The sequence below is a fragment of the Penicillium soppii genome, assembly GCF_028829465.1.
Source record: "Penicillium soppii strain IBT 18220 chromosome Unknown utg000002l, whole genome shotgun sequence".
NCBI classification, from domain to species: Eukaryota; Fungi; Ascomycota; class Eurotiomycetes; order Eurotiales; family Aspergillaceae; genus Penicillium; species Penicillium soppii.
Window position 1 is genome coordinate 185 of NW_026643232.1, and position 480155 is coordinate 480339.

The following is a 480155-nucleotide window of genomic DNA, read 5'->3' on the forward strand; positions in this document are numbered from 1 at the left end:
ATCTACATCCCTCACCCCTCATCTAAATCCCTCACCCCTCATCTAAATCCCTCACCCCTCATCTAAATCCCTCACCCCTGATCTAAATCCCTCACCCCTCATCTACAACCCTCACCCCTTATGTACAACCCTCACCAATCATCTACAACCCTCACCCCTCATCTACAACCCTCACCCCTTATCTACAACCCTCACCAATCATCTACAACCCTCACCAATCATCTACAACCCTCACCCCTTATCTACAACTTTCCTTTTCCTTTCTTTATACTACCTATTCTGGATGAATTACGATAATTTACTCTCTATTAACTATAACCATCCGATACCCCGACTTGTACTATAAACCCTTACCCCTTGACATCCGCCTATTCGATCTTCTTTATAAATTACTATTCCGTATCCCTCTCTTTACTACTATCTCGGACTCCTGAGTCAACTACTATACTTCACCTCTTATCTATCACCCTCACTCCTTATCTTTAATTATCCTTTACCTTTCTATATACTATCGATTCTTGATCTATTACGTTAACTTATCCTCTATAAACTATAACTATCTTTCACCCCCCGCTATACTATAACCCCTTGCCCCGAGCTATATGATAATTCCAAATCCCTGAATGTCCTGATATTCCATCTTCTTTAATGATTCCTATCCCGGATCCCGAAATCTATTACTATCCTTACCCCTCTATCGATTACGAATCGATATCTATCACTGATATTAATCTCTCCTCCTATTGTATGTCCCTCTTTATATCTATATCTATCTATCCGAAACCTAACTACCCTATCAATCCTTCGCGGATATATCATTCCCCGGAACGGATAATATCGATATATTATATATACTACATATCTTGAAATATATATTCGCCGCTGTCTTCTCGTTATATTCTATGTACTCCCTTCGAACTTATATATATATTTAATATACCATTTTTACGCTTGCCTGACTACCCTCGCCCGATAATATTAAACCCTGATATATATGCTGCCTGACCGCGCTTGGTAACCACTTGAACTTTCACTGCTACGGACCCTTACCTCGAAAACCGCTGTTAACCCTGACCCCTGGAACTACTATAACCCTCACCCCTTATCTAAAACCCTGATCCCTCTGTTTCTAACTATCTTGCACTTTTCTTTATATTATCGATTCTTTATAAATTACCATAATTTACCCTCTAAAAACTATGACTATCCTATACCCCGAGTTGTACTATAAACCCTTGCCCCTTATATCCTCGTATTCGATCTTCTTTACGAATTACTATCCCGGATCCCTCTCTTTACTACTATCTCTTACTCCTTAATCTATTACTATCCCTCACCCCTTATCTATAACGCTCACCCCTCATCTATAACCCTCACCCCTCATCTGTAACCCTCAACCCTTATCTGTAACCCTCACCCCTTTATCTATAACCCTGACCCCTCGAACTACTATAACCCTCACCCCTTATCTGTAACCCTCACCCCTCGCTATACTGTAAACCCTTACCCCTCGCTATACTATAATTCTATCTTCTTGACTTCTTACTATCCCGTCTCTCTTTCTTTACTACTATCTCTTACCCCTGAATCTATTACTATCTCTTACCCCTGAATCCATTACTATCCCTAACCCCTCTCCTGATTACAAAACTTTACCCCTCTCTTAATTAAACACCCTTACCCGTCTATCTATTACTAGTCCGTATCGATTACTGATATTCCTCTCCTCTCGTCTTTCAAATCCCCGTTTATATACTTATCGCTAAATGTATATCGATCCTTGACCGAACCACGATGTAAAACCCTTTCCGATATATGTCTACCCTGAAGTTATAATATATATATATATTATATACTCCATATATGAACGAATATATATTCGCCGATATTTTCTCCGAATATTTAATGTACTACCTTCGAAGCTATATATATATGTAATATACTGTTAATATCCTTGCCTGACTACGCGAGCTTATAATAATAAAACCGGATATATACACCGCCTGACCGGGCTTGGCAACGACGGGCCTAAATGCTGTGAAACGCTGACCTGGGCCGGTGATGCCTGTACTGCCTATATGGGGAATGCCTGCCCGAAATGCCTGAGCTGCGCCGGTAATGCCTGCCGAGCCGGTGTTGGTAATGCTCGGTATGGTAATACTCCGCCGCCGATAAATGCCCTCCCTATATGTGATGTCTGATCTATATATATCTTTAATGAATGCCCTTGTTAAATGCGATCATTCTTATATATTTATCAGTGTAATGCCTGCCTTGTATGGTTGATTAATGCCCTTCCTGAATGTGATCGCTATACTATATATATCGGTAACGAATCCATAGCTTATGTGCGTAATGAATGCCCTGCCTGAATGTGGTGGTTATACTATATATATCTGTGCTAAATGCCCCGCCTATGTGGGTAACGCCTGCCCTATACGGCGTGACTGGGCTGGTGATCAATGCCCTGCCTATATTACAAATAAATGGTGTGAATGGTGTGATTGATCGACCTGTGGTGGTAATGATGGGATGATTTGGGCGGGCAATGAATGCCCTCTATGGCTAATGCCTGCTCTCTCTGGCCAATAAATGCTCTCTCTGGCCAATGAATGCTCTCTCTGGCTAATGCCTGCCCTCCATGGCCAATGAATGCTCTACATGGCCAATGCATGCTCTCTCTGGCCAATGCATGCTCTCCATGGCCAATGAATGCTCTCTATGGCCAATGAATGCTCTCTATGGCCAATGAATGCCCTACCTGGCCAATGTATGCTCTCTCTGGCTAATGAATGCTCTCTCTGGTCAATGAATGCTCTCTCTGGCTAACGAATGATTTCTCTAGCCAATGAATGCCCTCCATGGCTATTAAATACTCTGCATGCCCTGTCTGGCTAATAAACGCTCTCCATGGCTAATGCATGCTCTCTCTGGCCAATGCATACTCTCTCTGGCCAATGCATGCTCTCCATGGCCAATGAATGCTCTACATGGCCAATCAATGCTCTACATGGCCAATGCATGCTCTCTCTAGCCAATGCATGCTCTCTCTAGCCAATGCATGCTCTCTCTAGCCAATGCATGCTCTCTATGGCCAATAAATACCCTCCATGGCCGATTAATGTCCTATATAGCCTGTGTTGGTAATTCATGCCCTGCCTAAGCTATTCCCCCTCTATACTATCCTTGTTCTCTATATTGCCGAATTCTTAGTAATGTATCTGATACCTCCCGTACATCTTTATTGAATTCACCTATATATATCTGAACTCGCCCTATACCCTCTCGCCATACTCGATCCACCTCCTTCGAAGCCATATATATTCGTGCACGAGCTGCACCGTATCTCCGTCAAACCGGGATCCCAAAAACCGTACAAGCTCACCCTCATTCTCCATCTGCACTCCCTGTGTTTGTAGCCGCTGAGCCCACGCCTCCTGAATTGTCTCACTGCCCTCGCTGTACACCATCATTGCCACCCCCGATAATAACAGCCCCCGGTACATACACTGCCCCTGCCCGCCACTAATATATCGATCGCAGATCGCCTGTGGCATCCCGCACCCAAAGCACCCGGCGAATACCGCATATTTAATCTGCCGCCGCACACGAATCCACCAACTCTTTGCCGATGTGTAGCCGGACTGTGCCTGTGCCCCGCACTCGTATAAGTCATGCTGCTCATGAAGCCCGCGTTGGGCACAAAACCAGCATCGTCCGACCCATAACTGCGCCTGTTGCTGTAAAAACTCGAGCCCGGCACTGATCTCTTGGCGGGCTTGCTGGTAACTAACCCGGGCTGCCTCTCTCTCTCGGTCCTGGCGTTGAAACCGTTGGGCGGCCTCTGTTGGTATGCACGGAGCTGAACTTGCGGGTAATAACGGGTCTTGCCGGCCTGAATGGCTGAGCTGGGCTGAATGGGCTGCTGTGCCTGAATGGGCTGCTGTGCCTGAATGGGCTGCTGTGCCTGAATGGGCTGCTGTGCCTGAATGGGCTGCTGTGCCTGAATGGGCTGCTGTGCCTGAATGGGCTGCTGTGCCTGAATGGGCTGCTGTGCCTGAATGGGCTGCTGTGCCTGAATGGGCTGCTGTGCCTGAATGGGCTGCTGTGCCTGAATGGGCTGCTGTGCCTGAATGGGCTGCTGTGCCTGAATGGGCTGCTGTGCCTGAATGGGCTGCTGTGCCTGAATGGGCTGCTGTGCCTGAATGGGCTGCTGTGCCTGAATGGGCTGCTGTGCCTGAATGGGCTGCTGTGCCTGAATGGGCTGCTGTGCCTGAATGGGCTGCTGTGCCTGAATGGGCTGCTGTGCCTGAATGGGCTGCTGTGCCTGAATGGGCTGCTGTGCCTGAATGGGCTGCTGTGCCTGAATGGGCTGCTGTGCCTGAATGGGCTGCTGTGCCTGAATGGGCTGCTGTGCCTGAATGGCCTGCTGTGCCTGAATGGCCTGCTGTGCCTGAATGGCCTGCTGTGCCTGAATGGCCTGCTGTGCCTGAATGGCCTGCTGTGCCTGAATGGCCTGCTGTGCCTGAATGGCCTGCTGTGCCTGAATGGCCTGCTGTGCCTGAATGGCCTGCTGTGCCTGAATGGCCTGCTGTGCCTGAATGGCCTGCTGTGCCTGAATGGCCTGGCTGGGCTGCTGGGCGTGAATGGCTGATCTGGGCTGAATGGCTGAGCTGGGCGGGTAATGATGATCCTGAATGCCCTGATGACTGCACCGGCCGTTCTGGCGCGGCTAAGTGGTGCCTGCCTGGTTCATCACTCCGCCGATACATTGGACTGGTGGATCGAACTTGGGATCGAAACGTAGTCGATTCGCTATCACTGCGCTGGCCACTGGCCTCCGACTCGCTCGATAATGGCCTCGGTCCTTGGGCATCGTGGCTGGCCTCAATTGAACCGTACTGGATATCTTCCATGGGCTCCGACCTATATGTTGGGGCTGGGCCCTGGGCTGGGCTGTTTCTCTCACTGGCCATCTCACTGGCCATCTCACTGCCCCTATCACTGCCCCTACCACTGCCCCCACCACTGCCCCCCTCAACAGCCAGCTCTTCTTCGTTAGCTAGCCACTCCGGATCACAGCCATCACAACGTTGTTCCATAGCTTCAGAATCCCCGCAATACTGCCTTTGATGCCCATCGAGATACTCATCGAGAATAACCCGTCGACACCCTCCGTTATATATATAACGATCTAGCCGGCTCTGCTCGGCCTGAGCCTTGATGGGGTCCTCATGGATTTGGTCCCATATTGGCCGCTGGAACCCCTCGGGCTGAATGATAATGGCCTCACTGCGGTCCCCATCCCGGCCCGCTCGCCCACTCTCTTGCGCGTAGTCTAACAGACTGCGCGGCACCCCGATGTGAATGATACACCGGATGTTGGGGATATCAACCCCCATACCAAGCGCACTGGTTGCGGCCACCACCCCGGTGGGATGAGCCTGAAATCGGGCTAGCACGCCCGGACGATCGAGTACTCGGCTATGGTATGCTTCACTGCCTACGATCTGGGCAATGTGCTCGACGATCTTAGTAGTGGGCCCATAAATGACCACTCGGCCAGCCGCGCAGCGGGCACGCCAAACACGGTCCTGAATGAATCTCACGATCTCGGGACGCTCGATCCAATCGTAGCCGTTTCGGTACCGACTCGGCACGTTGGGTTGCCAGAGCCGGTACGCAACATTAGTCCGATGGGTCCGCGCTCGAAACATATGGGCCTTCTCGCGGGTAGTCCGTAAACGCCGGAATAGCTGGTCCTCGGCTGCCGGGGGTAACGTAGCCGTAAGATATATCATCTGGGCCTGGGCCACGATCAACCTGCCCAGTTGGGCCATGGCAGGCCGGAATTGGCTTTGGTCATTTAGCACAACGTGGCATTCATCAATCACAATTCGATCTAGCCGATGACCGAGCCGCTGCCTGTTCAAAAACGTCATAAAGTCCTCCGTAATAGCTGATTCGGGCGTAACCAGTACGATAGATGCCTGATCGGCCGGCCGCCGGCTCTCCCATTCCACACATGCGATGCCGAGCTGCCGGCAACGGTGGACGAGATCACCCCGTAGTGCAATTAACGGCACTACGACCACCGTTACCCCTCGGGGGCTGATCCACGCGGGTAGCATGAATAGCAGGCTCTTGCCGCCCCCGGTGGGCATCACAGCCACCACTGGGCTCTGGCCCTGTTGAATGGCGGCTAATGCCGGTGCCTGCACCCCTCGAAGCCGTAGCCCGGTGTTACCTATCATCCGTTGCATCTCAGGCTCGATGGCGGCCTGGGCTAGCTGCCACCGGCGCTCCGTACGGCTCATCTCAGCTTCCTTTTGCCATGGCGAAGGCTGCGCGAGCCCTAATGCGCTCTCGGCCCCTCCGTCATCAGCGGACACAAATCCTAGAAAGCGGTGCCAATCGGTGCTGCTGAGCCGAAACATCTCTCGCCGGTGGGCCGTTGTACCGGGCTGCTCGGTGATCCCGCGGCCATAGATCATCCCGGCCACATGGGATGAATGGGCAGCTTGGAGATCGGCAATATGGCCCATCCATTGCTCGGCATTGATCCCATCTTCGTCATCTTCTTGGGATGTCTCGGCCCGGCTGTCCTGTTGGGCATTATTGGGGAATATGCTCGATGGCCGCATGAATCGTCGGCTGATCCCAATGGCGATGTCTCGGTATGCATGGAGATTGATGGCGTGCCCGTTCAAACCAATGGTGCTTTCTCGCTTTAGCGCTTCTCTCAGTCTCTCCGAGGACCACTGCCGGCCGGTGCCAGGGTCAGGGGACCATAGATATGCCTGTCGACGGGGGCTGGTAGTTAACGTGTTAGTGTATATATATGTGTGTGTTGGGTGGGTGCGTGTGAGAGAGAGCGGGGGCATATATATATATATGTTTGATCTCTGTGTTGAACTGTGTGTTGATCTCTGTGTTGATCTCTGTGTTGATCTCTGTGTTGATCTGTGTGTTGATCTGTGTGTTGGGTGTGTGTGTGAGGGGGTGTATATATATCCAACGTACCCAGTCGTCTCAGCATCAGATGCCTCCCCGCGCACCTTCTGTGTGTACGCCTCCAATCTCTCCACAAACGGCAGCACTAGCCATAGATACCAAACCACTAGCTCACCTACTTCCCGGGGTAGATACCGATGAATAACCTTCACGTCGTTCGTACTATAAAACCCTTTGTGGTACTGCGTAACAAACGCTACCAGACCATCTTCGACAAACACATTCCTGTGGCCTCCACTATCGGTATTGTAGTGCCGAATGCTTAACAGCTCTGGTGCCCGTGCAGGCTGGCCTCCGCTGACGTGAATAGCAATAGCTAGTTTCTCGCGGAAATGGACTACCCGTTGGAGATAACTGTGCACATTCGACATTCGGAGCCGGCCGGCACTAGACTCGATGAAACGATGCTGGAGTGGTCTCTCGTTTCGGACCCGATTCACCATCCATTCGCTACCGGCCACAGGCCATACCGTGCGAGTATCTTTTAGAAAGCTCCACCCGTGCGCGGTCTCGGTAGGATCATCAAACATAGCCTGCCACGGGATCGTGGGAACTGAGCTAGCCTGACTAAACAGGAGCTCTTCGTGTAGTATCTGGCGTGTGGAGCTTACGAGGCCGTGGGTAAAGCCGCGGAAGTCACCCATAGTGAAACTGTAGTGTTGATATAACAGCTGGTCTTGGTTCATCCAGCCAACATGGCCTGTGGCGGTGCTGTTATAATGGATCTTTAAGCCGTAGGTGCGTAGATCTAACAGCCACTGCATTGGGCTATTGGTGCCCCGTACCATAAACTGGCTGACCATCTCGGTCACCCACTCCCGGAATGATCGTTGGCTATGGTGCCGAGGGGGGTTGTAACCCTGGGTGTGGGCGTAGCTCTCACTCTGGCTGTTGCTCTCACTCTGGCCCTGGCTGTGGCCCTGGCTAAACTGAACAAAGTGCGATGACTGTGGTGCCCCCTGATCTAGGCCACCGTCATCGTTGTAAAACCAATCGTCCGTTGTTTGCGTTAAAAACGTGAAATCAGGCGAATCTAACGGACTCTCTGTATCCCATTCGCCAGCCATCTGATGCGTAGCTAGTTGGTGGATCATCTTCTCGGCCGTTGGGTCTAGCTTTAATGCTTTGTGGACCACCATAAACCGGGCAATCTTAATCACTTTTGACAAGATTGGGGGATAGCTCTGGGCAGTGCCCCAGCCTGCCTCCCCACGTCCAAGCACCGCGCTAGCGCAGATGAGCGCGCTCTCATAGTCCTCGACCTTAGTTCGGTGGTTTAACAGCTCAATGCAAAAATCCAGACAGGCGGAGTCAAGGGGCGTGAGCTGAAAGGGAGATTCGCTAGTGATTTGGACCTGTTGGTCCTCGGAATCACTTCCTGAATGCACACTGCTTTGGTCCGAACTGCTCAGGTCTTCAATGCCCTGGCCGGCGTTGGAATGGCCTGTGTTAGCCTGCCCTGTGTTGGAATGGCCTGTGTTGGCCTGCCCTGTGTTGGATTGGCCTGCCCTGTCCTGGCCGGCGTTGGAATGGCCTGCCCTGCCCTGGCTGGCGTTGGAATGGCCTGCTCTGCCCTGGCCTACAATGGGTGAGGCACCAAGCTCTGCCTGGGCTAGTCTCCATAATGTGGCCCATGCCGCTCGCTGGCGTTTGGAAAACCTGTAGTGGGGGCTAGCCTAATCATGTGGGGCCTGCGTGCGCGTGAAAAACATGAGAATCTGCTGCCATGGGACCGTGTGTCGCTTAACATTATCACCATCCATATATGCTTGTAGTGGTTGATGGGGCAGGCGATCCCGCTCAGTCCGAACAGCCTCGCACCGAATAGTGTGGCTCGTTTTGGTGCAGATCAACTGGCTGATGCGAGCCACAGCGGCCATTGAATTCCAAATTGCATAGGTAGCTTGCTCGGTCTGATCAACAGATTCGGGATCGGGGGCTCGGACACAGTCCACTAGGTCGTGCGGGTTGATCCCCTGGAGATAGACGGCCCACTGGGTCCTCCGAAGCCATGGATTCGTCTCGTCTCGCTGGCTGGCCACGATCACCTGGGGGAGCTCTTCTCTTTCGGCATATGCTCTTTCCATCTGATCAATCACCTGACTATTATGATCAGACATTGCTAACAGATCAGCCCCGGGAATGGCCTCGGCTCCGAGGGTTTGAACGCGGATGTAATGGGACCCTAGCCCGTGATTAAACGCACGTTGGCATCGGACGATTCGAGTGAATTGCTGGATTTGTTGCTCCGCAGCTGATGAAGTATGCTGCCGCCGACGACCGCCCCGGTTTGTAGGGGCTACCCAGCTATGATGATCACGCCAGTGAACACGCATAGTGCTAATTGACCGGGCAACGAACTGGCACATCGGGCCTTGCTCGCATAAAATGCCATCTGAATAAACAGGCAAATTGGGAAGAGGCTGATTCACCACTAATAGTGGCTGCCATTCATCACATTCTGCCGTACGCTCCCATTGTTGAACTGCCTCGGCAATTTGGCGCGCTTTCGGCTTCGGCATCCGATGATTAGCAGATTGGAGGTGGCGAGAAACCTCTTTTGGTCGAACACCATATTCACATAGCTTACATACAATCACGGGCGTGGTTGATGGCTGGTGAAAAAGCTGATGTTCCATTGTGGTAGTGGGGGTAAGTAATGAAAGAAAACAGTGAAGGATAACTAAGATGAAAGAGATAGGAAAAGCAGAGTAGAAAGGGCGGGCAGGTTAGTGTGAGAAGAATTTCAAAATAGGCCGGGGGATCGTTTCAGCCCCCGTTACCCCACCTGCACACACTATATATAGAATACGATGATCGACATAGTGCGTTTCGGCCCGGGCCTTAGATTGACAGGTCAACCACTGATTCCCCACATATGCAGTGCTGCCACTAGCCACATAGGCTGGCCCTCAGCTCACCTAGGCAGGGCAGTCATCCCGTTTCAGTCCTTTCCCAGCCCATATAGGCTCAGCAGCCCATTAGCCAGCCAGTAAGGGCCCTCAGCCCATTCAGGCATGGCAGTCATCCCATTTCAGTCCATTCCCAGCCCATACAGGCTCAGCAGCTCATTGGCCAGCCAGGAAGGGCCCTCTGCCCGTTAAGGCATGGTAGTCATCCCATTTCAGTCCATTCCCAGCCCATACAGGCTCAGCAGCTCATTGGCCAGCCAGGCAGGGCATTCACTGCCCACACAGGCTCAGCAGCCCATTGGCCAGCCAAGGAGGGCATTCATTGCCCACATAGGCTCAACACGCTATTGGCCACACAGGAAGGGCACTCAGCTCAGCCCAGGTCATTCATTGGCCATCTAGGTCGCCCAGTCATCCCATCTCAAGGCAGTCGTTGCCCACATGGGCTCAACACGCCATTGGCCAGGCAGGCAGGGCATTCAGCCTTTCCTAGGGCATTAATTGCTCATATAGCACGGCATTCATCATATATATATATATAACAATTAGCCTAATCTGGTTTGAATGGCTGAATAACATGAATATGGTGAGCAACACGAATAGCTGAGCAACATGAATGGCATATATGTTAGGAATGGCTGAATAACATGAATGGCGGAGTAACACGAATGACTGAATAACATGAATGTGGTGAGCAACACGAATAGCTGAGCAACATGAATGTGGTAAGCAACATGAATGTGGTAAGCAACATGAATGGGTGAATAACATGAATATGGTAAGCAACATGAATAGCTGAATAACATGAATGTAGTGAGCAACACGAATAGCTGAGTAATATGAATGGCTGATCAACATGAATGGGTGAATAATATGAATATGGTAAGCAACACGAACAGCTGAGCAATATGAATGGCCTAATAACGTGAATATGGTGAATAACATAAATATGGTGCATATATAAATCTAGTGAATATATAAATCTAGTGAATAATATAAATATGGTGAGCAGCATAAATGCCATGCATAGTGCGAGTAACATGAATGTGGTGAAAAAAACCAATGGCTGGATCCCATGAATGGCATATATAGTGTGAATAACATGGATGGTTTGAAAGATATGATATGGGAATGGGAGTATTGTATGGCTGTAGTGCCAAGCCTTTCTTGTCCCCCATCAAAACATCTCCCATTTTTGATCACCCTCCACCCCACATATATATGCTCCTATATTCTAAAAATTAACAGAGATAAATAAATCACTCTATATTATAACCTCTGCAAATTTCAGATCCATCAGAGGTCTGTAGCCCTCGGCAGTGGGGGTGCGAAGTTTACCTGAAGTCAGGATGCGACCCGCTTATCTTATCGTGGTGACCAAGTGGCTGCCTCAGGCCCCGGTCGCACCTCCAGATTCCCGCACCCCATCAAAACATCTCGAAAAACCCGACATTTTCAATCACCATTTTCTCGACAACCAGAGGGCTGTGCATGCTCCGGAGCAAATAGGGGCAAATTCATATACGCCATTTTAACTTCCTAAATTTTCAGATCGATCAGAGGCCTCTAGACCAAAGGAGTCAGGGTGAGAAGTTAACCTGAAGTCAGGGTATGGACCCACTTTTCCTCCCATAGTAAAAGAAAAACCCTAACCTGGAGTCACCGTGACTCCAGGTACCCCCGTGGGATAGGCTCTGGCCCTGTTGAATGGCAGCTAATGCCGGTGCCTGCACCCCTCGAAGCCGTAGCCCGGTGTTGCCCATCATCCGTTGCATTTCGGGCTCGATGGCGGCCTGAGCTAGCTGCCACCGGCGCTCCGTACGGCTCATCTCAGCTTCCTTTTGCCATGGCGAAGGCTGCGCGAGCCCTAATGCGCTCTCGGCCCCTCCGTCATCAGCGGACACAAAGCCTAGAAAGCGGTGCCAATCGGTGCTGCTGAGCCGAAACATCTCTCGCCGGTGGGCCGTTGTACCGGGCTGCTCGGTGATCCCGCGGCCATAGATCATCCCGGCCACATGGGATGAATGGGCTGCTTGGAGATCGGCAATATGGCCCATCCATTGCTCGGCATTGATCCCATCTTCGTCATCTTCTTGGGATGCCTCGGCCCGGCTGTCCTGTTGGGCATTATTGGGGAATATGCTCGATGGCCGCATGAATCGTCGGCTGATCCCAATAGCGATGTCTCGGTATGCATGGAGATTGATGGCGTGCCCGTTCAAACCAATGGTGGTTTCTCGCTTTAGAACTTCTCTGAGTCTCTCTGAAGACCACTGTCGGCCGGTGCCAGGGTCAGGGGACCATAGATATGCCTGTCGACGGGGGCTGGTAGTGAATGTGTTAGTGTATATATATGTGTGTGTTGGGTGTGTGTGTGTGAGAGAGCGGGGGCATATATATATATGTGTGTGTTTGATCTCTGTGTTGAACTGTGTGTTGATCTCTGTGTTGATCTGTGTGTTGGGTGTGTTAGGTGTGTGTGAGGGGGGTATATATATATCCAACGTACCCGGTCGTCTCAGCATCAGATGCCTCCCCGCGCACCTTCTGTGTGTACGCCTCCAATCTCTCCACAAACGGCAGCACTAGCCATAGATACCAAACCACTAGCTCACCGACTTCCCGGGGTAGATACCGATGAATAACCTTCACGTCGTTCGTACTATAAAACCCTTTGTGGTACTGCGTAACAAACGCTACCAGACCATCTTCGACAAACACATTCCGGTGGCCTCCACTATCAGTATTGTAGTGCCGAATGCTTAACAGCTCTGGTGCCCGTGCAGGCTGGCCTCCGCTGACGTGAATAGCAATAGCTAGTTTCTCGCGGAAATGGACTACCCGTTAGAGATAACTGTGCACATTCGACATTCGGAGCCGGCCGGCACTAGACTCGATGAAACGATGCTGGAGTGGTCTCTCGTTTCGGACCCGATTCACCATCCATTCGCTACCGGCCACAGGCCATACCGTACGGGTGTCTTTCAGAAAGCTCCACCCGTGCGCGGTCTCGGTGGGATCATCATAGATAGCCTGCCACGGGATCGTGGGAACTGAGCTAGCCTGACTAAACAGGAGCTCTTCGTGTAGTATCTGGCGTGTGGAGCTTACGAGGCCGTGGGTAAAGCCGCGGAAGTCACCCATAGTGAAACTGTAGTGTTGATATAACAGCTGGTCTTGGTTCATCCAGCCAACATGGCCTGTGGCGGTGCTGTTATAATGGATCTTTAAGCCGTAGGTGCGTAGATCTAACAGCCACTGCATTGGACTGTTGGTGCCGCGGACCATAAACTGGCTGACCATCTCGGTCACCCACTCCCGGAATGACCGTTGGCTATAGCCCTGTGTGTGGCCCTGTGTGTGGACCTGGCTATGGCCCTGGCTAAACTGAATAAAGTGCGATGACGGAGGTGTGCCCTGATCTAGGCCACCGTTATCGTTGTAAAACGAATCGTCCGTTGATTGCGTTAAAAACGTGAAATCAGGTGAATCTAACGGACTCTCTGTATCCCATTCGCCAGCCATCTGATGCGTAGCTAGTTGGTGGATCATCTTCTCGGCCGTTGGGTCTAGCTTTAATGCTTTGTGGACCACCATAAACCGAGCAATCTTAATCACTTTTGACAAGATTGGAGGATAGCTCTGGGCAGTGCCCCAGCCTGCCTCTCCACGTCCAAGCACCGCGCTAGCGCAGATGAGCGCGCTCTCATAGTCCTCGACCTTAGTTCGGTGGTTTAACAGCTCAATGCAAAAGTCGAGACAGGCGGAGTCAAGGGGAGTGAGCTGAAAGGGGGATTCGCCAGTGATTTGGTCCTGTTGGTCCTCGGAATCACTTTCTGAATGTATACTGCTTTGGTCCGAACTGCTCAGATCTTCACTGCCCTGGCCTGTGTTGGAATGGCCTGTGTTGGAATGGCCTGTGTTGGAATGGCCTGTGTTGGAATGGCCTGTGTTGGAATGGCCTGTGTTGGAATGGCCTGTGTTGGAATGGCCTGTGTTGGAATGGCCTGTGTTGGAATGGCCTGTGTTGGAATGGCCTGTGTTGGAATGGCCTGTGTTGGAATGGCCTGTGTTGGAATGGCCTGCCCTGCCATGGCCTGTGTTGGAATGGCCTGTCCTGCCCTGCCCTGTGTTGGAATGGCCTGCTCTGTCCTGGCCTACGATGGGTGAGGCACTAAGCTCTGCCTGGGCTAGTCTCCATAATGTGGCCCAAGCCGCTCGCTGGCGTTTGGAAAACCTGTAGTGGGGGCTAGCCCAATCATGTGGGGCCTGCGTGCGCGTGAAAAACATGAGAATCTGCTGCCACGGGATCGTGTGTCGCTTAACGTTATCAGCATCCATATATGCTTGTAGTGGTTGATGGGGTAGGCGATCCCGTTCAGTCCGAACAGCCTCGCACCGAATGGTGTGGCTCGTTTTAGTGCAGATCAACTGGCTGATGCGAGCTACAGCGGCCATTGAATTCCAAATTGCATAGGCAACTTGCTCGGTCTGATCGAGTGATTCGGGATCGGGGGCTCGGACACAGTCCACTAGGTCGTGCGGGTTGATCCCCTGGAGATAGACGGCCCATTGGGTCCTCCGAAGCCATGGATTCGTCTCGTCTCGCTGGCTAGCCACGATCACCTGGGGGAGCTCTTGTCTTTCGGTATATGCTCTTTCCATCTGATCAATCACCTGACTATTATGATCAGATATTGCTAGCGAATCGGCCTCGGGAATAGCCTCGGCTCCGAGCGTTTGAACGCGGATATAATGGGACCTAGACTGCGGCATATCCTCTCCATTGGATATTAGGCTCAATACCATATCCGCAAATTGAGGATAATGGATATTACTTTCATACCATATCCTCAATGAGGATATCCATGGATATCCGCGAGGATATGAGGATATTCTGCGGATATCCGCACTAGCATAACTCTCGCTTGATTATCTACTTAGGGGTCGTCATGTGCCTCTTATACAGCTTATTAATTTATTTTTCAGAACAAAAGATACACAGGTTTGGTCCTGACCATACTACTACCCTTATTTATCCTATTTCCCAATGAAATATTAAGTAATACCTATGTATTAACCAATATTTATTAGCTTCATTATTACTTATAGCATCAATCTTTATTTTCAAAGTGTATTAGGGGGAAACCATGATTTTTTGTTATTTCACTTTACTTTACCATGGAAATATATATTTACTCATGGAAGAAGTATAGCATCTCTCAGCTGAACTAAGTATATTTGACCAAACTCGCCATTTCCCGGTCAAATTTAGTTAATTTAGCTTTAAATTAATGATCTAAGCCTAACTTTCAAGTATATAATGATTCTAAATAGATTCTCTCGAAGATTACCGGTCGGAAGCTCCAATGTTGTTGACAGCGGACTTGGTGAATATGGCGGCAAGGTTGAGGATATCCAAGGATATCCATGCGGATATCCACAATATATCCTCAATTATCCTCAAATATCCACACCAGTGATTAGTAATAGCCAATCATCGCCATCAAAAGTAAGAGATGTCAAGTACGCACCCGCAACTTACGAGTTACAGCATATTTGCCATAATTCTGATATTTTCAGCTCGTTCTATATGTAAGTTTCTCTCTCTCTCTGACATAGTGATCAAGTACACCATGTCTTACTCACAAGCATCTCAATCCCACTACTCCTTCTGCGCTGATTCAGATCTAGGTCTAAATACCGACCTTCTTTATTCAGATGATATCTCTGAGCTTATTAGCAGCCAAACTCCATTGACATCTACGTCTCAAATTTCATCTCCGATTGCACCCCTCTCGCTTACGCGTGTTGGCCTCCCTCTTCAGCAGTATTGGGTCCTCTATTCCTCTGAGCCTAGTAGCGAGATGGAAGAATCTCGTAAGCGCTTTATAAGTTGGTGGTTAACTACAGAGTCTGGATCAACACCTGATATACAAGACTCTATCCGTTGGGATGGGAAAAAGACTTCAAGTGTCTGGGACAATTTCAATCAGGTTGCACATGAGAAGACTGGCAAGCCAAAGGTTATGTGCATATCATGCCTCTGTACCCTTGTTCATCCAAGATATCGCCGTGCTGGGTCATCACCGATGAATGCACATATTAAGGCAGGCACCTGTACTCGGAAGCCAGTTACTCAGAGGGTTGATCAGCTACTAAGAAAGATGGTATATTACTCTATTATTAAGATTTTTAATATCTCTTTTGCTAATCTTGATAATTATCCTAAAGCCATCGATCCCAAAACACCAACCTTTCTCCCAGGAGCGTCTCGTTAAAGCGATCCTAGACTTTATCTCAGCGGCTCACCTACCCTTCCGAATCGTGGAGCATACCCAATTCAAGGACCTAGTAGAGGTCATTCAACAAGCTCAAAGCAAGATCGATATACCATCCGCGCGAAGCATACGACGTTATCTTGATTCTGCAGTCAAAAATGACCAGAAGGAGATTCTTGGAAGACTTCCAGATGGGAGTCGCCTTTCACTAGCGCTTGATTGCTGGACATCGCCATTTCAGCAAGCTTTCATGGCTATCACAGGCTACTTTCTTGATCAGGATTGGAATTATTGTGAAGTTCTTCTTGGATTTGAGCATCTTTATGGGTCTCATACTGGTGAAAATCTAAGTAAGACCGTTACTCAGCTCTTGAACAATCATGGAATCACCAATCGTGTCTTATCTGTGACAACAGATAACGCAACTAACAACAATACCTTGGTGATGAACATCCAAGAGACTATTCAGTCGCAGAGCCAACCAGATACCTTAATCTTCCGAGTTCCGTGTATTGCGCATGTGATCCAATTAAGCTTAAATGAGCTTCTTGGGAAGCTGAAAGTGACGCCACCTAATAAAGAGATTGAACTAGAGTGGCCTGACGAGCGAACACATTCATTCCAGACTAAACAATCTGGCTCAAGTCGGCAAATTGCAGATACCTTAAAGAAGGTCAGTCCTCTATCTCCCTTAGGCTTCTGAGTTTATTCTAATAAGAAAGTCTAAGATCCGAGGTCTTGCGGTCTTTATTAATGCGAGCCCACAACGCCGGGAGTCATTTATGGCTCTTCAAACTAATGAGCCTCGTTTGGTTCCTATTCAGGATGTCCAAACCCGATGGAACTCAACCTTCATAATGCTCAATCGTGCTAAAAGGTTACAACCATTCTATGACCAGTATTGTATAGATCATCAGTATCTACACTTTAAACTTGATCAAGAAGAGTGGCGACAGATTGAATATCTTCTTCTTCTCACAAAGCCTTTCTTTGACTTCACCACTATGTTATCAAAGACTAGGGATGTTACCACACACAACATCTATAGTATTTATAACAAGCTTTTCTCTCATCTAGATGAAGCTGAGTGTAAGTTGAAGAATAAAGGTGTTGTCTGGAAGAAGCATATGCTCCAGGCTCTTCAGACTGCTAAGCGGAAGCTCTCAAAGTACTACACTGCGACTGATTATGAATCATATGGCGATATCTATGCACTCGCGACAATCCTTTGCCCATCAAAGAAACTTCGATATTTCGCATCGTCAGACTGGCAAGGTGATATTGACTATATTAATCACTATCATGGAGTTCTCAAGCGAGAGTTTCAACGATATAAAGAGATACTTCACCGTGATTCAGATAATACAGTCTTACAAGATACCACGAGAGAGGCCCCGGATGATGAATATGGTGATCTAGATGCTGCTTGTGCATCTCAAAACCAGCCCCAGGATGAGCTCTCAAAGCCTGAAGATGATGAGATCGCGAGGTATCTTGCCCGCGGGATTGAGATTCAGAAGCCAAGAGCATTCTGGAAAGACCATGAGCTTGAGTTTCCTATCCTTGCGAGGATAGCACGGGATATTCTCTCGATCCCAGCTAGTGGTGCAGGCGTTGAGCGATTATTCAATTGCGCTCGCGATATCTGCCACTATCGTCGCGGTCAATTGAAACCAAGTACCATCCGAGGATTAATGCTCCATCAATTCGCCACTAATTTTGACGTTGAGCAGAAGGAGATAGAGGTTATTAAGGAGTATCTCTCTATTGGGGAAGCTGCGTTATTAGACCAAGCTCGGAAACCAATGCTCCATCTTGAAACTCTTGAGCCAATTAGTGACAACGAAGAGGAGGATCAAGAGCCTAGCATACAGGACACACAACAGAAGAGGAGCTGCAATGATGATTCAGATGATGAGAGGAATAATGATCAAAGTAAGCAAGTGCAGCGTAAGCGATCAAAGAAACGATTATCTGAATCTCTTGATGAAGATGACGATGACCTTCCAGAAATGCCAATAGATGAGAGCATGCTGGGACGGTCAGGACGAATTCGAAAGCAGCCTAGGTTACCTGATGGATTTCAGATTGATTTAAGGTAGTTGATATTATATGGAGATAACGGAATTTTATTTACTAAATTGAAATCTTGAAAGTTAATGATTACACTATGATTACATTAAAAATACGTAGGAAACTGCATAAATTATACATACTTAAAAGAGTCGTGAGGCTAGGCATGTTTGGCCTGTTTGATATCCACTGGATATCCTCAAATATCCAGAGGATATTAGGTGGTATACCATATCCACAAAATTGAGGATTGCGGATATTGGGTGATATACTATATCCGCAATCTGCGGAGAGGATATGTGGATATCCATGGATATTGAGGATGTTGCCGCAGTCTAATGGGACCCGAGCCGTTGAGGAAACGCACGTTGGCATCGCACGATACGAGTGAATTGCTGGATTTGTTGCTCCGCAGCCGATGAAGTATGCTGCCGCCGACGACCGCCCCGGTTGATAGGAGCTACCCAGCTATGATGATCACGCCAGTGTTGTCGTATAGTTGTGGTTGACCGGGCAATAAATTGGCAAAATAGGCCTTGCTCACATAAAATGCCATCCGAGTAAACAGGCAAATTAGGAATTGGTTCATTCACTACTAGTGGTGGCTGCCATTCATCACATTCCGCCGCACGCTCCCATTGTTGAACTGCATCGGCAATTTGGCGCGCTTTTGGCTTCGGGATCCGATGATTCGCGGATTGGAGGTGCCGAAAAACCTCTTTTGGTCGAATAACATGTTCACATAGCTTGCATACAATCACGGGCGTGGTTGATGGCTGGTGAAAAAGCTGATGTTCCATAGTGGTAGTGGGGGTAAGTAATGAAAGAAAACAGTGGAGGATAACTAAGATGAAAGTGAGAGGAAAAGTAGAGTAGAAAGGGCAGGTAGGTTAGTGTAAGCAGAATTTTAATATAGGCCGAGGGATCGTTTCAGCCCCCGTTACCCCACCTGCAAAAACTATATATAGAATACGATGATCGACATAGTGCATTTCGGCCCGGGCCTTAGATTGACAGGTCAACCACTGATTCCCCACTTATGTAGGGCTGCCATTAGCCACATAGGCTGGCCCTCAGCTCACCTAGGCAGGGCAATCATCCCATTTCAGTCTTGCTTTGCCTATATAACCTATACAGATCGTTAGGGATGTGTGTGTTGAATCTCTGTGTGGGGGGATGTGTGTGAGGGAGAAGATGAGGGGTGGAGGATCTGTGTGTTGAATTTCTGTACGAGGCGGAGGCACATAGGCAGGGTCCTCGGCCCATTTAGGCATGGCAGTCATCCTATTTCAGTCCATTTCCAGCCATACAGAGCATTGACTGCCCACACAGGCTCAACACACCATTGGTCAGCCAGGCAGGGCATTCACTGCCTACACAAGCTTAACACGCCATTGGCCAGCCAGGCACGGCATTCATTGCCCACACAGGCTCAACACGCCATTGGCCGGCCGGGCAGGGCATTCAGCTCAGCCCAGGGCATTAATTAGCTACCAGGCATAGCAGTGATCCCATTTCAGTCTATTCTCGGCCCAGGCAGGCTCAGCAGCCCACTAGCCAGCTAGGAAGGGCCCTCAGCCTAATATGGGTTGAATGGCTGAATAAAATGAATATGGTGAGCAATATGAATATGGTGAGCAATATGAATGTGGTGAGCAATGTAAATGTGGTGAGCAACATGAATGGCTAAGCAACATGAATGGCTAAGCAACATAAATGGCATATATGGTGGGAATAGCTGAATAACATGAATGTGGTAAGCAACACGAATAGCTAAGCAACATGAATAGGTGAGTACCGTGAATGTGGTGAATAACATGAATGTGGTAAGCAATATGAATGGCTGAATAACTTGAATGTGGTAAGCAACACGAATAGCTGAGCAACACGAATAGCTGAGCAACATGAATGGGTGAGTACCGTGAATGTGGTGAATAACATGAATGTGGTGAATAACATGAATGTGGTGAATAACATGAATGTGGTGAATAACATGAATATGGTGAATAACATGAATATGGTGAATAACATGAATATGGTGAATAACATGAATAGGTGAATAACTTGAATGTGGTAAGCAACACGAATAGCTGAGCAACATGAATGGGTGAGTACCGTGAATATGGTGAATAACATGAATAGGTGAATAACTTGAATGTGGTAAGCAACACGAATAGCTGAGCAACATGAATGGGTGAGTACCGTGAATGTGATGAATAACATGAATGTGGTGAATAACATGAATATGGTGAATAACATGAATAGGTGAATAACATGAATATGGTGAATAACATGAATAGGTGAATAACATGAATAGATGAATAACGTGAATGTGGTAAGCAACATGAATAGCATATATGGTGTGAATGGCATATTTTTAGGAATAGCTAAATAACCTGAATGCTATATATAGTGTGAGCAACGTGAATGTGGTGAAAAAAATCAATGGCTGAATCCTATGAATGGCATATAATGGGAATGGGGAGTGTTGTATGGCTGTAGTGCCAAGCCTTTCTTGCTCCCCATCAAAACATCTCCCATTTTTGATCACCCTCCACCCCACATATATATATTCATATAGCGTAAAAAGTGGCTAAGATATATAAAGCGATCTATATTATAACCTCTATAAATTTCAGATCGATCAGAGGTCTGTAGGCCTCGGCAGTAGGGGTGCGAAGTTTACATGAAGTCAAGATGCGACCCGCTTATCTTATCGTGGTGACCAAGTGGCTGCCTCAGGCCCCGGTCGCACCTCCAGATTCCCGCACCCCATCAAAACATCTCCAAAAACCCGGCATTTTCAATCACCATTTTCTCAACAACTAGAGGGCTGTGCATACTCCGATGTCAATAGGGGCAAATTCATATATGCCATTTTAACTTCCTAAATTTTCAGAGCGATCCGAGGCCTCTAGACCTTCGCAGTCTAACGACGAAAAGAACCTGCAGTCTAACGACGGACCCACTTTTCCTCCCACAGTAAAGGGAAAACCCTAACCTGCAGTCTTTAAGACTGCAGGTACCCCCGTGGGATAGGGCCCGACCTGTCGTAAGAGCACTAAAAGGCCAAGTATTAAGCAGATGATAGAGGACGCTGTAAGTTAGAGCTCCCTCTCTATTATTTATAAGATACTTATACTACTAGGCAAAACATGCTCCGAAAGCTATGGTCTTTACCCAAGATGAATGGGAGCACAAAATTCTAAGACTCCTCGCCATGTCACGACTTCCTTTTCAATTTATTAAACATCCAGAGTTCCATGACCTTATTTCCTTCGCGCGCCTTACACCATAGCGGCCTAATATTCCTACTGCAAAAACAATTCGCGCCCGGCTACGAGGATTTGTAGCGGAATAGCAACAGAGTATCCTACGACAACTACCAGGAGACTCAAAGCTCTCACTAGCATTAGATTGTTGGACGTCTCCCTTCCAGCAAGCGTTTATGGCAGTAACCGGCTACTTCCTCGATAATGACTGGGAGTATCGGGAGGTTTTACTTGGCTTTGAGCCTCTTTCCGGTACCCATTCGGGTCTAAATCTTAGTGAGGTACTAATGAGGCTCCTTCAACAACACGATATTACAGACCGAGTGCTCGCAATTACCACCGATAATGCGTCAAATAACAATACCTTGATCAACTATATAAACGAGGCTATCCAGTCACTTGAGCTAAGTGACAGCTCTACTATTATACGCGTTCCATATATAGCACATGTTATCCAGCTTAGCCTAAAGGATCTCCTTGGTCAATTGAAAGCAAATCCAAAAAACGAGGTGGCTGAGACAGAGTGGTCTGAATCTCGTAACCAGTCTCTTCGTGCGACGTAGCAAAAAAGAGAGATTATTAACACGTTGAATAAGGTAAACACCTTCATTTTACTTTTCTTATATTTACTAATTCATCTATTAGATACGCAGCCTAGCGATTTATATCAATAGCAGTCCTCAGCGTCGAGAGGCCTTCTATAATCTTCAAACAGAAGAGCCAAAACATGTTCCTATCCAGGATGTAAAGACTCGCTGGAATTCGACTTTTCTTATGCTCCGGCGCGCAAAGCGGCTACAGTCTACCTTTGATGAGTTCTGTGAGCATTACGGCCAAGAGCAATTTGCCCTTAGAGCAGAGGAATGGCGCCAGGTTAAATATCTGCTTTGGATCACACAACCATTCTTCAAATTCACATCCCTTCTCTCGCAGACGAAAGATGTGACAATTCATCTCGTCTTTAGCATCTACAACAAGCTCTTTAACCATCTAGAAAAGTCAATCCGGCAGCTTCATCGAAAGACAGTTCCTTGGAAGCAGCTAATGTTAGCTGCCCTTCATACGGCTAAGGGAAAGCTCTCCCAATACTACAGTATGACTGATCAGATCCCGGGCGACCTTTATACAATTGGCACAATCGTTACACCGCAGCAGAAGCTACAATTTTTCTCTACTAAGGACTGGGATAATGAATGGCGTACACGGTATCGCAACAGTCTTGAAAATTACTTCGAACCCTATCAACGGCGGCTTTTAAGCGCCCAGCCATCGGCTAAGGCTCAGACATCAGCTTTAGCTATCTTAGAGCTTGAAATGATTTGTGAACTAGAAGCGCCTCAACTATTAACAACTAGCCAACACAATGAGCTTTCGCAATATCTTGATAGCGGTATATAACATAACAACTGATTTATTACATTCGTAACTAACGTTTCTAATAGCAACGGTCCGTTCTGGTCCTCGCATCTTCTGGAAGGAGCACCAGCATGAATTTCCAGCGCTTGCAAGCCTTGCCCGCGACGTTCTCTCAATCCCCGCTACTGGTGCAGGTGTAGAGCGGCTGTTTAACTCTGCACGGGATATCTGCCATTATCGCCGAGGCTCCCTTAACCCTACGACTATCTAAGACCTGATGCTATTCATGTGCACATCCCGGTTCGATTTTGAGGATAAACAAAGGGCAATAATTAATGAGTATCTCTTATATAAAGAGATACAGGCAGCTAGTGAGGAAAGGGATACCGAGGCGAGCGGATTTGACCCAATTAGTGACGACGAGGAAGGAGGAGAGGAGGGTTCTATTCGGATACAGTTACCTAATCAAGCTCCTAGTGAGCGAAGCCAAGGTAAGCGGCGACTGAGTGTTAGATCTACACTAGAAGAGGGCAACAGAGATGACGATAAAGATATAAGAGATGTTCCACTACCTGACATACAGCAGCGTACGTCAGGTAGGGTCCGGAAACGATCAAGACTTCTTGATGGATATGAAACACCATGAGTAGTTCTGTAGCAGAATTTGATATAAAAACAGAGCTCTTTTATCTGATCTATATAACATCTATTGAATATTCTCTATAGTCTAAAGATGTAAGCGAAATACTCAAAAATACAGCTTAAATCTACATAAAATATACAGGCCACGAGTCCCTACTGTTTGTCACGTTTGACTACCCGCGGGTAACCCGCGGGTGACCCTCACGAGGGTCGGACCTAACCTGGACCCTCGCTACGGGTGAGAATGTCGGACCCTCGACCCTCAAAACGAGGGTCTGAGGGTGACCCTCGGAGGGTCACCCGCGGGTAAGGGCGAGGTCTAATCGCAACTGCATCCCTAGGGGACTCTTCCCCTAGGCTGCTTCGCAGCTTCTCCTGCAACGTTGGCAGTAGCGAGTTTTCCAAAAATTCCCCTTCCTTGGGTGCGTAGTCTGGTCGACGACTCGGCGCATCCGCAGGGTTATTCTTACCTAGGCGATGCTCAATCACAAAATCAAAGGCGGCTAGCTTCTCAGCCCACCTTGCCTGACGCCTGTTCAGCTCCTTCGTCGTCATGAAGTAGCGCAGGTTGGCATGGTCAGACAGCACTACGACGGGAAACTTGCTCCCCTCCAAATAGTGTCTCCAGTGCTTAAACGATTCAACAATCGCAAGCAGCTCCGAATCGTGCGTTTCGTAGCGAGTTTCCGCCCCTATCATTTTCCTCGAGAAATATACGATAGGGCGCCAGCGGCCTTCGTGGTCCTGCTGGCTCGCTATCCCTACGATTGCGAACCCCGAAGCATCGGGTTCGATCCTAATCGGTTTATCAGGGTCGAAGTGTGCGAGGACAGGCGCGCACGTAAAGCGCCGCTTTAGTTCCTCGAAGGCCTCTCTAGCCTCTAGTGTCAACTAGAATCCCTGGGTGCGCTTATTCAAGCCTTTCACCCCTCCAGTCTTCTTAGTTAGCGCGGATAGCGGCGCCGTAATGCGCGAATATCCTTCGATGAATTTCCGATAGAAATTCCCGAAACCCAGAAATGCCTGGATATCAAAGACAGACTTTGGTTCTAGCCATCCTAGGATATTCTGAATGCGCGCAGGTTCCATAGATACCCCCTCGGGTGATATCACGAACCCTAAGAAATTGACAGACTTCGTGTGAAATGCGCACTTCGACAGTTTAGCGTATAGCTTAAACGTACGGAGCCTCTCTAGCACCATTCTCACATGTCGAGTGTGCTCTTCCTCAGTTTGCGAATATATAAGAATATCATCGAGATAAACCACACAGCAAACGTCGAGCAAGTCACTCAGTGCGCGGTTAATGTACGACTGAAAGGTCGCAGGTGCGTTAGCCAGCCCAAATAGCATGACTGTATACTCAAAATGTCCGTAGCGGGTACGAAACGCTGTTTTCCACTCATCACCTTCGCGAATACGAATCCGGTGATAGGCGTCTTTTAGATCTAATTACGTATAGATCTTCGCACCTGCGAGACGGTCCATCGTCTCGCCTACCAAGGGTAACGGATACCGGTTCTTTATCGTTAACTCGTTCAAACCCCGGTAGTCTACACATAGTCGCAGCGAGCCATCCTTCTTCGGCACGAAGATAATAGGCGCTCCAGCTAGACTCTGAGAAGGCCTAATCCAGCCTCGCCGTAGACACTCGTCTATATACTCTCTCAGAACTGCGAGCTCTTTCGCAGACAGAGGGTAGATCGGCTTATGCGGGGGTTGCGCACCCTCTTTCATATCGATCGCATGATCATGATCCGCATTCTCAGGTAGTCTTTCTGCGTTCGCAGGATTAAACACATCCTCAAACTCCGCATACTGCATAGGGAGCGCTCCTCCACCCGTTACCGCAGCAAAGAACGGAATCGCCCTCTCCCCAGCGAGGAAGCGAGGATACACCGCTAGCGCATTTGCCCCAGAAAAAATATCTGTCATACAGGCGGCCGCAGTTATCCTTTCCGCACCCCGATACGAAGTGCGATAGCGCCAGGTGCGCGTTCGCCAGCAGATATCTAGATTAACATCTGTTAACCAGTCCATACCGATGATCATGTCGAACCCCGACATATCAACGGCCTCGCAGGTTAATTCGTGGTTTCGCACCACGCCTGCGCTATCACGCATCTCTAAATCTAGATCGTGCGCGCCGTACGACTGGACATCATATCCGTCCATCGCAATAACAAGTCGAGGGGGCGTAGCACTATCTTCGCAGTGCTGCTTAGCCCAGCGCTGATAGACAAAACTCCGCTGAGCTCCACTATCAATCAACGCCCTTGCGAGTTGAGTTCCCTCGCGGGTCGACACTTCGACCTCGCACTCAAAGGCCCATTCGCTTCGCCTCTCTATCTTTAAGCCTAATGCTGCGGCGAACCCATACATTAGCTTTAACCATTTTTTGTCTTAGGTGACTGATCTATAGGTGCACTTAGACAACTGTGTGCATAATACCCCTTTTTCTGGCAGTGGTGGCAAGTGATGTAGGGGTGCGAGGTCGCACTCGTGTCGAGGTGATCCTCCCTTTTCCGTTTAAAACCCCTGTTTCTTTCATCACTACCGCTATTAGAATTCTTTTCATGGTTCCGGCCCCTGCGAGCCATCCCCGCGGGCCGTGGTCCCGTGTTCGATTTCGCACGGGTGCCCGAATTATCGTTTGTAATTCGCGAACTAAGGTTGGCATCATTTTTGCTCTCAAACCTAGTCGCTTCATTTTTTGTTGCTCGCTTCCTTTCTAGGATCTGCGATTCAACAGTGCAAAGGTGCGCGATATAGCCGTCGTATGTTTCTGGCTGTTCCGGGTATTTCATGGCCTCGGATCGCACCTGTTCTTGCACCTTCGCCCATAGGTGTTCCTTGCGATGTACGTCTCCGTACGGGTGTCGTAGGCGTCGATAGATCCCATCTAGCTGCGTTGCAAATTCACGAACACTCTAGGTTGGTTTCTGATACGCTCGGTGATAATCTCGCACAGCATCGCGATAGATACTTTCGGGATCGTTAACGAAGCGTAGGCAGAAGTCCTAGAATTCTTCCCAGGTCGGCTGTCGGGTGAGCTTCTCAACGTGAGATTGCCACTCGTTATGTCTGTCGTCCGCGAGGTACTGCGAAGCTGCGAGCACCTTGTGCGGCGAATATACGAACCAGACAGGGTGCGTATCGAAGTAGTTACGCAGCCTATTCTGGAACGTGTCGTATTCCTGGGTCGAGCGACCGTGGAACGTTTTGATGCGAGTATCCTCACGAGGCGCGTGAAGTCTGGTAGCCTCAATACGCCGCAGTGCGAGGGTCTCCGGGTCGAGATCCTCGCTACGAGTCTCATCCTGCGAGGGGTTGTTTAACCCTTTGAGTTTCTGGATGATTTCTCGTTTCTTTTTCTCTGCTTCCTTCGCAGCGAGCTCCTTCTCGAGCTCTTCCAGGGTCAGATTTTCGTAATCAACCTCCATGTCCACCGTACTGTGAGCGGTACCTTCTTCGGAGGAAGTGTCGTGCCGCGCAGGTTCACTCTGCTGAGTCGGCACACCGATATCGATCGGGAAATCATCGTCTCCTTCGATGACTAGGCTCGGGTTCTGGCTTCGCGCCTGGAAACGGGTACGGTGAGGGTGCGACATGGTTGCGAAGGTCCTTCTATCGGGCAAATCCGAAGTGTTTTGAGCGATTAGAACTGTAAGACCCCGTTACGAGGGTCTTGGGACTTAGGTGGATTCGGGCAATAGAATGGAGAAAGCAGTAGACAGGTTCAATGCTGAACTAATCGCTGGAGTCCAAGACTCCAGCCTCTGAACTGTTTATATACAAATGTGGGGTCATGTGAGGTCATGAGCCCTCGCATTGTGGGTCTCAGCCCTGGGTCTAGTTCGCACCTGCGAATTGGCCATCTCGCAGTCTCACATAGACTGCGAGATATATATCGTCAGACCTGCTTAGTACTTGGGTCCTGACAAGAGGGCCGGGCGAGGGCAGGCAAGCATCCGCCCTCCGCCCGCGAGGGTCGGGCGGAGGGCCGGAGATGTCGGCCCTCTAAATGTTTTTAACGAGGTCTAGCTCTATAGATCTATTTCACAAGCTGAAGGTCTCTAATACGCGAAGCCTACGAATGAGCTTGATCTACTACTCGCTAGTAAGCCTCCTACACCAGTTTCTGAGCTCACTCAGTATCTAAAGGGTGGTAAGTGGTGTAAGAAGATTACCAGGTCAGGGGTGATTAGACCTTGACATTTCCCGCGGGACTCCCACCATGGGACTGTCCATGGGCCTCCCATGGGACTAAATTTTAACGCCATGGGAGTGGGTCCACGGGACTAGACCCCCTATGGGAATTCCCATGGGACTGTAAACAATGCAAACATTAGCTCTCTCGCGACTTCTTTGAATTATGCATTTCTTGGCTGTTTTTTATGGTATTTCATTTACACTGGCCTTTTTATAAATAATATGTGATCTCATGTTAACAGGTTACATTCAAATTTTACTATAATACTAATACAAAACAAAGTCTTCATCCTCTCGCCTAGGCCGTTTCTGGCCTCGATTTCTTATTGCCATCCTTGTCTGGGTATCACTTTCCACCGGCATTGGTGGTAGTTGGTTATCTTCATCATCCTCGATATCTAAAATCGATACCGTACTCTTCCGTCTCTTTCTAAGGGCGCGTTGGCTTGTGTTCTGAACAACTGGTTAGGGTTGCGTCTCGCTAGTTAGCTCTTCCTCGTCGTCACTAATCGTTTCTAGGTTTTCCTATAGAAGACCTGCCTCCCTATTCTCTTCCGTGGCCTGTTTTTCTTCGCGAGTATAGACTCGATCACCCGAACCAATCTCTTCTTGCTTAATCTCGAAGTTTGAGATACAGCGAAACATCATTAGATCTTGTATAGTAGAGGCATGAAGGGACCCACGTCGATAATGGCAGAGATCACGAGCGGAGTTAAATAGGCGCTCTACACCAGCGCCTGTCGCTGGAATTGAGAAAACATCCCTTGCTAGACAAGCTAGTGTTGGATATTTGCCTTGGTGAGCCCGCTAATACTGACAAGGATCAAGATCTTTCTGTCGTCCTATATAGAATGTTAATATAATAAACATTAAAGTAGAGAAGTAGTGTAGGGATCTATACCAATATTGAGATAATCACTAAGCTCACTTTTAAAGCTAGATCCCTAAGGCTCTGTTCGTAGAGGTCGATCCTTATAGAATAAAGCATTAAAATGACTCGCTGGTTGACTTGAATTGTCTGGTAGCGAAGGCACTGATAGAGACTGTTGCTGATATTTCACTAGATAACGCCGTAGTAACTCTTTATATTTATAGCGCCATTCATAGTTATTATCAGCCTAGTCTTTCTCCGAGAAGAATTCAAGCTTATGTTCTGGCGCAAGAATCGTCCTAATCGCGAATAGATGGCCATAAACTTGTTCTGTCTTATTATAGTAGATAGACAACTTCTCCTTTCCCGTATAAAGCGCGTGAAGTATTGCCTTTTTCTAAGCTACCCTCTTTCGTTAAAGCTGACGAATTGACTTCTCAAAATGCTCAAAAAGTACGTTATATACCTTAAAGACATTGTATATTGTGACATCTTTGATCTGCGATAGACCGTTTGTCCACTTGTAGAATGGCTAGGTGATCTAGAGAAGGTAATTAATCTGACGCCATTCTTCCGAATCTAGTTTGAACCTTAGCTGGTTATACTTAATACAGTATTGATCGAAGATCGATGTAAGACGCTTTGCTCGTCTTAACATAAGATATGTCGAGTTCTAGCGAGTTCGAACATCTTATATCGGAATAAGCTTCGGTTCTTCTGCTTAAAGGTTTAGGAAGGCATCACGGCGTTAAGGACTAGCATTAATAAAGATCGTAAGGCCACGAATCTATTTATGATATATTAGAGTATAATACTAGAAGTGATTTAGTTAGAAATTACCTTTAAAAGTGTGTATGAAATCCCTTACTGTTTTTGAATAGCACGGAGTGACTACTCTTAATCTTCTGACCACTGGCGGTCGGTTATGTCATTTTTGGGATCTACCCTTATAGAACCAAGGAGATCACGTAGGCTAAGTTGAATAATATGCGCGAGATAGGGAATACGAACGATTAGCGTTTGATCAGGCATTTCAAGAGAGTCGATCGATTGTTAAATACTTTTAACCATAGTACTGTTATTCGACGCATTATCAGTAGTAACTGCTAATACCCGATCAATAATACTATGTTTTTGGAGTAGCTTAAACACCGTAGCGCTAAGGTTAGTACCAGAGTGTGTTCCGTGAAGTGGCTCGAAGCCTAAAAGAACTTCACGAAACCTCTAGTCACAATCAACAAAATACCCCGTGATCGCCATAAAGGCCTATTGGAACGGTGAAGTCTAGTAATCAAGCGCAATTAAGAGCTTTGCACCTTCGGGTAGCGTTGAAAGAATCATTTCCTGTTCTTCCTTTACCATCGTCTGAAGCCGACGTCGTGTAGTCTTAGGTGAAAGTAATACTAGCTTTGAAGGGCAACGCTGGGCTTCTATAATCAGATCTTTAAAGTCCTGATACGCAAGGAACTGGAATGGAAGCGAAGACTTTGCAATTAATGTCACTTGCAAACGCTCCCATCGATTGTTATCAAAGACCTTTCTCAAAGTCGGGGTATATTGAGCCTATATTAGTTTAAGTAGGTATTAGTAAGTATTAAGTCTTAATTAGTAGAGAATAAATAGTTCATACCGCTGATTCTAGCGATTCTTGGATATTTTGTTGCCTTGGATTATTCTTCGAATTACGCTGGTGTCACGAAGAATTCAGGATCAATGATCCTGAACCGATTCTGCCGTGTTCCACCGCCTTTCGTAGTTCGTGTTTTACATTGTTTGATTGGAGGCCTCAGGCCTCAGGCATCACTACCTTAATTGTTTCAGCGTGTTGTTTCTTTCTTCTTCTTTCTTTCTTTCCCCATGTTTAGTATTCTAGTTGAATGCACTCTTTTTCATCAAGACTTGGCTCGTAACAGCTGGCATAGTCCTGCTGACATATGGCGCGTCATAGAATTGGTTCCATTTAAGGTTGACTGTGGATGTGGAAGTGTCTTTCCACACTTCCGACATAGAACCTTTGGCTCACCAGTAACAAAATGGGCGACTTGGTCAAAATTGTCCCAAACATCTAAGGTACGCTTCGCATCCTAACGGATCCTTTTCGTTGTCTCTTCCGCTTGTGTTTGTACCCACCATTGAATGAATTCGGCTTTATTCATCTCGGTTCGGATTACCCAGGTTTTCTGATTCGGAGGTCCACCACGTTCGAGGGTAATAGGAGCGGAATTAGGCGTAAGAAATTCAGACACTGGTAAAGAGGTCGTAGTTCGCTGGCTATCAAAGGTTTCGTATAAAAGCGATTGGTCGTCTGAGAAGATCGAGGTAAGATCAGGAGTATCGCATAAAAGCTAGGACGAAGGGCCAGCATTAGAAAACTAGCTCGGTTGAGACATATTGACTTAAACGAAAGGAATTAGAAGGAAAGAACTCACTCGGTAGAGATTATGTCTTGCGACCGTAGAAGACGCGATAGGGGTATAGTGTCAGATTGAGAGGGATGTTTAGATCTATCATAAAATAAGTAACAGCCCTATAGTAGAGAAGGATCTTATTGGTAGATTAGATGGGAATTCCTATTAGTCCCGTGGGAATTCCCATGGAACTCCCATTAGTCCCGCGGGAATTCCTATCTAGTCTGATTATTTGCTAACCATAACACCCCAGAGCTTAAAACCAAAGTTTTCAACTTTCAAATATTAAATCCCAAGCGTAACAGCCACATTACAATGTTTTAAACCGATATAAAGAAACAGAACAATTAAATAGAGAAGCAGCAGTTTAAAGAGATGATTCTTTGGCTGTAAATATATCGGAATTTAAAGTATAGTGAAGTTAAGGTATACTCTGAGTGAGATATATATTTCTACAATAGCTTCATTAGTCTACCTCTAACGAACCGTTAGTTTTAACCAAGTTTCTCTTCTACATGGTTTATAAATGGAATTAGTGGTAGGAAGTGATTTATCGTGTCTTTAATGAATTATTTTATTTATCATTCTCAAAACTAACGCTGAACATATTAAATCCATAAAACATAATCAAACAGCTATAAATAACGGTATTTAATCATGCTCACTCAGCAGTTTATCCATCTGATTTATGAAAATAATGTGCAGATGGGAATTTTTTTGACTCCCATAGGAGTCCCGTGGGAATTCCCATGGAGGGACCAAGGTGATTTTAAAGTCCCATGGGAGTGGATCTGGTGGGACTAGACCTCGATGGGAATTCCCATGGGACTAAGTCCCATGGGCATGGGACCAGATTTTTGCTAGTCCCATGGGAAATGTCAAGGTCTAGGGGTGATCAGCCTGTCAATCCGGTAAGATACGATGATGGATCGGTAATGAATAGGTGGAGGAGCGTCAACGATATAGTATTCTTGTACAGAGACTAATTCTTGTCCCCCAGATAGGGGCCAGGGAGTTATCCCCTTTTATGCCCCGTTTGGACGAAGCTCCCAGGGGCACATTATCTCTGTCGGTATCACTTATTGCGATTCTATCTTCGTTGGTGACACTACGTCCGAATCCTTTTCGTAGACGGAACATTCCCGTTACATGATCGGATCCATTACTCCTCGTCCTGCATAGCCTCGTTAAAACCAACCAGGCAAAACCCTGATGGGGAAAGGCCAAAGGTTGGAAAGAGTGCTTGGCAGTCTTAGTGATCTGTCTCCCATTGTATGGTCCTAAAGACCATTACAATTTATCCTCCCCTCCATGACCGTTGTCCTCAACGGTCTTTGTCGAGCAGGAAGCGATAGCGATTCGCCAAGTAGACAAAGAAGATAGCTCCTTTCTTGGGTTTCATGTTAAACCCCGTGTCCAAACTTAGCTCTTTCAGGTAGACTGGACGGCTTTGTTCTTCATGGTATTTGATCAGTAGCAGCCCGTCTGCTGTAGCAGTAAATTTCAGTTTCTTCCCAGATTCGTCCACGACATGCCACCGAAGAGGATTACCCGGGGAACAGCTTCTAAGGCCCGCAAGAGGAGAGCGGCGGACCGCGGTGATGGCGGTGATAGTGGGGATAGCGAAGGGAGTGATGGAGATGGAAATCGCCCCCTGAAATGGACTCTGTGAAGTTTCACTCAGAGAATCCAAACCGACTTGCCGTCTTTTCATAGGCGTTTTCTTTACTGTTTTGCTTAACAACACCTTTACTGACGCGTCTTCTTTTTCCCAGATCGCGCCCCCGTCGTCATGTCAACACCCTCGCCAAGTCCTGGCTCCAAGCGGACTCGCACTGAGTCGACTCCGAGTTGTGCTCGTGTCGCTGCTGAGCATCGCCGTCAGATGTCAATGCCCGTCGTCCATACCGAGACGCCTTGCAGTGCCTGTTTCCGCGTGAGCGTTGCGAACTGGTTTGCTGCTCATGAGTCGGCCGGTTTCCCGGTTCCGTTTGCTTTCTATTGCAAGCAGGACACTGATCAGTCTCGCAAGTGTGTGGGTTGCTTTGAGTCCAAAGGCAACTGTATTCAGGTATGTTCCGTTTGTTTTTCGGGTTCGACTCTTTACTGACTCCTTTTACAGCTTCCTGTCGGTCTTATAGGACATCGTTTTGAGCTGCTTGCCGTTCTTGCATGGCTCGCCGAGTTCTGTCGGATCCCTGGCATGGTACCTGAGGCTACTTCTGAGCTTGCTCTCAAGGTTCGCAACATTATGGGTGCTTTTTTCAAGTTGTTGGAGCAGCATCAGGTTGTTCACTAGATCTCCAATGCAGCCAAGCCAAATGTGAGTCGGGAAGGAGTCGCTTTTGTTCCTGGAGTTTTTCGCTGACGGTGATTTTGTTTTTCCAGGCCAATGAGATTGCCGACTATGCTTCCTGGTTGGCCAACCATCAGCCCGAATACCGTGTCCCCCTTGGCAATCCCGTCAAATGGCATTATCTGTGGGAGAGGTCGCGTGCTTGTCCCAAACTGCAGTACTCGGAGGAGAATGTGAACTTCTGGATGGCCTCCTTGGCCAACTTCCACAATAGTGTTTCCGCGGTGATGGCTGCGCTGTTCGACCCAACTTCGGCCGAGATTCGCAGAATCGAGCAGCACCTTGGCGATTTCCCTGTGCCACTTCCCCTCACTTTCTGAGGTTTTTTCCCGTTATTCTTCGAGAATTGCGGTGCAGTTTGAGTGGCTCTTTTGTGGTCCCTGGATGATTCGGGGAAGTTCCATCAATGTTTCGACCAGTTCCAAGTTTATTCTTAGCAGGTAGTGAATCAATTTCCTGCAGTTTTTTCTTTTCCTTGGTGTATTTCGCGATGAGTTTTGGCGCGTTCATAGATTCCTCCGGGACCCATTGATTATATTCGGATGGCCAGCCGGTCCACTTAACCAAGTAATGTAAGTCTCCGTCGAATCGCTGGTCATCCCTGATCTCTTCGACCTCCCATTCGTCATCTTCCTGTAGCTCCGGCATAGGCATTGATTGTTGTTCGTCAACGGAGCCATTCCATTTCCGTAGGAGCTGAACAGGGAATACATTATGCAGAAGGGCATACTTGTCGGGTAATGCAAGACGATACGCTTGTTTTCTGTTGGGGATGTCAGGTGACATCCCACATTGGGATAGTCTCCCATGGAGTAGATAGATAGATATCTCTCGCTCTCTCTCTCTCTCTCTCTCTCCTTCTCTCCTCCGTCCGCAATACAATATTCAATATCTTCATATTCCATTGCCCCTTGTATGATCTCCATGATTTTCCGACGCAGTTTAGAACTCGAAACGGCCCAATGAACTTAGGTGCCAATTTCTTACACTTGAACCGCAAGTTCGCGGTAGACAATGTAACAAGTTCTCCAACTTTAAATGACATGGGTTGGTGGCGCTGGTTATAATATTTTGCCTGCGACTCAGTCGCTTTTCGCCAATGTTCCTAGAGTTTTTCTCGTAACTCCTGGAGTTTTGCTTGTCTGTCTTTTGCGGCTGGGGCCTCGCGCTCGGCAACGCTGTTTGAGCGTACTTGGAAATTAGGGTCATACCCTAGAAGGGCTCGAAAGGGGCTCGTGCCTATTGTGGCATTTTCCGCATTGTTATAGGCAAATTCGGCCACCCGTAATAGTGATGGCCATCGTTCAAGGTTTTCGCCGATAAAACATCGTAAGTATGTTTCTAGGGTCTGGTTCATTCTTTCCGTTTGCCCATCGGTTTAGGCATGAAACGCCGTCGAAAACCTGTTCTTAATGCCTGACAGACAGCATAGTCTCGACCAAAACCTGCTGGTGAAGACTGATCCTCGGTCAGATACAATACCATCCGGTGGTCCATACCTTAGTTCAACTTCTGTGTGGAATACTTCTGCTAATTCAGATGCATCCATCGTGGTTGAAACTGGGGTGAAGAGGCACCATTTCGAAAAACGGTCCACGATGACCAGGATGGCGTCTGTGACTTGACCTTTCTAGATCGACGCCGGTAGGCCGGTAATAAAATCCATAGACAATTCGGTAAAGGGTCGGTATGGATACGGAAGCGGCTCGAGTTTCCCGTATGGTTTCTCGCGTGTGGTTTTGCTCCGTTGGCACACTTGGCATGACTTAACATATGCATCTATGTCCGCTGTCATATTGGTCTAATGATATTGGCGTTTGATAAGCTCCTTAGTACGGGCTCGCCTAAAGTGGCCTGATATAGGATCGTTATGATGCAGTTCCAGTATCTTCTCGCGCAATTCCCGCATCTAGGGTGCGTATGCTCGACCGCGGAATCGGAGTAACCCTGTCTCATCGACAGACCACACGCTACTTTCTCGATCCGGGTCCGAAACGCTCGCTTTCCGGCGTACGGACTCCTGGTCTTTCTCTTACAACTCACGAATCCATAAGAGCACATCCAATTCAGTTTCACTACTAATAGATTGGATCTTAGCGCTTTCAGCGCTATCAAAGTCGGTCTTAATGCCGAATTCTTCGCATAGATCCTGCCACTCAATCCATTCTAGAGAGTGATTTACATCGGCGTCCCGATGGGTACCGTGGTCATCGCCAATCGGTACATCTAGCCCTTCGACCCGATTAGGGCTCTCGGCTTCTTCACTAACCAATCGATCTCGAATCGTGGTCATTAACTCTGTCCCAGTTGACACTGCCTCAGAGTTAGGTATCCGCGACAACCCATCTGCGGGGTTGGTCTTTCCAGACCTGTGTTTAATAATGAAATTAAACGGCGCTAGATACATACACCATCGTGCCTATCGACCATTCAGCTTCTACTAGGACATAAAAGTCCGTAGGTTCGCGTGATCCGTCAGCACTTCGATAGGGTACCGGCTGCCATCCAAATAGTGGCGCTAGTGTTAAAAGGAGTAGACAATTGCAAATAATTCCTGGTCAGGGGTAGCATAATTCAACTCCGGGCCGGAGAATTTCCGGGACCAAAACGCGATAGGGTGATACAGACCTCCTACATCAGGCTGTGACAGAATTCCAGCCATACCTTTATTTAACGCATCTGTTTCTAATCGGATTGGATTTTTAGGGTTAAAATGTCTTAATAGACTCGCTGATAAAAAGGCCCCTTTTAGCCCTCGATACGCGGCCCTTTCGGTTTCGTTAAACTCGAAACTTCCAGGTTTCCGTCTATTTTTGCTGCCCTTCAGCATCGATGTGAGTGGCTGTGTGATTTGTGAATAGCCCTTAATGAAACGTCGATAGAAGTTACAGAATCCTAGGAATACCTATAGGTCGTGGTACGTGGTGGGTTCTTCCCAATCCTGAATTGCTTTCACTCGATTCTCGTCCATTCTAGTGCCTTCCCCATTCACGATAAACCCGAGGAACTCGAGCTTATCGCGGTAGAATATGCACTTAGACGGTTTAACATAGAGTTCAGCTTTCCTAAGGTATTCGAACACAGAGTGTAGTGCCTTTATGTGACTTTCTCGGTCAGGGGTAAAGACCAAGATGTCGTCTAGATACGCTATGCAAACGGTGTCAATTAGTCCCCTAAGTGCATTATGCATGTAACTTTGGAATGTTGCTAGGGCATTCGATAGTCCGAATGGTATGACCATATACTCGAAATGGCCGTAACGGGTCCTAAAGGCCGTTTTCCATTCATCTCCTTCCCGAATACGAATCCGGTAGTAAGCGTCCTTGACATCGACCTTACTAAAGAATCTTGATCCTGACAAGCGGTCTAGGATTTCCGAAATGAGGGGGAGAGGGTAGCGATTCTTGATTATTACTTTGTTGAGTCCTCGGTAATCCACGCATATGCGTAGGGTACCATCTTTCTTTGGGACAAAGAGGATTGGAGCACCTGCTGGGCTCTTAGAAGGTCGAATCCGTTTTCTCTTGATATTGTCGACTAAATAAGTCCACAGTTCTTTGAGCTCCTTCCTAGAGAGTGGGTAGATAGGGCCATATGGTGCTATGGTCCCTTCTTCTAGATCAATTGCATGATCCGTTGTCTTGTTTCGGGGCAAAGTTCCTGCCCGTTCGTGGTCGAATACGTCTCGATACGCCTCGAGTTCGGATGGAATGTCATGTTCTGAGATCTCTTGATCCTCGTCTTCATCGGGTAGCCACACGTGTTCTGGCATTTTAACTAGGGCATATATATATGCCTCATTCCTTGCTTTCTTGGCGAATTGATGGGGGTTGAGTAATTCGAATTTATTGGCTCCAAACCACCACTCCGAGGTTCTTGGACGAAGGATGATGTCGAGTTCATCTAGGGTGGTTCGGGAAAGAAGTATGGGACTTCCGGTGGGGTCTCGGTCGATCCTAATATAAGGTCGTTTGAAAGTTTTAGTGATTCCTCGGGAATCAGTGACAGTGAGGGGCACCCAATAAACCCCATGGGTTCTAAGACGTTCCATTGATACGCCTTCGAGAGATGGGCTCCGAAATGGAGCTTTAGCAAGCTTATGTTGATCAGCGAATGATCGGTTCACCACATCTACCTCTGCGCTAGTATCCAAATCTGCATGTGTTTCGATATCGCCGCAGCGAACTGGTACGTGCAGGCGCGTAACACTCCCGATTAAGGGGTGAGGAGTCGGAGTAGCGGGATCGTCTATTCGGACTCCTTTTCTTTTTTTGCTTTGTCGTTATTGGCGAATCTGCCAACCTTTGCTTTTTTCAGTTGTTGAATTAACGATGTAACGGTTTCGTCCTTTTCGGGACAATCAGTTGCGAAATGTCCCTTTTCTTGGCATCGGAAACAAGTGACGTTAGAGTTATCCTTCTTGTCTCTTTTACGTTTCGGGGACTTTTCGGGGTTGTCCCGTTGTGAATTGCGGGATCCTCCTCTATGGCCGCGGCCTCGGTTCCCACGTCCTCGACCTCGAGATTCTCTATTGCGTTTTTTGCCGCTGTCGTCGGTATCGTCAGATTTGGATTTCGGGTCTGAGTCAGTCCCGTCTCGTTTGCGCTTATTGTTCTTGGCGTCCCAATCCTTTTGATTCCTTTTAAAACGGCTCAGGTAGTACGTTTCAGCATCGCGGGAGATTTGTCGGCGAGTCGCCGGTACATCCCCGTTCCAATGTTCAATGAGGACGTTTTGCAGAGGGGCCCATAGCTTCATGAAAAGGTCTTGGGCACGTTGCTCTTCGGTCTTTTTTGGGAGATGTTTCTCTAGTGTTTCGAGATATCTCTCGAACTCGTGGGGGTGCTGCATAGCCCGTTGTTTTGCAGAATTGAATGACTTCAGTATCTCGCTTTTAAGATTGAAATGATTCTCGAGTAGGCCTTTAGTCCATTCCTTAAAATAGTCCCACTTCTTGGCTTCTTCGGGGTTGTTTCGTTGCTCAGTCCGCCAGATATCACGGAATTTTGCACAAAGAGAAGTGGTGCCAGCAATGATTCGTTGTTGATCCGAAACGAATTTCCTTGGTGCCCCTAAAAACTGGAGCTCAAGGTCATCGAGCCATGTGTCACGGTCTTGAATGGTAAAGTTTTCCTTAAAAGAGGAAACGTGAATCTTGTTACGAGCCAAGTCTTGATGAAAAAGAGTGCATTCAACTAGAATACTAAACATGGGGAAAGAAAGAAAGAAAGAAGAAGAAAGAAACAACACGCTGAAACAATTAAGGTAGTGATGCCTGAGGCCTCCAATCAAACAATGTAAAACACGAACTACGAAAGGCGGTGGAACACGGCAGAATCGGTTCAGGATCATTGATCCTGAATTCTTCGTGACAAATCTTGATTTCTCCTTTCTGTGTCGGTTCATCAATATCCGACGACGAGTCATCATGCATTCGCATTCGTTTCGTTTTATCATTAAGGCCGTTAAGTTCGTTTTGAATCTGCACAGCCCGTTGTCGGAGCGAGAGGATTTTCTCCATTCTTTCAACATTCTGCTCTTCTTGTACGACTTGCTGTGTAAGGGAATCTTCTCCTTCGTCGTCTCCGCTGATTTCTGTTACGATCTGGAGATCGGATGGGGGAGTGGTCATGTGATAGTTTTTGCACCCATATGGTGTATCTTCTCTCTTCCCTTTCTCTCTCCTTCTTCCTTCCCCATGTTTAGTATTCTAGTTGAATGCACTCTTTTTCATCAAGACTTGGCTCGTAACAAATTGATGTTTGTTTTTGTTATTGAATATGATGTCCAAAATTTTGATTTTTTGAAGTTCTGAGAAAGTGGCCGGAGTAACAGGGATCCACGTTAAGCATCACCTGACCCTTATATAAGCTAGATGACTCGCTCACCGAGCGTCACCTGAGCGCTCTGTTTTGCTCGCTGAGCAGCCTGATCTTACTTACTGAGCACGATCTGACAATTACATAAGCTCAAGAACTTGCCAATAGATACATTGAGCCTGGCAGAGAAACTACAGCTTCTGGTATTATACTTTAGCAAATTTCTGATGAACGAACTTTGATTCTAAATCTAGCAAAGGGCACACCTAACTGACCTCAAAGTCGTAAAACCCGCGCTAGGATTATTTTGGTGTTCTATCAAGCTATCAAGAAACCATGGTCTTCACCGCAGGAGGCTGCGCACCATATCCAACATACCCTTGGGTTAGTCTTTGGCGCACAAACTATAAATGATCTCAGCGGTTAGCTGGGTTCCGGCATGATGTCCTCCCTAAACTTACCTCGCCTGCTTTGAACGGCGCTTTACAGGCCGGTCGATCAACTGAGATGCAATTTTCCAAGACCGAGATCGTTACATCATGGTCCACGCCGAAGAGAAATGGGACGGTGTATCTTTCTTCCCCTGTCAGATTAATCACGCGATGGATGGTCGATTTAAATCGGTGGTTGGTCCTGGGATAGAGAAAATATTAATTTTCGATGCTCAGTGACAAGATCCGACACTATCTCCACAATGTTGCTTATTTACCAGATCGCCAAGCAGTCCGCTATATTCACCACCATTGTCCCGGGAATAGGCGGCGCAAGCACCCATTCTCCACTTTTGTTGAGGACTTGTAGCGCAGGTACATGACCTTGGGATAGAATAGTCAAGCACTCATAATCCTAGAGGCATTAACACGGTCGCATGAGCGTGCTGGCATGGCATACTATGACAAAAAGTGACTATGCCATGAGAAATGGGGACGGGCTTACTGTGTGAGCTGCGATCCCAGGCATTATCTCCCCGTTCACTGGCTTGGGCGGATAGTGCATCATCCTCGACATTGCTCCAGGGTATCCCATCTTGTCATCGAAGAAAGTTTCTTCCAAATCCAGTGCGAGCGCAAAGATCATCATAAGGTCTCGGGAGAGTTCTAGCGCTTTGGCATAGTATCGAAGATATGTTTCTCGAAAGCCTGGAAGCAGATCCTCACGAGGCCACTGGTTATCCCCATAGAGCTCATAAGTATCTGGGGGAAGAGAGTCATCAGCCGCCTTCTGTGAATCGCCTAAGATTTCGTAGCCAATATCGAATCCTTCGGAGAAGCCTGCCTGGGAGGATCGATCGGCAGGGTCATCCAGACCGTCGGCACCCGTATTCAGCTCAGCGAACATGGGGGTGAACCCGTGGAACTTCTGACCAATTCGCCCAATTCAGTTTTCTTTCCATATTTATATCACATCTTCTATGACTTGATATTTCCGGCGAAATAAATACCTTGGACTTCCCCATAAAGCATTCCATTTTCTGTTCATCTGGGAGGGAAAAGAATTGCTGAGCAGCCTCATGAACAGAATGGATGAGGTCTTCGGCGATGCCATGATTCTATATATAACAAGTGAGCTCAAGAACTTCAATCTGGCATGTAAAGCACGTAAAATTGAAGGATGTCACCTTGATATAGAAGAACCCGACCTGGGTACACGCCTCGTAGACAAGATGTGCAAGCTTCTGGCGTTGATCGAGATTGGTGCTCTTCAATGTAGAGAGATCAATGAGAGGAATGCTATCAAAATCCTTCGCTGGGAAAAGACCGGAAGCCATAGTTACTGCGACTTTCAAGCCTTAGCACTTTTTGTTAGGTGCTATCAATGAAATTTCGATGCCTTTGCGGAGAAGGACCAAGCTGAACAGATTAGCTAGGTTTGATTATTTGCTCGGGAGCTTGAACATATCTTATGGCTATGGTCTATAAGGCTGCCGGAAATCTCATCTGCTTGTGGTGAAATGGCATGCAAGGGATTCACTACTTTGGCCAGCCACTTCCATGGAACATTGCAGGGAATTTTTTTTGGATCCTCTGGGTACTGCGCTGTGACATGTCCCTACAGCCGGGGGAATTGTAAGAATTATTTTATCGTAAATGTAAATGGCCTTCTTGCTCTCTGATTTGCTGGGAGGATCTGGATATGTCTTTCCCAGCGTATGATTTAATGTAATGATGTAGCCTGTCAGCATGTCTGTAACCTGCGGATGCAGTCAGATATCGGGCTCAGCTGCCTGCAGATACCAGCCTTTGGAATCTCGAACATTGGCCTCTTTGAAGCATCCATCTTCCTGCTAATGGTCTTGTGCAGTGGAATAATCTTCCCAACCTATATGAATAAGGTTGATGAAACTAGTTACTTTCTTCCATATCGCACGTCTGGTTATACATTGAAGGCCGGTCTGTCTCTGTCAGCATACCTTCTGCTCAGTATATCGCCTCGATTTCAATTTTGCCTTCGATATCTTCACTCTCTTCGACCTCTTCATCATCCTGAAGGCGGTGGGGGGGGGGGGGGGGGTCTGGAAGGCACGGCTATATATTTCTTATAAAGAACCAGCACCCACTTAAGCGTAAAGCCCACACAAAAGCATGACAGTAATAAAATACCAAAATTACTCTAGGTGACTAATCAGTTTTATTCACGGTTTATCCCCAATTTTGGGTATTTTGGAAGGCCCATGGGTACCCGCCAAGAACCCACGGGCGGGTTCATGAAGGCCCAAACCCGCGTTGGGCTATCCGTGGGCGGGTAGAGTAATTGGAAACCCAACCCAAACCCGCGCTTGGCGAGGTCTATTCAGAAGTGATCTGTCTCACGTGACACGAGAGAACAGCCTTTCAATCCAGGTTGTTGGAGAGACATGCATTTCAACCCTAAGTGTAATATCTGGGTTAAAATACTCACCGCTATCATACATATTGATATTGGGGTATTTCAAAAGTTATATCATCGGCATAAGTCAATGTCAGACGCTCGGAAGGCCTATGGGGTAATCTTTCACGCCTCGTCGCTGTAGATTAATGTCGGTGAAGAATACGGATCATCTTCTCATGCTTGGTGATGTCATTATTTCCACATCCTGAGATCTAGGACGCTCGGAAGGTCTATGGTGTAATCTTTCACGCCTCGTCGCTGTAGATTAATGTCGGTGAAGAATACGGATCATCTTCTCATGCCTGGTGATGTCATTATTTCCACACCCTGAGATCTAGGACGCTCGGAAGGTCCATGGGGTAATCTTTCGTGCGTCAGGATGCGGGCCGCGTTAGTCGGGACTAGTTGAGCCTGCATACTTCGCTCTGCAGGTAAGTACTGGTGTGAAGAACTCGATACTCTCCGATTGGCGTAGATCAGGCTGCGGAAGCGAATCATGTCGTTTACGACGTAAGATAGACCTCATGAAGATCTTGCCAAATGCAGCTGTATATGATCACTAGAACCCGCCCACTAGTAAGTTAATTCCGCTTGGTGAGGGGTCAACTCTACGAAGACCTAGATCGTCTCTGCAGCATCAGTCTGCAGAAAAAGTACCTAGGTATGAGCCAATTCAATGATATCGTGTCTCGTTCTCTGGGCACAGGGCAGTTCTCACCCAGTCACAACATGAACTAGTTCCACGCTCAGCTACCCCACAGGGCATGCGAAAACAGCGTATACCTTGAGAGAGATGCAGAGATGAGGACTACACTGTAGGCCTTGAGACGTGCGGTCTTTCACCTATCATTTCACATTCGGAAATGTCATCGTGCAATACTCGGGAGAGCATCTCTACAAAGGAAAGGTCTGAGAATACTGGTGTCATTCTGGAGAAAATCATGACAAGCTGGTTTTTCTTACTTATAGCAGCGGCTAGTCACTAAAAGGTCTCTTGGCATCGTATTCTCTAGATCAAGCACACTGTACCTACACTCAGACCTAAACAAGCAGAATTACGTCCCCTCTACCGTCATGGCTGCAGTTTCTCGCCCATCTGTCCAGGCAGATGATGAATGGTCACCTCTCCAGTCCGTGATCGTAGGCCGGGCCGGGAACGCATGTTTCCCAAGTGCCCCTGCGGCGATGATTGAGGCGACCATGCCCTCTGAACACGTCCATCGCTTCAAGCCCCAATCGCCATTTGATAGGATGTTAATCGCCAAAGCTGAGGTAGAACTCGACTTCCTGGCAACAATACTGCAGTCCGAGGGCGTCCAGGTCTACCGACCGCCTATCGGGATCGACTGGCACGACGCTAATGGCTACACCGGCGCCATGCCCCGCGATGGGCTTATGAGCGTGAAAAACACTTTGATAGAAGCCTGTTTTGCCTGGCCATGCCGCGATCGCGAAATCGAAATCGCTTACGAACCCGTTCTCGTGGAGCTAGCTAAAGATAGCCGTGTGAAAATCGTGCGTCGCCCCCCATATGCCTTTGCCAATACCCTGCTCGACCCCGGGCATGCCTCCAGCCCCTCCCCTTGGGTGATCAACAACACTCGTCCTGCCTTTGACACGGCCGACTTTATGCGCTTTGGCACCACCATCCTAGGCCAGCTCAGCCACGTCACAAACCAGGCGGGCGTCGATTACATCCAGAGTCACCTGCCCGCGGGGTACCAGATTGAGCTAATCACTCCCAACGATCCTCACGCCATGCATATCGATGCCACTATTCTACCTCTACGCGACGGCCTTCTCGTCTACCACCCCGAGAAGGTCACCGAGGCTAGTCTGCGCAAACACGCGGTGCTCGCGAACTGGGACCTACGCCCCTATCCCTTTGTACCAGCGGCGCCTACCGACCCTCCGTTGTATATGACGAGCCCGTGGCTGTCCCTTAATGCGCTAGTGCTGGATGGAGAGCGTGTGGTGGTTGAGGCGAGTGACCACCAGACCTCTCAATTCTATCAGTCACTGGGGATGAAGTGCATTCCGTGTCCGTTCAAGCACGTGAATAGTATTGGGGGGTCATTCCATTGTGCGACAGTGGATTTGGTGAGAGTTAAGGATTATAAGTAGATATGCAGGAAGTAGCTAGCTGTCAGAACGAAAAACACATGTTTTTAACGACTCGGCCAAAACGATGCACACCTCCTTAGCTAAGCCAAGTACGGTGTATTTTTGCGTATTCTTGACCTGACACTAGCTAATACACAGTACCAATAAGGCTGAATGCAAAGAGGAATACGTCGCGGTTCGTAATTTTCCGGCGTTATTAGGAGTGATTTACTGTCGACGATCGATGAATCGGTAAGGTCTCGTACGTAGCAATGTATTATCACTAAACAGCTATTCTTTCTAAGTTCATCCTGTTAGAATGCTCTCTGGGCCTAGCTAATAAGAATGTGCGTGTTACGAGCCAAGTCTTGATGAAGAAGAGTGCATTCAACTAGAATACTAAACATGGGGAAAGAAAGAAAGAAGAAGAAAGAAACAACACGCTGAAACAATTAAGGTAGTGATGCCTGAGGCCTGAGGCCTCCAATCAAACAATGTAAAACACGAACTACGAAAGGCGGTGGAACACGGCAGAATCGGTTCAGGATCATTGATCCTGAATTCTTCGTGACAGTGCGATCAACTCTGTGTTTTATTACCCCTGGTTCTGGCAATTCATAACTAGGGATCTAATATGAGTAAGGAATTCGAAACAAATAGTGGATAACTATAAATTGCCAGAACCAGGGGTAATAAAACACCAGAGCATTCATACATTCTTATTGGCCAGGGCTGGATAGCAAGTGACAAAATATTAACACTCCGATGGAGTCATCAACGGGGATGCGGTGAGACAATTTGCAACGCTTTCCCACGTAGAGACCGAAGAAGGCACTGGTGGTTTAATTCGCGGGCTATCTGCATTATCGAGGATAAAATTTACTATCTCAAGTCCACCATCGATGGTATCTCAATGTGACCACGGAATGCATCAACCTTAACACTCAAGTCAAGATCGGACGGATTAGTCAGGCGACCAATGTATAATGTCGGTGAATTGCCCGCAAGTAACGTGGATCCTGGTCGTTCCGGCACCCCATCAAAACTTCATATTTTCTATACTTTTTAAACTCCAATTAAACAACCAAAACAACATTAAATCGACAATTTAAACCTTTTCGGGCATGTAGTAAACCTATGCCCTTCCCCATGCATAATGAACATGTAGTTTGCTGGCGTACAGGGGCCAAAACAGGAAGTGTAGGTTCAACCTGGGGTTCTGGAGCAGGTGTAGGGTTAGATATATATCTCACACTAAAACCTTCCTCACCACCCATATTGGCAGTAGGGTCCGGAAGCTCTGTTAAACTACCTATGTTAGGTATCTGCTTCTTTGATTTCTCCCTTTTTTTCATCTGTTTTCTATTTCCCTCCCGTAAACGCTTAATCTCATCCCGCATTAAGATGTGCTCGTGAACCAGCTTAACCGACATATTGTAGAACTGTTGAAGATCACGTTTTGTAGGCGAAGATATCTTATTAGCAGCTAAACTTAGACTAGAATTGAGCCTAGATTTGCGTTTCTCTAGCTGCTTAGTTGTCCAAGGGATGCCGGTAGAGATATTACTACCTGATGTTGAACCTTGTGAAACTGGTCGATCTGGTAGAGGCGGAGATTAAAGACGAATATTTAGCTTTAATAACACCCGATCAGGGTCTAATAGCACTAAAGCAGTAGCTGCGAAGGTATTCTAAATGATTAATTCCTTAAATGAGTTGTTACGAGCCGCTAGAAAGATATCAAGGAAGTCGTCTTTTTCGATAGAATCGATGCCTAACCGGGTATATTCCGCAACCCGCGTTCTATAAGAGCGCTTTAACACAGCAGAACAGCCAACATCAAGAGGCTGTAAAAGATGAGAGGCATACGGAGGTATACAGATTGGTATTATGTTGTTTTCCTGGCAAATCTTATCGAATGTCGCTGTAAGATGACTATCGAGGCCATCAAGGACCAAAAGACAATGTTTCCCTTTCATCTGACTTTCTATATAGGAGGTTTGGTGAGGAGAAGCAAAATTGAAGTGCCTGCCGGAACGACCAGGATACACGTTACTTGCTAGCAATTCACCGACAAATTCACCCGACATGTCGGATAGAAAAAAAAGCCTGTTTCGTGACCGCTAGGCCAAAAAGGTGCACACCTTGTTAGCTAAGCTAACTACGGTGTATTTGTGCGTATTCTTGCTTTGACAGTTCGGATAAATTGCACCCTGACTATTCGTCAGAATCCTACATGGTGACTCTAGATCCTTCTACGAGCCAGGGGCATCCCAAAGTAGTCACGGGCACAGAAACTGGCAAGGGGAACTTTTCACTGAAAGATGAGACAAGCGATAGACATTCTGGTACCGAGTAGTCTGGTGTTACTGATCGTATCAGTGGGACGACTGGATATTCTTTATATGAGGTCCCTACTCATGACTTCCAAATTTTGTCAAGAATGTTGGCAGAAACGACCAGTTCTCAAACAAGTTCGCAGTTCGGGCTACTTCGATACGACAATCAATCGGAAGATCATCGAACCAAGCCTTGATATAGACCTTACCTTTGAAAATCACACATGGAGGCAAGGCGCACCCCGAAGCACTTATGCACTCGATCGCTGTCACCCACTTACGGTTTCCGGGTTGTAAAAGTGAGCGCTTACCGTAAAGTTGAGCCCTAGTAATGACTCTTGCAGTAGCGATCAAGCCTATTGCGAATCCAGTCTCATCATAGTTATAGATATCGTCGGGGTCGATGCTGTATTGAACTATCGTTCGTTGCACGTAATCAAACCACGCATGGATGATTTTCGGGTCTTCGCACTTTGCGCTCTCGTAATTGTAGCACCTCGAGAATTGGGTTAAAAGTTCGGAATCCATTTTCACGAATTTATCAATCATTCTCGCCGACCGTTTGCACCGGGGTAGTTCCACGCTTCGCGAGTAAGAGATTCGCAATTTCTCGTACAGTAGCCGGCCCGGGGGGGGGGGGGGGTGGGGGGCTGCTCCACGAGAATCAAGAGAGAATACCCGTTGTAGAAGCGAGTCTTGTTCGATTTCCGTCAATTTATGGTTGTTTACGCGTGTTTCAGAGCGAAAAGGTATACCATGGAGGCGGCGGCGTAAAGTGGCCTCAGGTACGTTAAAACAGCGCGCTGCTTGGTGAATTAAAGGGGTTTCTTGTTTTTTGATGGCCTGAATAGCTAATAAGATCCTATTTTGCTGCTCTATTGAATTTCGAGAGCGTTGGGTGCAGATTCTCGGCAAAGTGTAAGAAGATTACCAGGTCAGGGGTGATCAGCCTGTCTGTCCGGTAAGATACGATGATGGATCGGTAATGAATAGGTGGAGGAGCGTCAACGATATAGTATTCTTGTACAGAGACTAATTCTTGTCCCCCAGATAGGGGCCAGGGAGTTATCCCCCTTTTATGCCCCGTTTAGACGAAGCTCCCAGGGGCACATTATCTCTGTCGGTATCACTTATTGCGATTCCATCTTCGTTGGTGACACTACGTCCGAATCCTTTTCGTAGACGGAACATTCCCGTTACATGATCGGATCCATTACTCCTCGTCCTGCATAGCCTCGTCAAAACCAACCAGGCAAAACCCTGATAGGAAAAGGCCAAAGGTTGGAAAGAGTGCTTGGCAGTCTTAGTGATCTGTCTCCCATTGTATGGTCCCAAAGACCATTACACAAAGTAGGTGGTTGAAGAATTAGAGTCCACTGAATTGACGCGTTTCGTGTTGGGCGCGTCACTCGTAGGTGCGCGTCACTCACTAGTCAATTGTTATGTGGGCCGGCCCATGGGCCCCTGGGATGGGCCGTCGCGGGGTATATCCACTCATGTTTATTGAGTCCATCTCGGCACTTGACATTTACAAGGTCATATTTTCTGCTTGATCTATTATGTTACGACCAGGCGCAATTATGACTAGCGGCAGGAATGTTATACTGATTTTCAAGACGAAGCTGAAGTGATGGTAGTGCTCGACGTGGGTATTCAACTTCAAGTCGACTGGGAGAAGTATTGGCTGAGCTGCACTTAAGGAGTCAAACCCACATCTAAATATGAGGGCCTGTAGAATTGACACCGTAAATGACCCCGTTCGACGCCAGAACGGCCTCCTTTCCACCCGTAACTTTGGACTTCTACTATCTTCGTCAATTTAGAGATTTTCGGTCAGGGGTATCGTGTTGAACCTTACCCCCCTTGTGTTTGCCAACAATCTCTTTGCGGACCCCCCCTCCGATTTTGGGCCGGAGTATGTTTGGGGATTAATTTGTCCCATAAGACAGGGTTTTAAAATCTCTCTAGGCGCAAGTGCCTACCAAATAATCAATTTGTTGATGGGAAGGAGAGTCGTGCCGGGAGAACTATAATCCAACCGCGGGGTCCTTTCTCCACCCACCCCCACACCGATCTTTCGCACGGACCTTACGCGTATCTCCATCACCCAGGAACAGGAACTGCAACATACGCTCGGGGGATTGGACACAGGGTCAAGTTTTTGTCTCCATCCTATTACCTCATCTCACTTGGAAAAACCATTTGAGCAGAGACACGTATGAAGCTGCTGACTGTTCAATGCCCGGCGTTCCATCAAGTCGAGCCTGTGCGGCGTGTCGTCAGCAAAAAAAGAAGTGTGATGAATTAAACCCAAAATGTTCGCGGTGTACTCGCCTACGTATTCCATGTGTCGATAATGGAGCCCGACGCTTCAAGTTTCAAGAGCTAAAAGTGACCTCCTCGAAGCCGAAAGAGCATCCTATCGAGAGGTCGGCCATTACTGCGGCCCCCCCCTACAGCCCACAAGGCCGATAACAGCCAGCCACGAGTCACAAACACTAAAGCTCAACGAGCCTACCACACCACAGGCAACAATGGATGCAATACCTGCAGGTAGGCCCCCTCGAACATTGCTTGTTGACCAGCTCTAACCAAGTCACCATCAACAGGACTCGGAAAGTACGTTGCGACGAGGTGAGGCCGGCATGCAAGCAGTGTTTCTCTACTGGTCGCAAGTGTGACGGCTATATCGCCACCCCAGCCTTTGAGCTCCTCAAGCCACAAAACCCTCCGGTTTCGGCCCTCCAGGTTGTGGCCAATCCTATCCCACCTCTTCCCGGAAAAAACCCCCAGGAACTGCGCAGCTTCCGTTTCTTCGTCGATGTGACAGCGCCTTCTCTAGGAGGCGTCTTTAATTCTACATTTTGGAAGACAGAAATTCCTAGAGCCTGCTACCTTGACGATGCCATCTGGCATGCTATTGTTAGCCTTGCGTCGGCTCACGAATCTTCTGTTTCCACTATATCTACTGGCACTTGTACAACGCCTGGCAATTTGCATACCCTTCTGCACTATAACCTAGCCGTCAAGGACCTGCTGAAGTCGTTTTCACCCGAGGGCTGGTGGCGGGTTCTTACCCTTAGCATTCTTTTCACGTCTATTTGCTGCTTGGAGAACAAGTACCCTGAAGCACAGATGCATTTCAAGTCTGGGTATAGGCTGATCTGCGAGATTGACACACCCGACCATAATTGCCCGCATGGATCTCTGCCCAACAAAAGAGCTCCAAGGTGGAACCGGCTGCGAGGCCAAGTACCCATACCAGTATCTGTTGCCTCACTTCGATCCATGGTCGAAGCCTTCGAACTGCAAAATTGCAAGCTCGAAGCTGCCAAACACTCGTACAGTTGAGCGATTTTGTCGCAATGAAGTTGCCGACCGCATTCTGCTTAGCGGTCTGATTGCGGTAACATTAGCTTGGATTTATACAGTTTGTCAGTATTATGGTGGATCTGCGTGTGGATTCTGGGTATATACCCAGAATATCTTAAAGGCAACCCTTACAGTTAGAAGCAGATCCTAAGTTAGCTGGCAAAAAATAAGCTCAACAGAAACGAAAGAAAATCAGGGGATTTGTCTTCCTGTGGAAGCGTTCGGTAGTTTGTCAATCAACAGCAAGGAATTTGTTCCTCGAGTACAGCAAAGTGAGCTATCGCAAAAAGACCAGGGCAAACTGTCTGATCGGAAATTCTCCTGGGATCACTTGTAAAGTATAGGGGGGTTCTAGTGTTTACAGGATAGGGCCTGTCAACTAGGTAAGACGAAGATGGCTCCGGAACAGATGTATTATATGAATAGTACAGAGACTGATTCTTGGGGAACTTCCAGGTTCCCAAGAATGGACTATTTATCATTGATAGGAGCGGGGTAGAGTGGCGGTCAGAGTACGCTCTGTGATCGACAGTGACACGCTGGCGATAACCCGTCTCTATGACAGGACTCTGAAGAGTCAGGATCCACTCCGTTACAATTATCTCCCCGTCCGCAATGGATGTCCACATCCATAGAACGTTTGCGAGTATCTTAAGCGTAGCCCATTAAAAACCCAAGGGGAAAAGGTAGCTAGCTAGTACCGCTCATGAAGGTTTTGCATAGTTACGGGGGGTCATGAATGACGCGCTGGAGAAACGCCAGCAAACTGAAAGTTGAATGTTTTTCCAGTTTGGGGGGAGAGGTGCCTGAGGTTGACGTAGTTTTGGGAAGCAAACAAAGAAGGATGGTGGTGCCTCAGGTGTGGTTTTGGGAACAAAGAAAGATGTGGGTGCCTTAGGTTGGGAGTCATCCCAATTTGGCAATTTTGACTTCTTTGACGTGAATATCAAGTCCACACGTGTTGTTGTTTACCTCTTTTCTTTCTTCATCCTCTTTATCCTCTTTACAGCGACGCACCTGCACGTTGCTGTCTTTTCCCCAGTGTTTCTCCAACTTCCCTATCTTGTTTATCCAGGTAAGTTGTTTACTTCTTCGGATCTGTCGATCACTTGTTGACTCTCCGGTGTTCCACCGTCATTTGTACAGCTTCTCCACGTTTGCTCGCTGTTGTGATGCCACCCCGAACTCCCTCCGAGCGCAAGGCTGCGCACCCTCCTCCGGAGGATTCCTCGTCCGAGGAGCCTGAGGTTTCTGAGAGTGAGTCTGAGGAGACTGACAATGATCCCGCCATCGGAACACCATCAGGAAGCCATGCATCCACTGTTGTTGATACTCCGACTCGCAATGCAACTGCTGCTCGGAGTACTGCGGCTCTCCGCAACCTGCGTCGTGCCTAGCGGGTTCCCCGTCCCCTTCGTCCGGAACCATACTTGCGTCATTCGGGATGGTGTATGCACTGCTTCCGCACCTTTGTGGACAATTGGGATCCTAGTGGACCACCAGTGATTCCCTGTCTTGACGATGGGATGTCGTCTAAGAAATGCAGGCAATACGCCAGTCGTGGTAAAAATTGCGAGCCTGTGAGTTACGTTCCTCTGCAGGCGACATGATAGCAGCTGACCGGCGTTTCACTGTAGGTCAACGAGGGTATTCTTGGCGATGCCCTGCGTCTGCAATGCATTCTTGACTAGGTGAAGCCCTTCTGGCAGGGTGGAACTGAGGACTTCCACGAGTTGGAGGATGCGGCCAAGGAGAAGTTGGGTCCCGCGGTTCGGGATTTGGTCGTTGGCTTCAAGGTTTTGCTCGACGGTCACCGCAAGCAATTCAAGATTGCAACTGACAAGAAGGTCGAAAAGGTAAGCGTTCCTCTGGTGTTTTGCTGGTGCCTTTCTGACGTGTTGGCAGGATGTTGCCGCAATTTATGAAGCTGTTGTCAACAACCGTCGCCGGATGTTGGCTCCTGTTTCCATGACCGCTGGCATGACGGCGCTTCGCCGTCTTTCTGCCGAGGCTTCGACTTATCCTGGCGCGCGTCTCTCCGATGACGGTTACCATGCTTGGGCCTTTGCCATCCGTACCTTCCGCGCTCGCATCGTCGCCATTGTTGAGGATCAGGATTCGTTCGACGATCTTGATGATTCTGAGTTTGCCACACTCAGAGCCGACGTTGTGCAGGATTTTCCCGTTGAGGACTACCTCGTTTGACTGTTGTTCCTCTGGCGCTTTGCTGTCTTCTCGAAGTTTGATTTTCTTTTCTTTTAGTTTTCCCAATTCGTGGGGATGGCTTCTTGCTGGGTTAAGCCAGTAGTTTCGCTGTGTTTCCACTGGTGTTTTGCGATCGTATCGATACTTTCTTTAGAATAGTTTTCAATCACTTTGACTTTTTTCTTTGCTTCTGGAACTTAGAGATCATTCCTCTTGCATTCTCCATATCTTGAGCAGGGACCCATTGGTTGTATTCAGAGGGCCAACCTTTCCATTTGACCAAGTAGTGAAGTTCATTTTGGAACTTCTTCTCGTCGCGAACCTCTTCGACTTCCCACTCATCGTCATCTTCCAACTCTGGCATCGGCAACGCTTCACTGTCGTTCCGCTGATGCCATTCTTCGAGTAAGGATACTGGGAAGACGTTGTGGATTCGTGCATATTGTTCGGGTAGTGCTAGCCTGTAAGCTTGTTGTCCGATTTTGTCGAGGATTCTGAAAGGTCCGATGAAATTGGGTGCGAGCTTCTTTGACGGGGATTTGAGTCGAAGGTTTCTAGTTGAGAGTGCAACTAATTGTCCCCTTCGAAACTATCTCGCCTCGTGGCGTTTATTATAGTACTTCGCCTGCGATTCGCTTGCTTTTTGCCATGTTTCATGTAGTTTTTGGCGAAGTTCATGAAGCTTCTCAAGACTATGTACTGTGGCTGGGACCTCTCCTTCTGGAGTGCCGTCCTCGGCACGTAGTTGAAAGTCTGGTTCGTAGGCGTATAGTGCTCGGAAAGGCGTCATTCCTATTATGGAGTTTATAGCATTGTTGGAAGCGAACTGTGCTGTTGGCAGGAGTGCGGGCCAATTTGTCTGTTCTGAATCAAGGAAGCATCGAAGGTAGCTTTCTAACACCTGGTTCATTCGTTCTGTTTGACCGTCGGTTTGCGGGTGGAACGCTGTCGAGAATCTGAGTTTGATATGACTCTATTAGTATAGTTTCGACCAAAACTTGCTAGTAAAGATCGATCCTCGATCCGATACTATGCTGTTTGGCGGTCCAAATCGGAGCTCAATTTCCCTATGAAATAGCTCGGCTAGCTGGACTGCATCAATCGTAGATGATACGGGTAGAAAGACCGCATATTTTGAAAACCGGTCCACGATGACTAGGACTGCATCCACAGTTTCGTCCTTATAGATTGTCTGTGGCAGATGGGTAATGAAATCCATTGATAAGTCGCTAAAGGGTCGCTGGGGTTTCGGTAGCGATTCTAGCTTGCCATATGGTCGATGTCTTGGTGTAGCAGCACCTTGGCATACTGCGCACGATTTAACGTATTCGGCCTAGGCTTCCGCAGGACCCAGCCCCAGACCCAGGCCGGGTCTGGGTCGAGGCAAGGTAACCCGGACCCGACCCAGGACCCAGGCTGGGTACCCATTGGGGCCCCAGGAAAACCCAACTTTGCATAAATTCAAGTTCTTGGCGTTCATAATCCTGCTAACTAATCAATATGTAATCTTGGTATCTTTTGCTGTTTGTTGAAAACCATCATGAATGGACTTATAAGATCGTAATATTACTTATTTTAAACAAAATAATAGCTTATATAGATTATTGATATATTCTTTTAAGTTAATAATGAGTTAGAATATATGAATCTTCTATCTATGGTGATGCTATAGTAATTGGGTGGTGTTATACCTTCAAAGTTATCAGAAATATATTTTGAATCTAGCATCTAATACGTGTCTCTCTTAACTACCTTGAATTTTCTAATTAACTAACCTTTAATCATCTAATAGAGAATATAGAGTGTAAAAAAAATATAGAACACATCATTTCATGATTTACCTCACATTCCAATCTGTCACGAAGAATTCAGGATCAATGATCCTGAACCGATTCTGCCGTGTTCCACCGCCTTTCGTAGTTCGTGTTTTACATTGTTTGATTGGATGCCTCAGGCATCACTAACTTAATTGTTTCAGCGTGTTGGTTCTTTCTTCTTCTTTCTTTCTTTCTTTCTTTCCCCATGTTTAGTATTCTAGTTGAATGCACTCTTTTTCATCAAGACTTGGCTCGTAACATAATACTAAACATCACCAAAACACTTTACTGAGCAGCACGACTGTACAAACCATCATTGTGATTGGTTTCAGCCCTGCTCAGCCCCACTTCCCGTTCCCTGGCATCGTAGAGCCAAGACCTCCGAACCGAACCGAAAGATCGACAGAACCGACCAATCAGCAGCAAGAATGGCTGATTCGAAGAAGAAGACTCCCCGCATGACTCGGAGCCAACAAATGAGACTCGCTGACAGCGATGATCAAGAAGAAACGACCACACACGATCCGACTTCGATTGAACTCCCTTCCTCCGACCTTTCGTCACCAATACGAGGACGAAGCCAAAGCACCGGTGCTAGTCTAGCTTATTCGCATCTAAACTCACCAGCGGTACGCGACACTCTCGCTCGGCAGGATGCACGACAGCGCTTCGAAACAATGGTCAAGAAGTACAAAGAGCTTGAAGTCAAATTCAACGAGCTAGAAATCAGGAAGAATGCTGTTAGTAAAGAACTTGAAGAAAGCGTCATGCTCCGAGAGCGAGCTGATGAAGAACGTGAGGAAGCGATTGCTCACCTGATGATCGTAAAGGAAAAAGAAAAGACGGCAGTGGATGCTAGAAATGAGATGGCATACCAGCTACTACAATCAGGAAACCACCAGCGTAGCGCATCGATTGTAGAGGCTATAGCTATAATCCCTCGTGTTCAGAAAACGACCAAGATGCCTGATGCTCTTATGCTAAGTGATGGCAAGGAAGTTCGCTTCGAAACCTGGTAAATAGTGATCCGACAGAAGCTGCTTGCTAATATAGATCATTACCCCGATCCGATCCACCGAATGATATATATCCAAAGCCGTTGCGAAGGAAAGGCATAGCTACACATCGCACCAAGAATGGATCCTGAATCGGCCACTCACTACACCGATGTAGAAGATATTCTCATACACCTGAAAACAGTGTTTGCTAACCTAAATAGGAAGGCCGAGGCATATACTCAGTTCCATAAATTGAAATTGAAACCAAAGGAGAACTTTACCGATTTTCTGGCTAGCTTTATGCAGCTTGCCGAAGAAGCATGTATTCTAATCGAAAACCGTAAGCAAGATCTTTATCTTATGCTTCCATACTTGCTACAAACCCAGGTGATGCTCTAGAAGAATCAGAACACAGTATCTTTCGATGAATTCGTCTAGATCTATATCAGTCTGTCCCACGATATCAACGTTTAGCAAGAATCACGATCTAGTAACCGAGCACGAATTTCCAGTTCCGGAAACAATATCACTTCCTCGTCGATAGGTTCAACCTCTACGACTCGAATCAAGAAAGAAAACTCAGGATTCACCCCGTTGCCATTTACTGAAAGATAAACACTGATAAGAGAAGGACGTTGTTTTAACTGTAAGGAGCAAGGCTATATGACCCGTGATTATCCTAAGAAGACAGGTCTAGCAACCACTACAGCAATTACTCAAGTTCCTGCTCGCAACCCCTCTCCTCGTATCGAACTAGAAGAATTTGAAAATCAGGATTCGGGAAAAGCACCTGCCTAGGCGAAGTCTCCCTCCTAGGCGGAAAAAAGGTGTCACTTTATTCGTTGAATTTACAGAAGTTACTTAGAGGTCCATATGATAGTTTAGTGTTTAACATAGAGCTCATGATCAATGGACGTTCCTTTTCTATTTCAGCACTATGTGATACCGGAGCAGATGGTTCAATTTTTATCGACACAGCTTTAGTAGCTTTACTATGCTAAAAGCAAGGTCTACGAGTTCAGAGGTTAGAAAGGCAGTGCCTAGTAAATGGATTTGATGGCAAGCCAGCTAGACCTATCACTTATACAGTTATTCTTTTAATGTGTATTAAAGGGCATGTCTACTAGCAGGTACCTATACTGGTAGCAGATCTTAGAAAACACGACTTGATACTTAGACGAGTATAGCTAGCGCAATATGACGTTTTACTCGACTGTCGCCGTCGTCGAATGATTTGGCCATATAAACTAACCTTGTTTGAAGAAGTATGTAACCAGGTTTCCCTTCCCACCCCGATCACGATACTTAAGAAGCCTATTCTAACAAGCACCGCCAGTACGCATCAAGTAGATGCAGACCGACGAGACAAGCTACTTAAACAAAGTATTGACCTTTTACCACGGAAGCATCAAGATCACTAATGGCAGAGAGCAAACCTCGAGAAAATACAGAGAAATCTAAGGAATAACGACCTATTACTGCTAAATATATCTGAGTTCAACTGTCCACTAAATATCAGTATCATCGGTCCTACAGCATATTAGAGACTATAGGCAAGATCACTTTCTGATAAACGCACTAAAGTATTTTCCACTTCGCTTGCCGAAATCGATCACATCCTCGATATCAAATCATTATTAGTATCATCAGATCTAGAGATAGATGAGATCCGAGCGACACTGCCGACAGAGTATCAGGACCTAGTAGAAGTTTTCTTAAAAAGAAAGTTAGATAAACTACCTCCGCACCGAAAGGGTGTTGATCATGATATCATACTTAAAGCGGAGGCATAGCCAGGGTACTGTCCATTATATAAGCTTTCACTTAACGAATTGCAAGAAGCAAAGAAATACATTATGGCAAATCTCGACAAAGGATTCATTATGCCAAGTTCAGCACCATTTACATCACCAATCTTAATGGTTAAGAAACCCGGTAGTAGACTACGCTTCTATATGGACTACCGGAAATTAAACTCACTTATAAAGAAAGACTGTTACCCGCTCCCATTGATTGACGAGGTGTTATAACGGACAAGCAAGGCGAAATTCTTCACTAAACTGGACATCCAGCAAGGCTTCCACCGGATTCGTCTAACACCTAAAGCCGAGGATCTTACCACTTTCCGAACTCGATATGGATCCTTCAAATACAGAGTGGTCCCCTTTAGATTGACCAACGGACCTGCAACGTTCCAAAGGTTTATGAATGACATTCTACGCGAATGTATGGACGAATATGCGGTAGCATTTGTGGATGATATTCTTGTCTACAGTAACACAATTAAAGAGCATCATCGTCATGTCCGAGAAGTCCTGAAACGACTCTAGGAAGCAGGGCTACAGGTGGTATTAAAGAAGTGTGAATTCTCGGTCTAGCAAACTAAGTTTCTCGGGTTTATTATAAGCACCGACGGCATCTCAGTAGACCCAGAGAAGATTAGAGTGGTTTAAGAATGGAAAGTCCTAGCTACGGTAAAGGGCATTCAGTCATTTTTAGGATTCTGTAACTTCTACAGACGATTCATTTAAGGGTATAGCAGGCTTACTAAACCCCTTCACTACCTGACTCGGCATAATGTCCCCTTTCTATGGACTGAGTAATGTGAAATAGCCTTTTAGCAGTTAAAACATCGACTCCTTACAGCTCTAGTGTTACGACACTATGACCCGGCGCGACTTACCCGGGTTAAAACTGACGCCTCGGATAACGTGGTCGGTGTAGTGCTCACATAGTACTACAAAGACGATGACTTCTGGCATCTAATGGCTTTCTTCTCGAAAACGATGTAAGTAGTAGAGCTGAACTATGAAATCAGAGACAAAGAATTACTGGCAATTGTCCGTGCCTTACAGGAATGGAGACCTGAACTTAAAGGATTATCCCGACCCGAGCGTTTTGAAATTTTAACGGATCACCAGTCACTAGAATACTTTATGACTTCTCGACAAATGAATTAACGACAAGTCCGATAGAGTGAGCTACTTTCCCAATTCAGGTTTGTGATCAGATACCGACCGGGTAAGAAAAACGTGGTCGTAGATGTCCTTTCCCGGAAGGATACACCTTATTAAGATACTGGTCGACAATTCGCGTTACTCCCGGAAAGTCATTTCGAATCCCTATCGACATCAATATAGGTCGCCCTATCACAAGTTACGGATTCAATTATAGATCGTGTCAAATATGCCAACAAGACTAGCTCGGAACTAGAAGAATATCGGGAAATGGCCCGAAAGGGTAGTACGGTATAGACTATCAGCAATGAACTTCTGCTTTATAATAGTAATTTGGAAGTGCCCGATCAGGACGACCTCCGAGCTCGCTTATTAGACGAGCTACATCGACAACCATTAGTTGCTCACCCCGGCATTAAGAAGCTAAAGAAGTTAATCTTAGCAAGATACCACTAGTCTAGCTAGGTAACCGATGTGAAGAGGTATATCGACAACTGTCTAGTATGCAAACGGATAAAATCCTGGAGAGATCGAACCCCTGGACTTCTTCACCCCTTAGAAATCCTAGAAAGACCATAGGAGTATCTTACAATGGATTTCCGATCATTCCCAAAGGACCGACATGGATTTGATGCAGTATTCGTTATTATAGACCGCCTTACAAAAAGACCGATATCTATCCTATGCCATAAAGACACTGATACAAAGAAGATGGCACGTTTATTCATTGATAATGTGATCCGTATCTCCGGCATTCCGTCCTTAATTGTTTCAGACCGAGGTGGTTAGTTCGTTTCAGAATTTTGGACCGAGTTCTGTCGAATTCTTGGTATTTAGAGGAAGCTATTAACAGCTTACCACCCGCAAACTAATAGACAGAGTGAAATTGCTAATCAATATATGGCACAAAGACTACGTCCCTATATTGAACATAACCAGGATAATTAGTCAGAGTGTCTACTAATGGTGGACTTCGCAGCATCAATCTTACCGCAGGACATAACGAAGAAATCACCTTTTTTTATTAAACGTGGCTACGAACCTATCATGTCTTTCGATTAGAGAGATCAAGCGATACTAATAACCAACGAGCGCGAGGTATCGAATATGCTCACTCGATTACACGATATTTGGCAAGAAGCAAAATAACAAGCTATGAAGTCTTAACAAATGCAGATCTAGTAGGCAAATAAGCACCGCCGAGAAGTGGATTTCGATGTGAATGACTATGTTTTCGTGACAACAAAGGATTGGTTGCAAGACAGACCGAGCAGGAAGCTTTCTTATATGGCCAGTGGACCATACAAGATTGTGGAAAAAGTGGGCCACTCATTCAAATTAGAATTGCCCCCATCTATCAAAGTACACCCCGTGTTTCATGCCAGCAAACTACGAAGAGTAGCTACAACGGAGCCTTTACGTGGTCAACATACCGATCCACCACCACCACTACGTGTCGGTGAAACTGACGAATGGGAAGTCAACAAGATCATGGATTCCAAACTGCATTATAGAAAGCTGCGATACCGGGTCGATTGGCTCGGTCATGATGTCGATCTATAATGGTATCCCGCCGGGAATTTTAAGCATACACCTATGAAACTAAGAGAATTCCATGATCGCTACCCTTCGAAACCTGGACCACTAAAGCGTCTGCATGAATGGGAAACTGTATCAGCAAATGAGCAAGTGGTTAATGATCATCCCGACGATAATATGCCTGTTTCTATGGACTAGCAAGCATTCAGGGACTAAATGCAATTTCGTAAGGGGGTTGTCACGAAGAATTCAGGATCAATGATCCTGAACCGATTCTGCCGTGTTCCACCGCCTTTCGTAGTTCGTGTTTTACATTGTTTGATTGGATGCCTCAGGCATCACTAACTTATGAAATACAACTTGGTGCTGGCCAATCAGGTGATGTCAATAACTCTAGTTTTCATTACCCCTAATTCTGGCAATTTATATATAGGTGTAATTTACTTGCTGAATAATGAACAAACACGACAAACAAGTGGGCCTGCTTTCTCAGGCTTCCGACACACCCCCTCATCTTGCGCAGATTGGGCAAGATGACCCTTGAAACGCCTATTTCTGTAATAGACATAGAAACAGCCTCTGTTTCCCTTCTGGGCCTAGGTGATCAGGTGACCTACATCAGCTATTCTAAGCAAGCGAATGAAATTTTCATGCTTTTGGCGAGTCAGGCACTTGGTGAGCCCGTCAGCGACCATCTGTGCCGTTGGCACCCATCTAACGGTGATCCTTCCTGCTTGCGCTTCCTGCCTAACCTAGTGATAGTGAATATCGACATGTCGAAGCTTCGTATCGAACGCCGCATCCTCCTTGTTAATGAGTGCAACCGTGCGCTCATTGTCGCAGTCGATGGTGATGGGGTGGGATAACTTAAGGCCAACATTCTGCAGCAGTCTTCTCTATTATTAGAGATGCTTGCCAGCCTTAGAAAGTCCTAGCAGCTCGGCCTCGGTAGTAGATGTCGTTACCGTTGGCTGCTTGCTGGCTTTCTAGTCTACTGGCCCGCCGAACACTTGGTAGATATATCTAGCAGAACTCTTCCGATCCTTATGATCCCTATACGACGCGTCACTTGCTATCTGGATCGACTCTATATCTTCGATTCCTGCGGCATATTCAATGGCAAGAAACCGGGTGGAGTAAAGGTAGCAGATCACCCTATCGACAGCTTGCTAGTGCTGTGGTCCTAGGTTTATTAGGAATTGCGCGAGCTTAGTAGTAGCCTTTGCTGCGTTAACCCTAGTAATGGTCGTTACATAACCTACTAAGCCCACTTTCTGCTGATATAGATGTGTTTCTCTTGGTGTAGCAACGCCCTCGTACTTACGTAGTTCTTCTACCGGTAAGGGTGTAAGAACAGGCGCTCGCTCTGTCAAGTTATATCTCGCTACAATGCTTGCGATATAACTATCTTAACAAAGCCACAACTTCTTCTATGCACGGTCCCTAATGATCCGGATATTAAGAAACCACTCTGCTTCTCCGTGATCAGTTAGTTCCTAGTGCTCTTTAAGTGATTTTTCCAATTGTTTTGCGCTTGCTCTCGCTGTGCGATAGCAAGTAATAAGTATATCGTCGACATAGAAGAATACAATGATTCCGGTGCTAACGAACACACATAGGTCCTCCGGCACTTGCTAGAGACCTAACTTTCGCAGTACACTTGCTGCTTCTTATTGCTATAAGCGTGGCGAAATTCGTAGACCGTATAGAGCTCGCTGTAGTTTCTATGACTTGCCCGGTATCCCAAAACCTTCTAGCATCTGTATATATGTCTCCTTATCTAAACGCGAGTTTAGGAATACGGTAACAGCGTCGCGCTGCCTAACGTCGAGATCGTATACGGCGATAAGGGAGAAGATTATGCGTGCTGTCCTTGCAGCAAGTGTCGCTGCTCGCTTCTCTTCTTGGGTGATGGTTTCTAAGTCGCCGCGGACGCATATGCGTGCTTTTAACTTGATTAAGTGGCTATCCTGGTCAAATTTGTATGTATAAATCTATAAGAGAGGAAGCACTTGCTTACTGATGTCTTTTAGCCGGTCTATCACCTTATACGTTGCCTTTAAGCGCAAGTTGTCTAGCTCTCGTTTCATCGCTGCGATAAAACCTTCGGAGAACTGGTGGTTTATAGCCTCTTTATAGTTTCTTGGTATAGGAGGGAGGTCATCGCGGTGTCGTCGATATTCTGGCTTCTCGGTATACAGCCCTACTACGAAGGCATGTAGCATTGCTAGTGGCTCTTACTATATCGTAGAGTAAGCAGTATAGTCATTGTCTTGCCTTGCTCGCCTGGTTCTTTTGCCGCTCATGATATTGGTAGTATTAACGTCACTAAAGATCTCTTGTGTGGGCTGCAGTAGCTCGCTTTGTAGCTGTTATGCGACTTCATCGTCACTTGCTCCATTATCCTACGACGTTTCTACGGTTTCAGGGGTCTGATCCCCTACTTGCTGCGTTTCCTACTGCGTCTCCACCCCCTGATCTGACCCAAAAACCTCGTTTGGTGGTGTTGGTAGGAGTGGCACATCTTCTAGGAAAGCACCTAGGATTTCTATAGGACTTACTGATACAATCCGCCTTTCTGGCGTCGGCGATGGGGTTCTTGCTATATCTTTATGGCGTTCCATTTGTTATGGTGGGGTTTCTACCTGCTAAGGAGTATTGGTTTCATCCTCCTGCGGTTTGCTACGTGGTAGCTCGACTTGCTAGTGTTAGTCTTAGTGAGAATCTGCGGTTTGAGTAGCTTGCTGATGGTTTTCAGTTGTTGTATGCTGCTCCCGATGCGTTTCCTCTGGCTCCTGATGCTCCTCCTGACTTCTTGCTGTCGATATTCGCTGGTAAAGCTTAAGGGTTTCATCTGTATCAAGCATATATGGTTCCTGGATAATTGGCATTGGCAATTGTTGATATCGCTCGAACCTAGGTGTGTACTTGCGGCTCTCGTCAAACACCGCATCTCTAACAACCTACACTCTTCTAGTATGTGGGAACTAGATTTTCTAGATATTTGATGCCACGAAGCCTACTAGAAAGCCAATCTCGGCTCTCGGTGCCATCTTATCAGATTGCACTTGCTTCTGTATCCGATAGTAAGTCAAAGTGCCATACAATTTAACGTTTGCTAGGTTGATTCTCGGCATCTCGTTGCCCGCGAATTCGCGTCGAACCTCTTCCCACGGCATAATCCAGCGTTTCTTATCGTTCACGAAGGTGGGTGTACGGTTCAGCAACCATACTATAGCACTTGCTGCCTCTGGCTAGAGACCTTTAGGTAACTGGCCCTCGACGATAAGCATACGCATACGTGTGATGATTGTTCCACCTACACGCTCGCTGTATCCATTCATCTCTGGATGTCCCGGGGGAGAGTGATAGATAATGATGCCCTCTTTGGAGATAGATCGTTCGGCGGTGCTTCCTACCGAAGTCTCGTTGTCATATATAAACACCTTAATTGGCAAGTTCCACCAATTCTTAGCAAGTGCTATAAACTTGTCGATAGCAAGCTGACACTCTAGCTTTAGTTTATGTGTTATGATCTAGTGAAATCGCACTCCCTCGATATAGAAGTGTGACATCCATCTATGTCTGTTTTCTGCTAGCTGGATCTGTATTAGGTCGAAATAAATTCTTCTAAATCTTCTAAACGTGCGTCTAATTAGTCGGCGAGAGATTTGTCGAGGTGCTCTTACTAGGTTGTAGACTCGGCAAGGTGAGTTGACTTCTTTATCCTTGTTATCCTCTGTGATCTCGATGCTATCTACCATTTGCTTAGCTTACTTAATCGCATCTGTGTTGATATGCGCTAGACGGCGATGCCATAGTTCTATAGATCCTTTCGCTTTCTGTGGTCTCTCTGACTTTCTGGTTATTGCATTGACACTGTTGTGGCTTGGCAAGTCGAATACCCACAGATCTAGGTCTACTAGCTGCAATTTCGCGATTTGTAGGTTGTTTGGGTCGACGATGGTATCTATATCTTGACACCATTTCACACTAAGTCGCCTTATTTTTGCATATGAAACTAGGTTAGTATAGCACCCTAGGACATACAAGGCGTTGGTAAGACGTATAATTCGTTGCTTACCGGTTTATAGATCTCTTACAGCAAGTCTTACTGTTCTAATCCCCTCACCCTTAGTGATTGAGTTACCAGTTGCTAACTCTGTTTGGTATGGGGTTATAGTTTCGAACCAGCCCTTATTGTTGCACATATGCACACTTGATCCACAGTTAAGGATCTATCGGTTTTTGAGATCAGGCATTTGCTTAATTCTCTTATCGACTGGCTTGACATAGTAGATGGGAGTTCTTTCTGCTGGTTTGCTAGTATGGGCTTGCTGCACCTGGTTGCTCTCTGCTAAGGGCACTTGTATGGTTGCAAGTGTTACTATTGGTGGATGAGCGCTAACGTCAGGCTGTACCGTTGTGAAATCCGCCGTTTCCTTAGGCGTTGAACGTTCTTTGTCCTTCCTTACTTCCTCGTTAATCCACTTACGCCATTCTAGCTCTACGGTAAGAAGCTTCTTAATTCTTTTCTTCGTGGCTTCCCTGATAGTGAAGTCCGAAGGTATCAGATCAGGGCGTATATAGTAGTAAGTTGCTACTCTATGACGTGGGTGTGTGTTTCCATATAGGCAGGACCGTTCGTGAAACGGGGTCTCTACAGTCTGCTTTGGCTTCTTAGACTTTGCAGCAGAGATTGTTGCCACTTGCTGTGAAGCTTCCTTATGCCCTTGCTAGGTTGAGAAGGAGGCCTTTGGTGCTGACAGTGATGGTTTAGCACCTGTTTCGCGGTAGATACTACGAAAGGACTCGATAAGCTGATTGATATCACGCTTCTCTTCATTAAGGATGATAGTAGTGTATTCCGCTTGCTACCACATTGGCAGGACTTCCTTCACAGCCTTGATGAAGTAACGTACTGCATCTTTATTATCAACCCTGATGCCGACGCTAATGACTTCTTGCCGCAGTGTGTCCCACTTGTCGATCCATTGGTCGACATCCTTCCCGGGTTTCTGCGATGCAAGTTGCTCCCACTTGTCGCGCAGCTCTTCCTTATAAGAGTTGCTTCTTGCGAACCGTGTTTTCAGCGCTATAAGCACATCATACGGGGTTTCTTTGGTGATGACGGAGCGATGATACTTACTGTCAAGGGTGGCAAAGATATATTCGTATACATCATTCAATCCCTTGGTCTACTTCTCATACTTCGAGAGAGCAAGCTTATAGACATCGAAGCGGTCTCGCCACTTGCGGGTCTCCTTATCATCTCCGTCTTCTGGGTATTCTGGTTCTACCGGCTCCGTACTGCGCTTAGGGAGTGCATCCTCATTGACTTCTGGATTGTATAGCTCCCAAACCGCGCGCAGTTAGGCGAAGCGCCTGGTTTTTGCGTACCAAGTGCTCCATTGAGCTGGTTCACGAAGTTTATCGCCCTTTATAGCGGAGAGTGTTGACGCATCCATGCTTGCTGAAGTGTAGTGATCACTTGCTGTATCGCTTGCTAGCGAGGATGGGGTATGGGTGTGTTGGCGTTGCAGAAGATACACAATCGGTGGTTCAAAAGGGGTTCTGAACCAGCAAGTGGTCGATTTATGGTTATCAGATGATCTGATTGCTGTAATAGATGTGTTTTTCTGGTTCAGAAATGGCTATTCGGGCTCATAACTATGAAATACAACTTGGTGCTGGCCAATCAGGTGATGTCAATAACTCTGGTTTCCATTACCCCTAATTCTGGCAATTTATATATAGGTGTAATTTACTTGCTGAATAATGAACAAACACGACAAACAAGTGGGCCTGCTTTCTCAGGCTTCCGACATACCTTAATTGTTTCAGCGTGTTGTTTCTTTCTTTCTTCTTCTTTCTTTCTTTCTTTCCCCATGTTTAGTATTCTAGTTGAATGCACTCTTTTTCATCAAGACTTGGCTCGTAACAAAAGGAACATTTTAATAGCATCCATATGGTGAGTTCTCTACCTGTGAATATGAAAATTGCCTGATTCGCAAAACGAATAAATATGTTCGAATAGACCGCAGGAACTTGTGGCATAGAAAATTAGACAACGTGTATAATGATGCATAAATCCCCCACTGAACGAAAAAGCTATCAGACTTGAAGATAGCATCTTTCATACAAAGAATAATCATAAAATTCACGCTGCTTATCATGAATACCTCGGCAAACCTCGCCATGAAGGGGCCTAGGGCCAAGGAGTATAAGTTGAAGGGGCGAATCTGCCGCTCTCTTCGGTGTTCATCTTGCGAAATATCACAATATGACACAGTTCAAGTTACTAATCCAATCAAATGAAAATCGTTATTACACGCCAATATCTAAGCAATGTTTCTCATGGAGATCATACAACAGGGCAATGGAATATGAAGATATGAATATTGCATTGCGGACGGAGGAGATGAAATAGAGAGAGAGAGCGAGAGATCTATTTATCTACTCATCAATGGGAGACTATCCCCATATGGGATGTCACCTGACATCCCCAACCATTTCACTTATCTTCTAAGTTCTAAGATTGGTTAAAATGTGGAGGATATAGTTCGAAGAATAGTATAGAAATTCATAGGAAATTATGTAATACGTCTAGTGTTAAAGAATATGATAGTATCGGCGTGGATGTGATATTGAGTCGGAACTGCCGAGTTAAAAACTGCCGAGTCGAAAACTGCCTAGGTGTTGCTAGGGGCTATGGTTGGATTAAATAAACTGGAGTGGATTCCGCTTGACCGCCTGAGTGTGAAAGTTCAAGACTTGAAACAAAGTCAAGAAATGCCGTAAACTACTTGCCTAGCATAGGTAGCACTTCATCTGTGGATCCTTCGGGCCCACTAATCTCGCTAATGCAGGCATTAACCGTCCGAAGCATGCGGGGCTAAGAGCCTTACTACTTACTCTAGATATTGACTTGGATTAGACACGAAGCGTCGAGAGTATTATAGGCTCCAATGATAAAAAATAGCTAAGGTCCCATTATCATAGACCTCGGGAGGGCGTATGCGCTCATCACGAGATGATAGAATGTACTTTTATGTGCAAGATGCCATTTCTGAGATGCTTCACTACTTTTGGTGGACAAAGAAGTGTATTGCATATCCAATATACCAATTCTCAAGCGACTTCTAAAATTTTTCATACAACCGAAATTTTGATGGACTTCAAGAGTAGGATATACTTAGTAGAGCCAGTTATATACCAGCAAGCTTTTACTGGACAGTCGTCGCAACGCATTGCTCGCCCCGATGGGGTTCCTTGCAGTTGTAGTCTTTCTGAGTGTTGGATTTAGTCATTTCAAAGGCCATGTTGTTTCGTGCAGTGGCCTGTGTATCAGAACCATGGCAGGACACAAAGAAACTGAGGAATTAAGGGGAATAAGTGTTGACCATGCCACCAGTGAATATCGTGCCAGCGGGGTTGATGAAAGCAAAAATACTCTTACGCGAGAGCAGGGGATGACCAGTGCCAGCCTCAAGGCAAATTTTGCTGTCAACAACACCAACGATTGCGGTGACATCGCCGGCTGCACCACGCGCGATAGCATAGCAAATGGTGTTAATCTGAAAGTTTCTCAGGCCCTGGCCTCGCTCATTGAAAGCTGTAATTGCTCTTGACCCCTTGGCACCGATGGTCACTATAACTATCAGGCCAATTACATTTGAGTAGTGTCACTTTTCTAGTAAAGATCATATCACTGCTAACGTAGGCCAACTCGAAGACTACTAATTTCCAACCCAATTGGTTTGACGAAGCCGAGTGTCAAAAGAAGAGGCATTCAATTCGCTTTACATGGGCTTTGAAAAAGTATTAGTGAGTAATGAATTGGAGTGAACCTGAGGCATATGATGAAAAGCTAGTCAGCTCAAACATTGGGAAGTTGATGGATCTTGGTGAAGATGAGTAGATGGGGCCGATCTACAGTACTCCGTAGTGGCATCCTATTAAGCTGCTGCCACCACCACTGTAGGTAGAAGGCAGCTACCGTGACTACAACTAGCTGCGCCTACTTGCATAGTTAGAGTGATTATCACAGTTGTACCTCAATTCAAGATCTCGACTTCGACGAGGGGTCAAGGTAAATGAACTACAAACACAAATACTGTACTACCCCTTTTCATTTCTTTTCATATTTTGCACTATCTAATTTCGGTATCTCTCCTTTTCATGATTGGAGGAGATTCGGGATCCGTCCGGGGTCATGGCGCGGGGTAGTGACCGTCCGGGGTAGATCTGGCCGAGCCCATAGCCCGCGGATGAGATGACACCGAGCCTTGTCCGACTCTGGCGTTCGTCAGGTTCTTTAAAGATCGATACTATTTATTTTGAATCCTGCATGTCCAACTGCCCCCCACCGAGGATTGTATTCTACAGAGATAGAGGGAACAAGCATCATAAGCGTCCGACTTCATGTTCTGAGGCCAGCGTCCGACTTCATGTTCTGAGGCCAGCGTTCGAAGACATTCTGAATGGGTCACGTTTACTGAACATATCATTACGGTACTCGATACCCGGGCCCAAGCACAGCACTAACTAATAATTAGCGCTTATCCTGTCCCAGCTCCTCGGTTAAATACACTTGCTTATTATGATAGGCTCAATAGAATTGAACTACTCTGACAGGGAATCAAGGGGGTTGGATTTCAGAGTGCACAACAAGACAAAGCCTGGGACGGAGCACAGGCATGACTCGCACTAATTGAAGGAGGGATAATTCTGGACTCTCCCCTACAACCCAAATCAGGAATTTCTCCGGCGAATGGAACGCCACATCTAGACGCACACCACCACATCAGCAGACCCCGCAAATACCCCAGTAAATTCCTCCCGCCTGGTACCTATCAGATTACTTCGCTCAATAAGAGCCCACCATAATCAAGTGACACTGCTACCGTAATGCCCGGAAAATGACCCTCATGAGTGGAGATGCTGGGCTGAGGAGGTCAAGGTCCGGAGTAAGCTTTAATCAATTGAGCTAAGGTTTGTCGCAAGTATAAAGATCTGAAACCCCCAGTCGTGCCTGCCTCTTTTTCATTCACCCGTTTCTCGCAGAAATCGTCAAGATGAATAACGACATCACAGAGAAGCAGACCTCAGCGTCGGAGGTCGAGGCGCAGCCAACCTCCGTGGGCGGACATGGTTACGATGTCGGCGAGAAGGTCGACTACGACAGAGCGGGCGCCATCGAGGCCGAGGAGGTCGAACATAATATGACTGTGCTTCAGGCTGTCAAGGCCTATCCCGCTGCCAGCTGGTGGGCATTCGTGATGTCATGCACCATTGTAAGCTCTTGCCCGTGATAGGCAGATCATTTCTCTAACGTTGCGATAGATCATGGAGTCATACTGTGTTTTTTTAATGGGACAATTCATAGCCACAAAAAAATTCGCCGAGGATTTTGGTGTATACAGCGAAACAACAGGAGAGTGGATTATTGAAGCTTCATGGCAGTCTGCATTCCAGTGTAGCGGGCCAATCGGTGCCTTCATTGGTGTATTCGTCGCAGGTCCCATTACCAGTTGGATTGGATATCGATGGGCAACCATTGGCGGTCTCATGTTCTTGAACGGCTTCATCTTCATCTTCTTTTTCGGCAACAGCCAGGGGATGTTTTTCGCGTCCCAGATCCTGGAAGGAATTCCGTGGGGCATTTTTATCGCCAATGCCCCCGCCTACTGTGCCGAAATCGTGCCAATGAGATTGAGAGCTCCAGCAACGCAGATGTTGCAGATGTTCTGGGCGATTGGGTCGATCATAGTGGGGGGTATAACTTATCACTACCAGTCCAAGCTTGACTCTTCAGCGTACAGGTTCGTCCGCTCCCATAGATGCCGTCGAGCAGCATTGTCCTAACAATCATTTCAGAGTTCCCATTGCACTCCAGTGGATTTTCCCTACTCCCCTTGCTATCCTACTCTTCCTTGCGCCTGAATCGCCCTGGTGGCTCGTACGAAAGGGCCGTCTAGCTGAGGCAGAGAGGGCTGTCAAACGCCTTGGACGCGCAAGTGCAAATGATAATCCCGCTGATGCAGTCGCAATGATGCGTCGCACGATCGAACTCGAGAAGACTGAGAAGAAGCCCAGTCTCGCTGAACTGTGGAAAGGTACCGATCGCTACCGCACATTGATTGTGTGCGGTGTCTACGCATCTCAGAATCTGACGGGCAATCTGATTGCTAACCAAGCGGTTTACTTTTTCAAGCGTGAGTCCAGCCATGTCCTGCAACCTTATAGCAGACTAACACTAGCCCAGAGGCCGGAATGGCAGACAACACCGCATTTGCACTTGGCCTCATCACTTCTGCCCTCCAGTGGATAATGGTCATGCTCTCTTGGGTCCTCACCACATACCTCGGCCGACGCACCATCTATGTCTATGGTCAATTCATCAACTGTGCATTCTTGATCGCGCTCGGTATTGCGGCTTCATGTGGCGCTAGTAATGCGGCTAGCAACGCGCAAGCATCACTTGGCTTGATCGTCTCCGTCCTGTTCTGCTTGGGACCCGCCCCTGCCTCATGGGTCATCATTGGCGAGACATCTTCCGTTCGTCTCAGGCCACTGACAACCGGTATTGGACGAGGTGCCTACTACTTGGTCAATATTCCTTGCATTTTCCTTTCCAGCTACATGCTCAACACTGATAAGTGGAACCTGGGCGGCAAGAGCGGCTACATCTGGGCTGGTACCGCCTTTTTCTGCACCGTCATGTCCTGGATCTGGATTCCAGAGATGAAGCACAGGTCCTTCCGCGAGATCGACATTATGTTCCGGCGTCATGTCCCGGCTCGCAAATGGAAGAAGACAATTATCGATATCCGCGATGATGAGTAGATGGAAATTGCTCTTCGGAGACGCCTGGGTGGTACTCTTTGTGCAGGAATGGGTGGTAGCAATGGGTTGCTTACTAGATACTGACAGGTAATTATTTCCAAAGATGAATTGAAGGGTGAGGATCACGGCGGAATGTACTGAATCCTCTACTCTCGTCGGTAATAACTGCTACTGTATCAGGCTTGCTTTTGGTATGACTGATTTAAGAAGCTACTACCACGTTATCCCGACAGAGCAGGATAGCTGAGTAACATATAGTAATAAAGCATTTTACGGAAAATATAACACATGTATTTCATTCATAATTCATAACCCGTTTTCTAATGCCAAGAATCCAGAACACCTACTATGTACATTGGGCTAGAACAGTGAGAATCATGCTATTGTGGAGAATTTGCAGACCTCCGCGGATGCACTGAGGAGGTTTGTACTCTTGGACGGAGAGGATGCGGACCCAAGGTACCTTCTTGTTGGGGATGTCAGGTGACATCCCACATTGGGAAAGTCTCCCATGGAGTAGATAGATAGATATCTCTCGCTCTCTCTCTCTCTCTCTCCTTCTCTCCTCCGTCCGCAGTACAATATTCACATCTTCATATTCTATTGCCCTTGTATGATCTCCATGACTTCCGCAGTCCGCAAATGCGGATGTGCCGCAGCCTAGGGGGTGTATCAATCCCCTATAACTATTATTGATTTGAATGGCAACGCATGATGACAAAGAAGAAGCATACCAAGCGCAGCCACAGGATCGGCTTGCGTGACCACCCTTAATTTCTCTTAGTATGCCGGGATGACGTTGTGTATGATCAGTTTCATGGCGGATAACATCGCACTGGAAATGAAATGAAGAGATTTTGATGTGTCTCGGCAGCATATGAAGCCCTCACCCGAACTTCAAGTTGCACTTTATGATCCATTTTCCGGCGGGTGTGCGATCGCATTTCATGCCACGATCTGGTCCGCCCTCCCGCGTGTTTCGAAAGGTCCCAGACCGGGCCTCAGTTGTTTCCTCTGGACAAACCACTGTCAGTTGCCACTTGCATTTTCACACACAACTTTCTATATCCTATCCAACGCCCATAACAGCAGGGTGTCTTCCATAAAAGCGCTCCAAACGGAACCCTCCAGCGTTATAGTAACATCCCAAGGGGTTTCATCATGATTCAAACTTTCCGCATCATTATCATCTCCTATCCTATTGCTACCACAGGTTGACATGATATCACAGATACCATGGTACATTTCTGACTGCACATCAAACCTGCTGGCTCTGCCCATCTCCGGGCCAAAATCCAGACCGTCAATGTCTAGGTGTATCAAGCTGCTCACTGTCATATCGGTGACTCTCATACTAGTTGCCTCCCAGTCAGATTGCTCTCGAAGTTAAGAGACTAGCCCTCTAACGTAATTATCCTGGTCGAGAAGCTTCAATTCTTTTCAGATCCACAGAGACAAACTCGTGAGCTCCTTCAGATCTGCATGTATGGGAGTTGTTGCGCATGTTGAGGTCGAGAGATCTGTTGGAGGATCAACATTGACGACCGGTGGGATGATGCAATTTCCGAGATAGCTTTCCGGAAGATTAGGTCGGAATTTTCTGCGCAGATTTACCGGCACCGCTAGTGATGAAGTGGGGCTGTTGCTTTGCCCGTTTCGCCGAGCTCAGTTCATATAGGTGGCAAGTAATGCCGGCAGGACGTCGTTACTGGAAATGGCTGGGTCCTGGTCGGTGGACCTGGCGGTAATATACGCATCCTTCAAAGCTCGGACCTTGGAGGCTGGAAACGAGAATCGTTGGCTGGTGACCTTCTTGTCGAGGCCTGGAATAATTCTGTTAGATTCAAATATTTGGCTGAAAGCCTCTGTATTAGAATCAGAAAATGGAATTGCATTGTCAAGAATGATCTGTCTCGAGGATGCTTCCTTTGCACAGGTAGTTGGCAGAAAAGGTGGGAGATCCGTCGCTGAATTGGCAAAGCAGCATGTTGCGAACATTTTCAGAACGTTTCAAACCCCGCTTCCATCTACAACAACGTGATTAAGTGTCATGCATAGCAAGATACTATCTGGGAATACGTCTGCCTGGAATTGGCCAATATGGCTTGGCTGATCTGCTGGGATCATGACAGCTCAAGGGGTCCAAGAGTCGTTGAGCCTGAGCGACACTGACGGCCCTGGAGAACAGGTTGTCTTGAAGGTGGTATCCGAGTGGTACTTGATTTGCAGCATCGGGATCCGTTTTAGTGATTCTAAACAAGGTTGTATTTCCTTCAAGTTGCGCTTGCCAGGCAATTTGGAGGAAGAAACCCTCGCACCTGCTAAGAATGGGAGGGCATATGTCAACATCTCCACACCATGATTGAGTGCTGCAACGGCGGCATTTGGGTCATTCTGCTAAGATGCATAACGGCCAAAGGCCCAATGCCTGATTTCATGGTATTAGTCAGCCTGCGGAATTCCCTGAACAATAAGAAAGAGGTCTACTTGCTTGTACAGCACTTCGATGGCTCCGGCCATTCGTCCTTCTCTTTCAATAGGAGGTGCTGCTCGCTGGTTGAAGTGCGCTAATTACAGCATACCTATAACAAGGTCAACATTCATAAGGCTCACTCTTGAGGCTCACTGGTCTTGATGTACGCTCTCATTTAATGTCACATGTGCTAACCGAGTACAGTTCCTCCTTCCAGTAACCTTCCGATGACTGTCAAAATTGCATGTATGTACGCCTCGCTCCTCTACTTTCTTGAAGGGGGATTGACACTCAGAGTGATACAAGCATGGGCCAGCTTGACGATACGCTCTAACTATTCGTCTCGTTGAACAATCATTATGTGCCCTTTCCATATATAACAAGCCATCCGGCCACGTCTGACAGTATACTGGTAAATATAGTCCCATAAAGTCCCACAGGGATACATCCCGATATAGAGCGAGCCATAGGTACTACTTGCGAGGAACCTTGATGACTACTTTTGGTTAACATATTTTCTGCGGTCAAAAGGTAGGGCGTCGTATGGTACATTGGCACCGGTCTTTTCACCAAAGCCGAGGGTGTCATATGTTCCCTGCATTTTCACTTTAACGCTGGCTTAATGCCTAAGAAGCCGGTACGGCTTTCATCTGAGGAGAATGTGAGGGCAAGAGATGTGAGTGACTAGATGCGAGGATTTGTGACTGCACGGCCATATTGTGCGCAAAGTTACGGAAGACAGTAGCCAAGCTGATTGGATCTATTTGAATCATAAATAGCCCAAACAATAAAACAAACTATAAAGCTAACAGTAACCGAGGGTTCGACTGCACTTGCTGTGCTCTAAGATATCAGTAAACAAGGCGTGCGAACAAGTTACAGTGGGTCATGGTAAGAAGAGAGCCAAAGAACCGAACAGCGGCAAGCACGCTAATACCTACAACCTGTCAAAGAAACAAGACCCCAGAGAAGATAAAGAACAAGATGTTGTATATAATATTAAACGTGCATCGAAAGCAGTAGCGGTATGGTAGAATTATACAAACCTGACCAATGAAAAGGTGGAAGGGAAGTGCGTAGCAAAAACATGTAGGGCAGCAATGAAAAACGAAAATGACAGCGCCGACGGCACTGCTGGCATAGGAAGCGAAAAGAGGAAGGAGACTGAGTCAATTGATCTATCTAGAGCAAGCTGACGAAGACAGTCTAGGAGAAGAAGAAGTCGAAGCAAGAATAAACAGAAGAAGGCCTATATAGACCTAAGCACAAAGGAACGAAACAGGCCTGAACCTAGGAAATCACCCGCAAGCATCATGCAGGGCCAAAGAGGACGATAAACCCTGCAAACCTATCGAGGTCAAAGGGATCGAGTCATCAGAACAAAAGAAATGGAGGAAACGAAAATAGGCAGGAAGGGTAGTGCTATTCTACAAAAGCAGGCCGACTGTTATAACAGCCAAGCTCAAGAAGGAAATGTTCCAAATAGTAATCATAGGGGCGAGTGGACAGCGTGGAGGAAAGGCTTGTTGGTGAGGATGTTGCGTAGTGTACGCTCAAAGAAAAGAAAAGAATGAAGTTTCCTTTGGCGGTCTTGTAGAGTCTCAATATGCTTGTCTGGCATACCAAGAGCCTTTGCACAGATCAAACAGAAACTTGTCCCTGACTCACTCTAGGTTGACGGACCTAGAGTTCCCAAGTCCCTCACGCTCACTTTTACCAAACAGACATGTGAGCGTGTCCACTGCTCGAGAAGCCCTCAGTGGAAAGAATCTGGTAGTCATGAGCGCCTAGATTCATTCCATGTGAAGCCCAAGCATTGAAGTGGTTGGCAGTGGTAATAGTTCCATCCGAGCGTTTATTGCGGCGGATAGACCAGTATTGCACAAAGGTTTTCTTTGGGCCATCAATAGAGGGCTGGTCGACCTGCAAGTGGGTGTAGATATCATAGAATGATCCATCGCTAGCGAAAGATCCCTTGTAGGTCAAGCTAGGGCCGGGGTTGTAGGTTCCGTAGTTCTCTAAGATGTAGTATTCGACAAGAGGGCCCCTAGTCCAGCCATACACGGCAAGATAGGCATTTCCGGAGGGTTTGAAATCTCCAGCATAGTGGATGTTGCTATTTGAATGTCAACGATTCGTCAGCAGAGTGCTAGGTGAATAGATCTTACCGGGCACTACCAATGCTCCAGCCCTTACCAGAGGTGAAATCGCCACAGTTCTCCCAAGACACGCTATATTCACCGTTCTTTTCATTGTTGTACTCGACCTTACCACCACCGTCGGTCCAGAAAGAGTAATGGTAGCCATTGCATTCTCCAGTCTGGCTTGTATAGAGAGCTCGCTTCGCCACATTGATTTCAGTGGGAGCTGCAAAGGCACTTGCGAAGGCACAAGCAGCCAAGAAGAGCCCCGAGAAGGTAACCATATTAGATAAATGACCGAGCAACTTGAGAAATGAATGACTGTACTTGAAAAAGAGTCTTTCCATGGGAAAAGTGAGCTTTTAATGGTATTGGTGGATGTAAGGTGCCTGTTCTTACAGTATCACAGATCCTAGATGTCTTGCTTTAATTTTAAGCAGTATTATAATAACCCGCACTTCCCTGGACCCTTATCCACTCTTCTAACTATAACAAGAATCTCCCGCTACCATACTGGGTAATAGCGTTTATTGAGCCGAGTAAATGGAGATCACTTCCACACCGGGGCATTTGATGAGCGTGGACTGGAAATTAGAAAAAAATTCGTTGCCTGGTGCTGTAGAACCCGGGCAGTTTGAGATAAATTAAATCAACGGGGGAACATTGAGTGAAGGGCATCAATAGAGGAAGTTCCAACTAAGTAGACCCACAAGGGTGAAATTGCACCCAGGCTTACTCGAGTTGACTGTGACTGACGTCCGGATCATGACCTCCCTCAGGACGCCGAGAAAGCGACATTTATAATTCTGCCTCCCGAGCGAAACCACTCTACGCGCCGGCGATCATCTCAATGTTCTCCCAAGAAACTACCAGCTCGTTAAGTCGGTCTTTACCTAATCGCTCCGACAAGGAGTGGATACGACTCTCGGAAGAAAAAGCCTTGGGTAGAACTTTTGACTGAAAAGTAACAAACTGGCAGAGGACGGGTTGTGCAATAGGACATCGCGTATACTCATTTGGTCAGGTATCTAGGACGTTGATTGATCAGGGACGCGTAAATATGTGACTGACCCTTAGCAATACAAAGCTATCTTGAAGAATCCCACTAGTGCCGTCGTATTCCAGTTAATAAATCGCCTTGCTTGTTTGTTCTAAGAGCGGTATGTGGTTATGACTAGATGTCGCATCTACAAAGCAGGTTTGGTATTTCCACCGTTAGTCGCGACGAGCTGTCCTAGGTGCGAGTACACACATGTGCGTTAAATACCGGTTTCTTTTGTCTTGCGTCTCGTCTGAGGGATACGCTTGGTCTGGGTGAAATAGCAGGCTTCCCTCGTTCAGCTTCTTGAAAGTTGTGTCATAGAGGGTTACGTTAGAAATCGGCGGCCAATACAAGATGTTTGAGTAGTAATTATCTTACAATGTAGGGGGTAGAGCCGTTGTCCAGGCACTATACGTGCACAACCATTACCTTCGGGATCGTACACCTGACACCGACTAGGTGGACAATGTACTAATATAGCGGACTTTCCGACTTCTGCATTAGTCGCAGGATTTGCAGGTCTTCGCCTCGGGGACACGGTTCTCATTCTGCTTCATATGAGTACAGTATGGATGGATAGATGATTTCATTTACGCTGACCCCCTGCGAACGATATGCAGCATACAACAGCTACTTATCACCGTAAGTACATGTGTCTTACATCACTTCTTAAACGATCTTAGAGCCTCGTTGGGGCCTGCCATGGCCCCGTAGCCGTTATCTTAGATTCCTCCCCTCATGGCGCGCGGCTTTGGAACCGTTATAATGCTTCTGTGAAGTCCAAGATAGCTTCCACTGTCTTGGCTCGCGAAGCAGTATCGCCTCCTCTAGGTCCTCCTACTCACACCAGGGTTGATGTGTTGTTGAGTGCGTGAAAAGTGCGCAATTTGGAGTGAATTAACTTCGACGATCCCGAGACTCTGGGTCCTTACTTGTTAAGTCTTGCCACGGGTGTGCGATATGAAATGTGCAAACACCTATGCCATTAGCATTAATTTGCTGTATTAGCGGATAGAAGTATTTGGAGGGGCGAAATAATGTAGATATAAAAGATCCATCACAACAGAGAGGGCAAAATACGTGCAAAGCTAGGCGAAAGGGTAATTCAGCATATGATATTGGTGCTGGCAAACTGACAGCTGTTTCCTGCGTCGCACTATCGGTCTTGGCGTATATAGGAGTATTGGATGTGACGGTTAGTTGCAGGCCATTTCCGGCTCCTTTTCCGGAGTGGTTGCCTTGGAGCCTTCTGGGGCATGCCCAAGTCCTGGGTGTCAGGATTCGGATCCACTTTCGCAAGGACATTGCCTAATATCGCCTAGCGCGAAACATAGAAAGTGAAATATCGTTTTTGTAAAACTAGTCCTCGTTCGGGGCTGTAAAGGCCCCGAGATCTGCTCACGAACCTGAGCAATATGCGCTATTTGGGCCTCAATTGGCTCCGATCGTAGATCACTAACCTCTTGGACCGAGATTTCACCTTTGTGAGGTATCTGCCTATTAGATCGAATGCGCTTTTACTTCTTTTTCTCGTTTTCCGCCCGTAATTCCTTATTCTCTCAAGCTAACGAAAGGGGGCCTTGTATTGAGAGTTGAAAGCCCTTTATTAGCTGGTCTAATGCCGGGCTAGGGCTTTGAGATCTCGTACGAATCAAAGCTTTAATAGACGAAGCTTGCCGACGTAGTTGTTTCTCGGTAAAGGGAATTTTTGGCGTAAAATTCCGGCTTGATTTACTACCCCGGCTCGGAGGGGGTGTTAGGGTTCGAAGACAAATATTAAGCTTTGAAATCATTAATCGGGTGAAAAAGGTACTAAACCGGCTGCTCCGAAGTTATTTTTATATACTATTAGATTTAAATGCCTCTATTCGAGCGTGCGGGTATACCTCAAGGAAATTAAGTTTATCGATATAGGTAGTCCCGAGGCGTATCTTTATTTCGATAAGCCGACCGTACGAGCGTTTTGATACCGTAAAATAACCGATATCGAGTGGCTATAGAAGGTGCTACGAGTATGCGGGTATATAGATTAGTATAATATTATTTTTTTCGTAAATTTCGTCGAACTTCGGTGTAAAGTATAGGGGGGTTCTAGTGTTTACAGGATAGTGTTACGAGCCAAGTCTTGATGAAAAAGAGTGCATTCAACTAGAATACTAAACATGGGGAAAGAAAAAAAGAAGAAGAAAGAAAGAACAACACGCTGAAACAATTAAGGTAGTGATGCCTGAGGCCTCTAATAAAACAATGTAAAACACGAACTACGAAAGGCGGTGGAATACGGCAGAATCGGTTCAGGATCATTGATCCTGAATTCTTCGTGACAAATAGGGCCTGTCAACTAGGTAAGACGAAGATGGCTCCGGAACAGATGTTTTATGTGAATAGTACAGAGAATCATTCTTGGGGAACTTCCAGGTTCCCAAGAATGGACTATTTATCATTGATAGGAGCGGGGTAGAGTGGCGGTCAGAGTACGCTCTGTGATCGACAGTGACACGCTGGCGATAACCCGTCTCTATGACAGGACTTCTGAAGATTCAGGATCCATGTAACGGCGTGGCTGATCCACGGGTTCATTGTGCGTACTGAGTAGTATATGTATCGGTCCCAGGCATGTCAGCCGACGGCTGATATAGTGGTCTTTTTGGCCTAGTTGGTAGACGTGTGTTGCCTGGGCGCATGCCTTCACAGGTATATTAAAACGACGCGCTATTTCGCGGATTGAAGAGATTTTTTTATTCTTAAAAGCCTATATTGCTAATAAGATCCTACCCTCCTACTACGCTGAATTTCTCGAGGTTTGGGAGCGACTTGGTGGCATAGTAGGTGGTTGAATTAATTAGGTTCTAATTCATAGACAAGTTTGGGGTAGGTGGGCGACTGGCTTACATGGGCGGCTCGCTTACCGATTACGTTATTTGTTTAACTGATGCCTCAGGAATCACTACTTTAATTGTTCCAGCGCGTTGTTTCTTTCTTCTTCTTCTTCTTTCTTTCTCCATGTTTAGTATTCTAGTTGAATGCACTATTTTTCATCAAGACTTGGCTCGTAACACAATGTGTCTTGTATAAGCGATGCTCGGTCCAAGCCAAGCAACGATATCCATACCAGATGAGGATCAGATCATACAACCTTGATCTGAGACTTTCCCGTCAAAGGCACATCAACATAAAGCACCAGCTTCTTATTCTCAGCATCGTACTCGGCATCACGGAGTCCCCTAGGTTTGCGCTCCACACCAAGAACAGTGATGGCCTCAATAGTGACGCCAGGCCGGTACTCAAATGAGCCAGTCATGCTGAGCTTGCCGTGCGCGTATTTGAAGTCGATCTCCGACACGGTGTCCTGCACAACTGACTCGCCATCGTCGAGATACAGCGACCCCTCAGCGCGGCCGTCAAGGCCAGGCGCAACCACAATGTTAAATCCCTTCTTGCGCAGCGCGGTCGTAGTATTGGCGCTTTCGATACGCTGCGGGTAGACAATTCCGCCCTTGTAGTGAACAGTGATGTCTGTGTAGTCGACCTCGGCGGAGACGTACTCGCCGTGGCCACGGACAGGCTTGCCTGTGCCCCACTCGTAGAAGATGTCGTCGGGGAGATAGTAGTTGAGGCTTGTGCTGTTTTCCTCTGTCACGGGGCTGACAAGGATTCCATCCCCATAGAAGAATTGCAGGTCGATAGGATAGGTGTTGGCGTCGTTCGGGTAGTTGAAGAACAGAGGGTTGAGCGCCGGGGTGCCAGTCTGGTTCTGTTTGTAGATGGCGGTGTAAATGTAGTCGACTGAATCATTGTCAGTTCTCCCTTCTCGGAGGGAGGCTATGCATATCACTTACGGAGCTGGTATCTAATGGAAATTCCATTGCGCGCCGCCTCAGCGACTGTCGGCCAGCGGTAGAACTCCTGGGGATTCGCGAAGATTTCGGCGTGATTGCGGAAGAATGTGTAGAAGGAGCCAAGAGCTGCCCATCTGTTTGATCTGTATTAGTATAGCCGCCCACATAAAGAGATAATCATTACTTACCTGGCACAGAGCGTCTCTGTTACATTACCGCCGAAGCCGCAGACATCGGGGCCCACAACGGGGATTTGGTATAGCGATGCGAACTGCAGGATCTGACTGATGGAAAGGCGGTACCAGAGCCATCCGGAAACATTATCTGCAGAATCTTTAGCATGAGATCGCTGTTGATATCGAATGAGCAGACGCCGGAAGTATTCTTACCCCCAAGCCAGTGGGAGACGTCCTTGCCGGAGCCAGCAAATGTGCTTCTCGTAATTACCAAGGCGCGGTCATCTGGGCGCCTGGCACGCATGGCATTATGAGAATGCGATGACATCATAGCGCCGTAAAGATTGTGGGTATCATATTGAACATATCCACCACTCTGCACCAGATCGGTGTCAGCAGTGCTGTCAGCAAGCGTGGGTCCTGCGCCATTTTGAATCATATACGGTGGCCTGATAAAGTCGCGATTATGGAGACCCTTGCACTCGTCAGGTCCACAGCCAGAGCCAGTCTTTTTGCCGTGCTGCCAGCTGGAATTTGAAGAAGCCCAGTGGGGCTTAGCAGAGCGCCAATGACCAGCACCCAGGTTGCGGCGGAAACGAGACCGAGCTTGACGTTGGACAACAGAAGTTGCACGCTTCTCATTTGAGTTACTGGAAGCAAAGTTGGGCTGAAGACTGTCGGGGAACCCGGGGATAGGAGCATCTGGGCCATTTCGGACTGGTGGCGGCTTTGGTGGGTCACCATCCACCTCCGCGAACTTCTCCGGAGTGGTGTTGTTACCTGGGTAGGGGCGGTTGAAGAAGTTTGCGGGCTCGTTCATGTCGATCCATAATGCGTCAATATCCGGACCGTTCTCTCCGTCGAAGAACTCTAGGAATTGCTCATTCCAGTACTGCTGCGATGCGGGATGAAACCAGTCAGGGAAGTAGCTTGGACCAGCCCAAACAACTCCCTGGTATTCGGAGCCATTCTTTTCCTTCATGAAAGTATCATATTCGAGACCTGCATCGAGCGCCGGGTTGGACTCTTTGTAGTATACGGCGGGATCGACCATGACGATGTAATGTTGGTCTCTCGCATGGATTGTATCCACCAGGTCCTTGTACAAATTTGCCGGGAACCTGTCTGGATCAATGGTGAAAATCCGCCGACGATCCATGTAATCGATATCCGTCCAGATGGTTTCCAGAGGAATGTTATGGGAGGAGTAGTTGGCGGTGACAGCGGCAACCTCGTAGACGTCTTGGTAGCCGTATTTGCATTGGTGGTAACCAAGTCCCCAATAAGGCGTCATCAACGGGAGCTGAGTGATTTCCGCGTACTGAATAGCCACATCGCGCGGAGAGGGACCAGAAAGGAAGTAGAAATCTAGAACACCGCCGATGATGTTGTACTCAAGGTACTGACCACCCTTGTTGTCGATGAAAATATCCATGGCATTGGAGTTAAGCAGGAAGACTCCGTGAGTGCCTTCCTTCCTGTGGTCGAAGTAGATCGGGTGAGCGCCGTACAGGTTCTCGCCCTGAGGCGTCCCGTAGGCATCGCGGGTGTAGATGGTCCGAGTGTAGTTAGTCGTGTTTAGCATGAACGCGTCGCTGTGCTCTCCCAGTCCATAAAGATGCGGGTTCTGCGGCAGGTGTGTCTTAAGATAGACATATTGACTCTCGAAGACCAGCTTGTTACCCGTGGTATCGAAAAGCGCCTCTCCAGTATCAGTCCGAGATACAGTGAACGAGAAGGGGTCAGCATTGAAGTCGAACTTGAGCTTGCTATCCTTGGGGGAGCACCATTGACCGAAGCCGGGGCGTGGGAAGACACTGTCTGGAACCTGATAGACCGTGTTGTTGATGTCCAAGATCTTGACGTGGAGTCGATCGTTGGTCTGATACTCCACTTCGAGTTTCAAGTCTGGGAGGTCAGTCCCGAAAACATTGCATGCCGGCCCTGCGAGAGAAAGTTCCGCGTAAAAGCCAGACCGAGTCTCCCACTGCTTTGTCGCCTTATATCCTGGGCATTTGGACAGGTCCTTTTCGTAAAGGTCATTGCCGGGGTCATCGAGATCCTCGATGCCAGCTTGGCTCTGAGCCCAGACAGAGCCACTCAGGGCTACGGCCGAAGTGAGCAGCTTCTTGAAGTACATTCTGAGGCCCTGAATAAGAAACGAGGTCACGTACACGGGCTCCCCTTATATACGTCTTTCGGTCTTTCTCGTTTACTGTTGCCAAGATGGAGTGTGAAGTCAGTGCGGAGACTACAAGAATCCCCAAGCCTGCGATATCCACCCGTAATATATGGTTTTTCAACCAAGTCTCGTGAGGGAGACCGTCATTCTTTCTCTCCTTCTCCAGGCCACGACTCCATCAACGTCATCGGACTCCTGGGACATCTTAGTCTGGCGTTCTTGGTATATACAATTCATCTGGAGACAAAAGCAATAACAATGACATCAACCCCGCGCAAGATGTCAACAGGGCTAGCGATGATCCCTCTTGGCATTTGCCAAGTCCTCCGATAAAAACCCGAAGTGTAACTCAACTCCACCTCCAAAGCCGAAGACTGGGACCCTGTTGACATCCACCGGCTTCTAATCTCCCGACAAAAGCCCGTTGCGGGGCTCCATGGGGCTCCAAATTCTCACGGTCCCCCACGCTTTAGCTGAATGCCTTGTATAAGTTCATGATCCCGGGGAAGCCGAGTGATTCATAGCGGTAGAGGGGCGGCATAATCGTTGAACAAATCGGCTAATCAAGTAGTGCAGTAAACCCGTTTGTCTAGCGTCGGAGACCACAATTTCAGAGAGTGCGGGCTCAAATCTCCGCTGAAAGGCTTTATCAATGATTGTGCTTATTGGTGTTACGGACATGCTGAACCAATTCTGCCGTGTTCCACCGCCTTTCGTAGTTCGTGTTTTACATTGTTTGATTGGATGCCTCAGGCATCACTAACTTGTCGGAAGCCTGAGAAAGCAGGCCCACTTGTTTGTCGTGTTTGTTCATTATTCAGCAAGTAAATTACACCTATATATAAATTGCCAGAATTAGGGGTAATGAAAACCAGAGTTATTGACATCACCTGATTGGCCAGCACCAAGTTGTATTTCATAGTTATGAGCCCGAATAGCCATTTCTAAACTAGAAAAACACATCGATTACAGCAATCAGATCATCTGATAACCATAAATCGACCACTTGCTGGTTCAGAACCCCTTTTGAACCACCGATTGTGCATCTTCTGCAACGCCAACACACCTATACCCCATCCTCGCTAGCAAGCGATACAGCAAGTGATCACTACACTTCAGCAAGCATGGATGCGTCAACACTCTCCGCTATAAAGGGCGATAAACTTCGTGAACCAGCTTAATAGAGCACTTAGTACGCAAAAACCAGGCGCTTCGCCTAACTGCGCGCGGTTTGGGAGCTATATAATCCAGAAGTTAATGAGGATGCACTCCCTAAGCGTAGTACGGAGCCGGTAGAACCAGAATACCTAGAAGACGGAGATGATAAGGAGACCCGCAAGTGGCGAGACTGCTTCGATGTCTATAAGCTTGCTCTCTCGAAGTATGAGAAGCAGACTAAGGGATTGAATAATATATACGAATATATCTTTGCCACCCTTAACAGCAAGTATCATCGCTCCGTCATCACTAAAGAAACCCCGTATAATGTGCTTATAGCGCTGAAAACACGGTTCGTAAGAAGCAACTCTTATAAGGAAGAGCTGCGCGACAAGTGGGAGCAACTTGTATCGCAGAAACCCGGGAAGGATGTCGACCAATGGATCGATAAGTGGGACACACTACGGTAAGAAGTCATTAGCGTCGGCATCAGGGTTGATAATAAAGATACAGTACGTTACTTTATCAAGGCTGTGAAGGAAGTCCTGCCAATGTGGTAGCAAGCGGAATACACTGCTGTCATCCTTAATGAAGAGAAGCGTGATATCAATCAGCTTATCGAGTCCTTTCGCAGTATCTACCGCGAAACAGGTGCTAAACTATCACTGTCAGCACCAAAGGCCTCCTTCTTAACCTAGTAAGGGCATAAGGAAGCTTCACAGCAAGTGGCAACAATCTCTGCTGTAAAGTCTAAGAAGCTAAAGCAGACTGCAGAGACCCCGTTTCACGAACGGTCCTGCCTATATAGAAACACACACCCACGTTATAGAGTAGCAACTTGCTACTACATACGCCCTAATCTGATACCTTCGGACTTCACTATCAGGGAAGCCACGAAGAAAAGAATTAAGAAACTTCTTACCGCAGAGCCAGAATGGCGCAAGTGGATTAACGAGGAAGTAAGGAAGGACAAAGAACGTTCAACGCCTAAGGAAACGGCGGATTTCACAACGGTACAGCCTAACGTTAGCGCTCATCCACCAATAGTAACACTTACAACCATACAAGTGCCCTCAGTAGAGAGCAACCGGGTGCAGTAAGTCTATACTAGCAAACTAGCAGAAAGAACTCCCATCTACCATGTTAAGCCAGTCGATAAGAGAATTAAGCAAATGCCTGATCTCAAAAACCGATAGATCCTTAACTATAGATCAAGTGTGCATATATGCAACAACAAGGGCTGGTTCGAAACTATAACCCCATACTAAACAGAGTTAGTAACTAGCAACTCAATCACTAAGGGTGAGGGGATTAGAACAGCAAGACTTGCTATAAGAGATCTACAAACCGGCAAGCAACGAATCATACGTCTTACCAACGCCTTATATGTCCTAGGGTGCCATACCAACCTAGTTTCATATGCAAAAATAAGGCGACTTAGTATGAAATAGTGTCAAGATACAGATACCATCGTCGACCCAAACAACCTACAAATCGCGAAATTGCAGCTAGTGGACCTAGATCTATGGGTATTCGACTTGCCAAGCCACAACAGTGTCAATACAATAACCAGAAAGTCAGAGAGACCACAGAAAGCGAAAGGATCTATAGAACTATGGCATCGCCGTCTAGCGCACATCAACACAGATGCGATTAAGCAAGCTAAGCAAATAGTAGATGGCATCGAGATCATAGAGGATAACAAGGATAAAGAAGTCAACTCACCTTACCGAGTCTATAACCTAGTAAGAGCACCTCGACAAATCTCTCGCCGACCAATTAGACGCACGTTTAGAAGATTTGGAAGAATTCATTTCGACCTAATACAGATCCAGCCAGCAGAAAACAGACATAGATAGATATCACACTTCTATATCGAGGGAGTGCGATTTCACTAGATCATGACACATAAACTAAAGCCAGAGTGTCAGCTTGCTATCGACAAGTTTATAGCACTTGCTAAGAATTAGTAGAACTTACCAATTAAGGTGTTCATATATGACAACGAGACTTCGGTAGGAAGCACCGCCGAACGATCCATCTCCAAAGAGGGCATCATCATCCATCACTCTCCCCCGGGACATCCAGAGATGAATGGATACAGCGAGCGTGCAGGTGGAACAATCATCACACGTATGCGTATGCTCATCGTCGAGGGCCAGTTGCCCAAAGGTCTCTGGCCAGAGGCAGCAAGTGCTGCAGTATAGTTGCTAAACCGTATACCCACCTTCGTGAACGATAAGAAACGCTAGATTGTGCCGTGGGAAGAGGTTCGACGCGAATTCGCGGGCAACGAGATACCGAGAATCAACCTAGCAAACGTTAAATTGTATGGCAGTTTGACTTACTGTCGGATACAGAAGCAAGTGCAATCTGATAAGATAGCACCGAGAGCCGAGATTGGCTTTCTAGTAGGCTTCGTGGCATCAAATATCTAGAAAATCTGGTTCCTATATACTAGAAGAGTGTAGGTTGTTAGAGATACGGTGTTTAACGAGAGCCGCAAGTACACACCTAGGTTCGAGCGATATCAACAATTGCCAATGCCAATTATCCAGGAACCATATGTGCTTGATACAGATGAAACCCTCAAGCTTTACCAGCGGATATCGATAGTAAGAAGTCAGGAGGAGCATCAGGAGCTAGAGGAAACGTATCGGGAGCAGCATACAATAACTAAAAACCATCAGCAAGCTGCTTAAACCGCAGATTCTCACCAAGACCAACACCAGCAAGTCGAGCTACCACGTAGCAAACCGTAGGAGGATGAAACCAATACTCCTCAGCAGGTAGAAACCCCACCACAACAAATGGAACGCCATAAAGATATGGCAAGAACCCTATCGCCGACGCCAGAAAGGCGGATTACATTAGCAAGTCCCACAGAAATCCTAGGTGCTTTCCTAGAAGATGTGCCACTCCCACTAACACCACCAAACGAGGTTTTTGGGTTAGATCAGGGGGTGGAGACGTAGCAGGAAACGCAGCAAGTAGGGGATCAGAACCCTAAAACCGTGGAAACGTCGTAGGATGATAGAGCAAGTGACGATGAAGTCGTACAACAGCTGTAAAGCGAGCTACTATAGCCCACATAAGAGATCTTTAGTGACGTTAATACTACTAATATCATAAGCGGCAAAAGAACCAGGCGAGCAAGGCAAGACAATGACTATACTACTTACTCTACGATACAGCAAGAGCCACCAGCAATACTACATACCTTCGTAGTAGGGCTGTATGCCGAGAAGCCAGAACATCGACGACACCGCGATAACCTCCCTCCTATACTAAGAAACTATAAAGAGGCCATAAACCACCAGTTCTCCGAAGGTTTTATCGCAGCGATAAAACGAGAGCTAGACAACTTGCGCTCAAAGGCAACGTATGAGGTGATAGACCGGCCAAAAGACATCAGCAAGCAAGTGCTTCCTCTCTTATGGATTTATACATACAAATTTGACCAGGATAGCCACTTAATCAAGTTAAAAGCACGCATCTGCGTCCGCGGCGACTTAGAAACCATCACCTAAGAAGAGAAGCGAGCAGCGACACTTGCTACAAGGATAGCACGCATAATCTTCTCCCTTATCGCCGCATACGATCTCGACGTTAGGCAGCGCGACGCTATTACCGCATTCCTGAACTCGCGTTTAGATAAGGAGACATACACACAGATACCAGAAGGTTTTGGGATACCGGGCAAGTCATAGAAACTACAGCGAGCTCTATACGGTCTACGAATTTCGCCACGCTTATAGTAACAAGAAGCAGCAAGTGTACTGCGAAAGTTAGGTCTCCAGTAAGTGCCGGAGGACCCATGTGTGTTCGTTGGCACCGGAATCATTGTATTCTTCTATGTCGACGACATACTTATTGCTTGCCATCGCACAGCGAGAGCAAGCGCAAAACAATTGGAAAAATCACTTGAAGAGCACTGGGAACTGACTGATCACGGAGAAGCAGAGTGGTTTCTCAATATCCGGATCATCAGGGACCGTGCACAGAAGAAGTTGTGGCTTTGTCAAGATAGTTACATCGCAAGCATTGCAGCGAGATATAACTTGACAGAGCGAGCGCCTATTCTTACACCCTTACCGGTGGAAGAACTACGCAAGTACGAGGGCGTTGCTACACCAAGAGAAATACATCTGTATCAGCAGAAAGTGGGCTCAGCAGGTTATACAACGACCATTACTAGGGTTGACGCAGCAAAGGCTACTGCTAAGCTCGCGCAATTCCTAATGAACCCAGGACCACAGCACCAGCAAGCTGTCGACAGGGTGATCTGCTACCTTTACTCCACCCGGTTTCTTACCATTGAATATGCCGCAGGAATCGAAGATATAGAGTCGATCCAGATAGCAAGTGACGCGTCGTATAGGGATCATAAGGATCGGAAGAGTTCTACTAGATATATCTGCCAAGTGTTCGGCGGGCTAGTAGACTGGAAAGCCAGCAAGCAGCCAACGGTAACGACATCTACTACCGAGGCCGAGCTGCTAGGACTTTCTAAGGCTGGCAAGCATCTCTAATGGTGGAGAAGACTGCTGCAGAATGTTGGCCTTAAGTTATCCCACCCTATCACCATCGACTGCGACAATGAGCGCACGGTTGCACTCATTAACAAGGAGGATGCGGCGTTCGATACGAAGCTTCGACATGTCGATATTCACTATCACTGGGTTAGGCAGGAAGCGCAAGCAGGAAGGATCACCGTCAGATAGGTGCCAACGGCACAGATGGTCGCTGACGGGCTCACTAAGTGCCTGACTCGCCAAAAGCATGAAAATTTCATTCGCTTGCTTAGAATGGCTGATGTAGGTCACCTGATCACCTAGGCCCAGAAGGGAAACAGAGGCTGTTTCTATGTCTATTACAGAAATGGGAGTTTCAAGGGTCATCTTGCCCAATCTGCGCAAGATGAGGGGGTGTGTCGGAAGCCTGAGAAAGCAGGCCCACTTGTTTGTCGTGTTTGTTCATTATTCAGCAAGTAAATTACACCTATATATAAATTGCCAGAATTAGGGGTAATGAAAACTAGAGTTATTGACATCACCTGATTGGCCAGCACCAAGTTGTATTTCATAAGTTAGTGATGCCTGAGGCATCCAATCAAACAATGTAAAACACGAACTACGAAAGGCGGTGGAACACGGCAGAATCGGTTCAGGATCATTGATCCTGAATTCTTCGTGACACCTTTCACTCTTCGTCGTGGCCATGGGTTTTCAACCACATGGGTACCATGAGCTACATTAGCCGATGCGTAGTGAAAACCATGCTATTCCCACTAGTACTTAATAAGTTAATCTCCCTCCCTCCATTGATCCAGCCCGGCTTGATTGCCTATTCTTTAAAATCCGTGATAAACATAAACATGTCTTTGCCAACCTGTAATGGTCTTTGGGACCATACAATGGGAGACAGATCACTAAGACTGCCAAGCACTCTTTCCAACCTTTGGCCTTTTCCCATCAGGGTTTTGCCTGGTTGGTTTTAACGAGGCTATGCAGGACGAGGAGTAATGGATCCGACCATGTAACGGGAATGTTCCGTCTACGAAAAGGATTCGGACGTAGTGTCACCAACGAAGATGGAATCGCAATAAGCGATACCGACAGAGATAATGTGCCCCTGGGAGCTTCGTCCAAACGGGGCATAAAAGGGGGATAACTCCCTGGCCCCTATCTGGGGGACAAGAATTAGTCTCTGTACAAGAATACTATATCGTTGACGCTCCTCCACTTATTCATTACCGATCCATCATCGTATCTTACCGGATTGACAGGCTGATCACCCCTGACCTGGTAATCTTCTTACACAACCCTCCCAACCGAATTACTCACATGCATCGCCACCCACCTCCTCCCATCTATACAAGACGTGGATTCTCTAGCCAAAGCATCTAAAATCCTATAAGTAATCACTGTCCCTATTCTCTACCCTCACTAAATCTTTCATCAAGATAGCTCGGCCTTAATATGGGCCGCTAAACACAGCAAACCAGACCCCTGTAAACGCCTGCGGTAAGCAGGTACCAACCCTAACACCTAAGATCCGCAGCATAGAACGCCCTTTTTATAGGCAGTTGGAAATGCTATAAAGAGCTCTCTTTAATGCTTCTGTACTCGGTAAAGATAGACCTGGATACGCTCGACACGTATCTCTAAAATCCCCTCGTCTAGGCGGCAGGGAACGGCTCGCCTTCTGCTTTCATAGCGTAGACTTTCGCCCCGGCTAACAACGGGTGCCGTGAATTCAAACGTAGGCGATTACCTCGCTATCGGGAAACTATTATTATCCACGAAAGACATCTAGCCGAATTACCGGACCTAGAGTGAGGAAATACGCCTTATACTCGCTGCAGTAGCGGGAGTAGAGGATGTAGTAGAGGGGTTGTCTCTTACGGGAAAGGTAGACGTAAACTTAAAGGACGAGTTCGGGCAAACGCCGCTCCTAGCAGCAGCCTGAGTCAGGCATCTAGGATCGTTAAGCGCCTCCTAGCAATTAAAGGCTTAGACGCGGACGCCAGATCCTAGTGCAGAGATAGTCCTCTCCTAACTGCCTAATGTAGGCATTCTCGATGCTACAGTACGTGGCAGGAAAGGCCTCCAAGTATCAAGTGATACGAAGTAGGACCTAGAGAAAGAAATCCAGTCAGCATAGAAATCGAATCTATCATAGTATCGATGATGAAAATGCTGGTACTCCGAAACAGGCTTCGTTTTGACCACGAAATTCACAAGGGTTTAGTGTACACTTAGATAAGCACTTTGGCATCGAAAATGACCGAATACAACAAATCATCACTCTATGGTCATTTTACTTATGAGAATTTGGATTGAACATTGGCAATACCAGGGCAATTATATAATGATCACAGTGTAACCTTCGGGTCCATATAGTTGTGGTTGTGATAAGTCGTGATCAAGATGACGTATGTGGTGACATTCAACGCGCTCCAGCAATAGAACAGCCTCGGTTAGTTCGTACATTAGGGCAGCTCAAATAACTTTATGGAGTGATTGTGTTTACTGCTCGAATTGGGAACTTTCTGATATCTTATTGAGCCCAGGGCACTTCATCGTGCCAATGTAAAGGCAGCAGAGTGATTACTAGGGCTAAGAACCTGTAGAGAATTTGCCCCGGTATGTGGCATAGTCAATAATTCCCCTGGATAAACCACTAGATGCAATGCCCATTATATAGGGCCCAATGATTACGTGTACAACACTTTTCGCACAATTACAACGGCTGTCGGTCTGTAATCAAAGATTTTGCTTGCGAGAAGTGCCTTTTGGAGCTTGCATCTCATATTCAACATAAACCTCGTCTGTACGCCGTATATGATATTGTTCCATATCATTCAGGATGCTCTCCTGGCTGTCTCCCTTTGCTGTGGAAGTTGGCCTTTCTCCCTTGGACGCATGAGCTCGTGAGCTAGATTGGTTGTCGTATATTTTGTGCTGTGCATAAGACGGTGGCTTGGAGTTTCCCTTGCTCGTTGAGAGGAGCTTTAGTCTTCTCAAAATTAGCTCAAGTATTGGCTGCAATGTTGGTATACAAGCTGCAATAACGACAACGTTGGCCTCGACACTAGAACTATATTAGCATTGCAGCAACATCAATGGCAGATCCGAATAACTTGCTTTGTCCATACCACAAGAGGAACAGTGGCGTCTGTTTCACGGGGCATATCAGTGATTTGAAATAGACGATGATGATTCAGAGAGACAGGGAACTCACAAGTTCCATCTGTTTGGTTGGATAAGCCTTTGATCTGGGCACATTTGACCACAGCAGTTGCGGCCGCACTGAAAAGACCGTCCGTTAGATATTCTGGTGACAACTGAATCTGGGTATTTAGAATCGCGCATACATAACTCCGAGGCCAAGCGCAGCCGTCAACGCAATCTTTTTCCGTAGTGACATTTGGAGTTTGTAAAGGACAATCCCAGGGTAAACCGCGAGTAATAGGTCGACGAATGCGGAGAATGCTAACCACAGACATTTATAGTGAGCCAATGTTGTAATATTTACTTTGCGCCACTAACCTCCGTTGAAAGTAGCATAACTAATGAGAATCCAAATACTTCTGCACTTTGCCTCTCCACTCAATACCATCGAGGGCTTCCAGAGACCTTGTGGTGGAGTGCACATCGTGACATAAATCAGAATGTTCACAATCGCAATAATGGCCACTAGTGTGACCGGACCCCAAATTATTAAACGTTGTTTTGGACTTGGATTCATAATTCGGTGTAGCAGAGCGGCAACTGCGAGCTTCGGCAATGCAAAAGATATGATGCCGAAAATAAAAGAGATCATGTTCCATACGAGGGCTTTCTCGGTGGCTGCCGTACTCAGAGTTTTCGTATGTTGTCCATATCCATGGACCACGGATACAGTCGCTGTCGCAAGAAAGAGCAAACCGAATATCTATGATACCCGCACATTTTAGCAAGCTTGGACTTACGGTATGTATGACCAGAAAAAAAGAACAATGAATATGATCCATACCATGGATGCTCCGATTAACCAGTCGTCCAACCCAAAGCTGTGCAATATTCGCTGCCGGACACATAAGCGACTGACGACCAGGATGGTGGCAAGAGTAGTCATTGACCACATCACTGCCATCATCTCTGTGCCTTTGCTGCCTTCCGCAGTAGCATCAGTCGTGGAACCCGCCATTGCTGACCAGTAGGCTATCGAAAACTGTATACCCCTTAAAAATCAGCTAATGGAGAGAGCCAGGACCTATGAGGCATTTGAAGGCTTGGAGGGGCTCTAAGTTCTCAAAAATAGCAACACAAAATAAGGTAAAAGACGAGTGTCTAAGTCTTAGTCTACACGGGGAACATCCCGAATATACATATAAACTAATCACTTCGTAATTTGGGAGGCATTCTTGATAGGACAGATGTTCGCTTGACACGTGCTAGTGTGCATCGATTGCACGTAACCCCGATGGAACCATCAGGGGGATCTAGTGCGATGCGGGTACATTAAGTGGCGCAAGTCATTTCCTTCGGTTACTCTCCTTGGCCCCCAAGCACTAATCACTAGGCCTCAAGGCGGAGGAGTCCGCTGTCAGCAATTGGTACAATCGTCCCGCTTTTTGGCCCCCGGGTCCGCCGGCGGCCCCCGGCCCGCCCCTTGGCCGAAATAAATAAAGAAAAATAACGACATTGTCGGATCTTTCTATTACTGCATACCCATTTTCACGCAGTGATTGGACAAAACAAATACTGGGTATGCGAGAATTTCAATAATCAGTATCCTGGGCGGAGTCTAGACATTCCGTTCTCATAGAGTCCGCATACACGCGAAATCTCAATTAAACCCCCACCATCTCTACAAATTTGCCACTTACACCATCAAGTCCACATTAAACCGATAATATGGGATTCAATTGATACGCATGTTGCATAGAGAGGACCTAGATCGCACGGAATGTTAATATTCACCTCAAGACTTCGTATACCACCAGCCTTTACCTCAATAACATCGGCTTCCACTCGGTAGTCCATGGCGCAACCACAAAGTCTAGCGCTTCCCGCATCAAGATTAGGACTTTTTTTTATGGAGACGTTCCAAGAAGATCACTTGGTGTTGTTTCCCCAAATACTCCACACACAGGGACTTATTTATTGGAAAGAGTCCGTGTTCCCATTTTCGCATTTCTGTTTACTCTCTGCGAAAAGTCTTCTACCTAAATACCGTTCGAAATGACAATTATCAATGAATCAAACGGATCTACAATAAATGAGCACGTCACAGCTACTATTGATCCGCGTGTTGCGATTGGCCCAAGTGCCCCTGAGCACCTTGCCGACTTGCAGCAAGAGATCAATCGTCACGCGCAGGCATACAGCAATGGCGACGCTACCTCGCGTTTGAAGCTTCTGGAAACAGCCCGGTCCCTTGTACAAGCCATGGAGACACCCCAGGAGACAATGCTGCGATACTGTTGGGCCCAGGTGCGTTGACAATGGCATAGTATTGAAGAAGAGGTCGACAAAGCTCATGTCATTCCTCCTGTATGATAGCCATCTTCGTTCGCGGGCATTGAGACCTGTATCGATCTAGGGATCTTTACGATCCTAGCGCAGACCAATAAGCCCAAATCGGTGGCGGAGCTCGCGGCGACGACCGGTGCGGAGCCTGAATTACTTGGTCAGTGTCGATCTCCCAATTGGGTCATTAGAAGGCTTATACCGGTGCAGGCCGTATCATGAAGCACCTTGCCGCAATGGGAGTTTTCGTTGAGACCGGTATGGATGTGTACGGTCGCAACGGTCTGACTACCACGCTGGCTCTGAAACGCTACAGCGACGCATGGCCATGCATGTGAGTCCTCCAACTCGACTTCTACCTTCTTCTGTTGTATGGATGGTGATCAGTATATTAATGGCGTTTGTCTACACCAGCACCGGCTGCACCCTTCCAGCAATCAGCGCAATGCCAGCATGGCTCAAGAAAAACAATTACTGCAGTCCAACCCAAGGAACAGACTGCCCGTTCACTCAGGGATTCAAGACTGAGTACCCGTTCTTTGAATTCCTGAACGGAAAGAATCCGGATTACCCTGAGCTTGGCACACAATTCAATAATCTCATGTCTGCCTACCACCAGGGTAGACCTAGCTGGATGGATGCTGGTTTCTATCCGGTAGAGAGACTCGTCCACGGGGCGAGAACCGGTGAAGATGACGTCTTCATCGTGGACGTCGGTGGAAACAAGGGCCATGATCTGGAGGAATTCGTATCGAAGTGGCCAAACACGCCTGGAAGGTTGATCCTACAGGACCAACCACATGTTCTGAGAGACATCAAGTCGTTGAACTTGGCGATTGAACCCATGGACCATGACTTCTTCCAGGAGCAGCCTATCATAGGTAAGATTTCACAAAAAATCGGTATGAGGCCGTCGCTAACATCCACAGGTGCCCGAGTATACTTTTTGCATTCGGTCTTGCACGACTGGAATGATGAGACATGCCAAAGAATTCTGTCGCGATTAGTCGCTGCAATGACACCTGGGTACAGCAAATTGTTGATCAACGAGAATGTAGTGCCTGATACAGGTGCCCATTGGCAAGCCACTTCCCTAGATCTGATAATGATGGTGGACCTTGCTGCGAAGGAGCGGACCGAACAACAATGGCATCGGATGATTGAGCTTGCTGGTCTAAAAATTGTGAAGATCTGGACACCCCTCGATAGCGCTGAGAGCTTGCTTGAATGCGAGTTGGCTTGAGAGCTTCAAGTGGAATCTGTGGAACTCGAATGTGAAGAATGTAATAAAGTCAATGCTAAATGGGCACTTATGGAACGACTGCGCATAGGGAATTACTACGCGTGTATAATGAAATTTTGCGCCCCTATCCATGCTCTACTAACTTCTTTTAGGTTCGTTTGACATTGTTGCGATGTCAGGTGACATCCCACATGGGGATAGTCTCCCATGGATGAGTAGATGGATCTCTCTCTCTCTTTCTCTCTTTCTCTGCTCCGTCCGCAATAGAATATTCATATCCTCGTATTCAATTGCCCGTTGCATGATCGACATAAGGCTATGAGCCTGTCTTTTCGATTCCTTTAAATATCTGCTGGCTTAAACCACTAACGGGCCTTACACTTTTTACTAAAAAATACCGGACCCTCCAAAGGAGGGTCCGCCACCCAAACCAACATATCACCCAAACCGAAAATTTTCACCATATCTAATTTCAACCCCCATTTCAGCCATACATATCAATGAATTTAGTGCATTTTGATAAGATTTAAATACAAAACCTATTCAATTACATGAATTCAAAAGCCATGACCCGCCCCCATTTCTTTTGCATGCGTCCATGCCTTCTGATCTGTGTGTTGACCTTAGCCCATTTCCGCTTCCGTTTGGAAATATCCTCAGCCTCAGTCCATTTAAATGCTTTATATCCGCACATACCCATCTCGTCTGCCTCCTGTACGGATTTTATGACCCGCGTATTCTCCTACGCAGCGGATAGGCCGGAAATGGACCACCAGGAGCATCGCCCGGTGACTCCGACACGAGCATGTCAATTTTCCGGAAAATGCGCGAGGGATCAGACGTCTTCTTACCCACCTTAAGTGATTGACGTTCATGTAACCTCGGCAAAGATGGGATAGGTTATATTTTTCTTGCCGCGCCATGCTCTGATTTAGCCCTTTAAAATCAGGTATGGAGAGTATAAATGCACAACCCAAGGAACAATTTACATTGTATCGAGTAGAGGCTGGACTTACATGCATATCCAAGTAACTTTGCAGTTCTATCTCTAGTTCTTTGTCTTCACTTTTCCTATGCAAAACACGCTAGCCGATTGAAAACTCTATATCCTAGTGGGGCCATCTGAACGCTTGTCTGTATCTACAGGGTATTTCCTTTACTAATGGGACCCGTCGCAGTCCCGAATTAGCAATAACATCGGCTCGTCCCCACGTTAAAGCTGACACCCCTGAGATCTATTTTACGATCCTGTATTGTGCAGGATCTGTTCTGTGGAGCCATACAGTGAGTGGTATGCGTGAATACCGGGTTGATGTGACAATAGTTCATACAAAACTTGTGCGTGTCAAGAAAACAGAACATATTATCCAGGGCTGGTCAAAAGCTCTTAGTGAATGTGGACGATATAGGTATTCACTACTGGTGAGTTATTCCATATAAGAGAACTAGATAGTTCCACATCGCATTGCACATGCTCATGGCACCCCATCTCACTAAAAGAAACATCTGTGAATACAACAGGATGTACGTGTCGTTTCTTTCCCAACTGAAAATACAAGCACTGGCCAGAAGCGTTGAAGTGAGGCCTGTTGTGATTGATGTAGCCACCCTTTCACCACGACCACACGGGAATTTGACGACCATGGATGGCTGGCCAAATTGGCCCAAGTCCATAGGCCATAGACTTGAATTCTTGGAATTTGACCCTCAAAAAATCGAGGCTTGTTCAACTCCCCTAATCAACTTGTTGATCACCATCATTGTCATCAAATGCATTGCCATTCGCCCGCTGGAAAACAGTCCAATTCTAGTCAACATGTGACTGCTTTGATTGACTTTTGTAATGATCGTACAACTAAGTACATAGTCATCTGAATCGGCATACCTCATAAAGACGCCAGGGATTGATGGAAATAGCACTGCGCACACCCCTAGTATTATGCTAAGGAGAAAACAGATGCCCCAGATCACTCTCCAGGCCAGGAGAATGAAGAAGACGCAGCCTGGTGAACTGACAATTCTTAGTTAGAAAGAAAATTCACCCGTAACTGCTGATCATTTCCGTCCCTCCATTGGTAAGTGACGCGATTCAGCTACAATGCTATTGCTGACCATTGCAACTCTCCCCTTTGCAACAGGAAACGGAAACAAGACATACATGCCTTGACAGCCGAGTTGATAGGCATTTTCCAAGCCATCGGCTCGGTGCTCAAGTCAGCACATCAGCACCCATGGACAGCAAGCTTTTGATAGAGGTCACGTCGACGATGACTCATCAGCCATCAGTCCCTGGCACAAAACCCCTGTTCCGGATCGTATGCGGGTTCCAGCTGAGGGGGTTCTAGAAAAGACTTGGCGGGAACTAGAAAAAAGCTTACGTAATTTCTACTGGAATCCAAATGGTAACTCCAGAGAGCACTGCGATCGCAGGTCAGAAGGGGACTAGAAACTACGTAAGCTTTCTTCTAGTCCCCGCCAAGTCTTTTCTAGACCCCCTCAGATGGGTGCCCGATCGCATTTCAGAGCTTTGCTATATTTCCAAGACAAAATTGCAAGCAGAAGTAATAATTGAGAGAATTGAATTGAACATGTTCATACCAACTCATATACCAAACTGGATACACGGATCGCCTGGCTCATTCTGATAAAATATAGTTTCATACTGTAGAGCGACAGGAACCTTCTTTAATAACGTCCACACTCCAAGGTTGATAATTTCCATTGCCACAGAGCATAATTCTAATGGACCTAGGGCTGATCTTACCGGTAATTCAGAGTCTCGGCTAAAACAATCAATATGGCAAATATCAAGCCATGGAATACTACATTGATGACAGTTGACCCCTCGTTGTAGGCAAGGAGACAAAAGTTAAGAATCTTCAGGGCTGAAGTAGTATGCCCCACATCTAAGAAATACTGGAATATGATTGGTCAATCACGCCATTTGAGAATGCCATTATCGAGACCGTCGATCATCATGTTCTAAAGTTTTGATGTTCGAATCACTTATTAATGATTAATCTGGAAGATGAATCAATATACACAAATTATTCAGTTAATATCGAGACATCTACATTTATCTAGGGGTCCTCGCCTTTAGGTGAATGATTTTCTTGCATACACTTAGTGCGCGTCATCGATCCGACCTCACAAAATCGCGTGCAACCTTGGGCACTATAAATCACTTGAGAAGGTTACTTTGATGTTAATTTGGACATTAAGATCGTATTAGGCATCTTTATTTATATGATTCAATCAACTTTTGTCCAGGGCCAGGCTACATCCCTATGCGATAGTATGTGTATCTACATCTCAGACTTAAAATATATGTAACGTCTTGAATTTTCTTGTCAGCAATATGATAGATTGATATTCCAGAATTTTCATCCGTAGCTTCACATGGCTCTTTATCCGTAGATTCCGGAATCAATTTCCATCTGTGCTGAATGTCGTCAAGATGCACCTTATATCCACCACCCGAAGAACCCGAAACCTTATAGTCTTCAAGGATTGTGGTTCACAAATGGGAAGCCAAGTCATCTACTTTTATCAACCCCAAATTCCGGAAACGGCGATGCTCTCCTCTGATTTTCTGCTTTACAGCTGCCCTAGCACTACCCCCCTAGAGTCTGGCCCAGGATGGCCTAAGTCCTTTTATTATATAGAGGTGACGCCTAAACCTTGTAAAATTAATCACTCAGTGCGTTGAAAGACTGTTAATTTTTGCTTACGAGCGTTGTTTGACGAGAGCACTATGTCGACATATGGCATCTATATCGCCCTCCTGGCCCTGCAGGGACTGGGATTGGTTTCAGCTCAAGACTCACACTCCACTGAAAAGGTCTGGGGGGTATTTGCATTCACTGTACACGGAGACAGCAAACCAAGTGTAATCAGCAGTTCTCGAGCCCTAACCGACTATGGAGCAAAGGAACTCGCCGCGGCCGCGTCGAATTTCCGTTCTCGTTACATATCGAAATCCGGAATATCAGAAACTGGAATCCAGAATATTTCTCCGATAATACTAGACTCGAATGACGTGAATGTCCTCTCGACAGCCGATCAGAATGTTGTCGGCTCTGCTCAGGCATTCATGCAGGGGCTTTATCCACCTCTCGGCACAATGAATGTATCAAGTTCGCAAAAGGTCAATGGATCGTTCATGCAGGCACCGCTAAACGGATATCAATACCCGCGGATCGTCACACTGGGCGAGGCAGATCCTCAGTCTATTATGGTCGATGGCCAAGCGAAGTGCAACATGTACCATGCCGCTGAGAGCGAATACCGCAACAGCAATGAAGTCAAAGAAATCGCGCGAGACACAGATATATTTTATCAAATGATTTGGGGCCTGGGGATGTCCAGCATATACGACGAGTCCTTTGCGACATACACGAACGCCGTTCCCATATCCGAATATTTGGACTATGAACTCGTGCACAACGATACGTTCATGCAAAGTATGAATCACGCCCAAATCTTGCGCGCTCGCTCGCTGGCCGACCAGTATCTGTGGAACACGAATAGCCAACAGTCGTCCTCCAGCGGGATGATTAGAGCAGTCAGCCCGATTGCAGGCCAGACGCTGGCATCGAGTATATTGCAAGCCTTTGATCTGAACATCAAGGCCGGCGGCAACCAGCAGAAAATGACGCTATTGTTCGGCGGTGACGAGCCAGCAATGGCATTGTCTTCTCTCGTGGGACTCGCAAACGATCGACAGCCGAATTTCTTCTCTCGTCTCGTTCGTGGCGGCTCGTTCGTCTTTGAATTGTACAGCTTCGAGGACAGCACCGATCTGTACCCTTCATACCCAGCAACTGACAATCTGTATGTTCGATTCTTTCTGCACAATGGGACGGACGATGCGACGGCCTTTGAACCTTTCTCTCTCTTTGGGCACAGTCCCAGCCAGACCTCAATATCGTATTCAGAGTTCTGCTCGGAATTGGAGACTTTTGCCGTGAGCTCAGTGCAGGAATGGTGTACCCAGTGCAATGCCCAATCCGTGTTCTGTCTGGGTGTGTTAGATCAAAGCCATTCTGCACCAAAGCACAAGAAGGGCATGGCTCCCGCCGTGGCTGGAGTCATTGGTGCCGTGGTGACTCTTGCTGTTGTCGGACTCACCGCAGCCATTGTGTACTTTTGTGTTTCTCGCAAGGACAGGTCTCAGAAAGGAAGTGTGGGAGGGTTCAAAGGGCCTGGGAAGCTTGCCAGTGATACGGACGTTTCCTTCCGCAATCCCATCTGGGGTGGTTCCAAGGCGGAAGACGTTGAGTCGTCCAATGGCCTCAATGCTGGGGCTTTTGTGCAGGGCCAGGAGCGTCACGGAAGCTGGGAAATGGGACAGGGAAAGAAGGAAGTTGAGAATGTTCAAGCGGGCGGAACGACAAGATCACCGCTTGGGGAGGAAGAAGACGATTGGAGAATTCACAGTGGTCTTCAACCTGTGAAGATCCGGGAAAGTGTATAGATCAATTGCTCTATCAATTGGCACTTAGGTCTAAGTACCTGATGATATTGTATTGTGTCGTCTTCGGTTTGATCGTGCTTTGTTTTCGTTTCATAGCCCAATCTTTTCCGTTGCAATTGATCTCCGAATTCAATATCTTTTCCATTTTTTGGTCCAGTATTCAATTCAGCGCGCTCTCTGGCATATGAACGCGTCGCCGCCGTGGGCATAGATCCCAACTCCCAATAATCTCGCCATCCACGAGAGAGCTTCGCACCCTCGTTCCTTCTCAACTCCACCTCCTGCCCTCCGAATCCCCTGAAACATCCTTTGTCTTCGAACGTATTTCTCCCTCTTGATCTTGACAGGTAAACATTCCACATCCATGAACAAAATGAAGTATAATTTGCCAACACTGCTGGCCTTGTGTCAGGATACAGGCGTAGATTGCAAGTGGACAAGTCAATCAATAGACTGTGAGTTTTTTTTTTCTTTTGTTTCTTTGAGCCCTCGGAGTCTCCTTGGTGATACGATAATGTTCTACTTGCTTCATTCCATTGGAGCGCTCAGTGCAGTGACGAGATCTGTCATGAGGCTTCATGTCCTTCATGGGGCTTCATGGACCTTAACGACCATGGGCTTTGGATCAGCGGTAGAGATCTCGCTGACAATTGCTCTAGGTAGGAAATCACGCTCTGGTCGCGACAAAGGACCGATTTTTGCTGGGAATATACGAGATCGACCGACAAAAAAATTAGCCCGGCCATCGCGACCGGGCAAACATCCAGCACCCAAACCAGGATCGCAATACCGAAAAACAGCTCCCAAGAAGAACATCTCCAACCATTATTTCCCAGCACATGATGCAGGGTTTGTTCAATTCCTGAAACGGCATACTTCCCCAAAGCACCAGCGAGTTACGGCTGGAGGAAGGATCGTTCCAATGGACCCACCAAAAGCACCCCTTCTTGGGGGAAAATCGCCTGCCATGATGGCTGCGATCAACGGTATTGAGTCAATTGCAGGTCACATCTTTATTGACGGTCAACTCATGGCGGCAAACAATGGACGCGCCGCTGGTCTGCAAGAGAATGTGAGACTTATCCAAGCATCAACCGGAAACAGTACAGGAGAACTGTGGTCTCCGCCCATATTCGCCAGTGGAATCACACAAAAAATTGACAGTGGCTCCCAGGAGACTGTTTTTCAAGACGTTGCTCTTGAGCCTCCATTTATCCCATACATCCACGATCCGATTGAAGGACTTCATGATGAGTATGTACCTCTTTGGGAATTTCCGGAGTGGCATGAGATTGATACTCCTGCGCCTGATGACCGGTGGGGAAGATGGCACTCAATTGCCAGTGAGATCAATCACGACGAGGCAGCAATCAAAAACATGTGGATGCATGTGAAACACCTGGACAACTTCCCGACGCTCGACTTCTATTCCCGATTTGCACACTGTGTGTTGTTCTGGGGCTTGGATACAGTTAAACAGGCTGAGCACTGGCTGAAGAACAAACTGCTTTACCATGAGAGATATCTTGTGGAAGTCAATGAGGTGATTGCAATGGACCCCGGAAATGAGCCCAACATCACTCTTTATGCCTTGCGCGTTTACAACACCAAGGAGCGGGCAAAGCTTCTGGCTGCCATCGAAATCCTAGAGGCTTTCACAGAGCAGCGACTCCAGGCCCCGGTTGGGCCAATTATGAGCGGTGGCTCGGATGGCGACATGCCGACCATCATCATTGAGCCCACGGGCACCAATCGTGGAATTGATATCATCGATCCAGAGACTGGTCGCCCCATTGTGATCCAGATATCAGAAGGCCGTGGAGGTGAGGCGGAAGGGAGCACCAAATCGCTTACTTTCGACGGTGCAGATGATGGAATTGGCAATAATCTGATGACAAACAATGTCTGGTACTACGGCAATGCTGCAAGCCGACCAATCATTGAGGATGCCGAGAATGCTCAGATTGTTCAAGACACTCCGGAGGACGTGACCCCACCTTCCGAAGAATATGGAGATATTTCATGGGTTCACCAGGAAACATGGACAGAGCATCTTCCCTCGCAAGATGGACACTGCTTGAGCGAAACCGTTCCGCGAAATTTTGGTGGAAGCCCCAGTCGGTATCGGTTATCATTGTCTTCCTTCTCGCAATGTGACCAGCCCAGAACTACTCTGGAAGGAGCTAGCACCACTGGAACAGCTGGAAGCCCAATTCCTGCTTTGAGCGCCGTGATCAGTGTGTAAGTTCTTGATCATATAGCAAAACACTAGGAAATTATTGCAAAGCTAACTCTCGGCGCCACAGCGACGAAAATGAGGATGGTAACCACGTTGAAGCAGAAGTTCAGCAGAACGTGCAACCCATTGAGATCAATGGCATCAGTGAAGAGAATGACTTGAATTCTCAGGGCCCTATCTTCAATCCCCGAGAGCCACTCGTATCCTCGGATGTTTTCAATATGTTTGTGGTGAACATTGATGATGTTCGTGAGATGAATGGAAGCAACAACACTTCAGAGGAATCGTTTGAGGAGTCCTGCCGACAGATCACAGGCCCAAGGTAACACCACATACACCCACTTTTACAATTGACAGTGCTAACATAAAAGTAGAACTTCCACAGAGGAGCATCGCAGTATAAGAATGTTCACGAGGACCGGCCTTAGAAATGGTACCCTAAGCTCCGACTCTGATGAGAGTGTACCAATCTTGTCACACCCATATCCACCCCACAGCTGGGATGAATCGGCCCACCCGGCAATCCCTAAAAGCGACTTGAGTATACGATCAGGATCAAATGGAGATATGCTCAGCAGCACTGGCTCGCGTATGATCTCCACGACTTTGACCGCTCGTCGTTGTCGACAGAGTGCACGCGCTCGGGCAGACGCCATCATGCGTCATGCTCAGACTAGTCCATCTCGATTAATCTTTAACTTGAGAGATAAGGTTCCCATCTATGCGGCCTTTGGTTTCGATGCGCCAGACAGTGTGACTACCAGCGAGGCCAATTCGCAGGTAGTCGCATGGCTGAAAAATACCCAAGAGCGCCATACCGCACGGGCGGTTGTAAATACCAGCAGGATCAACGCTTACGCCGACCGCCGCCAATGAATGCGAAGTCGAATTTCATGTGTCTTGAGGTCCTGGGCAACAGAGGCCTTTTGGGGTTCACCAAATGTATGAGTGGGAATGCAAGAAGAAAGTGTGAACGGTATCGAATTTTATACCGGAGGTCTTGCTTGCCACGGGACTTTCGCGGTGTACCAGATGCATGTGAGAAATTAGGAGAAGGCGAGAACAGTGATGAATGTCCAACGAGGCAGCGAATGGAGTGAGGATTGACATGACTGATGGAGGAATCTCAACATGAAGAAATATGTATAATTACGCTTCCATCATTATGCAAATGGAAAAGGTATGTCTCGAATCACGTGCATTTTAAATCTTCGGTCTTAGCGCTTGACATATCTACATTTTTGGATAAATGAGGCTTCAAACAATAGGTCAAGTACTGAACATCTGTTGTTTGTGATTCCACTCATCCTATAATAGCATTATATTATCTGGTAAATCAACTTTATTTATGTACTACATGCAACCTTGGAACATCCCATGGATAGAAGATAAGGACCATCTCCACGTTATATATAGATGAGGTTTTGGATAGAAGCCTGATATTTTTTTTTAAATTGATTTGAAATCAACATTGGAAAATATTATATACTTGATAAGATAACCATTAAGTTTGTTTGTCATTTTGGAATTCTAAGATAGTAATATTGTAGTAACATTGCATGGTAGTAAAAAGATACAACAGCGAGGTGGCGTTAGATGCTAGTCGCCACCCTGTTTTTACTTCTAGAATCCTTCCATGATTGGTATCATGTATTGCTCGTCAAATTTAGAGGATTGAGCATGAGTTACCACAGAGCATGACTTGCATGGACATTTTTTTCCCTATCACCATTTCCTTTTTAGCACCCTTTTCCCCCTCCACACAATTATATAGATGAGATACGTCAGTCCTGGGAGTCGAGAACATAATTTAGTTCGACTTATGAGATGACTAAGGCACCTCCACGTCTTTCTCCACTTCACTCCTTGACTGGCACTCTCTTTTCTTCTTTCTTAATCCTCGATCTCTTTTTTTATTGTAGCATGTCATTTGATTCATGTGTCTAAATATTGTGGCACTTGTCTTTCCAGCTATTTGGGTGGATAACCCTTGCCATATCGTTTCCTAACAAATTGCCCCCGGTTATATCCCCAGCCGGCACTTGGCACTTTGGAACGCCATACCACCCTTTTACCCGCCTCACGCTTTTTCCTTTGCACAGCGACTCTCCCAGATCACCCATTCGACAGATCCTAGGTGATTGTGAGTGACTTCACTCTCGATATCGACCTCTGTGATCCCAATATCCCCAATATGACGCAGCTTTTCGCTCCAAGTCCAGCGGTGACCAACGAGAAGCGCGGGAATTTCCCCGCTCTCTCCCTTCCTTCGCGAAAACACTCCAACGATTCCACCCACCTACCAACAAGAATCAAGAACTTTTTCCGCATAAACAGTTCAAGCAGCCACTCCTCCTCCAACTCCGGCTCCAATAGCAACGAACGAGACCGTGAACGAGACAGCCATGGCTCCGTCAAGAACGAGAAGTCCGCTTTTCGGCAATCTCGCTTTCTCCCGACCATTGGTCGCAATCGTTCAACAACCGTCGCCAGCGAGGGCAACCCTCTCGACGATAGCATGTCGCCCACTGCATCAGCAAACCCCTACTTTGCCCATCAGGGCCAGCCCGCCTTGCGCCACCGCAATGATGGCTCCGTGCCCTCTTCCCCGCCCGATACGCCCGAGTTGCAAGTAACCGGGGTCTCCGCAGTGGAGCAGGCAACTACCGCCAATAAGGAGGAGTTGGCGCGCAAGCTGCGACGTGTGGCTTCCGCCCCGAATGCCCAGGGCCTGTTTACCAGCGGGCAGGGCGACCGCCCTCAGACGGCAGAGATCGGCAAGGAGCCTTTGGTAGAACAATCTGGGGCTGTAAGTCTGGCACACCCTAGCGGTCATAAGGAACTCGCTCTGGCGGTGCCGTCACACAGCTCGGATCTGGATAACAATGCTTCTTTCCGCCGCACTTACAGTTCAAACTCTATTAAGGTTCGAAATGTGGAGGTCGGCCCTGCTAGCTTTGATAAGATCAAGCTTATCGGTAAGGGCGATGTTGGAAAGGTCTACCTGGTGCGCGAGAAAAAGTCTAGTCGCCTCTATGCCATGAAGGGTATGTTTGTTGAATTCGAAAAAACCTTGGTGCTTTAATATTAACTGGTGGCTAGTTTTGAACAAGAAGGAGATGATCAAGCGCAACAAGATCAAGCGCGCATTGGCCGAACAAGAAATTCTGGCTACCAGCAACCATCCGTTTATTGTCACCCTTTACCACTCCTTCCAATCGGAGGATTATCTGTATCTCTGCATGGAGTACTGCAGTGGTGGCGAGTTTTTCCGAAGTAAGACTCACTCTCGGCCTGTGTCCGAATTTGGCTGGGATAACTCTTGCTGATTTGATGTGATTTCTAGCATTGCAAACTCGCCCCGGAAAGAGCATCTCTGAGGATGCAGCGCGCTTTTATGCCGCAGAGGTCACTGCTGCTCTCGAGTATCTTCACCTCATGGGCTTTATCTACCGTGATCTGAAGCCAGAGAACATTCTTCTACACCAGTCCGGACATATCATGCTGTCAGACTTCGATCTGTCCAAGCAGTCCGGACCTGGTGGTGCCCCAACAATGATCCCCGGACGTAGTGGCGGCGGCAACTCCACCACAGCTTTACCTACAATTGACACTAAGTCATGTATCGCTGATTTCCGAACAAATTCCTTCGTCGGAACAGAAGAGTACATCGCACCCGAGGTGATCAAGGGATGCGGCCACACCAGCGCCGTGGATTGGTGGACACTGGGTATCCTCATATACGAGATGCTATACGGCACTACCCCGTTCAAGGGCAAGAACCGTAACGCGACATTCGCAAGCATCCTGCGCGACGAAGTGAACTTCCCAGAACACTCGAACGTGCAACAGACCTCAAACCTATGCAAGTCTTTGATCCGCAAACTACTGATCAAAGACGAAACCAAGCGTCTCGGCGCCCGAGCTGGTGCATCCGACGTCAAGACCCACCCATTCTTCCGCACAACCCAGTGGGCGCTCATCCGCCACATGAAGCCGCCCATGATCCCTCACCAGGGCCGCGCCGGCACGGACACCATCAACTTCCGCAACGTCAAGGAGAGCGCCAGCGTGGATATCGGCGGCACGGACCCCACCAGGATGACCGGCGTGCCGATGGACTCCGGGCTAGCTACGCCGAATGGTGAACTCAACGATCCCTTCGAGGAGTTCAACAGCGTCACGCTCCACCACGAAGGGGATCAGTGAAGAGATCATTTTTTGTCACTTTCTTTTATCCGATACACGAGGAAAACAGCCGCACATGCATCGGCTCCACGACCATGATGCACTTAACGACTGAATCTAGATGCTTTTCTTCCCATCATCGCTGGGTGTATGGGGTGTTTTCGGGACTTTTTGGGCGGATCTATCCAGGCTTTTTCTTTTTCTTTTTGTTTCTTGCAAGCTCGCTACGTCTTATCATTGCATATTCGCATCCCATTCATCGCACACCCTTGGTTGAATACCCTCTTGCCTTGCGGCATTGGCATCGATACCAAAGCGCTTCTTGACATTGCTACGATTTTGGCTTTTCGCGTTCTCGAAAACTGTGCTATAAACCCGTCTTTTGGTTGTTTTTTTTTGTTCCTTGCAGCGGACGGCGTTTGGGATTCCTTTCGGGCACTTTTGCGTGTTGTTCAGTTCAATCTATTATTGCCTCAAATTTTAAATTCTCGTCTTGAATTTTCTTGCATGGTCGCTGTTTCAGGTTTCTTTTGGATAGTTCTAGTTGATAGATTCAATTTCCGAGCGAATGTTAACATCTTGCGTATACGTGCATAGGTAGCGTTTATATGTATCTGTTCTATGATCTTCGCATTTTTATGAATAGGTCAATTTCCATCCTTAGAAGGTCCTTGGCTTTCGGAGTTTCTAGTGGTATGCACACATTTGATCTGGCTTGGGTATTTGTTGATAGGTTGGCTCTGTGCAGATAAATGTATATACATATAAACGAGGAATATCTATATTTGGAACTCATATTTCTCAAATCCGAATCAGAAGTCTACTGCCGAGGGTATCATCTAAACAAATGGAATCAATGCATATGATGAGGATCCGCGGCACAAGCCTTGCGGCACTCCTCCATAATTCTAGCCTGCTTAGCAATGTCACCAAGACGGCTAATAACCTCCTTGTTGCCATCATAGAATGTAAAGACAGCATAAGGAATCTTTACATCCTCACAGAACTCCCTCACAAACTGCTGCGTCCTGCGCAAGTTGTGTCGAGGAATTCGCGGGTACAAATGATGAATAGCCTGGAACTGCAACCCGCCGTGGAAAAAGTCCAACCACTCAGGACAATCCACATCCATTGTCGTCCGCAGCATCTTCTGCGGGAAAGACTCCAAAGGCCCTAGATCAGCAGTAGACATGGCATAGTGCGACAGCGTGATCTGAACATGCAGCGGCGCAGTCACCATATGTGAAATCAGAACAAACGCCACCCGACTAAACCACGTCGGAATACTGCACCACACAACGCCGTACCCGAACCAAGTCCAGAAAAAGATCTGGCCCGCAAGCTCAAACCACCGATGCCACCACCCAGCGCCGTGCTTCGGGCCCCGACCGACAATAATATGCTCCCAGCTCAGGAAGTACAGGTTAAAGCGGCCGAACAGCAGAATCGGGTAGTATAGGTAGTGCTGGTACTTGACGACTGCTTTCGAGACAGCATCGTACTCCATGATGCGGTCGTAGTACGTACTTCGCAGGTCATCGAAGAAGCGATGTGACAGCGCGAAAAACGGCATCAGCTCGATATCCGGGTCGTGCTCTGGCGCATTCGTCACTATATGGTGAACGTTATGGCTGCGCTTCCACCAGCCCAGACTCAGACCGCCCAGGTAGTCAGCGATGACCATGCCGATGACGGTGTCTGTCTGGAAATCGTGGGTGATGCCCATGTGGCCTGCATCGTGGGCGGAGAAAACAAGCTGGTGCCAGAAACAGCCGAGGAAGAACGCCGACGTGCAGAACCACGACTGCTTTAGGAAGAAGACGAATAGCCCGAAGAAGAGCGTGTACCGGCTGATTTCGACCGCGTACGCCCAGTAGTTGCAATTGTACAGACCGGCTGCACGGATGCGCTCGTTGAGCTGGCGGTATTTTTGCGTGATGTTTTCTTGGTGCGCGGCGTCTAGGGGCGGGTATTTGGCTTCGTCTAGGTCGATTTCTTTTTGTGTTCGTGCGTCCACTACGTAGCCTCGCTTTGGCTCTGCTGGGGGGATGGCGCTAACTGCTGAGGAGATGGTTGATACTGATAGTCTCCGTCTGAGGCCGAATTCTTCTTCCTTGGCTTCGAAGATTGGGGATGGAGGCGCGGAGATGTCCTCGCTTGAGAGTTCTGAGCAGGATTCTTCTGGTTCTTCCTCTTTGATGTAGGGGCGGAATTCGCCGCCTTGGATTGGGGGTAGGAAGTTGGTCCATCGGCCTTCGATTCGGCCGATTTGGAACTTGCTCATGCGCTGACGGGCTTCCTGAGAATGAAGTCTTTATATGGGCGTTAGCATGATTTCTAGAGGACGCCGGGAAAACGAAGTCAGATGTTTAACACTCACGCATTCACTTCATCTGTAGCATCTTTGCCTATCATGTGCTTGATGGCCAGGACACCTCCAGGGTGGAACTTGATCCAAGCATCTAGTTTGAGTACTTTGCCGTCGACGATGATAATTGTCTTGTCTTCAGCAATCATGCCTTCTACCTCACGTCTCGATAGGACATTGTCCTTGGCCCTCACTGGGGTGAGTGTTTTGGCCATGGCGTTATATTGTAGAGACTAAAAGTGAAAGGATCTTGCAGTTGATCAAACAGGAACAAGACTTAGTTTTAAAGACAATCACAATCACACCCAGCATTTCTCCAATCCAATATTCGTTTATTCGTTTATTCGTTTATTCTATTAATTTATCATGTTACCTAGACCTAAGCGCCAAAGCGCAAGACATCCCCGTTCCTCTTCGACCCAGGGGACACCAAGGGGGCAGTGTAAATTGGTCTGTCCAACCGAGAAGTGGACACAGGAGAACTCCATGGGGAAAATAAAGGTGGATTTTGGTATTGACTAAAGCCGTGTGACATTACTGTGGACACTTGTGGCGACTGGACGAAGTCGTAGTAAAATAATATAGCGTTCTGCTGGCGGGTCATACGCGTATCCAACAATGTACCATAGATAATAAAGTGAGCTAAAACAAGCTTAAACCTTCCGTGCCCCTGTCGGAAATTGAGAAAAAAGATCGTTAGATTTAGCCTTCCCCCTATCCTATGCATAGGATTTGCTCCACTGCTTGATATTTATATCAGTATTTAGTAGCAGTTGCACTAGAACATGGAACCCACATCGAACATTCTCTGGTTCTAAAATTATGTTTTTCAGTAATCGTATTCTCTCTTTTGAATAAATAGCCCAAACAGCTAAAAGAGTACCCTAGTTTTCAATGAAATAGGTCCAGTGGCGATTCGTATTCGCATAAAGATCTGTTTTTCTATGCGCTTGGCAATTACACCGTGGAAACACACTAATCCAATAACGGAAAAACATTGACACGTGTCCACTCCAACCCTATAAACAACTTTATTATTTCGACGGGTCAGGGACCAGATCATTGTTAATTGGAAGGACAACAGTCTGTGAACCCAAGTTAAACTGAGATCTGCTACTCTTTCTGCCCCTCTATAGCCGTTCCAGCCCCGCATCTGGGGGGTTGACTGGCTCACATCGCCTGACTAGTACACACTTACGTATTGGCGTTCTACTCACTGTTAAGTCGCCACTCTGTAACCAAGTGTCCTTAATTATTGTCGCTGGTTCATGCTGTCATGGTCCACAATAGTGGTCGTTTAGCAACGGAGAGGCGAGAATGATAATTAATGAGGGCGCGTACATTGGGCCAAGGCTTTTAATATACACTAGAGTCAATCGAGTCTGGGAGATGGCAAACCCACGGACGACCTTATCCTAGCTGAATTGGCATTTCCAACTAAGTTATTTAGGGCGACGGCCTCGCGTCAACTGTGACACAGAGTAAAAAATAGATCTAGGCTCCCAAATAGTTAATTAACAAAGTTAGGGCACATGTGGCTTCAACGCTTAGGAGGTATGAGACTTACACATTTTGCGGGGCAAGACATTTCTGGGTGAGTTTAATCTGGTAAATATGGGGTTTTTTCGCCTCTTTGATTATTTGTTCCGAGAATATCTTTGATACTACTACTAATAGAGCACTATGTTACAAATGAGGAACTCCACTTCTCAATTCGAATTTTGCAATACCACTGAGACAGTGTTGTGTTCTACGCGATTTCAATATTTATATTAATGGTTAAGAATTGCAGAAAAATCTAATACCCAACTGACTTTTTCCAACTCATGTCCAAAACTCTGAGAGTAAAGCTTTATCACAGCGCCTAGCAGGAAAACTTTCTGGAACAGATCCATCAAAGGAATAGCATGAGGCGCGAATATAAGATCCACTCACGCCTGCATTAGTCCCATACGCAAATTTGACAAGGCTTGCATTTCAGTCGAATCGCACTCCGTGCCAACGACAGAACCCACCCTGATCGTCGCATGCGACAGTGTGGATTAGAAAAAGGAAGTTCTCAGAATCCTTTTAGATCCACATGTGCTTGAAAGGGGGTATCTTGTACAAAGAGGGTAAACCAGATGCCAATTCGTGTCCACTCTTTTGCGGAGTCTCTTGTAGTCCGTATCAGTCTCGATAATCCTAGGCGTGCAGGCAGGGTCTGCGATAGGTATCGATCAACCAGGATACAACACGGGTGTTAAGTTTCTGATGCAATACGGTCGTCATGTTTCAGATAATGTGTTGATCGATATGGTCTCGAATGCTGCTCCGTATTTCACAATGTAATTATTGCCTGCGATTGTTGCCTGCAAAACTCCGCCCCAACGGGGCTTGCCGTATCTGAATTGCCCCTTACGGAGTACGTGGACAGATTTGATAGATATTTGGTACCCGCAATTGGAACCCACAGCCGAGGCATTGATTGAGGAGCGACATAGAAGCATGGTGTCGAATGCGACATTGTGGTGGCTGGATTTCCGAGAAGGTATGCCATCAACGCCATTCGTTTGCCATTTGTATGCGGTAATATCTTAAAGGAGACTTCTCCGGGAGTTGGCTTTCTCGCCAAGGTAACTGTCTATTTAGTGTTACAAGCGGGACGAGTGCTCAAATGTTGCCTAACTAGTCGAGAGACTAGCGCTAATGGGATCACAATACGACCACAGGGCTGTAGAACGAGGCGCATACCCCATTGAGGTCCAAATATGTGAATGATTAAATCCTCCCCTACGAGGCAGCTATAATAGGAGTCGCTAGTCTACAATGTACAATATTGTAGCTTAATCATAACAAATGATTGCAAAGGATCTCTGTCTGAATACATTTGGAGCACATTCTTTTATCTACATTTTCAACCACACTTTTATGAACGTGGGCGAGCGATTTGACTGTACTGCCTCGCGATTCATGGTTCATTCTAAATCTAGTTTTTCGAATTCCCTAGTCAAAAATCTGGCATAGGCTTAGAAAACCACGAAGAAGATGCTTAAGAAAAGAAAGGGTTTTTGGGGGCCACTGTAACTTGTGTAATCAAAATGCCAATAAGTAGGATAGATTGCGATATATAACTTATTCGTGACCTCGAGACATTCTATATCGTTTCACTATGTCATCTGGTAGCCTTTTACCTACGTCAAGGTATGTAGCAACGTCACCTTGATAGTGATTTTCAATACAAACAATAATGGATCCAAGACCAAAACCCTACTTGAGCAGTTGAAAATTATGTTTCTCTTCATTTTTCACCCAAAATATATCATCAAACATTGGCAGTGTGACTTTACAGCTTGTTGGTAGAATAAAATGGCGGACATAGATGCAACAGATCGGAAGCTTGGGTAACGCGCCCCAGCGGAACTTCAAAAAACCACAGCTCTCACCCAAAACAACAACCCATCTACAATTGACACTCAGTCTCAACGACAAACCCCAATAACCCTTCACAATGTCCGCATTCGCGCCCGAAGACCCAGACGATTACTCGTACGCCGAGGCCGACCCCGCGGAAACCTCCACCCCTCCGCACCCCGACTCGATAGGCGACGACGCAGGAGCCTCGCACGGCCGGGGCCACTCCAATAACCCTCTGCTGGGATCTGATCACCCCATAGTCTCGGATCTGGAGCAGGAAGTGCTGGAGGAATATGCTCGATTGCTGCGGAATGTGAATCAGGTAGGCGAAGATATTTGCGGATAGTCTGGGCACTTTTATCTTGGTGGCATGGATTTCTTTATCGGGAAATTTTGTGCCAGAATCCAGATATTTGAAGGCTCGGATTCTATGTTTACTGAGTACTGATTGATTCATGTGCGCAGCTCTCCGATAAACTGGCCGACCTTGCGGGTTCGCCTGCCTCCATGCCCCTCGATGGTCTTCGGCTTTTGGAACGCAAGACTGCCACTGTGTGCACCCTTCTCAAAGCCAGTGTGTATAGCATTGTTTTGCAGCAGCAGATTTGGAATGAGAATGAAGAGCAGCAGCAACAGCAGCAGAATGAGGATCATTTCCAGGACCAAGAGTATCAACACGGAGGATATCAGCATGGAGGCTATGAGGGAGAAGGAGATATGACCTTCCAATGAAGGGAGTCGCGTTTCTATTAGGATGATGATGATTTTTTTTATTACTCGCGTACTATACCCGGGGTGTTGTTCATTTTCGAGACTTCGTTTCTGGTGTGAAACAAATGGGGGTTGTGGAAAAGGACCTTTGTTGATATATAATTTTTTTCAAAATATGCTGTGAATAGCCCAGAATACTGGAGAACTGATGACCCATTCATGTTGAACAACCGACTTATACAAATACATGCAAAAGACACAAGAGGATGGAAAGAGAAACATTATATACACGCTGGTACGAAACAGCAAGTCTAGGCCAAAGAAAGTTTTAGACCTTACCCGCGTAGTACACCTTGCGCACATCGACAATCTTTCTGCCGAGTGCGTGAGCGACCTGCTCGGGGTTACGCTGGCTCATGAGGGCCTGGTAGGCGGCCTTGACCGTGTTCATTGGGTTCCTTGAACGGCCAGTGCGGGCCGACAGGTCGTGAATACCGCTAGCACGGCACATCTCATAGATGAGATGCTGGACACGGAGACCGAAGCCTATGACAATATTAGTAAAAGTGACGCGCTATGATATATGAAACATACCTGGTGGACGGTGCATCAGCTTCACCGAAGTGGCTCCGACCTTGCCGTTAACATCACCATAGATGGTCCTGTTCTCATAACGAGGAATGGGCTGCATGTTACGGATGGCACGGTACTGCGATTGGGTCCTTGCGTCAGACGCTTCCTCGGACTTGGCTTCACCGATACCGAGCAGACCATTTGCGTTACCGGCAATGGAGAGACGGTATTGGCGGCGGACCTTTCCTAGTCGGGTCTGGTTGGTGACGCTGTGAGAGACGAGGGTCTTGGTGCGAAGTTCCTTGACTTGTCGCTCTGTGTAGCCCGTAGCCAAGAGAAGGCTCTTGAGGGCATCTGTCATCTCCTCCGCTTCCGCCGAGCGCTCCTTCTCGCCTTTCTCGGCGGCTGTCTTCCGATTCGCGACAGTGGGCTCGTCGATAGTCTCACCAGGACCGAAGAAGTCTGGAACCAGTGAGCTGTTGGGGTTCAGCTCGTTTTCCTCCTTGCCGTGAGTGACGCGCAGGTTGTCTGCAAACCGTACAAAGTCGGAACCTGCTGCTCCTTCGGGCATGTCGGCGATGAAGCGACCGAAGTCCTGTACAAAATCGTCTTCATCCTTCAGCTTGAAGTCGTAGTCTGTGTTCGACACCGGGGCGCGCTGGTGGTGGTCGATGCCGGGCTCGATCACTGAAAAATCATCGATGTACCGGAACTGCATCGGGTCAAGACGTTTGTGGAACCCCTCTGCCAGATCCTTGGGGTCGATGGCAGCTTCGCCTGCCTCGATAGCAGCCATCTGTGCTTCGGTGTAGTGCTTGGCGAGCTCGGCCTTCTGAGCTTCTGTGTACTGCTTGAAGGTTTGGTCCTGAGGAGCCTTAATACTGGGGAATTTTGGTTTCCGGTTCGAGAGAGACGCAGGTGTAGGATGGAATTGGCGACGGGGGACTCGCGTGGCCGGCGTGGCAGCACGGGAGAAGCTGCATAAAAGGCATCGTGCTGGCCGTGTAGCATTCATGATGGCAACTCAATGTGCTCTCCAGCCAACGACAGGCTGGTTGAGAGCTATGAAATCTAAGATAAAGGCGAAATGCGGAGACAATTGGGGGACGCAAAGACAAAAGAGGCTGTCGGAGGTGAAGCACCGGGAGGAATTTCTCTCTTGCGGGCGGTCAGTCTGCAACCAATCAGCAACGCGGTAGATGCGTTTCTAATAAATTTCCCATTTGACGGTTTTCGTTTCCAAAAAAATATTTCTTTGTCGCTTTTCACCTTACATGTTTGTAATACGGTCATCTGTCTGGCGATTGACTTCTTCCGGCTCTCTCAGACCTCTCCAAGCCCTTCAAGTGCGCCCGGCTTCTCAATTTTCCAACCAGCGCCGTTCAACGGATGCGCCATTCCCCGCGATAATGCAGAACGCCCCAAGAAAACAGTTCGACGGCAAGAAGAAGTTCAAGAAGGCCAAGGTCGAGAAAAATAAGAGCAGTGGGCATGACGAAGTCCTTCTTTGTGATATCAACAAGCTCCTCAAAAGCAATGAAACTGAACAGGAGAATGAAACCAACGGCGACAGCACGCCTTTCACACCTCCCGAGAAATTCACCGAGATTGACGTGAAGATCCTTGAACTTTCTTCTACTGGAGATGGCCTCGCGCTTTCCGAGAATGGGAAATATGTCTATGTGGTCCCTTTCACAGTCCCTGGAGACACCGTACGAGTCAAGGTCGTCAGACACTTTGAGTCCTTGTCGTACAGCTTGACCGATTTTGTCAAAGTGGTTGAACCGGGTCCTCAGAGAAACGATTCCTTGATCAACTGTAAATACTTTGGAGAATGCTCGGGATGTCAGCTGCAGATGATGTCCTATGATGACCAGCTTGCCCACAAGCGTCGCATCGTGGAGAAAGCCTATGCCAATTTCTCTGGGTTGATCCCGGAGCTTGTTCCCACCATCGGCGAAACATTTGCATCGCCCATGCAGTTTGGATACCGTACCAAGCTCACACCTCATTTCGCACAGGGTGCCGCCGGCACAAGCAAGGACCAGGAAGCACGCATTCCCCCAATTGGATTCACATACAAGAACAGACGACTGGATATGGATATCGAAGATTGCCCTCTGGGTACGGATATTGTACGCCGTGGACTGACCAGCGAGCGGAAGCGAGTCGCAGAGAACATTCGTTCCTACAAGAGAGGTGCTACGCTCCTGATGCGCGAATCGACCGCACGAATTCCCAAAGTAGCCCCGTCTACCACCGATTCAGAGACCCCCAACGTTGAAGGCATCCCCGCCTCTGTGAACGCAGACACCGGTGATGTGATTCGCATCGAGCACGAGAACTACATTGAAGAAAAGCGTTGCATCACAGACAACAACGCCACTTCCTTCGAGTATGTCGACGACTACGTCTTCAGCAACAAAGCAGGCGCCTTCTTTCAAAATAACAACTCAATCCTCTCCGGCTTCACAGAGTACATTCGCTCACAAGCCATCCCCCAAGGCAACGACCAAGACGCCAAGCCAATCAAGTACCTCCTCGACGCCTATTCCGGCTCCGGCCTGTTCACCATCACCCTCTCCCCGCTATTCAAATCCAGTCTCGGCGTCGACATCGGCGGCGATTCTATCGTTTCCGCACGCGAAAACGCCCGCGCAAACAAGCTCCCCAACACCGGTTTCGCTGCTGCCGACGCCGCAACCCTCTTCAAAGACGTCCCCTACCCGGCAGACCAAACTTTGCTCGTCATCGACCCACCTCGCAAGGGATGCTCGGATGATTTCCTGCGCCAGATGCTTGATTTCAAGCCCCGCCGTGTTGTGTATGTCAGCTGCAATGTGCATACCCAGGCTCGTGACGTTGCGGTTATGGTTCAGGGCGACGAGAAGCAGAATGTTCGCTATGAGATCGAGAGCATTCGTGGCTTTGACTTCTTCCCTCAGACTGGGCACGTGGAGGGTGTGGCTATCCTCAACCGCACTTCTTTCCCTCAGAATGAGACTGCCTAAGCTTGGGGCTAGCGTTTTACTTGTTCTGACGAGTAATATATGTGACTTGGTTATAAGCTTTTGGAAACCCACTGTATATAGTGGACGAGATTGAATGGCCATTCGACTATGGATTCATTTGAAATACGCGACTTTCCTTGGTTCTTGGGGCGTGTTTTATATGAGTTGTGGTTGCGAATTTCTTGGTTGATACATCGCTGGATGGCATATTTATCTGATCTTGCATACTGCGGCGTTCTGGGAAAGGTGAACTAGAAAAGCATGACGGCAATTTTGGATATGCACTTATTATTCTTTTTTTTTGGAAATTTCACATACTTTATGAGACTCAAACAACAGACCGTCGACTGTCATCTGAAAAGCCACCAGATGTAGGGATAAGTGTGGCACAATGGCGCAGAGCCGCTTTGATGAGAGAAAATACAGGGGAAACCACCAGGTAAAAGAAAGAAAAGAGATAAAACTGGCGACTATGAACAAAAGGCTGAGCTACATCGATTGACAAGCATCTATTGATGAGATCCACGGCTTTTCCTTACGAACTTCCAGGGCCACCAAGCAGCGCGAAGCGCCGCACAATGCTGGGACCTATCTCGTCATACTCCGCCTTGGTGTGGCAGTAGCTTCGGAACTCAGGCGTCTGACCCAGCAGACTACCTCCGAACCAGGGGCCGTGACGCTGACGCTTGTGGGTAACGACCGCAACATCGAGACCACCACTCCGTGCGCCACCGCTGCGAGCCTCGGAGGCACGGATTCGTGCATCCACCAAGTGACGAATGTCACGTTGTAGGCGACGGCCAAAGTCCTTGTACAAAGTAGAACCACCGGATAGCACAATATTCTTATAGAGACCTCTCCGGACATCGATGGGGGAGGATTGGATGACACCGTCAACGACATTGGGAAGGGGGGTGAGGAAGTCGGACGAGTAGATCTCGGGGTTGAAGAAAATTTCTGGGGCGAGGAATCGTTCATATCCAATGTCGATGTTGACACTCCGCCCGTTTGGCGCAGTGACAGTGTGCTTAAGGAAGCGGTCCGGCTCGCGATCGTAACGTGCAAACTCCTTGACAATATCCGGGCTCACGTAGCAGTACTCTTCCTTGACCTTCTCTGCTGTCTTCAAGCTGCTATCAGGCTCTCCACGGTCACGTAGCAAGTTTTGCACGAAGTATGTGATGTCTCGTCCGGCAATTGGGATACTCTTGATAGAGGACCCGATGACGTAACCTTCGGCGACGGGGATAACGTGGGTGACACCGTCACCTGAGTCAATGACAGTTCCGGTCAGAGAGCGATCTGTCACCTTTGAGGATGTCCATGACGCGGCGAGGGCAAGGACAGCCTGGACGGCAATGTAAAGACCGGCGCAGTTGAACGACTCGAACATGATTTCGGCGGTGTTTTCACGGTTCTCGGGGGGGTTCAGGGGCTATAATTCAGCAATGTCAGATATTATGCCAAATTTAGTCAGGTCGTTGGCGGTGCACGATTTCGCCTTACAGGTTCGGTGAGTAGGAAGTAGTGGTCTTCGGGCTCCACGCGCAGGTATTTGAAGATGGAGTTTGACCAGAATCGCTCCATGTGGTCCCAGTTCTCGATCTGTCCGTGGCGAATGGGATAGTTGACGCCATATCCCGGGCCTTGTCCAGCAGCCAGAGCCTCATCACCAATGAAGAAATCTAAGTCCTCGGTGCCACGCTTCGCGGACAGGTTGGAGCTAGCCCCACCTCCGCCGCCGAGGAACGAAGGCTTGTTTGCGACTGCAGGTCGGCCTGCGGAGCTTCCAGCACTTCCAGCAGCCTTGGTTGCAATTGCGGTTGGGAACACAAACGAGGGGGAGTCGTTGCCGGCGAAGCCTGGAGTGAAGTTAGCATGTCAGCCTAATCCATGATCGCGAGTCTCCTCAACCACGCTCAACGACACATACCAAGCTTGGAGTAGCCAGTTCCGCTGAACAAAAACACAAAGTCAGCATCGAATATCTTGGTTTTCGGGTTCTTTGCGGCTATGAGCTTACTTGTCCATGACAACGGCTGGTGTTTGGGACGCCATGACGGGCCTGGACGCAATCGATCCGGAGGCAGTAGGGCGTTGAATGCAATCCTATATGGGGCAATAAAATGAGAATAGAACAAGGCAAACAGCCTTAGTCAATTGTATCCGAAATGGTCTTTAATTTAGAGACACCAGGAGAAGTAGGACAAGGCGGGGGGGGGGCAAGGTGCCCAGGATGTCCGGAGGTGTTCAGATTACCTAAGGGCAGTTCAACATCGACCTCATGTGCCGAAGATCAAAATCAACTACAACATTGAATAAAAATCTTGACAATGCATGGATTTGAACTCTGAGAGAATCAAATCAAAACTACGAGTCTCGTGACTTTGAAAATTCTACGAAATTAACTAGGAAACTGAGTTAAAATGGCAGGAACGACTCCAACGAGCTCCGATAAATTCTTCCATCTCTCTATCTTTCGAGTTCATTTCTACAGTCTCCATCCCTAAGACACTCCTTTATTATTCTTCCCAATTGTATCATTCTTTTTATGATTAGAACAGGTGTTGTGCCTCCTTCGTTCCTTGTATCTTTCCCCTCTGCCCCACGTGTCTGCTCGCATCACCGGCTCTCTTCACTCGCTTCGTTGCCTGTGCCAAAGTCTGCCATTGCATTGGAGCATTGGTTCCCTGTGGTAGTTCAACCTGAGAAAGGCTTAAATCTTTCTGTCCAGTTGGGCCTTCACAAGCAAACACCGCATTGGAGCCGCTTACCTTGCTCTTGTTCGAGAACTTATTGTTACCCACTGCGAATTGGGCAATCTGATACTTCGACGCAAATTTGGCTCCACAGCACATTTGAAACGCGCTATAGACATCCCAGCACATCTTGAATCGCTGGTTAGCTTTGTCCTGGTCTGATTATGACCCGATCGTGACCCGATCGTTCGCACTTCTCTGACTTGTGATTCCAGGACTCGCTCACGTACGGGCACGTCTTGATTTCATATTTTTGATACGGTCCTGAGAGCAACCGATCACGCACAATCCAATTCGGATAGACTCGAACTCTTACATTCGCGGCACCTTGATCCTACCTCTTACCATGGCACAAACATACAGACACAACGGCCAGTGTGGTATCTTCATTCATGCTGGGGCGGGTTTCCATAGCGTTGATAATGAGCTCAAGCATCTGAAGGCCTGCGAAACGTAAGGAATCTTCTATGATCTAGTGGATTTAGCAAACTCTGACATCTGACGTGAATCAGAGCTGCCATCAAGGGCATGGCATTCTTGCGCAACGGTGGCACCGCAGTCGACGCCGTTGAAGCAGCCCTAATGACCCTTGAAGACTGCCCCATCACGAATGCAGGATTTGGGAGCAACTTGAATGCGAAAGGTGTTGTCGAGGGCGATGCCTCGATTGTCGATCATTTCGGACATAGCGGAGCAGCTGGAGCTGTGCCAAGTAAGATCATATTGTCTCAAATTGGATATCCTGCGGCCTTGCTAACTCAAATTCTTATCAGACGTGAAGAACCCAATCATGCTAGCTCGCAAGATCTACGACCAGGCCAACGTGCCACTAGGCATGTCAAGAGTGCCTCCAAATTTCATTGCTGGAGAAGGTGCCAAGGAATTTGCATGGAAGCATGGTATAGTTCTCGTGCCTGATGAAGCTTTGATCACGCCGGCATCTCTAGAAAGATACAAATCATGGGCAGCGGAATCCAATGATTACGATCGTGACCACCATAAAGAAATGGTCGATCCCTGGTGTCGCCGACCTCTGACTCCCCTAGAAGATCGCATTGAACGCCTCGAATGCCTCGACCGTGCTAAAAACCCTGAGATTTATATTTCAAGCAATCTCAATGCCCACGAGCAGACACCAGAAGAAGAACTGAAAGTGCTAAAACCCCTCACTCCGCTTGCTGGCGTGAAGGGGCGATCAGCAAGTTCGCCAGATCAGCAAGCAACGAAGAAGGCCAAGCTTGGTTGTTCGCACCAGCCTGTGCAGCCTCAGCAGCCCGTCTTTCCTGGGGGCCCATTCCCCGATGGGAGCTCCGAATCCGACAACGAGAAGAAAGAGGATGATGTGATTACCGACACTGTTGGCGCAATTGCAATTGACAGATATGGAAACATTGCAGCAGGATCTTCTTCTGGCGGCATAGGTCTGAAGCACCCCGGTCGTGTTGGGCCTGCGGCTCTCATTGGCATTGGCACTCATGTCATGCCAGAAGACCCGACCGACCCAGAGGGGACTTGTTGCGCAGTCGTCACATCTGGAACTGGGGAGCTTATAGCTGCGACCCTTGCGGCAAGCACTTGCGCCCAGCGGATGTACTACAGCCAGAAAATGGGCCCCAACGGCTCGTTTACCCATGTTTTAGAGGAGGAGGCACTCACATCCTGGATGAGAAGAGAGTTCATCAGTAAGTCTTCTTCGTCATTGTTATTGTTGCATGAGACTCAAAGTTGGTCTGATCTTGTTTACTAGATTCTACCGCTGTGCAAAACAGCGTCCTATTTGGCGCCATCGGGGTGGTCATTGTGAAGAAGAATAACTCTGGCATGGAACTATACTTTGCCCATAACACCGACTCATTCGTAAGTCTTTAAACACAAAAATTGGTGATAATCTAATCATACTTGACAGGCTCTCGCCTCCATGTCGAGTAATTCGGCTAAGCCCAGTTGTCTGATGTCCCGCGGGACACGCGGAAATATCGCCCAAGGAGGTTGCAGAATTAAATTCACCCACCCTTGTGAGTTCTTTGATTTTATTGACCAGACGAAATATTATAAGTGCTGACACATTGAAAAGAAACCTCCAGAGCATTTGGGAGAAAACTACAACATGCTGCAGCGGATGGCTCCCGCTGGCAACCTCGCCTATTGGGCCATCAATCGACGAAACAGTCTTCTCCCCAACCCGGCCATGTTTCAATCAATTGCGTGCCATCTTCCATTCTCGGCGTCGATATACCCTATTCCCCTTGTGATTCCTGGCCCTGCTACATACTCGGCAGTTCGCCTGCCAACGGACAAAAGCAGCGTTTCGCCAATGCGGCTCTTTCTGCTTTCAATGATAAATGTATCCAGATCAAGCATCAGCCATGTTTAGAATAGCCCCCCTAAGCCCCGATGTTCTGTGTGTACCTATTCGTTCAACCCTAGCAATACGATAGCTGTCCGATAAACTCTCTGTTCTAACGTATTACACGTATTGTTTTCAATGCTGAATTCAATTTCTGTGTCCCCAATAATCAACACCAGGCTGAAATCATGAATTTGGGGAGTTCCCGCAGAATATAATTGGAAATCAAGAACCAGGCGTAGGCGTAGGCGTCGACATAGACAGGGGCGTCGTAGCCCCAGACGCCCCATTAACCTTCTTCTTTTTCTTTTTCCTCCTGGGCAACAAAGCCGGCCTAGAATTATAATCCCCAATATCCAAATGCGTCCCACAAGTCATGCAATCACTCCCGGGCGGCGGCTCACAAAAGATACTAAGACAGATAGAGCACACAAAGCCTACATCCACGACCCTGCGATGACAAAAGCACGCAGCGCGGAAATCCACATCCACCCGCGTCGGCAGCACAAGATGTCTCCGCGATCTCTGATCCGGCAAAAACGCCATCATCAAATATTGCAGCAGTCCGCGCGGCTCCGTAAGCGCCATGTACACGCCCTTCGTTGCATCCGATGCCTGCTGCAGGAACACCGCGTCGCCACTGAGCTTGCACACGTCGATTGGGATGTGTAGCCGCTGGCAAGCGAATATGCTGTTCATCACGGGGATGTACTGGTGGGCTGAGTCGGACGAGCCGCTGACGGACACAACCAAGATCCGGCTTTGCAGACGCTCATCTTCGTTAGATGCTGAGTACCGGTTTGAAGGGCCGGAGCTGGACCCTTCGGCTGCGGCGTCTTTGAGGTTTGCGCCGCCGTGTTCGTCGGCCCAGGCGATCGTGCGCCGATTTATGTGGCTTAGGGCGAGGGTCAGGGCACCGGCGAGCATAGTTGAGGTGTTACCTTGTAGGTGCGATGGGGTTGTACTGTCCATTAGGGCTTGGAGGTTGCGCGTTATTTGCTCTTCGACCAGGCGGAAGGGTCGGTATTTGTTGTGTCGGGTCGGGGTGTCACCCATTGCGATGTCGCCGTCGGTATCGGCTTTCGGGGAGGGGTAGAGCCATGATGCTTTTTGGGTGTGGGAGGCTACTACGGCTACTTCGTTGGCGTAGTTGCAGGCTAGGTGGGCGTTTATGAAGACGAGGATGTTGGCGATTGCTTTGGTGAGGGGGAGGGAGTTTTCGAGGAGAGCCCAGGCGTGGGGGTTTGTGTCGATTACTATTGTGAGGAGGGAGGGAGCAAGGTCTGAGGGCCTTTAGCTGGCAGTCTCTTGTTTTTTTTTTCTTTTCTTGTTGGAGAGGTACAGACCTGTGGCGCCGAGCTCATAATGCTCGGAGGCATCGACGGAATTCATTGTGCTAGATTGCGTCGTTGAGGTTGTTGGTCATTATAAGATGGGGATATCTGATGAATAATTCCAGATTGACGGGACCGGAATCAAGAATGGTCCTTTCGAACAATTTTGCTTGATTTGACCAGTTTCTATATTCAAACCCCAGGAAGAATAGAGGTCGATCTTGGAATGATAAGCCAGTCACGGGGTGATAAGGAGTACTATAGCTTTATCCTGCCTAGGTGGTCAATACGTGGACACTTGGCATTGTATGTTATGACAACTACACATGTACACTTCGACTTCATCTTTCTTCTTCTCCTAGATATCCAGCTTGAGTCCGTTCGCTTTGACTCAAGTGAATCGGAAACGAGGCCAATCGGAGTGGACCGCGCATTTGAAGATCTGAATGACTGAAAATACATTGCATTTATGAGAATCTTTTGTTGAGACGGTGTGTTCCGTTTCGGTCGATTTGAAAGAGAAGAGAGAAATCCTCTTGGCAGTGTATCCCTTGGACGCGCCAAGATACAATTATTGCATTCTCTAGTGGGATCGGCTGAATGGAAGATCATGTTCTCATAGTTCCATATTGACTTGCAAAGTAGAATAGACCGGAAACCTTGGAAGGAAGAGAGTAGCACAAAGACAAAGCTGACCATAATAATTATTACAATTACGGCAATGAATACGTATAGGTATAATGATCATATTTGTATGCTTATCGAAAACGTGATGAAGGTCAGCGATGTGGTTGGTCTTATCAGGCTGATTGATAATGAAGAAAGGAAAATGGCATTCAAGTAAGATTACCCTGATTATCAGATATGAGAGAGAGGGGGGGGGACCGGGAAGCAAACTGGTCATCTGTCCCCAATTGAAAAAGGTCGCTTCAGCAAATAAAATACATTGCTTTTTTTCCCTTTCTCTCGGATTCTCTTCGGGTTCTCTCAGAACTATTAAACCCGCGATTATCGGCACTCCCTCTTTATCTTTCTCTCCGCTCCGCACTTCCCCCTCCAAAAAAAAAGCTGCCCCGGGATTCTTCTTCCGCTTTGACTTCTACACCCCTCTGGAGTAATTATCTATCTCCAGAATCCTCTGCGCAACCCTGCAATGGTCCAAGCAACAGGTGAAGAACGCGCTGTCCATCTTGCCCGAGAGGCTGTCGAACTCGTCGACGCGGGCCACCGAGAGGTACAAGAGTCCCGCCAGATGAAGTGAACTGAATACTGACTCTCCTTTGAATAGGCTGCCTCCCGGAATCTCCGAGAAGCCCTCTCGATTGCCCCCGAAAATCCGCAGGTCAAAGCTGCATTGCTGAAAATACAGCAAGAAGATAATGACGGTCACCAACTACTCGACCTCTGTCGACGATACACCCAAAATGATGAAAATGCAGGCAAAGAAGCCGCTGCGTATCTTCGGACAGACGGTTTAAAGTCCCCGGAAAATGTTGCTCTGGAATCCCTGAAACTTTTGCTTGCACAGCGACCGCACTCCCTGTCCACGACGCAGGATGAGATCATCTCCGGGCTGGTGCGCCAAAACGCCAGCGTGAGGCAATACTTCTCCACACAGCTCCAGAATTCAGTCACCGCATTTTTCGACGAGATCTATGACCGTGGCGATGGGGCAGCGGTGTGTCTTGACACCGTGGTCCTGGATCCCACTGTGTGGACCTCGGAAGAGACGCGATCCCACTGCGAGAGTGAACTTTTCCAATTATTCATCGCCAAGCTTATGGAATCTGGCCATGATCTTGATGGCCGTTCTTTGAAAGGAATCACGAGACTGCTCGCCGTTCATGCTGATGAACTTCAACATTTAATTGACGATGAAGGGTTTGAGGTTATTCTCTCGTCTTTGGATTATCGCCTGCCGCTAGAGGTACGAAGCCAAGCAACTCTGGCCACTGCTAAATATCTTGAGGTAGCCAAGGAAGCGGGAGAGAAGAAGTTTCTGACCTTGGTCATGTCTATTCTCGGAAAAGGCCGCGTCGACGATCTGATCGTTGCTTTCTCTGCCCTGGCCGCTATATTCCCTGTGGCTCCTTCGGCGGCAGCAAACCTGTTCTTGTCCGACGAATTCATGGCATTCCTTACTCCACTCGCAACCCGGGAGGCCAAGAGTAAGAAGATTGACATTCCCGTACTGGAGCTTCTAAATGCAGCATGCATCAACCGCCCATGTCGTGAAGTCGTCTCCAAGAAATTTGGAGAATGGCTGTCACACAACTTGACCAACGGTAGTGATGCTGCCTCGGAACTAGCAGCGGTGGCTTTGGCGAAGATCCGGGCGTCTGAGCCGGATAAGCCCTCAACTGGTAACGGTAAGGTCTTGGTGGATGACAGCGAGTCTGAGCTCGTTCACCGATTCATGGGACTGATGTCTGAAAGCAAGATTGAGAACAGCTCCCACGCAATCGAAGGATTAGCTTACACCTCAGTGAAGCCAGCCGTCAAAGAACAACTCGCCAATGATCCTACTTTCCTACGAAACCTGCTTGCGGTGGTGAAGCAAAACACCGCCGATTCCTCGGTACTCTATGGCGGTTTGATGATCTTTTTAAACATCACCAAATTCCTACCCAACCTCTCCGAAGAGCAGAAGAAGATGTCCCAGCTGAAGGACTACGCCGACGCAGCAGCCGAAAAGGCCAAGAAGGCAGCAACCCCAGACAGCCGGGATGAGGAAGAGGCTGTCTTAGCACGGTGCGCTGCTGTCATCGATGCAGGCATCATGAATCTGCTGGTTGAGTGTGGCCGAGTTGCTCTACCCTCCACCAACGAACTCACAGCCAAGATTTTACAAGCTCTGACAAGACCCCAAAAGTCCCGTGGTGCACTGGCTCAGCAAGGTGCAGTAAAGCTGTTGCTTGGGCTTGCAGCCCCGAAGCAAAGTAGCTCTGGCCCTGTCACGAACGAAACGACACGCATCGCATCCCATGCGCTGGCCCGCATTCTCATTTCCGTTGATCCCTCCCACGTCTTCCCATCATCTGGCTTCCCTCAGGTGACATCCGCCGTCCGTCCCTTGCTTTCCCTTCTCTCCTCACCAGATAGTGGGTCCCTGTCCTCCGACCAACCTCGCGACCTACTCCCCGTGTTCGAGAGTCTTCTCGCATTGACGAACCTCGCCTCGTACCCGCATGACGCTTCCGCCCCCGAACTCACAGTCCGCGAAGGCTGGTCGGCAGTGGAAGACCTACTTCTTTCTAGCAATGCGCGCGTCCAACGCGCTGCCTGCGAACTGGTCTGTAATCTGATGACCTGCGACTCTGGCATCATCAAGTTCGCAGATGGATCCAAGCAAGCCGCACAGCGTCTCCACATCCTCCTTGCTCTGACTGACGCCGACGATTTTCCAACCCGCCGAGCTGCTGGAGGAGCCCTCGCCATGCTGACGGAGTTCGATGCCGCCATCGCTGCTGTCCTGGATCGACCCAGGGGCGTGGAATTGCTTCTGGGGTTGTGTCAGGAGGATGACGACGCTCTGGTTCACCGTGGAGTCGTCTGTGTGCGCAATCTCACCTCCGTTGCGACAGGGGACATTGGCACGCGAGCTCGAGCAGCCGTTCAATCCGCCGCAGGGATTGCGATTCTCACCGCTTGCATCAAGAAATCGAAGTCTCAGCCGGTACTGGAAGCTGCGGTGGAAGCTTTGAAGCCCTTGGTTTCGTAGTCGGCAGGTTACTCTTCATTATTTCATTTTTCAGAAACTCCTTTACGTTTCCCATTTGCATGTGGCTTGGGGGTGGATTTGCTGATCTCACGGAGTTCGTGAGATTTTATTTATTGTTTTTTTTTATGTTTCTGAGAGATGACCTCCTGATCATAAGCACAGCGATGGATTTAGCGATTGATTTTCTTCTTGTTATTTATATATTGCTGGGATAGGGGATAGGACGATGGAATTCGGCACTGAGTGCAAACAAAAACGACTTGACTTTGCATATAGAAATTGCGAATTGTTTCCTAGTCAAATGAGTCCCTGACAAGAATATTTTTCCTAGCTAGTGTTACCCCAAAAATTGTGGCGCTTTATAGGTTTTCATATGATCACGGGTTATACTCCTTTCTTTGACTCCGGAGCTTCTAAGGAGATTTCTCCGCATTCCACGATATAGTGCATATGTACGGAGTACCTACCTAGGTACCAAGGGATATTAAGTTTGTTCCATGTCATGCGGTATAGGGCTTAATCCAATATATCCGATTACTATGCGTTATTAGCGAAAAACGGAGCATCTGGTCGGATCTTAGTGTGTAGACCGATGCCGATCCCGACCCTGTGGGCGTGCATTATGTGGAGTAACAATGGTCTAATTCGCAGTCACCATATGTTCTGGGATCCTCTTGATTGTTCCGCATGACGGACATTAGTGATGGAAAAGACACACACCGCAAGAGTCAAAGTTTAGTAAAGTTTAGTTGAAACTCAAAGAAATATCTAGATGTTCCTAGGTACATAAATAGAACCATAGTAGAAAGAACAATACAAGCCTTGAAAGAAAAAGAAATATTACATAAGACTGCAACACCCTAACCGTGGAGCTGCCCCGCGGATCGACAAATCATCATCCATCTGCTACGCACACCTTTAAATGGTTTGCAGTCACTGCTTAAAACTTCCCACCTCTCACATCACTTTCATGGTCCACGCTCTTTATACTTGTAGCTATTTCATACGTCTCTTTTTCTTTTTCTTTTTGCTACCTACACCTTGTATTGCTACTATTGCGTGTGTGATCACCGCATTTCTCTCAGGTACAGTCAGGTCTTGGAGCTTGGTCTCTTTCGTCCCTTTTACTTTCTTCACCTTACCCTTTCCCTATTCCAATGGCGTGTCTTATTTCTCCCTGCGTTCGCCCGCTCACCTGATCACTTCCTTGTGATATTCAGGTTGATCCGATTCCCCCCATTGAACGCAATTGGACCTTGGAAAGAAAAGAAAAAGAGCTTGGAAAGAAAAAGTTTGTGCTGTTGCACTGCTATCGCCAATATGAAGTTCGGCCGCAATCTATCCCAGTTTACCGTTCCCGAGTGGAGCGCCTCATACATCAAGTATAAGTCCCTGAAGAAGCTCATCAAGTCTGCTGCCGAGCAGATCAAAGCGGGCCAGGAGGCGGATTTAGCTGGTAAGATTCATTTGTGGTTCTAGATCTCGTGATCTCTGCATTCTTGGTCTAACGCGTGTCTGGCTGGGTAAATATAGGGTTTTTCTACAATCTCGACCGAAATGTTGAGGACGTCGATTACTTCTATAACAAGAAATATGCGGAATTCGCGCGCCGGCTAAAGCTCCTCGAGGAGCGATATGGATATTCCATGGAAGGCCGGCATTCGCTCGAAGCGGAGGATCGCCATGACCTCCGCGAGGCGCTTTTGGATCTGCGGTACCATCTTCGTCGCTTACAGTGGTACGGAGAGGTCAATCGACGTGGGTTTGTGAAGATCACCAAGAAGTTGGACAAAAAGGTTGGTGCGCAGGCCCAGAAGCGGTATCTGGATACCAAGGTCGACCCCACGCCGTTTGCTTCCAATTCTCGGGTTTTCCAGTCTCAGGATCGCATCAACGCTTGGATGGCTATCATTACCGACCAGTCCAAGGGCGATGATAAAGTGCCTGATGATGCGAGCTCGACACATTCTTCTTTGTCGCTCAAGAGGGGCGCCTCGAGACCGTATCTCAATTTGCCGACTAGTGTTCTCACTGCTGTAGATGATTCGCTGCGCAATGATGACATTCATGTTTTGCTGGAACTTCTGGAGACGCTGAAGGCTACTGCGGACGAGGCGGGCGACACGGTCTATCCTAGAGTTCTCAGGACTCTGATTCAGCGCTCTATTCTTCATCGTTCCCGGTCTGTGCTAGCTCTTCTGTTGAACCGAGTGGATACACTTGAAGAGGACGATGATATCAACAAGCGCAATTGTCTGCACCGTTTGGTCATCTTCATCGGCCGGGAACAGCCAACGAGTGACTCCGAGCCCGCAGCTTCTATGGTCCTCGACTTCCCTCCCGAGACTACCCGCTACATCACTCCTGCGGCGCCTCCCACCCTTCAGCCTCCCCGAGCTATAGTCAAGGAAGAGCATATGTCCCAGCAGTTGGGTCGCGATGATCAAGCCGTGACTCTTCTCTCGTTCCTCTTGGATTCGCTACGACCAGACCAGCGTGAGTCCTTGATGGCCAAGGATATCTCTGGCCGCACACCCTTGCACTATGCCGCCCAGTATGGCTTCAAGGTTGTGTGTGAGGTGATTATTGAACATCTCAGAGAATGGGAAATGTTTGATGTCAGTGATGGGATTGACGGCCCTTTATGGCAGGACAATGATGGTTGGGCTCCGCTTCACTTGAGTGTTGTGGGCGGTCATCCTAAGACCACCCGTTGTCTTCTGGACTCTGAAAACCGCAACGAGGGATCGCAGGAGATTGGAAACATCAGAAAGCAAGTGTCCAAGTCCAGTGCTGTGCTGGCTCTCGCGACGAAAGCCAACTTCATCGATATTGTTCAGCTCCTCGTGGATGCTGGCGTAGACATCAACTACCAGGATGAGCAAGGAGAGACTGCACTTCACGTTGCCGCTCGCTTCGGCCATGACGAGTGTGCACAGATTCTGCTCGATGGCAACCACCACCAGAAAGCGAATACGGAATTGGCGGAAAACACATACGGCTGGACCCCGCTCTTCATTGCTTGTGTCGACGCCGCTTTGGGTGTGGCCAAGCAGCTGGTTGCCGCTGGTGCGGACGTCGAGCGCTTGGATTCCTCCGGTTGGACAGCAAAGGAGCATGCAGCCCTGCGTGGCCATCTTGACATTGCCCGGTGTTTGGCAGAAGTGAGCCCCGGAGTTCCCGCCATTGAGCTCGATCTTTCGATCTCTACTCCAAATGTTTCTACTCCTAATCTTACTGGCTCCGATTCTTCCTCGCCCCCTACCCAGTCATCCCTCACTGATCGCCGTTCCAATGCGCCTGGCCCAACCTCGGGGATCTCTGGCCTCCGCAACACTGAGCCTATCAAGACATTTGGACACCGGTATCTCACGGATGAGACCATGATTCTAGTTAGTCTTGGTACCATGGACATGCGTAAGCCGCTCGAGACAGTCAGTCTCGACCGCATTCCTATGGAGAACGCGCACGCTACCCAGCTGGACACATCTTTGTCCATGGTCATCACGGCCAGTGGCGCGCACGGTGAGCCGGAGGTGATTGATTTGCCTGTGCATGACAACATCTCTACTGAGCCTATTGTCTTCCACACCACCGATCCCAGCAAAGTGCGTCTGCTATTCGACCTTGTCCCTACCTACGCTGGATCGAAGGAGAAGGTTGTCGGCCGAGGTGTCGCCCTGCTTTCTAGCATCAAGCCTACGGTGGGATCACACCGAATCAACCTTAAGGGTGATTCCACTGTTCCCATTGTTGCTGCGAATACTCTGGAGGTCATTGGATCCGTGACGTTTAATTTTCTCGTCATCACCCCTTTTGCGCACCCCAACATGTCCATCACTGGCAATCAGACCTACTGGCGCTCGATGAGCTCTACGATGGTAATTGGACACCGCGGGTTGGGCAAGAACATGGCTAGCCGCAATTCTCTACAGCTAGGCGAGAACACTGTACAGTCATTCATCGCCGCGGCCAACCTGGGTGCCTCATATGTCGAGTTCGATGTACAGCTCACAAAGGACCACGTCCCTGTCATATATCACGACTTCCTAGTCAGCGAGACTGGCATCGACGCACCTGTCCATACCATGACCCTAGACCAGTTTCTCGAGCTAGGTAAGGGGCATCACCCGGGAATGAGAACCGGCGAGCTACCAGAACTTGGCCCCCGCCAGCGCTCGATGTCAGTCGGCGGCTCGGAGTACAACCCAGCCGAGCTGACTGAGAAGATCAAGCACACCCGCGACTTCAAGAAGAAGGGATTCAAGGGCAACACCCGCGGCGAGCACATCCAAGCCCCCTTCGCCACCCTAGAAGAGCTCTTCAAAAAGATCCCCGAACCTGTCGGCTTCAACATTGAACTGAGTGAGTTAACACCGCATCCCAAAGAACAGCTACCTGTCGATCTAACCTAGGTCGCCAGAATACCCCATGCTCCACGAGTCTGAAGAAGAGGAAATGGACACCTACGCGGTCGAGCTGAACTCCTTCGTCGACACCATCCTAACAAAAGTCTATGACCTGGCGGGCCGCCGCGATATTCTCTTCTCATCTTTCAACCCAGACATCTGCCTTTTGCTGTCCTTCAAGCAGCCTTCCATCCCTGTCCTCTTCCTGACAGACGCTGGCGCCTCCCCGGTCGGCGATATTCGCGCCAGCAGCTTGCAGGAGGCTATTCGCTTCGCCTCGCGGTGGAACCTCCTCGGCATCGTCACCCAGGCCGAACCACTGGTTCTCTGCCCGCGGCTTGTTCGCATCGTCAAGGAATCCGGCCTCGTTTGTGTTTCCTACGGAGCACTCAATAACGACGGCGAAAATGTTGACGTAAGTTTCCACCCTCTTATCTTGATTCTCCCCAAAAAAAGAACACCTAAAAACCAAAGAAACCAATCTAAAATTCATCCAAACACAGTTCCAAGTCGCCGAAGGCATCGACGCCGTCATCGTAGACTCCGTCCTCGGAATTACGAACGGTCTCATCCAGCGCCAGAACAAGGGTCTCACGCCCGGCCCTTCTCCCAACCCATCGGCTGTCAGTGACCAGGCTGCTGATTCGGCGAAGGGCGCTATCCGCGTCCCCGTTCTGGAGCAGAAGCAGAGCACTAGCAGCACTCTCTTGCCGAATCCGTCGATTGTTCTCTAGTCTCTAGGTTTTGCCATTTGTGCATGCATAATATACACATTACTGGAAGTGCGAGTGTGATTTATTCCATTCTTGGTCCATAGTGCATCTGCTGGCTTCAACAGCTGTCGATATGACTTGTGTTGATTGGTTCGCTAGGTATTCTAATGCAGCCATCTATGCGAGTTGGAAAACATAAGTCAGAAAATGGCGTACCTAGCCTATCGTCCTGTACTGTTTGATTAGGCTTCCCTCCGTTCAGCTATGCCACCTGGACCACCAATACACTTTTTTCCAACTACCATCATCTGCTTTTTACAATTTTAATGACCCAAAAAAACTAGTATTCAGCCCCCTGTTACGGACCTGCAGGCTACATGGACCTTTGAGAGCCAACGACTTCCAGGAGCTATGCAGGACCCAATACGTACCAAGCATCTCCAAGACCGTAAGAAGAACCGATGACGAAGCAGACACTGTTCCATCATTACCTAATACGAAGTTCTACATTAGCGAGGACGGTCGATTATTTAATATTTATAGCCCGGATGTGTCTATCAAGTTGTTTTCAAGTGCACACGTAACTGTAGCTCCTGGGAGCAAGCAGCTCTTTCTTCTACCGTCATCCAGCTGAAATATTCCAAGAAGATTACTAGGGATTAGTGATAAATTATGACTGGTATTCAGCCGCTTGTTATGGAACCTGGACACTGCAGCCGCCAACTAGTTGAGAGGTAGCAACTTGCTGCATGTGGCCTGAAGCGGTGCGTAGCCCCTGGGACTCTCCGCGCAATAAGTGGCCCCCTCGACTGGTAGTAATCATGACAACCAGTTCCGACGCTGTGATGCGTATTCTTGAACTCAGCTTGCCCATTCTCTGGGCACTCCTCATCCGTTTCCCCTTGCTGGCTGTTTGAAACTCTTCTTACAAGATGTTTTGTAGTGCAGAATAACGACGAAAGCTTCTGCATTGCTAAGCTCACCCGAAATCACAATGTGTAGACATATATGTAACAAAGCGGAGCGCATTCTCTTAGGCCAAAATGAGATCATCTGGCTCGCTATTGGCCAACCGGAATCTCAAACCAACTTACAATCCCTCTTCCTGTGAAGTCGAACATGAACACCATTCTGATGACACATTGTCAGCGTCTGTCGCATGGGTGGATGTGTGCCCAGATCTGGACCGGGATCCGCATTATCCAGGGTCTCAAACTCCTGCGCAATTCGAAACGCTAGATGGCTGGCCTGGATTATGGCAAATTGCTCTGTCCGAACGATCCGGTTAGCTTGATGACAGTAAGTGGACATTGGTGCAGGGCTATTACTCACGTCCAAGACAAGCACGAGGGCCCCCGTTGAAAGGCAGGAACTCCCAGGCGTTCTGCTTGCTCTCTTCCCACCGTTCTGGACGGAAGACCTCGGCTTCTGGCCCCCAGATATCTGTTCGACGATGGACCGACCACACTGAGTACCCTACAGTCTGGCCTTCCTTGATATATACGGGCGATCGACCATCCGGTCCACCTCCCACGGGGATAGTAGTGTTGTGATTGGCTACTCGAGCGTTGATTGGCACTGGGGGGAATAGTCTCAGGGCTCGAACGGGTCAGTAAAAAATGTATTATCAGATGGAACTTAGGGTGAGTTTACCTTCGCTGACGATAGCGCGTAAGTATGGTAAGCCCTGAATTTTCTTTAACGTGACTGGGCTTGCATTTGACGCCTCCCGTACTTCGGCTTTGAGTTTATCCCAGACCTCCTGGTTTCGCGCGAGGAAATAGAAGATGGAGCTAAGAAGACTGGCGGTGTCATCTCGACTGGCTAGAAGAACATTGACCATCTGATCCCTGAGTACCTTAGCATCCTTAGATTGAAGGGCTAATGCCTGGAGGAAACAATATCGCTGCTGGGTGTCTCCTTTCTCCTGGTCCGTTTGACGAAGCGCCTTTTCAACATAATAATCAACGAACCGATGAACAGTTTCGTTCGAGCGCCGGAACTTGGACGGATTGATCAGCCAGTAAAGGTGGAGGGCGATTGTGCGCTGGAAGAGTACGTATTGTGCGTAGTCAAACGCTTCGGCAAAGCCTTGTCGGCCTTTGTAAGAGGACTCGGCAACTCCAGTCTGGTTGGATGCCGCAGAAGAAAGAGAGTAAACCGACTCGCCAAAGAGAAAGTCGGTCGCGGAATCCAGAGCCAGACGGAAGAACAGTTTCTGGGAATCGAAAGCCTGGCCGTCTGGGGGAAGAGCCCCAATGAAGCGCTTTACATGGCCGTCAAACCACTCAATTTCTGGTATCTGTTCGGCGGACAGCGGGTTACTAACTGGCCACTTAATCTTTGGATAGCTGGATCCGATGGGCTCATACCTCGCTGTGTGTAAACTGTGGCCGCAGTAGCTTCCGCGAGCTTTCCCAGCGCTTCCCGTCAGATGTGAAGATGCCATCTCCAAACAAGGGATGGTACTGTTTATGACGGAAGTACGATAGGCCGAAGCTGGAGAACTGAGAGGCAAGGATGGCCTGGATGTTCTCAGGCTCGCAGGTGAGTATTATCGTGCCACCCGGGGGATCAAGTCGAATGGTATTTCCGTTCTGTAGGTGCATGTTTCGAACCCTGTTCGCTATTTGCCCTTGGCTGTGGGCATTTTTCAAATCAAGGAACAGCCCGATACCCAGAGGGCCACTAGCGACGGCTGGACATGGCTCGCAGGAAAGCCTCTTGGAGCGTCTCCTGTGAAGAAAGAGTGTAGCGAGATGGTAAATGGTGTAGAGGAAGACCCAAAGCCCGCCCAGGCAGGCCACGGTGGTGAGCCTTGTAAGCATTGTTTTCTTTTTTCCTTCTCTTGGAAGACCAAGTTATTTGCTGCACTCCTTCTTCTATTCTGAGGGCGCCGTTGGCTAAATAGTATTGCCAAAGTTCATCCATTTCCGCTTTCGAACAATCTCCTCGCCATAGTACACCTCCTGGACAATGTTGCACAGCCAAGAATATTTTGTCAGGGTATAATTCAAGTTGGAATGATCGACTGTGACGCTTGTAGTGAATGAGAGACGCTGGGCCTCTTGAGTCTGACATCACTGGGCTAGAACTACTACTTCTGGTTCTTTGCAGCCATCTACTGTACCTTTTATGGTTGCACTGCTTTATATCTAGATAGATATCAGGTAAAATGCCAATTTTGTGGCGTAAGAAAAGCAACTAACGGGTTAACTGAACCTGCCGGTGATGTTTATCATGCCTACATGGGCTGTTCTCATTGACCAGAACCATTCCCCACTATACCACACGGCGTTCCATGCTGTGCATGACAGTTACACGAGCTTGGTCATTTTCAGCCTTACATGCATGTTACACAGTCTTGGTTTTCTGTTGCTCAGCATTCAACAGTCTCACGTGGCGAGGTAAATTGTTTCCACCAATCAGGGGCCACTGTCAAATGCGGATCGCCTGTAGACCATGTATATAGTCTCAAATGGAAACAGGAATACCTTAGTGTATTCTAGATTCCATGCAAAACCTGTCAGGTAATACGCGAATTCCTCATTGATGCTGATGTGGCAGGACCTTCCGGCAATTTGACGTAACTTTTACTTTTCTCACGACCTTGGAATGGGCCTCGCGAAAGGTTGACCACTACCCATAGACGAATACCCTGCATATGTATATTTCACCACTGACGGTCCACGGGTATTCTTATACCGAGAACATTCCCATTCAGACAAAGTATTCAAGAAAACATTACTGATCTCATCATTTAGCAGCGTCGGACTTGACTACCTAAGTCTGCTGAACAACAACATTCAAATGATTGGCATTGTATCTGTTACCAGACGAACGGAATATCTGCAATGTGGGACTACTTTGCCGGCCAAGTGGTGTTTCTCACGGGGTCTTCAGGGTTCATGGGAACAGCCATTGCCTACCGTCTACTCTCCCAAGCTCCTATTGCCCACCTCTATCTGCTTTGCAGAGGTGGACTGCCGTAAGCCCCGCAAAAGATACTCCATTCAAGCGTTTGCCTTTCTCATAAACTCTTGGACAGACGACTTTCAGCACTGTGGGCACAGCATTTGCCACCTAAATACATTCAAATGCTATTCGAAGGTCACATAAGCGTCCTCGATGGGGACATCACCAAGCCCAGCATGGGCCTAGATGGCGAGACGTTACAGCGCCTCCAGCAAGAACTCACCGTCATCATTCACGCTGCCTCATCCATCAATCTGGTCCAACCCCTTACTAAGCTCTCTGATGCCACCATCCGCGCCAGTGAAGGAATGGCCTACCTTGGGCTGGCGTGCAACAAGCTCAAGCGGTTCGTGTTCGTGTCGACCGCCTACTCCAACGCCTTCCTACACCAAGAGACAACCGATACGGACGTTTATGTCGATGAGACTATTCACCCTCTCGGACACGGCTGGGTGACTGACGTCCTAAACGAGTGGACGCAAGTGCAGGATCATGGCTACTCGTTGGAATACCTGTCGCACGACTTCCCCTGGGCTTATTCCTACACCAAGCACCTTACAGAGCGGCTTCTTATGCGTATGTTCGCCGACGCCAGCCGAGATGATCAGTTGCTCATCATCCGGCCCTCCATCGTCGCCCCAGCCCAGAATTTCCCTTATCCGAGATACAGTATGCCCAAATCCACACCATCGACCCTGCTATCTGCCACCTTGCTTCTGACACCATCGTGGCACTTCCGCATGGCTAGCCGGTTGCCACACCCGGACACCCAGGCTACTGTAGACGAAGTGCCGGTGGATGTTGTCGTGGACAGGCTGCTCGCTCATCTTGCGCGGGGATCTACTGGCCCCGTTCACGCTGTCAGCGGTGCTGCCAAACGGTATTGCTTCCGCACGTATTGGGAGGAGGCGATGAAGTTGCGCTGCGTGCCGTGGACGCTGCAGCCCATGTGGATGCCGGTGAACTGGCACTCGGACACCCTCCACGACAGTGCCCGGATTTTTGTTATCGGAGGTACCTCGTACAACTTTTGCGAACGCAAAACAGACGTGTTGTATCGAGAACTGGGGGAGAAGGACCGGCTGGGATTACAGTTGTATACAACAGGCTTTGGCGACCGACATGATCTCGCGGTGAGATTGCCGCAGATCCTGTCCCTTGCAGAGCATATTTCTAGGCGATGTTTCCTTGCTCAAGTCATGTTTTGGGTGTTTTATGGGTGGTTGCTGTAGCTGTGATCTTTCTGAAAGCCGTGTTACAGTAGCAGTCACCTCTTTCTCTTAACTCCCATGCAGCCTACCTACCTTCCCTCCTGTTATGTCCCCTACTCTATGTCATATCTTGTTTTCCAGGAAGTCTCTTACCATAATTGCTTCCAGTACTAAAACCTCAATCAATACAGCTCGCCCCAGAAAGATCATGCCGCTTATCTCGTATATGTCCCCAATTCTATCTCCTACTCAGTCTCCTACTCAATTTTCCTATCCCGGCCGAATCTTCTCCTATTTCTCCTACTATATTTATCTTTGGTACGAAGGCCTCAATTAACACGGATCGAGGCTCGCCCTAGAGAGCTTACACCGGTCATTCGTTACAGTTTTTGTGAGCTATCTACGACTCTATCATCATCGTAACCTTGCTAATTTTCACGTTTCTGCCACTTCGAAAGGTTTTTGGCACTCTGCTCGCTACTGACCTGCAGATCAAACTCCCCATGTATTAATTTTGCCGATCACCAAGCACCGAAGAACAGGAACAAACCAATTTACGCATATAGTATTCCCTTCGTTCAAGGGAACAACATTGCTCAGAATCCTTTTACATCTTATGTTTGCCTATAAGATTCATATAACTTCCCACCTAGAGCTCCAGCATCATAAGATCGATCATAAACATGTCAACTGAATCTACCTTGTAGTTATGTCATATCCTGGTTTAGGATGTATCTCGATGCAGAGATATCTCCGTTGTAAAGCCACGCCCCGCCCAACTACTATATATTGACACGCACCATAGGCCAGAACTTCTCATTCACCCGATTATTACGTGATCCCACACGCACCCTGTTTCATTAACTCCACGCATCCACCAATCTTTCCCACAGGCTCGCCGCCCGGCAGAAAAATCCTCCTTTGCTCCTCCATTCTTCCCTCGCAAGCCCTACAAATGCGCCCTACCCCTAAGCCCTCATTTCTGCTCTCGGAAGTTGATACCCCGATCCAGCAGCGCCTCGTCATGGTCGAAACTCGAGGCGCGAGGCCATCCTTCGATGGTCAAGAAACATCTGACTTTCCCCCGTTTCCTTCTCAAGAAGGCGATCTTGGTAAGTCTTCTCTTACGTTTCCGATCATCCCGTCGCGGAGCTTCGACCACCTCGATAGCTATCACCCTCCACGCCGACAATGTCCATGCATCAGATACTAATTATGCCCTTTCAATTAATTTAAAGACCGAAAGCCCTCGCATCCACTCGACGAGGAAAATGGGTCGCCTCCAACCAAAAAGCGCCGTACGGACGAAGGTCCCGACGCTGACATTTCACTGCCCGACTCCATCTTGATGGCCGATCAGCATGGCCCTGGCCATAAAATCGAAGAAGAATTGGCATCAGCCCTCGGTGAAGGTGTAATCGACACCGTTGAGCCAACTGACAACACCATCAACGAACCTCTTCAGCATGATGCGCACGATACCACCGGAGTTGCGCCAACTCAAGACGGCGACGCCGAGATCAATCCTGACGTCGCTACTATTATCTCTGAAATCATGGACCACACTGAGCGCCAAGAACAGACGGTCGCATTGGGCCCGCAAGAACTTCCACCATCTAACGATTTCCCTGGTGCTCGAGGGTTTGCCTTCCTAAAGGCCAACTCCCACTTGAAGATTCAGAGTCTCCCGATTCTGGACAACCTTGTTAGTGCAACCTTTCTTACCAATCATTTGCCAACGCTCAAGCTTACCCCATCTATCTCAGTCTACGCAGATTTTGTCCTTCCTGTCAAAGAATACCTACCAAGACCTCACTGCCATGGTTTCCGAGCCTGATTCCGAGAACGGCCAGGCCTACGCCACCATGCGCTCCTTATTCGATCACACCAAGAGAGTGTATACCGTCAAGCACTCATTCCTCCAGCCATCGGACCTCGAAATCACAGATCCTTCTCAAGTTGATGTGATCCGCAAAGCCAACCTAGCGTCCTTTGTCTCCAGTATCTTCGGATCTCAAGAAATTGGGTTCGCGGATCTAAATGAACATTTTCTGGATGTATTCGTCCCTGAAGGAGGTCGTCTGCTGAAGGTCCAAGGTGCTTTGTACCTCGAGCTCAAGACCCAGGCCTTCATCGCCGCCATGCACAACAAATCTCTTACTCGTACCCAACTACTTTACAACCTGTTCCCTGATGACATGGAACAGCGGTTGCTGGCCAGACGCCCTGGTACCCGGCAGCTGGCGCCGTCTGAAACGGATTTTGTAAACCGACTTACTTCGCGCCGTGACATCCTTCTTAATGAGATCAACAATGAAGAGGCGCTCAATGCCTTGCCAGATAAGTACCACTGGGAAGATTTCCTCCGAGATCTCAGTTCTTACATCTCAAAGAACTTCGATGCGATCAATACCCAACAGGTTGGTTTGCCACCTCTGACTTTTAACTTGCGCACTTTGGAATTCATGCTAATGGTGTCTAGGGAAAGAAACCCATCAAGGGCCGCCAACCTTCAAGTTCAAATGGCGATGCACACGAGTCGCCCAATACCACCCACCAGGGACAGTTCTCTGTGAACCAGCAAGTTGAGGTCCCAGTGGATCGGAACATGCATGGCGACCTCGTTGCGCGTGCTGCCCGAGCTGCGCAGATTGCTCTCCAAGGTCACGGCCTTCGACGCTCTCAGCAGCAGTCACAGTCGCAACAGCAGCATCAACAAACGCAATCGCAGGCGAGCCCATCGCCTCTACCTCAGCATCAGCCACAAACCCAGTCACAACCTCCACCACAACAGGCCCCGCAGCAACAACAGCAACAACACCAGCAACAGCCGCCGCCGCCCCCGCAGCAGCAGCAGCAGCCACCAAGTCAGCATGAGAGCCCATATTTGCACGGCTACACCGCCGCGCAGCAACCGCAGCCTACCCACCAATACCACCATAGTCCTACACCACCTGGAGGCTACCAACCTCAGCAAGCTTCTCCCATGAACTTCCAGCAGAGCCCGCTACAGGCTAATTTCCAGCAATACAACCCCAATGCTGCTCAGGCCATGCAGGCAAGAGCTAATGGAATGTCCTCCAACCACGGATACATGCCAGGGATCCCCCACTACTCGCAGTCACAGCCCACCCAAGTGCTGTACGAACGCGCACGCATGGCTGCATCTGCCAAATCATCCCCAACCAGCCGCAAATCCGGCCTCCCCAGCCAACGTCGACCCTGGACCACCGAAGAAGAGAATGCATTGATGGCCGGTTTGGACCGCGTCAAGGGCCCCCACTGGAGTCAGATTCTCGCGATGTTCGGACCCGGAGGAACAATCAGCGAAGCACTCAAAGACCGCAACCAGGTTCAGCTCAAGGACAAGGCTCGCAATTTGAAGCTCTTTTTCTTGAAGAGCGGCATCGAGGTCCCATACTATCTCAAATTCGTCACCGGCGAACTGAAAACCCGTGCTCCCGCCCAGGCAGCCAAACGGGAAGCCCGCGAGAGACAGAAGAAGCAGGGCGAAGAAGACAAGGCCCACGTCGAGGGCATCAAGGGCATGATGGCTCTTGCCGGTGCTCACGGGGCTCCCGTACCAGGCCATGAAATGTCCGCCTCGCCTAGTCTTCCCCCGGATGCTACCAGCCAGTCTGTCTTTGATCAAACCGCTGAACAGAACTTGATGCAGACACTCAGCCAGGAGGTCCACGGAAGTCAATACCCCCAGCAGCATGCTCCTCCTCAGGATCATATCGATCCTCATATGCAGCTGGGACAGTAGGGGTCTGTTATCTCCCTCATCTTTGCTATTTGCCGTTTTTATTGCGAATCAGCTTTTCATCTGTAAGCCTTTTCAGCTTCGGATTTGCACTTTTACTTAGGAGTCAGGATGGGTCTCAGCTTTGTTCCTTCGGGGACCATACTTTTGTTGTGTTTTACTATGGGGTTTCCAGCATTGCGCTGAATTGGCGATTGCTTTTCAAAATGTATGAGTACATATGTAACGACTTTGCTTTGAAATGAATGAGAACTATCGAATATGGACTTGAACTGTAAATGTAGTATAAAAGGACAAGGTACATACGTACATATGTGTAGCCGTCTTATCACTGTCGAATCTCAAACTCTGCAGCAAAGTACAGCTTTCTAAGTGCAATAAAGCCTAACATCAAAGCATATGAGGCTGATAGCCGACGGCGTCGGATCCTCAGTGTGGAAATTGTGGCTCGTCTACGGTCAGCATCTTACAAACTCCTATGTCTTTTCTTCAAAACTCTGAACGAACCTTTTGTAGCAGTCTTTGTCCGTTTCATATGTGAAAGAGATATTTGAGATTCAAGCCAGCAAGTAAATCCAGAATATAAAGTTAGAAGCACGACAAGATGTTGTTTTCGAAGTACTTCCTCATGCTCAATCTTGACTAAATCATATCCAATCACCCCTGAGTTACCCCCGTCAGGAACAGCGACAGCGGCATCTCCTAAATGAATGTCAAACTAAAGTGATGGAATACCGGACCCAACACCAACGAGCAAACCAATCTCTAGATTGGGAAGATCGCGTTTCATTTCGGCTGCCACGGTGCCCGCGACTCCAATTCCACACTCGCCGACAGGAAAGGATGCAATAGCAACGATGTGGCCTCCTATGCGACCGAAGTGGTAGACCAATGTTTGGCCAAATTTGCGGGCTGTTGCCCCGTGTTGTTCATCTAGTAGCTGTAGAGCAGCGGCTGATTCTATGGCCAATGGCGCGATCCATGCCACAGTGTAATCTTCCATTGTCAAAGAGGCGGCATACTCGACGAACCATCAATTGAAATCTAAGGATGACAGATCCTAGGTAAATCAATTCGGTTTATAGATCCGAAAGCAGCAAGCTTGAAACCGGCTTTTGTATGTGGTAAAATGATCCGCCCACCAGTAAGTACACTTAGAACAATACCAAGACGCTGTTGAAGAGCCTCATCTGTATGTTAATGGACCGAGCTTCGCTTTAACCCGAGAAGAAGAGCAGAGTGGCGTTTGATCTCATGACGACGCAAATTCAGCCTCTCTCCGATTTACGGAAATATCGGTTCGTTTCCATGAAGGCAACTGCGCCCTCATGCGGCTGCATGACTCGTTGGCAAATGAGGCTGATTAGTCCTTCGGTACGTGTGAAATGATTGGGTTTTAACCCTGGTAGATTTAGCTTCACTGCCAACACAACACCGCTTCCCATACTTTTCAACTCGCTTCAATCCCTGTCTGTGATATGCGATCAGCAAGAGGCTCAACGAGAAGGGATCGCTATCAAGGGATCGCTACGGCCTCTAGCTAACTAGAAGCGAACAGGTCAAGCTCGAGCACCTTATCTTGACTGGGACTACCGCAAATATTACCGCTCTTCATTTTTGCGTCATGTGCGTGGGGACGTCTCAAAATTGTCAGATGGCTGTGACCTTTGAATTCGCTTCAATAGATCTCTCAATTGCGTTTAGATTTACGATACTATATCCAGTGGCATTGGTAGACCTTGGGGTTTGCACTAAATTGCTACATTGAAAAGACCCAGCGCCTTTACCGTCCCATTTTCTAAGCCAAATCTCGTGACATCCACGATGTGCTGCAGGCTGAACGTGAGAGACTTACTCGACTATCGTAATAATGAATCCCATACTCTTATTAGCTACCTACAGCAAATTTATTGATGACCCGACACGGAGGTCCCTGCCATGATGCCCTAGCCCAATCCTCAAAATCATTGTCATTCCCGAAATTTCCATCAGACTTCCAAGCATCTTCTTTAAATCGCCGAGGGGTTTATGTGGGAAATAGTCCTTTGGCTTAGAAACTTCGTGCCAAAAATCAAGCGTTTCGTTTTGTTTGGCACTTCAAAGTGAAGTTGAGAATATAACTGGGCCAATCAGGGTTTTAAGCCTGCCAACAAGCAAAAGCCCATACATAGCCTCTCTTCCATGCCTCCAGTTCCATAACAGCAAAAAAGACCAGTCACCATACCACGTGCGGAAATACAGCTTCAAAACCCCCCGTCATGGTGGTCCTAACCCGATTTTCCAAACCATGAAAGCAACTCCAGTCGCGAGCGTACACGCAAGTATCACGGCCCAAGGCATGAATGTGCCGAACATCGCCATACTAGTCAATGTTGCAAAGATACCGCTTGCTGGAGTAAATCCACCATACATGAAGGATTGGAAAGCGGCCGCTAGGGAACCTATCTAACGTGTCAGCTTGCAGAAGCCCTCGGTGGTCACCCAACGAGCGACACGCGAATATGACAAACCTGCAACAATCCCTCCGGGCCCAAATCCAAGGCAAAGTATAATTGTCATGACAATGGAGAAGGTTATCCACCAAGCGGTGATAATTGCGAGAACATCTTTGACTGTCGTTAATATTATGGTTTTAAAGCAGAGAACTGAATTCCCTCACCGGGACGTGAAAGCCATTCTGAGGCTTTTGTTAACCATGATACCTCTGACCAGGCCTCAGACATGATTTCTGCGCCGGACAAGACCAGAGAGCGGTCTATCACAAATCGATAGAATCCAGCCCCGACAGTCTCAGCCCGCGTGAAGTTCAAGCCTGCTATCAAGAAGTTGAGAGGCGTCATTTGTAGTGCCATGGGTAGAAACTTGAAGGACTCCAAAGCAAAATACAGCACGGGGGGATAATGATGCTTGAAGTTCCAGCTCTAACGATGAGAACGGGGTAGGATTGGTGCATACTGGGAAAGGAGGTTTTATTATACACACCAAAGACCACGGCGCTAACCCGATGGAAAGGGAGAAAATTGATTTTAACCCTGCAACCAGCATTGCGCAGCTGCGGCGAAGCGCTTTCCTTGCATATATTGAGACTAATAATACCCCGCCAGCCTAAAGTAGTTCTCAAGCGGCCCGGCCATCCTAAAAATCTTCTTTAACGAGCTACGCACAGTAACGTAGGGATTCAATAGTGGGTTACTCTTGATAAAAAAACAATAGAAAGGTAGCTGGGCCAAATTATGCAGGTGTCATGTATCAACGAATCAAGCGTAGTAGCAACGGCTTCTATGAAGGTCTCTCCCCTAAACTTTGGGAACAGAAACACGGCCACCGTCATTAAGGAATAACTTCCATCCTCCCCGAGATAAACATGAGAGCTTATAAGCCTCCTCTTTCAATTTTCAAATCGGTCATGTCACCAACGTGTGTTGGTGTTAAACAGGTATGTGTTCACTGATCAATGACTTCCGCATAGTTAGTCTCGGCGAGGAGAGCATGGCGTCTCGCGACTATAACGATGTGGCATGTGACTCTGCAAGCCCCCATGTAGCCAACCCCCCTCCCTCATCCCTCCTTCCAGATGATGTGAAAGCCATAGAAATACGGAGCTGGGTAGGGTTACAAAAGACGTGTAACTTTAGATTCACACTTGACCAATATCAAGTCAAGATATGGCTCGTTCCGTCACAAATGATAAGGGTCTTTGGCCACTTGATAAAAGTAGAAACACGATTAGGTTAGAGACCCAAATTTTGGTTAGAGGTTTTCGTGGTAGGTCAGCAATCCAATCAAATCAAAATAAGCCATGATTCACGATACAAAAAGATATTCTTGGTTGATGAGCCCAATATGTATTGAGGCCTGAGCAGAGTTCAATTCATTGGCCCACTTCCAAAAATCTCTATATTCATGGAAATTTCGAAAAGATCCGATAGCCCTCGTGTCGCGAATTAAATTGATTGTTATTGATTTTCGCACTTTTTGCCTACTTTTTGGCGATAACCAGCATATAAGCATCGTTTAATCCGCACATACTTGATGGCCGTCAATTGATTTTATTTATCAAATCCAGCTTTCTTTTCTGAAACTTCCGATCTTCGAAAGAACTCTTCAAAGACTCCATGGATTCCATTTCCCGCATGCAAAAAAGTCTTAAGCAAGACTACAACCGTCAAGATTGGCATCTTAGTCTCCGTGCCGGTCCTGAAGCGCTTGGTGTGCTAGGTGAATGCCAACTTGTTTCCACCCGATCGGAAATGATGAGCATTTCCCTGAGCGGACCTGGGCTCAAGGGAGCGACCGGACTTCGAACTATGCTTGAACTCCAACTGATTACCTCCAAGATATGATACACTCCATGAAAATATCAATTTATGCGTGCAGATTGGAATAGCTGCATTCAAAAAAGCTGAAAGGGAGATGATTGAAATTGCTCATCTAGCAGGTGGTCTCGCTTCACCAGGTGGTATAGTATGACTTGCATTTTTTTATTTCACATTAGACATATGCTTATATTTCATACTCAAGATTGAGCAGCTATTGCGATTTTGTAGACCAGATGCAGATCAAGACGAGAAAGGTCATGCACATCTATATCTCGAGCAAGCTCAGGAGGATATCGATGACTGTACGACTAAAATGAGAGATATCCAGCAGGGGTTTGACAGCTGGTTTGAAGCAACGATCTATCTGTTTAATGCCCTAGGGGAGTCCCGAGGTAAGGAGTTTGACCACTCAGAATAGAGAAGAGTATTATTCACGGTTGGTAGGCATAAAGGCACGAGAAGCTCAAGATGTGAAGAGAAATATCAGACAAAGTGAAGCAAACAAGACGCTGCAAAAAGAGGACTTGGCTTCTGAATTGAAACTGTTCCAAACTCGAAAGGAATCCTTGGAGAAAAGTCGTGAACAGAAGCAATTTTTTGAAACTCTGGTTCCTATGCTGGGTATTTCTTCATTTATAAGTCCTTTTATGGTGGTGATGCTACTAACAAGAATATTGCAGTTTCGATTATTCCTGGAGCTTCCAACATCTCTGGGTTGTGCGCAAGCTTTGCAGGCTCTGCGGGCTCTACTGCTGCAGCATCGACGCCGGTCTTTGCGGGTCTAGGAGTGGGATCTACAACAGCTAGTCTTGCTGCTTTGCTTCCTTTTCTGCCCCAGGTAGCCGTTTCAGGAGCTATTGGATACTGCTACTACTCATACCTGAAATGGGAAGTTCTCAGTATGGAAGAGATTCAAGCGAAGCGACAGGCGTACATCAACCAGATTACAGAGAATATTTCTGAGTTTCAGGACACCCTTGAAGCCCTGGCTTCAGAAACTATATCAATCGTCTGTTCACCCGAATTGACCTTCCATGGGAAGGGAGTGTGCTAATATCTACCATGCAGGCGGAGATCACCAAAATTTTGGAGAAGTCTGTATGTCATTTGACCGACCTACAGTTCCGCGTACAAGACTTCATGGACATCTTGTTACAAATGTCGAGTGTCATAAAAAGAACTGTCAGAGACAGTAGACTTACCATCAAAATTGCTGCTAACAGTGAGCGGCTTGTGAATCCAGCTATAGAACAAGTACTTGCTTTTATTTTCCCCCATCATATGGGCAGCAGTAAACTAACAAACTTAAAGGACTTACGCGAAAAAGCATTCAAAATGAAAGTCAGCTTCAACTTTATTCTCAGGGCGACTGAGATCTATGTTGCAATCTCTACGAAATTCATTACACCGACAATTCGTAAAGTTGGTGAATTGCGCTTGTATCAAGCCGGCAGCGAAGCGGCTATAAAAGAAAAGTTGGAAGCTTTAAATCAAGTTCGGCTTGCAGCCTGTGAGGGTACTGATGATCTGGCTTGCCAAGTATGTTCTTTCCATTTGTGGGCCTCCAATACCTCAGCTGACTATTGTTCCAGATGCACGAGGAACTCAAGAGAGATATTCAAGACATAGTTGAGGATTCCACTTTGGTGCATCATTGACTCCGCAAGCGTGCCATTTCTGTTTTCTTCTAGTCTTTATAGCCACATCCTATAGCCGCTGCCGTGCTCTTGTATTTAGAATCATCCTAATACCAGTGCGGTTTACGCATCTCCAATTCACCCAATGAAGCGTCCTCCATGACCAAAACCATAAACCAACTCTGAATTGGTATATCATGCATTTATCGGAACATAAATGGCAGATTAAACATCGAAGCGAGCGATGCTGTCACGAATGACCCGGGAGTGAGCATGGTGCCAATGCTGAGAAGCCGAGACTTTCACCTGGCTGCGAAAAGAAGCTTAACGTAATTCACATGCGAGCGGTGCATCCCATTAAGTCCATTATTTTCAATGCATTCATCTTGACCAAAACAACATTGAATTCAATTATTCAAAAGCGAGCCCTATTAGGACATGCAATCAATTTATACCTCTCAATTCCACAAAAGCTTCACGTCGGTCAGGTTCTTGTACGTGCCTCGCTGGGTATTAGTGCTAAAATTACTTGCTCTGGCTGTATCGCTAAGGCAGAGGCCTCTAAAACTGTAAGGCCTTCTTCGGAAAGTATTTGCCTTATAAATCTAGTCCTTCTTCGCTTCTTCTTCTTCTTCTTCTTCTTCTTCTTCTTCTCATTTTCAGGCGTAAATCGCTTACTTCCAAGGTTCGTTCTCGACAATAGCTGCCGATTGCATTGTGATTTGACAGACTTTTGGAGCCTGATTTATCTTGCAAATAAGTGGGCTCGGAGGGCTTTCTGAGCGCTGTTTTAGTAAGGCTTCTATCAAAGAAACTTGTTTTTGTCATTACAGGGATTCGAAGGCGTTTCTGGCTCCCACTCACGACCCCGGCTCGAAGAGGGTGTCGGCGTAAGAAAGTAGACAATAAGCTTCGAAGGCACTTGATCAGGCTCGTAAGGTCCTAGACCGACGGCGGCGAAGCTAATCTTAATAGTCTCGGGTTGAAACACTTCGATTCGTGCGGTTGGATAGGCTTCGAGGAAGTCTAGTTTATCGACGCAATTGATCCCGCAGAAAAGATTTCAAATTGCATTCATCAGAAATTTGACCAGAGACTAGCCTATTACATCCTCTTAATTGCGAGGATTCCATACAAGTTATTTCCAGCCTCCCAATTTCCAAGTTATCGCAGAGCCGTTCTTCACACTCTCCCATCAAAAGTCCACGAGGTAAAGTAGTAAAAGAATCAACGAAGAATGAAGAAAAAATGAAAAGAAAGTAAACGAAGGGAGGAGGCGGATAGAAAGCCATTGTCATTATCGTCCCTTCAAGACAGATGGCTGCCGCGCATACTGGCGTTTCCACTGTGGGAGCTGTTCTTCTTGCCGCCTAATCTCACAAGTACCTTCAAGGAAAGCCGGGCAATCATTGAAGACTGCATTTCCTGCGACAATCTTAGGTTTCTCGTTGACGGGTTTGAACGTAACGCGGGGAAATAAGCACCAAGCTTGCACTCCATTACGTCCTTGCTCGTTGCTGCTCTCCACATAATCAAGCTCGGGACACGGTTCTGAGAGCCAGCCTGAGCTACACAGATTCGGGGGTTTGGTATCAAATTCAACGACACAACTATCTCTCTTCGCTTTGTTCCAAAAATGCACACATTCTGTGAGAAGACGCCCTAGGTCACGCTCAAAATCTTTTTGCTTTTGCTGGGGTATAAGGACCCCAAGAAGTTTAGAAAGGCGCCGAGTCTCTGCAAGCGAGAGTTGATTGCTAAGTGCGTTGTCCCTGGTAGACTGAGGAGAAGCGACATCAAGGCCTTGAAAGGTAAGATACCGCCACAAGCTTTCCTTTCTGCGATCCTGATGAGCAAGTGCCTTCGAAATTTGAACGAAAGCGGTAATTTGATCTGAAGATAGGGGCAAGATCGATCCTCCAAAAGGCTGCCAAAGCGAATGGCATATAGCCTTTGCAATGACCGTCTGCGCTGCCCGGGCTCGAAGGTACTTAGATGTAATCGAAGCAGTTAGAGGGACAAATTCGAATATTGGATCACTATCACGGAGAAGGCGTTGGGACTGATCAATATCCTGTCAAAGGTAAGATATAGGTTGAACGTGCCGGTGGGCATCAAACTTACACATTCTTCTAGCGGAAGCTCTCCGAAATAGGCATGAGCGATTGCCTTGAGAGCTTTGTGTATCTTGGATAAGTCCTCCTCGCTAGGAGCAGAGTCAGTAATTCCCAATTAAAGAAGCGTACAAGAGCTTGCTTACAACTCTGACAATGGGGATTCTTGAGCTTTGAACCTAGACTCAAGTTCCTTTTTCTGGTCTTCCAGCTCTTTTGTACGGGCCTTAAATAGCGTGAGGGTTCTTTCTGTATCTTCCTTGGCCTCTGTTTGAGCTGAGACTTGATCCTGCAATTGTCGAATCTTCTTTTCGGCCTGTTCAAATCTCGCAACCGTGGCCTTCTCCTTCTGCTTCATTATTTTCTGCGACTCATCCTCTAGTTTCTGTTTCGCTGTTGCTATGGCTTGGTCATATTTAGCCATCATCTCGGCCTCAAAGTGTTGCTTCTCCCCTTCCAATTGTTTGCCTTCTTGATCTAGCCTCTGTCGAAAATTTGTAAGAAAGGTCTTCTCATCGTTGAGCTGGTTTTGCAGCTCCACCAATCGATGCCGTTCTTCCTCAACCCTACGGGCCTCTTCATTCTTGGAATGCTCTAGATCCTTAACTTTGGCGGAAAGACGTCTTATTCTCTCGTCTTTCTGCAGCAGCTCTCCTAGAGCGGACTCGATCTGCTCCACCTCCTTATTGTAGGACTCCAGAAACATGATCAATTTGACTAGGCGTTCAATAGGCTCTCGAGGAACTCGCTGGTTATTGCCTTTGTGGCTAGCCTCGTCACTACTCTCTTCGGTCACTTCGACATTACTGACTCGTGCTTGGCGTCTTCTCTGTCGGCGTAATTGCCGTGCCTTTTGCTTTATCCCCCATATCGAGTTAGGAGCTAATTTGTTCTCAAAAGTCGAGTGCGTCTGACTTACTTGTATATTCTTCGATGACTCAGACTGACTGTTCATAGCGATAAGCGACTTCGTTAGACGCGCCAAAGGAAAATTTCTCTTGTGCAGAACCATGAAGTGGATATAAATGAATCCACAGGACGGCTTCGACAAAGCAATTAACATGGAAGAGCTATGGCTTTATGTATTCGCTAATCGGTAGAAAATCAAATAATCTTTTTGCGAGTCAGTTCTATATTAATCAGCACTTTAAAGAGCAGGAAGGCATCTTCCCTGTCTTCCGATACGCCTGGCAATTTCGCCTTGATAGGGCTTTACTACTTCATGAACAGGTTTCTGACCAGACTTTCTAGGGAGCCATAGCGGGGAAAAGACAGATCATGGTGAACTGTCGAGCAACGTGGTAATCGGACTCCGTTATTATGCAGACACCAAGCCCCTTTTCGGGCGAATTAGGTCTCGATCGTCGCCATTTGAAAATCAATCAGTGCCTACAGACACGCAAGCAATGCATGCAGATGGAGGCTGAAGTGGGGAAACTGGCGCTTTCTCCGCAAATAGCCATCCTCGCCCGAATAACCTAGTATTATTCTCCTCGCGAATGCACCATGGCATAGACAGCCTGCATCGGGACCCTTGCAATTAGAACATACTTCGGAAAGCGCGGAAGCATCATAAGGGCCCAAGGTGAGGCATATATTGATTTTCGAGGGCGAAGCTGTGCCTCGGCCTGGCAGAGCTCACAATGACAGAGAGCGCTCGCCTCGAGGGAAAATGAGGCTACTTATACTTAAATTGCAATGAAGATCGGTATGATTTTCCATTTTGAAGTATCTGGACCGAGGAAACAAGCTCAGGTAGAGTGAAGAGAGTGAGATGGCGTGCCAAGAGTTCAGAATGAGGGAAACTGCACGAAAGTACCAATATGACTACACTCAAGCTATAGCCGCATTACCTCAAATAAACTGCTTGGTTTATAGAATCCACTAGGTCGGCTCCAGAAATTAATATACACGGCGCCATACTATTCTGAAAGCCTGGGCACTTGTATGAACCCCTTGGCGGGGCGCTGAAAATGATTCTGGGATGATGTTGATGTGGTATTGGTCGGGCAAACTATACTAGGCTGTACAAGGCAGACTAACAAACACCTACCACCTTCAGCGTTTCCGTGTGTGTACAGGCATAGTGCATTACGAGCTGCAGAGCTAGGCATGCAAGCAGGTCGTGGATTAATTGAATTGGCTATCTCGCAAGCACATGTACAGGTGACAGAGTCTCAGCCCTGCAAGCTAACAACTACAATCAAAAGTTCGGTAGCAAGTGCACTCGTTCTATAAACCCCCCGGTGGGTTGATACTTGATGAGACAATCAATTACTCTGAGATTTGGGCTCTGGGACAAATCAGCCATGGAGATTGCGACCCATCTGGCCGTACTTTGTGAGGAGGCTAGTGAAAAATTAATGTGAAGTAAGGTTTCACTTGGGTAGATAGAGTACTGCAAAGCGTTTGACGATGTTGGCGGTGGCCAGGGCCAAGTTGCAAAGCGGATTCTAGAATGTTGTCTGAACAGTGGACTGAGATGTATTGTGCAAGATGGCTATGTTACAAATAGCTCAACAACCGGGCTAGCAGCTGTGGAGATGTATTGGCACGACCTTTTTGAGGCTCAGCCAATTGACAGTAGATATTTGCACTTGTTGAGTTCCAGGGAACGGAGGTTGATAATTTGATTTCTCAGGTGCTGCCGCATATTTCTTCCGACATATCTACCACGAGTGGGCCGACAACGCCTGCGTGACTATCCTGAAGCAGACTGCGAGAGCCATGGACAAGCATGGAAGCCAGATCTTGATCTGTGACGAGGTCTTGCTTTGATGTGCTAAGAAAGTGCATACAGAACCACTTGGTCAGTGACAACTTGACCTCGTGGAAGGCTAATTTGTTATTTAATCAACGTAATTCACTAGCGAGTGGGTTTACTATTCGGCTAGTAACGATTACGAATAATTTATCGACAGATTGGAACCCCCTTACCAGAGACCAGAGCTCCTCTACATAACAGCCGGGCGTATATGTAAAAATGAAAACGAAGATGATATCGACGATTGAATATATTCATGATACATAGAGGCCGCTAGAACCTAAATTGCTATAGTGGCTATTAAATTGTAAGTATGCGCACTAGTAATTAAGAAGCAAAATGTCGCAGCGACCAGGAAGGGGACTTTATAGAAACACGCACGAGGATGGTAAAGGGCAGGAGCACGCTAAACCGCATCGCGTAACACGAAGTAGATGACTGAGGTGGACCGTGCGCTACCCGTGTGACTTTCTCCCTATAAACGTACACTATGACCGCCATTGATTGGTCTTGTATTTAGGATTCTGCAGCCAGGTTTCACGATTGGAGGAAAACAAAGAAGAAGAAAAAAAACTACAGGGGTTTTCCGCCGATAATTGCCCATCATGACCGATTCTCAAACATCGCAACCTCCCCAACCACCGCAGAACGGATCAGAGAAACCATCAGAAGAGACCATCAAAACTGAGCCCGATCTCGACGCATCTATCGAGCAAGACGTCGAGATGAATCCCGATCCCCAAAATACCGATGATGCCCCAGGCATCGACCCCATGGCGCCTGCGCCAACCCCCTCCAAAAAAGAAACCAGCCTGCGCGAGTTCCTCGGCAAAATGGACGACTACGCACCCATTGTAAGTCCCAGCAACGAAGCACACCTCTCACATCCTCCCACCCCGGCCAACCAAGCAAGATACCACCAAAACCAAAACCTCAAGCTAACACCCCCAGATCCCCGACGCAGTAACAGCCCACTACCTCACCCTCGCCGGACTCCCACCGCCAGGCACAGGCCCGGGCCAAACACCACTGCACCTAGCGCGCCTGCTCGCACTAGCCGCACAGAAATTTGTCTCTGACATCGCCGCCGACTCGTACCAATACGCGCGTATCCGCGCCTCCAACAGTTCCTCCGCCAACAACCCGATCGGCAGCCTGGCCGCAGCATCGGGGCTCAACGCTCCAGCTGGACCGCCGGTACCAGGCGAGAAAGGGAAGGCGGCGACGCATCTGGGTATTCAGAGGCCTGGGTTTGGTGGTGGTGGGTCTGGCGGGTCAGGCCAGGGCCGGACGGTTCTCACGATGGAGGATTTGGGGATGGCGGTTGGAGAATATGGGGTTAGTGTCAAGCGGGGCGAGTTCTATCGGTAAGAGAGGAAGAGGAAGTCAGTCTCGGTCTTCTTTAGATATGGAGCTTCTTTGTTGTTTGTACGTTGCGTTCGTTTGGGTGCTTTGGCGTGGCGTTGAATTGATTGGTATTGGTCTCTCCGTGGATCAGATGCATGGGGTCTGGATGGGATCCTTGGATGGATGGAGTTCTTTTTTTACTCTGTGGCTTTGGGCTTTGGGTGGGATTGGGTATAGGTGCCTTTATGCAGAGACTGGTAGTATTCATCATATGATATGAACCATTTCCCATATGCTTGCTTTTACTCTTGTGCTTGATTCAGTTTGATGGAATGATCTACGATCTATGATCCTTGAAGGCAAGTTTGTTTCAACATAGTAGACATCTTGACATTTGTGTTCCGCATAAGTCGCATTATGGGATTGCGATTGCGATTTGCTTCCGAGAAAAGAAGAATGCATATTGAACTCCGGCCCAAAAACAGCTAATATAACATGAAATCCAATATCTGTACATGGTGTAAGAAATGCAGCGCAGCACAAATATCTGTGTCTGCAGCGATCATGCGAATCGCCTATTTGTTCTTAGACTGCTTGTATGTGAAACGCTTGCGGGTTCTGCAGCAAGGTCAGCGGCTGATCAGGAAAAACCTGGCTTGGGTTCTGGAGGTAAGACATACGCAACGTATTCGCCGAGCTTGCGTCCGACCATCTCCTCGGTTATTTGGACCTCGACGTATGTCTTGCCGTTATGCACGGCGAAGCGGAGGCCGACGAAGTTCGGGAGGATGGTTGCTGCGCGCTTCGTGGTGCGGATTGGGGGTGTGTTCGGTGGAGGGGGCAGAGTGCGTGGGAGAGCAAGGCTGGATGCGATTGGAAGGTCAGTTTTCAACTCTATTTTTATGTCCTGCTCCGGCATCAATGCTCGCCGGGGGTTATCCTCATTCGTGGAGGGCTACGTACGGAACGATGTTGGGGCCTGGAGGAGATGTTAGCATGTGGTTTCTTCGGAATTGATCTCGGAAATTGAACCCTTAAGATCTAGGAGTCTCACCTTTCCAGACCGAGCGACCGAAAAGAGCGCGTGTAGGGAACATTTTGGCTTGATGTTTTCCGAAGCGTTGTCCGCGATGTTGAAGATTGATTTCGAAGTCTTGGCGTTATGCTTAGTAAGTAATTTGGATTGCGTTCTATACAGAGCTCAAGGTCGGAATGATATAATATAAATGCGGTAAATTGGCTAAGTAATATATGAAATGTTCATTCAGCTAAGTGGAAATGAAAATGAAAATGAAAGAAAGGTACCGGTCCGAGAGTTGTGCCAACAATCGCCAGCAACAGTTGGAACATCTTATATTCTTCACTCTGCCAGTTCCTCGAATACCTCGATCAGGCTGCGCACACCTAAGAGAACATTCTCATCTGGGCCCTGCCCAGGTGTCCAATTAGCATGCGCAAAGTCGATCAAGCGAAGATCATGGACTTTGGGGGGATCCTCGTCCTCTTCGTCATCGGCCAGATCTGGCATCGTTTGTGGATCGATGTTGATGTTGATGGCTTGCTGGGGCATTCCTTCACCCAGCTGAAGGTCAATTACTTCTAATGCGCTATCGGGAATCTCAAATTCCTCGTCATCCTCATCGTAGTCTTCTTGTTCTTGAGAACGGGACGGGGCGTTTTTCTCTTCTTCAATTGCATGCTCCCTGGCCTCTGGATCACCTTCGTAGACCACAAGTACACTGGCCGAGTACATTCGACTCTCTTCTGCTTCAATGATCTGATGCACTCTCTTTAATTCATCCGCCAACCGGCGAGCAATCATTTGCGATCGATCGATCTTCCCCGTTTTGGCACCCGCAAGGAAAGTCTCAAACCCTTGCTTGACGGTGTCCTTGGTGAAAGACCGGCCATACCACTTGTCGTATCGCCGATATCCATCCTTCTCGATGACCTCGCCCTTTTCGCCCTCTACACCCTCATATTTCGTAGCATATGGATTTGTCCGATCACCCTCATCTGTCTCCCCTTTCTCTCCTGTCCATACTTTCATACCCGCAATACGATATCCAAGACTCGAGCTGGTAGTCTCTTTAGACACAGCATCGAGTTTACTGCGCTTTTCAAGGGGTGCATCATCAGCCCATAACCGCGCCCCGAGCTTCACATCCAACACGTTGGGCCGACGGAATCCGCAGGCGATATTCTCCAGCACGATCGACAGTCCAGTATCGAGTTTCTTGCCTCCAGACGGCACCCATGCGGCTTCATCTTGTCCGAGAGCAGAGGTAGCGTCGCGCTGTGTTTGCGATGGTTCACCAGGACACGAAGGGTCGGTAGAGGCGTCGGGGTCAGGAAGGAACAGAGTGCCGGATTCTCGGGCGGCAGCAATCGCCTGCGGTTGCTGTTGTTCGGCGGATGAGAGCGAGCCAACGTAGAGGGGGATGAACTCCTGGAAGGCTGGGTGGAGGGCACTGGACTCGTAGAATTCCACCTCTTGACGAGTGCATGGTTTGGCGATCAGTGCGCCAGAGAGCGTACAGCGGACACCTTCACTGTAAACATAGAAGACTTGTTAGCATGAGTCCTGAAGTCAAAAAGTAGTATCGCGTGAGCAAGCAAACCCCGCGCAGGCAGTTGCGCGGATGAGAGGCCGGGAAGTCGCGTTCCAGGGATAGAGCTTGAACTTACTGTCCTGCAGCAGCGTGGTCGAAAGGGACCAGGTCATCGGTACCTATTTGTGGTGTCTTTCGATTCTCTGGTTTTGTGGGCATTTTGGTCATACTGGTTACGTCCACGGCTCCTCACTGCATTCCGGATGACTCAGACACGGTTTGCAAAGTCAAATGCAAAGTCGAAACAATCAAACTTGATGCAGAAACTGAAGGCGACGAGGGCTATATAGCTGAAAGAACTGAGGTAGACATGGCATCATGATCAGCGGGGGCTATTTCGGCCCTAACTTGGTTCCGCTTATCACTTGGCACTTCGTATGCAGGTATGTAGGTAATTATAACTACTACTTATGTAGACAATTTGAATAGTTAATTTCATAAGATGATGACCTTCAAGTAATGAGTTAGATTTTGAATATCATAAAAATCAAGGCAAAAAGAGTTTACAAAAGATCTAGAAGTGACCGGAACTCCATCTGTAGAAGTGCAATGTTAAGAACCCCATAGATATATATAATGTGACTACGAGCCAGACATGTTATATGTTCATATGATTATATGTTAATCATGTAACCATCAGCAATAAGCAACAATCGAAAATAACAGTTCCGTTAGTAAACCTACTTTCGAGAGCATAATATCCTTAGTGTTGTTGACCCAAACACACTGCCCTCATTAGATGACTATACTCCGTATGGATTTCACGTTTGCGCTCTATTTGCTTTGATCGTTGATTTACTCAGGTTGCATAAAAGTGGACAAGGTACCGGTTAACACCTGCCTGGTTGATATCTTTTCTTTTTTGATATATCTTCACTTTCAGCTTCACTTACCTTCTCTCTGACACCCTGACTTCATCTTCTTCCATCCGACATGGACGATCAACCTCATCCCAGCATACATGTTCTACCAACACCCATTGAGCCATCTATCTCCGAGAAAAAAGTGAGCTCCACTGAAGCCATGGCGACTGATGATTCGACTGCCAACCCTGAGCCCTCAGTTTCGTTGGATCACGAGGATAATGGCGAAGTCACCGGTGAGGACTCATTTGTCTCTGCCCAGGAATTGCCCTTCCGGATTCGTGAATGCCCACCCAGAAGTGATGCCGAGGATTCGAAAGATCTGGAGATGGCTGAGAAGAATGAGCCACAAAACTTGGAGACCGAGGATAGTGTGAGTACCAAACACCCTGAACCATTCTGAAGTATTCTACAAACAAAGTGATGCTAACAGACTGTTCAAGACCAAGGAGCCTTTCAACACTACGGACCAGGCTACGCTTGATCAGGCGCCTAATGAGGTGGATGCCCAGGGTACATATAAGCCCTCGTATGATGAAAAGCTTCCTGAAGAGAATGTCCATCCGGCTGGGGAGGAAAAGCCTGAAGATGCTGCCTGTGATACCAATGATGACTTTGCTAGAGCCAATGCTCCCCGAGTTGGCTTCAAACACAACCCGGCGGAGGAAGCAATCATGGCAAACGTGGAACTGGATGTCAGCACGTCGCAGAAAAAGAAGAAGAAGAAACGCCCGAAGAGCAAAAGGGGACTCGTGAGACATTGAATAACTTCTTCGTGCGATAATCGCCCTAACAATGTCACTAGAACGCGCCCACTGGATTTGAGCCCTTCTACGCTGATGCCCCGTTGACTCCGCAAGAGTTTGAGGAGAACAAGTCAATCTACGATCCGTATGTGAATTGACGTCCCAGAAGTTATACAAAGCTAACGTGTTGTGAAAGAGCACTGCCAATTCTTGAGTAAGATACTCAACACTGCGGTCTTCTACTTATACCTGCTAACATGTCTATACACAGTCGAATCGATGAAGGTATCAAACGCTTCCTGTTTAAACGTCGCCTCGAGCCTCACAGACGCAAAGTCTTCCTCAAATATCTACAATACGGCGGTGTCACCGTTGGCCAAAACCCTAACCAGGGCGTGACTCCTCAGGAGTTGAAGGGAATGGATAAGGAGGAGGCTATGCAAGCTCGCAGCAATACCATCATTTACGAGAAGCCAGGAAGGACCTTGCCCATCTCTTTCAATGATGTTGCCACTGGCTATTTGTGAGTTTTACATCTATCGAATGCCTCTCCAAGACTGGGCAAACCTACTGATACCTCCACAGGACTGGCTTCTTCATGGGCCACTACAATCCCGACTCAGAGGAAGAAATCAAGATCTGCACTGGCACTATGAAGAACTTCTTTACTTACCTGCTTCACCACAATGTCTGCCCCGAGCAGACAGAGGATCTCGAGGAAGCCAGAAGAACTTGCGACAGATGTGAGAAGGAGCTGTGGATGACCCAGCAGCTCATCCACAACGAAGGTCCAGGACATTTCAACCGTGCTTGCTCTATGCTATTTGGCGGCTATTACTTCGAGGCCATCGACGACCCCGAAGCATGGAAGAGGATCCGCTGGGCCAATCCGAACATCTTCACCCGCGATATCGCGCGCAAGGTCGTCAAATACGGCATTGCGATTGCCGGCGACGATCGCATGACTCGCAAATTCAAGATTCTTGTCGAACGGGATCGCATCGAAGCCACTCAAATCCAAGATATTGACGGGTTCGAAGTCATCTCCGTCGAGCAGCCAAGCGAGGAGATCTATGGTTACTACAGAGAGCTAGCTCCTGACCTATTGCCCGTCGGAAAAGTCAAAGCCAAGGAGTTCCGGGACCCCGCCAGAGGCCCGTATGACCTCACTCCCTGGGAGAAGATCGACTGGGATGCGGGCTTTGCGCCATCCTACAGCTTTGAGTTCTTCGTCGAAGCCAAGTTGATAGCTCTCATTTTGCCCGGAATGAGATTTATTACGGCTGTTTACGAGACGTCCTTCGGCATGCACTTCTACGATGAGGTCATGTCTGTGCTGCCTTCTAATTATCTGTTCCTTTACAACGACTGGATGATGGAGTACAAGGAGCCGAAGCCTGTGGATTGGATCGGTGATGAGCAGGAGATCGAGCGTCGCAAGGCTGAGGATATGGTCATTCCAGCTCTTGAATTCTCGGAGGCTGAATGGGTTCTGCACATTTTGGCCAACGAGGTGAAATGGGTCCCGAGAATGAGCGCTAATCCTGAGGTTCATGCCAAACTCATCATTGAAGCTCTTGAAAGTGTGGGGTTCTCCATGAAAGAAATCAGAGAGAAGTTGGGTATAGTGAAGCCTCCGAGATCGAAGAAAATTGCCAAGCCATTCGTCAGGGAAGAAACTATCAAGCAAGATCCTGTTGATGGGCCTGTTGAAAAGCCTGCCAAGGAAGAGTCCGAGGTAGCAATCGGAGCAGAGGTGTCTCGAGTGGCAATGGTCAGCTGCGGGACTCAGACCTTTATTGGGTAGATTATGGAGGATCAGGAAAAAGCGAAGGGGGTCGCAGAGTAATTCTGCTGGATAAGCGTTTAGCCGTTTTCTCTGAATAGGCACACAGATGAATCAATTTGCACTATCAAAAATCTTTGCTTGCAGTATTTAAGATATTATTGCGAGCTTGAATGTCTCAGAAGAGGCTTTCCCATAGTCTTGCGGCCTTCCAAATCCTATTAAGTGGGTCAGCAATTGGCACTACTTGGGCGTTTGGCGCCTTGTTGACAGCAGCTATCATACCTCGTGCACCTGGGCAATATCCTCCAGTGGATAGATCTTATGGATCTTGGTCTTGAGTTGGCCCGACTTCAGCAGGCCAAATAGCTCATTGGTGTAGTATTCGAACTCCTCGCGAGTTTCAATGTAACCGAAGAGGGTCGGGCGAGCGACCTTGACACATTTGGCCGAAAGTTTGCTGGTAGAATAACATCAGTATAGTCACTCACAAACACCACAGAAAAGAGGCCATACGGAAGTTGAAGTGGCGGCACAGGCCCGCTTGCATTGCCAAACCAGATAACAGTACCCTTGCGCTTGACGGCGTCCAAGCTTCCTTCCCACGTATCCAATCCGACGGAATCATAAACAACATCCACACCACGGCCACCAGTCGCCTCCTTAACCAACTTCACCCAGTTCTTGCCCTCCTCGCTGCGGTAGTCAATCACCACATCGGCTCCAAGGCTCTTAACAAGCGCGCACTTCTCCGCACCACCAGCAGTTCCAATAACCTTCGCACCCATCGACTTCAGAATCTGAGTCATAAGGAATCCTGCACCACCGGCCGCAGCATGAAGCAGAACCCAATCGCCCTTCTGCACAGGGTACGTCTCCTTAGCAAAAGCAAGCACGGTCAAACCACTGAGGAACGACGCCATGACGTCCTCATCGCTAATGCCCTCGGGAATCTTAACAGTCTTAGCCGCGGGCACAGCAGTGAACTCTGCATAACCGCCAGTAGCAAGCCAAGCGACTCGATCACCGACCTGGAAGCCGGTTGTTTCGGGGCCCAGGGCCGCGACGGTTCCGGCGCCCTCCCGGCCTAGAATCTCGGGCTTTGGCGAGGCATAGAGTCCTGTGCGGAAATAGGTGTCGATGAAGTTCACGCCAGAGATGTTGTTGCGCACTAGTAGCTGCCCGGCTTTAGGGGTGGGCACTGGGTGGGCGGTGCGGAATTGGAGTACTTCGGGCCCTCCGGTTGATTCGACCAGGACGGCCTTCATTGTTGTTGGAGTGGACATGGTGGTGAACTTGGGAGCAATATGATTGTGAAGGAGGGTTAATCGAGGACGTAGAAGAGAGCGAAACATAGTAATGTTACAGATTAGGAGTTGCGTCGGATATTAAGTAGATGGTCCACTGTCAAACGTCAATTTGTCATCCATTGATTCCATCCCCGCATTCACTTCCGCCGGACTTTCCTTTTTGTTTCTTTTCATTTCTGTTTTCTACTCATTCTTTAGTTATGAAAGGATCGAACGGATTACATTAATTACAATGAGAAACAGTTGGTTCTACTCAAAACTGACGATGTCTCTACAGCTTCACCTGGAATCAAGAGTTAAGTCGAACACACCCTATGACGCCATATATCCGTCGGATGGGACCGTCGGAGCAATGCCGATGTACTTTGTTGATATCGTTTACTATATATGGCACAATACTCGCAGCAAAAGCGCCTGGTGAAACAGGTAGACCTGAGTCTGCACTGAAACATATTTGAAAGATATCTTGATTGGCTCAATGTCCATCTCTCACAGCCAAGAGAGCCATCGCCGTTAGCGCTCCAGAGTTTCAGTTCATGCACCTAGGCCTAGTGCCATGAGCTTCTAATAGGTTTCTCCAATCTACCTGCATTGGTCTCAGCGACTACCAGCGTCGGCAAGCCACCCGAGTCCTTATGAGGGGCAATTACGGTCCCCAAAGCCCCACGCGTCCGGCATATGTATGTATTTGACGCTGCAAGATTCTGCATGACCAGATTTTTTTTTTGCATCATCTGCCGCTGACTGCATCCGTGGAAACTAACTGATCTCCCCACTCCATATAACCAAAATACCACGCAGTCCATATGGATTATCTCCAAACATCCCCTGACAAGGAGAAAACAGTTGAAACCCAGGTTTGAAATCTCTGTTTGTTGCCCAATAACTGGTCTGATCTCAGTTCTAATTAAATCAACGGAAACGCAACGGCAACAGCCGGACTCCACTTTGTGCCCAATGATCAATAGGCTGCCATAGCCACAGTCCCCTTAATGGGCGACTTGACCGTTTCTTTTGGCCTATGTTTCCAATGCCATCCCTGCTCTCGTGATGTCGCTTCGGCCCGAAGTCCATTCTTATTTGTTCACTCTCTTATTTGTTCACTCTCGCCCAATCATCTAAATGGCCTATCAGATGCTCGTTCACCCAGGGTGGTGCCCGATCCCATCAAACAATGCATATATATCCCTGTCCTCCCGTGTCGCGCACACTTTAAAGCGCATCTTTGTCTACTTCTGTGAAAATTTTTCTTTTCCACACTCGAGGCTCATTGTCCTTGCTCCCCTATTATTTTTACTCTTCGAGTCTCACCATTTTTACTATGAACCATACTTCTCGAGCTATTCCACGAGACGTTATCGCACCAGGCTAACGTTCTAAATAAACATATTCCATACTTCTACTTGTCGTGTGGCAAAAATTACAACCAATAATGACTACTTCTCGAACCCCTCGAAGGGTTCGTTCTCAATGGCCTCCGGCGCCCTGCGTCGAAGAAGAGCCGCAGTCACTTTCCAGGGAGCTGAACGGTCTTTCCAAAATCGGAGATAAACCAGGGACCGAGGGTGTTCATGCCAAGGGTGCTGTCGACCAATACCCAATAATAGTGTCTGTCAACTCGTCGCCTCCGCCATCGACCTCCCCCGGCAGTACTCCCAGCATGCCTAGCCTTGGGCATGTATCCTCGGATGACAGCTCAGGGCCAACGACCCCGCCTCTCCAGCAACCGGTCATCCGAAACACAGTCAGGTTTGAGGATGAAGAACCACCAAAGCACATGCCGCAACGTGCTGCGAGCCAACAACGAGGCCCACCTCGGTCTCAGGCTCAGCAACCCAAGCGCGAGCCCAGTGTTCAGGGGAACTCTCGCCCGCCCTCTCATCACCGTGAAAGTCGTGCCCGCGAAACCCATGAAAGCCGCGATAGCCATGATAGCATCCAGAGCAGACCAACCGTGTCAGCGCGGCATGCTTCTTCCCAAGCCTCGCGAGGAGCGCCTGTGCCCGAGACATACCGGCAGTCCAAACCCTCTGTGGGTCGCTCAAACAGTGCTCGTTACGCACCTTCAGTACCGCCACGACCAATGCCAGAGCGCGAGCGCTTTCGACGCGAGACAGACTCAGGGTATATGTCTGATTCGGCCACGACGCCCAACAGACCATTGCACCAATCTCAGGTGCATGTCCCAACGCCCACAACGCCCATCAGACCTTTGTATCAATATCAAGCACCTGTCCCGGCACCTGTCCCAGCATTTGTCCCAACGCCTGTCCCAGCGCTCACACCTGCCAACAGACCATTGTATCAATACCAAGCGCCTGCCCAAGCCCCCAGGCCATTGTATCAACCTCAAGCGCCTGTTCCAGCGCCCACGATGTATCAATACCAAGCGCCCGTCCCGGCGCCCAGACCATTGTATCAATCCCAAGCGCCTGTCCCGGCGGCTGTGCCAGCGCCGGCCCCGGCGCCTGCCCCAACACCTGTCGTCCAAGCGCCTGTCCCCACGGCTCCTGTGATGACACTGCCAAACGGACCGACTCTCGCAGAACGCATCGAGGAGAAACTCCGGCAGCGACAAGAGCGACAAGAGCAACGAGACCCGGGATCCATGTCGGACCCCGAGACACAGCAGCAACCAGCTGCGAAACCTCTCAACCTCAACGTCTCGGCGCTTCGTCCAGTACCCGCTGCAGAACCACACTCGCCTATCCCGGCCCACGAGCATGTTCCAAGCCACCGGGCCCAGTCTCAGGACCCAGCCTCGCGTTCTCGCGCACAATCTGTCACAGTGCCGCCAACGCGGTCAATGTCTAGTTCCCGCCCTCCTCAACAACGACCAATGGCTGAGATGATTGAGAAGTTCAAGCCTGCCCCGCCCCTAGTCTTATCTCAGGTCAAATCCGGCGCATCGCCCCAGTCTCAACAAGTCAATCCTTCGGCACAACCCACGACTCGGCGCCCCAGCGTATCACCTCCGCGCCAAAACTCAGAAAGATCTTTAGTGCCAGCAGGCACCCGGCACCCAGGCACTTCGCCCCAGCGCCCCGTAAATCTAGGCCTTTCACCCTGTCCGCGAACCATTGCAGTGGCCGGCTACAAAGACTGGTACACACTCAAAGAACTGACGCACCTGGACATCTGCCCGTCCTGCATGGGCCAACTCGCGAAAACCCGGTACAAAGAGCACTTCATCCCAAGCGCCCCAAAGCCTGAAAACCAAAAAACGCGCTGCGCCTTCGCCAACGCCTGGACCCGTCTCGCCTGGGCCCAAATGATCAAAGAGGAGCACACCACCCTCGAGATCCTCTACCAAATGACACGTCCGCCACCAGGCTCCAAGCCCTGCCCCGGCCGCGTCGTCGCCGAACAAACCTGGTACAGAATCTACGACCCAGAAACCAAATCCGACCTTCCGCGCTTCCACATCTGCGGCAGCTGCGCTCGCAACGTGCGCATTCTCATGCCCGCACATAAAGAAACTTTCACGCGCGCCCCAGAACCAAAAGAAAGAGTCTGCGACTTCGTGACCTCCTCCCCGCGCTTCGTCAAATTCATCGACCTACTTGACGCCGCCGCATCGCGCGCCAAAGAAGAACGTACGCGCCGTCCCGACCTGCGCGAGTTCCTCAGTTACGCGCGGCGCAAGGTCGTCCTCCGCGATTGTCGGCGCGACCGGCCCGCGCTGAGCACGTGGCATTATATACCTAGTTTGCCGGAGATGTGTATCTGCGAGGACTGCTACGATGAGGTTGTTTGGCCGCTGGTGAAACAGAATTATTCGCTTGCGCGGAAGGTGACGCGGGATCTGCGCATTTTGCCGGGTGATGGGCCTGGCAGGACTAGGGAGGCTAGCTGTCAGCTTTATTCGCCGAGGATGAGAGCGAAGTTCCGGGAGGCTGTGGAACGGGGGGATCTGGAGGGATTGACGACTGCTACGATTAGAAGGGTTGAAGCCGAGAGGAGGTTTTTGGATCGGAAGGAGGAGTTGCTTGAGTCACAGGAGAAGGGGTATGAGTGTGATGAGGAGATGAGGAAGGCTGTTGATGAGTGGAGGAGGTGGGAGTAGGGACTCTGTGTATCTTGTTCTATGTACGGACTTGACTTTTTGTTTCTTGTTTCGAGGCATGTTCAGCTTGTTGTGTACGGACTAGGCTTTATCTTTGGGGGTTGGCAGCATTGGTGTATACCTAGTGTATACTTGGAGCATTGGTTTGGGGCATGTACAGTGATGGGATTTTGTTTTCATTGTACTCGGTAGCAAGGCAGATCATATAGCATAGCATAGCATAGCATAGCATAGTATAGTATAGTATAGCATTTTCATATGTATATCAGTATGGATATTTGAACTCTACACCTTGAAGCTACGTAGATATGTGGTCTATATATACATTTCGGGTGCCGAGACCAATGACCTTGGGTTGAAATTGCCTACATCATTAGTTAGAGCTGGCTTCCATGCCCCTTGTGTGGAATTGCCCCGAGAAGAGGCTAAACTCGCATGAAAAGTCCGGCGAACCCTTCAATAACACTTTACTATCATCTCTCAGGTAGTTTTCAACTAAGACTCGTAGTCTCGTCCTGATCTTCTTTAAGTTGCTAATACACGGCAGCCAACCTTGCCCTAATGACTTTGTAGCAGAATACTTGCTATTGCCATACCTCCCGGACACCATCCTTTCCAGCAAGCGACATTACAATCCGATCCACTGAACACGAATACTCAAGTAAACTGTATTGAGTGTATGTAAGAGCGTCGACAAACATGCTAAACGCAGCCCAAACGCCCATTAAGATGCAACCCATCCAGCTATTTACACAGCTATCCCACAAGCCCAACGAGCTCCCCGGGCCACCTCTTAGCCCAAACAATCGCACGCGGCGGCATGCGCCCACCAACCGGCGCAAGCACACGGATCTTGCCCTTCTCCACGTCCACATCGGCAACATACAAGAAACCCATAATACTCGCGTCGCGCACTTCCGCCGGCGACGCATTAGCTGGCGCGTGGGTAATAGCCAACAGGGTATTCGCCAGAGCAGAGGGCGCCGGCGCTTGTAGCTTTTTCAGCGGGACGGAGCTATCCTTCGCGTCTGGTGAGGCAGGTTCGGCAAACGAGCCCACGACGCCGGGGAGGGGCACGGCGCGGTCTGGGTCTTGTTTCTGTTCGTACTCGCCGCCGGGGAGGAAGTCGGTTCCCAGCTGGGAGGGGTCGTAGTCGTCTTCGTCTTCGTCGGCGGAGGTCGTGGTGTAGTTGTAGATGGGGAGGGCGGCAAAGTCGAGTTGCTGGGCGTGCGGAGAGAGGGTTATTGCTGAGGAGGGGGAGGAGGATGGATTGGGGTTGCCGAAGAAGTAGGTGCGGATTTGAGATTCGCGGGTTGCTTTGCGGAAGGCTTCGTCGCGGTCTGCGCAGCCGCCTGACTTCGATAGTTTGATGACAGAGATGTGCTCGTCAAAGATGGCAGCCGTTGCGCTGGAACTGGGCTTGTTGTCGTATTGCTTGGCGACGGCGCTGTAAAGGCGCTCCGAGCCTAGGACTAGGATCGTTGTTATCGAGAACTCCGTCACGATGTGGTTGATCAGGTCCATGCTGCCGGGCTTGTCGGATCCTAAAACTCCGGGCGTGTCGACGATGATTCCAGTTTCGCGGGCGTCCTCGTCTTCGGCCATGCGGCCAGTCACTGACAGCGCGAGCCGCGACACAATTGGTTTATAGACGGCGCCTTCGCTGTCGAGCGGGCTTTGCATCGGGTAGCTGTATACAAGAGGCAGCTTGACAGGCACCGGGCTGGGCCCGGACATGGGGCTACTTCCCCAGCCGTCCTCGACATCCAAGATAGTCCGGAATGCAGTCGCAGTCAGTGTGCCCGGCACGCCGAGCATGCCTTCCGTCGGGTCAAGGTTGACGACGAGCGGCTGGCGGCCGATCTTCGTCGCATAGGCAGTCAGAATCTTCGCGAGGGTGGTTTTTCCCGAGTTTTCCGAACCGAGAAGAAGCACGCGCGGACCGTCCTTGCTTACAGCCTGCGCCTCTTCGCGCATCGTCTCCAGCGCAAAGTGCACATTGGCGTATTCGACCATGGGTGTTTCCTCGGCCGTGTATTCACTCTGGCAACCGCCTGCGCCATGGCCCACTGTCGGTGTCACTCCGTCGGATGTAGTCTGTACCGCTTCGGACGCGCTGACCTCCAGCGCGCAGCCGTGCCAAGTGTAAATTGCGGCTTTTGTGCCGGTGAAGGAGTAGGTCTGCGACTCGGCGAGCTCTGTACCGAAAAGCTCTGCGGTTCCATTGAGAAGCTGCAAATTGAGTTAGCTAGATCTTGAGGGTGATCGGGATCGTTGAATTGGGGATTATGACGTACTTTAACCTTGATAATATGTCCAAAGGCGACCTCAAAGCGCCATTCGGAGCCTGGGGTCAGGTTGATTTGCGATGGGGGTGCGGCGGCCTGTGGCCTATCCTCCGATGGCTGGGTCAGCTCTAGACCGGGAAGCGACATTGTATCGGCCGGTCAAGAAGCCTGTAGATATGCACAAGAATTGACGAGACTTGGAGAATGTAGCGGGATTGTATTGGGCGGAGCTTCAAGACGCCGTTGTTTTACATGTTTGCACCCAATCTGCACGGGTGTGCACTAGATATTAGTTATATCCAACGTCTAGTCAAATGACGGTTAACCAACGTTCTTTTGCATATATAAACACTATAACTTAATTGACCAGACGTTACTTGTGTTTCAGTCTGGAAAATACATTGCTATTTACAGACATGTATTCAGGTCGGGCGTTTTACACAAATTTCCCATCCTATAGTTACGAATAGCTCGAAAATATGATATTAAAGAATATCATTGTCATTAAGCGAATTGTGCTGACTACATGGGAGGCTACCGCTGGGTAAAGGCAATAGTGGAGGATGGAAGAGGGAAATGGTATCGAGGTAAGAGGATTGGATAGGAGGACATGGGCCATTGCAAGTGCACAAGAACATCTTGCAAAGAACAAAAGGGAGAGAGGAAGGCAAAATATTAGAAAATGGTGTCAATGACAAGTGCACTCAGTATCGCCGGCGAGGAATATATTTATGGTAACGACAAGGGGAATTGGGAGTCAGAAGCGAAAATTTGGGAATCTGGACTGTCGCATGCGACGGACTAGCCAAATGTAGGGTGTTGTTCTAAGCAGACTAGATGGGTTCTGGCTTAGAAGAAGTACGGAATCGAGGCACTGTGTATGATGTTAGTATCAGTCGGGTCAAGCATAATCCAGGATCACTTACGCAAGTGCAAATGCCACGGAAACACCAAAGATAGAGCGGTTGCGGACACGCTCCTGCTTCAGCTTATTCTCGAGAATCTTGGCCTTCTTTGCCCGCTGAGAAGATTCCGCGGAGGTCTCCTCATCTTCGTCCTCTTCAGACTTGCGCTTCTTTGTCACCACCTTCACAGATGACTCAGTGAGAGTGCCTTCAGCCTGAGCTTTGATGGCCTCTTCCACCATGCTCTTGGCTTGGGCAATCATGTCCTCAGTCTCTGCAGCAGACGGAACCTCAGGGAGACTGAAAGGCATATCGAGAGAAACCGTGGTTTGGGTAGTCTTAACATCTTCGGTGGCTTTGCTGTCCACTGCAACTTCGACCGCGGACTCTTCCTTGATTTCCTCCATTTCCTCCTTCTTCTTTTCCTTCTTCTCGGTCTTCTTCTTCTCCTTCTTCTGCTCTTTCGTCTCCTCCTGGGCCTCTTCTTCAGGCTCTGCGGTAGTACCTCTCTTTGACTTGCGGGCTCTGGGCTTCTTTGATGGCGATCCAGATCCCTTCACCTCTGTTTCACCGTCGATGGCTCCTAGCTCGGGAATTGTATCCGCGTCCAAAATAGCTGCTGTAATGTCAAGTGCCGACTGCAGGTTGGCATTGGCGGCAGTTGTGGACGGGGTGCTTGTGACATCCTTGGTAACGCGGGTGGCACGGGACTTGCGGGGAGAAGACAGCTTGCTGGGGGAAGCCGAGCGACCTCTGCGGTTGCGCTGGCCGAGAACGGGCTCATCTGCGGGAATTTCGAACTTGGGAGGGGGAGTAATCTGCTTCTTCGCGCTTGAAGGACTCTGCACGATGTCTGTTGGGTCCAGCAGAGCTCGGACCCATTCGTACATGCGGTACTCCTTGGAGAGCTCAAGGGCTAGAGAGAAACGTCAGACAGGAGATCGATCGAAACACCAAGCCGAACATACCAAATGCGGGCGAGATCCACACGTTACCAGCAACTTCTTCCTCGCTGGTGTGCTCGCGAGCCTTCAGGTATTCGCGTTCGTTCTTCTCTTCCTCGGCCTTGGCCCAGGGGAATGCAATCTTGAACATTCCAGTAGCACTGACGAACCCATCCTTGCTGCGTCGCTATAAGACGGGTGTTAGTGAGTTCCATCCCAAATCAGTGCCGTGCTGGGGGTCTCACCATCAAAAAGTAGGTTTCCGGGTGCTGCGCCGGGGTGTGCGAGGGGAAGATCTCCGAGCCTTTGAGGTCCTTGGGCAAAGGAGCACGAAGATGCGCGTACTCGAAGACGCCTAGGTTCTCACGCTTAGTCGCATTCGAGGTTCCGATCTGAGATGGCTTCACAGAAAGGTTGGTCTTTCCCAAACGACGGCGGACAAGAAGCTCATCATCTGTTGGGTTCAACGGTGATTAGCGATGATGATCATCCATTAAAGGCGCACGGAATAGTCAATGCGCGCGATCGCGCAATGCGCCAATCAAACTTACAGGTAGGAGCGTCCTCAGCGCTCAGGAGGATGTGAGGATTAAAATCTCTTGGGAGTGTTCGCGACATGGTGGGATGTTGAAGAGATGAAGATCGGGGGAGGGAAAGATGCGCGGCCACGTAGCAAGCGCGTCAAGCGACAAAAATTAAGAAACAAGATTCTCCACTTTCAAGGTAATATACTCCCAGGATATCAGCACACTGATGAATTGCGCCACCAAAATCACACGATAACAAAATCAAAAAAGAGGCCCAAGATAAAGAAGATAATCAGGAGAGAAAGTCGGAGTCGCGAACAATTGTTGCGTCGTTCTGAGGCTTGACTCGTTCCGGTAAGGTCCGGTTTGATGTTGGTCAGATGATGTATTTATTATTGTTGATTGGTCAATCAATCAATACACTGTAATTCCCTCTGCCCCAATGTATTTTGTAATCTATTTTGACCCCGTGACATTCCTTTCATCCCTGATTTCTGAATTCCCTGCCACTTTGCTTTCGACTCGGTACAGTATTGTACACATATGTACTTTATTGTATCCTTATGAAGATATTCTGTCTAGATTGGCATACCTCCAGGTGGATTATTATACCTATGCTCAACGATTGCTTCTATCTCTCCATTCACCCAAACACATGACCATCTCTATGTACACATCTGAGCACGTTGGGGTTTGTTTACTGGAAGAATTATACACTAGTGATGAAATGCTGAGATTAATAAAAGATGTTCAAATGATTAGATAGTATGAGGGAGATTTCACAAATTGTCTTCATAAACACAAGCATATAGAGTACATCCTCTAGTTATATGCTACACCTTGAAACTATATTGTACATGTCTGTCCCGCTATCAACGTGGCCATGCCTTTTTAGTTGCATGATCCCCCCTGAAACCCCACTACCCAAAGTCGGGGCCTAGATCATTAAATTAACCTATTCGCCCAAATAAATGCAACAGAACGAAAGGAATAGATAAGTCAAAGACAGTCTATTAGAGAAAATTCAGTCGATATAACCGTGCGGGATCAACGATGCGTACGGGTTATATGCACCTTATACACGGAGTAGGAAATTCTGAATAGCCTCGCCCCCCTCTCCCACCGCCTTTCCACCCCACCAAATCCCAAGCACTTGGACCTTAGCTTTTCTCCTGATTCTGGTCTGATTTATTTCTTCCTCTTCTATAAACACCTTCGTCCAGACTTTCCACCCCCATTGTCCCATCCCCACCCAACCGTCCTTTGTTTACATTCAATTCCTTGGTTCATACCCCACTTAAAAACAATGGCCGACCACGGAGACGATCTCGCCGCCACCCAAACCGAGGGGTTCAAGGTTGGAGAGAAGAAGACCATCGAAGAGTACAACCAGCTCGGTGAGACTCTTCCCAATCAGCATCAGCATCCATCAGCTACCATTGACTCTAACACACCCCAGACAAGGACGATGAAGCCATGCAGCGCTGGAAGGCCTCGCTGGGTCTGAACGCCGGCGAGCCCATTCACAACCCCAACGATCCCCGCAAGTGTATCATCAAGTCACTCTCTCTACAGGTTGAGGGCCGCGAAGACGTTGTCATCGAGCTGGCCACGCCCGACGCTGTCAAGGAACTCAAGGACAAACCATTCAAGATCAAGGAGGGTTCCAAGTTCCACATCAAGGCTACTTTCGAGGTTCACTATGACGTCCTGAGCGGTCTGAAGTACATTCAGGTTGTGAAGCGCAAGGGAATCCGCGTTAGCAAGGATGAGGAAATGCTTGGTAGCTATGCGCCCAACACCAACGTCAAGCCTATTTATGAGAAGATCTGTAAGTTTACCCGGCTTATGCCACTATTCTGCGGTAGAATTATGCTAACGTTGTTTAGTCGCCGAGGAGGAGGCCCCTTCAGGCATGATCGCCCGCGGACACTACAATGCCACGTCGAAGTTCCTCGATGATGATCAGCATGAACATCTGCTGTTCGAGTGGTCCTTTGACATTGCCAAGGATTGGTAGACAGAACTCGTTGAATTCTTGAGCGGTTGTTTGTTTTCAAAGCGTGATGAACTTCTTTCTTTGACAAAACTGTTAAAGATACGTCCTCTTGGGCTGGCTTGATGCTTTAGACCCCATTTCATTTCATTGTTGATGCGTATTCAGATTCATGGTGTGACATATTTTCATTTCAAATGCTAAGTAGCATATCTTGCTGTTTGTGAATCCAAAGCTCTCCCAAACTCCTGTCTAGTGCTGTGTTGAAAAAAAAAAAAACAAAACAAAAGGGTTTAAAAAAAGATGAACATGAAGCATTGGGTATCACAAGAAGTAATCAATCACTGGGCTAGGTCCGCCTTCCGCATTCTGCTGTTGCTTTCCAAGCAACTCCATCCGGTGGGCATCGTTTTCAGGCGCCGCATCGAAAATGTTGAAGTAGCGTTCTCCCGTGTCGCTCACTTCAAGAACACTAGCCAAGTTTCCACATCGGTAGCAATAATTCGGCGCACTCCAAACGGTGCTTAGCCGGTCATCGTATAGAACCTGGTAACCCTCTTGGCATAGCTGGTGAGCACGTAGAATGTGGGACATGCTGTTCACCTCTAGGAACTTTCGTACAACCTGCGCACCGAAGGTATAGCCAGCGCCACGGGGAGAAAGAGAGAACTCATCCCGCTCTGTATCAGGGTCTGACCAGACCAGATCGGCCATGGGGCCTTCATGGGGAATCTCGCGGAAGCGGTCGATGATTTTGATTTGGTCGATGGAGTGGATAGACGGCGAAAGACCACCATGTACACAGAAGATCTCATCATTGATCACAACACTCAGTGTTAAAAAGTCGAACATATCGGTAAAGTAGTGCCAGACATTGGCACTGTTATATTTACGTGCACACTCTGTGTAGAAACCGTATGACTGGGTGACACCGCGAGATTCGTGGTTTCCGCGGATAAGATGCACTCGTGAAGGGTATCGTAGTTTAAGGCAGACCAATAGTGATATTGTCTCAACACTGAAAAGGCCGCGGTCGACATAATCGCCTGCGATATGCTAGTCAGCAACCTTTCACGCCAAGACCCACAGTCTCATGCTCAACGCTCGCTGATGCAGTGTCTTTCACTTACCGAGGAATAGGTAATTGGTGTCGGGACAGTAGCCACCGATCTTGAAAATCTCAATCATATCAAAGAATTGGCCATGGATATCGCCAACCACCGTCACTGGGGCAGCAATGTGAACCACATTACTCTCCTTCATTAATAACTCCTTCGCCTTGGAGCAGATCGCCTCGATGACCGATTCGGCAAGAAGCTCTTTTCGGTAGAGCCGGCTGATGCACTCATCAAGGTCGATGTTGGCTGCGAGGCGACGGGGTCAGCATATGTCCACGTCGGATCTCATCACGGCGGCACATACTCGGAAGACCAGGCATTGTGGCGGATGCTGGATGCAGCAATGCCCAAATAAAGGGAGACGAGGTAAAAGCGAGGGCCGGGTGTCTTTTTGCTATTCGAACAGCGTCTCAAATCGTAAGCAACGTAGATTTCCTGAGCGAAGTCCGTGGAGTGTCGATCAAACTCGATTGCGCAAAATGAAGGTAATTTGGATGTTAGCGTGCTCAGGTTGGGAATTGTTAGAGAAATGAAAGAGATTGTTTCAATTTGACAAGCATCCTGAACAGCTCCTCAATCCAGAGAAGGTCGCTGTCGAAGTCCAGGTACCATGCCCAAATCGCGGGATGAGCCCGGGCACCGGAGCGATGCTCGGCTAGGGCCACACCGCCTTTGTGTCTGGTTGCCTGATTAATCGGGCCTCTAAGGCCAACTGGTCAGTACAATAATTGCGACAACTCATACTTAACTTCAGCTTCGATATTCGTTTAAGGCAGAGATACAACTGATGAATGTATCGCATGCTACTAACCTGGCGTCTAAGTGCCTAAGAATTTTGAGCTCCTTAGAGCTCCTTAGAAGATCCACTATCATGGACGTCTGGCTTGATTTTTTACACAACCATCACAGGCAACTATCAGTTAGCTGCTTTAACATGGGCTCTTCTCTATGCCAATCGCCACAAAAATTTCATTCAAACTCTGCATTTGATCTAGGTATGCGCCTTTAAAGGTGTCACTTTGTCCCAAAAATTGAAACTCTGCAAATATCTTATTGTTATCTTGGTGGTTTCTATACTTCTACCTTTGAACAATCTTTGATACCTTTTTCCAATCTCCTTTCCACCAATATTTATAGAGGCTGATCATCTCCTGATATAAAATGATTGGAATAGATTTAATATTATCTGCTTATACTTTCGAGATAATGTGTATCAAGGTCTCGGATCAACCTTCAGCTGATCCCATCGCGAAGTAGCAACTCTCCCATCCTTAATAACACCCAAAACATGCTCCTCAACCGCATCCAAAATAGTAATATCCTCTAAAGGATTCTTACCCAACACCAGCAAATCCGCCACAAAGCCCTCTTTCACCTGACCCAAGCAATCCTCCTGCATAACAAGCCGAGCAGCATTAACAGTGGCACTGCGCAGGATCTGCAACGGAGTCAGAATCGAGCTCCGAACTGAAAACTCCTTGCTCTGAGCAAAATGCATCGGACCAAGAAGATCACTCCCAAAGCAAACAGTAACCCCAGCATCAACGGCCATCTTCATAGCCTTAAGCCCCTTCTCAAGAACCTCATCGTTCTTAGCTGCGCCATCTGCAGGAAGGAAATTCATCTGCTTGGACATGACATGTGCAATGAGCGTAGGCGTAAGGAAAACGTCCTTCTCAGCCATCATCTGCACCGTCTCGAGATCAACAAGGTTTCCATGCTCGATGCCCCGCACCCCAAGCTTAATGGCCTGCTGAATAGCCTGCGGTGTATAGCTATGGCTGGTAACGTACGTCCCCGCGTTCTGGGCAACAGTAACAATGGCCTTAATCTCCTCATCTGAGAACTGGACATGCTCAATGCGATCCGTGGGACTAGCCACACCGCCGCCGCCCATAATCTTGATAAAGTCCGCTCCCTGGCGCAGCTCCTCGCGCGCAAACTTGTAGCATTCCGCGGGGCCGTCGACAATCCGACTGATGCCGGAGAGAGACCCGCCGCAGCAGAGCTGGGCGTTGTGCGACCCGCGCATATCGCCGTGACCACCTGTTTGGGAGAGCGCGTAGCCGGCTATGAAGAGACGAGGTCCGGGGATTACGCCATCCTCGACGGCTTCCTTGATTGCTAGGCTTGCGCCACCGCAGTCGCGGATCGAGGTGAAGCCGCGGTCTAGCATGGACTTGAGGACGCGCGGCTGGCGCAGTAGACTGATTCGCTCGGTCATGTCTTTGTAGGCTCGTAGGTCGGCTTCGCCGGGGACTACGGCGATGTGCACATGGCAGTCGATCAGGCCTGGACAGAGATACTTTCCGCTCACGTCGATGACGTCCTCTTCTGGTACGTCTTCTGTGGATGCTGGGCCATCTGTGGTGATTTGGGTGATCTTGCCGTCTGAGATTCGGACTGTAGCATTTTGAATCAATTCGCCTTGGACGGGATCAACGATGGTTGCGTTCACAAAAACCAACGTCCGTTGAGGATGGAGTTTCCATGGCTTGATGACTCGGGAGATATCCATGTCTGTGGAGTATTGTTGCTTGATATTCGATGATCTATGGTGAAATATATCAAGGTTGAAGAGGACACCGTTCGATCAGGCAGCCGATTTTCCAGTAAAGACTACCTAGGTACAGAAAAAGCAATGAGAACGGGAAGAAGTTTGATTTTGAACTGAACGTGGCATTCCGGCTAGTCCGGATCTATAGATAAATCCATCCAGCCTCGGTTATCTCGACATTGACTACAATATTGTATGTTTTCATAATTCGACGGTCAAAACAAGGCTCGGTTCGATATACTCGCTTGCAGTGGAGCCCATCGATTGAATTCGACCAGTGAAACAACACTGTAGTCAGGAACAACGTGAAGCGATTGGCTGCTTCGGCAATCAAGCTCACTAGCCGATGCTTGGCGTTCTGATGATTTCCTCCCCCGCGTTCTTGACAGCAGAGCTTCTGTGTAGAATTTATATGTGGAAAAGCCAAGTGATGGAGATTACCCCGGGCATTGATATTGGCTAGAAATTGCGCTTGGATTCACAGCAATGCCCTCGAATTTCCGGGGCTGATGTTGCAATGTCACAGGAAGTCTGAACCGATGCGTATAAGACGCCCCTGTTTTCGCAAGTTGGAAGAACACTCATTCTCTTCTGATCAATTTAAGCCGATCTGAACACCAAATGGCTTCTCCAGAGCCTGGCGGTGATCGAAAGATGGACCAAACGACATTTCAAGAAATGGATCGAACTCCCACCAGCCCTGAGCATGGCCCTCAATCTGACAATATGCCTCTGATGCAAGCCGTCCGCCTCTACCCCAAGATAGTCGCCTGTGCATTCGGCCTCGCATTAGCATTCCTTCTCACGGGGTACGACACCGTGATCCTCGGCACCATCACCGCAGTACCATACTTCAAACACGAATTCGGCGAGCTATACAACGGCGCATACATCATCCCAGCCTCATGGCTCTCAATATGGAGCGCTATCGGACCGGTAGGCTCAATGGTCGGTGCAGTCAACGCTGGGTGGCTCCAAGACCGCATTGGACGGCGCTGGTCGCTCGCGCTGAGCTGCTTCGTCTGCGCTGTTGGAATCGCCATCGCTTTCTGCTCCAACCTGCCCGCCGAGATGAACTCTAGACGGGGTGCGTTTCTCGTTGGAAGGACGGTACAGGGATGGGGCGTTGGTGGTGCTATGGCTGGTGCTCAGACGTATCTTTCCGAGACTGTGCCGACTAGTCTGCGTGGATCGGCGATGGCACTCTCGCCGACTTTCATGCTTCTCGGCGAGCTAATTGGGGCTGCTGTTATCTATGCCTGTGAGAAGAAGACGTCAGCGGTGGCTTATCTCATTCCGTTTGGTACGCAGTGGATCACAACCGTCTTGCCCTTTGTGCTGGTCTGTTTCTTGCCTGAGAGTCCGTCGCATTTGATTCGGAAGGGGAATATGGAGGCTGCCCATCGTGCGTTGGCATGGTTTCACACTGATCGAGTCGACGTGTCTGCGCTACTTGACCAGATGCGTCTGTCTATCGCGCATGAGGAGGCCATGTCACGAGAGTTGGCATATGTTGATTGTTTCAAGGGGGTTAATCGGCGTCGGACGATGATTGTGGCTTTCTCCTTTGTTGTTCCCAGTTTCTTTGGCGTCCCTCTGCTGGCAAGTGCTAGTTATTTTATGCAGGTTGTTGGGATGGCGTCGAGTCTCAGTATCATTGTACTGATCCTTGGCATTGTCTTGGGTCTCATCGCCAATGCCGTTGGTGTTTGGCTCATGAGTCGTTTTGGAAGACGTCTGTTGATGCTGAGCACTTTGGCGGTCACAACTGTCATTTGGCTGAGCATGGGAATTGCAGGTTGTTGGTCAGGAAACATTGTTATATGGTTTGTTATATCCTTCTTGTGTTGTATTCGGATATGATCAACTTACACGTTCAACAGGTATACTGCTGCCTGCATGATGGCCGTCGTCGTGGTTTGCGGCCTGGGAGCATGGCCAGCGTCATATGCAGTCTCTGGAGAGACATCATCTCTACGCCTACGAGCTAAAACCCAAGGTATCGGTGTTCTGTGCTATATGTTGTCAAATGTGGTGTTCAACCTCATTCTTCCATATATCTACAACACAGATGCCGGAGATCTCAAGGGAAAAACAGGCTTTGTTTATGCAGGCTTGTGCTTATTGACATTTGGCATTACCTGGCTAATCATCCCTGAGATGAAGGATCGCACAGCTCTTGAGGTTGACGCGATGTTCGAGGCGGATCTGCCCTGCTCAGAATTCAAGAACTGGAACCCAGAGGCTCTACCCACATATAGCAAAGAGGAGGCTCTGTGAATATTGTATTACCAATTGGAAACTTTGCAAGAGATAACTACATACGACGCAACTAGAGTAAATTTGCCTGCCAGGCAGGGAGTTGGCTCGGATTCAGAGCTGATGGTTCATAATGGCTTTGCCCACTGTACTAAATCTCTTACCACAGGTGCAGTCATACCATTCTTTCGTTTTCATAGCAAAGAGAAGTAAGTTCAGAGGTTGCTAGCGTGAATCATATACGACTTTCCCACAAGAAGCAATAATTGCCAGGGCTTGTTTTGTTACGGCTCGAGAAACGAGTCCTGGCGATGAAGGAGTCAATGTGCTTGTAGATTTATTTTCATCATCTTTGATTTATATAACCACCCAAAATGGGGCCAATGCCGATAGCTACCCAAGATAGCAGTCTATACATATGAACCAAATATCAATTCTAACCAAGCAACTGCTGAGCCTCTTTATGCACAGCTTCACTTTCAGAATCTGTTTCTTCTTCAGATTCCTCCTCAGAGTCCCCTTCTGAACTAGACTCATCCTCCGAGTCAGTTTCCTCCTCGCCACTTTCTTCCTCAGACTCCGTTTCAGACTCTGTCTCTGTCTCCTCTTCCTCCTCCTGCAGCCACTGATCAAGCGTCTTCTTCCCAGTCGGGTCAACGCCCATGGCCGCATTACGGACCCGACTCGATACAGCGGTGGACTGATGCTCGCGAAGCGCTTTATCAAGACGATCACCCGCGGTGGACGTCTGGTTGCTGGAGGCGTCGGGTTTCATGTCATCAACGCGAAGACTGGGGTCTGGCTCTTGTCCTGCTACAACCCAGTCTGGTAGATTGTTGTAACCTCGCAAACCGTGGTATCCTGCTTCGGAGCCTACGACTAGCGTGGCAGAGCCGATAAGAAGGTCTTTACGTGTCTCTGATGGGCTGGGGGCGTGAGGAACTGGTTTTGGGGCCAGCAGGAGGAGGTTGGCGAGCTGGGTTGAGGAAGGCGTTTCTAGGAGGTTTTTGTAGAGACGAGCGCGATCACGGAGGTCGTAAGATGTGTCGTAGCGGGCGAGAAGAAGGATATATCGCCATAGTAAGGTGATTCGGTCTTCTGCTTCTTCTTCTGCTTGCTTTGCTTCGGGTTCTTCAGTTTCCTCTTTGCTCTCTTTGGGCTGATCGGCATTGTCTTGCCCTTCGGTTTTATTGTCAGTCCATTCGTTGTGAAACTCCTTCTGGCTAGTGGACTTTTCTGCCAATTCTGTTGATGCCGGCGCTTCTGAGTTCTCCTCTGGTGGGTTCCGCAAGAGATGATGAAGGTACACCTTAGCACCGAGCAGCACGATCTGTTGTTTAACTATTTCCATCTCATCTGCGAACCCCTTGATCAGGATGCGTAGCACATCGGGTGCAATATTATTTTCGGGTTCCACACCAGCGAATTCGCCAATCAGCCAAATAATGGTGGCTCGAGCATCCGGATGGGACGTTGTGCCAAGGTTCTTGACGAGTTGTAGAACCGTCTTCTTATGCGAGGCTGGATCTTGTTGAATCAAGTGACGAATGACAGTCAATGACTCTGACACAAGATTTCCGTCCAAGCTGGAGATCTGGCCAAGCAGAATCCGCAAACATTTCTCTGCGGTGGATGTATCTCCTTGAGCACAACGACCAATAGCACGAACACTCTCACGCACCAGCTCAGGGTCTGCACTTTTAGAGAAGTGCTCCAATTCGCTGATTATAACACCCTTCCAGTGCTTTCCACAATGCGGGAACAAAATAGTTAGCACCTCTAGTTTGAGGCGCCAAATATGTGGTGGGTCATTGGCGTGAACGAGGAAGTGGGCTGCATATTTGGCAAAAGGTTTGGGCATTCTCAGGGCCACTGCAACAATGTTGTATAAAGCAATGTGCTGCATATCCTGGGGAGTCCGCAAAAGCGCCACAAGGGGTCCAACAGCCGAGGCGATATATTCAGATGGGGCAAGATAAAGGTAGCAACGGACAACGCTGACAATGACGGCGGAGTTTCGGCTCTGCAACAGAGGCTTGCAGGCACGGAGCAACAGTTCAAGATCAGGATCTAGAACTGGCACCTCATGTTCCTTGCCATTGTCCTGGTTTTCCTGTTCCTGCTTCTCATCATCATAAAATGCCTCAGGGTCTGCTTGTTTAACCATTCGAGTTCGGCGAGGGAAGCATTTACGCGCATAAAATGTCAACAGGCGGAGAGTAGACAGCTGGCTCCATTCATCCATATCAGCCATTTTCTTGACAAGGCTGCGGTACGGCTTGTGGATCAAGCCAATCTCATCCGGGCACAGATCTAAGAACGCCGCAACTGCAGGGCCAACGACAAAGTATTGGGAATCGCCCAAAAGAGTCGAAAGATATCCCGTAAGCTGCGGTAGCGTATTTGGATCCAGACGATAGCACTTCGGAATAGCCAGAGCGGCAGCCTTGCGTACATGCGGGCTCATATCCCCACATCCTCTCTTGATAGCCAACGACACAATCTGACTGATGACCGGAACCCGAATCCCCGACATGGTCCGGAGCGCCATTGTTCGTACCTGGGGGTTCGAGTCTGTCAGCGATTTCTGGATTGCATTGATCGATAGCAGCGCCAAGTCCGGTTCGGCCTCCGCATGATGGACCAAGTAGATGTAAACCAATTTCTTGATTTCGAGGCTGGCGCTAGCTACATTCTTGACGACTGCCGAGAAGAAGGTGAGGGATGGCTCGGACCGGTACATCAACTGTTGCGAATTGTGTCAGTCATTGCGATTCATACGGCACTTTCGTCGGGGTCTGTACCGAGATGACCCTCCGCATTCCATCCAGGACCTCCCGCTCATGGCGGCTATCAAGGAGCTTTTTGATATGTGCAGGACTGTATGTCTTTGAAGAATAATCGGTGCTTGAGGTTCGATTGATGGCAGCGGACTGGGCGGCCTCTAGCGTGAGCTCTCGAGCTGTGCGCACAGCAACATTCCACGGTCAGTTCCGACCACATAGAGTAGCTTGCAAATCCAAGCGATCCAACATACCTGTTTCCAGCATCGAGGATATCCTGGAAATTGTTTCCATCTTTCCCTTAGAGCGCCCAGTCCAAGGGCGCTAAATGTAGGAAATAGGTGTGTGGTGGTGGGGAGGTAAGGCGGAGCAGCTCCGCGGAAGTGAAGTGTGGATGATGTCGCAACGCAACTTTGCCCGCCTTTGATCTGCAACGGTCTACACCACACACAGCGATCTTCCAGCATGACTCTCTACCAGCGACAAATTATGGGCTAAAGAAATGGTTAATCCCGATTCAATGAAACTGTAGGAGAAAGAGAAGAAGTTACAGCCAAGACATCGAACGCAATGGTTCCCATGCGAACGATCGCTCACTGCGATCTGCTACCTGATCTTATACAGCAACTTCTTGAAAGCAATTCAGACACACATCTGATTGTCTGTGCGACCAGACCAGAATTTCTGTTACATCTGACGGCGGCGATCCGCTCCCAACGTGCTGATCCAGACACGGCAGCCAGCCATGACCTTCTCACCAAAACCATCGGGCTGCTTGCAAGATCCAGCAAAATCAGGCTGGCATTCTGTCCGACGCTAGAAAGTCTTCGAGCGTATCTCGCAGTTCTGGGCGCTAATAGCAACGAATCTACTGAGGAAATCCGCTCGCGTGACCGGCAGCTCCTTTCTATTCTCGATATGGTAGCTATGCATGTGACAACATCAGAATTCTCGGCGCAAGGGCTCTCGAGAACATTGGCGTCTGCTGTTGAGGCTGCGTACAGTGCGGGTATGGATCTCCGACTCTATGAGTGTACAAATGCACTAGACCCTTCGAGTGCTGTTTGGGGAAGAAAATTATGGGATATGAGTGTCCCGTCACTAAATGGGTCGGTTAGAATGCGAGGGGACGAAAGCACTTGGGGTGGAAGGGGCGTCACTGTGAAAAGAGTCGCTGAACGCTGGTTTGAATTTGACCACAGCCATTAAACTGAGGGATCGGAATATGGTCGATGCTGAAATCAAACATGATATTGTCACATAATAAAACTCCTAATCATGAATCTGTACTGCCCGGGTATCCTATAGCCGACCACTAAACTCCTTTTCGCGCTTGAATAACAGCTGATATATCACAGAGACTTCTCCATCTCTGTCATGTACAGTTTGATGTGTGACTCTAGCTTCAGGTACTGGTCGTGAGCTGATTGGATCTCGCTCTCGATGTTTTCCTTAAGATCGGCCATCTTAATGACAGCATTAGCATTCGCGTGAATTGTAATGAAGCACAAGAACTACATACCTTCTTTTCTGTCTGTTCGATGCGAATACGCCTCCGCTCCATATCACGTTGTTTCTCAGCACGCTCTTCGCGAAGTTCCTTTTGAACACCGCGGAGTTTTTCCATACGTGCCTGCGCAATTTCTGCTTTTTCTTGTGCATTCTTCTGAAGAGCTTCGATTCGCTCAACCCAACGGGCTATCTGACGCTGCAAAAGCTTCTCGGTCTGCTCGACCTCGCGGACGCTGTTTCCCCTGTCCGAAATAGCTTCTGCTGTCCTGGCGGCGCGTGATTCTTCCTCTTCCTCCTTTTGCAACTCAGTCGAGATATCATCGAGTAACTTAACACAGCTTTGCACGTCGTTGGAAACAACGGTGAATGTATCTGAGGAAGTCTGAAGCGCCCGCGCTCGCCTTTCCATCGAATCAATAGAGGCCTTCTCGCGCATCAATTGTTCGGATAATTCCGCCAAAGACGATTGAAGGGTTGCCGGAGACTCAAGAACGTAAGGTCGCAGTTTCTCGGCCTCTTGTCGAGAACGGACCGTTCGTTCTGTTTTCTCTTCCAATTGTTGCTGCCGCCGGGCCCGTTCCGTCTTAACTCGGTCAAGTGTCTCCGCAACTCGTGACTGTTCTCGCCCCAGCTCCAATAGCCGCGCCTTGAGCGCATCATTTCGCGCAACTTTCTCTCTCACGTGCCCTTCATTGGATTGAAGATCTTGCCGCATCTCACTCAAGCGCAGTTCCATTTCCTGGTTTTCGGCAAGGAGCTCGTCGATGCGCGATTTTGTCTTTTCTGTTTTGTTGAAATGTTCGTCGATCACAGGCGTTTGCGATTCTCGGAATCGGACGAAATTAATCAAGTAGGAAAAGATTTTGACAAGTCGTTCATGCGTCGGTTTGGTCAGATCTGTAAAAGTGAAGTCGTTGACACCGCACTAGCCGTCATAAAATGCGTCAGCCTATATATCTTTTGGGGTGTGCTGATCGTAATGAGTACCTCCGCCAATAGCTTTCGAAGCATGATGAAGAAACCCATAAGATTTCGGGTATCATTGGGGACAATGTCAGGATAGTCGCCGCATAGATCTTCTGCGGCTGCGTGCATCGCAGGTTCGACGGTCTCCCGGGTTGTGTTCATGAGTAGCTCTGCAAACCACTCGAAGACCATCTGGATTTGTTGGGGATTCGGTTTGGCCAAGTCGGCCAGGGTGAAGGGGATTCCAATGTCGTTGATACATCCTGCGATCTCTTTATCTGGCTGTTGGGAGTTAGTATAAAATATTATTTCGCAATCAAAAGCAAGCTTACTAGGCGCATGAGAGCATCATTCTCATCCTCCTTCTTGCGACCGCGACCGTGTTGCTGAGTGCCTTGGAATTGCTGGCTGACACGATTATTGTACCCCATCGCGATAGAATTGCGCGACATAGTATCGGAACCTGTCAATCAGGCAAGGGGTTCAGACAAAGAAGTGGGTTAGCAAATGTTGTGATTCGAAGTTGATTGTTTACTTGGAGAACAAGCCCGCACACCGCCCGATCGGGGTTAGCGTTAAGCTGGAGGGGCATGAAACAAACAAGACAAACACAGAATTCATGACTCTTTCTTTCTTTGATTGTTCGACAACTTCTCAACGCCAACACTCAGACAGTATGGCTTCTACGACTTCAAGCTCGGCTGCGACCGATGCTCAGCCCTTCGAGTAAGTGGAGCGCCACCCATCGAAGCTCTCGCGCCTGCTCACCGTTCTCCTAGTATCGTCGCAAGCTACAATGAACTCCTCCGCTCCGATCCCGACCTTACCATGCCTATCGCAGCCATCGAAGCTCTGGTCATGCTTCTCACACAGTCTGGCTCCTCCACAATATCAGAAACCCTGGACCTGCTCGAAAAATCCACCACCCACCTGAAGAAATCCATTCCCAACCCTATCGGTCTCTCCGCCGGAACCGATCTTTTCCAACGATACCTGATTACTACACTACAACGCCCTGGCCTGCTAGGACCCGCGGGTGATTTTAAGTCCATTCGGACCCATCTCTTGACAAACGGCCGATTGTTCATTCGTCGTGCAAAGGAAAGCCGTGACAAGATCGCTACTTTCGGACGTGGCTTCATTCGCGACGGCAGCACAATTCTCACAAATGGTGGCTCTCGAGTTGTCGCGGCACTTCTCCAACAGGCAGCAAATGAAGAAGGTGGACCTTCTGCGGTGCGATTCCGCGTTATCTACGTCCTGTCCTCGACCGCCAAGGACTGCAACCACCCCAATGAAGAGCCAGAAGGTATGGAGACAGTACGAGCTCTGAGAGAAAAGGGTGTTCCGGTTTCGACGATCCCCGAGTCTGCGGTTGCATATTCTCTCGGCAAGGCGGATATGGTTATTGTTGGTGCGGAGGGTGTTGTGGAGAATGGAGGTATTGTGTCTCGCATGGGAACTTACCAAATCGGTCTTCTCGCCAAGGCCATCGGAAAGCCATTCTATGTTGTTGCTGAGAGTCACAAGTTCGTTCGCCTGTACCCTCTTGGTCAATACGATCTGCCGATCAAACAGCGCGTCATCGAGTTCAAGTCCGATGAAGACCTTGCGGAAGAGAGCAAACAGCAGTCTTCACCCGCAGGTACAAATGGAGATCAAATCGAGCTCCCACTCTGTCACTCGGTTGATTTCACTCCGCCTCATCTGATTTCAGCCCTGATCACAGACAGTGGTGTCTTGACTCCTAGTGCCGTCAGTGAAGAGTTGATCAAAATCTGGTTCTGAGGAAATAGACTATTGTTATGCCGGAGCTTGCCCCGGAGACGCTCGATCCTGCTTCGCTAAAAAAAGGAATGATATGATATGACAGAACGACTTGATACACCCGTCTTTCTATACCCGCGCTTCATGCGGACCTACCAGAGCATTCAATGCACTAAAGGGAATATCGCTTCTTAAGTCCATATCCCGTGCAGAGATTTGCTCAATTGTTTCCAATGGTATCAACAGAAGGTGCAAGAACGTGGGCAGATCATACCCATTTTTCTCCCCGTCATTGCCTCGATATGGATTCGAAATGAGTGTTAATGATGCCCCTTTGCCTAACTAAACTTGATAGAAAGCAACTACGAAAAATGTGACGAAAAATGTGAAACTCCCATTCAAGTCAATGACATTTGCAGTTGTAGTCTTCAATCCCATGGTATCAAACGCCATCAATCAAATTTATGCAGCCATAATCATCAATCACATAAAATCCCAAGGTTGATGAGGTGTACCGGACACCTGAAACACCCTTGTCAGCCTCCGTCGGCCTGCTAAGGAGAGATAATCGTAGTGGTGGATCGTGAGTCATGATTGAGCACCGCATGCCCCGAACACCTCCCTGAAGGTGTTCAATCGAGCAAGTGTTTGACCACAGGTCAAAAGTGACAGGTAGCAGCCCTAAAAGCAGCCCTATCACACTCACTCTCAACGGTACCGTACGTCGAAACGCTCAATTTGCAATACACTTCGTCTCAAGAACCGATTTAAGTGTTTGCACAGCGAAGGCATACAGCAGCAAGTAACCGAAAGCCACGAATATCCACAAAGCCGCCATATTTTACACGGCCGGAAAGTCGGTGAGAGTGAAGGTGAAATAGATGGTCAAAGGAACCAGGGTCAGGCAACCAGGTTTGAAAATTAGATAGTAGGCTTCAGACTTGCCTAGGTTGATTTTTGTTTCTGACAATGCTTTGTCTCAGCTGTAGATGAAAGATGATGGATTGCGTCTCTACAAAATGTTGTTGGGATCCCATGTTTTCTAGACCTTTTGATCACAACTAGACCGACATTCTGACCGAGATTTTTAATTTGATATTCCGACTTGTTCCATTCAATACAGGTTCGGGTTTCTTCCGGCCATTCAGAGTCCGCGTGAATGTGGGGTTTGGTGTGTTTTTTTTTCCGGCTTCACTTTGTCTTTGGTGTATAGTGTATTGTCTTGTGTGACACGTTCGAGTCAAAGGTCATTCACGGATACACGTGTGATTTGGCCGGTTCCGCCAATGATGATCTGTGTTTTTGGCTTTCTGTTTGATGTGCGGAGTATATAAAGTTCGATGTATATAAAATGTATTATAGGCTGCGCCTTGATCATATCACGCGGTTTGAATATATATCCTTTAAAACTAGATGCAATCCATGGATGTAATTACATTCTTGAAAGATACCCCGGGCCAAGTCATGATATGCTATAAATTATAATGTATGGCTTTGGTTGAATGCCTTCGTCCAGAAACATATTGACATTTACTTAAGTGCAAATGTGTACTGGTTGTCTACGTACTTATTAGGCCTATGTAGGCCATAGATACCTTCCAAGCCCTGAAGGTTGATGAAAACCAACTCAGCGTTAGAACCGCATGACTATGTCACTTGCCCCAGGGAAAACAAAAGTCTAAGCCGCCTTTATGTGCTGCGCCGTGGGATACCCGGATGCAAATGACAAACCAGAAGAAAAATGGGCTTAGATGTATACGCCAACACCTTGAACCCTGAAAGCCAGAGAAAGCGCAAGCACAACACTAAAAGAAGGTCAACCAACACAAAAGCTCTCTCGTCATGCCCCCAACAACCCCGCTCTCCAGCCGCTACCACAACCCCATCACTTCCATTTCCAAACAAAGCACAAGCAAGCCAACGCAGTCAACAAAATAACTTAACCTGCACCGAAGATCAAGTCCAAGATCAGCCACCCCCGCCCAGCCCAGCGCCACCGCAAAACATGAATACACAAACAACAGCCCAGTCGCAACCCCAAACCCTCAATCCGAAAGACGTCGCCCGCTCCACACCCGAACAGGACATCCACTTCTACGGCTGGTCCATCCGCCGGCTCCTGAGCAGACGCAGAAGTCGCAGATACAGCATTTTGGAGCGAGAGCCGAACCGTCTACGGAAGCGCATGAGTAATTAAGACTGCAGTGCGCTGGCAGTCACCAGCGCGGTCCTAGTAGCGGTCAGGTGAACTGATCCACAATAAATGGTGTCTATTGTTACTTGTTGGGATTTGGTCACATGCAGTATGTGGCGTTTGCTTCTTAGAAATATTATTGTTGCGGGCGTTATGGGTGGGGAGTCTGATGTAGTGATTTTTGTCTCATTTTCCTCAATATGATTCGCGAGTCGGTGCATACTGAACTGGGTTTGTTTGGCGGACTGTGGCATGCTGCGGATTGCTTCTCTTTGAGTTTAGCGCACCAATACGCCGTCAAGTAACCTTCCTTCAATGCCGGGGTCTCACTCCATGCACCCCATTTTGTGACTCTTGGCACCCACATTGCTTCTAAAGCATGAAATCTCGGGATAATTATGATAGAGATCGAGAGCCATGATGACAGCGGTCAGGTGATCTAAACAGGATTATCTGATCTCTAACAAAATGATATCCCATACATAGAAGTGTATAAGCAAGCAACATGAGTTCTATCCCATTTTGCCTAATTCAGGTCATTTAGACCCAATAGAAGGAAAAAAGAGCAGGCGAAAATAAACAAGACAAATGTGATAAACAAGTAGCCAAGCCGTATAACTTCCCCCTATCTCTCTCTCTCTGAATCTCTCCATCTAGGCCACCATCCAGGCCACCATTGAAAGCCATTTCTTTCTTGCGATGCGGGCACCTTGAACGACGACAATACAGCAGCGTCTATAGCATACTCAGATTCTTTGCTTTCACGTTTAGCAGAATAAGTAAATATCATGCCTAGAGAGAATAGGCTCTAGCAATAGACGATTACCAGAGACTCGTTGTGGCTCAATCTTCGAGCCACTGCCAAATGTCTCCCAGATATCGTGTGACCAATTCGTCTTGCATCATACTACCCTGGTCTTTCTTGTTCCCAAGACTACCGGTAAAGTAAAAACATGAGCTATACCGCCATATTACATACTCACTCCACGCAAGCTGATGATCGCATTGTCGTCCAGTTCCGAAGCGACAAGCCAGATCTCTTTGGAGTACCCAAAGCTAGCCGCATTCATGGACATATGTACCCTTGGTAACATACCAGAGTATATACGAGGGGCTCTTTATGTATACATCGCCTTTTGCCGAAGGGACACCGTATGTCAGTATCTTGATGTCTTCTGAGGACTTTGAGCTGCCGTTCCAGAAGAAGATAGTGGCTGCTGTGGACTTCGTAGACTTCGTTACCCAAGGAGCTAGAGCGACCACTACTACATCCGACACTAGTGTATCCAACACTACTATATCTCATCTCACCACTACTCTTACTGGGGTCTGTGATAAGCCCAATAATTTCAATATCCGAAATCCAACCCCTAGAATCAAAATATCTACTTGTATCAAAATACTCCTACCATAGCTACGCGATCTCGTCGCCCTCCCTATCACCCTTACCCTAGGATCTCGCCCCACACAATTATCTTATCGATTCCACAGGCCAGGTTCAAGCCGTACTAGACTGGGATGGTGCTCTATACCTCCCAGTTGGGTCAAATCTTCGGTTCATGACCCTGAATGGCGGGAAAGACACGGATGATCGCCAGTAGTTCGAGGGAGCGATTTACTATCGGGATCTAGCTAGCCTTTCTACTCAAAGATTCGGGGGAATGACGAAAGAGCGAATGTATTTACAGAGGGCGATCGGCATAATGCTGTATGGTGTGGAGCGGCTCCTCATGTTCTAAGACGACCGAGCCGAGCGCTATCTAGTTGGACATCTTCGGGGGTTATTCTTTCATAGACGGGTTCATATTCTTGAATTATCTTAGTGTCTGGACAGGACCTTCATGCATGGGTCTTGGATTATAAATGTTAGGAGACTTGCCGGGCTCCGAGGAAATACGAAAATAATATTGATTGATTGCCCAAGGCCGGTGTAGAATGGTGGTGTTATAGGGCAATGGGCGGTCAAGGGGTCCAAAGTTACGCGTGGAAAGGCTGCCGTTTCTAGCCTCAAAACCCGTCATTTTGGACGTCGGTACCACATAGGTGTTTATATTCTAGTTGTAATTATTTCGGGCGTTTTGGGTGGGGAGTCTGAGGTGGTGGTTTTTGTCTCATTTACCTATATGTGATTCGCGAGTCGGTGCATATTGAACTGGGTTTGTCTGGCGGACCGTGGCATGCTGCGGAGTAGTTGCTTTCGTGGCAAATCGTCAATGGCTTGGAGGCGTCGCCACATCATCCTGGTGGTTTGTCGGGGATGTGATTTGGTGGATGCGGAATAGGAATGTGTTTCATTGCATCAATGCAATTAATTCACAGCTTTGAGATTGTGCTTTCAAAAGGGTATTGGGTATGGGTTCTGCGTATCGGGTACATGGGCATATTGTAGAGATCAATATTGTAGACGAGGTGTCGAATACCGGGAATGGGGTCGGGAATGATCAATCCATCGGTTGAATATGTCAAATGCTTGAAGATAAGCTTATGTTTCTATAAATGTATCCAGACCGGATTATGTGATTGTGGCGGCTGTCTACTCCTTGCAGAATTAGTGACTTGATCCCTGCTAAAACAGATCGGGCTCACTCGAGAATAATGCGCTTGGCCTCTGGATAGAGGGCCATGTTCAGTGAGATAGAATGGTGAATGGGGGTTTGAGTCGGATCAGAAGATGGAACATGACGGAGGTGGCACAATCTGAGACTTAGTGGCGAGGTTACAGATTGCAGAGATTATGCAGATTACGCAGATTACTCCGATTGTTCCTAACGATCAAAACGCGATGGAACAAGGGCGTCGGATCTGAAACAGGGCATAAGCGATTATTGTAGTAGGAGAAGACTAACTATTGTATGGGATCTAGGGCAACGGTTACGGTAAAAGTAAGGGGAGAAAGAACGGATCTAATCTGGTGCGACTTGGATCAAACCAAATAGCGCTGAAACCTTACACAGTTCGTTGATTTTGCAATGTGATAAATATAGCATATAATATACAATAATTAGTAGGGGTTCGGTAGGGATTGTTACTATAGAGGGTCATGATAGGGTCATAGTAGGGGTGTGTGGTAGACGCCCTTGTTCAGGCAATAGATATTGAGGCTAGCAGCATACGTTGTAGTTATAGGAACTCCATATACAATTGCCAAATTGAATTCGCATGCAATATTGTACTGTACAATATTTAAGCGAAAAGAAGAGTTCATCCGAGCAGATTCTTGAAAATCCCCTAAGATCTTCCAGACCAGGACAGTTTAAGACACCCAATGGAATTCGGCGAGTTCCGCCGATCCTTTCCACATTGATATTCCTCAGGCCCTGCAGTGCATGAGCCTCTTCAATAGATTCTACAATTATGTATATCGTCACTTACATAAATCAATATACGAATGATTCCATATGTAAATAACTCCATATGTATACGATAATGTATACAATAGTGGAATTGAGTGCGTAAGATAGACTCCGTTCCCGCGTGTCAACCCAGGGAAAGTCAACCATATTGGGCTCTCGTCTCCACCGGGCGTTTAAACGGTGTTCTTGGCTTTCGCGCACGAGGGTACATGCATTAGGTTGTACAGAGGCCATGTTCATTTCCGAGATACTATTATGTTCTTATTGAACTCAAGTCAATGAGTTATAAGATCTATACGAATATATTGCATTGATGGTAATATTTCAATGCAACCTAAGAAAGGGATTGTGAATATTCCTTCGGTGCGTCATTCTGGGCCCCCCAAGTGGATATCCCCCACAGGTGAAAGTGCCAATTTCCAATAACGACAAGTCTAGACAGCCATTTTCCCCCTGGCGTGTGACAATGTACTCGTGTTAACTAGCGAGATTTATCTTGCATATTTCAGGTACCAGGTACCCGTGCAACTGTACCCCATACTAAGTACATCCTGAGGTGGTTAAATAGTACCATAACAGAATCATACATGAAGTAATAAGAATTTAAAAATAACAGTACCTGAACCAATGAACTGAAATCCGTGGTAATGAAAAGAAAGAGACAGACAAAAATGCCAAGATTTCTTTATTTTTAGGGAAAAACAAAAACAAAAGAAAAAAAAAAAAAACCACTAAAAAATGTCGGGGCCTGGCCTGGGTCGATTGGCTGCAATTGATTAATTCGGTATTTTTCATTATATCTCTCGTTTTTACACTTATTCATTTCTCTTCCCTTTTCATTTTCTTCCCTTTCACACTCTTTGACCTTCTCTTTATGACTCTCTTTCGAGCTTAGGCCCCTCGTTTTTTTAACACTCTCTTGCTCAACCCTTACCCTCCATGAGTCCAGTCAACCCGTCGCGCGACCGCTTCTACATTGAGAACTGATATCCCTGGGGCCGCAACCATGGCGATATGGCCCTTTGGTCGCAAGAGTAAGCGACACACCATCCAAGTCGATGGTGCTGAAGCCGACGATCTTCAGGCGTCGTTCGCTCAGACTGTTGAGCCTACATTGGGCCGCAAACCCTCCAAACGCCAGAACCGCACGTCACGAGGCGATGCAGACAGCCGGCGCAACTCCGCCCTCGTGCCCTCCAATCAACCTATCTCATCCCTAGATCGCCGTGCCTCCATCGCCGATCACCAGAACCCACCGAACTCACAGAATCCCCTCTCGAGAACCGGTTCCCTGCTAAGGCGCAAACCCTCTCAAAATAATGGCCCGAATAAACTTCGTCGCAAGTTGAGCAAGCGGAAAGCGAATGAAATCATGCGCGAGCGTGAGATCCGTATGCTCTCTTCTACTCCCATCGATATCCCCCATCGTCAAAGTGCAGGCACTGGTGATTATGTACTAGAACATCGACGCCGCAAGGCAAACGGTAGACGTGCCGACCGGTACATGTCTGACATCAGCCTCTCCATACGCGACTCCACCGCCTCCTCTACGTCTGACATGTCAGACCCTTACACTTATAAGGTCAACGCTTTCGCTGCCTTGACACCGCGCCCCGTCGTTCGATATGTCGAGGCCCCACGTCTGCAAACCGCCAAAAGCAATAACCCCCCTTCCAGCCGTCAGGACAAGGACAGGCTTCAAAACCTGACTGTGTCTGAAGAGGATCTCTACTACTCGCGGCGACGAGTCAACGAGCTCGCCGATTCGTTGAATGCCGGGGATCTTCGAGAGCTTCTAGATCGAGACCGCCGTCGTCGAGAGAAAAAGCAGATTGACGACCAGGAAAAACTTCGCCGTAAGCTACAGGAAAGGGCCGATGCTCAAAAGGCGCAGGAGGAACAAGCCCGGGCTGCTGCGGAACGCCAGCCAGAGCCTGAACCCGTTCAACCAGAGCCGCCTATCGCCGAACCTGAACCGTCCATCGCTGAAGCACGGGACGTTACCCCTATGGAGCATGACGCTATCATCGAAGTCGACGAACCGACTCCCGTTCCGCATGAGAATGGGTCTTGGTTGCGGGGAGAATCCAAGGGCAGCGACAACGATGGACGTGGCTCACTTGAGAGTTCTCGAGTGATTGGAAACATCGACGATAGTTCTGTTCGTGAGCGGAGGCTGGTCCAGCGCCCTAGCTTCGCTCCATCGCACGATATCACCATGTCCCGAACCACGCTTTCTCCATCCCATTCATCCATCCGACATGGCCTGAACAGCCCGGGCCACTCACAGAACTTCGGAGCAGGCTCCGCATCAGACATCTCCCGAGGCGTCGACTCAGAACGCCGATCATCCGACACCAGCGGTCGTCGAGGAAACACCATCACATCCCTCTTCCGACGTGGCTCCTCTCGCATCAAGCGACGTTACAAGGAGCGCTTCCAAGACCCATCACCCGAAGTCTCTAACACCTCGCATGAATCCTTCTACAAAATCCAAACCCAGTCATCACCTCCTCCCGCCTCGATCATCCCTCCTAGAGTCTTGATGCCCAGCGGGCCTATCCAGCGCTCTCACTCGAAATTCACTGAACACTTCGGCGACGAGCCCCTGTCGCCCTCTGAATCCCGCCTCCAATCACCCGATATCCCAGAAGACATCGCAGAGTCCTCTCTCGAGAAAGAGGAGACATTCCTGCATGAACCAAGTTCCACACCCGGCGTGGACATCAAAAACCCAAACCGAAGCCACCACCGATCCTGGACTTCGGAGCTGATAGATGCAGAAGCCGACAACGTGCCCCTCTCTCGGTCTCTAGCCTCTATTGACTCGGAAGGCTCCTGGATGTCAGGCCAGTTCTTCAAACGCATGTCACAACCCCCCGGCAGCCCCATCCGCTCAAACCTGAGCGCCCTCGGCCGGAACTCCCTAGACGTCCCAGCTGACGCCCTCGAAGACAATGAGGACATGGACGCATACGAACGACCGAGCAGTGTAATCCTCGGCGACCCAGAGCTCGAAGGAGTAGATGAGCCCAAGGCCGCAGAAAAATGGCACCACGAAGTCGGCCGCCGTCCCGTGCTAGTCAACCCAGTCAACCGTCCCAAGTCCACTCAGGGCCTTCTCAGGAACTTTCCCTCTTTGACGCCCATCTCTGCAGAAGAAGATAATGTCGTGGCAGAGGCGCCTTCTGAACTGCAGCGGGTTCCGAGTGCCAAAGCCGAGATCGGGTACGCGGATTAGAACGTGCTCGATGAAATTCTCGCCTCATCTTTCGCAAAAATCCGTCATGATCACAACAACACTCTTTTTATCTCTCTCTTTTGTTGATTTCTTTTGTGTACGATTCTCGTTCAGCATTATCTCCTTTCTTTGTTGATACCCCCTCCTCGCCCCATGTTGCATAAATGTTATTTTCGTGTTGAATATCCCAAGATAAATTGTTGAGCGCTTCTTGCACATAGTTTGGCTAAAGGCCTATCCATGGATCTTTGGTGATATTAATAAGATCTCATTACCTTGTTTTAACCTCCATATATTTTTCGAGTTGGATGTATATGCAACTTTTAACAGCTTTTCAGACTTCGTCTTTATATACCCTTATAGCTTCTGTGATTTAGTATGAGAGCAAAGATCTGACCAATTGATCTACATGCCAGATGATTTGACTAACCACTTGACTATATGTCCCCTCTTGGAATATCCATCGCTAGTGTTAAATATAAAGAAACCTTAGAACCTACCTAAGAGGTGTTCTATGTCAACCATTAAAATTAAGTAATATCAATTTTAAAAACAAAATTAGAACGAGGATATTATCGTATAACGTAGCACCCCAATCAGAAGAATCGCGAAGGCCTAAAATGCGGTACATGCATTGCACTGCTACAGAGGTACTTCGTAGTGAAGAGCTCCAGACTCCTTCGAATTCGTAAGCGAACATCCGAGCACGTCATTTTCCCCCTGTCTTCCGGCCTCACCTTCTCGTTCATTGGACACTCGACACTACGATTTCCCTACCTAGGAACATCCAAAACTGACAAATTCATCATGCAAGCAGTAAGTCCAGCCCTAGGAGATTCTAGATATGTATGAATCATATCTTAGAAACCCCATCTCCAAAGCAGGGAGGCTCTCGAGTCTTCTGAGCATTATTCATCACCTTACATAATCCCGTTTGCGGAACGTCATGGCCCTATAAAAACCCTCGGCGCCCCTCATCGGAGTGCCCCTCCAATATTTCATCCAAAAACTAAAAATCCACAGTTCAAGCCTTCTTTCGTGGCTCTCCGCTCTCCCAAATCCTTCGGCATCAATCGCTTCAGAACATTCTCAACTTCGCCGATTTCCCGCTTCACATCTTCATCTCTCAAAATGGGCGTCACTCAGATCAAAACGTAAGCTTTACTTTACATTTTACTCGGCCACCATATCGCAAAGTAAAACTAACACACCCAGCGCCGAGGAGTACGAGACTCTCGTCAACAAGGCCACCACCCCCGTCGTCGTCGACTTCTTCGCCACCTGGTGCGGTCCCTGCAAGGTCGTTTCCCCCGTCCTCGAAAAGCTTAGCAACGAGCACACCAGCATCAACTTCTACAAGGTCGATGTCGACGAGCTCGCCAATGTCGCTGCCGAAAACGCCATCTCCGCTATGCCCACTTTCCTGTTCTTCAGCGCCGGCGAAACCAAGGAAGGCGAGAAGAAGACTCCCACGCAAGTGGTCAAGGGTGCGAACCCCCCGCCATCCAGGCTGGCATTAAGGCCATCTCGGCTTAAATTTGAGATGGGAGCTTAGATTTGAGATTGGAATTCTTTGCGCTTGATACCGGCGATTGTCAATTGAATCATATACGTTTTTTCTCATATTGGTTCTCATGCGTGGAACGGGTTGTGCTTGTCAGCTTTGAGGTATAGATGTAATTATAGATGTAGTTACCTAGGAGTGGAAACATATCAGAAACGGCTCGGAGTTTAGGACCCGACTTCTTGGGTTTGATGCGCTCTCGGTGCTTCCGGCCTGCATGCACATACATCACCTGCGTCTGTAGTGCAATTCCCCGCAATTGCTGGAATCTTCATTGCCTGGGACCAGCAGTTACCCCAGCACGTACTCCGTAATTGGTTTTTGCTTGCAAGATCGCAGGGCCATCCTAACTCGATTAGACTCATCAGCGCGGTTTCGAAGAGTATACACGACGGCCCTCAAGCTCCAAATTCTTTCTAATCAATCCTATCTTAATTTGTTAGAAAGTCTTGCAATACCTAAAGTATCGGTTTAATGCCATTGATCATATACTTTTTAGCAGTCTTTTTAAACTCCTTTTCCAAGTATTTCTACATACTCGTTATGTTCTCATTCCAGTGTTTCAATTATGCCTCTGTATATAGCACTTCCTGGGTACAATACACTCTAATAACGTTCTAGCAGAACGCCTCTCATATGAGTCGTTTCCCGACTTCCCAGACACCAAGTATGACCTACCCAGCCCCAAGACCAAAAACTGATGCATACAAACTCACGGCTCACTCCCTCGCTCCCGAAAGCCTCGAGCCACAAAAACCTTTGACACCTGTATCACCTACATACTATGTACATGTATCTCACGAACGTCATCGCCACGCGATTGACAGCAGACCAACGACAGCGACCATGTTTGCTCCGCAGCAGACACATCACACCGAGAACTGGTTTGCCTGCTGAACCTGCATACCTATCTACTGCCACACATGCAGCTGGTGCATTCGGCCAAAACCTTGTTGCGCCGCAGGGCGTGACCCCGCCAAGCATTTCCGAAGTGTTGTTCGAGCCGACGCTACGATCTGATTGAGTGGGGCCAGCGGACTGGTCAGAACTGGGATTTGGGGATTTGTTTGTTCTTTGCTCTTTGTTGAGTCTTGTTTGATGCATTATGTGATCTATCCCGGAATTGTGCGAAGTCTTTTTTTAGAATTGAAAATGCGTTGTACGTGCGAGCCCAAACAAGGCCGAGATTAACGAGATTAACGATGCCGTCTCAGTGACTGTAATTATTAATATTAATCTAAGTGTGAGTCTTCCCAGCTGAGATCGGGAATTGAAAGCCCACTCTCTACTTACCGAAATGTGGAACTTAAAGCAATTACTCTGGGATGCACTGTTAGTTCATTAAATTATTTAATTAATTGCTAGCCCTAAGTAGGCACTATCTTGCTTTTTGTTCGGTGTGACTAGATTGTTCCGTGCCATCCATGCTACCCTTGTCCACACCCCCTGTCTATACCCTTGTTCAGGGGAAATTTATATCAATATAGTTCTAAAGCGCCATGAACTCGCTATTGTATTAGGCGTTCGTGTTCGCCATCAAGCCTGGGGGCGCATGTGACTGATCGCCGGACAGCTTCGACATGCATACCCGGATGAACGGTAAACAAGCAAACTTTGAGAGAGGTCTCACGCATTATCTATGGGTCGTTTGATTTTGCAATTGAAATAATATTCGCTTATCGTGGCCCCCAATGCTTTTTGTAGATTTAATCTATACTGCGTAACAATAAAATCAATTAAAGCACGGAGGCACCGAGCCGCACAGCAATGTAACCACAATATGTATAGACCAATCTATCTAGACGCGAACTAAGTTCCGAACAATCTTATTATCGGGGTCTATGTGGCGCAAATCCAAGAACAACACAAATCCAGGCAAGTAACAGCGCAAGAAAAATTCCAAATCCCCATCAACACGGACCCCAGTCACACGGCGACCGCTGATACGCCGAAAAGCAACACCGTGCCCCATAGTTCTTTACCCACCCGATCCGATCTAGATCTCACCAGACGAATCACTGCCCAGGCTGCTGTATGCTCGCTTCAAAATCCCACATGGAAAAGCAAGTGGGGGTCCCGGACTTCAGTTTGCTTCCTATCACGTTGGATCAGATTGATTAATCCGAAACTTTTTTCATCAGCCTCGGTACGGGGACTCTATGGTGCCTTTCTATGGTGCCTTTCTGCAAGATTCTGCGATATGAGCGAATTGCAGTGCTTACTGCCACGCGAGTTACAGGCACATACCGGCTACTCGATGGCTTGCGCTTGGGTGGAGCTAATGTCGTCTAGATCCCTGCTGGAGCTCCATTGTGGCCATACACGTCGATTCATTCGTTCAGGGCTGGCGTCGGAGGATTTTTGCCCTTACAGCACTATGCGAGTTGGAGACTGGACTGTGGGCTTATCTGCACTAAGAATATTACTATGTTATTATAAGATGCTTACCCCGGCTGTGTTGTTTCACAGGGGATTTGGTTTAGATCCTTCTATTCTTCACTTTCATCTCGGACAGTCGTCTCTCCATGGAGTCGCTTCTATAGTGGATTTATCTAGTCTAGTCGTCTTCGACTATCCTGCCGATCCTGTCGATCTCTATCTATACGCTGCACGAACCTGTCAAATGCCCGGATTAGGATAGTCTCATACATCCTTTCTATCTTTCAAGATGTCAACCGCAGATATGCAACATGAGCCGGTGGTTCGCGTAACCTACCTGGCGGGGTATATATTTCTCTCCTATGTTATCAGCGCCATGGGATGTGCGACCACGCTGGAGCTTCTCCATAGGCGGACGTCGAGATCAGGTCTATACAACTGGTAAGCCAGCCCTATTATATCATCCGCAACATAAATTAACCACAGAGAGAAGGTACCTTCTCCTTACATCATCGATCACAATGGGCGGCATTGGAATCTGGTGCATGCATTTCATCGGTAACCGCGCCATTGTTCTCGGCAACGGCGAATCCGACATCCAGATCCTCTACAATGTCGCTTTCACTGGAACATCCTTCGTACTTCCAGTAGCAGTCCTACTTTTCGCCTTCTACGCCGTCGGCGTTGAAGAGAAAGCGGGATACCTGCGCATCCTGATTGGGGGTCTGTTGACCGGTAGCTCGGTCTGCGGCATGCACTATGTTGGCCAGCTTGGAATCTCCAACTACAGGTGCACCTACAACCCCGCTAACGTCGTTGGGTCGGCGATCATTGCTATATTCTCCAGCATCACCGCGCTGGGGGTCTTCTTCCGTTGGAGGGCTTCCTGGACAGATAGCTGGTGGAGACGAATTATCTGTGCTTGTATGCTAGCTGTTGCTGTCACCGGTATGCACTGGACAGCTGCTGTTGGAACTACGTACAGGGATCATGATCGTAATATGGTCAATGGCACTCAATTGTCCAGAAGTCAGGTCGTGATTGTCTGCACTGTGCTGGTATGTTTACCGTTATTGATGGAACCGAAAGCGAAACTAACAACTCTAGGCTTGTGTTGCGTGTTTGATCTTGTCGGCCTGTGCTATAGTCGCTGGTAGCAATCGCAGAAAGTCGACGACTCGTGCTCATCAACTTGTCCTTGCTTGTGCATACTTTGATCCGACTGGACGAGTCATGGTTACTCCCCAGGCTCTTCTCCCAACGCGGAAGATTGTCGATCATTATATTGGAAGGGTATGTCTCTTTGTTGATCCAGCCTTCTCACTCAAATTGACATAAATTAGACATTCCAAGACGATGACCTTACTCGAACACATCCTACCTTCTTGTGGGCGTTTAGAGCAACTCGCAATTGGCCTGTCGTGAGAGACCTCGTTCCATTCATGCGCAACCGTCTTAATTCAGAGGAACAAGCTATCCATAAACACGTCATATCACGAGGAGTGTTCATGGACAAGGAAACAGAGTTACAGACTGACTTCGACACCTTGTTCAAACAGCTCTTTTGTGTCACAGCACAGGAACTTTCAGAGGAGCTTCGGCTGCCTCTTCAGGATTTGGGCACACTTTACGATGATGTTCTTTCAACCGCCATTCCGGTATCTCGACTTTCTCGAGCAATGGGCCGTTCCTCCCTCCGAACTGGCAAGGGTCAGATGATGTTCACTGTCCGCCAACTGAACAAGCAGGAATCAGCACGGCTGTCTTCTCAAGGATTCCGTTTCGCAACTATCGAACATGTCACAGGAACCCTCTCTCGCCGTATCCATGTCCCCGAAGCAGACTTAGCCCACTCCCTCCGTGATATGCGCGACTACGCAAGCACAAACCGCGGCTTCGAGGAAGGCGTGCACCTCATCTCCTTCGTTATGCGCCCAACAATCCACGATCATTTCGAGATCCTCACCACAAAGGGCGTGGGCAACCCCCTCCCCTCCTCAACCCTACCAATGAAGCATCTCCAAGTCCACCATCTCGAGCTCCTCTCCCACATGGAAGGCTGGTCCATGATAACCTGCATAAAATACCTCCAATCAGACGCCGCATCACGCACATTCCCTAACCTCTCCGACTTCCGCTCTAACCTCACGAACTCAATAATCTCCCTCTCCAAATCCCTCCCAGAAGACATGCGCGCCGCAGCCCAGCTCTCCGCCCGTCCCCTCATAGCACCCTGCCGCAGCAAGCCTTCAAATCCAGAACAAGCCCTGCAAACCTGCACACTCCTCACCTTCTGCGTAGTCGGCACGCTCGACACCCAAGTCCCCAACCCAGACTACACATTCACGCCGTTCCGGCTCTTCCGCGTCCAGCAACAAGTCAACGAGGTAATCGCCGATCGCGACGGGTTCGCCCGCGAGCTAGGCCAAGAGCTCTTCTGCACGGACGTCCGCTCCGGCTCAACAGCCAGTGAGAGCGACCTCGCGTCGACGGCAAAACTGGCGATCCTGCGTCTCTGGCCCTCCCACAAGAGATCCCAATCTTCGAAGGGATCGGGTTCCTCGCTTCATTCGCAGGAATCCTTGGTCGAACCTGTTTCTCTGGCTCTGCGTGATATTACCGTTCATAAGGAGGTTCGCGTTGATGTTACTCGTCTTCATGAGACTTCTATGCAGAATGCTCTCAGTACTCATGATACCAGGACTATTGTGGCGGGCGGTAGTGATGCTACTACGCCTGTGACTTACGTTGATGAGTTGTATAGTCTCTGCTATGCACCGGGGATTCGGTTCAGACCTGATTCTTCATTGCAGAATATCTCGCGAACGTCGCATTAATGTTTCTTTGTTATTTTTAAAGTGATGTCTGGCGCTCAGGGTATTGGCGGCATTATTTGGGGGGAATTCTCATGGTGTTTGTTTCTTTTGACTTTGCTGAACATTTGAAAAAGGCGAAAACTTGTATATATAAATGGTTTCGACGAGTGCATAATGACAATAGTGTACATGCATGCATTATTTGTAGTACCTATCACCAGGGCACAATGTAGATGCCAAGTACCTTTATTACAAAAGAGTAGATTTTGATATACAAGAACAAGCTCCAATGAGCCGCAAGATAAAAATTAGATCGTCACACATATCAATACAGCTCCAAAATACAAAACATAGTCGCTAAAGACTTGATGTAAGAGAACACATACTCCTTGCTGCACGCCAAAGGCGCATCGAGCAAATGCAAGCCAAACAATCCAAAACCAGTAGACCGGAACACACGACCCAGGCATTAGGATATGTCCCAGCCGTGCAGACCGTCAAGCAAAACCCAATCACGCATTAGCATTTGGGTCCTCGCGCTCCAAAAACGTAGGATCAACCTCAATGCGACGCTCGAACTTCGCCCACCAATCACGGAAGCTCTTGAGCGGCACAACATCCTGGCCCTTATCCGACTCAGCAAAGCTAGCGAGGAAATTAAATGCGCTCCCAATAATGCGCTGCGCGAGAACCTTCGTCGAGATCTGTCGCTGTCCAACAGCCTGCCGCACCAACGCAGTAGACATCGAGTTCTGGCCCGAAGAGTTCTCCGCCTCGAGTGCGGCAAGCTGAGGCGCGATATTCTGCACTTCCTCGATCGAGATGCCGAGCGTCATTACTGCGGAGCCGGTGCCCTCGTCTAGCATGTCGTCTTCTTCTTCGGCTTCTGAGCGCTGTGGTGCTGCATTGCCTGGGCGCACGGTGAAGATTCCAGAGGGTTTCTCGTTAGCGAGTGCGCCGATGAAGCGGAAGTCCGAGGGCTGGTTGGTTGTTGGGTCCGGGAGCTGGGCGTAGATTGCTGCGCCGGTGTTTGGGGGCAAAATTGTTCCTGGGAGGAAGAAGACAACTATTTCGCTGAGGGAGGAGCTGATGGGGATTGTGAAGGCGAATTTGGTGGCTTGGCCGTTGGGTTGGCTGTCGACTGCGACGATGTCTGTCAGGCACGGGCGGCCGGGGACCACGACGGAGAACATGTTTGGTTAAATTCGGAGCTGGAGGGCAGCTTCTTTATGCGATGTTGTATCTGGTGAGGTTGTGGCAGGTATGAGGGAGGTGTGGGGTATGAAATTACAATTTGAGGCTTGTAAGACTTCTCTTTGTCGATGATGAAAGTGACATAAGAGTCGGAGCTGCCCTTATCAGTACCGATAAGGGTTTCGCCGACAACATCGAGTTCTTACTTTGTTACAGACGAGAGCTTGTATTCATCATGGGCAAGTCAAATCTTGAACTGGTCGTTGAATGCGATAAGTAATGATATTCCACCCGGTTTCTTCTATTCTCGTCTTACACCCCCAGCTTCCCCTACTACGAGGACGATCGCGCCGCTTACACGGAGAATCTCAACAACTACCATGCATTCAAAGTAACTGGATATGATGTAACACTCGGCTACATCCTGAACTCAGTTGTGGAGAAGTTCTCCTGGTCAGAAAGCAGCTGGGCCATCGACTCCGCCGCCCGCACCGTGACACTCGTAACCCCCGCGAACGCCGACCCCGCATTCCGCAGCAAACTCGTCCACGAGACAATCGTCGAAGCAGTAAAACAAGACAAGTTTGAGGTCCTCAAGAAATGGCGAAACGAGAAATACCCCGTCTACGGACCGGGTGGTGAATTCCTCCTGGAAATGGAGCGCTGCGCGTCCCCCCTGTTCGGCATCGTTTCCTACGGCGCTCACATGACCGGCTACGTGCACGACGAATCCGGGTACAAGATCTGGGTTCCTCGCCGCGCAAAGAACAAACAAACATACCCAGGCTTGCTAGATAATACAGTTGCCGGAGGTATGAGTACCGACGAAAACCCATTCGAGTGCATCGTCCGCGAAGCAATGGAAGAAGCGTCACTGCCTGAAGCTGCCGTGCGCGCTGCAATCGTTGCCTGTGGCTGTGTGACGTACTCGCACGTGCGTGATGCGCGTGCTGGAGGTGAAACTGGTCTTATTCAGCCTGAAGTCGAGTATGTCTATGATCTCAAGCTGGACGCGGAGACCATTCCGAAGCCCTGTGATGGGGAAGTCGAGGAATTTATGCTGCTCTCTGTTCCTGAGATCCAGCAGGCGTTGGCGAATGGAGAGTTCAAGCCTAATTGCGCGACTATCATGATTGATTTCTTTATTCGGCATGGTATTCTGACGGCCGAGAATGAGCCGGATTTCTTGCGCATTGTGGCGGGTTTGCATCGTCGATTAGAATACCCACTGCGTTCCATTGTGTGAGGTAGATCCTTTGTTGAGATTCTTGTTTTATATGAACATTGCACATACAATCATACAAGTCAGACTTAGATAAACCATATCCCGCCCGAGGCTATGAGGGACATCCCTGAGCCGATGGTAAGGTTACCACACACTTTTCAATTTATTGAATGGGGCAAGCATTGATACACAACTATTTCTCTATTGCTTCGCCTCCGCCACCAACTCCATCAAAACCCGCATCGCATCCTCTGCCCGCCCCGCCGGAACGTAAATATGATCATGAAAGTATCCACTGACCACATTAGTGCTGATCCCGTCAAGCTTCAGGCGATTGGTGATTGTAGCGATCAAACCGACCGCTTCCAGACTCGAGTGAATCTTAAGAGAAACCTTCTTGCAGGGAAAGACGGATTCTGTAAACCCATGCGACAAGGCTAGGGCCTCGGTTGTGACGATTGTGGTACCCTCGTCTTCTTGGACGGTCAGTTGTGGTCGAAGGGTAGCTAGTGGGAGTGAAGATAGAGGTTCTTTTGTGGTAAGGAAGACGTAGACTGTTGTGTCAAGAACTGGCTGCATTGTCGCCAATAGGATTGAGAGATCTTTTTCGCCGGTTGTAGGTGTCATCTTGAAGTGTAGTTGGTTCTGTCGCGTATTGGTATTGTAGTTTAAGAAAAGTTGAGAGAGTGGGCGATAGAATTGACTGCTTTCAAGCAAATATTTTAGAAAAATCGTCTCTGTTCTCTGTCAGATTCTTCAATTCATCAGACGAATACCTTAAATCGAAGAGTGATGTTAGTAGTGGGGCCGAAGATGTTCCACTTCCAGCCTTATGAGTCGCTGGGTCGGATAACGCTCTCAATCTGGACGCCCGTTTGTGGCAATAAATTATCGACAACTTTCTAAGCTCCAAATTGATGTTCATTAGTCTGTTCAATCTTATTGGCATCTTATCAATTCATCGAAACGCTGTATCTGGATGAAGTTAAGTTGATTAACTTAATAAAGTACTGCGTCTGTCATCGGATTTGAATACCAGGCATCATGGCACGGAAGGCAACCAGAACATCGTCGGCTCCGTTGATAGCCAGGTATTGAGCTTCCAAAATGACCGAGAGTATTTACACGAGAGCTCTCACATTGAAGAGAAACAAGAGAACAACACTGAATCCCAGAACAATTGACCTAGTTCTATATGTCAGTCTCTGTGATCACCTAGCTTGAGGTATCACGCAGAGCCTCAGATATAGCTCGCAAACCACCTTCAAGCTCCGCCACCGTAGGCCATCCATATCCAATCCGGAAAAAGACATCCGGGAGTTCAAACCAGTGGCCGGGTCCAACATAGGTGCCATACTTGTGAAGTAGGCGATGATAAAAGGCAGCTAAGCCACCAGCTGGCTCAAATCCATCTTTGATACGCGGAAAACAGACAATACCCCCTTCTGGGCGGACCCATTCCAGTAGCTCGTCTCTCTCAATCCACGAAGCCACTATCTCGCGGCGATGTTTCATTTCGCGAATGGTGGTTGCAAGAATCTCATGCTTCCGCGACAAAACTTGCTCTGCAATCCACTCGTCGATCACACTACCGCTGATGTTGATTTGTTCTTTCGCAGCTAGGAAAGTCTCTTGCAGAGAAGTGTTCTTGTTGATCAGCCATCCGAGCCGAATACCGGGGATGCCGTAAGACTTGGACAGAGAAGATACGCTGATGACGTGGTTGCCCAGAGAGGCGGCGATTGGTAGCCGTTCACTGTATGAGATGTCGGCGTAGGTCTCATCTACTAGCAGTAGAATACCTCTCTCTTTGGTCAAAGCAACGACATCATTCAAGGTCTCGAGTGACATTCCCGTGCCGGTGGGATTGTGAGGCGTGGTGATGCTGACGAGTTTGGTATTGGGTTTGATAGTATTCTTCAGAGTCTCCAAGTCAAGCTGAAATCCCGACTCAAATGACAGATCAATGAAAGAAATTCCACAGCCGATCGCGCGGGGTGTCTCAAGATTGGTTGCGTAGTTCGGGCGCATCACCACGAGATGGTCATTGATGCTCAATTGAGAGCTGGCGATAATGAACAAAGCTCCTGCTGCACCACATGTGATGAGAACATCTTTATACTTAAGTTCATCGGATCCCTGAACAACGAGCTTGCGCAGAGCAGTGCTTCCTTGGTGCTCATTGTATAGCAACTTCAAATCGGGCACTTGGAGTCCTAAAGATCCGAGGGACTGGTCTGAGATCGAACTTTCGGAAAGATTGTACTTGATTTTATCGTAGCCGTATTCTTCCGGCGATTCAATCTCGATAGGCATTCGTTTGTATTTCATGGTTGCGAAAGTAGCGAGGACAACGGAGTTTTGAATGCAGGAAGGCTGTGGAGCTAGAAGAGAAAAAAGTGAAGATGGCTTCAGTATGTGAAATTATTCCCCTTTTTTTGCTGGGCATTAGATCTCTCTTAAATAATGCATCTCGGAAGTCAAATTCGGGGTATTGTTGTCGTTAAAGTGCTCGCAATACGCAATTTCGAGTTGATCGCCTATAACGTAGGTATCTTCCTGAAGAAATGCTTCGACGAACAAGGACAAATTAGCGATCAGACAAATCAGGGGATCTCTAGTTACTCCACCGTACTATGAATCCCAGGCTTGTCCCTTCTGGTCAGCGTTCGTCTACCCAAGTAGCAAAGGCAGTGATTGTGTTTCACTAGATGATAGACTATAAAAACAGAAATACACATTTCAATGGCGTGCACGCTTGTTTAACTATCTTTACTCTCCTGATTTAATCTCATCAAATAAACGACCACTGGAACCCTCATCTTAGCATTATTGGACGCCAGCAATGTTCATTGCTGGGCCAAAAGGTTGCTACTATGTCGAGACATAACTTTAAACTGAGGATGGAGGATCGTTATCACGGTGTTTAGTAACAGACACAAGAGTTGCAGATCCGCCCTTCGAATGATGACTATTGTGAATCTCTACAATGACACATGTACGGACAAATTATAGCCTCTTTCTGTGTTATCAGTGCTAACATTTCGATAGGATCATCCTCGTGAAGCTGCTCGCAAAGATCAACCCCCCGAGCCATGCGGAAGGCACCCCTGCATTGATCGAGCCATCGTGGTAATTTAGTAGCGACTAATATATCTGTTACTAAAAGATTCGCAAACTTGTCCGCTGGCGGTGTTTACTTGATGCTCCACGTTTCATCTTCCCCAGGTCTTGGCCCGGCTCGACTTTCCCCCCGAGACTACCCATCGCTCCACAATGAGCTCCACAACGCTCATCATCTACATACTATATACTCCAAGCTCGGAATGATATCGGACAATACGGCGAGATGAAAGATAATTCATCTTCAGTTAAGAGAGTCCCATTTGCTTTCACATCTCGATCAGTTGTTTTCGTGAACATCTGTTATCAAAATTTCCGCCCTCCAACATATATATTCCTTGGTTATCTTCGGCTCCTACTATGTCCCTTGGCGCAAATCATGCCAACATGACCGACAAAAAAGACACAGATGACACAATTGACTATGATCAATCCGGCGGCGAAGTTGTCAACAAAAGCGACCGATACCACGACCATGAAAGAGCCATTCAGGGCAACGAACACTTTCATCGCCTTGGCTGGAAGCGTCTTACAATTGTACTCATTGTCCAATCGATCGCATTGGGAAGTCTGAGTCTTCCAGCAGCGTTCGCAACACTAGGCATGGTGGCCGCAGTCATTTTGTGTATTGGGTTAGGACTGATCGCCGTTTATGCAAGTTACATGGTCGGGTTGACAAAGCTCAAATATCCACATGTTGCTCATTATGTTGATTTCGGTCGTCTATTGATGGGTGGCTTTGGCGATAAGCTCTTCAGTGTGGCATTCATTGCGTTAATGACTTTGACAGTTGGGTCGCATTGCCTGACAGGAAAATTAGCCTTTGCCACACTCTCAGACAACACTGTATGCGCCCTCATATTCAGTGTTGTATCCGCAGTCATCCTGTTCGCATTTGCCATACCGCCATCATTTGCAGAACTCTCGATATTGGGATTCATCGACTTTGGATCTATCATTGTGGCAATTGGAATCTGTATAATCGCAACCGGAGTTCAGCAGGGTGACCCACTTGCGCCAGCCTGGTCTGCATGGCCTCAAGATGACTTAAGTCTGAGCAAGGCTTTTGTTGCCATCTCGAATATTGCGTTCGCTTACGCCTTCGCTGCCTCTCAGCCTTCATTTATGGATGAGATGCATACACCAGAAGACTTCACCAAGTCTATATCGACATTGGGCATAGTGCAAGTCACTATCTATACACTTACAGGGGCAATTATCTATGCGTTTGTCGGACAGGACGTCGGTTCTCCCGCACTAGTATCCGCCGGTCCCCTTTACGCTAAGGTTGCGTTTGGTATCGCTCTACCAGTGATTTTTATCTCCGGGTCTATCAACACAACCGTCGCCTGCCGCTACATTCACGGTAGAATTTATCAAGATTCTGTTGTCCGTTATGTGAACACTACGAAAGGATGGGTGACCTGGCTGACCATTGTCGCCGTAATTACTGTCCTGGCATGGATCATCGCAGAGGCTATTCCGTTCTTCTCCGAACTACTCGCTATCTGTGGCTGTCTGCTTGTTTCTGGATTTTCATTCTATGTTCCTCCCATCTTGTGGTATTTTCTTCTGAGGGAGGGAAGCTGGTATGAGAAGCACAATATCCGCCACGCAATCCTGAATCTACTTGTGTTTCTTGTTGGTATCTGCATTCTTGGATGTGGCCTTTACGCAAGTATTACCGGAGTAGTGAGTTACTACCTTTCTGACCAAAGGTTGCGTTGTGTTTATACTGACTTAACAGATGTCTGCATTCAAAACCGGTTCCATAAGTAGACCGTTCTCCTGTAGCGCCGGGTAGTGATGACATTGCCTCTATATGGATGTCAACAATACAGTGCATCACCATGTTTTGGTTAAACTTGCATTGATACATGTATGCGTGACACAACTCGCAAGGTAGAGCTCATCCCAAGAGAATTAGGAATATAGAAAATGTAGTTCTATACGTGTGATTATTGCTGCTATAAGGCCAACAACGAGACCAAACAAGAAACCAGCATAGAATTTGACTAGCCGATAATTAGTCAAGGGGCAACAACTCACTGATGAGAAGCGTCAACCAAATTCCTCGAGAGGACTTTCACAGTGAGCTATTTACATAGTCGTCCAGCTCCACCTCAAGAGGAAATACTCACAGCCGATGCCCGCCATATCTTTTGGCTGTCCATTACCACGAGGGCCAACATTTGAAATACTACACAGCACAGGTGAGGAATACTAAGAGATGGTCATACCTGGCGCTTGTCCACCACAATCACTCCGACTGACTGACTTGAAGCAGCCATTGCCACACCAGCAATGATAGCACAGATAAAAAATAATTCACTTCATTTTTCAATATCTGAGGTTTTTTGAAGGCTGTAGGTTTTGGTGTTGGATCCTTGTGCGCGGTGACTCGGGGCTTCACATCAGAATACCAGGAAAAATAAGCCACTTGAAATCTGTCGACAATCTGCGTCCAAGAGAAAGATTGAAGGTCGCATTACAGCATTGTATAGTGATCTGTGATCATCCCCAAATCGAAGACTTCCATTCCTTTTACAAGGAGAGCATGGATCCACATTCCTGTGCAACATGACAGCCACACCGCTAGAAAGTGGATGATCAGCATTTCTGTGATCGGACTTGAATGGGCGAATAGGCTTTAGAAGTTGAATCTTTTTAGTCAATTTATAGTTTCAATTCATAGTTAGAAAGCAACTAAGACCTTAGTTAACTTTCGTTCGGAATTGTTGTATTGACAAATATAATTACATGTTAGGGCACTCCCATCTGGGTGCCTGTTGATACAATATGGATATGAGTGAGGAAAGCAAGATGTGCCTGACATGCGTGTTATGATATGAAGACTAATCGCTGGGCGTCCTCAGTGGATCCAGCTCCTCCTTTTCAAAGAGATGCCTGTGTATATATGCAAGCTGGTAGCCATGTGATGCATCAGTAGGTTTCGGTGGTGGATAGGAACGTCATATGCACTCCCTATACCTCATTGGTATGCTCATGATGCGGCTGATGATATACGTCCCCACTCGTACATCCCTATCTGGGACGCAGATCTGCTTCATGACTTTGCTGCTTTTTAGATCCCAGACAAGCTGGGGTCAATGTAAATAGGATTTTCGGCGTGGGGCACCAACATGACGTTTGACAGAGGACTGAATTATTCCACCTTTACCCACACACGTTCCGTAGACTGACGCATTGTCTAGCCTGTGGAGGTCTCCAAGTCAATATAACTTTCTTTGGAGACTAGGATTTCTTTCGCCTTATTCACTACTACTCTGGGTCTTCCAACAGCAGTAATAATTGCTGGTATTATACAAACAAGTATTGCGGTATAAATCGGGCCAAGAACAGGTACAGCTTATTCCGGAACAGGATATAACTACCTGCTACAAGATCGACCTAGAGGAACATGGACTGTGGATACTGGGCATGCAGTCAGCTCGAAAGGGAAGGTGAAGAATGTCCGATTACAATACCGATCCCTATGCCTCATTATTATCGTAGGAGGATGACGTACGTATCATGATCAAAAGAAACTCTCCTTATTGTCCAGGTTCGTAGCATAGCGTAGCTCAAGTTACACGAGACTACCCAAAACCTTATATTTGCCTCTCCATGACTACACAACAGTTGTTTCCAAGGATTTTATCTTCACACAGATGATGATCGTAGTTACTGTACCAATGATTCCATCTGTAACTATCTGCCGAAGATGACTGGTGAGAGAAATTTAATGATAAATACTGGGTTAACCCCCAGCAGCCATTTTTGGCAAAAGTTCTCTTTCATGATCATCGAAATATTCCAATTGAAACTATGATTTCTATTGTCCAACATCTTCAGTCAAGGCTTTCCACCTTCCTCTCTTCGACTTATGGAATCCTCTTTTACTCATGGATAACTTTGTCAGATCTCTTTATCAAGCTCACAACTTCCATTTTTGGATTTTTCACTGCCGGTTTTTGCCAACATTCCGACTATATCTCTCTTATTAGATCGTCCCGAGAAGGCCATGAGGTAGTTGAGGCTTTGAAAAATATGATCAACACAGATGGCGCCGGTACTTGGCCACCACAGGCATCTCATCGCGACTCTTGGCCCGCTTCGCTTCAGCCGTATCATGATATCTTCCTTGATCTAGCTCCACTGCTACCCGTTGATCAAATTTGCGTCAATGATGCGATAAATCAAAGCCGTCGGATCGAATACCGCACTCGTCTGCAGAAACTGCTACAAGAACGTGTGGACCTTGCAGCGGTCGAGTCGGATCTAATTATGTCTGAAGATTCCAAGACGTCATCGCTCACGAGTGACGGTTACAACGGATTTTTCGCATGTATCAGCACCTTGCGACATGCCTTCAGGTAAGTAAATCAATAAACTCGTCTGGTATAGATCCTGACTATTCATCGCAGATGGGGCACCGTGCCCATCGTTAAGGTTGCACAACAGGAGAAGGTTATCAACTTTCCATCTGAACTCGACCTCCCGTGGAAATTTCTGCGTTGGAGATACGGAAGTCAATCTCCAGGAGGCAATACCATGTCGAACTTCTATTGTAATTTTGATTCCGATGGAAATCTTGTATACGCAGTCAACAGGAGTATGCCCGAACCGATACCATCAGCAGAGCACAATTTGATTTACTCGTTCACTGAGCCAGAGAGAAAGGTGTGCATCGTTTCCTTTTTTTTAGAGCAATCATTGACATATTTCAAGGCAGTACCAATTTACTACCACATTGTTCAATCTATCCTGTTCTATGAAAATGGTCAAAAACTAAAGTGCAAAGAACACCTGAAGAAAGTTAATCTGCACCTCCGCACAGCGTTACGGATTTACTACGAGAATGTCATTGACTCAAAAATTCCACGCAGTGTCTTTACGGCCTATATTCAAGGCTTCCATGGTTGGGCCGCTGGTGAGAATGTGAATGGAAAGTATATTGAATATGACGGGATTTCTGGCGCTCATCTCGTTTTGTTTAATCTACTCGATCTCTTCCTCGAACTCGCTCCATTCCTCGAGGAGCAAAGTTTCGTGAACTATATTCCTGCCTCGCAAAGGAAATTCATTGCGTCTATCAAAAGTCACGCATTCCGGGGTGAAGCAAAGCGGGCTGGCGATGTGGAGGTGGTGCTGCAATTGGAGGATATGGTGAAGCAGCTTCGGGTGCGTCTCTTTGCAAATATACAAAATTCACACTGACCAGCTTCTTCTAGACTTTCCGATCTGCTCATAGAAAACGCACAAGCCAATATTTGAATGTTCATCGACCCGAACGGGTGGTGATGACAGCCGGTGCTTCGACCTTGGAATCCGGACCGGAGGCAACAGTTCAAGATCTCGTAGACTCTGTGGATTCTGCGTTGAGAGCAAAGTTAACGAATACAAAGTGATTATTCAAGGGTGCCTAGTGAAATCGAACTGGAATCCCGCCCCGCGTTTCCACTCTATGCTGCGCTTGTACAGAGAATGATGAACAGAGGTAGTTAGTTTGAGCAGACACTTGCAAGTGATGGGCTGAAGGAAATTTCGCTAGAGTATTCAGTGTGGTACCGAGACGATTTCTGGCCCTCTTTTTCGTGTTTTCTTTTGTTCCAAGAAATAAGAAACCATACATGATATATAAGAATTATTTTGGTCTACCACCACATGGTCCTCATGTATAAAAATAGCGGCCAATGTTGTAATTTACATAATCACAAGCGGCTCGAATTTCCTATTTAGAACTGCATTATCCCCGAATTTACATATCCCATCCACCTCTCGACTGGTAAATCAATCCCAGTTTTCCTAATTATGCGGTCGGCTGCTGCAGGGTGTTGGACGTGTCGCATTCGCCATCTCAAGTGTGACTTGGAGAAACCCTGCTGTAAAGAATGCACTGAGCGAAATGTTCGCTGTCACGGGTACGGGCCCAAGCCATCATGGATGGACGGCGGATTAGAGGAGCAAAAAGAACGAACACGAATCAAAGCCACAATAAACAAAAATTTTCGATATGTGAAGAAAATGCAGCATCTAAATCGGCGAAGACATAGAGAGGAGTCTCAAACATTGACTGAAATTCAAGGAAATGATGAAGTGATGGCAGATCCAGTGGCAAGTCCGCCTCGATCTTCACATTCGACATCTTTGTCTCCTGGCAATCAAGTTCCCGAAATTATACCCGACTACGAAGACCATGCTCCGACATGTTCCCCCAGCAATGCCATTGAAACTTTCCCTGCGTCAAGCCCTCAGCGTTTCAATGACGGTTATGGGGCAATTGACCACCAAGAGGCTTGTTTGTTAATGCACTATCTTGATCAAGTCTTCCCTTGGCAGTTTCCGTATCATGACTCTCGGTCTCGTCTAGGTAATCGAGGCTGGCTCTTCTTGCTTTTGATCAAGCGTGGACCACTTTATCACGCCGCCTTAAGCCTGTCATCTCTTCACCAGAGCGCTGTGCTTGGCATCGAGGAAGATATTCAGCGGAAGCAAGAGGTATTGGATCATCACTCTACAGCGCTGCGAGAGCTCTGTGATATCATGAGCGAAAAGGGTGATAAGTTACGCGACGACCATGCGCAATTGGCCGAATTTTTAACATGTAGTTTCATGTTGATCAGTTTTGAGGTATGTGATGGAAATATAGATAAACAGCGGCAAAATTCAAATTCTAACACTTTGATGTAGGTGTTCTGTGGTGCAGAACATGATTGGTTTCTACATCTAGATGCTATTGCCTCCGTCATGCGTCAACTATCACCCGAGGATATATTCAATTCACAGACTCAAAATAACACTAATATGAAATGTCAATCTAATGAAGGCCTCGAATTCCTCATGGTCGGCGTCATATGGTACGATCTCTTTGCTTGTATCTCAACCGGCAGTATACCAAGACTCCCTTATCAACGCTGGCTCCAAACACCGGGATTCAATACGGCGGATCTCATGGGCTGTCATAATTGGGTTATGATGGCTATCGGGGATTTGGCACACCTTTCGGCATGGAAAGACCAGCAAGAAAAGGACGGTCTACTGAGCATTCGAGATCTCGCAAGCAAGGGCCAAGAAATAGAAACAAGATTAGAGACAGGCATCGAGAGCCTGGATATGGAGAGAGCTGTAGGGCTTCCATCCTTGACGGTCTTCAAACGAGTAGGCCCCTTACTAACCATTTTGCTATACCCAGGGAGGCACCAATATCGGGCACCTGCCGAACTGGCTTTCTCATATTTTCGCGCTCGCAGCTCTCATTTTACTCCATACCATCATTTCTGGGCCTCTACCCGCGCTACCAGAGATACAGAATGCGGTCGCTCGAAGCGTTCATGCACTTGAGAATAAACCAAAAACCTATTCCCTCACAGGTTCGGTATGGGCATTATGTATAACAGGATGCATGGCACAATCACACCGGCCATTCTTCGAGACTTTAATGACGGACCTGACCGGTGAGTCGGGAAGTTTTGGCAACACCGCAACCGTGCTGAAAATTATGAGAAAGTGTTGGGATATGCAGGAAACTGGCCGTGCGGACTGCCGGGTCACGATGTCTGAAATGGGGGTTCATGCTATCTTGATATAAAGTTTCAATTTTATTTTCCTGCTGCACATCATTCGTCTTTGTTCCTTGTATTTGAAGTGCAAAAGTACTGAGGTCGCAATACTTAGGGCTAAGGGGCAAGATTATGTGAGGGAACTGGGAGGGAAGTTCGAACCGCGACATCCCAAAGTGAAGGTCGAGCCGGGGAGGAAGCCCCGCCAATCAGAATCAACCTTTCATACTTCAGAACTATGAGTATGCTCGGAGTTTGAGATTAGGATTAAATGGCTTCAGATATCAGTAATTGCAGATATCTATGGTGAAGATATAAGGATACAGTGTGTCCCTTGTATCTAGCCCGATAACATTCAATCAAACTTCTTGACTTTCTTATCCCAAAGATTTTCGCAAATAATGCCAAAGTTTGTGTCGCTATAACCGATATATCATTGCAAACACCCGTCCAATAAATCACAGCATTATGCCAGGAATTGACATCTCAAAACAACCAAAGACATTAAATATCGTTGATGCCAATGTCAAAGAGCTTCTTCATGCCCTCGATATTCGCGCCATCACGAGTGTCCAGCTCGTATCCTGCTATTTCAATCGAATTGGATACTATGACTGCCGTGGACCTTCCTTGAACTCAGTCTGTGTCCTCAACCCGCAAGCATTCGACGAGGCGCAACAATCGGATGATTACCGTGCAAGTGGCCGGCCGCCACGGCCCCTGGAAGGAATCCCATTCACAGTCAAAGACAGCTTCATGGTCAAAGATATGACAGTTGCGGCAGGATCGCCTGCTTTCGCCGATCTTTTATCTTCCGAGGATGCGGCTATCGTCGCACTTCTTCGCAAGGCCGGAGCTGTCGTACTTGGCAAGACCAACATGCCAGCAATGGCAGACGGTGGAGCACAGCGTGGACTGTATGGCAGAGCGGAAAGCCCTTACAATCTGCAGTACTCGACTACTGCGTATGCATCCGGCTCTTCGAATGGCTGTGGAACTTCCACTGCAGCGAGCTTTGCGGCATTTGGCTTTGCTGGAGAAACCGTTTCTTCTGGGCGCTCGCCTGCCTCGAATAATGCACTCGTCGGATACTCGCCTTCAAGGGGTGTGATACCGAACAGGGGTCAATGGCCACTTTATCCGACGTGCGATGTTATCGTTCCTCATACGCGAACGATGGAAGACCTGTTCGCTGTGCTCAATGTCATTGTCGCTGATGACGCCGAAGCCGCTAAAGGAATCGACTTCTGGAGAAACCAAGCATTCGTTCCAGTTCCCAGGGCGTCAGACGTCCGTCCAAAAAGCTACCACAATTTGGCGGACCCAAATGCCCTCATGGGAAAGCGCATTGCTGCCCCCAGATGTTTCATCGGCGCTCCGTCCGCAAAACCATTCCATGTCTGTGTTGAACCAGTACAGCAACTCTGGAAGAAGGCGAAAGCTACCCTGGAATCTCTGGGGGCAATGGTCATTGAAACAGACTTCCCGCTACTTGAGAGATATATGAAGCAGGACTTCCCGGGTCAAAGTTGCAATGTACCTGGAATTTCTAATGAGTGGACAAGCATCGAGCGTTGCCAGATGATTGCCACGGCATGGGATGATTTCCTCAAAGCGAACGATGATGCAAACTGTCCGAATCTTCTTTCTTCTAATCCGCACAACATCCACCCTCGAATTGCACCGATGGACGATCCATCAAAACACACCGAAGCTCAGAACCAAGTTCGCTACCCTGAAATGTTCAACTCGGTCAGGGACAGGAAACACACTTTGTACAATCTCCCAGGCGTTGAGAAGGCAGCTAATTCTCTGGAAGATATGCGGAAACAAGAGTTAGAAGACTGGATGGATTCCAATGGATTCGATCTTCTTGCATTTCCCACGAATGGCGACATTGCCTCCGCAGATGCCGATGAAGACCTTGAGTCGATGCTTCACGCTCTCCAAGACGGAATCAAATATGCCAATGGTGGTCGGGTCCTGAAGCATTGCGGTGTTCCTTGCATTACGCTCCCGATGGGCACATTGGAGAGTCAACAAATGCCTGTTGGCTTGACCTTTGCATGCAGAGCTTACGCGGACAATGACATGTTGCGATATGCGTTCGCGTACGAGGCAGCTTCTTGGGCTCGAACCATTCCTGGATTGACACCGCCCATCGAATCGGATCACATATCGTTGGTTCCTTTAGGTACAGGAGGCTCAATTGTCGCCAAGCCTTTGCTTGACATTTCCTCTGCCAAATGGGTCGCGTTGGAGGGTGGTAGGGAGGAAATTCGTCGTCAAATCTCTGTGGAGGGAACGGTACGGTCAAGCGACGCTGATATTGGGACTGATTCTGTTCAGGTCTTCGTTGATGGTAGCAAACTGGCAACGATTCCTGTGAAAGGCGAGCAGTGGAAATGGGAAACTTGTCTTTCTCGACCCAATGTCGTCGAGCGTTTTCCGACAATTGCCAAAGTACCAAAAGATCATCACCTTGTGGTCATCATTGCTTATTTGGCAAATGGAAGAAGTGCAGCATCCATGTTGTTGGTAGACTAGAAACTTTTGAATAGTAAATCCATTCACATTGAGTATGAAGGTACCGCTTCATTTTCCTTGCTGTAACCGAAATGCCTTGAGCTTACGGTGTCCATCAAATTCCAAACCATCCATTGCGGCCAAGCAGCGAAAAGTCAAACCGATTCGCACAAGGCCAAAAAGAAATCGATACTCGCAGATCTGTAGGTGAAGTTCCAAGTAGATCTGTCATACGGCTATCGTCTCGAGCAGTCAAGATTCATATCATCGATTCCATGGCTATCATGTTTTGTTAGATGATAATCTATTGGTATTCCCAAATCAAAATGCAAAAAAACGCCTGCGCTGCACCCCATAAGAACGATATGAACATCGGCCCGGCTTAATACACCGACATTTTCCCCTCCACCCCGATAAAGGTTCAGGGTCTATCCCACCTATACCAAGCTCATCAGCAAATAAGCAAAGTAGATTTCAACTGCGAGCTTATTTCTTCAGAAGCAGGTACACGTAATCGATCCTCATGGGGGCGAGCTTCTTGTAGGGGCCTTCCAGGTTAAGGAGCAGACCACCGAAAGACACAAAGACAGCCCTATATTTGAAAGTCAGTCGCTATCCTTTCGAGGGCAAAATCACACCTTAGTTTCAAAGGCATAGAGAGCAAACTCACATGGTGTCCTTAGTGGTACCCTCCTCAAAACGGTACACCTTTCCGTGGCAAACATAGTCGTAGTCATCAGCAAGGGTCTGATCACCCATGCTGACCTCCCTCCAGCTGGCACGAGTATCCTCCTTGCCGTCGAGCGACAGAGTCGAGGCGAGCGCAAGAGACAGCGACTCGCCCACCGCGCATGGGTACAGCTCAGTGTTCACATCGAGGGTAAAATGGAGGGAAGCATCGTTCGAGCTGCTGCAAGTAAGACGAGAAACGCGATCGTACTTCTGGGCGTTGATCGTGGTGATCGTGAAGGTATCTTCGAAGAGGAGCGGGTCGGACATGTTTGCGAACACTGGACTGTGATTTGAGTATCGGATAGAGCAGGTTGTTTAATATGTTCGCATGCGGGTGATCGCACACAATTGATAGGTTCAAAGAGGCCCAATGGCTGACTCGTGGGTGGGAAGAAGAGTTGGAGTCGGTGGAGAGGCGATCGGAGAACTGAAGCTTTTTTTTTTCTGCCGCTTTTTGGTCCCGCCGATAACGATCTTTGTTGGTTTGACACCAGCTTGTTGCTATACATAATTGTTGTTTGTTTAAAGCCCTCGCTTTTTATTTATCATGTCCTTTCGAAAGCGCAATATCGGTCTATCCCCTGGAGTTGACCGTAATGCTGTTCCCAATGCCGCACAGCCCGCTGCGCCAGAAAGTACGCCGGGCATCCGCCCCTCACCCGACGATGGGCGGCCAACGACCTCGACAGGAACGCGGTCGCTAGATAATCTTCTTGCAGGCCATGCAGGGCTACCGATGGGGAAGCTATTGTTTGTTGAAGAAAATGGAACTACAGATTTTGCGGGCGCATTGCTACGATACTATGCGGCCGAAGGTGTGGTCCAAGACCAGAAGATCCATGTGGTCGGAGTGCCAGAACAGTGGGGTCGAAGTCTACCTGGCCTGATCGGCTCGGCAGAGTCCCTAGATGAGAAGAGATCCGAGAGGCGTAAGGACGACCGCATGAAGATCGCATGGCGATACGAGCGATTGGGCGAATTTGGGGCAGTCGCCGGTTCGCGTGATGGTAAGTTTTGAGAATACAGCTTTGAGCTTCAATGTGCTGACGAATATAGCTCCTACTACTCCAGGAGAGCAAGATCCAGCAGCGAAAGAAGCTCCCGCCTTCTGTCACGCCTTTGACCTCACGAAACGTCTCGCCCACCCCTCTATCACAAACATGTCCTTCATTCCACTCATGCCCTCGAAAGAATCGCCATTCCTTGCTATCCTTAAACGACTCCAGACCGCAATTGCTTCCAGCGCTGTTAACACCATCCACCGCATCGTCATTCCTTCTCTGCTCAACCCCACAATGTACCCGCCCGAAGCCTGTCAACCAGAGAACGTGCTCCAATTCTTCCACGCGCTCAAGGCGTTAATGAGCGCGCACAACAACCGTGTAACCGCAATGATCACTTTTCCCTTGTCTCTATATCCCCGTTCATCGGGGCTGGTTCGTTGGATCGAACTGCTAAGTGACGGTGTCATTGAGCTCTGTCCCTTCCCACATTCTGCGGATGCCACGGCCACCTCGGGGGCAGCGACCTCTCAGGAAGAGCCTCCTCAGGGTATGCTCAAGACGCACCGACTCCCAGTGTTGCACGAGCGTGGTGGCGGAAGTGATCAGAATGTGGGACAGGATTGGGCATTTATTCTCAGCCGTCGGCGATTCGAGATTAAGCCGTTCAGTCTACCACCAGCTGAAGGGGACACAGAAGCGCAGGATGCGTCGGCCCCAGGTGGCATGCCTAAGAAATCAGATCTCGAATTCTGATACGCATTAAGATTGCACCAACTCTAAGACTCAGTCGTCTTCATCGAAGTGTCGGTATGTTCCTGGTTCGGCCAGCATATCGTCCATTTCGATCTGCTCAGACATGGCGGGGCCTGAATTGGCCATGGTCCGGAGGTAGCTCGGTCCGTAGGAGTCCAGTCCCGGTCGCATAGACCGAAGACGATTTCCAAGACAGGATGAAGCTACCAGCCATGCTGTTCGATGTTAGTATCATGATCGCGAGTCTAAGTGTTCGGCTTCTCGATACTGACCAACAAAGAGCAGCAGTGGTGCAAAGAAGACCAGGAACAACAGTAGAAAGAAACCCATAGTCCAAAAACAAATCTAAATAGAGACTGAATGATACTCAACGAATGACAATAACAATGACAATGATTGCAGCGCTGAAGATAAACACTTCCAAGTTGTCACCGGTTCGCTTGCCAAGCCGGGCTATTCCCAAAGTGGACAAGCGTGGTAGCTGAGCTTTTCCTTTTCTTTTTTTCGTTTTTTTCGTTTCGCTTCTTCTCTTCTTCTCTTCTTTCAATATCATATTTGTGGCTTTGCTGGTCAAATCCACGGATAATCTCATTCGACTCTTTTTATTACTTAAATGGTAAGCTTCACTCCATCATCCCCCCTGCACTTCGCATGATTATTTAAATACAAATCTGTCAATCCCCTGAAGCTCTTTGATACGTCACTGAGTGCTGGATGAGAAACGTACTGGAAAATGACTCGAAACTCCAAATTTACTTTGCTACCTGCATATCTGCTTCTTGGACTTGTGCTAACTGTCCATGCTACAGAATCCTTGAAAAGTTTCTCCCCAAATCTCATATCAAAAGAAAGAAATCAAAAATGGACACTCAACCAAACCTTCCCATTCCGATCTCCTATGTATCCGGTAGATACCTCTTGTTCTCTATTGAGGCCGTGACATACCTGCGACGTGAGCATCACATCTGCGGCGTTCTCATGGGGACGCTGCCCCAGATCCCTATGCAGAATATCTTCCTGGGTCTCCCATTGGAGTTGATGCCCGAGGAGGCACGGCTGTTGGTGGATAAGGGTGTAGCTTGCATCGTAGACGAAGCCAAGGCCCACAATGGCATGAACACTCTACTAGAAGAGGATCGCAAACGGTACCTCGCCGAACTCGAAGCCGAAGGCATGCACTACGCGCGTCTCCAGGCCGATCTCAAAGAGTCCAAGCGCGAACAGATCTCGAAGCAAATAGAACAAAAGAAAGCAAAGGCTAAGGCTACGGCCACGGCAGTCCCGGGACCCGCTACCCAGTCGCCATCCCAGAAGGACGCTGCTATCGTGGACTTCTTCGCTGATGACCGCTCAACGACCCCCGCTACAACTTCGTCCGCCACCCTATCCATACCCTCCCAGTCCGCTCTGGCTGTCACACCTGCAACGTCTTACCCGCCACTCCCTACGCCTCCGTCTTCGAGCTACCTTTCAGCACCCGCAGTGCCGCCTTCGTACCCTCTTTTCGCCCATCTACACTCTCGGGGCTACTTCCTCTCCCCGGGTCTTCGCTTCGGATGCCAGTACATGGCCTATCCGGGTGACCCGTTGCGCTTCCACTCGCACTTCCTGGTGGTGTCCTACGACTGGGATCAAAACCTTGATCTGATGGATCTCATTGTCGGCGGCAGATTAGGGACCGGTGTGAAGAAGGGATTCTTGATCGGTGGAGCACAAAAGACAATCGATGAAGTTGATTCGGAGGCTGATCGTGTGGACTCTGTCCGGGCTTTCAGTCTCGAATGGGCGGGAATGTGAGGAGTGGAAGAATTTAGAGGCCTACACGAGCCTTCTTCTATCTATCCCTGTTGGTCCTCGTTGGAGGCTTTGGCATCTCCTTGCGCAATAATGCGCCATGCCTCATGCAGTGCCCATCGAGTCGGTCGCTTCCGCTCTTGACTGAGCAAACTGCACGCCTATTATTCGGATCCAGTGCGAGCTTTTGCGGGGCATTGGCGAAGAGTTCTCATCTCTTGCTTGGGATTAAATCATTCCTCATCCCGAAATATTGAGCATAACGTCTCAGAATTAAGAGATTGGGGGCACTGCACCTCGGTATCGGCACTAGGGGGAAACACGCCTTTCGACAGCTCAGAAAGCCCTGGACGGTCAATTCAAATCCACAACACTTCTGACATGTTGTGGTCCCATAAAAACGGTCTCCAGATATCACGATTTTACTTGGCCCATTTAGCCATCCTACATCGTATCATCATTCAAATGGTCAATTCAATGCCTCCAATTTTCTACAACATTATTCTTTGCAGCTTAAATCCGTAAAGTATGGTGTTTGGAAACTCGGTGGGCAGTGACTCTTCATGTCAACCACTATATGGAACTCAAATGTGGAATACCTTCCACCTTGACTATCCCTGTGAAATGACGTCGTACCTTCCGGTTTGAGGTGGATTGGCTTTATAATAAATAGCCCTGTGGGTTCTTCGGGCTTTTCTTGTCGTTCCAAGTGTGCAGTTGTTCATCCAGTATCGGCATGATTCCTCGTATATTACATCGCCACGAGACTTGACGTAAAACCGAAAACCGGCTTCACAAACAGCGACATACCTCTGAAATACGCTGCAAGGATTTCGCCGATTTGAAGGCACGTAGCTCCCCCGCTTGAACATCAGCAGCACCAGCAGCGAACACGAAGCACCTGGCTGCTGTCTGTGTTGATTGATGAACCAAAGGAAACCAATATCTCAGACATAGTCAATATTCCTCCACTTAAACTTCTTATTAGCCCTGTCCACAGGTCTATTCTCGAACTGGCTTCCATGCAACTCAAAGACCAACGGCCTAAGCTGATCCGCGCCAGATTCGTTCCGCTCCTCCGTGTCCTCAGCTTTCGGCAGAGGAACCGTGAATCGAAAAACAGTGTGTTCCTTCGGAATGCCTGTAAACAGAAAAAGAAATCGAGTCAGCACCATCCCAACACGCCCTCAACACACAAACTCACTCTTCATCTCGTCCCGCTCCGTAACAATCATAAAAGTAAACTTCGTGTCCCGCACCACGATCCCCTTAGTCCCAACCCTCCCCGCACACCGACTCCTCACAACCTCAACCTCAGCACCGTGGTAATCCGCACTGGCAAGCTTGCTGCCGTGCGAAGTCGGCGAAACATGCGCATCGCCACCAGCCTTCAAATCCAGAACCTCCTGCATATACCCAACCCACAGCTCATGCAGGCCGTTAAAAATGGCATATTTGCATTCTTCCTTCGGCAGGTCGTAGAGGCCGGATTTGCGCTTTTCGCGCGCTGATAGCGGCTGCGGCTTTTGGTGGCGGATGAAGTATTCTTTCTTGCGGAGGCGGTGGAGACGGCGGCGTGAGCGGTTGTCGGATGCTGAGGGCGAGGTGGCGCGGAGGAAGAGCGGTTTTTGTTTGATGCGCTCGGTGAATTGTTGCGTTGCGCTGTCCGGGGAGTGCGCACGGGAGAGGAGGGTGTGCGCTATGTGTGTTTTTGGGGCTGGGGATGCCATTTGTGAATACTGTTGCCCTTGGGGGACTTTATGTAGATTTCTGGATGTTGCAGCCTGTTGGTGGGTTTGCAGGCGGGTTATGGAGGTTGAGCTGTTGGAGTCGGCGAAAAATTATTTGATGTCACACGCCGATAAGAGATACGCTTGTATAGAGACAACGCGTTGGCAGAAACATGTTGTATGTGTTGTTCCGGCTTTCATATGCTATGTCAAATATTTTTATTGAGTAATCGAATCCATTTTTCACTGTCAATTTGTCTCGATCACAAAGTTCCAAAGATCCCTCGGCTCTTGATTATTTCCCCGCATGTATTTGGTCGATCTATATATTGGGTCATCTCACTTGCACTACACAGCTTTACATTCACCAAAACCTTCTTGAAGATATATAAACTATTCTAACAACTGTTAATTTTTGGTATAACCTGATATAACCATGAATATCCAAAATCATTTGAAAGATAGCTCGAACAACTTCCTAGGCATTCCACCCTTTCCAGAAGATGTGCCAACAGCACCACTTCTCAGACTATCATCAGCCAAGTTGCTAGCTGGCGATCCCGCGGAATACCAAAGACTATTCCAGGCTTCTCTGGATATTGGTTTCTTCTATCTCGACTTGTCAGACACGAAGCAAGGCTCGTCACTCCTCAGCGACGCAGACAACTTGTTCCAAGTTGGAGAAAGACTATTTGAGTTGACTCTCGAGGAAAAGAGAAAATATGACTTCAGCAAAAAGAACTCTTACTTTGGATACAAAGCACAAGGAGCCGCAGTAGTAGACAAACATGGGAATCTAGACCGGAATGAATTTTATAATGCAGGTTTACACCAGACCCATCCGTTCTCGTACACTAACCTCAGTCGCTACAGGTTTCCAAAGACGACATCCTGGGCGTCAGTGATCCATTACCAGCACCACAGATCCTGCACTATAGTCGAGACCAACTAGGATCATTTATCCGAGGATCGCATACAATCGTAACCCTAATCCTGGGTATCCTGAATGACCAACTCGACCTACCAAAAGACACCCTGACCAATCTCCATCGCCGAGAAGCCGCAAGCGGTGACCAGGTTCGATTTGTGAAAGCACCGCCACAGCCGGTCGACGACCGACGCACCGCGCTGGGCCAACACACCGATTTTGGCAGCGTCACGGTGCTCTTCAACCGACTTGGAGGGCTGCAAGTGCTACCGCCCGGCGCAGATGCAGAATGGGTTTACGTACGGCCGCTGCCGGGACATGCAATTGTCAATCTTGGAGACGCGATGGTGAAGTTCACGAATGGGTTGTTTCGCTCGAATATCCATCGGGTTGTGGCACCGCCGGGTCTTCAGGCCGAGTCGACACGGTACAGTTTGGTGTACTTTGCCCGACCTGAGGATAGTGTGATATTAAGCCGATTGGATGGGTCTAGCAAGATCCCTGTTATGGATGATGGTGAAATGGAAGAAGAGATAAGTAGCAAGGACTGGATCATTCGTCGGGCTTTGGGTCGACGGGTGGATCTTGTTGATGATATTGATTTTGAGAAGTCTGCGGGAACGGAGCAAATTAGTCGAAGGATTAAGGCCTAGTCTATACGATATTGCAATCGCGAGACCAACAGATGTCTGGGGCCGACCAAAGCAGAATTTCCAGAAATGGGGCAGCCTGTCTTCTTGATCATGTACGAGATTTTAACAAATTGTGCCGCAGTTTTTCAAGGCAAGGAGACCAGTGTAAGATAGCCCCAATAAGTCCTGGCCGAAAAGATCTAAAGCACCCAAAATTCCAAATATAAGTCTTACAAGTGCAAGACAGTATATTGGACTATACTCCTCTCGGCAAGAGAGCTAAATGTATACCAGTCCCATCTAACTAAAACAAACTTTAATGATAAGAAGGAAATTATATCCTGCGAACCGACAGTTCAAGCTCCACATGAAGAATTGACTGCCTCAATTTACAATCCCGGCACTCTGGTAGAGACACGCTGTGCTTAAGTGGAGAGACTAGACTCTTTCCAATCTTGGACAAGGCCCCCCCCTACTTCTCAACCAGCTATGGAATGTCAATCCGGAAGAAAGGATGGGCTTTGTAAATTTGATACCGCTCGGCTCCGTATAAAAAAAAGGGAATAGTGAATCCTGACATCGTGGTACTGACGTACCAGGATTCAGATCTGGTAAGGGCTGTAACCACATTCAAACCTTAGAATGCCTACATAAAAGCTGCATGCATACATACATATATATGTATGTACTTACAAGGTAGGCAAAGCTGGGGCCAGGCAAACTTGCTTCCAAGGTTGTGGTGTCCCTTAGATATGACAGCGTGACGTTAGATTCCGATATGTCGATCGCCTGCATGATCTACGTGTTTGCGAGACGGAAATTGAACCCGCCTCTGATCATAATAGTAAATTTACCGTTTCGTTTCATCGTAAAATGTTGTAACGGCTCTAAATCATGAGTTTCTCAAGGCCAGCTTGCACATTCTCATGGCCGAAGATCAATGGAGAACAATAAGTGAAACATCCTCGATCGAGTTAGTTGACCGTTAAGACCCATTTAAGATGGATTCTAGCCGCGACTTCCACCCCTATCTCGGGCCACTATTAGAAAAACAAAAAGGAAAGGAATAACACCATATTTCACCCGGGGAGCCTTTCATTAAACATCCTACTGGACTGGATGCATGCTTTGAGACCCAGCATCTTAGAATCGGGTTCGACACCCTTACTCGCGGAGCCCCTGACTCGGTGGCATCAACCTCGGCAGGTGAAAATTCTGACAAAGCACGTCCCAACGGACTTTTGACACGTTCGACTCGCAAGTAATGTCCCTGCGCAATGACGGTTGTAGCCGCCGACAGGATCAAATCGGTTGGCTTATCCCTGTGACCCGGCAGACTGGTTATGTATTTGGTATGACGATGCACGGTGACAGCGGGTAACCCTTGCATGGGATTCGATTTGGGATATCAAGATGTCATCGATTGTGCAATAATATATAATTAATACATAGATATTCCAAGGTTGTTGGTACAGTAATTAGCACTTCCATCGGAAAATCTAGGTAGTCTAAATCGGTCGAGATCTGCGCGCCTGAAGGAATGACAGGGGTTCAGTCCGCCAGCGGTACTTTTTAAGCCAAAAAGGTAATCTGCAGTATTTAGTCGGATCCGACGAATTTCATTTCCAACCGGGCCACTTAAAGCAGACTAGTCGGATCGAATGGGTGCGCTAGGTCCTGATTGCCAAATAAGCCCCGAACACCTAGAATACGAGAAATTCTACGAAGAACTTCTCAGCTAGGTACTAGTGCGCGGATTAACCCCGTCACTGAGCCCATGAACTCACACCCAGCCTTGGGCGATCCATACTGTAATAGGAAACAGTCTACTGAAGCTAAAGGCACGGAGAATCGAGATCTAAGCGACTCTGGCTGGTTCTCCGGGACCAATCAGCGTTATTGTAATGTCTGTTCTTTTTCGGCCCCGCTATGCCTCTGACTGGCGCTGTACTGTACATACCTTGTCTTCTGAGTAGAAAGTACGACCAGGCAAATCCTTGCAATGGCATCATATGTATCGACATGCACATGCAATCCTTTCTTAGTCGTGATTGATAAATCATCTATCTCTCTGGGTCTTATCCACTCCAACGGCTCGGTCCGTTTGGACGGAAGCGCACGGCTTATCTCGCCCACATTGCAATACGTCCATCGCAAGTCCTTCTCCTTCTAGAACTACTTTCTTTCAGACTTTGCTCCGGCCGAAACCATCGTCCACAGTTGGGTCGCCCCGGAAGTCTTCCGAATTGTGTCCGGTTTCGTGGCGCTGTGCCACCCAGTCATGGAATTGGTGCATCTGGGACAGATCGCGAGTCTACTTGGACTTATTCCTTCGTGTAGTAGCCGGAAGTGTAAACATAGCTCCATGTGAAGGAGACATGCGGCCGGGAGTATGACGTAGCAATTTAATGAATACGAACTGGGTTAGTCTGAATAATTTGGAACCGTCAGCAATGTGGAGGTCGGGTTTAGTGTCCTCTCCCCGTCTTTTGTCTTTTGACAGGAGATCCATTTCCAAAGATACGTTTCTGGGCAATGGACTAGGGGCGATCCACCCGGGTTAAAAAGTTGTACACGTATCATACGTGATCTTCTAGCTAGAACTAAGTCTCGAACATGTGCTCAATCCCAGGAAATCGGGCGCGATCGGGTCTATTATGATTTGGCTTTGGATCGAGAGTCTCTTGCCTTGTTTGTAGTTGCCGTAGTGTTGCACATCCGCATTACTAGCGGATTGTCATAGCAAATGCGTGATGGAAAGTTGTTATTCCGAGGGGTAATTCCTGCGCGATAGATGTTACAAGGATGTCCACCGTCGGGTCGCATGCCGCTATCGCAGGTATGCGTAGACGAGATGCTGGTAAAAAGCGCAAGTGGTTCGGGTGAACATTATCGGGCTAAGCCCGGGCGAGGAAGTTTGGTTTCAACTTTGCGGTAGTCAATGCATATTTGGTATGATTGTGACAAAAACAGATAGATAAAACATGCATGGCTCAAAGATCGAGTTCTTATTATTTGTGTGTAGACATTAAGTTGATAATTGGGTTGAACAGGGGATATCAAGAATTGCATTGGTGGATTGCGTAGATAAATCAAATCACATAGATAATGCTGTATGTTCAACTCAATCTCCACCATCTGTTATTGCTGATTTTACTGTGATCGCCGTAGTTGCTAGCCTCTCTTCAACAATGCGAAGAATTTCAGGGTCTGGTTCTCGCGTTATCTTCTGGGGTCTATCAAAAGATGAACGTCAGCAAAATAATCCCCATAATGCAGCACAAATACATACGGAATTCTTATAGTTTCAGCACATTTACTTTGGCCACACTGCAAGCAAGTATCCGCATGTGGAAGAAATGCAGTTTCGCAGACATGGCACAAGTAGCGAACTCTCCGACGAGGTTTTCTGAACGTCCGATCGGGCACAGCCCTAGGAGGCTCAGCATCACCCGGATAGTCATCTGGGTCTTTTTCAAGATGAGCAGGGTCCCTGGGAAACTTCTTGCGTTGAACATGGCTGGATTCGCGCTCCTTTGACTCAACACACATGGTCGTGGACAAGGGGAAAGTGCGTCGAATACGCTGACGGGCCGTGTTGCGAACGTAGTCTTGGCCTCCCGTGCGCGAGCGTAACGTCCGAAAATGGGCTGGGTTGCTGGTATAATCTAGATCGGTCGTCATGGGCAGTGTTGGGGGTTGAATGGCGCTTGTTTCTGGAACCTTGGGCTTGCGAACCTGCGGTTCGTCGGGTTGACGGGCAGGTGGGAAACGAGGACATTTTGTGCATCGGGTGTGCGAGCAATTGATACAGACTTTTTCTGCGCCGAAGGTTGTTTCGCAGCGGTGGCAGGTGCGACGGACTCGTATGCGGATTTGCTTTGCTACTCGGGTGAGTTGGAGGTCGGTCGGGGGATCCAATTCGCTTGGCTCGAAGGTTAGGCCGTATTTGGCGAAGAGGGCGCGGGTCTTGGCATGTTGCGTGATGGTGTAGTCGGTCATTACGACTGGTTCTGGTGCAATGGGTTCCTCGGCTGGTGTAGATTGCACTGGAACGGGGACTTGCGCTAGTGTGGGTGCGGGAGCTGGTGTTGGTGGGCTGTGAGTTTGGTTAGTATACTTGAATGTTGAAGTATAAAATGGTATTTATCATACGTTGCTTCAGCTGGGCCTGCAACCTCGGGAGCGACGACGAGAGATTGACGCTTCGATGTTGAGCGGGGACGGAGAACAGTCTTCACGCGCTGCAGATATTTGGAGAGGCCCTCCTGCTTCTCTTGACGATCCTGGGGAGACATGATAGAATGATAGAATGAGAGACGATTGATGCGCTGGAATGTGATGTCAAATGCTTTGCTGATCGATTTCCACAGTGTCGGAATCGTTACTTCATTCCATATAGATGCCACAATATTCCATAAAGTGAACAAGTATAACAAGTATAACTGCCGGAAGTTATTTCCTTGCAGAAGTTGACAGGAAGTGACAGGAAATGATAGGAGCACTATACCTAGTTATAGATTAGGGAAGGCAGAGTTTAAAATATAATCTAGAAGAATAAAAGGGTAAAATTAATATTAAATTATTACAACATTGAAACATTATACAAAAAGAGTAAACGAGTCAACGAATAAAAGAATGCAAGAAATACAAAATACAAAATACAAAATACAAATATCAAAATATAAAAATACAAAAACTTAAACAAAAGTCCAAGCTCAGACGTACCGACACAGTGGTTCTGTGGAGTCGGATTGTTATGATCCATGGATATTATGTCGTATGAGTACTCCGTACTCCGTAAATCCTCGTCATATTGGGTACATGTATGATAGAATAATTGGGGATGGAGTATATCTCCGGGATGTTCTCCTGATGCTACGTTGGTGGAAAGTACCACTGTGCACAGGGAGCTGCAGGGAGCTACCGACCACCAGGTACATAGGTGTCTAGAATAAATGATAAGTGGCGGGATATGATGTTTTGTAGAACATTTGTACAATACTGCATGCATTACGGTGTAAGACGACTTAATACCTATGTGGGTAACCTTGATTTTCTCCCCAATCTTAGTTTTGGCGCAAACTCTCATTATTATAGAACAGCGGGACGTTTGTCTGGCAATGGCCTAGATTATTAGGGTATCATTGGCTATTTTCTCCTACCCATCATACATTTTTTCATTCGACATTGCATAACGTCTGGATGATATGGCAGCACCGAATACAGTGTAATACGGCTATACGCTGTGCATCGTACGCCGGGTTTCTCAACGTGGTGGGCCGAGGAAGTGACATTTGGCTCCAATTTGCCTGGCTCCCTGCGGACTCCACGGAAGCAGCCGCTATTCCGACTGTCTTTCCATAAACAGCTAATTAGTGATTATCAGTGGGAGCGCCCACCCCCGTGGATCGGGGTTTGATGAACGGGGGCGCGAGATAGCCGGTTTCCTTCGAGGGTTATTTATCTAGCGTGCATTATTAATCTCCTGCTATGCTGTATGGACCTTTGTGGTCGATCAGGAGGTTTGGGTAATTTTGGTGAGACCGGGATTTGAATTGCCGTGAAGATCGCTAGTTCACTTGTTCATAGTTAGTGCCTAGAGCACAAAAAAAAAAAAAAACTCAATGGGGGCTACCGGTAGTAAGATGGGGTCAGTGTACGTGATCTTGTTCAGGTCTGCAGATAGTTCTATTTTCTCTACAATCTGGTTATTGAAAAGCTCGATGCGATAGCCCTGAATTTGTGAAGAATAAGTAGAATTCAGCCACCAAATTGGGAAAATCGAAAGCTATTCAATATTCTAAGCCCGAAGGATTTATATTAAGTATGGTAGGGCGGGCATCTCTCCGTAGAACACTCATGCACCATGCAGAGCTTTGGCCGAAGTTGTACCACACACTACTGCAGCCTAAATAAGTAAATTGTTGATCATCCCATGTTGAATTTCCTCCCTCGTTGCCCAACGGTAAGCTAGGTAGTTGAATCGTGCATGTTTAGCACAACTGTCACTTTGAATCCCTGCAAATGGGAACGTGTCAAAAAAGGCAATAAAAGAAAAAAAAGAGCCAAGAGAAAAGCCATAAAGAACTTGGTCATAGAACATATATATGTATATATTGTATACATAGAGTTACAATACACACATTGTACTCATTTATCAACATTGACCCCAACTGCAGAGCTGACCCAGTCCTCTGGTAAATGAAAAACAACATGGAGAACTGGTTCGCACCAGAAACGAGGTCAATGCTTCTTGGAAATATTTTCCTGCACCGCTGCGTTGGGCTGGTTTTTGTGGATTTCTAAGCTCGGTGTCTTCCCCCTTCCCATCTCGGGGTTTTTGGGTCTTGACGCCCGATCGCTGGGTCAAGTGGGCCATGAGTGAGTACTCATGGCACTTGTCGCCGACGTTCATTGCCTGGAACGGGTGAGAGTGGAGTGCTGGTCTGACCGCCGGGTTTAGGTCTTGGAAGCGTGCAAGGATCTCGTATAACATACATACAGTATGGTAATACAATACTGGACTGGCGATACCTAGGTGCTAACTATATTGACATTAGACTATCGTCTTGGGATGACTTTGCTTTTTCGTATCTACGTTGTACATACGTCTACTGGATCCGATCGCCCGATCTACCAGACAGGGGGGCGGACGATAGTGTACAATGTACTTTGTTTTTCCGAATGTTGTCTGCATGCACGGTGCATGAATGGCTCATCCCATGTGGGAGTATATAGTATACAATATGATACTTGTCAATTCAAGAGCAAGGTAGAGAATAATGCATAATTCATCATATTCCCCTCACTATGTAGGTTGTGTGTCCACACGGCCATAGATGCATCTTTAGTACAGTAGACATTGTATAAATATACGACTTCTGCAACATTCCATATACGATCATGCATTCTTTCCTTGTCCCACGCTTCATCTCCATTTGCGTACGCCCATCTTTCTCCATCAGCCAAAGATGATCATGATCGACCCGGGGCAGTGGTAAAGCAACACACAGCGGCAGCCGTCTTCGCCGCCTGAGAACACCATTCCAGCCCCTTGGTACCATCCTGCTGGTACTGGAATTGATTTTGCAGAAGCGAGAGCGAGATGCGGATTTTCATCTTCTACTTGTCCATCACCAAAATTGTATTTCATGTGCAATGACCGTGCCTCACATTTTTAATGAAGAATTACAGTCCCTCCAAAGGAGGGTGCGTCAACCAAAATAATATTTCACTAATTTTAACCTACTATCGTTGACTATTAATATCTCCATCACTATGCCTAAAGATGACGCTGAAATTAAGATTCAAATTACTAAGGTAATAGATAGCTAGACTATCATAGTAATTTAAGCCTAATAGCCAGCTTCGAGATCCTTTAGAAGGTATGAGATCCACCAATTTAACGCGAGCTAAATGGCTCTCGGGAGTCTGCTGCAGGGCGCCTTTCGCCGTGTCCCAGAGCCACACGGTCTTGCTATAAGAGCTAAGCACTAGGTCCCAACTCCTTCGTGGTCTCGACTGCACCCCGGGCCGCGTACGCGCAACCAAGTTGACTAGACAGACCAGGGGATTGAGACATAGTATCTGGTCTTTGTGAAAAATGCCTACCCGACCCTATAGAATAACACTGCTGGTCCCCGAGGTCCCCGAAACGTCCCGTGATATCTGTACCAGTCAAATATTGAATTACTGCCGCTTCACTCTCCTGCCATCCTACATTCATTTCACTAAGAAACAAACCCAGAAGCTGACTTCCTCCTACGTTATGTTCACATATCGTTTGTGACAACCCATATTGTATGGGAAAACATTCTTCTTCCAATCCAAACCATCAGTCAATGATTCATCGTCAAATTGGAAAATTTCGGCCTAAGCAAGTCTCGTCCCTCTATCCCGTACCTCTTTGAGGTCTCAGGAGAAGAGCGCATCAAACAACTTGAGGCACATCTTAAGAACGAGATACTCCGGTTGCAACGACCTAATATTGAACATGTTATCGATATGTATAAAACTGGGCAGCTAAAGATCTCTTTGGACGACCTAATGGGAAAAAATTTACATGTGTGCGGTGGTCAGGTCTTTGAGGATTGCCCAATAGCAAGGAACGTAAGAATCGCCCAGTGTGGTTTGAGACAAGGTCTTCTATTAGAGTAATTGAATTTATGCCTGACTCCTGAGCTCTTTAGGGTGAGCCAGCAGATGGTACAACAAAACCTCGAGGGTAACAGGGTATACTCCCTTCTCCCCGAAAAAGACTTTCGATAATTATTTAACAAACAATTTCGTTCCAGAAAAGACAATAACAGATGAAACTCTGGAGTTCTTACGAAGAAACAACACCTAGCATGATGCATAAAGTATGTTTCCTCTCGGGCCAATCTTTCCTAAACTGACACGTTTCGGATAGTTCGACAAGCTGGAATGCAATATGCAGTAATTCCTATGACCTATGGTGGACTCTTACAGGCTCGATTGGTTATATATTTGGAATATACTTCTAATACGGGTCATGGGTGAGTGAATTACAGTGATCATGGCGTTTTTGGCATGAAAAGCTCATTGAGAATTGGAGCTAACACAAATCCCAAGGTGGAAACCAAATGCAAGCTCTGATGTGCTCTTTGAAATTTGGCCTTGAGAGCTTAGAGGAAAAGAACCCACTTTGCCCTATATACATGCCTGATGTTAAGCTCAAAATCAGAAATGGTGAATTCTTTATGGTATGGGTAACATGATGGTTTGGTTGTCGGACCCTCCTTCGGAGGGTCTGTGATTTTTTATTCGGCTATAAGGATGTTTATCTCTAATGTTGATATTATTGGTTTTTGGCCAATGGGAAATATCATGGATGTATTCTCCGCTTTTGTTCGACAGGGAAGTGATCTATAAAATAAGCAGAAGTGAGAAGGGCGAAGCATCACAATGGGCTTATTGGATATTCACAATGCAGTTGCACATGGAGATTTTTAGACACAGTAGAGAGATTCACCAAGTATAGGGATACATTTCAAGGACAAGCTGGCGAGAGCACCTCACTCTGTCTGATATGCCATTTTGACCGACTGGTTGGAAACAACTGACTGGCATCGAGCTCGCTATGACTTGGCTACTAGGTGACATTGATATATGCAAAATAGCGTGACGGGTAGTTAATTGGCTAGGGTTGAGTTCTCAGACGTACCCGACTTTAATTACACCTCCATTGTGGCATACACAGATTTATCCCAAGTAAGCGCTAAGGGACTTCCAGCAAATGTCAGAGGAGGCCAAGTTTCATAGTGGATGATCATACTGCATCAAAAGCCAATCAGAAATCCCACTCTGTGTCAACTTCCAACACCAGAAACAGGTGTCCAGTGACGAATCAATACAGCCCGGAATTCAGTTCAGCGACTAGACAGCGCGAACGGCAGAGACAATCAAACCCGGGGATGATCCATTAGCTTGAAAACTTGTGCGAGCGAAAACAAAATGCGCTGGACAGTCTGGGCTGGCCATCTAGTGAAGATTGGGACTAGCTGCGCAGATCAGTGGCTAATTATCGTTGGCAGACGACGATCGATGGCTTAGCTGGAGTGCCGGCACTGAGCGGGGGAAGGGAAAGGAAACAGAGTTGGGCGATGCAAATTGTCAAAAGCAAATATAGCTTTCCAAATACCGGGAGTAATACAATGCCAGCTGGCCAAGGCAGCTGAGCTGAACGCAACGCCGGCGTCCCCGAGACTACGACCCTGGCCACTCGCTGTCTAGGAATACTATCTGAGGGACATGACTCATGAGATCTACCGCTAGTTGGGAAGGGCTCATGCACCGTTGCAAATCATGTAGTTGATAGATCACAAACTTTCGTCTGAGATACCGGCTTTGTGCGATCGATAGCCCAGGATTTCAGGATTTCAGAAGGGAGAATGCAGGAACCTGCTTGGTTCTATCCAGTCCGGGAAAGGCTTTGAAGGTAAGAGTCTCATTCGACACCATATGATGCGTCTGTGTGCATGGACGGCATCCATAGGCCAATAACATCCAGTCAATCCGCAAGAACGCCATCTATACAAATCCCATGCCTTAGATATATGCCCAATCCATTGACAGCGACCTAGTTAAACTTCTTAAGTAATGTATTGTATCGTCTTGCCCGGCTTAGCCCGATCCAGTCAGCTTGTCCTTAATGTCGATGATATCGTCGTCCGTCTCCACCTCGATCACTCTGTTGACTTGCGCGCTTGTGCGCATTAGTTCCACTGCGTTGGCGTATGACATGCGCTGCATCGGGTTGCAATTTTCTGGGAGCCAGTAGAGGAGAACGTAAGGGACTGAGGGGCGCCCGTCCTTCTGTGAGGGGATATCGAAATTAGTATGCATGGTCAAGAGAGTCCAGATTATGATCACCAACGTACCGTGATCAATGGGTAGCTGAGTAGAATGAATCGTGGTGAGGACTCGGGGAGTTCATCTGCTAGATCCTCCAGCTTGGAATAGATTTCATCGTCTTCCGGCCGAATCTCCTGGGTCTTTGCATCAATGATATCTACCATACACTCGTGTCAGTTTCAAAATTGGAGAGCTGGTTGGTCTGCCAAGCAGAACTAGCCTGTATAGCTGCAGAGCTTGGCTATTTGGTACAAGGCTTGCTTTGATTTGCTATCTAGGGGTCCGTACAGATGATGGCTTGCGCATCCTTGGCTCTGGATGTGCCCAGGCGGAACTTTCGCAGCTTCTCCTTTGTCTCCGGAGAGAAAGAATATAGTCGTGAGTCAGACTACCAGCGGTCAGCACCTGTTGAGGAATAGTTGCGAGTATGCGTGGCCTAAGTGAACCAGATGCGAGCAGATGTCTCACCATTTTGGACGTTAAATGAAGGCGTAAAAAAGCACACAAAGAACAGCTATCTGGAATCAGCGAGATATGCACTGAATTAAATAGACACTGGCAAGTTGTCTTCACTCGTTGCAGAAATGGAAGAACACAGCAGGACTGTGACGCGGGATTGCGATGGAAATGCGGGCGGAGTTCCCCCCCACTTCCTCCACGTCGTGAGCATCGTCAATAACTCCTCCTCCCATATGACCCATATCTCTTTCCCTTCATGCTCAGCCGACTTAATCTCCTTACCCGGCACTTTTCACGTCCATTCGGTCCCTCCCGTCCTTCCATTCCCGCCCTCTCGAGTTCATTAGCCCCCCTCCTAGGTCCATGCGCCATGACATCAGCCGCGCACGCGAAGCCCATCCACACGGCAGCATGCCTCATCATCGGCGATGAGGTTCTCGGTGGAAAGGTGAATTGTACATCCCAGTGACCGGGCATACACAGCAAGTTTCTAACATTGTACCTAACCGCAGACCATTGACACCAACTCGCCCTACCTAGCCAAGTTCTGCTTCTCCCTCGGCATGCAGCTGAAAAGGGTTGAGGTCATCCCTGACGACGAGGAGGACATTGTTGAAGCTGTGCAGCGCATGAGCTCGCGCTACGACTTCGTCGTGACCAGCGGCGGCATCGGGCCCACGTGCGTCCACCCCAGCGCGAGCGCACCCGACTCGCTCGCGCAACCACAACCACATACCAGCAACTAACATATGCCCTCCGCAGACACGATGACATCACCTACTCCGCAATCGCAAAGGCCTTCAACCTGAAGCTGCAGCTTCACCAGCCTGCCTTCGAGCGCATGAAGCGCCTCTCCAAGCCACACCCCATGCAGCCGAACTTCGACTGGGAGACGCCGTCGCCAGGCCTGAGCGCCAAGCTGCGCATGGTCGAGCTGCCCTATGACCCGAAGGTGTCTGCCGAGTCGCAGGCGCTCTTCGTCGCCGATAATCTGTGGGTGCCGATTGCTGTGGTCAACGGCAACGTGCATATTCTGCCCGGTGTGCCGCGACTCTTTGAGCAGTTGCTTGATAATCTTAAGCCGTCTTTAATTCCCCGGCTCACGGACCCTGAGGGCAAGGGCACGTTCCGATTCTTGTTTAGCACGCCGCTGCCGGAGAGTGCGGTTGCGCCGTACTTGACTGAGCTTGCTGCGAAGGTTGAGTCCCGCGGTATTAAGGTTGGCAGTTACCCGCGCTGGGGAAAGAAGCGTAATACGGTTACCTTGGTTGGTGCAGATAAGGCGTTCATGGAGTCTTTGACGAAGGAGGTTGAGGAGAATGTACAGGGTAAGCTCGTTACCAAGGAAGATGAGCTGGATCCTCCTTCCGACTCGGAGCATATTTACAGTCAGTAGATCGGATGGCTGGTGCATGTATATCCTGGATGTTTGCAGCTGGTATATTGGTTTAGATGCTTGTCACACATGTATCATAATCTTTCTAGATGTACATTTCAATCACAAATTGCCAAGTCAAATAAGACGAGTTAAGGTCTTGATACAGTGTACGTAGACGAGCTCTCGACAATAAATCGTACCCTAAGACAACCAGACGGTGGAGAACAAGCGCGATGATAATGGAGAGCAAGGAGTCCACCTTGCTATGAAAAAGAACATATATTGACAGCCGTGTCGTATCCCAGGACCGACAAGGATAATGATAATAAAAGGCGATAGATAACAAATACCAAGACGGATCTTTCTCAAAGACTTGGAAAACAGATAATGAAAAAAAGGGATTAGACGCAATCAGACAACAAAAGGGGAATCAAAATGTTTCGTGAGACGAGGATTGGCGTCAAGGTCGGCAGTCATCAAGAATGCGAGCCAAAAGAACCCACAAACATCCATAACACAATTCGCCAGGGGCCACTTCTTCTTTGGTTTTTTTTTCAGGTTTGGTTTGTTCGGATCCAACATGCTCTCCGTCTTTTCCCATTGTAGATCTGAGTGGCGGGTTCGGAGCAAAGATTAGAGCCATCCAAATGGTAAGATTTCCAACAATTCCGGAGTTCGTCCTCGGACATGTAAATTTCCCAGTTATTGCGCGGCGTATTTCGTAGTGTGGGTAGTTTCAGTCGAGATCCGAGGGCAGTGATTCGGGATGTATGTGTTTTTACATAATGACGCACTTGGAGCAGCAGCCGGCACTCTCGCCGGGCTCGCTGACATCCATCTTGCCCTCTGGTGCGCGGGCACCGAACGCGCCTGAGCCCGACGGGTGCGAGGACATCTCCTTGTTGTAGCGGCGGATCTCGCGGACGAGGTCGTAGAAGGCGTTCTCGACGTTGATGCGGGATTTGGCGGAGGTTTCGATGAATTTGCAGCCGAACTGGCGGGCGAGCGCTTCACCTTCTGTTATGGTGGTTAGTGGGATGGATTACGGGGATGTGATGCAAGGGTGTTGAAGGGGGGAGTGGAGGGGAGGGGGCCACGCACCCTGCTCTGAGACTACACGCTCCTTTTCCAGATCGCACTTGTTGGCGACGATAATGATGGGGAAGTAATCCTTGTCCTTGACGCGCAGGATTTGCTGTTGGAAGGTCATGATTTCTTCGAAGGATTGGCGCGATGTTATGGAGTAGATGAGCAGGAAGCCCTCGCCGGTTCGCATGTACTGTTCGCGCATTGCTGAGTATTCCTCCTGGCCTGCTGTGTCCAGGACATCCAACAAAGCGACCTCATCATCAATCACACACTGCTTGCGGTAGGAGTCTGTAGACGGAAGACAGTTCCGAGTCAGCTGTGGTCGACTTGAGAGGGAAAACGCCCCTGGGAAAAGGACAACACGGTGGCTTACCTTCAATTGTTGGATCATACTCATCCACGAAATGGCTTTGGATCAGCTGGATAGTCAAGCAGGACTTTCCGACACCACCTCCGCCGACAACTACCAGCTTGTATTCTCTTAGGAACTGTTTTGACTAAGTTAGTCAATGCCCACGTTGTGTTCGAATGATTCTCACCTTGGAAGCCATATTTCGTCTCAGGCAAGAAAAAAAACGATAAGTGGAAAAAGGAGATCAAAAATTCGGAGAGAAATATCCACCTAAGCTGAGCTTAAACAAAGGGTGAATTAGGGGGAGGTTTCGGAGATTTGGCGGGAAGAAATCAGAGGTTTGGAGCTTCAAGTGGAGAAAATGGGATAATCTCTTCACGAAACAAAAAGACCGTCTGGGGTAACCAGGATTTTTGAAAATCGAAAAAATAAGGAAAAGAAGATTCGCAAGAAAAAAAAACCTAGAAAACAAAAGGGAAAGAAGGGGGTGAAGGGAAATTCAGGAGAACAGTGGGGAGGAAAATGGTGATTGGGTGAAAAAGGGGACTTTCAAAATGTGCTGCTAGATTGCTCTTTTTATTGTCTTCTTTTTCATTGTCTTCGGTTCCTTTGTCCTTCCACTGTTTCTCTATCATGGTTGATTTGTTTATACTGGATATCATCAACGTTGGACTATTGCTTCTTCTTCTAATTCATTCTATTGAACATATAATAGATATAAAGGAAAAATCAAGAATAATTCCCCTAAGTTCTGGAATCCGTGCTAATATATTGCAAGCTTTGGTACGCTACTAAATCTACTAAATGGTATTGCAACCAGGGGATTGATTGGCCCCCTACCCTACATAATAAAAGTACATACATATATCTAAAGTACTTCTCCATAGCCATCATGTCTCTATGTTGTCCACTTATCTGCATACCTACCTTGACATCTTTAGGTAGCAATTGAATTTTACACACTCCCCCTCTCTCCCAATGATATCTGTAGACATCAAGAGCCCAGTTCCTCCAGAGTGGATCAGCCGTCCAGGTGGAGATGGGGCCCATCTAGGCGCAACTAGGACATCGGCCTATAGCGCGTTAGGCTCGGAATTGCCAGATAGCAATCAAGTTGAATTGGAGTTTCTCGCTTTACGTGTTGGGCACCAAAGGCTGTCAACATCATGATTTTTCAAATCTATTTATTAGCTAGGCTTTCTTCACGCCTGGAAGGCTTGCAGTAGACGCCCGGATTGCATCCGAATTGCATCATCCCGTCACAAATCAACTGTCATTTTTCATGATCGGATACATCCATTTAATTATTGTTTGTTCGAGCCTTGTCAACTTAATTTTTTCCGAGACATCTGTCGATCAAACTGAAGATTTTTCACGATCGCCCCATTGTAATCCTTGACCAAACCGTTTTCTTGGACAGCGAAACGTTGCAGATCCGGAAATTTGATAAACATTCCTCTTGCGTTGTACATTGCTTCGTTTCCTTGGACCCTGCAAAGCCCGAGGATTGGTAAGTTCCCTGGCAACCCTCTATACCAAAGCCTTTAAAACTGTATTACAAGTGCAAAATCACATTGGAATACATCAATCTGGGTAATGATCTTCTTTTAAACTCAAAATATCTCTACAATGAACTGATGTCAAAGCCAAAAAACAACGTTCTATGTGAGTTTTGACTTCAACGGTTCTTTCCCGGGCGCGATACCGGTCTGGACCTAGATGTGACTTCGATGGCTTCTTTCCATGGATGATCCGAACTCAATTATTCCAAGGTTTCGCATTTATACGTACATCCTCGACAGCACCGGATATATATCAGTGTCGAATTTGAATTTGAATTCGAGTTGAATTCGAGTTCGAGCTAGCCCATACCTACCTTATGTATTCTTAGAAGTAACTTGGTGAGTAAGGCTGCATGTTGCGGGTAGTGCGGGACCCTGATATGATCCGTCGAACGGACGCACGGTCTGTGATTCATCATGGCGGCTACCATGCAACTGTCAACATTCGGTAAGTGATACGAGCGCTTATTTATCTAGAAAAGGCTACGCTGGGACCGCGTGATGGTGAAATGATTGCTCTTGAGCCGCATGCAAGAGATTGTGTAGGAAACCTTATCTGTAGGCCATGACTTTACAAGTAATACCGGTGCACCAATTGCCTCTCGCCATAGAGCGACAAGGATTGGAACTTCATTCTACCTGATTGCGTCTCACCTAAGCGATACGCTCATTGGTAGGATCTAGACCGGGTTATCTATAGACAAGTGGTCAAACAGACTTTCCACAGGGGCTGCTTTATATTAAAAAAACGGAGGTATCGAAAAGTGCAATACAGTCTACATTGGGTACCTGGGAAACTGGAGCAAAGAATGAGACAAACGAGAAAGAGGGAGTTACATAACCCGGAATCGTTAGGCTTATCGGATTTATCAACAACAGGGCTAGTCAGTGGTCGGGCTTGCATTATAGCATTGCACCTCGCTTACCTTTCAGGATACTGCGTGCGTCAATATACTCCTCATCATCCTCTTCCAAGACATACTCACTTTCCAACTGATCAAGAACCTCGAGTACATAGTCCTGACAGTCCCATTCTGTCGTCTCATTATCCAGAGCAATCTCCGCCGCAACCTTCCTTATAATTTCAATGTCCGCAATCCTGATGACGGCCACGAATTGCCTTCCCACGTAGCTCTTGGCGCTTTTGGGATCAACTTCGAGATGATTGCATTCAAAATGGGGATGCTCCCCGACAATCTCGAAAATCATCTTTTGCTCCTCGTACTCGACGGACAACGCCCAGTGTTGGTAGTTTCCGAACAGTGGCCGGTAAAACACGACATATAGGCGCGGGTATACTATCATGGTGTCCTAGTCAGCGACAATTTCCTGCAATGTTAGTTCACTCAGCGGAAACTTCGAGGATATTCAGGTTAGCTAATAGTAAGTTCCTAGATCTATGTTTGCTCGACGCAGAAACCTCGATGTGCATTCACACCGTACGAGTACAGGGATCCCTATACAAAAAGAAACAAGCTGTAGCGATGTTTCTTCTTGCTGATGAAACGTTTCTAGTACCTACTGAGGCGAGGATATCTCCTTTTATAATGATTCGAGGCCCTGTAATACCAAAAAAAATTAGGTAGCCTTTTATCTAATTTAAGCAATGATCTCAAAGCCGCATTGTCTGCGATTAATTGTTTTGAAAAATGCATTGTGTTTCCAAGGTTGACACTCAGAACATCTTTCGGTCCTCTTTCAATTCTTTGTTTATTTTGAGCAAGAAAGAAATCAACTGGAGCCTCAGAATGCTCATTGTTGACCTCGCTGGAACCCGTGATTAGCTGCAAATGATTTTTGGGTTATGAACGTATTACTACTAATGCAGGCTACGTTTACTGGCTATGGCGATGTAGACTGCCGATTTTGGAGCGGGAATTATTTGATATTAGGGCAGCATAATCTGTTCTGAGAGAAGGCATGAGCGAGAATCTAGGATTATTGCGTATTTGGGAATCTGTGGGGTGCAGCAATAAGTCGATATTTTAGAAGCTAGCATGTCGTAATTTCTGTACAATCTTGATCTGAATGGATCGTCAGTCGCCTTCCATAATTTATATACATCAGCAATTGGATCGGACTCCACTTCATCGTCTGTGTCCCCATAAGTCTCACTTTCGACCTGCCACTCTCACTTGAGGAACCTGAATCTTCATAAGATAAAGAGTCTGATTTGTTGAAATCGTCCAGGTCTGACCCATTAGATTCGATTCCGTGAACCGAGACAGAGGGTATTTTAGGCGAAGCACTTTGTGATGTCAGCATGTTAAACCACGATTATTATTGTACGTCCATGGGGCCACGGGAAACTGCTTGGATGGCATCGTTGGTGACCTTGGTTCATTTGAAAGGGTTTGGCACTACAGGAAGGAACAGCACTCTGCTTTATTTTTAGCGCTTATTGAATACATATCGGCGAATCATATCATAAGGGGCTGAAAAAGCTCTGTGTTCTGCGCCATGGAAGGCGGTAGAAGTCACTACTGTAAAGATGTATGACGGGGTTTTCACGCACACTGCAATATCAGGACACTAAATAGTATCGAAAACATGTAGCTAAAGTCCTATAATCGAGAAACTTACTCGAGTCCTAAAGAACATTCTAAACGCTGACCAAATATTCAATATCAAAGCATGCCACCTTTAGCTATAGCTGCCCTCTCCTTATCCAGCGCAACAATGGCCTCCTCCATAATATCCCTAGGCGGTTTCAGTCCCGTCCAAAGAAGAAACTGGTCAAATGCCTGCGCAAGTAGCACCTCCACACCCGTCACCGTGTCCCACCCATGATGCCTTTGTGCTGCCGTCAAGAGCGGCGTCTGTCGTGGCTTGTACGACATATCGATGCAAAGACCCCGTGACCCGAACAGCGGAGTGAACTGATCCTCCGACGTGGTATCTGCAGGGACTGTGCCAATGATGACATCTGGTTTCTCGGGAAGATCGGCAAGACTTGCAACAATGTTGATTTCAAACGCCTGCCTGAAATCTTCTTTGACTTTCTCGGCTGTTCCAAGTGTTCGGTTGACGAGATAGATAGTCTTTACCCCCGCTCTGTGCATGGCATACAGCGCAGCTCGCGAAGCTCCTCCAGCCCCAATCACTAGTCCAATATTGGGCTGTTGTGTTTTCGTAGTGTGGGCAGCGATGATGCTGTACAAACCCGACCAGTCGGTGTTGTCGCCAGTGATTGTACGCTGACTTCCATTGTTTTTTACAACAAGTGTGTTGATAGCGCCGATAAGCTTTGCTGTCTCGGTTTGCTCGTTGCAGAATTTGTGGACTTGGAGTTTATGTGGCATGGTGACGCTTGCTCCGCCGAAACGGTCGTCTGCAATTAGGGGGCAACCCCATCAATGCTGTCGGATTCGCGAATCGTATAGTGGAAGGGAAGTCCATAGTGATTGAAACCTGCGTTGTGAATCGTGGGTGACACGCTGAAAGAAATTCCCTTGCCGAAAATGTGAAAGTTCTTCGATACATTTATGTCATCCGAAGACATCATGAATATGAGGGCTGATATTGACACGAAGAAAATGGGCAGATGTGTAACAGTTAGTTAAATTGAATAGTTCAAGTATAATATACTCAATATCGGATGTTATATATGCGCAGATGATCGTAGATTGTATCTACTTGCATCGGCTATGAATTTAGTCGACTGTGGGTCGTCGCAGTCGAGGCGGAAATCTTACATCCGTGAATATAAGATAAGAAGTAAAGCCTGGCTCGATTGAATTAACTCATTCAATCTACAGCATCATACAAGAATATTCGTCCTATTTCCAATCCACAATGACAAAACCACAAACTCAAGAGATGACCCTCCACTTGGTGGGATTGGGAGTCACCCATTCCATCGCCTACAGCATGCACAACTACATTGCGAAATCTCTCGGTCTCCCTTGGACATTCTACTCTACGGAGTGCTCCACACTGGAAGACGTAGTCAAGCTTGCGAAGGCCCCAACAACCGCCGGCTTGGTCGTCACCATGCCGTACAAAAACTCAGTCATGAAACATCTCGACGAATTGGATGAACTCGCCAGCATGATTGGAGCCTGTAATAATGTTCATTATTACAAAGATGGTGACCAAAACCGTCGTCTGTGCGGTACAAACACCGACTGGCGAGGAATCAAAGGGTGTCTCTTGGAAAAAGGCAACGAAACCGAGCGGCCATCAGCGACCTCCCCAGCCACAGCTTTGATCGTAGGAGCCGGAGGTGCCAGCCGGGCAGCTGCCTATGCCCTATCAACGCACCTCCACTGCCCGACGATCTATGTTTTGAATCGCGATGACCAAGAAGTGGCGGATCTCATCCGAGACACGCAGAAGCTGGCGAGTGTCCCGACAATCATTCATGTGAAAAAACTCGAGCAAGCCAAAGACCTACCTACTCCTTATTATATTGTTGGCACGGTGCCTGATTTTGAGCCAAAGTCTGAGACTGAGGTTATGGTAGCATCTGTTTTGGAATTCTTCCTTTCGCGACCTGAGAAAGGTGTTCTGTTGGATATGTGTTTCAAGCCACGGAGGACAAGAATGATTAAGTTGGGGGAGAGACTGGAGTGGCCATGTGTTGAGGGGACACATATCATCGGGTATCAGATTGAAGAGCAGTGGCGACTGTGGGCTGGAGAGGAGTATGTTCAGAAATTGGATCGCCAGGGGGCGTGGGATGTATTGATGAGGGCGGCGGAAGAAAGTCAAGCGATCAACTTTTAGAGTACTATATTCATCTACAGAACTCATAAAAAAGATTGGACCAGCTATGTCTTTCACTCAGAACAATTGTATGCGACTGGATGGTGACTACTTTATATTGTATCTTGTTTTATCAGCGCCCGTGGAAACAGTTTTGGTTTGCTTTTACAGGCCTTCCATATAACTCCTGTTTTGTTATCAAGGTACGCAAAGATGGACGCAAGGCAAGATAACCGATGGCGTTTGCATACAACTCTGCTCTTACACTGTCCATCCACTCGGGAGGTATACATCCGGGTTCCCCGCTTCTCCAGACTGGCCTTCAAGTCATCGGCAATGAATAACGCCGCGAACGGAATTCACCTGAGGCACCCCGCACTAACAACATACTTAAATGTAGCAGGAACTTGCTTTTTGAATCGAAGAATCCAACCAGAACATTTGATTCCTGATAATGCCCGACCTACATTCCCTACCCGAAGGCACCTGGCCTGAACAAGCCATTCGCAACAATGGACCAGACAGCCTCGTTCTTGAGCGCGCCAAACTCCGCGAGCTAGCTGAAGGCTGGCCTTGCTACCGGTAATTCCCACCGAAAGAAAACCGTCAAATGACACAAAGCTTACTTTGACCCTTAGCGATGCCTGCGAATGGGAGAACTTCAAATCAATCTTCCACCCAGGAGCATATGTGTATACTACATGGTCCGGCCGAGTGTCTTACTTGGATTTTATGGCGGCGTCCCAAGCCGGCATGGACAAGGGGGCATTCATCATGCACCGATGCCATGGAGTGACGAGTGACATCACTCCGGACGCTACCCGCGCTGTCACTAAGATGAAGGCTACGATTACACAGCGATTCACGATTGACGGTGTAGAAGTGGACGCGGAGGCAGATTGTCGCTTTTGCTTTTTCTTTGAGAAAATTGACGGCCGCTGGGGTGCTCGCTTTGTGAGACATTGGTATGAGAAGGACAAGTTGTTGTCTGTCATTCCGAATCATTTCCCAAATATTGATGTGGAGAAGCTCAACTCTTATCCTGATGGATACAAGTGTCTGGCATATTGCCAGGAACTTACCATGGGGGTATCAGTTTTAAAAGATATGCCTGGTCATCGGCGACATGCGGGGACTGCTTGTGGGGATAAACATGATTTGTTGTATCGGCTTGCTAAGGATTGGTTGGATGGCAAGGAGATTGAGGTGTAGAAAACTATGTCACTCTAGTAAATTACTAACTATTTGAATGACATGTATACTCCTATCACAAGTTTGTTTCTCATTTCACCTGGTCAAAAATATGAAACAGTCATTAATTCAGTTCAAGCCTCTGTTGCAATTTCTTCCAAGACACAATACCCCTTTGTGCATGCAGATCAGGCACATTCTTTCCCTCGTCCGACATTGTCCTCGAAAACAATTCCATAGAGACCCACCCCTTGTATCCCAGCCCCGACACAATCGTTCTGGCGACATCCTCAACAGGGAGGTATGCCCCGCGTTCCTCCTCATACATGTAAGTTCTCGCATTTCGCGACCAATTCATGCGCGCCGGCTGACCTTCCACATGGAAGGGGTGGCCCTGGACGAGTGGCGACTCCATCCGCTCTGCATCAACAACTTGAAGGTAGAAAACTTTGGCGACATCAATTTCCGTCACCATTCTTTGCAGCGATTCTTTCAAATCCACATCTGCATTGGTCGTCTTGCCGGTTGGTGAGGTGGGGTCGGCCCAGACCCTCCCTGCGATGTTGAAGGTGTCCAAACATATGCCAAAATTTGGTCGATCAACTCGCTTGACGATGTCCCAGACCTTCTCCCAGGTGTCGTTGACGGTGCTCCAGCACAGGTTTTCATATGCATAGCGGATAGTAGGAGTTTCGGCTGCGCCCATATCCGCCAGTTGTCTCAGGTCGGCAACTATGACATCAATGTCGTCGGTGAGTTGGTCTGCGGGGAGAAAGTTGGCAGGGATTTGAATAGTGGTGGTATTTAATCGCTTGGCAAGTTGTAGCCAGAGCTTCATTTTTTCAATCAGCTTTGCATGTTGTGCTCGATCTTTTAGGCCCTCGTAGAAGAGGAATGGTTGCAGCGTGATGATCTCAAGGCCATTGATTTCGCAGATTGCATGAATCTGGTCTGCTGCTTGGAGCAGTTGGTCAGAACTTGGCTCGTCATTCCCAGAAATCTGCCGCGCGAAATAATCGAGGTCTTCATAGAAAATCTCCATCCCCTTGAAGCCTGCTTTTGAAGCTTGCTCCATCTTGTAGGTGAAGTCATGGAGCCAAGCTCGCCCCAAGGAGACACTCATAATAGCAGGTTGATACGCCATTGCGTTATTCAATCTTTAATTTCAAATTTGGAAATGAGTTGACAGCAACGGAAAGCGATGCTCAATGATGCTACAAGACAGCCGAGAGCTCATCGAGGGTTGTACCCGCAAGCTCGATGTGGGGCTGGCTATGAATTTAGCCTTGTCGGTCCAGACTTATCTTGAGCGCAGTGGTACTGAGAGGAACAAATATAGACGAGGTATGGGAAAATATCGACGAGACGCAATTTACGAGCGTCACTATAATGTGCAGAAGTAAAATATACGAAAGTTTTGATAAAAAAGTCCCACTCTATAGAATTGGATGTCAAGTCGACCAGCGTTACTTGACGTTCCCGGACCAGACTTAACATTACCACATATGAAAATACCCATTCTTGATGGCTTCCTCTTGGACCGCTCGTCGCATCACATGAACCGGAGCTGGTCTCTGGCTGAAAAGCTCGTACTGCGCAATGCCCTGCTTGACCAACACCTTCAAACCATCAACAATGACCCACCCTTTTACTGACCACGGAATGACCTGCTCCATTAACAAGGTCTTGAAAGGTCCATATCCGACCTGACTCAGATTTTAGTTTGGCTTTTATGCTCGAGAGTGGAACAGCGACTTACCTCAACGTAGACCCCACCAGTGCGACTCTCAAGCCACTTTTCAGAGATCAGAAGCTCAACAGGTGATTGGGTTCCAACGTGCCTCCCAGGAATGCACGATACCACGATTGTTGGCAGGCGAAAATCCGACGGCCATGGATCATCTATTGAATTTATCACATCCAAGTGAAAGCTGCCATCTCCCTTGGATCTCGCCCACTCATTATAGTAGCGAGCTAGCTTTTGTGCATTTGAAGGAGTTCGGTTATAAACGAACATGTGGCGCACTCCGAGTTGATAACAAGAGTACACAGCAGCACGCGCCATTCCACCAGCACCTATGATCAGAGCTGTGGTAACGTCTCGAACGGCATTTGCAGGAGATAGATGTCTGTAGATGCAATCCTTGATTCCGATGTAGTCTGTGTTGTATCCATGGTAAAAAGGAGTTTTCGCTCCATTTGACTCGATCCGGTACTCCAGTACTACAGTATTTACTGCGTTGATGTCTTTAGCATCGGGACTGACCTCGTCAAGTAGGCGTAAGACATCTGTTTTAAATGGCAGAGAAATGGTAATTCCATTTAGCAATCCACCAAAAGATGGCTCCCTGAAGATGTCTTCGATTTCACAAAAATCCTGGATTTGCCGGTAGGCATAAGTGTGTGGGAGCCCACAGGAGTGGTATGCCCTATTGTGCATTGCTGGTGACAGACTGAGGCGAACATCTTGACCAACAATCGTGAAGCATTTATTCCGACGCAGAGACAACGAGCTGAGTGCCCGTTGCGCCTCTCGCATGGAGAGTTTAGACCCCCCATTTGAGCACAGAGAGACTGGAGACAAGGTGGGGTTGAGAATAATCGAAGCGCGCCCCTCGGGACAATCATTATATGCAATAACGGGAATGTTCAGCGCATTTGTCACTTTTTGGCGAAAAACCAAACATGAAAGTGTATCTTCCGCGATAGAATGTCCACCAGTGAGGCGTAGAGCTTCAAAGTCCATGCCTTCGAATGATGCCCGAATGAAAGGTATCAACGAGGCATAATTTTCACCCTCTAGCGGAGACGGCTGATGATGGAGGGCAATAATGTTGCAGTGGCCCTTCGTAGAGTTGATGCGTCGATTGACTTCCAAGCTCCCTGGCCAAGCGGTGATCGCATCGGGAGCTACTCGTAGTGCGATTTCCAAAAATCTCCAGTATAGTTCAGCTGGTTTGTGCGCATCTGCGCTCGCATCAACGATGATTGGGACCCGGGTATGCTTTCTGAGAGTCACCATATGACGCGAGAGTCTATCCACAACACCTGGATGAGCGTAGTCTTTATAACTCAATAGAACACTGATGGCATCTGCCCCAGCATCTAATGTTTCCAGATCCAGATTATTGCCCTCGAGATAATCCAAGGGAACATGGAGTGAGTATGTATGGGCCTCGGAAAATGCATCAGCGGAGAAAAGTTGCTTTGGTGCTTGGCCAAATATGCGATACAAGAAAGCCACAAACACACGCTCAATCTCTTTGAGTTTGAGGGATGCGTGAACCTTGCTTTCCGCTTGATGAGTCGGCTCCTGCGTGATGTTGAAGAAATCAAAGTTGGAAATCGACTCAAAGAAGGTATTTCCAACTTCGAAGATCCGATTAAACCTGTCTGGGTCGCCTCCTAGGAAGTTTTGAAGGTCTGCCTTATCCCTTCGCACGTACACGACGGGATGATGCTGTGAAAAGGCTCCCAGTACACCCGGACGAGCAAGGCTAGCTGTGACTCCGAGTCCAGCGATAACGCAACCATTTCGGTGCTTAGTCAAAAGTTCTTGACATAGCTCAATCTCAACCTCGCGATATCGTACAAATCCATGAGCTGCAGTAAATTCTTGGGGTGATGTTTGGACCTTGGTCCGGAAAACTGCCTCGAAATCAATGAAGCGCCGACGAAGAGCAGCAGACGCAATGAAGCCCAAAGTCTTTTTACCTGCTCCAATGAAACCGACAAGCAGAATGGTAGCATCGGTGCGGTATCGTCGGCAGCCCGGAGCTCCTTGATGCAAATCGGCTGTACTCGAGTTGAATATCGATGGTGCCGCTGACATACTGTCGATAGGCGGACCACTTCGAAGAGATTCGGTCAGGCCAGGCGGTATCTTTCTTTCATTAAATTAAGTGTTCACCATGAACAATAAGAAAGTTGTCACTCGAAGTTGAGTTTCGGCTAAATTCAACCCGATCATGTGACGTCACAGACAAGATCTCATTTGGAGGACAGCGGCGACCAAAACTCCAATGTTGACGATGAGGAGAAATGGCTAGCTCTCGGCCTTCAAAAAGACAAAGGATCTGCCGAGCATGTGATCAATGTCGTCGGCGTAAGTCCAAATGCGACGGTGAGCAGCCTGTGTGCTCCATTTGCCGGGCGGCAGATCGCCCCTGCACATATCAAAATGGCGGCGGAAGACGAGGGTTGGCCCCTGGATATGTCAGGAGCTTGGAGACTGTTCTTGGACTAGTTCTACAACATGTACCAAACAGCGAGAGCATGGTACACGACCTTCTGGCCAGGTCGCGGAACGACCACTTCGTTGCTAAAGACCCCGCGAATGTCTGGCGGAAGTCTCGACTGGCCAAAGATTTATCTAAACTGCTTGATCAAGATCCCCAAGACAGCTCCGCCATGACCATTTCTGACGAATTTGAGTGGGACACCTCAGAGATAACCAACACATCAGGCGTGATCACCGGTGATACTGCACACACGACCTCTGTTTTCAATGAACCTGAACCAGCATTGGAAGAAATAAATCTCAATAATGAGTCGAGGACAAGAGAGTGCCTAGATTTGCCATACCCACCAAATACTCTCAGCGTACTAGAGAATTATTTTACATACACTCACTGCTGGTTCCCCATCATGGAACGCCATGATCTTTTGAGGACGATGCATACCGGATCCCAGGCACAGCATACCCAATACCACGGATCAAGATTAGCCCTCTGGGCACTTGTGGCATATGAAACGTTTACCAATGACAACGGAGACCGAAGACAGTCCAATTACTCAGAAATACAAGATTCAATTGGCGCACGCATCATGACGCAATCATCAAATCTGGAATTGGGCCACATACAAGCTGCTCTTGTTTTCACTTTACTGCAAATCAAGCTTGGGGATTTGCTATATGCATGGAGGCTGGCTGGCCAGGCCTCCAGAATGCTGGCATCATTGCCCGCAGCCGCTAAGAAAAACCGATATCATCACACTTTCCATGGCTGCATCTTCCTTGACAACCTACTGTCTAGTCTTCTCAACAAAGCACCATGTATGTCACTAGCAGAGCAAAGAAAAGAAGAGATGATCAATGAAGACAACATGGAAGAGTGGGACGTTTGGACGATATCCCCACAAGGTTCTGACGGTCAGCGTCCGAGCACACCTCAGGGCCCTCTTCGAGCTTTGAGTATCTTCAACAAGGTCAACAACCTCATGGAATACCTGGCTAGAATATTGTATGTGTCAACCGATACCCCTGGCGTGGATCGCTACGAGATTACAAACAATCTGCAAGCTGAGCAGACGCTCCTTGCGGAAGAATATCCCTATAGCCACAGCCCTGCATGCGCTACACCTCCCATTCTCATGTTGCATCTCACCTGCAACTTTGTCATATTGGCACTCTCCAGCACAAGCCCAACACTGGACACGGTCGGAAATGATCTAGCCGGCAGAGTTTTGCAATCTACTGTCATTCTGTTGGACCTATACGTGGAGATAACTGGAGCATCTCGCGTATCTCCTCTCCTTTTATGCTTTGCTTTACAGGGTCAACAGTGTTTGAATGCCATTTTTCACAACCATCATTCAGAAGAACGAGAAGCCTTGGAAACCCGATTGAGTTCTTACATACCATCCATACAGACGGAAACAAGAACAATGAACGGACTTCCGGAAAACCGAGATCCATTGACTGATACGCCGTTGTCTCGAGCCAGGAATAATCGATCCAATGCGCCCAACAATGGACTTGTTCAACCAAGCGCGTTGCATGCCTTCAATTCACAGCTTGGAACGCCCATCTCCATTCCTTCGGTGGATACAGTATCGGGATCAAAGAAGATTTCAGCGCACCAATCACCCACCGAAGCCACATTTGTGGACTTGACAGGATTCGATGCGTTGTTTGAAGAAATGGTTACTTCAATCCCGTCGAACAGGTATGTGGTCTATCTTTCAAAGGTTATATTCATGCTGACTCGCCGTAGGCAACATCCTCTCTTCGCGCAGAATTTAGGGTTTTATGCAGGAGATCTGGACAAAGACTTCTTAGAACAACTTCAACAGCCGCCGGATGGCTGACCGGGTGGGAAATTGATGACATCCTCTTAAAGAACATTATCCGGGATGTGGCGAAACTGGACGCTTGAAACATGGTTTGGTATTAGGAAAGTGACTAAATATTAAGCACAGCGGGACTTCCATCTGCGTCTCATGCCAAAGACGCTGCAATCGAAAGCAAACCCAAACCAGCGCCTGCAACTTCAATCCCTGTAGTATCCTTCTGCGGAGGATTGAGGACACGCGCCATCCTAGACAACTGCACTGCGAGCAAGTGCTCTCGGAAATACATATCCAACCCACCAACCATATGAATACTATGATCAGCACCATTCCCTCCCTTCTTCTCTCCCCAGCACAATCTAGGACCAACAATCTCATCCTCCTTCTTCCCTGTCCGACTTCCCGCCTTGGCCCAGACACGTTTGGTCTCATACAATGTCTCCCAAGCGAATCCAAAACTTCCAAACATACCACCCTCTTTCTTTCCCTCGGCAGCCGCGTTCTTCCAGACAAAGTTCCGCCCTCCGTATTCGAATCGCCGCGGCGACCAATCTTTCCTTTGCATCTCTCCGTCTGGAATTTCGGTAATTGCTCCCATATTAGGGATCGTGCGCGTGATGAGCCGAAAGCTGCCGCCCTTCATCTTTTGGAGCTTCACGCTCGTCGCTCCGACTTGGGGCAGGAACTCGCCTGCGCGCCGGAGAACGGTGTCCACTATGGGCATCTCGTTACTCCAGATGAATTGAAGGGCATATAAAACGAGTGTATTTGTGATGTCTTTCACAAAGTACCAGTGTGAGCGCATGCCTAAATCAACGAGTTCTGATGAACGGGTAATCCGATACGTGATCGTTGGTGCCGAGGGAGAAAGGGTTAATGAGAAGGAAGGAATCTGGGTGGAGTCGGTGCCGAGGAATGGGTGGAGATGCGCGGGAGCATTGCTTAGATCTGGTTGTGTGTCACTCGGAGTATCCCCTCGGAAAGCATGGAGGTCTTTGCGGATCTGCACAGTAACGTGTATAAGTAAAACGCGACGCTAGATCTCGGGGATTACAAGTATGGCTCACCTGGGTCAATGTCCAGGTCTTTCCGTTCTCCTTTTCCACCTCTTCCATTGCATCCAGGATGGTGGGAGGGAGTATGATGCCATCAAAGCTGCCTTTGAGCTTCAAGCCTTCAAGATAAGCTAGACGTTCACGGTGAACTTGAACCTGCCGCTCGAACATTTTTCTGTTGATTTTGCGGATCTCGCTTCCCTTCTTGAATCTCATGGTCAGTTCGTCCAAAATCTCGATGGCAGTTTTGTAAATTTGAATGGCTTCGTCGTAATCTCCCTGGCGCTCCAGAATGAATGGCTGCGCAGCAAGCTTATAGACTGCCTTGTTTCTGTCGACTGTGTCTGTCATTGTTCCGGGTATAAGATGATTTAGCTCCAAGATAACGGATCACTCGTTGATTATTATTGAACGCAAGATCGTGTTGTGAAGATGGAAGGATTTTGAAGATAAGTTCTATGGCTGCTCATTTATATAGAAAAACACAAGAAACAGAAGCTCTCCTTTGAGGTTCGTGCCAAGGGCGGAATATGCCTTGCCAAGGGCCGTTCAAGCGTACAACCGGGTTCAAATCGCGATGTCTACACAGAAAGAGGACTAACGTCCGTAAGGCTGGTTTTGCTGGCGGTTTGAGCCGAACCAAATCGCAATGTGGGGTTCCGCAGGATGTGATAAGAAATGTTCATCAAGACAAATTGATCATCTGAACGGTCAGCCACGACACTACGCTGTCTCAAAGAAGCTAGATGTGGTCCGTTCTGAGCACAGTGGTTGGAATGGACGCTATCGCGTCGCTTACTATTACTCTCTTGGACGCTTGGCAATTAGGTTGACCAACAACCCCGCGGGCTTAGCGGGTATGCAGTACACACCGGGCGCTGCCGAGGGCGGAGGCTTTTGATGCACATGGCCACCAAGCCACCTTGATTGTAGTGGCTCAGGGTCCAAGGGTCCATTTGTCTGAAAACATTTGATCGTGGTAAGCCTCGTGGTTGAAGGCACAGGGACAGTCTAGTTGGGTCCCAGTGGAACATCAAATAATTTGCGCTTCCAACGTTATGGTACTGAATTACTTAATGCACCACTAATAGAGTCCATCTTTGTCTTTCAAACTGGTAGATGGCTCTTCAATCATATGAGAGATGTAATCAGTCATTTCTCACGAATAGTTGAATTGAACACCTGAAAAGTAGATTCATACTGTTGTTTACCATCTTGGCTCCTGACTCTCCGACAGGATATCGTATGCAGACATATCATCGTAGTTATCACTATGCATAATGATGAGGTTCCAATCCACATACACATAGTTCGTCCGCTCCAGACAACGTTTGCACACTTGGCAGCTGGAGTCAATCTCTCCTAACCAACGCCATGGTTACATATGGACCCATAATGCATCGGTACTAAACTGTCCTTACCTAAACTATATATTGACTGTGATTGATTGGCGTCTGTTTATTTGTAAATATTCTGATTCTGGCTGGTAAGCAGTATACTGAATGCGAAGGGCTGCCTAGCTTTGAAACAGTACCTTGAAATAGTACCGACATATCTGAGGTTATTAGTAGGTCCCCAAATACTGGTCACAGTGAACCCGTAAGTAATGTGCATTCAACCAGCAAGTATTTGCCTCAGAATTTCACTCTAAGTGCGTGTGAGATCTATAGTCCTCCCATGACAGAGGGATTGAAATCAATTTGTTACGACCAATATTGGACCCCCGAACCAACCAACTTGCTATCACCAGTCTCCATCGTGATACACGACTGCTGTGCAACACAATTTCCACGTGGAATGAACATTGAAATTTCTGCACGAGTGTTCAGTCAAGTTATTACTTTGTGTAAGAGAGACGACCTTGTCGAGGATAGTACCTAGATTTCGCCGTACATCGTTTCTTGACAGGAAAAGAAAGAGTTCCTTGTGCTGACTAGCTAGAATAACATCCTGTCGGTTGATCGCTGCACAAATCATAGAAATAGCACCAACTAGACTAGATATGTAGTGCTATGCTGGGATTGGTGGATCAAATAAATCTAATCAAAAGAGTACAATCAAAGGTTCAAATAAACAGGAGTATAGATGTTTGTAGCAGGGTCATTTATATACTACTAGCTATTATAATTTTTGGACCATGGCATATTGGAGTTTGAATTCATCTCATCGTGGTTAGAAAGTAAAGAAATGGGGCCGAGGCGGGACCTGGAAGATTCCGGCCACTGATAATTGCAGGTCAGATGACAGATTGTTTGCCCTGCGACCCATATATGAGGCTATTTCATTCACAAGGATATCTCGGCATCTTTTTTTTTGCCTGACAAGTTTGTGAAGAACAGGTAGTTTGTGTGGAGACCCGAATGTTTGCCCAATGGATATATATCGGGCCAATAATTGAAGAGCACGAGATGGCAAGTTCGGTAATTGCACGCCCCACGATTTAAAAATGGATGCTAAAACCGGAGTTGAATGAGTCTTTTGGCCAGGATGCCCTGGAGGCGTCTAGGTCTTGTTTTTTTTTGCGGCTAAGGGACTTCAGTTACCAAATTGGGTTTAGTGGTATAACATTTGCCTTCACTAGCGTCGGGGCTAATCTTTAATTGGTTAGATGTACCGCCCCTAGGTGGTTTGGGTATAAATATTGCCCAATAGGAAGAGTTTGCTGACTCCATTATCCGAAACAGCTTTAGTTCGAGACAATGCTTATGCAGAGGAATCACAAGCCGTGGAGAGACCCTGAGATAAATTGTTTATTTGAGGGCTGCAATCTCCCCAGTTTTTGCTTACTTTTCTTATTCTTCTTCAACGCCTAACCTTCGTCGCTCGTTTGACTATACTGACCACTTTCGTTAATTAAATAATTCACCATGCACATCCAATCTCTTGCTCTCCTTGTCGGCGCGACCGCCGCCCTCGCCGCCGAGACAGTCACCCTTTTCCTCCCTGGATTCGACGAACAGCAGATCGACGGCAAGGTCATTGGCTCTGTATGTGAAATTACTACCCGTACGATGATCAACAAAAGCTAATTTATACCCTCAGAGCGGCTCAATGACTACTTACCTCATCAACTGTGCCCCCGGCGTCGAGTCCGACGACTGCGGTCTCCCACCGGCCGGCATGACCGTCGCCCAAGGCCCTTCAAGCGTAATCCTATCCTACGGAATGGACCAAGTGTAAGTCGCCAGCCCTACAAGGTCGCCCCACAAAAATAGCTGATCACTTCCTATCGTAGCACCATCTCTGAGAACTGCAAGTACGACTCCTCAAGCGCCACCTGCTCCGCTAGCATGAACGAGAGCGGAATCAAGACTACTTGGTCAAGCGCTATCCCTATCTCCTCGATCCCCGGCGGCGCTTTGATGGCTGTCACTGTCACCGCTACTGAAACCGGTGCTTCTGCCACTACTGGTGCCTCGGCTTCGGCTTCTACTGCCGCTTCTACTGGCTCCCTGACCACCTCCGCTTCTACTTCTGGAAATACCGCTGCCAGCACCGCTACCGGTACTAACACTGCTGAGTCTTCTGGAAGCGCTGCGGCTACTAGCCACACTGGAACTGGTAATGCTGCTATGCCTATGATTACTGGAAACGCGCGCTGGGCTGCTGGCGGTGTTGCCGCTGCCCTGGCCCTCGCTGTCATCTGATAAACTGGCTGTTTTATAAATATCCGTGTCGCATTTTGTGTGGCCGTTGTTGAAGCCGATATAACATGTTGATTGATATCTGATCTTGCCTTGTATAATATAATACGTACTACGCTCATAATGTTTTTATGGTTCGTCTGCGCGAATTTGTTCAAATTTTTATTTCCGTCGATGAGTTATGAAGTTCGAATTTACATCGCTCAATCCGACGCTGGACATATATACGAGGGACACTATCTACTCCGTCTAAGTATTTCTTTCATATTATTGACAGTCATTCAGGACTTGCGGTGCATGACACCGGCCGCAGCCTGCATTATTATCAGCACATGACGCTTGCTTTTGAGAGAGATAGAACGAAGGCTTACCTGGTGGCTGGGGAAGACCAGAGTATCGGCGATCACGACATTCTCACGACGACCGGCAGCAAACACAACAACCTCAGCAATGTCATCACCAGTCAATGGCTCAACGCCCCTGCGGTATGTTAATCATCTGATATACATCAAGACCGACTCCTCGGACTTACTTGTATACAGCATCAGCCTTGGACTTGTCTCCATAGAACCGCACGACAGAGAACTCCTGATCAAGAAACTGTTAGATCACGGTTACATACGGACATAAATTCCCGGTGATAACATACAGTTTCAACCTGACCGGGGTCAATCTCAATGACACGAATTCTCGTGGCGATGAGTTCTTTGCGCAGCGCATCTGTGAAGGAACGGACGGCAGCCTTGGTGGCACAGTAAATGCTACCACCAGAGTAAGGCTCACGGCCAGCAATGGACCCAATGTTAATGATATCACCACGGCCACCCTCGTCGCGCTTCTTGAAGATGGGCAGAATAGCCTGGGTCATGTTGATGAGACCGGTGACGTTGGTGTCAAACATGATTTTCAAATCCTCGGCAGCGATTTCAGGTGCCTGAGCAACGCCCTTGACCAAGCCACTACATTTAGGTTAACATAAAATGCCAATTTGATCTATGCGCATTGAGAGATATGACTCACGCGTTGTTGACAAGGACGTCAATCTGCTTGAATTCCTCCGGCAGGGAGGACACAAAGTTGTTGATCTCCTCAGGCTTGCTGACATCGAGCTTGACAGGTAGAACCTGGACACCATCGCCAACTTCCTGTTTAATCTCCTCCGCGACCTCCTTCAATGTATCGATGCGGCGCGCAGTCAGGATGAGCTTCAGGTTTTTAGGTGATGTGCGCGCAAATTCCTTAGCAGTGCTCTTTCCAATTCCCGATGAGGCACCGGTGATAACAATAGTCTTGCCTTCGAGGCGCTTTGCCATTGCGGAAGCCATGGTGCGTCGGATAGAAGCTGGATTGAGTGCTGATGTGAAGGTGGGGTTGGCGGAGATAGCGTGAGATGAGGAGTATGCGGGTCGGAGGTGTCCAATTGATCTAATACACGCTCTTAAATGGTTCATGGGTCGGAATCACAGTGTTTCAGGAGAAATTGAGTGCAGAAAACAAAAGAATCAGAAGATAATCACGAACGAGTGCGGGGATTCTGGCGTCATGTTGGGTTACGTAAGCACATAGAATGAATCGCCTGAATGGTTTCCCGACATCGGAACGAAGGCCGATTCTTGAGATCCTCCGACAAAAGATATGTATCTCGATTAAACCCGTCTATATTTCCGCTTCATTGAACAAGTTGACGTATTAAACACGGATGTCACATGTGCTTTCCAGATTCAGCCTCGTCCCCACTGACTATTTCAAGAACCATGTCCTGCAGAATAGTTTGCTCCTCGATGTAATTGGACCTGGTTCACTTTGTATACTTTGCGTCTCTCTTCACATTTTTTTAATATTTCTCAGGCTTTGTAAGCTTTCTTTATTCAAGCAATGACATTGTATTTTGTATTGCATCATATATTGCCCCTTTGTTCTATGTGTTTTCTTAGGGCTGGCTGACAAACAGTCTTTGGTCCTACGTAGCTCAAAGAGAAATTGCACTCTCTTTTTCAAGACAAATAAAAACTCGCATAATAACCTTGAGACACACAAAGGCTCAAGTATTATAATAGTTTGGCCGAGCCTTCTCTCTTATTGATGCACAAAGGAAAATTTGGAAGGCCATTGTGCTTTACTCGGAGAACAACGATGCATCAGCATAGCCCCGAAATACCGGCGTCGACCTAAATACTTGTCATAAATACCGTCAAAATCATACACCTTCTTGGTATTGGATTCTCAGTTTATCTATCTGGGCACAGTATATCATCCTTTCTGAGGTTTGTCCGAGGAACCACAAAGACCATTTGTTTACTCCTCCAGAGCATCATCGAGTTCATCCACCATACTGCCAACATTGGTAACTCTCTAATTTGATCAGAAGCCTTCTTCAATTAGCAGATTCGACTGAATTAAATATTAGAAAAAGATTTTCGGCTAACAAGATGAGTTCCCCAAGAGAGGTATGCCCGAGCATCCTTACCCGGGTTTCGTCTCAAAGTAATCAATACCGAACTGAGCGAGAAGAAGCATTGCCTGATGGCCGCCTCAGACCCTGCAAGTTTGATTGGGCGGATGACGTGGAAGACTACATTCAAAAAGCATCAACTAACCTGGTACTCCAGCATCGTTCCGCCAGTATTATCAAGCAAATGACTGGACAAGTCTCCACCTGTACTCCTATCAAGGAGGAGGTATGGGATGACCATATTGGATGGTGCGAGGAAGGTAGCGAATCTGTTGATGAGCCCCAAACCTGGACATTGCAGAGCCTGGGCTCGCCTTCAAGTCACAAACAGTCACCCACGAGCGACGAAACAGACCTAAAGGTAAGCTCGCCCAACTATGACACCGAGGCTTACAACGAAATCCAGGAAAGCCTGAATGTAAACTTTGACTATCGCGATGGCTGCATAGAAACGGATTCCAGAATTCACCACTTCGACTGGGTGGGTCGCCCCATTTATGAGCACAGTGCAACGTGCCCTTCAGACTCTCTTGCAATTATCATGACAAAGCCAAAGAACATTCATACCCCAGGCATGGTGAGGCAAAAAGCACTTCTGAACTGCGCATTTCAGTACATCGACCCAGTCATCGTAGTATTGGACGACACAGTACCCGATCTGCTCGAGCTTCGAGGCGCAAAGCTAGCCCAGGCATCTGCAGGAAGGGTACACAAATTCTACTCTGCCCATGGCCGATGGCTAGAAGACTCTCGAGACTCAAGTGAAGAAAACACCCTTGACTTTGGACATATCGAAGTGTACGAATCAGACCATGTCGCAATAGGAAACGGATTTGTAGAGTCAAGTCCAATTCAATCGACATCACAGTGGGTGAGTAAAATCCCGGATGCACCAGAGCGCGCACGGGCAATGCCGCGAATGAGAACATTTAAGCCGCAGCCGTCACCATTGAGTCAATCTGAAACGGCCCCAGTCTCAGAGGTTCACCACCAAGTGAAACCAAATATCTCAAAGCAGGCTCGGCACCCACTCCCAAAAATTACAACATGCGTCAAGGAAGAAATACCATATGTGTATTACTCATTCCCAGAACATGAATTTGGCAAGCCGAGATTGAGAGCAGTGAAAAAAGCGATCAAGCGCGCTTTCTTTAGCTTGAAATCCTTCCTAACATCATCCAAGTCTGTACTTTGTTAGAAGGTGGCTCCACTTTGTCGCCTTCAGCTTCCATTTGGTTGTTCTAGTTGTCTTTTGCCTAGGAGCGTGTCAAGTTAGTGCATTCACTTTCTGCCGCATATGATATTGAGTGTATCTGGCTGGCATCGCCGAATCCTTCTCACGCATCCTTTGAAAATATCCATTTTGAGATTGAGTCAAGGTCTGAGCGTTATCGCCACAGACGGGTTGAAGAGCAATCTACCTTGCTAGCTGGGCCCTCGCCCCATTTTCTTTTGTTTCCCATCACATAGTTTGTTTGAATAAAATCTCCATATGAAAAAGACAAGGAAAATCCAGTAGAAGAATTGTTTTGATTTGACCATTTGTAGTTTTCCAGGCTCTTTCTGATTGGTAGTTAGCACTATCTAGTTACACGATCATGTCGTCTTGTAAAAGGACATGTTTAATCAATAACTTGACTTATACAAGATTACGATTGGGCAAAGTGTGAGGTCACCACTTTCCAAGATGTCATTCAATGGCAGACTGTCTAAACCATTCACCTCACTATCACCTTTCTAAATCTACACCTAAGGAGATGAAGGGAGGAATTCTTGATATTAATTGCGATTTGGGCATGTAATTGAGCAATAGAAACCATGCCTATCACCTAGAAGCCGGACTTTTGCTGATTGTGGCCTGTGGCCCTTCTTTGTGTTTGATTTGAAATTGAACATCCGTTTGCGTTTGCCCAAAAGTAATCCATTGCTCATTTTATCATTCACTATGAAAAGATTAAAAGACAAAAAAAGTCTTGGGAATGCAGCTTTGAAATTGAAATTGAAGTCCGTTCGTTGAATCTACCTCGCGTTTCTTCTCAATTTTACTTACTATATGTGTAGATATCTTCATGATGTACAATCGTAGACTCCTCAGAAAATGCCGCAGTAGTATGCAAATCTATTTTAAGAACGTGACCTATTAAAGAACATATCTGAAGCCCTTGTTTTCGATCTCCGTTTTGTCCTGGAAAACAGAAATTAGCGATTTTTCAGGTTTAATGCACAGTAGACCTTACCAGCATCCCGTTCTCAACGCCTTCCGATTCGACTTCTTGACCATCGATGGCTTGGCGGTCACGGCGCTTGTTCTCAAGGAACATATAGATGTATAAGGCGACTATGCAGAGCAGTTTGACTATGTAGCCAACAAGCATGCTATAGAAATGACCAGTTAATCAAACCCCAGTGAAAATTTCTAGAACGGATACATACGCAATATAAGCACTGTGATATCCAGGGGCCTCGCTATCCTTGAAGGTTTGCGGTCCGATGATGTTTCCAACACAATAGCCGGTGAATAAGAGGGCACCCGTTACCTGCTTCTTGGTGTATCCTGCAATGTTGGAGCTGACAATGATCAAAGTCATGCTGAATCCCAGTCCTTGGAAGTAGCACAGCCAGAGTGCGACAAGGCGCCCCCATTTGTTGTCATCGGGGAGTCCGACTAGAAGACTTGCTCCTATGATACAGACGGCGCAGGCAAAGATCATGCATGCAAATCGAGAGTGGAATTTGCCGTCGAATTTGGTTGCTATCCAACCACCAAGAAGCAGAGTAATGAATTGAACCGCGCCGCCAGGGATTTGGAGGTACTGGGTTCCAAGTGTATCAAATCCAAAAGTTCCAACGATGATGGAGGTGAACTGTTTTTAAAATTTGTCAACTCCTAAGAGCATTAAACAGGGTATCTGAAGACATACGCTGGTCAATGCGGAGTTGGGAACCTGCGCGCCAATGGCCATAATGAACAAAAGCCATGTTTTGGGATCCACTGCCGCTTGTTTGACTTGATACCACTTGAATTGGCTACTTTTGACACCCTGCCGATTGATAGCGACACGCTCAACTGCGATTGCTCGCTCACGTTCGGTGAGGAACTTGGCTGTTGATGGTAAATCGGGGAGCAAAATCGCAGCAGCAATTCCCACTGCAATTGAAAAGGCTCCAAAGATGAGGAAAACGTACATCCATCGTGGTAGACCGGTCGTGATGTGTCCAACGGCATATCCGATTAAACTGTGTTCGGTTAGCTCGGCTTACAGATCATGGATTGAGGCTTCATTCTTTACTCACCCTCCAAACATTGTCGCAATACCGTTGGTGCAGTACCAAGCTTCTAGACGTAAAGGTTGTTCTTCCGATGTGTACCACATACTCATCATGAGAACGAATCCGGGAGTGACGATCGCCTCAACTACACCTAGTAGGAAGCGGTTGATCGCAATTCCGGCAAAGTTATGGCACGCGGGTGTTGTCATGAGAAGGCCACCCCATACTATTTTCGTTAGCATCTTTGTATCTATGACTTGTGGCCTTCAATCCTTACCCAATGTGGTAGCTGACATCACTTTACCCACGGGGAGCTTTTGCAATGCTAGTCCAGCAGGCCATTGCGCAATGAGGTATCCGAAATAGAAGATAGAACCTGATCAGTTCAGATTAGTCAATATTGCTTACAAGCCTTGAAGAATGTGCACTCACTCAGCCATGAATATTGTTGACCCTTCAGGTGTGTTCCATCCTTTAGGCCGTAAACGGACGCAAAGTTGATACTGTTCTTGTCCAGATACTGCAGACAGTCAGCACACCAATCGTTCACAAAGGAAATTTCCTAGCAATCTCACTTGGAGCATGTAAATAAGAAACAGCAGCGGTATGAGCACTATATCAATCTTTCGCAACACCTTTTTGGCTTCTTCTGGCGTATATTCAAGACCTTGATGCTGTTTATAAAACTCATAATTTTCATCTGCTGCCGCCGAATTTGTTGACGAGATGGAAGATGATAAGGTCGCCTCTGCTTCCTTTTGTGAAGCCATGGTTTAACTGGAAATTTCTCGACAAAACGGAGAAGAGAGAAGAACAGAGATTTATTAAATCTGATCTTGTACACATTCGGCACGGTCCAGTGGAGCATTGCACAACAAAACGGCCCCACTAGTCTAAGAAGGAAGGTTCTATGGAATAGGTGGGAATATAAAGTACATGTTAAGCTATATGCGAGTATGGCCGCAGTATTACCGAGTACTACGTTCTGACAGGAACTGAAGCGAAACTCTAAGCAATGATAGACACATGGACTGGCAGGATATGTGATTTTACTGGATCGATCAATACACTCCAAATGGATGTTATTGGCCGGCGTGACGTACCTAGAAACGTTGGGTGGCTTGAATCAAGGGAGTGGATCTATCACGACATCACCGCATCAATTGCGCGTTTGCAGGCCCATATAAGCTCATTTCACACCCAGAAACTACCGAAGCTTTGCTCCTCATCCGGAGATATTCCGTCCCCCTGAGCCAAGAATCGGAATAAGCCTCGAATCGAGAACAGATTTTGCATTCTGCTGCGCCCATTAATCTTGACCCTAAAAGACATACTTGGTCTTGGCGCCCGGTTGAACCCCGCGGACGTTTCCCGGGCGTTTCGACTCAAATTTGAGATTTCATGGGAGTTTGTCTTCTTTTCCATATCATGCAAACTACAACAGTTCTATTTTCCCCTTCTCATCAATCGTCTGGCAAAATCGTAAGCTGTACGTCGAAACAGAGACTTGAACCTTTTCGAATCCCTGGATCGCGATTAGATAAGCATTTTATTTGAACCTCATACTTGAATATGATTGGCCAGAACAGCAACCGCCGATCAATATTGATTAGATCTCTTGGATTTTCTCATTGCTTACAGCTAGGATTGGAAGATGCGAGAATGAATGGGATGAGAACTAAATGCTGCATTTTCCTGTGACGAACCTGAATGGGTTGGTCTATTTCATCTAGAACCCGTAGACATATTTGGTAATAACAATTTGAGACCCCCGGCGCATCATTTTTATATCATCAACCTTCATGCACTGGCAATGACATCCTCCGGTCCCAAGGGCGGCCGGCTGGCAGCCATATTACACTGTCTGAACACCCGCACTTCATCCTCCGCAAATGACCCAACAATTGAATGCATCACGCCATGGTTATTGAACAACACCAGGTCCCCTTCCTGCCAATCATGGGTGTACAGGTAGCAAGGGTCAATAGCTCTTCGCTGCAACTTGTAAAGCCGATCTCGAATCTCCGCAAGATTATCAAGTACCTGTCCATTTTCCAGGTGAATTCTGCGAATACAGGTCGGGTAGACCATCATGGCAAACTTTCCAGTGACAGGATTCTTCCAGGCCATGGGATATATCTTGATCTTATCGGCCTCGAAGGGGGGAGGTCTTTCTCATCAAGTTCCAATCCTTCTGACACAATTCCCAGTCCGTTGGAACGGGACTTGGCTTTGCTCATCCAGATGTAAGGATGGGGTGCATATTCGGCTTTGCTGGTGCGCACGAAATGTTGTTCTTCGTCTGACAGCATATCGTACAGACGATATCCGCTGAAGAATGCCGTCGTTCCAAGAGGCACGTCGAGAGTGGCGTCTGTGCCATCGTCGTAACGGCATATCTGGCGGCGGCCTTGTGGAACTTTGACAGCCAAAAGTGTGGTGACCAGTGGCGGATCGAGGTTGTACATTGCCGAGTCGATGTGCCAGCGATAGAAATGCGTGTAATCATGATTTTCTTCGGGCGAGATGGGATTCTTGTGGAATTTTTGTGGTGGGGGTGGTTCAAGCGAATGTTTTTGAGACCCTCATACTCCTTGACCAGCCCGCTACCAATAACCTGCACCTGAGGTTGGCTCGGAATGGTAGTCAGGTCGGCATGTAGCACACTGCGTTTGTCGATCGATTTTCCATGGCTATAAACACCAGCGGAGGGGTCGAAGCGTCGAGTGAGTTCGTACTGCGCATGAGGAGAGAGTTTTCCTTGGTTTTTGAGAACGACAACTTGATTTTCATACAAAGTTCGGCGAAGGAAATCAAAATCCTCATCTTGAGATAGATCAACGCCTATATCTAGTATTATTGGGTAGAGTCGAACTTACCAGTCATTGTCTCAACGTCAAAGCCCGTGACTTCTGCTCCAAAGTCCACTTGAGACTCATTGGATTTGGTGAGAGGCTTACAGGAAAGGGTCATGGTAGCCATTGCGAAGAAGGAAAGTCGAGACTCCAAGAATAATGAATTGTATGGATGAGTTGATGAGCGACTCTATGCTCTTTATACCGTCTGGTTGTACATTTGCAGTCCCTCGTCGGACCAATAAAAGCAGTGCGGGTGAGTCTTCGCAACTGGCCCGCTCCTGAAGATAGCACTCGTAGTTCAACGTCAACCTGCACGATAATACAGCACTTCTCATTAGTCAAGAGCACAGTGATGCAAGGATCCAACGGAAATCTGAATATCAGGAATGGCGGTGCAAATATGGGAACTCATCCGCTCCGTACACTTCGAACGTCTACTTAAAGGAAGCGATGTGTCGAGAGACAACAATAACCCCAACATTCCAGATCGCAAACTTTGTTATAATAGAAGAAATGCCCGAGTCAACAAGTCTAACGTTTGATCTTCTCCCTAATGAGATTCGACAAAGTTCCGCCATTGGCGCGGAAATCCACCTGCCGCCCGGAATGGGTTTGTTGGACCTTGACCACCTGACCGAGAACGACAAGGAGAACCTTCGAAAAGCTCTTTTTGAAAACCAAGTGGTGGTAATCAGAAAACAAAAAGGGATAGATGCAACTGTCCTGCCAAAGCTCGCCAAGGTTTTCGACCCCAACGCGTCTGATATTCATTCCGCTGGTGAGAAAGCCGTCAGCGACCCGAAGAACATCCTGTCGGCGTACAAAGCTGGCAGAATCCCAGGGGCTCCCCAGGTTGGTATCATTGGGTCGGGTACATTCGAAAATTATGAAGGTCTGGAGAAGTTGGAGGTTGTGCATTTGGTTTGTCTTTTCCGTCTGGCGAATGTTGTTATAGCTGTCTGACCGTCTGAGCAGGATCACACGTTGTTCCACGAGACGCCTTTGAAGCAGGAGGAGTTGGTTGATGGTTATACCCGCCCATACCGGTGGCATATGGATACTCCATTTTATGAGCGGCTGCCGGGTGAAGTGACGATCCTCCACTCAATTCGCAGTCCCAATTTACCCGACCAGAAGATCAAGTTTCCGGATGGAAAGGAAAAGGTTGTCGGTGCTGGTGCCACAGCCTGTGAGTGTCATGAGATAATCCAACAAGACTTAATTTCAAATGCTAACTGCATACAGTCTTTTCCGGCGCTCGTGCTTTTGCTCTGCTGACCCCAGAGGAACAAGAATTTGCTCTTAATACCACGGTCACGTACGCGCCTCAAGCGTACGAGTACATTCGGCAATGCAAGGCGTCAGAAGACGGCCTCACTATCCCGACGTTTGGGCGGGAGGTACCGGTGGAGAAGCTGTCGGAATGGGCGTGGGACAAAGTTGCAGAGCACCCGGTGAGCAAATTTGCCAATTGAAATAAGACACCAGAGAGATGTTTGGCTGACGATGCTTTACCAGATGGTCTGGCGAAACCCACTCAACCCCGACAGGCCCTTCTTACAAGTACACGGCTGCTGTGTGTATAAGCTCACCACACGGAACCCAGCGACAGGCGAGGTCAAGATCGTGGATGATGTCGAAAAAGTGAGGGAGGTGGTATACAACATGCAGAAGAAGATATATGCCGCCGAAAACATCTATGCCCATCGATGGCAAGAGGGTGACGTGGTCATTTTCCATAATCGTGGAGTCATGCACAGCATCACGGGTCAGCTGGCCAAGTACAAGGAGGAAGAGGATAAGAGGAGATTGCTGTGGCAGTGCACGATGACAAGTATCACTGCGCCGAAACCGTTCCGGGAATATGAGGGCGTCAATGACACTGGTTATGTGAGACCATGATAGAACAGAATATGCAACTAGCTCGATAGGGTCTAAGCAATCAAACAGGAACTTGAGTTCGAAATTTGAATTCTCGTGTTCTTCAAAATGGCAGAGGATCTTGTAAAGAATGGAATGTCCCATTGAACCAAGCGTCGAAGTCGATGTCTTCCGCAGTATCCCAAGCAGGCTGCATCTGCTCAAAGTGAGCACCAATAACATCTTGAGTGTCCATATCAGAGAACCTGCCAACAGAGCTCTCTGGTGTATCAGGACCCAGGTGCAATCGCGTGAAGCTCGAAAATTTGGCCAGGATTTGACCGAAATCCATCACTTTCCGACGCTGGCCTGAAGTTCCCATAGAGATCTCCGCAGTAAAGATTGCATCAATCAAAGCAACGCCTCGCTGAGCAAGGACATCGTTATTCCGAGCAGCAAGCCGGGTGCGAGCCGCGTGGATGGCATCCCTGTAGCTTTGAGCGATATTCACCTGGTCCTCTGCAGTGGCATTCACTTCAAAGCACATTATAACGGCAGCCGTAATTGCGAAGGCGGTATGTGTCCATATTGAAACGTCTTCTTCTCTCACAATTACCTCATGTTCTCGCAAGATGGTCATAGCAGCTGCAACACATGTACGTCTTGTATAGCTGTATGTCTGGTCGTGGAAAGAGCGGAAGAGGAACGGTCGATGGATCATGATGATTTTCTCTGCTGCAGTAATTGCGAGACTTCGTCGAGCAATTCCAAGCCATAAGATTTGTTCTTCTTTCTGTTTATCTGGGCGGAGCAGGAATGATGGTATGTTCTTCACCACGGCTCTCATTTTCTGATCGACGTGCAGGATATGTTCGTATTGCTGCCGCGGGGGCTTCCTCGCTTTCATTGGGCCAAACCCATCAACTAAGCCGGGCATCAACTCTGCCAGGTTGACCAAGACGCGGATGTAAGTGCTGATAGTAGGGGAGGTTATTGGCATATCCATCAAATCATAGTCATCAGCGTTCATGGGGCGGCCGGTCGAGAAGTGCATGGGGGAGATACTGTATGAGTCGGTGAAAGGGATCGCGAAGTGGTCCTGGATGATCATTTGACACCAAACCCTCTTTCCCACTTCTCGTTCCACTTTTTCTTCCCATTCTTCTTTGTTTCGAACAGGTTTTGAAGAGTGACCCTGAATTTTGTGAATCCCCAGACACTCCGCAATACGCACCGCGGCGTTGAACAGAGTCGCATTCAACTGACTCAGTCCAAGATTGTGAGCGACTTCGGTTGAGATAACAATTGCTTGTACAGAATATAGAGATAGGTTGCTGAGGAAATTCGAACTATAAAGAGTTTGGACCATAGCAGAGAAAAGTTGTTGAGCAGACTGTACCGCATGAAGGTCGACATCGACAAGCTCTCTTGCCTTCGCGCTATCTTGTATTGAACTGATGGTTGAGCTCAAGATAGAAAGATAAAGAGCTTGCCACAAAGGGTCGTCGAATTTCCCACATTCCCAAAACAATTCGCACTGTTCTAAGAACGTCGGGCTGTGTATGCAGTTGTGATGCCATGCTAAATGGCGTATGTGGAATTTAATGAGCTTTTGAGCATCGGCAGTTTGAGGGAAAATAGGTGTATTTTTCAGACCGAAAGAATCAGAATGGAGCAGGCTGGTCGCGGATAATAATTGCAGGCCATCTTTGCGATACTGACATGCACATGTCCTGTGTGGGAAGCATCCAGCAGAGTTTCGACCCCAAGCAAGATGCTCGATAGCTGTGAGAAGTGATGAGTCAACCTGGTGTAGAGTATTTTCAGTAGTCCCGGGAAACGCTTTCCCGAGGGCGCGATCCTCGGCCGAGCTTATTTCTTGCTCCGCCGTGGTGGTGGTGGATACATCCGGTTCTCTGGGATCTTGGCCAGTCTCCAGCCGGAATACTCGGTTTCTGATTTTTTGAACAACATGGGTGGTTTGATCTGATGGAGATGACTCCAGATCGACCAATAGTGTATTCAGAAACTCGATCTCCGGGCCGTGTTGCACAGTGTTGCGCCTGAGATGCACGACTTCTATTGAGCACTTCAAGTTGAGTCGTTTACATCTCGAACAGGGATCTTGCTTGTCACATTTACGCTTCCGCTTTGTGCACTCTGCATTAGGTCAGCTTCTTGGTTTACCTGTAAGGAGGAACAGCCTCGGCACTTACCTCGGCACGCTTGAGGCTGACGCTGCGACACACGGAACGAGCTTCCTTTGTCTGAAGGGCCACTCATTTCCCATCAGCTTTGATGAAGCCAGATGATCATTGATTTGATGTGTTAACGTTTCAAGGGTTCCCCACGGTGTCAAGAGAGTCGAGGGTTGTGGGATGTCCGGAAGCCGCAGTTTGTCCGAGGCTTGGCGCCGATAACACGTTTGTGATCCCCAAGATAATCTAGTTATGTAGTACAATTTCAGTAACTACAATTTATAGCAGTTAGGGTGTATACTTATTTTATTTGGAATAAATTTAGAGGATCTGTGAAATTGAAGTCAATAGTTATGATTTTTGAGACCACAATTGACTCGCATTTCCATTGTTATTTGCGCGAGCCGCTCGATGACCCACATATATATATAGCACAGTATCCACAGTCTGCAACTCGCCTACCCAGGTACCTTAGTCATTTTGCGATGAGGCTACACTAGAAGTGGAGAAAAAGTGATATGAATTTGTAATGATGAATTATCATGAAGATGATGGGTGAGCAAACGCTGCTGTATCCACCAATTTGGAAACTGGCTTCACGGTGATTTACGCTGAAATTTGTTGGCAGGCTTTCTATACTCAATATGGTTACCTTGTTGCCTTGGCCACTTTGTGGAGAATTCATTTAATCATCGTTGACGTATAGATGTCCACATACAAGGCTAGTTTCAATGCATACTGAACGGTAACCGTTCACGCAACATCCGTGTCATTGATCATCTCATTGGCACTCATACACGGTCCCTTGACCCAACCAGTGGGCTTCCTTCAATCTTTGAAAAGTCGTGGGCATCTAAGCATGCCTGTCGAGACTTGAGGAAACTGGGCTCGGCACGTGCGAAGACATCGTTCTCATAGGCGGCGATGGAGGATACTAAATCGATAGAATCGAAAGAGCTGTTTTTGCCAAGTCTTACAGTCAGTATGGTGCAATCATGATGCAACTAATTGAAAACATCACGTTTCCATACCTTGTATCTGTTATATTGAGACGCTTCACAAGATCAAGGACATCCACAATCGCGTTATTTGCGCCTTCTCCGCGGACTAGTTGAAATCAGTACCGCGCCTTTTTGTCAATTCCTAAGAGCCAAAAATTTTGGCTCACTTACACATGGTCATGGTATGTGCCGAATCTCCAACTAGCACCGCCCGGGGGTGCGCATGAGCCCTTCCTAGGCTGAACATCCAATCTTCGATACGAATCGAGCGCACTTCCACATCATCAGGGAGTTTCTGGACTAGGGAGCGGAAAGGCTCCGACCAATTCTCTGTCATATTCTTCATTAACGCAATACGTTCAGCGTTATTATTGGGGACCGGGATTCCCTTTGAGTCTGCCCAAGAGATGATAACCTGGCAGTTATAACGGTCTTTGCTGCTGTCCTCAAAATTGTTTGGGGTATCGAGGACTGTTCAACGATTAGCATGGCGGAGAAACCGCAAGGTGTTAATTTAACGTACAGCTGAAGAATAGAAAGACGTTCGATTCCGGATGAGAGCCTTGGAAAATGAAGGGGTCGATGGATTGGGCGCCACCCAGCTCCTCCGCAGTATACAGTGTTGATGCACCCAGCAGCTGTACTGGCAATTTATTCATCTGTGTATCTGGATAGAGTATTTCACGCGTTCGCGATCTTGAGCCATCACATGCGACAAGTAGCTTGCCAGTAGCAGAGGTGCCATCTTGGAAGTGTGCGGTGATCGTATCGCCGGAAGACGAGACGTTATGCAGGCTTTTACCCCACTAAATGATTGCCATCAGCTCCTACCATGAGATGTAGACCATCAAAATGCCGATAATGGCTTGTGTTGCTAACTTAGGACTTTACGACTTACTTGTACATTGACGCCGGTAGCCAGTAACTCTCGTAAGCGAGCCCGGCTGACTCGAATACGTTCAACGGCAGGTGAGTCGTACAAGGCAGCTCCTGACTTTAAGTCGAAAAATTGAAAGCGACCGGTATCACCTCGAGCTGATGCTTCTTTATTGACGAAGGTTTCGGGGAAACGATCGACGATGTTCCTCGGTAGTAGCTCGCGCAGAGCAGGAAGTGACCAATGCAATGTCAAACCCCATCCACCGCTCCGTGCGTCGCTTGCGGGGTCTCGATCGAAGATCTCGAAAGGAATATCATGGCTTAGCAGGTACTGGGCAAACACAAGGCCGCTGATGCCGGCACCGATTATCAAAATTGGTTGATCAGACATGGTGAGCAAGGTATAACGTATAATGTGGAGGTCTACTTCGTAGTACTTTGTGTCCGATTTGATCTCGTTAATCTATGTCGCGCACCCCTGTCTCAGCTGGTCTCACCCAGTTGCACATGCATCATGCCACACACTTCAATTGAAAAGTCTGCGAAAGCTTTCGGTGGAGCCTAAAATTTCCACAATTTCAACGTGGAGCCTACGGGGACCAAACGAAAGAAAATTAAGATTTGATAGTCCGACTGTGCCGTTCGCATTTACGCCTTTCGGAAGTCGAAAGGCCATTTAAATTGGAACTAACTGTTTAGCTTTAGTTGAACTAATCTAATTGACTCGCAATGTTCTGCTTTCGGGCAAACCCCGGGAACAAGTCCGGTCAACAAATTGATGGAAGCAAACAATTTTTGCCAGTCCCTCCATGAATGATTAATAAATGTCTCAGGCCCCCTCTTCCTGCGCAAACTATATAGGGCGGGTCACCACTCTCCACTCTACCCGTTCGGGATGATCCGGTGGATCTCCGTCCACCCAAGGGTGTGCTGGTAGAGGCAACGTCCCGCCTGGAACACAAAGTCTTTAAGAAGGATTTCATTGTGCAAAAATGTGCGGTCTCGGCGCCGGATTCCAAAAGATTATCATATATTTTAGTTAGTAGCAGCGCCCAGCGCCAAAGTTCTGATATCTGATTTTCACGAAAATGCCACACACGCGGCAAGGGATAGAAGCGAGGGAAACAGAAAAAGCAATTATTAATTTTTGCCATGCGTGCTGACTAGCCCGCCCGAAATCTAGTTGAGTCTTCGTACATGCGCTGAATTGACTTTGGCAGAATCATAAGGTACTCTGCTTGGTCGGCTTCCCTTCCAAGGACACACTGTACTCCACTGTCATCTCGATGCCCCCATGATCCGGCTCTCGAGTACCCAAAATGAGCTCCTCGCTTGGTGTTCGTCTCGGCTGTACTGGGCCGGAAGCAGTGGACTGCAACTGCGAACGGTGATCTTTTGACCAATTGTCTAATGCATAACTTTTGCTTCGACCATCAGTGTAATATCTCTTGTTCTTGCCGCTGCTCGTGCCAAGGCCTCGCACATATCCCTTCAGCAACGGCGCCAGATAGGGAGCACAAGTCACAATATTCTAGAAAAGTCAGCAATTGTGTCGCACACGTTAATCTTTCGGCCACTCACCCCCACGTTAAACTCGATGGTTCCCCATAAAACAAGCATCGTCGAATTTCCGTCCCCGAATGCCACACGATGAATCTGCGTGAGCCGCAATATGGAACAAATAGTGGTGAAAAGACCAAGGAGGAACAGGCACACTACACCAGCTTTCTGTATCGGCTTGATGTTCAGACTGAGGAGCAGGGGGATTGGCAGTATGATGATGGTCACATCGCAGATAATGGTGAAGATTGCAAGACCGTAAAATGTTGGCCCGACCGGGAGACACGTTCCCTCGAGTTGGCGGTTCCATCCGCGTTGAACCTAATGCAATGACAAGATTGTCAGCTTCTGCTCAGGGTGTTCAGTCGACGGGTGCCTTACCGGTGTACAATTGAAAATCAAGACAAGAGCCCCAGCGATGTGACCCAAAGTAGACAAGACGATCACAACCCAGATGACAATCCGATATAGGGTTTTGGAAGTGCCGGAGATCAATCGCAGATAGCTCAGGCACAGCGAAGCTTTAAATCCTCCGATGCCGATCTGATAAAATGGACGTCCCGCATAATTCAACTGTTTTGTTCTCGTGTCAGCTATCTCTGCTTCTAGAATTGCCTTCCAGAACTATGCAGAATAATGCAGCATCAGGATATTCTTACTTGAGAATATGTCGAAAGATCTGCCTTAGGGCGTTGCAAAAGGGGCAATCCTAGTCCATATCGACTTTCTGTGGAAGAAACTAAGTCTTGATCCTGCAAGTGAACAAGATCCTGCAAGTGAACAATTGCTAGTACTCACGAGAGATGCATAGTGCACTGTATATGATACTAAAAACCTGTCTGGAAGTCAGCCATCAATTTCTTTCAGAATGTATGTAGATACTGACCATGCTCATAACCATCACATAGTCTGCTGCCGCCAATCGACCGACTTTAGCGCGAACAAACAGTCGCAAAGAGACAGTTATAACCATCAAGATAGTTAGACTCAGACATACCCCTAGGATGAGGCGGTACTGCGACGAAGCCTCAGCTTCGGGGGAGGCATTGTATACCCAGCCCATCTTTGAAAAACATAAGACCAAAGCAAGTTGTAGACGACATGACACTCAAGTCGACCACTGTCGCATCTTGACACTAAAATGGCCTAGCGTTCTTCCTACTCCCAGCAGAAAATTACAATCTTTTTCGCTGATGTCGGGTTTCTATTCTGAAACTAGGGTCAATGTTATTGGCTAATTTGTTCTGGCCCCTTTACACTTCAATTCGCAATCTGGCATCGTATTCCGGGTACAATATTGACCTTTGCTCCACACACCCCTCTGTTGGGTCCGGGTTACTTTCGCCAAAGCTATTGGTGTAACTCTAAAACGTCTTTGATTAGCTGCATGGCTGTCTGCGAGCTCATGTACATTGAATTATCTGCTCCGCCGATTGGGCCATGGTGGTTTCAATGACTTTAGGGTATGTGTATTAATATATTCTTCGTCCCGCCTTATTTCCACTTTCCGTCTGTTATTTTGACGCATTCTTGGTTTTCTTTTCTTTTTCCCCCTCGCTGTACTTTGCTTTCTTCTTACTACCTTATTTTCGCTTCCTTCTGAATGATCATGGGCGAAAAGCAAGCTGAGGCAGTACCCCGTCATCTCGGACTTGACCGCGCAGACGATGCAGTGCTTTACCTTGAGGGCCATACAGATGGCGCCGACGGCCCACAGGTTGATTTGCGGGCTTTGCGCCGTAAGATTGATCGACGCTTGATGCCTTACATGTTTTGTTGCTATATTTTGCAGTTTCTCGACAAGGTTATGCTTAATGTAAGTCTATCTTGAGATCAGCGCTCGTATAATTCATATCGCTAATGCAGGTGACTGATCGTTTATAGTATGCCGCCGTCATGGGAATTAAAAAAGACCTCAGCCTTAAAGGAAATGACTTTTCCAATACTGCCACATGGTTCTTCATCGCCTACTTGATTGCAGAAGTTCCCAATGGTGAGTTTTCCGATGTTCACCGACCGCGCTGTTATGAGCATCCATGCCAACTGATCGAATTAGTGTATTGCTTGCAAAAAGCACCGCCTGCAAAATGGCTTGGAGGAAACGTGTTCCTATGGGGCATTGCTGCCGCCGCTTCGGCTGGCGCCCAAAACTACCGTAGCTTATTGACAGCACGGATTTTCCTGGGAATTTTCGAAGCCACTGTTGGTCCATCCCTGATGCTCATTAGTAGCCAGTACTACACTCGCAGTGAGCAAGCTCCTCGATTTACTATATGGTATATGGGTCTTGGCGTTGCCCAGATACTGGGAGGTCTCATTTCTTTCGGCTTCCAGCACGTACATCACGCCTCAATTGAGGGCTGGAGGATTATGTTCCTGGTTCTTGGTCTGATAACATCCGTCGTCGGCGGGTTGACATTTTTCTTTATCCCAGATACACCAATGAAAGCTACTTGGCTATCTGAGCACGAGAAAGTTGCTCTCCTCCAGCATGTTAGTGAGAATCAAACAGGCGTATGGAGCACGACTTTGAATTTGAGTCAGATCTTGGAGGCTGTTTTGGACCCCCAGTTATGGCTCTTGACCCTTACAACTATTTTGGTACGTCGCACATTCTATCCCTTGCTTCGCCTTCCACAACTCAACTGACCATCGCTGGTATCGATAGATATCAGTCTCAAGCGGCGTAGTGACCACCTACTCGTCGACTTTGATTGCAGGATTTGATTTCTCAGGCCCCATCTCGGCACTCTTGAACACACCATCCGGCATTGTGAGCATTTTCTTCACTCTTCTCGTTGGTTTTGGAATCCGGAAGACCTCCAACCGCTGGGCATGGAATGTCTTATGTACCATCCCTGGCATTATTGGTGGAGCCTTGCTGTCCTTCATGCCTAAAAGCAACAAGGCTGGAGTCCTGATTGGTATCTACCTGGTGAACGCAATTGTAGCCACTTTGCCAATTCTTTACCAGTGGACCATGGCCAATTGTGCTGGACACACGAAACGTGCATTTGCCAGCGCTTTGGTTGCTGGATCCTTCTCTGTTGGAAATATCATTGGCCCGCAGACATTCCAGGCACGGGATGCACCCGAATACCATCCCGCCAAAATCGCTGTTCTTGCCACACAGGCTGCTGCGGCCTTCGTGTCTGTTGTGCTATTTTGCTACTACAAATGGCAAAATCGCCGTAGGGATCAGACCGAGGGTCCTATCGATGAAACTATGATCGATGAGACCAAATGGGCCGGTCTCACGGATAAGCAGAACCCTTCGTTCCGTTACGTTTACTAAACAGGCGACTGGAATCCATGGATACAGTGGGAATTAGTGAGTGACCAAGTCTAAAGCTTGGTATTACCCTCACTATATAGTCGCATGGTGTCTGGGTCCAAAAGTATCGATGTATCTATTCAATTAATTCTCCAGCATACTATAAGAAGGTCTATTGTCTAACAATAAAACTAATTGCCCTAAGCTGATTCTATCACCACTTCCGGATGTGCTCCACCGATGACTCAGGAACCCTAGACATGTTCATCGGCAAAGACTTCACCAAGCTTTACGAGACCGTCCCAACGGACGTCCTTTTGGATCTCGATAATTCCTTCTGGTGTCGCGACTTTCATTTCATCAATTGACTTTGTGCCAAAGTCATACTCTTGGTCGTCGTGCACGAAAGCAACCAAAACTTTGATCCAATCTTGCATAAGGGCTCTTTCGGCATAATTTGGTCCATGTAAAATAGCGAAACTAAAATAGTGAGTTGGTATCATTTGTTCTATATCGATTCATCCCCAAAACTTACTTCCAGAACGGCTTATCCATAGCATGAGAAACGCCCCAGGAGAGCGGAGCTATTTTGTCTGTGATAAAAGACAGACGGTACGCAATGCGGTAGCGCCAGATATCGCGAAGTAGAACACCATGAGAGCTGAGGCTGTGGATCAACCACCTAGATGGCGCTCGTACCTGACCATCTGCAATGATGTTGCCGTACAGTGTCTTCCATTCAGACGGGGCTGAGCTAGAAGGTAGTTGATAGGACTTGAGTACACGTTCGGTTGTCTCAGGTGCATAGTAATTTGATACTTGCATCCGCAAAGAGTCGAGATTGGGCTCGGGAGTGTTGTAAGTGGCATACAGAGTCTCCTCATTGAGTACCTCTCCAATTAGGATTCGAAGCTTGCGTTTCTTGAATTCTTCTGCGAATGCCCCACTATGATGATATTCGGTAAATCCAGGGAATATAAACAAACCATCGGTGATAGGGCGGAAAGTGTGATTCTTGAGGTGTGATATGGCGTCGATCAAATCTCGATAGCTGACTTTTCGCAACGCGTCAACTTTCTCCGGCCCAGAGAGATCAGCCGCAACTTCAAACTGACTACACAGCTCGTCAAACTGGCCGTTAACGTCGGTAATGGCTTTAGGTTGTGCAGGAATTGCATTTGAATACATGTAGAATCGATGGAAGAGTTGTGTTCCACGTCGGAAATCGTGCAACACTTGTGCATGCGCTCCATATGAACCTGCGCTCCGTCCACCGAATGTGATATTGTTGATATCACCATTGAAGGCCGCAATATGTTCATGCACCCACTCCATGGCGAGCCGTTGATCCCAAAGACCGAAATTACCGGCACTTTCGCCATTGCTGTCTTCAAGCAAAGCTTCGCCGCCTAGGAAACCGAAAATATTCAGGCGATATCCTATACCGATCACAATTGCGTTGAGACCGCCAGTGGAAATCATCTCGGTTGGATCCATGCCGAGTTCTTGGAGCGGCTCGCCAAGCTGGAACCAACCGCCATGAAGCCAGAGCACAACAGGCCACTTTTTGCCCTCCTCCCTAGGTTCTTCAATTGGCGTCCAGATATTGACAATCAGACAGTCTTCGCTGTATGCCTCAGAGCCATGACCCTTTTCTGCGCTACTTGAGAACGTTCCTTGGGGGCAGATTGGACGAAATTTGGACGCATCAAAGGGACTTTGATCTTCTTGGGTGTACGTGTACGTGGCGGGCAATGCGCGAGGCTTTCTCCAGCGATGCGCGCCAACTGGCGGGAGAGCGTACGGAACGCCTGCGTATCGTCGGGCCTTGTTGTCATATTGCACACCTTTGATCCGGCCCTTGGAACCTAGATCAATTTCGTGAGGTGTCTCTTCGTAGGCTGAAAGTTGATTTCCCATTATAGTAAAGAGTGGAGGTGAGGGGTAAGGCAAAGGATTTGGAGACCCTATACCTCCTCCGATACAGTACCACTTCTTTCCATTTTGGGTTAGTCTGCCGGAGCTTCTTCTGGCTCCGAAAAACGATCGTTATCTGATTGAATAACTGTTGATATGGTCATTGAATACACAATCTTACTCGACCTTGTGAATGTCTAAAAGTCATATGGCGCAAGCCATATTATACAGGGTAACCTATTTAAGGGGCCTTATCACGATGATCCATAGATGTGGTCTCTGAATTGGAAAGCAGGCATAAAGGAGAAATTGAACGTGAAACATATTTTGTCTATTTCTATCTAAAGCATTCGAGTAATGTTTGAATCAAGTGACATGCTCTTTCTCTTCTTCCTTGGGAATTCGCACCCAAACAATAGTCACTAAAGCAGCAAGCAATTGCGCCGCAAGTGCAAACCACCAAATAGCATGTAGTCCAGCAAGACCGATCTCTCCATCAGCACCCTTGTCAACACGGGTACCGATAGCATCAGCAACACTCGTCATGATGGCCGAGGAGAGATTCTGGTTCGTGACAAGGAGAGCGCCAGCACTTCCCTGGTAGGACCGCTCAACATTACTAGTAATGAAGATCGAAGCCGCGGCAAAAGCAAGGTCAGGCCCGAACGTGACCAGCGTAATACCAGGGAATGACAGCGCCCAGTAAGTGGTGTTCGCTGTTTGTGGGAGGAAAAACGCCGACCCAAGCGTGAATGCCAGCATCGACACTGTATATATGTAGTGCCCCGGCACGAGGTGCAGAGTCCGAGCCACGATGACCGTAGCCAACACACCGACCAGGGCATTTGGAATGTGATACAGAGCGACAGCAATCGGGCTGGCATGCTGAATACGCAGCCAGAACTGAATTGCGTAGAACTGCCAGCACCCGAAGAAAGACCCAAAGCCCAAGAAGTATGCGATCATCAACGGCGTGAAGCCTGGTGTCCGCCAGAGTCGGTTAGGGATGAGCGGACGGACAGCCGAGCGCTCGGCGAAAAACAATCCAACGAATAGAACAAAGCTGACAATGATCAAGACATAAGTGTACGGGGACCACGAAGCGACAGGGCCCTGCGTTAGTCCAAACAAAAGACAAACACAACCACCCGCAGCGCAGAACCCGCCAATGTAATCGAACTGCTTAATGGACGGGGCTTCTTTGCCGGCGATATCGGCAACAGGACGAAGCGGCGGAATGGTATACCAAGCCGCGACGCAAAGTAGCGCACAGATAATAGCATTTGAGCCGAAAATCCACGGCAAATGCTGATATAGCGCTCCACCCTGGATGGCGCCAAGCGAGAACCCGAACGGAGCCGTCGCCGCCATAGCCGAGAACACGCGGTTCTTGCGAATCCCCGGCGTGTAGACACGGCCGAGGATGCTCATGCTCCCCGAGACGAGGACGCCGATGGCGAGCCCTTGCATCGCGCGCATGACGAAGAAAAGAATATACCGGGATGGGTGGAGGGTAAACACGCCGATGATATTCCAGACGCCGAGCCAGGCGAAGGCACCGACCATGAGGCTTTTCGGGGGCATCAGATCTGTTAGCGAGCCGGAGATTATAACCGATAGCCCGTTGGCGGTGTTGAAGGCGCCGACGACCCACGGGAGCTCGGTGCTCGTTATGCCGAGTGCGGCTTTGATTTGTTCTTGTGGTGCGAGCATGTCGCCTAATAGAAAAGAGAAGAGCATTAGGCCTGCGGAGCAGACGAAGATCATGATGAGTTCGGCTGTGAAGCTGGAGAGCTCGGGAGGAATGCCTTGTTTGGTGCGGGTCGGAGATGCCGATTCTTCGTCGGAGAGCTCGTTCCGACGGGATACCGAGATTGACGGCTTGCGGTTTTTCATGGTTGTGTCGAGGACATAGCTCTCTTCTTTGCCTGGGGTGATGCCTTTCATTGAGAGGTTTTGAAGAGCGAGTTTGTCCACGACGGTGTTGCCCATCAGTGTATCTGGGGTTTGTGCCCCGGTCGCTGGCGTTGAATATGTTCTTGTATAGGACATTGATGATCTGCTGGAAACTGGTGCTGAGTCCCCATCTTGGCCCTCTGGCGTTGTATCTAGATTTTCGATGGCGCGAGGGTCTGCGCCCGCGTGCGTTTGCTCAAATGGCATCTTCGATAGCAGCCACGATTTACGACAAAGAATGCTGCAAAGTCCTTAGCCAAGGAAATATAATGAAGAGAAAAAACATGCGTGGCGACGAAAGGATTAAATATTGTGTGGTGATCTAAGAGTGGAGTGAGAAAAGTGGAAAGCCCTTTCCCGCGTGTCCACTCAAGACGTTTGCTTATTTTTTCCCTTTTTTTGTGTAGTTCACATCAATATTGAGTTCAGCATCTCATCTGAAAATCCCTTGCGGATAATTGCGTGTACTGTCAAATGAGACTGACGATCTGATTCGAATATTGTTTGAGAGAAACAACAGTTATGTTCAAAAAGGCGATTCCTTCCCAGTCAAGTATCATGGTCTAGGGATGCATAGCTACTTGGGATATTCCACTTTTGACAACACATGTTTCTGACAGAGCAAAAAACATTGCAAAGTACGAGAAATAGTGGATCAAAACTTGATAGTCCATATGGGATAAAGTGTGGAATGACGATTGAGAATGGATTGCGATTCTACAAACGTCGTCAGCTCTGATCGTCAGGAATCGATTGCCTCGATAGTTGGATGTTTCTTTTTCAATTTGACTCGGTCTAAAGTCCAATCGGATGCACGGGTTCGTGAATCTCGTGGCGGAATCTGATTTCCGAGGCCGAAGACACACAACACCGAGTACATTCGGGACCTTGCAGGCGGATCATTGCAGGACGTATTTGAAATATAATCGAGTTTAGGAATGTCTGACGTCTATAGTGGGGTTCCCGCTACTTGAGATTCGAAACAACAGTTGATCGTCGGAAAATCAGGGGATGGAATTGGTCAAAGCTCTACTTTCACCTGTCTCGTAGTCTGAATTGGACAAAATTTGTATGTCATACCGCACTTTCATGATGAAGATTTCAACAATCATGCTCTAATCTCTCCTACATCATGCACTGATCGTATAGAGGCTCGGGCTGCCGTTCGAGTGATAAATCTTGTATAATGATATACTTTACTAAGCTTTGTTGATCATGTTCGCCCTGCATGAATGCAACGTCATCTTTTGGCAGATCCTCTCCTTGCGGAGGTGCAAGTCGCCGTCTACTGAAACCATGCAATTGTTTGATAAGTGAAATCATTGCTCTTTATTCATAATGCTAATTTATTATACCAGGTCTACCGGGTCTATACGCTTATTTGCCGAAAACCTTGAAGCGGTCCTCGATAGGGGCGAAAGTCTTCTCACCAGGCTCAGAAGTAGGAGTACCGAAGACCAGCTGGGCATCCAACTTCCACGAGGCAGGGATGTTCCAGGTCTTGGCGATCTGCTCATCGATCAGAGGGCTGTAGTGCTGCAGGTTGGCGCCGAGACCCTCGGACTCAAGGGCAACCCAGACTGAGGAGAGTGAGTTAGTGTCATATCTATGATTTCTAGCTGGATAGGATAGCATACCGAGGTACTGAGACATAGCGTTGGACTCAACAGCAAAGGGATCGAACTTGTCGGCGTAGATGGCGAACTTCTCCTTGATAGGAGCGAGTGACTCAAAGTCGACGAAGAAAAGGACCTGTTTACGGCATTAGCTACCTGATCGGAATCGGGTTTCTGATGCGACGTGTCGCCGCCGAGACAAACGTACAGTTCCGTAGGCAGCACGGAAAGCTTCCAGCTTGGGCTTAGTTGCGGTCTCGAACTGCTCCTTAGGGACGACACCGGCGGTAACAAGACCCTCCAGGGCGTTGATAGCGATATCCCACACCTTCTTGTGCTCCTCCTTCAGCAGGAGGACGACACGAGAGGTCTGGGTATTGAAAGAGCTAGGCACGTGCAGGACAGAGTCCCGGACAATGCTCTCAATGGCATCGTCGGAGATAGGGCTCTCGCCCTTGAGGCCATAGTAAGTGCGACGGGACTTGACCAACTCCAGGAGAGAGGTAGTGGCAGCGTTGTTGAATTGGGGTTGAGTGGAGCCCATTGTGAAGGTGTGGAGTGAAGGGAGATAGGTGGTTAGTTGGGTAAAGTGATATAAAGTAACTTGGAGAAGGAGAAAAATGATATGGAGAGGGATGGCGGGGTTTATATACATAGTGGCAGATTGGATTGCGAAATCCTAAATCGCGAGATCAATTTATTTATTTTCTATTTTATGTTTCCTTTTTGTTCCATATCAGAGTTAAAACGCCACCTGTAGCCAATCACAATACAGTAATACTCGGATGTACGGAGCTAAAGGATGCCGAGTTTTCGTAAGCGGAAGTCCTGGGACGCTGAATTTTCAATTAATGAGTTAGTAAGCGCTTGCACTATTATCAATCTGTTACCAAGCATCATAAGATTTGATTATAAGCTTCTTTTTTTAGGACGGAATCATCCCGTCCGTCAAATTTTACTCCTAGGTACCATGAATTAGGTTTTTGTCTTGATCTATATCAAAAGTCCTTAAACCTTTTCTCCTTACCTCCAAATATTGTGAATCTAGAGGGCTAATTCCTTCCAATTAACCAAAGAATAATTACGGCAAACAAGCTTCCAATTCATATGGTGTGTTTTCGGATTATGCTATCCATACATCCATATTACTTAGGTAGCCACACGAGCAACAATTTAATCTCCAACTCAAGCCTTATCCCCCCAAAACCTTGAGTCTTCATTCGGATTGCTTATCAAAACGCAAATTCCCTTCAATGTCTGGCAATAAATCCTGAACTGGTAACAGATCCAAGAGCAGCCGCCCATACCACCAAAATTCAATTCAACAACATGAATCCGGCGACTAGCCCACCCACCATCGCCACAGGCATCGTCGGTTTAGTTGCGTAGTTCTTCGCCACCAGAGAAGTGCTAGGCATAGGGGACTGAGAAAGCGCACTTCGAGAATCACATGCACAGTGACAGGCAATGTTGCTGGCCAGGACCGTCATAGTGACCGTCATTGTGCCAGTCGTACCAACAGGCAACGTTTCATTCGCAGCAGGCACTCCCACGCTTACCGCAGTAATTGTCGCATTCAGATAACTGGCCGAGGCTCCAGAAGTCGCAAGCACCAAGCTCCCAGTGGCGGTGTTAATCTCAGGATCGTTTGAAGCAGGGCTCGGATCCGAAGCAATTGCGACGCTTTCATGTCCAGTACGCAGAGCAGTATCGACCGGAGGGTTACTTTTGATCGCAGTGGACGGCACCGAGAGATTTCCAGTATCAGTCACAGGCAAGGGAGCTGGATAAATCCCAAGGCTAGAATCAGCACCGGTGGTCGGGACAATCACCGTTTTTGATACGAAGAAGTCTGCAGCATGGGAGTGTGTTATCTCAATGCAGGTTGCGCCTGTAGCAGTTGGAGAGCCAATGAGTGTGCAGCCGGAACTGAGGTCAAATCGCTGGCCCTGGGCAATCAAATCATATGCTTGATAAATAGTGAGTATCATATTTTTTTCCTAGACTCTGAAATTCTACTTACTGCTAGGTGCATAGATAACAGTCAGATCAGGGCTAAATGGGTGACAGAATTGCGCGTCCGGAAGACAGTTGATCGCGTATGTTGTGGCTTCATCTTTCTGGTCTGCTTGTCAGTGATATAGGGTTTTAAAATTGCAAAATTGCAAACTGTCAGTGACATACCGCGCCTAAAACCTTTCCGCCATAGCCTTGAAAGAAGTCAGGGCCATCCGTGACCCATGGGATAGTCTAGTCATTGTTCAGCTTCTGAAGGTGTGGTGATGCTAGGTAAACAAACAATAGTTGGGATTGGGTCTGCCAGTCCAATGACAACGCAGCAGACCTGGATCAAAACCACATAAAGATACTTTGGCAACATCTTGTACGTAAATCAATTAGGCAGATATGATTAGTATAGCAAAGAAGAGAAAATGAGGCCAAGAGAGTGCACGAGAAAGAGTTTATCGCTAAAATATGAGGTTTCACCAATGTAAAGGGTGTGGGAAAACGTAAATAAATGACAAAACCTTGTAAGCTGAACGAACGTGGCAGGGACTGTCTGTCGACAAGCTCAGCGGGAAAGAACCACTCTCCCAAACCAAACCCCATATATTCACATCTGTATATACGTATACACGTAGGTATAATTTTGCACTTTCAATACTATCTTTGTCTGCCTCAGCAAGCGTTCCGATTATGGCATGCTCACTCATGGTAAATCCGTCTATAATTCACCCTTTGCACACTCTTTTGGCACATTTCGCTCGTAGGTTGACTCGGAATCGGTGACACTTGGTATTTAAAGCACATTTTTCGTGGCTCATGTATATAAACTTTGTGGATTTGACTGCTTTGGCAAAGTTTGTTATTCATGCTAAAGGACTCAGCAGCATCCCCATGTGGCCATTTATGCTTTCCCTTTCTCATTTATAATCCTTCATGTCATTATGCCTTTGACTTCATTCATCATTCATGATCAATCTCGTTCCATAGTCCATATGCATATATGGACATAAGTGGCCTCGGATAGGTGGTTCTCTTCTTTCATTCTTCTCTGAGCAAATGCTATTACCTTTCTTATAGCTACTATTGTAGCACCATCACATTATACCGTCCTCATTCCACTAAGAGCCGACACATAACACAATACTCACCATATGTTTGACATCCCGGCTTTGTTGCCGTTCACCTTTCATCAATTCTGACCTAGGCTTTCGCACTTACCAAGTCATTCAGGTTGTAGAGCCATATTTATCTAGACACCCAGTGTATTGATACGACCACCCAAGTGAAGCTTTTGCGAAGCTGCTGCGGTCAGCGATTATCAAACCGTTCAGGTTAGTCTATACCTCACGATCTTGTATCTAGATATGTTAGCAGGAGATCCTTGGTGATTTAGGCATGTTTAGAACAGTAGCCATTATACTTTTACCAGCATAATTGTAAATTTCCAGCAACGTTTGATTCGACTTTTGAGCCCGATTGTCTCTACGTCACGAACAAACAATAGGAAGAACTCGAGAGATGGAATTTTCCAACTTTGACGATCACCATTAGTGTTACATAAAATTAAGAAGAAGATCAAACCAATGGTGTCAATGATAAACCAATGCATATCTCTCGGTCCCAAGTGAAGAGAATCGGACGAGCATTGCAATAATTCTTCCCAGTGTGAACTTTCATCAGGTATCACACTAACCGCGTTCGGCAGAGCCACGTCCTTCTCGTTTGTCAACGTTCACATGGGACCGACTGATACCTCTACCGGACAATTACTGTTTATCCTTATTTAATCACATAGATGCCTGTTGCTCATTGATCCTACAATTGACATGGTTGCTATGTATGCTTCCTCTATTCAGCAGCACTATCATTCGACCATGCATACATTCTCTATTTGCTTTTATCGTAGAGCTCCTTTTATGGCCTATAACATATATGAGCATGATAGGCCTTCTTTGAATATATCATCAGTATCGTTCATTTCACTCCTCTGATCAAATTTCGAGAATCATCGGTGGCTAACGATGCCAAATTTTTGTTATCTTCTAAGTCGCCGAGTTCAGATGCGCAGCGGCGCCATTCGTCGTATAACACGGCCCTGCAGGTGAGTTGAAACTGTCTAAGCCTAGATTCGAGAGATTGTACTTAGGTTTCAATGAAGAGACAAAGGAAGTTTAACGGTCTGTAAAGGCACTTTAGAGAATGAGGCTCCAAGGTGGACCAGTTATCCAACTGCTACGGGGTTCTAAAAACCAAAGCAGACTTCCTTAGTATGGCGAAGGGATTTATAGAGAAGATCCGTAAAAGCTATAGTTATATGATTGTTGCACACTAATCATTGGCCGCTATATAGCTTCGCACTCCAATAACAAGAAAGTTGGCAGACGAAAAAAAAGAAGAAAAAAAAGAAAGACAGAAATGTCAGTTGGCCACCCATTCCCAAACCAGAATACGCCTCAAGACCCAGAACGCAGATAAATAAAGAGAACACCGTCGCCAAAGTAGACCATCGTAATGCAATCATCAAAAAACAAGAAGGGCACTTATACCCTTTCCCAAAGAAGAAAATATGTATAAAGAAAAGGAAAGTGAATATAAGATCATCAAACATCCCCAACTAACCTCCGCTCATCATTATCCAGCTTCGTACTCTCCTGGACAATAGTCATCTCAGTAGTGACCTCGATCCCCCCAAAGGAGCTATGACTCGACCGATCCCCAGGCTTGACATTGATAGAATACATATCAAAGTCCTTATCCTGGTTTTGGCTGAACAGCTGCGTATGACGGGTCTGCGTGCGGGTGGCTGTCAAATTCGTCACCGTGGGCTTGTTACCCGTGTAGCGGTTGTAGCTGTTCGTGGACAGGAGCTTGGGGAAGATGCTGCTGATGATCGGGCGCAGGAAGGGCAGGCACGAACATATGATGGCTACGTTGCATTCTGCGGCAGTCCAGTAGGCGGCACCGACGTTGCTGTCTGGGTAGAGGGTTAGATTTTAGTTTGGAGGAAGAGGAACGGGGGAACAGTGACGTACATGATGTATCAGGGCTCTTGGCTACTTCGCGGAGACTCGAGAGGCGCAGGATGCTGGTTACCACGACGAGGATGCCGATGGCGAAGACGCCCATTAGGGCAATCTTTTGCATGCGGGGGAGCTGTAGTTGCGAGAGGAGGGGCATGGGGAGGACAAGAAGGGTGATGTCGGTTGCAATGTTCATTGATGCGTTGAAAAACCAGACCGCTTCGAAGTTGAGACAGGTTCCTGGTAGGTCGTGGTTCCAGAATTTGGCCACGGGGACGCAGTTGACATAGCCGCTGACGATGGCCCAGGCTGAGTAGGTGGCCACAATGGCGATCATGATGTGACAGGCGATGCGGAAGGATCGACCTGGGAAAATACGTAGATATTGGAAAAGAATGGAGAATTTGGTGAATGCTAGGCTGGCGTTGTACATGGGGATAGCGGCCCACAAACACTGGTATTGTCAATGTCTGGATCATGAATGACAGTGGCGGAAGTGTCTGTTCGATAGATCATACCTTAAGTTGTTGCTGCAATACATGACTCGAGAGCAGCGAGGAGTGAATGCCCATGCCGTAATTCAGTTCTAGGATCCATGTTAGTGGAGCTGATCTCGATCGCCTTGTATGAGGAACTCACGGGCAGCGACTAGGGCAAGATAGATTAAAGAGAAGACCTATGTACATGCTCTGTTAGCTTCTGGTTTTATAGGCATTGCACGAGAGACCTACCAGCGAGATCAGAATGGCCCAATCCTCACGACCGGTGATTTTCATCAGACCAAGTCGAGCATACAACCGCATTGCAACAATGACTGTCGAAATAGCTGTCAGAACAGCAGTCACCACCAATGCCCGTCGTCCACGAGAAGCCCCATTGTCCTCATCTCTGGCAACCAGAGTGTGCAGAAGAGCATCCATATTGAAAATCGAAGGAATGAATATAGTTAAGGGTGTAAAATGAGTGTGTGGGGTGTATATGGATCAATATGAATCATGACCAAGAAAGAGGCAGCACAAAGACCCCAAAATGGCGCAGCTTATTGCATTTAGCACTCTTCCAGTATTTTAAGAGAGTCACGCAACGAACTCTGATAATAAGGAGCTGATGAGCGGGGATCAAGTCTTTTGAACTCGGTCCGGATGTCGATCAACGTCGCAAATTGCGGAGAATGATGGTTCCATGCATAGAACGAGCAAACTTTGTCGCATCATTCCCACGGTTCTCGAATAGTGTCTTCAATAGCGCCGCACAAGGGCAGCGATCCCAGCTGCTCAACCCGGCTGCTGGGATATCTTAGCCCGAGGCGGTTCAGCCATGTGGTCCACATGTACAATATATGCAGAGAAAAGAGTGATGAAAGTCCTTTAGCGCGGGATTTAGTCGCGTGTTCTCCACTTTGAGGACAAGAATGGACCCCGAGAGGGTCGGTCGTCCGATGTTCTCATGGAGAACTAGGTTAAGATTTTCATGTGGCTGCCGAGTTCGTGGAATAACCGAGTGTGGTTTCGTGAACGGGCCTCTGTATTGTATAGACTTGGGGCCCACCACGGTGGTTATGCCGTGTTTTTGACTGGTGATTTTGGTCCAAGAGTAATAGTGAAGAGTTGCATTGTGTATATTTTAGACTACTGTCTGCCGTTACGTTGCATGGCCCAAAGGGTGTTCTCCGCTTACCCCGAGAGCCCATTAAATTGCGTTCAATATATATGCAAGGAGAACATTCCGCAATTGCACACCCGTGGATGTTTTCCAGAAGGACCTTGTCAGATAAAATCGTATGCAATACATACATGTTCATGGAGCTCGGCAAAAGACCAACAAGGGCTACAATCTGCTAGAGGATCGACTGTCAAAACTTGACGGAAAACAGTGATCGTCTATGATGATACCCGTTTGGGACTAGATCATGTCCCCCTGACAAGAACATCGTTGGTGTTGTTTTTTGACTTCCAACTTCCTTTTCATTTCGTTCACGAAGTACACTACCATCTTCGCATCTACCTACGATAATCTATGTTGTCATGAAACTAAAATCACAAAACTATAGATACTAGCCCAAACTCAAGCAATGATCTGATATACCCCTGATGTTATGCACGACGCTAAGCCCCCAAGCGACTCCGCAATATTCGCCACAGTTCAATAATGCAGTGGATCTCGAAGGCTCCATATCTCCGACAACGAAGAATCTTGGAAACACACGGCGCAGGTTTGCCAACCCCTAAATACTGCAAAGTGATGCTATTGCATGCTGGAGGTGCATGTCTCTGTTCAGCGTTCACCGGCCATCGCTGCATAGAATACCCATTCAGATGCCTCACCGGTATATTTGTGAGGCGCATTGCCCAGCTAATGATCGGCGTACTAATTTAGTCCATTGATGGTACTTTTGACACATCATCCACTTTCCCATGTCCAATACCATTGGAATGCATACAACATCGTTCAATTTTGAGACAACACTAACACAATACATAGTTTGAGATATAGATTGCATCAGATTTGTCACTTCCACTTCCGGGGCTGAGATCTAGGCTGAATTAATTCGAGTGATAGTCGCTCCAGCCGCCTCTCGATCTTGAACAAGTCATACATACGTACGGAGTACAATAGCGTCCGTCGGTTTGGAGACCACTACTACAGTATACCTACGACAAAAAAAGAGCCACCGAACAGCTATAACTAACCATCACCAACCTAAAACTGCAGACTAACAACAAACACCCCTTCCACCTTCCTAACAACAATCTCACACTCTCCACTAAGCACCCTTATCCTCTCCCCAGTCCACCTCCAATCCTCAACTCCCTCATGCAACAAAGTCGCCGCAAAATGCTGAACTCTCGTCGGCAAAATGATGAAGCAAACCAAGCCCAGCTCACCCCCTCCCCCTCCCCAAGAACAACCCTCCACAAAGCCCCAAGATCATTTCGAAACTCTCTATTCAAAGCATAATCATCCACAGAATCTGCACACCCATAGGTAAATAACTTCCTCAGACAAACCCCGACACCCTGCACATGGTGTGCCGAATGCCCATGAACGATATCGACCCTGTTCTCCAACAGGAAACGCGCCAGCCCAACGATCTCCCTACTCGACCACCACGAACAGTTCGGCCCCCAGTGCACGGAGAAGACGGTCAGCGCGGGCGTTTCGGAGCGGCTGCATAAGAGCGCGCACAGCCGCCGCGGCGTCTGCGCGCTGTAGTCGATTAGGTGGAAGCCTGGGACGCTTTCCCATACGCGTGGGTGGTCGGAAGCTGAGTAGACGTGGACTTCGTGCGTGTTGGCGGGGTCGGAGGACGGGGGGTGTAGGAAGGCGGGTTTGTAATCTTGTTCTGGGGTGTTGCCGACGCCGGCGAAGGGGATGGACGCTTCTGTTAGGGCGTTGATCCAATAATTTCTGTGAAGCCTGCTTCGCCGAGATCGAGGACGTGGTTGTTTGCTAGGTTGGCGTAGGAGACTTTTGCGGCGTGGAGGATTGAGATGTTGGCTGGGTGCATGCGGTAGTTGAATCTTTTGTCTGGGTACGGGGTGGGTGATTTTGTTACTGTTGTTTCAAGGTTGATGAGGGATAAGTCGTCGGAGGTGAGCAGGGGGAGGGTTGTGGGCCATGGTGAGGAAGAGGTCTTTTGTTTGAGGCCTGGGTGTGCGTCTTTGAATTTTTCGGCTGATGATGAGTCGTGGGGCTTTGGTTGTGCTCTGGCATTAGTTGATCGATTAGGCGGCCGAGCATTACGTCGCCAGTTACAGCTATGATGAATGTCTTTGGCATTGGGTTGGATAGAAGGGTTGGGATTTTGGTCTTGTGATGGATAGTCAAAAGATAGGTTGGTCGAGTCGAGTCGGCTACTTCACAGATTAGTCTCGGCTGGTTGCACCAGGGCTGGCCATCATTATGATCTCGATGCTTGTCGCTAGGGCTGGAGGCGCCAGGGCTGGAGATAAGTATGAGATGCAGATGCAAGTGCACATGTAGACCAAAAGACATAGTTAAAAAATAAAGTAATTCCACATTAGAATACATTCCATAAGACACACTTTTTTTAATCAATAACACAGCCAGGAAGAGAACCCAGCAAAGTGAGTGGTATCTTTGTGCGCCATTTGTCTCACGAGAACACCGAGTTGCAAAACATTATCCGAATCTCATTATTTTCGTCACTGCTTGAAATATCCATGGAAGAATCTATCGTCTCATCTCCGCCAATTCACGCTCCTTGGCCCGAAGCATCTCGCGCATCTGCTCGGCTTCGCGTTCCAGTCGAGCACGTCGATCGACAGAGTCACCCAGAGAAGCGATACCAGGTAGGTGCTGCGGGGGGTGGGGAGAAGGAGAGACGGAATGGTGGAGATGCTGGGGGCGAGCCAGATTAGGATCTGACCGCTGAGCATCTTGGTTCAAAATAGATGAAATGGAGCTGAGACGGCCCGGGGGAGTAGGATTGGCTGAGGACATGATTGGAGGCAGTTGATTTGATCCGGTTTCCAGGGTGGAGGGCGCCGGTAAGGCGTCCGTAGCGGCCTCGGCCAGAGTTCGTTTTTTGGGGAGGGTAATTGAGTTTGGAGAGGCGGAGCGTCGTCCGTATTGAGACACGGGCGAATGGGCCAGGCGATCCACACCCAATGGCTTGGGTAGGCCGTGGGCAATGGAGAGACCGTGTGTAAGGGGTACGGATGAGACATTGTAGCCCGTGAAGTCGACTGGCGGCGGCGGGGGTGCAAAAGGCAAGGCTCGAGGTGCGTCTTCGGTCTTTCCAGGCATCATTTGATAATGATCCGCAGGCTCGCTGCTCATGTAGCGGTAGTGATCGTCATGGCCATGCGCCAGGGTAGCTGGTGAGGCTTCCGGCGATGCTGACGACCCGTTAGAGGAGAGGGTGGCTGCAGTCGGAGACTGATCTCGCAGAGCGGGAACCACGCGTTTGCGACGTTTGATGATAGACTTCTTCATATTCGTGGGACGATAGCACCCGTGTAGCTTGTAGTACAGTCCTGCTTTTGTCAGCTTATTGGAATCAGTAACATGTCAACGGGCCCAGCGCTTACCACAGGCATTGCAGATGGGGTGGCCTTGTTCATCGCGACGCCACAAGGGAGTCACAGTTGTACTGCAATTTTGACAAGCGACCAGTGTATTGGTTCCATCGGCAGGGGCGGTAGTTTTTATGGGTGTCTCTTCTTGTGGTACAGGCTCAAGCTCCTGTACTGCGGGACGTCCCCATGAAGACTGAATCGCAGCAGTTCCACGGGGAGCAGACTTGTAGATGCGGTTGTTGTACGCTGGGCATCCATCGCATCCCTCGGCGCCACCAGTGCCATTGCAACTTCCACCTCCAGGGCACGACCCCTTACAGCCACCGCCTTCAGATGGAGTGCAGCCTTCGGAGTGTGTGGCAGTTGGGGGCGGTACTTTTTCGGCCCCTTCGGATTGAATGCGATTCCGTTTTGTGGGGCGAGCAACATTTCGAGCCTTGAGGTAAAGGCCACAGGCGTTACAGATCATCGCTCCCGTCGGAGAACGACGCCAGAGTGGAGTGCTTTTAGTTCCGCAATTGCTGAACAAAAAAATGGAGTCAGCCATACTTTGAACGTAGCAACGAAATCACCCAATAATAAATCGACACTCACCTGCATGAATGTCCTAAAAATGTCGTATCTTTTTGGCTCTTGGGAGACGTCTTTTCGACCGGAATTTCACCGTGTCCATGTCCAATCCATCGATCTGATCCAGATTGACCAGTTCCCTGAATCATGGGTTCCTCCCGGTATTGATCTGCCAAATGTTCACGGCCAGCCTGAGCCGAAGAGATCAACTGCTGAGCAGCATCCAAATCCTCCGCCGAAGGTTGTCGCATCGCAACGTCCGGGTTCCGAGGCAGAGAGTGAAGCGCTTCCATTTGTGGGAAGGACGCTAACATAACCACCTTGGACGCGGACCGGAATTCGGCCGTGTGATCGATCTCGGAATTGCACGAAACGACGAAAGCGAAAGGGTAAGGAGAAAGTTATCCAGAAGAATGCGAGAGCGATGTCGCACCACAGTCGAGAGTCGAATAATCCGTATCACGCAAGAGAAAAAAAAACCAAATGTCGGTCAAGCTGACAGTTGAAAGATAAGTCAATTCCAGCAGGAACGGCTGCAGCCACGATGCTGCAGGCTCGGCGAAGCGCAGGAAGGTGACTCGGGGAAGTCGAAGAGATGTGACCCGCCACACAGAGGAATCGAGCTGAAAGTTTAGGGGAGTCCCCGCCACTGAAATCAATGGAAAAGTGGCGACCTAACGGTCTGGGACGGTCAGGTGATGATTGTGACGGTTGACAGCACACGGTCTGACTAGCGAGCGATCGTGGGGGAAATGGTGTCGCTTCGGGGACTTGGGGCCGACGCAAAAGGGCGATTCGCAAGACAGGGATTGGTTGAGAGGCTAGGGAGCTGCAAGAGTGGTGATCACTCCGCGTTAGGAATGAAGCACAGACGGGAAGATAAGAACGAAAGGTGGAGAGTGAAAGAGTATGAGAGAAGAGTTTTAAAAAAACAAATCAAGTAGAGAAGCCGAGAAGTCGGTAAGGTGGTTTTTTGATTCGAAAAGGAGAAGAGAACAAAGACCCTCGGGAGATGTGATGGCTTATCAAGAAAGGGATTCAGATTTGGGTTTATCGATCTAAGTAGGATCTACGTATCAATCTATCACTTTTTTTTTCAATCTACTAGTAATCTCATCTAATCATACGATTTCTCCTTTCATTTGTCTATGCAAAAGTACAAAATGCCGTATTTTAAAAAGAAATCTCTATCTATTCTGTTTCATTCTGTCAAACCCCCAGAGATCGCATCATACTCCACCGATGATCCTGATGGAGGTTAGTAAAGAAAAAAGAACAGAAGAGAACAAGTGGAAAAGAAGTGGGAAAGAAGTGGAAATTATGTGGGCATTTCACCTTCCCAAGAAAGACTGAAGTGGATCTCCGTGGGAAATCAGATATTAGAGAGCTGTGATTGGTGAGTTTGGTCTGACTAAGCCAGTCAGCAGCAATCTCTGCATTCCGATTGGCTCGTCGGAACTGGAACCTGCCGAGTTGTGACAACCTGTACTGTTGATTGGCCAATCACAATCCAGATATTAATATCGTACAAGGACAATTAGTGGTATTGGTATGCCGGTACATAGCAATAGGTAAGTTCCTATTGCTATTGAGACTCTCGGCATTTACTTGCCCGTCTTCACTCCGATCTCTTAACCTTTCTACTCCCGTACTCCGTACCGGTTATCAGATGTCTCACTTCGGGTTTCAATAAATCATTAGAGCATGCCAATGTGGTTAAGAAGTAGCCACTGCTAGCTGATACCCATCCCAAAATATAATACAGGCCTCTTCTTCACGGTATCAACAGAAATCACGTAGACCCAAACCTTTTCGTCACCGTCGCTATAGGAACACAACTTCCATCAATTTCAATGGACGTCAGATATGTCATCGCACTCATCGCGCACCCGTCTATCGCATGACGCAAACCAATGGTCGTCAAAGCGCTAGACCGATGCATAGCATATCCCGCTTGAGATTGGGATCGTAGGAACTGGTCAGTGTTTAATTATTTAGACCTGCTCAGCACCCCAGCCCTGGTCGGACTCGCGCATGTTGGAAGGAGGCTCAATGGAAGGGATGAACTCGAGAGCGACATATCCGACACCGATCAAGCCAATCAGCGAGCCGTCGATGATGCGCAGGACGTGATCGTGGAGCAGAATGGATCCGATGAAAATGTAGACTGAGATCGATTAGCAAATGCAAGGTGCTATCTCAGGCGAGCGAACAACTTACAGACACCACGGCCCAGGAAAGAGAAGAGGAAAGACGCATAGCGGTAGGCATAGTCTGGGACATGAGGGAGGAACTCAAGGCCACCGACGACTGAATCTTTGTTAGCTAGGTGTGATTTGGTGTTCATTGAGTTTCAACATACCAAGACCGAAGGCAACCGCGTAGGCGCCCAAAATGATTGTGCTCCAGGTGCCGGAGAAGAAGTTGCTGATACCTCCAAGCACCATAAACACGCCAACGGCAATGTTGACAAGACGGCTAAAGTCGGTCAGTTCTTGATCTCGCCGTGGCAGACGAGAATTTGACATACAAGATGTTTGTGAAGTCCATGGTGAGAGCTTCGTTGTGTTGGATTCAGATGGAAGGGATCTTCAGGATCTCGTAGTCGCAAATCAAGAGTGCGGAGACTGAGTCGCTAGGCAGCCGCAAAGGGTTTTCAAAGAAACAATGGTTCTCAGAGGCGTAGGTCAGATCTTGAAACATTCTCAGTTAGCTTTTGAATCCAATTTGATGGTCCTTGTTGGCGTGTATCGCGCAAATGATGATGGCGGCTCTGTTTGCCGTCCGGAGCTCGCTTGGCCGGGCCTCAGTTCGCTGGATTGAGGGTAAAGAGAGACGCACCTATGATGTGGAATGCGGAAACAGATCTGAAGCAGTTTCAGATAAAAAGCACGCGTTTGATTGTGAAGCTTGTAGGAAGTTGGATAAAGCTGAACAGGGGTGAAAGCGTGGACAGCTGCGCTGTCGCAAGCGGCGGGTCTGCCAAGAGCTGTTTGGGTCACGTGCATAGAGCCGTGGGCTATTCTATTTTGGGAATTGGGGAATTGTTGGGAAACATACAGAGTTAGCCTCGAGGTCTCTAACTGCTTGCACCTCTTCTGTGATATGTATAATAGAAATCATATAACCAGGACCATTTTATATACATACCGGAAATTCAAATCGTTTACCTCGATTATGAGCTACCCATCTTACCTTCTGAGCCGCTGAATCAAAGCTCTACAACCAATATATTGGAAGCCGAGCTCACTGTTTTGGCCTCAAGGCAAAGAGTGACACATCTCATTATTGTTGATTGTCATGTAATCCCGCTACTTAAAAGGCCTGTCTTGGTACAGTACCCCTATGTGTATTTCAACACGATCAAGCAATATATATCACTCGAAAGTCCAAGTTGGTCGAGCCTGCTCTACATTTGAATATTGGTTTTTGATACGCGTTACAATTCGACGCCAAAATGGAACCACGGATACGCTACGACGATGTCGCTTGGGAAAAAGGCGGATCCGTCGCCGAAGCCTGTCTAGATCGGTGTATGCACGCTCCAGAGTTATCCTCTGAAATTGGCATCTTTCTTCTTAAGCACCATCAAGCTAGTGATGCCGTCAAGATTTCAACTGTTGGGAGTTGCCGGGTTCAACATTGTCCTGTAGATAAATTTCGCAAACACCCACGACGCTGTCATACGGTTTCCAATTCCTGGCTACAAAGACTCATTGGGAACTTGAAACGATTGCACAATTTATTATTCGGAAATCAAATGGCAAAGACCTGGATTTACCACCATCTTCATGTTGCACCAACACTAGTGAAGCCATACTTCGTCGCAGATACTCAAGTTCTGTCATTACACCGTTCACATGTGTATCCAAATGAGTTGTTTTGCACTAGTAAGAGTGCCTGAGCACCTCCAGCGCTCAGCCGAGGCCGAAGGGCATCCTCCTTGCAAAACAGACACGGAGGTTTGCTAAAAGGGAGTTTTTCAGCCACACTAAGCTCTCTGGGCTGCATGCCACTCCCTCCTTCTTGCCTCACAATATCTAAATCTGTACCCCCGTCTGATGAAGTCTCGGAACAATCGCTTTCCTCCCCATCTTCCGCTTGCTCGCCCGCGTTTGCCATGAAGACATCAGCGACGAAAGAAGCCGGTATTGCATACTGTTGAAAGCGCCCATACTGGTGCAAGATCAATGTGGCATTTCTATTTTGAGTCTTGTCACAGTGTGTCGTGGCAAAGACGGAGAGATATTGTTCGTTTGAGCTGCTGGTGCCAAGAGCCTCCGGTGCCTCCGGTGCATCTGATATCTGATTTCCTTGCAATAAAACTTGAAGAAAACATGGCGTTTGCTGCTCAACTGAAAGACCGCCGCGAGTACAGACCCTTGTATGCCTACAAACGCTGCCTTGACAAGGTTCCTCGAGAATAAGAACTGGCGGCCCGACGTCGTGTATGATCAACGTCCTCACGCAGAATTTGAAGCGATCATTTCCAGCGAGTACACAGTTTGCAATTGTAACAGCGCTATCAATGAAAGCTTCTGCATTGGGGCCAATCTTTAACTCCTCGCTATCTTGAATAGAGGTAGAGTATGTGAAAGTTTCGCTATCGGTCGAAGCCGCGAAATATTCAGATTGCGAGAAAGTGCCATCATCTGTTGCATTTCCGTCTTTGATCTGATATTGGGTGTATGTGAAGACGTATCGCTTTGGTCATCTGCCTCGAGAAGTAGCTCCTGGTTAGAGCTTGAAAAGCGGCCAATAAATTGTGAGGGATGAAATGCTCCATCATTTCGTATGGCAACTATAGTTTCGCTGAAATCTTCACTTTCTATGGAGTCGACATCTTGAGAGGCCTGCGATGGTATAACGATGATATCGGTGTTGTACTGCTCTGTTTGCGAACAGCTGGTAGTTGTGGAACTGTAGCTCTCTTCGAAGTTTGTGGTCTGGTTTTGTTTGCCTGTTCGCGTGATGTCTGAAGGTGATTCTGGGCTTGGTTCAACCGAGTATTGACGTTCATTTTTAGCCTTCACGTAGATCACGGTTGGGTTATTGTTTTCGAAATTCTGGCGCCAAGCCTCGAATTGACTGAAATGCGTGGTAGTAAGATTCTTCATATCGATGATCAAACGTTGTGTTTCGTCTGTTTTTTGAAATGTCAGTTTGTGAGTCGGAAGTTCTAAATATTCCGCACTTACTTAAATTCGTTGCGCGCTCAAAGTATGGTTGATAGAGCATGATGAAGTGAAGACTCGATTTGTTTTGCTGCTTGAATCAAATTATTGATATGATCCTGATTCAAGACATAAGTCAAAGAAGATGAAGCGCCCCTGAAAGCTGCTTTAAAAGGTTCTTTGATGCGTGACATGATTTGCGTCGTGGCCGTGCTTTTCTTTTTGCCCTAGTAGTTTTTCAAGGTTTTTGTGAGCTTTGCAACGTCGGATATCAATGATTTGACACTTCTTGAGCAAAAGTGAATGATACTATCGTTTTCGCCGTCCACAACTACTTGAACCTCTTTAATGGACTCAGATTGCTCTGCGAAAAAAAGCCATCAGAGAGGTTGTCTAGACGTACGAAGGTAAGCAATGATTGCTAAGCTCAGGGTCTTGCATACTTACCCTGTTGATGCTTTCTAACACTACATGATATTGTCGGAGGTCCTCAGAAGAGTTCTGAACCTCGCCAGCGAATTTCAAGAGAGTGATCATAAACCTCCTAACGAGAGGACGCTTGCAGCTAATCCCACAGGCTCAGCCATCTTTTGAGAAGACTGCAAGGGAATGTGAAGCAAATTGACCCGAACGACGAACAGTTCATTCAAAAAATTATAAATGTTGACTCTTGCGATTTTAATATATGTATCCAATCACCTCCTTATTACTTGCTTCCTGGAGTACGCCCAGGACTTCGCCCTTACGATGAACTTTTACTATGATTTACAAATCTACCTTGCACGATAAGCAGTGCTCTATCATTGGAACTTGTCACAGGCTCCAAGGTGCCCTGCGCTGGGGCTTAGACTACATCGCTAATATACTCCGTGGCGGAGTGGGGGGTGGCTCATGACTGGCTTGGATGTTACTTCAGATAGCTATTGATAAGAGATTCAAGGTGAAATGTAAATTATAAGAATACTCTTCATTTCTGAAATCACTGTTCAGTACCACCCATGGTACCGGGCAGTGGAGGCTCGGGGGGAGGGCGGCCTGGGACTTCCCTCGTTCTAAATTTTGGCTATGGGCGTGTAACAGCAGGCGCAGTGGGTAAAGCATGTACTATTTCTTGATTTCTGGGCTACTATCCTGATATTGAGCTCCTACAAAAAAGGCCAAACACGCCTTCACACGCGACGCTTTCCAGAAACTAGAATGATATCTAAACACTAGAATATCATTCGTTGGGTGACTGAATGGAAGTCGTGGAAAAAGGCGGCCATCTTCGAGGAATGGACAACACATTGCCACTGACCTACAAGACAACACGTATGTGCCTGTATATACCGGATGTTACGCCGTGGCCGCGATTTGCCCGATCAGGGTGCTGCCAATTTATCAGGGCGCTCAGATCATGCTCACTGAGCATTTCTCAGCACAAGGTGATTACTCAGTGACTAATTTCTTTGCTTAACAAACAGCCGCGTGATAATATTCAAAATATCATTTAACCTCGAAATGGAATGTCATACATGAACCCCCGGTTTAGTAAGTATTCGGCAAGCAGCTACCATACTGCTGAATCTCCTTCCACAGGATCATACCCTCCATGCCGCAAGGGGTATCCAGCCATATGAATGTAGTCATTATTTGTACTAAGCTTTGCCAACTGCAGATATTCATCTCTCTGATCTCCAAGTGCAATCGCGCAACAAACCACAGCCGATGTGGTGTATCAAGGGCCGCAATCCCACCCAATGTTAACAACCATAATAAGAGTGAGGGTACTGATTCCCACTCCTCATCAGGGACCAGCTCCAGCTCATACCGGAGAAGTCGTGCCAGATTCGGATAGGGACTCGTCATTAATGAAACAGGGAACACGACAAGGAGGCTATAGATGGCCAGTGCCAATCGAATTGGCTCGTATGTAGATGGCACTGTTCCAACTTCAGCCGACAAAGCAGGAGGGAGAGATAACACGTGGTAGTGGATCAAGTTTCGTAGCTGTAGTAGATAGCCCAGATCGAGATCGAAGAGGCGTCCATCGGCGTACCCTTCCAGTAGAGAACTGTATCCGCGGAGAGCATGGAATACCCATACCATGTGCTGTGAAACCTTTGAATAGAGAAGAAAATGTATATCGCGCATTTCAGGGTCGCTGTGTTCAAATGTAGCTAAGAAATCAGCAGCACTGTCGAGCTGCAATATCGTCTGCAGTGGCCAGAAAGGTCTTGTCAGCCGTTTGCTTGCTACGATGAGATCCCAGCTTCAACGGTGTCAGTTGAAGTTCTCGAAGTGAATTTTATGAAAGATGGCTCACGTCGACAGTCCTTCGCGAAGCCCAGGCATCTCCAGATTTCTAAATCCTCCTCTAGCCTGTACGAGATAGCGTAGTCCTCGAACATGGCCGTCAATGATCACGATATTTGTAAATCGCGTCAACAATTGCAGGTTGGATAGAGGAGCCATTTTACTCTGAATGGTTGGGAATTTGTCTCGCTCGTGTGGATGTAACGCGAGAGCAAAGGCGGCCATGATAAGCTGGTCCGTGACAGTGGTATAAGGGCCGTCATTCACGGCCTCTTTCAATGCTACAATAGCTTCCTGTCGCATGAGAAGCAATTCGTAATTGTCCTTTTTAGATGTGGAACTTTGAACACCAGAGGCTGTCCGTCGAATGATCATGTGCTCTGCGCCCGAGTGGAGCCATGCGCTGAACAGGGGCGGACAATTCATGGCAGACTTCATCCATTCGCAAGTAAAGCTTTTCCCCTTGTATTTCATACCGGGAAAGAGTTTCGGCCACATTTCTCGGATGGCTGTGGTCGTCTATCAGACATGAACTCGCCATACGTCTCTTAAATACTCACAGTAGTGAAAGATCCGGGTGATAGTCTCACGACTCAGATTGGATGGATAAGTGTGGAATGGATCCAGGTAGTGGCTATCGTGATTGATTGTAAGCAAACACGGTGTTCGCTTCCTGATAGAGAATGTTTGTTCAATTTCAGCTTGATGTCCGTGTACCATCCCCGTAAACGCGTCCAATTTCATAGAGAGGTAGTTTTCTGGATTTTCAAGTGGTGAGGCAGGATACTTGCAACCCTTTCCCATTCTTCATGCTTTCGGGTTAGTCAAATATAACTAGATTTTCACTGACCAACTTACCGCACACAACGTAAACAGGATGGTAAGTCTCTGCTACATTTCCTTTTCGCTACACTACACTTTGAACAAGCCAGACTTGATTTCAGTACAAATGGTGGGGTTTGGACAGCGCTAACAAACCATTAGAAGATGCATTGTATCTTTCGATAGGCAACACATACTCTGGATCAAGATTCCTTCTGAGTCTCGGTAGTTCATCTGGCTGCAGTTCGCTATCATACTGGCAGTCCTGCTTCACACTGTGCAAATACAATGTTATCAGAATACGCCGGATAAAAATCAGGTTGTACTAACCATGTGCACCTCGTGCATGCCGGAAGAATTTTGTCACACTTCCGTTTTTTGGATCTACATGCTGCGCATGCTTTTGTAGCACATACTATATCGGAAGAGAAATCCGTCATGGCTGTAAAATCAAGCTAGTGCTTCAAGGTTTATGGAGTATACAAGCGGATGCACGTGCGGGTAAAAGTTGCTTTTATACCAGTAGAACTCAGAGGGGCTCTGCACTATGCAAATAACAAGCAGATCTAATCGCTAACTCAATGTACCCTGCATAAAACGTTGATTGGTGCTTTTGCTAGCTTTAAACCCAAACAAGCTACTCCGACTGTCATCGGGTGGCACGCTAGCGGACTAGTGGCGGGCTAATGTTGCTTACAGTCCGTGCACCCTGCGAGCCTCAACTTCCTTAATTGGTAAATGGTAAAACGAAAAGTCGAAGTACATCTACACTGTACAGGGGCTCCCACATATTGTGATCCTGGCGAGCTGAGCTGTATAAACTAACTGCCTGGCCTTAGAACACTATATCCTTGGTTAGTTTATGCCGAACACGATTGTGTAACTACTATGGAGACCTTCGTTCTTCCCATGCCCTATCTCACTACACTTGCCCCATCCTAGAAAGTGTCATGTTACCAGAACTGACATAGCCTGCTTTATTTTGACTGACTCATTCCGGTCCATATCGGGTTTTAAGCGAAGCCATAGCGGCTGAGTTGATAGAGCGATACAGGGGTCAAATCATATTGCGTAGCGAATCATCCTGGAATATTGCACTAGTTCAGCTCCATTGATGTCGAGTTCTACGAGCAAATACATGACTGCTGAAATTGCAAGTGAACTTCAGAATCAGAACGGTAGCAAAGTGAGTACGACGCAGCGGCATGATATCAGGTCGACTTAGTAGTTGATGATGGGTACAAATAGAAAACTCTGTAATTATTGAATCCGCGTAATCTCTTAATCAGATACAGGTAAAGGAGGAGGAGGCAGCATTGAAATCCCCGCCAGTGTAAGTGAAAACCTGAGAGCAGGGATACAAGTACCCAGTACGAGTGGCGGAAGTATTTCCAACAGCTACAGGCAAGCCTTCCAACCTATCCAGCACCGTGTCATTTTCAGCTGGATCGAATCCGGGTCCAAATCCACAATGGGTCATTCCCGTTGCCGGGAAGAGGCGGTACTAGCCCGCGATATTGGCATCAAGACCTTTCACGCGCTCATAGTAATCGACTGACCCATTTGTAGGAACTAATTGATTGGCCATGCCGTGCCAGGCAATGGTCCTTCCCATATTGTAGAGATCAATCCAGCCATCCCACTTAGATCAGTGTATATCACTTTTTGTCCAACGAGGGAAGATGCCTTAAAGTGGCATTGACCTAGGTATGCAATGATACCGTCGGTCACACTATCAAGCCCATCACATTCCGCGAAGGCAGCCTTTTACAATAAAGTGCAATTGTACGCCTTAATCACAAGGAGACTTTGAGACTCACATAATTATTATTGGCAATGGCTTTTAGAGAAGGGGAAACGATCGCCCATGCCAGTAAGATAGTTTCAGTAATTTCAACCTCAGCTGTAGCAGTGCAGCAATCATTGTTTGCTGTAATCGACGCCCGGTACCCGATCCGTGCGACCCAACGCCCGCTGGGCATTGGGTCGCCACAGTGTAATACAATCCACAGTCTAATACAATTTTATCCAATGCAGTCAATATTTTTGTATTTTTCTTCCCCCCCTTTCTGCTCAATAATTACAAAATTAAGACAGTATATACTATCATAAAAGACCTGCCTCTGGATGACATATCACACCATTCGCACAGGGTGATAGGGTAGGAGATCCATTCTCATTGATCGCAAGTAAACCCCGTTTCTTGCGCCGTTTATTTTCAGCGGCCATCTCTGTGGCTTCGCGCGCTCGGATCATTCTGTTAGAATCGCCAGCGTCTATAGGACCCCCTATATTAATCTGCCGTTTGGTTATCCGAGCATTTGATGCTTTGTGGCGGCGTAACAGAAGCGAATTATCCGATTGTAACTGATCCGCAAGCTGGGTCGCTTGCCGCGCAGTCCGGCATAACAGCTTCGCACGCTTTTTAATTCGTGGATAAAGCTCACCCTCTAATAATTCAATATCGGCTTTAAGCTTCTGCGTTATTTTCCAGGTCCGAAGGGCTCTTTTAGGCGGGGAGTTAGTGATTGAAGACGGGAATTCATTAGTATCCACTTCATCGAATATTATTGAGTCATCCCCTTGATCAATTTTTTTTTCTAGCGGGGTTAACACAATAGAGGGATCAAATGGTACGATGCCGCGTTTTTGAAACCCGGATCGAATGAATTCGTGGAGTAATGGCGCTGCGAATGTGTTGGATCTCGCGGAAAAATCTACTTTACGCTCGACACTTCCACCCTATTAAACAACCTTATTATTGTGACTTTTAGAAAAAAACTTTTGAGGGTCTGGAACGGCGAAGAATCTAATGGCTGCGATAGATGTGTCGTATGCGGAATAAAGAAGTATGGAATGATATCGTTGTCGGTTACAGTCTTAATGAATTCCGGTGTGCAATGCGAATGATGAGTATCTATAAGTAATAAGCGTTTTTGACCCAATTTTCCATATGGAATTTCCCTTTGACTAAAAACCACGGCGACATCTTCCAACCATCGGCTGCAATACATTCAATACCAGTAATGGATTCAGAAATGCCCCCATTCGGTGTGTATGCAGTTGGACTTTTTGATAACACTCATTGTGGCTTGCCCTGTCCAATTTGATACCCGGTCTCATCTATGTTATAGATTTGTCTAGATGTAAGTTTATTCGTAGTAACGAACACCTCAAAGCGATCATACCAAGCTGTAATTAAGCTAATATCTTCGGCGGCCATTCTTTTTAATTCTTTAGGCTTTTGTATAATCCAATTTAGGATGCGTTGTGGAATCCGGCGTAGAAAATGGTACACCCAGTTTTTGTTTAATGGCGTGGTTCGCGATGGATCGCGCGAGACTAACATGAATTTGCAACATGTTGAATAGTCTTCGCAGTTGGCGGACACTCAACATCGTCTAGCACAGTAATATAGCTAAGTAATTCTTCTTCCTGATTCTTATTAAGTGCTCTGGCTGTCAAGATACGGCTTTTGCGAGATGCGCGACCATGGAGTCGTCCATACAGTATACTATATGAGACGTTGAATTCCTGGGCTAGCGATTTGATTTTGGGCTTTCCGCGGTCATAATAGGCCTGAATAGACAATTATAATTGTATTTCCAAATTATTGGGTTGATCCGGCATGGTGGTAGGTGATGGTGAATAGTTGAAGAAGGTGCGTTGGATAAAAATTGTATTAGACTGTGGATTGTATTACACTGTGGCGACCCAACCCCCAGGGGCTGAGTCGCAGCACGGACCGGGTACTCGACAATTGGTGGCCATGCGGGACGGGGTCAAAGCTCCGCTAGTCCGCAAAACCCTTGGAGGTACCATTATCTCGCTTTATATCTGTGTTGTTATCACCACTCTAAGCATTCCATAGGTATTTAGACCCCCAGCGGTGTCTGTTACTAAGAACCTGAGGAATACAGCAGTCCGCTTGATGGTTTGGAGTTATTTTAGTATTTCAGAGCACCAAAATACGATGTAATGTAAAATACCTCTTAGTAATTAGCAGAGTTTTATGCACCCTGTTCTTCTTCCTCTTCTTCTCCCCCCTCCTTCTCTTGTTTGTCCTCTCTTCATATCATTCTTCGACATCTCGTTCTTCGTTCAGCTTCCTCTTCCTCTTCTTCCTCGCCACTTTATTGTCTTTCCACCGGAAGACTATCTTGCTCCTTCGCCGCCATCATCCTTTCATTGCGTTTTAGTTTCGCCCAACTATACATGCTCCAACTCTGCAAAAAGACCGATGCACCTCTACTCTCAATACATATGACTGGCTGGCCATGCCTGAGACTAAACCACATCCGATCATTCATATCCAAAGCTGCAGCAGTCCCAAGTAGGCATACCCAAGTGTGTGCTTCAGGGGCTGTTCTCACCCAGGTATCCATGCTCCCGCAAGATAACGCATATTGCAACTTCCGGACCAGACGCTGCAGAACGGTCATAGAAAAGGGGGCAATATACTCGTCATCAAGAAAGAAGTACCAGAATATCAAGGCGGCAGTCTGACAAGCTTTGGTTATTGCGTCGGCGTCCGACTCGATAGACACATGATCAGTATGATCCTGACTTTGTGGATGACTTGGGGAAAACAACACATCTTGCACTTTTGCTGCCCATTTGGTTCGGAGAGCCATGGCACCAGGGCCGTCCGGTAAAAGATGGGCGATAAAGTCAATATCTTCAAAGACTTCGATTGCCTCGCGAGAGAGGTTGTAGTAACCTCCCTCTCTGTTGGCTACTCTATGGAGGATGGCAGATGTGAAATATGTTGGGAGTGTGAGAGGAGTGGGAGGGATATCTAAGAAAGGTATTTCAAGTTTGGAGTCCATGATGATGGCTTCGGTGAGAACGCATCTACGACCAGCAAATGAGATGAGACACTGATCTTTGTCAACCACACATTAATCTAGGGTTGTACGCACATTGTGATAAGCCCCGAGAGGAACGTGCCAAGGGCGAGGTGCTCTAGGCCGCCTTGTGCTTTGATCATCTGCATCAATGCCATTTTATGGATATCGGATGATCCTTTGTCGCCTAGAAGGGCCTAAACCAATGAGAGCGTGCTAATATAATAGGCAACTACGGGACTTTAACATCTTACGTACCGAGAAAAATACCAATGGTGCAACACAAGCCATGAGAGACTCGCTGAATACCGCCTGGGGGTCATTTATTCTCTCCTGAAGCAGTTGAAGTGCAATTGTGTGGTGGTATAGTGTCATGTTATTATTTCTGACTCCTCGAAATGCGTCCAAGTGTGCTGATGCAGCATAAAGGGTGGTGTGGAGTGAACAAGGGTCGGACAGAGCTTGTTGGATCCACGTCGCCCTAAGCAGCCATGCTAGGCTACTACCGTCCACAGGAAGCGGTTCCATTCCGAAAGTTTCAATAACTATCAAAGACACCTTCAGAATACTCTTCACAGGGGTCTCTCGCAGTCTATACTCACACGAGTGAATGAGCATAGGCATGTGAGGCCTTGACTCAACTGGCAACGGCACTGTGGCGTCAACCCGACTAATGTCAAGCGAACGAAGGAAGGAAGCACCGGGCCCATTCAGTACGAGAGCCTGCTTAGGATAATCACAGCTTGTGTTTTGTCTACCAGAATCTGTCAGTCGTCTAGATACGTGGTCAATTTCTCACTCGGCAGTGGTACCTTGAGCATCGGTTGCAGGTCGGTAATACCCTGTCACATTTTCTCTTTTTGGCGCGACACGGAAGACATGCTCCGACAACCCTCACGGCCTCTGAACCTAGGTGAAGAATCGTTGCCTGACTGACACTGTACTGCGGGTGCATCGATGCACCCGGGCGTCCGTCTGCCATATAAAGAAGCCCAGTAGAACGGCGAGAGCTGTCTTGAGCCGACACGCTGGAGGGCGATGTATACCAACATTGTCGCTTTTGCCTAAGAAGGTCAGCCTGAACATGCAGTTAGTCTATTTAGCGCACTCACTTAACACAAGCTGAACATAAGGGAAGTAGACGATCACATTTTCTCTTCTTCTGGGCGCAAGATAAGCAAGCGTAAATGGCCCGCGTGGTCATCTTGAGCACAGCAACGTGGGTTGTAAGTGGAGATGGCAGATCTTCGAGAGCTTGATGTATACATGTGCATATGCATGGAGTGTTTCAGGGTTCAACAGAGGTTATAACAGCAAGGCGTATCCAGCACTTGAACTATTCAGTGAGAACCCTTTTCATCTTCAGATGCACAGTTTGACCCTATTTTCCCCCTGACGAATAAAACTTCTGTCAGCTTCCGTATCAAGTTCGGTTAACAGCGACAATCCCGCTCCTAACCCGATCTGGATAGTGTAAATTTGCCAAGGTCAGCCCCTCAGCGGATCTAGACATCTTGTGAGTGCGCGAACGCCTCAGGTGCATATTCGGGTTAGGAACTTTGCATGGTTCATTTTATGTATGTCATTCACGTATAAGCTGCTATTTATCAACATCTAGATCCAACATATTCTTGTTAGTGATAGCAAAATTAGTCAAATGCAGCGCTGATACGTTTGGCAGCCGGAAATGAAAACGGTCATTTAGACTCTTTGAGCCTCATTAGATACTTATGAGATCTGCCATTCTACCCTCCATACTAAGCAAAGCAAAAACCATAAAAGCACAGAGAAGCTTACCCAGACAATAGAAGCTTATCCAGACAATAGCAAGCTAGCCCACTGGAGGCACAAAATTCTTTACGAGGCCCCGCTGTCACTACAGACTTCCCAATGTAGGGGAAAATATTCCGTACCAGGCGCCCGAAATATTTGCGAATGCAATATTCCAGGTGTCACGTCTTGGTTCGAATGAAAAGTGCGAAACCATTTGGTTTGATTTTTTTATGTAATCAGCTGCAACTGCAATACATCACTTAGCGACCATACAACAATAGTGGTAGTAGTAGGGGTAGTGGTAGTGGTGGTGCCCTGAAACGAGGAACTTACTAACCCGTGCGACCTGTCCGCCGCCTTTCGCTGCCTTCTCACTGCCAACGTCTTCGCCAATATTGTCCCTGATTGGTCCGTTTTCATGCCAAGTGATGCTAACTAAAGTTCTCTTGGCGAGAAAACTTCCTCCGGTTCATGCGAAATTGAGGCCCTTCTTACTTGTTTACTCTGTAGACTATTATGGACTATAGATCTATATATCCGATTAAGGCCGCGACCGCGAAATGCCCCATTAGGAAGCCGCCGCTTTATGAGGGCGCTCAGGGTTATGCTCACTGAGCATTCCTTAGCATAGGGTGATGACTCAATGAACTTGTCACACGCTGGCCGGCTACTTCGAAGCGCTGGTCAACTTGGCCGAGGTGCCTTCCGTTCTCAGTATGCTATTGTAGATCGATAGAAAAATCTGACAGTAGAAAATTCACCGTTCAACCTCTCCGACTGCGGACCTCCCCCCGGCCGAAAGCTCAGCGCACCTAGCATACAAGTAGAAACTGCATATGGTATCCCGACACTCAACTCAAGTACACTTAAACGACCAAAGCCATCCAATATCCGAGTTGAACCATTGATCGTTTTGATTAAGTGTGAATGCACCTCCGCCACAGTTATTGCTTGTGTAGAATCTGCAAAAGTAAGGCGTATCGTATATCGCAAACGACGCCATTCCGGTCGGAAAATTAAGACAATCCCCCTTTGACCAGGTGATACCTTCCAGATAGTCATATGTTTCGCACTTATCCCAGTAGTAGCAGGGCTTCACCCAGACCTCAGTTGCCAATGCAGCTGTGGTGAGCGCGAGACAGAGAGCGGAGAGGGAGATTGGCTTCATTTCTTCTTTTTTTGGTCAAAGCTTATAGCTAAATGGACTTAACGGGGATTGAACAGCAGCTTTTCTTAGAGGACGCACCTTTAATAATGGATGTATTCGAAAAATTCAAGCAAGTTCGATTGTCTCACGGGCGGAGACTCAGAGGAGCTCCTGCGACTATTTATGTTTCCATGTTACTTAGAGTCTTCGGGTTAATTTTTCTTCATTTTCAGCTGATACTGTCGGACACGGCAAATTGAATGTTCCTGTTCAAACAGCCGCATTGTACTATCGTAGGCCAAGCAGCATGCGCGGGCTAGCGGTTCTTGGCATAATGAATGAGAAATCTAGCTGCATCAGCTGGGTTCTAGTGGAGGTTTGAGGTATCTAGCGGACGCCGGTGCGGGATCCATAAGCATTGATGGGACGTGCTACAGCTGAACACTCTCCTCCTCAACTGTAAGAACTTTGCAATCAAGGAGGACCCACGGGAAATTAGGACATTTAAAACCCCAAATGACCGCGTAAGATTGCGCACCGTCATTCTACCTTTCCACTCTATAGTCACAAGTCTTCTCTTCTACACATGTAAGCAACATCTTCGGCTCGGGGCGTTTTTCATAGCCTGAGTACTTATCTGACTCATTTACTTAAGAGAACTACCGCGCTCGTTCTGTTTCATCATGTTCAATATGCTCAAAGTATCACAACTCCTCCTCATCCCTGCTGCTTTCGTAGCAGCAGTCCCAACATCTCCCACAACACCCCTCAAACTCGAAAAGCGATCCACATGTGGCGTGGAAGCTACCGTGACATATTACAAAAGCGACAGCTGTGGGAGCAACAATGCGATAGCAAATATCAACTGGAAAAACAACTGGAGTTCCTACAACTACCAGCTGTCTAACGCCAGAAGCTTCGCTATCACGAACGGCGACTACTGGGACATCTACTGCGGTCTCTACGATGGTTATAATGGGCAGGGCAATCGCATTGCAACGCTTGAATGGAATACCGGATATAATTGCAAGTCTTTGGGAGTGGCTGGGGCGAATGTGAAATCTATTGTTTGCTGGGGGAATAATTGCTAGCTATATAGTCTCTAGTACACAGCTGTCTTTAATGGGGTCACTCGGAGACTGTGGTCCTTGGGGGAGGCTGCTGGGAGAATATGTGCGAGATCAAATGGAGTCTGAATCATAGTAGCTATGCTTTATGTCTGAACTTGACCATGAATATGCTTTCTGACTTATTCTACAAGTACGTACAGAAACTTAGGGACCTTCCATGAGAGATTTAATTGTGGATTTTGAAGTTGAGCCTAAGAGCCTACTCCTTATATAGATATATTACTAGCTGCGAAGAGTAGTCTGAACAGCCGAGCTGAGTATATCCGCTGAGCGGGTTTTCTTATTTAAGAAGCAGAATCCAAGCAACTGATCCATGTTCAATTACGTCTTATGACTGGCCAGTTAGCATCACCTGCTCAATATAAGATATGAGGGAGGTAGGCAGGTTGTAAAAGTAGATCTGTGACCAGCATTTACCTGAATGGCCAAACTATAGTATAGGTCCTACACCAATAAGTTCGATCAGTCACCCTCATCTTCTGACCGCCTGTCAAAGCAGACCTCCACCGCACATTCTTCGCTTGCACAATTACTCTACAATCCTTCTCGATACAGCGCGGTTCGTTCCCAAAATTCACACTGATTCTGCCCATTGCATTTAGATTTACGTCCTCTATCCACAGGACAACCAAGCTGCTCGAACTTCGACCGACAATGTTGAAAGTGATGTCGCCGACCGCCGTGATTGATGTACCGCGGAGCATCAAACCTGCGCCGCGCCGGCTCGGAAGTTTATGCAGACGTTTCTGCAGGTGAGATCGCTTTTTTGTGGGATTGTGCTGTAGGTTTCGATGCAGGAAGGGTTAATCATTCCTGGCGTTGGAACGTTCTTATGTAAGAGCTGTCTGGTGGACGTATGGGATGCACGAGTATTGGCTGCCGACACACACGATTCCATAAGCATGACAGTAGAAAGATGCGTAGGAGTCGCCCAAGCCGGCTATTGGAGATACGCAGGGTTGAATTTGGGACGTGAGTACTCTCAGCCATGAAGGAGATCTGATCTCTCATTGTTTGGGTCCTCTCTTCATATTCTCATACTACACGCGAATATCGGCTCACATCACGGATGCCTAGCCAATGCTACATTGGGAACACCCTACATGGCGAAAACCAATTCCCAGATAGCGACTGCTCCCAGGCATGTGCTGGGGATGGTAAACAAGCGTGTGGTGAAGCTGGTCGGATTCAGATCTATGAGGATGCAGCATGGAGTAATCCGACACTCGCTGAACTGATAGCAGCAGTTGAGCAGTACAATGCTACCATGGAGGAAGTGCGTCAGGCAAGTGCAAACTAACTAGAGTATGTGAAAGAGTTCCAAGACCTCCTTGGATCTCAATTTTCAGGAGCCGCAAAACGCAAACGGGGAGAGCTACAATATGAAAATACTGCTACGAAGCTAAGGAAAGACTACAGTGCGTTAGAAACTGCCTCGGTTCATGAGGGTGCGTTGCTCGTGTCTTTACCCTCTCAAGGGAACTACTCGCTAATGACATAATTGATGTGTGATAGAGCAAGGCAAAGAAGACGGAAACAGGGTCCTAATCATAGCAAAGACAAGAAGACACAATCGGCGAGGTCCTTGTGACAGATGATATATTCGAGGAATGGGGCCTCACGCGCGATAATCTTGCCCGGTACCTCGATAAGATTTTAGACAGACTGTTTCAGATGCTTGAGGAAGTAGATCGCGCAATCGCAGCGAACACCGCGCCAGTTATCAATGCTGCTGCTGCTGCTGCGTCAGAAGTGGAACAAGCGATTGCGCCGGCGATTGGTCTTGGGGGTACTTTGGTTATAGCCTCTGGGCTCTGTGAGTTCTAACTATTCTTGTATCGATTCTATTCTAAGATGAGATGCCCTGCTGGTCTTGGGTAAATACACAAGTCCGCACTCTTGCAAATATCATCTCCTTTTTCGGGGCCCTGGGTGGAGGCAATGACGAAACAAGCACAATTCCAGCCACAGGTACGGGGACAATATCGATTCCTACAACAACAACATCAACGGCGACTGCCACCATAGCTTCGTCATCTACGACGACGACAACATCAACGTCAACATGCTCAGCAACAGCTACCATAGCCCCTGTCGCCATCTTCGCCACCCCGGGTGCGAGCCTCGCCGAGTTCAATGCGTTTGTAGACACTCTGCCAAATGACCCAGAGGGTCTCCAACTCACAGGGTCTTGGCAGCCAAATGTGAGATTTTCTCTTTGCATATACTCAGTAATCTATTTACATGGTCTAATTCATTTGGCACAGTTCTTATACGCGGGATACGTGGATGGGTGTTCCATCGAGAAGCTGGGTGGCAACCCCTTAGTCGCGCGATGGACTATCGCGGAGGGGTCCCAGTCTGTATTGGAATTTGATCATGATGGAATCCTGGCTTGTGCGGCTTAGAAAGACGGAATATAGTGTTTTGAAGCTGGGGACTTATGGGAAATCAACAGAATTATGGTCAGATTGATTTTGAATACCCGCGCGCTCGAATCACATACTGTTCTCCGCATATCTATAAAGATTTTGTTGCGGTGGCCGTTGGCCGCCAAGCTCATCAGCGTATCAGAGCGCAGCCACTTATTAGTCTGAGATAGTTTCTTTCTACTCTTTCTCGTGGATTGAATCACTTTTTCTGAATATTTTCTTCGGGGCTATTCAACAGATCTTTACACTTTAGACTTGTTATCTCAAGTTTGGCGGTTGTCAATGAATAGAGCATGAAGGTCTAGATACTACCAAAGACTTCGCTTTGATATAAGCAGTTCGGCGTCTCTGCAGCATATTAAGTTTAAATAAGACGCTGTACAGTAGTCATAATTCCTGAAGGTATACTAGAAGTAACAGCAATTTTGGCCCTTTTTCATGTCGATCAGATGTAGAGAATGAGTGTCTCAACCAGCACGAGATTCGGGAAGTGAGGTATTACAGGACCACCTATTCAGGTTGGAAAACCCTCTTTATGATCTATCACAATAAATAGTGAAGCTATAAATCCTACCCTGAACAGCACAGAGAAGGGGACGAAAGGAAAATCAAACACGCCAAAAAAGCAAAGACAGATCGGCAATGTGATGGAACGCAGATCCCACATTGCACAAGGATATACGCTGTACTCCCAATCAAGCATGAACCGTTCCAAGTAAACAAGTTCGCACCTCAGGGCCAATCTCTCCAGGATGCCTTAAACACCGATCTCCATACTCTATTCCCTTACCCCAGCGCATTGATCAGCTGGTACAACTTGCTTTTGTGGATATCTGACTTGATGGCGTATTATCGTCCAATCACTGCTGCGCTCGACAATGTTTGTATGCTGCAAGATGCACATATCATCCCTCCCATGCAGATGGATCTACGAACCAGCCATACAACAGACAGAGATTAATCCTCGTGGAGTCGAATCAGATTACTCCGTACCATTGAAAGAGATCATGCAGCGGTACTTAATGTATGCAATTTGTATTGGTTCGAGGCAGAAGTACTCCCCACACATGAGTTGACTATGTTTTGCACTTTCCTAGAACATATCACAGGCTGGATTGTACAAAACCCCTATTCTTGGGTGATAAGACGTCAAATTCTTTTATCTCGATTTTTGAGTGGAAGATCTAGAAGATATATTGGTTGCTCTCGAACCTGTCATGGCAGACACTATGTATCCCGTGCAGAAACCATGGCTGTTCGATTTACGCTCGTCAAAGCAACTCATCGGCCTGGCTGTCTTTGCCACGACCTTCACTGATGGCTTTCTCTACGGCATCGTGAGTTCATGCTTCGCTGAAGCCCTGGAGGCAGTAAATCGAATTGGCTGACCCAACTACGTGCTAGGTTGTATCTGTTCTTCCATTTTCCCTTACCGTCCGCTCTGGGGTCCCCGAATCCGAAGTTCCATTCTGGACATCAACCTCCCTAGCCATCTTTGGTCTAGCAATGGTACTGAGCGCCCCGATGGCAGGCTGGATTGTCAGAAAATGCGAGAAACGCCAGTTACCATTCCTGGGCGGTCTTTCTTGCGCGTTTGGAGCAACTCTATTCTTCATGATCGGGACCAGGCCGTGGATTATCATTGTGGCAAGGACTTTTCAAGGACTGTCTGCGAGCGTGGTCTACACTGCTGGCCTGACGCTGTTGGTGGATACGATTGAGTCGCACGAGCTGGGACCCTGGATTGGATTTGGACTCTCTGGCATGAACTTTGGAGTGCTTGTATCACCTACTCTCGGAGGAATCGTTTATGAGAAAGCAGGATTCTATTATGTTTTCGTCATGGCTCTTGGGATCATCTTGATTAACTTAGTACTGATTCTGCTCATCATTGACAGAAAGGCTGCTGAGAGATACAGAGCGGAGTTTGATCCAGATGGAGTTTCAGCCGTTCGAAATGGAAATCATGCGAATAAGTCTACTACGCATGGTAAGCGACGACTGTCCAGGGTTGAAAACGGCGACTTGAATGTCACCACGCCGCTGCTTTCACGCCGCAGAGAACCCACTGCTGAAGTTACAATACATGCTACCTGGTCATCTATCGTTGGAGGATTTGTTCGAAACCCTCGTATAGTCGCTGCACTATATGGCTGTCTCATTAACACTATCCTTATGAGCTCCATGGATGCCGTCCTGCCGATCTTTGTTAAGCAGACCTTCCACTGGCTATCTGGTGCAACAGGGGCAATCTTCTTGAATTTGACCATACCATCCCTTATTGGTCCATTTATAGGAATGGTTTCAGACAAATATGGTGTCCGGCTGATCTCGGTCCTCGGTTTTACTTCCGCAGCGATAGGCGCCATGTTTCTCGCACTGATACAAAACGACGATATTACAAGCAAAGTGTTGGCATGCATATTCTTGTTCGTTGTGGGTAAGTCTGATCTACTATATGTGCAGCTCAAGATGAGGTACACGATTGTTAACATGATAGATAGGTGTGGGCCTCAATACCTCGTTGACTCCTCTCGTCACGGAGATACCTCGGATTGTCAATCGTCTCCAAGACGAGCAGCCTGATGTGTACGGAGATGAGAGTGCAGTTGCTGAAGGCTATATGCTTCTTGATGTTGTCTTCGGTGCTGGGACTCTCCTAGGGCCCTTAATATCAGAACACGCTTTCGAGAGATTAGGATGGACCGGATGCACTGCTGTGATGGGACTTTTGAGTACCTCAGCTATCCTTCCAGTAGTAAGCGACTAGCTCTTGATAAACACAGCCGTTGATGATACTGACTCGTTATTAGACAATGTATCTGACCCCTAATCGAAAGGGCTCTTTGAGAAATCCCGAGCATTGAAAATTTCTCTTAATTAGTATAAGAATGGTTGAAAGCCATCTTCCCCAATCAATTTCAAATGTGACAAAAAAGGGCATGATGCTCGTTTCTTTGTCAGCTGTGACACTGACCCTGATATGATAGCCCTGGCTTTTCTTTGGGCGAAGATTGAGATTCCCTTGCGAAATGAAAGGCGCTGGTGCTTCTTCTCAATAGTTGATGGTCTCAGTAGCTGATGGAGGCATTTATACTGTGGGAATTGAGCAGATTCCAAAAAAGATAGAGGAATCATAGTGGGCGGCTGCCTTTATAAAACCTCTTACGGGCAATTTGGACATTCCATCTATGGAGAAAGATCTTGATTTAATGTAGCATGAACCGTCTGGTTATCTCGGTCGATTAATCTTGCGTATCTTTGCCATGATAGATCTCACTCCATAACACCAGTCAGTTCGTCCACGGGTACACTGAACAGTTATTTATGATCAGTATGAGTACGTGAACATCTTGCTTGTTCGTTACTCACTCCTGCTGATCGATAGATCACATACTCTCAATGGCATTCTGTCTCTTTTCCAGCCGAACCTCAGATAGACCATTAGTAAATAGACTCATCCGCACAAGATTCCACTCCACGGCGCTATATAGCAGGCTCAAATCAGTCCCAATGCCAATATCAGCCGCCGTATTCAAGCTTCGCGAATCGATAAAGGGTGCAATCGATGGCCACACGCTTTGGACGTTATCGAAAATAATCTCCACGGCCAAATCACCCATTGCCTTGGTTTCTTTTAGCAAGAATGCGGCTTCGTCGCGCTGTCCATTTGCCTGCTTGAGGAGTTTGTTGAGGTCTCCGTCTGACCTCGAGCAGAGATGTCAGATACCGCACGAACGCGCACTTCAAATACAACAAAGCTATTTTGGAGACATACCGTATTTTCCAACAACCAGCGCAGCCAGTTCACCGAGATTTGTAGCACACTGCTCGCGATACCGATTGTACCCGCCTTCTTTCAAAGAATCTACTCGCTCTTGCCATGAGCTGTTGGCAAGCGTGTCGATGTCGTGATATTTCGCTGCGATCAGCTTGTTGATCATTTTCTCCGTCAGATGGTGCGAGATTGGTCTTGCCTTGATGAGCGCGTCCATGACTATCGCCAATACGATTTGCGGGCTGGCAATGAGCGAGTCGGCTTTTGCGAGGGGTGTGCCGTGTAAAGGGATTTTACCGAATTCGTTCACGACTTTGTCGATTCTGAAGCCGGTTTCTTTCGATACTGATGAAGACATGATGGACGTTATTGAAGAGAATGAAGCGCTTGAATGGGTTAAATGTTCTGGTAATGATACTGGATGTTTATCACGAGTTGACCTCACGATGGCATATCCATATACATGGGCTACGCCTCATCCATAAAATTAACAGCCACCTTCGAAATTGCCATGCAACGATCAACCTATACAATGCCCCTGCTCAACTCAACGCCGACTCATAGCTTGGCACGGGATTTCTTCTGCAGAACTTCCTTGACAAGAGACACCGCAGCATATGCACAGCCAAACGAGGCTTGGTAACCAAATCCTCCATGGCCGTAGTTATGCACAATATCCACACCATCCACCTTATCCTTCTCAATACGAGTGCCGCCATCTCTCAGAGGTCGCAAGCCAACACCATGGCGAATGATATCCAGCCCCTCAATTCCTTGTCCCGGCTTAACCAGGCTGGGACAAATAGCAATGCAGCGTTTCATGATTCGATTGGCAAGATTCATATCCGGGAGTGCATCCCAGTTGTACTTTTGATAAGATCCGCCGAGAATAGTGCCGCCGCCTACGAATGACAAGTTAGTATATTGCTTCCTAATATGATAGGTCTGAAATTTACCTGCGGCGCGAGTCATGATATACAGGGCCTCGTCTTCTCCGTCGTCAGTTCCAGACGCTGAAACCATAGGCCCAGGATCGTTGCGGACGACGACGATCTGACCGCGTGCGGGATACATCTTATCGTCGAGCACGCCGCCGAGTGTTCTGGCTGATAGTCCCGTGCAATTGATCACCACGTCAGCTTTGTTGCCGGTGTGGTGCGCGTCAGCTGCGTCCGCGATATGCTTGAAGACAGCTCTTTCGAACACGGCGCCATTCTTGACGCACTGGCCGACCAGCCACGGCAAGTACACGGCCGTGTTGATGCAGACGGATGTGAATTCCTGTGCGTTGTCGATGCCAGGCGCTAGTTGTTCAGATGGAACAGCTTTGAACTAAATTTCGAGGTCAATGTGGATTTCATCGACTCATTACTCGGTCACTCATACATCGGGCACAACATCCTTATACCACGGGTTGGGCTGGACCAGCTCGGAGAACCACTGTCCAGTCGCTGATTCCTGATCCTTCTTTCGGTTGTAGATCAAAGTACCTGGGCTTCATCAGAGGGGTCCAAGCTTTGAGTCGGGGAGCACATACCTCGGAAGTGGATACCGGCCTCCGGGTATTTCTCCGTGATCTCTTTCAACGCTGGCCAGGTGGCACGCTCCCATTCCTGGTGGGCACTGCCTTCCTTCCCGACTCTATTGAACGAACAATCAATTAGAACATTGGTCCTCGCTGTGGCATGGTTCGGTGGTCATACGGCATATAGTTGGCACCGGCCCAAGGGGATGCATATTCGATATCATAGTCGCCGGGCATATGCTTTGCTAGCACGGTGACTTTGTTCTTTGGGTCCTGTGACAGCAGATACGCAGTTGTCAAACCGGAGACACCAGCACTATTCCATAGATTAGTGGAGGTTCAACACACCGCAAGGGTGGAGCTAGAGGAGCTAGAGGGTCTTACCCCAGAACCACAATGTTGTTGGCCATTTTGAACTCGTGAACTCAACCCGAAGAGAACAAATACTGTAACATGCAATTAGAAGTATATGAAGAAAGGAATGAGCCCTCTTATGTTCGAACAGAGGCGGGGGATTGAGGGGATGATTCTTATCGCTTTTGATAAGAGATTCCCACCGGCCCGGGTTGTAATTCACGATCGTAAGGCGCTGGTCATGTATGGTATTGTCCCCTTTTCGCTAAACCTATTTAGGAATATTTTCGGAAGCGGTGTATAGCAGTAACCAATCAATCATCAAAAATAACAAAGAAACGCGCTAGAGTTTTCCGGTGGAGACGTGGAGCAATACGAATCAACAACATTTCAAAATTACCCTCCGCACTTGATGCGGAGGTGATGCGTAGAAGATATAGATTGCATAGATTCATGTCAATTGATTGCAGAAATAGATCTCGTGAATCATATTGCTCAAGTATCATAATTCCCAATTATTGAATATGGGATCTGGGGCCCAGCAAGGGAGACTCCCGTAAAATCCCGCGTACTCCATTACTCCAGACTCCACTGTTAACATATCGATCACATTTCAATGACTTTGCTCTCGGTTTTCTTTCAGTTTGCTCTCACTTTCCCTTGGTTTTCTCTTACTCTTGAAAGTCAATTCAATGAAAACGTCAAGGAACTCAAGGATTAGGCTCTAATTATAGCAGTCAGTTCAAATCTCATTGTGAACACAAAGAAAAGAAAAAGTGGGCTATGTCATCAAGTGGGCAAGGGCTCAGAGTGTGACCAATCACCGAACATCAAATCTCACCGCCAGGGATGCTCCGACACCAAGTTTTGGAAGTTTCCAAAATCTGCAACAATTTCCTTTTTAAACCACCCGCAGGGCCCGATTCACCTCTGCGGGTTTACTTCCCTAGATTTATCTTGAACATTGCTTCAATTTTCTAATCTAATTTGTTTGATTTACACTAAATGCCGACTAATCGAGGTTCTTCATTATGTCGCAAATCAATGGTGGCAGAATCGTGCCCATACTTACGGGGCACGATGTATTACAATCGTTTGACCAGCCTGCTCTATTGACCTCTTCAATCTCTCAATCTTCGATATCTTCTTCTTCAACATGTTCAGACTCTTTACCACCCTCCACAATGCCCAAATGTCGCCAAGATAAGGCGACCGGCAAGCGTCCCAAAGCCAAGATGCCAGACTCGAGCCTCGAGATGGCCTCTCTCATGGAGCGGGGACTGTATGCGCTCCCAACTGAAGGAGATGGTACGTAAATCTCGTAATGGACTTCCTTGCCGAGCTCCCTAGCTCCAAGTCCCGTTATAACTTGTTTTCGCCTGTTCTGACGCGTCTCGTCTCAGGCAATTGTCTCTACTATTCGCTTTCAGACCAACTCTTTGGAGACTTCACCCACGGCAATGATATCAGACAGCGAGTTGCCGATCACATGTCCAACAACAAAGAATACTTCATGCAGTTTGTTTCCCAGGGGGGCGAGCGTCGTCGACCTAGGCGCGCCGCTGCTTCTGCATACGCTACTCGTTCCGCCGATGTCCCTTCTCAATCCGAGCAAGAAAAAGAGCGCCTTTTTACCGATATGATTGCCAAGTCTCGAAAGAATGGAGAATGGGCCGGCTCTGAACACATCCAGGCCTTCTGCCAAGCTTATAGGCTTGATGTGGGCGTCTATACATCAGACGGCGTCCGATCTTTCCAAGATGTGAATTCTGGACCCGACGAGTCGCGTAACGTTGTACATGTCGCTTTCCATGTAAGTATCCTGTTCTGTCTACATCCTGGAGCTCCAGGCTAACAGTCTCAGACTTTCAATCATTACTCTTCGGTTCGTAGCGTGGACAAGAAACACGAAGGTCTTCTCGTCAGGCTGGAGCATGACGGAATTCCCTACCCAGACGTCGATGACAAGGCTCATGTAAAATCCGAGGCGGTCACGACTGAAGACAAGACCGATATTAATACCGACGTCAAGACTGAGCTTGATCCCCACAAACCCGTCAACGACTCTCACAATGACTTTCGCTCCGAACAAACTGCGATTGATCCCAATACAATTAGTGACAACAACCTTGCTGTTGATCTGTACGGTCCGTGGCATATCAATACCATTGAGGAAGGTCTTGGTGGACGTTACGACCGAGAGACCATCATTGACATGTTGAAGAAGTGCCGTGGCGACATCGACCGCGCCTTTGCCGCGCTGCTTGACGAAGATGCCGATGCACACGTCGACAAGAAGTCCGCGCCTATCATCCCAGTCAAACCAAGTCTGCAGGCCTCCCGAGAGTCTTCCCCCTTCAGCACTGGTAGCAAGCGCTCAGCCGACGACAGCGACGATTCTGAAGACCCCCGCCCCGCTAGACGGGTTAAGCCTAAGAAGCGAATGATCTCCAACCTTACACTGGGTGTCGGAATCTCCTTCAGGGATGATCTTGATGAGCTCGTCTCTCTCAACCTTCACGTGAGCCCACCTACTAACCATCTTCCAACAATGATCCCCGTTGACTGATTATCTTTGCAGGTTAACCCTGACACTGAACAGGGTCAGGCCACAGACCCCCCCTGCCGCTGGTAACACCAGCCCCGAGTATTCGGATACGGAGGAAAAGACATGTCGCCGCAGTGGAAGACTCTCTCGACCCCGCCCGAATTAGCCTAATTTTTTGTTGCTTGTTTTGAAGACATTTGAGCGTTTGCAGCCTGTGCATTGAACAAGGCGTTGGCATTGGCATGGATGGCCTTTTTCATATTCGTTTTAGCATTGCATTGCCCTATGAGCTTGCGAGGGAGGCGGTGTTTTTCTTTCCTTTTTTTCAGACGCTGCATGAGGATGATGCCTGGGGCAGTCCAAGATCATATGTTTTTGCGAAGATACCTTTCTGCGAGGGGCTACATCTACCCCTTTATTTTGCTTTTTTTTGGATGTTCCTCGTTTGCTGCTGAGAGGCTTTGGAATTAATGGGCAAATGGCATAGCTTCGCTTGACTAAATGTAATGATGTTGACGGTAACATTGCCGCCTCGGGAAGCGATGGGCTCCTGGATCCCAGGGTGAATTAGTCACACACCTCGTTGCTCTCCCCTGACCAGTCCAATCCATTCTCGTCCTGCTTTTTAGCTTTTGCCTGCTCTGATTGTAACCGCACTGCATACTAGTGTCCCTAGGAGCGCAGGCCTAGAGATAACGTATTCCCACGTCGTTACGGTGACTTGCTGTCCTCTTCGAACTTTCCGTCGATCGACCCCTGGGCACGGCATTTATGGATAACATTCAACATGCACAAAAAAAACAAACCACACAACTGCGAGGATTCACTCATGGTCACCCATCTGACTACTGACTCATTGGCGTGGTAAGTATGACGTACATTTCTGATAGCAAAAAGCACATCGGACTGATCTGACCCAATTTGCTCCTTCTACTCGCAATCTAATCCGCGGTGGGTAGTAATTAGCCTGTCTGCATACTCTCAAATTTGTTTATGCAAGTATCCGTGTGTCTAGGGAGCCTGCATAGCTATCGGGACACATAATCTGTCTATTGGGTTGGTGTGCTGGGCCTGATTTAGTCGGGATTCGATTTCATCGAGAAGACGGGTGAAAGCAACGACGGCTTTCTTAAGATCCCTATGAGTGTGTTGTTGAATCTCCCAGGGGTAATTTGCTCTGGTATCGCACTTTTCCGCTCTAAAGAGGTCGTTACTGTGCTTTCATCGGTCATCTCTAGATAAGCCTGAAGAATGTGCTGTAAAGGCTTCCACGGCCATGGCTTTTCAGCATGATCAACTACATATTCCCAATCTAGGAAGAAGGCAGCTAGTTTAGTCTCTTGGTCAAGTCTATTCCACATGTCAATATCAGATCCACCTAATAGAGGAACCAATAGAGGAGTGAAACTATTAAGATACCAACTTGATTCTCATTAGTAGAGCATGTCCCTAGATATAGCCACAGAAACACATCTCCCCACGATTCAAGGATCGAGAATCCGAGAAGGTCCCGACTCTCTTGAAGCCCATGTAGGAAATAAAAGAATGGAAATCTGTATTGAGAATACAGATGGATGTCGATAACCGTAGAAACTGAATAAGTTTAGGGCTTAGGCGGGAAGCGAGGTCGAATGAGACGGGGAAAATTCTTCCCACCATGTTGTAGATGGAAGCGAAGCTATATCTTGTCCGGTACCATTCTATGCATGCTCCAAGGCTCCAAGGTTTTATTGTGAAGCTTAGCGGGTAGCTGAGGGCCAAAGGCGGGTTGCATTTTGTTACGGAAGTAAGATGGATAGGGAGTAGAGAAGGAGAAAAGGTGAGAAAGGCCTTCAATCCACTTCTGAAAAGCAGGAATATCGAGGACGCCACCGCACTAGTACTGTGATAACTGTACAGACATTAGGTGCTTTTCATAAAAAGGTCCACTTTGGCATTCTGTCTTCGCCCTTACTTATTTGGTCATATTTTGGGGCCGGCTTGTTGAGGTGTTAAAAAGACGGAAGAGGGGCCCTACTACTCAGGAGCTTAAACCAGCGTCCAAGGTAGCCATTTGCGACAGCTGATTTACCGTCAATTAGCGTTGTGGTGAGATATATGGCGGAGAATAATATCTCAATGCTATGGTTATTGTTAATTGAGACTGACTTTATTCGTAATTCTCTGTAGTTCTGGTTCTCTTTTGTCTATGGAATGATGGTGTGTTTCATAACCTTTGGCTTCTGTGTAACCAAATGAGTGGGATTATTATCACTTGGAAGATCCCTTTCTAGTGATCAGTCGTAAGAAATGAAAGATGAAATATGTTCATTTGCTGGTATGTACATAGAGATTGATCTATTGAATCTCAGTCTAGGATATAGCGCCATGCACCCATTAAACCAGATCCTGTGTAGTTCCTGTGTCGTATATCACATGTTCCCACTTCTACTCCTCCAGTAGGAACTTCAGGAACACGGCACCAATAGCAATACCATCTTGCTCATTAAAAGCTCTATCATCAGCATCCTTCGCCATCTCCTCTGTAAAAATGCCCCCCGTAGACCTAACCTTCACAATCTCTGTTATAATCTCCCCATTAAACTCCGGATGACCCTGTACCGTAATAAATCGGCCAGCCGCATACATTCCCTGCACCTCACAACGCGGGGAAGATCCAAGCGAGACCACGCCCGGGGGAAGAGAAAAGACAATATCCTGGTGCATTTGCTGGATGCGCTGTTCATGTTCAAATTAGCTGTGTACTTTTGCGCCATGAACAGGTAACGTACGAGCTTTTCTCGACCAAACAACTCTTTTCCTTTATCTGTCAAGTCCATATCGCACACGGAAATCTCCCAGCCCTTATCGCTTCGTCCGACCTTGGAGTCTAGAGCGCGGCCGATGATCTGGTGCCCGAAGCAGATTCCCAGAATGCGCACGCGGTCCTGCGCTAGGACCATTTTGGTAAATTCAACGAGACGCAGAATCCAGGGGTGGTCTTCGAAGGAGTTGTGTTCTTTTTGTGAATTGTTAGTACGGGGCTTTTGAGGTATGTGGTAAATACGTATGTACGCACTTGATCCTGATAGGAGTATAGCGTCGACATCCTCCAGTTTTGGGTATTTGTCGTCGTCTACGATGTTGAATGCGGTAATTTCCAAGTCTGTCTCTGGATCAAGATGCAATGTTTTCGCGCTGGATTTGAGGAGCGTGGAGAATACCCCGCCGTATCCATTGTATCGTTTGTGGACTTCTGGGACTGGAGTATCGCATTCTAGGATAGCAATGCGCAGAGGGGAAGACATTTCTTATATATAAAGCTGTGGGCTTTATATGCAGGGCTGTGTTTCTATAGAGAGAAGATGATTGGAGTCAAGTACCCTGAACCCCTCATGTTATCTCTTATCGCACATTCCGATGTCCCGAGATCGGAACCCTGCTTACTCAACTCCATGCACTAATACCTACAATATTATTGTACAGATATTGTGCAGGATGCAGTGCACTGATCTATATGTACACATTGGTTCAATGTACAGTTGTCATTTTGCATGGGATACCGCAGACTGGGAGCTAATTCAAGATTTTCGGTAAACGTGTGCCCCCGCTGCTTTCGGAACTTGAGTTGCGACATTTTCTGTATCCATCTCGTGCTCGCAGAAATTTAATCTCTTCCTTTCTATTTGCTCATAACTGAAATATACTTCAATTTTGTTGATAACCTTGACATTGTTGATATTTCTCTATAATGGGAATTGACAATGGGCGATCCCATCTGGATCCCTCTGAAACCACTCCCCTCTTGACTCAATCCCATGGCCGCCCCAGCTGCCTTGATGTCAATGAATATGATGTCGAAATAGCCTCTTCGCATAAGGATACAGATGAAGAACATAATGTTCCCATTTTATCCAGTGCTAGCTCCATATCTGGGGGACTGGATTTTGGGCCATCTCTAGAAAGAAACATATCCAACTCTCCGAGCAATCCGAATGCCTCAACTAAAGAAGAAAATGAATATGCGTCGAGATTCATCGATGTATCGCCCACGCAATTCTGGGTTATTTTCAGCGGCATCATGATGGGCTATATGATTGGCTTCTTTGACTCGACCCTCATGGCCTCAAGCCATCCAGTCATCACATCCTACTTCAAAGCCGCAAACTCAGCCTCGTGGCTATCGACCGCCTTCTTACTGACCTCGACCGCATTCATGCCATTGTTTGGGCGGATCTCCGACGCCTTTGGTCGCAAACCCGTCTATCTCTTCTCGATCGCCATGTTCTTCGTCACCACAGCCGGGTGCGGTTTGGCGCGCAACATCGGTCATTTCATCGCTGCGCGCGCTCTTTGTGGACTCGGTGCAGGCGGTATCTTCTCCATTGGTCAAATTATTTCCAGTGACTTGGTGCGTCTCGAATACCGGGGCGTCTATCAGTCGTATCTCAATCTATGTCTCGGCGTCGGTAGTAGTCTCGGGCTTGCCTTTGGAGGCTATCTATGTGATCATATCGGTTGGCGTGGGGCGTTTCTCATCCAACTGCCTTTTATCTTCGTCTACTTGATTGCGGCTGCTTGGACTGTCCCGGCGGATCTGGGCCTTAAGACTGTTGGGATGGAGCGCATGAAATTGTCGCAGTTAATCCGGAGCATTGATATAACGGGAGCATTCATTTTGATTACTGCCGTCACACTTCTGATCCTTGGGTTGAATCTGGGAGGGAACGTGGTTCCCTGGGGTCATCCACTGATCATCGTCTCGTTGGTGTTATCCGGTGTGTTAGCTGTGATCTTAGTGCGGTATGAACGCCTCGTACCGCGCCCCGTGATGCCAATCGAACTTCTTACGACAAACCCCCGAGCCAGCATAATCTTTGGCAGTTTCTTCGCTACAATGTCCGTCAGCACGGTCGTTTTCAATGCTCCGCTATATTTCCAGGCCGTTAAGTTGACCTCACCAACTACTTCTGGTCTCCGACTTGTTGCCTCTTCTCTTGCTATTACTTTCTCAAGTGTCAGTACTGGAATCTTGGTCAATTGGACCAGACGCCTCCAACCTTTCGTTCTGATTGGTGTATGCAGCATGGTAATAGGCGGGTGTGCAGCGGCATCAATGGGAATTGATACCCATAATCCAGTCGCTATGGTCTGCATCTCGTTCTCGAGCCTGGGTCAGGGCTTCTCATTTCCATGTCTGATGGTGTCTATACTCGCAACCAGTAAACGTGAAGACCAGGCTGTTGCAACTACCACCCTTGGTTTGTGGCGGAACTTGGGGTCCGTCATGGGTGTTGCTGTGAGTAGCTGGATCTTCCAGAATACCCTCATTTATCATCTCAAGCACAATGTCACTGGTGTTGACAAAGATCATATCATTGCGCTCGTCCGCAAATCTGTGCACAGTATTGCGCTCTTGGATCCCGTCCATCGGTCAGAAGGTACGTTTCACTTCTATTGATACTTTGAGCTTGCTAACAAAGATTTAGTCACCAAATCTTACTCCGATGCTCTTCGTCTGACCTTTTTATCGGCAGCCGTCTGGGCAATTATTGTACTAATACTCATGTGCCGAGTCCGATTGCCACGGTTGGAAAGAAAGAAGTAGATCTAAAGTTATATTGGACGAATAATTAGCCTCAAGTGCCATAGTACTTCGCATATATCTTTATGCACAGTTCTAGTTCTTTTTTGAACATGTTCAAAGGTTGACATTGTACATTTGTATAGAATATTGTATACCGGAGAAGCGATCTTGGCACGATGGTCCACATTTTGCCCCCCCAATTTCCACTTCTGACCGAACCAACTTCTCCGCAATTTCAGCGCAAATTTGTGGCCAAGCAAGGGGGCTCTTGAGTATGTCGATTGACTGCCCAGTTTTTCGTGGATTAATCTCAGCTGACAACATCTTCCCCAGTTTTATCTGCCGATCCCTTTCCTCCCCGCACCGGTAGGATTCAAGAGACCCTTGAATCGCAAGCCTGGACGATCGCAACTAAGCTGAACAACCTTGAGCCTCAGTATCAATATCGAATATGGCCAGTGGGGAAACTACAACGGCATTTTGTTCATTCGGGAAATCTCTATCGACTCGGACTCCAGTTGGCGCAGGCGACTAGAGATAAATTCGAATTAAAATAAAATTCCTCTTCCCATTTGGCTGAGCCAAAATGAACCTCCGAAACTCTGCGAAGTCGCAGCCACCGTCACCTCAAGTCAACACGAGGACATCTACCCCCAAAAGCCAGTCAAGCGACTCGCAAACCACACCACGCCCCCGCACTGGTCGCCGGAAAACAGATATCCCAGATACCAAAGCCAGGAGATCGCGCACAGGATGCTTCACCTGTCGCCAAAGACATCTGAAGTGCGACGAAGCCGTAGGAAAATGTCTGAATTGTCGCAAATCAGACCGTGTTTGTCGGCGCGGCGTCCGCCTCAATTTCATCGATATCCAGACCGTGGCACCCCCACACCTGGTCGCGCGACCAGACGGCTCGAAGGTAACATTTCGAGATGATTCGCGGCTGATTGCATCCCTGTATGTGGGAGGCTTTGAGATATATCCGCCTATTCAGCCCGAAAGCCCCGTTGAAGAAAACGGACACTCAAACCATGACTTTGATTCCATGGGACCTGACGATCTAACGAGCCTCTTTCAGTCGGTTGCTCACTCTTTCGACCCGCTGAGCTTTGATGTCTCACATCCCTCCACGGCGGACTTCGTGGAAACGGATACCTGGCACCAGTCCCATTTGGTGCCCGGGGATGAGCTTCTTCCGCATGGAACATCCAATTTTGCGCGCAAGCTGGCGGATAAGCAGGAATCGCATCACTTTCTCACTGACCCCGAGCAATTGTCTCTTCTTCGGGCTTTTGTGGAAGAGGTTGGTCCGCGCATGGATGCAATGGACGAAATGAACCATGTGCGTTAGCCTTTTCCTAATGTGTCGTTCGACTCGCTAACAAGATATAGTTCTCCCAGGTTCTCCCAAGTCTTGCTGTGGGCGAGCCTTTGTTGCTCAAGGCGTTTTTGGCAGGAGGTGCTAGGCACCTTTCCATACATGCCCCTTCTTATGAAGATGGTAAGGCCTTGCTTCTTTATGATGAAGCTACCCAGGCGCTTTTGAATGCAGTCCATGATCCCAGCCGAGACTCTGTCTTGTGCGCAACCGCTGCATTGGTTCTAGGGTTCTCTGAGTCCATGTCGCCTCGGTCAAGGCACCACGGGAACCACATTGCAGGTTCTCGGGCTTTGATTCGAGAGTGTGGGTGGACTGCTAAAACGCCAGGGCTTGGGGGTGCCTGTTTTAGGATTAGCATGAGTGCCGAACTGCTTAGCTGTCTGCACTATAATTGGACCCTGTCTTGGGATCCGGACACTTGGGGGGTCGATATGGACATGGAACATGCACAAGCCAGTATTGGTGGTAGCCATGATGTATGGCATCATCGAATATTATATGTTTGTGCGAAAGTAATGAACTTGCGGACGTCTTTGCGTCAATGCCAAGCTTTGGGCGATGATGTGGCGCGCGTCACTCGGCTCAATAATCTCTTCCAGGAATGGGCCCTTTACAATAGTTGGTGTGAGCAATGGGAGAAGTATATACCCAGATCGCTGGTACCACTTGGTTATCTCCAGCCATGGCAAACTATGTCAAAATCGGTGTTTCCAGAAATTTGGTATGTTCGGACTCATTTCACTACTAGGATTTCCATCGACTAACATTTCAGGCTTTCTAATCGATCTGCTATTATTGCTCGATTGATGTACCACGTCACTCGCATTTTGTTATCCAAGACTCATCCTCTACAGTCGGAGTTCGATGAGGGGATGCAGAAGATGCAACACAGTCACGCGCTCGACCTGTGCGGCCTTATCGCCCATACAAAAGACCAGTTAGTCAAAATGTGTTCGCAATCTCCAAATAATAGCATCTGACCGTGTATCTAGGGGTATTGCCGATATCGCACTCCGCTGCCTTGTGATCGCAGCGGAATGCTTAGAGACACACGAAGCTCAACAAGAAGTTCTCGATATCTTCGATACCCTAAGCAAAGTGACCGGCAGCAGCGCTGAATCGATCAAGAATGACCTTAAACAAATTTGGAGCTGGGTCGGTGCTCATCCGCACACAGTGACTCCTGCTCAGATGCATAACCACTTCTATGAACTTGATCCATCTTTGTCGATGGCTGAAACCCCTGATTTGTCTCCGGGTCTGAACAATCCCCTTTTGGGTACAGGTGATTTCTCAATGGAAAGTCATCCATATCAGCGATTCTATGTGCCACCGCATCACCACCACGCACTTGATCAGTATCACTACGGTGCATACTTGATCTGATGACTTTATAACTCAAAAACTTGTGATGAATAATGATTTATATTAGCTTCATTTCCATATTGCTTATACCCGATCAGTACAATTCAATGACCCATATTTGTGATGTTCTTTCGCACCGTTGTCAATATATAGTTCCTCTTGTACCTAGGTAGACTCATCTCGCAGGGCTCTGGTATAGCTTTGCTCCGACAGGGCGCGCTGAAGATCCAAAGGGCTTTTAAGTAGCTTTTGTAACAAATATAACAAAAAGATTTTGCCCAATCTACTCGAATGTACATCGTTGGATGAAAATAGGAGCAAATAGTGATGGCGGTGTAAGCGGGCAAATTCCGCCCATATCCCACCCCAGTTCCTCCAAGCTCATAGATATCAACGACCTTTTGTTCAAAGCAACCCTACTGTAATGGACACCAAAGCAATCCAGGCTCAATCGCCAGCTGCACCGATCTACATTCTTCGCGGCCATGGCTCGGCAATTCATGCATTGAACATCTATAACCAGAATCTTCGCCTGATATCCGGCGACGCCAACGGCTGGATCGTCATTTGGGACTTGATCACGAAGCGTCCGGTAGCAGCATGGAAAGCCCATGCAGGAGCTGTATTGGAGGTGAAGGGATTTAACATTGGCTCCGGCGTAACCGAGATCTATACGTATGACCAGTCCTAGCTTCCCACATCTTCTTTTTAATATTGACAAGTGAGATAGGCATGGCCGCGACCACAAACTGTGTGTATGGAAGATCCGAGCTGAAGACGAATCATTCCTCAGCAAGACCCTCCCAGTTCTCGTGGTAGAAGCCGAGCAGGAGTGTAAAACTCAGCCGTGGCTGCTTCATTCTCTGCCCGTGAATGCGCTCAACTTCTGCGCGTTTTCAATGGCTTTTGTCAATTCAGATGGTCTGCCGGGACTGCCGGATCACACTACCAAGCCTGAAACTACTCTCTTTGCTGTACCCAATGCCATGGACTCAGGCGGCGTTGACATCTTCCATCTGCCTTCTGAGCGTCGCATCAGCACCATCCCTTCCGATGTATCGATCAAAACCGGAATGCTAATGGCTGTCAATCTGTTCGTTACTGCTTCTGGAGATCTTTACGTCGCTTCTGCGTATGAAGATGGCCATGTTATGGTTTATTGTCACCGGGGTGCTCTCAAATCTGCCGTCTTTGAGCGTGAGAATATAATTAATAATCCTCTGAAATGGGAGAGGCTTTATGTTTGTCGACCTCATACGCAGCCTGTTCTTTCTATTGATGTTGCTCCCTCGCTTGCATATTTCATTTCTTCTTCGGCGGATGCTTTGGTCATTAAGCATCCTATTCCGAGTGCGAGTTCTCCAGGATACATACCCACCGCTGGGTACAAGGAGGAGTCACCTTTGAAAATTGCCAATACAAGACATTCGGGTCAGCAGGGTCTGCGGATAAGGTCTGATGGAAAGTTATTTGCGACTGCCGGCTGGGATAGCAGGATCCGGGTATACTCGAGCAAAACGATGAAAGAGCTGGCTGTGTTAAAGTGGCACAAAGATGGATGCTATGCTGTGACATTCGGGGATGCATCTCTGGGGTCTTCATCGAACCCCGGCCCTGATATTCAAAATGAAAAGAAGGAATCGGTGGCCGCCGAGCAACGCGACTACTCTCTCGCTACTGTGCACCAACAGCGCAATCTAAAAGTACAACAAACTCATTGGCTAGCAGCTGGTTCCAAGGATGGGAAGATTTCATTATGGGATATCTACTGAGATAAATGCTAATGCTATAAAACAACCATGCGACCATGCTTTTTAAACGAGTCTAGCCAAAAAATCAAGCCAAGTTGAACTCGTTGGCTCCAGACATATGCTCTCTCATCTTGGCCCTCATCCTGCGAGCAGCATCATCCGTATTGTTAACACCCGGTGCCGGCCCATCATCGCCGCCAGCCTTTCGCTTGCTACCCGCACCACTTCGCGAAGCCTTGAAGTCCTTCTTGGTATCTTCTTGACCAGGTCGCAGACCAGGAACATTGATTTTGCCCGGACGATCACGGAGCGCGAAACTCTTCGCCAGATGACCCAAGTGCAGTTCCTTGATGTTGAACATGCTCCGCTCACTAGCAATGTGAGTCGCATAGGCTCGCACATGAGATTGGAATGCCCGACGGGCCATTTCCAGATACTCGGGGTTATCGAGAGCCCAGCGCTCGACGTCCATTTGCCAATCGGTGGTCTTCTCTTCCCAGTTCTTCTTTCCGGACTCGTTGCCTCCGAAGCCGCGCTTGAGGAGCTCGTTTGCATCTGTGCGGGTGAGCGCCTTGCCGCCGTCGCGGTAGCCGCGCTTCAGCACTGAAACGTAGTTCTCTTCGCAGCCGGGCTGGAGGAAGACGAGGGCTCGACCGTCGCGTCCTACACGTGCTGTACGACCGATACGGTGAGTGTGGTCGTCGGAGCTGAATGCCGGGTCGTATTCAACGACTAGGTCCACGTTGGGCAGATCAAGACCACGCGAGGCGACATCGGTACAGATCATGACGCAGGCCTCGGTGCTGCGAGAGAAGGAGCCGAGGGTGGCGGTTCGGACGTTTTGTGGGAGCGAGCCGTGCAGTCTGTGCAGAATGACTGGGTTGGTTGGGGTTGAGAAGGCTCTTCCGGGAGCAATGGTGCCGTGGGGTGACAGCTCCTCTCTTTCGTCTACTTTTTCTTCCTTCTCCTCCTGCTGCTGGTCTTCCTTTTCTTTTTCTCTCTCAAGCTTCTTTTGTTGCTCGCGGTCTTGGTTTCGTGAGAATAGCTCGAAATGGAAATCAACAGCGTCGGCACAAGACATGAAAACAATCGCCTTCATCACGGAACCCTTTCGCATAAATGTTCTCTTCAAGTAGGCTGTTAATGAGACAAGACGTAACTTGGCTGGTACAATGGCGTAGGACTGCTTCAGTTGCGCTGGGACGCGGAATCCTTCGTCCTCGCCCTTTTCTGGCTTCTCGTCATCGTCGTCCTCCGGGTCGGCCTTGATGTGAATCGCATCCTTCAGACTGATCTCTCCTAGCTTCTGAACATTCATCTTCAACGTAGCCGAGCAGAGAACCGTCGTCCTGCGTGTTGGAATACCAGGCACGCGACTGGGCCGTTGCCTGGCATCAAGTTTACCGACAATTCCCTGCAGTTCCTCCTCGAAACCCATGTCCATCAAGCGATCTCCCTCGTCAAGCACGAGCCACCGAACATTACTGACATCTAATGCTTCTGTGTTATCGAGATGATCCACCAAACGACCCGGTGTTGCGACAAGGATATTCAATCCCTTTCGCAAACGTGCCTTCTCTGACTTTTTCTTTTCTCCACCAATGACCGTTCCACAGACAATCCAGTTTGCGCAACGAAGGATATTCTCCAGCACAACTGAAATTTGCTTACACAATTCGCGAGTAGGTGCCAAGATAATGGCGAACAATCCACTATCACGGTGGACTTGGGTATCGGTATGCTCGTTCTTCGCCTTGGATAGATCCATGATCCGTTGCACCAGTGGGAGAAGGTAAGCCAGCGTCTTTCCGGAACCGGTCTCAGCCTGAATGAAAGCATCACTCTCTTCCTTCAGCAATTGTGAGATAGAGCTCCTCTGGATGGCAGTCGGTGCCTTGAGCTCCAGTTTCGTGAGCAGATGCGCGGCAAGGTTGGGAGAGAGTCCCAAATTTGTGAAGGTATCTAGTCCGTCAATCAGCGGCGCATTGGTCGGCTTTGCGTCCTCGGTCGGTCCCTCCTGTTTCGGCTCTTCGGCATTTTGCGCTTCGGGGTTGCTGGTGAATAGCGAGGAAACGAAGTGGCGGGGATCTTTCTCTCGGGGATGTTGGTGCGGGCGGCGGTCACCAGAGCGCTGGGGAGGGCGCTGGGTTGAGTCGTCTGTTCTTTGTCTTTTGGCAGGCCGGGGACCAAGTTGAATTTGGTTGGGGTTCTTGGATGCTGCGTTGCGCGCAGACGCATCTCCGGGTTCTTTCTCTGATCCGCGGTGGGCTGAGCGCTTTTTCGCAGTCAGTCGGTCTCGCCATGTACCTCCTTTGAACTTTGCTTCAGGTTTGATGACACTGTCAGCAATGCTGAAGTTCATAAGCATGCCATCGTCAGCCATTTTGAAAGATATTGAAAATGGTGGAGGGTTGAAGATTTTCTGTCTCGGCGAATCCAAAAGCTTTCGAGACTTTTTTTCGGCGCCAAGACTTCCAGGCTCTAATTTTCTCCACTCGGCATTTTGCCCTACTTTACTTGCTTTACTCTTTGCTTGTTTACTTGCTGTGATGAGATTCAGGTACGTACATATATTTGTATTGAAGTCTATTCAATTTTTGAAATTCTAGAAAATTGATCTTTTTTTACAAACCGCTATGCTAAAGCGCTGAGATGTTCGTTATAGAGTACTCACTGTATCAAGCGCGAGGGTGCAAAATGAGATTGTCAATCAATCGCACGGGCACCTTGCCATCACCCAAACCACAGTCCTCGCCGGCGTTTGTCTCCTCCAGCGGTGCCATTTTGAATGCGGTACTCAAGACCGCACCCTTGGTCGGCTCGACGGTTTCCAACTCGTCGAGGGTGTCAGGATCAGCGAGAGAAATGTAGTCAACCTCGTAAAGCGCTCTTTCAGAAGGCGAAAGACCTTGCTGCTGAGCAAGGACGGACTGTGCTACGCTCTGGGCAGCTCCAAGGATGTCTTCTCTGCTGGTCTTGCCAGTCAGATAGGCATTCTCCGCCGCCTTGAGCGCTTTGTAGATGGTAAGTCCGACGGTTCGTCTCCGATCTCCCAGGTAGACATTGCGCGAGCTCAGCGCCAGGCCATCGTGCTCTCGTGTAGTCTCAATGATTCGAACTTCGGTCCCAATGTGGAAGTCCTTCACCATGCGCTTGATAACCACAGTCTGCTGGACATCTTTCTGACCAAAATAGACGCGGTCAGGGGTTGTGATGTTGAAAAGCTTCATGCAGACAGTCGCCACACCACGGAAGAATACCGGGCGAGAAGCTCCCTCTAGTTTTGTGGACAACGGGGTAATGGTGACGAAGGAGCCATGTCCATCGACTTCTGAGGAGGGAGGCAGACAAGGGTACATGGCTTTTGATGTCGGGGCGAAAATGGCAGTGATGCGCCCGGCGCTCGCACTGTTCTCTCCCAGGCGCTCCAGCTCCTCGTTCAATTTCTCCAATTTCTCAACATCGGCATCCCATGTGCGAGGATAGCTGGATAGATCTTCTGTGACGCCGAATTGTGTGGGGTTGACAAAGATGCTGACGAATATGTCTGTGTTCTCGCGAGCGGCTGCCCGAATCAAGGACAGGTGGCCCTCGTGAATGGCCCCCATGGTAGGAACGAACCCTACGGTCCTTTCTTTCTGCAGCAGCTGGCGTCGCAGCCCCCGAATTGAGGGAACATCGCGGCAGACCTTGAAGGAGGGCGGGCGAACGGAAGCCGCGGTCGCGTCGGAAAGAAGGGATGAAGCTGTCGCTGGATTAAGTGAGCTTACATGAAGCGATAGATTTAATCACAAAACATACTCGAGAACGACTTGACACTATTGACGAGACGAGACATAATTTGGATACTACATGCAGTGTCGGAAGATTAAGTGGGATAAAGCTCCGGAACCGTTAGCTCCACGTGACCGACCTCGGCTTATTCCTGGGGAAACCCGTGAAAGAACCAGGGGATGATCTCCCGTTTTGTTGGGAGCTTGGGTTTTGAGAGCTGTGGCTTGATCCCCGCACTCTGTTTCACTTTGAGGTTCTACTTTTAATTCCTTTATTCTCTGTTCACGGCAATGAACTTCTTCCCATGATCTGACCAGAACTATACCATCGCCCTATCAGCCCACTTTATCTGTCCACAACATGCCACCATCTAAACCGGCTATCGCCGATGATAATTCTGCGCCGGACTTGGAGATTGTCGGCAAACAATTGACCATTCACCCATCAGGCTTCACTGGAGGTCCCGACACCCAAGATGACCAGATCACCGAACGTAACCTTGTGCGCCATATGGCCCGGTTTCGCGAGAACCCCTTTGATTTCTTACGTGAAGTGAGCATGTACATGTCTGGCACAGGCTGGCGCGCGTATAATGATGCCATTGGTCAACCAATCTTCTATTCGGGGTTCTCCGAAAGGATGAAGAACTCGATATTGGACAGTCCGCTTCTGCAAAACAAAGTCACTGAATTGGCCAATAGTCGGCTCACAGTCGAAGAGAAGGAGGGATTGCTGGCAATCAAGGAAGGCGCAACATTAGACGACAAGCGCGCTCGGCGAAGAACGGAGATTCAAGGTAACCTTCTGGAAGTTGTGGATACCATGATGGACAAAATGATCTGTAAGATGGAGAGTAAAAGGTTCATTCGGGGTGCTTATTATATGTGCACACAGCTTTTGACCCGTGCTTACCATCAAGGTAAATTTTTGTGTGATTCCATACCTCGAGGTGAAGGCTAATCAGTATCACAGGCATCCATGTGTCCAGTGAAGAAGTCTTGCGGCTAAGGTCCGTGGCTGAAACTGCTGCAAAGAAGAAACAGTCCATTGTCTTTTTGCCCTGCCACAAATCTCACGTGGATTATGTGTCGCTGCAACTGATATGTTACCGACTTGGAATCGCTCTTCCAGTCGTTGTCGCTGGTGACAACCTAAACATCCCTTTGCTGGGTCCTTTCTTGCAACACGCAGGCGCTATGTGGATTCGACGCAGCTTTGGAAATGACCCTTTGTACCATACCGTAGTACAGGCTTATATTGACACCCTCCTCCAGCAAGGCTTTAACTTTGAATGTTTCATTGAAGGAGGTCGCTCCAGAACTGGAAAACTGCTGTCGCCTAAATTCGGAATCTTGAGTTTCATTATGGACAGTTTGCTGTCCGGCCGGGTGGAAGATACTATCATTTGCCCCGTCAGCACACAATACGACAAAGTCATCGAGACCGAGTACGAACCCCGACTGACAAATGGATTCGATCAATGCTGACCTCTCTCTAGGTCATATATCAGCGAGCTCCTTGGCCAGCCGAAGGCGAAGGAGAATCTGGCTGATCTGCTCTCCTCCTCCTCGGTCTTATCTCTGAAACTGGGTCGGGTTGATGTCCGATTCCACGAACCATGGAGTCTCCGGGAGTTCATTGGTCAGCAGCTTACGCGACTGGATCATCCCAGCACCGACCTCAACGACAAGCTCAGTTATAACGATCGGGGCCGCATCCTCAGAACATTTGGTTACCGAGTCTTGGCAGAAATAAACGATGTTTCTGTGATGATGCCAACCGCTCTTGTGGGAACTGTTCTTTTGACATTGCGCGGTCGAGGAGTAGGCAAAGGCGAACTGTGCCGGCGACTGGATTGGCTTTGCGATCGAGTGCGAGCCAAAGGTGGCAGAGTCGCACACTTCTACCGTTCACCAACAGAAATGGTAGTTGATCGTGCACTCGATGTCTTAGGACCCAAACTCGTCGGTGAGATCCCTGGACTGGTCGAGCCAACTTACTATGCCGTGGATCGTTTCCAGCTCTCCTTCTATCGCAACATGCTGATTCACCTGTTCATCGCCGAGGCACTGGTGTCTGTGGCCATGTATACAAAGATCAAGCAAGGAGGAGGCCCTACCAATCAAAGAATCAGCTACGAGGCCTTGAAAAATCAGGTCTCATTCTTGTCTCAGCTTTTCCGTGGGGAATTTATCTTCCCCCCGGAGGGCCTGACCAGCAACTTTGATAAAACATTGCGTGACCTGGAGAAGGACGATGTTATCAAGATCACCCGTAATTCATCCACTACGCCGCTTTATGTCGAGTTAAGTGAGTCAGAACGGCTCTGCGGTCGCGAAAACTACGATTTCTATTGCTTCTTGATTTGGCCTTTCCTGGAAGCCTCTTGGCTTGGGGCAGTGTCTCTCCTCGGACTGACGCCACCTCTGGACGAACCAAAGGGTGTTTGGATTGATTCAAAGAAAGCACAGGACAGTGCTCAACTTGTAAGTTGCTTTTCTTGATACCAATCAAGTGAAGAATTCTGACATCTACAGCTGGGTAAAACGTTATATCACCAAGGCGATCTCTCCTACTTCGAGGCCGTCAACAAAGAGACCCTCAAGAACTCTTATCAAAGGTTTGAAGAAGAGGGTATCATTCTAGTTGCGAAGAGCAAAGAACTAAAGGCCGGTGCGTCTTTGCGGCTGGCACCTGAATGGGCGCCGCAGCGTGACCCTGGAACTGGCAAGGTTCTAGAAGGTGGTCGACTATGGGACTTTACCGAATTGATCGCGCAGTCCCGTCGTGAAGGGTGAGTAACTCCGACTTCCACTCTGGTTCTTTATGACTAACTTGATTAGCAAAAATCGCCGTGATGGTGCAACGGTCTCTTCGAGGGTGCTCACCATGTCCGATCATGTTGGACGACAGCTATTCCAAAATGCTGCTGCCCCAGCTCCCGCCGATGTTTCTTCGCGACAGATGCGTCGGAAGGCACTTGGGACTGAGGCCAAACTCTAATCATTTATTTTCTGATACCCGCTTCCCTATACTGTTCATGCATTCGAAGAAGACACTTCTTCGGTATCATTGTTCTGTGTTTTTTCACATTTCCCTTTTCCATCGTTGGATCCCCTTCATAATATCGTCCTCCGCACATTTGGCGTCCATGTACATTCACATCGTTTTCATTCCAACATTTGAACATACACTACACATACTACTTTGAATAGACAAATCTATTCTCATTCTGTCTACCAACTCTCAATTATAGTCGTTCCTCCGTATTCAGACAAAGTCGATTTCAATCAAGGCTAACATCAAACTATAATACCATGCTCACTCAACATTGGCCAACCGTGACCGATTCCGACCTCGCCCCGTTGCCAACACCGCCAACAGCCTCCACAATTATTAAATCACTATCGCTCAAGCCGTTGACCAGAATGGTAGTCTCGAATCCATTGCGCACAGCAGTCTTTTTGACTGTAGATCTAGAGTGGACTTTCCATGACTCCACGTCACTTGCACCGTTCCAACTAACATAAACAGCGGTCCTCCCACCGTTGTTCAAACAAGCAACAGCATCCGGCTTGGTAGCCGGCCGCCCAATCCATGGGTAACGATATGTGCGATACGTCTGCATAGTCATATCGTAACCGAAGCGAGCACGCATCATAACAGCTCCGTTTTCATTATACTCCTCAAATTTGGGAGTTGCGCCGTGATCCTGCAAGCTGTGTCCGTTGCCGAGCGTTTGGTAGCTACCCTGCGACTCGGCATATACGGGCTCAGCAGCATCCCACATCCGACTCTTCAGAGTGACTTTCTTTGAGCCTTGAAGCTCGACATCTAGCACGAGGCCAGTTGTTAGTGATGTGTGGCCAGTGAACTCGGTGTTCTCGTTGTTGTGCAGACTGATAGTCACCCGTTCATCGCTCTGCGATTGGAAGCGCGCATCATGCTGATAGCAGAAAGTCGTGTCGAGACCTAGCTTAAAGTCGCCACCGGTACGGCCCTGTTATCCGTCAATGATTCAATTCGCCTGGACTTCCTCACCTGCACTTGGTACTCACATGAAGATGCCACGTAACTGACCCATCGGCCGCAATGAAATAAAGACTGCACATAAACCGCGACGAGATCAAGTACGAGTCCCCATACTTGTAAGCAGCATTCAGGTGCGGATATCCATACGGATCAGACTTATTCCCACCAGACCCTTCGAGTGGCAACTGCGAATCAGTAAGCGGCACCTGATCAACATGCTCGTGTGCACTCCAGCGGAAAGCAACCTCATTCGTCTCGAGATCAATCTCATAAACCAGCGCATCCTGGATCCAGCCATTCATTGGTCCCCCAATGGCGCTCAGATCGGCTTGTGTGACGTTCACAGCCGTCACGAGGATCGTCCCATTGTCCGTAAGCTGGCTCTCGTGGATATCAATGCACGAATCAAAGTCCAGCGGGTCGAAAACTGTCACGAAGTTATGTGCTTTACAGTCTAGCGTCACGCGGTGGATCTCGTCGTACGAGCTGTTTAGGATTGTTATCGCGCCGAACCCGAAGCCTTCGCCTGCGTACCCGGACCAGTAGGTTATCACAGGCGAGCCGTTGAGCATTTGCGGTTGGAGCGCGGAGTAGTTGCCGCTTGGGCCTTGCCAGATGAGTTGGCCGTCGTCGGAGTAGATGGCTGGGTGGCCGGTTCCGCGGAGCATGTCTTCCGGTGTGAGGAAGAGGTGTCCCGGTTCTGTTGGGCCCATCTTGGTGACGTTCATGAAAGGAGTTTGGATGGATGAGCTCTTGAAGGTTTGGAGGGGCCATAGTGCCTGCTCGGTGGATTGTGATTGTACGAGGCTGGTGAAGCCTGCTAAAAGGGCAAATGCCTTGGGGATGCGAGGCATTATCGAAAAAGCCTCTGTGGCGGATACGGATATAGAGGATATCTGTATTTCTGTTGCAGACTGGTTGGATTGCTACCTCAGACTGCGACCGATATTATTTATATTCTGCCATGTCGATCTATTGCCATATTCTTGCTGTACTACGTCGGTGTGGAGCCCTGTGTCCCCTGTGATCGTCCGATAGATTGTTCATGTAGTAGACTTCTTCGGCAAACAAATGGCTTTCCGCAAATTGATCGATGCTTACAATATTGCAGTTATTTGGGATCAGGGGGCTCTGTTTCTCCTTCTTTCCCTCTAGTCTCTCTTTTCTATCTTCTACTTCCTTCATCAAGCCCACAGACTACATTTTCTAATCTATTTTGTGTAGATCTTTTCAAACACTATTCACTAGTTTCTATCTTGCTCTAATTCATTATTTAATGTCTAGAAGCTCGTGGAGATGACAAGTTATTCAATCATATGGTTGTAAGTAATAAATGGCTATATTTTCTTAGTCTTGGTCTGCCTAATATAATCAATGAATTGGAGGGCCTTCGCCGGATGGACAGGGAAAGTTCGAGCACTTACACAGGTTCATCAATGTTGAACGAGCCAAAAACTGTAACTGGGGTACGTAGTCAAGTGATGAAAAGATATACAGGTATAGGCTGGGACCTCGGGAGAGAGCAATGAATTCAGGGAAGATGATGAATTAAGGGAGAGTGATGGATTGAGGGAGAGTAATGAATTAGGAACTAGTGTGATACATACGTATGTTCAAAGGCCCTCATATCTGCTATCTCGAAAATGACACGCTATTCATTAACAAGCTACATATATAGTAGTACTCTATCTAGTAGAAACGTTTCTGATCTATCCCGTACCTCCTTAACACCGCCCAACAGTTTGCGTCGCTTGATTTGCTACATAATGTTCTTACTTAAGATAAAAATCCTTAAAAGTAACGAATCTTAGTCTCACATCTAGTATAGATTTCGAATTCTGACGGTTCATTCTAGACCCTCACTTTCCGCCTAAATTAAGAACGTTTTCGCGCTGACAACAAGGCTTTTAGGGACAATACCATTGAAGCAGGCGATGTGGCACTTAAGAATTGTCTCGATCTTGTGTAGTTTTATGAGGATCAGGACCCAGATTTATTCGTCAAGAATGGCGTGAAAGTAGGTGCAGTCCGGCGGTTGGTACGCGATATTGGCCTTTGGGTGAAGCAACGGGGAGAAACCCTTGATCTAGACATAGTAGTTACAGTAAGCAAATAGAAAACCACCCACACCAGTATACTGGTTTCTCTTTGCTTACTTAAAAACCACTGTGATGTGTGATGAAGACACAACCTGGATCATCCCAAAGGCCACAAGACCATGTAATTGTGATTCATTACAGTATGTGGCCATGGTAACGTGAGTCAAGCGTCCGAGATCCCGATCTTGATTAACACCGGCGGGCTGATCGCTATTGCGCCCCACTAGTTAGTACGATTGGGTTTAGGGGGGTGCTTCGGAAAACCTCCTAACATAGACTAGTGTCTCTTGGTGTTGGGGCTGGTCACTCTAAGAGTGTAGGTGGTCGCACCAGTGTCGGGACGTACTGTACCGAACTCTAAAGTTATGATGGACCACGGCTCTTACAGAGTAAGGGCCGATTTTGTAATGGAAGGTCCATATAACAAACAGTATATCTTGGATACTGGGTCAGGGGACCGTGGGTAGGATATAAACTCTGGTGTGATAACCTGTTCGGTTATCATAAGTGGTCTTCTTGGTAAATGTACCATTAAGAGTATTCCTTGTTTGAAACCCAAGTCCAGAGCATTAGTTTTCTTGCAAACGACGAGGGGTCGATCTCCTTCTCCCTCTTTATTGTAACTAGCGGTAACTGACCATTGACCTAGACTATATCCTAAAGCATTTACGCAATATCTTTACTATACACTTTAGCATTTACAAGTTGTCTTGGTAACCCTCCGATATAAAACGCTAACACCCTTGCGGTCCGAAGTTTGAGGTACGTTGACGGAACACTCGTCCGAGAACATCTAATTTCGAACGCTATCCCCCGACTATATACCCTTCTATTTTGAATAAAGCGGTATCGACGGCGAGCTAATTTACGTTTAGTCGGGATTTTTCATTTTATACCGTGTTTCAGAATGCTATATACCCTTACAGTAGTTATAATAGTAGTCCGACCTAGTTATCCGGGTACGATCGTACTTAGCTTTCTATAGGTATGAAAAGGATTCCGGCGGGCTTATGAAACTATAAATTTAGAATCTTGATCATTATATTTTTGGGGGCGCCCGGAGCGAGGCCTCGATACGACGTTTTAGTGCTGTTAAAAGCGCTTGATTGTTTTGTATATATTTTTGCGAGCATAGTCGAAATCATGTGCTCATTTGGCTCAAGTAGTACACCCAGTTACATATATATGAATAATACTAGACCTCCGTGTTAGGCATAACTCACCATTTTTCTTCCAGGAAGGCCTATTGGCTTCATTCAATAAAGCCATAGGGAGATGTAAGAAGAAGAAAGAATAACAGGGTGGTTGAAGGGGTGATTTGTGAAGTGGAGTAGTGGGTAAAGACTTTCCGACGCCCAGGTATCATAACACATATACCCGGGGCTAACCATTGCCGAAGTATTCATGTATCTCTTACATCGTAGTTTGACAATCATGAAAAGCTGTCGGACCTCGCTAGGCTTTTGCTGTTAGCGATGGCTTGAGGCCAAACTTCTCTTATGAACAGATAGGCAATATTGTTGGGAATCTTGAACTTCGAGGCATTCAGCGCAAATGAGTAGCGGAACCAGAGCGCTTGCAACCTTGGAAATTGCACATGAAACTCATTTTGAATCATGGTGTCAGAGTGGTTTCTACAAGTCCCAAGAAATATACCCCAAGTTGACTTTATCTCCGTAAGACGACCATTAAGAGACGAAGAGGTGGGATTTATTGTTGGATACACACAGTAATATATATACTTGCTATATATCAAATACAAGGCAAGCACAAGGGTTTTCCACATGCTCAATGTTGGCTGTTCATGTCAAGTCTCTAACTCGCTGTCATTGCTGTTCACATACAATCTTGAAGCATCGAAATATAAAAACACCGTAAGAAACATGATTTCGCTCAAACGTGGAAAGATCTCCAAATGAATGTAACAAAAAGCAGAAAGCAGAAAAACGAAAAACGAAAAACCAAACAAGAAAGAAAAGGCTGAAAAGGCTCAGGCGCTATAGAAACAACACGTCATAGCAAAACGATCGTAATCACATCCTCATATATTGCTGTCCCTTCGTACCAGGACTCGTAGGCGCCGATTTAACTGTCACAACCCTAGGGGCGGAAACATTAACCGGCGCTAATTTCTCCCCCTTTCCCGAAGTCTTCGGCGACGATTGTCCACTCTTTGTAACTTCCTGCAACCTCCCCATGATAACCGGTGAATCAGAGTACAGCACAACACCCTGGGAATAAACACATAAGCTAGCCCTCTCTTCGCCATTAGCAAAGTCCTCATGCGAAGCCTCGCGAATAATGCGCGGGAAAGTGCGCAGCACAACATGGCGCGTAGGGTCCGCACCACCATTCTTCTGATCTTTCCCACCAGCGTACTCGATCCAGTTCTCGTTTTCGACTGTATCGGCGTCCGGGGCCGGGAACGTAGCGAGGACAAGCTCGCGCTCGACGCGCGCATGCCGCCATGTCTCGGCTGCTAGCTTGACGATCTTGCGCACGCTTGTGAGTAGGGAGTCGAGGTGCTTGGGGTCGGCGAAGTGTTTGATGTGGTCGATGATTTCGTCGACGATGACTGCTGCGGCGACGTTGATGGATTGCTTGGCGTCGGAGGTGGTGTATGCCGCTTTGAGGGTTTGTTGGCGCCAGAAGGCTTCGCGGCGGACGGATTTGCGGCGGATATCCATGGAAAGCATTTGGAAGAAGGTGTCTGCTTTGTCGTAGCGGCGGCCCAGGGTGAAGAGGAAGGGTTGGAAGACGCGGTAAGTTATTGTTTTGGAGACGACGTGTTGAATGTAGACGCTGCGGAGTTCGCGAGAGGCGGGGGTGTTGTCCAGGAAGGAAGGGAGTTCAGAGGGAATCTTGGAGAGGATGTCTTTTGGTGGGTCGATGGGGAGGTAGCCGAAGTGTTCTTTTGAGAGGTCGTGGATCAATTGCGAGAGTTCTGTGAAACAGTCCATGCTAGAAGTGATGAGCTTTATTAGATCATGTCCAATTTATCGTTATCAATATGAATCTATATTGAATAGATGCCCGCTGCGCTGATGCAGTTTAATCAAAAAAGAAAAAAACAAATGCAAAAAAAAAAACAAATGAACTGTAGAATGAACGACTCGAACAAAACAGAACGCATAATCATAGCAGTCATAAAATCTTCAATCATCACCACGGGCAGAACGGCTCACTCACAAGAATTGGTCGCCTTTGGTGTTTCGGAGGTCAGTGGCTTCTCCCAAGCTGACAAGTGTCTTTCTCAGCCTGTCGCAATCTTGGCCGAGATTGTCAATGGTCAATCTCATTCCATCCACAGCACGCTGGAGGTGTTGTTCCTTGACGATTGCATCCTCTTCCAATCTCTCCTTCTCTCGCTCGGCACTGGAAAGCTCGCTATCCTTTTCGGAGAGCAGCTTCTCCAAATCACCACGCTGTGCGGTCCAAGCCTGCTCTTTCTCCTTGAAGGTGTTTTCGATAGCTTGAATCTTGTCTTCGAGATCCTTGGCCGCTGCTGCAAGTTGTTCATCGTGAGACTTTCGCAGGGTCTCTAGCTCGCTTGCATGGCCTTCCTTTGACTGCTCCGAATCCTGACCGTACTTCTGGTGGGCTTCTTCTAGTTCGCCCCGTGCCGCTTCCAATTCGGCTAGTTTGGCGGCCACCTCCTCGCGGGCTGAACTGAGCTCAGCTTCCAAAGCAGTGATCTTGGACGCCAGCTCTGCTTTGGCGGTCTCTAGCTCGGTGCGCTGTGTCTCGAAGGATGCTTGCAGTTCGGTCTTCTCCTTCTCCCATTCACCTTTCTTAGCTTCATGCTCACCAAGCAGCTCTCTCACGCGAGTATCCAGGTTCTCAGCTGCGATCTTCTCATCCTCGCTCTTGATCTCTTCAAAAAGCTCAGTGAGTTCTTGTTTCTGTGTAGCTAGAGCCTTCTCCAGTTCTTCTTTCTGGGTCTCAAGCTCTTTTGCGTGGGCCTCTTGTGCCTCCTTGATGCTGTCGTTCAATTGGCTGATTTGGCTTTCGAGCTGGGCCTTGGTTTCCGAAAGCTCCTCGTTGGACTTCTGGTGAACTGCCAGACCATCTTCAAGGTCTTTCTGCTGCTCCTGCAGATTTCCCAATTCAAGGCGCAGTTCGTTTACGGTGTTCTTCAATCTCGCGGCATCCTCTGCGCTCTCGTTGGCTGTCTTCTTCATTTGAGATTGCAGAGCTTCAATGTAGAATTCTTTGTGCATCAAAGCTTGTTCATGCTGGCTTCCGATTTGTTTCATCTCAGCCTCTCGATCCGAGAGCCTGCTGTGGGTGTGACGAAATCCATGCAGGAGACGGTTGATGTCCGGAATGGCCGATTGGATTCGATGGAGAAGCTCGAGGTGCTCACTATCGGCATCGGGGGGAGAGATCATTCCATTCTCTGGAATTTGGCCGTTCATGGACAGGTTTTGGAGCGCCTGGTAGGATGCGGCATATGATGGGTCCGGACCGCTGTAGCTCCGGTGCATCTGGTGAGCTTCTGGTGAATAGCGAGGAGAGTATGACCCATAAGGAGGCATAACCCTGGCCGAACTCATGACTGGAGAGTTGACAGCAGTCGGAACGCTGGGTGCTGTCGAAGGAGGAGGAGGAGGGGCCATTGGAGCCACTAGTGGATTTTGAGGTGGAGGTGTTGCAGTAGGGGACATCGAGGGCGACATTTGAGGATAATGAGAGCGAGCAAGTGGGCTGCTAACTTTGGGCACTGGTGAGGCAGTGTAAGGTATTGGTGAGGCGTAAGGCCCTTGCGAACCGTAAGGTACTGGAGGACCAGCGTAGGGTCCAGGTAAGGCGTACGGGACTGGAGATCCGGCGTAAGACGCAGCTGGGTTGTGTGGCACTGGTGAGGCGTAAGGCACCGGTGATCCGGCGTAAGCTGCAGCCGGGTTATATGGAACTGGTGAGGTGTATGGAACCGGCGATCCGGCGTAAGGCGAAGCTGCAGTGTATGGCACTGGTGATCCAGAGTAAGAAACAACTGCGTTGTACGGAACTGGCGATGCGTACGCCACAGGAGAGGCAGCGTAGGGTACTGGTGAAGCGTACGGGTTTGGTGATCCGTAATGCGCTGGTGCAGAGTAGGGGTTGGGTGAAGCGTAGGGAGAATAGGCAGATGGTGCAGGGTGATATAGGTGATTCTCCTGGGAGGGACTGGACATAAACCGTGCTTCGGTCAGAGATGGCGAAGGCAACGGCACACAGGCAGCAACAGGGGAGAAAGGGTCAACAGGGGCGGAAGTGACCACAGTCGCGTCCTCGAAAGGCTCCGGTTGGTTGCCTTGATCTTCACTTGGATCTTGGAGGCTGTGTTCGTTCAGGGGTTGTATTGCTTCTTGGTCCGCGATTGGAGCCTGGTCTGTGATTGGAGGTTGAATGAGCTGCTCCAGAGCCTCTTTGGGCTCAGTATCCTCGATGCAGGGTTGGATTGGGCTCGGGTGTTCTAAAACCTCTTCGGGTTGGGTATTCTCAATGTGAGGCTGAGATGGGGTTTGCTCTTCCAAGGATGCTTCGTCGACGGGCTTGTCAACTACCTCTACCTCCTCGAGAGGCTTCTCAGCTACAGGCAATGATTGGTCTGTGACTGAGTCTGAAATTATTTGCGGCTCGGTATCGTCGTCAAACACCTGATATGCAGATACAGGCAATGGTGATACAGGCTTTTCAATCACAGGTGATGGCGGGCTGGTGACAGGGATTGGAATATCTTCGGGCGCAATGTCGTCGTCAAACACTTCATAGGCCGATACAGGCAAAGGAGATTCAGGCTTCTCAGCGACAGGTGACTCGTGATTGGTCACAGTGTCTGACACGTCTTTGGGTGCAGAGTCGTCGTCGAATACCTCGTATGCTGATACAGGCAAAGGAGAGGCAAGCTTTTCAGCGACAAGTGACTGTTGATTGGTCACAGGGTCTGACACGTCTTTGGGTGCAGTATCGTCAACAAATACCTCGTATGCTGATACAGGCAAAGGAGAGGCAAGCTTCTCAGCGACAGGTGACTGTTGATTGGTCACAGGGTCTGACACGTCTTTGGGTGCAGTATCGTCGTCAAATACCTCGTATGCTGATACAGGCAAAGGAGAGGCAAGCTTCTCAGCGACAGGTGACTGTTGATTGGTCACAGGGTCTGACACGTCTTTGGGTGCAGTGTCGTTGTCAAATACCTCGTATGCTGATACAGGCAGTGGCGTCGGCACATCCACGGGTGTTGGGTCAGCGACAGGCTCTTGGTGCTGATCTTTCTCGGGATCCTGCGCCAGGAGTTCAGGGCTGCCAGGAGCAGGAGTGTTTGTCGTAGTTGTTTGGTCTGTAGTTCCAGGACTCTTGTCCTTCTTAACCTCTTGCTTGTTGGCCTTGCCATTCTTATTTTTGGCTTTCGCCTTCTTGCCCGCAGCCATGGCCGTAGTTTGATGCGTGCCCAAGATTTCTTGGATTCCAAGAAACGTGTTACCAATAGGATCAATGTACTAAATTGAGCATGAGTAGTCTGATCAGTTGTTTCATGGGTATGACTGGGATGTACATTTGCAAGTCCTGGCGATACCTCAAGATATAGCCCAAAGGTTGGCTATAGTTGGGAGGAATTAAGTATGCGCCCCGGAATAATTGAAAGTATAAGCCAACTGGCTTTAGGTAATCGCTTGGGCAGAGACTTGGAAACTCTTTGAGACTAAGGTGTGGGCACAAATGATGAAGAACCACGACCGTAGTACTTTGGGTACGTCCGAATCTCAATTCAATTGAGAGATTTACCGCACAAAGGAAGTGAAAGAAGAAGAAACCAAAACCCGAAAGAAAAATAAATGTAGACCAGAAAATTAGTATTCCAACGTTGTCGGGGGGCACAATAGCGGACCGAGCCTTAGTGTGTTGATACCCATCCACCCCCAATGTGCGAGAGGGCCCGAGGAACGGGAATAGACGCGACTAGTACAATATTGTAAGGTGAGTAGGGCGAGTATCAGGGCTTCGAAGAAGATCCTAACCCACCCGGATTCCATACTGGACCGAAGCGAGACCAGTTGTAGGGCGCCATGGCATTGGGCATCAAACTGTGGGTTCGGGCTAGGATTGGAGAGTGGAGCGACAAAAAAAAAGCTGACATGTTCAATGGAGAGACAATGATTTGCATGAACTAAGTTAAATTCATACGATAGATCCAATCAAGGATGTACCCCGAATAGATGTCGCCTGATGCGGGAGATGAAAAGAAGGAAATAGATCAGGCTGGCCACTGGTGTACAACAACAACTTACCGAATGAGGGTCTCTACAGTATACATATTCAACTAGCCTGTGGTATCATGCATTCTACTCAACACATAATATTATTGTGGACTTTTGCTTCTTTTGATATTAGAGTCGACTTCGGTCGACTTTTAAATCATTATTACCACAAGTCTCTTTACAATTGCTGATCTTCCAGAGTGAAACGAAATATAAGGTCCTGAGGGGGCCCAACAAGTTGCGGTCAGGATATAACTAGTGTAAAGAACGGAATATGTACAATATGGGGCACAAAGAAAAAACATTACTCAATCATCATGAAAGGAGATTTACTAGAAGTGTATTATATACAAAATATTATAGAAAAGAAGAACAGAGGAAAAGAAGTACTCTGTAGTATAAACAACATTTGAAGTTGGTTACGCTAAACCAAATCCAGACGTCACGTGCCATTGACTTTCGCTTTCCACTTCGCCCTATCATCATTCCCCAAAGGGTCATCGAGAATCACCAATTGCAACCACAATGTTTGCCAGACGATCTGCTACCTCGACGCGGCAGTTGCTGCACGCCCAGCGCCGCTGGGGCTCTCATGCCGCCCACGAGCCCGTGAACGAAGGCTTCGGCGTAAGCTCTCTCCCCCGCCGACCGCAACCACCGGGTCCGCAAGAAATGCCTCATTCCCGACCACCAGCTAACAATTGCATATCCACCTAACAGCGCAGCTTGTACGTCACCGCTGGCTCCATCGCCGGTGCTTACATCCTTTACCGCATCAGCAAGTCCACCGAGGAATCCGATTCCCCGTCCTTCATCTCCGGCCTTATTAGCAAGTGGACCCCCTCCCAGGAGACCTTCGAGCAGCGCAATGCTATCCACACCGCTATTATGGAGAAGGTTGCTGAAGACCGCCACTTGCTTGGTAGTCAGGGCCCCCGTGAGGCTATTGAGCTGATGCAGCCTGAGTATGTGCTGATATCGCAGGTTTTCGGATTATGCTAATTGGATCTTCTAGTATGATGAACACCGGCTCGCCTTACAACGTCTCCCCTGGCTCTCAGGCCGATCTCAGCGCCGTCGTGGCTCATTACAAGCGCAAGAACCAGGAGATCGAGGACGCCCGGGTTGCGCGTATGAAGGATGGCAAGGCTTCTTCTCTCTACGATTAGATCGGGGCTCTATTTTGTTCTTTTGGTCGGCTGTCTAAATAAGACATGTGTGGAGGAAAAATCATGTACATATACGTTGGGACTTGACGTTCAATCCAGCACCTGATAATTGGATTTTCATTTGTTCAAAGCATAACTGGTCTACGCGGTGATGAAGACTAGTGGCGGGTATTGATTTCATTTGATTCATGATATATTCTCTAATATTGGGTGGAAGGAACAACTTCCAAAACCACTCTCCCAACGCCCTCGGATTGGACATTCAATATCTGTTGGACATGCAACTCATTGCCACACACGGTATCCAGCACAGCAAGGAACTCATCCACACCACCACCAACTCCGAAATAAACCTTCTTCGCCGCAATAAGAGCCCGGCTCTTCGCCAACGTAGTGCTTGAGCGACGGAGCAGCGCCAAAAGCGTCTCGGAGAAAGCCGTGAGCGAGGCCGGGGAGTAGATAGTCTCACTAGCGAGAATCAAGGTCTTGCGAGAAGAGTTGTCGCCAGAGAAAACAAGGTCAACAAACTCAGGCGACCAAGCGCCTGATACAAAGTTGACGGAGATTCCCCGCTGCACAAGATCAGTCTTGAACTCCTCAATCAGCTCAGGTGTGATATCCAACTCCTCTTCCTGGACCGGCGCAGTGGATGCAGCCGAAACAGCGCTTTGAGTACGACTTTGATTCCAAGTCAGAAGAAGATTAGGAAGTGTGACGAGACGGAGCACGTCGGAATTGTAGTCTGCGAAGGTAAAGATGGTCTTTCTCTGGCTGCCGGGTCCGGCTTGGAGCAGGTGAGCGAACAGGGTCAGCGTTGGGACCGCTGTTCCTGCGCCGAGCTGTAGATAATTTTTAGTATCACTTCAGGTATTGGTAGAAAAGCCTTGATACGAACCTCAATTATATGGATGTCCGTCGGGCTATCCGGAGATTCCTTAAGAATATCTTCATCCAGGGAAAGCTTAGCGAGATCCAGTGAACATTCCCAGGTTTTGAAGCCGCCTTCGTAGAAATTAGGCTTGATATCGCCTTTCTCGATGCCGGCGATTAGTTCCTCGTTATCATGGCCGGCGCTGTCTTCCGCCATGAGCTGCGTGCGGATGTCAAAGATCTCGCGACGAGCGACAGCCAGTGCGTTCTTGATTGCTAGCTTATTATATGAAACCTGAGACGGTAGAATGGAGAGCTATTGGTTTGTTAGTATCATTCGATTGAAAGAGTGCCATGGTATCAAGCCAAGCGACACCCTCATAGATGCATAACAATATGTTGCACAATTGGAAATCCAAATACATCTGGCTTGGGAAAATTGTACAAAATCAAACAACTTCAATCGAAGAACATGCAATTGGACTCACCCATTCATTCATATCATGTTTACTCGGCTTCACCAGCTCGGGAAGAGAATTGCCGACATGCTGAGAAGGCACATCGGTGAAATCATTATTGATCTCCGAGTCATCAATATCGATATCATCCCCTGAAAATCCGAAGCTGAAAGCCATTCTTGCGTAATTGAAGTGCCTGTCACTTCTCCGAGGCACCTAGAAATCGGAGGTGGTCTGTCTTGTAGATGTCGCGGATGAAAATTTGGCAAGGTTGCGTGTTTACAAGACACTTGATCCCAGATGCTAGATTTGACGCAGGGATATGTATTTTAGAAATGAAGACTACCTTAGACAGACTCGGATATCTTTTCGGTGATCTGATTCCCATACAAAAAATTGCTGCGGGCAAAAAAGATATGACTAAGCATTTGGTGCCTCCAGGCTCGGGCATCGATATTCATTTCACACACAATGTTAAATTCAATTTTAAATATGGTTGCATATTAAAATATATTGTTCAAGTACAGGTGCTACCTAGGTAAATCGTGGATAGATAATGTGCGCTTTTTTCAGCGAGGTGTGCTGAAGGGAGTATAATCCAATAAGCGAAATGTAGTAATCAACATTGAATTTTGTAGTTCATAATGTCATATGCAAGGGTAACTAATGCAGTCAACTAATGCAGTCTATTCTAGAATGTTATGATGCAACAAGCCCATCTAGGAGCTTCCATTAGAGCTTCTGCGAGTTGGCAATAGCCAACTCCAAAGCTTGCAAAACATCAGCATGCAGATCCTCCGAGTCTTCAATACCACAGCTCATGCGAACAAGATCATCATAGACACCCGCAACCTCGCGCTGATCCTTAGGAATACCAGCGTGAGTCATGCTAGAAGGCACCTCGCACAAACTCTCCACACCACCGAGACTCTCAGCAAGAGTGAAAACCTTAGTGTACTGACAGAACAGGTGAGCGGCCTTCTGCCCGCCCTTGATGCGGAAGCTGAGCATGCCACCGCCCATCCCGTCGCGGTGCTGCTTGATGGCAATCTTGCGCTGCGGGTGCGAGTCGATGCCTGGGTAGTTGACGGAGATGACGTGCGGTGAGGCTTCAAGAGCCTTGGCGACGACAGTGGCGTTCTTGGAAGCCTCGCGCGCGCGCAGGTGCAGCGTCTTCAGGCCGCGGTGTGCAAGCCAGCAGTCGAAGGGCGAGGGCACTGCGCCGATGGCGTTCTGGAGGAAGGTCAGGCGCTCCTTGAGCGCTTCGGAGCTGAAGGCGGCCACGCCCATGCAGACGTCCTGGGTGGGTTAGCTAGGCTCAGAGTGGAAATGGAAAGGAGTCAGGGCAACGTACGGAATGGCCGTTGATGTACTTGGTCACGGAGTGGACGACGAGGTCGGCACCGTGGTCCATGGGGTTCTGGACATAGGGGCTCATGAAGGTGTTGTCGACAACAACGAGGATGCCATGCTGGTGGGCGACGTCGGCAATGGCACGAATGTCGACCAGGCCGAGAGTCGGGTTCGAGGGAGTCTCGATCCAGATGAGCTTGGTCTCGGGGCGAATCAACTTCTCTACATCTCCTTCGATGTTGGGAGTGAAGGTCACCTCCACGCCGTGGGCTGAGGCAACCTTGGTGAAGTAGCGGTGAGTACCACCGTACACATCGGAGACCGAAACAACGTGCGAGCCTGCAGCGAGGGACTGCAGAATATTCGCCGTTGCGGCGGAGCCGGATGAGAACGCAAGAGCGTACTTGGCATGCTCGAGGGCAGCGATGGCCTCCTCGAAGTTATCACTGCGCAGGGATTAGTCCACTGAAAGAACATTGATACTAGGCATTGAGACATACCGGTTAGGGTTGGAGCTACGAGTGTACTCGTATTGACCAACGGGGTTTCCAACGCTGGTCTGAGCATATGTAGTGGACAGAGAGATCTGGCATTGTCAATTAAGGTTCTGTACATCCTCGATTGATGAACCTACAGGAGCAATCACAGCGCCAGTCACGGGGTCATGATGCGCACCGGCGTGAACGGCCAAAGTGCCGAAGCGACGATCAGTGGTGTGGGAGTTTTCCGTAGAGCCCATTTTGAATGTGTAAAGAAGATGGAGGGAATCGAAGAAGTCCGGTGTATGGCCTTTTATCAACCTTTGGAGATCCTTGTACCACGAATCTTAATTTAGACCTCGATTGCGAATATGATTGCTAATCAAGGGCAAGGATGGCGAGAATCTTATGGAATGTTGTTTTGGGATGTTTTGGATGTTTCCGGCTTTAATGGAAAAAAATCAATGGCGAAAAAAAATTCAAACCGGAGCATCGAATCTTTTTTACATACAAACCAGCCTTGGGGCTGATGGCGATTGATCGGCTCGTTGCGACTGGACGAGAATGACACGGAGCTCCACCGGTCACCGCTAAGTTCATTCGGAGAATCATCGTCTACGCCGACCCGTCGGAGTCCCGGAGTGTTTGAACACCTTTATTTTGTCTTTCTTCATGTTGGCCGTCTTACCATGACTAATGGCCTACCCGCCCATTTGTCTGTTTCACCCAACACCAAATGCACCATTTAAGTACAAATTCTTTGTATGTGGCTCACATACAAAGATACATAAAAGTATACATCAAACATCCTCGAATATCTTATAATATAAAGTAGAAAACAGTGTATAAATCAAGTTATCATTATGTTGTCATACTATAATATTAATCATATTAGTTATACGTAGAGTATGGAATAAGCAGTAGCCGTCTTACCATATCAATGCGCGGGGAGCCCATTGGTCATGGTAAGACGGCTATCATAGTTCTCAAAAGTAGATGGTTTTTGGAGGCTCTTTTCGACCCTCCAAAATGAAATATTGAAGCATACCTCGAATAAGATCGATATTTTGAGTATGAAAAGATATTAAGAATTCTACTTTAATATTATAGGCTAGTTTAATTACTCTACTATAGTTCTTGTTATAAGATGTTCGAGGATGCTTGATATGTACCACCATGTACCTTTAATATATGAAATACATACAAAAGATACATAAAACATGCAGTTTATGTTGGGTGTTGATTTGTGTTGGGTGGAACAGATTAATGGGCGGGCAGCCACTGGTCACGGTAAGACGGCTACTCCTTGGATAAGTGTTTGAAGTCAGAAGCCCGGATGGTCTAGTGGTATGCTCCCTTCACCGTTCGGATAGCGGTTTCTAAGTGTACAAGCTCAGAAGTAAACCCAAGTATTTTTAACACCTATTCGGCAGAGTCAAAATAACTGAAAACTGCATTGTTGTGAGCTGTATCTATTTTTATCTTAGTCACAAGTTCATAGAAATTATCCGAACTCCCGAAAGAGGCTATATATCACTTTGAAAAGTATCAGGCTATAAGGAAAAATCCTCATGTACTAGTGTTATTGAGATGTCAAGTTGTATTTTATTGCATTTACTATATTTTTGGAGATGGCCATCCACTTACCAAATAGTTATATATCCGATATTAAGCATAAGTACATACATAGCTAGATTTTTTAACATGCGTATGTGAATCGGGGCTATACAGAGTTAAAGGGGCTTATCTCCTACCCTCTAGGTACTAATGATATCTCCTAAGAGGGGATTGTTTCTCTACCTATGTATATCAGGGGATTCGAGTATCCTGTTCTAAATATGTTACCTTAAAATAAGATCATTCTACCCTGCATAAGTCACTATAGATAGTTATTGGCATTGATTCGTATGGGTATCTGATGTATCTGATCTAACGGAAGAAAATTGTATCGCTTTTAACAAGCCGCCAGACCAAGCGACAAGGCAATCTGATGCTAAACTCAAAGGCAGCTCGGTAGTCTACCACCAGGTAATGGGTCCTGTTCCACCCATTTGCATGGAGCCCTAGGACAGGTCAGTATGAAAGGGTACAAAAGAGACGTGAAACTCACGAGAATAGAATAGGGAGGTTTTCTGTCTTGAGGAGTCTCATCAATAAGATCTGGCGCATTGGGAATCTGATCGTGCCACTCTTCTGCCTCAATTCGGAACCGGACAACTTCTCCTACATCGAAGAAGAACTCCGATCCTTCGTCGTTCTCCCAGATCCATACCTGCTCCGCATAATCACTGGATTGCATGTTAGCACAGTACAATTCTGCTCTAGCCGTTGCCACTCACAAGCGAGAATTTTCCATCAGCATTTGTGGTGGGATCAAGATGTCATTAAAGAATTCCAAGCCGACTGTTCAATCTTTAGTTCTTTGAACACACAGCAGCAGTATGTGAGACGTACTTTTAATTCCATTTTCTGTGCCACTAGAAATTTTTCCTAGCATGATCTCACCCTTGAAGGGCCGGAACACAATCATTCGGAATTTTACTAGCGCAAGATCAGTACTTATCTTTGATTGAACTGGATGGCTAGATGGTAGAAAGAAGACCTACCGTTGACATTAACCAACCCGGTTCCATGGCCAATCAGACCATCGGAGGACTCGAGAAGATCATAGAAGCTAATGCAAAGGCCAATTTTTTGAATGACCTATAAGGCCAAAGTCAGCATGAAGGTGGACAGATAAATGCATGTGCTTCATACCTTATTGGCATACTTGGCATTGATATTATCTTCAATAGCTACAGCACTAAACTTTGAGAAGTCCTCTGGTGAGATCTGGATCAAGTCCGAGATAGTGGTCTGCCGCCGTTAGTCCACGTTCTCTTATATATGAGCGAGAGACATACCAGAATGAACATGATTTAAATTAAAGAAGCTGAGCTTGTGATCCTTCAGTGCATGAAGTGGTGATGAGGTGAATATTGCTTCCCTTCTGCTTTCCAAAAACTGCAACAATCGAAAACCTTTTGAGATTCTCCGAGCTCCGCCAATCAGTGGAGACTTCCTCTTTTTCACGTGACCTGCAAATAGAAGCTTTCCATCTTAAGGATTTGACGCATTTTTGCACATTTCCAACAAGACATTTTCTTAATTGAGATTGTGCTGGGACCTCTGGAAGGTCTACAGGCTTTCATCATGGGATCACAGGGGTTCTCATTTCCGCCCCCTCCACCACCACCACCGCCAACAGCCCAACAACCACCCGCTTATCCTCCAGCCCAACATGGCCAGAATTGGGGACGAGGTGGAGGTCAGAGAGGACGCGGAAGGGGACAGGGCAATCGAGGTCGAGGAGGTAGCCATACTGATGGCGGACGGCAGCAATCATATCCCCCGCCAGCGGGCTACAACTACCCTCAGCCGAATTACACTGGATATCCCACCCAACCTGTGCCTCCAGCGCCATATATGCCCCCGTCGCCATACCCCCCTGGCCAATCGCAAGGATATCAGAACCCTCAAAATGCATCTGCATATCCCAACCCCCAATTCCCGCAGCCGGTAGCATCGGCGGCTTACCAACACCTACCTTATAACCCGACCGCCAACCACACTACACCTTATCAACAAACTCCGACATACATGCAAGGATTACCAGTACCTCCCCATCGTCACCAGCCTCACAATCAAGGAATGGTAGGCGCCATGGCTTGGGGCAATGAGATGCAGGGTCAATACATGGGAAGCCAACTAGGGCAAGCCCGAGGACCTCGAGCCCACGCGCATGCAAACCACAGCCAAAAACCCAAACTGAATCAGAAACGAGATCACTCGTCTGCATTCAACAAGCCGCAAGCTACCGTGCCCCGAACACCCGCAGCGCCTGCCGTACCAAGCTTTGGGAATCCTCTACCATCGAAACCTCCGCCAGCTGCCGACGCCACTCCTAACCGGAAGTCGAAGAAGAGAAAGAGGAAGCACAACCAGCTTGGACTCACTCCACATGCTGATGACCGCGATTCCAGCGAGGAAGAAGAAGACGGCGAAGACGAAGAATCCAAACTAGCGCAAGGCGGATCTGGCGCAGCACCACTTCAGGTTTCCTACAAGGGAAAGACTTCTACACTACAAACCAAATCTGACATTGCGGCATGGATTGCGGAGCGAAAGAAGAACTTCCCCACCCAAGCCCGAATTGAAGCGAAGAAAAAGGCAGCGGACGAAGCAAAGGCCGTTCGTGAGGCCGCCCGTCAACAGAAAATCCAGGAGCAACAGGCAAAGCGGAAAGACAGCCGCAAACCGAGCGAGAATACTACGAACATCCCGGGTGCCGGCACGGACGCACAGCGCAGGGAGGAACTTCAGCGCAACCTTGAACGAGAGCAGAAACGCATCATTAAAGCCGTGGCTGAAGCTGACGCGGCCCGCCTTCGCTTGGAGGCTTTGCAGAAGGAGGCGTTGGGCTTGAAGACGGAATCTCATCAGGATGAAGATACGTCAGTCAGACAAGAGCCAATCGAAGAGGACCCTCAGACCCCAGTGCCTGCGCCAGACACGCCCGACATTAAGACTGAACCGGCGATCCAACCAGTTGTCAAGGTTGAGCCGCATGACACAACCCCAGAGTCCGAACCGGGAGTCCCCGCTTCCCACGCGACAGATGTGCATCAAGACTCCAATGAGGTCGTAATTAACCCCGAATTTCAAAGCCAGGACCCCGCCCATGCCCTGGATGGCCAGATGGAATTGCCCAATCAAGACAGCGACTGGACATCTTCTGGCGGCTCAGATTCAGAGTCCGGCTCTGATTCCGAGTCTGATTCGGCACCAGAGCAGTCAAGTTCGCGCCGCACGGGACCAGAGCGAGTCCCACCCCCGCCCCGGGAGGGCAAAAAGACTGTATGCCGCTATTTTGCGCGCACCGGGCAGTGTAACCGAGGTGACCAGTGTAAATTCCTCCACGAGACATCTGAACGAACAAAAGCAAAGCCCGAAAGGAAGGAAAAAGAGAAAGAGAGACGCAAGGGACTTTACCAAGCTGTGAGTGTTTACTGCTGTGTTTATGTTTTGAAATTTTACTGACACAAGATTAGTTGCTGGACCGGCAGAAGGAAGATGAAGATCGTCGCGCCATGGAAACGCTCTGTTACCTTGGACAGAACAATCTGCTCTAATCTACAAGATACCCCAATTAGTGTTAGGACAAAAAATAAAACATGTCATAACTATTCATTATTATCTTTTTTTTCTCTCTTCCACAGGGATGAGAGCTCTAGAGTTAGCTTCTAGGCGCAGGGGACTTTGGTCAAATTTTCAATATGAAAGACTAAAGCCGAGTCGCGTGGCTTTGAGTATTTGATAAAGGAGATCCAAGCTGAGTGCGGCTATTTCCCCCCTAACAACAACAATGGATTCCCTAATTCTCGTAAAAAAACCCCATAGCCTCGATCTATAATTAACGAACCGTATCTTTCCAAGCCCTCTTTGCAGCCTGCACCCTATCCGAGTGACTGTAGCCGATAAGTGGGTCAGTCATTTAAGGTCCTCGGAGCCCAAACCAGTCAACGGAGGCGATTCCCTGCCAAGCGAGGAAAGGAAACCCGTTAATGGTCCCCCCAACTGCCCCCAAGCTCGTGGATCAACGCCACGAGCACTCCATTGACGACAATAGAGCCAATCATCATCATACCTTGCTTCTTTTGTATTTGTTTTTTTTTCCCCTTCTCTTTGACTCTGACGGCGTCTTCTTAGCCCCGACCCGTGGACCACATGCTTTCCCTTAAAAGACTAACTTCCGCTTGAGCCGGCTCTTTCTTCCATTTGTCTCTCTTTTTACAATACTTGACGCCTTCGTTCCTTTTTGAGGCTTTTATTTCTCGTGATTTTATTCACTTCCACACTCTTTAGTCTTCTTCTCCATCTTCATCTTCTCCAGGCTTAATTCTTCTTAACTATTACTATAATTCCCATAATGCGTTTCTTCGCCTCTTTCGCCGTCGCCGCTTTGGCTGCCATTGCCACTGCCAGCAGCACGGCCAACCCTTTCAAGATCCCTACTGATGGTTACACCTTTAAAGTCGGACAGGCTACCACTATCACCTGGACGCCTACCACCAGCGGAACTGTCACCCTGCGTCTGCAGTGGGGTGCCGTGACCACTGCCACCTCCGGAACTGCCATTGCCTGTAAGTAGCGATATACGATCCAATTGACCAAAGAACCGCAATGCTAATTCGAACAGCGAACATCGACAACTCCGGCAGCTTCACCTGGGACGTACCCTCCAACCTGGCCGCCGAGCCCGACTACACCATTGAGATCATCTCCGACGAAGACAGCAGCGACTACAACTTCATCGGCCGCTTCACCGTCGAGGGCGCAACCGTCTCCGTGACCACCGCCACCGCCAGCTCAACCTCTTCGTCGTCCTCGACCTCCAAGTCCACCAGCTCCCCGACCCCCACCACCACCACCACCACCTCGGAGTCGACTTCTTCCTCCGCCGCCAGCACCAGCTCCCCCACCACCATGAGCACTGCCTCCAGCACCTCGGCTACCACCGGAAGCACCTCCGCCAGCTCCTCCGCCACCCAGACTTCCTCCACTGAGTCCTCCAGCTCTGCTTCCTCCACCGCTAGCTCCTCTGCCTCTCAGAGCGCCGTGCCCACCACCAACGCTGGTGTCGTGAACCGCGTCTCCGGCGGTATGCTGGCCCTCGTTGCCGGTGCCTTCATGCTGTAATCTATACGAACGAATTGAGGCCCATTCGTGGGCCGCGCTGCCACTGCTAATATATTTTTCTTGGGTTGGCTGTCTATATGAAACGGATTAAATTTCGCTTTCCCGTGGGCGCTGTACAAATCAATTTGCCCTAGCCGGGATTGGATTTTTTTCTTCTTCTACTACTTATTATGTGTGCCCCGGCCACGAATGTTAATATTAGTTGATTTAACTGAGGAATTCACATAATCACCTTCCATCCTTCATCATAAAAAACGATCACGAGGTAGGATTTTAGGATTACAACGGCCCTCCACACCTTGACCTTTTGTGTATAAACTGTCTTGATGGGGAGGCGATTTCTTCATTTGATTTGCCCTTGAGTTGGTATAATTCGCGCTCGGGTTCGTGTGTCCCCCTGATTACTGTACTATAATGGAGTATTTAGATGACTCGGGGGCTGTGCGCGACAAGCGACTCAGTGGAGATCGGAGATAACAGGTATTCTCTGCCCACCTTTTCTGATTTTTTGCTTTCAATTGCAGCCTAATGTCGCTGATTGAGGGGTTTAATCTCATTGGGCTTGGTTCTATGCAATTTGCTACCACTAAAACATACAACGTAGCGCCTACAATATTCCCAAGCGAAATAACGAGCAAGGGATTACGGAGTAGAAATAATGATCATCCGGAATTGGTGGAGTATCAACGGCCTTAGGATTGATCACCGAACATATTTCCCTCATCAGTCTTGTTGTCTCCACCCCTTTGTTATCTCGGAGGCCTTGGGGTCCTTTTCTTTAGCTTTGTATAGCGTACTAAGTGGGTGGCAAGGTCGTTGAGTTGCAATCTAGGAGTCTAGTTTTTGTCTAGTTTCTATACTACGTAAGTAGTGATATTTCTTAGTGCTCAAGAGATAATCACTGTAATTGTGTAGGTAATTGTAGTTCTATCTCCAGATCTTCCCAAATACCGAGGTGATCGCCGTTGAACTCGTATATCACCGGTAATACGAGCCCTACAAAAGAATGTACAAAAGTGCATACAAAATTTATTCTACTCCAATGCAACATAAGGTCATACATCCATGGATGGCTTAACATGCACAATTCCCTGTCCTGTCTTGGCCTTCTTGGCCTCGGTATCTGACTAGAAAACCCAACACTCTGTCAAGATGAAATGTCAATATGCTGAGCAACTCTGCGGCGTTTCAAATGTAAAGACAAGGTCGTCATTCTGATCTCAACTACCTTGGCACACTCCATGTGTTTTAAGGGCCCACGGGGTCTCACAAAGTAGGAAATACGAGGCTGTGCTTCTAGGCATCCGCGCTGCGGAAATCCCCCTGACATGGCAATGCATGTCTCACGATACACCGCACAAAAAAACCATAAACACATAATATACACTGCACATAATGGCGAACCACTAAAAATACATGTCGTCGCCCATTCCCATAGCACCGCTCCGACATCGTCATCAGAACTCAATTCCAAGCAAGGGCGCTCATCCATCAACACATCAACCTCGTGTCAGCACCGAGTAAGGATCCTGGTATTATGCAGTCCATTACTGCACATCCTGCGCGATCGCATCCAATAGAGCAGATCCAGGGTCCGGTTTCTGTTCTGATCTATCAAATCCCCTTGATCGAACGCGACGCCCTACATGTGAGATATGCAGATGTAGATGCAGAAACCGGGGTCATCATCCACTTCTCTATGAACTACCAGTGGCCCAATCCGTTCGTTTTTGCACTGCTGCTACGTTATGCCATTAGCTATTGGTCGGCCCTCGCCAGAATGACAGCTCGTTTTGTAATGATCGACCCCTTAGCTTGCAGCAGAGGCCATTGATGGGACCGAGGATCCGAAGTCGAGTTTCTTGTGTGCGATTCTTTGCATGACTCGTTTGTTATAAAGATCTTGGACGCCCCGGGCCTGTGGAACTGGTTGATATATCTCAAGCAGATCAAACCAATCCAGAGTCAAGACTTCTGGTATCTCAATTGAGCTCTTTCTACGGAGTATACGTCGGATCAATTATGCCATCTACCAGAATTCTGTTGGTAGCGGCTGCGGCCCTTGCACTTTCTGGCTTCGCTAATGCCCAGACAAATATCACCGAAAAAGCCTGCGCTTCCTCTTCCTCCTACTCAAGCTGCAACAGAGATGTCGCGAACAAGTGGAGTTCCTGCGTAAAGAACTGCAACGGCGACGGCAACTGCATCGTAGATTGCGGCTGCGATTCCCACCAGAAGTACATCAACTGCATGGCCGAATCATGCTGGAACCAGGTACATTTGCAACCCGAAGTCAAATTTCTACCTGCTAATCCCTATCCAGGTCTACTCCTGCAAATACCAACTCTTCATCCAACAATACTTCGCCGTCTGTCCCAAAGCCCACGAGCCAATCCCCTTCTGGCCAGCACCGAACAACGCCCCGAACCGCTGTTCCTGCGACATTGGCAAAGTCCTGAACAAGACCCTCTCCGCGCGCAACGACCAAGTCACCTGCATGAAGAACGTCACCGACAACATCCGCTCCGACATCACCGACTTGTCAAGCCCAAACAACGGCCTCGACATCGCAGGCCGCGCATCCGACTGCGCCTGCTGTGGCGCCAGCGCCAGCATCTCCGCGTAAGTCCCCCAACCGTCTCTACTAAGCCAAACTAACAGATCAGATCTTGGGACGTCTGCCCACACACCGAGCCCCGTCTCGCCGGCGCAGATATGTGGGGCGTTTTTTCCCCTCAAGCCTCCCCAACCTCTACACATCCCTACCTAACTGGGCGTGGACTTCCTCGTCCTGCGACTCACTCGATGCGGGCAAGTGCAAGGATATTGGCTTCTCCGACGCAGACAAGTTCTACAAGCCCGGTGATTATCCCAAGAACGGAACGTCGACGCTGAGTGATGTTGATGGTACGGTGACTGCGCCGCCTAGCGGGACCGTTCTCACTTGGTCGCAGGCTTCCAGTACGTACACTGTTACTGCGACTGGGTATGACCAGAAAGCGGTTGCGAGCCAGAGTGAGTACCGTGCTACGGCGACTGGGGATGCGCCTTTTGCGACGCAAACTGCGAATAATGTGGCTGGTGGTCGTGCGAGGAACGGGGGGTTGGGGGCAGTTGTCGGGGCTGTTTTTGCTGTTGTTATGCTTTGAATATGGTGATTTGGGGGTAAAAGGGGTCTGGATAGAGAGTTGATGACTGCGTGAGTGTTCATGATGTTAAACGAGCTACGAAATGGGATTTAGGCTGGGGCTTAGACCGTAGCATTTATGAAGAAAGTGCTACTTGCTACTTGGACGATTCATGGACCAAGCATTATCTAGTTATGAGAAATGCTATAATCACACCCCTTGGTGTGGTTTAAGATATCATTTTCTTTCTTGCCTATAACTTAACCACTGGTGGCCACATATAAAGGAGTGTGTTTTTGCCGGTCTTCTTGATTAGCGAGATTCCTGCTCCAGCTTTGGTGAGTCGCCTCATAAGTTCGGTGCTAATTGGGTTTTATGAAACGCCAAATGCAATAGTGTCTGGTCCTCATCATCTGAGATATTTAGGCTGCATCCAAGGTCTAAAAACAACGCATTTTCCCATGCCTCGAGATGATGGTGTATTCGAGTGGAGCATGCACCTCACTTCCCACTGCGTTTTCGATACGCGTTGCCCTCACTTGTCACCTCAAGTCATCCGCAGTTGCTTTTCTACATTCAACTGAGCAGAAAACATCTGCGACTTCCTGTACTTTGGAGGGTAGACAGAGTCCGTCAGTGCATATTGGGTTGAGCTTGGTGGTAGCACTCTTCGGCCCATGGCCCAGAACCTTGCTGGCTTTGGCGTTCTTGGACTTTCCAGCTCGCAAATTTGGCTTCTTCTCGGTTGTTCTCCTCGGTGAGTCCTTGTTGCCTTTTATTTCTTGCCTTTCACAGGCGTTTTTGGCTTCCTTGGCGTCATGGGAAAGGTGAAAAGTGTTAAGGGTGTGACGAGTCGATGTGTTTGAAGTTGAAGGAAGATAAAGAAGGTAGAGGCAGTTGAAGGTAGAATAACAACTGAGGCTGAAGTAGGTAGAGAAAGTAGAGAAGAACTGAGGCTGAAGTGAGGTGACAAGTGAGGGCAACGTATCAAAAACGCTGAGGTAAATGAGGTGAGGGTGAGAAGCTGTTCCTCTAGCATTTCATATTTACCTTGTTAATAATCAAGCATTTCCTTGATATTGACTCAGCGCTTCATCAGTATGTCAATCCTCAAGCCTATCAAAGAGAAAGGTGTACGCGTCTGCCTCGTGATAGGCTACGGCGCGAGCCAGCTCGACTAGTGGGCTATGTTCCATATTGCTTAGGACTCTCTTCCAAAATCTCTTCCAATGGCAGAAATATAACAGCTGACTATCCCTTAATGTCATTCGTTACATTGAAGACATTAAATATGAGTTGCTTTGCAGAAATTTCATAGACCATGTACATGTTCTGAATGCTACAAAATCAGAAAGTTGCATAGTTCTTGGACAAACTTTCAAATTGGTTCTAACAAGTCAAGGTGCCGTATGGATCATACGACTAAATATCACCAAAGCACCACGACGCATATAGCCTTGTTCTGTGACTGACTTAAAATTCTGATTCAGAAACATTGAAGTTCAGCGGTAATCTTTCTCCACTTATAGGGTCTCCAAAATTGTTCCCCCCAGTAAGCCTTATTCCGTTCAGCGTCAATCTTACCTCTTGGAGGACATCAGCCCCAAATGAAGGATAGTCTTGAGTTTCTTGGGCGAATTTGTGTTTATCGCTTTGAAGGTAGCCTCTGACGGAGGCTGCGGCCAGAGTACGCCGCACCGGGTGTCCTAGAGGCAAGTAGGTAGCTGAGTCAATGTGATCAGTCGTAAGCCAATGAGTGTTGATGTCAGCAATCCTCCAACTGAGAAATGCCGATGGATGGGCTTTGGCGGTAATAATGATATGCTTGATATATTGAGCCATTTCGTCTTCCAAAGCGAGGATCTCGTATTTATCTGCAAGTCTCACAAGCTCCATGGCAGCCGAAATATGCTCCCTGGGGTTTTCTATGTCGAAATTGACAGCGCCACGGTATAGCCATTGGAACAGTGCTTCAAGACTTTGTACCGAGACAACATCCTTCATATCTTCCAGGTCCACGGCCTGCTGCTGAGTTTCTAAGAACTCGCCTTTGAACATTGCTGAGAAAACGGGCGATTGTGCGCAGAGAAGATCTTGGGAAATCGTAAATTCGGCGTTGCTAGGCTTGATCCGAATTTTGACTTGAGGACCGTGATAGAGGGGAAGGATGCTGGGTTTGAGCTTAGCAAAGAACCATCTGCCGGATATATGTACCATCAGCTGCTTACTTTGCTACGAAATGCTGAGGGTCGGCCGTAGATGGCTCGCTCATCGTTTCAAGCTATATATACTAAACCCCGACAGTAAATATGTGTTTTTGGAAGAAGCAAACTGTCGATGATCTCAATGCGATATATATCGTATAAATAGCCTGTTCTAACTCAGGACAAGTTGTCGAGTGAAAGCTGAAAACCGGACTACCTGTTAGGCTGAGGAGGGGCACAGGTGTATCACGTGTATATCATTTTCAACTTGACTAGGCACGATATAATTACAGCACTACACCCATCGTAAAACCAGGATTTCATGAGACGAATCATGAGGGGAATATCATAGATTAAGTAGTGGGGCTTCTACTAGTATGGCTTTGATAGACCCGCTTGCTTAAAATCACCGCACCTCTGCATCAAATTACGTCTACAGGTATGTAGCAGTCACACTTGATTGAATAGGCCTTCTTCGGCCTCTAATTACCAACGCTAGTCAAATGTAACAGTGGTATCAACGAGATAGTCAAAAGGCACTAGGGCTTTTAGGATCGTAAGCACTTCTAGTGTATAAGAAGCCTTTTGAGTATGAGAATAATTTGATCATGAATTAAACTGCAAAGCTAAGGACAAACTGAGCCCAAAAAGACACCACATATAACTCCACAGACTCCGCAATGATACCCATCATAAGTCATAGCCCGCCAGAAATGCAGGACACGTGGTAAGCCTCTTCAAAAAAACCAAGTCAATCAAGCTTTCACCCAAGAAGGTACAACACGCTTCAAGAACTTCATAAACTTAAAGAACCCAACCGCATACTCGACATTGCCATACGGATCCACAACCCGCTCAGGGAACGCAATACCCGCACCAAACAACCCGGAAATAACTCTCGTACTCCCACTCTCCAGGAAAGCCCCACTATCATGATCGAACTCCATAGCGAGAGGCTCCCCGCCCTTCAATAATTGCGGCAGCGGGTCACGCGTATACCCAACAGCCTGAATGATATATTCACACCCAGGCAAGTACTTCGCAAACTGCGCAGCCTCGGCATCTTTCCCGCCGCCGCAGTCGATCTTCGTCAAGACCTGGCCAGCGGGCGATGTAGCCAATTTATCGTCTTCTAGCTCTGCGCGCGCGAATTCTGCAGCGGAGCCCTTGAGGCCTGTGTTGTCGCGCAAAACCCAGCCTTCTTTGTACTCGGCGTAGCGGAGCGGGTGGCGAGTGAGCCATTTTATGCGCAGGGACGGATGCGTGGTGTGTGTTAGTGTGATGAGGTTAAGGATGGCGAGGATAGCGCTATGCGAGGCACCGACGATTGCGACGGTTGTGGGGGTGGTTGGGAGGGCTTTGACTAGTTCGCTTGGCTTGAGGACTAAGTCTAGGTCTAGGCGTTGGATGGACAATCCCGGGACGGGGATTGGGACGTTTGTTGGATGTGAGCCCGTGCAGAGGATTAGGCGGGTTGTTGAGATCTTCAGGTCTGGGGAGTTTGGTTGGCGGATGCTGATCGTCCACTCGGATGACTGGGTGTGGGGTTAGTTTTTGGTGGAGATGCGGATCAGATATAAGAGCTACGAACCTGGTCGTTGAGATTGGCTGCTGCGACGAAGCCACGGTATGCGTGGACTTGTTCCATTTTCATAAGGCCGTCCGTCAGACTGCGGATCATGTCTGCTGCATAGCCTAGATGGCAAGTTTTCTCTTGGTCTAGCTTGGCCAGAGTTGTGAATGCATTTGGTGTGCGGGAACTCTCAATCACTTTTTGGAAAGGCTGTGTGGCTGTTGCGAATGATTGGAATAGCGCTACCTTGGTATTGCTGAAGTGGAGTTAGTACGCCGAATGCCAATCTGTACTACGGAGCCGGAAACAAACCTAGGGACTTCGCGGTATTTGCCGTGGACTCTTCCAGCTGTGAAGCTGGGATCAATCCATGCAATAGAACCCAGCTGGCGCTCTAGCAGATTGCCCATAACGGCAACACCGGCGGGGCCAGCACCAACAACAACAGCGGCGCATTTGCGGGTAGCCATGGTGATAACAATGTGAGCTAATTCAAATCAAGCAAAGCGAAAGTAGCGTGGCATGCAGAAGCTAAGAAAATAGAAAGAATAAAGCGTGATGAAAGTGGTTTTCATTCGGACTAAATAAATAGAAACTCGGCGACTGAGAACTTTAAAAAGGGGTGTGCACGAAAGCCAAGACACAGACGACGGCCCGTGAAGGAATGCGTAACTGTATCGCGAACATCATAGTGCAGATAACGCAACCTGCGTCCAGTCGGGACGTCGCTATTGGGCGGGAACATTCGTTTTGTTGATCCAGTCTCGAGTCCCCGATAACTCATGACACATCATTAGTGTAGCAGTCTCGGGCGAGATGGAGTCGATCGCCGATAACAGTCCCCGCAAAGGATGTGTTTGATAATGCGGTCTGTTAGTTGTGTGAATCGGCGATTCATTTCAATCGGCGATTAGCATGCCCCACTGCGCTTTCCGCCGGGCTATCGGCTGGGTCGGTTGTTCCATGCTGTGTCATGAGTTAGAAGATCATTTTGAACAACATCCTTTTCATGGATGTGTTAGGGCAACTATGATCCGAGGCATGGTGACTGAAGGGGAGAAATAGATGCAAAAGAGCTTGGGGGGGGACAAGTTTAGTTTTATACTCTGTTGTTATGGCGTCGATCGGGCGGTCTTGGCAAAATGGCGTGCTCAACTATAGGCAAATCAGGGCGTAGCAAGTATAAACATGAGCTTATATAGTACAATACGGTCCAGTGCATGCTTATAAGCCCTAAGTGACTCCTGAGGTCTATTTGCTTGATGGAGATGCCATTTAGACTGATATCTTTGGTTTGATATACCCGCCATTTTCAAGGCCTGAATAGGCCAATACTTATCTACCTGTGTAGTCATCCATCTAGGTATCATACAGCCCAGAAAATCCTCACACTAGCCCGATGAACATGATTCGACCAACCTGGGAATCGTGCCCTCGCCCAAAGAGCAATCGAATCTCCCACCTCCAACTCCCTAACCCCCCGCCCATCAAGCGTGAGTCTCCCCCGACCCCTGGTCTTCTCAATCTCATGAGCCTCAGCAGAATCAGCCTCAACATCATCCCGATAGTCCCAGACAATAGTAGTATGTTGCATCTCGCCGACATGAGCACCATTCACCTGCAATTTATTTCCGCGCGGAAGAAGTAGATCATCAGCTTCAGTGTAATGCTTCCGGACCTGTCCGCGCTCGTTGTCGAGAATCTCCTGCTCCGTACCGTTCAGATACATGTTTCGCTTGTGTGCGCTGCGGATAACTTCCGTATCGAACCAGGTCCACGAGAACTCGTACATGTTGTCGTGGCATCGGCCGCTACCTTGGTCATGCGATGAGAGTTTGAAGATGATTTTGCGGCATGGATGAGCGCCGCGATGGGGGAGGGTTTTGGGCGATGTTTGTTCCAAACTCTAGATGTGGGTATGTGGTCAGTACAAGTTCGGACTCATCAATATATATGAGACGGATATACATTTCGGTCATAGCACAGAGGGACTGTCTTCAGCAAGACCTGATCGCAGTCTTTATGGATGGTTCGGTGTTCGTGTATTGTGTGCTCTATCGATGGCCAATATTCTGCTGCATCGATGATCATATCAACGAGTTCTTCGGGAAGACCGGCGCTAAGCTTCCATTGCAGTATATGTCGGACTTTAAGGACCTCTAGTAAACTAGGGTTGAAGATATCAGGCTCTGGCCCTGGGTCTGAGTCTGGGGTACTCTCGGAAGCATCAGATTCTGAGTAGCTGGATCGTGTGGATCTCATGTGGCGCTTTCTTCTGGAACGAAGGCCGAAAGGCAGCATAATTTTAGATGTAGAGGTTAAAGTAACTGGTTAGATGTTGCATTAATACTTGGTGACAACCTGGGTATGTATCAGTTGACGTTGATCTTTGTGAAAAGTAGTGATATGAGGCAGTTCGCTCAGGCAACAACACACACAATGACACCTAAAACCCCGGTCACTTGGGCCACCGCTTAATTACGGTCCGTTGAATGTATTTGGGCTGCACCACCGAGTTAGCCTTGGCCCTCTTGGATGGTTATCTGTCATTCGACAAATCAGATCGTATGTCAAGCTGACATTTGGGCAAGAACCGACAAGTAGATTTATGATTGTTCGAAAGAAATATAGAGAAAGAGGCAACATTCGAATTGAACAATGCGGGAACGCTGATCACCTGCTCGATTTATTGTTTACGCAATGACGTCAATGTCTACAATGCAAAATAATTAAGCCTCAGGAAACATTCAAATGTGTATATCCTTATTACATCGAGGACAATGAATCTACATGGAAATTCACAAATCTTTCGTCTCAATCAAATGAGCTTGCAATATATTCAAATGCCCTTCCTAACGCCATAAAACATACATGACTTCTTTTAGTTCTAGTCTCGTCTGCCACCCGCAGCCTTGTAGGCAGCAGCACGCTTAAGACTCCTAGTATTCCGCTTAGCCTTCTGGCCACGGCTCTTCTGCTTCATCTTGATAGACGATGATCCCTCAGTGGCACGGTGACCCTCAAACACAAACGAGTTACCAGCAACGGTACTGTTGGCTTCAGCCTTGACCTTAGCGGCACCAGCACGACCAAGCAGCCTATTAGCACGTCCCTGCATGGTCTTTTGAGCCTCGTCCACACGGGACTTCTTGGTATCAGGTCCGGCGGTCTGGGACTTCTTAGCCACCACCTTGCGGGCACGAGTAACGCGCAGCTTGCGAGGGAGCATGGGCGGGAAGTTCTTGCCGTTCAGAGGGAGGGACTCTTCCACAGCGTTACCGTTGTAGAACTGGACATAGGCAAAGCCCTTGCCAACGCGTGTCGTGCTGTCGCGGATGACACGCACAAACTCGACGTTCTTCTTGATGGCCTTCTTGTCCTTGCCGCCGGTGTGGGCGTTGAAGATACGCCACAGACCTTCCTCGATATCGGCGGGCGCGCGGACCTTCTTCTTCTTGCCGGTCTTCTCGTCTTCTTCCGGTGTCTCGCTATCGATGAAGGAGAGGTTGCCAACAAAGACACAACGCTTGTGGTCAATTTCAGCAGGGTGGGCAAGGCTGTCCACTCGCAAGTGGCGATCCAAAACGATGGAGCCGTTCAAAGCGGCGGGAGCCTTGCGTGCAGCCTGGAGTGTGGAGTAAACGGCGTAGGCGTTGGTGCTGGGGGTGGTCTCATCAAGAATCTCGCGCTTCGCGAAAGATGCACGCTTGGGGATACCGCCACCGCTGGCGAAGGCAACAGAGCGGAAGCGAATGGACTCGATCTTGTGAGGTCCTGTAGACTCCGGGAGCGAATCGCAGAACGAAGCCAGGTGTCGCAGGAGAGTTTTCTTGGCGGTCTTGGACTTGATGGCTTCGGTGGAAACGTTGCCCAGGAACACAGTACGGTTGGATTTCTCGACTTCATCAGATTGGGTGGTTCCAGCCACGCTTTCGTGAACTGGAACAGGGGCGTCCTCTTCCTCATCGCTGCTCTCCTCGGTGGATTCTTTGTCGGAGCTCTTCTCTTTCTCTTCCTCATCCTCATCTTCGTCCTCGCTGCCTTCTTCAGCAATCTGCTTTTGGCGCTTGGCGTGTTCGGACTTGCGCTTTTCTGCGTCCTTCTCTTCTTCCTTTGCGATGCGACGCATGTAAGTCTCCTCCACTTCCTCGCCAGCATTGCCACGCTTGCGCTTCCGGTTTTGTGTCTCTGTGGGTTCTTCCTTTTCCTCTGTGGGCTCAGAATCACTGTCATCGGCAGCATCATCCATCACCTCATCGCCGGAGGACAATTCCTCGTCGTCCTCCTCTGCGACATCCTTTTCGTCCTTCTTGGGCTTTCGGATAGGCTCAACGTACTTGACTGTGGGTGTTTGCACGGGACCAGCCTGGAAATTGTCAGCTCAAATTTCAAAATCTTGTTCAAGATATATACGTACACTTTGGGCGAATAGAGAGGACAATGTTGGGTCCAGAGAGGCACCACCGAAAGGAAGGCCAGCGGGCTTGGACTTCTCCTCTACCTTAGAGGTCTTGGAGGAAGACTTAAATTTGCCCATTGTGATAATTATGTGTGGCCTTTGTATAGACCAAAAATGACTAAGACGTGGCTTTCTTCCGGGGTTGCAATTGCGCTGATAGCTCCGACTTTTTTTTTCTCTTTAGTTTTTTGCCGATAAGTGTCTTGGCGCGGAAAGCTGCTTATCACATCACTGTATGCGGTGTAGAAACGAGCCTCAAAGAAAAAACAAACGCTTTCAAAGGTGCTGTTTTACAGATATATGTGCATAAGGATCTTCAATGCAGTCTTATTTGGTTCCTTGGATTTCCTAATCTATTCTCATGTTTGAATGTATGTAGTTCAGGCTCGGAAGTTATTGTTTGTGATTAAAGGCGGTAAACAATTGAATGTATACTTCACTTTGATATATTACAACCACCGTCAAAGCAATCAGTCTACTTTATAGTCTGAATTGTTGTTAGTATATAATCTTCTACTCTGTAGTACACATTGCAATACTAAATTGAATTATGCAAGGTCTCGCTTTTTCCCGAGCTACGTCAGATGAAACCTCACGTGATCTGCTTTTTTCTTCGGCGGTGAGGCTCACCCTCGCCGGGAACGCGGCAGAACCCCGTCACTCGCTTCTGTTGCTGCACCCCATCATAGCGATCTGCTGCTTTTGTCTGCTGAAACCCCCTCTTTCCCTCTAGTTTCCCATTTCTAGTCATTGATCCTACCTTGATCACGATCTCTGAACACCTCTTCATGCCGTCCACCTCCCTGCGACTCGGTACAGTCGTCTTCACTGCTTCTTAGCCAATCTCCCCTCGCCCTCCAGAATCGGTCTGCGCAGGATTCGTCGGACCGAAAGCTTTTTCCGGCTTACAATACTGGTGATACGCGTGGGCTTGGACTTGTGTGATTATCTGCGTTCTAGGAACGCGGTGGTTCTGAGAATCGTGCTCAGTCGCGAGCAGCTGTGCTCATCACCGGCGTCGCTCCCGGCGCATTGTTGAAACGGTACGTCGCTTGGGGCTCTACATTCATTTTACACATTCATTTAGTCATTTTGGTCAAGACAAAAGTCTTTTTCGTCTCCTGGGCATACTTTTGTGCTTTGCGCGGTCTCTGTTCGCTCTTCTGAGCGATTGTTGCCGACTCTGGGGCGTCCGATGATCAATCTCCGCACCACCGCCTTCTGGAGGCGCTGACCTATCTCTCGCACCCACCCTCCACTTTTTGCCCACCAACTCCATTTTCCACTGATTCCGCCGATTTGACATGGCAATTGAGCTAATCCAATTCATGATTTGTTCAGATTCCCGATTGAAACCACAACTAATCGATCGGTGACCTTCCTTCCCCCACGCCAGTGGCGGATCTCAGCCTCGCCGCAAGCAACCAATAACCTAAAATCCCCCAACCTCCCCTTCCTACCCTCATACTACGCCTGCGCCAGCTTCTTCTTGGACAAAATAGCCAATGGAGGTAGCCGAGAGCAGAGAACAGGCCTCCGTTGGTCACCCAACAGGGGCAGAGCCCACGCTTCCGAATGGCGAGCGGAACCCTTTTCTGGATGACCCGCTCATGGATGATGATGGACGCTCAAGTAGCTTGAGTGAGATTGACGATGTCTCGGACAACGAGCCGTCAGACTTTGAAGATGCCATCAAGTCAGACAAGCCAACGGATAACGATTCGGAGGCCGAGACTGAACGAATCGAGGATTCTCCACACAACATCAGAAAACGAGACATTGTCTTAAGTGCCACTAGTGCCGGGCCAAGTCCGAGCAAGCTTCACCAGTCCACGACGCTCGACGATGTCGAAGATATCGACGATGACGCACTTTTGGCGGACGATTCACCCAGCAAACCGCGCCGGTCCTCGAAAAACAACGGCTTGACCGACGATACCCCAGACCTTGGCTATCCAGAACTTCCCGATAGCATCGGAAAGAAGAGAAAACGCGTTGAGATCGGTGACGAAACCGGCACCGAATTGGGTGACGATGACGAGCCCATCAAGAAGCGTCGGAGCTCAAGCAAGAGTGATTTGAGTGACCCGATCGACGACGATACCCCACTATCACCGGAGCCGCTCGATGACACTATGGCGATGAACGATGATGACACTCCAGCCGACGATGGTCTGGAATTGGACCTCCCAGCCGCCCCGCCTTTGAAAGGCAAAAAGGGCAAAAAGGGTAAGCGGAAGGGAAGAAGGGGCCAGGATGCCGACGAGGAGACAGACGTTGGCGTTGAGGCCACGATAGAGGACGTCGCCGATGAGATTCGCGGAGAAGACGATGAGCCTACGGAGCGAGGAGATGAGCCTGATGACGCCAAGACAGTTGTCCAAGTCGAAGAAGAGTGTAAGTCTTCCCCTCCGTTGCCCTTGGAGACATCACGAATTGCTGACACTATGTATAGCCATGAAAAAGATGTCTGCTATGGATTCCCTTGCGACATTGGAGAAAGAGTTTGCAGCTTTACGTGACAAGTAAGAGCCTTCCCCATCTCTAACAAACCTAATTGCTAAACATTGCAGGATTTATGATGAACGGATATCGAAGCTTAACCGCGAGCTGGAGATGCTTACCGGACCAAATCCGACACATCCCGAGTACTTGCGACAGATTGAGTGTGTGCAACGTCATCGGGACGCCAAGATCAAATACGAGGGAAACTTGTATCGATACCGCATGAAGTCCCTCATGAACAAAGCTTTGGCTGAGCGATCACAAGCACACAGCACATACTTCCAACGGATCCGAGATGTGCGCGAGCGGCATTCGTCTGCGATCAGCAAGCAGTTCTATGCAATCCAGCACGATCGTTTCAAGACAGACGAGGTTAGCCCGCATCACATCATTGCTTTCCCTACTCGTCGCTCGCAGCAGATTGCACACCAGGCTGCATACAACCAGGAGGTTTCAATCATGGCTGGTGTTGCCAAATATGTTGGCTTCCCCGCTGCTCCGTCCTTGCTGGGCGCACGTCCGACCGAGCTCGATGACGACCTTGAGAAAATGGGCATCACCATCGAAACTCGTGCCTCAGCACCTCGGCATTCATCAGCGATGCCTCCACGAACTACTATGTCCACCATGTCTTCTAGCGCCTTCCGCAACGCTGCGGAAGAAGCGTTTTTAGAACAAACCCCCTGGGCAAATCCTCAACATCCGATACACCAACAGCAGCAACATCAACAACAACAACATACCCAGCAGCACCGACCGCAACCTCGTCCGTTCGAGCACCCGCAGCCATCGTCATATGCAACCCCCGCGGCTCAAAAACGTGTAGTAGACGTGAATGCGCCAAACGGGTCCGCATCAACGATTCCCGAGAACGCATCAGCGGCCAACTCATCGGCCAACAACACCCCCTATGGCATGGAGCAAGACCCGAGGAATCACCCTCAAGGACCCTTCCGAAACCCAGACTATGATGTCGATCATGGCAAATCTGGTTTCCGGTCCCAAACTTCATCACCATTAGATGTGCGGAAGTCACAACCGCACCTCTCTCACCCCCTCGGACGCCACTCCCCTGCCACCCCCTCCCATAACCACCTCTTCTCTCCACCTCCCGCCCGCCAAGGCCTGTTTCAGCCTTCCTCGGCTCTCCAGCGTGAAACTTCGCCATCACTTTCGTCTAAACCGGTTGACGCGGTACATTACCGCCCCCATCAATCCGGCATACCGACAGGATCTGGTTCAAATCATATGTCAAACCGATAATTTGTCCAGTTCATTTTTACATGAACGTTCCGTACAACTCCGCTTAATACCCAGGGACAGTCTCCCTTCACTTTTCCATGCATCATGTGCCTCTTTTCTTCTTCTATGATAAACACTGCTTTTTACCATTCTCTTCTGTTCTTGCTACAACATTCAATGCATGTTGGCTGTCATTTCTCCGGCTCTAGGCTCTAAGAGATGTGAGAATTGATAATACATGTGTCTGTGTTTGTTGCATGAATGGAATATCGGTCTGGGACTTAGTTTTAAGAGTTTCAATAGCGTTTAAATATCGGATTCCCCTGTTCTCATTACTTGTAATTTGGATTTAAAATTTGACCCAATAGATTGTATTTCTTATTCTATGTCTCTTGTTCATGAATCGGCCTTCGTACAATCAGTTCAGCAGACTTGATTGTCTGTATCTGTATTTCTACTCTTTGATCTTTTGTTCTACTAAAGTTCTTTTTAAAGGTCTTTCAGCAAGCTTTAATGGTACATTCAATTGTATACCCTCAACTGGCAGCTGATATATCATGCTGGCTGATTGAAGGGTTTGAATATCAAAGAACAAAAGGTGTATGGAATCATCTGCATGAATGTCACTCACTCAACCACCAGGTTTTTGTGTTTCTGATCAGAGAATTTCAAGCAAATTGTGACGAAAGTTGGAATGCATATAGAAATCATCAAAGGCAGATAGAAATTGGTCGTCAGAGGTTCGAGATGATGGTAATTCAAAATAACCTAGACCAGCTAGTCAACACATAGTTATACAGAATGAAGGTAATTCACATTCATCAGACATACCATGATCAGTGGCCCACACCACAGCTTTCGCTTTTTCACCCACAGTTCTATTGCCTCATCCTTCTTTCCCTGTTCTATAAGAACAAGCCCAACTCCATTCCAAAATACTCTGCTCTCAGGATCCCCACAGCTATTCCTTTCTTTTGCTTCTTTAATTGCAAGGTTCCACGACAAAGCTGCTCAACTTCTTGGTGTTTACCCTGCTCTTTAAGTAGTGTTTCAGCGCGGCAAGGGGATTTCCAGCGGAAATGCGGTTGAACGAAATGATCCAAGTCATTGCCACGGGTTTGCAGGTGTCTTCGTATCGAGTGATATCCTCATACCCTTTGCAGAGCATTCTCATCAAACTTTACTCACTCGACTGGTAGTATTCAAGATATTTGGCAGCTAGAAGACCATTCATTGATACATATGCAGAGGCCTGCTTAATTGCTGGTGGAATGATCTGAAGCTTGCGGGCAATTTCGCGGTACGCGTTTTCAAAACTTGTAGCTGTCATGGCAGGAATCCAAAATACTAAGCAATTTGAGTGGTCATTATGGACTTGGAAGGTAGGCTGTGACCGACGAACACAATCGGACGGTCTCGAACGCCTTCCCGGAAAGTATGAAGGTGGTTCGCTAGATCTTCACCACATAGTTGAAGGCGAGTGTGAGGTGCCTTAGAATGCCACTTTTAGTCGTAATTGCAAACCGCGATTCGCGATCTAGGCACGACGGCCGGTAATATATCTGCATCCTCAAGCCAGTGAACCTGATGCTTTCGCGCGGCATCTTTCCATGTTCATGACCAGTCGACATTTGAGCCGAGGCCATGTACCGCGATAATACTAATCAAGATGAGCAATCAGAAGATCAAGATCGGGATGAACCACCAAAATACTCATTCGATCTCTGCATCTTCCTGTTCTTGCTCAGTGTTGGGGTCAAGAACATCAAAGGCGGGACGGCTCGATAGCTGCATCATTATCATTTCTCTTTGTTCCCAATTTCAAAACATATTGGCATGAAACTTCAACTCACTGAGTTAGCATTTGATGTCCGTGTCAGCCAATACCACGCAGTTGCGGCGACGAGAAGTGTGACAAAGAGCGTGGCTAGGCCACCCACCCCCTGCATGAGTGCGATCAAGAAAGAGAAACAAAGTTATATTGCTATTGTCGTGCTTTGGAGCCAAATATTAGGTCCCAAGAAATGGATAAGGGCTGCCTCGAATCATGCATGAGCCCCTGATATCCTCGGATGTACAGTAGTTGGTTCATGAAGCATTCTCAGTAGACCCTTGGCGATAACCATCGGTGGTAAGCAGGCAGCCAGGTGAAACTCGCCCTCGCCCGACCTTGCGTAACTCTCACTCCGCCACGGTCTCTGCGCAAGTGATCGACAGTCACTGGCCGCGGCTCTATCATATCCACTGTGCTGCGTACAAACAACATGATTCGACAAAAAGGTAACTTAATTGGCGTGCTTTCACTAAATTTCTGGATAGAGCCTCAAAATGGTATTCATATCCACATGATCTTATCCCGATCGTTCAGATATCAAGTTTATTTCAATGCCGGACCCTCAAGCGTGGAGACTTTGTTACCTAGATGTTGAAACATATTTTTGGCTCAATGCGTGTACTAAAAGTCCTTGCCGCGAAAATTTCGCAGCATATAAAGACGGTGATATGCGCACCTGGGCAGTTAGATCATAAGTTTCTCTCGCTTCGGAGCAGCGGATCTGATTCCCGTTGTAGCAGAACAATTTCTGCAAAATATCGAATGAATAATTATGATAGAGCGCGACTTAACTTGCTTCTCAAACGAGTCAAACCATCATTAGATGTAGCTCTCTGCAATTATACAACAATTGTGCGAGCCTATCTTTTACATAGATTTTGCACCCTATAGTGTTTTCCTCGTTGCCGTCATCTATGTGACACGAAGAACGCCGAGGCAAAGGTACTCACTTGAGCTACTCCAGGCGTTCACTATCTTTGGGCTTAATGGGGGTGTGACAGACAGCTGTAGGAGGTTAGGTTACCATGCACGTCGCTCGAAAAGTCGACTTTTAGTAATAGGGATGATCATTTATTGGTTTATGTCCCAATATGAAAGCTGTGACTCCATTTTGTGACTTAATGTGCTATCAACTAAGTGTTGCTCCGAAGTCACAGATACACCCATGACTCTCAGTCAGTCATTTCATTCAAGTTTTGGGCCATTGATCCATATTCAGTAACTGGGACTGCAGAGCTTCGAATGATTCCACGGCATGAGCCAAAACAGCGAATTTTTTGCTGAGCTATCTGTGCGTCTCCAATTCGGGAAGCAGTTGGTTACACTGCAAGGCGATCTTGTGTCGGCAACCTGATGTCACTACAGATCCCAAGGCATGGCAAATGACGAGGAAAGAATAACCTCAAATCAATAGATCTATTCACTGACCATGTGATCAAAGGCGAGAATAGATTGAAAACAAATATATAAGGGTAAGTAGAATGTACGATGCTTGTTGCCATCCATTCAACAAGACTTCCCATTCATGCCATTTCGAAAATGTGGGAATTTTATACAGGGAAGATTGTGTTCATTACCGGAGGCTCAGGCTTTGTTGGAACAGCTGTGGTTTACCGTCTTGTCACCCAAGCTCCTGTGGCCCATCTCTATATCCTTTGTCGAGGCGGTCTCTTGTACGTTGAACTTTTTCCAAACACTTGTTCTATGGCTTACTGATTATACAACAGGGGTCTTATTCAAAAGTGGAGGGAATATCTTCCGCCAAACATTGTGAAGCAGATGATCGACCCTCGAATTGTTACAGTCTTGGAAGGTGACGTGTTACAGCCAGACGTTGGTTTATCAATGGATGATCTGGCTTTGGTCCGTGAGCGAGCTCATATAATTGTGCATTCGGCTTCTTCTATTGCACTCTTAAGCTCTCTGTCAAAGCTTGTTATGCCTATAATCGACGCCACAGGACGCTTGGCCCACCTGGCGCTAGAATGCAAACATCTTGAATGCTTTGCATTTATCTCTTCGGCTTATGCAAATAGCAACCTGTTTCCTCAAACTGATGGAACCTCAGAAGTTGTTGTGCAGGAATCTTTGTATCCACTCTATTATTCAGCAAATATCGACGAAAGGCATAAATCCCTTCAGCAGGAATGGTCCGAAGTACGAAAGACCGGCTCCTCTGCTGCCTTTGAGTCTCACGACTTTCCTTGGGCCTACGCCTACGCAAAGCATCTCACAGAGCGACTGCTAGCGTTTACATTTGCTTCGTCTGATAAACGCCTGCTCATTCTGCGTCCATCCATCATTGAGCCAGCCCAATGCTTTCCATACCGAGGTTTCTGCCGCCCGACTTCAACCCCTCATATTATTGCTGAAGCTGCAGGGGCTATATCGGTTGCACCGGCCATACGCCTCGCATCACGATTTAAAAATCCCAACCAAGACTCAACTATAGACTATGTTCCGGTGGACGTAGTGGTCGACCGACTACTTGTTCATTTGGCACTTGGCACTGCTGGACCCGTTCATGCTGTAGCCGGAGACGCACGAATGTCATTTCAAGATAGCTGGAGCCGTACGTTCAAGCATCGCAAGCTCCCCTGGTCTCTTCGGCCAAAGTGGCTTTCCAAATCCTGGCATTCAAAGGACCTCCATCCAATTGGCCGAGTGTACCCAATAATGGGTGCGGGGTTCAAATTTGTGGAAGATCAATCTATGATTATCTGGCAGCAACTGTCAGAGTCAGAGCGCTCCAAGATACATATGTTTGCGGATAAAGATAAATTGTATCATGATCATGAACACATGCGAGAAGACCATCTTTGGATTTGCATAGCACATTTGATTAAGCGGCGTAAATTAACTCGTCGGTTGGTTCAACTGCTTTATCATTCTTTGGCTTCTACGGAATCCGGTGAAATGGGCGAATCGGACTGTCATTGTATGACTTCGAAATCACTCTGAGGAACAAGATTTAGAATCGATATTTTGTTTGTGTCTCAGATACTTACTCGAAGCATTCTTGTATTTTAGTGATTATCACTACTTTGATTTTGGAAGGTTTTTCGGAATTCGTTTTTAATACAATGAGATATCAGGAAGTTCAAATATGTTTGACATCAGGGACAAACCCCAAAATGTTTACGCCGGTAGCTGTGAGAATAAAAAAGAATTGAGAGATTTGGATATTCTGACTAAATAACAGCCACCTTAGAGAAGGTAGCTCACCTTCCCCAAAACAGTAGTCCCATCCATATGGCCATATCCCTTGAAACGATGAGACAAAACCTCAAGACGATTTCTTCGAATCCTTCCCTCCATCCAAAAGAGACGCCAGTCTCGCTCTTTCCAGAAGCAACCCAACAAAAGCAAATGTAAGCATGCTACTAGCAATATAAACCTGCGGAGCAAAAGTGCCAAACTCAGGATCAACCGCCAAACTCCCAGGGTAGAGAAAAGCGCTCAGTTGAGTAATCCAGTAGATGCTACCCGTCCAAGCCGCAGTATGGACATAGTGACTTTTGATATCTGGCGTGGAGGCACCGCGGTAGAGATAGTATAAAGTCGTCAAGCCGAGCACGAGACCCATGGACATGGTCTGGCCATTGTGGAACTTGGCATGTGGGGGCCACCGCGGGTTGTATATGTGTGTTTCGTTCCAGTCGGCGAGGTAGGCGCCAATTGATGTGGTTATGCCTACCACGGTCATCAAGATGATGCCGGCGCTGGGCATTTTGTGTGGTGTGGTTTTATGTGGTGGGGTTTGATGCTCGCAAGGGATGAATTGAAAGATGTTAATGCTTGGGTATGTGAAGCTTTGAAATGGGAGTAGGTGGTAAAATGCTAAAATTGAAGTGGAATAGTGCCAGGATAAATGTTGCTAGGGGGTGTAAATGGTCTGGAACTATACCGCGCACTGGTCATATGACAAGACGGCATACCGGTAGGTTGACACGGTGGCCTCCGGGCGCGGTCTTAACCTCGGCAATTGACGGCGTATTCCTCCAGCGTTGGTTGGGCTTTTGAATGCTAAGATATTGGATCTGCTATCCAATGAGTGCATCAAATAACAGAAAATGAACACATCAATGATAAAATTTGAATGATTGAACCCATAATGAATACACTAAAATAAACGTACAATGAAACAACGGCTAAATAGCACTCGAATGAATGTGCACGAAACTTGTGAAGCAATTGATGTTTGACCCATGCCTTTGGGGTATGATAATTGAAATGATCCCGTCTCATATCGTCTCTTTCCATCGAATATGCCAAGCCAACCGATTATTGTTCTGAAGTAACGGCAGGCTGAGCCTCCGACTGTGAAGGGGTGACAGAGGGTTCCGTTGCACCGTTGGTAGTCGTCTCCAGCACTGCACTTTGTGGGCGCCACTTAGTGAGGACCTTTGTAGCAGCAGGTCGAGATTCTTCGACTGTTGGGAACATGTTAGCTTTACCATACCAGCAGGAAACCAAAAGAGGAAGTTCTTACATTTCTGGTAAACGTCTTCGACCGTGTTCAAGCACATCTCCCGAGCTGGGGGCCGGAACATAATCAAGTACCTAGGTAAAAAGTTAGTCAGGACTAGACGGTGGGCGTGGGGGAAGGTCACATACATCAAAGATTGAACGCAAAGGTTCACACGTTCTGGGTCTTTGGCTAAACTAGCAACTCGCTGAGTGATAGCAATCGTAATCTCCGGCACCTCGCTAAGGAAACGAACGAGAACCTTGATATCTCTGCCGTCCAAGTATGCCAAGAAGCCATCAAGCAGGCGGGTAACCCAGGTGTCGTAATTGAGAGAGACGATCGGCTCCGACTCTTGGTCTGGTTCTGATTCGCCACGCTGATCGGCAGCACTCTTCATTTGCATTCGGTCGTTGTACCACTCTTCATTAAGCCAGATGATAGCAATGTTGATTCGAGCTCGGAAATCCTCTAGGATATATCGATACAGCGTCTCCCGAATGGAGTCAGCGATAGTCGTTTGGCGTCGTACAACCGAATCTCCCTTGGCTTGTGGATCATTTGCGAGGCCCGCGGGTGCTCGTGTGGCCAGTCGGGCAAGAAGGACAGACCAGGCGTCACGGTCGAATGTACTACCCGCAAGTCGTGCGAAGCCAAGCTTTTGCTGACTTTGACCCTTGGCAGGTGCAGGTGATGTTTCGGATGCATTAAGCATACCGAAAACACGTGCAACTGCACTTCGTCCGATTTCTCCGGCTTCTTCTTCGCTCAGTGGAGGAGGTTGAGGGAGGACGAATGGTCCTAGGGATACCAGGTCTGGCTGCAGTTCTGCGAGCTCTTCCGCAACAGCACTGTTTTCTTCTGATACAACAGACGCTGCATCCATTGGTTGGTATTCGGGTTCATAATCGTCATCTTCATCCTGAGCCGCTGCTTGTTGTTGTTGCTGTCGTTGCAGGTTCTGTTCTTTGGTGATTGTCTGATAACGATTGCGTACAGCCTAGAGCCATGTTAGAACCCTTTTCTACTTTTCCACGGCAGTACTTACATCAACGGCTTGTGTGAGGGTCGAGTCATGCACCTGCGAAAGGAGAGGCACGACAATCTTGAGGACTATGTCAAATGGCAGCTGCTTGACGTCGAAGGATGACAGTCCGGTGTCCTCGGTCAAAGTGAACAGACGATCGAAGCTTGCGGGTCCAGGTGCCATTGGGGGTATCTTCAGCATCGGAGGGACAACAGCATTTAAGCGAGCCCGCTTAGCATTGTCAAGTCCATCAGTAGGCTCATTTGGCAAGCCACGTTTCCGAGAAGCATCATCAGTAACCTCGAGACGCGACTGGCTCAGGCGCTCAATGTACGCATGCATTCTGGGGGCAAGAGGGTGATTTTGGTGCCTAAGAACTCAGGTTAACAAATACTTTGCGTAAGAATAGGTACAACATACTTTTTCAGAATATTCCAGAGCAAAGCTCGAGCTGTCCGTTCCATAGACTTGACGCTGACGCGAACAGTCGGGGTAAATGGAGGACGGACATGGTGTGCTGGGAAAAAGTCCAAAACCGCGCTGATAATCTTGTTTGCGATAGACTGGCGCGTGCGGATAAGAGGAGGAAGTAAGTTCAAAGTCGCGTTCACCAGAAGAGGATCACTGGTCAAAATCAGCATAATCCTAATATGACAGCAATCGTTCTTATAATCGCTTACCTAGTCTCTTCTTGGAACACACCCAGTAGGCGATCAAGTAAACCTGATGATTCTGCTTCCAGGTTGGGGATTGATAGAAGGGCATGGTTTCTGGGAACAACAGCCAATGATGTCTCGTTTTGCTCTGGGCGCTGCAGAAGAGATTAGTACGATTATACACAACTCTCGAGATTGTAAAACATACTCTTGGATCTGAGATCAAACCAGGTGTTTGAACCTGAACCACGCGCTGAAGAAATTTGGCACAGCAAAGCTTCACCGGACATGGGAAAGAGTCCATTTTCCTGAGAAAATGCTGTTTAATTTCACACATTGTCTCCCACGACTTACTATCCTGGGGGTGGTTAACACTGGTGTGTTGTTGTTAGCAGTAATTCAAACATCGAGCGCTTCCCCTCTGGGACGATAAAACCCTAATGATAACCTACATATGTCTGAAAACAAGAGGATACAAGCTTGCTGATGCCTGTACTAAGCTTTGTAGCACCGCTATATCGGTCTCCGGCAGCTCTAAAATCTCACGAATGGTCTGTAGGACATTCGGTGCCAGCTGTTCCTTCTGTTCTACAGCTAGAACTGGACTAGCAAAAGTTTCAGCCAGAAAATTTGCACCCCATCTTCGCAGTTCCAGTTTTGTGTTAGCTCCGACAATGGGAAGGATGCCGTTCACGATCTGCGGGTAGAAGGCAGCATCACCAAGGACGAGACTGCGGGCGGCGTTCAGCTGAGCGACCTGGTCGACAACTGCATCCGTTGTCTGGGCCATTTTGGCGCCAGTGGGACGAATTCGGTCCGCGGTAATTGTTTGAACGTCGAAGGGGGAGGTTGAAGCGCCGGAAGGGAGGTTGTCTAACAGACGGACACGGATGAAGTTGAAAAGGCAATGCGCATCAGCTTGGGATCGCTGTCGCAAGGAATTCAACGAGGGAGTGACGTGAAATCAAGAGAAAGGCATGCGAATATGCGAGCCGGGTGAAAGAAGGACGTGGTAAGTGACGTGAGTGGAGGATGCGACAGAAGCTGTGAAGGCAGAGAGGAATCGACAAAGAGTCCGATGTATGCGGGCTCTATAAACGCTTAGCCACCAATAAAATCACCTCCTTTCTACCCTCAACAGTGTTCAGATCGAATCAATCAATCTAGGCCGAGGTCTCCGAATAAGATAGGACGATTATCAAGACAAGTATCTAAATCCGCATCACGTTGTGCCGCCAAGACTTTTCCTCCGGCTCGGCCTGTATGGCCTCAACTTTCTTGCCTCTCACCTCCCAGTCCAAGCAATCTCTCGTTATGGCTACCGGAATGTATGTGTTCCTATTTCATAACCTGCAGAAGTCATATTTTGCTAACAGAATCCCTCTCTCAGCTTCAACTCCACCTACTACGGCAAGGATTACCGCGCCGGCGCCGCCCTGCTGCGCGCCCGCCGCCCATACCTGTTCAAGAACGCTCTCACTGGCTTCGGACTGTTCGCATTCACAATTGCAGTCTGTGAGTAGCATCCATTCCATGAGGGCTCCTCAATGGCTCTGATCTCCCCAACGCGCAGGATCATGCCACCCGCTGCCCACCTAGGATTCACCAAACGGGCTCGATCAAAAGATTAGACACAGAACATCTGCTAATATATATTCTGCTTGCAGATACCTATACCCTGAAGGCTGTCGGACAAGAAGAGTTCGCTGACGTCAAGGTCCCCGATGCCCCCGTCGAGAAGAAATAAAGTGCTCAGCAGTAGCCAGTGCTCGAGACTGGGCTGGCGCAATACCTGAGTTATTAAGGATGCTCGATGTGTACCAGAACCCCGCTTGGGCTTGATGAAGAACAAGCGGCGGATAAGGAAACGACGGTGCGAATTGGGGTTTCGGAGTCTTCGGGAGACCATGTTTTTTTAAGTCTGCATGTTTAGCGGTTATAGCAGCGACCGCGCTGCCATGTACAGAATTGGCTTGGGATATGAACTGTACAATCAATTTTGGCTACAAATACTTACGGCCTCTGCTTGGCTTTGTCCAGTATGCCCACTCGTACACCCAATTAAGGCTTTGAGTAAAAGCCAGGCAGGGCCAATTCATCCATAAATCGTGTGAGTTACGCGGGTAAAAATGGACTTAAGAGCTTAGATAATATGGAGACAGTAAGGTTATAATGCTAGGCCGTTGTGCCTAGAATATATTCGGTGGAGTGTTAACGCACGATACAAAGAGTAGCATGTCGTGTCAAAAAACACGCATGGCAGCCCAAAATACAAGGAAATGCAGAAATAATCTAAAGGATGGGGCTCTACTCGGTTCGCAGAACACGAGGTCCCTTTTGCTTCGTGGCACGCTTGCGCTTGAGGCCCTTATCGAAGGCAACAGCATGGCTGTGATCACGGCCAAGGTTGTCCAGGTCCTTGACCTTGTAGAGACGAACGATCCAGTTCTCACTGGTGAAAGCTTCCTCCAGTGTGTCGAGCTGGGGACTTTCCTTGGGGAGCTTTGTGCCACGGACACGATCCATGGCTTGACCCGCCGGGAAGAGGCTCTGGTAGTTGTGGTAAGACATCTTGTACCTGTTGGTGGGGTTAGTATTGCCTCAAAATCATTGGGGGAGAGGAATTCTTACATCAAGCTGTTCTTCATGGCGGGAGTAGCCTCCTCGTCGACACGGTACTCACCACGAGCGGTGAAATAATCGCGCTCCTTGACCTCGTCGGGCCATATACCCTCGGCAATCCGAACCATCCAAAGGAACTTGTTCAGATCATCCCCAGAGTAACCGAGGAGTCCACCGAACACGACCAAGACATAGTCGACATCGTGCTGGCGGAGAATAGGGTAGCTGACTTCCTCGCGGGAGCTCATAGCCTTGCCAACGGTGGCAATGTGGGTGTTGTTCCAGGTGTTGTTGTCGACCAAAGTAGGGCGATCAGCCATACCACCAATCTGGTAACCGTAATCCCACCAGGACATGATCTTGGCATTGTCCGGGGTGTTCTGGCGGAGCCAGTAGTATGCCTCACGGTAGTCATCGATGATGAATTGGCTTCCATCAGGGAGCTTGCTGGCCAAGACCACGGATGGGGACGAGTATGCGTTGGAAGTGACCCAAGTGCAGTGTGCGACGAACAGAAGCAAGTAAAGGGTGACCGAGCCAACAATGACAGACTTGGAGAGGTAGGAGTAGATGCCGATAACAGGTTCACGGGTCGATCGAAGCGACTTGTCCTCGGAGTTATCCTTGGTCTTCGCCTTGGTTTCCGAGGGGGGTGTGGGGGTCGACGCAACCAGGAAGTTATCCAGAATGGCCGACAAGGCCAAAGCAGCCGCAACACACACAATGGGAGTCAAAGTCAGCATCAAACGAACCATAACACCTGCAAAATAACTGGCAAGAACTGAGTATATAACAACGAAGACGTGCTCATCCTTGAGCTTCTGGAAGCACATGAACACACCAGCCGGGAAGAGCCAGATGAGGAAGTTCAAGTCAAAGAAGAAAGCAGGCCAGGCGGTAGGCTGGTGCTCAGAGACAGAAGCAATAATCGGAATATGAACCTTGGCGTAACCAGTATCCCAAAGGGAGTAGAAACGACCACTCCAGGGAGCAATGACTCCGGAAACCGACAGCAGAACAAGACCACCGAATCCAAGACCGAAAGTAAGCAGGACCATAGAAGTTAAAAGCTTTTGGAACTGCTTGCCGGGCAAGTAGCTGCGGATGAATTCCGCAAATGCCACAAGCTGGATCAGTCCAAAGACACCAAGTGCGGACATGTGGTCACTGTTGCGGATGGGCAAGAATCCAACGAAGGGAATCTGCATGCTGCCCAGTGTTCCCAGAGCATACCAGGTGGTATAGCTAATGTAAACACGGGTGCTGTATCGGCCCATGCAAAGGAGAACAAAGACATGGAGAGGGATCAAGTTGGTGATGAAAACATATCCACCCCAAGCCGAGACCATGTATCCATAGAACAGCGCAGTCAATGCACCCCACATGATCGAGCCGTTCTTGACAGCCTTGATCCAGAGGTAGAATGTGAACACCAGCAGGAAAATAGCAATGGCTTCATTGTCGTAACTGCCTGCAACTGAACGAGAGATGTAACCAGGCGTGATTCCCATAAAGGCGGCAGCCAAAAGACCAGCCGAGGGAGAAGTGGACATCTCCGAGGTCAAAAGGTACATTGCCAGGGCAGTCAGACCGGAGAAACCGGGGGCGAGCAGGACACAGACATTCCGAATGTCGACGGGGATAGTAAGAAGACGAAGGATGTGGTAAATGACACCGCTGGTCACCATCAAGCCCGGGTACAGTGTGCCACCAGTGACACGACCCAGAGGGTGCCAGGTTCCTATACAACGATCATTTCCATTAGCATTGTGCACCGTAGAGCTCAATTCGAGGACGCGCAATCACGAAGAAGGGGGCTTACGGTCATCAAACCAATCCCAGAAGCTATAGAAGCCATTTTCAACTAAATATTTTGTTGCGCGGAAATTGAACCACGGATCGACTAGAGTAAACGGTGTTAATATCTGGTACAAATGTCCGGGGAGTCGTCGTGCTGCAGCATCTGGTGAAGCGCAGGATAATCATACATTCGTGGATGATACTTTCGAATCCTGAGCAACAATTAGCGTATGAAACATCAATTCTGGTAATTGAAACTTACGGATAACACTGAACAGTCGGCTGGACACTGCAGCGGCGGCAATGGTAACGAGAATGATAACCCGCAATAGACCGCGCGTGTTCCGGCCGGAGCTGCCTTTCAGCAGAACATCAAGGGAAGACGGGGCCATGATGGCCAAAAGGAGCAAAGTCCAAAGTCAGAAATCAAGATAGAAACATGAAACCAAGGAATGAATAGGGCTGAGATGCCAATGGTGAGCGCCGTGAGTTGAGATGGGAAGAGCGAGAGCTACGCAAGGTGGTCACTTCTGAAGGTCTTGGCACCATCGAGAGGCGCCACCTCCGATTGCTCCCCGCAATACTACAAATAATTACTCACACATCCCAAACCTTTTGTTCTCGGTTTTTTGGACCCAGAAGCCTTTCGGTATTCATTACATTACACTATAAGAATATCCTCCACAACCCATCAACTTGCCATATCCGCAATGGACCTGCCTCCCTTGACAGTGGAGCAACTCTCACAGCTGGTTGCCAGCAATCTTCCACCTTCACATCTCTTCAAGGTCTTGACAGAATATGAGCAAGAAGCTTGCCTCATGTCAGCAGGCAGTGGAAGCCCTGAGACAGGGGGAGGCGATCCTGTGCTGCTGAGCCTATTCTATTCTAGCTTCTTCCTTGTCCATCTCCTCACCGACCAAATGTTAGTTGCTTCTTGTTAGTATCTTTTTGATCGTTACTCTACTAACAGAGCTTATTTTTCAGACCTGAAGCTCGCGCTTTAACGAATAGAATGCCCGCAACCCTCAAACAACAGGACCCTTCTCTACAGAATTGTTTGACTTTACTACGAGCGGTATGGCAGACGGAATATGCCCAGGTCTACCAAATCCTCCGAGGATTGCCGTGGCCGGATCTTATCCAGCCATTAGTGCGCAGATATCAAAGTATGCTATCAATGCTCTCTGGGATGTTTCATTTGGCGTAGGCTGACATAGTTTATTCCTTCCTCAGGTTTCTTCCAAGACAAGACCTTGATCTCAGTGAGCAGGTCTTATGAAGCTATTAGATTAACTGCGGCTGCAACCTACCTTGGTCTAGATCAGAAGTTGGCCGAACAAGAGGATCCGGACATCATAGCAAATTTCACGAAGTGTGGGTGGACATGGAATCCGGAAACCAAGCTGTTGCATCCGAAGCCCATTGTGGTATCCACCGCGGACACTCAAGCTTCCAATGGCATTCGCGAAACGATGGCAATGCTCGGAGCCCGCGCAAGCTGAATCAGTACGGGAAACACCATGCAATCAATAAATGTCAATAGATATACCTCTGCCCTAAGACTACGCGTCACATCTCCCATACACCATGTGGAGATGCAAGGACAGAGCCAGAGCCAATATTGGATTGGCACATACAAGGACTTTAGGAAACGCCGGAATGCATAACACGATCTTTTGCTCTTGCTTTGGTCCAACTGTAGTGTACAGGCGCACGACAGCCCAGGGTATGTACAGGACCCAGATAAAACGTCTAAAAATGAGAAACAAAAATCATTCCATCTTTCGCTCGCAATGCCACAGCTCGGGGGCATATTAAACCCAAACAATCGTACAGAAAAATGGTGCGGAGTCGAGCAAATCGCGTTTAATACCCTGGGGGAGGTGCGATTCCCGCAAAGCGATCATTGCGTAACATTCCTCCTCAACGGCATCCATCAATTTATTCGCCAGCTTTAGCCTTCAGGAAAGCCTCCAGGTCGAACTTGGGGTCCTCGAAATTCGTGATGACTAGGAGAGCTTGTTAGCATTGCGGGTTTTTTGGATGATGCGGCTGGTCCGGATTGTCTTCGTAGGTATCCGACTCGCATCATGGTAGAGAGATAAACTCACGGCCGCTAGATTGTGTCTTAACCTCCTGCTGGGGCTGGGTCTTCTTCTTGTACTCGGCCTTGGCCTGCTCGATCAGGCGCTCCTTGCGGGCGTACTCGTGCTCGATCTCCGCGCGCTTGGTGATGGAGTTGAGGGAGGACTGGTGGTAGACACCGTAGACGATACCGGCAACGAGAGCCGAGTAGCGGAAGACCTGTATTTACGTAGACGTGGTTAGAAGTTTGTCGGGGGAGAAGGGTGACCCTTATCCGGAACTCACATTGACACCCTGGGAAGCCATTGTGAGAGGTTTGTGAAAGAAAGGAATTAATAAGGTGGAATGGCAATATAAGGAGAGACCGTTCAACAGGTGTCAACCGTCAATGGCAATGAGACTTCAAGGTTGGTCAATGGCGAGGTTCTCATGTTCTGCGCGCGCGAGTTTTTCCGGGCCGCTCGACAAGTCCCGAGCCCGGAGCACTTAGTCATCTCGGCCAATATCCAGGGCCAAAGGGATCTATGAGAGAATGAACATGTGGAGATTTTATGGAGAGTTGGTTACAGGATTCTACTAAATGATTCGGTCCTTTGGGATGATTGGGTGCTTTTCGTATAAGTTTGAGCTCATATTTTGATTTGTATCTTGTAGCCATGGTGTTATTCCAATGCCCATTAATTGTAGAGATTAATTCCATATTGTCAATTCAAACGAGTACTTCATATACACTGCTATCATAACCAGTTTGGCGAGACTATCCTATCTTGTCTGTGTTATTTATCTCATTGCAGAGTGGTCACAAATTGCATGGAGTTTGACGTATGAAAGTTCTATACTATACAATGAACACAACTGGTACCTAGGTACACTCGATATTTTTTTGGGCAGAAACCTGTTGAGGGCTTGCTTAATATGTCATGTAAGGCAGATAGGGAGACATACTATTTATCTATTGGAGGGCAACTTTTACAACAAGCTGAATCCATTAGTATAGGTAGTAAAGTTGGACTGCCATGAACTTGTTGAAAGCAATGTAATGGGCTACTACGACTCCAGTACCTCTAGTGCTACAATACAGTGAGCCTTTGAATGAAACATCGTTATACAACTTTCATTTTTCTTCCTCACTGCTCGACCCTTGTGATCGCAATACTCCAGGGCTTGGGAGGCTTGGGATCGACACCTGAGGCCAGAATAGTCAACCTTAGTCATCCCGGTAAATAAACCGCGGGCTGCGATACTACAAAGTGCAGAGGCTCGTGTCTAATCGCTTCATGATTGCACAAGATGTCGATGCAGCAGCGCAAGGATGAGATTCTCGCCAAGCGGGCTAAGCTTGCCGAGCTGAAAAAGCAGCGCGAGCTACGCCAGAAAGAATTCACCTCTCGGACTAGCGTCGGGGATGCCTCAGAGGTAAACACAGCATGTGAATGAATAACAGAGCTCGGTTGACTCTAACAATATGCCCAGATCGTTTCCCCAGCACCCAGTCACCCAGGTAATAGACACGAGCTCGATGACCTGATCGCTCGCCTGGTCGACCGCCCAGCGTCGGCCTCTCTCAGCCAAGGTGCCGATGGCCTGTCGCGAAGAGGAAGCCGGCCAACATCTGTCTTAAGCGCCAGCCAATTGAGTGGAGAGAATGCCGACGCATATAACTCTCCATCGCGACCCCAGTCCCAGTCCATTGCCGTCCAAACAATGGGCGATGAGACCTACACCTCCGCATTAGAAACCCCGCAGGCCCCTGAATATGAACCCGACTCCAAACCTAAGCCCGAGGTCGTCACCTACAGCAAAGCAGTGCAAACAGATGGATTGGACTTCCAACCTGAGACACCTGAGGGATCTGTTGCTTCAGACGATGAGGATGTTCCTGGTACCACCCGGTCTAGCAAACGTCTTAGTCGACGAGAACGGGAACGTGACGAGGAAATCCTACAGAAACTCCGCAAGGAAATTGAAGAGGAGCTGCGCGCTACCAATCAAAACGATGGTAACGACAACTCAGCTACGCAAGCACGGCTACGGTATCCTCTACGCACACTCGATGACGATGAGCTGAAGGCAGTCACGTCGTCAGATGATTTCCTGGACTTTGTGGAACGGTCTTCGAAGGTTATTGAGAGGGCTTTGGACGAGGACTATGATGTGCTAGCAGACTATGAGCTAGGCGGAATTGACGGGGACCTACAAGAAGATGAGGAGACTGGCAAAAAGAAGAGAAGCATACAGGAAGTGTGCCACTTCTGGGATGAGCGATGGAGCAAGAATCGCATAATCAGTGATTTAGGTTTTTCGCCGAAGGTGGGTACTCTCAACCAATTGCTTTGTTGTTCGGTGCTAACTTTGACTTAGTTCCCCGAATTGTTGCTTGCATCATACACCAAAAATACTTCTGCTCCTCACGAACCTGATGGCCTGGTCCAGATCTGGAATCAACACTTGCAATCTCGTCCGGAATATGTGTTCCACTCCACTTCTGATATTCTCACAGCGAAATTCTCTCCCTACCATCCAAACCTTGTTGTTGGCGGTTCCTATTCAGGACAAGTGCTCGTGTGGGACACAAGATCCTCGCGCGCAGGTGGAGGCTCCCCCGTACAAAAGACCCCTCTGACTGGCACTGGACACGCCCATCCGGTCTACAGTATCTCGATCGTCGGTACACAAAATGCGCACAACATCATGACTGCCTCCACAGACGGTGTGGTCTGCGGTTGGACAATGGATATGCTTTCTCACCCACAGGATCGAGTGGAACTGACTACACCACCTCCCTCCAAGACAGAGGATCTTGCCCCTACCACCATGTCATTCCCTCACACCGACCCTACCTTCTTCATTGTTGGAACCGAAGAAGGTGTCATTTACCCCTGCCATCGGTACGACCGAGCCGGTGCCAAGGGCGGCACAGACCATCGCCTAGCCTACAAGGGCCACACGGCACCAATCATGTCCACCGCGTTCCACCCCGGCCGTGGACCAGTGGACCTAGGAGATCTCATGCTGAGCTCCAGTCTAGACTGGAGCGTTAAGCTCTGGCGCGTTCGGCCACCGGCGACAACTGCTTCTGCTACATCTGTCTCGGCCCCACAGGTCGTTGCGCCCATTCTCGACATTACTCGTGACGACGTGGTCTACGATGCACGCTGGCACCCAACTAAGCCCGGCGTGTTCTCTCTCGTCGACGGTGCTGGTAATGTCGAAGTCTGGGATCTGGCGTCAGATACCGAGGTGCCGGTTGCACGTGAAGTCGCCGATAACACCCACGGCAACCTTATGTCTCGGAGCCTTAACAAGGTTGCATGGGATGAGCGGGAAGGACGCCGCCTGGCAACTGGTGGACTTAATGGTGTCGTTACTGTCTATGAGGTTGGCAAAGGTCTCTGCGGACTGCCCGAGGAAGTCCCCGCGGAGGAGTGGACGGGTATGAAGCGACTTGTGGGAAAGCTGGAACAGAAGGACAAGGATCGGGTAGCTTGAATCTACCACTCTAAGGGCTTGTGTCTTTCCAATGATTGTAATTTTCTTCTGCGGGCCGACTTTCCCCGTTTACCGTCTTTTTCCTTGTGAGGCTTATTGTCTTGCTTGCCATATACCCCTTTCCCTTCAATCACATAATTTGTGCATGTGTATGTACCTCATCGCCAATTGCAATGGACAAATTTCAAGTTTCTCGATCCTCCGTACTACGTTGTATAAGGGGGCTAGACCGGCTTGGATGCTATTTTCAGCAATAGAATATGTTTACGAGAGTCCTGGGTGAAAACTTTAATTCGCATCTTGTCACATCCTTCTGGTGATCAAGGTCTCGACCTCTTTGACAGGTAATAAGACCCGCTAGAATACAAACTTACATGGATGTATCGACTTATTGAGTCAGATCTCTCGAACGTAAGAGACCAACCTTGGAATGATATCAAATATATATTCGTGTATTCCTCTCACTTTCCGGTGTCCGTGAAGACGTATACGCCAATAATCTATTATTATCAACCGCAGTGACCTCGGGAACAAAGTTGAGAGATACAAATGAAGAACAGAAACTCAAAATTTGTATTTACGTTCGACGTCCCGGTGTCGGATCGATGATCCAATAAACTTCGCAACTCCCCAAGTGTGGAAATAGTTTCTCCGGAGAACAAACGTGGTAACCAAGCATATGACCACCTATCATAGACAGTATATCAATATACTACTCGGTTTGGTTCCGGGTTGCTCCACGTTTTCTAAGGCCTATTAGCTAGGAACTAGCTTTGCGGTGAGTCTCTCCAGGGCTCCAGACCTGTGAACCGTGGTATAACTAGAAAGGTCGAGACTTGGAATCTTCGCGAATTGGATTTCCACGAGACAGCTTCCTTTCAACTTGGGTCATGATGTCAATAATACGGGTGGATTCAACGTCTTGATGGTTTTAATGGGGTTTGAGCCAAAGACGTAGCGCCGTCGATCCGGTTCCACGGAAACATCAACCTTAACTAATTAACTTTCTTTCCGTACAAAATGAACCAATCAAAATGTTGTTCGATCATTGTTCTTTTCTGATTATACTTCTCTTTGAACCATCTCGTAGGTTTTGTTCCGAAAGTCGCCTAAAGATTTTGCTTCTTTAGGACTTGGTACGTAGGTGGATATACTTGATACGTAGATGGATACACTCCACGAAAGGGATTGTGTCTCTGAGAGTCCCAATAATATACTTTCATGGCACTGCTGTCCGTGTTTGAAATCATTTCTATTAAACATTCATTCTTCTACCTCTCTCTCTTTCTCTGAATGTTTGTTCCTCTGGGAGCTTGCTACCCATGGGGCGGTCTACTATAAGTTCCTTTTGTCCATCGTTATGGGTATCGACTGGGTTCCGGGGGAAAAAGGATCATACGGGGGCAATGCCCTTGTGGCGGCCGCTGTAGCAATTGCTGCTGTGCAAATTATTTTCGTTGTTGCGAGGTTTTATACTCGGTTTATACAGCGGACAAAAATTGGCTTCGATGACTATCTGATTCTACTTGCCCTGGTATGAACCTATGAGTATCTTACAGATTTGAAACAAACAAACAAAGGCTAACAAATATATATCCAGACGGCAAGTCTAGCAAAATCAGCAATATACATTGTCAGTATGTACAGCCTCCAATAAATTGACACAAACCAACGACAAAAGCTTACATTTTCAGTGGCCCAAATTGGCCCAGTCGGATATCACGTTCAAGACATGGATCAGATAAACGAAAAGCCAGCCCTCCTAAGAAAAGTATGTTCCAGGAGATACCCACTCAGATACAAAGCTGACGAAAAGAAACCAGTATCTCTTCATTCTTCAAGTTCTCGACTATCCCTTCAGCGTGACACCCGCCAAGATGGCCTTGTTGCTGTTTTACGCACGCATTTTCACCGTTCGAAAATTTAAGCTCGGCGTTTACATAGTAGGATCATTACTTGTTGCAGTGGGATTGACAGCTTTGATCGAAGTGTTCTTTCAATGTCGGCCCTTCGCCCATATTTGGAATAAGTCGGTTCCCGGAACATGCACCTCTCAAACACAAGTCTACCGCATCCTCTCACCAATTAACGCCTTCACTGGATTGATAATTCTGATCATGCCCATTCCGGAAGTTTGGAAATTACATGCGCCCAGAGGACAGAAACTGGTTTTGACGGGTGTGTTTCTTTTAGGTGGATTGTGAGTATCTCGACGCTTGCTTCTTCACAGACACTAATGATATATAGAGGGACTATGGCTAGCATTATGAGAATGGCGATATACATCACTGAGAAGGCGGTGGCTATGGATGACGCAAAATGTAAGGCCCTTGCATCAAATCGAAGTGTCTAGTCACTAATCACATCAAATAGGGATTACGGTTAAGTTGGCCGTATGTGTGCTTCTCGAAAGCGCTGTTCTTATCGTTGCAGCTTGTCTTCTGAGCATTTGGCCTTTAATTACTAGGATCTTGCCTCGACGTCTGCAAGCTTCATTTGCCCGCATGCCGCGCGAAAGTCAGCACCGCTACTGGTATCTGAGGGATATTCACTCAAATAGTAAAAGCCAGGAGCGAATTGCGCGTTGCAGGGAGGTCCACATGGCCAGAGAGGATGCTTGGAGTAGCTCACCATCTTCTCCTTACTCGTTAGCGGATTTGGAGGATCAACGATTTTTGATCCTTGGGGATGACATGACTGAATCTCGTTTTTTTGGTGGACGATGCGATACTAAAAGTTTTTCATAGAGTAATACCCATAATTTTAATAACAGAACGTTGAATTCTGACTCGGAATTTCCTTCGCAAGGGTTTAAATAATCTAAGAAGAAACCCTGGAAGCGATTGTCGGGATTTACGACTGCAATCGCTCGGAAAATTGCCGACAAGTGATGCCAACTAGAAGTGGAGATGGGCTTTTTGTATCTGATTGGCACCCAGCCACAAGGTTAGTATTAATAACGCCCGAAAACGGAAGTTGTTCGGATTTGAAGTCATAGAGTGTATCTAAAGCCGGGCTGTATCTCATAAGTTAGCTATGCTCATCTAGCAATCTAATATGTACAGAACATACCAATCCCTCGAGGGTTTTTCTACCACATGCCTGCTGGCGATTGGCAAACCAAAAGTAAGCTGTGAACGCAATCACAATTGCGATGAGGAGACAATGAGAACTGAGAGCTGTCAGCCCGACTCAATATCATAATTTATCCCAACTTACCCAATCGACACCCAAACAGCAGTCAAGTATCGTGGTGCCTCCTGCTGGCGCACAATATAGCTACCTGCAACACCACCTAATCCATTGAAAGCAGTGACAGTAGCCGCGGTGGCAACTCGCTTCCACTGACCAACGATATTGTTAGCCTGGAAAGCATTGAGGGCGGCCCAGTTTGATACGTAGGCACCGGTTGCTAAAAAAGTGCCGATATACCGCACAGCTACTTGTGTGGATGCGGGTAGGCCAAACATCAGGAATCCAGCTATGAGCACCAGAGCATTGAAGATGATCAGTGGCCCGCGAGTGCGGTATCGATCTCCAATGAATGAGGTCAGAACGACAGGGAGTACGGCGTAATAGTATGGCTGGCGAACCGTCAGAAACTGCAACGAATGTACAGTTTTCACAATCAACTTACAGGTGTGGCGAGGATTATGGATGTATTTGAATCGAACCCCATTCCGGATTGCAGGATTATGGGCAGGAAATACGCCAGGGCGGTCGTTATGAGATTGAGCAAGAAGAACATGCATGCGAATCCGTAGATCTTCAGATCTTTAAAGTTAGCCAACAGAACCCCCCAAGAGAACGGCTCAGGAATAAGATCGGCACGATCATCTTGGATTCGGCGTGCCGCGATACGAGCCTCCCGATCCGATAGAAAGCGGAAACTGCGCTGTGCATTTTCTGGAAAATCGACCATCCACCAATAAGTGATGATTCCCAAGAAGCAGGTAATAAGACCCTGGACAAGGTACATCCAGCGCCATCCTGCCAACCCAGCCTTACCGTCCAAATGATTTAGACCGAAATTGACGATGTTCCCCGTTGCGAATACGAGGACCTCCCCAGATTGCAGGAGCGCAAATCGGAGCTGCTGCTCTTGTCGCGGATACCAGATACTGATCAGGTATGTCAGGCCGGGATAAATTCCGGACATTGAAATGCCCAGTAGCACACGCAGGGCAATCATTTGGCGCCAGCTGTGAATGAAAGCGGTGCACATTGTCAGCAGCCCGAAGAGAAATGTTATCGTGGCGAACCAGACGCGTGGTCCGACGAAGCGCACGGCTAGTGTGCACGGTAGCTGAAATGCTACATTGGCGATCGTGAAAATGAATATAGAGACTGAGTATCGGTTGCCCTGATTCAGATCGAGATCGGAGAGCATGCTTGTTACAGATGCGGAGGATAAAATCCCGGAATCTAGTAGATTGAGACTGCATAGGAGTCCTGCAATGCTGCATAGGCGCAGATCGACTTTCCATCGTACTCGTTTCTCTTGGGCGGTTCTCTCATTTCGCTGCTCATCGCTTTCTGGGCCAGTCTCAAGTGGTTTTTGGTCAGACGTTAAATTTTGCGGTATTTCTTGTTTTTCCCCTGAGCCCTGGACTGGATCTGTGAGAGAAAAACAATCTTTCTCTCTCATTATGAAGAAGCTGAGGCCAAGATCTGATTTTGAGCTTTGGTGTCACAGCTTTGGAGATTTGAGGGGTCAATGGTTTGTTTTGTTTTTTCTCGATAAGAATGCGATAGAACGCGATCGAGTAATATGGGCTTACCCATGATTGACGTTGCATGCCTCGGTTGGATTATCCAGCCAATTTCGATGCCCGCGTGAATCCCTCCGTAAATTATATATATACTCGGAGGGTTTTGAGGTTATTCACGAAGTACTGAATTTTCCGCCTATGGGCACCACCTATGAGCACCCTTGTCCTTCCATCGAGCATTGGATTGAGTCTGTTTTAGAAAGCTGTATGTTTTTACTTTCATACTCGGTGATGCCGCGCACATGTAGTGAACCTCGGAGGCATCAAGAGGATACTAGCCAACCTCTTACAATGAAACCCTAAATTAAAAGCATTCCTACACGACAGTTAGCCAATTAGACTAGGGCTTCACGGCCAACCTACAGAATGGTAACACCGATGTACTATGAATCAGACTTGACTGTACAACGTAAGCCAAATCCTTCTCAAATGTTCTTAACCAATAGACTGGTGGTGTCTTCAACTTCCACGCCGATAGAATCAATAGAAGTTGGGGTTGTGAGGTTCATCCCATACTCGAATCTTGTGAGTGAAGCGACCGCGCAGAGAACAAATGTCTATGATCTGCTATGCTTCGGATGCATCAAATCCCTTGAATGCCGGTCACGCATGGTACCTAGGTATGGATTCATTGTTTCTCTCGGGCACAAACAGAGATCATATTGATCAGCAAAGGGGCAGATAGAGGCGCCCAGGGATCTTAAGGACATTGAACAGTTGAATTCGTTATTCACTTATCTTTAACCCACTTGAAGCTGTCCAAGAACCATTGGGTAATCTGTTAGGATACTTCTCTGCGTGATTGTATCAGTTGTGGCTCCTTAGGGTGATGTTTCTATCGGTACAGAGTACAAGTGTGGATTTTAGTATGGAGCCTATGCTTTTTGAGAGACAATAAATTAGAATATACTATCTTCCACCAGTTGTTCCCTAAGCTATCTATTTTGATCCTGATCTATCTCATTCTCGCATTTTGATTTTTATTTCTCTCGTATTTATATATGCTAATCTGTGGTGCAGATTCAATAGCACCTAAGTTATTGCTGACCGGTCGGAGACTGAATTCTACTCCGAAGGTGTATCGGCCTGTCGGTCAATGTTGACGTGGATAATATCTACAAGTAGATAAATAGGCAAGTAGGGAGAACAGATAGACTCGTAAATCCATTTCACCGGGCTTTTTACATTTCGTCAAGTACCGAACAACCAATAGGAGCTGTCAGATTTGCAGAGATTAGGTTCAAGGCTGTCAGCAAAAAAGAATATACCTGAAGAAGAAAAACCAAAACAATGGACAATGAAAAGTACAGGGATAGTAACATACAAATATAGTTATGTACATATGTAGTAGTTAATATCAGTAGTTAAGCCCTAACATACAAGTAGAGAACCATAGAAACCACCCGGGGACAGAAGCCACCGAAACTAAGCCGTCGGGTGATTGTTCTGTTTGTTGCCCCCACGTTCGGGCGAATGGAGAGAAAGAGCTTAAACACAAATGTCCACTCCCCATTCTCTTCTCTCTCCGCATTTTTATTTTTAGTCTTGGATAACTCACATCATGGTCGAACTCATTAATCCCCCAGAGACTCGTGAACTCCTCCCTCCCCTCCTCGCATGTCTCCCACTAGCCTTCGTCTCGCCCCGCGCACCTCCAGCTCTGCTTCCCCTCCTCTCTCCCATCCTCCGCCAAAGAGTCGGTGTCCTCAGCTCACTCTCCACATCTGCAACTGAGTCATGGCTACAACTACTCTGCTGGGACGCCGACAAAGCAGAGCGTCTACGGGCGATCATCGACGGCGCCACATTCGAGCCCCACCCTGTCTCAGGCGAGATCGAGCTCCCAGATCAGCTGCCCGTGACATACAAGCGCGTTGACGACGAAACCCTCAAGGCGCAGGTTCCTATCACCGATTACAGCATCACTGTAGTCTACCTGTGGTGCCCGACGGATGCGGAGGGAGGCGGTCGTGGCTGGCGAGTTGCAGAGCTTCTGCCGCTGGAAGGTCCTGCCGATGAAGACCAAACCTGGGCTGTCTCTATTGGCGAGGCAAATTCTCTATCCAAGGCTCAGCTCATGGCCGATGCGCTGGATGAGACGCCCCAGGACAATACCGTGGAGAATGACGACGACGACGACGATTATTGGGCTCAATATGATGCCACGCCCGGGTCCAAGACCCCGGCGCAGCGTGCTGGCTCATCAAAGCTGGGTCCATCAGGTCTCTCTGAGCAGTCGTATTTCTCGCAATACGGCGATGTCCAGCCGGCTATGGATAATCATGACCCCAATGAGGAGCAACCGGAGGTCGGTCCGTCATCTCTCAACGGGGACATGCTTGCCAACTTGTTGCGCCGGCAGGTGAACGGGGATTCAGTGGACGAGCCCCGCACCAATGGATACTCTCCCGGTCAGGCTCCCAGCGACAGTGCTGCACAGGCCTTGAACCACCCTCGGCCGGCCTCTATCTCTTCTGGTAGCTCTGTGGCCAGACTGGAAAAGGAAGCTGAAAGCCAGTCTACCTACGAGGTTGGAGTAAAGCAACATATCAGTACCAGTATCAAGAGCTTGTTCCGTCTGGCTAGGGCTACTGGAATGCCTCGTGCAGAGTTCCAGTCGCTGGTCTCGACGGAATTAGAGTTTTTGCATATGACGGATGACGAGTAGGACTATGTACTTGATACCCATGAGCCTGTAGGATCTGACTAGGTTCATACTTTGGCGCGAGTTTTGCATATGAGAGCATTTTGGGGGTGTATTGGCAAATTTGGACATGTGATGTTATTATCACTGCAGAATCAATAAACACAATAAAAAATCACATCAAATGCAAACGTTGGAAGAAATATCCGGATCTCGCACTGGATACCTGATAAGGCATAGTGCCAATCCACGGATCTTGGCATCACCACTCTAACTACAGGGCTGAGCATTTTAATTTCCAAGGTTTAGGTATTGTACGGAGTATAAGAAATGTGGCTAAGTCGATGCTTATTTTCTTGACCAGAACGAGCCACCACTGCGAAGATCTGCGGCTGAGCTCACCCCACTTCCATCTGGAAGCTTAAAAGCCCTTTGGCCCCCATGTAAGACGAGAGAAGGGGGGAAAAAGAAAAGTCTACAGAGCTTCACTCCTACACATCATGGCCGATGAAAAGAAACAGAATCCCTTCGAGGGCATGGGGCCCTCGGAAGAAGCAGACCACCCACCAGCATACACAGCAGGGCCATCAACGTCATCCCCAGGCCCAGCCCCAGGCCCAGCCCCAGACCTCCCTCAAGGCCGGAAACCAGTCGCTCTCCCAGCGATATCCTCCTCATTTGACTCTCCCTTTATCCGTGCCTACCCTCCAATTCTCCAATCACACAACCTCCCCAAAGAATCCTTCCTCTTCTTCCTCGACCAGTTGAACAAAGACATCTCCAGCAGCCCGCCCCTCCAAGTCCTAGACGTAACAGGCGGCATCCTCAACTCGGTACCGATTCTCTTCCCGCTGCACTGGATCGGCAATGTCGTAAGCGGGCTCGCAACCCTAGGCAGCCAGGGCGTGTCGAAGAGCCGCACGGACTCATTCCTCAAGACAGCCAACAAAGACATCTTCGGGCCGCGGGGCTTGAAGGTCGAGATTACGAAGCTGGATGCGTTAGCTCATCTTGCTAAGATTCCCATTCTGGATGCCCAGGGCAAAATTAATAGACAGGCGCCGCTTTTCTTGCAACTACGGGATGAGGCGGTTGTTGGTGATGAGCGGCAGGTGGAAATGGAGTTACAGCGCAGGATTAGGACTTTAGGGCCTTGGATTGAGGACTTGGAGGTGGAGGTTTTGCCTTGGTCTTCGAAGTCGAAGTTGACCAGGTTAAATGCTGCGTTGAAGAAGAGGAATGCACCTAGGGATACTAGAGATGGGGAAAGGAGGGGAAGGGATGGTTCGTATGACGCGGAGGTTAGACAGGAGGAGAATGAGTCTTTTCGGAAGGCTTTGTGGCTTGTTATTAGGGAGATTGAGGAGGGAAGGCGCTGATTCGGAGGTTTATCGCATGCTTGGGCGTTGTTAATTTGGTTTTTGTGAAGCTTGAAGTTGAATATACAATACTGTCTAGGTGTTCTATAATAGAAATGGTTGAAGTTATTTAGGGATATACCAGTTATGATACTACAAAGGATCTTTGAAACTCTTCGCAGGTTGTCAGTATAAATAATCATCTTGGTAGCGGCATAACTCATAAGCATACGATCGTAGAGCATATTACTAGCTCTTTCATTGAAGCGCCATCACATTGCATAACCAGGAATGTGGGAAGTATATATGTTGTCCAATGAGATTCCAGAAAAGCCACCGAAAAGGCTATCATTGAGATATCACTTGTGCCCTGGTCGTACTCGTAATCTGTTGTAATATATCAAGATGTGAAGAGTCTGACGAGTCAAACATAGAAAAAATCTTAGTGCTTGATCCACAAATTTTCAAACAAGGAGGTGTAGGGCTGTTTCAGAGGTTATACAATTTTGTAGACTCCTTTGGTATACGTAGATCCGCTTTGGCCACCGCCCGGAAAGAAGACACGCAACTGTTCTCCCCTCCACAACTGTCTTCCTTTTCTTTCCTTACATTTCTTGGCTTCAATTCGGTGCCATGCTCCTTTGGTGAATCTGGTAAATTGGCCTTCTTATCTATCTAATTTCCTCTTTGTTGACATACTAATTCGCGACTTCAACAGTCTATTTAGCTATAGGTAGTTTCTCGGTCGCTCTCTTTATTTCATTTCTTACAAACATGTCGTCTCCTTCGTCCACTCTGCGGAAGAGAGGTGGAAAGAAGGAGGCTTACACTGCATTGCCCTCTGATGATGGCTCGTTGACTCCCGTCGCGCCGGTCAAGAAGTCGGAATGGGACTATTGGCTGGCCATAGTCATTCTTACCGTTCTGGCTTTCGCGACGCGATTCTATCGCATTGATTACCCTAATGAGGTCGTCTTTGATGAAGTCCATTTCGGAAAGGTATGAGGTTCAATGCTTTGTGGCATAATTGCCTCGAAAAAGGGGCCGTCCGACTAACATGTGTTTCTTTGTTAGTTCGCTTCTTACTATCTTCAACGTACCTATTTCTTCGATGTGCACCCGCCCTTTGGAAAGCTGTTGTTCGCCCTCATGGGCTGGCTAGTAGGCTTCGATGGAAGTTTCCTCTTCGAGAACATTGGCGACTCCTACATCGAGAACAATGTCCCCTACCTCGCTCTGCGCGCCCTACCAGCTACCCTCGGTACTTTGACTATTCCCGTAGTTTTTCTCATCATGTGGGAGTCCGGCTACTCTTTGCCTGCCTGTGTCCTTTCTGCCGGTCTGATGGTGTTTGACAACGCTCACGTGGGCGAGGACCGACTGATCCTCTTGGATGCCACCCTTGTGCTGTCAATGGCGCTTAGCATTCTGTGCTACGTCCGGTTCTACAAGTTGCGTCACGAACCATTTGGTCGGAAGTGGTGGAAGTGGCTTCTGTTGACCGGCTTCTGTCTGAGCTGTGTTATCTCCACCAAGTACGTTGGTTTCTTCACCTTCGTGACCATCGGTGCGGCTGTTCTCATTGATTTGTGGAACCTGCTTGATATCAACCGCCAGCAGGGAGCCCTCAGCATGATCAACTGGGGCAAGCACTTTGTTGCTCGTGCTGTTGGCCTCGTTATCATTCCATTCCTTTTCTACCTGTTCTGGTTCCAGGTCCACTTTGCTATTCTCACTCGGTCTGGCCCTGGTGATGATTTCATGACCCCTGAGTTCCAGGAGACTCTGAGTGACAACCAGATGTCTGCGCAGTCCGTTGGTATCCAATACTTCGACACTATTACCATGCGCCACAAGGACACCAAGGTCTTCCTCCATAGCCACTGGGACAAGTACCCCCTGCGTTATGACGATGGCCGAATCTCTAGCCAGGGCCAGCAGGTCACTGGTTACCCCCACAATGATACCAACAACCAGTGGCAGATTATGCCCAGCAACCCACTGGTTGACCCCTCTCAGCCTCAGAGCGTGCGGAACGGCGATATCATCCAGCTCCGCCACCTTGGAACTGAGAGCTACCTCCTGACTCATGATGTTGCCTCTCCCTTCTTCCCCACAAACCAGGAGTTCACCACCGTGTCTCAAGAGCTGGCTGATGGCGAGCGCCACAACGACACCCTGTTTGAGCTCAAGATTGAGGGGGGCAAACCCAACCAAGAATTCCGTACCCTTGCCAGCTTGTTCAAGCTGATTCACGTTCCCACCCGGGTGGCTTTGTGGACTCACACAACTCCGCTTCCCGAGTGGGGTTACAAGCAGGCCGAGATCAACGGTAACAAGAACATCCTTCAGTCCAGCAACGCGTGGTACGTTGAGAACATCGAGAACTTGGCAGAGGATAGCCCTCGTCTGGTCAAGGAGGAGCGCAAGGTCAAGACACTGCCCTTCCTGCGCAAGTACTTCGAGCTGCAAGGTGCCATGTTCCACCACAACAACGCCCTGACTAGCAGCCACCCTTACGCCACCGAGCCCTTCCAATGGCCGTTCCTGCTCCGCGGTGTTAGCTTCTGGACCAAGAACGACACCCGCGAGCAGATCTACTTCCTGGGTAACCCCATCGGATGGTGGATTGCTAGTAGTATCTTGGCCGTGTTCGCTGGTATTGTCGGCGCCGACCAGCTCTCTCTTCGCCGTGGTGTTGATGCATTGGAAGAAAGTAAGTCGAAACAAACCGTTCACTCCCCCCATTCGTCACAGGTCACTAACCCATCTTTCCAGTCTGGGGTCCCGGTACTCGCTCCCGCCTGTACAACAGTACTGGGTTCTTGTTCCTCTGCTGGGCCGCCCACTTCTTCCCCTTCTGGCTCATGGGCCGCCAGCGCTTCCTGCACCACTACCTGCCGTCGCACCTGGCCTCAACCATGGTCTGTGGAGCCCTGATTGAATTTATTTTCAACCTGCAGCCCCTCGATCCCCGCACTGCCCTACCCCCCACCGACGACCCCTCTGGCAAGTCCAAGGCCCGCTCCATCAGCAGCCTGGGCCGCTTCATCACTGCCAAGGATCGTATGGGCTCCAAGTCTCTCATTGCCGGTTGGGCGGCGACTCTCATCATTCTGTCCGCTACCATCTGGGGTTTCATTTTCTATGCGCCGCTTACTTACGGTACCCCTGGCCTCGATGTCGCCGGAGTCACCGCCCGCAAGTGGCTGAACTATGATCTGCACTTCGCCAAATAAGCTCTCTGGGCCCTTGGTTAGTATATCAGGTCCAAGTCCTTTTTGGACTGAAATGAAATGGAAATTGCTTGGCAATGTGTAAGATAAATTATAATCGTGATAGATGGAGGAATTGTGTTGAAATCATGTGGTCAAACAATTTTCTTTTTTTTTTGTTCTGTTTCCGATTGTGGTACATGAGGAATTTCTCAGACTTTCGAGTCCTGTGTTACTTATCGGTCAGCTGACGAAGTACTTGATATGTAGGTATGTCTGTATTTAATAGGTGTAGGTACATATGTAGTGTTGAACGCTCGGGTCTTGATCGGGGTAACTTTGAATTGATTTCAATTCTCACTAGTTGAGTGCATAGATACAGGGTCAGGTGGTTTCCTATTAACTGTTTACTATTTACAATTTAGATATGTAGGTTATTCAATGGTTAATTCTATTACTTTTCTGTGGCTTTGTATATGACTCTCTTTCACGTTTCTTTTTTTTACATTCCAATTAGTGGAGTTATTTTTAGACGTATACCTAAAGAGCCACTTACTATGTATAGTAAGAGGTTTCACATTCTTAATGCAGCGAAAGGGCAGTCTAGATTGTAAGAAGATCTTCTGTGGGATGAGATCATATAATTCTTATGTACATATATGTACAATATAATATTGTCTTGTCAGTAATAAAAATACCAAAATGGACATATGTACGGAGTCACTAAGTGCTCTAGTGCTAGTTATATGGGCGCATGTATATATAGAATACTAAGGGTATTATTGCCAACCTTGGAATACACTAGACCTCTCACCACTTGAACAAAAATTCCTTCTCTTCTTCCATTCTCTCCTGGAGATAAACATTCTTTCTCTCAATTCTTTACTCTTGGCAGCAGGGTCCCAAACAGCCTCTCCACTCCCCGCAGGTCTCCATTTTTTTTCTCATGTGCTTTTTCCTTTGAAAATCCTAGCGGAGCCTAAACCGAAACAAGTCCATTTCTTTTTTTGCGCTGGTTTCACTTGAGAGCTCATGGTGGGTTCAATTTCTCTGTTTATTTTTTCTTACTCTACTTCCTTTTCTTGTCTTTCTTTTCTTTAAAGGGGGAAAAGAAGAGAAAAGAAGAGATAAACCCCTAAAACATCTTAGCTGCAAGGAATTTGGGACTTGTTTTCCAATTTGTTGTCAAGTGCCATCGATCGAAACGGACGCAAGTCAACCCACTCTGTGGATTCCTGGGCTCTGATCGGCCGCTAAACCATTGCTTTTCGCCTTTGCGTTTTTCGCCTTTGGTCTCTCCTCTCGCCTTAACTAACTCGATTTCAATTCTTCCAGAACATCCCCCTGGATCAATCCTATTGAACTCTTACTCCCGAATAACCTGTCTGTTTGGACTTGTCGCTTATTCCCCCGAATTGCTTATATTCGACACGTCAACATAAGTCAATACAAGTCAACAAATACCCTCCAAAACCTTAATGGGAGTTGACTCGCTTCCAAGAGGTCGATAACAACTCCTCTCGATCTAACTGCTAGCCTCATACCACCATGAAATTGCCAAAGAGCTTTGCCCGACGAAAGTCGTCTGGCAACGTTCTTGAAGACGTGGAAGCCCCCCAATCCTCCTTTCGAGTCTTCGAGCGCCCGGGGCCCCAACGATCCATGACGGACGGTGCAGCATTGTCCAAACATCACAGTGAGGGCAATGCGGTGCCGTCGGCGCTGGAAGACTCCGAGAACATATTTGCCGAACCCGGGCGACCCCTGGACAAGCGGTATGAACGTCCCTCAACCATGGATTCTCTCAGGAGACGGCTGACGGGGAACCGTGACAGTGGCAATTACGAAAGTTCTACGTCAACCAGGCTAAGCTCTTCCTCCACCCTTCCATCCTCCACAGAGGTACCTCCACCCGACGACACCCAATCCCCACATTCTAGGATCCACGATGTGCCCGCTCCACCACAGCTCTCGAGTGCCCTGCGCGCTGCCGGCCGGACGTTCTCTTTTGGTGGACGTTTCGGCAAGTCTGCACCCCCTCGTCAACAAACCCCAGACGCGGCCAAGAACCGTCCTGTGACGGGTAGCACTGATAGCACAGCGACGCCGCCTAAGTTGCCAGACACAAACTTCACGATGGAGTCTCAGGACGACTTCAACAAGATGTTTGACAACATGGGTTCCTCTGTGCGTGGGAAATCCCCTCAGCCAAACAAGGTAAGATTTGCCAACATGTGTTTTCTCCCCTGTAGGTTGCGGTTCTGACAGTATCACAGTACTCTTCGTCTCCCCCGACCCATGTTCTTCCCGAGTTCCAAGTTAGCAGGGCAGGGGCACCTGCTCCCATCAACACCGACCGCTCAACCGCCGTTGAATCTCCTCCTTACTCTTGGGCTAGTCGCCCGTCCGAAGAGGGTCTGCTACATGACCGTGATACCATACCCGAAGAACAGTCCCTGGGTACAATTGCTGGGTTCCGCAGGCCATCGCCAGGTCCGAATCACCTCTCGGAAACCGCCACAACTTCCCATCGTTCTTTGGAGCGTCCTTCGAGAGGCCGATCAGATCGGGGAGGACTTCGTAGGAGTGGGGTATACTCACAAAACCGAGAGTCCATGCCCTTTGACGATGAAGATGCCAAAATGGTTCGTCAATCTCTCATGTGGAGCAAGGACACATCGCCCTTGGCCGAGGGTGCCACCTCGAGCTCATACATGGACAAGGGCAAAGCGCCTGTATACGGAAACGCGAACTCCGAACCCGAAAATATGTTCCAGTATCGTCGGTCGCCCCCTCCCGCGGACAGGCTGGACCCTGCCATTGCGGATAACGCGCGTTTGGCCGCCCGGTTCGCGGAAAGCATGCCTAAGTCGACGTCCCCGGGCAACAAGGTGATGACTCCATCTCAGTTCGAGCATTATCGTCAGCAGCAGGAACTTCGACGGTCTAATAGTGACGCGTCGAAGAGTGACGCAGAGTCCGATCATGATGAGTTCGACGACGAAGAAGACGAGGTGGAGAAGCAGCGCGAGACAGAACGGCAACGGCGAAAGCAGGAGGCCCACCTCTCTGTGTATCGTCAACAGATGATGAAGATCACTGGCCAGCAAGCACCCATGCACTCGCTACGTCCACCCATGAGCGGGGCTAGCAACAGCACGCCCAATCTGCTCCCGAGTCGCTTGTCTGTCATGGGTGATAAATCCAACAGTGGCAAGAGCAGCGAGGAAGAAGACGATGACGTCCCATTGGGTATCCTAGCAGCGCATGGATTCCCAGGCCAAAACCGCCCTCCTACCCGCCTGAATAACGTCAGCTCCAACCCCAACCTCCGTGCATCCATGCAACCACCCTATATATCGTCCTCTAGCTCGGTCTCCGGAGCTGAAAACAGCGGAAGCCGAGGTAGCTTGCCTCCATTTGCAAGAAACCTGCCGCGGGACCCTTACTACGGCGCCGGTATCGTGAACAACGCCAACCGCGAATCGCTCGCACTTGGAGGCGGTTCCGGCTCGGTATATGGAGGATCTTCGTCTCCAGCGCCTCCCCCAGGAGGACTGGTCGGTGTTATCGCGAATGAGGAGCGACAACGGGCAATGCGCCGAGGAAGCCCGAACACACAAGCCATACGCGACATGGGAAATGTACCACGGCCATACTCCATGATGCCGGGAATGCAGGGGATGCCGGGGATGCCGCAACCCGTATCACCTGGCGAGCAAGCATCGATCCAGCTCTCCCAGCAAATGACAGACATGATGCAGATGCAGATGCAGTGGATGCAGCAAATGATGCAAATGCAAGGCGGCCAGATGGTGCCGAACATGCCAATGCCCCCGATGATGATGCCCCCGATGTCCATGAATGGTTCCCCCTCAGGAACCCCCTCCATGTCCGGTCCGAACATGCGCCCGATGTCTATGCCCGCTGGATCCATGCTCAATGTTCCCTTCCAAAACACCGACCCGCGCACCCTCAACATGCTAGATCCCAACATCTCCACCCGCCGCACCGGCTCGCCAATGCCCAATCTCTCCGGCAATGCATTCCGCCCCCAGACAGGATACGCGCCCTCCATTGCGCCCTCCGAACGCAGCACCGCGGGAATGGCATCCCGGTACCGCCCCGTCTCCGTCATGCCTGATTCCAGCTCCAACAAATGGGGCGACGAAAATACTGCTCCCTCTATGATGAACTCGCAATCGCATCCGAAATCACACCTCGCCACGGTGACTGTTCGCCCTGTCTCGCAAAATAGTCATGCGCACGCCGGTGCCAAGAAAGCTGGCTCGGACGAGGAAGACGACGACGACGAGGCGTGGGCTGAGATGATGAAGAAGCGCGAGAAAAAGAAGAGTAGCTGGAAGTTGAAGCGGGGTACATCGTCGTTCGGTGATCTGCTCAGCGCTGTTCACTGAGCTATGTCTCGCTTGGAGCTTTGCTTGCTTTTGAACAGGATGTCCGCCTCGTATTGTATAGTTTCCTTTCCTTTTTTTTGCATCCGCGTTTTAATATTTGCACGACATATCACGCACATACCATCACTGGGGCAGCCGTACTGATCGGTTGTATCGGCTCGACGAATCCCCATCTTGTTGCCCTCCCTATCCAGCCAAGGATTGGCTATATGATCTGGAATCTGGACAGAGAGGGGTCTGGTCCTGCCACCGACAAGTATGAATACATATGCTTTCTTTAGTTTGGGTTCCTCTTTGTTTCTATTCCGTTTTTATCTTTCGTTTTGGCATCGGCGCAGGAAGAGATGGCTCTTTTATTTATTTATGTGTTTCATTTTTGTTCTCGTCTTCTGAGTTTTGCATCTTGCCTGAGCGCTAATCGACTCTTTTAATACATTTCGGGCCTTGGGGCCGTTATATCGGCTTTTTTTCCTTTTCTTTTCTTTCTTTCCTAGCCTGCTTTTTTCATGGTCTATAGAAAGTATTCGTTGTTAGAGATGGGATCAGCTTGATCTGTCAATGTATGCTTTAAGGTCTTCGACGAGGTCTTTACTATTTCGTACAAAATCGAGCTGCAGATGCTGAGTATACTTCCAGGGTTGTTTGGCTTGCTTCTATCTAGTGCGTAGCCTTGTAATGATACCTAGGTAAGGGGCTCTCTTTGTAAATTAGACTTATACTACACGCTTCAAAGACCTCGGGAGTTAGTGTGAATTTGTAGCTGAAGTCAGCAATATATATCTACAGAACCAGCTATAGAAATATGTTTATTGGCTATCTACGATTCACTCAAAAACCAAAAGTAAGTGATTCTGGCATATGCAAATAAAGTATCTGAAACAATCAAAACACCAAAATAAACAGAAGCGAACCGTGGTTCATACCTCCCAGAACCAAGGACGGCCAATGTCCCAATTAGTACAAGTACAGTCACGTGCAACCCAAAGATATCAAGTCACATGACCGATATCAGATCTGCGTCGGCAATACATCACGGAGTGCTTTTCATCGAAGGAACCAACGGGCAGAATTGGCATCAAGACTCATTTATTAATTTAAAGTGGGCTGCCTGATCGGGTATTTGTGTTTTGGTTAATTTGGTCTCACTTGAACATCAGAGGCGATCTGGAAAGTGATACGTGACGCCAACGCTGCGCTTCATTGTGTCCTCAACTTAAGTCTCAAAAGGCAGACTCGTTGGACTTGAGAGTATAAACTGCGATTGGAGGATTGTTTTCATTTGTCTATTTCCTCTCTTTCTCGACCCTGCGGTTCTGAACACCCTATACCAAAACCGCAAACTTTTTTTGGATATCTCACAAAATGAACGCCCCCGATAGGTAAGTGAATCCGCAGTCTTGGATTATGTTGTCATTTGTGCATTGTTCCGGTCAAATTTTCTGTGCGAATGAGATGCCCGGATTCGCCTTCGACTTTGCTCCTGGGCCCAGTACTCCGCCATGAGGTTCTAGGAGCGAGGTTCGGTGTGGCCCAATGAGCTGTAAGAATCTGCAAGTTGAATGCACTGGATAAGCTTGAAATTCAAGTTCAAGTCTTGTAGGCTGCTTTTTTGTCGTTGCAGAATCTGGGGCAGAATCCGGGGTTATTTTCATCTGACCACTGGTTCCTTCCTTTCTTGGATTGCATCATGTTGGGAAGGCACGATGCGATGGATTTGCATCATTTTTGTTTTGATTATGGAAGTGCTCTCAGTCGACTCTCCATTGCATTTTCACTGCGTCTCTTTCCATCCCGTTGCGTCTCAATTGATTCCAACTTCCTTTCATACCGTCGTCATTGTTCCTGGTCTATGAAAGTCCATCATGCCTCAATCTCCTGGTATCGTTACCGCCACTGCAGCCTTCGCCAAGGACCGCGCTGGTCAGCGTGGCTCCGGAGGTCCTGCTCCTCGCCAGGAACGTTCTTTAGTTCCTGACGATGTTCCTGACGTGTCAGTTGGAATGAATGACTATCCTGGCGATGGTCCTGCCTCTCCCATACATACCGCTTCGAGCACTCCATTTTCGGCACGATCCGAAGCTAACCCGGACACCGCAAACAGATATGAGGCCATTCTGCTAGGTCCCGGCGAGAACAAGATCGACGTGGAGGTCGACACTCGTGAGTCTCTGGTTTGACATGACATAGTTTGAATTGGTTCCACTAACCATTTACCCAGGCCTGCCCTCTGCTTGCATTTTCACCTTCCACAAGGAAGACCACACTCTTGGAAACATGCTCCGCACCCGTCTCCTGAAGACTGCTCACGTCACTTTCGCCGCCTACCGAGTAAGCAAGCTGGTTAACTCCACATTCTTAAAATAGACTAACAATTCTTTGAGGTTCCTCACCCTCTCACTCCCAACTTCCAGCTGCGTGTTCAGACCGATGGGGAGGTCACTCCCCGCCAGGCTGTTATCAACGCCTCCGAGGCTCTGATCAAGGATCTTGGTACTCTGTCTCGTGAATTCACCAAGGAATATGAGCTCCGCAAGATGGCGAACGCCGCCAACCAGCAGCAGAATGCCGACTAAGCGGCCGTGGCTATTCAGTCACCACCCGTCTTAGTTTCGTGGGTCTAAAGCTCTGGCGCATGGAGCAGTGATGACTTTATGCTTTGCGTTTGTTTTCATTTTCGATCTGGGGATCTATGGATGGCCTATTCTTTGCGGCGTGCTATCTTTCCCTTTTTTTTTGTGCTTATTTACAACATTTCAAGGCCTGGAAAGAACCGGCTAATGCTCGCTTTGAACGAGCATGATAGCAATGAATGAAAAGTCTCATTGCCATTGGTGTGCTCAGTTCTATCGGTAAATGTAGTTCATAGTTCTAAAAATATACCTAGTCCTAGTATATACAGGGACCCCAGGGCTCGGGGCTATACTGACTAAGCAACCAATTGAGGTTAGCGTGTCCCTGGGGCCGCGTCCATCGGCGTCATTCGCATCCTCCTGAGACCCTCACTGACCACTTTGCATTTGTTTCTCTCTCATATATTTCTCATTGGTTTTCTTGCATCTGTTCTGCTCATGCGAGTGTGACTTACTAATGTACTCCTCGTCGAATAATTTCCTCGGGGGTGGTGCCACTGGCCGTCCCGGCCAGGCACCATTCATGCAGCAGCAGCAACAACCCCCCTACTCGCAATTCCCCCAGGGCCAGCAATCATCAATTCAGCAGCCTCAGCCGACGGGATTCGCTCAGCAACCAACTGGACTTGCTCCCCAACCTACCGGTTTCGCCGGCCAGCCGTCGCCATTCGGTAACTCGCAGCTTCAGCCTCAGGCCACCGGGTTCCCCGCGCCACAACTCCAGCAGCAATACACTGGCTTCCCTGGAGCTGCGCCCCAGCAGCCCCAGCAGCAGCAACAACAACAATCCCAGAGCTTCCAATCACAATATACCGGGTATCCTCCCCAGAATCAGGCGCAACAGGCACCCCCGGTGCCACAGATCCCAACTCGATTCAAGACCTCGAGCGACATTGCGAACTCCTTCCACGATGTTGGTTCCGGGCAGCCTCCCCAGGTGCCACCGAAATCTGGGTCGAAGATTCCGAGCATTCGGCTGTCATTCATCACGGCGCAAGATCAGGCGAGGTTCGAGCAGCTCTTTAAATCTGCCGTTGGCGATAGCAAGACAATGGATGGTGGGTTTCCGTGACTTCAGTCCTAATTGAAACATGTGTACTGATTTTGCAAAATAGGCGATAAAGCGAGAGATCTCTTGATGCGCTCGAAGCTAGGAGGAGAGGATCTTTCTAAGATTTGGGTCTTGTCTGATTCAACTAAGTCTGGACAGTTGTTCTTCCCCGAATTCGCATTGGCCATGTACCTTTGCAATATTCGTATCACCGGTCGCGATCTTCCTTCATCCTTGCCTGAAAAAATCAAGAACGAGGTTTCCAGCATGGTTGACATCATTTCTTTCGATGTTCCCGACACAGCCCCGGCCCCCCAGCAGCGAACCAACGTCCCCAACTTCGATGCGCCTCTCATGGAAAACAGTGCAACTCCGCCAGTTGTTCAACAGCCTGTTCCGCAGCAACCGAACAATGCCCAGCTCCTGTCTCAGTTGACCGCACAGCCCACCGGGTTCTTCCCCCAGCAGACAGGCATTCAACCGCCAAGTATCCAGCAGCCCCAAGCGACAGGCTTCCCAGGACAGAACCAGTCCCAATTCCTCCAACCTCAGCAAACTGGATTCATGGCCAACCCTCAGGCGACTGGATACACTGGTCCTCGTCCTCCAATGCCGCCAATGCCTACTGGCTTCGGTTCAAACCTCAGCCCTGCGCAGACCGGTGGGATGCAAGGCCTGGGGGTACAGCCCACGGGCCTGACCGCGCAGCCTACCGGTATGCCAGGCCAATGGGGCTTCATCAACACACCCGCGCAGGGCTTGCCTAACATCGATGCGATGAAGCAGCAGCTCATGCCGCAGCCTGGTCGCGAAGGTGGTTTCAGTGCTGCTGGTCTTTCAGGAAATGCTACTGTCGCTTGGGCCATCACCAAGGAAGAAAAGAAGATTTACGATGATCTCTTCCGTGCATGGGATGGTCTGCGCAAGGGCTTTGTCAGTGGCGAGACTGCCATCGAGATCATGGGTCAGAGTGGTTTGAACCGACTTGATCTGGAGCGCATCTGGACTCTAGCGGATCCGCACAACCGCGGCCGTCTCAATATGGATGAGTTTGCCGTGGCTATGCACATGATCTATCGTGCTTTGAACGGATACCCGGTTCCCAACCGCCTGCCACCAGAGCTTGTTCCTCCTTCCACAAGGTACTTGAACGATTCCATTGGCACAGTTAAATCGCTGCTTTCTCAGGATGCCGAGAACCGCAAGGCTACTGGCGCATTTTTGCAGCCGCAGAAGACTGGTGTCAGTTATTTGAAGGACCACTCTTTCCGCGGTGGTGCAGGTGGCTCGTCTGCTGCTAGCCGCAAGGATGCGACTATGTTCAAGAACAACGACGCTGCTGGTGGTTACCGCTCGAGCGCACGCCGTCGCGTTGGTAATGACCCTCGTACCCCGTCTCCTGCTGCATCTGGTGCTTCAGAGGACGAGTTCTCCGTCGAGCAACTCCACAAGAAGATCCGCGAGGCAAAGATCATGCTGGACGCTGTCGATTTCCAGGACGAGAACCGGGCTGAAGATGATGATGCATTAGACCGTCAGGACCGCCGCGAGGCAGAGAGTCTTATGGACCGTATTCGTCGTGTCCAGGATGATCTTGATACCCACCCCAATGCCTCGTTCCGTCAAGTCGACAGTGGCGCAGACCGCCGAGCTCTTCGTCGTCAACTGCAGGCCTATGAAGACCAAGTTCCCCAAGTTGCTTCTGATGTGCGTCGCCTTGAGCGCGATATCGCCGACGCAAGGCTTGAGTTGTTCCGTCTCAAAGATGCCAAGGCACACCCAGGAGGTGCCTCTAACATCATTGGCACTGGACCTGGTGGCATTGTGACCGAGGCGGACCGAATTAAGGCCCGTGCCCGCGCTCGCATGCAAGCACGCGCTGCTGAGCTTGCTGGCCGCCCCGCGCCCGCGACAGAAGATGATGACGGCCAAGCCGCTCGTCGTCTGGAAACTGAGAGCAACAACGTCAAGGCGGAGCGTGAGCGCAACGACACTATGACTCGCGATGTCGAGGAAAGCGTTCGCGATTTCGCTCGTAGTCTAGAAGATAGTCTTCGGGACCAAGGGCAAAATTCCACGCGTGAACATGAGAGACGTCGTTGGGAAGATGCTTTAGGCGTCGAAGATGTGATCCGTGACTTTATCTATGATCTTAGCCGCAATAGCCGGACTGCAAATGTTCGCAAGGAAGAGTATGTATTTTTTGCCAATGTTGAAAACGAACCAATGCTTACAGAAAATAGGCGAGAGAGATCTTCACCAGAAGTGCATTCTCGTGCGTCCCCAGCGGCCGAATCTCCCGCGGCGCGCCCTGCGATGCCTGCGCCTGTGAGCTCGTCCAGTTCAATTGCTGGCAACACGCATGAAGATCGTGTGGCTGCTGCCCGTGAGCGTGCTCAGAAGCGTATTGCCGAGCGCATGGCTGCTGCAGGTTTAAAGCCAAATGACGCTACTGAGACTCTTGCGCAACGACAGGAGCGTGAGAAGAAGGAGCGCGAAGATCGTGTTCGCCGCGCCGAAGAAGAGGATCACAAGCGTGAGGATGAGAGACAGCGTCGGTTGGCCGAAGAGCGCGGTGGTCCTAGTGCTGCTGCTGCTGCTCCTAAGCCGGCAGGCAAGAAGCCACCACCGGCGCCGCCGACTCGCAGAGCCCGGACAGATAGCGCTGGCCAGGCTGATCTCAAGAAGGGAGATGAGTCTGCTAAGTTGGAGCAAGCTGCTCGAGAGCAGGCCATCAAGGAAGAGCAGGAGGCTCAAGAGGTGGAGACTAAGCGTCTTGAGTACGTATATATATTGTTGCCGACGACACAATCATTTGCAATTGGCTAATCTATTTATAGGGACGAGGCAGGCCGACGCGAATTGGAATTCCAAAGAGAGAAGGACGCCCAAGCAGCTCGCCTTCAGGCTCTTGAGGAACAGGTCCGCCAGGGCAAGATCAAGAAGCAGGAGGAGAAGCGCCGCAGAGAAGAGGCCAGCCGACAATCCAAGGAACAGGAAGCCAGTCTTGCCGCTCAGCGCGCAGAGTTGGAGGCTGCCAAGGAGCGCGAGCGACAGCTTCAGCGTGAACTTGAGGGCCTTGACGAAGAGACCTCATCTGATGACGAGGGTCCTGCTGATGCCACTCCCCAGTACAGCACTCCTGCGCAGAGTCAGGTCTTGCCTGGCCCGCCCCCAATTCCTACGATAGCTATGCCTGAGCCCCCATCCTTCGCACCCGAGCCCGAAAGCGTGCCCAGCGAGGTTAGTTCACCCGAGAGCAGCCGCACTATCCCTGCCGCTACCCAGGATGCCGAGTCCAAGAACCCTTACTTCAAGACCATGGGTCAATCGTCTGAGCAGGTGGCCTCGCCCCCAGCCACAGCCCAGTCCACGAATCCCTTCCACCGCTTGACGCAGCAAGAACCCATCAAGCCGACCTTCACCGGTGCCGCTCCCCTGGAGCGCAAGACCCGTGCGCGCCCCGAGGCGGATGACGACTGGTCCGCCGCAGGCTCCGATGCCGGTTCATCAGATGATGAAGACGATCGACCAACCGGTGGCAGCGCCAAGCAGCTCGCCAGCATCCTCTTCGGTACCATGGCCCCTCCACGTCCTCTAAGCGCCATGGACGACGACAAGCCTGCCTCTAAATCTGCCAGCCCAGTTCACGACAGCCCTGTTGCACCCCCGCCTCCCCCACCAGCAGCTCTGCCTCCCCTCCCTGCCATCTCAAGCCCCGACGGTGCTACTCCTGCCCCGCCATCAGCAGTTCCTCCTCCACCACCACCACCTCCCCCTCCCCCGGGAGCCGCTGCCCCGTCCATTCCCCCACCCCCACCGCCTCCAGGCGGAGCCCCAGCTCCTCCCCCACCACCTCCCCCCGCCGGTGCGCCTCCCCCTCCTGCGGCCGCAGGTGGGGCTGGCGGCCGCGGCGCCCTACTCGCGTCCATTCAGCAAGGCATGACCTTGAAGAAGACCCAGGTCAACGATCGTAGCACGAGCTCGTCTGCCGGACGGGTCCTGTGAAGTGGAATCTTTTGCTTCGGTTTGGATTAAGAGCACATACTGTACAGATGCGAGATGCGAGAATGATACATCATGGATGATCAGAGGTCAATTGATAATCGAACGGGTCGAGTAGTTAGCTGTTTCTGTACCTTTCTTGGAATACTCATTGGTTTTGTTTAGTATAATTATATTCTCATTGATTTGCCTTGCCAGTGAGTATATCGTCGAGTAGTGAAAGATTGTGGGTTGATCGAACCAAACTAGATAGAACACTGCATTTATGGAACAATATAGAAAAATGGAAATCCAGAAAAATGGAAATCCCAAATGCAGTTCATATATCATGATTATGCTGCTACTCGCACATGCAGATGAGACTGTACAGTCTTAACTGTCATGCGACAAACTATACATTACAAACAATAATGCAAAGAACGCCAATGCATCAAAACACCAAAAATTCAAATCCAACCCGCCAATTTCGATTTGTTTTCGAGATTATAACCAACTTAAGTGAGAACCTCGGCAATCACATTGCCCAATGTACTCACGCACCAAACAGCAACAAGTCCCCAACCGATCCTCCGGTCCATTCTCCAATTGTTCATGGGAACAACAACCAGAAGACCAACAAGAATAACCAGCAGAGTCGCGCCGCTGATGACAAGGACTTTAGAAATGGCAATTTCATAGGGAACCTGCACAGAGCCGACGGGGCCCGGCACTGCCTGATCTTGTCTTGCATTGCCGTTCAAAGTCATGTATAGACCGCCCAGCCCGATACCGAGTAGGATGTTGAGCATGGGGCCGCCAAAGCAGGCGCTCAAGGCCATAACTGGGTATCCAAGGCGGGCGACGGTGATGTCGGCAACTAGGTCGCCGAGGGAGTTGCCAACTGCGAAGACGGTCAAGCCTAGGAGGGAGTCTGAGATGTTGAGGATTACACCGAGGGTTTTGAGGAGGGAGACAACTTCTGTGGCTATTGTCGCGATCCAGGAGATTGCGACCAGGAAGCCGAGGAGAGCGAGGAAGGGGCGCCATTGCGGTGGAAGAGTTGGGGGGTGAGGTTGGAATTCGGGTTCGGGGAGAAGAGGGAGGGAAATTTCTGTTGGATAGCGGGTTTGGTGGTGGCGACGGGTGCTTATAATTAAGACTGTGAGGCAGATGGAGGAAAAGAGTAAGGAGACCATAGTTGGGAGGAAAAGGTTGCGGAGTTGAAGATCGTCGTCCATTGTTGTCCAGGCGATGAGCACAACGAAGAAAGGGCCCGTGAAAAGCTGGATTGAGACTAACCAGCGATTCCAGTCCTTTGTTGCTACGGCATCTACAGAGCCTGCCACCGTTACAGGTGGCAGCTCAGAGTCCCAGCGCGGGCGCTCGGTGGGTTCATATGAGGACTTGCGATGAGGATGCGTCGGTGGCACATTGGGAGCAGACCCGTTATAGTCCTGAGCCTGGGGCATTATGACTGGACTATCTGCTGGAAGCCTGACCCTGGGAGAAGGATCATTTCCATTGCTGAGGTCCTGGACAATCACAGATGGTATTGGGTCTGGTTCTTCGGATTCCGGTGCCTGTGGCTCGATTACTGGGACTGTTATGGTAAGAAGCAGCACGCTGGGGGCTGCTATTATACCAAGAAGTCGCTCCCAGACGTTCTTGGACTTCCAGCCGGCCAGGGTTGGGAAGAGTGTGCAACAAATCTGTTGGGGGGAAGATATCGAGTCAGGCCACCAATTCCTCAGATAAGTTCGGAAAGGAGAGCCTACATGAGCAAAATGATCATAGTCGTCATGGATGTGAAGTCGCTCTAACGGCGTGGATGGATTTGGGAGTCGAAGGCTAGGTGGTCGCGAAGACGTGGAGGATGGCAAATCTGTGTATGATGGGAAGGGCACAGAAGGGCTTTCTAGACCATACCCTGAATGTCGACGGTTTGTAGTACCTCTAGGCGAGACCGACATAGGGGAGCGCTCATGTGCTCCTAGACTTTGGTAATTCGGTGAGATGAAAGCATCTGATGGCGAAAGCCGATCTGGAATTTGAGGCTCTGCAGCCACCGGGCTTATACTCGGCGACTGGTCCGCAGAAGATGACTGGGACACAGCAAGTGCCTTTGCAGTATCGATTGGAGGGAGCTGACGCGCCTGCATTGCGTCTTGGCCTGAGGTATCCTCAAATGATGGCTTGCTCACAGTGAGAAGTGGACCTTGCGTTGGCCGAGGCTCTAAAACACTTGCGTCTAATTTCAAGCCAGCGGCATCGTTTGCAGAGACAGCTCGAATACGAGAAGAGCCTGCTGCACTGGACGGAGAGAGACGATCGTTGGAGCCGGATGGTCGGTTAGCACGAGGATGTGACGCTACGGAGCGCGTATCGAAATCACTCTCGCCATCGTCTGAATAGCTGTTCAAACTTATTGTCGGGTTGTGATGGGTGTTTCTAGATTTCTGCAGTGAGTGAAGCACAGATTGAAACTCCAATGCGCCAACAAGACTAGGTCTGATAGGGTTCATGGTATTGCGCCTCGATCGCGTAGGCCGGTGAAGATGCATGTTATCGCGAATCCCGGCCAAGTACCGATTGCGAGTTTCGTCATCTTCGTCATCTTCTTCTTCTTTCCAGATAGGAACAGCCTCGGCACGTTCCAAAAGATCGAAGTCTTCAGTTGAGGCGCCGCGAATGAGACTTCGTGACTCTGATGCTACACCAGGATCATCATCCTCCGCTGTCTCTTCAATCTCCAACTCCTGATTTTCTGGTATGTGGAAATGAGCTCGCGCTGCGAGCTCTCTCGCATTCTTTCGCCGGCGTTGTACCAAGTACCAGTGCCAGGTTACCACCATGACGACATAGAAGGCATAAAAGCCTACCATCGTCGCGGACTCCCATACATGAAGTTTTCCATCGGCCAGCATAAACATGCTGAAAACCACGGCAACTATGAAGAAACCCACGTCTCGAACAAAACTTCTCCGCGCAACCTTGAATGGCCGAACGAGGGCCATGGACCCCGCCACAACCGAGGTGATGAAAGTGGCAGCACCGATCAACTCACCAATCGCCAAACTTCCACTATTTGACCGCATGGCGGCAAATGTGGAAAATACGTCAGGACTCCCGTTACCAAATGCCAGAAACGTGACGCCTGTGAGACTCTCGCTCATTCCCAAAATGCTGGCCAATGTGCTTAGATCGATACACAAGAAGTCACTTGCAGCGATTCCAATCGTACTGAAGAGAAGTGACAGCCATAAAATCAAGATTATGAATGCTACCGGTTTCGCGCCGGCCAGCCCGCAGTAATAAAATTGGAGGTAGGAGATCAAACCATCCTCGTGATCGGGACAGTTGGCACGGATGAATGCACATTGATTCTTGACATTGCGAACTAATCGGCACTATAACAAGGTAGGACAGAATATCAATTAGCCTTTGCGCATCTCACAAGGGAGGGGGAGGGAGCGATACCTCTGGTTCGGCCTCTCGTTTCAACAGACTTATGCCTGCTGCTGTACCCGTTTGTATATGTTCGCCATGTTCACTTTCGGTAGTACTCAGCCACCAACTCGCAGTGGCAAGGACTGTGAACACAAACAACGTGGTATAAAATGGTCGGGTTGAATATCGAGGTTGCTTGCGCGCGGCAGGCTGCAGGAAAGATAACAGCTGGTTCATGATGACGAAATTTTTGGCGGCATCGTGGATCGAACGGATGATTTTAAAGACCAATCTGTATCAGGAAGGTCGATACCTAAAGAATGAAAAGACTCAAACTAGAACTAGAGGTCTAGTGCCTTGTACATTGGTCCCGTGCGGTGAGGACGATGATGTCAGCCACGGGGGAGTGTCTAGGTGGGCCAATGCACGTCCCGAGATCCGTTAGATTATGAAGAGATCGGCTAGGCAATAGAGGGGCGATGAAGAAGTGCTACGTTGTATACTCGATAGATTGAAATAGAAAGTATAGATACAAAGATAGGAACTGATGTGAAGGTCATAAGAGACCTAATATTCTATAGGTATAACTATTTGCACGCACATAGTGGTAATAATTAACCTGGATTTTAACCTGTGATATCGGGCATCGAAGAAATATTACATAATACACTGCATCGTTGGCACATATGGACAACCGTATGTTTGTTGACTTCCCCATTTGTTTTGCTTCATCGCCCCTCTCCCATCAGACCTTCCTTAAGCTGTTATCGTCATCCCCTATCGGGGGAAATCGCAACCATGCCCCGTGTCGCAAATAAGGTGCATCGCCGTTCCAACGGCAATTCGACCCCTCACAAGAACTCTCCAGTCAAGTATGTATCCCAGAGGTATCTTTTGCTGATGTGCAACTGACTCGATTAGGATACCCCTCAACGATGATGAAGGAGAAAAGGCAGCGCGCATGGAAGCTCGTCAAGCGCTCCATGATCGTCAAATGAGTCAGATTAAAGCCGCAGTCAAGACGCCTATGCCACCCCGTCGATTTACTACATACGACCGTGAAGGAAGTGACAGCCCTGCGACTCCACGAGGATCCGGTCATCGTGGTCGGACTAGTGGCCGTACTAGCGATGTGAACGGCCGTGCAGTGGATGCCAACGGTCGCGCAGTGACGCCCATGAAGCGTGTGCCAATTTTGGCGAACTTCGAAGAGTGGATGAAGATGGCGACTGATAACAAGATTAATGCGAACAACTCCTGGAACTTTGCGCTTATTGATTACTTTCACGATATGTCTTTACTTAAGGAAGGAGATGGTGTGAACTTTCAGAAAGCTAGTTGCACCCTTGATGGCTGTGTTAAGATCTACACCAGTCGAGTGGACAGTGTCGCAACAGAGACAGGAAAACTTTTGAGTGGTTTGGCTGATAGCCGCGATAAGAGAGGCCGCGGAGAAGAGGAGGCAGAAGACGGTGAAGATGACGAGGAAGGCGAAGATGGGCAGCCCCGAAAGTCGCGCAAGAAGGTATGTTATGATCTGTGAAAGGTATGGAATTGAACTGACAAAATCGCGGCTAGAATCGTTCCCACGAGGCCACTCTCGCCCCATCATTTGCATCCCTACAATTGAAGAAGTTCGAACTCGAGTTTGCTGTAGACCCATTGTTCAAGAAGGCGTCGGCAGACTTTGATGAAGGAGGCGCGAAAGGATTGCTTCTGAATCACCTCGCCATCGATGGCCATGGACGGATTGTGTTTGATAGCAGTGACGATGCTGTGGATGATAGCGCCAAGACAGCCGAAGATGACCGTCAAGATTCCGCAGATCCCGACCAAAAACATGAAGACCAATCGAAATCAACCCAGCAGCCCGCGAGCGATACATTTGAAGATAACAAGGAGATTGATCTCGGTTCACTGGCAAGCCAGTTCTTCCCAGATTTGGATCGCCTCGACGAACAAGACATCTGTCCTTCGCTCAAGAACCTCGACCTGGGTGATCCTAGCGGATCGCTGGATCTTCCTCTCCTCAAAGCGCCAGAGGACTGGCGTCAAGACAAGCTGAATGAAGAGGGACGAGCACCTGACGACCCGTCTGGCATCATGCTTGATGACGATAATGCGGTCGGATTTGACGACGATGATGATGGTCTGGCTGGCTTCGATCTCAGTGACGACGCTGGGTTCGGTGGTGGAGGAGAGGCCTGGGCCCGAGAAGCTGCCTTGGAGCCAATGCTGAATGTTCACCGCGTTGCTCACGCCGCAGGCGATGATGGAGAGGGCGAGGATGGCGATGAAGATTCATATGCCGTCTCCATGTCCCATCAACCTAACAACCATGACCACGAGAACATTCTCAGCTACTTTGATAATGCGCTACAGAAGAATTGGGCTGGCCCAGAACACTGGAAGATTCGGAGAATCAAAGACCACGCAACAGCTGCTACTTCGGCCCCCAAGCCGCGCAAGGAGAAGGAGCCATTCGAGATTGATTTCGCGGCGCCTCTGGACCCTGCCATCGCTGAATTGATTTACACCCCTGCAAGTTCCAATTCCGCTGTTTCATTACCAAAGACACAATGGAAGACCAAGGGACGCAACCTGCTTCCCGATGATAAGCACTTCAATTCCCGCAATCTTCTTACCTTGTTCCTCAAACCAAAGGCCAAGCTTGGCTCAAAGAAAATTCTCGGCAAACGCCGTCGGCAAGATTTAACAGCTGGAAACGGCGACATGGACGAGGCATTCTGGGCTAACCATAAGCCGGAAGAAAATACCGGCGAGGAAGGTGCCGCTGGTGCCTATGATGCCAACTTCTTCGCTGATGACGATGGCCTTGCTTTCCCCAATGGCATGGATCTCGATGACGATGATGACAATCTGCCATTTGCGGATGCCCGGGAGATGTTGTCTCCACCAGCAGACGGTGCCACAGGCCCTTCATCCGGCGAAGCAGGTGGACAAACTGGGCTCAGTGCGCTCCTGAACATGGTCGGCGCCACACCCAGCAAAGGAGGTTACGGCTCACAATTAGTAACACAAGGTGGCCGTCGCGCAAGACCCGACTATGTGGCATACGCACGCGTGGCGAAGAAGGTTGACGTCCGACGCCTCAAAACAGAGATGTGGAAGAGCATGGGCGAGCGCTTAGTCGATGCCGTTGAGTTCGCCTCAGCTTCCCAGCCGGGCGCTGTGTCTAGCGAGGCCCCAACAGAGCCTGAGAGTGAAGTGGATCCCGATGTGCCATCAACACCCAAGGCCCATAGCCCTCAGCAGTCTGCCGATAGCAAGGACTCTGGCCGGCTTAGGTTCACCCAGATCATGAACTCCCTCAAGGGTGCCTATCCCGCTGAGACATTACGGGACATCAGTACCTCGTTCGGGTTCATCTGTCTCCTCCATCTTGCCAACGAGCAAGGTCTTGTCCTTGAAAGTGATCTCAGTAAGGTGGGTGCTGATGCAGCTACCCTGGAAGAGATCTTCGTTTCTAGGGATGTGCACGCTATCCTCGAAGAAGGTGGTGGAATGTAAGCCTTGTTTGAATTCATGTACAGTTGTAACAGGTAGAAACACTACGATATGCATGTAGGTCACGAAGGATGGACAGGACAGCGTGACTTGGATAGATCCTCGCGGCGTTGTGGTTTTGCTTTTTCCTATTCGCAGTGAATGGCGCTATATGGTCTTTCTTCTTCAGGGGGTCTTTTTTTTTCTTTTTCTTTTTGATGAATCCAACCCATTTCACGTGTGACTCTGGTGCCATTGCGTTGTATAAATTTGTAGTATAGCCCTGGAATGATATAAACCGTTGTCACCAATACCTAGGTACAGCTGATTTGTTGGCAGCTGCCATGTACTTGGGATTCACTCAAGTAATCAATGACGAGTAAGCAAAACTGTACTTTCATGTAGATCGTAGTTGCAATATATTTATTTATTGGACTGATATCAAAACTGAAAGAAATAGCAAATCCATGAAGGTAAGCACAAATTGGTATATGTATCTCCAAACGCCCCAGTGTGTACATTAAATCCATAGGGAAGGTAAAAAAAGAATAGTTGGACCAATATCCGATTTTCAAACAGGTTCACCAAAACGACCAGAGCTTCAGATTTTCCAAGATTTTCAACTGTTTTTCGGCTTTTGTGTTTTGTTTTTCGTCTTTCGTTTCGCATAGGAAAATAAAACTCGGTCCAGAACACCAAGTCGCAAAATTCAGACCATCAATTCAGTCATCGTCATTATCTGTGTACAGGAGCCGGGAAAGAAACCATAGGATTCACATAGGCACCGGGAATCGGCACCGCGTCGTAAACGATCTCTCCCGGAGGGCTGATTGCATGCATAGGCGGACTAGCTCGGTGACTCGGAGGAGGCGACGGAGTTTTCGCGTGATACGGAGCGAATTCCTCCTGTGCAGTTTGCGGAGTCGGCTGCTGGATTTTGATAGGCGGGGCCTGGAGCTGGAAAGAGGGTTTGGGACGTGTAGGCGAGGCAGGCGAGGCGTACTGAGTTGTCGGACATTGGCCCTTCTCGGCGGATGAGTAGGGGTCTACCGGACCGGCGGCGTAGAAGGGAGATTTGGGCGGGTAAGAGTTGAAGGTAGCGAAGCCCGGGGTGTTCGGGGCGGATTGGAGGCGCAGTTGGGCGAGGTAGAGATCTGAGCGGGCGTTGTCGCGGGTGTCCATTGATTTCATGAGCTTGCGCTTGCTCCAGACGCGGTAGAAGACTACAGCGTAAATTGCGATGACGAAAACCTCGATGACGACTTCGATGATGGCGCAGACGAGACCCCAGTCTTGAAGGCGGCAGAGAAGGGCGTAGTCGACGGTGTCGTGGTATAGTTGTTCGCGAGTGTTCTGGGCGCAGGACCATCCCCACATGTCTTTGCTGTTGCCTGTTGCCTTGGAGTGCTGGTAGACTGCTGCGCCGACTATCCACATTATTAGGTTGAAGGCGAAGAAGGCGATTGAGAAACCTGTGTAGTAGACTGCGGCTTTCTCAGCGCGTCTGTGTCCGCCTTTGCGGTAGGCCCAGAATACTATTAGACAGGCAAATAGGGAGACACAGGCCATGCTTAGAAGGAGATACTGGGCCCATGGGTTGGTTCCCTCTGCCCAGGCGGGAAGACTGTTGCGAGTGGGTAGGTTCTTGGTTGCGTTGAACACAGTCAATGTGACTGCAAGGAGAGACAGGACAATGAGACTGCAGCCGAAGTTGACGAAACGCAGGAAAACCTTGGCGATACGGACGCGGAGTTTAATTCTCTGGTGATAATTAGTAATTGTATGGGTCGGTATCTGGGGACTTCTTACCATGTCTCGGGCATTTTCAACTCCAGCCTTCTTTTCTTGCTTCTCGAGCAGGTATTCCTCACGAAAAGTCGGGCTGAGCGGGTTCAACGACTTGGCCGTCTGTGGCACCTTCAAATCAGGTCTGAATGGGGACATGGGGACTTGATCATCCACACGATTGTTGTTCGCTGCTACATAGCCAAAGCCAACGTCGCCAACGTCTCCCGGTGATCGGTTCTTAGGAGGGTCGGCAAAAGGTGACTGTTGCGCTCTTGACTGTTCAATGGGCGAATGAATTGATGTAGCTTCGGCGAATCGGGCAGTCCGCGGGCTTCTGAGAGACGAGTTGCTTTCGTCAGACGAGCTGTGAGTCTCTCGCACCGTATGATCTGGCATGGGACCCATTGCGCTGTGATAAGATCCTCGGGTGAGATCCGTAGGAACGACGGGCTCGTAGGTCATAGGGGAATAATTGTGAGGATCGTCGTGCGTCGACATCGATGCGATGAGCAAGGCAATTTACTTGTACACACAATATCAAGAGCCAGCTCTTGACTTGAAGCCCTTGAGACTAATTGGCAAAAACAAGCCTGCGAATCAAGTCGACTGCCAGAACCAAGATTGAGACAGCGAACTATTTTTTTGTTGTGAATCACCAACACCGTATGCGAAGCCTGCGTACACGGATAAAATGAAGTAGGAGGTGACCAGAAGACAGAAAAATTGAAAGTCAGAAAATTGTAATTGGAAACTAGGCCTGGATATCAATCATGTTTGCTGGCGGAGGCGGGGACTCCAAATGCAGGCTTTTGGCTCTCATCACTTTAAGTCGGGTTAGAGCAAGCGCCGGGGGCGATTTGCAGCAGCAACCAGGGTCATGATTGGGAGATCCCGAGTCTGCCAATAAGCCCCCTCAAGTGCACTGTACCTCGAGGCGTTGAGAGGGAAGTGTGACTGGACGGTGGAAGTGATCAGCCAAGCTTGTCACAGTGGAGTAGCTGACCAGTTAGATCGTCGAAAGGCCATGCTTGCTCCTCACGATGCACCTCTTGTCACCCCAACCGGCGCTAATCCGCCGATCGTCTGACCAACCACAACCATTGCAGAACCGCCGGAGAGGGTGAGATGGTACAGACTGGGAAGATTAAGAACGACTGGACGACAGTATGTATCCACCGATGTTCAAGGTCCAGTCATATAATTCGAGTAAGCACCGTTGAACCTACGAAGGTTTGAGATTGAAGCCAGTACACAGGCTATTTTTACAGGATTCCATCTCCGTCTGTGGGAATCATGTGTGAAGAGAGCCGATCACAGTGATAGGCGGTATCTCACGCATTTGAAGCTCATTGCCAAGGCGACCACATACATTGCACACTGCACACTGCACACTGCGTATTTTTAGTATTTTTAGAATTTTTGAACTAATTAATTGAAAACATAAGGACTCAATCGCCTTCAGTTACCATTTCCAACTTCTGCTCTAGAATTAGGAGCTACAATATCCCGAAGGCGCATAGATGTCAGGACTCCACATTGCACATAGCAGGTCAATATTAAGACAGCAATGTATATCAACCAACTTTCGTTGAACTTGGTTTTTTCTTCTCTTGCTTGTTTTATCAGGTAAGTCATTAAGCCAAAATTTCAAATTCTGCGAACTAAAAAAACACTTTCATGTGATATGTGATGGACCTGACAAAATTGAAGGTAGACGTTAAAGAAGGATCTAAATAGCCCAAAGACAACTCGGATACTTAAATGTTGGGTATTTTTTCTTCCTAACAATCGTTCCTCTACCATAGTGAAGCCTACTTAAAAAGATGGAACGGCGTGGAATGGCCTGGCAACGAGATCATCGTGCAAATAGAGCAACTGGCGAGTTTCCGGTGACCTACTTGATAAAGATATCATCAAAATTGTTGTGAAATCTTGCTTGATTAAATGGTAATAAAGTTCTCATTTTCAAACACTCCCCCTTTCATTACTAAAGTAGATCAGCTTGGTATAGTCTTAGAAGCTTCAAACAACGTCCTCCCATATACTTAAGTATATCCAACTGTCGATTCTACAAACTAGGCTAGGAGCATCTTTCCCTTATCTCTGAGCCTGGAACTATAGGCCCAAAAGGTTAAAGGCACCTGCAACGGCGTGCCAGAGCCAGCCATATTAAATGCTAAAGACGCTTAGCAGGATTTGATAAGAGGCTTTTGCTGACGGTACTTGCGTCCTATAAGATTCCATGATATACTGCTACATGACCTAAGTACCGAGCATTTAGGTGAATATTACCAATATGAATCTCTAAGTACATAAATATGTATCTTAGTATTGAAGGTCATTTACAAACCTTTGACTACAATTGTCTGCACCGTCCGGCCCCAAAAAGCACAAGCTTTGTCAACATTGGAACCAATCCTTGTGATAACTTAAAAAGTTGATATGAAACAATACGAAGATTCATGTTGCAACCACGAATGAAATCTGTACCGCAATCGTCTCTGCCAACTTCGTAGACTGAAAAGTCGCATCGACCGGCAGAATTCCATTACGTTTCATCTACTGCATCAAAATTCCGCTTCTCTGCACCGAGAAGAAAATCTGTACCTTTCAGTGCCATATTTTGGCATTCGAGGATTGAGACTGAGTGTCGGTCCCTTCCTCGGAACCTTCCTGACGCAGTGGTTCTTCCACTCCGATGGCTCCATAGCTGAGGGCCCTTCTTCATGGACACCAGCTGATGCCAGTGCTGATCGTGAAACTGCCTCATACGAGAACACTTATATTAGGAAGCAGGATCACCCGCTTGGGTTACATACCGCTGTATGTCTTCGCCGGCCGGTGACAGTCGGTTGGGAAACTGGATCAAGCCCTCTTTTTAAAAGCTCTGTCCTCAGAGTAATTGATCTATGATCCATTCGCTACCTTCAGGTTGAGGGCCCCCCAACCATTCCTGGCCTAGTGAAAGATCGTAATTTATCCCCGGGATGGCGGCGAATTCCCCCAGCTCATTGGGAAAAGACGAGAAAAACCCATCAAAAGAAGGAAGAGAGTTGGGAGAGCGCTGGTCAAATGGCACGTCCAAATTTGGCGAGACGACATCGCTACCATCCAGCGGATCACCTTGCCAAAGTTTCGCCCACTCTTTGAATTGATGATAGCCTGTGGCATCCTCTCCCGTGCCTCTCTGCTCTGCCACGGTGTGACTATGCAGCCGTTGCCTTGCCCGTTCAAGTGCTTCAATGACAGCCACTTCAGATCGCGCGGATTCCAGCCCGGCGCAGCTCTGGCGGATAAGCCCCATACCTTGAGCCAATGCACTGGATATCTCACTTGTTGGTTCGTTGATGCTGTGGGCAATAAGGGCCAATAAAGCAACGCGGCACCCACTGAATTCGGTGTATGAGACACGCGCAAGGCCGACAGAGTCTTGTAGGAGCTGACACAGCTCGATAACTCTAAGTGCCGCATCAAGTGAGTCGCGGCGGAGAGTGTTTACAATATCTGGGAGTTCTCGAATAGTTGAACCTGAGTTCGTGTTGAGTGACTCAGATGATGCTGGAGATATGATGAAAGGGCGGCCCATGTAGATCAAAGTTGTTGTGTAATAGATTTCAAGGTGCACATTACAACGAAAGAATGATCCGTCAGGGGAGAGATCTCGACAGTGGGTCTCAGTGGGAAGACTGTCCCACCATGAGCTTAGTCGATCGCGCATGGCGGCAAGTTGCCGAAGATACTTCCTTTTTTTGTCCCTCTGGCAACGCCTCAAAGATCTCATCGTCTCCGAAGCTTTTGTCAAATGATTTGTCAGGATGATTGCAGCGGTGAAGTTGGGTAGATTGGTAGTTTGGTCAATCGGTCGTAGAGCCGGCAGGTCGAGTGGCATGGGAGTATCGATTTCGGCGGGAGGGATAGTTATGGGGCGGCCATGAAGAATACCGATGCGACTGTCCGACAAAGTAAGGATGCTTTAAACTTGATATTTGGAAATGCTGGAATAGCCGAAGCATTCTTACCTTTCCAGTGAATATGCAGACCACCAAAGGCGATTTCGCACCTCAATAATGCCTGGGGCAACGTTGCTGTCAAATAGCTTGCGGTGCATGCCATTTTGGATTGCCGCTTTAATTGCCAGGCCGTAGTATGTGTACGCCAAACCTGCTGTGTCGATTGGTAAAGTATACACACCCAGAAGTAAAAATGCCTGGACAGACTCCACACTTGCAACTGTAATAAGATCCGGGATGAGTCGACATGAAAACCGATAAAGTTGTAACCCGATTTCGTCATCGGGAGTACTTTCAGCAGCAGAAGCACTGCTACTGGGTGTTGATTTGGTCTGCAAATGGGCAAACTGTGTACCAATTGCAAAAGTCATGAGAAGAGTGCATATCCAACCAGCGTCATTGATCGACAGTGGCTGATCAGTGGCATAGTAGAAATCCAGTTTCTCGCGAAAGGTTGCTTCGTGGAAGTAAAAGTAATTCGTCTGACTGAATTTCAAAAACGCACTTGTCAAGAATTCTGCGATGTGTTTTGGGGGGAAATATGACTGTGCAAGGGCGACGCAGGAGCCAGATGATTGCAGAGCAGTGGCCCGAAAGAAACCCTCGGCGTGGTCAAGACTCTAGATTTCCTTCATTAGCAGCGTACATCATAAATTCCACCATATACCATTACAAGTCGGTGGCATAGTTTTCTCGTCGAACCTTGGTTTGCCCTGTCCTGTCTCCAAGACTTCGCAGTCGCCGTTCGAGCATTCTGGAGAAGTTCCAATGCGACAACTCCCCGGAATAATCTTTGGTATCACGTCAACTTGCCAGAAATCAAAGTCAAGATAGCGAACGTACGCATTGTGCTGGTTGAAAGAGGATCTATAGAGTAGTCATTGGTCGAAGTGGCATCGTATGATTCAATTGAATCACTATCCGACCGTTCCTGACCTTGGCCGTGATTTAGAGAGTCTGCAATTTCCCGGAGGTTGCTAGTCTCAAAAGAGATATCACCCAAATAGTGAGTGATAATTCGCTTCATTTGAAGTACGTTGGCATGCCGTTCTAAAGGCTCCCCGTCGCTTTTACAACAATGAGTTGTCGGTACCAGCAATATTCTTGATGGAAGCTCACCCTGATGGGGCACTCCTGGCTCCTGTTAATAGTCGGTTGTCGGCACTCTCAAAACGACATGTCCTTTGATGCTTTTCGCAACGAGTACAGGGGTTGCCGCCTCCGCCTTTCAAGTTAAACGAGTCAGCCGGGTTTTAAAAATGGCAACTAGCTCCATTTATGGCAATGAAATGGGTATAAAATTACATTTCTCCTTTTGCTGGCGACAAGGCAAACATCTGAGGTGCAAAGAGTTAGCACTCTTAGAACTATGGTGTTCCTACCAGCATATGGCGTTACTTACGCTTGTACCGCCCTCTTTCGCAGCGAGTCCGGTACACGGGGTCGCCTTTGTCTACCCTTATGTATCTTGGTGCTTGGCTCGGTCATTGTAACACAGGTCGAGAATCTCTATGTTCCCGGCGGTCAAAGATTAAGAACGCGGAGAACAACGGCTGGCTTTGCGGGTTGAAGCATTTGTGCGACAAATGACGTAAGCGACTTTTTGGTAACTACGGAGTAAAAGAAAGACAATACGGCCATAGCAGATAATAGATAACGCATAGCGACGAAAGAAATGTACTACTTGATGGACTAAAAGGAGCCTTCATCAGAGAAATTATCTTCTTGGAGAGAATTACCCCCAAGGCTATAATTTAGGGTGGATTCGTTTGCATCTGATAGTATGCTGACATGGCTTGGAACTCATGTCGGCCAGGGTTTGCCCAGCACGTATGCAAGATCAATATACCTCTTCTTTGTCAGCTCACGGCCCTAGAAAATGTAGAAAGATAAACCAATAGTATTGTAATACTATCAGGTAATTTTCTATCGCGTCCCAGCTATAGGAACTCAAAAATTATGTGAAATAAGTGTGTAAGCGGGTACGCGTACCCGGACCGGAAGTCTGAAAAGAGGTGATGTCTCGCTAGGTATTGCGAATAAATAGGCTGGAAGCTAGCGACAGCACCTGGCCTAGGAAAGCAGCAACATATATTCCTGGTTAGATCTCAATACCTAGCTCTTTTTCAGTCCCCATGAAGGACGTGTCCCGTGAAGCAAGGTTTACGTCATTGCGGCCGTTAGGTTATGATGTCTACTTTCTTTGAATCTTACAATTGCTGATAGTCATTAGGACACGCGGAGAAGTATTCGACGACACGGAGTCACTTGGGGATCTATCTCAATGTGGGTCTGACAGCCCGGTACAAGCGGCGAAGCGGAGTACCCGTGAAACCGGCACTCTTTCACGCTCTCTCGGTGCTCATCTCGAAGCATCCTATACTGTCGGCTATTCCACTTGCCATTGAAACACCGGATCCGTGTTTTGTCCGTCTTCCCAAGATTTCACTGAGTGAGGTCGTGACTTTCGTGGAAGAAGATGCGAATCCTCCGAGCCCTGATTGGAAAACAATTATTGACAGAGTCCTTGAGGAGCAACACAATTGCCCCTTCGAGGCTCAGTCCAACGGGACGCTTCCATTCTGGAGAATATGCGTTCTGGAGAGCAACAATGTCCCCGAGAGCTTTACGCTTGTGTTCATATTTCACCATTCACTCATGGACACCCAAAGTGCTCTTTCGTTCCATGATGAAATGGAATGGCACATGGCGCAATATGCTGGTGTTGAGCCAAGTGAAATGGTCTATAGCTTTCCTGATGACCTTGTCCCCCCAATAGAGGAGTTATATACTCTCCCTGTATCGCAAGATTTCTTACGGTCACAAGAGAAGTATAGCGAGCCATCTCCCGATAGCTGGACGGCTGCTCCCCAGTTTACGCCTGTGAAGACTCGCTTCTCTACTTTATGGCTCTCTGAAGTTGACACAAAAATGCTCATGACACTGAGTAAGAAGGAGCGGACCTCGGTCACGGCGGCGCTTCAAGTCCTCATTGCTACCTGCATTTTCTCTGTTCTTCCTTCAATATATCTCACACTCCAGGGTGACTGTGCAGTATCACTACGAAGATTCCTTCCCGAGCCAGTAACTGCTACCACTTTGGGCTGCTACGTCGGATCGTCATCCATCACGTACCGCAGGATGCCATCTTTTGATTGGGATGAAGCCCGCCGCACCAAGATTGCCATTGAACATACCATGGCACAGAAAGGGGGTGACATGCCGGTTGGATACTTGGCATTTATCCAAAACCAGCATCACTGGATGTCACAAAAGCTAGGCCGAAAGAGAATGAGTGCCTTTGAGTTATCTAACGTCGGGGCAAGTTCTTCTTCACGAGGAGCCTCGAACTTCGAGATTGAGAGTATGTTGTTCAGCCAGAGCTCTAGTGCTTGCAGTGCCGCAATCAAGGTCAGTGCTGTGACAGGGCGGGATGGAAGGTTGGCATTGGGATTTACATGGCAAGAAGGGGTTATTGAAGCCGACATGATTGAACGAATCAAAAGGGCTCTCGAGGGCGAGGTAAAAAGATTAGCAGCATGAAGGTAGATCTACTGGGTAGCAATACCGAATAGCTATTGCCAATATCATTTCAGACTCGGACTCCGATTGAGTAGAATTTTACCAATATCATTTGACAGGATGTGCTATGTCTATGAAAAGTAATGAGTCACATGAAGGAGAGCCCGACTTATGAGATTTCAGTAGTATACACAGAAGGAAATATGCCGAAAAGAGTTCGGACCTGATTTCCAACAAAGTTTAAGTGACAATAAGAGTACTGTCATTGTAGTTTGATAGCCCTACATCCAATGGAGTTCGTTATCTCGGGTCTCAGTACCCGGACCGGTGCGATTAAAAGCCAACGACGCCCATATTCGATCTTCAATCTGTTCATTTATCGTGCCATTGACTTTATCACAATTAAAATCAGCTATTCGCAATGACTCAACTTTCCGACTACCGTGTGCTATCCTTTGATGTCTATGGCACCCTTGTGGACTGGGAGGGAGGCATCCTGGCTGCTGTTCAACCCACTCTGGACAAGAACAATGCCCAATTCCCGCGCGAACACCTCCTTACTATCTATCACGAGCTAGAGCGAGAGCAGCAGACTAAGACACCCGAGATGCCCTACCACCAGTTGTTGACCACTTTGCTCCCGCAGTTCGCCAACCGCCTGGGCTTGGCGGCTCCCTCTGAGGAAGAATGCAACCAGTTCGGGGAGTCAATCGGCAGCTGGCCCGCCTTCCCGGACACTGTTGATGCTCTCAAGCGCCTCTCAAAGCACTACAAGCTGGTTGTTCTATCGAATGTTGATCGTGCATCTTTCGCCAAGACCAACGCAGGCAGCCTCGAGGGCTTCCCCTTCGATTTGATCATCACTGCTCAAGACGTGGGCTCCTATAAGCCTGATCTCCGCAACTTCGAATACATGCTCAAAAAGGTGAAGTCGACCTTCGATATCGAACCCGCACAGGTCCTGCAAACCGCCCAGAGCCAGTTCCATGACCATCACCCTGCCCGCAAGATTGGAATCAAGTCCGCCTGGATCGAGCGACCCGGCGCCACTATGGGAAATTTGTCGGATAATATTTATGATTGGCGATTTGACACCATGGGCGAAATGGCCAGATCATTTGAGGCAGGACAATAGATGTTGGTGAATGGATTAATGTATCTCTAGCTACGCGGCATTCTATCACGGCCATATCCCTGTCTTCATTCAAATGCAAATGATTGAGCTATCAAAAGTTGAATTTCACATTGATCAAGCTCGCCTGGAAGAGTCTATATATAGGGGCTGCTTTTCCAGTCTATCTTCACCAAATTGCTCGTAAGATTCTTATTTATCGACCAGAGAGCTTGATCTTGTAGATTTAATGATGGTCTACCTACACCCTGTTACATTGGTGTCTCATTCCGTATGCTTCTAAACCTCCATAGATATTATGTTCATACCTAAAGGTTTGTTCACCCAGCCAATACAATGCTTGTACTACTGTGCGAGATTGCTTGCTCTAATTATTTATTTCAGATAGCACTGAGTGTTCTACTGAAGAGGTTGTGAGTCCGAAAGCTTCTCGTAAACTCCTGCGCGGCAACTGTGAGTTACGAATTCAAACGGAAGAGTACCTTGCTAAAATAATAATTCATACTAGACTAAAAGCACGCGAATAGTTCTTCTACTTCGGCAATGTATTTTACTAGCCGACAATTATAAAGAACAATTTATATCAGCGAGGTATCTGGTCCGGTGACATCGACACCCAGAGCTCGGGTACATGCACCCGAGCTGCAGGACATCGCCACTCGAGCCGGTTGCATAAACCCGAGGACATCGCATTATGGACCGTTGGGCAAAAGTGTGCGGGTATTACCGGGCTCTGGGGTGCCTTTACCCAGCTTGAAATGTTCAACTAGTGTCCCACCTTACGCTAGTGTATCGCGCCAAATGTACGCGAACAATATGCGAGTAGATAGGGGAGTATATCGCCGTCACTGCTCTGTATCTAACCCCGGCCCGAGTCCACCGGTATCGCCAATCAAGCCGGCGGGTAGGAATAGACCGAATAAATATGGTGTATAGTAAGATAATAAATACAAACCAACCATACATGCCCATCTGTCGCAATCAAGGCAACACGCACATTCGTTGATATTCCATGTGTCTCATCGGCTTTGGCTGTCTACGAATTTCACTTCGCCAAACAAGAATACGAGCATTCAGCATGACTCATGCGGTGCCACAAGTAAGTCTACGGATGCGTTTTCTATTAGTATGAACCGAGATTCCGAGGTTGACGCGTGGCTTTAGTTAAAAGACAAGTCTTTGTTCATTGAAAAATGCCAGGTCAACGGTGAATGGGTTGGGGCACAATCGGGCAAAACATTTGAGGTCACTGGTAAGGAAATTTCCAACAGTCTGTCGCTACGCTGCTAACGACGAATGAATAGATCCAGCCACCAATAAAGTCATTGGAACATGCCCAGAGTTCAGCGCAAAAGACACCGAGAGAGCCATCAAGGCAGCTTCGGATGCATTCCCAGTCTTTCGCAAGACGCTGGTACGCGAAAGGTCTCGACTGCTGAGACGTTGGAATGACCTCATCCTGCAAAACGTGGATGACTTGGCGACCCTAATAACATGGGAGAACGGAAAACCATTTGCCGAGGGCCAAGGCGAGGTCAAATATGCTGCAGCCTTCATTGAATGGTTCAGCGAAGAAGCCCCCGGCTATACGCCGATACGATTCCGGTATCCATTCCGGGGAACCGAGTCCTAACTGTCAAAGAGCCTGTGGGTGTCTGCGGCTTGATCACTCCTTGGAACTTCCCTGCCGCTATGATCACCCGTAAGATTGGCCCGGCATTGGCGGCTGGCTGTACAGTTGTCGCAAAAAGCCCTGGGGAGACTCCATTTACTGCCAATGCTCTCGCAGAACTAGCCCTTCGAGCGGGTATTCCTAAAGGCGTGGTGAACATCGTCACTGCTCTGGAAAATACCGCTGAGGTCGGCCAAACCCTTACCACTCATTCGGATATCAAGAAGATCTCGTTTACTGGCTCGACTCGTGTGGGCAAGCTCCTTATGAGCCAAGCCTCTTCTAGCGTCAAAAGAGTTTCTTGGGAGCTTGGTGGTAATGCTCCGTTCATTGTCTTTGATGACGTGGAGGATATCGATGCCGCGGTAACTGGTGTTCTTGCGTCGAAGTTTCGAGGTACTGGACAGACCTGTGTCTGCGCCAATAGGATCTACATTCATCGAATCCACTATGAAGCTTTCGCGGAGCGACTTGTCAAGCGCATTAGGGACTTGAAAGTCGGACCTGGATTCGCGCAAGGTGTCACCCACGGGCCGCTCATCCATCCCGCAGCTGCACAAAAGGTTAATGACCACGTTGCTGACGCCAAATCCAAAGGTGCTCGTGTGCTTCTGGGAGGAAGCCCTATCCAAGAGCTAGGACCTACATTCTTTCAACTTACAGTCTTGGCTGATATGACTCACGATATGCGCATTGCCTCTGAAGAAACCTTCGGACCCGTGGCAGCCCTATTTCCCTTCGACACTGAGGACGAGGTGATCCAGCTTGCCAACCGCTGCGAGGTTGGCCTGGCGGCGTATATCTTCAGTGATAACATCAGAAGAGTCTTCCGTGTAGCGGAAGCTCTCGAGGTCGGTATGGTCGGTGCCAACACCGGCTCTGTCAGTGACGTTGCTGCCCCGTAAGTATCATCTCCCCTCCAATACACAATCTTGAATTGCTGTCTGATATAACAATTGATCCTGCAGATTTGGTGGAGTAAAAGAGAGTGGATTTGGCCGCGAGGGAAGCAAATATGGAATCGACGAGTTCGTGCATGTCAAGAGTATCACCCTGGGTGGAATATTTTAAGTTAACTAGAAGTGGCTTTTGACATGGGGTGTATGGAGGATCGATTGAAAGGGCGGGTTAAACCTATATTCTGTTGAAAATTTAAGGCGAATTCGCATGAAAATAGGCCTTCTCCCCCGAAAAACATGCCATTCTCTGCACTCAGACTATATTTCTTTGTCGGCTAGATTCATGTGGAAACTTCTTCGAGAAAAGTCGGCGCCTTCTACTCTGATGTTTCGGCGCGTAGAAGCACTTAGCTGCGTCTGCTTGGCCACGTAGCAAAAATAACACCACTTCCAACCGAAAGAACCCGGGCCTTCGACGACATTGATAGGAAAAACCAATAGATTTAGAGAGCATGTAAGATTTCGATTTGTACCACGGAAAATACAACATTTCGGGTATGATATTGCGGAACAAAAAATCAAGTTCCCGGGTACCGTCACCCGGCCTTCTATATACACTCGATCTATTTAGAAAAAGTTAGATCGGTAAGTTTCGCCCGTCAGCAAGCATTTAATTGCCTGGACTTTGTGAATCCCTGTACGGTCTTTTGTTCCAAAACATTTTCTCTCGTTTTCATCCGGGTCTCAAGTTGCCTACCCGGTCCGAGTCGGCTAGCTATGTGCCTGGAGTCTCATATAAGTGCACCGAGTCACTGCCTTTGGGGGTTTTCTTTCCAGGCAATATCGATAACGGATCTCTGTTATCTTTTTGTGATTTTTTCGCTTCTTTCTTTTTCTGTTTCATCATGTCTTCTGTATCTGAACCCTCCGAGCCCTCCATCCGCACAGCGGTCCCTGGACCTGAGACGCACAGAATCAAAGAAGATTTAGATGCTGTCATTGATGCCCGTACTGTGCAAATGGTCATTGATTATGACCAAAGCTTCGGAAACTAGTGAGTCATCAAACTTATTTAGGCCTCCTGGCTCATTTCCTGACGGTCCACCCTAGCATCATTGACGTTGACGGTAACACCTACCTTGACGTATATGCGCAAATCGCCTCTATTCCTGTCGGATATAACAACCCCGCTTTGATAAAGGCCGCAAAATCACCAGAGATTGTCTCTGCCCTAGTCAACCGCCCGGCTGCTGGAAATTTCCCTTCCCGTCAATGGCTTGCCCTATTGCGCGATGGTCTGATGCGGGCAGCGCCTCCTGGATGCACACAGTTGTTCCCAGCGCAATCCGGGTCTGAGGCCAATGATCTCGCTTTCAAAGCGGCTTTCATGGCCTATCGTCGGCAGCAACGAGCCGGCAGCCCTTGGACCGAGGATGAGCAGGCCACAGCAATGAAAAACCAGGCGCCTGGCTCCCCAGATCTGGCTATTCTCAGCTTCCGTAACTCCTTCCATGGCCGCAGCTTTGGCAGTTTGTCCACCACCCGCTCTAAGCCCATCCACAAGGTAGATATTCCTGCTTTCAAGTGGCCCCAGGCCACTTTCCCCCAGATCAAATATCCTTTGGAAACCTACGTTCACGAGAACGCACTGGAAGAGGAGCGCTGCCTGCAAGAGATTGAAAACATCATTTCTTCCTGGCACTGCCCTGTGGCTGGTATCATTGTTGAGCCCATTCAAAGCGAAGGAGGCGACAACCATGCCTCCCCAGACTTTTTCCAGAAGCTTCAGGCTATCACCAAGAAACATGGTATCACCCTGATAGTTGACGAGGTCCAGACCGGCTTCGGAGCAACAGGCAGATTCTGGGCGCATGAGCACTGGGAGCTGCCTGCACCAGTGGATATTGTTACATTCTCCAAGAAGGCCCAAACTGCTGGATACTTCTTCAGCGATGAGAACCTTCGCCCCGACAAGACCTATCGGCAATTCAATACGTGAGAAATCCTGAAATCGGAAAATGAATGATCATTCTGTTGAATAAAATGAACTAACCACATTAATCAGATGGATGGGAGATGCCGCCCGAATCATCATCTGCAATGCCATCATTGACGAGATTCTGAGCAATAAGCTGGTTGAAAAATCGGTAAGCCTCACCTTATCATCCGATGAAAGCCAATCGCTAAGAATATCTCTTTCATGACAGGCTCAAGTTGGCGCAGTCCTCTACGATAGCCTGGCTACTCTGGCAGCCAAGTATCCCAACAAAATGCACAGTCTCCGTGGCAAGAACAAGGGCACTTATATTGCCTTTGACACGCCTGACTCAAGCAGTCTGCTGAAGAAGATGCGCGAGTTGGGCATCAACATCGGTAGCTGCGGTGTGCAAACCATTCGGTTGCGCCCTATGCTGATCTTCGAGGAATCTCATATTGCTCCTCTATTGGCAGCATTTGAGACTGCTTTTTCACAGTTATCATAGATCTAGCCAAAGAAGGATAAATCTTGGTTTTTGTGTCTATAGTAGAATCTATGGCACCACAGTCTGGGAGGACGAGATTGTAACACGGTTACGATAATACACCCATTGGTCTTAATTTTACTGGTCTGTCTTCACATGTTTTCCGGCGGAGTTACAACTTGACAAGAACTCCTAAGAAGGTGCATATTTTCAGTCCTTGCTTTTCTCTGTCCCATGAGGCAACTGTTGGTATGACTGATCTCTGGTAGCCTTACAGTGATGGTTCTTATCCAAAATTGGCATATTTATTTTGGCATGATCTTTCCAAGATTTTCATTCACGTGATTTGTTTACGTTGCTATAATAAATTATACGTATGACTTCAACTGTATAAATATGATCAAGATATGTTGTTTGAGAACCCAGCTACCTTGGAAGAACCGGGCATATGTGCCAAGCTCTTTCGCCAGTGCCTGCCCACGCTCCACGACTCATTGTCCTGCCAAGTGCGCAGCTTTGTCTCCCTCGGGGTAAAGCTAGCTATTTGCCATTGTAAACACTGCAGCCATATTAGCTAATCTTAGGTGACATTTTCTACATGGGGAGTGTAACTAACGGATGACCGGGCCACCACCCTTAAAACCAGGCACATTCCCGCCATGGGCCACACCTTGTGCAATCGCATTCTCAGTAACGATCTGCCACTCTATCACTCCAGAGAAACCAGCAATCTCCTTGGATATCGGTGCAAATTCTTCGTCGAAGATCTGTTTGATCCGTTTCAGCATTGTCGAGCTGCTATAGAAGGCAAACGTCCTCAAATCATAGCGCAGGCCCGAGGGGGATGAGCCCCCAGAAGCAAGCTTGCTCATCGTTCCCTTACTTTCCTCGACATGTGTATATGATAGGTTGTTAAATTCCGCCAGTGGTGGGGGAAGAGCAAGTCCGCCAGATTGGTCCTGCTTGGTCCAAGTCACGTTGTTCCCAGATGATGAGAGCATAACAAGCTGGAGATACGGCTCGCCGGTAGAAGGGACATATAAGCTCGTCAGTGATACTTCGAGATTCTGGGCGCCTGGATTGCCCGAGTAGATTCTCACGTAATTGTCGTACACGTCGGCCAATTGGTCTAATTCAGACATTTTAACTTGGTGGAGACCGAGTATAATTGCGGCGAGGGATATGTAAAAAGGTCAAGTCGCGTGATGACGCCAAACTTGTTTTGGCCTCCTTTCAAGGCTTGGAATAGCTGACAGTGAGAGTTTGCGGTTATTTCTAGGATTTTGCCACCAGCAACCACGATCTGGGGCAGGATGGTTAACAATATTTTACAAGCCAAAACTTCGTCTATGGTGTTTGTCATACCTGAAAACTTTTGACATTGTCGCAGGCAAATCCTCGCTTTGGCGTAAACTGCGATATACCGCCTCCCAAAACAAGGCCGCCAACACCAACTGAACCATCGCGACCACCCAGGACGACCAGTTCGTGAGGATCGAGGTAGTCATAGACTGTCCCCCACCTCAACCAGGGATCAACAGAGACGTAGCCGTCGTGAATGGTCATGTTTGACAACTTCGTTGTTGCGAGCAGGATACCATCGTCGATATTGGGCCGCAGTGCTTCAAATGCGTATCCAACCAATAGTAATCATACTGGTGAGGATCCCATGGATCAGAATAATTGCACGAGCACGAGCGACGAAACGAGCCTGCAGTTGAATTTTGAATTGCGATAGAGCGGAGAAGTTACTTGCACATCGACTGAGCCTTCCCAGCAAACAATTTGGAAAGATATAACCTTAGACTTTCTGGTGGTAGGCTCTTGCCTTGCTCATTTTATTGAGTGTCAATTCGCTTGGGGAGTTGCTTATCAGATCTGCGGGCGTGCTCCAACGGGGCCGCGACAAGGCAGGAGCGACGCTGGCTCCGTTTGTCAAAGGGGAAAAGGAAAATGGACCATTCTGCCTCATCAGGAGAGTGAAATGTGCCTCTTTAGCAAGCAGGGGAGACGCGGCGGAACAGGCGACCTTTGATCGCTCACCCGCATCGACAGAAATTTGTAGAATCATGACCCTGATGAAGTTGCGATTGATGTCTTGGATCCCATTCAAGGTATAATGCTATTGATTTCTTATCAAAGACAGACGAACTAACTCTATTGGATGTCGTTCAACATACAACTACGTTAACACTTAACCAGTCATCTGATGGCATCGCCGAACTGGGATCAAACACGAAGTCGAGTCTTTCCGTTAGCAAATGCTCGCAGAAATCAGGCGCTTGTTTGCCTTGATTGAAGAAAAGGATGCACGATCAATTCGCCTGCCGTTTTTCTTGCATCTGGATGCCAGACAAGCATTGCCTTGGCGAAGTCCAAAAACGCTTCCCTCTCCTCTTCCTCAAGAAAGGAAGCTGTGTCGCCTAATTTGCGGTCGGGGATGTGGTCTTCGATGTTCCGTGAGTCTGAGAATAATTCGTTCGAGATAGGAACCCAGTGATACCATTGTTGTCAAAGAATGGCCCGCAGAAGTACTCCTCCGCGGTCTGGCTTACTCTACCGTCTTCTTGTCTGACAGGTTTCGGCCACGAGCACTCTCGCATGTATTGATACCTTTGTATGACCCCTGGAGGGGGTGAACCGATTAAGGCGATCATCTCAGCGACGTGTAATTTGGCATCGTAGCGACCTTTTTGATCATGAATGTGCCGAAATAGCTCTTTGCCTTCCACCATATCCGACAACTGGACCGGAATTAGTGGATGCAACAACTCCAGAGAAGAACGGGACGCACCAGAACACCAAGATTCCAAATATCGGCAGGCATTTGCCATCCATTACCCAAAATTACCTCTGGCGCCCGGTAGTGGTCTGGCTGATGGGCCAAACGCCCCAGTCGTCGTCTTCCTCGAGTGTGGTTGCCAAGCCAAAGTCGACAAGCTGTGGTATACTTCGTAGGCTTTTGAGTGGCCCGAAGTCATTACGGGACTGATACACTGGTCGTCCCGCGGTATCAATTTTGAAAGCCATCGGGTTTTCAAGCTGAGAATCCAAGAAATCAGCAAGCACAGTTGGATCTTCAAATGAGATCATGATATTCTCGAGCTTTAGATCTATACCGTCTGGCTATTCGAATCTTTTCGTCACTTTATCATATCTCGCTAATTAGCTAATCACTATATAACTTTATAATACCTATGAGCTGTAGCCTAGGCGTACAGTAAGAAATGATGGCTATCAAAAATTAGTTGCAAGATAAACTGTATTGTAGGGCAAAGAGCTACTTTAGATATGGGCTGGGTGTGAACTGAGTGCTTAATAACAGCTAATCAGAGTCACTGAGCACTCACTACATAAGCGCTTATTAGGACCACACTGGTTATCACGTGATGGCACTGAGCAGCTCACTGAGCCTGAGCCCGGACTGAAATTTACTCAGTGAGCCTGACTCTGAGCGCCCTCACAAACCGGCGGCAGCTAAAATAGGAAAGCCCCACCCAGCAGAGGCAATATATTATGTATGTACTCCGTAGACTCACCTATATAGCATGGAAAGGATATGTCAGCCGCATAGTCCTCGCGCCCCGACAGCCACTCAGCGTTTAGCGGTCTACACAGCCTCAATCTTAACCAAGTACCGGATACCTCGTAATACACACATAGTTACATACTACAAATAAGTATCGAGTACTTGTCTGCCTCAGGGTTCATTTTTCCTAGAGCCTCGACTTCTTCCTAGTCCCCACCAATTCCCGCCTGTTTCTCTTATTTTCTTTGGTTGATCTGTTGTTGTTTGAGTAGTGTACTTCGAATAATGAAGTGAATGTTCATTACCTTGATTACAAGGCAACATTGTATCCACAACTCAGCTACTCTCTCACTTTTCATCGCCTTCACTCTACTCCGGTTCCCAAACTTCTTCACGATTGATTCTGATCCACTCGGTCTTCGATTGCTATTTTAACGCGAGGCCAAAGCCCCTGGGTGCATCCCGGTGGATCGTCTTTGCCTGGACAAGTTCGAAAGCTGAAACTACTCGTCAGCTTGCGCCACACTCCTCTTGGTGAGAAACGCCCCACACGCCCTGGTCTTCGTTCTCTCTCTCTCTCTCTCTGTCTTCATTATTTCCCCCTCAAACCTCGTCTGCCTTCATATTTGTGAATTCTGGATGAACGTTAGTCGAATTCCTTTCCTCTAATTCCACAATTTCCTAACATGACATCAAGAGTAGCTGTCGCCTACACCCGTCCACCCTTTGAGGCTGGCGCGAAACCTTCTTTCTCCATGGCGACGTTGATGTCGAATGAGCCCGTCGCTGTGTCCAACCCGCTATCTGCAAATTCCATTACCAGTTCCGAACCACTCTCTTTATTCAAACCTCAACCCAAACCCGACAGCCTGAGCTCCATTGCCAGTGCCGGTCTACACGTTTCGCGATCAAGTGATCAACTACAACTGCCTCCAATGACGAGCCCTACATCAGTACCGGCGGATCGCCCGGAGCACGAGAAGGATGCTGAACGAAACAGCTCACAGGTGGCCCGAGAGGCTTTAGGCGCAAGCGAAAAGTCGCCGGGTGCTACAATCCATGAACCCTCCGTCCATACGTCTCCGGAACAAATGCATATCGACTCAAACGCGAACGGCTCGCCCCTGGACCCATACGGATCGAATGATCATCACGGATCACTGATGCATAACTCAACGGTCGCGAGCCCGGGTCCTATCGAAGAATCAACTTCCCAAGATGGAGATCGACGGCCTCGTGATGACTCCGAGATCGACCACGACGGGAAGGCATTCTCATATCCCATGCCTACCATGAATGACCCCCGGCGCGGACTAAGTCTACCAAACGCAGGCTACAATCGAGGCGGCCCGCGTTCTCCATCATCGAAAAAACACCGATGCCCTTACTGCGCCACAGAGTTCACGCGCCAACATAATCTCAAGAGCCATTTGCTCACCCATAGCCAAGAAAAGCCTTTCGTGTGTCAAACTTGCCAGTCGCGTTTCCGAAGACTACACGACTTAAAGCGTCACACAAAGCTGCATACGGGCGAGCGACCACATATCTGTCCCAAATGTGGACGCCGCTTTGCCCGGGGCGATGCGCTCGCCCGACACAACAAAGGACAAGGGGGCTGTGCGGGTCGACGCTCCAGTATGGGCAGCTTTGCCGCAGATGATGAATATGGTGATGGCGCGACCGGAGGACCGGACGATATGGATGGATTGATGTACACAGCGGAGCCAGAGCGCATGGATGAAGAAGACGAGCGACGTCTCATGCCTAGCATTCGCAAGCATGATTCTGATACAGTCGCTCGGTCTGATTCGCTCAATTCGCGCCAGTCCAGCACTTACCCACCTATCGCAACTAGTCGTCCTAGTCATCTCTACCCGCCTCCGGCTAATCATGGAGGAAACCAATCATCAGTTTCGCAGCCTGGAAATATGACTTTCCCACCCGCAGGACTCACCTCCGGATCATCCATCTTCCCACCCAACAATCTCAGCGATAGTCCCAAACCACTATCTCCGAGTGCCCTTTCATCGCAACATGACAGTGCACCGCCACATCGCGCCCATTCTCCCGGTATGGGACAATCCCTGCCACACCCGCAGTCCTCATTCGGGCGAGCAAATCCATCCTCGAATCACGCGCCGCCCACCCTCGGCTTACCCCTTCCTCAACCAGGCGTACCTCAACTGCCCCTGCCCCCGGGTATGACCTCACCCGATGCTCGATTCGGCATGCAGGCTGCAACCAAGCACACTCCTTCGCACAGCCACTCTAGCACCCACAGTTTATCTACCTACAAGGGACCCGATGGGCCAGACCCAAACTCGAGTGACGCCAGTCAAATTGATAAGCTATGGGCACACGTACGAACCATGCACGAAGAAATGAATGGCCTGCGCACTGAAGTCGCCGCTTTACGCGCGCACATCGCATCAACTAATTCATCCGTGCCCCCGGCCCCAGTGGAAGTAAACCTGAACAACGCTGGACGGTAGTCAGAAGTTGTTGTGTGTACGATACGTCCCAACCTGAAGAGCTAGCTCCCTCCTTGTCCACTTTGTCGATACGTCTTGATTGTCCCATTCACTTTTGGGGCCCAAGCTTGATGCCCTTCATGATCACCAATTGCGGAATTGGTGTTTCCTATTCTACATTCCCTCTATTTGTTCCTATTTTCTTTTTCTCTTTTGTCTCATGTACCGGGGCATATTCTCGTTCTAGCCTACTTTATACTCATACCGGGGCGAGCAGCAACGCGCGTCGTATTTTCTTCTCTCTTTTGCTTCTAGTTGAATGGCCGAGGAGTTTGGCGCACTAAAATTGGTCTCATATCGCGATGGAACGGAGAATATTGCTTCTGAACAATTGACACCTGAACCTGTGTCTTTGGGGCTTCCATGGAGAGATGGTGTCTGAAGAATATGTGGATGGATTACGCTGGATTTGGAGTTGATTCTTACGCTATTTCCGACTTAGGTAGTGATAATATACCCTTAACTAAGAGTAAGCTCTTTATTTAACACATATAATTATATAGAAAATACTACGTAAGCAAAAGAATCAATAGGATAGGATAATGTGATGATCCCTTTCAATTGCGTTCATAGGAAAATCGCTGAAACCTCGGACTCTCCACCTCTCCACGCCCAAAAATTGTACCGAGGCATTCCATAAATATTCCTCTTCGCTTCATTATTCTTTAATATCTGGGAACATCCATCCCTGAATTGAACCATTTAGTATACCAAAATCATGTCTCCCTCCCTCTTGCAGGTATCTGCCGGATCATTCGTGTTTCTCTCCGTGGCGCACACGGTATCACACAGCCCAACCCCTATTACAAATCTTGCGTATTAACCATTCCCAGATCATGGGTAAGCAGTGGACATCCGACCCCAGATTCAAGGCTATCGCAGGCACAAAGCCATGGGCTAGTGGGACTGTGGGGTGGTACCAGGTGCGTCAACTAACGATACCTTCAATGTCTTGAATTATGCAATCTGGTTTCAAGCTAACAAACACTTATCACTATCAGGGTAGTGGATTTCTACTTTTGACTGGTATTTATTTCCATCTCATATAGCTTGTCCAGTTTTCTAATGCGAACAGGTCTTCTTCACTGGCAATGGTCGCGCGACCCTAGTCTTCTCCAAGACCCGTTGAACAAAGCCATTGCTGGTCTGGTTAATGTTGTGCTTTGGGCTAGCTCAGCATGGTATGCTAAGTATGGGATTAATGACACTGCCTCGGTTGTCGGATTATGCGCTGCGTTGCAGGCCTGGGGTGTTCTAGTGGCTTGATTTCTTATTTCAGTTGATAAAGAGTTATATCTCGACGTTATGATGATATATATACACACGTAACAACGGGATATTCTGTATGTATGCCATCATCTCAACATTATTCTACACGCCAATAGTAGACATGGTCAATATCAAAGCCTGAGTTTACTCTTCTTCCAACCTCCCCTTCCTCCTCTTCATAACCCACCCAATAAACAACCCCACATCAGCAACAACAGCCTTGGGCACCCCGCCCAGCGTCCAATTCCGCTGAACCCACTGCGGTATCTTCCCACCAGCCTCTGACGTCGTCGCCATAGTCCACTGAATAAGACGACCAGAAGAAGTCTCAAGAGTGGTGGGGGCGACTAGTTCCACCCGCTCAATACTGGCATAATGACCGAAGATTGTCCGCGGCGGAACAGACTCTCTGATTTCCGCACAGAGCTGCCCATACTCTGATGCCTCGGTGGGATTGGGGAGACGGAATGGAACCTGCACTGTGATGAAGCCTGTTTGCGCTTCCGTGCTCTGCTCACCATTCTCTGACTTGGTCTCGAAGCTTGCAGACACAGTCCAAGATATAAACGCCCGAGGCCGGATTAGGGCTTGCGGGTGGAAAGTGTGGACTATTAGGTTGACTGGAGATTTGTCAGTTGGTTTTCCGGCTATACACCAAGCTATTTGGTTTATAGATTGACTCACGCTCAACGATGAAATCTTTATATCCGGTATTTAAAACCTCAATTCGTTTACTGGAGTCAAAGTGGGAGTCTTTATCCCAATTGAGGAGCTGCTTGACCTTTGTCACGCTGGGCGTATACTCCATTTCATGTTCGGCGTGGTTATGACGCAAGCCTGCCTCAAATTCGCGCCAGGACCCTGTGCCATCTATGGCGGAGTCTTGATGGTCACTTTGGCGACATACCCAGAATTCATTGTCGTGGAGACCCTGTGAGAGTTCTACTTTTGCTTTTGAGGGTGGGGATGGGCGGCCTTTGGAGTCTGTTTGGAGGTTTGACCGGAGCTTGGTTAGAAGTGGGTCGGCTTCGAGGAGAATTGTTTGGATGAGTGAGGCCACATCCTGGGATGAGGGGCTATCGATATCGGGGTGATTTGGGAGATCTCCTAGTGGGTGAGGGTTTAGTTTGATGAATGGCATTGTTGAGCATGTATTTGAAGAAAGGAGGTCCAGGGTCGAGCTGCGTGTGGAGTTGATCGGCAAAGCTTATATGGAACAGGTGGGCAGTATTTTGTGGATATATTTCCTCGCTTTTAATATTTCACAAATATCGAAAGTACTCAAGTATTTAGAGTAATGCATAAAAGACTAAAGATGTGTGTATGATAAATCTTGATGTATTTATTAGGTTGAGCGAATAAGAAGTGTATAATATACAAGCTCTACATAAACACCTTAGACTGGAATCCTGATAAGGCACTATTTGCACTACACAGAACTCGATCATTCCCCAGTAGGACACTGGACCATCCACGATAATTGGAACAGGGATAATGGGCCTGTCAACAAAGAACTGCGTGCAATGTAGGAGACGAAGAGGCTATAGACAGCGGATCCCAGGTCCCACGCTGCCAGTCTCAAACATCTCCACGAGTCCTGCGCCAAGGGCTTCTTCCAACACCCATCGGAAATGCATACCATTTAGCTCTTTCCACTTTTTGGTTTTGCCGGGAAGTACCCCTGCAAACTCTCCCCGGGCTCGCTTGGCCAAATGGAAACTCTTCTCGGTTTCAACGGCTCCATCCCATCGGTCTTTCAACAAACCCAGTGGAGCTTCGCCAGATGCAGACCGCCGCAGCAGAGCAAGCAGATGCGCGCGACCCGACCCTAGTAAGCGGAGATATGATCCCGTGTTAGGAAGAGACAGAAAAAGGGTGGCAGCACGAGCTTGAGCATCTGATTGCACAGGGCGCTCGGATGGAGATACAGAGTGAGCTGATTCGATTCGACTAGCCGACGTCGCTGCCATTGTAGGTAAATTGGGAAGCGATGCGATACTTAGTGAGCCTTGCGTGAAAGATGACGAAGAGACGATAAAGCCAGCACGGAGCAGAGCTCTGTACTCATCTGTAGTAAAGACCCCCTGCGATATCGCCGAGGAGGTCCCCATGCGCTTGAGGATATCGAGAAATTTCTCTGCAGACTTGTTAATCATATAAGTTTTGTTTTTCAGGTTGCGCACTGCACCACTCACCTTTCACTGGTGTTTCCAATGCAGTGCTTGCCTGCACTAGTTTCTCCCAGTCCTCTGCTAGAACCAAACAATCGCCGAGCCCCGCCGCATCATTACCTCGACCCGGAATGATGAGCCGTCGAATATGACCACTCTGCACCATTTCGGCAATCTCCCTTTCCACCTGCGTTGGTGCCTCCAACAGAGTGTGAACATGGGCCACCGAAGCTAGTGGAGGTAACGATCGGCGGAAGTTGAGGAGTTCGGCGATTCGGGTACTGTTCATTCCGACTCGCGCGGGAAGTTCTTCGAACATGCCATCGCGGATATATTGAATGGCTTGGCGCACATTCTGTACTGGCGTAGATTGCGATATGAAATGCGACCCACCTACATCTGGAAGCGGATCATGGAAGTCTTCGGTCGGCTTCAAGTTGCGGGCGCTACATGTAGGTTTTCGGCGTGCATGTCCGGTAAATGGTGAGGCGCGGGGTCTGGGAGCAGAGGGCTTTCGTTTCTTGACGCCAGATACCGGAGCGGATGTAAGACGCAGGGTCATGGCATGAGTGGATGAGCTTCAAGGAACATGTCGAGTTCAGCAGCAAATATTATCTTATGTCAGATGATTTGATGTGTAAGAGTTTCCACCAATGACAGGTTGGGAGCCATAGTTCTGTAATCACGTTACCATACAGTAACCTACAAATGACTAATGACTGCGTGTAGATGTGGGGTAAAAGTGGTATCAATCAGTATCAATCAGTAACGCTTTTAGATGATGATCGAGGCAATGGCGTCGTCTATTCTTGATTTTGTAGATATTTTTTGATAGTGGAAAAAGAAACAAAATGCCTCACTAAAACATATTATCATTATCCTGGTTATATCGCATTGGCAAACTTGTGAAGAAACTTGCTTCTTCCAGCCCACATTTCAGCTTTCACATGACGTAGTCATGAGAAAACGCATCGTGTAACTGGCCTATTTTTTTTCTCTTCACGCTGCAGTTGTTAGCATTTCAGACTGCCACTTTTGTTCTCATCGCATTTGAATATTAGCGACCTTAGAGCTTAAAGCTCTCTCTCTCGCTTGCATTTGAAATCTCTCTGCCTGTTCGTCTGGGTAATCTGGACTCCGTCGATCACCATGACGGTCTTCATCGCATCTCTGTATGTGATCGCTAAACACTATTCGCTAAGAATTAGTCCTTAATTTTCCTTTTTACTAACTTAAAGCATAGATTTTTACCTTATACAGTTAATTTTCATGTCGAAGACCCACGCAGTCGCTCTCCAGTTGGGCCCCCATCCGCAAACCCTACTGTGGAGGGAATCACCCCCCTCCCCAATGCAACTGCCAGCTTATTTGAGAATACCAACCCGGCAAAACCACCTGCTCTTACACCCGGAGCTACCACAGACCATGAGCGTATATTCACTGCTAGTGTAGCCCCGGCGAAGCAAGAGAACAACGAGTATCCGTTCCCTTCCTCCGCTGATGATAACCGGCTGCTCACTGAGAGTGAGGGACATTCTCCTGCATGGGGTTCTACAACCTTGTTGAATCAACCGAAGCCACAGACGAGTTTGTCACCCGATCCCTCCATTCTCAAACATCAAGACCCCCTCACTGCCAAGAAGCTCGTGCCTCAGCGGGTTCTCCCCGCTCAACCCGCACCCCCGTACAAGGGACTACGAAAAGGCAGTGTAGCAAACCGCAAGGTATCGTTTTCCAAGGCGGAATGGAGTATCCAGACTGCGGAACAGGGCAATGGTGGTCTGCGCAATGCTGTTCGGTCAGCGACAGACGCTGGTGTTTTGGAAGAAATTATGTGGGTAGGCACCTTAGGGATGCCGACTGACGCTCTTGCAAAATGGACTCGGCGAGACATATCGGAGAAGTTGGAAGATGAGTACGAGTCATTGACTGTGTTTGTGAATGATGGTGATTTCGACGGTCACTACACGCACTTCTGCAAGACAATCCTCTGGCCGGTATTCCATTACCAAATCCCGGATAATCCCAAGAGCAAAGCCTATGAAGACCATTCGTGGATCTACTATGTCAAACTCAACCAGGCATTTGCGGAGCGTATTGCCAAGCACTGGAAACGGGGTGATTCGATATGGGTCCAGGACTACCATCTACTGCTTGTTCCAGCTATGCTCCGTAAGCTGGTCCCGGATGCCCAGATCGGCTTCTTCTTGCACATTGCTTTCCCATCGTCGGAGGTATTCAAATGCTTAGCACCACGCAAGGAGCTCCTCGAGGGTATTCTTGGTGCCAACTTGATCGGATTCCAGACTGATGAATACTGCCGACACTTTTTGCAGACATGCAGTCGCATCCTTTGTGTGGAAGCAACGCCTGAAGGAATACAGTTGGAAGATCGTTTTGTCAACGTTGGTACGTTCCCTATCGGTATTGACCCCACTTCCTGGGACAAGCGCCGCCAATTGACAGACGTGGAGCGATGGGTTGATACAATTTCGGAGCGCTATCAAGGAAAGCGTCTTATTGTCTCGCGCGACAAGATTGACTCCGTTCGTGGTATTCGCCAGAAGCTTCTTAGCTACGAGCTTTTCTTAAACAGCAATCCAGAATGGGCTGATAAGGTTGTCTTGATCCAAGTCGCAACAAGTACCACGGAGCAACCTGAACTGGAAGCGACTCTCTCTGACATTGCCATGCGGATCAACTCCACTCATTCTACCCTTGCCCACCAGCCCTTGGTCTTCCTCAAGCAGGATTTGGCTTTCCCACAGTATCTCGCCCTTATCACTGTGGCGGATGCTTTGATGATTACCAGCCTCCGTGAGGGGATGAACTTGACCAGTCACGAGTTTGTCTATTGCCAGGATGGTCTCTATGGTGACAAAGCTTATGGATCATTGATTCTAAGTGAGTTTACTGGCAGCGCATCCGTTTTCGGAAATCATGCCCTTTTGGTCAACCCTTGGGACTACCGCCAGTGTGCCGAGGCCATTCACACTGCATTGACGCGCGATGAGAAGCAAAGGAAAGAGGTCTGGGAGCAGATGCTCAGCGCAGTCTTGCAAAATTCGACCGCAAACTGGGTCAAATCATTCCAGCAGACGCTGACGCGGGTTTGGAATGAGCAATCGTCGCGTGAGATCATGGCTGTCCCCCGGCTGTCTGTATCACGGCTCATTGAGCGGTACCGGCAGTCAAAGCAACGTCTCATGATCCTCGATTATGAAGGAACGCTGGCTTCGTGGGGCTCACCCCGTAGCATCATCCTGACCACACCGCAGCGCGCAATCACAACATTGACTGATTTGACCGATGATCCGGCCAATGTTGTTTATGTGATGAGCTCGCGCATGCCAGAAGAGATGGAGCGGTTGTTCCGGCAGGTACCCAACCTGGGACTGATTGCCGAGAACGGTTGTTTTGTCCGCGAACCGCATGCCGATTCGTGGACCCACCTTGCAGATAAAGTCCATGTCAAAGCGTGGAAGTCGTCCGTATCTCAAATTTTGGCTTACTTCCATGCGCGTGTGGAAGGTAGCTGGATCGAGGAGCGTCACTGCTCCCTCGTTTTCCACCACGGGTCCGCTGAAGACCGTCACATCGCTGCTCGACTTGCTGCCGAGTGTGCAGGCAACATCAATGATGCATGTGCTAACCAGGGCGTGCATGCCATTCCGGTTGAGGGTGCCTTGGTCGTGGAGACTACCCATACCAACAAGGCATCTGCTGCCGAGCTAGTGTGGAAATGGTTCCTGGCGGGCGTCGAAAAGGGAGAAGGTGCTCTCAAGCCCGACTTTTTGTTTGTTGCTGGTGACAACCGGGAGGACGAGCCTGTTTTCCGCTGGGCGAACAAGCTGCAGACAGCTAAGGCCGTTGACTATGCCATGACTGTCACTCTGGGTTCACGCAGTACTGAGGCCAAGGCAACGCTAACTCAGGGAGTAACTGGTAAGTTGTTGCAAGTATTGTTCGTTCATCCAATCGACTAACTTTCTTTCTCTAGGTGTGCTTTCTTGCCTACAGCAATTGGCTGCTCCCCAAGACCAAACAAAACTGCCCTTGCGGCAGTGATCACACCATACGAATCAATATATTACAGCATTGAAGATGCGAATACGCGAAGACGAATACAAAAGATATCCAAAAGGACTGGAGTTCTCTTTTTGGAAACTATGATTTGATGGCATACATTTCTCGCTGTCTATTTTCGACCATATTTAGATGGTAAATACTCTGCATAAAAGACATATGCATTGTATCTTAATAACTACGTACAATTCATGGTCAATAAATCACATTTCCACTCTGTTCAAACGCACGGCAAGCGTAATAGCAGTAACACTCCCAATCACTGTGCCTGCAACCTGCACCTTTTGACAGCCTTGAGCGTTCGCGTTGTGCACCATTACAATGTATTTAAAAGATGGTTGGGCCTTAACCTCATGTTGTTAGTATGAAGGACTCGACTTTACTTAATGTTGACAGTGTACGGAGTACTCCGCACATATGTAGACAAGGGGCCTCGGCCCCAGCCCCATCCCCGGAGCCCTGGGGTGATAAGATGCTGACTGATCTCGGTTGTGGGGGAAATCACAGCCGAGGTTCGCCGATAGTACATACAATAGGGGAGTCAAAAGGAATCTGTATACATTTGAATCCTTGAAACAACTTCTCTCGAACGAGGCTGTCACATTCTGTACATATAATTTGACTATGCCCACTGTCAATCCCTCCTTCGAGGAGGCTATCAAGGTCACTCCCCAAGGCGCAAACAAATACAGCGCCTTTCTCCGACCAGAATGGTGCATTGGAACCGGTAAAGCACACCCAAGCAAAGAAACCAAAACAAAACTAACAACCAAACCAGTCCCCCACGGTGGTTATACAACGGCCGTAATCTACAAGCTGGCCCTCACACATTTCGCCCACGCCCACCCAAAGCAATACAAAAGCCCAGCCTCGCCAATCTCCCTCCAGCTTTCCTTCCTGCGACGCACAGCCTCAGGCCCTGCAACCTTTGAAGTAGAAGACATCAAGATCGGAGCCCGCACAAGCACCATCCACATCAAGCTCCTGCAACCTTCTGAAAAGAAATCCGGCACCCTAGAAACAATGGTAGCCGGCTACATCACTGTCAGCCCCCCGGATGCCGAAGTAGGCATCAGCGCAAAAACAGGCTGGAAGCCTTACCCGTCTCCGCCGGCCGGCTCCCGCCCCGACGGCTCAATAGATTTTGCATCCCTGGCGCGCACCGGTTCCGACGGCGCATGGCAGAAACTCGAGACGCCGTTCCCGGAATTCCGCAAAGCATCCTCGCAGATCGAGCTGTACGGGCCTGGTGATGGGGCTACGCAGCAGAAGCGCAATGGCGGGATGGGGATCGATCAGTGGGCGCGGTTCCGGCCTCATGGGGATGTGAATGGGCGGTGGACGGATGCCGCCGTTACCTATTTGATTGATATGTTTCCCATGGCACTGGACGGGTTCGATACCATGTCTGCTACTGCGGCGGCGAGGGAGAACGGAGGCTCTGTTGAGGCGCAGCGGGCGAAGTTTTGGTATCCTACTGTTACGTTGAATGTGGATATGAAGAAACATCTTCCTGCTGGTGGGGTGGAGTGGCTTTATAGTCGGGTTGTTACTAAGGTTGTGAGGGATGGGAGGACGGATTTGGAGGTTACGGTTCTTGATGAAGCTGGGGAGGTTATTGCACTTAGTACGCAGGTCGGGTTGGCTGTCAGTGCTAGTCGGAATGTTGGGACGAGGAAGTTGGAGAAGTTGTAGAATTCATGCTTGATAGATAGTATAAATTTCTTTTTGGTCATATGGTGAAGCTTTTAGATTGAGTCAATGCATATATGGGTGACTTCCGAGCGATCAACCGGTACCATTTGTATACAATTCTCGTATATGCAGAAATTCTGATATATACATCAGGGAATCTAACCCAGTCTATCAATATGTGCAAAGCTATGTATAAGAAAAGCTCACAACTTCGACTCAGACGTGACAATCCAAAACGCCATAGCATCGGCCTTGACAACCTTCCTACTCACCCACTCCAAATGCCCCCCACTACTGTCCTCATCCTCCTGCAATGCCTGAGCCCTGACCCAAAACTTCTTCCCAACCCTCCCTACAACCCTGGCCTTGATAACCAACAGAGCAGGCGTCACCACCCGCTTCCGATACCTTACATCCAATTGCGCCGTGAATATCGCTCCACGCGGGTTATCATCCACACCCGCATTTGCAGTCGGTGTGTTCGTATGCGCCGCAACAGCCAGCGACATTGCCTCGTCAATGAGTGTTGCCACAATCCCGCCGTGCACTGTGAAAGGATGTCCCGATAGACCGGGGCTGCGCAGATCGAAGATCATGACGATATCTGCTGGGTTGGGGCCTGGGGTGGGATTTGAAGCATCTTGTTTTGCGGGGAGCCAGGGTGGGGGTGTGCTTGGAGCGGGTTGGATATTCTGCCGTTGGAGTGTTAGGCAGTGTGGTATTGTGGAGGGTGTGTTGAGGGTTTGGGCGAAGTAGCCATCCTCGCCAGTTGAAGGCTTTAGGCGGCGCGAGTCGGTGGGGATGGCTTTGTAGTCTGGGGAGGTGATGAGGTTATTTGCCCATTTGTTTGTGCGGAGGTGGGCGATGGCAGGGCCTGGTTCTGCCATTGTTTTTTTTTGGCTGCTGGTGCTGTTGGTTTGTAGGGAGGATGTTAAGCAAGTGGTAACTATCAAAGTGGACAAACGGATCAATCAACACTATAGATTAACCTCGGCACCGGTTAACTATCACCGATATCTGGCACCAAGGCACCAAGGCATCAATCTATCGAGGCATTAGTGGTCACGTGTTGGGTCATATCTACTTGCCAAGTGAGACAGTGGAACTGCGACCTTGGAACTGCGACCTTGGAACAGAAGCTTTTCACAGTTCACCATTTTCCCATGTGTCCTTGAATTGAGAGTCCAATGGGCACAGACACAGTGTCTCACTCCCCGGCATGTTTGAAGTTTGCAAGGGACATGCGAGAATTCGAGGATGGAATGTGGAAGTAAACAAGACTTTTCTGCACCAGCGCATTATCATACGTTTCCGTACTTCGTACCACGTAAAAACTGTAAGCGATAAGTTCTACCACTCTAGTGCAAGGGTAGTCACTTCAACAATCTCCATAGAAACCCATAAGAAGAACTCTGATTTGTGCGGATTGAAGCGGCAGGGGCAAGTTCTCTATTATTGGTTTAGTGCAATGCAAGCCAAGGACCCTGAATCATCTTGGCTCATTCAAATGTTGGGTATCTTTTGGCTCTTCCAAGGTTTGAGAAATATTGTCCAATTTGTGACAAAAAAAAACAAGGCCTGTGCAGAACAATAATGTTGATAATTGCCGAGTAATTGCCCAGCTAATCGTAATTCGTATATGAAAATCCCATCAAATAACATAGTGATAGTAATATACTAAGATACTAGGAGAATTATCCACCTTGGTATGCTCAAAGAATCTCCCCTAGCTCATTTTAAATAGTGAGAACCAGGTTGTTACCCTGGCAAAAAATAATAAATAATATAATTGCATGAATGGCTCCTACCCCGGTTGAGATTAGAAAGAAAAAATAATAATAATAAACCTTTCGACTGCCCAGGTGTTAAGTAGCTTCTCCCATTCCTTTGCTTCTTTCTCCAACCTCCTCCACCTCACACTCTTACCAACTTCTTAATATCCCCAACACTATTAATCACTTTTAATCATGCGTTCCGCAATTCTTGTCGTCTCATCCCTGGCCACTGTTGCCCTGGGTGCCAATTCCACTTACACTTACACCTTCCCCGCCGGTTTCAACATCGGTCAGGTGGATAGCAGCGAGCGCAGTGAGTACATGCGCGATTTTCTCACATCTGAGTATCACTGACAAAATAGGCGCCTGGTGTTCTGCCCAGCGTAACACTTGCCCCGAGGTCTGCCAGCAGGGTACCAAGCTCAACTCCTGCGATGCGGTAAGTGATTGTTGAACAGCAAGTCTCTTGTGCAACACAACTAACAACTGGATCAGACTACCCTGCAATTCAGCTGTGTGTGCACTGATGACTCCACTCCCGACGTGTCCCAGTATTTGCAGACCGTTCCATTCTACGTCTGCCAGGATACCTACCGCCAGTGCATCGCGTCGCACCCCGACGATGCCACAGGCCAGCGCGCCTGCAAGGCAAGCATGAACTGCGGCACCAAGAACGCCACCGAGACCACCACCACCTCTTCTTCTTCGTCGTCTTCCGTCTCATCGACCACCATGGCTGTGGCCACTTCGACTGACTCTTCCGCCACCTCGACTTCCTCCGTCGCGGCGGCTAGCACCACCACTGCCAACGCCGCTGTCGCGCTCGGTGATCTGACCCAGTACTCCACTGGTCTCATGGCTGGCCTCATGTTCGTGGCTGCCCGCATGGTCCTGTAAAGGAATCGACGCATCGAATATCGTTCGGTCAATTATCCCTCTGTTGTGGGTCGCATAGCGTCCTCTTTGTTGTATTGTTTATCGCATTGCGATACCATTTTTGCGTTGATTTGCTTTGATCAAGACTTTCGATTCCCTTTTACGAATGTTCTTGACTTATGATGTTTTATTCACCTGTCTATGAACGTGGCGCCTGTCCTTTCTTGAGTTGATTTGGGGTCGGAGTTATCTTCAAGTATGCGCAGATTGATTCTGCGTTTAATTCCATTAACCAAAAAAATGTAATGAGACCAAAATTTGGTGAATAACTGAACAGTAAAACTCCAGTAAATCGAAGTGTCAAAATTGGAATAATTGAGATGAAAAGAAAGTGAAGCCAAAAGAAAAAACAATTGCTGTCGAGATGTTGGTGTTCCCATTCGCCAAGACTTTTTTTGGCACACACTGAAATTTCTCATATCGATAGACTCCACCACCAAGAACTTCACGGTCTCTCCTCCTTTCCTTTTACCACACCACCCGACATCATGCCCGCCCCCTCTAACACCCTTCTCATTGAGGGTTCTTTCTCAGAGCTCGCCGACGAGTTTGCCCAGTACATCGATGCCCTCCGCAAAGAGGGTAGCCTTCAAACCGAGATCGCCCCGCTCCTCGAGCCTCTCCGCCAGCAGGAACAATCTGAGGGCGAAGCCGACCTCAAGCAGCGCGATGAAGTCCTGAAGAAGCTTGTCTCTTCTGCTACCGCCTTGAACAGTGCCCCCGAGAAGGGTGAGTAGATTGAAGCAACAAAGAAACGATCTACATAATCGGGAATTTGCTGCACCTATTTGAAGAGCCAAAAATAAAAACTGACCTTGTCTTTGAACATGCAGAGATCACCTCGGCCTACAACCTGCTGGTCCACCTTGTTCACCAGTCTTCCGACGCCGATGTCTTCCTTCCTCGCATCTGCACCTATCTCGCTAAGCCCATCTCCTCCTCCCCTCAGTTCGGCCCTACTCTCGCCATCTCCATCCTCACCACCATCTTCAACACCCTCTCCTCCGCCGACTCCAGCCGCTACCACGTTCTCTTGGCTATCGTCGCTGTGATCCGCCAGTCCGGTTCCGGAATCGCTTTTGAAGCCCTCAAGCCCCAGCTGGCCTCCCAGCTACCCACATGGCTCTCATCTTGGGAATTGGAGAGCGTCGACGCCCGCAAGCTGCATGTCGCCATCGCCGAGGCCGCCACCGCCGCCGGTGACGAGGATCTCGCCCAGTCGCACATCCTGCAGGCCTTGGAGACCATCGACGCTGCGGACGTCAGCAAGCCCGAATCCCGCGACCTGGCCGTTCGTGCTCTCGCCACCGCTCTGCGCCGCTCCACCGTCTTCGACTTCACTCCCCTGACTGCCTCCGATGCCGTGCAGGCCCTCCGCACCAGCGACAGTGCTCTTTTCGAGCTCCTTGAGATCTTCACCTCGGACACCCTCGAGGCCTACGAGACCTTTGTCGCCGCCACTCCTCTCTCCTCCATCTCCGGTGGTGTCCTCGCCGAGTCCGCCGATGCCCTGCAGAGCAAGATTCGTCTGCTCACCCTCACCTCGCTGGCCTCTTCCACTCCTTCTCGCTCGCTTCCTTACGCCACGATCGCCTCTGCGCTGCGCGTTTCTGACTCCGAAGTCGAAATGTGGGTTATCGACACTATCCGTGCCGGTCTCGTTGAGGGCAAGCTGTCCCAGCTGAAGTCCGAGTTCCTCGTCCACCGCGCCACCTACCGTGTCTTCGGTGAGAAGCAATGGTCTGAAGTTCAGGGTCGTCTGATGGTCTGGCGCCGATCCCTCGAGAGCGTTCTGAGCGTCATCCGCTCTGAGCGTGAGCGTTTCGCTCGCGAGGGTATCCAGGCTGCTGCTGACCAGGAGACTAACAAGAACCGTAACGGTAACGGTGACCGTCGACGGATCCAGCCTCGCGAGGTGGAGGCCAGTGCTGAGTAAATGTGCGTTTTGTTTTGTGAGCAAAGCTCACTCAAAATTCTTGCAGTTAATAGAGGGGAATTCTTTGCTTTTTTCCTCAAGCATTTCTTTACCATTTTTGTAGGGTTGGATTCTCTAGCCCCGTTGGTTGTTTGGGAACGAATCATGTCATGTCAATCTTCTTGTTTATGTTTTCCGGATGGATGACTTTTCTTTTGTTCAATTTTTTTTACCCTATAAAGAAAGTTCATACTTCTTTAGATTGGCCGGTTGTCGAGTATGGCTGTAGCACAAGCATCTATAGATATCCTGGGGATTTATGGAGTAGGTGCTTGTTTCGTAGGTGTTTTGATAGGGGTCCTCGACACAACATTCACTCTACATGATCACAGGCAATGCTTAAATTCTCTAATGCTCTATTTGCAATCTCCGTTCTCCATCAACAATCCAAAGTAAACGCATCAAAAGCCACCCAAACATGTTTGTACAAGCCTAAGGCTTAACGAGCCTCGATGCCCCTCTTCTCAATACCAGCCTTGATCTTGGCATAAACCTCCTTGACAGAGGTATCAGCCTTAACCTCAACGACCTTATCCTTCGCCCTGAAATCCTCAACAACAGGCATAGAAGTCTCGACAAAAGTCTTGAACCGCTTGCGAATAGACTCAGCATTATCGTCCGCGCGGCCACTGGTCTCGCCGCGCTTCAACAGCCGACTCTCCATCACATCCTCGGGGCAATCAAGGAAAAGCACCAACTCCGAAGGGCAAACGGTTGCCTCGAAGAACACAGCCTGGTCCAGTTTCCGCGGGAAGCCATCGATCAGGAAGCGCGCTTTCGTGCCGGCGGGCGGGGGCGCCGAGGCCAGCGAATCGGCCATCGCGTTGGACAGCAGAGCGACGGTAACTTCCATCGGCACGATCTTGCCTTCCCGGATGTACTCTCGGATCATGTCGCCGTATTGGCTGCCGGCGCGCTCTTGCTCGGCGCGCAGGAGGTCGCCGGCGGAGAGGTGCACGAAGCCATAGGATTCGACTAGGTTGGCGGATTGGGTGCCTTTGCCGCTGCCTGGGCCGCCGAGGAAGAAAACGACTGTTACGTCTTCGGTTGAGAAGCGGGGGGTGGTCATTTTGGTGGGAGGGTTTGTGGGGTTGAGGGGTTCTGAGTTTGTTAGTTGGGTTTAAGCTGTTGGTGGTGGGATACCTAGGTAGTGTAGTGTGCTTACGTCTTATGTTCTTAGTTGGGGCGAGAATTTGGCAGACCGGTTCGTTGTTTGACGAGGAGTGCGTAGGAGCCGGAGCTGATGGCGACCAAGATGACGATTGGGATGATTGGGAAATTGGATTTGGATTGAGGGGCTGGAGGTGGGGATCGACGAGGCGTTGAGTACTGGCGGGTCGATCGGACCAATTGAGGGATTCGATTGGAGATGGCTCCGGAGAATTGACGTGTAGTTGTAGAGAACATAGAGGAGACTTTGTGGTGTTTGGGGAGAGGGAAAAGAAAAAGGAGTTGCAACTCGCCGAAACGGGATTAGCTGCTGATCCCGTATATTGACGTCTTCGGTCAAGAGGCGACGAGGTATGTCCGATTTGATCATTCAAGAAATTGTTTCTGTATTTCATTCATTACAGTCTCTTAAATAAAAAGTGAAGTCTGTACTTTGTTACACATTACACGGAACTAAATACTCCTTACTGCTAAATGTGACCTAAACTTAGGACCTGGGGCATTTCTTCCTTTGTGAGATCTCAAACATATATAGTTCTAATGTTGTAGGGTTTGCTGGCAGTCCGGTCGAGCGGCTGGGCCTGTCCAGACTCAATAAATATGCCGAAGTACTCATAGAGCACGAAGAGTACTTTCGGTACCTAATGAGGGTTCGCTAATACCTACATGTAGGTATCAGGAATATATTTGGCACTGTCGATCAATTACCAGAACAACGGTAACTAGGCCTAAGCGCTATGGACAACAACATGCCAAGACATGCTCAACATTATCATCGATTGATACTGAGAAAACCCCAGTCAAAGGTGAATACTATTCTCCCAGACCTCGGGAATAGATCCACATCTATCAGGGTCTATTCTCCACCCAAACCTAATTGCGTGCGTGTGATTGCGCTCCAACTATAGCAAGACGTTTTTTAATGAAAGCCACCACATCTTGATTGTATTTTTTCACGTAGCCGTGGTGGGCAGCGTTACCATCCTCTGGATAGGGCGAACAGCACTGGTTATCACCATAGTCACAGTAGCTATGGATCGAGTCACCATATGGCGCACACATTGCCGAATTCATTCGAGGGGTAAGCTGGCCAATTTGAAGTCAGATGGTTATTCTATCTTTGAATGGAAGTTTGTATAGACTCACTCCTATACCAAGTATGCAGTTTCCCACATTCCAAGGCATTCCAGGGTCATATGTCTCATCTCCATATGCGATCACAGATACAACTAGATTTTTGATCAACTGGGAGTAATTATGGCACCTGCTATTGCAATCGCGTACTCGTCTTGGTGTAAAATGGCTCAAGCGGGGCAACATCAATGAATCCAATCTCGCTTGTTCCACATATAGCATCCATCATGGCAACTGCACCCTAGATGAGGATGAACTTTAGCAACTTGCATGCTACAGTGCCATTCGAGAGTTAGGTGGCATATGTGAATTGACACACACCATGGAATATCCCACCACGACAATCTTGGCTTTGGGGCAGCTGGCGACGTACTCCCGCACAAACTCCTGCATCAAAACAGCACAGTCATGAACGGTAAGACGCTTTGCTTCATCTGTTAATACATTTTCGTGATCGTAAGGTAAGCCAAGAGTGGTGGAACCGGGGATCTGCTCTAGAATGAGGTCCGAAAGCGTGCTCATCACATTGAGATCATCGCCCCCGCCCTGACCCCTGGCTATGATAGCGTGCACACTCGTTGCACATTCATTTTTTTCTACTAGCTGTGCATGAGACCGGAGCCACAGGTTTGAGATGAAAGCTAGTAACCAAATGATCTTCATGATCACGTAAATCTTGAGTTGGATTCTGTGAATGTTCTAAGGGTGAGAGTTGATTTGCCAAAAAGATATAGCGCCACCGTTTTGAGGGTGTTTCATTTGTTTTTACTTACAACCTCCGTGTTGAACATGGAGGGAGTGACTCTGTTGATCGTGGCTACACTAACTCCCCGAGGCTTGGGCATGTACCACCGTCACTTCAGGAGGTTGGATCACAGCTTCCTAGTTCATTTTGCGATTGGTATTGCTTCTAATTTAATTCAGTAGAGTTCATGCGAAGAACATACCTATATAGTAGATAAATAGATACCTACCTATATGAAGGTATATTCTTTCCTCGTGCTACAACTATATGTGGAGTGTATGGAGAAATACAAATAAAGCATTAAAAATATACGAGAGGTCCAAGATTAAGACCCAAAATCTTGTACTTAGCTTATGTTAATCGCGGTCTCCTTTTGAAGCCTATCAGCTTGGCTGACTTTTGGAGCTCAAATTTAGCCCTGGAGATCTATGCGCCGAGCCAGAGTTTCCAGAATTTCCAGAACGGTAGTACACCCGTACCAATTCAGTGCGAAGAGCTGCAGTACGCAAAACTGTAACAAAGGAAATGTGAGCTGTTTCATAGAGAGTGCTATTAGGGTTATCGCTCGGACGAACCTCAGTTGCTGGTGGGTATCACACTATCGCAATTGGATGGTACAACGTAATCTGGTTGGGCTTCACCCCAAGATCAGACACTTTGATAACAATTGAATAGTATACTATGTATAGAAACGCCAAATCTAACTATCTTCCAACATAGCCGTTGGACAGTCTGAACTCCCCCGGCATCGGGCGTGTGTATTGCGCAACGGACTTTAGATTGTCACACCGCGCACAGAGGCAATGGGTTGGTGTTTCCCCCCTTATCAGTTACACTTCGTACGCTTTGTCGACTAAGTCCCGCACGGCATTGCCCAGCTCCCGAATAATCTGGCCTGACCGAGGAATGGTGTGGCCTCGCCCGGTATCGAACATGGCTGCAGTATCAGGGTCACAAACGTTGAACAGGGCCAGTGCACCATATCGATAAGGATCTGCTTCAAAATATGATAAGAAAATGATTGATATGAGGCAAATAGATATCAACATTACCATTCGCACCGACCACATGAAGGGTCGGAACGTCCACGATATAATCACTCTCATCTGCTAAAACCACATTCTCCTCGGGCGAGAGAGGAGGCCAACCGGTGAAAAAAACTGCACACTTGATGCGGCGGAAACGCCCGGTCTCCTGAGCTTTTCTTTCTTCGTCCATAATGAGACTAGCAGCCATGGTTGCACCCTCACTATACCCAATGATACCCTCGATGTCGGGGTGCTTCTCCAGCGTGTCATAGAGATAATCCATGACTTGGTGGTGATTGTTCCAGCTGCCATCCCAGTCTTTGCCTAAAGTTCGCATCACGCCTTCGGGGCTTGAGCCATGCGGAGCCTTTCGAACACGAGAGATCATTGAGTCTTCCGCTGCTCCACCATCCTCCAACCAGCGGTAATGCGGTCCAATTCCAAAATACGCCGCGAAGCCTATAGTCTGAAATGAGTATTTGATCTAAGTGTTTGGCTTGGTGTAAACGTCACCATCCGGAGGCAATACAGGAACAGGGCCGTTGATATAGTAGAATGAGGCGGAGCTATCAAAAGCCATCTCCTTAACCAAGGGATCTTCATCATAGTCAGTGAGAGCTCTTATCGAATGGTTCAAAATTATATAACAACCAAGCTGGATGCTGATATTCTGCGAAAAAGAAAAGTCAGTATTTCATGTTTGCTCCAGAGTTATAGTTATTCCTGTCTATCACCTACGTCAATATTGCCAATGGCACCGTGAAGACAAAGGAATTTCATTATATATCTCTAAAAATCCTAATCCTGGGGAAGGAAGGTATGATATGTGCAATGAGGAAGCAATTGAAGAAGAGGAACAGAGTACAGAAATAGGGAAAACGATCAGAGTATGAAGTATAAATTACTGCTCGGGCTGTACAACAATCGTAATGAAAATACCACCAAAAACAAAGAAAAACCAAGGGAATTTACAGATATTCTGCGACAATCAACATCGTCTCAACAACGCCAAATCTACCCAAATCTACATGTTTCTACATGTTTCTACAAAATTAGCTGCAACTCAAGCCCTGGCCCCAAATACTTACAGAATTCCTATTATTTTCCACGTGTGGAGGTATATGAAATAGATCCCGAAATTGGTGTTCAAAGATGTGGGACAGCACATTTCAGTCAAAGTCGCGAATAACCACCGATCACCCAATGTTAGTCGTGCACCCTTATCGTTCTACAGTGATGGGAATGGATGGTGATGATTCCTTCTTGTTCTCGCCTGGCCGATAGACCCGAAATAGAGACAGCTTCATGGAGCTGTGTTTCCCCAAAATATCCGCAGGAGATGAGCCGAGGGGATTGAGGCATTTGCAACGCTATATAACCCTCCATATCCAGCTAGTTTCTCCAATATCTATGCGACCCTCCCAGAACGAAGTTATCCAGACTGTCTTTCCATAGCACCTATAACTATCTACCATGACCAATTTGAACGGTGCTGGTTCTGTAGATGCGCCTCACGCCGAACAAGATGCTCCCCAGCCCATTGCCATTATTGGATATGCCTGTCGGCTGCCTGGACAAGTTACATCGCCCAACGATCTATGGGAGTTATGTACTCGAGCCCGAAGTGGCTGGTCACTTATCCCCAAGGACCGATTCTCAGTCGACGCGTTCCATCACCCCAATCCATCCAAGGTTGGCTCGTTCAACCCCAAGGGAGGCTACTTCCTAGATGAGGATATCGCCCTCTTTGATGCGCCCTTTTTCAATGTTTCTGACCAGGAAGCTACTTCCATGGATCCCCAACAGCGCTTGCTGTTGGAGTGCTCGTATGAAGCTTTGGAGAGTGCTGGCATTCCCAAAGAGAACATTGCGCGCCGGAAGGTAGGTGTATTTGCTGGTGGAAATTTCTCTGATTACGAACTAAGAAATGTTCGCGATATTGAGACTATTCCCATGTACCAAGCTACCGGCTGTGCGGCCTCTCTCCAATCCAACCGGATCTCGTACTTCTTCGATTTACAGGGGCCTAGTATCACCGTGGATACAGCGTGCTCTTCTTCCCTTGTTGCTCTCCATTATGCAGTACAGAGCTTGCGAAGTGGAGAATCCGAGGAAGCCCTCGTCGCTGGCTGCCGCCTCAATATTATACCAGACCTTTTTATCTCTATGTCCATGTCTCAGTAAGTACTTATCTATCTTATCATCAATCCTCGGTCCGCTGGATCTAATTATCTGAATTTTTTAGGTTGTTACATGACGAGGGTAAAACCTTTTCTTTTGAAGAAAGAGGCACATCTGGGTTTGCACGAGGCGAAGGCGCCGGCGTTGTGATCCTTAAGCCTCTCGATTCTGCTATGCGTGACCGAGACCCAATCCGAGCCGTCATTGCCCATTCAGGAGTCAACCAAGATGGTCGAACAAAGGGTATCACTTTGCCAAATGGGCAGGCTCAGGAGGAGCTTATCCGTCGTGTCTATAAAGAGGCCAACCTCAACCCAGAAGAATGCGGTTTTGCTGAAATGCACGGCACTGGAACCAAAGCCGGTGACCCAATCGAAGCCGCTGCAGTCCATGCGGCTCTTGGAAAAGGCCGGACCCCGAAAAACCCACTTTATATTGGATCGGTCAAATCCAATATTGGGCATCTGGAAGGCACTAGTGGTATTATTTCTATTATTAAAGCAGCCATGATGCTTGATAGAGAATTCATGCTTCCAAATGCTGAATTCAAGAAGCCAAATCCTGATATTCCAATGAGCGAGTGGAATATGAAAATTTTGACAACAACACGACCCTGGCCTCCTCGCAAGAAGTACCTGAGCGTTTCCAACTACGGGTTTGGAGGAACTAATGCACATGTCATCCTTGAAAAGGCGCCCCTCGCCTCCAAAGCACCCGATAACGCCGTGGAGGATGTTGGGGTTGATCCAAAGACAAAGTTATTCCTGATCTCCGCCAACGACAAGGAGTCACTCCGTACGAGGATCAAAGACTTTGGCATTTACTTTGAGCAACACCCAGAGGTCTTTGAAAAGTCGCTCTTCGCAAATTTTGCCTACACTCTTGGAAACAAGATGTCTCAACTGTCTTACCGTGTCGGGGTCCCTGCCACTTCCCTTGACGAGCTCGGAATCCGTCTTGCGCAGCTCAAGATAAACCCCTCACGTGTACTCGGTGCTCCCATCTGCTCGTTTGTCTTCACTGGACAAGGAGCTCAGTGGGCACAGATGGGCATCCCCCTTATGCACGACTATCCTGTTTTCAAGTCCGCAATCACACGAGCCGATGAGTGCCTACGAGACCTCGGCGCTGAATTCTCCCTTATCAAAGAGCTAGAGAAGGACGCCTCCATCTCTGACATCAATTCACCTCATCTGAGTCAGCCTGCCTGCACAGCACTTCAAATCGCATTGGTGGACCTTTTGAAGTCATGGGGACTCCGTCCGGCTTCGGTGGTGGGTCACAGCTCTGGAGAAATCAGCGCAGCCTATGCTGCAGGCGTTTATGATTTAGAAGGAGCCATGGCTCTGGCATACCGCCGTGGGCAGATGACTTCTTTGCTCAAGGACACATTCCCAACCTTGAAAGGCACTATGATTGCTGTCGGCGCTAGTCGCGAGAGTGTCCAACCGATGCTCAATACTCTGTCTGCATATGCCATCGTCGCTTGTGTAAACAGTCCTTCTAGTGTGACCGTCTCAGGAGAAGTAGCAGCCATTGACGAACTTGAAAAGATTCTTCAAGACAAACATCTCTTCAACCTTCGGTTGAAGATTGATGTTGCTTACCATTCCGACCACATGAAGAACGTTGCCGGTGCGTATCTTGTGGCGATTCAGTCTATTCAGCCCTCTTCATCAGGAACAGCTGCCTTTTATTCCTCTGTGTATGGCCAACTGGCAGAGCCTTCTGAGCTTGGACCAGCATATTGGGTCGCAAACTTGACATCCCCAGTTCTGTTCTCCGATGCTTTCAGCAAGATTGCGTCGGACGACGAAACAAGGCCCAACCTTCTTGTTGAGATTGGTCCGCACTCTGCAATGAAGGGCCCTATCATGGATATCCTCAAGAGCCTGGGCCCCACCGTCTCTAAGATAGGATATACACCTACCATTCTCCGAAATGTGGACGTAGCTCAATCGGTCTTGGAAACCGCCACCGCTGCTTATGTGCGTGGTGCCACGCTTAACATGACAGAAGTGAATTTCCCTAAGACTGGTGCATCAAACCGCTGGTTCTTGAGCAATCTGCCTCGTTATCCTTGGCAGCATGGTACCCGATATTGGCATGATGCCCGAATTGCGCAGAAGCATATGATCAGAGATCGTGCCAGGAACGATATTCTGGGAGTTCTTGCAAACTACTCAAATGACCTTGAGCCAACATGGCGCAACATTGTCCGCTTAGATGAGCTTCCATATCTCCGAGATCATAAAATGCAGGGAGTGGATGTTTATCCACTGGCAGGCTACGTAAGTTTGGTTTGTTCTATTTTTTCTTGAATTATCTTGATCAGACTCAAGTTTATTGACTTATCTTAAAAGTTGGTCATGGCCATTGAAGCAGCTCGAAGACGCGCAGAACAACTTGAGATCCAGATCGCTCAATTTGAGCTTCGGGAGGTCATTGTTGGCGCGGCGCTTGTGCTCACTGATGATACTGATTCGGAAACTACGATCACGCTTCGTCCCTACGCTGAAGGCACCCGTGGATCATCTGATGTTTGGGATGAGTTCCGCGTTTGTTCCTGGACAACCAAGCGAGGATGGACGGAGCACTGTACTGGTCAAGTGCGAGTTCATTCCGGCTTCAAGCAGCAAGGGACTGCAATTACACGTCCCTTCCAAACTCAAATCAATTACACAAAAGCTCAAATTGCCAAAATCGAAGCAGCTGCCACAAATCACACTGATCTGACCCATATGTATCAAGTGCTCAGTGACCTAGGGGCCGGCTACGGTCCTATTTTCCAAGGTCTTGAGAATTGTTACGCCAGTCCTCATCATTCGCTCGCCGATTTACATGTCAGGGATACAGCTAGCGTCATGCCCAAGAATTTCGAGCCTTCCTTGACCGTCCATCCATCATTCCTCGATGGACTACTCCATCTCAGCTGGCCCATCCTTGGCCAGGGTATGGGTCGAATGGATCTGGACACGCTTTACCTGCCAACTATGATCAAGCGTGTAACACTTGATCTCAATGTCCCGACTAAGGTTGGTGAATATGTCAAGACTTACTGCAATGGCAGCCCCAGCTTACCTTCTCCTGAACCAACCAAATTCGATCTCTTCGCTACCCGGGAGGGATCTGCAGAACCTTTGATCACTATGGAGGGTTTGATAATGACGCCCCTTCGGAAAGCCGATCCTCACCACGAGGATGTCCGAAGGGTGTGCTACAAATTTGAGTGGCATTCCTTGGCCGAGGTAAGCTCTAGTGGAGCAGATAATCAAGACTCTAACGACCAAGCGCAAACCAATGGTAATGGAGAGACACATGAAAATGCGCATGCAGATAAGGATGGCACCAAACCCAAGCGTAATATATTCCTGTCGAGCTTCGGAACATCCGAGGGCATTGCCGAGAAACTGAGCAATATGCTATCCGGAACAGCAGACTGGGAGCCTTCTGTTGATACCTTTGGCAAAGCGGATTACTCCCGTAAGCATATTGTTTTGCTCCAGACCGGTGCTCAATCTCTTCGAGATCTCACCGAGGAAGATTTTGAGTGTCTCAAGAAAGCCCTGCTCAGCGCACAAACCGTACTGTGGGTTTATCGGACCGATTTACCTGATGCTCAAATGACAGTCGGTCTGACCCGTACTTTGCGCTCGGAAACATTGGCCAAGATTGCTACGCTTGGATTGGCCCCTGAAGACATCGAATCCCCGGAGAAGCCAATTCAGGCAGCGATCAACGCTCTATGGCCTACAGATGGAACTGAGCCTTCCAAGGACTTTGAATTCACCGCCAAGGACTCGGAACTCTTTGTCCAGCGCATCGTGGAAGATGATGCAGCTAATAGTTTTGTTCACAATGAGACACACGACATGGCAATCTCAAGTCAGCCTTTCAATCAACCTGGGCGACGTTTCAAGGTTCAAATCGGTAACCCTGGTGCTCTGGATTCCGTTTACTTTGTTGATGACAGTCCACCACCCCTGGGCGAGAACCAGATCGAGCTAGTGGTGAAGGCAACCGGTCTTAATTTCAAAGACATTGTGGTTGCTATGGGCCAGCTTGCTCAGCCTTATATTGGGATTGAATGTAGTGGCATTGTTTCCAGTGTAGGCTCAAATGTGAATGATATCAAGGTTGGACAGAAAGTCATGGCCTTACCAGAAGGCAGCTTCTCAACATACGCGCGCTGCCTTGCCACCAGTGCTGCGAAAATTCCAGCCGAAATGTCGTTTGAGGTCGCAGCCACTATCCCTGTCGTGTTCTGCACTGCATACTACGCACTATTTGACCAGGGCCGGCTGCAACCCGGTGAGCGCGTGCTGATTCACGCCGGTGCCGGTGGTGTCGGCCAAGCTGCCATTATGATAGCGCAGATGGTCGGGGCGGATATTTTCGTCACGGTCGGAAGCCTTGATAAAAAGCGACTCTTGATGACTCAATACGGAATTTCCGAAGATCGCATCTTCTACAGCCGTGACTCTTCCTTTGCCCGTGGTATCCGCAGGGCTACTGGCGAGGCTGGTGTGGATGTTATAGTCAATTCCCTGGCAGGGGATCTTCTGTGTGAGACCTGGGAGTGTTTGGCGCCATTTGGTCGTTTCGTCGAGATTGGCAAGGCTGATATCACTAAGAATACTCGCCTTGACATGCAACCGTTCGAGTATAACACCACTTTCTCGTCGGTCGATTTGACCAAGATTGCCAAGTTCAGACCGCAGCTCATGAAGCGTCTGATGGGAGAGGTTTCTCAGTTGATTGCCAAGGGATCTGTACATCCCATAGTGCCAATTACGACTTATGGTATCTCCGATATTGAGAAAGCGTTCCGTACTCTGCAAATGGGTAAGGGTATGGGTAAGATTGTCGTTGTCCCTCGCGATGGTGATCTAGTCAAGGTAAATAGTTTTTTTATACTTGGAAATTGATACACAAGTCTAATGCAAACTCTTTTTTTCGCAGGCCGTGGCGCCCAAGACCAGCTCGACTTTGCTTCGCGCAGATGCATCATACATCTTGATTGGGGGTACGGGTGGTCTGGGTCGAAGCATGGCCAAGTGGATGTCCTCTAAGGGGGCTAAGAATATCGTTCTTGTGTCGCGCCGGGCAGCGATAGACCACAAGGTGCAAGCATTGATTGATAACTTGGCTCCCTTGGGAGTACGAATCGTCGTCAAGGCTTGTGATGTCAGTAGTCTGCAGTCTGTCGAGGCCCTGGTCAATGAAGAGATGAAAGACCTTCCCGCTGTGAGAGGTGTCATCCATGGTGCAATGGTGCTTCGAGTAAGTCTTTCGCCACGCTAAATATCGGTTCAGCTTTGAATAAATTCCGATGCTGATTTGTACCCAGGACATGCTGTTTGAAAATATGTCTCTTGACGACTTCAACGCCGTGGCATTCAGCAAGGTTGAAGGAGCCTGGAATCTGCACAACACGTTGATCGATTCACCGCTAGACTTCTTTATTGCGCTTTCATCTGTTGCCGGTATAGTCGGCAATCGCGGGCAGGCGGCATACTCCGCCGCGAATGTATTTCTAGATGGATTCATGGAATACCGCCGGTCCCTAGGTCTCCCAGGAACATCTATTGATCTTGCTGCGGTCAGCGACGTCGGTTATTTGGCCGACAGCGATGCCCAGCGACGTCAAGAAATATTGAAGAACATTGGCGGTCAAACTATCGACGAATCAGAAGTTTTAGCTCTTGTGGCAGCCGCACTGACCGGTGCTCTTGATCAATCCTGCTCTGGTCAGTGCATCACAGGATTGGTACTGGACTCCCTGGAAAACAATTTCTGGGTTCAAGATCCCAAATTCATTGTTCTGTACGAGGCAGCCAAGGAGACGCTAGGAAACAACTCTCAGCGCAATGGCCCCTCTGTTTCATTGCAGGTGACATTGCAGGGTGCTTCTTCCAAGCAGGAGGCATTGCAAGTGTGCTACGAGGCGCTGGCCGCCAAGTTGGCACAAGTACTTGTTCTTTCTTTGGAGGATATGGACCCCTCGATTACGATTTCTTCATTGGGTCTTGACTCGCTGGTGGCTATTGAGATCCGAAACTGGATTGCCCGTGAAGCCAATGCCAATGTGCAAGTTCTAGAGCTTTTGTCCAGTGGCAGTTTGATGGCTTTGGCAGAGATTATCTTAAATAAGTCTCAGGCGTATACTCGTACCGAGTAGAAATTGGGCCACGGCAATATACGGGCCGTTAGATCTGTATATTTACTATGTTATGTCATTATGTGCAAAAAGTTTTTGACTGAAAACTTTGCTTTCAGAACTTCACCGTGTAAAATAAAGATCCCAAGACCGAACCCAAACCCGATGATTTTTTTGGAAGTCCTCAAGCCAACATCCCGAAGTCGATGTCATTCAATCAAATCCAAATCACAAGGTACATTATGTGGGAGATTTGCGAGATTTGCCAAGCAAGCCAAGCAAGCCACGCAACCAAACTTCCACCCGCTGCCAATCGGGTTTGAACTGAAACGCAGCAACTCCATGATCGGCGCTCACCCACACTCCGTCTGAATCTTGAAGAGATCAGTCAGCGGATATAGAGCCCCGAATTGTTCATTCTAACCCTGTTTTGATACTGCGGCCTTATAGTCTTGCAGATTCACTCATATCTCGACCAATGACATGCCATGTATTCTATATATGTGGGAATTCCAAGGAACGCCCTTTGTTAAAGCCTGCAGATTAAATGCTTCAAACCTGATTGCTTCTAGAGCCAAAGCCGTTCTATAGACCTCGACTCTGAATGACCCAATGAGCTTGATACTGTTACGCTTGGATCTTTCTGATTGATTACTAGCCTCTGTGTGGGCTTATTCATGGCCTTGCAGACTCTCCACAGCCCCTTAGTTATTCCCAGATAACCACCCCGAAGATGGGACTATTGAGCCAGAGAACAGTCTAAGCATTGCCAAGGCCTTAATAACCCGCAGCTTACGCAAAAGACCACGACGGGAGACACATACGACACAAGCAATGGAGTCTCTTGGCCCTTTTCAAAGACATATAAAGCCAATGTAAAATCCCAATTATCAATCACTCTGCAAATAAAAATTCATCATTTCTGAAGGGCCATGCAAATTACCAAGCTTCTTACAGCCGCAGGGCTAATCGGCCTAGCAGCAGCCCACCCTGGCCCTCACCACCAACCCAGCAAACGCGAGATAATTAGACGCCATGAGCTCTCATCCCGCTGTGCCTCCAACGTGGCAACCTTCAACTCCAAGCGCATAAAGCGCAATCTCTCAAAGCGCTTCCCAGGCTCCGCAAACACAACCTACCAAATCCAGTCCGAAGCTCCATACTATCAGACCATCCAAAACGACACCTGCGTGCTCACCCCCGAGGTGACTGAAGGTCCGTACATCTGGCCGCAGTCACAGACTCTCCGCCAGGACATGACCGAAGACCAGCCCGGCATCCCGCTGTGGTTGGACGTCGGTGTGCTGGATATGGAGACCTGCGAGCCACTTGAGGGTGTGCTTGTTGATTTCTGGCACTGTAATGCTACGGGCTCATATTCTTCTTTCACCGGGTTGTCGCCTAACACGCCTTTTGCGGAGTTGCTTGAAGATCTGAATGTTACTATGACTGGTGATTTGGACTTGCACACCGATGACACTACTTGGTTACGTGGAATGTGGCCTACTGATAAGCACGGTATGATGGAGATGAAGACAATTTTCCCTGGTAAGTAGCTCTTTTTCCTATCTTTACCTATGAGCGGTAAATCCAAGTACTACATAGGAGCAACGCTGATAATATCAGGCTTCTACGTTGAAAGAGCAATCCACATCCACGTTCAGGTGCACACTGACTGGACTGTCCGTGGAAACGGCACGATGGCTTACGGCAACACTGTCAGCACTGGCCAGATCTACTTCGATGAACCATTATCGAAGAAAATCATGGCCCAGGAGCCTTATGCCTCGCACACACAGATCAATCGTACTACCAATGCTGTGGATAGTGTCTTTGAAGGTGATACAGATAACGGATATAACCCTGTCGTTTCAGTTATTCCGGTTGATGGCAATGATGTTACCAAGGGGATGGTTGGATATATCACTATTGGTGTTGATAAGTCTAAGGTTGAGTAGATGTGACATTATTGTGATGAGATGGAGATATACGTGCCTGGACTGTATAGTTTGTTTTTTTGTTTGAAGTCACGACATGGAAACTCTTGGGATGTGATGTGATTGATGAGCGTAAGAGAGCCATCATAAGATACAAAGTACGAATTCAAACATGTATAGATGAATTGCAAATGTAAATCATAAGAGATTTTGGACTTCACAACTTATATAGGTAGCACGAACTGCACTGATCTGAAGCACAGTCATCATGCAGACCAATGACTTCAGTATAAGCACTCTATACCTAAGGGCTAACCAATAGCATTTACAAAGCATACTGTATACATATGTAATTACAATTTACCAAGCAATACAACACCTACCCACCTCGCCCTCAATCTCAGGAAGACTCACCTAGGCACTTCTAGTCAATGTTAGGCAATGTAAATATGTTGAGAAAGATCATGAACAGGATCAAATGAACGAATACTTCAAGAAATCTACAACAAGCTGCATGCCGTAAGTTCAAAGAGAAAAAAATTATATGAAAGCCATTAAAATAAACGGCCATAGACACAAAACCGGATTCCATCCATCCGGAATGAATAAACCTGCAGACAACATTGGTAGACCCATGAGATTCCAGACCCCAAACTCCATGTAAATGCTAACAAAAGTCAAATAAAAGCGAAAAGATGGCAGAGTAAGCAAGAGAGATACCCTCGCAACTCCCATCCGGGAATGCCCATGCAGAAAAAGCCCATACGGACCCATCACACATCATGCGCCGATCAAAGGACAGTAAAAAGATAATCACAAGAAGGCAGCTCGAGATCTATGCTCGTAGATTTATGCATCACTCATATCGGAAACCAAATTACTGCTCAGCAGCTTTTTCGGCCATCGCCACAGCAACCGCAACAGCGGCACCGAGGATGGCGCTCTCAGGTGCGGGGTTGAGGCGAATGGCCGCTCCCATGCCGGGGTGCGTCACCTCGGTCAATTGGTTCAGGTAGTTCTGGCAGGTGTCGCGGAAACCGGGGTATTTGTTGATGACTGTGCCGTCGCAGGCGATAGACAGGTTCTTGGAGGAGTCTCCGCTTTCAACGACGGTGATTTCGGGTGACTCTTTATCGAGGGAGTCGGTCATTGGTGTCGTGGGGAATTCTACCTCGTTGCGTAGACACCACATGCTGTGAATGGCGGTTGCCAAGTAGCCTGCTGCGCGGCGGGATACCGTTTGGCAGACACGGCGTAGGAACCGGAGGTCTTCAACGGAGGGGAGGTTGGCGAAGTTGTGTTGCTTTTGCAAGAGGGCGGCAGATGCGGAAAGAGATGCAGAGGAGTCCTCCTCGATGAAGGCGACAATGCTTGTGTCGAAGGAGTAGGCTTCACGCATGGAGCGCGGTAGCTCGCCGTTGAATAGACGGGTTGTTTCAACGGCCTCGACGACAATAAGACGTACAATCTCGCCCAAGTAACGACCTGTGATCATGTACTCAAGTGGCTGGTAGTCTGGGCGTAGGTGGGTGCGATTCAATAGATCGTCCCAGCGGGTCATGGGCAATACGCCTCCGCCGAACATGCTCATCTCGCTGTTGATGATGACGTGCTTGGCGTAGTCGAACCAGCCCTCTGGACGGACTCCGAACTTGGCCTTTCCAATCTCTTGTACCGGGAAGTGGATTGCCATGTTGGTTCCGGTGCCCAGAATGAGAGACATGCGGGTGTCGGGGTCGACATAGGCACGCGACAGGAGAGCCGCAGACCCATCATTCACAATAGCCGCAACTTCTACGTTCAAATTGCGCTTGCGGCATGACTGGATAATAAGATCTCCCAGCTCCATGCCTACCGTTCCGACGGAGGCCTTGAAACCCTTGCCCATGTGAATCACCAATCCGCTGCCGTGCGAGGTCTGTTCGATTGGGAAGGACCAGGACAGACCCATTGCTAGCGGCACCTCGCCACGTCCATAATCGGCTCCAACTTCCTTCAGAACGATCTCAATTTGACCTGCCATCCAATCAAAGAACTTCGTTCCTTCGAGCATTTTAACGCTATTATCGATGTACGCAGAGGACACCTTCAGGATGCGCACTTCCTTATCTCGGCCGTTCAACTCGATCAGCGACACGCGGAATGTCGACCCACCCACGTCCAATGCGAGATATGTACCCTTTTCCGTGCCAGCGGGAAGTGTAGTATCGTAGGAAGGGAGCATGCAGCAGGGGCTGTTCTGTAGGCAATCACGGAACTGGGCGCGGATCTGCTCCGACATATCGATCATGTTGCGAGTTGAGAGGGGTGTTGAGCAGGCGGTTTCCACTTCATCGGCGAAGTCATCGAGGGAGCGGCGTTTCCAATGGGCACCGAGGAAGGGCTTGCGGCGGCGTCGCGAGAATCCGCGGAAGAGGGACGGGAAGAGGATCATGTTTTCGAGTGCGGCGACCACGTTATGGAAGAGTTCTTGCAATCGGTGTAGGACCTTGACCAGGGTCGACATGGTAAGGCGATAGATCTGTTTATGGGATCATGGGCAGGGTTATAAGGGGAGTTGAAGGTCGATGTGACACTGCCACTGTGGTGAGTGGATCGGAGTGTTGCAGAAGCTTGCAGGAGCAGTAAATCCCCACTGGGAAGAGAATAGAGAAGAGAAGAGAAAATAATAGGGTCAACACCCAAAGCATGGATCAGCATTGGCCCATTCTTGAGTTGACAGTGTCACCGCAAGTGCAACTCTTTTGGAAGCCCTTGCGGTGATGTATTGTATTGTAATTGTAATTTATTAGTTTCACTTCTAGGTTACGTATGTAGTAGTAGAGCATCAAACAATATTTTCGCAACATTTAACTACCCATATGTGCAACATATATATCACTAGTTATATAAATAGTTAATTCAAGCTATAATTGTAGTAATACTTTTACTACCATTTTTGTCCATTTAAGAGTCGCAGTCAAATAATGTCCACTCTTTGCGGATAGATCATTGACAAGTAGCTAATTAGATTACCATGTCACCAGTATATCTATCAAGAAGTAAATAGAGTGAATAGACTCATCAGAATTAGAGTAGAATTAGATAGATTACATATGTAGCTAGAAACAAAAAAAGAAACCCAAAAAAACAAATCTACAAACAGTAGTTCCAAGCTCTATATAAATAATACCAATACAGACATTCTTGTATACATACCCAATGACCCCCTTGAGTGCAACGGTGGTAGTCGGCCTGGGACCGTTACACCGATGTGGAACTACTTAACTAACCATTAGTTACAATACTTGGAGGAAGGTTTTTATTCCTTGAGTTAATATTTAATTCCACCTAACATATAGTCAGAACATTATCCATACATATGTGGCAATCTACTCGTGAATCTGAAACATCTGCCCCGGTCTAATACCCCAATCTGTATACTATGCACTGTAACCACGGAGTATCCTGTGTGGACTTGTTTCTCCTTTCTTCCACCTGAGCATCATCGCTCCTAAATTCGACAAAGTAACCGGGGCATGAGGTACCTACGTACCATGATACCTTGATTCATGTAGACTCTTTACCCGACTACGGGGTGCAAGGTCTCCTGTTGAGCCTCATTAACCGCGGGCGGGTAGCCGAATACCGCCGTGTCAACTAATACCCAGGGCTTTAATTATCTGATTCTTGACTTGGTTTCATCATATACAACCTGATTGTGATCTCCACAAATCTCATAAATTTCGCAAATGGAAATAAACCATGACATCATTTGCGTGCAAGTATCGCATCATATGGGCCAAACTATACACAATAGGGATCAGAGGCACATTCCCAGAGGCATCTCAGAGCCCCATTAGTACTAAATGAGGATGTTCGTCGAACAGGTACATGACAAAGGTGACGATATCCACAGAGGTGAGCTCATCTTCACAAAATTGCGAGCAGGGTCGCATGAAGGCAAGGTAGGATTTCTATGGCAAATCCTTCTGTAAGACTGTTAGAAGGCTACAATGATCGTTCAGGATGAAGCCAGTGATCATCTAGCTGCCTAAAGGCAAGTCTAACACAATTGATGCAATGCTACTATAGACTAGGGATCCCATTCCAGTTTCAATCCTCCGAGAGCAAAGGTTTCTGAGTGATCCACGCCACTCCATATGGGTGATTCACGCGGACCAGCATGGTCATCGAGTTGCTCGGAATACGAGCACATTAGAGAAGTATTCCAAGACGATTTGTTCATCCTGGTCTTCGATGCATGTGGTGTATTGAAGTTAAAGTTCAAGACGCTCGAGAAAATAAAGCAAGGGTCATCGCACTTGGATTCCTTCGGTCCACCAGGATACTACATGTCCAGTTGTCTGAGGTTCTGTCAAATACCGTTTCTTGAGAAATGTCATAATCTCCAAGTCACAGGCGTGTCCGGATGACATCTGAAACAACATTCTTCAAAAAACACAGGTAGACATCAAACCCGGCTATACGCCGAGCAAATCGGTGAGGTGGCTGGTAAAGCTAGAAAAGCATAATTTTAACCTACACTCGGCAATTGATCCTGGTCAATTAAGCTAGAGGGAAGATCCAAGCTTCCAGTGGTGACCTGGCATTTTGGATATGGTTCCATGTCAGCTCCTCATACTCTCGTTCCCACAAGCTAACCTTATCGATAGATTTGCCATTTCTACAAGACAACTTCATAGTTCCGTAGCCATTCCTCTTACCATTTCTACTACTACATTGTGCGTTACTTACATTGTTTTCATTCTCTTAATGGGTAGAAAAAAGGAAGTGGAGAAAAACAAGGGGGAGTGAAAGGGGGGGGGTTTATTCACGCTAACCCCATCGGATCTTCTTCAGAAATGCTTTCCACCTAACACTAATTGAATATGACACCCTGTAGAATGGTAAAGTCTGAATAGGACGAGGATGTGAAAGCATATTCAGTGGTAGGCGGTTGGTTCGGCGCGAGGATGGAACAGTCCCTCTGTCGGAGACTAAGCTAGAAGATGCATTTGTGCCTGGCCATAGTAGAGTTTGTGGGACACTGCAAAGAAGAAGATGGGGGAAAGAGTACAACTTCAAACATGAAAGGGTCGGGATTGGTACAAATGCTCTTCACGGGACTCTAACAATGTTTAACTAGATTAAGTTGCTTGGCCTCAAATCTGCAGGTAGTTTTCTCCTTTTCTCCCTTTTTCGCTTAGCGAGACTCAATTCGACACTGATGGAGAACAATATATAGGTTCACAATGTCATGCGGAGGGCCATGAATGTGACTAATGTGCTAATAGCAATCCTGAAACAAACAAAGATTTAGTTTACGTTGTAGCATATCCCTATCTAGGTATCGATTTCTATAGCTGACATCATCGATATTGGTACTGCATTCCAAGGTTGGTGGTGCACATACTTTATGTTTCAGGATACCCAGGTAGCCTTCTATTATAAATGAAGCACTGACAATACTTACGTCTAAATATGTATAACCAACAAGTTCATGTCCATGAAGGCCCACGTGACCAGGCTTTATCAAGCCATGAGGTTATAAAGAGAAACAACAGATTAGTGCAATAGACACCACCAGCACGTTGAATCAGACAAGAAAAATGCATAAATGCATGCTTCACACAAGCTGCGTGATCTCAAAAACCCTGGAACCTTCAAAGACCTCGGGAATGGCTCACCGTTAGTCATGTTGTGTGGACTTCCCAATCAAGAATCACCTCGAAAAAAGAATCGCGACCTCGGGACAACTGCAGGATTCACTTGTGCTCCCGAGGAAACGGGCTTAGCAGGCTTTTAACCACTCTGCCGAAGCGCGAATGCAAAGTTCATCGACAGGATGATGCTTGTAGTAAGAGTGTACATTCCGAGCTTTCGTTGAAGGAATCCATGCATTCTATGTCTATGCACGCTAACCAAACTTGCGAAACACCATGTGTGTTTCCTAATAGCTACATATATCAGTTCTGGGGTGACTCAGAGGCCGTATAAATCTGGACTGAATTGCCCAGATAGGTGAAGTCATAGTTATTGCGGGTTTGAGCGATGGGTGTCGATATATATGTGTATATGTATTTGCTGCGAGGAATGTCCAATGGACCAAGTTAGCAAAGTACCTAGTATAGCAGACCAAATTTGGATCAAATCAGATAACTTTTCACTTTTGAGTCCAGAAGCATTCTGGGATGGCTCAAGTGAGTCAATCAATGAAGCGGTGTTGAAGTCACTTTGTCGAGGTTGGACTCCAAGTAGGCATGAAGAAGTATCATAGCGAACGAAGAAACTCCAACCAGAATTAGAACCAGTTTAGAATAACCCTACAGCTAGAAGAAATCCATCGAGCAAACCACATCCAATACTTTATAAAACAAAAAAATCACATGTAAACAGCCGCCAACGCCAAAGCCCAGGGTATCAGATGCAGATGAAAAATGCGCAAAGAATACCAACCCAAAAGAACAAAAGAGAGAGCTAAATATAAACAAGAACAAGACCGGGGCAGGGGGGGGGGGCGCAAGGCCTAATAAGAACAAGAGTGCAAGTTTATCCAGGAAAGAAAGGAGGGAGCTAGGCAAGTTCAAAGAATCAACGAATCATGCTCCTCATCTGACAGATTTCTCAAAAACCTCAGATCGCGCTCCTTCTTACTCAAGACACACCTCGGATCCCCCTCCAGGCGATCCTCAGACATCCACTCACTGGGAAAATCCGTCAGCCCAACACGCTGACCCCACTGCCTTCGCTGATACTGCATGAAACCACCGAAATGACGATCAGTGTTCGCAACCCAGATCTCACTACCACAAGGGGAGTAATCCGCGCCGCCGATTTCACCAAAAAAGTCATGGACCTGGCGAGAGCGAAAGAGCTGTGCATCGATGATGGAGATGCGATCTGCAGGCTCGGTGCAGAGGAGGGTTCTGGGACCGCCGCCGACAGGCGAGAACCGTAGAGAGCGGTATCCGGCGATGTCGGAATCAATTGTTTCGAGGGGCCGCCAGGTTCGCGCGTCCCATATAATGACTGTTTTGTCTTGGTTTGCGGTTGCGATGTGCCGCATGTCGGGGGACCAGGCGCAGGCAAAGCCGAAGTCGCGGTGTCCGCGGAGGGGATGAACCGGTCGGCCTGTGTCAGATTCGATGACCCATGCGTCTGGGGAATCGCCTATTACGACGCGCAGACGGGAGTCTGGGGAAGTGGCGGTGCAGTTTATTGGTTGGGAGAGTTCCTGATCGGAGAGGAAGACGTTGGTTTCTGTGTCGAGGATTCGAAGGTGTTTGTCGTTTGAGGCAAAGACGCCAATGGGCGAGGGACCGGTGCGATTAGGAATGATGTCGACGTGATTTGTTATGCCGTCGTTGAAGTCGGGGGTTACGAGGCCCCTGGTGCCGGCGCCGCCCATCGAGCTGCGTAGAGCGTATTCGCCACAGAAACCGCCTGCGATTGTGAGGCCGTGTGCTGTTTTCACCGTGGAGATCTTGACTGGGCCAAGGAAGCCCGAGTCTGGGTCTGCCTTGCTTAGGTCAATGAGACAGGATGCGTCGCCGGTGGTCGGGCTCCATGAATACACCTTCGAGCGGCAGGCGAAATGGACTGTGTTATATGCAGGGGCCGACATCAGGTTGCGAAGCTGGAAATGCTCAATGGACGCCTTGTGGGATGTGTGCATAGAACCTTCCCGGAAAAAAGATTCATGTCGTGAAAGACGTTTGGCATGATTGAGGTGCGAGTAGTCCAAGTTGTGATACGAGGTGTACCAGGCGTCGCGTATCGCTCTTGCATCGGCCCGTTTGACCCGTAGGGTTTCTGTCCACGGGATCTGTTGTAGATCATAAAACTCCCGTCTCCATTCATGGGGGCGCACAATTTCCCGTGGGGGCTTCCAGCTGATCATTTTTGACAACGGACGGAGCTGAGGGGGAATTCGACTTTCGGAATGGAATCCTTGAGGAATGATGTTTGTTTGAACCATCCATCGCTGAATAAATTCGTCAACAGTAAGGTTCCGCTCATAAGCTAGAGAGAATATCAGCTTTCAAGTCCTTGCTGCATGAGAGTGTGTTATCTTACTGGAAGTGTGTATTATAGATGCCGGATGAGGTCCGGGTTCTGTTTGCTCGGCCACGTGGTTCTCAGTCAGATCGTGGACAGATCCCCCAAGGGACTGGGGGAGATCTACATCAATGTCCTCGTAGTTGATGGTGTTGTAGAAATCGTCCAAGTCAAAGTCTACCATTTCAGAATCGTGCATCGGGCGTTGCTTACGCAGGTTGTAGTGTTCTTCCTCATCCGGGTAGAATCGGATGAAATCTTCAAGCTCATCATCTGATTCGGAAGGAGAGGGGTTGGCTTCCATAGTCGTGGACTCGTAATCCATGACCATGTCCTTCTGAGATTCGATATCACTGTCTTGCGCAATAGCGATATTGTGCAGGCCTGTGGTGCGGTGGATCAAAGTCTGAATAGATCCTTCCATATTCACATCGCCACCCGGATACAACCCGTGACCAAACACAAAATCCGGTCTAGCCAGAAGGGTGGGATCATAGCTTCGGTCTGGCAGCAAAGAGCCTCCCGAATCCAAAAGTCTAAATTCCGGCAGACTGCCGGAGGCAGAGGTCGCTACAGCGTTCACAACCTCCGACACAAGAAATGAACCACCTTGCTCATTCACAACATGCGGGAACTGTGACACAGCAGCAAGCGCAGGAACATCAACATCATGTGAATGGCGGTCGATATCGGAAGCCAAGTTCGTTGAAGCCGAAGTCGAGCGATCGTCGTTGGAAAATATATCCGAACGGGGGGTCGAATGTAGGGTCGACGCATCGTCTTCCCGGGTGGATAAACTATCCCCGGAAGAGTGAGCTAAATTCATGACTCTCGGTTGACGTGACTGAGCGTCGATGCTATTTGACACATGGCGCGGCGATGCGGGATCTCGAAAGCGGGCCGCGAAGTCGAGGCGATTCGAAGCGGATTGACAGTTACTGAAATGAAGCATCGCCCGCCATGGACAGTTGATCCAAGCTATTAAAAAAAGTCCACCGAGTCGCCGACCCAAAGGTACGTTATTTCGGTTCAATTATCCTGCTTCAGGTACCGTGCAGCCAGTGGACGGATGATCAAGTCCTAAAATGGTAGACGGCAGGGATGGCAGGGATGGCAGGCAGCGGTGGTTGCGCAAGCTGAGGAACGGTCCAGTAATCAGTAGTAACGCTGTATCTCAACCTATGGCCGCGTCAATCACAGATCCTGGCTCCTTGTTTCGTCGAGTATTCAGTCGCCTTGCAGCTGAATGCTGACTCGCAGTGTGGGGGGTAACCACACTGCACGACTGCGTGGCGCACTGGCTCCCGCCTATAGAGGGACAGTATGCGGAATGCGGAATGCAGAATGCGGGCGAGACAGTAATGTCGAGTCAACCGTGGTTAGGGAAGTCGGGGAGAAGGCGGAGTTGAGGATCAAAAATTCCAGGGATAATTTAGCGTCCAGCGGCCTTAGATATGAAACATCAAAAAGGTGGCTGATTGTTAATCCAAAATGGGGGGTAATGTCCAGTGAGAAAAGCGGACAGTGCACGGTACAGTTTTCCGAATGGCGCCTGTCAATGAATGTGACTCGGACGCAAGGAATGACCGAAGTGGAAGGGATTAGTATTTCTCGGAAGAACGTGGGTAAGAACGTGGAGAAAGGACGTCAGTTGATTCTCGATAAGCAAATGAGATAAGTATGTGAGATGACGATTTAGTGTAGTGCACTGCCTCCATTTGATTTGATAGAAATCAGGTCAGATCAGAAATGGCAACCTGCATAATCAGAAAAGACGATGGTCAGATCAAAATCATCAGAACGAGGGGAAAGGCGTGCAGCTTGGACTTTTAGTCAGCAGTTCTGACTTCCAGGGCTCTGAATCTACATGTAGGTAGGGCCTAGCTCCTTATGTAGATAACTACAACTACATCTAGTTAGTTATAAGAAGTTGTGTAATAACTGGTTAAGTGTTGGTATAAAAATGAATCAAACAGATATGTCAGTAATTTCTATCCTACTAGTTGATCTCTCTATACTGTATATACTGTAGATGAGCCTCGCATATGT

At 48.2% G+C, this 480155-nt stretch overlaps 184 protein-coding genes across 184 annotated transcripts; 90 read left to right on the forward strand and 94 right to left on the reverse strand.

The window, feature by feature from the left end:
* Positions 1-3852: 3852 nt before the first annotated feature.
* N7529_001348 (uncharacterized protein) lies at positions 3853-5133 on the forward strand (the record flags this gene model as incomplete). Its single annotated transcript, XM_057236879.1, has 1 exon — positions 3853-5133. One exon carries the CDS (start codon positions 3853-3855, stop codon positions 5131-5133), a length of 1281 nt encoding a protein of 426 aa, XP_057101566.1.
* A 205-nt stretch (positions 5134-5338) lies between these two features.
* On the reverse strand, positions 5339-9653 carry N7529_001349 (uncharacterized protein; the record flags this gene model as incomplete). The annotated part of the gene is made up of 4 exons (XM_057236880.1): positions 5339-5346; positions 5405-6813; positions 7024-8673; positions 8725-9653. The coding sequence occupies 4 exons, from the start codon at positions 9651-9653 to the stop codon at positions 5339-5341; spliced, it is 3996 nt and encodes a 1331-aa protein (XP_057101567.1).
* A 1877-nt stretch (positions 9654-11530) lies between these two features.
* Positions 11531-14735, reverse strand: N7529_001350 (uncharacterized protein; the record flags this gene model as incomplete). Its single annotated transcript, XM_057236881.1, has 3 exons — positions 11531-12251; positions 12436-12763; positions 12902-14735. 3 exons carry the CDS (start codon positions 14733-14735, stop codon positions 11531-11533), a joined length of 2883 nt encoding a protein of 960 aa, XP_057101568.1.
* Positions 14736-17211: 2476 nt separating this feature from the next.
* N7529_001351 (uncharacterized protein) lies at positions 17212-18309 on the forward strand (the record flags this gene model as incomplete). Its single annotated transcript, XM_057236882.1, has 1 exon — positions 17212-18309. The coding sequence occupies one exon, from the start codon at positions 17212-17214 to the stop codon at positions 18307-18309; it is 1098 nt and encodes a 365-aa protein (XP_057101569.1).
* Positions 18310-18615: 306 nt separating this feature from the next.
* N7529_001352 (uncharacterized protein) lies at positions 18616-19080 on the reverse strand (the record flags this gene model as incomplete). The annotated part of the gene is made up of 1 exon (XM_057236883.1): positions 18616-19080. The coding sequence occupies one exon, from the start codon at positions 19078-19080 to the stop codon at positions 18616-18618; it is 465 nt and encodes a 154-aa protein (XP_057101570.1).
* A 7490-nt stretch (positions 19081-26570) lies between these two features.
* On the reverse strand, positions 26571-27161 carry N7529_001353 (uncharacterized protein; the record flags this gene model as incomplete). The annotated part of the gene is made up of 1 exon (XM_057236884.1): positions 26571-27161. The coding sequence occupies one exon, from the start codon at positions 27159-27161 to the stop codon at positions 26571-26573; it is 591 nt and encodes a 196-aa protein (XP_057101571.1).
* A 5672-nt stretch (positions 27162-32833) lies between these two features.
* On the forward strand, positions 32834-33717 carry N7529_001354 (uncharacterized protein; the record flags this gene model as incomplete). The annotated part of the gene is made up of 3 exons (XM_057236885.1): positions 32834-33112; positions 33164-33328; positions 33430-33717. The coding sequence occupies 3 exons, from the start codon at positions 32834-32836 to the stop codon at positions 33715-33717; spliced, it is 732 nt and encodes a 243-aa protein (XP_057101572.1).
* Positions 33718-39596: 5879 nt separating this feature from the next.
* N7529_001355 (isopenicillin N synthase family dioxygenase) lies at positions 39597-40984 on the reverse strand (the record flags this gene model as incomplete). Its single annotated transcript, XM_057236886.1, has 6 exons — positions 39597-39620; positions 39678-39849; positions 39926-40062; positions 40153-40575; positions 40658-40765; positions 40835-40984. Coding segments are annotated over 6 exons (1014 nt in total), but the record flags the coding sequence as incomplete, so codon positions are not given.
* Positions 40985-43158: 2174 nt separating this feature from the next.
* On the forward strand, positions 43159-44147 carry N7529_001356 (lysine amidinotransferase; the record flags this gene model as incomplete). The annotated part of the gene is made up of 2 exons (XM_057236887.1): positions 43159-44071; positions 44101-44147. The coding sequence occupies 2 exons, from the start codon at positions 43159-43161 to the stop codon at positions 44145-44147; spliced, it is 960 nt and encodes a 319-aa protein (XP_057101574.1).
* A 4913-nt stretch (positions 44148-49060) lies between these two features.
* Positions 49061-49877, forward strand: N7529_001357 (Zn(II)2Cys6 transcription factor domain-containing protein; the record flags this gene model as incomplete). Its single annotated transcript, XM_057236888.1, has 2 exons — positions 49061-49079; positions 49123-49877. 2 exons carry the CDS (start codon positions 49061-49063, stop codon positions 49875-49877), a joined length of 774 nt encoding a protein of 257 aa, XP_057101575.1.
* A 1193-nt stretch (positions 49878-51070) lies between these two features.
* On the forward strand, positions 51071-51295 carry N7529_001358 (uncharacterized protein; the record flags this gene model as incomplete). The annotated part of the gene is made up of 1 exon (XM_057236889.1): positions 51071-51295. The coding sequence occupies one exon, from the start codon at positions 51071-51073 to the stop codon at positions 51293-51295; it is 225 nt and encodes a 74-aa protein (XP_057101576.1).
* A 209-nt stretch (positions 51296-51504) lies between these two features.
* On the forward strand, positions 51505-52103 carry N7529_001359 (uncharacterized protein; the record flags this gene model as incomplete). The annotated part of the gene is made up of 3 exons (XM_057236890.1): positions 51505-51531; positions 51596-51754; positions 51804-52103. The coding sequence occupies 3 exons, from the start codon at positions 51505-51507 to the stop codon at positions 52101-52103; spliced, it is 486 nt and encodes a 161-aa protein (XP_057101577.1).
* Positions 52104-66769: 14666 nt separating this feature from the next.
* On the forward strand, positions 66770-67045 carry N7529_001360 (uncharacterized protein; the record flags this gene model as incomplete). The annotated part of the gene is made up of 1 exon (XM_057236891.1): positions 66770-67045. One exon carries the CDS (start codon positions 66770-66772, stop codon positions 67043-67045), a length of 276 nt encoding a protein of 91 aa, XP_057101578.1.
* A 1446-nt stretch (positions 67046-68491) lies between these two features.
* N7529_001361 (putative MFS maltose transporter) lies at positions 68492-70262 on the forward strand (the record flags this gene model as incomplete). The annotated part of the gene is made up of 4 exons (XM_057236892.1): positions 68492-68710; positions 68760-69238; positions 69294-69631; positions 69682-70262. 4 exons carry the CDS (start codon positions 68492-68494, stop codon positions 70260-70262), a joined length of 1617 nt encoding a protein of 538 aa, XP_057101579.1.
* Positions 70263-71927: 1665 nt separating this feature from the next.
* N7529_001362 (Transferase) lies at positions 71928-72260 on the reverse strand (the record flags this gene model as incomplete). The annotated part of the gene is made up of 1 exon (XM_057236893.1): positions 71928-72260. One exon carries the CDS (start codon positions 72258-72260, stop codon positions 71928-71930), a length of 333 nt encoding a protein of 110 aa, XP_057101580.1.
* Positions 72261-74448: 2188 nt separating this feature from the next.
* N7529_001363 (glycoside hydrolase family 11 protein) lies at positions 74449-75160 on the reverse strand (the record flags this gene model as incomplete). The annotated part of the gene is made up of 2 exons (XM_057236894.1): positions 74449-74851; positions 74904-75160. The coding sequence occupies 2 exons, from the start codon at positions 75158-75160 to the stop codon at positions 74449-74451; spliced, it is 660 nt and encodes a 219-aa protein (XP_057101581.1).
* Positions 75161-79045: 3885 nt separating this feature from the next.
* Positions 79046-82073, reverse strand: N7529_001364 (glycoside hydrolase family 31 protein; the record flags this gene model as incomplete). Its single annotated transcript, XM_057236895.1, has 4 exons — positions 79046-79704; positions 79758-79891; positions 79946-80081; positions 80147-82073. 4 exons carry the CDS (start codon positions 82071-82073, stop codon positions 79046-79048), a joined length of 2856 nt encoding a protein of 951 aa, XP_057101582.1.
* Positions 82074-90541: 8468 nt separating this feature from the next.
* N7529_001365 (uncharacterized protein) lies at positions 90542-91205 on the reverse strand (the record flags this gene model as incomplete). The annotated part of the gene is made up of 3 exons (XM_057236896.1): positions 90542-90787; positions 90934-91087; positions 91153-91205. The coding sequence occupies 3 exons, from the start codon at positions 91203-91205 to the stop codon at positions 90542-90544; spliced, it is 453 nt and encodes a 150-aa protein (XP_057101583.1).
* A 431-nt stretch (positions 91206-91636) lies between these two features.
* Positions 91637-91967, reverse strand: N7529_001366 (uncharacterized protein; the record flags this gene model as incomplete). Its single annotated transcript, XM_057236897.1, has 2 exons — positions 91637-91684; positions 91794-91967. The coding sequence occupies 2 exons, from the start codon at positions 91965-91967 to the stop codon at positions 91637-91639; spliced, it is 222 nt and encodes a 73-aa protein (XP_057101584.1).
* A 1037-nt stretch (positions 91968-93004) lies between these two features.
* On the forward strand, positions 93005-94535 carry N7529_001367 (O-methyltransferase family 2; the record flags this gene model as incomplete). Its single annotated transcript, XM_057236898.1, has 5 exons — positions 93005-93256; positions 93326-93452; positions 93503-93626; positions 93680-94173; positions 94222-94535. 5 exons carry the CDS (start codon positions 93005-93007, stop codon positions 94533-94535), a joined length of 1311 nt encoding a protein of 436 aa, XP_057101585.1.
* A 3754-nt stretch (positions 94536-98289) lies between these two features.
* N7529_001368 (uncharacterized protein) lies at positions 98290-100011 on the forward strand (the record flags this gene model as incomplete). Its single annotated transcript, XM_057236899.1, has 1 exon — positions 98290-100011. The coding sequence occupies one exon, from the start codon at positions 98290-98292 to the stop codon at positions 100009-100011; it is 1722 nt and encodes a 573-aa protein (XP_057101586.1).
* A 373-nt stretch (positions 100012-100384) lies between these two features.
* Positions 100385-103126, forward strand: N7529_001369 (uncharacterized protein; the record flags this gene model as incomplete). The annotated part of the gene is made up of 3 exons (XM_057236900.1): positions 100385-102252; positions 102318-102572; positions 102625-103126. 3 exons carry the CDS (start codon positions 100385-100387, stop codon positions 103124-103126), a joined length of 2625 nt encoding a protein of 874 aa, XP_057101587.1.
* A 1318-nt stretch (positions 103127-104444) lies between these two features.
* N7529_001370 (putative serine/threonine protein kinase (Nrc-2)) lies at positions 104445-106459 on the forward strand (the record flags this gene model as incomplete). The annotated part of the gene is made up of 3 exons (XM_057236901.1): positions 104445-105297; positions 105353-105526; positions 105597-106459. 3 exons carry the CDS (start codon positions 104445-104447, stop codon positions 106457-106459), a joined length of 1890 nt encoding a protein of 629 aa, XP_057101588.1.
* An 832-nt stretch (positions 106460-107291) lies between these two features.
* Positions 107292-109021, reverse strand: N7529_001371 (uncharacterized protein; the record flags this gene model as incomplete). The annotated part of the gene is made up of 2 exons (XM_057236902.1): positions 107292-108750; positions 108819-109021. The coding sequence occupies 2 exons, from the start codon at positions 109019-109021 to the stop codon at positions 107292-107294; spliced, it is 1662 nt and encodes a 553-aa protein (XP_057101589.1).
* A 3275-nt stretch (positions 109022-112296) lies between these two features.
* On the forward strand, positions 112297-112934 carry N7529_001372 (DASH complex subunit DAD3 family protein; the record flags this gene model as incomplete). Its single annotated transcript, XM_057236903.1, has 2 exons — positions 112297-112524; positions 112668-112934. The coding sequence occupies 2 exons, from the start codon at positions 112297-112299 to the stop codon at positions 112932-112934; spliced, it is 495 nt and encodes a 164-aa protein (XP_057101590.1).
* Positions 112935-113241: 307 nt separating this feature from the next.
* N7529_001373 (mitochondrial 37S ribosomal protein uS5m) lies at positions 113242-114501 on the reverse strand (the record flags this gene model as incomplete). Its single annotated transcript, XM_057236904.1, has 2 exons — positions 113242-113459; positions 113508-114501. The coding sequence occupies 2 exons, from the start codon at positions 114499-114501 to the stop codon at positions 113242-113244; spliced, it is 1212 nt and encodes a 403-aa protein (XP_057101591.1).
* Positions 114502-114895: 394 nt separating this feature from the next.
* On the forward strand, positions 114896-116497 carry N7529_001374 (tRNA (uracil(54)-C(5))-methyltransferase; the record flags this gene model as incomplete). Its single annotated transcript, XM_057236905.1, has 1 exon — positions 114896-116497. One exon carries the CDS (start codon positions 114896-114898, stop codon positions 116495-116497), a length of 1602 nt encoding a protein of 533 aa, XP_057101592.1.
* Positions 116498-117032: 535 nt separating this feature from the next.
* N7529_001375 (actin-related protein 3) lies at positions 117033-118555 on the reverse strand (the record flags this gene model as incomplete). The annotated part of the gene is made up of 4 exons (XM_057236906.1): positions 117033-117932; positions 118004-118359; positions 118431-118453; positions 118521-118555. 4 exons carry the CDS (start codon positions 118553-118555, stop codon positions 117033-117035), a joined length of 1314 nt encoding a protein of 437 aa, XP_057101593.1.
* Positions 118556-119602: 1047 nt separating this feature from the next.
* Positions 119603-121003, forward strand: N7529_001376 (threonine aspartase 1; the record flags this gene model as incomplete). The annotated part of the gene is made up of 3 exons (XM_057236907.1): positions 119603-119709; positions 119769-119968; positions 120030-121003. 3 exons carry the CDS (start codon positions 119603-119605, stop codon positions 121001-121003), a joined length of 1281 nt encoding a protein of 426 aa, XP_057101594.1.
* Positions 121004-121828: 825 nt separating this feature from the next.
* N7529_001377 (TFIIH/NER complex subunit TFB4) lies at positions 121829-122995 on the reverse strand (the record flags this gene model as incomplete). Its single annotated transcript, XM_057236908.1, has 2 exons — positions 121829-122886; positions 122950-122995. The coding sequence occupies 2 exons, from the start codon at positions 122993-122995 to the stop codon at positions 121829-121831; spliced, it is 1104 nt and encodes a 367-aa protein (XP_057101595.1).
* A 1095-nt stretch (positions 122996-124090) lies between these two features.
* Positions 124091-126658, forward strand: N7529_001378 (UNC45-central domain-containing protein; the record flags this gene model as incomplete). Its single annotated transcript, XM_057236909.1, has 2 exons — positions 124091-124171; positions 124226-126658. The coding sequence occupies 2 exons, from the start codon at positions 124091-124093 to the stop codon at positions 126656-126658; spliced, it is 2514 nt and encodes an 837-aa protein (XP_057101596.1).
* A 1320-nt stretch (positions 126659-127978) lies between these two features.
* Positions 127979-131801, forward strand: N7529_001379 (glycerophosphocholine phosphodiesterase; the record flags this gene model as incomplete). The annotated part of the gene is made up of 4 exons (XM_057236910.1): positions 127979-128114; positions 128192-131023; positions 131082-131482; positions 131571-131801. The coding sequence occupies 4 exons, from the start codon at positions 127979-127981 to the stop codon at positions 131799-131801; spliced, it is 3600 nt and encodes a 1199-aa protein (XP_057101597.1).
* A 1059-nt stretch (positions 131802-132860) lies between these two features.
* N7529_001380 (cytochrome P450) lies at positions 132861-134608 on the reverse strand (the record flags this gene model as incomplete). The annotated part of the gene is made up of 4 exons (XM_057236911.1): positions 132861-133048; positions 133113-133379; positions 133434-134082; positions 134153-134608. 4 exons carry the CDS (start codon positions 134606-134608, stop codon positions 132861-132863), a joined length of 1560 nt encoding a protein of 519 aa, XP_057101598.1.
* A 1026-nt stretch (positions 134609-135634) lies between these two features.
* N7529_001381 (male sterility protein-domain-containing protein) lies at positions 135635-136987 on the forward strand (the record flags this gene model as incomplete). Its single annotated transcript, XM_057236912.1, has 2 exons — positions 135635-135768; positions 135829-136987. 2 exons carry the CDS (start codon positions 135635-135637, stop codon positions 136985-136987), a joined length of 1293 nt encoding a protein of 430 aa, XP_057101599.1.
* Positions 136988-137921: 934 nt separating this feature from the next.
* On the forward strand, positions 137922-140735 carry N7529_001382 (uncharacterized protein; the record flags this gene model as incomplete). Its single annotated transcript, XM_057236913.1, has 4 exons — positions 137922-138078; positions 138205-138671; positions 138733-139386; positions 139449-140735. The coding sequence occupies 4 exons, from the start codon at positions 137922-137924 to the stop codon at positions 140733-140735; spliced, it is 2565 nt and encodes an 854-aa protein (XP_057101600.1).
* A 715-nt stretch (positions 140736-141450) lies between these two features.
* On the reverse strand, positions 141451-141735 carry N7529_001383 (uncharacterized protein; the record flags this gene model as incomplete). The annotated part of the gene is made up of 1 exon (XM_057236914.1): positions 141451-141735. The coding sequence occupies one exon, from the start codon at positions 141733-141735 to the stop codon at positions 141451-141453; it is 285 nt and encodes a 94-aa protein (XP_057101601.1).
* Positions 141736-143177: 1442 nt separating this feature from the next.
* N7529_001384 (uncharacterized protein) lies at positions 143178-143584 on the reverse strand (the record flags this gene model as incomplete). Its single annotated transcript, XM_057236915.1, has 2 exons — positions 143178-143344; positions 143392-143584. The coding sequence occupies 2 exons, from the start codon at positions 143582-143584 to the stop codon at positions 143178-143180; spliced, it is 360 nt and encodes a 119-aa protein (XP_057101602.1).
* Positions 143585-144847: 1263 nt separating this feature from the next.
* Positions 144848-145075, forward strand: N7529_001385 (uncharacterized protein; the record flags this gene model as incomplete). Its single annotated transcript, XM_057236916.1, has 1 exon — positions 144848-145075. One exon carries the CDS (start codon positions 144848-144850, stop codon positions 145073-145075), a length of 228 nt encoding a protein of 75 aa, XP_057101603.1.
* A 289-nt stretch (positions 145076-145364) lies between these two features.
* On the forward strand, positions 145365-146709 carry N7529_001386 (uncharacterized protein; the record flags this gene model as incomplete). The annotated part of the gene is made up of 6 exons (XM_057236917.1): positions 145365-145443; positions 145496-145672; positions 145732-146060; positions 146120-146149; positions 146363-146590; positions 146644-146709. 6 exons carry the CDS (start codon positions 145365-145367, stop codon positions 146707-146709), a joined length of 909 nt encoding a protein of 302 aa, XP_057101604.1.
* Positions 146710-148944: 2235 nt separating this feature from the next.
* Positions 148945-149757, reverse strand: N7529_001387 (uncharacterized protein; the record flags this gene model as incomplete). Its single annotated transcript, XM_057236918.1, has 1 exon — positions 148945-149757. One exon carries the CDS (start codon positions 149755-149757, stop codon positions 148945-148947), a length of 813 nt encoding a protein of 270 aa, XP_057101605.1.
* Positions 149758-152171: 2414 nt separating this feature from the next.
* N7529_001388 (putative TFIID and and SAGA complex TAF10 subunit) lies at positions 152172-152937 on the forward strand (the record flags this gene model as incomplete). Its single annotated transcript, XM_057236919.1, has 2 exons — positions 152172-152420; positions 152518-152937. 2 exons carry the CDS (start codon positions 152172-152174, stop codon positions 152935-152937), a joined length of 669 nt encoding a protein of 222 aa, XP_057101606.1.
* A 551-nt stretch (positions 152938-153488) lies between these two features.
* On the reverse strand, positions 153489-154010 carry N7529_001389 (mitochondrial 37S ribosomal protein uS19m; the record flags this gene model as incomplete). Its single annotated transcript, XM_057236920.1, has 4 exons — positions 153489-153531; positions 153594-153776; positions 153877-153892; positions 153968-154010. 4 exons carry the CDS (start codon positions 154008-154010, stop codon positions 153489-153491), a joined length of 285 nt encoding a protein of 94 aa, XP_057101607.1.
* Positions 154011-154273: 263 nt separating this feature from the next.
* Positions 154274-155684, reverse strand: N7529_001390 (inositol polyphosphate multikinase; the record flags this gene model as incomplete). The annotated part of the gene is made up of 2 exons (XM_057236921.1): positions 154274-155465; positions 155602-155684. The coding sequence occupies 2 exons, from the start codon at positions 155682-155684 to the stop codon at positions 154274-154276; spliced, it is 1275 nt and encodes a 424-aa protein (XP_057101608.1).
* Positions 155685-156458: 774 nt separating this feature from the next.
* N7529_001391 (uncharacterized protein) lies at positions 156459-158941 on the forward strand (the record flags this gene model as incomplete). The annotated part of the gene is made up of 6 exons (XM_057236922.1): positions 156459-156624; positions 156794-157140; positions 157194-157279; positions 157331-157348; positions 157406-157657; positions 157720-158941. The coding sequence occupies 6 exons, from the start codon at positions 156459-156461 to the stop codon at positions 158939-158941; spliced, it is 2091 nt and encodes a 696-aa protein (XP_057101609.1).
* Positions 158942-159078: 137 nt separating this feature from the next.
* On the reverse strand, positions 159079-160206 carry N7529_001392 (quinone oxidoreductase family protein; the record flags this gene model as incomplete). The annotated part of the gene is made up of 3 exons (XM_057236923.1): positions 159079-159138; positions 159206-159380; positions 159437-160206. 3 exons carry the CDS (start codon positions 160204-160206, stop codon positions 159079-159081), a joined length of 1005 nt encoding a protein of 334 aa, XP_057101610.1.
* A 1456-nt stretch (positions 160207-161662) lies between these two features.
* On the forward strand, positions 161663-164296 carry N7529_001393 (uncharacterized protein; the record flags this gene model as incomplete). The annotated part of the gene is made up of 1 exon (XM_057236924.1): positions 161663-164296. The coding sequence occupies one exon, from the start codon at positions 161663-161665 to the stop codon at positions 164294-164296; it is 2634 nt and encodes an 877-aa protein (XP_057101611.1).
* A 756-nt stretch (positions 164297-165052) lies between these two features.
* Positions 165053-166731, reverse strand: N7529_001394 (cleavage polyadenylation factor subunit CLP1; the record flags this gene model as incomplete). Its single annotated transcript, XM_057236925.1, has 2 exons — positions 165053-166528; positions 166594-166731. The coding sequence occupies 2 exons, from the start codon at positions 166729-166731 to the stop codon at positions 165053-165055; spliced, it is 1614 nt and encodes a 537-aa protein (XP_057101612.1).
* Positions 166732-167433: 702 nt separating this feature from the next.
* On the reverse strand, positions 167434-169051 carry N7529_001395 (KilA-N domain-containing protein; the record flags this gene model as incomplete). Its single annotated transcript, XM_057236926.1, has 5 exons — positions 167434-167458; positions 167511-168405; positions 168458-168620; positions 168679-168887; positions 168985-169051. The coding sequence occupies 5 exons, from the start codon at positions 169049-169051 to the stop codon at positions 167434-167436; spliced, it is 1359 nt and encodes a 452-aa protein (XP_057101613.1).
* Positions 169052-170266: 1215 nt separating this feature from the next.
* On the forward strand, positions 170267-170980 carry N7529_001396 (RHO protein GDP dissociation inhibitor; the record flags this gene model as incomplete). The annotated part of the gene is made up of 3 exons (XM_057236927.1): positions 170267-170357; positions 170420-170791; positions 170850-170980. The coding sequence occupies 3 exons, from the start codon at positions 170267-170269 to the stop codon at positions 170978-170980; spliced, it is 594 nt and encodes a 197-aa protein (XP_057101614.1).
* A 300-nt stretch (positions 170981-171280) lies between these two features.
* N7529_001397 (serine/threonine-protein phosphatase) lies at positions 171281-172394 on the reverse strand (the record flags this gene model as incomplete). Its single annotated transcript, XM_057236928.1, has 3 exons — positions 171281-172002; positions 172087-172320; positions 172379-172394. The coding sequence occupies 3 exons, from the start codon at positions 172392-172394 to the stop codon at positions 171281-171283; spliced, it is 972 nt and encodes a 323-aa protein (XP_057101615.1).
* Positions 172395-173287: 893 nt separating this feature from the next.
* On the reverse strand, positions 173288-174592 carry N7529_001398 (metal-dependent hydrolase family protein; the record flags this gene model as incomplete). The annotated part of the gene is made up of 1 exon (XM_057236929.1): positions 173288-174592. One exon carries the CDS (start codon positions 174590-174592, stop codon positions 173288-173290), a length of 1305 nt encoding a protein of 434 aa, XP_057101616.1.
* A 660-nt stretch (positions 174593-175252) lies between these two features.
* On the forward strand, positions 175253-176911 carry N7529_001399 (uncharacterized protein; the record flags this gene model as incomplete). The annotated part of the gene is made up of 2 exons (XM_057236930.1): positions 175253-176457; positions 176515-176911. The coding sequence occupies 2 exons, from the start codon at positions 175253-175255 to the stop codon at positions 176909-176911; spliced, it is 1602 nt and encodes a 533-aa protein (XP_057101617.1).
* Positions 176912-177326: 415 nt separating this feature from the next.
* On the reverse strand, positions 177327-179967 carry N7529_001400 (AP-3 complex subunit beta; the record flags this gene model as incomplete). The annotated part of the gene is made up of 3 exons (XM_057236931.1): positions 177327-179636; positions 179695-179852; positions 179928-179967. The coding sequence occupies 3 exons, from the start codon at positions 179965-179967 to the stop codon at positions 177327-177329; spliced, it is 2508 nt and encodes an 835-aa protein (XP_057101618.1).
* A 276-nt stretch (positions 179968-180243) lies between these two features.
* N7529_001401 (uncharacterized protein) lies at positions 180244-180882 on the forward strand (the record flags this gene model as incomplete). The annotated part of the gene is made up of 1 exon (XM_057236932.1): positions 180244-180882. One exon carries the CDS (start codon positions 180244-180246, stop codon positions 180880-180882), a length of 639 nt encoding a protein of 212 aa, XP_057101619.1.
* A 143-nt stretch (positions 180883-181025) lies between these two features.
* Positions 181026-182603, reverse strand: nuf2 (kinetochore-associated Ndc80 complex subunit NUF2; the record flags this gene model as incomplete). The annotated part of the gene is made up of 4 exons (XM_057236933.1): positions 181026-181139; positions 181196-182110; positions 182173-182433; positions 182484-182603. The coding sequence occupies 4 exons, from the start codon at positions 182601-182603 to the stop codon at positions 181026-181028; spliced, it is 1410 nt and encodes a 469-aa protein (XP_057101620.1).
* Positions 182604-182827: 224 nt separating this feature from the next.
* N7529_001403 (translation initiation factor eIF2B subunit alpha) lies at positions 182828-183939 on the forward strand (the record flags this gene model as incomplete). Its single annotated transcript, XM_057236934.1, has 2 exons — positions 182828-182877; positions 182931-183939. 2 exons carry the CDS (start codon positions 182828-182830, stop codon positions 183937-183939), a joined length of 1059 nt encoding a protein of 352 aa, XP_057101621.1.
* A 1720-nt stretch (positions 183940-185659) lies between these two features.
* On the forward strand, positions 185660-186115 carry N7529_001404 (uncharacterized protein; the record flags this gene model as incomplete). Its single annotated transcript, XM_057236935.1, has 1 exon — positions 185660-186115. The coding sequence occupies one exon, from the start codon at positions 185660-185662 to the stop codon at positions 186113-186115; it is 456 nt and encodes a 151-aa protein (XP_057101622.1).
* Positions 186116-187280: 1165 nt separating this feature from the next.
* On the forward strand, positions 187281-187713 carry N7529_001405 (uncharacterized protein; the record flags this gene model as incomplete). The annotated part of the gene is made up of 2 exons (XM_057236936.1): positions 187281-187439; positions 187567-187713. 2 exons carry the CDS (start codon positions 187281-187283, stop codon positions 187711-187713), a joined length of 306 nt encoding a protein of 101 aa, XP_057101623.1.
* Positions 187714-190471: 2758 nt separating this feature from the next.
* On the forward strand, positions 190472-192706 carry N7529_001406 (uncharacterized protein; the record flags this gene model as incomplete). Its single annotated transcript, XM_057236937.1, has 1 exon — positions 190472-192706. The coding sequence occupies one exon, from the start codon at positions 190472-190474 to the stop codon at positions 192704-192706; it is 2235 nt and encodes a 744-aa protein (XP_057101624.1).
* Positions 192707-193837: 1131 nt separating this feature from the next.
* On the forward strand, positions 193838-194261 carry N7529_001407 (thioredoxin family protein; the record flags this gene model as incomplete). Its single annotated transcript, XM_057236938.1, has 2 exons — positions 193838-193860; positions 193922-194261. 2 exons carry the CDS (start codon positions 193838-193840, stop codon positions 194259-194261), a joined length of 363 nt encoding a protein of 120 aa, XP_057101625.1.
* Positions 194262-195054: 793 nt separating this feature from the next.
* N7529_001408 (uncharacterized protein) lies at positions 195055-195294 on the forward strand (the record flags this gene model as incomplete). The annotated part of the gene is made up of 1 exon (XM_057236939.1): positions 195055-195294. One exon carries the CDS (start codon positions 195055-195057, stop codon positions 195292-195294), a length of 240 nt encoding a protein of 79 aa, XP_057101626.1.
* A 1644-nt stretch (positions 195295-196938) lies between these two features.
* On the forward strand, positions 196939-199486 carry N7529_001409 (MHYT domain-containing protein; the record flags this gene model as incomplete). The annotated part of the gene is made up of 4 exons (XM_057236940.1): positions 196939-197090; positions 197143-197707; positions 197757-197942; positions 197993-199486. The coding sequence occupies 4 exons, from the start codon at positions 196939-196941 to the stop codon at positions 199484-199486; spliced, it is 2397 nt and encodes a 798-aa protein (XP_057101627.1).
* A 491-nt stretch (positions 199487-199977) lies between these two features.
* N7529_001410 (OPI10 family protein) lies at positions 199978-200658 on the reverse strand (the record flags this gene model as incomplete). Its single annotated transcript, XM_057236941.1, has 1 exon — positions 199978-200658. The coding sequence occupies one exon, from the start codon at positions 200656-200658 to the stop codon at positions 199978-199980; it is 681 nt and encodes a 226-aa protein (XP_057101628.1).
* Positions 200659-200894: 236 nt separating this feature from the next.
* On the forward strand, positions 200895-201905 carry N7529_001411 (thiamine pyrophosphokinase-related protein; the record flags this gene model as incomplete). Its single annotated transcript, XM_057236942.1, has 2 exons — positions 200895-200935; positions 200984-201905. 2 exons carry the CDS (start codon positions 200895-200897, stop codon positions 201903-201905), a joined length of 963 nt encoding a protein of 320 aa, XP_057101629.1.
* Positions 201906-202085: 180 nt separating this feature from the next.
* N7529_001412 (ACT domain-containing protein) lies at positions 202086-202511 on the reverse strand (the record flags this gene model as incomplete). The annotated part of the gene is made up of 1 exon (XM_057236943.1): positions 202086-202511. One exon carries the CDS (start codon positions 202509-202511, stop codon positions 202086-202088), a length of 426 nt encoding a protein of 141 aa, XP_057101630.1.
* A 588-nt stretch (positions 202512-203099) lies between these two features.
* Positions 203100-204200, reverse strand: N7529_001413 (pyridoxal phosphate-dependent aminotransferase; the record flags this gene model as incomplete). The annotated part of the gene is made up of 1 exon (XM_057236944.1): positions 203100-204200. The coding sequence occupies one exon, from the start codon at positions 204198-204200 to the stop codon at positions 203100-203102; it is 1101 nt and encodes a 366-aa protein (XP_057101631.1).
* A 1194-nt stretch (positions 204201-205394) lies between these two features.
* N7529_001414 (uncharacterized protein) lies at positions 205395-206786 on the forward strand (the record flags this gene model as incomplete). The annotated part of the gene is made up of 1 exon (XM_057236945.1): positions 205395-206786. One exon carries the CDS (start codon positions 205395-205397, stop codon positions 206784-206786), a length of 1392 nt encoding a protein of 463 aa, XP_057101632.1.
* A 2271-nt stretch (positions 206787-209057) lies between these two features.
* On the forward strand, positions 209058-210227 carry N7529_001415 (uncharacterized protein; the record flags this gene model as incomplete). The annotated part of the gene is made up of 2 exons (XM_057236946.1): positions 209058-209383; positions 209435-210227. 2 exons carry the CDS (start codon positions 209058-209060, stop codon positions 210225-210227), a joined length of 1119 nt encoding a protein of 372 aa, XP_057101633.1.
* Positions 210228-210821: 594 nt separating this feature from the next.
* On the forward strand, positions 210822-212351 carry N7529_001416 (Zn(II)2Cys6 transcription factor; the record flags this gene model as incomplete). The annotated part of the gene is made up of 2 exons (XM_057236947.1): positions 210822-211640; positions 211701-212351. The coding sequence occupies 2 exons, from the start codon at positions 210822-210824 to the stop codon at positions 212349-212351; spliced, it is 1470 nt and encodes a 489-aa protein (XP_057101634.1).
* A 686-nt stretch (positions 212352-213037) lies between these two features.
* On the forward strand, positions 213038-215116 carry N7529_001417 (amidase family protein; the record flags this gene model as incomplete). The annotated part of the gene is made up of 1 exon (XM_057236948.1): positions 213038-215116. One exon carries the CDS (start codon positions 213038-213040, stop codon positions 215114-215116), a length of 2079 nt encoding a protein of 692 aa, XP_057101635.1.
* Positions 215117-215581: 465 nt separating this feature from the next.
* Positions 215582-216094, reverse strand: N7529_001418 (DNA-directed RNA polymerase core subunit RPB8; the record flags this gene model as incomplete). The annotated part of the gene is made up of 2 exons (XM_057236949.1): positions 215582-215687; positions 215766-216094. 2 exons carry the CDS (start codon positions 216092-216094, stop codon positions 215582-215584), a joined length of 435 nt encoding a protein of 144 aa, XP_057101636.1.
* Positions 216095-216374: 280 nt separating this feature from the next.
* On the forward strand, positions 216375-217584 carry N7529_001419 (elongator complex protein 4; the record flags this gene model as incomplete). Its single annotated transcript, XM_057236950.1, has 2 exons — positions 216375-216834; positions 216884-217584. The coding sequence occupies 2 exons, from the start codon at positions 216375-216377 to the stop codon at positions 217582-217584; spliced, it is 1161 nt and encodes a 386-aa protein (XP_057101637.1).
* Positions 217585-217614: 30 nt separating this feature from the next.
* On the reverse strand, positions 217615-217914 carry N7529_001420 (uncharacterized protein; the record flags this gene model as incomplete). The annotated part of the gene is made up of 2 exons (XM_057236951.1): positions 217615-217799; positions 217857-217914. 2 exons carry the CDS (start codon positions 217912-217914, stop codon positions 217615-217617), a joined length of 243 nt encoding a protein of 80 aa, XP_057101638.1.
* A 531-nt stretch (positions 217915-218445) lies between these two features.
* N7529_001421 (tRNA splicing endonuclease subunit SEN34) lies at positions 218446-219381 on the forward strand (the record flags this gene model as incomplete). Its single annotated transcript, XM_057236952.1, has 1 exon — positions 218446-219381. The coding sequence occupies one exon, from the start codon at positions 218446-218448 to the stop codon at positions 219379-219381; it is 936 nt and encodes a 311-aa protein (XP_057101639.1).
* Positions 219382-220325: 944 nt separating this feature from the next.
* N7529_001422 (RNase P/RNase MRP complex subunit) lies at positions 220326-221108 on the reverse strand (the record flags this gene model as incomplete). Its single annotated transcript, XM_057236953.1, has 2 exons — positions 220326-220519; positions 220583-221108. 2 exons carry the CDS (start codon positions 221106-221108, stop codon positions 220326-220328), a joined length of 720 nt encoding a protein of 239 aa, XP_057101640.1.
* A 436-nt stretch (positions 221109-221544) lies between these two features.
* On the forward strand, positions 221545-222689 carry N7529_001423 (putative oxidoreductase, 2OG-Fe(II) oxygenase family; the record flags this gene model as incomplete). The annotated part of the gene is made up of 2 exons (XM_057236954.1): positions 221545-221932; positions 221992-222689. The coding sequence occupies 2 exons, from the start codon at positions 221545-221547 to the stop codon at positions 222687-222689; spliced, it is 1086 nt and encodes a 361-aa protein (XP_057101641.1).
* Positions 222690-225792: 3103 nt separating this feature from the next.
* N7529_001424 (uncharacterized protein) lies at positions 225793-226966 on the reverse strand (the record flags this gene model as incomplete). Its single annotated transcript, XM_057236955.1, has 3 exons — positions 225793-225904; positions 225961-226767; positions 226824-226966. 3 exons carry the CDS (start codon positions 226964-226966, stop codon positions 225793-225795), a joined length of 1062 nt encoding a protein of 353 aa, XP_057101642.1.
* A 5848-nt stretch (positions 226967-232814) lies between these two features.
* Positions 232815-233927, reverse strand: N7529_001425 (GMF family protein; the record flags this gene model as incomplete). Its single annotated transcript, XM_057236956.1, has 4 exons — positions 232815-233006; positions 233072-233202; positions 233334-233433; positions 233787-233927. The coding sequence occupies 4 exons, from the start codon at positions 233925-233927 to the stop codon at positions 232815-232817; spliced, it is 564 nt and encodes a 187-aa protein (XP_057101643.1).
* N7529_001426 (flavin adenine dinucleotide pyrophosphatase) lies at positions 233875-234900 on the forward strand (the record flags this gene model as incomplete). Its single annotated transcript, XM_057236957.1, has 3 exons — positions 233875-233952; positions 234017-234183; positions 234267-234900. 3 exons carry the CDS (start codon positions 233875-233877, stop codon positions 234898-234900), a joined length of 879 nt encoding a protein of 292 aa, XP_057101644.1.
* A 760-nt stretch (positions 234901-235660) lies between these two features.
* Positions 235661-236522, reverse strand: N7529_001427 (Ras family protein; the record flags this gene model as incomplete). Its single annotated transcript, XM_057236958.1, has 4 exons — positions 235661-235899; positions 235984-236259; positions 236345-236459; positions 236511-236522. 4 exons carry the CDS (start codon positions 236520-236522, stop codon positions 235661-235663), a joined length of 642 nt encoding a protein of 213 aa, XP_057101645.1.
* A 2266-nt stretch (positions 236523-238788) lies between these two features.
* On the reverse strand, positions 238789-239190 carry N7529_001428 (uncharacterized protein; the record flags this gene model as incomplete). The annotated part of the gene is made up of 1 exon (XM_057236959.1): positions 238789-239190. The coding sequence occupies one exon, from the start codon at positions 239188-239190 to the stop codon at positions 238789-238791; it is 402 nt and encodes a 133-aa protein (XP_057101646.1).
* Positions 239191-240512: 1322 nt separating this feature from the next.
* N7529_001429 (shikimate dehydrogenase family protein) lies at positions 240513-241187 on the reverse strand (the record flags this gene model as incomplete). The annotated part of the gene is made up of 1 exon (XM_057236960.1): positions 240513-241187. One exon carries the CDS (start codon positions 241185-241187, stop codon positions 240513-240515), a length of 675 nt encoding a protein of 224 aa, XP_057101647.1.
* Positions 241188-241680: 493 nt separating this feature from the next.
* On the forward strand, positions 241681-242613 carry N7529_001430 (shikimate dehydrogenase family protein; the record flags this gene model as incomplete). The annotated part of the gene is made up of 1 exon (XM_057236961.1): positions 241681-242613. The coding sequence occupies one exon, from the start codon at positions 241681-241683 to the stop codon at positions 242611-242613; it is 933 nt and encodes a 310-aa protein (XP_057101648.1).
* A 433-nt stretch (positions 242614-243046) lies between these two features.
* N7529_001431 (putative pathogenesis associated protein Pep2) lies at positions 243047-243804 on the forward strand (the record flags this gene model as incomplete). Its single annotated transcript, XM_057236962.1, has 2 exons — positions 243047-243174; positions 243231-243804. The coding sequence occupies 2 exons, from the start codon at positions 243047-243049 to the stop codon at positions 243802-243804; spliced, it is 702 nt and encodes a 233-aa protein (XP_057101649.1).
* Positions 243805-243907: 103 nt separating this feature from the next.
* On the reverse strand, positions 243908-244927 carry N7529_001432 (sugar phosphate isomerase/epimerase family protein; the record flags this gene model as incomplete). The annotated part of the gene is made up of 1 exon (XM_057236963.1): positions 243908-244927. The coding sequence occupies one exon, from the start codon at positions 244925-244927 to the stop codon at positions 243908-243910; it is 1020 nt and encodes a 339-aa protein (XP_057101650.1).
* A 567-nt stretch (positions 244928-245494) lies between these two features.
* On the reverse strand, positions 245495-247615 carry N7529_001433 (putative pentafunctional AROM polypeptide; the record flags this gene model as incomplete). Its single annotated transcript, XM_057236964.1, has 1 exon — positions 245495-247615. The coding sequence occupies one exon, from the start codon at positions 247613-247615 to the stop codon at positions 245495-245497; it is 2121 nt and encodes a 706-aa protein (XP_057101651.1).
* Positions 247616-247824: 209 nt separating this feature from the next.
* On the forward strand, positions 247825-249941 carry N7529_001434 (uncharacterized protein; the record flags this gene model as incomplete). The annotated part of the gene is made up of 2 exons (XM_057236965.1): positions 247825-249731; positions 249845-249941. 2 exons carry the CDS (start codon positions 247825-247827, stop codon positions 249939-249941), a joined length of 2004 nt encoding a protein of 667 aa, XP_057101652.1.
* A 62-nt stretch (positions 249942-250003) lies between these two features.
* On the reverse strand, positions 250004-251261 carry N7529_001435 (uncharacterized protein; the record flags this gene model as incomplete). The annotated part of the gene is made up of 2 exons (XM_057236966.1): positions 250004-250858; positions 250923-251261. The coding sequence occupies 2 exons, from the start codon at positions 251259-251261 to the stop codon at positions 250004-250006; spliced, it is 1194 nt and encodes a 397-aa protein (XP_057101653.1).
* Positions 251262-251559: 298 nt separating this feature from the next.
* N7529_001436 (uncharacterized protein) lies at positions 251560-251811 on the forward strand (the record flags this gene model as incomplete). Its single annotated transcript, XM_057236967.1, has 1 exon — positions 251560-251811. One exon carries the CDS (start codon positions 251560-251562, stop codon positions 251809-251811), a length of 252 nt encoding a protein of 83 aa, XP_057101654.1.
* A 1966-nt stretch (positions 251812-253777) lies between these two features.
* Positions 253778-254557, forward strand: N7529_001437 (uncharacterized protein; the record flags this gene model as incomplete). The annotated part of the gene is made up of 3 exons (XM_057236968.1): positions 253778-253897; positions 253953-254086; positions 254146-254557. The coding sequence occupies 3 exons, from the start codon at positions 253778-253780 to the stop codon at positions 254555-254557; spliced, it is 666 nt and encodes a 221-aa protein (XP_057101655.1).
* Positions 254558-254835: 278 nt separating this feature from the next.
* On the reverse strand, positions 254836-256005 carry N7529_001438 (uncharacterized protein; the record flags this gene model as incomplete). Its single annotated transcript, XM_057236969.1, has 5 exons — positions 254836-254868; positions 254926-255024; positions 255095-255154; positions 255177-255513; positions 255575-256005. The coding sequence occupies 5 exons, from the start codon at positions 256003-256005 to the stop codon at positions 254836-254838; spliced, it is 960 nt and encodes a 319-aa protein (XP_057101656.1).
* A 978-nt stretch (positions 256006-256983) lies between these two features.
* N7529_001439 (uncharacterized protein) lies at positions 256984-258204 on the forward strand (the record flags this gene model as incomplete). The annotated part of the gene is made up of 1 exon (XM_057236970.1): positions 256984-258204. The coding sequence occupies one exon, from the start codon at positions 256984-256986 to the stop codon at positions 258202-258204; it is 1221 nt and encodes a 406-aa protein (XP_057101657.1).
* A 942-nt stretch (positions 258205-259146) lies between these two features.
* On the reverse strand, positions 259147-261046 carry N7529_001440 (uncharacterized protein; the record flags this gene model as incomplete). Its single annotated transcript, XM_057236971.1, has 8 exons — positions 259147-259191; positions 259244-259382; positions 259440-259870; positions 259928-260243; positions 260301-260502; positions 260554-260652; positions 260709-260796; positions 260852-261046. 8 exons carry the CDS (start codon positions 261044-261046, stop codon positions 259147-259149), a joined length of 1515 nt encoding a protein of 504 aa, XP_057101658.1.
* Positions 261047-262076: 1030 nt separating this feature from the next.
* Positions 262077-263258, reverse strand: N7529_001441 (TauD/TfdA dioxygenase family protein; the record flags this gene model as incomplete). Its single annotated transcript, XM_057236972.1, has 4 exons — positions 262077-262430; positions 262478-262810; positions 262876-263102; positions 263156-263258. The coding sequence occupies 4 exons, from the start codon at positions 263256-263258 to the stop codon at positions 262077-262079; spliced, it is 1017 nt and encodes a 338-aa protein (XP_057101659.1).
* Positions 263259-263647: 389 nt separating this feature from the next.
* Positions 263648-265036, forward strand: N7529_001442 (uncharacterized protein; the record flags this gene model as incomplete). Its single annotated transcript, XM_057236973.1, has 4 exons — positions 263648-264055; positions 264110-264323; positions 264380-264588; positions 264653-265036. The coding sequence occupies 4 exons, from the start codon at positions 263648-263650 to the stop codon at positions 265034-265036; spliced, it is 1215 nt and encodes a 404-aa protein (XP_057101660.1).
* Positions 265037-265118: 82 nt separating this feature from the next.
* On the reverse strand, positions 265119-267277 carry N7529_001443 (uncharacterized protein; the record flags this gene model as incomplete). Its single annotated transcript, XM_057236974.1, has 2 exons — positions 265119-267154; positions 267211-267277. The coding sequence occupies 2 exons, from the start codon at positions 267275-267277 to the stop codon at positions 265119-265121; spliced, it is 2103 nt and encodes a 700-aa protein (XP_057101661.1).
* A 706-nt stretch (positions 267278-267983) lies between these two features.
* On the reverse strand, positions 267984-269463 carry N7529_001444 (FAD-dependent oxidoreductase; the record flags this gene model as incomplete). Its single annotated transcript, XM_057236975.1, has 5 exons — positions 267984-268149; positions 268224-268299; positions 268365-268664; positions 268717-268999; positions 269092-269463. 5 exons carry the CDS (start codon positions 269461-269463, stop codon positions 267984-267986), a joined length of 1197 nt encoding a protein of 398 aa, XP_057101662.1.
* Positions 269464-270294: 831 nt separating this feature from the next.
* Positions 270295-271695, reverse strand: N7529_001445 (uncharacterized protein; the record flags this gene model as incomplete). The annotated part of the gene is made up of 5 exons (XM_057236976.1): positions 270295-270603; positions 270654-270953; positions 271014-271256; positions 271292-271359; positions 271515-271695. 5 exons carry the CDS (start codon positions 271693-271695, stop codon positions 270295-270297), a joined length of 1101 nt encoding a protein of 366 aa, XP_057101663.1.
* A 546-nt stretch (positions 271696-272241) lies between these two features.
* Positions 272242-273927, forward strand: N7529_001446 (putative MFS transporter; the record flags this gene model as incomplete). Its single annotated transcript, XM_057236977.1, has 4 exons — positions 272242-272448; positions 272517-272625; positions 272689-273233; positions 273301-273927. The coding sequence occupies 4 exons, from the start codon at positions 272242-272244 to the stop codon at positions 273925-273927; spliced, it is 1488 nt and encodes a 495-aa protein (XP_057101664.1).
* A 233-nt stretch (positions 273928-274160) lies between these two features.
* Positions 274161-275826, reverse strand: N7529_001447 (uncharacterized protein; the record flags this gene model as incomplete). Its single annotated transcript, XM_057236978.1, has 2 exons — positions 274161-274386; positions 274442-275826. 2 exons carry the CDS (start codon positions 275824-275826, stop codon positions 274161-274163), a joined length of 1611 nt encoding a protein of 536 aa, XP_057101665.1.
* Positions 275827-276189: 363 nt separating this feature from the next.
* On the reverse strand, positions 276190-277986 carry N7529_001448 (Major facilitator superfamily domain general substrate transporter; the record flags this gene model as incomplete). Its single annotated transcript, XM_057236979.1, has 1 exon — positions 276190-277986. One exon carries the CDS (start codon positions 277984-277986, stop codon positions 276190-276192), a length of 1797 nt encoding a protein of 598 aa, XP_057101666.1.
* Positions 277987-279156: 1170 nt separating this feature from the next.
* On the reverse strand, positions 279157-279939 carry N7529_001449 (Nitroreductase family protein; the record flags this gene model as incomplete). The annotated part of the gene is made up of 3 exons (XM_057236980.1): positions 279157-279359; positions 279417-279531; positions 279604-279939. 3 exons carry the CDS (start codon positions 279937-279939, stop codon positions 279157-279159), a joined length of 654 nt encoding a protein of 217 aa, XP_057101667.1.
* A 772-nt stretch (positions 279940-280711) lies between these two features.
* On the reverse strand, positions 280712-281775 carry N7529_001450 (uncharacterized protein; the record flags this gene model as incomplete). Its single annotated transcript, XM_057236981.1, has 4 exons — positions 280712-281364; positions 281419-281515; positions 281580-281645; positions 281695-281775. 4 exons carry the CDS (start codon positions 281773-281775, stop codon positions 280712-280714), a joined length of 897 nt encoding a protein of 298 aa, XP_057101668.1.
* A 2227-nt stretch (positions 281776-284002) lies between these two features.
* N7529_001451 (PTH11-like integral membrane protein) lies at positions 284003-285342 on the reverse strand (the record flags this gene model as incomplete). Its single annotated transcript, XM_057236982.1, has 5 exons — positions 284003-284376; positions 284435-284876; positions 284941-285008; positions 285062-285098; positions 285154-285342. The coding sequence occupies 5 exons, from the start codon at positions 285340-285342 to the stop codon at positions 284003-284005; spliced, it is 1110 nt and encodes a 369-aa protein (XP_057101669.1).
* Positions 285343-287518: 2176 nt separating this feature from the next.
* Positions 287519-287668, reverse strand: N7529_001452 (uncharacterized protein; the record flags this gene model as incomplete). The annotated part of the gene is made up of 1 exon (XM_057236983.1): positions 287519-287668. The coding sequence occupies one exon, from the start codon at positions 287666-287668 to the stop codon at positions 287519-287521; it is 150 nt and encodes a 49-aa protein (XP_057101670.1).
* A 139-nt stretch (positions 287669-287807) lies between these two features.
* Positions 287808-288418, reverse strand: N7529_001453 (uncharacterized protein; the record flags this gene model as incomplete). The annotated part of the gene is made up of 2 exons (XM_057236984.1): positions 287808-288232; positions 288286-288418. The coding sequence occupies 2 exons, from the start codon at positions 288416-288418 to the stop codon at positions 287808-287810; spliced, it is 558 nt and encodes a 185-aa protein (XP_057101671.1).
* Positions 288419-288616: 198 nt separating this feature from the next.
* On the reverse strand, positions 288617-290348 carry sreA (siderophore transcription factor SreA; the record flags this gene model as incomplete). Its single annotated transcript, XM_057236985.1, has 3 exons — positions 288617-289422; positions 289477-289985; positions 290059-290348. The coding sequence occupies 3 exons, from the start codon at positions 290346-290348 to the stop codon at positions 288617-288619; spliced, it is 1605 nt and encodes a 534-aa protein (XP_057101672.1).
* A 1680-nt stretch (positions 290349-292028) lies between these two features.
* N7529_001455 (TVP15 family protein) lies at positions 292029-292584 on the reverse strand (the record flags this gene model as incomplete). The annotated part of the gene is made up of 4 exons (XM_057236986.1): positions 292029-292201; positions 292255-292344; positions 292397-292512; positions 292565-292584. 4 exons carry the CDS (start codon positions 292582-292584, stop codon positions 292029-292031), a joined length of 399 nt encoding a protein of 132 aa, XP_057101673.1.
* A 1284-nt stretch (positions 292585-293868) lies between these two features.
* On the reverse strand, positions 293869-295272 carry N7529_001456 (uncharacterized protein; the record flags this gene model as incomplete). Its single annotated transcript, XM_057236987.1, has 3 exons — positions 293869-294708; positions 294837-295177; positions 295233-295272. The coding sequence occupies 3 exons, from the start codon at positions 295270-295272 to the stop codon at positions 293869-293871; spliced, it is 1221 nt and encodes a 406-aa protein (XP_057101674.1).
* A 1463-nt stretch (positions 295273-296735) lies between these two features.
* N7529_001457 (uncharacterized protein) lies at positions 296736-298001 on the reverse strand (the record flags this gene model as incomplete). The annotated part of the gene is made up of 2 exons (XM_057236988.1): positions 296736-297459; positions 297514-298001. 2 exons carry the CDS (start codon positions 297999-298001, stop codon positions 296736-296738), a joined length of 1212 nt encoding a protein of 403 aa, XP_057101675.1.
* Positions 298002-302579: 4578 nt separating this feature from the next.
* N7529_001458 (uncharacterized protein) lies at positions 302580-303796 on the reverse strand (the record flags this gene model as incomplete). The annotated part of the gene is made up of 5 exons (XM_057236989.1): positions 302580-302612; positions 302669-303179; positions 303248-303369; positions 303431-303717; positions 303775-303796. 5 exons carry the CDS (start codon positions 303794-303796, stop codon positions 302580-302582), a joined length of 975 nt encoding a protein of 324 aa, XP_057101676.1.
* A 2979-nt stretch (positions 303797-306775) lies between these two features.
* Positions 306776-307183, forward strand: N7529_001459 (uncharacterized protein; the record flags this gene model as incomplete). Its single annotated transcript, XM_057236990.1, has 1 exon — positions 306776-307183. The coding sequence occupies one exon, from the start codon at positions 306776-306778 to the stop codon at positions 307181-307183; it is 408 nt and encodes a 135-aa protein (XP_057101677.1).
* Positions 307184-308291: 1108 nt separating this feature from the next.
* Positions 308292-309630, forward strand: N7529_001460 (WSC-domain-containing protein; the record flags this gene model as incomplete). Its single annotated transcript, XM_057236991.1, has 4 exons — positions 308292-308498; positions 308777-309038; positions 309311-309426; positions 309490-309630. 4 exons carry the CDS (start codon positions 308292-308294, stop codon positions 309628-309630), a joined length of 726 nt encoding a protein of 241 aa, XP_057101678.1.
* Positions 309631-310871: 1241 nt separating this feature from the next.
* N7529_001461 (uncharacterized protein) lies at positions 310872-312521 on the forward strand (the record flags this gene model as incomplete). Its single annotated transcript, XM_057236992.1, has 4 exons — positions 310872-310991; positions 311059-312094; positions 312159-312412; positions 312468-312521. The coding sequence occupies 4 exons, from the start codon at positions 310872-310874 to the stop codon at positions 312519-312521; spliced, it is 1464 nt and encodes a 487-aa protein (XP_057101679.1).
* Positions 312522-313043: 522 nt separating this feature from the next.
* Positions 313044-313790, reverse strand: N7529_001462 (uncharacterized protein; the record flags this gene model as incomplete). The annotated part of the gene is made up of 2 exons (XM_057236993.1): positions 313044-313357; positions 313433-313790. The coding sequence occupies 2 exons, from the start codon at positions 313788-313790 to the stop codon at positions 313044-313046; spliced, it is 672 nt and encodes a 223-aa protein (XP_057101680.1).
* A 200-nt stretch (positions 313791-313990) lies between these two features.
* Positions 313991-315367, reverse strand: N7529_001463 (FAD-dependent oxidoreductase; the record flags this gene model as incomplete). The annotated part of the gene is made up of 6 exons (XM_057236994.1): positions 313991-314334; positions 314389-314764; positions 314819-314922; positions 314970-315073; positions 315136-315273; positions 315342-315367. 6 exons carry the CDS (start codon positions 315365-315367, stop codon positions 313991-313993), a joined length of 1092 nt encoding a protein of 363 aa, XP_057101681.1.
* A 1128-nt stretch (positions 315368-316495) lies between these two features.
* On the forward strand, positions 316496-318025 carry N7529_001464 (OTU domain-containing protein; the record flags this gene model as incomplete). The annotated part of the gene is made up of 4 exons (XM_057236995.1): positions 316496-316619; positions 316742-317124; positions 317170-317832; positions 317927-318025. 4 exons carry the CDS (start codon positions 316496-316498, stop codon positions 318023-318025), a joined length of 1269 nt encoding a protein of 422 aa, XP_057101682.1.
* A 2261-nt stretch (positions 318026-320286) lies between these two features.
* On the reverse strand, positions 320287-321146 carry N7529_001465 (type 1 glutamine amidotransferase; the record flags this gene model as incomplete). The annotated part of the gene is made up of 3 exons (XM_057236996.1): positions 320287-320577; positions 320631-320857; positions 320918-321146. 3 exons carry the CDS (start codon positions 321144-321146, stop codon positions 320287-320289), a joined length of 747 nt encoding a protein of 248 aa, XP_057101683.1.
* Positions 321147-321589: 443 nt separating this feature from the next.
* N7529_001466 (putative MFS multidrug transporter) lies at positions 321590-323446 on the forward strand (the record flags this gene model as incomplete). Its single annotated transcript, XM_057236997.1, has 2 exons — positions 321590-323279; positions 323328-323446. 2 exons carry the CDS (start codon positions 321590-321592, stop codon positions 323444-323446), a joined length of 1809 nt encoding a protein of 602 aa, XP_057101684.1.
* A 565-nt stretch (positions 323447-324011) lies between these two features.
* On the forward strand, positions 324012-326192 carry N7529_001467 (Zn(II)2Cys6 transcription factor; the record flags this gene model as incomplete). Its single annotated transcript, XM_057236998.1, has 4 exons — positions 324012-324767; positions 324818-325527; positions 325579-325743; positions 325799-326192. The coding sequence occupies 4 exons, from the start codon at positions 324012-324014 to the stop codon at positions 326190-326192; spliced, it is 2025 nt and encodes a 674-aa protein (XP_057101685.1).
* Positions 326193-326595: 403 nt separating this feature from the next.
* Positions 326596-327943, forward strand: N7529_001468 (WD40 repeat domain-containing protein; the record flags this gene model as incomplete). The annotated part of the gene is made up of 2 exons (XM_057236999.1): positions 326596-326846; positions 326902-327943. 2 exons carry the CDS (start codon positions 326596-326598, stop codon positions 327941-327943), a joined length of 1293 nt encoding a protein of 430 aa, XP_057101686.1.
* A 64-nt stretch (positions 327944-328007) lies between these two features.
* On the reverse strand, positions 328008-330305 carry dbp7 (putative ATP-dependent RNA helicase; the record flags this gene model as incomplete). The annotated part of the gene is made up of 1 exon (XM_057237000.1): positions 328008-330305. One exon carries the CDS (start codon positions 330303-330305, stop codon positions 328008-328010), a length of 2298 nt encoding a protein of 765 aa, XP_057101687.1.
* Positions 330306-330600: 295 nt separating this feature from the next.
* N7529_001470 (pantoate--beta-alanine ligase PAN6) lies at positions 330601-331760 on the reverse strand (the record flags this gene model as incomplete). The annotated part of the gene is made up of 2 exons (XM_057237001.1): positions 330601-331673; positions 331724-331760. The coding sequence occupies 2 exons, from the start codon at positions 331758-331760 to the stop codon at positions 330601-330603; spliced, it is 1110 nt and encodes a 369-aa protein (XP_057101688.1).
* Positions 331761-332056: 296 nt separating this feature from the next.
* N7529_001471 (lysophospholipid acyltransferase family protein) lies at positions 332057-334699 on the forward strand (the record flags this gene model as incomplete). The annotated part of the gene is made up of 5 exons (XM_057237002.1): positions 332057-332615; positions 332669-333143; positions 333195-334182; positions 334234-334490; positions 334540-334699. The coding sequence occupies 5 exons, from the start codon at positions 332057-332059 to the stop codon at positions 334697-334699; spliced, it is 2439 nt and encodes an 812-aa protein (XP_057101689.1).
* Positions 334700-335021: 322 nt separating this feature from the next.
* On the reverse strand, positions 335022-336582 carry N7529_001472 (arylsulfotransferase family protein; the record flags this gene model as incomplete). Its single annotated transcript, XM_057237003.1, has 2 exons — positions 335022-335696; positions 335755-336582. 2 exons carry the CDS (start codon positions 336580-336582, stop codon positions 335022-335024), a joined length of 1503 nt encoding a protein of 500 aa, XP_057101690.1.
* A 3278-nt stretch (positions 336583-339860) lies between these two features.
* On the reverse strand, positions 339861-344243 carry N7529_001473 (uncharacterized protein; the record flags this gene model as incomplete). Its single annotated transcript, XM_057237004.1, has 2 exons — positions 339861-340788; positions 341017-344243. The coding sequence occupies 2 exons, from the start codon at positions 344241-344243 to the stop codon at positions 339861-339863; spliced, it is 4155 nt and encodes a 1384-aa protein (XP_057101691.1).
* Positions 344244-345596: 1353 nt separating this feature from the next.
* On the forward strand, positions 345597-346240 carry N7529_001474 (putative NADH-ubiquinone oxidoreductase 178 kDa subunit; the record flags this gene model as incomplete). Its single annotated transcript, XM_057237005.1, has 3 exons — positions 345597-345698; positions 345792-346036; positions 346087-346240. The coding sequence occupies 3 exons, from the start codon at positions 345597-345599 to the stop codon at positions 346238-346240; spliced, it is 501 nt and encodes a 166-aa protein (XP_057101692.1).
* A 200-nt stretch (positions 346241-346440) lies between these two features.
* Positions 346441-347745, reverse strand: N7529_001475 (protein-histidine N-methyltransferase; the record flags this gene model as incomplete). The annotated part of the gene is made up of 3 exons (XM_057237006.1): positions 346441-347079; positions 347136-347426; positions 347599-347745. The coding sequence occupies 3 exons, from the start codon at positions 347743-347745 to the stop codon at positions 346441-346443; spliced, it is 1077 nt and encodes a 358-aa protein (XP_057101693.1).
* A 555-nt stretch (positions 347746-348300) lies between these two features.
* N7529_001476 (cystathionine gamma-lyase CYS3) lies at positions 348301-349660 on the reverse strand (the record flags this gene model as incomplete). The annotated part of the gene is made up of 4 exons (XM_057237007.1): positions 348301-348867; positions 348923-349367; positions 349422-349507; positions 349556-349660. 4 exons carry the CDS (start codon positions 349658-349660, stop codon positions 348301-348303), a joined length of 1203 nt encoding a protein of 400 aa, XP_057101694.1.
* A 1758-nt stretch (positions 349661-351418) lies between these two features.
* On the reverse strand, positions 351419-352315 carry N7529_001477 (DNA-directed RNA polymerase III subunit RPC25; the record flags this gene model as incomplete). Its single annotated transcript, XM_057237008.1, has 7 exons — positions 351419-351463; positions 351511-351688; positions 351740-351803; positions 351855-351974; positions 352007-352103; positions 352158-352232; positions 352304-352315. 7 exons carry the CDS (start codon positions 352313-352315, stop codon positions 351419-351421), a joined length of 591 nt encoding a protein of 196 aa, XP_057101695.1.
* A 277-nt stretch (positions 352316-352592) lies between these two features.
* N7529_001478 (CCCH zinc finger protein) lies at positions 352593-354571 on the forward strand (the record flags this gene model as incomplete). The annotated part of the gene is made up of 2 exons (XM_057237009.1): positions 352593-354437; positions 354491-354571. 2 exons carry the CDS (start codon positions 352593-352595, stop codon positions 354569-354571), a joined length of 1926 nt encoding a protein of 641 aa, XP_057101696.1.
* Positions 354572-355368: 797 nt separating this feature from the next.
* Positions 355369-356138, forward strand: N7529_001479 (GPI anchored serine-threonine rich family protein; the record flags this gene model as incomplete). The annotated part of the gene is made up of 2 exons (XM_057237010.1): positions 355369-355582; positions 355639-356138. The coding sequence occupies 2 exons, from the start codon at positions 355369-355371 to the stop codon at positions 356136-356138; spliced, it is 714 nt and encodes a 237-aa protein (XP_057101697.1).
* A 2022-nt stretch (positions 356139-358160) lies between these two features.
* Positions 358161-359287, forward strand: N7529_001480 (uncharacterized protein; the record flags this gene model as incomplete). The annotated part of the gene is made up of 3 exons (XM_057237011.1): positions 358161-358412; positions 358462-358760; positions 358879-359287. The coding sequence occupies 3 exons, from the start codon at positions 358161-358163 to the stop codon at positions 359285-359287; spliced, it is 960 nt and encodes a 319-aa protein (XP_057101698.1).
* Positions 359288-360739: 1452 nt separating this feature from the next.
* Positions 360740-361538, reverse strand: N7529_001481 (BTB/POZ domain-containing protein; the record flags this gene model as incomplete). The annotated part of the gene is made up of 2 exons (XM_057237012.1): positions 360740-361436; positions 361495-361538. 2 exons carry the CDS (start codon positions 361536-361538, stop codon positions 360740-360742), a joined length of 741 nt encoding a protein of 246 aa, XP_057101699.1.
* A 687-nt stretch (positions 361539-362225) lies between these two features.
* On the reverse strand, positions 362226-363513 carry N7529_001482 (uncharacterized protein; the record flags this gene model as incomplete). The annotated part of the gene is made up of 3 exons (XM_057237013.1): positions 362226-363005; positions 363062-363299; positions 363356-363513. 3 exons carry the CDS (start codon positions 363511-363513, stop codon positions 362226-362228), a joined length of 1176 nt encoding a protein of 391 aa, XP_057101700.1.
* An 896-nt stretch (positions 363514-364409) lies between these two features.
* N7529_001483 (uncharacterized protein) lies at positions 364410-365368 on the reverse strand (the record flags this gene model as incomplete). The annotated part of the gene is made up of 2 exons (XM_057237014.1): positions 364410-364949; positions 365012-365368. Coding segments are annotated over 2 exons (897 nt in total), but the record flags the coding sequence as incomplete, so codon positions are not given.
* Positions 365369-365930: 562 nt separating this feature from the next.
* nop12 (rRNA-processing protein NOP12) lies at positions 365931-367580 on the reverse strand (the record flags this gene model as incomplete). Its single annotated transcript, XM_057237015.1, has 2 exons — positions 365931-367409; positions 367461-367580. 2 exons carry the CDS (start codon positions 367578-367580, stop codon positions 365931-365933), a joined length of 1599 nt encoding a protein of 532 aa, XP_057101702.1.
* Positions 367581-369007: 1427 nt separating this feature from the next.
* Positions 369008-371270, forward strand: N7529_001485 (uncharacterized protein; the record flags this gene model as incomplete). The annotated part of the gene is made up of 3 exons (XM_057237016.1): positions 369008-369899; positions 369958-370027; positions 370076-371270. The coding sequence occupies 3 exons, from the start codon at positions 369008-369010 to the stop codon at positions 371268-371270; spliced, it is 2157 nt and encodes a 718-aa protein (XP_057101703.1).
* A 961-nt stretch (positions 371271-372231) lies between these two features.
* Positions 372232-372579, reverse strand: N7529_001486 (uncharacterized protein; the record flags this gene model as incomplete). The annotated part of the gene is made up of 2 exons (XM_057237017.1): positions 372232-372404; positions 372438-372579. 2 exons carry the CDS (start codon positions 372577-372579, stop codon positions 372232-372234), a joined length of 315 nt encoding a protein of 104 aa, XP_057101704.1.
* A 2043-nt stretch (positions 372580-374622) lies between these two features.
* Positions 374623-376044, forward strand: N7529_001487 (uncharacterized protein; the record flags this gene model as incomplete). Its single annotated transcript, XM_057237018.1, has 2 exons — positions 374623-374756; positions 374811-376044. 2 exons carry the CDS (start codon positions 374623-374625, stop codon positions 376042-376044), a joined length of 1368 nt encoding a protein of 455 aa, XP_057101705.1.
* A 325-nt stretch (positions 376045-376369) lies between these two features.
* On the reverse strand, positions 376370-376813 carry N7529_001488 (uncharacterized protein; the record flags this gene model as incomplete). The annotated part of the gene is made up of 1 exon (XM_057237019.1): positions 376370-376813. One exon carries the CDS (start codon positions 376811-376813, stop codon positions 376370-376372), a length of 444 nt encoding a protein of 147 aa, XP_057101706.1.
* Positions 376814-377367: 554 nt separating this feature from the next.
* Positions 377368-380024, reverse strand: N7529_001489 (RNA-processing protein PTA1; the record flags this gene model as incomplete). The annotated part of the gene is made up of 8 exons (XM_057237020.1): positions 377368-377516; positions 377576-377646; positions 377701-378551; positions 378600-378948; positions 378999-379202; positions 379259-379389; positions 379443-379608; positions 379687-380024. The coding sequence occupies 8 exons, from the start codon at positions 380022-380024 to the stop codon at positions 377368-377370; spliced, it is 2259 nt and encodes a 752-aa protein (XP_057101707.1).
* Positions 380025-380548: 524 nt separating this feature from the next.
* On the forward strand, positions 380549-380981 carry N7529_001490 (Coiled-coil domain-containing protein 56; the record flags this gene model as incomplete). Its single annotated transcript, XM_057237021.1, has 3 exons — positions 380549-380566; positions 380611-380749; positions 380902-380981. 3 exons carry the CDS (start codon positions 380549-380551, stop codon positions 380979-380981), a joined length of 237 nt encoding a protein of 78 aa, XP_057101708.1.
* Positions 380982-381541: 560 nt separating this feature from the next.
* Positions 381542-384048, reverse strand: N7529_001491 (dolichyl-diphosphooligosaccharide--protein glycosyltransferase subunit STT3; the record flags this gene model as incomplete). Its single annotated transcript, XM_057237022.1, has 5 exons — positions 381542-381812; positions 381866-383597; positions 383679-383759; positions 383845-383868; positions 383919-384048. 5 exons carry the CDS (start codon positions 384046-384048, stop codon positions 381542-381544), a joined length of 2238 nt encoding a protein of 745 aa, XP_057101709.1.
* Positions 384049-384082: 34 nt separating this feature from the next.
* On the reverse strand, positions 384083-384313 carry N7529_001492 (uncharacterized protein; the record flags this gene model as incomplete). The annotated part of the gene is given in 2 exon segments (XM_057237023.1): positions 384083-384239; positions 384258-384313. 2 exon segments carry the CDS (start codon positions 384311-384313, stop codon positions 384083-384085), a joined length of 213 nt encoding a protein of 70 aa, XP_057101710.1.
* A 53-nt stretch (positions 384314-384366) lies between these two features.
* N7529_001493 (CSN8/PSMD8/EIF3K family protein) lies at positions 384367-385161 on the forward strand (the record flags this gene model as incomplete). The annotated part of the gene is made up of 3 exons (XM_057237024.1): positions 384367-384581; positions 384644-384825; positions 384893-385161. The coding sequence occupies 3 exons, from the start codon at positions 384367-384369 to the stop codon at positions 385159-385161; spliced, it is 666 nt and encodes a 221-aa protein (XP_057101711.1).
* Positions 385162-385600: 439 nt separating this feature from the next.
* N7529_001494 (ATP synthase subunit e) lies at positions 385601-386050 on the reverse strand (the record flags this gene model as incomplete). Its single annotated transcript, XM_057237025.1, has 3 exons — positions 385601-385668; positions 385771-385963; positions 386030-386050. 3 exons carry the CDS (start codon positions 386048-386050, stop codon positions 385601-385603), a joined length of 282 nt encoding a protein of 93 aa, XP_057101712.1.
* Positions 386051-387034: 984 nt separating this feature from the next.
* Positions 387035-389233, forward strand: N7529_001495 (uncharacterized protein; the record flags this gene model as incomplete). The annotated part of the gene is made up of 3 exons (XM_057237026.1): positions 387035-387160; positions 387218-388054; positions 388106-389233. The coding sequence occupies 3 exons, from the start codon at positions 387035-387037 to the stop codon at positions 389231-389233; spliced, it is 2091 nt and encodes a 696-aa protein (XP_057101713.1).
* A 1360-nt stretch (positions 389234-390593) lies between these two features.
* N7529_001496 (uncharacterized protein) lies at positions 390594-391980 on the forward strand (the record flags this gene model as incomplete). Its single annotated transcript, XM_057237027.1, has 6 exons — positions 390594-390767; positions 390834-390870; positions 390928-391004; positions 391057-391411; positions 391483-391578; positions 391607-391980. 6 exons carry the CDS (start codon positions 390594-390596, stop codon positions 391978-391980), a joined length of 1113 nt encoding a protein of 370 aa, XP_057101714.1.
* Positions 391981-392263: 283 nt separating this feature from the next.
* Positions 392264-394018, reverse strand: N7529_001497 (putative MFS transporter; the record flags this gene model as incomplete). Its single annotated transcript, XM_057237028.1, has 4 exons — positions 392264-392405; positions 392453-392817; positions 392871-393904; positions 394015-394018. 4 exons carry the CDS (start codon positions 394016-394018, stop codon positions 392264-392266), a joined length of 1545 nt encoding a protein of 514 aa, XP_057101715.1.
* Positions 394019-395566: 1548 nt separating this feature from the next.
* N7529_001498 (uncharacterized protein) lies at positions 395567-396673 on the forward strand (the record flags this gene model as incomplete). Its single annotated transcript, XM_057237029.1, has 1 exon — positions 395567-396673. The coding sequence occupies one exon, from the start codon at positions 395567-395569 to the stop codon at positions 396671-396673; it is 1107 nt and encodes a 368-aa protein (XP_057101716.1).
* Positions 396674-397149: 476 nt separating this feature from the next.
* Positions 397150-398028, forward strand: N7529_001499 (uncharacterized protein; the record flags this gene model as incomplete). Its single annotated transcript, XM_057237030.1, has 1 exon — positions 397150-398028. One exon carries the CDS (start codon positions 397150-397152, stop codon positions 398026-398028), a length of 879 nt encoding a protein of 292 aa, XP_057101717.1.
* Positions 398029-398781: 753 nt separating this feature from the next.
* On the forward strand, positions 398782-401246 carry pmt4 (dolichyl-phosphate-mannose-protein mannosyltransferase; the record flags this gene model as incomplete). Its single annotated transcript, XM_057237031.1, has 3 exons — positions 398782-399006; positions 399082-400723; positions 400786-401246. The coding sequence occupies 3 exons, from the start codon at positions 398782-398784 to the stop codon at positions 401244-401246; spliced, it is 2328 nt and encodes a 775-aa protein (XP_057101718.1).
* Positions 401247-402770: 1524 nt separating this feature from the next.
* N7529_001501 (uncharacterized protein) lies at positions 402771-405640 on the forward strand (the record flags this gene model as incomplete). Its single annotated transcript, XM_057237032.1, has 2 exons — positions 402771-403439; positions 403499-405640. The coding sequence occupies 2 exons, from the start codon at positions 402771-402773 to the stop codon at positions 405638-405640; spliced, it is 2811 nt and encodes a 936-aa protein (XP_057101719.1).
* A 1862-nt stretch (positions 405641-407502) lies between these two features.
* N7529_001502 (DNA-directed RNA polymerase II core subunit RPB11) lies at positions 407503-408213 on the forward strand (the record flags this gene model as incomplete). The annotated part of the gene is made up of 3 exons (XM_057237033.1): positions 407503-407800; positions 407859-407968; positions 408022-408213. The coding sequence occupies 3 exons, from the start codon at positions 407503-407505 to the stop codon at positions 408211-408213; spliced, it is 600 nt and encodes a 199-aa protein (XP_057101720.1).
* A 514-nt stretch (positions 408214-408727) lies between these two features.
* On the forward strand, positions 408728-413329 carry pan1 (actin cytoskeleton-regulatory complex protein PAN1; the record flags this gene model as incomplete). The annotated part of the gene is made up of 3 exons (XM_057237034.1): positions 408728-409328; positions 409386-412101; positions 412162-413329. 3 exons carry the CDS (start codon positions 408728-408730, stop codon positions 413327-413329), a joined length of 4485 nt encoding a protein of 1494 aa, XP_057101721.1.
* A 491-nt stretch (positions 413330-413820) lies between these two features.
* Positions 413821-417043, reverse strand: N7529_001504 (sodium/calcium exchanger protein; the record flags this gene model as incomplete). The annotated part of the gene is made up of 2 exons (XM_057237035.1): positions 413821-416712; positions 416783-417043. 2 exons carry the CDS (start codon positions 417041-417043, stop codon positions 413821-413823), a joined length of 3153 nt encoding a protein of 1050 aa, XP_057101722.1.
* Positions 417044-417550: 507 nt separating this feature from the next.
* Positions 417551-420283, forward strand: N7529_001505 (condensin subunit BRN1; the record flags this gene model as incomplete). Its single annotated transcript, XM_057237036.1, has 3 exons — positions 417551-417624; positions 417674-418277; positions 418331-420283. 3 exons carry the CDS (start codon positions 417551-417553, stop codon positions 420281-420283), a joined length of 2631 nt encoding a protein of 876 aa, XP_057101723.1.
* A 711-nt stretch (positions 420284-420994) lies between these two features.
* N7529_001506 (uncharacterized protein) lies at positions 420995-422545 on the reverse strand (the record flags this gene model as incomplete). The annotated part of the gene is made up of 2 exons (XM_057237037.1): positions 420995-422020; positions 422069-422545. 2 exons carry the CDS (start codon positions 422543-422545, stop codon positions 420995-420997), a joined length of 1503 nt encoding a protein of 500 aa, XP_057101724.1.
* A 2395-nt stretch (positions 422546-424940) lies between these two features.
* On the reverse strand, positions 424941-427084 carry N7529_001507 (fungal specific transcription factor domain-containing protein; the record flags this gene model as incomplete). The annotated part of the gene is made up of 4 exons (XM_057237038.1): positions 424941-425997; positions 426067-426677; positions 426760-426848; positions 426901-427084. The coding sequence occupies 4 exons, from the start codon at positions 427082-427084 to the stop codon at positions 424941-424943; spliced, it is 1941 nt and encodes a 646-aa protein (XP_057101725.1).
* A 1108-nt stretch (positions 427085-428192) lies between these two features.
* Positions 428193-429600, forward strand: N7529_001508 (uncharacterized protein; the record flags this gene model as incomplete). The annotated part of the gene is made up of 2 exons (XM_057237039.1): positions 428193-428241; positions 428291-429600. The coding sequence occupies 2 exons, from the start codon at positions 428193-428195 to the stop codon at positions 429598-429600; spliced, it is 1359 nt and encodes a 452-aa protein (XP_057101726.1).
* A 400-nt stretch (positions 429601-430000) lies between these two features.
* N7529_001509 (uncharacterized protein) lies at positions 430001-430714 on the forward strand (the record flags this gene model as incomplete). The annotated part of the gene is made up of 1 exon (XM_057237040.1): positions 430001-430714. The coding sequence occupies one exon, from the start codon at positions 430001-430003 to the stop codon at positions 430712-430714; it is 714 nt and encodes a 237-aa protein (XP_057101727.1).
* A 1075-nt stretch (positions 430715-431789) lies between these two features.
* On the forward strand, positions 431790-432344 carry N7529_001510 (uncharacterized protein; the record flags this gene model as incomplete). Its single annotated transcript, XM_057237041.1, has 3 exons — positions 431790-431810; positions 431876-431963; positions 432016-432344. 3 exons carry the CDS (start codon positions 431790-431792, stop codon positions 432342-432344), a joined length of 438 nt encoding a protein of 145 aa, XP_057101728.1.
* Positions 432345-432403: 59 nt separating this feature from the next.
* Positions 432404-433454, forward strand: N7529_001511 (NAD-dependent succinate-semialdehyde dehydrogenase; the record flags this gene model as incomplete). Its single annotated transcript, XM_057237042.1, has 2 exons — positions 432404-433284; positions 433352-433454. The coding sequence occupies 2 exons, from the start codon at positions 432404-432406 to the stop codon at positions 433452-433454; spliced, it is 984 nt and encodes a 327-aa protein (XP_057101729.1).
* A 733-nt stretch (positions 433455-434187) lies between these two features.
* Positions 434188-435765, forward strand: N7529_001512 (uncharacterized protein; the record flags this gene model as incomplete). Its single annotated transcript, XM_057237043.1, has 4 exons — positions 434188-434336; positions 434393-435277; positions 435348-435429; positions 435490-435765. 4 exons carry the CDS (start codon positions 434188-434190, stop codon positions 435763-435765), a joined length of 1392 nt encoding a protein of 463 aa, XP_057101730.1.
* Positions 435766-436355: 590 nt separating this feature from the next.
* N7529_001513 (uncharacterized protein) lies at positions 436356-437310 on the reverse strand (the record flags this gene model as incomplete). The annotated part of the gene is made up of 3 exons (XM_057237044.1): positions 436356-436819; positions 436885-437047; positions 437110-437310. 3 exons carry the CDS (start codon positions 437308-437310, stop codon positions 436356-436358), a joined length of 828 nt encoding a protein of 275 aa, XP_057101731.1.
* Positions 437311-438018: 708 nt separating this feature from the next.
* N7529_001514 (uncharacterized protein) lies at positions 438019-438571 on the reverse strand (the record flags this gene model as incomplete). Its single annotated transcript, XM_057237045.1, has 3 exons — positions 438019-438209; positions 438248-438488; positions 438539-438571. 3 exons carry the CDS (start codon positions 438569-438571, stop codon positions 438019-438021), a joined length of 465 nt encoding a protein of 154 aa, XP_057101732.1.
* A 20-nt stretch (positions 438572-438591) lies between these two features.
* On the reverse strand, positions 438592-438837 carry N7529_001515 (protein kinase domain protein; the record flags this gene model as incomplete). Its single annotated transcript, XM_057237046.1, has 1 exon — positions 438592-438837. The coding sequence occupies one exon, from the start codon at positions 438835-438837 to the stop codon at positions 438592-438594; it is 246 nt and encodes an 81-aa protein (XP_057101733.1).
* Positions 438838-439959: 1122 nt separating this feature from the next.
* N7529_001516 (C2H2 zinc finger protein) lies at positions 439960-441765 on the forward strand (the record flags this gene model as incomplete). The annotated part of the gene is made up of 1 exon (XM_057237047.1): positions 439960-441765. One exon carries the CDS (start codon positions 439960-439962, stop codon positions 441763-441765), a length of 1806 nt encoding a protein of 601 aa, XP_057101734.1.
* A 757-nt stretch (positions 441766-442522) lies between these two features.
* N7529_001517 (uncharacterized protein) lies at positions 442523-443070 on the forward strand (the record flags this gene model as incomplete). Its single annotated transcript, XM_057237048.1, has 4 exons — positions 442523-442585; positions 442638-442727; positions 442806-442830; positions 442880-443070. 4 exons carry the CDS (start codon positions 442523-442525, stop codon positions 443068-443070), a joined length of 369 nt encoding a protein of 122 aa, XP_057101735.1.
* Positions 443071-443217: 147 nt separating this feature from the next.
* Positions 443218-444214, reverse strand: N7529_001518 (SRPBCC family protein; the record flags this gene model as incomplete). The annotated part of the gene is made up of 2 exons (XM_057237049.1): positions 443218-443693; positions 443758-444214. 2 exons carry the CDS (start codon positions 444212-444214, stop codon positions 443218-443220), a joined length of 933 nt encoding a protein of 310 aa, XP_057101736.1.
* Positions 444215-444614: 400 nt separating this feature from the next.
* On the reverse strand, positions 444615-445806 carry N7529_001519 (Stk19 family serine/threonine-protein kinase; the record flags this gene model as incomplete). The annotated part of the gene is made up of 3 exons (XM_057237050.1): positions 444615-445210; positions 445269-445599; positions 445642-445806. 3 exons carry the CDS (start codon positions 445804-445806, stop codon positions 444615-444617), a joined length of 1092 nt encoding a protein of 363 aa, XP_057101737.1.
* Positions 445807-446393: 587 nt separating this feature from the next.
* N7529_001520 (putative alpha,alpha-trehalose phosphate synthase subunit TPS3) lies at positions 446394-449312 on the forward strand (the record flags this gene model as incomplete). The annotated part of the gene is made up of 3 exons (XM_057237051.1): positions 446394-446416; positions 446488-449189; positions 449245-449312. The coding sequence occupies 3 exons, from the start codon at positions 446394-446396 to the stop codon at positions 449310-449312; spliced, it is 2793 nt and encodes a 930-aa protein (XP_057101738.1).
* Positions 449313-449954: 642 nt separating this feature from the next.
* On the forward strand, positions 449955-451025 carry N7529_001521 (thioesterase family protein; the record flags this gene model as incomplete). Its single annotated transcript, XM_057237052.1, has 2 exons — positions 449955-450057; positions 450109-451025. The coding sequence occupies 2 exons, from the start codon at positions 449955-449957 to the stop codon at positions 451023-451025; spliced, it is 1020 nt and encodes a 339-aa protein (XP_057101739.1).
* A 203-nt stretch (positions 451026-451228) lies between these two features.
* N7529_001522 (PaaI family thioesterase) lies at positions 451229-451912 on the reverse strand (the record flags this gene model as incomplete). Its single annotated transcript, XM_057237053.1, has 1 exon — positions 451229-451912. The coding sequence occupies one exon, from the start codon at positions 451910-451912 to the stop codon at positions 451229-451231; it is 684 nt and encodes a 227-aa protein (XP_057101740.1).
* A 1080-nt stretch (positions 451913-452992) lies between these two features.
* N7529_001523 (uncharacterized protein) lies at positions 452993-453697 on the forward strand (the record flags this gene model as incomplete). The annotated part of the gene is made up of 3 exons (XM_057237054.1): positions 452993-453113; positions 453163-453239; positions 453296-453697. The coding sequence occupies 3 exons, from the start codon at positions 452993-452995 to the stop codon at positions 453695-453697; spliced, it is 600 nt and encodes a 199-aa protein (XP_057101741.1).
* A 527-nt stretch (positions 453698-454224) lies between these two features.
* Positions 454225-455672, forward strand: N7529_001524 (PCI domain protein; the record flags this gene model as incomplete). The annotated part of the gene is made up of 2 exons (XM_057237055.1): positions 454225-454465; positions 454570-455672. 2 exons carry the CDS (start codon positions 454225-454227, stop codon positions 455670-455672), a joined length of 1344 nt encoding a protein of 447 aa, XP_057101742.1.
* A 478-nt stretch (positions 455673-456150) lies between these two features.
* ura6 (uridylate kinase ura6) lies at positions 456151-456780 on the reverse strand (the record flags this gene model as incomplete). Its single annotated transcript, XM_057237056.1, has 1 exon — positions 456151-456780. One exon carries the CDS (start codon positions 456778-456780, stop codon positions 456151-456153), a length of 630 nt encoding a protein of 209 aa, XP_057101743.1.
* Positions 456781-457754: 974 nt separating this feature from the next.
* N7529_001526 (uncharacterized protein) lies at positions 457755-458806 on the reverse strand (the record flags this gene model as incomplete). Its single annotated transcript, XM_057237057.1, has 5 exons — positions 457755-457967; positions 458028-458110; positions 458166-458256; positions 458337-458690; positions 458789-458806. 5 exons carry the CDS (start codon positions 458804-458806, stop codon positions 457755-457757), a joined length of 759 nt encoding a protein of 252 aa, XP_057101744.1.
* Positions 458807-459590: 784 nt separating this feature from the next.
* On the reverse strand, positions 459591-460568 carry N7529_001527 (uncharacterized protein; the record flags this gene model as incomplete). Its single annotated transcript, XM_057237058.1, has 4 exons — positions 459591-459757; positions 459813-460247; positions 460302-460458; positions 460527-460568. The coding sequence occupies 4 exons, from the start codon at positions 460566-460568 to the stop codon at positions 459591-459593; spliced, it is 801 nt and encodes a 266-aa protein (XP_057101745.1).
* A 693-nt stretch (positions 460569-461261) lies between these two features.
* Positions 461262-468150, forward strand: N7529_001528 (type I polyketide synthase; the record flags this gene model as incomplete). Its single annotated transcript, XM_057237059.1, has 5 exons — positions 461262-461968; positions 462034-464260; positions 464333-466867; positions 466932-467252; positions 467320-468150. 5 exons carry the CDS (start codon positions 461262-461264, stop codon positions 468148-468150), a joined length of 6621 nt encoding a protein of 2206 aa, XP_057101746.1.
* A 911-nt stretch (positions 468151-469061) lies between these two features.
* On the forward strand, positions 469062-470087 carry N7529_001529 (intradiol ring-cleavage dioxygenase; the record flags this gene model as incomplete). The annotated part of the gene is made up of 2 exons (XM_057237060.1): positions 469062-469677; positions 469735-470087. 2 exons carry the CDS (start codon positions 469062-469064, stop codon positions 470085-470087), a joined length of 969 nt encoding a protein of 322 aa, XP_057101747.1.
* Positions 470088-470943: 856 nt separating this feature from the next.
* N7529_001530 (putative hexokinase) lies at positions 470944-472572 on the reverse strand (the record flags this gene model as incomplete). The annotated part of the gene is made up of 1 exon (XM_057237061.1): positions 470944-472572. One exon carries the CDS (start codon positions 472570-472572, stop codon positions 470944-470946), a length of 1629 nt encoding a protein of 542 aa, XP_057101748.1.
* A 4059-nt stretch (positions 472573-476631) lies between these two features.
* On the reverse strand, positions 476632-478932 carry N7529_001531 (WD40 repeat domain-containing protein; the record flags this gene model as incomplete). The annotated part of the gene is made up of 2 exons (XM_057237062.1): positions 476632-478070; positions 478125-478932. The coding sequence occupies 2 exons, from the start codon at positions 478930-478932 to the stop codon at positions 476632-476634; spliced, it is 2247 nt and encodes a 748-aa protein (XP_057101749.1).
* Positions 478933-480155: the final 1223 nt, after the last annotated feature.